At 56.0% G+C, this 471,452-nt stretch overlaps 23 protein-coding genes and 1 long non-coding RNA gene across 49 annotated transcripts; 10 read left to right on the top strand and 14 right to left on the bottom strand.

The window, feature by feature from the left end:
* Window positions 1–9,543: 9,543 nt before the first annotated feature.
* GRAP (GRB2 related adaptor protein) lies at window positions 9,544–14,253 on the top strand. Its single transcript, XM_068423563.1, has 5 exons — window positions 9,544–9,621; window positions 10,786–10,883; window positions 12,088–12,210; window positions 13,045–13,213; window positions 14,068–14,253. Exons 1-5 carry the CDS (start codon window positions 9,544–9,546, stop codon window positions 14,251–14,253), a joined length of 654 nt encoding a protein of 217 aa, XP_068279664.1.
* Window positions 14,254–15,213: 960 nt separating this feature from the next.
* On the bottom strand, window positions 15,214–54,215 carry SLC5A10 (solute carrier family 5 member 10). 3 transcript variants are annotated; one of them, XM_068422168.1, is made up of 15 exons: window positions 54,102–54,215; window positions 53,464–53,535; window positions 52,570–52,674; window positions 51,929–51,988; window positions 51,626–51,730; window positions 46,510–46,615; window positions 44,836–44,916; window positions 40,833–41,038; window positions 38,383–38,518; window positions 19,191–19,298; window positions 18,666–18,816; window positions 16,405–16,573; window positions 15,778–15,993; window positions 15,546–15,631; window positions 15,214–15,310 (listed from the first exon to the last, which is right to left on the bottom strand). In XM_068422168.1, exons 1-15 carry the CDS (start codon window positions 54,213–54,215, stop codon window positions 15,214–15,216), a joined length of 1,812 nt encoding a protein of 603 aa, XP_068278269.1. The 3 variants fall into 3 exon arrangements, with proteins under 3 accessions (XP_068278269.1, XP_068278270.1, XP_068278271.1); XM_068422169.1 differs by lacking the exon at window positions 19,191–19,298 and having other exon boundaries at window positions 54,102–54,212; XM_068422170.1 differs by lacking the exon at window positions 44,836–44,916 and having other exon boundaries at window positions 54,102–54,158.
* FAM83G (family with sequence similarity 83 member G) lies at window positions 23,277–40,735 on the top strand. Its single transcript, XM_068422167.1, has 5 exons — window positions 23,277–23,771; window positions 30,851–31,018; window positions 34,423–34,547; window positions 35,361–36,807; window positions 40,319–40,735. Exons 1-5 carry the CDS (start codon window positions 23,277–23,279, stop codon window positions 40,733–40,735), a joined length of 2,652 nt encoding a protein of 883 aa, XP_068278268.1.
* Window positions 54,216–56,608: 2,393 nt separating the features above from the next.
* Window positions 56,609–72,617, bottom strand: PRPSAP2 (phosphoribosyl pyrophosphate synthetase associated protein 2). 2 transcript variants are annotated; one of them, XM_068422220.1, is made up of 12 exons: window positions 72,503–72,617; window positions 69,491–69,607; window positions 68,756–68,906; window positions 67,911–67,963; window positions 67,723–67,789; window positions 66,529–66,701; window positions 65,459–65,574; window positions 61,836–61,891; window positions 59,324–59,472; window positions 58,549–58,619; window positions 57,702–57,848; window positions 56,609–57,289 (listed from the first exon to the last, which is right to left on the bottom strand). In XM_068422220.1, exons 3-12 carry the CDS (start codon window positions 68,872–68,874, stop codon window positions 57,131–57,133), a joined length of 1,110 nt encoding a protein of 369 aa, XP_068278321.1. In that variant the 5' UTR covers window positions 68,875–68,906; window positions 69,491–69,607; window positions 72,503–72,617; the 3' UTR covers window positions 56,609–57,130. The 2 variants fall into 2 exon arrangements, with proteins under 2 accessions (XP_068278321.1, XP_068278322.1); XM_068422221.1 differs by lacking the exons at window positions 67,723–67,789; window positions 69,491–69,607; window positions 72,503–72,617 and having other exon boundaries at window positions 68,756–68,778.
* Window positions 72,618–80,198: 7,581 nt separating this feature from the next.
* On the bottom strand, window positions 80,199–83,397 carry LOC137676919 (chemerin-like receptor 1). Of its 2 annotated transcripts, none has more exons than XM_068424049.1 (2): window positions 82,983–83,397; window positions 80,199–82,123 (listed from the first exon to the last, which is right to left on the bottom strand). In XM_068424049.1, exons 1-2 carry the CDS (start codon window positions 83,085–83,087, stop codon window positions 81,020–81,022), a joined length of 1,209 nt encoding a protein of 402 aa, XP_068280150.1. In that variant the 5' UTR covers window positions 83,088–83,397; the 3' UTR covers window positions 80,199–81,019. The 2 variants fall into 2 exon arrangements, with proteins under 2 accessions (XP_068280150.1, XP_068280152.1); XM_068424051.1 differs by having other exon boundaries at window positions 82,673–83,073.
* Window positions 83,398–83,580: 183 nt separating this feature from the next.
* SHMT1 (serine hydroxymethyltransferase 1) lies at window positions 83,581–90,537 on the top strand. Its single transcript, XM_068424048.1, has 12 exons — window positions 83,581–83,663; window positions 85,036–85,160; window positions 85,714–85,859; window positions 86,160–86,275; window positions 86,365–86,525; window positions 86,695–86,776; window positions 87,006–87,218; window positions 87,490–87,606; window positions 87,936–88,058; window positions 88,836–88,952; window positions 89,102–89,212; window positions 89,673–90,537. Exons 2-12 carry the CDS (start codon window positions 85,059–85,061, stop codon window positions 89,840–89,842), a joined length of 1,458 nt encoding a protein of 485 aa, XP_068280149.1. The 5' UTR covers window positions 83,581–83,663; window positions 85,036–85,058; the 3' UTR covers window positions 89,843–90,537.
* On the bottom strand, window positions 90,415–100,184 carry SMCR8 (SMCR8-C9orf72 complex subunit). Its single transcript, XM_068424047.1, has 2 exons — window positions 97,482–100,184; window positions 90,415–95,328 (listed from the first exon to the last, which is right to left on the bottom strand). The coding sequence occupies exons 1-2, from the start codon at window positions 99,824–99,826 to the stop codon at window positions 94,875–94,877; spliced, it is 2,799 nt and encodes a 932-aa protein (XP_068280148.1). The 5' UTR covers window positions 99,827–100,184; the 3' UTR covers window positions 90,415–94,874.
* Window positions 100,185–100,344: 160 nt separating this feature from the next.
* On the top strand, window positions 100,345–112,132 carry TOP3A (DNA topoisomerase III alpha). Of its 3 annotated transcripts, none has more exons than XM_068423550.1 (20): window positions 100,345–100,383; window positions 100,730–100,983; window positions 102,173–102,232; window positions 102,652–102,725; window positions 103,525–103,600; window positions 104,141–104,249; window positions 104,544–104,687; window positions 105,222–105,392; window positions 105,637–105,719; window positions 105,856–105,930; window positions 106,044–106,126; window positions 106,246–106,453; window positions 106,628–106,813; window positions 107,238–107,367; window positions 107,780–107,893; window positions 107,973–108,138; window positions 108,571–108,714; window positions 109,005–109,127; window positions 109,410–110,125; window positions 111,174–112,132. In XM_068423550.1, the coding sequence occupies exons 2-20, from the start codon at window positions 100,798–100,800 to the stop codon at window positions 111,350–111,352; spliced, it is 3,027 nt and encodes a 1,008-aa protein (XP_068279651.1). In that variant the 5' UTR covers window positions 100,345–100,383; window positions 100,730–100,797; the 3' UTR covers window positions 111,353–112,132. The 3 variants fall into 3 exon arrangements, with proteins under 3 accessions (XP_068279651.1, XP_068279650.1, XP_068279653.1); XM_068423549.1 differs by having other exon boundaries at window positions 105,619–105,719; XM_068423552.1 differs by lacking the exons at window positions 107,238–107,367; window positions 108,571–108,714; window positions 109,005–109,127; window positions 109,410–110,125; window positions 111,174–112,132 and having other exon boundaries at window positions 105,619–105,719; window positions 107,973–108,118.
* A 1,159-nt stretch (window positions 112,133–113,291) lies between these two features.
* Window positions 113,292–117,815, bottom strand: MIEF2 (mitochondrial elongation factor 2). Of its 2 annotated transcripts, none has more exons than XM_068422689.1 (4): window positions 117,737–117,815; window positions 117,176–117,329; window positions 116,515–116,692; window positions 113,292–115,663 (listed from the first exon to the last, which is right to left on the bottom strand). In XM_068422689.1, the coding sequence occupies exons 2-4, from the start codon at window positions 117,320–117,322 to the stop codon at window positions 114,609–114,611; spliced, it is 1,380 nt and encodes a 459-aa protein (XP_068278790.1). In that variant the 5' UTR covers window positions 117,323–117,329; window positions 117,737–117,815; the 3' UTR covers window positions 113,292–114,608. The 2 variants fall into 2 exon arrangements, with proteins under 2 accessions (XP_068278790.1, XP_068278791.1); XM_068422690.1 differs by lacking the exon at window positions 117,737–117,815 and adding an exon at window positions 117,445–117,694.
* Window positions 117,816–117,893: 78 nt separating this feature from the next.
* FLII (FLII actin remodeling protein) lies at window positions 117,894–128,309 on the top strand. Its single transcript, XM_068422683.1, has 30 exons — window positions 117,894–118,030; window positions 118,863–118,973; window positions 120,127–120,198; window positions 120,366–120,446; window positions 120,939–121,024; window positions 121,180–121,341; window positions 121,441–121,544; window positions 121,639–121,814; window positions 121,900–122,057; window positions 122,173–122,257; window positions 122,526–122,673; window positions 122,813–122,946; window positions 123,056–123,268; window positions 123,350–123,529; window positions 123,605–123,687; window positions 123,767–123,841; window positions 124,043–124,126; window positions 124,196–124,367; window positions 124,442–124,546; window positions 124,756–124,947; window positions 125,106–125,294; window positions 125,384–125,523; window positions 125,642–125,867; window positions 126,060–126,214; window positions 126,324–126,384; window positions 126,469–126,597; window positions 126,702–126,808; window positions 127,083–127,188; window positions 127,293–127,358; window positions 127,538–128,309. The coding sequence occupies exons 1-30, from the start codon at window positions 117,968–117,970 to the stop codon at window positions 127,670–127,672; spliced, it is 3,798 nt and encodes a 1,265-aa protein (XP_068278784.1). The 5' UTR covers window positions 117,894–117,967; the 3' UTR covers window positions 127,673–128,309.
* LLGL1 (LLGL scribble cell polarity complex component 1) lies at window positions 128,271–141,007 on the bottom strand. 4 transcript variants are annotated; one of them, XM_068422684.1, is made up of 23 exons: window positions 140,779–140,977; window positions 138,103–138,200; window positions 136,042–136,123; window positions 135,832–135,962; window positions 135,258–135,416; window positions 135,017–135,179; window positions 134,790–134,922; window positions 134,648–134,702; window positions 134,337–134,494; window positions 134,036–134,253; window positions 133,843–133,910; window positions 133,345–133,498; window positions 132,838–132,942; window positions 132,310–132,602; window positions 132,087–132,240; window positions 131,852–132,005; window positions 131,471–131,754; window positions 130,429–130,693; window positions 130,215–130,329; window positions 130,036–130,124; window positions 129,819–129,942; window positions 129,644–129,723; window positions 128,271–129,379 (listed from the first exon to the last, which is right to left on the bottom strand). In XM_068422684.1, exons 1-22 carry the CDS (start codon window positions 140,857–140,859, stop codon window positions 129,645–129,647), a joined length of 3,162 nt encoding a protein of 1,053 aa, XP_068278785.1. In that variant the 5' UTR covers window positions 140,860–140,977; the 3' UTR covers window positions 128,271–129,379; window position 129,644. The 4 variants fall into 4 exon arrangements, with proteins under 4 accessions (XP_068278785.1, XP_068278789.1, XP_068278787.1 ...); XM_068422688.1 differs by having other exon boundaries at window positions 135,847–135,962; XM_068422686.1 differs by having other exon boundaries at window positions 128,272–129,379; window positions 130,036–130,130; window positions 140,779–141,007.
* Window positions 141,008–142,293: 1,286 nt separating this feature from the next.
* On the bottom strand, window positions 142,294–160,690 carry ALKBH5 (alkB homolog 5, RNA demethylase). The gene is made up of 5 exons (XM_068422402.1): window positions 160,382–160,690; window positions 159,351–160,173; window positions 153,090–153,170; window positions 148,673–148,828; window positions 142,294–146,954 (listed from the first exon to the last, which is right to left on the bottom strand). Exons 2-5 carry the CDS (start codon window positions 160,073–160,075, stop codon window positions 146,771–146,773), a joined length of 1,146 nt encoding a protein of 381 aa, XP_068278503.1. The 5' UTR covers window positions 160,076–160,173; window positions 160,382–160,690; the 3' UTR covers window positions 142,294–146,770.
* Window positions 160,691–161,435: 745 nt separating this feature from the next.
* Window positions 161,436–184,881, bottom strand: MYO15A (myosin XVA). The gene is made up of 64 exons (XM_068424108.1): window positions 183,712–184,881; window positions 181,108–183,597; window positions 180,161–180,243; window positions 179,890–179,953; window positions 179,691–179,800; window positions 179,505–179,579; window positions 179,245–179,335; window positions 178,876–178,979; window positions 178,311–178,374; window positions 178,119–178,232; window positions 177,759–177,920; window positions 177,523–177,636; window positions 177,363–177,421; window positions 176,955–177,078; window positions 176,768–176,863; window positions 176,547–176,678; window positions 175,999–176,124; window positions 175,696–175,773; window positions 175,160–175,314; window positions 174,959–175,004; window positions 174,718–174,842; window positions 173,941–174,058; window positions 173,685–173,860; window positions 173,531–173,615; window positions 173,213–173,266; window positions 172,946–173,027; window positions 172,740–172,870; window positions 171,938–172,033; window positions 171,612–171,847; window positions 171,292–171,470; window positions 171,104–171,176; window positions 170,749–170,940; window positions 170,493–170,587; window positions 170,307–170,398; window positions 170,087–170,213; window positions 169,867–169,928; window positions 169,701–169,764; window positions 169,475–169,613; window positions 168,947–169,037; window positions 168,766–168,862; window positions 168,468–168,589; window positions 168,300–168,359; window positions 168,075–168,150; window positions 167,495–167,610; window positions 167,288–167,406; window positions 167,015–167,156; window positions 166,655–166,766; window positions 166,443–166,517; window positions 165,989–166,194; window positions 165,793–165,917; window positions 165,614–165,680; window positions 165,391–165,463; window positions 165,084–165,157; window positions 164,896–164,978; window positions 164,548–164,678; window positions 164,378–164,472; window positions 163,875–163,952; window positions 163,531–163,627; window positions 163,286–163,446; window positions 163,063–163,196; window positions 162,836–162,969; window positions 162,104–162,237; window positions 161,738–161,878; window positions 161,436–161,648 (listed from the first exon to the last, which is right to left on the bottom strand). Exons 1-64 carry the CDS (start codon window positions 184,879–184,881, stop codon window positions 161,547–161,549), a joined length of 10,428 nt encoding a protein of 3,475 aa, XP_068280209.1. The 3' UTR covers window positions 161,436–161,546.
* Window positions 184,882–189,328: 4,447 nt separating this feature from the next.
* On the bottom strand, window positions 189,329–199,259 carry DRG2 (developmentally regulated GTP binding protein 2). The gene is made up of 13 exons (XM_068424109.1): window positions 199,121–199,259; window positions 197,632–197,792; window positions 197,197–197,286; window positions 195,575–195,635; window positions 194,532–194,622; window positions 194,026–194,098; window positions 193,781–193,871; window positions 193,488–193,585; window positions 192,806–192,882; window positions 192,267–192,355; window positions 191,296–191,354; window positions 190,818–190,871; window positions 189,329–190,730 (listed from the first exon to the last, which is right to left on the bottom strand). Exons 1-13 carry the CDS (start codon window positions 199,182–199,184, stop codon window positions 190,644–190,646), a joined length of 1,095 nt encoding a protein of 364 aa, XP_068280210.1. The 5' UTR covers window positions 199,185–199,259; the 3' UTR covers window positions 189,329–190,643.
* Window positions 199,260–199,638: 379 nt separating this feature from the next.
* On the bottom strand, window positions 199,639–209,854 carry GID4 (GID complex subunit 4 homolog). The gene is given in 8 exon segments (XM_068422994.1): window positions 199,639–202,358; window positions 203,920–204,050; window positions 205,114–205,215; window positions 205,964–206,071; window positions 206,928–206,987; window positions 209,493–209,748; window positions 209,750–209,814; window positions 209,816–209,854. Coding segments are annotated over 8 exon segments (825 nt in total). The 3' UTR covers window positions 199,639–202,294.
* A 138-nt stretch (window positions 209,855–209,992) lies between these two features.
* Window positions 209,993–216,210, top strand: ATPAF2 (ATP synthase mitochondrial F1 complex assembly factor 2). Its single transcript, XM_068423128.1, has 8 exons — window positions 209,993–210,240; window positions 211,498–211,542; window positions 211,892–212,037; window positions 212,719–212,816; window positions 213,776–213,856; window positions 213,975–214,087; window positions 214,838–214,953; window positions 215,581–216,210. Exons 1-8 carry the CDS (start codon window positions 210,153–210,155, stop codon window positions 215,716–215,718), a joined length of 825 nt encoding a protein of 274 aa, XP_068279229.1. The 5' UTR covers window positions 209,993–210,152; the 3' UTR covers window positions 215,719–216,210.
* A 967-nt stretch (window positions 216,211–217,177) lies between these two features.
* Window positions 217,178–231,903, bottom strand: DRC3 (dynein regulatory complex subunit 3). The gene is made up of 12 exons (XM_068423448.1): window positions 231,747–231,903; window positions 230,213–230,329; window positions 228,550–228,716; window positions 227,816–227,962; window positions 226,487–226,606; window positions 225,444–225,569; window positions 223,986–224,147; window positions 221,154–221,285; window positions 219,795–219,865; window positions 218,876–218,999; window positions 217,622–217,753; window positions 217,178–217,443 (listed from the first exon to the last, which is right to left on the bottom strand). Exons 1-12 carry the CDS (start codon window positions 231,901–231,903, stop codon window positions 217,330–217,332), a joined length of 1,569 nt encoding a protein of 522 aa, XP_068279549.1. The 3' UTR covers window positions 217,178–217,329.
* Window positions 231,904–233,705: 1,802 nt separating this feature from the next.
* TOM1L2 (target of myb1 like 2 membrane trafficking protein) lies at window positions 233,706–291,775 on the top strand. 3 transcript variants are annotated; one of them, XM_068422789.1, is made up of 16 exons: window positions 233,706–233,798; window positions 253,227–253,311; window positions 254,003–254,081; window positions 255,742–255,891; window positions 260,128–260,262; window positions 261,228–261,386; window positions 262,166–262,282; window positions 264,956–265,089; window positions 267,561–267,609; window positions 268,730–268,853; window positions 269,935–270,052; window positions 272,425–272,500; window positions 275,625–275,690; window positions 282,913–282,972; window positions 285,570–285,606; window positions 286,132–291,775. In XM_068422789.1, exons 1-16 carry the CDS (start codon window positions 233,747–233,749, stop codon window positions 286,278–286,280), a joined length of 1,590 nt encoding a protein of 529 aa, XP_068278890.1. In that variant the 5' UTR covers window positions 233,706–233,746; the 3' UTR covers window positions 286,281–291,775. The 3 variants fall into 3 exon arrangements, with proteins under 3 accessions (XP_068278890.1, XP_068278891.1, XP_068278892.1); XM_068422790.1 differs by lacking the exon at window positions 275,625–275,690; XM_068422791.1 differs by lacking the exons at window positions 275,625–275,690; window positions 282,913–282,972.
* Window positions 291,776–295,733: 3,958 nt separating this feature from the next.
* On the top strand, window positions 295,734–305,565 carry SREBF1 (sterol regulatory element binding transcription factor 1). 6 transcript variants are annotated; one of them, XM_068423888.1, is made up of 19 exons: window positions 295,734–295,982; window positions 298,056–298,439; window positions 298,606–298,757; window positions 298,830–298,970; window positions 299,052–299,270; window positions 299,360–299,474; window positions 299,571–299,782; window positions 300,204–300,408; window positions 300,921–301,105; window positions 301,387–301,648; window positions 301,738–301,904; window positions 301,988–302,156; window positions 302,237–302,345; window positions 302,422–302,531; window positions 302,628–302,760; window positions 302,948–303,110; window positions 303,362–303,547; window positions 303,641–303,752; window positions 303,993–305,565. In XM_068423888.1, exons 1-19 carry the CDS (start codon window positions 295,877–295,879, stop codon window positions 304,214–304,216), a joined length of 3,354 nt encoding a protein of 1,117 aa, XP_068279989.1. In that variant the 5' UTR covers window positions 295,734–295,876; the 3' UTR covers window positions 304,217–305,565. The 6 variants fall into 6 exon arrangements, with proteins under 6 accessions (XP_068279989.1, XP_068279988.1, XP_068279986.1 ...); XM_068423887.1 differs by having other exon boundaries at window positions 303,990–305,565; XM_068423885.1 differs by having other exon boundaries at window positions 302,422–302,760.
* Window positions 305,502–378,578, bottom strand: RAI1 (retinoic acid induced 1). Of its 3 annotated transcripts, XM_068423881.1 has the most exons (6): window positions 378,489–378,578; window positions 343,458–343,536; window positions 309,466–315,061; window positions 308,253–308,346; window positions 307,873–307,922; window positions 305,502–307,437 (listed from the first exon to the last, which is right to left on the bottom strand). In XM_068423881.1, the coding sequence occupies exons 3-6, from the start codon at window positions 315,043–315,045 to the stop codon at window positions 307,423–307,425; spliced, it is 5,739 nt and encodes a 1,912-aa protein (XP_068279982.1). In that variant the 5' UTR covers window positions 315,046–315,061; window positions 343,458–343,536; window positions 378,489–378,578; the 3' UTR covers window positions 305,502–307,422. The 3 variants fall into 3 exon arrangements, with proteins under 3 accessions (XP_068279982.1, XP_068279983.1, XP_068279984.1); XM_068423882.1 differs by lacking the exon at window positions 343,458–343,536 and having other exon boundaries at window positions 378,489–378,577; XM_068423883.1 differs by lacking the exons at window positions 343,458–343,536; window positions 378,489–378,578 and adding an exon at window positions 332,969–333,046.
* Window positions 378,579–398,992: 20,414 nt separating this feature from the next.
* On the bottom strand, window positions 398,993–399,760 carry LOC137676133 (uncharacterized). The gene is made up of 2 exons (XR_011050053.1): window positions 399,592–399,760; window positions 398,993–399,153 (listed from the first exon to the last, which is right to left on the bottom strand). It is a non-coding gene; the product is annotated as an uncharacterized lncRNA (long non-coding RNA).
* PEMT (phosphatidylethanolamine N-methyltransferase) lies at window positions 399,627–443,854 on the top strand. 6 transcript variants are annotated; one of them, XM_068422719.1, is made up of 9 exons: window positions 399,627–399,766; window positions 402,425–402,532; window positions 403,980–404,117; window positions 423,258–423,373; window positions 431,344–431,489; window positions 436,030–436,141; window positions 440,633–440,707; window positions 441,504–441,564; window positions 442,448–443,854. In XM_068422719.1, the coding sequence occupies exons 2-8, from the start codon at window positions 402,440–402,442 to the stop codon at window positions 441,556–441,558; spliced, it is 735 nt and encodes a 244-aa protein (XP_068278820.1). In that variant the 5' UTR covers window positions 399,627–399,766; window positions 402,425–402,439; the 3' UTR covers window positions 441,559–441,564; window positions 442,448–443,854. The 6 variants fall into 6 exon arrangements, with proteins under 6 accessions (XP_068278820.1, XP_068278818.1, XP_068278822.1 ...); XM_068422717.1 differs by having other exon boundaries at window positions 399,628–399,766; window positions 402,320–402,532; XM_068422720.1 differs by lacking the exon at window positions 399,627–399,766 and adding an exon at window positions 400,043–400,118 and having other exon boundaries at window positions 402,320–402,532; window positions 442,451–443,854.
* Window positions 443,855–451,584: 7,730 nt separating this feature from the next.
* On the top strand, window positions 451,585–453,393 carry RASD1 (ras related dexamethasone induced 1). 2 transcript variants are annotated; one of them, XM_068423449.1, is made up of 2 exons: window positions 451,585–451,948; window positions 452,202–453,393. In XM_068423449.1, exons 1-2 carry the CDS (start codon window positions 451,663–451,665, stop codon window positions 452,750–452,752), a joined length of 837 nt encoding a protein of 278 aa, XP_068279550.1. In that variant the 5' UTR covers window positions 451,585–451,662; the 3' UTR covers window positions 452,753–453,393. The 2 variants fall into 2 exon arrangements, with proteins under 2 accessions (XP_068279550.1, XP_068279551.1); XM_068423450.1 differs by having other exon boundaries at window positions 452,273–452,458.
* Window positions 453,394–455,463: 2,070 nt separating this feature from the next.
* Window positions 455,464–459,755, bottom strand: MED9 (mediator complex subunit 9). The gene is made up of 2 exons (XM_068423341.1): window positions 459,604–459,755; window positions 455,464–456,263 (listed from the first exon to the last, which is right to left on the bottom strand). The coding sequence occupies exons 1-2, from the start codon at window positions 459,753–459,755 to the stop codon at window positions 456,047–456,049; spliced, it is 369 nt and encodes a 122-aa protein (XP_068279442.1). The 3' UTR covers window positions 455,464–456,046.
* Window positions 459,756–471,452: the final 11,697 nt, after the last annotated feature.

The raw sequence follows: 471,452 nt of genomic DNA, 5'->3' as shown, positions 1-471,452 counted from the left end.
TCAAAACCAGAAGGCTTCCTTGGTTGAAGAAAAACATCTCTTTTCAGTGACAGCAGGTTTCAGTAGCCACTTGAGCATCTTGGCTAGTCAAGCAGGTTATAATTGGCTGTAATTGATACTCCTACAAGCTTCCACATTCTTATGGACTGAATGAGATGGAGAAATGCAGGATTGCTCCCCGACCTTGTGAACATTAGAGGAAGTCAAAGGAACTCATTTCCCTTCTGATTTTTAGAAATCAAACATCTCTGTGATCAGAGAAGGTAAAGGGCAAACACCAGCGCTGCTGGGAACTGGCTGTGCACAGCCTGGTTTCTTCTGGGGCACAAACCACAGTGGCCTCAACCTCAATCAAAAATAACTGCAAAGCACGTTGCTACAGACAGTAAGTTTCCTCTATCCCTCAAGAAGCCTCTTTTTATGCTTGCATGACACTCGGAGCATGTTGGGGGGTGGAAGGTGCAAACCGTGGCACAGCCACAATAGATTTTAGCAATATTGAAAGCAGCCTTTGCTGAGATGCATGAATGGAATAACCCAATGAGTAAGGGTGAGAGCCAAACCAGCCTGAACAGCCTGATGTGTTGAAAACCCCACACCTGTCACCAGTGAGCTGGAAGAACAGCTTGTGACACCTGCACAGGACAGTACTCGTCCTCCAGCATTCACTATGGACCACTACTGGTGTAGGGATTCTGGACTGGACACCTTTGGCTTTAAGCAGGATAGATGCTCTTGTCATGCCCACGTGCTGGCTCCCAGCTCTGCACTTCAAACCTGCCTGGATGTCATTTTTGAAAGCAGAGGCCAAGTGCAGCATTCACGTGCTGTTTCTCAGCTCTTCTGAACAGGCTGTCATGGTTTCTCCCAAAACCTCCATCCCTGTATGCCTTTCCCCAGACTCTCCATTAACCAACATGTTTTACACCCTGGAGGCTAAAGCCTCTACCAAGCCCTGTAGGCAGGTGGTATGCTTTTTAAGCCCTCAGCATCCAGGGGGGCCCCACTCTCCTGCACACCGCTCTCCACTCTGCCTGATGCGCTTGGAGCTGGAGTTTGCCCAAGATCAAACTCTTGCCCGAATTTAATTGCTCATCTCAGCCCTTGCAAGGAATCAGGTGCCCTGTGGTCCCTCCAACCCCCTGCTCCCAGGCCAAGTCCAGAGAGGCAGAAATCCCAGTCCCTGCAGCTGGGAGGACCAACAGGGCCATTCAGCATGATATACTCAAGAGCCCCCTCCCAAACCCTTCTCCAGCACAGCAGGAGACCATCGTGTAACATCAATATGTGGACATAACACACCATTACATCCCACTGCCACCTAATCGTCAGCTCCACAAGCTGGCAAGGCAGTTGGACATGCAAAGCCTGTAATGACCAAGACAGTCAGCCAGCCACAGCTCCCCAGCAAAGGCCAAAACCCAGCAAAACCCAAACCCAGTTCCTCTTTCAGCCTGAGAGAGGAAGAGAGGGAAGGAAGACAACAAATCTGCATTTCAGATGCTTGCTGAAAGGAACATTTAACATAAACACAGACCTATAACAGAGTATTTTGCTATATACTTTGCTAGATATTGCAAGTGCACCTCTATGTATGCACATGCTGTGCGTACACCTGCGTGGGAAAGGTTTTTATTGCCTGTGCTAACGTTAGTGCCTTACATCACTCAACCCACGCTGCAGGGTGAGCCCAGCCATGCTGTTCCTTTGCCATCAGCTTCACAGGGAGGTGGCCCAGGCCCCTGGTGATCTCATGAACTCTTTCATCAAAAGAAACGCTGTCACTTCCAGCCCTGCAGGAACGTTTCTAAAGAAAGCAGTGTCTTGATTTTCCATTTTAAATGAAGAATTGCCTTGTAGGAGTGCTCCATGTAGCATTTGCTGTGAGAGGCAGAAATCAAGAGCATGCATCTTGGAGCTCTCCCCTGGGCAGTTTGTCTTTAAAACAGTCAGGCCAGATCCTGGTCTCATTTACACAGGCAGATATCTGGAGAGGCTTTAGTGAAATTATCCTGGATTTCCACAGCTGATGTGTCAGAAATCACAGTCCAACACAGCCCCGGGGAAGAATCCATCAGTTTTATTGTGGCATCCCAAAAATCTTCGCCCACTCTTTCCTCTTGCCTCGCACAGGCAAAAATCACCACTCAGGAAGATGGCATGAGAGTACTGTGCCACCAAAGCAACGGCAGCAGCTTTATTTAGCTCTGTTTTCTGAAGGGAAGCAGATGCAGTAGAGCTGTGTGGGTAGGGACAGGCAAGGCCACGCATGTGGATTCCCCCTCGTAACCTTTGAGGCTGCTTGCTCATTTCAGCCCAAGCTGACGACAGTCTGGGCAGAGTTTTCACAGCTACTTAATTTCTAAACATTTCCTGAAGATGGGCAGCTGGGGAGGGGAGAGGGGTCATAGTAACGAGGAACAGCTCAACCCTAGATCAGACTTCGGAGAATCCTCACAGACCTGCCACCTCAAGGCCCAGCTCTATAGGGAAAAAAGGCCGCATCGGACACTGCAGCAGCGGGAATAAATCAGAGTGAAAGTGGAGCTGATGGGGACTCCTGAGTGCGTCTCCTCCTTCCCCGCAGGAAAGGGCGGTGTGGAGCAGCTGGAGCGTCCGGGGAATCCGCAGCTGCACCTGCATCCGTCACCGGCCAGACACAGAAGGCTTCAGTGCTCCATCTTCCCTCCGCTTCCTCCCTCTTGTCTTCCCCATCTCTCCCCTGAATAGGCGGTTTCAGGAGGAGCACAGTGCCCGGATTCTCTCGGGTTTTTGCAGCGCATCCGGCGCTCCGTGAATTATCCCGGTGGGCCCAGCTCCAGCAGCCCGCCTGCCTCCTCCCCGCTGCCCGGCGCGTCGCCAGCCCGGCCGGGGATGCGGCAACACGCACATCCTCAGCCCGAGGAAGCAGCAGGCGAGCGAGCCTCCTCCCTCCGGCCTCTGGCCCTCTGCCCCGGGCTGTCCCCACACCATCTTTCAGCAAGACACTGGAAGGGGCTGCCCAGGGAGGTGGTGGAGTCACCATCTCTGGAGGTGTTTAAGAAAAGCCTGGACATGGCACTTAGTGCCCTGCTCTAGTTGACATGGTGGTGTCAGGGCAATGGTTGGACTCAATGATCCCAGAGGGCTCTTCCAACCTCATTGATTCTGTGAGCTGCCCTGGCACTGACCAAAAACCTGCCACACAGGGCTCCTCATCTGCACACCCACTCCCCTCGACACCACGAGCTCAGCCAAAGCGAGCCAAATGCACTGCGGCCGAGTCCCAGGTCACCTCTGCACCGGTGGTCCCCCACGTCCCTGCCTGGGAAGCATCCCCCAGAGCAACCCCGCGGTGACAAGGCCCCTGCCCAGATCTGCCCCCCACGCTCCTCCAGCCGAAGCAGCGGGGTAGGTACGGTACCGAAGGAGGAACTGCGGACGCTCTTGCCACACTTCCAGAGGAAGGTGTGACGTGAGCTCTGGCTTAATTGGTTATTAATAACTTCTTTGTTAACAAGCCAGCCCTAAGGAGGAACCGAAATCCAACTACTTCTCCAGTGGAGAGTTCAGCCACCCCTCCGCAAGCAATCATTCAGAATTTCTCCCTACATCGTTTCTGTTCTCGGAAATCACAGCCCTCCCCAGTGAATCACGGCGGTGACAGCATGGTCCCCTCACCTACGCAAGCGGCGCAAGGCTTCTTGGTTTGGCTTTTTTCTTTTTAAATCCTAGAAAAATAACAGATGCTGTTGTTGAGGGGGAGCTTCTCAGAATCTGTTCAAGCACCAGGCTGTGTCGGGATATGACCAAACCTACACTTCCTCTAAAACAAGTCCTTTGGGAGCCACAGAGCTCCCCTACCCATGGGTGGTTACTTCTGTCTCCTGCTCAGGGCGAGGAGCCTTCCTCCATGGCAAACACTGACAGCAAATAGCCTCCACACCCAAAGCCCACACCTCCCTGCCTGACTTCTTTGGAGCTTCCAGTTAAAGGAACCCTTCTGATTTCTCTCTTGGGCAAAACAAAGCAGTGATGTGACCCTCTCCATCTTCTTGCTGTGCTCAGCGTGCAGCATGGTGGGTCTCCAGCCCTGGCTGTCTGCAGATGGCTCCTAAGGATCCACAAGAGATGGCAGAGCAATCCCCACTCCCATACATGCTGTGGCACCAGTCTACCCAGATAACCTTGTTACGGGGACCTTGCCTTCCCCATAACCCATGTAGACAGCCCAGCACCAAGGAGGAAGATTGGGGGCCGGATACCACAGCAGTTTCTCACCCCAGAAGACTCCGTCAGACATTCCCAGAGCAGCATTCAGCAGAAAACATTGCTCACAGAGCCTCAAGCAGAACCTGGCTTGACTTGGATGATAGCACCCAGCACATCTCAGAGTTACCCCCAGATATGTCAGTGACCATGGTAAGGTCCCAGGGCAGAGCCCAAGGACCAGAATACCACAGCCATGAAGCACACAGCAAGAACTGCTTCCTGCTGGCCACTGAGTACCTGATCCAGGTAGACCTACATGGCTGAGTCCTCTCCAGGTCCCATGCAGGGAAGCCACAGCCAGCTAGAGGGAGGACACCTTACAGAAAAAACAGAGAGAAACTGCTCACCTTCTGCTTTTGGGGTGTCCCAGGCTGCCAAGAGGAACCATCCCAGGGAACAGCAGGCTCTCAGGAGCATCTCCAAGCCACAACAAATAGCAGCCCCTCCTCATCGGCCCAAACCCAAGCACTGCCATCCATTTCCTTTTATAGGGCCCAGGGAGACAAACAGCCTTCAGCTGTTGCTGCCCTGATAATTAACTCATTATGCAAATGATTATCACCTGAGTCTCCATCGCAGCCGTGTCCCTGAACCAAAACAGACAGTGCCTGCCCCCACAGTGAGGCACCAGCCCTGCTCACATCCATCAGCCCAGAACTGAGTCCCAGGGGCCCTGCGGGAAGCGTTCGCTGTTGATGCCCCTACGGCTGCTGCTCGTTGTGTCTGGGCTCTCCCTCCTCACCAAAATGGTGTTTGGCCCTTTCCCAGGAGACTGGTCCCACCCGCCATCCAGGGCTGCACATCCCCTAGAAGGGGCTGGTTGGGATGACCTCCTCCTCAGTGACCCTTTCCTGCAGTTTTGGGGTTGAATTCCACACCTGAGACTTCAAAATTTCCAGTCCTTTTGCAGATCCATCATCAGGGACAGGCCCAAGTGCCAAAAGTGAGATCCCACGCCAGCCTCCTGCCCTCACGCTTCCCCTGTTGGACCTGGGGAGCACAGTCCCACTTCCCATCCTGCCTATACCACGGGCAAGTAGGACCCACTCTGATTTACTAGCCCAGAAACCCTAATACCAGCCCCAACCACCCATGTTGACCCTGAGGAGATGTGGCTCCATGGCTGGAGGCCACCAGTGCCTGAAGGGGCCTCCCGTGGCTGTGTTGGACCGAGCGTGGCCACCTGGCTCTGGGTCTGTTGGCTGCCCCTCCTGTAAATCGTCCATGTCCTGCGGGACGATGAGAGGTTCAGAGGGGTCTGATCCTCCCAGCGCTGGCCATACTCTGTGCTCAGTTACACCAGGGTGTGAACAGTGACACAAGCTCCTCGGTGTGGGCTGGGCTTTGTAGAGAAGTAGTGTTACGCACAAGGACAAGTCTGATGCTCAGGAGTTACCGACGTGGCCTCTGCTCGGGGTGGGGGGGAAATGCTGACTCTGAAATCCTGTTTACGGGCACTGACGTGGCGTTTTCTAGCCCCGGATGTTGCTTCCTCTGCGTGCGGGGCCTTAGTGGGGCACCCATTTCCTCGAGAGATGGAGGATCCCCATCGCATCCCGTGCCCTGGCAAGGGTCGGTACCGGTCCCCAGGCACACAGGCAGCTGGGGGTGACACGACACCTCTGCGTGGTGCAGGCATCAGCGGTGCCGCCTGCTGACCCGTGTGCCTGGATTTATCCGCATGCAGCATCCCTGGCACGAGCTTAAAGCCGGGCTGAACCCCCGCAGCCACCCCCAGCATCACCCCTTCTCCTCCCTTCTTCACCTGACCTTCCCTCCCTCTTCCTCCCCATCACCTCATCTTTCCGGCTCCATCCCCAGCCCAACGCAGACTTGTCAGCGCTGAGTCGGCAGCACCGGGGCTGCCTTCCCGATGAGACAAGAGGAGTCGCCCCAGCCCGGTGCTCAGGCTGTGGGTGTGGGTGTGGGGAGAGCGTGGTGGCCACCACGGCCAGCCCACGGTACACTGCACAGCCGCCCGCCTCGGCTCTGTGCTGCCGGGGAAGGCAGAGCTGGAGGCGAGCGGGCTGTGGGGTTTCTTCACAGGAGAACTGCCCGTAGTGTCCCACCAGCCCCCTTTCTCTGTGGCTCTCTCGGGGCAGGGTCATGCCATGGGTTTCCTCTTGCAGCGGTGCAAGCCCCACCGCCATCCAGGCCTGGCTTAGAGCCCTGCCACAGGAGACAAAGCCAGGCTTGAGACACCCCCTCCTCTCCTGCCCTCCCCCAAATGGCACCGTGGGCCATGGCACAGCGAGGACCCGCAGAGGGCACCGGCCGGCGAGGAGCTGGGGAGCCCGGGGTCGCCTCCTTCACAAAGCTCCCCGGGCTCGCAGCAGAAGGGGAAGAGGCTCCCCTCCCTCCTCTTCCTCCCTCCTGCGTGGGGATTTTGCAGCCAGGTAAACACAGGATGTTGATGAAACGCGCTCAGCAGATTGGGCAACCCGGGACGGAGGCAGCAGGAGCTCCAGGCAGCTCCCAGCATCCGACACACGGCCCACGGGTGGCCCTGCAGAGGGGCAGGGTGATGCCAGAGCCGGCTGCACCCTCCTCTGCCTGTCCCCAGGGTCACAAAACTCCCCTGTGTGGAGGGAGAGGCAGCGTGGGCTGGTGGCCAAACCCGGGGCAGGGTGGGCCCTCTGGGTGGGCTCCCTCCCGCCCACTGCTGTGGACCCTCGGGTGACCCACTGCACCTCCTCGGCCCTTGGGGTCTCCTTGCAAGCCGGGCTGATGCTTGCAGCGTGCAGCACCTTGCTCAGGGCTGCAGGCTCTGACACCCAACTGTTGGCAACCACGTGGCACCTCCTGGGTCCCTCTGGGGACACAAAGGGTGCAGGGATGGGGCTACAGACCCCCCCAGGATCCCACCCTGCCGGGCATCGGCTCAGCGCCCACCGCTCACGGCTGGCACTGCGGGGACAGGCTCTACCCTGCCCCGGTACAGCGTGTGCTATACAAAACATGGCTGTTTGACAAGGCACAAGAGGGAAGATGGGGGGAAGAAATAAACTTGTTTTGATGTTTCTTGGATGCCTCAGGCCGGTGGTTAGTCAGCCGTTGGCTGCCGGGCTGAGCCTTGCAGGGCTCGGCAGCACAGCCTCATGGCCAGCAGCTGGGCACACGGGGGTCCCCAGCTCCTTCTGGGGGCTCTGGGGAGCACGGGAAGGGGCAGCTTTGGGGCTGCTCGTGAGCAGGCAGAAGGGTTTTCCCAGGGAATGGAGCAGCTGGAGGCCAGGAGGTGACGGGCATCTCCAGTTTTGCAGTGCCAGGATGCTCTGGGCCCTTCGAGGGGTTCATGGGAGGCAGCATCATGCCACCCACATACCAACCACCACGCTGGGCCCTGCTCCCCCCCTGGCATCGGGGCACCCCACACCGCTCCGTGGCAGTGAGTCAGGATGGGGCACCCAGAAACTGGCTGAACACAGGAGCGTTTGGCTCCCAACCCAGAACTGGGGCTGCAGACTGCTCCCGTGTCCAGCTCAGCTCGCTCCTCGGGTGCGGGTGCTGCTGTCACCCCTTCAGTGACCACGTGTGCTCAGCCAGCAGCCAGGGACAGTGAGCCACGAGCGGGCCACAAGTGAGCAGAAGGGACCTGGACCTGGGGCAGGGACCACGGCCGGGGCAGCAGGAAGGAGCCAAGCAAGGGAAGAGGGGACAAGGAGAGGGACATGGTGCTGGAGGTGGCCAGACAGGGATGCCAAAGGGGCTGCTGGCTTCCTTAGAGCAGGAGAGGAGAGGCATGTGGCACTGTCCCCAGTGTCCCCAGTGTCCCCCTGGGCACTGCTGCCATCTGCTGGCAGGACCCAATCCTGCTCCGGTCCTGAGTCTGGCCACCACGCCAAGGCCTGGGGACGCCCGTGTGACCCCACAGCAGGTCACGCAGGGCAGCATGGCACCATGCATGGCTCTGGGCTGGACACCCCAAGGTGCCCCTCACGCCTCCCTGCTGCGAGCCCAAGGAAGCCAGGCCCCGAAACTGCTCACGGTGCCCACCTGAGGCACGGCGGGTCGTCACCCCACGCTAACCTGCTCCCTGGGCTGCGCATTTCTCCCACACCGACCCCCCTCCCAGTGCTCAGACAGCTCCATGCCTGGCTCACCCCCCACCACCGCCTTGTCGGATGCCCTTTGCAAGCAGGTCCCCTGCACGTGGGCTGAGCATCATCCCATCTGTGCTGGTGGACGCGGGCACAGGACGAGGCCCTTGGCTGGCAGCGGGGTTAGAGCAGTGGCTCTGCTGGGGCTGGTTTCTCCAGGGAAAGGCTGTGAGCAGCAGAGGAAGCTCACCCCAACAGCCGTCCTCCTGCTGCAGCCCCGTCCCCTGGGTCTCGCCAGACCACGGAGATTCGCTGAGTCCCGTCCTCCTCGTGACAGGCGTGCGCATACCGAGCCTCTTCCCATGCCCCCCCCTGCCCTCCCCGGCATTCCCAGCATCTCTGCTTCCCCTGGGACCAGCAGGTCCCATGGCCGTGCTGGGGATAACCACTGGGGAGCGGGGCCTCGCTGGGTGTGGGGACACCCAGGGCCACCCTACACATCCCTCTCCACTTGCCATGGCCACTGAGACCCTGAAAATGGCCTCAGCGGGGTGTTACACAGCGTTTGCTTTTCAGAGGCACTTGGAAAGCGGGGTTAAGGTTTGGAGGAGGCAAATCACTGAGCTGGTGTCCCCGCAGAGGCCTCACAAGCACCACGGCTTGTCCCTCCCCGGGCAGATGGCAGCAGCGTCCTGCTCCTTGCTGGAAAATGTCCACGTCCATGGGCAGGGATCGAGCTGCGGCTGCCCCCAGTTTAATTCCTCGCAGCAAAGCAAAACCAGCGTCCAGCCGAAACAACCCTTCCCACCGAGCCACCTTTCAAAGGCCGTGCCACAGCTCGGCCCGTACAAGACATCAGAGACTCCCCCATCAGCACTCCCGACCCACCACACACACTTCACCCACATCCTCACCCTGTGTCCAGCCCATCGCCATCCTGTTTCCCTCCAGAACCCCATGGCTGCTGCCCGTGACCCACTGCAGAGGCGATACCGAATCATGCTGCCAGCCAACGCACCCAGGGTCCTTTTGCAGATGGAGCCCCCAGGCCAGCACGGCTCCCCCTCCCTCCCTCCCTCCCTCCCAGCACATCTGGGCACAGCTGTACCCGCCGTCTCGCCCCGGCAGCGCGCTGACATCAGCGCGGCTTCCTGCCGCCGTGCCGCACGCTCGCCCCATACCCCCGCAGCCCCACGGCGTGGGGCCGCCAGCCCCAGGCAGCCCCGAGCCCCCGGGACCCCTCGCCACCACCGCCATGGAGTCGGTAGCTCTGTACAGCTTCCAGGCGACGGAGAAGGACGAGCTGCCCTTCCAGAAAGGGGACACGCTGAAGGTACGGGGAACGGGGCGGGGGCACCAGCCATGGGGGGTTGGATGCTGCTGCTTTGGGGGACAGAGTGGGCACATGGCATGGGGCAACACCGGCGCTTTCATTGTGCCTGGTTTTGTTGCCTCTTTGGGTGTAAGGAGCCATCCTTGAGGTTTTTGGGGTGCGGAGCAGCATCCCCAGCAGCGGTGGGTACCCGCTTGTCTGTGCCACCAGCCACATCTCCAGAGAGGTCCCAGCTGGGATGAGGCACGTGGCCGCCCTGGCCATCGGTGCCACCAGCTGTGCTCTGTGACAGCACCCGGGGCAGGAACGCATTTTCCCTGCCCCACAGAGGCACTGGGGGCCGCAGGGACCCCAGGGCAGGGAGCATGTGCCCAAATCCCCACCCAGGCGCTGGCATCGGGACGGGCTCTCAGATGCCACCCCGGCAGCCCAAAAAGCTTCGGGGGGGGTCTCAAAACATCGCCCGGGGACTGCGGCCCTGCAATGGGGTCAAGGGCACCTGCACCCTGCCCCTCTCCCTGGCTGCTCACCCTTCTCTGCAGGGCTGATGCCGAGATGCCGACAGCTCCTCCCGGCCCCCCGGCACCCTGCAGCCCCCCACCCACGGGTGCAGCCAGCCCCGGGGAGGGTGAGGGCATGGCCCAGCTGTAACCCAGGGCCCCAAGCCCACTGTGCCCGTCCCTGCCTTCCCGGCGTGTTTTCCCCCGGGGTTTCGGATCCTGTTTACACAGCTGTGCCGGCCCCTGCGTGGGAGGCTGGAAAATGGTGTCACGGAAGCCGGTGTCAGCACTCCTGCTCGCACCAGGGTGCTTCCTGCCACGGAGCACCCAGCTGCCACCGCCCCGGGGGCACACGGGGGCCCGGCTGCCACCCCAGCTCCTCCGGGGACAGATTTTACCTCTTTCCCTGGCTGGGGGTTTGGGGCAACGCCAGGCACCCCTTGGCTGCCACGGTGAGCCGAGGAGGGCTGGGGGGAGCAGCCAGCTCTGTGCAGGTGCCCCCAAACACCCCCAAACCATGTCACCTTTGTCAGAGCCCCCTTTTCCCCAGGTTTCAGTGGGGTTTGGGGCAGCAGTGGGGTCTCACTCAGCCCCTCTCCCAGGGGGACAGCAGCCCCCTGGACTGATGACAAGCTGATGCCTCCCTGTTCCTCTCCCACTTCAGATCCTCAACATGGAAGATGACCAGAACTGGTACAAGGCCGAGCTGTACGGCTGCGAGGGCTTCGTCCCCAAAAACTACATCAAGGTCAAGCCGCACCCGTAAGTACCATCCCACTGCCCGGGGAAGGAGGGCTCGAAGCCCCGCTCCAGTAGCAGCCACCAGCACCAGGATGTCCTGTCCCACCACCCAAGCAGTGATCCCAACGGTGCATCCCGATGCCCAAAGGGCTGCCACGAGCCAGGGTAGCCCCAGACATGGGGAAACTGAGTCACAGAGCGATGGGGTCTGTCTGCTGGGTCACTCTGCCATTGCCACCATAGCCAGAGGGGCCAGGACGTGGCAGCGTCCCCACATACCCCTGACACGCAGTAATTCAACCCTCACACTGGGCTGCCCGCTAAATAAATGATAATTGGGGAACAACAAAGCATTATGGGATTACGACTGCATTAGACACAATCCTATTACCGCGTTATTAAAGCCCGGCATAATCCACCCCTGTTTTAACCTGTGTTTTATGTATCATTATCCCCCGGTAAATCACATTTAAATGCCACAGCAAAACCTGCTCGGGGCTGCGGCCGGGGAGCAGGAACGCGTGGGCTCGGGGCAGCCCGGGGCAGGGCCCGTTGTCTCTCCAGCTTCAGTTAACAAACGGGGACAGGCGAGACACAGCCTCTTCTGTGCAGCACCTGGAGGGCTGGCACTGGGAGATGCCCTGTGCTCACATCCGTGGCTGATCGTTCACGGGGCAATTTTAAGAGGGAGCAGAGGGTCTCCGTGGCCTGGGGCTTCCAGACAGACTGACACAGCCTTGGCAGGGATGGGAGACGGGGACTCTGCTGCTGCCAGCAGTGCAGGCAGGGAGGGTTTCATCCTGGCACAGAGGGTTTCTGCCCTGCAGACCGCCACCCCGTAACACCTGGCAGGGCTGTTCCCAGGGGGGGCCATGGGACACGGTGGGGAGGAGCGGGGGGACAGGCAGCAAAGCAGGGGACGAGGCGTGTGACGTGGCGAGCCGGGTGACAGGATGCGGTCGCGGCTGTCGGTGCTGCACGAAGCCTGCGTGGAGGAGGCAGCGCACGGGGACACGTCTGCGCCCGCAGCGCCCTGCGGTCCCCCCCCTCTGTGAAAGCGCTGTGATAAATCAAAGAGAGGGCAAGGGAAGGGAGAAACCTCTGTGGGGGGTTCCCAGCCCCACGGGGACCCTGCTCCCGCCGGCACCAGGGCTCTCAGGGTGGGGGAGTGCAGCGCCAGGGTGCCAAGGGGTGCCCGCGCGGCTGAGCCCAGTGCCCCTTGCAGGTGGTACGCGGGCAGGATCTCCCGGCACCTGGCAGAGGAGCAGCTCCTCCAGCGCAAGCACCTGGGAGCCTTCCTGATCCGTGACAGCGAGAGCACCCCGGGGGAGTTCTCCATCTCTGTCAAGTAAGTGGCTGGGGGATGCAGGCGGACACGTGGCGGGATGGGCAGAGGTCTCCCCGCAGCCCCCGCTTTGGGGACCGAGGGCATCAAGTGCTTCCCGCTGCGGTGCTGGGGCAGCAGCAAGCACCCTGCCCTGCCCTGGCCCCTCACATCCAGGCACAGCCTCGCACAGGGCCTTCCTCTCCTTCCTCTCCTTCCTCCCCTCTGCAGCCTCGCACTCCGCCTCCATCTCTGCCGCTTCCTGCACCCTGCCTGCATCGCTGCCTCACCCGGGGTCCCTCGCTGGGGTGCCCCTAAGTACACCCATGTGGGAACACGGCCTAGAGGAACCAGTTGCCCAGAGCATGCCCAGGGACGAGGGGATGCAGCATCCCAGTGCCATGGGGACGATGGCTTTGGCACCAGCAGCCAGCCAAGGGACAGAGCGTGCCCTCGGGGCCTCTCACCCCATCGCTGCCCCTTCCCTGCCCGGGGCTGGGGTAGCAGGAGCCAGCCCCAGGCCAGCCAGGCACTTTCTCACACTGCTGATCTCTAATTAAGCGTTTAAGGAGGTTCTTGCCCATAATGAAAGGGAACCATGTTCTGCTGTGCGTCACCAGCACAGCCAGGTCCCTGCCCCTGCCCGGGGGCCTGGCAGTGGCAGGTCCCCGCAGTGGCCCCATGCCAGCCCCGCAGTGTGGGCACCCCAAAGTGCCACCCCCAGGTACACATCAAGGGAAAGCCCCTCCAGAGACCCAGCCCAGCCAGCAGCCCCTGGGCTTTGCTCACGATGCCAAAATGGGGTCTGGGTGCTGCCAGCATCCCGGGGCCGGGGTAACGTCCATCCTCCCTCCACAGCTACGGGCAGCACGTCCAGCACTTCAAGGTGCTCAGGGAGAAGAATGGCAAATATTTCCTCTGGGAGGAAAAGTTCAACTCCCTCAACGAGCTGGTGGATTTCTACAGGACGACCACCATCGCCAAAAAGCAGCAGATCTTCCTCCGGGACGAGGACCAGAGCGAGGAGGTACCGTCAGGGGGACGCACAGGGCTGGGACGCAGGGTGATGGCACGGCTGGCAGCGGGGCTGGGCTGGGAGCCCACGTCTGATCCCCTTTGGGATACCCCATTGCTCCCCCAGTACCAGGGCTGCCACCGCCCCACTATGGTCCATGGGGAAACTGAGGCACAGGACAGCAGCCCCTAACCCTGAGTGGGTCAGCAGCACCCTCCTGGTCTTGCTTCACCCTGGACTGTGCTTCGGGCGAGTTCCAGCAAAGCCGAGCCCTGGGGCAGTGGTTGTGGAGGCAGCGAAACTGGGTCCTGGGAGCTGGGCTGGGGGCGGCTCCAGCACCCGGAGGGGCCCAGGAAGGACCTGGGATGGAGAGCGGTGCCAGCTGCCTCCAAGGGACAGGGGTCCCCTGGGCACCCATCTCGGCTCTCCCAGGAAGCAGGAACAGGGAGCCCTGTGCCCTGGGGTGCTCCCCTGCACCCTGGGCTCTGCCCTGCACCCAGGGTGCTCCTGTGCACCCCAGGCTCTGCCCTACACCCAGGGTGCTCCTGTGCACCCCAGGCTCTGCCCTGCACCCCAGGGTGCTCCTGTGCACCCCAGGCTCTGCCCTGCACCCCAGGGTGCTCCTATGCAGCCCGGGCTCTGCCCTGCACTTGGGGCTGTCCCCAGCACTCCAGCTCTTCCCACGGCAGGATTTCCCTACCTCACGTCTCTTGGGCTTGCAGCGGGCACCCCAGGCACCCCTGCGCCCTCAATGCTCTGGCCTCCCAAGGCTGGTCCTTGCCATGCGGTGGCACGGCATCCCAGCCATGCTGGGGACTAAGGGCACCTCCCCACCCCCCCAACCCCTGCCCTCGACTTCCCTCCAGGTGAGGAGACCCAAATTCGTGCAAGCTCAGTTCGACTTCTCGGCCCACGACGGCTCCCAGCTGCCCTTCCTCCGCGGGGACATCATCGAGGTCCTGGGCTGCCCCGACCCCAACTGGTGGCAGGGGAAGATCTATGGGCGCGTCGGGCTCTTTCCCCGCAACTACGTCCACCCCCTCCGTAAGTGAGCTGCCGCCGGCGCTGCGGGTGCCCCCCACTCACCGGAGCTGCTTCGTGCCTGCACGTCCCTTCGTCCCCACGGATGGTGCAGTCCCCACGCTGGGCTGCCGACGCACGAGGTCCCAGTGCCATGTGGGCTGTGCTGGAGGTAGGGACCAGGCTGGCGATGGTCCCCATCCAGGGGGCTGCCAGGCTCCAGCACCCCAAAAACATCAGCCACAGCTCTGCCTGCTCCCCCGACCCTGGAGACCTCCACGGCCCCATCCCAGGCATCGCCTCTTGCTGCGGGCTGGCTCCCTGGGGAGGGAGCACAGAGCATCGAACCAGGGCCAGAAAAACTTGCCCAGAGGCACAGCCTGGTGGAGTGGCAGCAACAGAGGGGACGAGCACGGTGCCCCGAACCTTCGCTCCTCTCCAGACCCTGGAAGCGAAGCCCCAGCTCCAAGGAGGGCTGCAGGCGGCCGGGATGCGGCTGGGTGACGCCGGGGAGGGATGCCGGGGCGCGGGGAGGCTGGTCCGAGGGACTCAGTCCTGCTGGTGCTGTTCATAGCTGCAAATTGTGGCTTTTTTTAATATTATTTTTTATTTAGAGTGAGTACAACATGTTTGGGTGACACCCTCGAGTGTGGCTGCTGCCTTTCCACCACCACCACAGTGGTCCCACACCTGTGTGAGTGCCTGCTGCTTCGCTGTGGTTTGGCTTCCCCTGCAGCCCCCATTCTCCCCCCTCCAATACCTCACCCCAGACCCCTCCCAGGGACTCACTGCCCCCACAAATGCCCCCCCACACCCCTCACAGCCCCCCGTGATGCACTCAGGATCCACGGTGCTGAGAACGCCCAGCTCATTGCACCAGTGGGTTTAAACATCCCACATCCCAAACGTGACAAATAAAAACTATCATCACCCCAATCCCCATTTCTGCCCCCCCAGCTCCATCCACCCCCTCCCCAGGAGCTGGCAGGCCGCTACGCAAAATAGGCGTAGCAGAAAATATTGACACACATCAGCACAAGGGCGTTGATGCCACAGACACGGGCCCAGAAGGGGGGCTCCGTGGTGTCCCTGAGGGCCGTGGCCGGGGGTCCCTCGGCCTTTGATGGCTGCTGGCTGCCCGGGGTGACTGAGCAGGAACCTGGCACAGAAAGATGGCAAGTGTTGGGGACAGGGGGCCACAGGGACCTGCACCTCCACGTGGGTGGCACAGCCCCAGGGAAACTGAGGCACGGGGCATCCATGCTGTCCTGCTGCCTGTTACTCATGGGGATGCCTCCCCTGCCAGACACCCCTGAGGACACACTCACCGTCGAGGGGTCCCTGGGATGTGCCGTCCACAGAGAGCTGGGGGGGCTCCCGCGAGAGGGTCCACCAGGTGAGATCCTTTAGCTGGAAACCGAGGCGAGATTTGGTGAGAAAACACCCCCTGGCCAGACCTCCCCCATGGGGACCCCCCGGCCGAGCTCAGAGTGCACCTGGGTGACACCGACAGCTCCGGTGGGACCAGGGTGAGGGCTCCCGGGTGCCCTGCTCACCCGGGCCGGGGCGGGCGGGGGGCCCAGCAGGCTGCCCCCCACCACGATGGCGCCCGTGGCGGCGCACAGCAGCACGGCGAAGTGCAGGTAGTGGATGTCGGCGAGCAGCCAGGGCCGCCGGTCGGGGACCCCGCAGCGAGGCGTGGGGTGTGTCAGCTCCAGCCCCATCCTGGCCAGCCCCAGCGCCAGCCCCGCCATCAGGCCCCAGAAAGCTCCCTGCAAAGCAAAGGTCCTCGAGGGGTGGCCAGAAGGGGACAGTCACCCCACGGGGGGCACAAACCCCCCTGGGAGCTGCTCCCTCCAGCCAGCCCTGTGTGTTGGGACAGCACCCCACACCCTGGCCGGCCGAGCCCTGGCCCAAACCTGCCCCCCCTCCGCAAAGTATTTCCCCTGCCAGCCCCATCGGCTATGCCACACTTGGTGGCCATGCATGGCAGCACCTGCCTCCTCCTCCTCACACCAGCCACCCACCAGCTCCCCCAGGGAAACACCAGCCAGGCTCGGTTCCTCTCCCCAGCCTCCCCCTTTCCTCCTCCAGACCCCCGAGCCCCACAGGGTCCCTGGGAGTGGGAGCGTTGGCACCACCCATGTCCCCAAGCCATCCCCAGGGCCACCCCGGACGTGTACCTGCTCATTAGCTCGGGGCCAGAAGACAGCCAGGATGAAGACGGCGGTGACGGGAGGAGCCAGGTAGCTGGTGACAGCCTGGATGTAGACGTAGAGCTGGCCCCCGCTGGAGCTCTGCAGGATGGGGATCCAGACCACGCTGAGGGCCACCAGCACCACCGTGACCACCCTGCGAGTGGCAGCGATGCGGTGCGGGGTGACGTTCCTGTGCCACCCGCACCTCCTCGCACCCGTGGCATCACAGGGTCCCCGGGGTCAGGGGTTGGGTCTCAGTGCCAGTGCAGAAGAGCTGGCCGGGGGACGCCAGAGGGTCGGTGGGATGATGCTCGTCGCTGGGTGACACCCCCGGGGTCTCAGATGATGCTTAATTATGTCAGTGCTGGCTCCATCCCGGGTGGGCGAGCGCTCCCCATGCCCCTGCCCAGCCCCGGAGGCTGCTAAGTTGGACCCCACCATGGGGGAACACCAGGCAACGGGCACTTTTGCTATGGAAAGCTCCCAGCCACCGAGGCTGGGTGCTCTGGCCAGATTGGGGTGATGATCTTGGCACCCTCGTGTCCGTCCAAAGCATCCAGCTGAGAGCCAGGGACATGGGCTGAGCTGCCCCCGGCCAGGCTGCGACGGAGGGGTGCATCTGTCCCCCCCACACCACCCCGTCCCCATCGGCACCCAAAGCCCAGCTGCACCCTGTGGCATCACCCTCCTCCGAAGCAAGAGGCGTTGGCCAGATCCCAGGTTTTTGGGCCCAGTCTGAGCAGGCAGGCTGGGCAGGACACGGCCCGAAAGCCGCTGTATTTATAGCTCAGCCCAGCTTATTTACAGCTCCGCAGAATTACCTACATCTCCATCTGCTCCTCTCGAAAAGCAGAAGTAGGAAAAAAATAAAATAAAATAAAATAAAAGCCATGAAAGCGTGGCTAGATGGAGTCCCCCCTGCCTGGTGCTGGAAAGAGGAAGAGCTTGGGCACAGAACACACGCCCTGACCCAAGGGGTAGGAGGAAAACCCCATGTTTGGAACAGCTTTAAGTCACAGACGATGCTAAAAGGTCACGGGAAAGGTGGAGGAGTGTCTGAGCGCGGCGGTGAGCTGGGGGTGCCTCCACGGGTGAGGATCCAGGCAGGGCTGGAGCTCGGGGGGATCGGGGGGGGTCTCACCACCGCGCCATCGCCTCGGCACAGAGCAGGCACCAGTGGGGTTTCCAGCCAGGCGGGAGCTCAAACCCCCAGGTCCAGGAACCAGGAGCTCCCTCTGCTCCCACAAGCAAATCCCTTCCCTCCCGGTGCTGAGCCAGATGGGGCATCCTGGGGGTGGCTGAGACCCCCCAAGGGCTGCTCAGAAGCAACCCTGAGCCACGTTTCCCTGTGCTGGCAGGAAGAAAAACCTCGAACTTTCGGCTTAAACAGGTTTTTTGTCATCTCCAGAACGTTTATCATTTTATATTCCCGTGGGGCCGTATGGCGGCGGCTCGCAGCACCCCGCTCCCACACACCGCCCGGGATCGACTGCAGCAGCGGCTCCCACCCCGGGCGGGCAAAGCCCTTCGCAAACACTCATTAACCATCCCCGGGAAAGCTCTCTGGTGTTATTACACCCCTCGCCACCGGCACCGAAGCCCGTGCCAGGGAGGGGCGAGGCAGGCCCCCAGACACGCACCCCAGTTCCCACGGGGCAGCCGTGCGGGACCGCGGCTCCCCGGGATCGCTGCCCATCCCCTTCCCACCCTCTGGGCATGGAGGATGGCCAAGAGATGGCAGTTCCCGGAGCCGCCGGACCAGCCAGCCCTCCCCAAGGCCCAGCACAGCCCAGCCAAAGCCCTGACCCAGATTCCCTCCTTGTCATTGTCTGCCCCGCGCACCCCAGCACCGCCCGGGGCACGGCCCAGCGCTGACTCGGCCGCCCCGAGCGTGGCACCGCAGCAGGTTCCCCGCCGTCCCCGGGAGCAGCCGGGGCATGTGCGGGCGGCACTGCCGTTGGCCACCCAGCGAAGGTCCCCCGTGCTCTTCACCCGTGACCTCAGTGGGAACAGCCACCCACCGCCCCGGGGAACGGGCTGGAGGCGACGAGGGAGAGGCTTTGCCCCTCCAAACGCCCCCAACGCCCCGTCTGCCTTTCCAGCGCTTTCATACATGAAGTAATCCAAGGGATGTTTCCCTTTCCTCAGGGGAAGGGACTTTGTGGGCTCCCAGGCACCGATGGCAGATCACAGAGGGCCAGCCCGCCCCGCCGGTCTCCTCAGACCCCGAAACCCCTCGTCCCTACCTGCCCACCAAGAGCAGCTCTCGCTCGCCAGCCCCCGCCCTCAGCTTCCTCCAGATGTCCATGGTGAAGAGGGTGCTGCTGCTGTTGAAGATGGAGGTCAGGGATGACATGAGAGCGGCCATCATCACTGCGATCATCAGACCCCGCAGCCCTGGGGAAGAGAGGGACCGTCAGGGAGCGGCCGGGCTGGGGGTGGTGGGATGGGATGGGATGAGACGGGACAGGGCAGCCCAAGGGTAATGCCTCTGCCTCCTCAGAAACACACTGGGGTCTCCCCCTGGGTCAGGGACAGGGTTTGGGGACACACTGGGGCGCTGGGACTCCCAGGGTCACCTGTATCCCCTGGCCTTGCCAGAGTCACCCGGGGAGGGTCTGCAAGGGCCATCCCACGCAGGAGCCCACCCAGACCGGCCATGGGGTGTGTCCCCCCCCCCCCCGACACCCAAGCAGCACTGGGGTGAACGGGCAGCCCCAGGGTGCAGCAAAGCCTGGAAGAGATGGAGGTGCCTTCTCCCACCCACCTACCGCTGGGCATCAGCTCAACCACCAGCTTGGGGTAGGCGATGTTGGAGCAGCCCACGGCGGCCCCACACACGCGGGCGCACTCCTCGGGGTCCACGCAGGCCACGGCGTCTGGGGGACAGAGGCAGATGACACGCTGGGATGCCTCAAAGGGCAGGGACCAGCCCAACACCTCCCCTCTCCCCCAGCACCCCCTCCCATCAGGCTGGATATTGGCCCCTCGCTGCGGCCACGGTGCCCAGACCTTGGCAGGGGACCGGGGAGAGAAGCAGGGAGCACATCCCACATGGGATGCGCTGAACCCTTTTTTTTAGTGGTTGCGCTCATTAAATATTGAAATGGATGGAAATTAACGTCAGGCATAACTATGGATGGGCTGCCTGGCTCTGGGCTGTATCCTTGCACCGAGGAGCACAGGGAGCAGCATGGGTGAGCCCCACGCACGGCTGGGAGCATCATCCTGGTCCTCATGTGCAATGACCCCCACCGAAATGGGGTGCAGCCCTTGGCCTTTCCCCAGCAGCAGCAGCTGGGGAAGGCAAACACCAGCTGGGAACCCCTTGGGGCTTTCAGTAAAGGAGTGTGATGGGGTGTGATGGGGCCGCGATGGGAGTGCGACGCAGCAGACCACGTGCAACGCTCAGCACATCCCAGGGATGCTAAAACATCCCAGCCTGGGCCACCTTTCCCCGGGGTTAGAGTCAGCGCCGAGGCTCCGGTGACTCTGTCCTCCAGCAGCTGTGAGTAAAGCTGCCGTCACCGCTCTGTGCCTCAGTTTCCCCCTCTCTAAAACACCACGTTATGCACGGCTCCATGCAAATGGCCAGCGGGTGGAAGATGCTCCAGAGGGCAAAGCAGTGTCTGGGTGTTACAGCCCAGCCGAAACACCCACCCCAGGGCTCAGCTCTGCCATCGAACCCCTCGGTGGGACCTGGGAGCGTGCAGGCGGTGGGAGCCGAGCCTGGCGGGGCGGCCGGCACCCCCGAGCCGGGAGCAGAGTCCAGCGTCGTACCCCGCTGCCTTGCTTTGTCATTAGGCCCTCTGCTAGAGATGGGAAATTAATTAGCAGCTTGTAATTAATGCTTCCCTCTGCAGCTGGGAGGAGCCAGCCCCGGTGCCTGTGCTGGGTGCTGCCTGTCCGGCTGGGTCAGCCAGGGGTGGCCTGTCCCTGCGAGCAGGCAGGGGGTTACAAAGGAGCTGCCGGCTCCTTCCCTGCGCTGGGGCTGCACAAAATTCAGCGCTGAATTCACTGTGTGGGGCGAAGACAAAAGGGGGGACGGGGTACCCAGTCGTCTTTGCCCCACACAGAGCTCAGGCGATGCTCCATGGGGCTCTGGGACATTTGGTGTCCCAGGTGCCACTCCACCAGTGAAGGGGTCACCACCGCTCGCTCACCAGGGCTGGGATTTCACCCAAAACACCCAGGTTTTTGCCTCCAGCATCCTCGGTCTCCGCTGCACCCCTCACAGCCCAGATCACAGCGCAGAGGTGACGTCCCACCACCACGACATCCCCACGGGGTCGGTGCAGCCTTTCCATCAAACCATCAGCTCCATCTGAAACACCTCCTGAGCCAACGTTTGGTGGGAGCCGAACGCTCCCCTCCTCCTTGTGTCCTCATCCTGACACACAGCTGTCACATCCCCACGTCCCCTGTCCCCATTGCCCCCTCCTGCACACCACAGACCAGGGCTGGGCACAACCCAGCGCACGATTTCGCACCGGGGACGGGCAGGGGGGGTTGATTTTGCCAGCCTTTCCCAAGCACTCGCCTAAACCCTTTTACTCCAACCCCCATTTCCCCTCAGCAGCCCCTTACTGTAACTCAAAGCCGAGCAGGGATCAGCTCAGCCTGCCACAGCCCAGCTCCGAGAAAGCCCCGCTGGAGTTTCTCCCCTTTCTGCACGTTTCTGACTCATTTTTCCTCCCAAACCGTCCCTGGGCTCGGTGCTTCACCACACCGCGAGCCCCAAGCGGGGACAGGGCAGCCGGGATGCCGCGTGGCCACCGTGGCTGCAGTGAGGAGCGCTTTGATGGCCGAGGGCCTGGGCAGACGGGTGGCTTCGCCTTGGGAGCCTGACTCAAGCAGGGCTCTCATTTACACGGCTGCGAATCCAGACGAGCTGCTCCAGCGCGAGGGAGCGAGACGCAGCCCCTGGCACTTCCCTTTTTTTTGCATCGGTGCAAGAATCTGACCCCGATTCTTGAAATTCATCTTTACCTGAGTTCCCAAGTAGAAAGCTCCGTGTTTCTGGCTTGTGAGCACCAACAGATGGATCCAGGGTGGTGGTTTTTTGCCCATGTCCCAGTTATTAATGCAGTCTGCCATAGCAAGGTCAAGCGCCGTGACCGTGTCCCTGCTGCAAAGCTCGTGACAAAGCAAGGGAGGGTTTAGAATAGAATGGAATGGGAATGGAAATGGGATAGGAATGGAAATGGGATAGAATAGGAGAGAACAGAAATAGGAGAGAAGAAAGGAAAGGAGAGGAGAAAAGAAAGGAGAGGAGAAAAAGGAGAGGAGAAAAAGGAGAGGAGAAAAAGGAGAGGAGAAAAAGGAGAGGAGAAAAAGGAGAGGAGAAAAAGGAGAGGAGAAAAAGGAGAGGAGAAAAAGGAGAGGAGAAAAAGGAGAGGAGAAAAAGGAGAGGAGAAAAAGGAGAGGAGAAAAAGGAGAGGAGAAAAAGGAGAGGAGAAAAAAAGAGAGGAGAAAAAAAGAGAGGAGAAAAAAAGAGAGGAGAAAAAAAGAGAGGAGAAAAAAAGAGAGGAGAAAAAAGAGAGGAGAAAAAAGAGAGGAGAAAAAAAGAGAGGAGAAAAAAAGAGAATATTTTCAGCTGGAAGGGACCTACAACGACCATCTAGTCCCACTGCCTGACCACTTCAGGGCTGACAAAAAGTTAAAGCATGTTATTAAGGGCATTGTCCAAATGCCTCTTAAACACTGTCAGGGTTGGGGCGTCGACCACCGCTCTAGGAAGCCTCTTCCAGTGTTTGACCACCCTCTTGGTAAAGAAATGCTCCCTAATGTCCAGGCTAAACCTCCTCCAGTGCAGCTGTGAACCATTATGGCAGCTCTGACCCGGTGCTGCCCTCCGGGACCCACCTGGGCTCCGAGCTCCTGCACTAGCCCTGGGGTCCTTGCGCTCGGCGCAGGAGGGGTTAACCATGAGGCAGAGCCGCTTTCCTGGAAAACATTGCCTTATGAGTCAGAAAAAGGGGGAGATCTCAGGGGAGAGACACTTTTTTTTTTTAAGACCACCACCCAAACCCCTCCCCAGCCGCCCACCGACCTCCCGCACCGACCCCAGGGCCAGGGCAGAGGCGTGAGGACGGCACCAGCGGAAAGAGTTAAGGTGCAGGCAGGGCTGGGAATGCGTGAAGGGGCATGTGACTGCAGGTGGGGCAGGGAGGAGCCATGAATCACCCTTTTGCTTTTCCTCTTTTCACTTCTTGCTGTTACCTGTCCGGCCCCGGCACTGCGCGCTGGCAGGAGCACGAATAACCGACCTGCCAGGGCGATGCGCCAGAGGCTGCCGGGGACCTTCGCTGCCGTGGATCCCGCCGGCTGACCCGCTGCTCCAGGAGCCACAACCAGGGACACCACTGGGCCGTGAAATCCTGCTCTTCTCTGACCTTCATCAAGCCGTTTGTTTGTTCGTTTGTTTTCCACTTTTCATTTTATCTGGTATTATCATTGTCTTGAAAGAGCGGAGGATGAGAAGAGCGTGGACCTGGCTGTAGAGGACCTTCCCGGCGGTGCACGTGCACCCAGGGCTGTCTCTGCCCCGTCACACAGCCCCGGCCGTGGGAAGCTCCAGGATTTCCTTGCCCGGAGCCCTCTCGCCGCGCAGAGCCGGGCGCAAGCGAGGAACTGAATCCTCCTCCGCGGCGGAGAAGAGCTCCAGCGTGGCAGGAGCTGGTGGAGAAGGGAGCGGCGCGTTTCCCCACCTGTGCGTTGAGCTGGGGAGGGCGAAGCGAAGCAAATCGCGTATTTAAAGACTGGGGAATAATTAATTCCTTATTTATTGTTGGCATCCGGCGCTCGCTGGGCGCACAGAGCTCCCTTCGGAGAGGGTACCGGCGCACGTGGTCACCATGGCTTTCTCCCAGGTGCAGTGCTTGGATGACAGCCACGTCAACTGGAGGTCCAGCGAGTCCAAGCCTGAGTTCTTCTACAGCGAGGAGCAACGCCTGGCCCTGGAGGCACTGGCCTCCCGTGGCCCCGACGCCTTCTATGAGGTCCTGAAGAAGGAGAACATCAGGGACTTCCTCTCTGAGCTGGAGCTGAAGAAGATCCTGGACACGTTGGAGACGTACGACCCTGGCTCCGAGTACATCCCACGTCACGGCAGCAGCGCGGGGGAGAGCGATGGCGATCACAACAGCCAAGGGGACGAGCAGGACGTGGCCCCCTCCCTGGAGTACTGGCCCCAGAGGTCCGACCGCTCCATCCCCCAGCTGGACCTGGGCTGGCCCGAGACCATTGCCTACCGCGGGGTCACCCGCGCCACCGTTTACATGCAGCCGCCCATCGAGGGGCAAGCGCACATCAAGGAGGTGGTGCGGAAGATGATCTGCCAGGCTCAGAAGGTGAGGTGCGCCACGGGGACGGGGCAGGGTTTGCCCATGGCTCTTCTGCCGAGGGTAGATCCTAAAGTCCTGCTCAGCCAGGCGACCCCCGTCCTGCGGGGAGCTCTGCCCAAGCAAAGGCATCGGGGTCAAGCATTCGGGTTTTTCCATGTTCATTCAGTGTAACCGATATTTGGGGGATCAGATTTTGCTGAAGATGCTGTTAGCCTGGTCCAACGCTCCCTGGGAGCAACATGACCCTTCCCCTGATCTGTACAGCAGCATCGTTAACCCCAGGGTCCCTATGGGGCTGTGGGGAAAACCACCAGGGAGAAAAAAGGGTTGAGGTGCTTCCCAGCTGCGAGCCCACAGTCCCAGGCACCCCGCGATCGTTACTGCCAGAGCCCTGTGTGACTGCATGTGGCAACACGCAGGAACCCGAGGAGCCAAACTCAGCCCTGGGGCAAAGCAGCCAAAGCCGCTGGTCTGGCGCTGACGTATACGAGGGTCAAGTTTGGCCTGAGATTGCTGTGGTGCTCCAAGCTGGCCTCATCCTGCCTGGAAGATGAAAACGATAAGCTGGTGCACAAGATGAGGCTGGGAAGATGCGGGGGTGATTTGGGTTGAGACTTGTCCTCCCTGTGGCATCAAACCAAGGAGCAGGGAGTTGGGGTGCATGAACAGTGAGGTCAGGCCGCTGTCATGGGCAGGAGGACCAGGGAAGGAGGGAGATGATGGCATGCGTTGAAGGCCAGCGGTGGTGGGCAGAGGTTGCTGGTATTTCCCAGTGACCCAGGCCCAGCTGGGAAGCGCAGGAGGGGTCAGTACCTGTTAGTCTCATGGTGCTTTGAAGCCCTTTGAGCTCTGGGCATCTGCTCCCTCGAGAAATCCAAGGGAGGAGCATCCCAGTGCCAGGGACACTCCAGCAGGAAGACGGGGAGACCCTGCCAGGGTGGCTGTGGAGCAGGGGGAGATAGGCTAGGCTGCGTCAGGTCCACTTGGCTCCAGAGACCCCCGTGCTGGGGCCAGGGATGATGCTGGGGTTCACAGCTCCTGGCAGGAGAGAGAGAAGCCTGGTGGCACGCAGCCACCGGAGCCTCTCCAGGACAAGAGGGTCGGGGCTCTGAGCATGAGGCAGGGAAACTGATCTCCCAACGCGTCCGAGGCAGCCAGCTCACGGGTATGGCTGATGCGGGGGGTCGGGGCTGCCCCACTGCAGGTGGGAGCCAACTCTGGCCACTGTCACCTTGCAGATGTCGAGGTGACCTGTCCTTACCTGCGACGTTTTCCCCGCCGAAGGACTTTGCAGTGAGGGCAAAGGGAAGGGAGGGCTGAAGTCCCATGGGATGGAGGATGGGAGAACTCCTCCACTGCAATGTCTCATCTTCGGGTCTTTCCGGCTGCCTCTGACCCGGGCGTGCAGCTCCTGCCTGCCTTTGCCTACTCACCGCTTCCCGCCTGCCCCCACACAAACGGCATCTCCTGAGTCATCCTACCACCCTCCTCCTGCGCAGCAGAGCCAGGAGGTTGAGTCAGGCAGCTGCCAGGCCCTGCTGCCTACACCATCCCCACCTCTCCTTGGAGCCTCTCCAAGCCACAGGGACGTGGCTGTGGTTGATGCCGCCGCACTTGTCACCCGGTACCTTGATGCCCCATGAGCAGAGGTGGGCTCTGCCTCCTGGTCCAGGTGGTCCCTGATGGTGGGATGAGACATGGTGGCACCACTGGTAACATGCAGGAGCCTGCTTGGAGCTTATGGCACCCCAGGAAATGTAGAGATGGGTGTGTGCTTCAAACCTGCAGTCTGCAGGGGCGGGGGGAGGCAGGAGTTATGGGGTCTGACAAGTGGGGTTCCTCCAGAGGTCTCCCACCCCGTATACAAGGACCGCAGTTACTGCAGCTGAACCTGCTATCACGCAGCTGAGCCCAGGTGACGGCTGGTGTGGGCGCTCCTAAGCATGGGAACGCTGGGCTAGACCACCCTCTACACCCAGAGACCTCAGCCAAGGCTTAAGGTCTTCATGGCAGCTCAGAGGTGAAAGGGCTTGGCTGAGGAAGCGAGAGTGACAGAGGGATGGTCCGGCTGCCACCTCATCAGATGTCACATAGGCTGACCATGTGCCCTGTCCTTCCTGCGGCGTCCCTGGGGCCACCCTGCAGAGATCCCTGCCGAATTGTCCCATCCCACCGGGCAATGGCAGTGCTCTTCATCCGCCTGCGAAGGAGCACAGTCTTGGGAGAGCTTCAGTATTGCATCCCAGAGGATGACCCTTGCTCCAGCCGCTGTCAGGCACTTGGTCTGAAGCGCTCTCAGATGCCGAACACCAAACGCGGCCACGCGGGTTGCTGTCTCGTGGCCAGAAGAGCAAAGTTCACCTGACAGCCTGGCCGAGGAAAGTTCAGAGCCCACATGAGCAATGCTGACGCCAGGTAGGCTCACGGCAGCTCAGGGCTGGGGCGGGGAAGCCAAGAGCTGAGACGTGAGGCCCCTTTGATGGTGCAGGTGAACGCACTTGCTTGCAGGAGCAAGGCCAAACACTGCTGAGTTCAGAGCTTCTGCTTTGCTTCGTAGAGACGCAAACCCAGGCGAGCCAGAGCAGGGGATGCAAATGATCCCCTCCTCTTTCTGGGAATAAATGGGAGAGAAGAGAGGCAGGATCCCACGGCCACGTCCCTGCTCTCACAGGAAATCCTCGTCTTTGTGGCCAACGAACGGAGGTGGTCAGGGATGTGGTGCACCACCAGGCTTCACCCTGGAGACCTTCACCAGGTCCAGCCGTGGCATGGCCGTCTCTCCCTTGACATGGATTCCCTCGGGCTGCAAAGCTCACAGGATGGATAGGGAGGAAGATCTCCCTCCTCTCTTCTTCTCTAGATTTTGGCTCTATCTGACCAGAAACCAGAGCAGGCTGAAAACACCGACCTTGGCCAAAAGCCACAGGAGACAGCAGTGAGCCTGACCTCCTCTCTGCACTTGAGGTTCCAGGTTGGGATTGTGGTGATACAATTACCCAGAGCAACTTCCAAGCAAAGGTTGGGATGCCCTATTAATTACTGTTTACAAAACCTTCTGCCATTCCTGGATGAAAGGGTCGACAGGGGAGAGCAATTATTAATGTTACTTGTCCCACCTCTCCCTCATCCCAACATGCTTCCTCTAATTGTGCCTTGGTGCCTGCCTAATTTATTAAATGCCCACGTGGTGTGCCCCAAAAGTCATTATCTGATGATTCAGAGTGAGCGAAGAGAGAGCTGTAATTTCCTCTATAAAACGTGATCCTGCAGTTTATGTGCTCACCAAAGCCGTTCAGAAGGACCCCAACATCGTTTGCCCGGTGTCCAAGGGGATGCGATGCTCGACGCTCCTCGGGGCGTTGGGTCCCAGCACCTGCACGTCTGCTGCGCCCGATGGATCTTGGCAGCTCCAGGAAAGCATCACCTTGGACACTGGGAGCAGCTGGAGGTTTGGTGCTGGTCTTCTCCTCACCCTCCAGGTGGATGGCAAAGGGGTGGCAAAGCTTCCTGGGATGACGCAGCGGCAAAGGGGCTTTGGGGAGAGGTGCAGCTCTCCTGCTGCCAGGACCTCCTTGACACCGAGCACTGCCCTGGTAGAGGTGACGGGGACAAGGGTGCCAAGCTCGTTCCCAGGAGCAGGATGGGACAGTTTGCTCCAGACACTCCCATCCCCCGGGATGTGAAGTAAATAGCCCACGAGATTTCACTTCTCCAGAGCAGACAGACCTCCAGTCTTTGCAGATTAAACCCTGGACCTGGGTTTGGCACAGACCCAAGTGGTCCCAGCCGAGGTTCAAGCCTGGGCAGCCCAGCAGCAGATTCACCCCTGTGGTCCCCGGCCAGCCACGGCACTGGGAGCGCTGCCAGCACCATCCTCGCTCTCCCAGCCCGATTTGTGCCAGGGCAGCACGTTGGCACACGGGCGTGAGATCTCGGTGACAAACCGAGGCCAAGCCTGTCCTGCAGGCAAGACGCGGCGGGGAGGGAAGCAGAAGCGCTGAGCGGCGACAGGATGCACCAGCCAAGCAGGAGGAATCGGGTTGAAAATGTGGGCAAGCGGGTGAGAGCCGGGCTGGCCCGAGCCAGCCGCCCTGGGCCACTGCCTGCGGCACGCTCCTGCTCGCCATCCCTGCGTGAGCAGCGCTTGGGACCGCGGATGTCACCGTGCGCTGCCCACGTCCCTGCAAAGCACTTTACCATCCTCAGAGCCACAGCAGCCAGCCAAGACCTCGGGAGTGCTGGGACAGCAATGGGAAAATGCCCTTTTCCTCCCCAAACGAAGGCCAGTACTACTCTCATCCCCATTTTATAAACCCTCAACATCCTCCAGAGAAAATGTGGTGCACAGGCAAAGTGACATGACCACAGCCGTGGGGAGCATCGGTGTCAGAGAAGGGAGCAAAGCATCTGCCACCAAACCCACCTCCTCGAGCCAGGGAGATGCTGTCTTGGCTCATGTGCCCCTCACCCGGGACTCGCGGCAGACCGCACAGCGCCTCCCCGATTACTTGCTGTGAATGGAAAAGCCAAGCCCTGAGCTTTAGGAGCAGCTTTGAACCTGTCCTACTTTACATCGTTGGCAAGGCAAGCACAGCCATCACTGGGCAGCCCCTGCAATGCGGGCACGCGGTTTTCTGCCTCAGTTTCCCCACCAGGACAATGAGGACGTGCAAAACACACGAGCGGGTGCACGAGGGAGTGAGGATTTACCCTTTCACGGCAAAGCCTGTTGAGAGGCTCTCGGGTGAAGATAAATGGGAATTCAGTTAAAATCGAGCGTGCGTGGCCAGGTTTGGGGAGGTTGGGGCAGCATCGGGCTGGGGCTCCCCACGCAGCCTCGCTCCTCACCCCATCGCCTGCAGAAAAGGAAGAGCCAGCAGTGTCATAACGTACAATCCTCTTCTTAATTAGAGCTCTCCAGCTCCTGTGGCACAAAACTAATTAAAAGGCAGCTTGGTGCTTTGAGAGTCCCGGACTGGACGTGCCTGAGTGTGCAAGCGCCCTGCACCATCCCGCTCCCTTCCCCCCCGAGGGAGGGGCACCCTGAGCTCTCCCTGCGTCACCCCACGGCGTGCACGCTCCCACGCCGCTGCCCTCCCCGGCTCGGCCACGTGCTGCAGCCAGCGGAGCCCTCCTGGAAGGGTGAAGGGCCAAGAGGCGTGAGGGCTCGGAGCCATCCCCCGGGTCCCCCCAGCCCAGGGCACCTTCTAAAACAGCTGCAGAGACGGGAGCACCAACAAGTCTCCGAGCATGGGACGATGACACGCAAGTGCCCCGATGACAAGTCGCTTTCCTGCGTGGCTGTTGTCACCCATGTGGGATGAGGGGAGGCAGACGAGGCTGTGGGGCTGCGCTGCCCCATTCCTATAGCACAGGGATGCTCAGCTGAGCCGTGGGCAGCTGCCTCCAGCCCCTCTGCCCGCACGTCTCGCGCTGCCCCGCTGTCGCTCGCTGTTGTGTCGTGGGTGACGCCATCCCCAGCAAGGCAAAATCCCTGGGCGTGGAGCGACCTTTGGTGCTTCGGCAGCCGTCCCAGTGAAATCCCAGCATGGCTGGACGTGGCGTGGGTGCATCTTCCTATTGTCATACACGGGACTCGGCCCGGCAGCAAACACCCAGGGTACAACGGCAGGTCCGGCTCGCGAAGAACGGTGACGCTGCCATGTGCCAAACCCTACTGTCACTGCACGGGGCGCTGGCACCATCGTCCTGGCTCTGCCCCACATTCATAGAGCCTCGGAGGAATCACAGAATCAATGAGGCTGGAAGAGACCTCTGGGATCATCGAGTCCAACCATTGCCCTGACACCACCATGGCAACTAGACCAGGGCACTAAGTGCCATGGCCAGTCTTTTCTTAAACACCTCCAGAGATGGTGACTCCACCACCTCCCTGGGCACCCCCTTCCAATGGCTAATGACCCTTGCTGAGAAGAAATGCTTCCTAATGGCCAACCTGAACCTCCCCTGGCAAAGCTTGAGGCTGTGTCCTCTTGTCCTATCGCTGGTTGCCTGGGAGAAGAGGCCGACTCCCACTTCACTACAACCTCCCTTCAGGTAGTTGTAGACTGCACTAAGGTCACCTCGGAGCCTCCTCTTCTCCAGGCTAAACACCCCCAGCTCCCTCAGCCGTTCCTCGTAGGTCAGACCCTCCAGACCCTTCACCAGCTTGGTCGCCCTCCTCTGGACTCACTCCAACACCTCAACATCTTTCTTGAAGTGCGGGGCCCACAACTGGACACAGGATTCAAGGTGCGGCCTCACCAGTGCCGAGTACAGAGAAGAAGAAACGCTGGGCAGCAAGACCGAGAGAGACACAAACACTGCCTGCGCCGGGGCTCTGCTCCAGCCTCACGGTGGAGAGCTGACCTTGAACCCAGCCACATCGCTGCCAGCAGCAGCCCGGACTTGGGACAGCAGCCGGTCACAGGCGCCGTGAGCTGCAGATTTGTGGCTGCTTCCAAGCAACCTCATCAGCTCACACCCAGGCCTGGTTTTTAAGATAGTGAAAGTCATTGCAGCTCCTGAACGCGCCTCAGGGGAGACCAGATAATTTCTACCAAGCTTAGAGTCACTTTTAGCTGTTTTTTATAGTTTCTCTCACCACAAGCGTGCACGAGATCCCCAGGGGCAGTGGGGGGCCCACGCAACATGCACTCGGACAGACGGACACATCACTACGTCGCAGGTTTCCCCTCCTGGTGCTCCCCGCGATGGCGCCGCGGGCAGTGCTGACAGCAAAGGGACACCCAACTTCCCAGCCAGAAACTGGACTTTGAAATTTATGATGTTTGTTAAAGGCAAGGAAGTTAGAGTCACCCTCAGAAATCTATTTTTCACAAGTATATTATGCTACAGGCCACCACCACAGACCAAACCTCCCATAGTGACAACAGAGGTATGGGACTGGGGGCTCCTGCTTTCTGCCCTGGGGGTGGCCGGAGCCTGGGGTCCCCCACACCAAACCCCAACTTCCTAGAGAGAGGGAGACCACGTTGCTTCAGCTCTCGCCCCAGCACCAGCTACACCTCGGGGTTGTTACCTGGCCATGCTACCCAGACTCATCTCTCTTCTCCCCTCTCCAGGTCATCGCGGTGGTCATGGACATGTTCACCGACGTAGATATCTTCAAGGACCTCCTGGACGCGGGCTTCAAGAGGAAAGTGGGAGTCTACATCATTTTGGATGAGACCAACGTGAAGCACTTCCTACAGATGTGTGAGCGAGCCCATATGCACGCCGGACACCTGAAGGTAAGGATGGCCCAAAGGGTCCGGGGCCGGGTGACCTCCTCCAGCGCAGGGAGAGGATTGGAGCTGTCAGCCCTGCTCCCTCCTTCTTCGGGGGGATCACAACCACCAAACTGTGGGCAGTGCTGGATGAGTTTAGTCCATTTTTCCTGTAGCCAAAGCTGAAGGTGACGCCCAAATCCAGGAGCAGCAGGATGGAGGGGAATAGTTGAGAGACGGGGCCGTGGATTTCCACCCAGAAAAGCTGGAAGCAGGAAGCCCGGGGGGCTGCTGGTACCCAGCCAGAGATGGCTCTGGGGCAGAGAGGAAGGATGCTCTGCCAGGGCTGGGTTCCTGCTGTCGCCAGCCCCATGCCCCAGGGGCAGGACCAGCAGGAGCAACCGCCGGCCGGTTCTCTTGCTTTTGGGCTTTCCTGCAAGTCAGAGGCTGGAATTAAAAAACTCGATTTTCCCCTTTTCCGGAGCATCCGCCCCAGCACAGGGCTGGGAGCGGAGCGGGGAGGCACCCACGCTGCCCGTGGCCCCGGCAGTGCCAGGGGTGCCCTCACCACTCTCGCCCGCGCCGGGTGACACACTGGCAGGACAGATCTGCCCGCACATGCCACGTTCACCCTGTCCCAGCAGTGCTGGTGGCTGTGTATGATGTTGCTCCAGTGCACGAATCCTGTTTGAAATGGGGGAAGGTAAAGCAGCACAGAGGATGCCCCGCAGCACAGGGGCTCATCCCCAGCCCAAAGTGCCCCAAACCCCTTCTACATCCCTGCGCGTTCAGGCAGCGCAGAGAAAATCACCTTGCGCGGTGCTCGTGCAAAGGTGGAGGAAGATGAAGGGGCAGAGTAGAGGGCAGGGGGTTACATCATCCTCAAGAGCATACAGAATCACAGAATCAATCAGGTTGGAAGAGCCCTCTGGGATCATCGAGTCCAACCACTGCCCTGACACCACCATGGCAACTAGACCAGGGCACTAAGTGCCATGTCCAGGCTTTTCTTAAACCCCTCCAGAGATGGTGACTCCACCACCTCCCTGGGCAGCCCCTTCCAATGGCTAATGACCCTTGCTGAGAAGAAATGCTTCCTAATGGCCAACCTGACCCTCCCCTGGCGAAGCTTGAGGCTGTGTCCTCTTGTCCTATCACTAGTTGCCTGGGAGAAGAGGCCAGCAGGAGCAGGGACCCTTGCTCCAGCCACAGGAGAGAGTCCCAGGCTCTTTGCTGGGTGCAACACTCCCATCACCAGCAGCAGATGCAAACACGCCGGAGCAGCCCGGCGGCTCCACCTCGGGGCTCGCAGACACCCCTCTCCTGGCTGTACCTCACCCAACAGCCCCAGGTCGCTCAGCCTCGCCTGTTGCTTGGCAGAAAAGCGATGTTTCTGCGTCTGACGTCACCCAAAGGGCTGCAGGGGAGGCCCATGCCCGGGCAAGCTCGCCAGGTTTGCTTACGGTGAGGGCGAACCCCCAGCTGAGCAGTAACACGTAGGAGCCACGACACCCTCAGTAGGAGCCACGACACCCTCATGCTGGGCTGGGACGCAGTGCGGGCTCAGGGACCCCCACCCTGGGGAGCCGAAAGCACCGGCCGGCCGAGCCTCGCGCCTTCCCCAGCCACCGAGCCCGCCGGCCCTGCTTAATTGCTGCTCACGACAATTAAAGCAGACTCAGCTGAGCTTTTACCCGCGTCCAAACTCCCCGGAGAGTCTGGCATCCTGCAGACTGCTTCTCCTCCGAGACCAGAAAAGCCAGGGCTGACGCACGCTGGTGTTTTAATGCCTTAGTAACCCGGCGGCAGGACTGGAAAAGCAGGAGAACATCTGCAGAGCTCGGCAAACGCCTCAAAGTTGAGATTTGCCACGTATTGCAGCCGATTTTCTGGCACGGGACACAGCAGGGCAGGAGGCTGTGAGGAAACTAGGGCAGCGTCTGGGAGCTGCTTCGTTAAGCCAGGAGCTGCTAACGAAACGTACGTTTATCTCAGTGCCTTCTGCGCTTCGCAATTAGCCAGCCGGCTTGGGCAAGGCGGGCGCTTCGTTGAGCAACGAGGAGTGTTTGGGGAGTGATTCACCCCGCGGCGGGCTCGGCAGGCGGCCACCGCGCCGGGCGCTCGCTCACTGCGCGCTCGGCCTGGGAGAGATTAAATAAACAGATCTTACCTAACAGCAGCGATACGCCGGGAGCGGGGAGGAAGGGGAAGGTAACCGGCACCTTGCATCTGGGGAGTGTTATTCCCCTGGGTGTTACCTGAGAAAAACCCGCGGCTGTTTTTATGCCTTTGTGCAAAGGTTCAGCTCCGAGCGGGAGGGATCGACGCCCTGGGAGAGCCGCAAGCCGGGGTGGTGATGGGCAAAGGGCTCAGCCTCGGGTGCAAGTGACACCCAGCAGCCAGCCAACACGTACCCAGGGCACCACACGTCCCCCCTCAATGGGTAGGGACAACACGGGATGGGAATTGCCACCCTAACCTGCTCGCCAGCCAGCCCCCAGCACCCCCAGTGCTGCCCGCTGCCGGACACTGGGGTGCTCAGCCCCGCTCCCCCCCAGCCACACCAGGCAAGAAGGCGAACGCTACAAAAACAGAACTCAAATGCACCAAAAAAAACCCCAAACTTCTCCACTCAGTGTGTAAAACTTCCCTGGAAACCCAGTCAGGAAAGGCTTTTCTCTCGCATCATGCTAAAACCAGCGTTGAACCACTGTCCCTCCTGCCAGGAGCGGGGACCGGGGGTGCCCGAGCTCAGCTTGCACCCAGGCTTAGGGCTGTGCCATGACATGGTCTACAGGGAGAGAGGAGACCCGAGGGGAGCAGAGGACAAAGGTGGGAGGTGGGGAGGACAAATACCTTTGGTGGGGAGGACAAATACCCTTTTTTGGACAAAAAAACCTAACCATGGAGGGCACGACCTGGTGCATTACCAACATCCCAGCAGGACCGGGAGGAATGCAGGTGCTTTCATCAGAAAATATTTTCTCCCCACCCAAGGGAGACCATTTGCAGTGCAAGATGCTATCTGCTCAGCTGCAAAAATGCACCGGTGCCCTCCAGAGAAAAGCACGGAGGCTGGAGCCTGACTGAAGATAAAATGACTTTTTGCAGAGCCCAGGCTGCCCCTCCGTGCCCAGGCTCCCTGCGGGGAGGACACCCTCATCCCCACTGTGGGACGAGCCCTTTTGGCCCGTGTCCCCGGGTTTTGCTTCCCAAGAGTGAAAAGCTGTTGCCCCACTGTTCATTTTTCCGCACCCACCGTTAAAAACAGGGCTCCATGCTCAGATTTAGGAGCACAGCAAAGGGAAAAGACATTTCCCAGTCCTCAGAGGGGCTGTGGAGCATCCACAGAGGTGCCGATGGAGGGTGAACGATTCTCTGAAGACCAGCCCTTTGCTCCTGCTCACGCCTCTGCCTTTGCTTTGCAGAACCTGCGGGTCCGGAGCACGGGGGGGACAGAGTTTTTCACACGCTCGGCCACCAAGTTCAAAGGGGCTTTGGCCCAGAAGTTCATGTTTGTGGACGGGGACCGGGCCATGTGTGGATCCTACAGGTAATCAGCGGCGTCTCCTCTTGCCCACCCCATGGAGGCGTTGGTCAAAGGACCAATGTGGACCCACGTGGTCCAAGTCCTGGTCCCTGCCCAGCCTGGCCTCAGGATGCCACCCCAGACTTGCTCCCTCCCTCCTAAACTGGGAGATGATTTTGCAAGGCCAGCCTGAGATTAGGAGTGGGATCCAAGGGGTCCCCCACCACCCTACAGCCGGGTCTAGGACACCTTCTCAGAGGCGGTGGGACACACCATGTGCTTCTGCCAACGGATGTGATGAGCACAAGGAGGGACAAAAGCACCAAACTGCAGCCAGTCCTAGCTCTCATGTTGACCTCAACTTTTCCAGTCTGACATTTCCTACCCAAAGTATTTTCCAATTTGTCCAAATGAAAACTTACTTGGGTAGAAATAGACCAGTCCCAGTCAGCTTTTCAGCTCTAAAAGACAAGTTTCATAAACATGGAACTGAAGCATTTCCTACTTTGTGGCCCCAACAACTAACACATCCCCTTACGAGTCGCTTTTCTTAACTAACCCAAACTGAGAAAGGAAAAGTGGTCAACACTAAAATGCAAAACTAACTGGCCCACAGCAAATACCTTTTATTTTTACTTCAAGTTCCAGTGTGCTCAAGACTTCAACCCTTGATTCTAATCTGGGATGAGAGCCATTACTTCGATATCATTATTATTATTGTTTACAGTGAGATCATGTCCCTGCCAGCACCAGTCCCCCGGGGAAAGCCAGGGCTGGGGAGAGGCGTGTTATTTACCAGCGAGCACTCAGAGAGTTGCCAATGTGTTTCTGTTCCAGCTTCACCTGGTCCGCGGCGAGGACGGATCGAAACGTCATCACGGTCCTCTCGGGCCAAGTGGTGGAGGCGTTTGACAAGCAGTTCCAGGAGCTCTACCTCATGTCCAAGGGGGTAAGCCTCAAGTCCATCTCCATGGGTGAAGAGCCTGAACCCGAGCCTGTAACACTGCCCTCCGTCGTGCCGGTGACCCCTGCCAACGCCGTGGTGAAGAAGCTGATAAACCCTAAATACGCCCTAGTGAAGGCCAAAAGCGCCGACCAGATCAGCAAGACTTCATCCGAGAACCAGGACAAAAACCAGAAGACAGACAACAAAGGCAAAGCCCTGCTTGAGGGCCAGGCAGGCGACAGGCACGGCGACGTGGCAGACCTCTCCCTGCTCATCCACCCCGGCCTCCTGAACCTGGAGAAAGCCAACATGTTCGACTACCTGCCCACCTGGGTGGAGCCTGACCCTGAGCCTGGGAGCGAAGTCTTGGGCTACATCAACATTATTGACCCCAAGATAAAGAACGTGAAGCTCTCGCAGATGAACCGCATCAAAGTCTGCGACGTCTCCCAGGCCAGTGCCCAGCACCGGCAGATGCTGAAGAACAGGGAGATGGAGATCAAGAAAAACTCAGACCAAGAGCCACCTCTGGTGTCCCCCTGCCAAAGACAGACTCTGCAGACCCCCGTGGAAGCTTCTGTAGCCCCCACTACCAGCCCCATTGAAGGTGCCAGCTGGACAACAAAGCAAGCAGGAATGTTTGCCACTTCACCATTGGGCCATCGCTTGAAGCCACCAGAGGAGACACTGGAGGACATCAAGCACCCGGTTCCAAAGCCAAGGACCGTCCCCGTTGGTGTCCTCGTGACCAAAGTCATTACACCCTGTGACAGCAGCACTGCCCCGGAGGGTGACACACAATCACCACCGGCAGACCACGGGGGTGCGAAGCAGGAACCAGAAGAGAACCCCAACGGAGCTTCAATGGAGACCTGCCATCTCCAGCCAGACCTGCCGGCAGTGGAGCCACAGGAGGACAGAGGGCCTCCCTGTGCCCACAATGGGCTGGGAGAAGAGGAGGAGGAGGAGGAAGAGGAGTACATTACTCTCAGTGACCAGGAGAGCTACTCCAGCAGCTCTGCTGACCACAGCTACCGCCGCTCCAACGCCTCCTCCATCTCAGACGAGTACTTTGAGGTGAGGGATCGCTACGGGCCGCTCCGGCGAACCAACTCGGACGTCACCCACAACGGGGAGATCCTGCCCATTCAGAGGAAGCTCAGCGACCCTCACGTCAGCCGGGGCACCTTCCTCAGCCCCTTGGGGAGCCTCCCATCCCTGAAGCACGTCCGCATGGAGGACATCATGAAGAGGAGGAGCAACGCCGTGGAGATTAGGTGCATGCTGCCCCGCACCATCCTGGATGGCAACAGCTCCTACCCCAGCAGTGCCACGCAGGTAGGACTTTTTGCTGTAACTTTCCCTATGTTTCTCCACCCTACAAATGTTGCACACCTGGAGGTGATCCAGCCAGCTCAGCCAAGGCGTGGTGTCATCCCTAGCTTTGGTGTCGCGTCCTAGATGCTGACATCAGACTCCTCATACGGAAGAATAACGCCCTACATGTGGCGATGGTAGGAGTCACCCAAGAGGTGCTCCTGCTTGGGAAGGTGGTGGCCGTGGCACAGCTCTTGGTGTCTGGGGGTGCAATGGGAACAGCTGGGAAAGGGGAGGTTTTGGGGAATTAAAGATTATCCCATGGCATTGGGCTGTGGGACGGAGTCCAGTAAGGCTGTGCCTGGAGCCGCTGGGCTCCATCCCACAGCCCATCAACAGTGGCATCATGCCCAGCCTGAGACAGACTGCGCGTGCAGGCGTGTCCTTCTCAGGCTTGTTTTCTAGCTCCTTGCAAAGGTGATTAGCATCAAAGTACAAGCGCTCGGACACATAATTAGGCAGAGCAAGACAGCGGAGAAACAGGGACGGCAACCTCTGTGGGCGAGCGCTGCAGTCAGCAGCTTTGTGGCTGATCCACGAGTGACACCAGACCTCGTCACCCCATGGGGTGCACGCCAGAACCCTGCCGCGATGCCACGAGATGCACACCAGCATCCCCACTGTGGCCAGAGCATCACCCATCCAGGCAGGGGGTTCGCAGGGTCAATCCCGTATTTCCACCCAAGCGCTGCAGCCTCTTGCACCACAGAATCAATCAGGTTGGAAGAGCCCTCTGGGATCATCGAGTCCAACCATTGCCCTGACACCACTATGGCAACTAGACCAGGGCACTAAGCGCCATGTCCAGTCTTTTCTTAAACCCCTCCAGGGATGGTGACTCCATCACCTCCCTGGGCAGCCCCTTCCAATGCCTAATAACTCCTTCTGTGAAGAAATGCTTCCTAATGTCCAACCTGAACCTCCCCTGGTGCACCACCAAGCATTTTGGTTTCTCAAAGCTCCCCAACCGCTGTTTTCAGGACATTCAAACCCCCAGGGCTAAATAATCAGCTGAAATCACCAAGGCCACCTGAGGTTACCCTAGCTGAGCATCTAATCTGTATTTACAGGGAATTAAATTTACTAGCCCAGCGTCCACTTGCTTCTTGCTTCCCAGCCAGCGACACGGAGCTCAGAGCAGGGTTTTAATCCTCGCACATCAAATATCCCCTCGCTCCCTGCGGAGCCGTGCAGGGTGAGGAGCACCGAGCCCTTTGATGCTCTGTAACCCAGGTCCCAGGTGCCACCTTGCTCGGAGTGGCCAGGTACGTTGGTGTTCCTGCAATAACTTGTTCTGGCCCTTTGATGAAAGGTGGATAATTAACAAACCATCAAGGTTAGGAAAGCCAGCGCTCAGCTGATGGAAATGTGCAGAGAAGAGTTTCTCCCACAACGTAAAAATAACAAACCAAAGCAATCCTTGATGATTAACTCTCTAGAAACCTCGAATTCGATGGGGATCACCATCGACCCCCACCAAACATTTTTATTCTGGGTCCACATTTCTTATCCACGTCCGCACAGCGGGGCCCTTACCTGGGTACAGGATCCTGCTGATCATCCCCGGCATGATGATCACGAACAAGGGCAGCATCTTCAGGTAGCTGGCCAAGATGGAGCCGGCCTTGGCGTGACTCAGGCTCTTGGCAGAGAGCGACCGCTGGACAATGACCTGTGGGAGAGCCGGGCTGGGTGGCTGTGCAGCCACCAACACCTCCTGTTCCACATCAATCTCCTCCTTGCCAAACTGCACCCCAAGCATCCCCAAACACTGGAGCCATTGGGCATCAGACCCAAACGCAGCGTAGAGGTGTACCCAGCCCACAGGATGGGTTTCTCTTGTTGGTGTTATGCCATAGCACCACAAAAGCCCAGTGCAACCACAGCAGCATGTCCTCCTGCCAGTATCAACCATTCCCCACCACTATCCTCTCCCCTCTTGCCCCTTCTATTCAATCTCCTCCCCAAAGAGTGCCCACAATGAAATGGACACCAAGTCCAGCCTCTTCCTCCTACCACAACTCCACCACCTGCACTGCTCAGACCATCACACCTCAAAGCTCTGGCCAAGCCATGTCCACCCAGGATACAGCCAGCCCTTTGGCTTTGAGGCAATCTCTCTTAAATAGGCAACATCCATAGGAAATGCTGACTTTAAAAGAGCCCAGACTCTCCCCAAGGGCTTACAGAGAAGTGCTCAGCACCCAGCAGGATTCGGCTGCTCCAGAGCAAGCACTGGCTCATGCCATGGTGGGCAAGCGGGACCAAGGTGCCAGTTCCTGGGGTGGGGTGCTTGGGGAAGCTGTGGTTTAACTTCTGCCCAAGAGCCAGACCATGTCAGGAGCCACAGGAGCCACCACGCTGCTCAGTCACTATGTGCACTTGATGACCTCGAAGGGAGAGTAGCTAAATCACCCTTAGTCCTCCCCACCTGAGGACATCTCAGACCTTAGCACTGGTTTTAAGCAATATAGTTAAATCAATCTAGCATTACCTAAGTTAAACTGCTTTAATGCAGCCCTCTTGGTCTAAGCAGGAGGTGTCTGCCTGAGGACCAGAGAGGCCATTGGGATATTCGGACTAAATGACTGAACACTGCAATGATGCCACCAGCACGGTGGAGATGCAGTGCTGGCGGCACGGCGGGGTCGCGGCAGAGGCAGGGCAGGTCGGCGCAGCCGGCTCCACAGCCTCCCAGCCCTGGCTCATCCTGCCATCAGCACCTGCACTTGCTAGATCCAATCGCGCCCGGGTACGTCTGCACGGGGTGCAATCACACCTCCAGATTGCGGCGCAGACACGCCCAAAGAGGAAGATAAATATCTGGTGACCACAGCCATGTGTTAAGGCCTTACCCAGTCCAGAATGAAGATTAATGGTGCTTAGACCCGACCCAAACGTGTCTCTCAACGCAGCTAATCAGAGCCACCCCCACAGTGGTGTTGCATCTCACTGTTGCCTCCTGATCCCACCTCCTCTCCCAACCCTCCATCCTTTCATCTAATCTCGGTAGCCACCTAATCCCACAGGTTGGGTCTGGATGACTGAATGCTCTTTGGGCCTGCAATGAGCACTTAGATGATTAAGATGGGTGTTCAGGCTGCAGCTGGAGAGAAGGCATTGAGATGCCACTAGCATCCTTGGTCCTCAATCTCCAGGCAGTCACGACTTGGCTCCAGACAGCATGTGGGCTGCTGGGGCTGTTTGGGAAGCAGCTGCAGAGATGCTGCGATGTGCAGGACAGTGCGTTGCCAGAGCAAGAAATCAGAGAAGCAGCAATGGGTAAGATTTGAAGCAATTTTGAGCCGCCACTGGTCTCAGAAGTTTGGGCAAGGGAGTACACCAAGTGGCAGAGGGACTTGTCTGTGAGGACCAACACCATGGCATGGACACATGAGGGGATGTCCATGCAGGGGAACAGCATCCTCACAGCAGCAGTAGCTCATCTCTTTTTCTGCTCTTTAACAAACAGGGGACACACATCTACCGTTACCAGCCCAGGAACCCCGCAGGCAGAGAACAAGGCAAGGAGGTCTCCTGCTCCCCGACGCATGAGAACGCCCCTGGGCCCACCAAATACAGAGGGGACGGAGCTGAGCCCAAAAAGACCGTTGCAGGCAGCCGGTCCTACTGGCAGAGCAAAGCCTTCAGCCCCAGCAAGCCCACGCAGCCCGGCCACCTCTCACCGAGCAACCCCAGAGCATCAGGCAAATGCTTAACCTCCCTGCCAGAAAGCCAGAAGACAACTGAGGAGATGAGGACACCCCTCGGCATCCCGCTCTCCAAACTGTCCCAGTCCAAGCACCTCAAGAACAGGGTTGCGGGAGCCCCGGGTGCTTCTATTGACTCCAAAAAGAAGCCCCCTGAGACCACCAGCCAGAAGGACTGATGGAGGTGGACTTCCAGGGTGAGAGCAGTGGTAGAGCGTGCCTGGACCCCAGGCAACGCCGTGTTACATGGGGCAGGGGATTCTTGTTTACATTTACCTGGTCGGTGCACCAGTACCACGTGGCCATGATAGACAGCCCGAAAGTCATCCCAGTCCAGGGCAGATCTCCAGAGACTGGGTCTCGGAAGAGGTGCATGGCATCTGCTCTGGGCAGGTGGCAGGTAGTGTTGGGAACAATCTTGGACGGCACGGCTTTCAAATAGGCCTCTTCCAGGTTGGGGTAACCTCCGATCTCATTAAAAGCTGGAAAGCATCATTGGGGGAGGCTGGTTAGAGTCGAGCAAAACCCAGTGGCCTCTGAGATCAGCTGGCAAAACACTTGCCAACTCGTTAACTCAGAAGCACTGCCCAGAGAGGGAGGGCTTGGTCGCGGTCGTGTTTTCTTCTAGTTATTTAAGAGACTCTTCTATTAACATTTTGCACAGCAGGTCCCATTACAGTGCACTCTCCCTTTGGAGGGTGACCCGTGTTCTGGGACAAAGGCCCCTCAAGGGACCCACCTTGTTTGACCTCGTACTGTAAAAACAACCTGTTTGTTAAAACTCCACGGTCCCAGAGCAGGGGAAACTCACTTAGGACTATTAAAATGCAAGATTAGGTAGCCTTTGACTTGATCTACTACAGCTCAAGGTGCCTTGGCACAAGTCTCCACCCAAAAGTTTTCTACCCCTCTGAGCGTTTCCCCCCCCATGGCTCCATCCCCAAACCTCCAGCAACCAGTGGGAAAGGAAAAAAAAAAAAAGAAAAAAAAGAAAAAAGTCCCTCTTCACTGTATTTTTCCTAGGAAATGGGATCCAAGGTCTGGGCCTCAGCCTGAGCCCCACTGAGGAGTACGTGCCATGAGCCCCCGAGCCCTTGGCAGCTGCCTTGGTGCTCCTCCCGCCCGCACCACGGCTGCCAGCCAGCCCCCAGCTCTGCCCTGGCCCCCCACCGCCTCCCCGCTCCTGGGCTGAACGCTCCTTGCAGCTCCCCCAATACCCCTGGCAGGACAATTTTAGAGCCAGAGGTATTGCTTTTCAGAGGAGGGAGGGATGGGAGGCACCGGCCCCGCTCCCCCTGCGTGCTGCAGCCACCCACGCAGCGGCCGCGGTGGAGATAAGCAGGGAGGTGCGTTGGCACCCCCATACCCACAGCAGCTGCTGATGCTCGGGAGAAGAGAGGAGGCTCTGGGGCCTCCATGGGTCTCATGAAGGGGAGACTCTAAGCAAAACAGGGTGGGAACGTGCTCCTGAGAAGTTGCCCTCGTGCAGTATCGTGCCCACAGGTGCTGCTGGCTTTACACAGAGAGCAAACCCCTCAGGCATCAGGTGCTGGACAACAGAATCACCACCGAGTGCCAGCTTGAGCAAATCCCAATTTCCAAGACACCCGTCCTGCTCCGTTGTCCCCTCCGGCCCAAGGACAACCCTCTCCCTGCAGCGCTGCCATCGCCATTACCGACCTGCAGCCCTGTCCCCATCCCAGGGCATCCCCCTGACCTGGGGCTTTTGGGGAGTCTGCAAAGGGGCATCACCCGCCGTGCCCCCCCCCTTTGCAAACCAACCCCCCGTATTTCACGGGGAGTCAGCATTTGTGAACTGCTCCTGCTCTTGTGCAAGCAGCAGCCCTGGCCCCCCTCCAGCGCTTGGTTTATCCAGGCGCCGGCTACTCCCAGCTCTGCATGGGCGTTGGGCACCAACAAAGGCTCTCCAGAGGCACAGGGCGAACGCTGAAAGCAGAGATCATGCCCGGGGGTGCGGGCCTGCTCCCTTCCCAAAGGGGTTTGCCAGCAAGTCACAACACCTACGTCTGCTGAGATGGAAGAGAGGGGTAAAAACACCTCAGGGCAGCAGGAGCTCAGCCTGTAGACGCTGGGCTGCAGCCCATGGGCTCCACCAGGATGAACGTCCCCATGGTGAGCACCAAGTGGGGTGCAGGATGGCACGGTCTCTCTTATCTGGGATGCCGGAGCTGAGCAGAGCCACTGCCAGCACCGCCACCGAGCTCTCTGTTAAGTGAGGTGATTTGTCTACAGCCCCTCGTCTGCACCCGCTTGTTGTCCCACTCGAGACTGCTCTGCCCAGCATCGTACCCGAGAGGATTTGCGTAACTCTCCTGCTCTCCCTTGGGAGACACAACCTCGGAGCCAAGCAACATGCTTCTGCAACCCTTCAGCAGCAGCACGGGGGGGCAATGGTCCGGGCAGAGCAGACCTGGAGCGGTCACAGAATCACAGAACCAATCAGGCTGGAAGAGCCCTCTGGGATCATCGAGTCCAACCATTGCCCTGACACCACCATGGCAACTAGACCAGGGCACTAAGGGCCATGTCCAGGCTTTTCTTAAACACCTCCAGAGATGGTGACTCCACCACCTCCCTGGGCAGCCCCTTCCAATGGCTAATGACCCTTGCTGAGAAGAAATGCTTCCTCATGTCCAACCTGAACCTCCCCTGGGGAAGCTTGAGGCTGTGTCCTCTTGTCCTATCGCTGGTTGCCTGGGAGAAGAGGCCGACTCCCACTTCACTACAGCCTCCCTTCGCATCATAGCAGGTGAGCGTTGGCATCACTGCTGCGGCTGGCACGGTCTGAAGATACGAACAAGGTAAAACATGGAGAGTCTCCTTTATTAGAGGAGCTTGACAAGAACTGGAGAAAACCGAGCACCCCCGAGGCACACCAGCCTCCAGGTCCTCAGGTCTCCTGAGACCCAAGGAAAAAAATCTGTGTGACCAGCAGCTCATCTTTCGGCTCCCCAGGATCAGCCCCTCTCCAAGAACCCTCACCTCCCTGCACACACTGAGCCACGCTCTGCAGGTTGGCAAAGACAAAACACGCTGGGCTCTGCGCTCACCGGAGGGGATTTTCCAGGCTTTGCCTGCCTGCCCTCCTGCTCCAGCTCTGCATTGCTCCACCCAGCCAAGCTCACCAGGCACAAGCCTTGGAGAGCCCCGTGGCCACCCGCAGCCTCAGACAACAATCAGCAATGTCCGAGCATCTCGTCTAACGCAAAGGCTGTGGCCACCGCTCAGATCTGCTTGGAGGGGCAACGTGCTCCTCTGCCCGGCACAGCTCCTCGCTTCTGCTGGGGTATTTGGTGTTATTGCTGCTTCTCCGGGAAGTATCTGTCCTTTCATTTGTTTTTTGTAAATATATCTTGCTGCATCCAGGGCTCACCCAGGAGCAAGCTCTGCTTCTGCCCAGGGGAGCAGCTGCGGGACAGAGCTCTGCTCCCAGCCCCACAGCAGAGCATTGGGTCAAAGCCTTTCCTACCCACCAGCCTAAGCAGACTTCTCCAGGAGATGGTGGAAATCATCTCAGGAGCGCCTCTGGAAATTGTCCTCTGTAGTTAAACACCTGCCTTTGAAGCTGGGACCTGACTTTTTGCCTCCTACTCCTCGGGGCCAAGAGCCCCGATGGCAGAACAAGGCTGATGAAAGCTCCCAGCCTCGCAAGGGTGCTCTGCGGCTAAATGTGAGGAGACACAACAGTGCTGAGCGCTCAGAAGGGGCTGGTGATGAACCATGCTCGCTCCAGCCAGGAGGAAGGCACGGCACCATGCTCTGCATCCCCAGGCAATCCCCTGCAGTGGTGCCTCGTCCTAGAACCACCTTCTGCCATGCACATCCCCATGTGGTAGGATCCTTTCTGAAGACCCCACCACAACGCTGCTGCAAGTTTTCCCGAGCAAAACATGAAAAGGAATTGCTGCTTCGCTGTCAAACCCTTGGTCAATCTCTTGGAGCGTGTGGGCTAGAGGCAAACATGCAGAGCAGTGATGACCACGGGAAGGTCACCAGTGCTGGGGATGGCCCTGTGCATAGGACCAGGGGGATGCTTCATGGCATCTCCAGCTGGAGGAATGGCACGCAGTGGAAGCACAGTAGCAGAGAGGACACAGGACCACAGACTTTCTTTAGGCGATTGCTATGGACCGAAGTCCTGCTGGGCATCTTGGCCACCAAACTGCTCAGACTGAGTCTTTTTATTTATTTCTGAGACCACGTGAGTTGGGAGAGAAGATCCCCATGGGAGGGGGATCTGTGCTGTCCCAGCTCTTACCTTTCACCGCCAGCATGATGGCTCCGAGGACCATGATGAGCGTCTGGAGCGTGTCCGTGTAGATGACGGCCGCCAGCCCCCCTGCACGAGAGCAAGGCACAGCGTTGGGAGCGCCGCCGGCTTCGGGCTCGGTCGCAAAGTCCCAATAAAGCTGCTCACGGGGACGTGGCTGTCACCAATCTGGTCCTGCTGACACTGTGGTGATGGGGGGCTGCAGCAGAAGCGTGAAGGGGGAACAGCTCCTCGGCGGGTGCCCTGCAGATGGGGTGGGGGGAGCAGCCGACAGCTGCGGGGGCTGCGATCCCACCTGGGGCAGGGCAGGGGAGCCGAGGGATGGTGGGACGGGAGGGATGCTGCCCTACATCCTCACACAGTCGGAAGGACACCGGCCAGCCCCAGCCCCAGCTCTTTAGGTGCTCCAGCAAGCAGACCACATCAGGACGTTGGTCTCATCATTCATCCCACCTCTCCCTAACATCACACCAGGTCTCCCCTTCGAACACCCCTCAGCTCTCCTCCCAGCCCTATGGTTTTATTTTTCCAGCACCTGACACATAGCCAGGTCCCCCTTGGCCATCCAGCCAGCAGCATCTCTCCCTCTCCATCCCAAGCTCTCCCTCCGGACCTGTTGCACACCCAGGACCTACTTACCTAGACCAAAAGCAATTACTCAGCACACGATCAAAAGCATTAAAAAGTAGCGGGGCTGGAGAAAATGGGTCAAAAATTGAACCAGTTTCAACCCCAAGCACCAACCCACAGCCCGGGAATTCAGGGCTGCACCCTCCCTGGCCATGCCTGGGGCACGGAGGGACGTTCTCAGGATGAGGGTGACGCAGCGATCACACCCTCTGCCTGAGCTCACGCCGAAGTGCCTTACTTCACAACAAGCCTTGTGGGCAGGAAAAAACCTGAGATGGGATTTACTTAAAACCAAAGTCTTGCAAAATCCACCATGTTTCAGATATACTTAAACTGGTTCCTGTTTTGATGGCTGGGACAAGATAGCGAGGGAGAATTTACTGCCCGGCATCTCCACCGGCACTACCCAAAACAATAACCTCAATGGCTGGTGGGGATACGTGGTCCCACAGTCCAAGAGTGGGACTGCAAGTCAGGAACCCCCAATTTCCAACTCCAGCTCCAAACCCTCATCACCTCTGGATCACAAAAGAACTGTATGGATTGACCCTGCACAAAAATAACTGGTCCCGTGACGAGTAAGAAATATTCCCGAAAGCTTTGCAGAGGGAGGGCAGCAAGTTGCATTGCAGGCAGGGCAAGTGGGAGGGAAATGAGGTGGGTTAAGGGCTCTCAGGTTGGAGATCCCACAAGTAATGATCCCGTAATAGGAGAAGCCGTGATTACTGCTGTTACAAATAGGTACACACACAAGAAAGCATTTAACTACGGGATGGAGGAGGAGTTATTACAAATGGAAAGTAACGACAAAGGAGAGCTCATGCATTGGATCATTGCCTGAGCTGACGCTCAAGAAAGATGCTCAGATACTGGCTGGATAGGGCAGGGAATATGAACCCCATTAGTACAAATCCCCAAAGACCTTCTGGGAGCAAAAAAAAAAAACCCATAAATACAATAAAAGCAGGAGTGTGAGTGGTGTAGTTCTACCAAAGTAGAAAGATGGAAGCCAGCAGACGCTGAGCAACGTACCTGCAATGGTGTAGAGCCCTGTGACCAGCAGCATCAGGACGGTGGAGAGGTAAAGGTCCCAACCCAGGCAGACTTGCACGAAGAGGGCCCCCGAGTACAGGTCTGTCTGTGCGTGGAAGAAGAAACGCAGGGGCTGGGAAAGGTGGTGTCCACTTGGCTAGAGAGCACCCAAGGGCTCTTGCAAGAGTGGTATGGTAGGGAAATGGTCAACACTGTGTGTACAGCAGCCTCTGAGAGCACAGCAGGGAGCTAGAGGTACTCAGCCCTGTAACAGGATCAGACCCTGACCTGAGCTACCTCCTTGCTGCCCCAAGTACCTCCAGTTCCCTCCGCCGATGGCAGTGCCCTGCTCTGCAGGCGACATCTCACCACGCTTTCTGCGGAGCCCTGGAGATGGGCCAGCTCGTACCAACCAAGGGGCCATGCTCCACCAAAACACCAGCACCCTTGCGTGCTCCTTGGAGGCAGCCCAAGCCCCCCCCTCCCGAGCCCAGCACATCCATGCTGTTTCTGCACCCCGCTGGCCCCCGCGGGGCCGATGCACGGGGGCGGCCGTAGCTGGTATTTCACGTTCTGCTTGGCAGGATTCACCCTCCTGGCACCTGTGCTGCCAGCAAGAAGGCTGCCAAGGACCAGCTCCCCCCTTCCCCAACTGCAGCTCAACGGTCTGGGCTGTCAGACCGGTCAGGAGGGTAGCAGCGAGCCTAAAAGTGCTGCTGGGGGCAAGAGGGGACCCTCTCCCAGGGGCAAGGACTTTTCAAGGTGCTTGCTGATGGAGCAGGACAAGGTGCTGCTCTGCTCCCTGGGGGCCACAGCAGTGTTTCAACCTCGACAGTCACTCCACAGTGAGAAGCACGAGTGGGCAGCCCCAGCACCGAGCGCAAGACCCCAGGACTGCTGTTCCTGAGCCTTGCCCCAGTGCCAAGCAACGTCTTTGTTGAGCATCTCTGGGAAAATATCTCCTCCTGGTTTTGCACAGGTGGGGAAACCAAGGCGTGGGCAAGTGGCAGTGGTTGCTTCTGGCCTCAAGCGAGAAGCAGCAGCCTAGGGGTCCTGCATCCCAGTGTGGACCAGCACAAATGCATCCTTCAACATGTCCCCTGGCCTTTGCAGCTCCTCCTGCAAAGCCCCTGGAAGAGGCTCGGGGTTTCTACTTGGCCAAGGAAGGACAGACAGACTCCACGTCCAACACGCTGCCTCCACCCAGCATCTCCTGCACCCATGTCATGTCCCACAGGGAAGGCAGGAGCGTGCCTCTGCCCGGAGCATTGTGTGCAGGCCTGCAGCTCACTCCACTGCCAAACTCCCTCGAGATGATTGACACCCCAAAAGTGACCACCGATTCTCACCCGTGCGAGGGCTGGACCCACGCAGGGAGGTCTGGTCATGGTCTCGTGGGACTAAGTAAAGCAGAGACTCAGAAGGAGCTGGGACACCTCCTCCAACAAAAGCAGTGATGCCACAGGAGGAAAGGACCAGCTGCAGCAGGCAGTACCCATGCCACCACCACATTCCCACCCATAGCTGACATCCAGACACCCCCAGCGCTCGGCTGGGGTATCTTCACAAAATCCTTGTTTGGAGAAGGAAGCGGGGCCAGAAGAGGCAGGAAGAGGCAAGACGAGCTGACTCCACACCCTCGCCCGGAGCCACGACAGCTTCCCACAGCCAACGCATCAGCTCCGATTTGACACCTTTCTTCACACACCTCCCAGAACCCATCCCCCAAACAGCAGGGCTGTCTTGCCCGGTCATGCGGGAGCAGTTGTTTGGGATTAGTAACATGGAGAACTGGCGTTACTTCCCATATCACACCTCCTTCCCCCAGCTCTGCCCTTCCTCCTCCCAGCACTGCTCCAGCCAGCTCACCACGCAGGAGCTGAGGACTGTCACTGTGTGGTGGAGAGGGGCCACGTAGACTCGTGCGATGGAAGAACCAAGGCACATACACCCGGCAGGGCTCCATCAGCCATGAAACCCAGGAGGTGAGCACACATCCAGCTTCAGCACAACACAAAAGCCTGTTCCCTAGCAGATGAGCCCACATCATTAGGAATAACGTTGATTAAATCACAAATCAAACCAAGCAGAAGAGCGCTTACACCATGATCTTGAGGATCCTAATTCAGGGACTGTTCCACAACATCTGGACCAGGCTTTACACTACAGTCATGCCTAGCATTCCCAAGGAAGGTGCTACACGTCCTCAGCTGCACTTGGGCTTGGCCATGTCTCCAGGGCAGCCCTCGCCAGCAGCAAGAGGCAATTCAGCCCTGGAATGTCCTGCTGAAGAGGAACCAACTCACAGGCAACCATGCCAAAACCTCTACCGGTGGCTCCTCTTCAACAGATGCCTTTTCCCCACAAATGCAATCCAACCACAGCTTGATACCAGAGAGGTCACCAAGCAGCCCTACAAGAGGACAGTTAAGCCATTCATGCAGCGCAAGCTTCAACTGCAAGGCAGAAGAGCCCCAACAAAAGGCCCTCAGCCATTTCCTCCCAACACAACCTGAAGTGGGAACCCAAAATATTTTGAGCCTTCCCAGCACAGAGCCAGCCAAGCATCCCTGGTGTCTTCTGGAGCTCCCAGTGTCCTTTGGAGGGATCCATCACTTGGCATCTCAGCACCTGCCAAAAAGTCACGTCCCTCTGTGACTGCCTGCTTCTCCAGCAGCCCTTCCCCAGCGCCCAGCTGTGAAGACTCAGCCCCAGACAAGATATTTCATAACCGCTTCTCCTGTCTTTCTCAATCCTTAATCATTTTTGCAGTCGTCTGCAAATGAGTCTAAGCCTTTGCTATGAGGAAGCAGAGGTATCTCCACCTCCCTTCCTGGTAATTCTGCTAGGGTGGGAAAAAATAAAAGCGCATGTGACTGAGTTGTTAACAAGACATCTCAAATACAAAAACAAGCTAATTAAAACCAGGCATGACCTATTCATAAAACAAGTCCTTTCAACTGTAAAAGGAGAGCAGAAGCCTTTGAAGTCAGGCCTGGTAATCCAGTGAGATCCCTGCCTCCACCGGTGACTTCAGTTGGAAACGCATTCTTACCCAACGTCGTTAATGCCTTCCCAACGAAGCCTGGCTTTAGAGACAGCTTGGATTTAACACCTCATGAAGCCAAAGCCTCAGTAGAACAAGTTACCCAGGTACAGAGGAGTCTCCAGGGGCTCCTCGCCAAGGCTAGGACACCTGTGCAACTCCTCATGTGTTCCCAGCCAGGGGTGATGCCACCTCTCAGCAGGACTTCGGGCTGCCCTGCTGCACACCCTGCCATGAAACGTGGAGGTTGGGGTCCACCAAAGGGTAACTTCCAGGAGAGGGGGGACTGTCATCCCCCCTGCCCCAAAAGAAGAGCCCTGGGAGCAGCAGTAAGGCCATGTCCCAGCTCAGGAGAACGTGGAGCAGAGATCGCTGCATAAACCTGGTGTCTGCAGGGAGAGGAGGCAGGAGAAGCCCAGCTAGTCCCAGGCTTTGAGGCAGCCCCCAGTGCGGACAAAAGGAAACCCCCACTGGGCAACAGCACTGACTAATTGCCCCAGGTTTCACACTCTCCTCCCATGCTCCCTGCTGCGGTCACCACCGGGGACAGGACATTGGGCCAGTTTGGCAACGCCCCACGTGTCCACAGACATTCATCCCAACCCACTGCTGGAAACAGCCATTGTTTGTGAGATTTACCGTGAATGGAGTCAGATGCCAAGATAATCCCCTTATTAGGCTGATTCCTCTTCTGCTGCATCCTGCATGACTCAGACATCAGAGAAAACTCAGCAGACCAAAGAAACTCTGGCACTGGCTGAGAAAAGGCACAGGACGAGGCATTTGGGAGTGTCCACCAGGCTCCAAACACAAGATTGTGCTGAGAAGGGCCGGGAGAACCGCAGAGGTTCCCATGGGTGCAGGCGGTATGCAGAGGTCATCTGCAGGTTCATCTCGTGTTAGGCAAGGGGTGACACCGCAATGGTCTCCCAAGCTAAGAAAGAACTTGTAGGATGTCCGTCCCTTCTGGGCAAAGCCACGGAGAGACTGGAAACCAAAGGGACCAAGCATGTCCCCGTGGCGTGGTAGAGCACCATTTTGTAAGAGAAGGGGGGATGTCCGTGACAGTCTAGAAAGAGACTCGAAGACAACCAGCCCTCAGACTACTTTCTTTCTTAAAATTAAACCAGCAAGAACAAACTACCCCACCAGAAATCCTACCCCAGCTTCCACCCTTGCCTTTTAAACACCATCAGGGACTCACACAGATCCCACGGACCAGCACCACAACACGGATGCAAGAGCACATTTCTTTTAGCCAGGGAAACGCAGAAGCCCCAGCAGAGCCCGGGTCAGATCCACCCTCTCCATCGGAGGCAGCGGGGCAGGATTTCTCCCTCCGGCGCGTTTTCTCCTCCAGATCCTTTCTGAGCCGTTTGCTCCTGGTCTCTGTCTCGCTGTCTCCAGCCCCCCAGGGCTGCCTGTGCCTGGCTCTCTCCTGCTTGCCCTGGGCCTGGTGTCACAGGCTCTTTGGCTGTTTTACCTCGAATAAACTCTTCCCGCAGTTACCCAGTGGGGCTGCACGCAGGGAGCTGTGATTGAGGCCAAAACGGGGGGAAAAAACATCCCTGTGGAAAAGTCCCTGAAGATCAGGTACTTTCTGAACAGGCTTGGGCATCTTACAGGCACAGCAAGACTTCTTTTCCTCAGAAAACCCCTGTGCCCTAAAGCAACGATTGCATTCCCCGTTCGGTTCCCAGCTCTGCCGGGGCCCTCGGGGAGTGCTGGAAAGCATCGCTGCCGGAGCCCAGACGACACAGCCCAGCCTCTGAGCACATTTCATCTGCAACCTCTGCTCCAAGGCGAGCGCACCATGAGTTTGGGAATCCTGACACCCAGGCACGCACCCATCGGGGCCACCCGGATGCGAGCATCGCTGCTGGACCTACCTACAAACACACGGGGTGGCACAGATGGCATCTGCCCACCAATTCCCACCGCCTTTCCTGCTCCCTCCTGGAGCATCCTGCAGCAGCTGCTCTCCCCCAGCTTAGCTACATGTTGTTTGAGCCCTAAAATATCCTTTTACTTGCTGGAAATCAGTCGTGGAGTCGAGCAGGAGCTACTCACAGAGATTTTGGTGAAGATGGAGAGCAGGAGCGACAGACCAGAGAGGTACATGCGGATCCTCTCCCCTCCAAACCTTCGCTGGAGATACTCGGGCATCGTGACAATCTGCCAGGAGGAAAGAGAGCAATTCTGCCCTGCCCACGCCCCCTCCTCTGGGGCTGGTCCCAGGGAAGGCGAGGGGACAGCTGCATGCCCAGAGCAGGGCTTAGGGCTCTCACAGGACAGCGGTGACAGCCCCCCGGGGAGCAGGGGACCTGGCCAGGGTCACTCTCCTCGCAGCAGGCTCAGGGCAGCTCTACGTACCCCAGATGAGATGTAGACCGGCACGAACACCCAGGCCAGTGCCAGCAGAGCGTAGGTCGCCTGTTGGGAAGGAGGAACATGCCACAGCCAGAAAAAACGCTGATCCTGCTGCAGCTCAACACTGACTGCAGCGCTTGACCCCATCCGCCACCCCTGACCCAGCCCCAGCTCACCCTCAAATGCACATTTATATCCCCAAATGGCTTCAGACAGCAGGTGGGGGAGCATGGTGGAGACCCCCCGGCACCCCCACTCCCCTCAGCCCTCCAGTTCCTGACCAGACATTTCCCACTAACTCCTTGAGCACCGAGCAAGCCAAATGCTGGACTTTTGCTGCAGAACCCAAGGACTTTGGAAGCAACAGGTGGGGCAGCAGGGAACGGGTGACCTATCCAGCGGGACTAGGAAGCTCTGCACTGAAATGTCCTTTTCCCTGAGCACAGGGGCTTGAGCTGACTCCAGGCTCCCTGTACGTGCACTAGATACGAGCCAGAGAAGCTGACTTAGGGTTGCGTTAATTACCCCCTGCACGACTCCTCCCAAGCCTTTCGAGACATTGTGTGAAGCTGCAGGGACATGGGCCATCTGCTGTGACACAGCTCGAGAAACTCATTTTCTTAATAACACAACACATCTCTTACATTCCACTCGAAGCCGGTGACAGCGATTCCCCCGGCAGCACCGGTCCCGGCCAGCCCGATGAAGAGCCCCGAGCCTTCGCTGCTGGCAAAGAGAGAGGCGCCGATCTGCGGAGGAGTAGAGGAGGTGCTGGGGGTGGACCAGCTTTGGTGCTTCCCCAGCAGCGCAGCCCCGAGGGGAGAGCTCGGGGAGAGGAGATGGCAAAAATAACGCCTAGATGGGAGCAGCAGAGCGCAGACCTCCTCGCCGCTTCTAAAAGCAAGGTGTGGGCAAGATACACCACGTGTGATGAGGGACGTGGATGTGTTTTGCAAGAAAAACTCTGAGCAGAGTCGAATCCAGGTAGCTGTGAGCCCCAGCAACCAGTGCTCCTGCACATCCAGCTCATCTGGGCATCCCCAGTGGGCTTTGGATGGACTTCCTTGTCTTCAGGAGGATGAGGAGGAGCCGCGCGTTGCTGCATTTGCCACGGTGGCCACACACCCTGCCCAGAGGTGGCCCTGTGTGAGCAGCCAGTGCCAGACACGGGAAGGACCTACAACCAGTTTGTCAAGATCACACTGAAGTAAGAGGAGGGAAAAAAGAAACTTGGGATGCCCACATCTTGTTGGAGCCCACGGGGACGGTGGAGATAGATGTTTGACTCTAATGACCCCTCTCCAAGTTCAGAGGAGACCCAACAAGCCGGGTGGGCTCCAGCACCCTTCATCAGTGAGAAGGGAAAGGCAGCTCAGAGGACACAAATCCTGGCAGAAGGAGGTGCACAGGGTGGGAGAAAGTGTGGGCAGGTGGTGGCGAAAGCAGGGGTGCAGAAGAGGGAATTCGGTGGGAGGGGGAATGGTGCTGGATGTCCCTGCTGCCCAGGTGACACACGAGGTACAGAGGTCTCTACTTACTGGCCACCACGCCATGTCTCTGCCAGCAAGGAAATAGCCGCTGACGGTGTTCCTGTTCACCCTGCACGAAGACTGGGAGGAGAAAAGATCAGCACGGAGCACCCTTCCGTACAAACCCAGACAAGACACCACGAAACCAAGAACCAAGTCTCCCAGACAAGAAGTCAAGAGACAGGAGACTCTGGATAATTAATGGGAGCTCTGCAACTCCAGCTTAATTACATGAAACAGTGGCTGCACCACCCCGAGTACCTGGAGCCATGAATAGCAAAGGAGACACCCCGAGAGGGGGAAGCACGGAGGATGCGCCCGTCCCACCACCATCCCGCACAGACAGGTTGGCTAATAGGGCGCAGCTTTGGCTACGATTTTTCTGCAAGGCAGAATACGTGGCTTTGGAGAGGCTTTGTCTGAAGCAGTGGGTAGCCAAGGGCTTTTTCTGTTAAGCTGGGCATTTGCCTCAACACCCTTTAATAGACAAGCAGGAGATCTGCTTACGCCCAGCAGACCGGAGGCCAGGGGAGAGGTTGGTGCCGTGGTTAATTCCACCTCGTTTTCAGGCTGTAGGAGTCTTGCCATAGAAAAAAAAGAGTATTCAAAAAAGAAAGCAGAAAGTGAACAAGAGAAAATGCTCTTACCCATATTCCAACCGCAACGTTTAGGGAAAAATAAACCACTATGACAACAAGGTCAGCAACGCTGAACTGCTGCGAGGGGGCGAAGGACCCGGCGGTGGAATTGCCCTCCATCATTCCTCTGCCTCCTTCCTCATCCTCGGCAAAAGCCTCACCCAGTCACTCAATCAGTAACTCATTAGTGGCACGAGGGCATTTATCATTAAACAGGTGCTCGGGTGGGCAGCCCTGCTGCCCGCTGCCTCCCTGCCCTCCCAGCGTCCCCACCTCCCTTCCCGAGGGACGCCCGGGCCAGGCGAGCACCTCTTGATTTTGGTGTCTCACAAACGAGCAGCTACTTAATCCCCATTTCCTCGGGGTTTTCTGCTTCTGCTGCCTTGATCTTGAAGCAGCAGCAGGCTCCGGTCCAAGCTGCTCCTGGAATTAATGCATCTCTGCAACCAGACTCTCCGGGCGCTTGCAGGTGCCTTAAATCTAGATATTGCTGGACAAGAAACTGCCACGGCTCTTGTCTTCTGTAAGCCGTAAACCAAACCCCAATATTTTTCTTGCAAATATTAAGTCTGGAAAGAATTTGCATTATCTCCTGCCTAGTTAATTACTGTAGAAATTGCCAAATAAAGCAGGGGTTTTTAAAGCGTTCTTTACATTTGAAGGCTCAGAGGTGACCTTAGTGCAGTCTACAACTACCTGAAGGGAGGTTGTAGTGCAGTGGGAGTCGGGCTCTTCTCCCAGGCAACCAGCGATAGGACAAGAGGACACAGCCTCAAGCTTCGCCAGGGGAGGGTCAGGTTGGACATTAGGAAGCATTTCTTCTCAGCAAGGGTCATTAGCCATTGGAAGGGGCTGCCCAGGGAGGTGGTGGAGTCACCATCTCTGGAGGGGTTTAAGAAAAGCCTGGACATGGCACTTAGTGCCCTGGTCTAGTTGCCATGGTGGTGTCAGGGCAATGGTTGGACTCGATGATCCCAGAGGGCTCTTCCAACCTGACTGATTCTGTGACTCTGTATTTAGCAATCACACTGCTTGCTGCACTGGCTGCTTGGCTGGCTCACTTTCAAGTGGCATCACGCTTTCCAACCGCATATCACAAGATCTCACTCATAAAATAAATCCACTGCAACTAATACGCCCATCACCCGGGCAGGTCAGCGTATTCCTCCTCTCTTTGAAACAGCCGCTGACGCACCCAGGAGCGGGGCTGCACGCTTGCGAGAGGAGCGGCAGTTCTCCCTCACTGCTCAGCTGGAATTTAACCTGCATTAACACATTCAAAGTACGTACAAGTGTTAATACAGCTTGGTGTATCTATTAACATCGCTGAAATGTTTAATAACCTACTGCCATTAAAGTACAACCAGGTACAGCCTTGCATTGCATGGAGACAGAACGTACCTCTGGACAGGACTGCAAAATCAAACTGAATAATCGTATGCAAAATAAACTCACAGCATGAAAACCAGCGTTATCTGAAGAGAAATGTGCAGCTGCTTCAATAAAACCTCACTTGCTGAAGGTACCAACAAGGTCAAGTGCTGCAGATCTGTTAGCAATATGAAGGTCTCCTAGTCACAGGCCTCCATCGCTCCCAGCGCTGCGCCAAGACGAGGGAAGGAAAATTTATCCTTAAAAGCAAATGAACCTTCCAGAGCCCTTGGGAGTTTGTCTCAAGCAGAGAGAATTGGTGTCAATAAAGGTTTATTTTCACCTCTGGTTTTCGACACGCCAAAAGTTTTATACTCATTTGCAGGACGTTCTGATGCAGAGATTAGACCAAACAACCCCTAAACGCTCACGAATTCCACCACTGTTTTCTCTGCAACAGGTCAGGAACTTCAAGTCTCTGCGACTGGAAGCTCACAGCGTGGCCACTCCACGCATGCGTACATAGGGATGGTTGGGAAAACAAACCCAAGTTAAGCTCTGCACTAGGGCTGTATTTTTTAGCACATCCATCCATTCAGGCCAGGAGCCAAACCTCTGAAAACACATTTACCTGTGATGAGCTGGTTTGGATTTTACCAGCTGGCTCCTCTGCCTCCCACAATATTCCCAAATTCTCCCAGGTCCCTGTTGCTCCTTGACATCCAGCCGTAGCTTTAGCTCCCTCCCACGTTCCCTGAAGCAAAGCAGCACACTGGAGGTGTGCCCTAACTGCCAAACTACAGCCAATGTGAACACCTTTGTGATCACACCTGCAACCAGACGGTGGAAGGTTGTATTCTGTGTTTTACAAGAGTGCTCAGCAGAAGACTGGCTGAAAAGTGACTGAGTATGAGGAGTAGGGAAAAGCAGCCTCTCTTCCTCCTCTGCAGGTGTTGCAGTGTAACAGCAAGCAAAACGCACGTTATTCTCCTTCCTGCCAAGAAGCCTGAACCCTGTTCATGTTCCCAAGTAACACGTTAGCATAAAAGAACCAATCCACCTCTCCATTTCTTTCAGTAACGTAATTCCTGCAAATCATTTTTAAGGGGATGCACTTTAGAAGACAAGTCATTAGTACACAAACGTTTTTAGAAAGCTCACACAAAACAAGTCTTTAGTCTTTGTTGCAGAAAATAAATACAGGTGCATATTTCATATGCTTTTCTATAAAAGCACTCCTACAAAATCACTTAACTGCATACAACAGTACAACCTTTTTGGCTTTTCAAATGCAAATATTATACAGTCACTTCGTTTTATTATCTTTTAAAGCACTTGTAACAAGCAGCTTTGGAAAAGGAACGCTTAATTTAGAAGTCAATTTCTTGCCTCAAGTGTTTTGGGGGTTTTTTCCACCATGTATATAGTGCAACTAACCTAAAAGCAACTAGAACAGGGGTTTTTTGTAAAACATTTCCCACCCACCCCTCCCCCCAAAAAAAAAACCTGCAAAGAAAAAAATAGCTCTTAAGAACTGTTCTACCTTGATACTTAAACCAAGAGAAAACAAGAAGTGGCTCAACAGAAATATTAAGGTAAGCACGATGCTTCACAGCTCATTATCTGTTCGCTTCCAGTTTGGCCCGGGGTGTTTCGAATAAGCAGCATTAATCATCCAGTCCGATATTTCTGAAAAGGTACGACATGGACTCCCCGTTATGGATCCTGCGAATGGCTTCCGAGAGGATCATGCTGATGTCCACAGTCTTGATTTTAGGGCACTGGAGTTTTTGTATTTCATGGGGAATTGTGTTTGTGACAACCACCTACAGAAAGAAAAAATGATCAGACAGACGTTAACTCCGTTGTTTTCCACCTCTCATAGCAGAACTGCGAAAGGGAATGTCCACGTGTCCATGGATACCAACAGCACTGTCCTTCCTCCCTTTCATTCTGCCACACAGCTCCAAAGGAAGGTACAAAAATATCCCCCACAGAGGGGAAATGTCTGCTAATACTGACAGTCCATCACCTCACTGCTTCCCTCGCTTCCCATTGCTGTAGTTTAAGGATGTGTAGATGCCAATATTCTAGTATACAACCCCACAACATGAAAGCCTGAACCCAGAAGCCTCCCAGCTAAATTCTTAATGCCAGTATATTTTAATAATTCAGTCAGGAGAAAATTGCTTTAAAAACCCAAAATCGTTTGAACAGAAATTCAGAATCCACACTTACTTCATCGATTGCAGACTCCTCTATCAGCCTGGGAGCATCTGAAGAGAGCAGGCCATGGGTGGCCATTACAAAGATCTTGTAAGCCCCCCTTTCCTTGAGGGTCTCGGCTGCAGCAAGAAAGCTGTCAACGTCATCTATAATGTCATCCTGTCAAAGTAAGATGGAGTCAGTGAAGATTCCCCATGTCCTCACACAGATCCACACAGCACACCCAGACTGACATTACATCTTTTTCAAGTCTAACAGTTTACAGCCAGTGCAAAATGGACATTGTTATTGATGCTGCTCTTCAGACACCGGAGCTAGATGGTTGTGTGAAGGGGTGGAAAAGCAGAGCATCCAAAACTACTGCACCACCAAGGGGCAGTGGGATTGCTCCATCAGGGGAAGAGGGAAAAGCCAAGACAACTGACATTCATTCAAAAACCAAACTAACAGAAAATTGCCCTTTTCCGTGACAAGCCCAGAGATTACACTCTGCTTCAGACAAACCGTAAGACTGCCTCATCTCTACTTCACTGGAATCTCTAAACTCACAGAAGAGAAACGTGGTGATTTTTCCCTCATCTGATGTATAAGCACCACCTGAAACTCCTCACCTTCAGAGGCGAGCACTTAAACAGAATTTTATCCAGCCTATTCATGGAAACAACTTCCAAACGCTGCTTCTCAGTTCTCACAGTCAGCTTCAGTAAGTGCAGAACGCTGCCTCATGGTATAAGAAGTGCAGTATCAAAAGCCCACCATCAACCAAAGTTTAGTTGCTGATACAGCAGAAAATCTACTTGATTTCTGCAACTTCAACATACTTCATATAATTTATCAAAATCTGTGGCATCCTACTTACCACGATGATAGCTATTCTTCCTCCTACATCTCCAACAACGGTGATGGGTGGTTTTTCCTTCGGAATCAGCACTGATTAACGGTAATTTTTTTTTTATAGGAGTAGAAAGGAGAAAGAAAGAGAAAGTGCATACAATTTACTTCAAGTGAGGAAATGTCTGCTTTGCATGGGTCGCTACTGTTACAGAGAAGTGAGGCAACAACTATTCCAACTGTCACAGCATTACTGGGAGAAAACATCAGGATTTTAATACATAAATGATTTAAGTTTAGCCAAAGTATTAACAACATTCATTTACACCCAAATTCTTAACCAATTCAATTAATTCTGAATTTTAATACAGAGAACAGGGTGGCTTGCAGACACCACCAGTTCAATCACCCCACTGAGATCCAAGCTGGGTTGATGCAATGGGGTTTTGCTGGTGCAGCTGTAGCTCACATCCACGTTCAGCAGGGTTACTCTGTCAAGGCCCTTGACATTATATGGCTACACACAAATCCAGTGTCAGCTCAGCTTATGAGCTCTGTGTCCCAGAAAAATTCCAATAGGAAAAGTAAACAGCAAAAAAGTGTGGCCTCTGTCAGGGGCTCTTCTGACTCGCTGTAATGACACAGCCCCTCCTACACAGGGCACACACCTCACAGATGGCCTAACACTAAAACCACGGACAAAGAGCATCAAAAACGAATCTCTCCCCCTAAAGAACCCCTCCCTCATCTCCCAAACCCACAAAAAACGACAGGTGAACACTTTGACACACAAATTTACTTACTGGGTATCTCCAAACTGGGATGAATAGCAGCTACATTTTTGGCTGTAGGTGGTGAGTGGCGACCATCCACCATGTCAGACTCAGCATCTTGAGCTTCCCCGTGAATCACAGCGATTCCCAACCGTAAGCGCTCAGCAAATGACTGTGCCCTGTAGGGAAAGGGGTAAAAAAAGAACAGAAATACATTAAATTTAAAATAATTCACATACATACGATCCTAATCTATTTCCATTTTACTTCTAGCATTTCAGAGGAAAAACGGAATGATCTTAAAATTTTAGGAAAAGAGATAGAAGAAACCACTTGTCCCTTAGAACCTTGTTTTCACCAGGCTTGTGAGAGTTAGAGTAACCTTGAACGTACCCACGCTGGCCTTGAAACAGCAGGATAAGTGCTCCAAGTCACATAATTCTGATAACTCCCTGCTGTTTTGCCCAACAGTCAAAACCACACTTCCTAGCCTTCGGCATTCCTGAGATCCCATGCTTTAGCAGGTCTCATGCAATACTAACCGAGAATATCCTCGATGTCTGGATTCTCTACATTTAATAGGAAAAAAATATTCACATGAAAACAGAAAACAAGTGTTCACCTGTTTATTTTTCAGCAAGAAGTGCACTAAATAGAGACAATATCCCTGACCTTCTGACACATACCCTTAGATAGCCTACAGAAAAGAGAATCCAGATGATCATTTTGCCTGGCAAACCACACTTCAAAGTTAAACAGCCTGGATTTTTACAAGCTTACAAAAAGTTCCTTCACCATGCAGTACTCCTTCGACTAAAAGGAGAAATTTATGTAAAGAAGTGTAAGGTTAGCTGGGGGAGTGGAGAAAGTAGATAGTTAGACAAACAGGAATTTCACAGACAGTGCTTGTACCCCAGATGCTGGAAGCAGCAAGTAAAAATCAGCAGATTCATCCTACCTCACCTTGCTCACCCAAGGGTTCAGTATCTAGCCTAACCCAGTGATCTAGTCTCCTTCTGGTCAAAGGGAGACTGGCACGTTCATAGTGGGTCACTTTGTTCTAACATTAGCAGCTAAGACCTGTGGCCTGAATCACCTCCCTTATGCTTAAGCCTTGTCTCACTACCCAAACAACTCAAAGTCCAGAGAATAATTTGCCCATCGTGATGGGAACGAAGAATCTCCTGCCCTGTGGTTATCATACAGTTAGGATATTTTTTCCAGTAGTTAACTACAGATAAATTATGACTCCAAACATTAAGAGTTATGACTTAGAAGGCATAATTCTATCAACGAAACCATAATAATTACTTTAAAATGCAATATTAAACTAAATAAAGTTCAAAGTAACAGTAAAATGAGGTATTCATTTTCCAGTGAGCTCAGAAACCACAGAAACATTCTGAACGTCATCAAGCAAAGGGTCTCTTCTGCAAGCAGACATCCATCTGAAAGGTGTTTTCCTTGATTAAGCTGAAACATTCAATTATCCTTTTCCAAAAACAATGTACCTCCTCAAATACCGCTCTTAAATGCTCACATGTACACGTGAAGAAGCTAAACAATACAGCTCTGGGATCCTCCCCTAGACAAACTGTTACGTGTGCAACTTATCTGTCTGATCAGTTAAAGGTATGTGCAGACTATTTGCTGGCATGATAATTACTTGACGAGCATGAAAATGCTTCAACAAATGTCTGCCTACTCCCAAGAGGCAATACTGACACCAAGTTAAAAAAAAACGGTCAAAGAGAAGCAAATGTAACATAACTGGCCAAAAGAATCACATAAAAAGTACTGCTGGAAAACAAAGATTACAAAAGTTGTTCCCCTCACTATACTTCACATTAAAGCATTTCTGATTTGCTCTGTAAAATAACAAACACCTTTCTTACAAAGATTATCATGATGCCTTGGCATCAAAGTCTAGATAACTTTTCAACCAACTATCAGTTTGTCACCACAGCAAACACAGTATCTCTTAAACCATCATCCAATCTTACACCACCTGCTGAAAGCAGTGTAATTCCAAAGAGGTTTGGAACAGTCAACCAAAAAGCTTCATGGATTAAGAAGAGGTTCAGCCAACAAGGACTTCTCAATCAAAATAATCTCAAACATCAAACCTGGTTTCACCATGCTAGACAGAGACCATCTGTATTTAGGATCTGATCAGCCATGTTCTCAGTTGTGACCATGTTCAGTAATTACTCTGGATTAATGGTGTTATACTTCCAGCCATTTTTCTTCATTTACAGCAGGAAATTTATAATGTAAATGTACACAAATATAATGTGATTAAATACCTTCTTTATCCTAAGCACTGTATTAATTTACCTCAGCCTTTTGTTTGTTTTTTACTCTCCTTAGGTTTATGATGATTATAGCAATGATGTAAGAACTACACATCTGACAAAGTAGAATTGGGAGGGATTTAAAGGCTGCATCTTCTAGTATTGAATCTCTTTCCTTCACTTGATCCTAAGAACAAAATCACGATAGAGATTTCCTGCTCTAACACAAGAGAGCAGATCTTACCCACCTCTTTGCAGACGCAGGTGATTTGGCCACAATTACAGCATTCCTGTAGTCTGGTATCTGTAGTAAATAACAGATAGCAATGTCTACTTCATATCTTTAGACAAATTTAAACTCAGAAAGAATCAGAGAACTTTATTTTGCCAGAAGAATTTTTAAGCATCGAACATTTTACCTAACATAAGAAAGCAACCTCAGGAATCCATGGTACATGATCAGAGTTCACAGCTCAGTAAAAACAACTATTTAGTAAATTCAGATTTTAACTTAAAACTGTATCTTTCACAAACACCATGTTGTATTACAGATTACACGAAAGTAACTGCTTTAGAGGAACATTAGGGCTACATGGACACGTGTTAAAAGAAACAGGAAACCATCAAAATTAAAGTTTCCTGTTAAACTTGTCTTGTGCTTGCACACGGCAGTCTTTAATCACTTGAAAACATACCATTTCATCTATTTCCTATTGTTTTGCAGAGCACACAAAAAAATTAACACCTTTCCATCACTCCAGCACATCATACTGACTCTGTGTATGGACCACCAAAAGGGAGAAAAATTCCCCATCCACTGCACTGATCTCGGAGTCGCAGTCTGATATTGCTGCAGACTGTCTCCCACGCAGATCAGCACTAGAGGATGCTGCTGCAAATACTGACAGCAACAAAGGGCTAAGGCCAGAAGTGTGGGTTTCATTTCAAGGCCTGATGGGTACATCAGTCAGTCTTCCCAGGCACAATCTACCCCAAAGTTTGCTGCCCCTGCCCTGCCCCATTCTCATACTGGCTTTTCACTCCAGGCTCCTTCTCTGCCTTTAGGCAGCATTTTAGTCCCCATCTCTCCAAAGTTTCTTATCCTATTCTCCATTCTCCCTGCAAAGTGGCTCCACCTCAGACTTGTCTTTCCTCATCCATAACTTCTCAGGCATTCCACTATTCCCACTTCCAGTCCTTCTTTCCAACAGCCATCTATGCTCCCTCTAATATCACATCTTACCCCCTTCCTTGCAAACTCAGCATCTTCCTTCCCTGTGCTGCCCTCAGACGATCCATCTGCCACGGAGAGCAGCTTACAGAGAGCCTGTCTGTGCTTCTATCATTTGCCATAACAACAGTCCACAGCCACTCTCAGCTGCAATAGCAAGCGAAGTCCTACAGAGCAGATCCAGTCCTCAGAATCCCAGCATTAAGGGACCAAAGACTCTTCACTAAACACCTGCAAATTGATCTATTACAGTTGTAAGGTCACAAATCTGGGGGGACGGTACCCTGGCATGCACTTCATCGCCTTGCTGTCAGATGTCAAATAGCAGTTCCAAAGCATAGAAATACTTGTGTGTTTTCAAACAAGCAAGGTAAGTTCTTCCACAATCTTATCCTCCAACATACAAACCACACTGGCTGAGTATTTCCAAAAGCACTCTACCTGAAACAGGCATGGGAAAGGAAAAATGAAGTTCTGAATTTGGGCATTGGCCTAACCAACAGAAAACAAGAGCTTTTCTGCAGACGTGTCAGGCAGCATTAATAATCCACAATTCTATTAACTCCACCTAGAATACTGGGAATTCAGCATGTTCTGTCCTTTACAAACACTTAGTTATACAACAGGCTACAAAGATTAACATGACGGAAGGTATGGACAAGGCAGGGCCTGTCACTTGACATAATAAAGGCTTTGATCTTGCTCAGACATCATTGCCTCATTTTTCCCCTACCAAATTAACAAATTTGTTCTCAGCTTCTAGAAGTGAAGTCAGAGAGCCAGAAATATCATCCAAAAGATAGTAAGACATCAACAGCTCCCTGTAACAAAGAGCTACGTCACCCTAAGATTAACATGTATGCACAGGAAAGAGAAAAGCCACTCAGTATTGAACATTTGCTAAGCACACAAAGGAAAATCACCGAGTTATTTTTATACGACGTTAAATTTCACTGATTGGACTGTCTTCATCCCAGAACACCAAGTAATTCCCTTCACACCTACGTATAAATTCCTGACATGGAAAAACTACAACCCCTCATCCTCTTAACTTTCAATTAAATGCTTTTTAAGTGACCTCCATTCTTATCAAGCTGGACTCCATTTCATGCTATTCAACACACCCCATCACAACTCCCATTTGAAACATTTTTCATGCTCTGGCATTCATAATGCAGGATACACAGCAAGCTGCTGCCACCGTGAACCTGAGATGAATACTAAAATTCTTCCTAAGCGGCACTGGATGAAACTTTTAAGAAAAAATACAATAAATGACTTGGCTGGTGAAGGTACTTGACAATATAGATCCCATGTGCCCAGATACATTCAGTCAACTCTAGTTTTAGCAAGTCATCTCATGGACAAGCAGAGGAATGAAGACATGAAAAACTGAAGCATCTTTTCAGACCTCTCTACAAATATTTCAGCGGATCTCTACAAATGTTCATTTGTCAGACTCAAAGCTGCAACAATTCTTTGTAAACCGCTAAGAGCTCACGTATCAAAATGTGCTCCAAGACTAAACCAGGAACACGATCTTGTCATCGACCATAACCCATAGAGTCAAGCAACACATAAAGGCACAACTTGTCTTGTGTCTGCATATTTGCCTTTCCACTTTTTTCTCTTTTTTAACTCATGAAGTGCTTACAATGTGCAATACTTCTCTCCTGGTATACAAGATGAACGACTGTGGCAAAGCCAGAGCCTGGAGTTTTGTTCTATCATCCTCTTTGACTCTAGTACAAAATTAAATGATAACAATAGATTCAAATGGTATTTGATTCCTCAAACAGATTTTAACACTGTCATAACAAAATCACATTGGTTTGGTTTTGGTTGGTTGGTTTTGTGTTTTTTTTCTTTAAATTGAGGCATTAATATCTCTATAAAAAAGAAATAGCTTGGATTCAAAAGTAAGAGTGAGCTACACCTTTTCTCTCACCAGGAAGAAAGCATTTGCTTTATTCCAAATTATCATTAGTCAGAGGTATAATATGCATCTTACACCTACAATTATCATTTGCACAATTTGTATATACAAACCTACCAGTAGCACTTCTCAAAGCACTTATAAAAATAAGACTGAGACATGGACACACAGAACAGCAGAAGTTAAGCTCCTCAAGTCAAGACATGCTGAACAAACAGCAGGTGAAGATTTCCACACAAGAAGTCACCTGTTCTTACTTTCAGAGTATGATCGACAGGCCCTCTCATAGTTTACAACTTCATTTCCAAAGTGTTTTCATAATGTGATATAAATTACACCTACACAAGCAGTCCATCCTATAAATGTCAAGGAAACTGGAAATAGGAAAGGAAGATGATAAAGGGCAATAAATAATACTTTTTCCTAGTAGTTTTAACACTAGTTAGGGGAATATATCTAAGAAGACAGAACAGCATCACTGTATGGATAAGAAAACACCAGTTCTTCATGAAAGGAAACTTAAGCCTGTGGGGAAGAAAATAACCAACTGCCCCAACACCAGTCCTTGCCCCAACGTGACCTTTCCCCCTTTAAAACGGTTTGAAGAGTTAGTCTTTTCACAGGAATTTGTTTCAGAAGCCTTGAGACATGACAAAAAATAATTAAAAAAAAAAAAAACAACTGTAATAGCAGGCCTTCCTCACCTCTTCTTGGATGTACTGTAGTAAAAACGGAGATGCTCTCAAGTTATCAACTGGAATATTGAAGAAGCCCTGTATTTCCTTCTGATGTAAATCCATGGTAATGAGATGAGTTAGTCCTTTAAAAAAAACAAAAAAAAAAAAAACGACATACAGAGAAGCACATAAAGAAAAGTAAGTGAGAACAACAGATACACTCTTTATTTCTCCAGTAAGTTTAACTGAAGTTTGTCCAGAACAAAATCTCTAAGCTTCATTAAACAAGCACACTACACTTTGTGAATGTATGCAGCATATTAACTATGTCCCTCTGAAGTACACCGGCATTATCACCTTTCAAGATTTATAGTGTCCTTTTTAAAAGGATCTCAGAACGCTCTACTTAACTGACTCAGTAGTGCCACACTGAGGCAAGGTAAGATCTTTCTCCATTCGACATGACAAAATGGAAGCACTAAGAGATAAATAAATAGTCCCATGCCACCTATCAAGACCCCAGCACAGCTAGTACTAGGCTCCTGAACTCCTGAAAAGCGGACCCAAATTCTAATCATCGAAACACTTCTCAAAATAAGAAACCAGATCACACTGTGGTCATTGTAACTGTCTATTTTTCCCAGGGAAAGGAGCAGAAAAGAAAATGTGTTGAAGGCTGTGAAAATGGATAATCTCATTCTCCCACATCATCTCAAATGTAACAGTGCATTCATCCAACAGGTAAAAACCAGGCTAGAAATGACAAAGCACGGCTGTTTGAGAGCATTAGAAAGGCAAAGAACAGTGTTATGAGAGATGGATACCATGGCCCAAAGCAGCAGAGTCCAGCAGACTCCTTTTGCCAGCTCAGTAGAACACAACTTAAAATGGCTGTTGGAAGTCTGGGTTTTTTTATGAACTCATCATTTGGAAACATTTCTAATTACATTCTCCTTTCTACGTGGGTTTTAAACTCACGGAAAACTTGGCAGGTATTTTTAAAGAGAGCCCCAGCTTGTGCACAGACCTCTCTAAACCTGAAAGCTGACAGCAGGAGCCCCCACTGCCCTGATTATTTCAATAACCTGCATTCTTACCAGCTTTGCACATCATTGAAGCCAGTAATTTAGAGACAATGGAGCCCCTTTTCCTCATCTTGCACTGTTTGCTGTACGGGAAGTAAGGAATCACTCCAATAATGCTTTTGGCACAGGAGGTTTTACAGGCGTACACCATGATCAGGAGTTCCATGATCGTAGTATTCACATCCCTGGAACGAGAAGCATCTAGTTCTGTACCTCATGCATAAGAGTCCTGTATTCAACATAATATCTATACCCACCCCAGTGATTTCACTCCAGGGTAGCAGACAGTATATGGTGACTGAGCAACCTTCACTAAGAATCCAGCTGTGCACCTCAGGACAGCAAGTGCCCTGGACCCAGCATTTTAATCCTTCACTAGAATTACACCTCATTCTTTCTTTCACTTGGCTTTTTTAGGTAGTTCAGCAGGTTTTGTTATACCATTTTCAGGCTTTTAGTAATACAGCATGTTGCTGTAACAAAGCAGTCCATAATTTATCTCCAACATCTATTTCTATTATGCACAAAACAAGAGATAACATTTTTCAATATAGATAAGCTTTTTTTAAAAAAAAGTTTCAGACTTTATAACATATTCCTCTACTGATCAAGCCAACAGCAGGCTAAATATTTAACAATTACCATCTATTTTCTGCCATAAATTAAAAGATTGAGAAGTTATTTTTTGAGATGAGAACTGGTCATGAACTAAGAGACCTTCTATTTCTGTTGCCATCAGAAAAAAAATGCCTTAACATTTGTAAAGTTGTTTCCACATCAAAAAAAAAATTGTTTTCTGAAACACAGAACACATTGCCTAGGAAATGCTCCTCCAACAGTTAGAACTTTGTAATGGTGCTGGAGATGGGGTAGCTGAAAAGGGAAGAATTTAAAGAGAGAATGACATAAGCAAAAGAATGCGCTTAGCAAAAGAATGCAGAGACCCAGGGGAAAGTTTCATAGACACATTCACTGAAAATGAAGGTAACAGAGGTTAGCTTATACTGAAGTCATCTTTGTGCACGTATCAAAAACACTCCAAAAACAGTAACAACAAAAAAAAACACAGAGAAGCCTCTATCTAGTCAACCTAAGCTTATTATACTGTATCATATACATAAAATGCAAAGAAAAACTAAACCAGCAGCATTCCTATGGACAGTCCATGTCAAAATGCTAGCACAGTGTCTTTAAACAGTTACTCACTTTGAAACCGTTTGGATGATAAATACATCCTTTCCTCTCACAGACTCCTGAACCTGCACTCTTGTTTCTGCCAAGAAGAGAAATATGTAATATTTGCAATAGCAAAACTCAATAGTCTAAGAAAAGGGTAGCTGATACATGCACATCATGGTTAGGTACATCTCCAGTTCTGCCAATTAAATGCTCACCTCTGTTTGCCTCTTGGTAAACCTGAACCTTCCCCATCTCAACTCCCAAACGCCTGCAGGAGCAGAAAAAAAAAAAAAAAAACACAAAAAAACCCCACAGAAGTCAACATGGGAAAATGGAGGACAAACCAAATGCCAAGCCCATACAATGCAACAGTTACTGAAAAAAGCTGTATTTCACAGGCGAAAACCAAGAAAAGAAAATCCCAAACCATAAGTCCAGTAATTATAGTGGAAATGTCTTAAGAAAGCATCCACAATTTCCTGAAGCTGCACTGGAGGTTAAGCTGAACTCAGGAAATTTCAAGTCAAGCTCAGAAGAATGAGCAACAGAAAAGAATAATGCTTGATTACTAAATTATATAAGAATTTCTTTTTTAATACATATTTACTTAAGTTATAAAAGTTCTGCTGAAGCTGTTCATGCATTTAAAGCCAAACAAATGTCCCCCTCTAAAATATACAGTGGCCAGGATGGATGCAGCTTTCCCATCTAAGAAAACTCTGGTACAAGCAGAAGAAGAAAATGATAAAAACTTCTGCCACGATTATTTAACACTATCCAAACATTAATTTTCCCACGTGTTCTCTATGACGTAACTGCAACTGTTCTCTGTAACTGCAGCCAATCACAACCTGCCACCAAATAATTTCAACACAAGTTATTTTCTTTGTTATTGATCTTTTGAAATACGCTGCGCAATCCACTACACTAGATGTTCTTGCAAACTGTGGCAGTTTTCCCAGGTAACTTTCCTAGAACAGGGGAATCCGACTTTAGTAAAATAAGTCCCATCATAGTAACACCAAGATCCCAAGCTGCCCTGGCAGGAGGTTTTACTTACTCAGCAATCCTCTTCGATAGTTCCATGCATGACGAATTGGAATTAGCTGAGAACAGCACCAGTCCACCCTTGGTTATATTCATGATGGCCCCACTTTCAGTTGATGGCACACAAAACATCAAACCTAAGTTTTTTTTCCACTTCTAAAAGACTGCAAGAGATCAAAGGTCTGTTAAAGCCACATTAAAAACAAAGAAAGAAAAAAATTTTCTCTGTTTAGAAAGTGAAGTTTCCCATAAATCTGTATTTTCCAGCATCTTTACTCTGTTATCACTGCTTTAACAGCACCAGGAACATATCCTTGCAGCACATTGTGACCCACAAGCCACACCGTTTACCGACCCACAAAGAACAGGGCTTCAGCCTGCCTTGCCTTCCTTCTCCTGCCCCCAAGCTTTACGTACCCTCCAGCAGAAGGCTTCCCTGGGGGCCTCCAAAGATGCCCCTAGACAACCTCCTAACTTCAACAGGTTTTCCCTTGGTTGTTTTTCTTATCTTTTTTTTTTTTTAAAATGTTTTCCTCAGGCTATCATCTAGTAACACAGATTCTCTTTTCCATCTGCTCGTCCAGTTAATTTTCCAGAACTGAGCAACGTTTATTGACTTTTTCAAGATCACAAAGCCAGTGAGAGGTAGAACTAAGCTCCTGGGTCCTGGCTCTGCTAAACTAGCTAGAAGAGTCTATTTCCATAGCTGTGTATCTTTCTATCACTTTGCAATAAATTATATACTTACAAATAAGGATGAAATGTAAGGAAGAGTTCAAAGGTGGCAGCTGTAAATAATGACCTCTTGCACAATGTATCCACTTGGTGAAGCAGCTGTTGTCATTCTTTGATGCTAATATTTCTCCTGTGAAAACAGAAGAGAAATATCAAGAGGAAATCTATGCAATTTTTTTTTTTCCAAATAAAGGCACAAACCACTAATCCCGACGAGGGCTTGCTGGGATTCCATCCTCACACTTTTTATTCTTCTTTGTAATATCACATTTTCACAACTTCTAAAATGACATTTCATTCAAATAAAAGAAAAAAAAAAAATCACATTGACCAGCAGCCACTGAAAGACCAAAGTAGCATTCAACTCAGAAAGTCCTAGGCTACTGCACTTCACTTCTGCTGTATAAACAGTCCAACCCTTCACAGAATCACAGAATCAATGAGGTTGGAAGAGCCCTCTGGGATCATCAAGTCCAACCATTCCCCTGACACCACCATGGCAACTAGACCAGGGCACTAAGTGCCATGTCCAGGCTTTTCTTAAACCCCTCCAGAGATGGTGACTCCACCACCTCTCTGGGCAGCCCCTTCCAATGGCTAATGACCCTTGCTGAGAAGAAATGCTTCCTAATGGCCAACCTGAACCTCCCCTGGCCAAGCTTGAGGCTGTGTCCTCTTGTCCTATCGCTGGTTGCCTGGGAGAAGAGCCCGACTCCCACCCCGCTACAACCTCCCTTCAGGTAGTTGTAGGCTGCACTAAGGTCACCTCTGAGCCTCCTCTTCTCCAGGCTAAACACCCCCAGCTCCCTCAGCCGTTCCTCGTAGGTCAGACCCTCCAGACCCTTCACCAGCTTGGTCGCCCTCCTCTGAACTCATCATCCATTTCAGCATTATGTAGGGGACTGAGAATATCAAATACAAGTGGCCTAATCCAGAAACAAGTAAAGAGAAATTATGATAAATCCGTAACTCCTTTCCTGGCAAACATCTCCCTACTGAGAAACATAATTATCTAAGAGTTGCATGTAATCTGTTCAAAAAACCCGATGGTGTATCAACCACTAAGTACTCCAGAACAGCATCTGTAAGAAAAACAACAGTTTTCATACTTACAGGAACAGCTGGCTAGCTCTATAAAGAAACTCATTCAGCCCACCTCTGCAATCAGACATACTCTTGCTCAGTTTGACTTGTTCACAGAACCACACTTGATTCATTATCAATTAAGAGCCAAAGTAAAGTCAGGAGCTTCCTAACAGCAAATCTCTTTATGCAGAGGCTGTGCTACGCTCAACTGCTGTGAATGAAAACCTGCCTGTCATCAAAACCTCCAAACCGTGCAGAAAGAGAGCACAAACAGGGACAAGTTCAGCAACAGAATTTGAACACCTAGATGTTTCGACTCTACTAGAACCTGGTGGGCCCTCCTATATCACCTACCCCTTTCAGCCTTTGCTTTCAGATGAGAAGATTAAAAAAAAAATAATCCTAGAAGGCAGTGTGGTTACAGACACCCAGTCTACAGCTCAACTATATCCCTCCCAAACTAAGTACCCAAATTTAAGGAGAATTAAAAACCTATTTCTTAGCTAGTGTTTCTTCCTTTGTTCTGCTGCACACTTACCCTCTGTAACTCCCAACTGTTAAACTAACGGCCATCCTCTGTCAAATATTCATAATGGTGTTAAAAATACATCTTAAATCCAACAAAACAAGCATGTACTAGAGATGCTTTTAGGTCTCAGAACAACATCTGAAAGCACCCTGCTTGTGTGATTAGGTGGGAACAATGCAGAGACAACTTCCAATGTTACTGAAAGTATTCACACGGTGTTTTGAAGAGACGGGTGTTTTTCCAATTGTGTTACCTTCTTTGCTCCATGGATTAGGGAAATGAGGAGTTAAGAGATCTGCTGAAAGACAAGAGTTTTTGGCTCCTGATTATTGTTCAAGGTGCATTTTATACCACAATAAGATACTGACATATTCACAAGCAACACTGAACACAGTTCTTCACATAACCACAAGTCAAGGACTTTCTCGTGGATGTACTTCAGCAGCAACAAGTGGGCTACAGTGGGGGACAGGGGAGCGAGGGGAGTTGCATTTGTAGAGTAATATTGACTTATCAACCTTGAAACAAGTGTTGGGATGACAGCAAGCTCACAAAACTTTATTACATGTGTAAAGACGTGACTCCACAGGGGTACATGGAACCATAAACCTCTGGCTTGAAGGGGACAAATCTTCCAAGCCTCCATCAGATTTGGGAGAGCACACACACCACAGAGTAGGTTGCAGCCCACAAACTCCTACCCTTTCTTTTGGGCTGCACACAACGCCACAGACACATCATGATGAACACAACAATTACTGGACTGGGTACACACAACGCCCTATTCCCACTGGCTTTACACCACAAATTGAGCATGTCCACACAGAAAGCAAGAGGCAGGAATAACTGACTGTGATAACCACGGTACTGAAGAATTGATCCCCAGGGGCTGGAGGGAAACTGACCCTCTCGCCCGTCTCCCCACGGGGAACTCCCTCGGCCCAACGGCCCTCCACACTAACCCATCCCCTTGGGATAAACAGCAGAGGGTCGCCCCTTCCACCCCACACTTCCCTACGAGTCCTCCAGCTGCTCCAGGTGGGTTACAGACGCCCTGGGAGGGGAAGCCCGCCCAGGCGCCCCGGGGTACCTGGGGATCCCTTTCCCCCCTCAGGGGAGAGGCCTGGGCACGCCGCAGCCCCAGGCGTGGCGGCGAGCACGCCGCTCCCCTTCACCTGTAGGGCTGGCGGACGGCGAGGAGTCCCCGGCAGCCCTGGAAAGGCGCCGCCCAGGAGATACCCCCCCTTCCCACAGGGCTCCTGAGGGGAGGGCGACCAAGCCCCTTCCTCAGGCGGCGGAACCCTGTGTGGGGCAGGGGAGAGAGCGCTGGGGATGGGGGATGTCCTGCCCTCACACAGCCGGCTGTAAGTGGGCTGAGCGGGCGGGCGCGCCCCTTTCTGAAGGCCTTACCTGCCGGCTCCGGCCCCCCGGCCCCGGGAGAAGGCAGCCCGGCCGGAGGGAGGGGGCGAGGCAGAGGCGGCGGCGGAGCTCAGCCCCTCCGGTTGTCCGCTTGCAAGATGGCGGCGCCGCGCGAGGGAGGGAGGGAGGGGGAGAGGGCGCGCGAGGGGCGGGCGCTAGGCAACGCCCTCTCCCCCCCCCGCCCTTCCCACCACGGCCTCGCGGCGCGGCTGAGGGGAGCCGCCGCCGGCGCCATGTTCCCCCCTCGCCCCCGCGATGCTGAGGGCACCCGGGGCGGGGATAACGCGAGGACCCCAGTGCCAACGCCGCATTTCAGCTTTCCCCCCCCAAGAAAGAAAGAGCAGGATGATGGGTGCCGGCCCCCACCAGGGCTGGGAGAGCCCCGGTGCACAGCCCACACGGCACAAGCCAGCGGGTGGCGGCCAGGGTGATGGGTTTTGGAGCTCCCACACCTGCATCCCTGTCAGAGGGATGGCTGACCACCGCTCTGGGCACTGCCACCGCAGCAGCGGGCCTTCGCCATCCCCGCTGGGCACCAGGGTACCAGCTGGCCTTTGCCATCAGCCCCAGTGGTGTTCGTAGAGAAGAAAGCTTTTCTGGAAAGTAAATTAAAAAAAAAAAAAAATATATATATATACACACTGATCAGTGGTCTTTCAGTTCCCTCATTCTGTCAAGAGCACACGCGATTTGTCCAGCGTTCGCTATCAGGGCCCTCCTTGCAACATACATAGGTTAAACTGAGTGAAGATGCATTTGACATTTGCAGCAAGACGCTGATTTTAGTCACCCTCTTTAAAGCCCAGCTTTGTCACAGGACAGCACCCAAGACAAAAGTTGTGCCCTTTCACTGTTTCGACAAAGTTACAGGTCATCCTGCACAGGCTGAGGAGGATACAGCTCTTGCCAGGGGTCCCACCCTCTAAGTAAATAAACAAGGACTATGTTTTCCCACTAACTGGGTAGCTAGAAGCTGTTTTAAAGGCAGTTTTCAATATGGTCAAGATCAGCAGCACTATATGGATCAGAATTTTAGCATAGAAAGTACAACTCAGGTACTTTCTGCTGCAGCTTTTCTCAAAAAAAGCAATTAAACTCAAATTAATTCTGGACTGCAAGGTGCATTGGAGCAAAGTCTCAAGCACCCGAGCAGATACTTCTGTCTGTGCTGGCCTTACCATGAAGGAGGAAGAACAGCCACCACTGCCAGGACTGCTCACCAAACACGCCTGCAAAACAGGACCACATTTAGATTCATATTTTGAAACTGCATTTTCTGTCATTACAAGCTGTATTTTCCATTTTAAATATTCGCAGGCCAGTGTTTCCCCATATTTCACGTTTGCTCATTGCTTCTTGCATTCCAACATTTCATCGTCTCCTTTTTTTCCCCCCTCTTTTGATAGAATCAGAGCTGGGGAAGGAGAGCAATTTAACCTGGAGCCGCTGCGCAGCTGCCGGATATAGAGCACTCCACTTGTAGCACAAGCACAAAGCAAAGACATCTGTTTGAAATATGTGAGCAGAGAGGCCATAAGCCTGTGTGCACCCCCACGGAGAGGCAGCAATGATCCTCTGCCTCTCCTAGAATCTCTCTTGAATTACACTTAAGTAATTAAGACCTCTCCCAATGCCTTGCTACTCCCACTGTTGGTAGTCTGTATTTTTCTGCTTACAGGCTGGTGCTTCCACAGTCGATTCAGGGTCATTGACCCTAGTAGGTTCTTTTTTTGTCTTGTTTTGGGGCTTTTAGGACAAAGGGGAAGGGGGGTTTGAGCTTTCTGTTAGCCTCATCGCAGAGCGGCAGAGATTTCTCTCTTAGCATCAATCTTCCTCAAAGGATTTCACTACAGGCTGGTATGGCAGAGCAGTTTAAGGCAGAACAGCTAGAAACAGCACATGGTGAAGCACTGACCCATAATGCAATTAGCAGCCTTCCCCAGAAGCATTTTTTAATACCCTAGGGCACCCAGAATTTGCTGACTATTTGATTCGTGCTGCCCCAAATTCCTGACATTGCTTAAGCAAACCACAGGACCAGGAACTAAAAGATTCTGTCTTCTGATCCTTTTTTTTTTTTTAAGGCTACTGCCTTTGTTTTCTTAGAGCAAATCAATTTCTTTCCTGCCTCTGTTTTCCTGGGCAGAGGAATGTAAGTTTAAATCTCAGCTCCCAAAGGAGAGGGATTTGTTAATTTTACAATATGCTATCCAAATGCTAAGAGTTTAACAAATAGTTGCTCCAAAACAGCACCTGGATTTTATTTCCTTTACAGTGATTCAATTAGCAGTCATCTATGGAATTCTGAAGAACTGCTGGGTGTGAATACACCAGCTCACAGAGATTTGTTGTTCTTAATCCAGATGCAACCCTGGCAAGCAGAGATGTGCAAAAAAACCACACACTTAGTCCAGCCAAGGTGAAGGGCACTGCTCATCCAGTGCTTGGCTGGACGACAGCCTGCATCCATCACCTGAGAGAAGACAAATGCTACTGTCATCCAATCTCCTGAGCTCCATCCATCACTGCTCAGCCAGGTTGGCTTTTTTTTTTTGTCTAAGTTGTTTTTTTAAAAAAGGTGGATGTTAAAACTCACCTACCAAACCACCCGACAGCGAGAATTATCAGACATGGTACACTAAAGAAACATTTTGATTTGATCCTAATGGAGCCCTGTAAATAGGTTTGGTGTCTCCCAATGGTTGGTCCTATGGGGCACCCCAAAAGCATCCTCTACCCTACACAGCCCCTCTGAGCCTGCTGGGAGGTTCTGCAGCACACAGGCACCTCCACACTGAGCACAGCCTCAAAGCCACCGCCTGCCTCCTCCCCTGCCTTCAGCTTCACTGCCTTGGGAGAGGCTGTGTCTGATTTCCAGAAGATGCTGGCTTGGGTAGTAGCCACCTCGGGAGGCAGAACTCAAAGCAGCTATAAATGTATTCCTGAATCAGGGGAGGGAGGAGTAATTTTATCATTGCTTGGGAGTGATCTGGAAAATAGCATTCCCCACATCTGGGAAGCAAAGTGCCTTAAAAAAGGCCCTGGAGCAGAGAACACGTCCTATCTACGTGAAGGGCTGTGTGAGTAGACAGCCCCTCTTATTGTTTTATCAAATATTACTGCCCAGCCGTGGCTCAGCCGTCTGCAGGAATAGGCACTGACTCATTTTGTTACAGTCCCGCTCCTCCTGAGTCACAAAGCTTTGACTGAAAGACTCGCCGGGCTCAGTTTGTTTTCCTGTTTGTAACCACGCTCTCAGCTCGGGGTCAGTCTGCAATGACTAACAGATCTGCCGCATCAGCTTCAGCACGGGCTTATCTCCAACGAGCCTTCAAACAAAGAGAGGAGAGGCTTGTTGGAATACCCAGCGTTTCACAGGTCACTGCACAGACAGACGTCTCAAGCTGGATGAGAGGGCGAAGGTTTGAACAAACACTGCCCTAAAACAAGAACCGGCAGCAGCGCCTTTTGCTTTGTTCACAGATTCTCTTTGCTTCGCTGTGTTTCTGTGCGGTGTCCTGCAAAGTGTAACAGCCAGTTAACATCCATCACCTTTTCTTTACAGACACGCTTTGCCCTTCGATTCGCCTTTAGAAAAAAAGCAGTTGAACCGGACAGTGAAGTCACGTCATTTTAGGGAATTTGAACAGCAACACTGTGCCAAACACCCTGTCCCTCTCTGTCCTACCTACAGGGTCCTGCCGTGACTTGCCATTTAGTGCACTAAGCTACAGCTCCTCCACAGAGAGCAAGCACGCATCGTGTTCACTCATCTTGTATGTTCACTAAATGTCCGTACAGATATTTAGTGAACATACAAGAATGGCTTGAGTTAGTCACAGGTCGCTACAGAGCGGGCTTACAAATTGAAGCAGAACAGGAGAAAAGATCCTGTGCTTCACATGCACAGAGATAGCCTAAGGGGTGTAAAGAAAGGTTTGGTACGAACTCTGCTCTGTACAGCTAAGCTGAACCTGGGAGAGGTGCAGGGAAGGAGCGAAGTGCAACCAGCAAGGAGCACCCTGTTCCCTTCACGGTTTGATGCCGATCAGGACCAACCCTGGATCGGCAATAGCAGGTTAACTCCTGTGCTAACATCTCCCTATGACAAAGAAACATTTCACCAATACCAGTCCTCTAACTTGCTGCATTGTCTCCCGCTGATTTCAGCAAGCTCTGGGAGATGTTCTGCTGTCAGACCTCCACGTGCTGTCTTTTGCTTGACCTTCTCTAACAAGTCCATTCCCCAAGCTCAAGAGCAGGACACAAAAATTTTACTCACCAGGCAAGTTTCACCAGAAGAAAGGCATAGGAACTACTAACTTTCACAGGGGCTTTTATTGACTCATTAAGTTCTCCTTAATGAGAACGTCCTCACCTGCTGCTGTCTCCCTCCCATTCATTTGCACCCACCATCATGCTGCTGGTACTTTCAAGGCTGTCTTAGCTCCCGCTCTTTCCTCTGTCTTTCCTCTTAACTATTCTGAGCCCAGTTTCTATTTCCATGGTTTCATCCAGGTCCCAAGGAAAAAATACCTTCTCCTCTTGAGCTACTGCTTGCCACATCCTCCTTGGCTGGTTTCCTCCCTGATATCTCTGCAGCTTCTCCCAGCTCCAGAGTCACCTGCTGTACTCTCTCCTCCAAAGCAAGGCGGTGACAGCTCTTCTTCAGAGCCCTGACTTACGTGCTTGCTAAAGCAATAATCCATTGCTGTCGAGGACCTGCTGCGTGCTGCAATTCACCCTAGGCTTTACCTCCTTGAGACTCTTGATACATCTTCCCCTAAGATCCTGTCTTCGTTACAGAAGCAGCTGTGGCTCAAGACCCAGTTACACCATGGTTGTCCCTCAGCATGATTAAACCACCACAGTTATTTTCTCTTGCAATAAAGATACAAGAATGTCTTACCATCCTGCTAGACCCTAGTCTGACCGAAACTGTAAAGCTGATCGGGAGCCACTTAGGGCTGTGATTGAATCAGGACAGGACACAACCAGGATGTAACTGGATTCTGCCAATTCTCTTTTCAGCATACCGACATCTGTCATCCCTCACCCAAACTGGCCCCATGACATAATTCTTCCCACCTACACTGGCTAGTGAAGTATCACCATCCCTCACTACCTTCCTTGGAGGGCAGCTCTGGACCACAGCTCCAGCCAGAGCAGTTTCTGCCCTCAGAAGACACAGCCTGTGACAAAACCTCTAGCCAAAAATCACCTGCCAAGCTTTCGGAGCAATTCACCAAGATGGTTTGGTGATTCCGTATTTACCTTGCCCAACACCAGAGTATTAATGACCTCATCAAACTGCTCACCCTGCTCTGCTAATTCATACCAAATGCTCTGACTGTCAAAACTTGCTTATTCTCTCAGCTAAGTCTCCCCCGTGCACGGCCTGAACCCTGCACACCCCTATGGCTCTGTCTGAACCCCACACACCCCTATGGCTCTGTCTGAGCCCCACATGCCCCAATGGCTCTGTCCGAGCCCCGCGGGCCCCAAAGGCTCTGCCTGTCCCAGCCCGCTGTTTGTACGAGCGGGGCTGTCGGATCGGCCCCTCGGCAGGACCAATGAGGGCCTGATGCCAGCGAGGCAGCGGGTTCAGCACCTTTCTCAACGACTGCAAATACTGGGGGGTTCAGGCTGTTCCACCCACCCGATCGCATCCGAAAGAGCCTTGAGAGCAAAGCTGCGTCAGAGGGGGGCACAGCTGCCAAAAGTCGTTCAACCTCTTTGGATTGTTTGCATGCCTTTGGAAAAAAAATTCCCTTTTTTTACGGTTTTCATTCAAGCTTTTCTAGATAAGCACATGACAAACACAACTATCAAAGAGAATGAACAGCCTGCCTGCTGGGAATGAGGGACTATCACAATTATCACCGTGATAATGAGATAGTCTGAACATGAGGGAACTAGATACAATGGGAGCTTTATCTTGGAGCCAGTCCCTTGGCACCCTGACCCCATATTGATGTCAGCACGGTTTCTCATTGCACAAAGGCTACGGATCAGACCCGGGCTGACAGACCCATCTCTAACTCAAGAGCAATTTGTAACACCGCAATGGCCGTTACCATCGATAAAACATTCGCTTCCCCCTTTTTGGCAAGTGTTCTCAGGGATGGCTCTCTGAAAGCTTGCTCAGTCCCTTCCCCATCACACAGGGAGATTTTCAGCTTTGTAAAGACACACGATTTTGCTTACACATAATAACGCGCCGCTTAGAGCACAAGCAACTTCTGGGAGGGATATTGCACGAGAGAGAGAGAGAAGCTTGGTCTCAGGTCTGGAGTCGGATGGGGTTGGCTGATGAAACAGAGCTGCTGCGTGAAAGGTGTGCTGGGCTTGGCTGGGATGCCAGGGGGAAGGTGGTGCTCTGTAGGTTAGTTACCTGCTGGTGTACCAGTGCTAATTCCTTAGATTGCCCAGACACTCTGCTTCATTTAAATCGTGTTGTCCCAGGGGAACCCCGTACCCACCTTGGATGTCCAAATGACCCAGAAAATTGCTTTCTTTCCTCCCACAAACCAGGTCAATACTTCAAGTCCTGACCTTCAAGGGTGCTGGGGTGAGGAGAGAAGCACGACAGCAGTCCAAGGCCTCGGTCCAACGCTCTGAGGCTCTTGTCACAAGGAATTACGTGGGCTCTGCAAACAGATAAGGAAAACCAGAAAGAGCAAACGCTGGTCTGCACAACCTTGACACTGCAATCGATGCTGTAGTTTACCACCAGGAGCAAGTAAATAGCCCCAGAGTTGCACACTGCATAGCAAACATTGCAGTTTTATCTGGATGGCAGGCAGCAATTTGTGGCAAAGGGTAAATCTCTCTGTTCGTTCATGCTTGACATATGGATGGTCTCGTTACATTCCCTGTTCTCAGCAGGTTTACACATGAAGTTAAGGTTAAGTACATGCATGCCTGTAGGATCACGACCTTCATTTAATACTACATGGCCCAGCAGACCCATAATTAATACCTGACGTGTTCAAGTGACAGCTCTCGCTCAGTAATGTCATCCATGCAGAACAGTGAGGTACGTGCAAATTCGTACGTTCAGGCTGGGAGTCAGAGGTTTTCTAGCAGTGAGGCTCCCAGGCAGGTTTCTGGCAGGATGAACGGACAAATGGTACCTTGGGGCCATTTTCCAGGCAGGTTGGGCAGGCCAGAGGAGGGAGGTGTGATACAGATGCCTGCTCGTTCAGCTGCCTAGCATGGGCTGGGAGTGACAGCACCTCAACGCTGCCGTTTTCATGTGAGTAACATTTTCTACTTATGAAAATTAAAGTGGTTCAGAGGCTGATCAAGCCTGGGAAGAAAACCCACACCATCTTCATCCTGAGCAGTTTGCAAATGTGAAACTTGACCAGACCCAGTTCAGCCACACTTGCTCTTCTTTCTTCTCTGAACTGCTGATTTTCAAAGGTACCAAGAGGTCTGAAACCCACCGATAAGCCACAACTGTGGGCTGGCCATCAGACCCATATGGACAGAGTGCCCCAGGCAAGTCCTCACACCCAGGTCGAGCCCTGTCTGCTTCGGTCATGAGACTTGCTCATGCCAGTGGTTTCCAAATTCTGCGTATTTAATCTTTTCATCCAGTTGTTCTGTTACCGAAGAAGAGCATGCTCAGTCAGGTTGGATCAACAAGTGTTCTATCACACAGGCAACACAACAGGCTGGGTACATTTTACATAACTTTAATGGGGTTTAGTAGTCATTCACCAACAGTACAAAACGTCAGATCTCTGCTATTTAAGGGCCAGAAACATCTCAAACACACACAGAGACAAGCGTTGCTCAGAAATAGTTCCGCTGGGCATCAAACCTGAGTCACTGGAGCACAACCAGTAATTCCTCCTGCTGCACAGCTGGGGAGAGAAAAGATGAGTGTCTTCCTAGCTATTCCAGACCCTACAAAAATACATACAGCCATTTCATTTAACCCTCTTTCTTTAAAAGACACATTTGTGAGAGTGCCTCCGGACAGATCCCACTGCATGTTCCAGCTGCTTTTTTAAAATTATTTTCTCCTTAAGCTTTAGCAGCCCATGCACCAGACTGGAATGATACATGGGAAAGGATCTTTATATTTTCTTTACTGATTTAATTACAAGGGACTTATGGAATAGCTCTCCCCTCCCTCCTCTTCTCCTCTGGACAGCCAAAATGCCAGTGTAGCCATACACCTCCAGCACAGCTGTAGACCTCTGGCACAGCTGTACACCTCCAGCGCAGCCGTATGGATGGAAAAGGTGCAGGGAAAAAAGGCAGCCAAGGAAGTGGCACAAGGAGCACAATGTCCTTTGACTTTCCCACCCTGCTGCAGCTCCAGAGAGGTGTTTAATTTAAGTATACTAAGTCATAGTAGGTCTGAGATACCTCCAAAATATCAGCTCACACTTTGTTAGCGTGCACAGCCCTTTGCAGCCCCCAGTCCTGCGATTAGAGCTCTGAAATGAAGGGAAATTGCAGAGAAAAGAACTGCCCCATCACCACCACCGCTCAGACCCTGGGGACCTCCGCTTCCGAAGCAGACCTGGACTTTCGCCTGCTGGTCAGGCTGCCCAGGACCGACTCCTCACTGAAGGCCCCTTCAAAGGCTGACAGGATGGACTGGCGAAACTTCTCCTTGAAATCCGGCCCCACAAATACGTACAGGATGGGGTTGATGCAGCTGTTGAAGAAAGCAAGGCTGGAAACCAAGGGGATCCCTATGTAAAGGGCCATTTTCATCTCATGGCTGGAAGAGTTTTTGGATATTTCCAGCAAGGAGAAGACGTGATAGGGGAAATAACAGAGGAAAAACGAGACTGTGACAGCAATGATAATTCTGTATGGCTTCGCCGAGTTGGCTAACTGCCTTCTTCTCAGCTTGACAGCAACGATGCTGTAGCAGATAAGAATCACCGTGAAAGGGATGAGGAACCCGCATAAGAATCGCGTTATGATCATCGCTTTATGCCGCATCCTCCACAGCCTCCGCGTTGCCTCGGACGTGTAGTCATCGGACAGAGCAAAATTATTATAGCAGCTGGTGATGTTCCTGGGACTGACCACAGTGTCCCGAAAGACGAGGTATGGGGAGCTGAGGAGGAGAGCCAGGACCCACGTCCCCAGCGCGATCCTGGCTGCCAGCTCCGGACTCCTGCGGTTGTGAGACCAGACGGGGAAGGCCACAGACACGCAGCGGTCCATGCTGATGAGTGTCAGGAGGAAGACGCTGGCGAACATGTTGAGGAATGCGATGGTGCTGTTCAGCTTGCACAGGAGCTTCCCAAACGGCCAGTGGAAGCCCAGGGCAGTGTAGGTGATGCTGAGGGGGAGGAAAAAGGTGAAGATGAAGTCGGCGATGGCCAGGTTGAGGAACCAGACAGAGTTCACTGTCTTCTTCATCTTGAAGCCGGCAATCCAGATGACGAGGCCGTTCCCTGTCACCCCCAGCAAACAGGCAATGCTGTACACCACCATGGAGAGGACGTGCATGCTCTTCTGGAGGCCGGAGTAGTCGTCATGGGCAGTGGCGTTCTCAGACTGCATGGTGGGGGAACTGGCAGAGAAGGGTGAAGGGGAAGAAGAGACGCTCTCCATCACCAGCCAGATGGAGTCCTGAAATCACAACCACACACACCGCTGTTATCTGCAGTTCCTATGGCTCAAGAGAGGTGAAAATCTTTGCTAGCAACTGTACACAAAATGTATATTCAAAGCCAGATTATATAACTTAATATATAATTAATATAAAACCCTTCTCTATAGCATCTGCACCTGCACGTCACAGAAACCACCACGACCAGAGAAACCGACCCAGGTTTTGCTGTTGGTGTCGGCGCTGTCATAACACCACCTCCATAAATGGCCTACAGCCGCAATCCGGCACGGGCCAGCAGCAGAACCACGGAAACCCAGATCCCTCAGCTGTGACGAGTCCTCTTCGGATGACCAACAACAAATCAAGCAGCAAAAAACACCCGGACTGATAAAGATTAAGTTAAAAGACTGTTCCTTCAACCAGGACCTTCCAGGGAGGTACGCTCCGGCAGGCAGGATGGTACCCAAGGGGTATCCTGGTGTAACCGCCAGCCCTTCACCCACAAACCACCCTCCCGGAGAGCCCACGTCTCCCCTCGCCCCTCCTGCTCGCCCGGCAGCACTCACCGCCGCGCTCCGTCGCCACTCTGCCCGCAGCGGGTGGTCTCGCCTCCCGCCTGACTCCCCTCTGAGTCGCTCCTCCTCGCCGGACAGTGACTCAACGCTGCCTCATCCCATTTTCCCATGGCTGGGGATCACGAGGAATTCAGTAGGATCCCTTAGTCCCTAATCTCGTTCCTCAATTTGCGGTGCATCCATTTAACCGCTGAATCCCCAGCGGCCGCGGGCTGCCTGGGGCCAGGTGGCCAAGCCCACCCGCTAAGTGGGATTCGAAACACAAGGAGAACATGGCCCCTCTCCTGCCTGCACCACTCACCCCCCCGAGGCAGCATCCTTCTTCCTGAGCACCCCGATACCCTGCCAGGCCCTGGGGCTGCCCTGGGGACCGGGCAGGCTCTGCTCCCCACGGCAGCGGCGCCATGCCGGTGCTGCCAACCCGTGCCGCGGCCTGCCACGCCTGCTCGCCTGGAGACACGAGGCCGGGGAGCCTGGGGGCTGGCTGGGAGCAGGGTGGCAGGGGGCTCCCGTCCTCCGGCTCATGGGGGAGGCGAGGGGCACCCCCCGGACCGCGGGGTGCTGGGAACACCCCAGGGCTGGGGGAGAGGCCCCCCGGGGAGCCCGGCAGGTGGGGCCGGGGCTGCGGGGTGACAGCAGAGGGGTGGCGGCAGAGGAGGGGTGATGGCACAGGAAGGGTGATGGCAGCGGAGCACCCGCCACCGCCCGCCCCGGCCAAGGTCACCCGCGCCCCGGCCGCCACGTGCTGGCAGCGCCCCTGGCCCCGCCTCAGCGCGGGCCAATAGGACGCGGGGAGGTGGAAGGACGCGGCGCTGATTGGCCCAGATACTTCCGGGACGTGCTCTCCGCTACCGCCCTACCGAGTCGGAGCGAGGCGCTGATTGGGTGAGGCGCGGAGGGGCGTGTCCGAGCGGGCTACGCTAGGCGCGCGGGCTCCCGCGCGGCGGCCGAGCGGGACCGGGACCGGGCTGCGGAGCGGCGGGTACGGGCCGTGCGGGACCGGGGCGGGGCCGTGCAGGGGCAGGGCACCCCGCTGCCGGGGGAGAGCCGGGCAGGCAGCGCTGTGCCCCGCCACCGGTGTCAGGGCAGGGGTAGGGCGGCAGCGGGAGCCGCTCGGGGATGCGGGCGGGGATGGAGGCGGGATGCGGGAGGTGCAGACCCAGGCGGGGATGGAGCCTCGGGGCCGGGGTTCATCCCTGCAGCAGGTGAACGGCCAGGGCCAGAGCGGTGTCCTGCCACGAGGGTGGAAGTGGGGGTCTCATCTGGGTGGGGATCGGCGAGCTCCGTCCCCCCCCCCGAAGGCTTCCGCAGGTCTGCCGAGAGCGCTGGGTGCGAGCACCGCTGCACCCCTGCCCTTTCCCTCACAGCCCTGTCCCCAGCCCAGCTTTTCGGACAGCGGGGATTCCCTCCCTGCCAGCCAGGCCCCGGGCTCGGCGGGGACAGCACCCCAGCATCCCCGCAGAGCGAGGGCAGCACGCAGCAGGCCCCGCTGAACGGACTTCAGCAGCTTGGCACAAGCCAACTAAGTGCTGCTGCTTAATAACCTGCTCACGGCCCTTCGCTGGCCTCGCAGGGTTAATAGGTAAAGAGCGGCATTGTTTTCAGCTAAGGCAGGAGCTGGGCTGTCACCCTGCCCGGGAGCTTGTGCTCTGCGTTATAATGGTAGCAGAGGTTGGGCCAGCCAGGCCTGGGCATCACATGTGCCGTGGGCTCAAGCTGAGGCAGAGCTGCTGCCTCTCAGGGCCGAGCTCCACCAGCCGTGCTTGCTTCAGCTGGGGTCTGGGGCCGCACTCGGACCTGCGGGGGGTTTGTCCTCATGACTATACACAAGGGAAAGTAGCCGAGAGGCAACGTAACGCACTTTAAAAACTCAGATCTGTGTGTATGAGCGCTTCACTGCCCTTGAAGTTAAACAGCAGTTTTAATAAGACACTCTTGTGTCCAGGAGAGCATTTGCTGGTGTTTCCTAGAAGCCCCAAGACTCACAGATATTTGGGAGCAAGAGGGAAAGGCATCGCTGGTGTTGCTGATTCGGTTTAGTCCATGCGTGGGTTCTCCACGTCCCCGAGTGTCTGGCCGGGCGCCGCAGAGCTGGGTGGGGGCAGCCCAGCGGGGCAGCGATGGGAGAGCATCAGAAATGATTGAAGCACTATAATTAATGAACTGGTCTTAAATCAGCAGGGGAAGCCTGGCAGTTGTCTGTGTTTTCCTCGCCCAATGGGTGCCATGGCTGGTCCCCCTGTTTCCCGGGAAGACGTGGGATGGGAGCAGGCAGCACGCAGGGACACAGCGCGGAGGCACCCAGCCCCGCTGCCATCCCAGCCCATCCCACCAACTCCCCTCTCCGCTGGCAGGTGCCACTGGACGCAGCAGGAAGATGGCAAACTCAACGCCAGCCAACGGGGCCCTCCCCAGCACGGAGCTCTGGGCCTCCCATAACAGGATGGTAATGGAGCCGCTCGACAGCAACGACCCAGAGGTGAGAGCCCTGGCCTGGCCCCCGCCCAGCAGCCGCTTCGGTCAGCCCCTGACCCCAGGCAGCCGTGGGGACACTGACCTCCTCGAGCCAGGGAGACGGTCCAAGGTGGAGCTGGTGGGACCCATCCATCCTCTGTGCCCTCTCTGCCTGCAGCAAGAGGTGGAGAGGGAGGGCGTCCTCCAGCCGTGTACCCCTAACATGGTCATAACTTTGCATCTATCGCTCATACCCCTCTGCTTGAAGCTCTGATGCCCACGCCAGAGCAGCTGGCCACCAGGCTACACGGCAGTTGCCCTTGATGCTCTAGCCCAAATGACAGCTGAATTATCTGGCAGCTTCCTGACAGGTAGAAACCCAAAACATGGCCTGTGACTGGACACATGAACTGTTTGGGATCAGCTGGACCGAGAAGGGACCTCCTCTCCCTTCTCCAGCACCTTCCCAGGCCCCTCTCCATGCCCTGTCCCCTCCGAGGGTGCATCCCCTGTGGTGGAGCATCCATGTCTCCATGCAGAGCCAGCACGGGTGAAGCTGTTTCTCTCCCCTCCCCAAGGTGCACAGCATCATCAAGAAGGAGAAGGAGCGGCAGAGGCTGGGGCTGGAGTTAATCGCGTCAGAGAACTTTGCGAGCCGAGCGGTCCTGGAGGCCCTGGGATCCTGCCTGAACAACAAATACTCCGAGGGCTACCCAGGGCAAAGGTATGGGGCTGGGGCAGAGTCCCACCCCACCCAAACCCTTGTGGGGAGGGAGAGAACCACCCGCGCTGCCAGACCTCACCTCTGGGAAGGAAGCGACGTCCTGGTGCTGGCAGCCAAGCTCCTCCGGGGCAGGATCTGCCCCTCTCGCCCTCTGTCCTTGGGCATGCCTGGGACAATCTCAGCAGGGTCATGTCTGCTGCAGCTGCTGCCCTGGTGGTTGCCGCAACCATGGCATCACCGGGTTCTCCACAGCTTGGTCACAGGGTTTGGTTTAACCCCTGCCCCATCCTTTGCCGGCAGGTACTACGGTGGGACGGAGTTCGTAGATGAGCTGGAAAGGCTGTGCCAGAAGCGAGCCCTGCAGGCGTACCGGCTCGACCCCCAGAAGTGGGGCGTCAACGTCCAGCCCTACTCAGGTAACGGGGTGCTCAGGAGAGCCAGGCCGGCTGCACCGGTCTCCGCACACCCCAGCACCCGTAACCGGCTCGGTGTGCTCTCGCTGCAGGGTCACCAGCGAACTTCGCGGTGTACACGGCGCTGGTGGAGCCCCACGGCAGGATCATGGGGCTGGACCTGCCCGACGGGGGCCACCTCACCCATGGGTTCATGACGGACAAGAAGAAGATCTCTGCCACCTCTGTCTTCTTCGAGTCCATGCCCTACAAGGTACGGAGAGCTGCTCCGTACGGAGCCAGGATGGGGTCGTCATAAGTGTTGGTGCCTCTTAAAGTTAAAAGTACCAGTGTCAGGCTCCCGGCACCCTCTCCTGCAGGACAGCGTTGAGGCTGATCTTCACCCATACCAAGGTGGGTGAACCCTCCTCTTCCTTTCCCAGGTCAACCCCAAGACCGGTTACATTGACTACGACCGGCTGGAGGAGAACGCCCGCCTCTTCCACCCCAAGCTGATCATAGCAGGTAAGGATTGAACCCTTACCTGCCTCCGGTGACATACCCTGGGTGGGGGTGGCTCCCTGAAGCCAGTAGCACCCTGGTAAGCCTGCGGGTGCTGCAGTGCCAGGAGACCTCTAACACATCCATGCTGGCAGGAGCTTGTGTGCTGTCCCCATCACAGGGCTGGACCCGGGGCTGTCCCAGGGTCCCTGCGTGTCTGCTCCTGTCCCCTCCATGTGCCATCTCCCTGCAGGTGTCAGCTGCTACTCGCGCAACCTGGACTACGCCCGCATGCGGAAGATCGCCGACGCCAACGGCGCCTACCTCATGGCCGACATGGCCCACATCAGCGGGCTGGTGGCTGCCGGCGTGGTGCCTTCCCCCTTCGACCACTGCGACGTCGTCTCCACCACCACCCACAAGACCTTGCGGGGCTGCAGGGCCGGCATGATCTTCTACCGTAAAGGTGCCTTTCCTGGCCGGGGAGCCAGGAGAAACACCTCCCCCCAGGCTGGGGAGGCTGCAAGTTAAAGCTCCTTCCAGCTCAAGCTGGGAAGGAGGGAGGGCAGGAAGGGCTGGGGCCTCCTGGGAGCATCTGGGGAGCTTCCCAGGACCAACTGTGGCCCAGATTTGAGGAGGAGCAACCACAATTCTTGAGTGGCCAGGGGGTGAAAGCAGTTTGTAGTAGAAGGGCGGCAGTGCTGCCTCGTGAACAACCCTGCTCTCCCCTCCCGCAGGCACTCGCAGCGTGGATCCCAAGATGGGCAAGGAAACACTCTACAACCTGGAGAGCCTCATCAACCAGGCGGTCTTCCCTGGGCTGCAGGGAGGCCCGCACAACCACGCCATCGCAGGTACGCACCCGGGCTGGGAGCTGGCAAAGATGTCCTGGCCAGTGTGTGACCCCCGGGAGCAGTGCTGGGGGCTCCAGCTGCCCCGAGGGGCTCGCAGCCTGGAGAGAACGCGGCAAGGAGCCGCCAGCTTCATCCAGCACTGCCCGAGGAGCGACCAGGCTTGTCCCGTCCTGCCTTTTGGCTCACGGTGATGGCAGCAGCCTGGTTAGAGGAAAGGCCTGTCCATCAGTTTGCTCAGCTCCCAGGATTTCTGCTGGCAGTGCTACACATCCCCACCAGCTCTTGCGGTGGGAGCCCCCAGCCTCACCCCGCTCTGCCTTCCCCCGCAGGGATCGCCGTGGCGCTGCGGCAGGCCATGACACCCGAGTTCAGGGCCTACCAGCAGCAGGTGGTCGCGAACTGCAAGGCCCTCTCAGCGGCGCTCATGGAGCTGGGCTACGACATCGTCACAGGTGAGGACAGGTCTCAGCGGCGGGACGGGGCTGGCCCCTGTGCGTGGCCCGGGCTCCAAGCCAGGCCACGAAGGCAGCACGTGGTTGGCCACGATGGGCAGGGCTCTGCCGTCACAATTCCTCAGGACATCCACAAAACTGTTTTGAAGCAGGCCCCCTTCCTGAGGGCAGGTCCCCTTCTGCCCCCAAAACCAGGGGCAGGCCCCGGGGCAATCCCAAGCCTTTTTTGCTGAAGTCTCGCATGGGAGCAGCGTTCATCCCACAGAATCAATCAGGTTTGAAGAGCCCTCTGGGATCGAGTCCAACCATTGCCCTGACACCACCATGGCAACTAGACCAGGGCACTAAGTGCCATGTCCAGGCTTTTCTTAAACACCTCCAGAGATGGTGACTCCACCACCTCCCTGGGCAGCCCCTTCCAATGGCTAATGACCCTTGCTGAGAAGAAATGCTTCCTAATGTCCAACCTGAACCTCCCCATGCCAAGCTTGAGGCTGTGTCCTCTTGTCCTATGGCTAGTTGCCCGGGAGAGGAGACCGACTCCCACTGCGCTACAACCTCCCTTCAGGTAGTTGTAGACTGCACTAAGGTCACCTCTGAGCCTCCTGTTCTCCAGGCTAAACACCCCCAGCTCCCTCAGCCGTTCCTCGTAGGTCAGACCCTCCAGACCCTTCCCCAGCTTGGTCGCCCTCCTCTGGACTCGTTCCAACACCTCAACATCTTTCTTGACGTGCGGGGCCCAGTCCCACGGCCCCCGCCAAACCCATCTCTTTTCAGGGGGCTCCGACAACCACCTGATTCTCCTGGACCTGCGCAGCAGAGGCACGGACGGCGGCCGGGCCGAGCGGGTGCTGGAGATCTGCTCCATCGCCTGCAACAAGAACACGTGCCCCGGTGAGGGATCCCCCGAGCTCTGCCGTGTCCTGCCCCACACGCTGGGGATCTCCCGTGGCCTGTGCAGGGCTCCTGGGGAACCACGCCGAGTTGCCACGCACGGCAGTTTCAGTACCTCATTTGGTGACGCGTGACTTGTTCTGGTGCAGGCGACGTCAGCGCCCTGCGGCCCAGCGGCCTGCGGTTCGGGACGCCGGCTCTCACCTCCCGCGGGTTCCGGCAGGACGATTTCCACATGGTGGCTCAGTACATCCACCGAGGTGAGGCCGGGGGCTGTGTGTGGGGCCGAGGATCAGCTCCGGCGCCTGGGCAGCTCCTCTGGGTGAGGAGGCACAAGCTGGGCGGCTTCCCCAGCCGCTGGTGAGGGAACGCACACACAAGTGACCCACCTGCACATCTGGATGTGGGAGAGGACATCTGGCCACACCTGGGACCGGCCAAACCCTCCCCACTGCACAGGCAGCGGGCTGAAAGCCTGCACCCTTCGCGGTCTTGTTCCAGTTATCCTCAGGGGTCCCATGCTGGTTTCCCAGAGCAGCCAGTCCCTCACCACCCGGCTGCTTCCCTCCCACCCCGGCGCTGCTGTGGGGCGTGCCGGGCTGAGCTCACAGCCCAGCCGGGGGTGGCAGGGCTGGGAGAGGGCTGGGATGCGGCCGCTGCAGGTGCGGACACAAGTGTTGCAGCCACGAGGGCTGAGGGACGCGTCTCCCTTCCTGGCAGGGATCGAGCTGACGCTGCGCGTGCAGAAGGACATGAGCCCCAAGGCCACGCTGAAGGAATTCAAGGAGAAACTGGAAGAGGAGAAATACCAGGGGGAGCTGAAGGCACTGAAGAAAGAGGTGGAAGCCTTTGCAGCGACCTTCCCGCTGCCGGGGCTGCCTGTGCTGTAACGGGGGCACCCATGCCCACTCCCAGAGCCGTGAAGGACCCAGGACCACAGCGCACCCCCAGCCTGAGACCTCAGTGCCACCTCCCTGCTGGCACTGGCTGCGGTGCAGCAGTGGCTCCTTGTTTGGCTCTTACTCACCTCTCCCCCAGCCCATTTGGGGGCACAGGACCCCCCTGAGCACAGCCCCTCTGCAGGAAACCAGCCCTTTCACCCTTAGGTGTTACAGTGGGACCGAGCACCCGGTGACCCTCAGCCTCACGGCCAGGTCCGATCCCACTCTCGCTGGCTGCCGCCTTCACCCAGACACCCCTGCCCACAGCGACCAGGGGGGACGCAGGGGCCCACCCCCTGCAGCCAGGCGTGCTGGGCTCAGCTGCACCAGAGACGTTGCAGCCGCTAAAACCCTCCCTGGTCTCTGCCTCAAGGATTCCCTTCCCTGCACACAAGCCCACTCTCCTTTTGTGCCTTCCAGACAAGGCCAAGCCTTGTCCCAAACCCACGGAGACCTCCTGGGACCACCATCCCATCCCAGCCTGCTTCTCCAGTATTTTCTCAGGCCTCTGAGGACAAAGCTTAGGTAGAACCATTTTTTAATAAGCACGGTAAAATTAAGAATTTAACCACAATGTATGACAAGAATTATAAGCTTTAAAAAATACAACCAATTTTTTTTTTTTTGTATTTCAAAAATATCTGAACCCAAATAAATAATTTTTTTTTTTTTTTTTTAAAAGTACATTTCTCAGACTAGTCATTTGGTGTTAACATCTGTTAAACTCTTGTGCAGTAACACTTACAGCACGACACTAAGACATGCTTCGTGGGTTTCTCCCGGTCACACTCGCTCTAACTACCGCCGCAAGCATTCGGCACGCACAGGCACACACACGGAACTCCACATGCAGTGAGAGGATACAGTGCTTTAAAATGAGATGAGAATTCCTCCTCGCAGCCCTCGGAGGCAGCTCGCAGCCCAGCCCCATCCCCGTGCCGGCAGCGAGGCGGCCAGCGGGACCGGGTACCCTGTTTCTGCCTTCCAGTTAAAACGCGTCTCGGGGACCGGTGTGTGGTGGGTTTGTGACCCCCCTGATACTGGGGTGCAGTCTGGTGCTCTGATGTTGTGCTACCAGGGCACCGCGCAGCGCCAGCACCCTCCTCCAGCTCGGGCAGCTCGCTGATTGCCCATCACACCTTATGACAGGAGCCTTGTCCGAACGCTGCTACGAGCCCTGGGTCCTGCCCAGCTCCCCGAGACACTGAATCCGCAGCATGGGCTGTCGCCCACCACCAGCCCGGGGGGCTCAGGGCCCCCTACACTCAATGAACACCAAAGAACAGGCCTAGGGGCATGGAGCCCTCAGCTCCCGCCCCTCAAGCGCCTCTCCCACCCCTTACCGAAGGGTGAATATTGCTAGAGTAGAGGCAGTACTTCCCCAGGCAAGGCAAGACAGCTTCGGAGCTGCTTAGAAGTGATTGCTACTGGATGAAAGTAAATCCGAGCATTATTCTCTGAGAAATGAAACCTGTGTAGGGTTAATATCGCCTACTCCTATGGCTGACCCTCCTCGGGGTGGGATCTGAAAGCAGCGGGCTGGTGTAGCACAGAGCAGGGGCTGGTCTCCCAACGAAACAGGGGAGTGAGAAAAGAGAGCCCTGCCCTCCCGGCTGGGGGCCACAAGAGACCTTCGCTCTGATGAATTCTCAGTCAGGCTTAAAGCCACCTCGCCCCGACAGCCAGAGCAGGGGGAGCAGGAGCCAGCGGTGCGGGAGGCGGGGGCATGCTGGCAGCACTCACGGAAGCAGGCGACGGCCATGCACAGCACCGCTGGCTCCCGCGGCGGGATGGCTGGTGAGCATCGCGCTGCGGCGGCGAGGAACCGGCCCTGCTCGCGGCGGGAGGACGGCTGGACGGTGCGGGGCAAGCCGGCGAACACACGTGCCAAGGTTCGTCACAGGAGCTGTTGGTGCGAAGATCATAACTTGTTATAAGTCTGCCAATACCAGGAACTAGTGAGGTAACACGGTGGAGATGGGGGAAAAGCCTTAAAGTGCCCATACAGGGATCTTCGCTGTACAGGAGCAGAAGGTCAGACAGAGAAATTACTGAGCAAAGGGGAATCCAGCTCCCGAACCACCGGCTGCACTCGGGCTCCCCCTGATTTCTGCCCTCGTTCAGGCACCACAAGCAGCGAGGGCAGGCTGGGCTCCAGGTGCACCCAGGTACCACAGCCCGGTGTAACCCCCCCTTTCCTGGAGTCCGAGGTTCCCCTGCTGTGAGCCAGCTTTAGGAGGACAAGTGAGCCAGCTTTAGGAGGACAAGTACTCCAAGGCGTGTTTCCCCACAGCTCCTGCTTAACGGCTGAGTTCCTGTTTCCAAATGGGCTGGACAGTCCCAGCAAAGCCCCAGGGCATCCTCCCGAATCAGAGCTGCTCTGTGGCGGCGAGATGAAGCGGGTCAGACAGGTGGTAGTGCAAGTATTGCTCAACACAGCCTTGAGTATCAGATAGTACAGGTTTGATAGAGGGAGCAACAAGAAGCGAGTTATTTATCGATTTATGAACGCAACTGAACACCACAGGTAGAGACCACTGGGACTAAGAGAGCAGACAACACTAATCATCCATCCCGCTCCGCTGCTCGGTGCCGTCAGCCTGGAGGAAGACGTAAGTGGATCAGCAGGAAAACAATTCGTCCCTCCCTCCTCAAACCCAAACAGCATCAGGTCGCTTTCCAGCAGGAAACAAGCTCCCGTGTGGAGCACTTCTCCAGAGCTGTGGGCCAGGCAGGACGCAGGAGCTTCGGTCTGCTCCATGTCACCTGCATCGCTCAGCCACCGAGATGCCTCTTCCCCCCGGGAATCTCGCCTCAGCTTCAGGGTGGAAGCCGTTCGGGTACAGATGAACAGACAAGGGGGCACCTCGAGTCACTTGAGAAAGCAGGCGTTGTCGATGGACACGAAGTCTTTCCCCAGCAGATCCAGTTCACACGACAGGAGGGCAGGGTTAGGAGAGGAGAAGGCCTTTAGCCATGCTTTAAGGGCGCGCAGCCCCACGCACAGGCACACCGCTCGCCTTCAGCGAGGGCTTCCCAACTGCCACCTGAACACACCACCACAAGCAACCCCGTAAGCTGCCAGACACAACACGAACGTTTCAAACAGCCTCCCTGCCCCGCTGGTTTACACCTCCTGCACCACCCCAGAGAGCCCTTTCCAGGGGAGGGAAAGAGGCAGCAGCAGCAGTACCGAAGCGCAGATGCTGGTGCCAGATGACAGCCTCCCCACGGAGCCTCCTTGCCTTTGGGACACAGGTTTCGGAGCAGTGTGGTTCTCACAGCAAGTTTCAGTGGGGTATGAGCACGCTGACAAACCCTGGTCTGTGCACAGAAACTTCCCTGGGCAGGGAATGAAGATCCGCTCATCTCCAGCCCTGCCTCACATCATCACAATAAACAGAGATTTAAAAAAAACCCAAATGAAACAACACATCAGCTCATCTTGTACCATCTCAGCTGTTCTCACCCCATCATCAAGAGCGACAACAAGAAATAAAACCAAGGATAACTTTCCTAGCAAGGCTTTTCTTGCTTAGAAGTACCACGGAGGCTGCGACCGCCACATGGCACCGGGCAGAGCAGACCACAGCCTGGGACAGGCAGCCAGGGAGCAGCATCTCCTATGAGACTCCAGAGGGAAGCCCTGTGCCCGGGCACAAAGCTTTTGGCACCGACAGGAACCATCTGGGAGCATCACCACACCGGTGGCACAACCTTTATGGCACAGGCAGTGGCGCAGAAGCTTTAAAAGGAAAGTCCTCAGCATCCAGGCTCAGAAAGCGGCAGTTTTGCCCCATCCAGAGTGCCCTGGAAGAGGTAGTCGAGACACAACAAAGGCTCGGCCAGGAGCAGCACGCAGCGACGCTGACCCTGCTGTACCACAAAGCACAAAAGCCAACTCCCCAACAAAAAAAAACAACAAGAAACTGTTTGGGATACACGGAGGAATCCCGTACATTCATCCCCATCTCCCCTGAGCGCTCATCTCTCGCCAGCCAGGCCGCCTGCTCTAACAGCCTGCTGTCTCACAGTGTAGCTCCAGCTGAATTGCACTGTTCGTTTCCCCATCACAAAAAGCACCTAAAAATGAGGGTCCCCCCGGCTCTGTTCAGTTCCACTCTCTCCTTAAAAGGCCACCTTCGACCTCACATGCTTTGAAGATTCCCGGTCTCCATCCCACCCTTCTCGCAGGTCGCCCAGCAAACGGGACGTGACAAACAAGGCACAGTGCTCTACATTCACAGCGGCAGCTGTCTCGGTGCTCGCCAGCACTCAGGAGTCCTTCCACGTTCTGGATTTTAACAAAGCTGAGAGAAACCAGCAAACGCTTTCTGGAGAGAAGCACGTGTGCCTCCACTGCTCTGCCACCCGCCTGGGGACAACCCGTCCTGGGAAGCACCAGGGAACTCCGAAAAATGCGGGGAGCGACACACAATCCGCTCCCACTGCGCACGGACGGGTAACTGCGAGCTGCCACCCTGCCAGGGAGCTGCCGAGCTACAGTCACGCGAGACACTGGTGGATTAAAAACACTTCACGTGGCCTTTACAGCTCCCCTCTGGCTGCCGCCCCGGCTCCACGGAAGGGACCGACAGCACAGAAGCGTGCGGAGCACTGCGTTATTTGGGGGGCTGCACACTAGTACGTACTGATCCCCAAGACAGCCCACCTCTCTCTCCACGCCGTAATCCCCCTGGGGTGCTGCCACGATGCGCTTTAAAATTAAAATGCCCCTTCTAACATTTAAAAAGAGACTGCCCGGTGGTTTGTGATGGAACATCTACGTTCTTGGCTACAGGGAACCACAGAGAAATCTGGTCCCTCGGACACTGATTTCTGTGGAGCAGAGACGCTCGCAAACACATCGGCTTCTTCGCCCCTTCCCGACGTATGAGAGCTACTGCAGACGGCGTCAATGTCAAGCACGGATGATCTTTGTCAGGCTCGGAGGACGCAAGCAGACGGCCCACAGGCGAGGCTAGATTTTGTACAAAAAGCTGGGCACATAGTCAAATCTGAGCAGAGGGTTCACCCCCCGGCCGGGTTCCTGAATGTACTGCAGCTTCAGCAGCTCAGCTAAATACTGTACGATTTTGATATCTTCGTTGGCAAGGCCCAGTTGAAGCCTCAGAAAGTTCATCCTGCGATTCACAACGGCTTCCTCCGGTTCCCTTTCACTGATGGGGAGGTGCAAATGATGGCAGAAGGTGAAGAGGAAGGCTTTTGAACACAGCTGGGTGAGGATGCTTTGGACGTGCATATAGTAGGTGCTTCCTCGTTTGATCTGCGTGCGGTGGTCTGCCAGCCGGGACACCAAGGTGCCTTTGTAAAGCGGGCAGCGGAGAGTCTTACTGTCGGCGTCCAGAACGCTGACGTACCGGCTGTGTCGGCTCAGGGCGTGCAGCACGTTCACGCCGGCAGGCGACGCCGTCCTGAAACAGCAAGGAGAGAGGTCACGGCTGGAGGGGACCAGAGTTAAACAGCAGGCTGTGTCCGTGCCCCTGTATCGCAAGGACTTGCCCTCTAGCTCATGAGCTGGTGCGAGAGCCTCTGCGGGCAAATAAAGTCTAGCACAGAAGAGAACAGCCAAATAATCTCAGATCCCAAAGAAACCTCGATCCCCTGGCTCCCCGCATGCACTGATCCGCACCACTTCCTAAACCACCGCACTTCAGGGCAGCGTCCTCCCTCAGCAACATGGAGAGGGAGTGATAGGACATCTCTGGTGAAGAGAAGCAAATCCTGCAGCAGCTGGTAGCTTCTGGATGTGACAAGGACTCAGAAACCCAAACCAGACCCTCCTGGCCAAGAGCTCCACTCTCCCCCCATATCACTGTGTTGGGAGGAAGCTGCCCTGAGGTGGTCGAAGCCCTGAGTGAAGCGAAACCTTCTGCCCTTCCTTTAAAAAGGGAAAACCATCCTTAAACCAGAATATTCCCTGGCTGAGCCTGGGCATTTTTCACTCAGGTGCAAACCCACAGCACATTCACAACATACCATTATCCGACAAGCCTAAATTAACGTTATTTAAATGCAAATTACAAGCCTACGCCAACTCTACCTTCTGCTCCTCAGCTCTGCGTGGGTGCAGTCGCTCGGTGGAGATACAGCTCCCAGCCTCAAACCAGGAGCCCCAGCTGCTGGTGGCAGGGCTGTCCCTGTGCCCGGGCAGCGTCCGGCCTTAGGAGACGTAGCACCCTTACTGGAATAATTAATTTAGCCTCTAAGTTCCTTCCCAAAGCCCTTGTACAAATGGTTTGCTGAGAGCACCCACGTTAAACTCTACACTTAATTAACATTCCATGGAGGAGAGTTTAAATGACTGACACACGTTACAAGCAGTTCTTAAAAAAAAAAAATTACTTTTGTTTATAAAAATTGCATCTAACCACAAACATTGAGCAACGAGTAAACACTCGGGGCTTTTAAAAACCTCATCGACAGACAGAGGAGTTTGGGAGCAGCTCTTGGCAGAGCTGTCATCCTGCCTCACAGCACCAAAATAGGGGTAAACTCGCAGCTCAGGATAATTTCGTCACCACAAACCCCCAGCAATGCAACACTGAGCAGCCCACAAAGCAGGTTTCTGTATTTTGATTTTCATGCTGCTCAGAAACACTCTTTCAGGAGCTGCTCCAGCCCAGCTCTGAGCAATGGGCTGCCACTCATGACTCATGTTTTCCACGCTGGTGACAGCAACGGCCATTCCCTGTCATACCTGCACCCACAGCGCCAAACACATCCTGGTAACACACAAAGAAAACCCTTTTCATAACAGCAACAAAGGTAGGGCCAAAGTGTTGAGAGCTGAGCAATGGCTGTTTGCTCATATAAACCACAAAGCTGCATTTCAGGCCTGGGTGTCGGGGAAGGGGTGCTCGCTCTCGCGATGGTCCTCACCCTGAGCAGCCGTTTCCTTTGCATCTGAACTGCAATTCCAGCTCCACGGACCTTTTTTCCTGCACTAAAGCTTGTTATAAATAAATCTCTGTCCACCTGCACCCACTCAGAGAGCCCAGCAGCTCCACAGGCTCCACGCCTCCACCCTTCCCCACAACACTCCAATTTCTGACCTACTGATCTCATCGACACTGCGTCATCTCTTCGTTAGTGTCCACAAGGGAAAACCCTCCCTGTATCAAAGCATCCATTGAAAAAAAAAACCAAAATTCTAGCTTGAAATGTCATAAGTGTTTCGGCAGGAGACGAGGGAAAGCAGAGCAGCTGAGGGGTCGCCACAAGCACCCTTATCAGATCATCCAGGAAACCAGCAGGACTCTTTGTTTGTTCTCTGCCAGGCTAAGACCTAAACCACAAGGAAATCTCCTGGCCAAATAATTAGTATGAGTCAGGCAGCAAGCGCCCAGCAGATGTTTTAAATATTAACTCTCAAGTGAGGCTGGATATAAAGTGACAGACAAATCTACCCCCCCTTCAAAATATATCCCATAAGCAGAAATTCACGGCAGGTAGTTGGACAGAGAACTCCCCTGCGCACCCATTCCCCCACAAAATTTCCGCTTAGGAGGTGAAGTTTTTAATCACACACCTCAACACTGCTAAAGCAAACAGATCCTCCATTTACCTCTGCAGCCCGATCAGCTTCCACTTCTGGAAATCCACGACGTGCAGAGGCGAAGTGACCCAGTGCTTCACGGGCTTGGCGTAAACGCCGCAGTTCGGCACGAAGATGGAGAGCGCCGTCACGAGCTTCTTGACTATCGCTTCCTCCTCCCCCAGCACGACGAGGGTCCTGCCACTGAGCAGGGAGTAGATGGCGGGGTGAGCGAAGGGGTACTGCCTGATGAACCGCAGCGCGTTCTGGCCAGCCTTTTTCTTGTGCCTTTCGCTCGCCTGGCAGGCGGGGTGAGCAGGAGAAGGGGTCCTGTCGGAGCCCGTGGAGGCGGCGCTGCTGATGTAGCTCGTGGAGTCCGAGCACTCATCCAGGCTGCTCTTACTGACCTCCCTGTTGCCCGTCAGGTAGCGGGAGTCGAGCTCGTAGGGGAGGAGCCCCCCCGAGATGCCGTCGTGGCAGGGGAAGCTCCCGCGCAGCCCCGGCTCAGCCTGCCGGTACGGCTGCGGGGGGATCCTGACCACCCCGTCCTCGTCGCAGGGTTTCTGTCCCAGGTCAGGCAGAGGCTCGAGGAAGTTGGGACTCTCCTTCCCGATACAACAGGCAGAATCAACCTGCACTAAGTTTTCCTGTTTGGAAACATCTTCCTGCTCGTCGGCGTTGTCCGGGTTTAGTTTGGGGGTGAAACGAAGGCCTCCCTCTTCGTCATCCACGTAAGGTTCCTCGTTAATGGCACTTGGGTAGCTCGCTTTGAAATCTTCCGGGATGAGCGACTCGGAGGGACACGTGCTGAGCACCTCAATGCTGTCCTCGCTGACAGTCCGCCGGCTGCCCACCTTGCTCCTGCCCACCTGGGGGCTGGGGCTGACGGGCAGGCTGGCCTGGCTGTCTGATTTCGTCAAGCCAGATGCAGATTTCTCCGTTCCAAGAACCTCGATGCTCTCACCGCTGCTGATGCTGCCTTTAATATCTGCATCGAGATAGTCCAGGTTCTCCTGGTGTTCGAACGTCACGGACTCGGGCATTTTGGGTTCTTGGGAGTCCTCAATTTCCTGCTCCATCTTGATGGGCACGCACTCCACGCTGGACCTGTAGGATCCCAGGCTGATGACCACTTTAGGAGGGGAGGACTCTTCCGAACACTTTCTATCGACAGCATCTTGACTGAGCCCCTGGCAGCCTCTGTACTGTTTTTCAGGTGATTTTTCATCCAGAAAAGATACATCCTCAAAGAGGAAGTTCGTTAGGCTTTGTTGCTTTAAGAGCGCCCTGCTGATCTGGTCTGTCAGGAGGTAACACACGTCACCTCTGAAAGTCCTCTCGATCTGATGCAACTGGTCAAGGGTTTGGGTGAAAAAATAAATATCGCAGAGTTCCTCCAGTGTCTTCAGCTTCTTGTCAAAGCATTTGGCAGACTTGGCTTTGATGAGCTTGGGGGTATAGGACGGCGCTTGGGCATAAAGGTGCGTGTCACCAGGCTCGGCAAGGTCGGAGGTAGTCAGGTCCTGATCGCAGCCCGCGTTGGCCTGATCCAGCGCACACTCTGGCTCGTAGGGGTGGAAGTCGGACTCCTTCAGCTTCCTGTAGGGGTACGACCTGATTTGTTTCAGCAAATCTTGGTGCTCGATGATAGACTTCTCCACACTGGCCAGCTCGTTGGCCTTCTCGATGGCTTGGGTTGTGTAATACCCTTTGTCATTGGCTTTCTTCTGTATCTCGGTTTCCGTGTGCAGGACAGTCCTGGTGTAGTCGAGATCTTTCAGTTTCTTTTCCAGTTCGTTAGCGAAAGCTTTCCTGTTCCCCGTCTTGAGGCATTCGGAGGCTTTGGAGAACTCCGCAGAGAGTTCCTGAAACTGCTGCATGATTTTGTGCTCGTCAGCAGAAATGTAGGCCATGCAGAAGGGCCTCACGAAACCCCTGGCTTCGAGGTCGTACAGAGTCAAGTGGTGGACGTACGCGAAGGCCCCTTCCTTCGAGTCCCCCAGCACCACTTTGGAATCCTCCACGAAGTTCAGCTTCGGGTAGGCAGAGCCGGGAGGGTGCCCCACGAAGGAAGCCTGGTAATCCACAGACATGATCCGAAGGGAAAAATAATTGAGATCGAAAGTGCCCGACACTTTGGCGTCATCAGGGATGGTCAGGAGGGGCTGGGGCCCCACTTGCTCCGAGAACTCGGAGATGAGGATGAAGTCCCGGGTGAACTTGGAGCTGGCGACCTTGGCCCAGGGGTTGGCTCCGTGGCTGGCGAAGGGGAAGAGCGGCACCGAGTACTCCTCTGGCAGGGGCGGCTCGCTCCACAGCTCATCCTCCAGCTCCTCCTCTCTGGTGAAGGCCACCACGTCAGGGGCGCTGATCATATTTCCCGCAGGAGGGGACCGACATGGAGCAGCGAGGCCCCCTCGGTCCCCTCCGCCACCGCCGGGCCCTACGGGAGGCCCCGCCGCAGCCCCAGCCCCGGCCCGCCCGCAGCCAGGCCCCCGCCGCAGCCCCTTCTCACGCCTCGGCCATGGCCAGGAGCCGCCGGCCCCGCTGCCCCACCGGGCCCCGCTGAGCCGCCTCCCCTCACGGACGCCGCAGCCCCGCAGCCATCTTGGGGTCACATGACGCCTCGACCTCTCACCCGCCACCCGGAAGCGAGGCCGCCTCCGCCTCCTTCCACGTTGCCGTTGTTTTTTTTTAACGTCCGCCGTTCCTTGGCGTTACCGAGCCCGGGACGGACCCGGCGGCGGCGGGGAAACAGCAAACCGGGGCGGGACGGCGGGGGGAAACTACGGCGGGGCGCCGCGGGGCATCTTGGGAGCCGTAGTTCTCTCCGCTGCGGTAGCGCTTTACGGCAGGTCGTAACGGTGAGGGAAAGCGCGCCACGTCCCACCGCTCTTTGCGACAGAGCGAGCGCGGGAGGGCGGGCGGCGGGGTGAGGAGAGCGCGGCCGGGGGGAACCGGGGGGAACCGGGGAGGGGCGGGGCTGCCCCGGGTAGGGAGAGCCCGGTGGGGTCGGGGGGTGGTGGGGGGCGGCCCTGCCCCGGCGGCGGTGGGCGGGGGCAGCCCCGGGCTGCGGGAAGGCCGTGGCAGGACAGGGGAGGCCCGGGCAGGACCCGCCGGGTGGCTGCTTCTGGTGGAAGGGAGAAGCCTCCTCCAGCTCCGTGCAGCCCTGAGGGGGCTGCGCCGCGAAAGGCCCCTGGGCCCTCCCGGGGTCGCTGGTTAAAGGCTGTCCAGGGCCGTGGGGGGGACATGCAGCGATCGCTCTCCATCCTCGGCAGGATCCGGCCCCAGGACAAGGACCCAGCAGCATGCCCTGGCCCCCCGGGAGCTGTCGCCGTCTCTGGTAATGAACTTTCACGCGAGGCTCTTTGCTAGCTGCGGGGTCAGGATGCTGCCTCAGCCCTGGCGTCTCTTCTCCCGGGCTGCGGAGGATACGGCATTGCAGAGGATCCGGAAGGTCCTGTGCGTGGCGGAGAAGAACGATGCTGCCCGAGGGATTGCGGATCTGCTCTCCAACAGCAGAATGCGACGGGTAGGAATACACAGCATCCCCTCACCGCTTCCTGGAACGCGTACAGGTCTGGCTTAGCTGGCTGGAGAGGATCTGCTTACCGGGGCCACCACGCAGCACAGTCCTGGTCTCGGGTGTAGTCTGTGTCTTGTGTGGTAGCCCCAGCCCGCTCTGCAGAGCTTGGCACAGGCAGTTTGCATCAGCACGTGCAACATCTTGCGCTGTTTTTGTCTCTGGCCACTTCTGGCTGCATGAGGGTACAAGAACAGCTTTCTTTAGTGGACAAACACCACTTGCCCAAAGGTATTTGGGAGTCTCAGACCCCTTTTCCTTGTGACTTAAGTCCTGTTGGAATTCAGCCCCCCAGCTGCACTCCCTCTGCCCAGTCTGCCTTCTCCCAGCACTGAGCTCTGTGGTGAGGGCTCCCTGGGTCATTCCTAGCTTTGCAGCGTATGCGAAAGGCTTCAGGAACTGAAACCATCTGCTGGCCTGTGTTTCCCAGTCAAAAAGCACCGCTTCTGCAGTGTCAGCAAGTGTCAGGGGCTTACTGAAGTTCACATGATAAAGCAAAGATGGTCTGTGGTTTGGAGACGAGGAGTTCAAAGATCTCTCCTCTGCTTTGTTTTGTGACATTTAAAGGTTTGCATAATTACTTCATGTTTCCAAGCTAAGGAACTAGAAGGTGCTTCTAGACCAGAATTCCATTTGAATGAAAGGTGTTATCGAGAACCTGAGCGCTGATAGTCCCAGTGAAGGAAGATCTCATCCTGCTTCTGTAGACCAAGCAGCAAATACCCAATCTAGAAACTTCCATGAGTCTTAGCTAGGTGGGAGATACTCTTGGTGACCCAAGCTGGCACTTGTTCAGAGCAGGATGGTTGTTTGCCAGGATATAATTGGCCACAGCCCCATTAAACAAATCTATTCCCCACTGTCTGTCGTCACTATCCATGGGGAGACAACCCTGACATCCCCTTCAGGTGTGGTTTAAAATACTCTGACGTTGGAAAGCGCCATCTCAGCGTCTCCATAGATGAAAGAGGCCATTCCTATTCACCCCACCTCACCTTTGTGTTTTGGCTACAGTACCTGGTTTTCACTTGCCCCGTGCTTCTCCGTGCTGTGCCATAATGGCGTGTATAAAGCGAGGCAGAACGCGTTTGGTCTCTGTTCGGAGCCAGGAACTCAGCAACTTTCCTTTTCTTTCCAGCGAGAAGGCTTTTCCAAGTTCAACAAGATCTACGAATACGACTACCAGATGTTTGGCCAGGTAGAGTTTTCTGTCATTCTACTGCTGGATTAGAGAAGTGCAAAACACTAATTATTAAAAGCCATTTGTCAGAAGTTACGAAACACGTATCCAGCGACGGGGACATCTTGTCCAAAGATGAGGAAAAGTCAGATGTTCTTTTCTTGGCTCAACCACTGACCTGGTTTGTTACTTTTAAGTCTTTCAACTTTCTGGTTAAAATCGGTCAAAAATATGTTGCTATTTAGAATTGGGAACTTCCTGCAAAAATTGAGGCTGTAGATTTAGCTGTCAGTAGAGAGAAGAGCTTGTTATGGTGTATTAGCAGGAGGGAGAGTTGTCACTGATTGTGTAAATTGAGAACTGCATTACGATCTGGGGGCTCTGGGTAGTTTTTAAGCAAACAACAGGCACTAATTACCTTGCTCTGTCTCTTGCAGAACGTCACCATAGTGATGACATCAGTGTCGGGACACTTGCTGGCTCACGATTTTAAGATGCCATTTCGAAAATGGTTAGTAGGTGGTGTCCCCAGCAGGAAGGGGGGCTGTCACCTGCTGGTTGGACATTAGGAAGCATTTCTTCTCAGCAAGGGTCATTAGCCATTGGAAGGGGCTGCCCAGGGAGGTGGTGGAGTCACCATCTCTGGAGGTGTTTAAGAAAAGACTGGACATGGCACTTAGTGCCCTGGTCTAGTTGCCATGGTGGTGTCAGGGCAATGGTTGGACTCGATGATCCCAGAGGTCTCTTCCAACCTGATTGATTCTGGGATTCTGTGCTGCTGTCACCCCCAAGCTGAGTGGGGCACTGCGAGTTCAAAGGGTGGGGAGCAGGGAGGGACTCTGACACCAGGGGCAGAGCAGGATGAGTACCAAATTTTATATAGAATAGCTAAAATATCGTTTCCAATGACTGTCTTCAGAGCGCAGTCGTAATACTGGTTAAAATACACGAAGGCAGATCCAAGGAATTAAACTGATTCCAAAACTTGATGTTTTTGTGTTCTTTGTTCAACTAGGAGTTGTCCTGGGAAGGGAGGTGCTTTCTCTAGCTTCCCTCCTGTTTGTTCTCTGTGCTTGAAATAAAAGAATTTGCTTGTTTAGGGCTGTTTTGTCCGGTTGCTTTTTGGTTCTGTTGCTTTTAAGCGTAACTCAGCATTTCATGTGAACTCTAAATTGTCTAAGACAAGGCCTGTAATAAATATATTAATTGCAGTACTTGAACAGCACTTCCTCACAAGGCAGCACCAGTCAGTGTCTCACAACATATGTTTTAGGTTTTGTTACACACACTGTTTCTCCTCTGTTTACCAGGCATAGCTGCAACCCTCTAGCTCTTTTCGATGCCGAAATCGAGAAGTATTGCCCTGAAAATTACATGGATATCAAGGTACGTTGTTTTTAAGAGTTTCCATGAAACTCTAAGTCCAGAGGTTAGTTCTACAAATATTATCTCAGAAGGAGGATTGTACCTTTGTCCTGAATGTCTAAGTTTCTAGAGCTTAGCACATTCCTCCTGCTTTTCGTAGGACTATATATGCCATTCGTTTGTGACACTGGAAGTTTCCTGCTCGTGTACAATTAGTACAGCAAAGGAACAACTACTTTGCTAAATGCAGAAATGATTTTTCCAAGAAGCTGGAATTGGTAATTGCGTCTCAATTTTACAAAAAATGCCATTTTCAGCAAACAGACTGTGGTATAATCCACTCCAAGCCATGCTTTTTAACAGAGTTAGATGTAAATAAATGACTCAATTCTTTTGAAAGCCGCCTAATCTCATGGGAGACACAATTACAAAATGTTATTGCAACAATCTATCTCTATGGATACATGTTGCATTTCATGTTCAGTTAATGAGTCACTCTAAAATTAAATGACAAAGCAAGTGGCCTGGTCTGTCTCACTCTGCATTGTTTTCCCATCTCAGAGAACCCTTGAACGAGAAGTCCAGCAGTGCCAAGCTCTGGTGATCTGGACTGACTGCGATCGAGAAGGAGAGAACATTGGCTTTGAGATCATTCACGTCTGCAAAGCCGGTGCGTAGAGCATCTTCTTCATCAGTCTGAGGTCCATTAAAGTGCTGATTTAACAGGCATCGCTGCTCGGAGATCTCGTAACGGAGGCGTGTTCTCAGTCCTACTGTGTCCAAGTTAAATATTGACTGTAATACTGATAAATATGTGGCTCCAATAGACCATAAATATATTCAGCTATTGGAAAGCTATAGACTAGGTTGACAGCATACCTCTTCGAAGACAGCTGCTTATTAGTTGCTCCTTTCCATCGGTGTTTGAGTCGCTCTTTGATTCCTTTTTTTCTGTTCCTGACAGTAAAGCCAAACCTCCGGGTTTTCCGAGCCCGTTTTTCAGAGATTACGCTTCATGCTGTCAGAACAGCCTGCGAGAACCTCACCCAACCAGATCAAAAGACGAGTGATGCCGTTGACGTCAGGCAGGAGCTGGACCTCAGGATAGGTACGTAAACATGCGCTGGAGGTGAGAGCAGGCTGCTAGGCCTGAGCTGCTGCATGCACCTCTTCGAAAGAGGAGGGAGCAAGAGCGTGGTACGTAGGCAGGGGACAGCTTTGTTAGCAGTGTGTAGCTTGTTGTCTATAAATACTTGAACTCCCTTAGCCTGCTGTACAAACGAGAGTCAGACATCAGGCTCTTCCTGGCTTCTCATCTAACCACATTGAATGCACATTGTTAAAGCTCAGCGAGGGGTGTTTAGAAATCATCTGTTCTTGTATCCTCAACGAAAGACAGAAATGCCCTCTGTAGTGTCATAAATCTGATTTTTAGGTCAGATACAACTCAATCACGTCTCGTGTTTTACTGGAAACATGCTCTTTGAAGCAAGCGTTAGGTTTACAGCTCATGCAGCAGTGACAGTCTTCTGCAACTTTCAGTGTTAAAATTACTCACAGTATTAAAAAGAACCATCCGACGTGTTGTGATTATCCTCCAATGTTGTATTATTCAGTGCTGCTGTCCGTTTTGTTTTCTCAGGTGCTGCCTTCACCAGATTCCAGACACTGAGGCTCCGGAAGATCTTCCCTGATATTTTAGCAGACCAGCTGATCAGCTATGGTAGCTGCCAGTTCCCAACGTTGGGCTTTGTAGTTGAACGCTTTAAAGCCATCCAGGCCTTTGTTCCTGAAGCCTTCTATAAAATAAAAGGTACGCTGGGGGAAAGCAAGCCCTGGGCTCCATCTCAAAGGGCTTGACGTGCTTAGAAAGGAAAAAACATTAGGGCAAAACCAAACAATGCTGCAGAGGTGTTTCCTCTTCCTTTGCCATGACCACTGAGCAGAACTGAAAGGTTTCCCACTAGTGTGGCCCCACTGCCTCTGCTGTATTTCCATTGTATTACTGCCATATCACTCAGATCTGTTGTTCAACACAGTGACACATGATCATGAAGACGGCAGCGTGGTCTTCAACTGGAAGAGGAACCGGCTCTTTAATCACACGGCGTGCCTGGTCCTTTACCAGATGTGTATGGAGGTAGGAAAGCTTGTAAATAGTTGTATAATCCAGTATCAGCCAAACATTTCCTGCATCCGTCTTGCTCAAGGCATTTAAAGAACAGTTTGTGTAAACTCTTAAAGGAGATTTTGCATTTTGCTTACTCTGTGTTTAGGATCCGGTAGCGACTGTTGTTGAGGTTGGGAGCAAGCCAAAGAGCAAATGGAGGCCCCTGCCCCTGGACACTGTGGTACGTTTGAACTCTGCTGAAAGGCCTATCTGAAAGAAGCTTTGAACAGATAATTTCACTCACCACGCTGAATTATGCACAAATACATTTTTTTCTGGCTCCTCCCAACGCAGGAACTTGAGAAGTTGGCTTCCCGCAAACTGAAAATAAACGCAAAGGAAACCATGAGAATAGCAGAAAAACTCTATACTCAAGGGTAAGAAAGCAAGACTTGGCTTGGTGAACTTAATTCTTTCAAAAATATGTGGCCTTTAGTCCAAAATGGGAAGCATCTTGGAGCACCCCTTAAAGTGCTCTTCTGTCTTTCTTCTTCAGGTTCATTAGCTACCCCAGAACCGAGACCAACATTTTCCCCAAGGAGCTGAACCTCTCCGCCTTAGTACAACAGCAAACACACGACCCAAACTGGGGAGCGTTTGCACAGAGGATTTTGGATCAGGGTGGGCCAACCCCTCGGAACGGAACCAAATCAGATCAGGCTCACCCTCCCATTCACCCCACCAAATACGCTGCCAACCTGCAGGTGAGTGTAACAAAGGCAGAGAGAACTGGGTGGTTTGTATTGCTTGATAAATAGAGAGAAGTCTTAATAATATGGTCACTGGCACAGTATCCTCACCTGAGATCTCACTAGTATTTCTTAATATCTCATTAACACAGGAGGAGACTCTGACCCTCTTTTCCTCTTTGACACTAGGGCAGCGAGCAGAGACTGTATGAATTCATTGTGCGCCACTTTTTGGCTTGCTGCTCTCAAGATGCCAAGGGACAGGAAACAACTGTGGAGATCGACATTGCTAATGAGCGATTCATTGCTCAAGGACTAATGATCCTGGCCCGAAATTATCTGGAAGTCTATCCTTACGAGAAGTGGAGTGATAAGGTAATACCCTTGAATCCCATAGATGGGAGAGGCTAAAGTACCTGGAGTTTAAAATAGCGCTTCACTGCCAGCTTCAGACCCCTCTATAAAATGTCCTTTGACAATTTCTGGCCCACTGGCTGTTTCACTCAGAGCCATCCCTGCTGAAAAGCTGTGCAGCTTTCTTGTGCCGGCTTTGGATAGATTCTTCCCCTTCTGACACCACAGCAGAGACCATCCAGGGCTGTGGGGTTGACTTTACTCACCAAGAGGAGCTGCGGTTGCTGTTCCGTGGTCTCTCTGGATAATCCTGAAGACCCTGAGACTGGATCTCCTCCAGAACAGGGTGCTGCTCTATGACTGCACTGGCCTGCTGTTAGTGTGACATTTTGTCTTCAGTGAATGGACCAGAAGGCAGTTTCAAAGAGATTCTCCTTCCCTTCAGGTTATCCCACTGTATCAGAAAGGGTCTCGCTTTCAGCCCACTACAGTGGAGATGGTGGATGGGGAAACCAGCCCTCCATTGCTCCTCACAGAAGCGGATCTCATTGCTCTCATGGAGAAACATGGCATTGGTCAGTATTGGCAGCGTGGCCTTTCGCTCTTGGGAGAGCTTTGTTCATAAGCTTCTCAACTTCTCTAACACCAGTTCTGTCCCACCCTCAGAATAGGGAATTCTCTAAATGTCCCTTCAGACAAGAAATCACTTAAATATACAGAACAAAGGGATAGTAGAGACCTGTGGGCAAAGTCCAGACATCCTAAGGAGTCTGCAGAGTGCCTCCGGTACCTAGGGAGGTGTGCAGTTTAGGATCCAGGTTGTGCCCGCCAGCACTTTGTTGGCCTCAGTGCCAGTGGGACATAAGGGCAGTGCTGCTCCTGACCATAAGTTGTCTCCTTGTCCCTTTAGCACCTTGCACTCTGCACTAGGCACAGGGTAGATCACTTCTTGGCACCTAATTTGACTAACAACCTGTCTGCTTTCAGGGACTGATGCCACTCACGCCGAGCACATCGAGACAATTAAGACACGGATGTACGTGGGCCTTACGGCGGATCAGCGGTTCCTCCCGGGCCACCTGGGCATGGGGCTGGTTGAAGGTAAGGGCAGTGCCCGCAGGAAGATGGTAGGTTCCTTACTTGCTCCTTCCTTTCACTTACCATGCAGTATGTTCCTCAGGCTATGATTCCATGGGCTACGAGATGTCCAAGCCTGACCTTCGAGCTGAGCTGGAGGCTGATCTGAAACTGATCTGTGAGGGGAAGAAAGATAAATCTGTAGTGTTGCAGCAGCAGGTCCAAAAGTACAAGGAAGTCTTCATCGAAGCTGTGGCCAGAGCCAACAAGTGAGTCCTGTCTTTGCCCTCTTGTTTGCTTTGCTGTTCTGGGAGGTGCTGGCTTCTCGTCTGTGGCTCAGCCTGGAGTGGGATCCTGTCACGCTGCTTCCCTGGAGCTCTGCCCAGCGTGTGTGGGCATTTGCATGGGAAGGGATGACTCGCAGCCTGGCACGCTGTCATGAGTTGGTGCCAACTAACTGCTCATCGGGGTTTAAACCCTTAAGATTAAATTCAGAGCTGTCTGAAGGAGATGGCAACGTGCACTGACCTCTTTTGTGTTGTACCCACACCTAGCCTCTTCCAGAGGCACAGTGCTGCATCAACATCCTTGTGGAGAAGCTCAGAGGGGCTGTGTGGCGGGCAGCAGGCACCAATTCACTGCAGCACCTGATTGCTCTTTGCAGAGGAGACACACAGGATGCTCTGCTTGTTTCTTCACAGGTTGGACCAGGCCCTGGCTCAGTACTTTGGAGAAGCCACAGAAATTGCAGAGCAAGAGGAGGTCTACCCAGCAATGCCCGTTTCCATTCGGAAGTGTCCGCAGTGCAACAACGACATGGTGCTGAAGACCAAGAAGAATGGCGGGTTGGTGATCTTCCCTGTTGTAGCAAGTAGCCTTCTGTGTTGGTTTGTGTTTTTCTAGGCCTTGTTCATTTACCTCCCCTCTGCAGCAAGCATGAACACTTGGGCTGCAGCTAGCTAGCTCCACCAGCTACGTCAGCTGTGTGGACTCAGCTGAACCTCTCTCTCAAGTATGTATTTGCCCTTAAAATTTGTTGTTTTGACAATTTCTGATGGCTGAGGAGACAGGAGAACAGATCACTGACTGTCTTGACTTCGCCTCTTCCTCATCCGGTGCCTTTGTCCCACGGCAGGTTCTATCTCAGCTGCACGGGCTATCCGGCTTGTAAAGCTGCAGTCTGGTTTCCTGATTTCGTGCTGGACGTGGCCAGGGATGAGAGCGTCTGTGCTGTGTGTAAACCGCATCCAGTTCACAGGTAGGTCACACCAGTTATCCCTTGGGGGAGCGTGGCCCCTCAGACGTTATGTGTCAGCCATCAGGGCCAGAGACTTCTGTGGGCTAGGCTGAGCACCCATTTTCCATTCCAGTGTTGGGAAGCTGGAGCAGCACTCTCATGGCTTGGGGGTAGATAGAAGAGGGGTTGGGGAAACTGGTGTGAGTATAGCAGGATTTAAAAAACAAAAATCAAGTCCAAATTGAGGTCTGTCAATGAGAAATTATACGAATTGGGAGACTTTTTTTCTTCCTTTCCTTTTAGGCTGAAGTTTAAATTCAAGAGAGGCAGCGTTCCACCCGTTATGCCCCTGGAGTTTGTTGGCTGCATCGGAGGCTGTGATGAGATGCTAAAAGAGCTCTTGGACCTGAAGTATTTACACAGGTCGTCCCAGCCCTCCTCGTCGGCCAGCCAGCCAGCTAATCACTTGCAAGTCAACAACTTTAACAGAGCTAGCGGTGAAAACAGGCACGTGAGGGGGACAGCAAACATGACACCAGGACACCTGCTCCCTTTGAACTCAACGAGAACATCCAGGCCTGCTCCTGATGATGGGAACAACGCAGTGGTGTGCAACTGCGGGAGTGAAGCCCTGCTGCTAACCGTGCGCAAGGAAGGGCCCAACCAAGGCAGGCAGTTCTACAAGTGCAGCAGCAGCACCTGCAACTTTTTTCTCTGGGCTGACGAGCAGTCAGAGGACAGAAGCAACGCGGCTCCGCGGGGCTCTGCGCTGCCCCAGCCCTTTGCAGGAAGGGGCCCAGCAGGATTTCGGCGCCCAGGAGGAGGGAAAGGCCCAGAGCACTTTGGAAACAACAGCTCCAGTTCAGGAGACGGCGCAGTCTGCATGTGCGACCAGCCGGCCGTCACGCGCACCGTCCAGAAGGACGGGCCCAACAAGGGGCGGCAGTTCCACACCTGCCCCAAACCCCGAGAGCAGCAGTGCGGCTTCTTCCAGTGGGCAGATGAAAACGTGGCACCAGGTAAGGCTGGGCTTGGGGTGAGACACAAGGGTTGGAGGCTGTTCTTGAAGCCAGACCGAACACCTTTCTCACACGTGCATGATGCTACCGCAGCGTGACAGCTCTTGCAGCAACTCATACGTTTGACAGGCTTCAGGTTTGTCTTTAGACCATGTCAGCAGTGTTACAGCACTTCAAATATTGCTTGTAACAATCAAGTCTGGCTTACCTTTCCAAGCACTAGCCGGATATGTCCTCATAGCGCACATCTGCTGAGCTCCAAGCAGGATGCTTTGCTTCTACGTGCAGTAAGCTTGAGCGTCTGTCTGTCCATGACTCGTTGGATAAAGCCCAGCACTCCTTCCAGCAGTGGGAATTTGTCCTCCTAAATGGCACTGCTCAGCTTTGTGAGAGCTGTTACTGACTTGGTGCAGAGTTGAAGCAGTGGCACCACTTTTGGAGCTCTTAAACCCCATTCTGTCATGCCAGGGAAACTGGGCTACTCCCTCTGCCCTGGTTCAGGAATGCAGTGAAAGGCCAGGTCTTTCTGAAGCTTTGATCAGAGCTGAGAAACTGAGTGTGGCTGCTGTGGAAAGATGCTGAAAACAAGTACCCATAAAAAAAATAATCACAAAATAACGATGGGAAAGAAAGAGCACTGACACAACGGGAGAGTTAGCAAAGTACAGAGGTGGAGATGTGATCTGAGACAGATCTTCAACGCTAGCCATCTCCTCCTTAGACATTCAGGCCTGAAGAGGTAGAGTCAAGTTTTCAGATCTACTTAAAAACCCAGTTCTCCTCTGGCATGTTTTGTTGTTTCTGCTGCAGCTGTAGACCAGAGTGTGCAACCAGACAGCTCAGTTTCCCCTGTTCTATTCCCACATTTCTCTAATGCTGCAAGACAAGCAGGTGACATCTAACTGTTCAGACAAATCTGAAGCAATTGTAGTTTCAGGATTACTCTGAGGGGCTGGGATAGTAAAATCCTTGATCTGCCATTTTGAACTTCTGTTTCTCACCTACTTATATTTTCAAAGGTACTTAAATGCAAGTTGTTTCTCTCTAGGGCCTTCTGGAGACGTCTCTTTGAACCACTTTGGGAGCAGTGGATACTCAAGAGGGTTGGGAAGTAAAGCCAAGCGACCAAGCAGTCTCTCCTCAGGAGCCACTGCCAAGAAACCACGGACCTGTAGCATTTGCCACCAGCCTGGCCACACGAGGAAAACCTGCCCTCAAAACCACTGAGCCTGGATGGCATCTTGAGAGCCTGAAAAGGCCAGGGTTGCGAGCTGCTGCAGGAGCAACAACTGCTGAAAGGAACTGGAGTCTAGAACCAAGTCTATGGAGTGCTTTCTGGAGGGGCTGGTTGCAGGCTGCTCCTGCCAAGGGGTACTCACGCAGGCATGACATGCCTGGGCAGCAAGGATTCAACCTGCTTTGAAAGGTGGCTCTGCTGCTGCTGTCAGCCTTTGTTTTCAGCTGCTCTTCTGCTGAGCAGATTGGGAGAGTCTAAAACATTTCAAGGAAGCATTTAGAAACTGAATCTGCAGAGAAAACAGCACTGGCTCTAGTCCACCTTTCCACTGCGGGGGTGGTTGGACGCAGCCTTTCCACATGAGGAAGAGCTGAACCGTAGCCATGAGGACGGACACCAGGGCTGTTTACCTCTTTTCAGTCCCTGGCTTTCCACAGCGTGGAACTTTATTTTAAGTAAGTTCCCTTCTAAGTTGATGTTACCTGAGCAACATTCCCCTTTTTTGTCACCATGTCATACCTCTTACCTTGGTTGTCCCTGCCAGTGAAGGAGGGCCAGGTGCCGAGAAGCTGGATCTGGTGCTTGCCCTGGAAGGGAAGCTCAGCTGCAGGGCTCGGGGAAAGCCTTCAGCTTAGGCAGTTCCTGAATTTGAACCTGAATTCTTCCTCAAACCTTGAGACATGCCTCGGTGATGCTGCTAGCTAATGGAAGTTATTTTTGTCAAACTATTAAGTTTCTTATTAAAAGATTATTTAATTTTTAAATTTGATACCGTGACATCTTAACTCTGCCTTATTGCCTCCTACTTAAAATAGTTAAGCTATTACTGTAAAAGCATCCACCCAAATCCTGCTCTTTCCACTCACTCACTCATGGGAACAATACAGAAGCTTTCTGGGCAGAAACGCCTCGCGGTGTTATTTAGAAGTGAGCTGCAAGAGGGGTATGGAAAGTGGGTTTAACTCCCCAGCTGCGTGTGCTGGGGTGTTGCTGCCCCGGGACAGCCAGCTGGCTGAACCAAAGGCAGGTTCTCTTTTCCTGTGCTTAGTTTAGACTGAACTCCCTGGGAAGCCAGGCTGCCTCCTCCCTCTCTGTTGGGGCTTCCTCTGGACATCAAAGCGGGTAGATCCACACAACTCCCATGTCCTCTTCTGCCAGAGGACAGCACTGGTTTTCCAGCAGGGTCTCTGATGCCACTCAGGACCCTGCTCCTTTGGGACACAGAGCAGCTCCCCAGGGTCAGTACGGAGGTGACGTGCAGCATCCAGAGCAGCCAGCGTGGGCAGGAGGCTGAAGCACTTTCCACAGAGATCACAGCAGCACAAATTCACTTTAAGGTCTGCACAAGAGCCCAGAGAGCCTTTAACTCTGCAGCAGCCCATCGCTGTCAGACCTCAATCCATGGAGTAAGGTCAGGAGCACTCAGGCTGCATTTCCCTCTACCCCTCACTCCCACGATTAACAGCTGTGGCCTAAAAATACAGACCTGCCAGCTAAAATAACAGGATTACGAGGTGGTGTAATGCAATCACCGAGCTGGCGAAAGCACGGCCGAAGCCCCGGCAGCAGCCTCTGAATGGCAACAGCAGCAGAAAGCAGTTGTGCAGCACACAGGCAGCAGGTTAAACGCTGCTGATAGCATCAGCCGTTACCAGCGTTACTGGTCTAACCCTGGTCAGCATGCAGGCAGCTGAGCAGAGCCGCTGGGTAAATGGCACAAGCTCAGTGTCCCGACAGCAGCCAGGCACTCTGCAGGCGTAGGGGTTTGGAAGAGGTGGAGAAGGGCCTTGCAGGGTGGGGTCTGACCACCACCAAGCTCTCCACGCAGGGAGGGGACACCCTGGGCAGCTCTCGGGCACGCCAGCGCAGCTGGAGGATTGCTTCAGCCCTCCTCACGGGCAAGGAGACAAAACAGAGCTGACACGAGAGAACCAGTGTACACAGGGAAGGTTTATTCTCATCGCTGACACCTGGGAAGTGGTTTGGAGGAAACTAAGTAATCTTCAGACTGGGAGGAAAAGCACAGGGTTTGTTTTCCTCCCATAAACAAGATGATAGCTGTAAAGAAAACTAAACCACAGCAGCTGCTCACACTGAAATCCACAGGATTTCTCCATCTCCACCAGTGTGCAAAACCAGCTCTTCCCATTAAATACAAGAATATATGCCTTCGCCCTGGGACTACAGCCAGAACCAAAGCCTGCTAGCAGCCACTCAAAGGAAAAAAAACAAAACAAAATGCCCAAACAAAACATAATAAAAAGCATAAACCGCTTCAGTTCTTGCTCTGCTCAGAGCATCATTCCTGTCCTACCTTCTTGCCCCGTACCACGGGGCTCCGGGGCAACAGGACCTCAAGACAGCAGCAACACGTGTGTGAAAAGGTCACTGGACAGACTGGAAGGGGACGCCATGGTTTCTTGCAGAGCAGCGAGTACCCGCAGACGGATGCTGGCAGTGACCCACCCACCAGGGAGGGGACACAGCCCTGCTGCAGCCTCCACCAAGGGACCCATACCAGGAACCTCCCGGGAGCCAGCAGCTCCTTTTTGGGGACATCTTCCAGCAAAACACCACGTGGGACAAGGGCCACGACACCCCAGCGCTGTGCTGGAAGCACGGCCCTTCATCAGGGCAAAGCCAATACTGGCAGAACGATGAGGTAGGGCTGAGCTCGCCCCTTTTGGCAGCTGAAAGGGTTTCCAAAGAATAAACCTCCAGCCCTGTTTGCTATGGCTGTACCTTCAAGTGCCCAGACAACCACCCAGGTCATCGCTCGGGCAATATCCTGCAGAGGGATGAAGCTCCCACCTTGTCCCAAAAGCTGGCTGAGGGGTCTGCAGGACACAGGAACTGCTCCCCTCCCGCTCCAGCTGTCTGGGAGCACAAGGGAAGCCCAGGAGCTGTGACAGCAGGCTGGGACAGGCAGAGGACACTGGGAACCAGAGACCAAACATGCTCCACACCAGCTCCCAATGCCCAGCGGACGGGACTCACCTGCAGGTACTCGAGGTGTGGGCTGCGCTCGCCCCAGGTTCGGCAGAGCCTCCCAGCCCCAGGCTCCTTACACCAACACCCACCTCTGCACAGGCACGTTTTATTCAGAAAGAAAATACTTTTTTTTCATAAAAGTGCAAGAACTTTGCCTCTTACTGACTAGTCAACTAGAAGCATTGCGACCCTCACAGCGGGAAGCAGCAGGTGGGCGAGGAACCCCATAACGTTCAGGAGCTCCCAACACACTGGTCATTTGTCCTGCAGCAGGAGCTCTGGCTCACAGATGGCCCTGTAGAGCATGAAGCCCATCTCATCGATTTCCTCTTCCAACAGCTCACAGAAGAGGTTGATTTTGTGGTTGAAATAGGAAGGCAGGACCCCTTTCTCCAGGTAGCCTACCAGCTCCTCGAGCACCTGCTGGAACCTGTCAGCAAGGCTTTCTTCTGCCCAGTCCGGACTGGTGGCACTGAGGTGAAGGATGACGTGGGTCAAGGGGCTGCCGCTCAGTTTGTGCAGGGCGGGGTGGCTCCTGCAGACGCCGTTCAGGATGCAGAGGCAGTGCTGCCGAGCCCCGGAGTCGCTGGCATCCAGCTCCTTCACCTTCGAGACCTCTGCCCTGTAAAAGCTCTCAAGCCAGAGGTTTTCCACCAGTCCTTCAGGAGGAGCAGCCAGAAGAACCTTGTCCTCCATTTCCACCACCGGGAAGAGGCTGATGCTCAGCTCAACCTGATCGTGTTTGACTTCCAGCTTCAGCTCCTGGGAGGCCACGACCGGGTGGATGACGCTCCCCAACAAGCTGCCTATGGCAGGCCAGTTGATGGAGGCCACCAGCATCTTGTGCAGGGTCTCGTTGAGCGCATTGGAGGAGAGGTACTGGCCCACGATGAACCTGTCCCAGGGGCTGCGCCCACGAGGGAAATACTCCAGGTCAGTCCTCTTGATCATCCAGTACTGGGGGTTCCTCACCACGGTGTCCTCTCCCGGGATGAGGCTCCAGAGCGCGGCGTCGAGGACCACCGGCAGCATGAGGTGGATGTGGTCGGCTGCGAGAGCCCCGAGGCCGTCGAGCAGGGGACCGCTGAGGAAGAAGCTGCCGAAGGGCAGCTCCGGGCACTTGCTCTGCAGGAAGCTCTGCAGTTGGGCGCAGACGCTCCTGGCCAGCTGCGAGGCGAGGGACACTTGCACCTCGGGCACAGCCAGCCGGCTGCTGTAGTGGGAGAGGAGCTTCTCCTGCAGCGTGAAGCAGCGCGGAGGGCTGGATTTGAGCCAAGGAGTCTCCGGAGGGGCAAAGCAGACCCTGGGCTCTGTGAGAAGGGGATGGGGCAGAGGGAAGGGAGAAGGCACAGCTCTCAGCAGATCATCTGCAACCTACAGCAGCAGCTTCTCCTGCCGCAGCCGAGGGGGAGGCGTGAGCTGGGTGCCCAGCTCTCAGCCCACCTCTCTGGATGTGAGCCTGACCTTGCTCAGAGGGCCACCACCGAGTCCTCCGCCATTCACAGCGCTTCTCAGCCAAGGCAGAGCCCAAACTAACCTCAAAACCCAGCAGCGCCCGGCCTCACCGCCCAGCTAGAGATGGGTAAACCGGGCTGAGCACCCGCAGCTGGGCAAGGGACTCGCTGCCAGGTCCCTACATGTCTCAGCCCCACTGGGACTGCTCAGGCAGATCCAGCCTGCCCCACTCAACTCCTACAAACGCTCCTGCTCTGGGTCCGGTATCTCGGGACCTGCCCTGTGCCGAGCGGGGCTGCTTTGCTGCTTGGAAAAACGCCGTCTCTGTAGGCAGCCGAACAAGGCAGCCTTTGTCTGCGGCAGCTCCCGAGTGCACCTTCCTCTAGGCAGAGCTGACCCAGAAAATGAGCACAGCAGACACCGCTCCAGAGGAAACAAAGCCCCAACAGCCTCCACCACGCCGCGGTGGCCGAGACACCCAGGACGTTATCGGAGGTGCCGTTACTGCAGGCATTGCCTAAAAAAGGGGCCGCAGCTTGAGAGCCTGCCAGGAGGGAGGGCACGATCGGGTCAGCTTCCCGGACACCGAGCTAAAAATAACATGGAGCTCCCAGCCCAGGGGGAGCGGTGGCACAGCCGGCCTGGAGGACATCAAGGTGATCTTCCCAGCCGCGGTGGGAGCCGGCACGCACACCATGAGCCTCACCTAGCACCGGTGGCTGAGCCAGAGAGAGCAGAGGCTCGCTGAGGTCTTCCCTTCTCTGCTTCTTGGGGGGTTTTGGCGTCGCCTTGATCAAGGCCAAGTCCTGCCAGCTCTCCTCCAGGGTCTTCTGCTCAGCTTTGGGATCACCTTCGTCACGAGGGCTGGTGGCTCGGTCTATCAGCTGGAGGGAAGGAAAACCCACGTGGACAAGTTACTCTCTCAGCGCTGTTTCCCTACAGTCACACCCTGAGCTAAGGGGGACAACAGCCCCTCTGGTACATGCACGGGGAGACACAGCCCCACACAGGCAAAAACACCCAGTTTAGGGGGCCACAAAGGTGGCAGATTTTAAGTGGAAAATAGTCACGTGTCCAAACATTAATTAAGCCCAAGGTGCCTTTCTGGATGGCAAACCGTATCCCAAATGTGTGTTCCAGGCAAACGGTGCAGGGCTGAGCGTGTCCCCGCAGGGTGGGAGCACACAGCTCCATGCCCACGGCGCTGCCACCATTTCTGCCAGACTCGAGGGACCAGCTCGGGAGCAGCCAGTGAGCTTTGCGGTGCATCTTCCCCCACCGCAGCCAGGGAGCAAAGCGGCTCTCCTCCCTGGGCCAGCCGGCCGCTGGCAACCTCCGGGCCCCGACGGTGGCCACCCCAGCCTTACCCGCTTGACAGCCAGCGTGGCGATGGCCAGCACGGCCGCGCCGCTGACGCCCAGCACCAGCCTGGCGTTGGCCAACAGGAGGTCGAGGACGCTGCCCAGCCCGCTGTCCTCCTGCCGCTTGCCCCGCTGGCGCGTGAACTCGGCCATGGTCGCCCTGCGGAGGGGGAGAGGAGCGTCACCCTGCGTGGGGGGAGCCCCCTCCCCGGGGGGACGCACAGCCCGCGGGGTGGAAGGGTTTTGGGGAACGGGGGGGGTTCTGTAGTGCCCACCCCGCCGCTCCCCGCCACCGCCGGGGCAAAGGCTCCCACCGCCGCCGCCGGGACGCCTGGGTGCGGCGGGGAGGCAAGGGTCACCCCGGCGGAGCGAGGGTCACCCGCTGCTCGCCCGGCCCTGCCGCCACCGCCTCGGGAGGAACAGGCGGCGCGGGGGGTACCGCGGCCCGCGCTCCCGGGGAGAACCGGCACAGAGACCCCCCGGGTGCCATGGGGAGGCGGCCGGGCAGCGGCCGGGGCCGGGGCCGGGGCCGGGGCGCAGTGGGGCTCCCCCCCCTCCCGCACTCACCCGCGCGTGCCGGCGCGCCCCGCAGCCCCCGCCGCTGCCCCAGCCAACGGGAGCCCGACAGCGCCGCGCGGATCCGCCCACGCGCGGAAGCAGAACGCGGCTCCACCCTCTTATGGCGTCACCGCCGGGGCGTGGCCAGGAGCTAAGGGGGCGGGGCCAGGCGGTGGGGGGCGGGGCGGGGCGGGGCGCTGCGCCGCCGGGTCCCCCCGCCCTTCCGCCGCCAGCGCAGCCATGGCGGCAACCGGGGTCCTGCCCTTCGTCCGCGGCGTCGATCTCAGCGGCAACGACTTCAAGGTGCGGGGAGGGGCGGGGGGGGACAGCGGGAGCGGCGGGGACAGCCCGGCGCCAGGCCCCGAGCGAGCCCAGGTCCGGATCTCGCACGGCCCTGTCAGGCCCGGCCCGGCGCCGCGGGCTCAGCTTGGCCGCGCCGGTCCCGGTCCCGATCCCCCGGTGTTGGCGACCTCACCTCCCTCCCTCCCGGTCCCTCGGGGCTGGGCGATCTCGGCTCCCCCGGCCCCGGTCCCAGTCCCCCGGGGCTGGGCGATCTCGCCCGTCCCGGTCCCGGTCCCCCGGGGCTGGGTGATCTCGGCCCCCCCGGCCTTGCTGCTGGCCCCAGACCGGGGCTGCCTCTCTAGGAGCAGCCCTGACCCCACAGGCACTATAGGGCCCGGTGATCCCTGACCCCCCCCCAGCCTCCACAGCTGGGCAGCATCCGCCCCCCCAGCCCATGGGGCCCCAGAGAGTCAGGGGATCCCCGCGCCCCAGCTCCCAGTCCCATAGGACTGGGTGATCCCAGCTCCCCATCCCATAGGACTGGGTGATCCCAGCTCCCAGTCCCGTAGGACTGAGCAATCCCAGTTCCCAATCCCATGGGACTGGGCGATCCCAGCTCCCCATCCCATAGGACTGGGCGATCCTGGCCCCCCAGTTCCCAATCCCATAGGACTGGGCGATCCCAGCTCCCCATCCCATAGAACTGGGCGATCCCAGCCCCCCAGTTCCCAGTCCCACAGGACTGGGTGATCCCAGGCCTCCCCCTGACCACAAAGAGCTGGTCAGACCGAGGTCCCCAGATCCTCATCCCATGGGGCAGGTGGTTTTCTCACCCTCCTCCTCCTCCTCACAGGGCGGCTACTTCCCGGAGCACGTGAAGGCGATGACCAGCCTGCGCTGGCTGAAGCTGAACCGCACGGGGCTCTGCTACCTGCCCGAGGAGCTCGCTGCCCTCCAGAAGCTGGTGAGCGGCACGTTTCGGGCAGGGGATGGGGCTCGATGGCCCCCGCTGGGGCTGCGGGGTCAGACAGGGCCCTGCACGGCGGTGACGAGAGCCCGGTGCCTGCCAGCCTCGTGGCTCATCGGCGGATGCTCTGGTGTCTAATAATAGGGCTGAGCTACGGCGTGTGGTTGAAATTGGATGCAGGAGCTGTTAGGAGTGGGGTTGAGACAGGCTTGTACTTGGTTTCACCTTGTTTTCCTAGAAAACCAGACTAAAACCCATGCTTAGATCCTCTGTCCTTTAATAGAAGGGAAGGGTGAAGGTTTAGTATGGGGAGGATTAATGTTTTAGGGCTTTTTTTTTCCTTCTCCTTTGGTAAAAGATACAAAGAGCAGCAGCTGGCAGCTGCCTGGCTTTGTTTTCTGGGCGGCCCAAGTTTTGTGCACGACCAGGCCCTTGGTGGAGTCTGTCTCTAAGCTTTGCTTTGGCGGTGTCCTGCAGCACGTTAAACGGGTGTCAGCCAAACACAATGCTTTAAACGCTGCCAAAAGCCCTCGTCACCGTGCCCGGTGCACCCTGCTCAGGCGGGGGAAGCCCTCGGTGCTGCTTGGAGCCGCGCTCCTGCCCGTCCTGCCACAGCTCAGGGGCCACGGCTGGACTTAAACCCCAGCGTCTTACCCTCAGCCTGCCAGTTCCTCGTTTTTCTGAGCAGAAAACAGCCCGGCTGGTGATGCCCAGAGGAAAAAAATTTCCCCTGGCCCCTCCTTGCGCCGTGCCGGTCCCCACATGGCCGCCAGTTTCCAGATCACCCAGTGAGAAGCGTTCCCAAGAACTGGGGTCTGTTTGCTCGGGGGCTATATGGGACTGCCGCCAGCCAGCTCGGTGGCAGCCCAGAGCACCCCAAACCCTGCAGCAGGGCTGGGGTGTCTCAGCCAGCTCTGCCCCCAGGAACGAGGGGTGAGGAGGCAGCACGGGCAAGCTGGCGCCAATCAACCAGTTTGAGAGACTGGGAGCATCCCAGCAGCCTCGTGTGGGTCGGGGCTGAGCTCACCCCATGCCTCTGCGAGCCCCCGACTCTCCTGGGATCGAGGAGCCCCCACGTTGGTGCGGGGGCCCGACCGCTGCCCCGGCTCCTCTCTCTGCTCACCGGGGCCTGTCTGGGTCTCCGCTGCAGGAACACCTCTCCGTGAGCCACAACAGCCTCACCACGCTCCACGGCGAGCTCTCCGGCCTGCCCTGTCTCCGAGTAAGTGTCCCCCTCGTGCATCCCACCTCCGTCAGGGCCGGTGTCCCCAGGCTCAGCCAGCCCTTGGCTCTGGGGACACATGAGGATCGTCCCTGGCCACCCCGGGGGGCTCAGCAGGGGTAGAGCCGGCGGGTGGCTGCAGCCCTGCCTCTCTCTCCCCTTCCCAGGCGATCGTGGCTCGTGCAAACAGCCTGAAGAACTCGGGCGTCCCCGATGATATCTTCCAGCTGGATGACCTCTCGGTGCTGGTAGGTGCAGGGCCTCCTCGGCTAACGCCAGAGCCAGCTCAGGCTGCTGGGTCCCGCTCCTGCGCCTTGGTGGCCCCTCGTGCCCCGTGGGGAGCACGGTGGGGCTGGGGAGCGTCCAGGGGAAAGGTGCAGGGAGTGAATCAGGGCTCAGCGCTGCCCAGCTCCCTTGGACTTCCAGGTGCCCAGGCTGTAACTAGCTTCCCTGGAACAAGAATCCCCGTGCCCTTTCGGTGACCATCCCTCTGAGCCCTGAGGAAGCTGCGGGCAGGATAACCCTGTGGCAATGCCCCCCTTAAAGGCTGGCACTGTGCCTGGGTTCCCCACGTGCTCGTCCAGCTCCTGCTGCTGGGCACCGACCCGCAGGGCAAGGCCCTGTGTGGCTGTGGGGACAGGCCGTGCCCCCAGAGGTGCCCCTCGGTCCTTGGGTTTGGGTGGTGGTTGCTGGATGTGGAGCAGGGGCTGATGCCTGCTTTGCTCTCCCGTCTGCCCCAGGACCTGAGCTACAACCAGCTCACGGAGTGTCCCCGGGAACTGGAGAACGCCAAGAATATGCTGGTCCTCAACCTCGGCCACAACAGGTGGGTCTGGGCCAGGGCAGCCATCTCCCTCTGACCGTGGCCACCTCCATCCGTCACCCCCCTTCGCTCCGGCTCCTGCTCTCTGCCCCTCTTCGAGGGAGCCCTGGGGCTGGTGCAGGTCCCAGGCAGCCCTGAAGATCCCCATATCCCCGCAGCATCGAGACCATCCCCAACCAGCTCTTCATCAACCTGACGGACCTGCTCTACCTCGACCTGAGCAACAACAAGCTGGAGAGCCTCCCGCCTCAGATGAGACGCCTGGTCCACCTCCAGACTCTCATCCTCAACAACAACCCCCTCCTGCACGCGCAGCTCCGGTAAGGCCCCGGTTTCCAGGCTGTTCCCCACGACACTGGGTCGGGTGTCTGCTCCAGCCCTGACGCCCTCTCTGCCCCGTGGTTCTCCATGGTTCACAGGCAGCTCCCAGCGATGACAGCCCTGCAGACCCTCCACCTCAGGAACACCCAGCGCACCCAGAGCAACCTGCCCACCAGCCTCGAGGGCCTGGTGAACCTGGCAGGTAGGGCCAGGGGCCGGGACACCCAGCCCCACAGCGCGTGGGCCCCTCCAGGGGCTCTCTCAGCTGGCGATGTCACCCTGTTGTCTTCCCCCAGACGTGGACCTGTCCTGTAACGACCTCAGTCGCGTCCCCGAGTGCCTCTACACCCTGGGCAGCCTGCGGCGCCTCAACCTCAGCAGCAACCAGATCACGGAGCTGTCCCTCTGCATCGATCAGTGGACCCAGCTGGAGACCCTCAACCTGTCCCGCAACCAGCTCACCTCCTTGCCCGTATGTCCCTGCCCACACGTGGCCTCCCCGCCCCTGCCTCCGTGCCGCTGGGTTCTCCCTCACCCCGCCGTCTGCTCCTTCCCAGTCGGCCATCTGCAAGCTGACCAAGCTGAAGAAGATGTACCTGAACTCCAACAAGCTCGACTTCGATGGGATCCCTTCAGGCATCGGCAAGCTCGCGAACCTTGAGGAGTTCATGGCGGCCAACAACAACCTGGAGCTCATCCCTGAGAGCCTCTGCAGGTAGGGGAAAGCCTCTGAGTGCATCTGCTCTGTCCCCAAGAGGGGACACGGAGGCTGTGTGGTGACAGGGTGTCACCCTGGTCTGGGCCTTCACCAGCATCTCTGTGGCCCACAGGTGCTCCAAGCTGAGGAAGCTGGTGCTGAACAAGAACCGCCTGGTGACGCTGCCCGAGGCCATCCACTTCCTGACAGACGTGGAGGTGAGAGCCCAGCGCCCCCTCTACCTCGGGCTGGGTCCCGGGGATCCCAGGGCTGCAGGGTGGGGTGAGGACAGGGGGTCTTGGGGCCAACCCATGCAGTCTGGCACAGGGTTCAGCCCAGGCAGGTGGTGGATTTGGGGCTCCCTCCACATCCCCTCATCTCACTGAAGCCCTGGGTGCTCCGGAGGTCTCCCGTCCCACCCCACACCCTCAGTGTCCCCCTGAGCCCACACTTCAGAGCAGTGAGGTCTCCCATCCTCCTCGGCAGATCCTGGACGTGCGCGAGAACCCCAGCCTGGTGATGCCCCCGAAGCCGGTGGATCGGACGTCGGAGTGGTACAACATCGACTTCTCCCTGCAGAACCAGCTCCGCCTGGCCGGAGCCTCCCCTGCCACCGTCGCAGCTGCCGCAGCAGGCAAGCGTGCAGGGACGTGGGGGACAGCCCCTGCCTTGGGGGACAGCCCCTGCCTTGGGCAGCGTGCTGGGAAACGAGCCATGCCCCACGCAGGGCAGGGGTGTCCCGGCTGCCTCTCACCTCGTCCCCGTGTCCCCAGGGACCAGCACCAAGGACCCGCTGGCCCGCAAGATGCGGCTCCGCCGGCGCAAGGACTCTGCCCAGGACGACCAGGCCAAGCAGGTGCTGAAGGGGATGTCGGATGTGGCCCAGGAGAAGAACAAGAAGATTGAGGTAGGGTCTGGGGTGGGAGAGCGGGTGCCTGAGCGGCGCTGTGGTACCCCTGGCCCACCCCGGGTGACCCAGCTGCCCCCAGCTTAGTGACCTGTCCCCGTCCCTGCAGGAGAGCGGGGAGGCGAAGGCGCCGGACCTGAAGACGCGCCGCTGGGACCAGGGCCTGGAGAAGCCGCAGCTGGACTACTCAGAGTTCTTCAGCGAGGACGTGGGGCAGCTGCCCGGCCTCTGCGTCTGGCAGATCGAGAACTTTGTGCCCACGCTGGTGGATGAGGCTTTCCACGGCAAGTTCTACGAGGCCGACTGCTACATCGTGCTCAAGGTACCCGGGGAGGAGCGAGGGCCCCCTGTGAGCCCAGCCCAGGGCCACAGCCCTCCCACCTCACACCCTGTCTCTCCCCAGACCTTCCTGGATGACAATGGTTCCCTCAACTGGGAGATCTACTACTGGATTGGGCAGGAGGCCACGCTGGACAAGAAGGCGTGCTCCGCCATCCACGCCGTCAATCTCCGCAACTACCTGGGGGCCGAGTGCCGCAGCGTCCGCGAGGAGATGGGGGACGAGAGCGACGAGTTCCTCCAGGTGAGGCCGACCCCCGGCCCCCCCCGTAGCCCCCAGCCCCGTCTCTCCCACCCTCACCCCCTCCCTGCCCCCCAGGTCTTCGACAACGACATCTCCTACATCGAGGGTGGCACGGCCAGTGGCTTCTTCACCGTCGAGGACACGCAATACATCACCAGGTAGCGCTGGGGCCAGGGGCCAGGGTGATGCGTGGGGCAGGTGGTGCCCCATGTCCCACCGTGGCCGTCTCTCCCCCAGGCTGTACCGTGTCTATGGGAAGAAGAACGTCAAGCTGGAGCCGGTGGCACTGAAAGGGACATCACTGGACCCCCGGTGAGCAGGGGGAGCGGCCAGGGGACACAGGGTGCTGGCAGGGTCCACCCAAGTCACCGTAGCTGCAGCTCTGGGGTGAAAAGTGGCCAGGCCAGCACTGTTCTACAAGGATGTGGGTCCAAAACCCCCGTGGCAGCCCCAGCAGCTGTGGGGGGGGAGGATGCTCAGCGCACCCCGCTCTCTCACCTCCGTCTCCACCAGGTTTGTCTTTCTCCTGGACCACGGCCTCAACCTCTTGGTGTGGCGCGGGAGCCAGGCCACGCTGAGCAGCACCACCAAGGCCAGGTAGGGCTGGTCGGGCAGGCTGGGAGTGCAGGGAGCCCCCACCTGCCAGCTCACCCCCTCCCACCGCAGGCTCTTCGCCGAGAAGATCAACAAGAACGAGCGGAAGGGCAAGGCGGAGATCACGCTGCTGGCCCAGGGCCAGGAGACCCCCGACTTCTGGGAGGCGCTGGGGGGGCAGCCCGAGGAGATCCGGCCCTGCGTCCCTGATGACTTCCAGCCCCACAAGCCCAAGCTGTACAAGGTAGGGAGCTGCCGTCGTCGGCGCTGCCGGGGCCCTGCAGCCTCTCCTCACCCATGTCCCCGTCCCCTCCGTAGGTCGGCCTGGGCCTGGGCTACCTGGAGCTGCCCCAGATCAACTACAAGCTCTCGGTGGAGCACAAGAAGAGGCTGAAGGCTGATCTGATGCCGGAGATGCGCCTGGTAGGATGGGGCGGGGAGGTTCTCCCAGTCTGACCAGTGAGACTGGTTTCATGCCCCCCCTCTGCCTCCAGCTGTGCCCTGGGAGAGGCAGGTTCGGCCAGCAGAGCCCGGGTGGGGGATGCTCCGCTCTTCCCGGGAGCAGGCAGGGCGTTTTCCAGCCAGGAGAGCCGGCGAGTGCCTGACCCCCCCTTCTCCCGGCGTGCCTCCAGCTGCAGAGCCTGCTGGACACCAAGAGCGTGTACATCCTGGACTGCTGGTCCGACGTCTTCATCTGGATCGGGAGGAAGTCACCACGGCTGGTGCGGGCGGCGGCGCTGAAGCTGAGCCAGGAGCTGTGCAGCATGCTGCACCGGCCCAAGCACGCCATGGTCACCAGGAACCTGGAGGGCACCGAGTGCCAGGTAGGGCAGCCCACGTGCCTGCCAACGGGCACGGACCCCCCCCCACCCCGGGCAGCAGTGCTGGGGAGGGAGACAGGGGGCACAGAGCCATCAGATGGGGTGCTAGGTGCCAGCGAGGGTGCTGTGGCTTGGGGTGCCGTACCTGCTCCCCAATTTAGGTGTTCAAGTCCAAGTTCAAGAACTGGGATGACGTCCTGCGCGTGGATTACACCCGCAACGCCGAGACGGTGCTACAGGAGGGCGGCCTCGCCGGCAAGGTCCGCAAGGACGCCGAGAAGAAGGACCAGATGAAGGCCGACCTCACGGCGCTCTTCCTGCCCCGCCAGCCCCCCATGCCCCTGAGCGAGGTAGGGCTGGGGACCGGCCCGTGCGTCCCCCCGCGGCGCTGGGCCGGGGGCTGGGTGGCCGCTGGCTGACAGAGCCCGTGGGGTGACAGGCAGAGCAGCTGATGGAGGAGTGGAACGAGGACCTGGACGGCATGGAGGGCTTCGTGCTGGAGGGCAAGAAATTCGCTCGCCTGCCCGAGGAGGAGTTTGGCCACTTCCACACCCACGACTGCTACGTCTTCCTCTGCAGGTGACACCCGGCTCGTCCCCTCCCTGGGGCTGCTGGACCACCTCGTCCCCCCCCATCTCCCTGCCCAGACCCCGACCCTGCCCCATCCCTCACATCACCCCCCCATCCTTGCCCTCAGGTACTGGGTGCCAGTGGAGTACGAGGAGGAGGAGGAGGAGAAGAAGAAGAAGGGTGAAGGCAAAGGGGAGGAAGGTGAGGAAGAGGAGGAGGAGAAGCAGCCTGAGGAAGACTTCCAGTGCATCGTCTACTTCTGGCAGGGCCGGGAGGCCTCCAACATGGGCTGGCTCACCTTCACCTTCAGCCTCCAGAAGAAGTTCGAGAGTCTCTTCCCTGGCAAGCTGGAGGTGACCCCGCTGCGCGCTCCTGGGGGGTGGCACGGGCCCCCCCCCCCCCAGCTTTGCCTCGCTTCTCCCCCATCCCCTTTCTGCCCCCCAGGCAGAGAGCAGCAGAGATGGGGGCTGGCGGGGGGTGCAGCTGGGGCTTGGGGTTGCATTTGGGGGGTCCCCGTGGCCTTGCTGACACCCACCCTTGGCCAGGTCGTGCGCATGACCCAGCAGCAGGAGAACCCCAAGTTCCTTTCGCACTTCAAGAGGAGGTTCGTCATCCACCGAGGCAAGCGGAAGGACCGGGCCAGCCCCCCCCAGCCCAGCCTCTACCACCTCCGCACCAACGGCGGGGCCCTCTGCACCAGGTCAGCCCTCCTGGGGCTGCTCCGGGCCAGGCAGTGCCCACGGGGGCCGGGCACGTGCCGGTGGGCACAACTGCCTGATCTGACTGCGCCTCGGGGGCTTCTTTTCTAGGTGCATCCAGATCAACACGGACGCGGGGCTGCTCAACTCCGAGTTCTGCTTCATCCTCAAGGTACTGCCGGGGCTGAGCTTGTGGCTGAGCACCCTCGGGGATGCTCGCCCGCTTGGGCAGCTCTGACTCCCTGCACTCCCCCAGGTGCCCTTTGAGAGCACGGACAACCAGGGCATCGTCTACACCTGGGTGGGCCGGGCGGCCGACCCCGACGAGGCCAAGCTGGCCGAGGACATCATGAACCACATGTTTGATGACTCCTACAGCAAGCAGGTGAGCGGGTGGGGGCACAGCGGGGCTCGGCGCTGGCTTACCTGGGCGGCAGCAATGACCAGGGCAGGGGACGGCCAGGCTCAGCCCTGTCCCTGCCCTTGCAGGTGATCAACGAAGGAGAAGAGCCCGAGAACTTCTTCTGGGTGGGCATCGGGAGCCAGAAGCCCTATGATGAAGACGCCGACTACATGAAGCACTCCCGGCTCTTCAGGTGGGTCCTGGCCAGGAGGGGCAGCTCCAGTCTGTGCTGTCCTCTTCCTCCCACCATGCCCTGGGCCGTGCTGGCCTTCGCCGGGGTCTCCCTCCTCCCAAGGTAGCCAGAGCAGGGCTCCCTGTGACAGGCAAAGCCCCTCTCCCAGCTCGGTCCATCCAGGGGGGCATCAACCAGCTGAAACAGCTGCTCCACCACCTCCCTTCCTTCTGTGTGAGCTGAGTCCTAACGTACTCACGTCGTTGATGTCGTCCCCTCCCATCTCTCCCCGCAGGTGCTCCAACGAGAAGGGCTATTTCTCCGTGTCGGAGAAGTGCTCTGATTTCTGCCAGGATGACCTGGCTGACGACGACATCATGCTGCTGGACAACGGGCGGGAGGTGAGCCGGGGGCGGGGGGCTGGCGGGGGTCTGGGGGCAGCGTGGCAGGGGCCAGCTCTGCCAGAGGCTCCACAGGCTGAGCCCTGCTGCTTGTCCTTCTGCAGGTCTACATGTGGGTGGGCACCCAGACCAGCCAGGTGGAGATCAAGCTGAGCCTCAAGGCGTGCCAGGTAGGGCCTCCCTCCGGCTTGCTGCTCCAGGGGGATTTGGGCACCTCCATCTCCCCTTGGGGCCCCGATCCTGCCCCTTGCATTGTGGTGCAGAGCTCCCAGCAGCCCCCCAGGCTGGGAAGCGCCAGCCCCGGAGGTGGGCAGGGGCCGGGGACCCCCACGGCTGTGCTCTGCCCCAGGTCTACATCCAGCACATGCGCTCCAAGGACCCCACGCGGCCCCGCAAGCTCCGGCTGGTGCGGAAAGGCAACGAGCCCTGGCCCTTCACCCGCTGCTTCCACGCCTGGAGCGCCTTCCGCAAGCCCCCCGCCTGAGTGCTGGGGACCCCACAGCCGCCCACGGTCCCCACAGCCAGCCAGACCCCCCCCAGCACACGCCTGCTCCCAGCCAAGCTCAACCTGGAGCTGCCTCTCCCCGAGCTGGGGCCAGCGCGGGGCACTGGGGCTGACCCTCTGCCCCCCCTTCTCCCAGCACAGGGCCCCCCTCAGCCCCTTCCCTCCCTGGGGGGGGCATACGGGGCAGCGTGGGCCCCCGTTACACCCTGCTTGGGGATGCTGACCCCCCCCCAAACCAGTGCTGAGCTCCCCCTGCAACTGGGGGCCGGAGTGTTTCCCAGTTTGGGTGGGAGCACTGGGAGGGGGCAACGAGAGGCTTTCAGCCCTCGGCCTTCCAGCTGGCCCCACTGTCCTGGGGGGGACACAGACCCCCATTGGGGCCAGCCCCCCACTATCATATCAGTAAAGGCTGCACTTCCCACCCCGAGGCCGTGCCAGGCTCTGACTGCGCCCGACTCGCTCCCAAGCAGGGTCCCCCCCACCTAATCCTGCTCCTCCAGCCCCCACCCAGCTCCAAGCCCCCTGCCAAGGCTCCCCGAACACCCACAACCCGGGCAGGTGATATTAAATGCTTTATTTTCAATATTAAAAACCAGTATTTTTAATAACTAAACAATGCTAAATTCATCTTACCAAAAAAAAGGATGAGGTGGAGGAGGAGGGGGGGGTTCTACCAGGGACGCTACAGCCCCGGCCTTGGCGGGCAGCGACGGCGCCCAGGGTCCCCCCCCAGCCACACACGTACCGCAAGAGAGAGCCCGGGGGGTCCGAACCGGCCCCGGAGCCCCAAAAGAGAGGGGGCAGGTACCGGGCCGAGCCCTGGGGCCGCACAGGGACAGTCACCGTGGGCCAGGACGAGGCCGGGCTGGGGAGCCCAGGGGGGGTTTGGCACAGTGAGACCCCCCCCCAGCCTGGGGCAGCCCCGTGGCCCGTCCGCCCCCTCCCCAGCACCAGTCAGGAGCCGGTGTGTGTCCCCCCCCACAGCATGATCCCATCCCAAACCCACCCGTGGCAGGAATTAGTGTCAGGAGCAGCAGGCACGGAGCCCAACCTGGGGAATAGCCCTTGGAGAAGCCACCGAGAGAAAAAGGCCACCTGTGACCCCCCCTCCGTGCCCCTCCCCAAGCCCCCCCCAGTGCCCACCCAGGGGTCCACGCTGGGCTCCCCGGGGAAGGGGACAGTCCCTGTGGGGCAGGCAGGGGCCGGGCTGTAAACTGCAGGGAGCCAGGCATGTAAACACAGACCAGGGGAGAGGGGACCGTGCCGGGGGCTCCCGGCCCCCCACCTCCCCGAGGGACCAAAACCAGGGGATGAGGGGGGTCCCCAAGCCCCGGCCCTCGCCGTGGAGCCAGGGAGCAGCAGCATCCCCCGGGCAGGGGGCTCTGGAGCAGGGGACAGTGGCACTTGACAGTGACACTTGACCGTGTATAAAAAAGACAATTATCTTCCCCGGGAAGAGTTTGTGCACCAGGACCCCCCTGGGGGGGGGGCCAGGGCCGGCGGCCGGGCAGGGGGGCGCGGGGGGGAGTGTGCCGGAGCCGGGGCGCGCCGGCGGCCAGCGCGGGTGTTAGAGGAGAGGCGAGTCTACGTTATGTGGGGAGGGGGCGCGGGGGGTCCAGTCGAGTCGCGCGTCCCGGGAATCCGAGCACTGAGATGGGCTGGGGGGGCAGCGGGCGCCAGCGATGCCTGTGGGTGACACAGCCCCTGAGAAGGGGATCTGGGGGAGGGGGCCAGGACATGCTGCCCCCCTGTCCCCCCCGCCTCTACAAGCCCCAGGGAGCGCAGCCTCGTCCTCCCCACGATGGATGAGGACGCTGGGGCCCCGCGCTGAGTCCTGGCTCCGAACCCCACGGCACCCCGGGGGCTGCAGCCAGAACCGTGTCCCCACCCCAGTGCAGGACCACCCACCCCCCCCGTGCCCACCCTGGGGACCACCAGCCCCTCGCCCACCTCACTTGATGAGGATCCCCGCGGGCCGGGCCTCCTCCTCGCTGGCGTTCCTCAGGTTCCTCTCCGCTTCCTCCGAGGACCTGGGGCAGAGCAGGGTGAGGGGCAGCTGGGGCACCGCCACTGGCACCGCCACGGCCCCCCAGCACCGGTTACACCGTCCCCCACCCCGACTCACGCCAGGAAATCCTTCACTTCCTCCACGGTGATGTCCCCGGTGGTGTCCAGCGGGTTCTCCGTGCTGCTGTTGGGGGAGTCGATGGGGCCGGGCGAGAAGGCAGCCGAGTGCTCCTCGGGGGACCCTGGGGAGAGCCACGGGGACGGGAGGGCTGGGGGCAGCCGCGGCGCGGGGCCAGCCCCGGAGCGGGGCCCGCGGGGACGGGGCGGTCACTCACGGTCGCTGTCGGTGGGGGAGCGTCGGCCCTCGGGGCTGCGCGGGACGTGGGTGCCGTTGGCCTGCGGCAGCTTCGGCGTCGCTGTCAGGCTGTTGCTGGAAGGAAACGGGGTGAGGGGGGGAGTTATGGGGTGGGGGCACAGGGGTGCTGCCACAGCAAAGCCTCGGGGCACATCCCACCTGAGGCAGGAGGTGTCCTGGAGCCGGGCGACCTCCAGCCGGCACAGCGGCTCCGTCACGTTCCTGGCGCTCAGCGAGAAGCGCTCGAACTCCGACGGTGAAATCAGGTAGAAACCTGGAACGGGGGGACAACAAAGAGCCTCAGGGACGCCCCCGTGGGACGATGTCCCATCTACAAGGGCCATGGCCCCCAGGCCAGGTGCGGTGCCCTCACCCTGGCCGTGCTTGGTGAAGACGCAGGAGGCGATGCCGCTGATGTCCTCCTTGCGGATGCAGCCGTAGTGGACCTGGGGCCGCAGGCCGGGCACGGTGAAGATGTGGATGTCGCCCAGGTTGGTGAGACAGGCCAGGCAGTTCTCCAGCCGCTCCTCGGAGCTGGCGCTGGCCAGGCTCACCAGGGCCACCTTCCGCACCCGGCAGCCCTCGTGCGCTGTCAGCTTGAACTTGGTCTTGGCGCTCACTTTAGGCAGCGTGAAGACCTGGGGGGGTGAGAGGAGCCAGGTGCCGGGGGGACGGGAACCTGTGGGGTGTTGGGGGACACCCGAGCAGCCTCCCACTGCGGGAGCCCTTGGCAAAGGGCAGCACCATCCCCTTGGACCCACCACCCCAGGGACAGGCAGAGAGAATCACAGAATCAATGAGGTTGGAAGAGCCCTCTGGGATCATCGAGTCCAACCGTTGCCCTGACACCACCATGTCAACTAGACCAGGGCACTAAGTGCCATGTCCACTCTTTTCTTAAACCCCTCCAGAGATGGTGACTCCACCACCTCCCTGGGCAGCCCCTTCCAACGTCTAATGACCCTTGCTGAGAAGAAATGCTTCCTAATGTCCAACCTGAACCTCCCCTGGCGAAGCTTGAGGCTGTGTCCTCTTGTCCTATCGCTGGTTGCCTGGGAGAAGAGCCCGACTCCCACTGCGCTACAACCTCCCTTCAGGTAGTTCTAGACTGCACTAAGGTCACCTCTGAGCCTCCTCTTCTCCAGGCTAAACACCCCCAGCTCCCTCAGCCGTTCCTCGTAGGTCAGACCCTCCAGACCCTTCACCACCTTGGTGGCCCTCCTCTGGACTCCCTCCAACACCTCAACATCTCTCTTGAAGTGTGGGGCCCAGAACTGGATTCAAGGTGGGGCCTCACCTCCAGCCCCCTCCCTGTGCCCAGGGTGATGGGGACACCAAGAGAGGACATGGGACACATTGTGGGAGGTGGGTCCCATCCCCGTCACAGCAGGACACTGAGCCCCTGCCACGCTCACCTTGAACTGCTCCTCGGAGGAGATGAGCATGGAGTGGCTGCCCTGCATGTCGGGGGCCTTGGCCAGGTCCCGCGACACCTCGTAGGGCTCGGGCAGGGGGTTCCCCCGCCCGTCCAGCACCGCGATGGCCACCACGGGCGCCCGGTGCATCAGCTGGATCTCCTTCCCCAGCACCGCCTCCACCGCCCGCTCCGAAAACTTCTCCTGCGACGGCACCTCCAGGGCGTAGGCGAACACCGAGCCCGAGTTGGTCCCTGCCCACATCGTGGGGCCGTGGTGGGCGGCTGCGGGGACGGGAGCAGCGTCAGAGCCCCCTCCCCACAGCACGGGACCAGCCAGACCCAGCTCAAGGCCTTCTCCCAGGGCAGGGTGGGGTCTCACCGTCTCGGAGGAAGGTGTCAGCGAAGTAGAGGCACCGCACCACCCCCGAGAGCGAGTCGTCGGCCGAGCGGGGCTCGATCCGCCGCTGCACGGGCGTCATCTCCACCTCGGGGGGCCCCGTCTGCTCGGCCAGCTGCGCATTGGCCTCCTGCACCTGGGGAGGGGGACGCGGGGGTCAGCCCCTGCCCCGCGGGGACGGGGAGCAGCCGTGGCAGCCCCCCGCTCCCTGCCCCACCTTGCTGGAGGGGCTGCTGGCGTTGAGCCTCTTCTTGCCGGACACGCGGCTCTTGCGGATGCGGCGGAAGGACTGGCGCAGGGACTTCTTGAGGGACTTCACGCGGGACAGGGGCCCCTCCATGGCCAGCGAGTCGTTGGGGTGCAGCGTGCACCTGCGGGCACCAACATCAGCACCCAGACCCCCACCCGGACCCCCCAGCACCGAGATCCCCCCCCCATACCTGGCCAGCACGGGGTTGCGCCGGTAATAGTCGAAGAGCCCGAAGCCGTGGCTGGTGCCGAAGGCCACGAGGTTCCACTCGGAGTGGAGGGTGACGGCGGTGACGGCGGCGGGGGGCACGCACTGCACCAGCACGCTGGGCTGGAAGCCAGGGGCGAAGGGCAGGGGCCCGTTCCTGGGGGCCAGCCGGTCGTGGCCCTTCCAGGTGAAGCCCTCGCGGTCCTGCAGCAGGTCCACCGTGGCCACGCTCACCGCGTGCTCCGACTTCTCGTCGCTCAGCTCCATCACCAGCACCTGTGGGGGACACGCACGTGGGGTGGGGGACAAGCACGTGGGGTGGGGGACACATGCTGGACCCCCCGGCACAGCGGCCCCGCTGCAAGCCGGGGGCTAAACCCTATGGGTAGGAGCCCTTCACGGAGCGAGCACGGGGGTCTGCAGGGTCTGACGCCCCCCCCTGTGCCATCTGTCCCCAAGGGGGGAGCCGAGAGGTGCCCGGCAGCCCCCGCTCTGCCCCTCGCCCCCCTACCTGCCCCGCCGTGCCGGCCACCACCATCTTGGCCGTGTACTTGCAGAGAGCAATCTTCTGCACGCCCAGGCGCGGGTCGTCGCTGTAGGGATCAAAGCAGCCCACCTGCGGGGAGGGAGGGAGGGGCGGGGGGGCCGGGCGCCTTCACACAGCTGCGGGGCAGCCCCTGCTGCACCCCCACGTCCCCCCGCCAGCTGGCGGGTACCAGCTGTGGCACACGGGCATCACGCCCAGGAAAGGTCTGTCCCCACGTGTCCCCCAGCTCTCCCCCCTCCCCGTGCTGGGGCAGACCCATGAGATGGGGCACAATCGTCCCTTGTGTCCCCACAGGGCATCACGCAGCAGCTGTGCCCCGAGCCGGGGGACACGTCCCCGGGGTGCAGCCGGGACGGCTCCGGCGGGTGCATCCTCCATGCCCGCCTCTGGGCTCACCCCCCACCCGGTGCCAGCAGAGGCAGGGGGGTGCTGGGGTCTGCGGCAGTGTCCCCCCTGCCCTGGGGACGTCACCTTGCGGAACGGCGGCCACTCCTCCTCGCCCGCCTGGTTGAGGCTGTCGTTGTGCTCACAGTCCGTCTGGAAGATGCTGGCGGTGCCCAGCTTGTAGAGGGGCTTCAGGGAGACCCCCGAGGCGTCCCAGAACCGCACCGTGCCGTCCTCGTGCCTGCGGCGGGGGGGGGGGGGGGGGGGGGGGGGGTCGGTCGGGGGGGCCCTGTCAGCACGGGGCCCTGACATCTGCCCGGCTAACAAGAGCCGCCTGTGTGCTGGCAGCCACCGTGCCAGAAGGAGGGGGACAAGGGGGGACAAGCAGCGGGTGACACACTCCTGCCCGGCCATCAAGCTGAATGAGATGGGGGCAGCCCACCCAACACGCGTGGCTGGAGCCCCCCCACCACCCCATCCTGGTCCCCCGCCGCAGGAAGGGGATGAGGACGTGTGTCCCCCCACCCACCCCAGTGCATTTTGGGTTGCCCAGGCCCCCCCCGTCCCCGCTGCCAGGCCACTCACCCGGTGAGGAGTAGCCCCCTCTGCGTGGGCTCCTGGGCCAGGTTCTTGCCCCCGTCAATGGGCCAAGCCTGGAGGGAGGGATGGAGGGAGGGATTGAGCCCACCCGCAGGGAGCAGGAGCGTCACCCCTCCGCCAGCCCATCCTGGGGGGCTCAGGGACCCCCCATCCCGTCCCCGCCATCCCCATCACTCACCGCGGAGGATTGCCGGGGGCTCTGCTGCTCGCCAACGCTGACGATCCTCTCCCAGAGCTTGAGGGGTACGTTGGAGACGTGGCAGGAGCAGGTGATGGCGGAGGAGTGGAGCGGCGCCAGGTAGGGGGCAGGGATGGTGGGCCAGCCCGGCGTCTGCAGGTCGATGGCCACCAGCTCTTCCTCCACCAGCACCACGAGGGCACGGGGGTTCTCAAAGCCTGGGGAGCGGGGAGATGGCTGAGGCTAGCGGAGACCCTCCCTGCCACCACCCGCTCCCCGGGGCCGCCCCGGCGGGACGTACCTCCCTCGGCCGCCCCGGCGCTCTGCACGGTGAAGAAGTCGATGACGCGGGAGGTGAAGTCGAGCGTGGCCAGGGTCTGGCCCTGCAGCACGCTGACGCAGTGCCGGTCACCGTAGCTGGCCCGCGGCATCCCCCCACTGAAGATGATGAAGGGGTTCCTGGGGGGATGAAGCAGCTTCCGTGAGACCCCAGACACCACAGAGCATCTTCCCCATAGCCCAGGTCCCTCCCGTGCCCATCACCAGCCCATCCTGGCTGCTGGGAGCAGGGGCTGCACACCGGAGCATCCCCCCCGTGCCGTGGGGACGTACCCCGACTCGCAGGTCCGCCAGAGGATTTTGCTGATGGCTTTGCAAGGGAACGGACCTGCAACGAGAACAACCAACCCCGCAGCTGCAGCACCGGCCCCCGGGACGGGGCAACGAGCCCCCAGCCCCGCAAGCCGCCCCGTACCGTAGGGGATGGTGGCCATGACAGGCTGCTGGGTCCTCTGGCCGCCGCTCGCCGCCCACACCATGTACCCGCCGTCGCTGTGGGAGCTGATGATGCTCTTGCCGCTCTGCTCCCAGGCCAGGCTCTCCAGCTGCTGCGGGGGCACACGGGGGGCTCGACACCCAGGATTGGGACGGGGGGGACAACACGAGGCTGCATCCCCGCCAGCCCCCCACCAGCCCCGGTACCTGGTTCCCCAGGAAGAGGTGCTGGACGGCGCGCGTGCTCTGCTCCCACAGGACCACCAGCCCCCGGCTGTACCCGATGAGGAGCCGACCACTGTCGTGTGGGTGCTCCTGGATGGACTCCACCGGCCCCAGCGCCTTCCCGCAGCGGTACTCATCGGGGACGCTGCGGGGAGGGGGGACATGGGGGGGTCAGGGGGGCTGGGAGCAGTGGGGAGGGGGCGCGGGGCCAGCAGGGGCTCACCTCTGCAGGATCTCATCCGGGAAGAGGGTCTTGTCCTCCAGCAGCGTCAGGGCGGGCAGGGCGAGGAAGTACACGGCGCCGCCCTCGGTGCCCAGGCAGGCCACGGCGCAGGGGGACGTCGGCAGGACCACGGTCACCCGCGTGATGCCAGGGGAGCAGCTGGAGAGGAGGGGGGGGGGCGGGGGGGTTGTGTCAGCCCCATGGCTGGGTCTGGGGGAGCGACAGAGAGACCCCAAACCTCCCCTGCCCCAACGCTGCATCCCCATCCCCGCTGGCCCCTGGGGACAGGGACAGCCTCTGCGCTAAGCCCAGTCAGAGCCATTTATCACCCCGGGCCCTGCCAGCACCTATAAAAAGCCCAGGGCTGCATTTCCCCCCCTGGCCCGCAGCATCCCAGTCGGGACTGGGGGAGCATCCCGGTGGGAAAACCACCGCCACTGAGGGGACCTTGGCCACCACCCGCCCGAGCCGAGCCGGCCGCTCCCACGCGCCGTTCCCAGCCGGCAGCGGTATCGCTCCCGGCCGCAGCCCCATGGCCAGGGGGGGCTGGGGACCCCCCCCTCCAGGCAAGTACTCAGCGCTGTCGGACCCTGGGCGTCCCGGGAGGGCGAAGCTGCGGGTCTCCTCCAGGTGGGAGCAGCCCTCCTTCTGGCAGACCTCCCAGAGGTGCAGCGTGTTGTCGTCCAGCAAGGAGAGGAGCCAGCCCTGGTGGGGGGGGGACACACAGCAGGGTGGGTGGGGGGCCGGGGGGCTGCCACCAAGCCCCCCAGGGCCACCCACCTACCTGGCCAGGGAGGAAGTGCAGCTGGGTGACGGTGGCCATCTCCTTGTGCAAGCCCGTCAGCTCCACGCCTGGCGCGCCATATCTGGGGGGGCCGTCAAAGAAGCAACGAGGGTAGAGCCCCCCCCTCGCCCTGCCGAACACCCGGACCCCCCAAACTCCCCCCAGGTCACAGTTCCACAAGCAGGAGCCACTTCAGCCCCACGGAGAGCCAGGGCTGAGCATCCCACGGCAGAGCCGGCCTCGGTACCGCGGTCCCCAGGGATCCCTGAGCCCCTCCAACCGGGATGCCCCGGGTCAGGATGCAGCCGGCACGTGGCCGGGGTGGGTGTGAGGGGGCCAGGCCGGCTCCTGCCCTCTGCCACCCCCTTCTCCCTCCACTGCAGGGCCGTGGCCGCGCAGAGGCACCGGCAGCAGGGTGGGGTTCGGCATGCGCCGGCACAGCCTCACTCACCCGACTGGTCCCGGCTCCTCCACCGGCGTCGCAGCTCAGCAGGAACCGGGGCAGGACCCGCACGGCGGCTCCGGCACCGCACGGTGCACCCCGACACGGGGCCTCCCCGACACCCCCGGACCCAGTGAGCTGCTCCCCCCTGCCTGGCATCACTGGTGCACAGCTACAGCTCGGCATGGCGTGTGCCAGGGGCTTCCATCCACCGGCCCCTGTGTCCTCGCCACCGGCCGCCCCGTCGGTGCCGAGAACTGGCCCAGTGGCTCTGCCCGGACCAACAGGCAGGAGCTGTCTGGCAGCGCCGGGCACAGCCGAGCCGGCAGAGCCAGGCCAGAGCCGCAGAGGCTTAACGGGGCGTGCGAGGGGGCCCTGGGCACTGCGGGGACAGGGGGTGCCACCCATCCTCGCTCGTCCTGGGGGCTTTCCCCACCCAACGGTGCTGTTGGCCGAAGGACAGGCAGCCCCTGGGGCAAGCGGCCGGGGAACACCGGTGGCACCGGCTCACCGCGATGGGGGTCTGGGCCCAGGGACCCCCAGCTGCCCCCGGGGATCCCCCAGGCTGTGGCAGCCCCTCCATGCCGGGCTGTCTGCAGCCAGATCCACCCAGCCCGGCCGGGGAGCACCCATGGGTGCCCCCACTAACCAGTAGCACCAGTCAGGCCAGCTCCGGCTGTCACCTCGCCCAGCACCATGAACCTCCAGAGGCATCTTCTCGGTGGCAGCGCAGGACCGTGCGCCCCACTGCCAGCCCCGAGCCGGGTACCACCCCCAAAACGTCCCCGTAGAGGATGCGCCGGGCACCGCAGCCCCCCGCAACGGCGGCCCCATGGCCCCCGGGGGGGCTCGATCCGGGGGTGGCCGGAGCCAGCACCCCACGGCGACACCACAGCCCGGCTGGCACCGGGGCGGCCCCAGCAGCACAAACCCACGCCATCTTTGTGCTCGGGAGGCAGCGAGCCACTGGCCGGGGGGAGGGGGAGCACGGCAGCCCCCCCCCCCACCCTGACCCCAGCCCCGATGCGGGCGCAGCCGCCCCCACGCCCGCCCCGCACGCCCACCCCGCATTCCTGCGGCGCGGGGCCCCCCGAGCACGGGCCACATCCAGCCCTGGCCGCCCGCCAGCAGCCCTCTGAAGTCTCCCTGCACGCCGCCGGCAACAAAGCCCAGCCGGGCCCGGCATCGGCGTCGTTCCCCCCAAATCCCCCACCCAGGACCGGGCTCAGCGCCCGCCGCAGCCCCTCACCCCGGCGTCGGGCTGGACGGAGGCCCTGCTGTGTTGATCTGGCAGCCGCCACTGCGTTGCCCCCACAAAGGCAGAGTGGCTACAGCCAGGGCGAGCGGGAGCCCCCCAGGATAAGGGGGTGACACCGGGAGCACCCCCCGCCCCGGAGAGCCGAGCCCCGCTGCTCCCCCGGTGTTTGGAGCAAGGGGGGGTTTCCTCCGGCCCCCCCGCCCCGGCCCAGCTGCAGCCCAGCTGGACGGACGGACGCCGGCAGAGCTGCCGGGGGGGTCGGCAGCGGCACAGCCACGTCTGCCGGCGTCCCCCGGGATGGGGACGGCCAGGTGGGGTGCGGGGGGGCCTTACCTCCTACCCTGGGTGGGGAAAAGGATACAGCTTGACGGCTCCCGCCTTGGTGCCGATGGCCATCACGCGCAGGACGGGGTCGTAGGCCAGGGCGCTGGGCTGGCTGGGGAAGCCGTGCTCCACCGTCTGCCACGGGGACAGCCAGGTCAGAGCCGGGCCCCCCGCTCCTGGACCCCCCCAAACCCCCCACAGACCCCTCTCGCCGCTGTGGCTCCATCCCACAGCTCCCATCCTGCACCAGCCTGAGCTTCATCCCCGCCACAGAGGAGCACGAGGATGCCGCCTTGTACCCCGCTGCCACCAAGGGGGTCCTTGGGGAGGGGACACACCGCTCCTCACCCAGTTTCCACCAGTACCACAAGACGCATCAAACCCAGCAGCCACCCCAAGGCCTGGGGTAGGTCTGAGCTTGCATGAGACCCCCCAGCTAGCACCTTGGGGAAGGGACCCCCACCCTAAACCCCTGCCCGAGGCACAGATGCCCCAGGAGGGGTGAGTGGGGCCCAGCTCAGCCCCGCAGGCAGGCGGGACCCCCACCACGACATCCCCGGGGGTCTGCGGGGCCGGGCGGCAGAACCAGGCGAGCGGGACCCGCCAGCACCGGGGACGTCCCCGTCGGAGCCGCGTGCTGCCCGCGGGCACCTTCCCAAGGAAGTCCCGGCCGGTGATGGCGTGCCCGGGCTCGCCGGCCGGGGAGGGGCTGCCCGCCTGGCAGCGGGGGGACGCGGGGGGCACCCACCGCCCCGGCCCGCGGCGAGGGGACCGCAGGGCTCCCGGGGGAGCGGCCCCGGGGGCAGCTCGGCTGAGTGGCGACGGCGCGATGAGACGATAGGGAGGCCGCGGGAGCCAGACTGGCCGGATCCTGGCCCGCTCCCTCTGTCTGGGGCGGCCGAGCGGCGCACCGGGGCGGCTTTCCACACCCGCCGGCACAGCCACCGTCACCCCGTGGCTACCACTCCCCTCCGAAGGGCCACCGTCAGGAGCGTGCCAACGTCCCCAGCCCACCCAGGGGCTCCCAGCTGGATGCTTGAGGGTCCTGGTCCCTGTGGCAGCCCCACACAGGGTCACCCCAAATCCCCCCGGGACGCACGCTGCGCCGGAGGACGGTAGCAGGAGCTGGGACAGCAGCAGCGTGGGGACGTCCCGGTGATGCTTTAGGCCAGGGATCGATACGACGACCCCAGCAAAGACCCCTAAAAGCGCCCTCCCAGCTCCCCTGCACCCCGAGCCCCCTGGGTGGGGGACCTGGCAGCGGGGCCGCATCCGGCAGGCTGTGCCGGCCCGGCCAAGGCGCGCTCCCGGCCAAATTACAGCAAATCCCAGGCAGATCTGGAGCTCGGGAGGAAAAACAACCGTTAATGGGAGGCAGGTGGGCAGCCGGCGGCTCCAGCGCCGGCCCGGCCGGAGCGGGGCTGCTCCCCGGCCCCCCCGGGACACCCCGTGGGGCGCAGACCCCCCAGGGCGCCTGCTCGGGGGACGACGCTCCCCCAAAGCGGGGGGGTCCGGCGGGGCTGAGCCCCTCACCCCAGCCAGCCCCTCACCCACTGCGGTGAGGCTGGGGGGCACGGGGCTGTGCCAGGGTGGTGGGTTCTGGCTGTGAGCCCCCCACCATGGCACACCCCAACATCCCACCCCCCAACATCTGTGGGTCCCCACCGTGGGTTTGGGTGAGCACCTGGCACACAACCAGCACTGGTGCCGGGATGCTGCCAAGGATGGACGGATGCGATCCAGGCTCAGCCCGGGTCCAGGGCAGGACGGTCCCAACACTGTGGGGCTCCCGGGACGGGGCGCACCGAGCCCCGGGGGGGCACCCGCCAGCACGGCCCGTCCTGCCGAGGGAAGGGGCAGCACCGGGGTTGCCGGGGTCCCTCCGCGGCTGTTTGACGAGCCCGGGGGGTCCCCACGCCACACGAGGGGGCTGAGCAGGGAACCTCCCCGGTGCCGGTGCCGGTGCCCAAGCTCTGGGCCTCTGACGCCCCCGGCCCCCCAGGGACACAGCTTTGGGGTGCCAGGGGACCGCCAGCCCCGGGGGTCGCAGCCACAGCCCTTCCCGGTAACACAGGGGCTGCGGCCCCCCCATATCCCAGCCCCGGGGGCGTTTGGGGTGAGGGGCTGAGACCCCCCCTCGGGACACAAAGCCGGGGATGCTCCAGGGCCAGACGGGGTGGGGGGCTGTGGGGCACCCCGAAACGCCGGGGGGGAAGCACGGGGCAGGGGCAGCGCGGGAACGGGGGCGCTCGGGGGAGCCCCTGCCCCGGTGGGGCCGGGGAAGGGGGATGTCGCCCCGGTGGGGGGGTCGCATCCCGGGGGTGCCGGAGGGGCTGTCCCCTGAGGCGGGGGTGTCCGCAGCCCCCCAGCCTGCCCCCGGGGCACAGCCTGCACCTGGGGGTCCCGGTACCCCCCCAGCCCGCACCCGGGGGTGCCGCTCCGCCAGGGGTGCCCCCTCCCCGGGCAGCCGGGGGTCCCGGTGCGCAGCTCCCCCCCGCCCCGGGGGTGCACCCCGGTCCCCGGGGGGGCGGTTCCCCCGTGCGCTGCTCCCCTCCCCGGGGGCGGCATCCCGCCCGGGGGGTGCCGGAGCCTGCACCACCGGGGGGCTGCCCGCACCCCGCTCCCGGGGCCCTGCCCGACACCGCCGGTGGCTCCCGGTGACCGTCCCCCCCTCCCCGGGGTCCTGCCGCCGCGCCCCCCGCCCCGGACGCACCTTGCTGAAGGCGAAGAGGTCGTGGCGGAGGCGGTCGCGGTGCGGGTCGGCGCCTTGCCGCCGGAACCGAAACTTCATCATGGTGGGGCCGGTGGCGGCGCGGCACCGGGCGGGGAGGGCGCGGCCGCGGATCCCGGGGGGCCGGTACCGGGGCGGGCGGTGCCGGGGCTGTTCCCGGGGCGGGCGGTGCCGCCGGTGGCGGTAGGGGGCGGTGCGGGTCCCGGTCCCGGTGCCGGTCCCGGTGCGCGCGCCGAGCGCCGAGCGCCGCGCGCCGAGCCCCGGGGCAGGCACCGCCGCGGCGGGGCGGGGGCACAGCCCTGACAGACAGCCCTCGCAGCCAATCACCGCGCGAGCGCACGCACCGCGCGGCGTAGCCCCTCCCACCCGCGCTGCGCATGCGTCGCCGCGGGGGACGACGGGACTTGTAGTTCCGCAGCCCAGGCGCCCTCTGTGGGCCCTTTAGTTATTTAGCTTATTTTTTCCCCACTTTCTTTCGGGTTTTTTTTCCTTCTGGGTGAGGGAAGACAGAGAGGGCACCCTCAGGCCGCTCATCCTGGTCACAGGGCCCCCACGGCTACAGGGTGTCCTCGATTCGAGGCCTCATCCTGGTCCATAGTCCCCATGGCCATGGGGAGCCTCAATGACATGGTGGCCACCGGGCCCTATGCTGGCAGGGGGCTGAGCATGGCCCCACTCGGTGTGTCCGTGCGGAGCAGGGCCATGCTCAGCACCCTGCCAGCTCCCACTATTAGTATTTGGGTGGGGGGGCACCCTGCCCTGCACCCAGATTTGGGGTGAGTCACCCCAGGCAGGGCAGAGCATCCCCTCCCTGCTGACTAACCTCAGCCCCAGGGAGATGCCACGTTGGGGTGATGCAGGCTTTGGGGTGGAAAACACCCTGGGGGGTGAGCGGGGGGTCATGGCCCTGATGCCCCAGTGATGGGCTTCCCAGGTGGACAGAGGGGTCTGACCCCATGGGTAGCCCTGGGGCACAATGGTGGGTGATGGAGAGGATGTCGCCAGACCGGGCAGGAGCTCATGGTGGAGGAAGAGGAGGAGAAAGGCCACCAGACCCCATCCAGCCGTGCCATCCCCTCTCCCGCACCACACAGCTGCCCACCACCATCTCCCTCTTGCAGGAGGAAGGCACAGGGCTGGGAGGGCGAGGAGCTCCACGCGAAGCCGAAGCATGGGGTGCAGCCCCCCTGGGGTGCTGGGGCCCTTCAGTGACCAGCTGGGGCAAATCTGGGCAGCGGGGCAGGGTGGGAGCTGGAGGGGGACAGTGTCCACATTTTCTCCTCAGGGATGGAGAGCAGGAGGAATGCAGTAAGTCCCATCCCTGCTTTCTAGGGCAGCGCAGGAAGGACAGACTCTGCATTTGGCCGTCCCGTCCCCAGGGAGCCGGAGACTCCCTTTATTTAGAAGCGGTTCCCCGTTCCCCGCAACCTCGTTTCTACTGGCAGGAAAGCAAGGCACACATCCCAGGCACCAGCACCACCACACAGGCAGGCAGAGTGATGCTTTCTGCTTTTATTCAATTAATGCAGCGATCTATACAAGGAGAAAAAAAAATAATAATAATGAAACCATGAAATTCCAAACCCTGACAGTGAAGAACCAAATTCTTCCTAAGAATCAACCAGAATTAAAAGATTCCCCCCGCGTCAGACTGTACATAAAATAATCTCTGCCCCATTTACAGCGTTTCACACAGTACTTCTCGTATCTCAAACTTCAGAACTGTACAACTTTGTTACAAACCATGCTTTTTCCTAGGAAAAGCTTACGGAAAAAAATATTGCCACTTTCTTTTTCATTTTTTTTTTAATTTTTATTCGTAACAAAACAAACAACAAAAAAATTTAGAATCTTTAAAAAACAAAATTAAAGTCAGCCAGAACTTGTAAGTGTGGGCAGGGGCACGGGAAGGAGCAGAGACGCGCTTCTCGGCCAAACATTTCTCCTCCCGACCGGGAAAGGGAACACTTTTGGCAGATAAAAGACACTTTGCCGCTGGTGGGGGTCTGCACCCCGGCCCCTTCACACCATCCTCAAAACATCGCAGCCATTTCAACCCGTAGGGTTCAGACACGTAGCGGCGAGCGCTTCGGTACCAACAGCACCGAACGCCCGAGCTCTCACCCCGGCAGAAGGTGGCTCGTGCCGGTGCCAGCTCACCCCGGAGAGCGGGTGGGCAGCCCGGTGTCCCAGCAACCCCCGAGACCTCCGGGATGAGCCAAGCATTGGGATCGCAGCTCCCCTGCATCCCAGCTCTCACTTAACAGCTGGATGAGAGTTCAGGGGGTACAAAGCCAGATGTGGCAGCTCGGGCTCCCCTGCTGCAGGCAGCCTGCCTGCTGAGCCCAGCCAGGCAGGGATCCGCCAGCCGACTGACAGCCCCTCCCCGGGCCAGCTCACCTCACTGCTGGCAAACAGCCCTTTGCTCTCTTCCTACGGACGTATCGAGCCCACACAAGCGATGCAAGAGCTTTAGTTTGATGGCTGAGTCTTCTTGAGATACTGGTAAGAGTAACAAACCCCAACTCCTCACGCTGCTTGCAGAAAAGTGGGGACGAAGCCCATCTTCCTTAGGAAAGGCAGTTCTGATGGTCTGGGCTGTGGGATCAGCACATTGGACATGGTCTTATTCCTGGGTTTGGGCTCAGCAGGTTACACGAACGACACTGTGTGGGTGGATGGAGAGGAGGTTGGACTGCACGACCGGACCAGATGAACACAACAAAGGCGACCGGATCAGGTCTGTGCATGAGCCTGTCCCACAGAGCAGATGGGGAGAAGTTTTGCCCCCGAATTGGAGCTCACCACCCTCCATCCTCTGCAGCAGACCCATGCCACCGACCTGACCCGAAGCCTGCAGGCAGCCTGACGCAGCTGGTACGGGCATCACCAGCATTCTTGAGCCACAGTTTTACCAGACAGGTTACAGTCAGGGATCTAGACACCTGGATCCACGTGAAAATGTGTCTTCTGGTTTCAAATCAAGGTTTCACTCCAATGTTGTTCAGTGCAAAAGAGTTAAAAAACCACGTTATCTACACATATACATCCGTGTGTATAGAAAATGTCTGTACAAGCGGGGAAGGTGGCCTGCCTACACGCTGGGGACTCCTCGCCCAAGAGATGCTACGGGTCAGACCGGTTGTGTCCCACTTCCTCTCTCTCCAAGGTGTCAAGCCCCAACCAGTGAGGTGGAAAACTAAGTGCACACGAGAACAGATGGCAGCCAGAGAGCGGCTCCAGCAAGGACCATCTCCTGTCCCTCCAGCCACAGCTGCCAGCTCAGACCCACCGCACAGATGCGGGGCAGGGAGGAAGCAAGGAGGGGAGAGCTCCCAACCATGGCATGTGGGAATACTGAAACCGGGAGAGGAAGGATACCTGCGTGCGTACAGACTGCACAACGACCAGTATGAGCTGATGGTTGGTACCGAGCTAGAGGTAAGACCTCAGGATGCCTTGTTCAGTCTCCAGCGGAGATAGAGCCAACGCCTTGAAGCGGCCCCGGAAAGGCAGATTGCCTCCAGCTTCGTTTTGAGTTGAGACATCAGGGTACAGTGTCCATATGGCAAAGGTAGAAGTAAAACTGGGAGCTGGTGGGGAGGGAGAGGGGGAGAGTAGGCTGTGCAGAGCCAAGACCTCTAGCAGTGACCACTGCCACCCGCAGCAGAGCCTGACAGCGAGGAGGGCACAGAGCACATCCAGGATGAATCCAGAAAGACAACTAGGAACAGCCACTGCTAGGCATCCTGCTAGCAGGTCTCTAGCTTGCTGGAGATGTTTGCACCAGCCCGAAGGAAGAGAAGGGACGCTGCTCCCAGCATGTGGTTGTGCTATCAGGGGAATGCCAAGCTTTCCAAAACAGGGGGTTTGTAGCCAAGAGCTGGGCCAGATTCTCTGCAGAAAGCTGGGAGGGCGAGGAACACCGCTTGAAATGCTAAGCATGGTCTGAAAATGGCTTCTTAAAGGTTTCAGAAACAGCAGAAGCACGAACTTTTAGATCTCTGCAGAGGCAAGACAGGTTCCTTCAAAGGCTGGCTGCGAGGCTGTGCCCGTACCTCCGCACCAAGCCAACGGGGGCTCCCACCAGGAAAGCAATCAGGTGAAGAAAATCAGAGACAGGCACTGGAGACCTCACCCATGAACCCCTCACAGATCAGCGGTGCTCAAGGTGATGGTGATTTCCTTTTCACTGATGTGACAGCTAGATCCAGCCTGAGCAGTAACCCCAACAACGGGCGAGTGCCAGGAGCTGCAGAAGTCAGCGGGGAAGGAGAAGGATACCAAGACCCAGATGTCAGCAACTGTGCTCCATCGCCAAGGAATGGCGCTCCAGGGAACAACGCCTGGGTTTTGTTTTGTTTTTGACTGGGAGCCCCTCAAAACAGCAGCAAACGGGTTTCAAAATATATTACATCTTTTTATTGCCAAGCGTGCAGACCATGAAGTGTGTGGGGGACACAACACTAAGAAAAACTACAATTTGAGAGAGGGCAAAGCAGTAAAAATTTAAAAATAAGACTATTCCTTACATCTGCCAACACTTGGGTTCAAAGAATCAATTGGAGGAAGTTTCTTAAAAGTACAGTTCTAAATATGGTGTTGGGCCCCAAACATTGAAAACGTCGAGGCTTCGGTCTAGGCTTAACGCAAACCGGGTGGGAGGAGGAAAGCAGCAGACTCTAACACCAGCTCCGCGGGGCCAAATGCCCAATTCTTCTTAGCATTTTCTGTAGCAACCAGAAAACTCCCTACCCCAGGAATACAGGCAGGAATCAGCCAGGAGGAAGTGGGCAACTGCTGCAGCACGAGCTGCTGAACAGGCTCAACTGGGGCCAAAGTAGACCCTCGCAGCGTCCTTGCTCCCAGAGCCAGCTTCGGATGGGACGGACTGCAGCTGAGCTGCCCGGCTCCCCTGAGACCACGGCAGCGCCGGTGCCCGCTCCGACAGAGCACAGCCGGTCCCTCGGGAGGGGATGCTGTGCTGTCTCAACTCTCTCCACCCAAAAGGGGCAAGGGGCCGAAAGCCAGCCCCCCAGGCACTGGAGAACAGCTCTTCTCAGGGGGTCCCAAGGCAAGCGTCCTCACAAGCACAGCATCTCTCCTACTCTTCTTTGCTATCTCCAGCTCTGGGAAGCAGCATGTACTCAATGCGATCGCTCACACAGCAGCCCCAGGGCTCCAAGATGGACTTTGGGTCCAGCCTCCGTGGAGCCAGCCACGTTTCCTTCCTCCTCAACCACCACACACCCCTGGTCAGACCAGCACTGAGAAACCAGAGCTCAAGTACATTCTTCTCGGAGAGGGACACAAGGCTGCAAGCCCACGCTGGCTTGGGAAAAGGGACTGGAAAGGAAACCTACGGCATTTAAAACTGGTACTAAAGTGCACAAAAACGTCCTAAACCTTTGAAATCAATCGCAGTAAGAGGGGTCTGCAAAGCTTCAAACTTCCAGTTACTGCAGGGCACCCTTAAAACAAACCCAACAACAACTAGGTAAGAGCAGACCAAGGAGCCCTTTGGTGAAGCAAGGAATACGAGGCCACCACAGAGAGTTTCAGCTCCTCGGGTCAAACATCATATTTAGAACATTCGGAAAGGAAGAAAGTTAAAGCAAAGAAAACAAAAATACAATTCTTGAATCTTGCACAATGAAACAGTTAAACTTTTTGGTGTTTTTGAAAGAAATCCCAACAGACAGCCTGGCATAACTTTATCTGCTTCCTAAGGGAGAGATGCCTGCTTGACCCATGACTCAGGACACACCATGTGCACTGGACATGTTCCATCCTTACGTATGTCTCAGCATTCCTCCATTCATAAAAACAAATTGCTAGATCCTTCCTGTTTACTCTTCAGCCTGAAAGGAAAAACCAAAACTGAAGCTAGATGGAAGATAGCCAGAGGGAAGAGAAAGTTTTCACAGACTGGAGGCCAATCTCATCAGCTCCGCGAGCCTGGAGAGTGCAATCCTCAGTGTCGCCTCATTTTAACTTTCCTGGCTGGGCTGCCGTCCTCCTCTTCCTCGTCACAGTCCTCTGTGTACTCGTAAGACCTTCGCCAATAGTTCTCGGAGCTGAAGTTGCTCCGTCTCCTATGTTTTGGTAAGAGGACCGAGCGCCTGTTCTCCTCTTTATCCATTTCTAGAATCCGTGGCCTACGAAGAGAGAGAAAGAGGAGTGAGAGCACACCCACGACAGGATTCAGGCATTCCTCGTGCAGATGCTGTCTGCAGTTTTGCATGCTCTGAGGGATATGACTGACTGTTTCCACGTTGCTTTCCCAGCACTGGGCACTCAGCATAGCAGGAACAGATCACCAAGCTGCACCTCCCCTGAGGAGGCTGAGAACTTTGCTTTCAATGGTGCAAGTCCTTCTCCTTCCCAGGGCAAGTTTTGGTCTTTACCTTCACCAGGAACACTTCCAGACAGCCCAGTCACCTCTTTTCAAGTGCAGCTCGTGGCCCCAAGAAACACCCCTTGTGCAGAGGGCTCTGTCTCTCCTACAGCAGAACTCACAGCACAGAGCTGAGCTCCTTTTTAAGCTGCTGTGGTGCTTGTGGTGCAGGATCAAACCACAGCTGCGAACTCCTTTGTCCTCTCAAACATTAGCACGGTGCAATGGTTATTTCTGCAAACCTGCCTCTGCTCTCACCTGCCATCACTTCGTAGTGATGTAGTAGTGCAGGAGGCTGCACAGACCACTTATTTTATCCTAGCTAGCAACAGTCGAGTTCCTCTAAGAGATAGCACTCTGGTATCCATGCTATTTACCGACGTTATACTGGAGTCTTTGAGGCCAAAGGAAGAGAAAAACATGGTTTTGATACCCATCTGCTGCAGGAATCTATGCAAGCCCCTCCACCCCAGTAAGGTCACATCAGGCTGACAAACAGCTCTCACGGATCTGCAGATTTGTCCTGCATGATCGCTTCTCTAGTCATGCACCGGCCCGCTGCGTGCTCAGAGGTGAGCTTTCATCTGCAGGCTGGCTTCTCTTCTTGATCTATCTTCCCAGTCAGTCTGAGTCCAGGTGAATGAACATGGCTCATAAACAAGCCATCCCCACCCTCCTCCCTCCAGGACAGGTTGAAACATGGGCTGGGACCACACAGCCACAGCAGCCAAGCCCCGGGACCAAGCCAGCTCTCGGTTTTTACACGATGGGCAGAGAATGCCATCCCAATCCTCAGGAAGCTTTGGAATTGGAGAATACCAGAAATATTGCATGGCAGACTGGCTGTCACTCATGGCTCTCGGTACATTCACACAGAGCAAGGTGGTGTTTAAGGGAAGCTGCAGAGCTCAAGCCGTTTGAAACCTCAGCAAGGAGCTCCCCTGAAGGTCAGGCTTACACATTCCCACAGTCTGGTTACACACACAAAAACATACACATGCAGCTCTGGAACCAAAACAGGTCTGAGAAGCTTCCCGAGAAGCCCTTCACCTTCCCCAGATAGCAAAACCTCTCGTTCTCTCCCAAGACTGCTTTCATAATATAGTTTAACGCAGCTGCACAGGTTGCTTGGCAATAGAGGTCAAAAATAATTAGCTGCAGGGAAACTATTGTTCTGAATGACTGCATTATCAAGAGCCAGCCAAATCTATTGCTTCTTCATTATGCCACTCGCAGGATAAACAACTCAAGCTGCTTACAGCCAGAGCTTAGCCTCTGCTAGCCTAGGAGGGACGTATAAAGAACCTCATCGTGATAAAACAGATCCGTGCACCGCAGAAAGCACCCGGGAGGTGTAAACCACACTTAAACCAGGATGTTTTTAAGTGTGCTGTGCAGTCTCTCTTGTCAGAGAACCTCAGACACGAACTGACCCAGAGATACCATTCAAAACATTGCTCTTAGCAGAGATCATCCTACCTGTGGGCAGCATCAGGATCTGCTTTGCGATGGGACCGCTTTGGTTTCAGGATCTGGTCCCGGTTGCTTCCCGACAGACGGTCAGAGTTATAACCTGGTGGCAACACAGAGCTACTCAGGGATTTTGTTTCCAATCGAGGTGCATCTAGTCTTGTTCTGCAAATATTTAAAGAGAAGAGAATTTGCAAGGAGTTTCCACAGAACCACTAGCATGCTGCAGCCGACGTTTGTCCTAGATGTGCTGAAGCAGAACCCTCAATCCCAGCCACACAGCTCAGGAAGAGGGTCAGGACTATCACACTCAAAGAACAGAACAAGCTGCAGCTTTCTGGTACTTGAAGCTCTAGCTTTAACCTTTGCTGCTTTGGTTAGAGGAAGAGGACAGCTTAGGGACATCTGTAGTCATGAGGTGAATGTGCTGGGCTCACTGCAGTCCCAGTGACGGGATACAGAGCAGAGGTGTTGGAGCCCCTGTGAACTCCTGTGAAATCACAATGACTCGTCAATAACTCGCAGCTCCAGTTAGGCCACCTGGGAGATGCCCTGCGAAATTCATCATCACCTCCAACAGTAATAACTGCTTCTATCTGGAAACTCCCTGCTGTCTCAAGATCTCGTGGGGTCAGGCGTTTCTCAGCTTGCCTAAGAGGTGTAAAGAGTTGAAGTACGAGTCAGGAGAAGGGCTAGCAAACAGAAGCTGCACCGCCTTGCTCGTGCTGGGATAGAAACGCGCTCAAGCTACACCAGAGAGCAAGCACAGCTCGTCCCAGAGCAGAACTGTCGCTGGCCCAGCCACAACTGCAGCCGTGTGCACGTGGAGGGAGGCAGCAGGCCGAGCAGCGGGGATGAAAACTTGATGGCACAGCGTCTTATCACAGCACTCTCGTCACCTCCAAGCACAGTTATCAGTGTCAACTTACAAGCACCGCTAAAGTCTATTTCAAAACACAGACTGAAGTCTGAGAATGGGCAAAACACACACTAAAAGGTGGTACTGGTGCTCCAGAGCTGCCAATTTCAGGAGGATCCAAGCTGCTTTCCAGAAGGAAAGGCACCCTGATCTTGTTGCTGCAGCCTGTCTCCCTCCTTGGGATTAGGGGTGAATACAGAAGGGGTCTGGGAAAAAGAAAGGGGAAAATCACTCCTCGCTCTCTAGCACTGAGCTTTAGCTCTCGAGGGAGGCTTCCCCAGGAGAATCCCAACCTGAACTCCCCTTAGGAAGCATGTCCAGTTGCCAAGCTTCCTCTCCACCATCGCGGAGAGCCTCTTCAGTCAAACCAGGGCGATGCCAGGCTGGCACACGCGAAGCTTGGCACGGCAGCCCAAGTCCGCCCAGCAAGCCAGAAACGAGGAACACTTCCACAGGCAGCTTCCAGGCTGGAGCCTGCGCTAGCCCACATCACCCTGAGCTGTTCTCAGCTCCAGGACTGGACCCAGCCCAGCTAGAACACCAAAGGCATTGCGGATCCCGCCCCGGACAAGTTAGGTGGTTTAAATACCTCTCAAATACAACAGCAACTACAGGTCTGCAATTAAAACAAACAAACCACTAAATATACTGCAAGGGAACACCAGCCACGCTCGCTCTGTCCAGAGAACAATGCAGGTATGAGCTGCAGGAGCAGGTACGAGGAGAGGCTATACTAAAATGGAGCAAATTACCTACCAAAATTCAAGTTAAATAGAATAACTCCCCAATGTAACTGCTTACAAATGGCAGCATAAGCCCTCTAAAACGACTTTCAAGACCCGCTTCAATAGGTCTCATTTCTATCCTACCTCTTTCAGCAGCTCATGAAATTAAGAGCACTGTTCCTCCCCCCCCAGCCTCTTGCTCAAAGCGCTTCCAAACCTCGCTGGCTCCCCGCAGTCCCGCACTCCCATACGCAGGAAACACTGTAAATATCATCCCGCTACGGCACCGAGGTGTTTATGACCTACTTGGTAACCACGCCGCTCCCAAGCATCCTGCAAAACCCAGCGGCTCCTCCAGCTCGCGCAGCTTCGTCCTCCCGCCGCTGCCAGTGAAAACCGTCTCTAGAACCACGCGCTCGGCGCAGAGGCACGAGCAGATCCAGGCTCAAACGTCTGGGGCCCAGCAGGCTCTGGCAGCCTGTTCAGAGCAGAATATCCCCGCTCCTAGCTGCAGCGCCGCTGTGTGACCTGGCTGATCTGATCCCGCTGGAAAGCTGGAGGGTGATTCTTACCACGAAGAGGAGGAAGAGGAGTTTTACGAGGCCGCTGGCTGCTCCCCAGCCTCTAGCAGGCTACCCGCGGAAGTAGCCGTCCTCCTCGTTGCGTAACACACTACTTCAGACTGCGCAAAGTCGCGTGATCCGGGACCGGGGACCGCCGTTCCCCACAGCGGTACGTGCGTGGGGATGCGGGCGCACACAAAGGTCACCGCAGCCCCGGTGTCCACGCATGCATGCTCGGGGGACTCGGCGAGGAGACGGCCGCCGTCACAAGGGATAAGCAGCTATTAATAAGCTCTGTTTGGCAGCAAGCGGACTGCAGCCTTTGGCAAACCAGGGTTGCTAAGCTCTACGGAGATTACACAGAAATAATTACCGAGGGGTTTCCACTTTGCTCAAGAGAAAAAGCCCGTTGTGGTTTCATTCAGCCTGCAGGTCATTGCTGTCTGCGTATGACCCGGCAGACACACTTCTGCTCCAACGCTAAGCGAATCAGGCCCCTAAAATCAGGGCAAGGCAGAAGGACACACTGCTGCAGAGGATGGCTAAGCAAACGTAGCCAACGCGGCTCTACGAGGAGCTAACGGGCTTTGTCCCTTCGGCAGCGATGCTCCACCTCAGCCGAGTTCCTCTCAGCCAGCCAGTCAGGCTGGACTGAAATAACTCACCCCGCTTTAGCTTACAGAGCCAGTTATCTAACGTGTGTCAGAAACCCACACCAGTTTGGGCAGCTTTAGCTTATTTAGCAGAGTCTGTCTTTTCTAGGGAACTGCTCCCCAGCCTAGGACAGGCAGCTTCTGTGTCCCAAAGCCCAACTAAAGCCACTACAGGCTTTGGAGATGCCTTCCACTGGTGCTCATCAGCACTCACACTGCTTTTTGTTGGCTGCAGTAACCAGTAACACGAACACAACAGCCTTTTAGTTCTCATCGCAGCCCTCTCGCCCTAAACCTCACGTGGCAATAACCAACTCTCGAGTGGTTTGGTTCTAATCTTTCTTTCTTTGATCCCACTCTATCACCTGACACATCTCATCCTGCCTCCTTGGGTCTGCTGATTTTGCCTGGCTAACGCCTCAGGGCTGCTGGTTTTCCTGCCTTCATTTCATGGGTCTCTCTAACCAGATGTCCAACTCCACTCCACTGGCTTTGTGCTGTATCTTCACAACGCAGCCAGACTTGTTGTGAAACCAACTAAGCTGTCCGAAAGCTCAGCAAGTCTGAATCCAGACCTCTTGCCTGCTAGCCTGGGCCACAACTGCAGCCCTGCCACCAATCCACGTGCTTTTGTCCGGGTTTACAGTACTCAAATCATGTGCTTTCACTTGCAAAGAGATTTCTTGACAGCAGAATTACCGCTAACACCTTCTAAGGCACAATCAACGTGAGTCAATGTGCAGCAGTCACATTTTTTGGTCTCCTAGTAGAAGGGACTGATGAGAGAGGACATTTCTGGGCACAAAAAAGAAGGTTATGCTGAGAAGTTTGGGGCAGGGTTGGTTTGAGGGTTTTTGTTGGTGTGTTTTCAGGTTTTTCTTCCCCATTTTCTTTTCTGAAGAGCTTAGAACAGACACTGGCTGATGAAATGCCGTCAGCTGACCACGACAGCGTATCTTCTAAAACGGGACGCGTGTGACACATCTTACAGAGCTTGGCTTCCCAACACTGACTCGAAGGACAAGCTCTGTAAAGTGATCACTAAATTTACTACATCCATTTCCCTTCAAAGCCAGCATCTTCCTCCCACTCCCCAGGAAGGGAAAGCCACACTACCAAGAAAACTTTATCTTCTCTATAGGAGATTCTTCATCGTAAGCATCAGCTTCAAAGGACCGTCCAGGTAACTCACGCCTGTGGGTATCATACGATCAGACACCTGAATACACAGCCCAAAACAAGAGAGTTTGAAACCCTGGCTGTTCGCAGTCAGGCAGCCAACGAAATCCAGGTGTTTGGACAGGAACAGCACTCACAAACCCAGACATTACAATGAAATACTGCTGCACAGAGCCAAGAAATGACTAACTCTGCAGTAAGAAGTTCCATCTACTGCGATGGGTACGGCAAGACACGAGCATCAGAGTGACGGCTAATCAAGACGTGAGATCAAGCCAGCAAATTAACAAGCAAGGCAGTTTTAAAGCATCTCCTTAAAAGCACCTTAGGAAACATCACACCACCACACTCACGTTTATCTCACAATAGGAGGGCTTCAACACTTACTTTCGAAGGATGATGACAGCTCTTCTCTCCTTGATGTCCTGTGGTCGAATACAGTGTGTAATTTCATCGGCTGCGTAGCCACTGACAACAAAAACAAAAAGCCGCTGTGAGAAAGACGACAGACGCAGAAAGTGGTTCCCAACCTCAACAACTCTGTTTGGCCAGTCACTTCCTAACTTCCACCAGGAATTTCTCCTCCAAACACTATTGTACAGGGGAGGTAGGCTTACAGGAAGGAAGAAACTCCAGGAAAGAACAAGGACAGTCAGGGCTTTTTTTTTTTTTTCTGGACTCAATTTTTTTATCCTACACCAGAGGAAATTGCCACCTGCCACAACATTGTGAAATAAGAAATGTAGAAAATGAGTTTATGGAGTGTAAATTCAGCCAACTCATTTATCAAGAGATTAGAGCAATCAGCACGTTGCTCCAAAGCATCTTCTCACACGTGTCCCCAAGAAAAGCCACCTCTCCTGGCTGGGACGCACAGCACAGCCGTGTCATGTATGTGTCCTGGAGTCGATGAGATTCATCAGTCAAGGAGGGGGTGCAGTGGTATTAAGAGTCAAGTGTGTCACCCCCCTCGCCTGGGCACAGCCACTGCCATCTCAGCACCCTCGCCCTCCCCACTACCCCCCATGTGGCACATCCTCAGCCACCATACGAATGTCACCCCCAACACAACGCACACGGGGTAACCTTCAGATTCAGGCCCGCAAATCAAGCTGCACTCCTAAAGCCTCCCCGCCACGGGGCTCCCGAGGCGAGGCAGCTACCTGGGCCGATGAACATCACACCAGGCTCAAGCAGCTGCACGGCCACGAAGCAGCCGCTCTCGGCAGGAGCATTCCACTGTACAAGATGACTTCACCTCCTCCACGTTTCTAGCAGGCAGGAGGAAAGCCATGGCCAATGAGGGCCCCAGGTACCTGCGACACGCAGGAGGGGTTTTTTTGTGGCTACCTCAGTTGTTCAGCACAACTCCTGGGGTCCAGCACAGCACTTGAAATCGCAGCAGGTCTGTGGAGAGCAACCATCACATCTGCTCGGACAAACAAGCCACCCTGCCAGGAGCACATCTCGCCATGGGTGCTACCGAGCAGGTCCAAGGGGTGGGCCTGCCCACTACCTGCTGGTTGGAGAGTGTTCACAAAAGAGTCTTCTAGAGTCTAATATGGGAAAAGGGAAGTTAAACGCCTTCTGAAACGGCTGACGAGGACGGAAGGCCTTTGAAGGGACTTGGGCGAGGGCTGCTCAGGCCGCACAAAGCTAGCACACCCTCATGCTAGTTTAACCTGAAGCAGGAGTCTCTGAGCCCACTCTCTCCCCAAGGCTTTACCGTGAAGCTGCTGCCACGTCGGCTGTCAGCCAGCCCTCCCTGAGCACAGTCTGGGTCATGGGCTTGCAGGTTATTCGGGACACTCAGAGCAGAGAACAGATCACGCACACGCAGGTCCTCTCTGGGGATGGGACCGGGTTTCCTTTATCTGGTTAGATAACCCACCCACTCACCGAGAAACACACACCTCTCCAAGACAGATTTACTACTTTGAGAAGAGAGTTAAGAGTCTAAGACCAATCAGTTAGAAGAGGGGGTGATGTCCATCCCCCCCATCCTCTGGAGCACTGCAGAACAAGACAGCGTGATGCGAAAGGGCTTATAATGATGCTCTATTATGTTCCAGGAATCTCTGCGTCAAGCTCCAGCAAATTCATTAATATCACCCACGTTAGCATTCAACTCGGCGCATCCTCAGCGACACCGTGAACACCAGGAGAAGGTTTGCTTCCAGACATGCGCTCTCCATCACGAGATGTCAGCCTGACCTCTCTCGTTCTCACCCCCCAGGCAGGAACCCGCTTTCCAGTGCGCTTTCAGAGAGGCGCCAGGCAAAGCTCGTGGTCCCAGATGCACGTGGGCAGCACCAAAGCAACAGCCCCAGCACCCCTGTCCAAGACCCTAACGGGGACCCACCAGTCTGTCCCAGTGCCTCGCTGGTGTGGGAAGATCCAGCTTGCACCATATCAAATAGAGTGATGGCGTCTCTGCACGGCCCTCCAGCAAAGGGGTTCGCGCAGGCACCAGGCAGAAAAATGGAAGAACAAGATTATTTGGTTGTGTCACACTCGTTCTGCTTCGTTCCAGCATGAATTCTCACCCACTGCCCAGCCTTACCACATCCTGATGACGGGTGAAGGGGCAGATGCTAGAACAAAACACCCATAACACTATCAAGGCTCTACCCAGAGATTTCTTGCCTAGAGAATAAACCCAAAGCACGAGGTAAGAGACAACTCTGTAAGGAAAACCCTAAATTGCTGCCCACAAGAACACCCGAGCGTGGTATCTCCAACCTAGAGTGTCTTCCAGATGAACACGGGGAGATGCAGATACCATCCACACGCTCCCCCAACTAACACCCCAACCCCTACACAACCTGTCAGATCTTATACCCCCAACTCCTCCCTAAGTCTCTTTTTCACTCCAGAAGAGCTACTGTTGAGCCACAACACAACTGATTCACATGCAGATAAAAGCAGATATTTTTGTGCAAACATCACCAGAAAGGAGGCCTCAAAGTTCTGCAGAGTTTCCAATGAGAAATATTCCCGGGGGTTGAGGACAGCCAGGCCAGCTCGCAGGCAGAGGGACCTCACACACTAGCCCGTCGCAGGGTTTGAGCAGCTTGAGGCTTTACTGGCGGTTCAAGAAAGCTGCTGCCACAAACCACGGATGTGACAGCGACCAGCGCGAGCAGAGCTTGAACACGTCTATTTGTCTCATCACCCCTGGCACACGCAGAACTTCCTCTGCACCAACGGCCTGTTCTGTGGGATCAGACTTTTCTGGAAAAACATCTCATCCAGGCAGTTGCGGAGAGATTCCTCCAACTGGGAAGAAAGCAGGTTCATCCTCCAGAGATGGCGGGGAGACGACCTGGAGCACTCAGCAGCTGCAGAAGGGAAGCCCGTACAGCATACACGCTCTCAGGGCTTGGGGAACGTTACCTGTGGTCATTCCTTCCTCTGGCTAACTACAACTACACTACTTCCAACCACGATGCTGAGATACAACACCAGCAGTTAAGCTGAGATTTGCTACCTATGACAGCGGCTGTGGGGCAGGGGTCCAGCTGGCTCTGCACCCCCCCCAGCTCCCACCCTTTTTTTCCAGGCTAAGCATTTGTCAAAGCACGTGTTCCCCAGATGAACAGGCAAATTCCTCCATCTCCTCCCTATCGATTGATGCTTATCACATTATTGTTAAAAAAAAAAAATGCTGTCCAGCCAGCAGCCCCCAACAGGCAGCTGATGGTCCACAGGACTGAAATCCAACTGAACCCTGACCACCCGAGCAGAGCAGCACAGACCAAGGCGCTGCTGCCGCTTCCTCTCGGAAGGAGAGGTGCAGGAGCACCCGCTTCCTGGGGCTGCGGGACAAGAGGGGGCTGGAGGAGGTTTTCTTCTAGATGTCAAAACCTCCAAGGGCAAATCTTCACCGCAGACGTGAAAGGAGAGCAGAAGGTGCCTTGCCGGAAGAGCAAAGGGCTCGTTAGCAGGTCGCAGGGTGGCTCAGCCTTCTTCCTGCTGGCAGAGGTGCACAGCCCAGCCAGGAGAACCTCCAGCCCACCTTCTCAACACTAACCTGAGCTCTGAATAATTTCCAGCGAGTTTGAGACATGTTCAGTGTTTGCAAACACCGCAGCCTGCTTTGTGGTAGGGAAATAAAGTCAAGGAAGGGATATGGGGAAAGCCCCTCCGCAAACTCCCTGTCGGGTAGGCAGCTACAAAATCAGGAGGACAATTTGGAACAGGCAAAGAGAGCAGGAACAGGACAGGGGTGATCTGGGGAGAGCCTGAGAACAATGTCGGGGCAAAGAGAGAGATCCAACAGCTTTCTTTAGATCCTCACATTTCCACATGGTAACCAAACGCAGGCGGCTACCCCGGCTTCCCCAGAAAGGCGGCACGCCAGCGGCAGCCACTGCCCCAGCAATGTTTGAATCACAGACATTACAAGCATGCCGTTTCTATCTGCACCGTTTCCCTATCTCCAGGGCAACTGCCTTCAGCAACTGTTTACTGAGAGGAGAAAAAGCCAAGTTTGAGGAGTTGACTTAAACACGACCGAGGGCTGGATTTCGGAGATACACCCCCGAGAGCCGGTTTGCACCTCTCCCTGCTCCTCCCAGACTGTGGGGTTAGAGAGGAGACAGGAGATGTGCTGGAGTCCAGGCATTGCATCCAGCCAGGATCGTATCATCACAGAACAATCGCTTTGGCAGAATCTCTCTTAAGTAAGTGCTAAGTATCTGCTAACTGCTGTACCAAAATTGAAATAATCCCCCTTTATGAAGTCTATTATTTGCTGGAAAGCAAAACGCCTAACGCCAGCGGTGGGTCAGTCAGAAACCAACCCTTCTAGGCAGAGTTAAAAGATATCTGTGTTTCATTTGTACGGTTGCTTCAGCCACCTTCATAAACCCATTACGGCACCCAGGTGACGCTGGCCACCAACCCAAACACGCAGGCCTGCGAGACACCCTGCTCCAATTCCAGGAGCCCTGAGCCAGCTGCCGGCAGTTTTGGGAGAAGAGTGAGAGTCTGGGACAAGAAAACATCATTTTCTTGTGCTGAAGCAGAGAAAAGCCCCTCTCCCTTCTCCCGCCATCCTCCACTGCAAGGTCCCCGTCCTCCCTTAGGTATAAGGCCATGAGAGTTTTTCTAGTGGCCTCAACTGCAAGACTACAGACTGACCCTGCATAAACTGCCCTGCCAGCGTGCTTCCAAGTGAGGAAATACTCTCACTGTCCTTAAAAAAAAAAAAACAAACACCTCTGGCTACAAAAGGAAGGACAACTATTTACTCCAGGTCCCTCAGGGAAAGGCAGCACAGGGGTTTGCATCACCAGCAGGAAAATTAGGGTAGAAAGTTTCCCCCCTCCTAAGAGGAGCAGACAGGGAGTGGAGTGGCTGCCTTGCATCCCGGGGACAGAGCTTGCCCTCCGTAAAAGGACAGACAGCAGGACAGGTCCCCCCCAGTCCTGTTTCATGAAATCACTGACCTCTGCCTGCCCCTGCACCCCCCATGCCCCAGCCAACCCACCAGAGGACAAGGACATTTCCTGGGCACCATTCCTCCTTCCCTCCGCAGCCTCCCTCATCCCTGGCTAATCCACAGAAGTTACCTAATGCCGGGGGTACGGCGAGGATTAGTTAATGTTTGTGGAGCTTTTCCGAGATAAAAGCTACGCGAGATCCCAGCGTTTATTATTGATGCACCAGTCAACGGTGCGAGGCTGTGTGTATGCTGGGGGAGGGGGGGGGGGGGGGGGGAGAAAAAATTCCTTCCCGAACCCTGCGGCGATCACTTTACAAGCCAAAGCAGGGGATTGTGTTACGGCCTAGGACCTGAAAACCGGCCTGGACCTTCACCAGTCCAAAAAACCAAAAAATAATAAAAGCCCAAAGGAGGATACGGTTGGTAGCTGTCCTGTCCTGTCCCCTCACCGGCCCCAGCGCGTACTGGGAGGCAGCGGGGATTAGGAAGCAGGCGTTTCCCCGTGCCAATCCCAGCTTTGCTACCGACCAGCTGCGTGACCTTGGGCAGGTCATTTCACCTCCACAGCTCTTCGCCCGCTTGCAAGAACACACGTAAGGTCCCTTCGTGTGCCCGTGACCCGCCGCGCTTCCAAGCGACAGTCCCATGGGGCCCTGCGCTCCGGCCTCCCCGTCGGCGTCGGGCAGGGGAGGGTTTGGTGTTCCCAGTTCCCAGACTGGGAAGACGAGGCCATTGACACCTTCTCTCACCCTTAAGGTCAGGTTGGGGAGGCACCGGCCGAGCTAAGAATAGACCCAGGAGCCCCGTCCCAACCAGCTGCCCTGCTCTGCTCTGCCCACTCCTGGGCAGAGGATCCATTTTGTGTTTCGATGTGTTATTTTAACCGTTTACAGGAGCTACGGCAAAGCTCGGCTCCGCACGCGGCTGAGATCCTGCCAGCACCCACCTCAAGCTCTGTGGAGAGGGCACCCCCCTCAAAATCAATCACCCCCCCAAATCCCCCTCCACCACAGCTGCAGGACCCCGCCCCCCCGATCCCTCCTTCACCCCATCTGCCGCAGCGAGACCCTGCACGCCTTCAGGCGGGCGAGATGAATCCCGAGCCGCCGTCGGGGTACACGTCCGCGTGCCTCGTGATTAGCGTTACACAACCCAGCCCCGGCGCGTTAGCGGAGGCCTCGGCAACGCCGGCGAGTTACCTGAGCACCGTGACGCTTCCCCTCTTCACGGGCAGGAAGAGAACGGGCTCCGAGACCCTGATGGGTTTGAACTGGAATTTACACCCGAAGCAGAGCGCCGAGTCGCTGAAGAAGGAGACGGAGACGATGGGCCTCTCAAAGATATGGATGGGGTCCACGTGGGAGACAATGCAGCCCCCCGGTTGGTAGTCGTTGATGACGGCACTGTTCACAAAGCCCTCGGGAATCACCCGGTGCTCCACCAGCTTCCTGATCACCAGGTCGTGCACCCACTCGGGGATGGCGTCCACCTCCCCCCGCGGGTACAGGCGTTCCTGGCCGGGGCCTCGTCTCTGCAGCTGGGACCCGTAGGTGTAACCCTCCCCGAAAAAATACTTGTTCCGCAGCGGCGCCCGATCCACCGTGTGCTCCTTGTAGAGCCCCTTCTCGGCCCGGGACACCACGTCCTCGATGCGAGCTTCGATCTTGGCGCACTCCTCGGCGCTGAAGAGGCGAAGCTGGCGGATGCCGCTTTTCACTTTCCGAGCTTCTTCCTCCTCCTTCTGCTCCTCGTAGTCGCTGGGCTCGGAACCGGAATCCTCCTGGTGCCGTCGTTTGCGATCGTAAGGGGGTTCGGGGGGGTCCCGCGGGAGGCTGCCGCCGCCGCCACCGCCTTTGTGGCCGTCCCGGTAGGGCATCATGGACTTGAGCTTCTCCCGCAGGTCCGTGTAGCCGCTGCCGGCCATAGTGCGTCCGCAGCCCCCGCCTCTATCGATCCCGGCGCTGCAGGCGGCGGGCGGCGGCGGCGGGGGACGCGCAGCTGCTATTCATGGCACCCGCCGCCCTGCGGGAAGAGACCCGGAGGAACGGGGAGGTGAGGACGGGACCCCCCCCACCACACACCGCGGCACCGCCACCGGCCGGACCTCCCCCCCCGCCCGCGGGCAGCACGGCTCCCGCCCCCCCCGCCCTTCCCTCCCTCCCTCCCTCCCTCCCGCCGCTGACGCCCGTCCCCGGGGGGAAGGGGGCGGCCCGGCGGACGCCACACTCACGGCTTCGCTCGGGGGGTGGGGGGGGCGCGGACAATGCTGCCGGTGCCGGCGGCGCTCACGCGGCGGCCGGGCCTGGCACATGCCCAGCGGCGGCCCCGGCGCGGCTGCCCGCTCCCGCCGCCGCGGCGCTGCCCATGGCGGGGGGCGGTGAGGAGGATGAGGGGGAGGACACCGGGCCGGAGCGGGGAGGTGGAGGGGGGGGGGCGGCGGCCGGGGGTCTCGCGCGGCCCTTCCCGCGGCGCGCTACGTCACCAGGAGCCAGCCCGACATCCCGGATCGCCGCGGGGCCGCCCACCGCGCCCGCCGCGCACGCGCCCCGCCGCCAGCCCCGCCTCTCCTACGCACGTACGGCGACGCGGCGGCCCCGCCCCGCCCGGCCCGGCCAGGCCCAGCCGCCGCTACCTCCGCCCTCGCCTCGCGCCCTAACGGGTACCGGCAGCGCCGCGACGCCCCGCCCCGCCTCCCGGCTCGGCGCTGATTGGCCCGGGGGGGGCGGGCGCGAGCGGCCCGAGCCGGAGGCTGATTGGGCGGCCGGCGGGCGGCGCGAGGGGCCTCGCGGGCGCGAGGGCGGCGGGTGGGAGCGGTTGGGGTGGCCACCGAGGTGCCTGCGGGCGAGTGGCGGCGGGGCGCGGCCGCCCCCTAGCGGGCGGGCGGAGCGGGACAGCCGGACGGGGGTCAGCCGGGGGGGCTGCGCTCGTGGCCGGGCTCCCGCACCCCCCCGGGCTGCCGGCGGGGACGGGGGGGGGGCACGGGGGCGGGGGGAGACTGATGCATGGGGGGACACGGGGAAACTGAGGCACGGGAATGGGGGAAACTGAGGCACGGGGATGGGCGAAACCGAGGCACGGGGGTGGGGGAAACTGAGGCACGGGGATGGGGGAAACTGAGGCACGGGGGTGGGGGAAACTGAGGCACGGGGATGGGCGAAACCGAAGCACGGGGATGGGCGAAACCGAGGCACGGGGGGCCAGAACCCCCCCCCCCGCAGCAACGAGCGCAGCACAAAACCATGGAGGCCGAGTGGGGCCGGGCTCACGGGCATGTATAAACCCCAACAACACAGCAAGGTGTGAGCGGTGCAGAGGGGACGGCGGCCACCGGCCAGGCTGGGGCCCCCCGGCGTGGGTGCACCCCCTGTCCCCCGCGGCGGGGGTCCGTGGCGGGCTCAGAGCAGGGTGATCTCGCTGGGCGGCAGCGTCAGCCTCTTCTCCCGGGCTCCCAGCAGCCTCTCCATGTGCGCGGCCACCACGCGGCACAGCTCCAGGCCCTGCTGAGGGGGCACAGCCCGTGGGTGGCCGGGCCACCACCGCGGCAGCCCCGGCAGGGCCCCCTCGGGACCCCCCGAGTGTCCCCCACCTGCTCCAGCTGCAGCTGGGTGATGCCCTGCGCCAGGAGGTCGCCCAGCGTGATCTCCACGTAGGGGTAGCTGGAGCCGGCCGTCGGCCGCTGCGTCCGCGTCGACTGGATCTCCTTCAGCGAGAACTTGGCCACGGGCTCCTGGCGGGGGGGGACAGGAGGGGTGGCCTGCGCACCCCGGGGACCCCACCAAGGGGACCGAGGACCGAAATGGGTGCCAGCAGGACGGAGGGTGCCAGCGGTGCAGCGCAGGTCACCCCCCACCCGCCTTCACATCTCACGGTGCCGCCTGGTTCTGTCCCTGCAGCAGGAGCAGGAACCAGACGGTCCCCCCGCCCCGCAGCCCCCCGTGAGCCCCCCACTTACGTGGGTCTCCTTGCTGAGGAAGCTGAGGCCGTTCTGGTTGACGGCCAGGATGCAGGGCGAGACAATGGCGTTGTTGCTGCAGCTCTGGATGTAGAAGAAGGATGAGCCGAACATGGGGTAAGCGCTCAGCAGCCCTGTGGGGAGGAGGAAGGGGTCTCAGTGCCCACTGCCACCCGCTCCTGCCCGGACCCCGGGGTGGCTCACACCCCGTGGGGGCTGCGCCGAGGGTCCCAGCCAGCCCCACGCCTGGCAGGAGCTGGGTTGGCTCCCAGAGCCTTGCACTGCTTCTGGCTCTGGACCAGGAGCAGGATTGGACGCAGGAGCAGCCAAGGGGCCTTGTTGCAGCCTGCTGGGAAGGTGGGTGGCCTGAAAGCACCCTGCCCTGTGGTCCTGTCCCCCATGTGCTGCATCCCACCGGCCATGCAGCACCCCAGTCTCTACACGGGGCCAAGGTCTGCCTGTGGCAGACTCCCTGCAGAGGAGCCACCCAGCAGCATCGCATCCCGGGCAGCATCTCATCTTCGTTAGCATCACATACCCAGCAGCATCACATCCTCGTTAGCATCGCATCCTCGTTAGCATCATGTCTTTGTTGGGAGGACGCAGCATTGCATCTCCAGCAGCCTTGCATCCTCATTAGCATTGTGTCCTCATTAGCATTGCTTCCCCCCCCCCGGCAGCATGGCACCCCCGTTAGCATCACCTCCCCGTCGCCATCCCCTGCCTGCTCACCCAGGAACTGTGCCCGGGCCTGGTGGGCGCTGAGCGCCTGGGCTTGCTGCATGTGCTGGGTCACCATGTGGAGCCAGGATTGGGCCTTCAGCAGGTGGAAGAGCTGGGGGGGGACGTAGTCCTGCACCTCCCGCCTGCGGGGAGCCGGAGGTCAGGGCCAGCGCTGGCCCCTGGGTCCCGCACCCCATGGGATGTGCCCCCCCCGGACCCCCTGCCCCGGGCCATACGCGGTGGGGAGGTGGTGGCGGTCCTTGGCTCGGTGCTGGAGGGCGGCCAGCTTGGCCATGTGTGGGAAGTGCTGCTCTCCCGGCCTGGCGGGCGGCAGGACAGCGAACAGCCCCTTGAGGTAGTCAGGGAGCACCTGGGGGGGACACAGAGCGCAGGGACACAGCTCGGGGACAGGGGATGCTCGGGGGGTGGCCCTGGGAGAGCCCGGTGGGGTGGCCCAACCTGGTTGTAGTGGACGGTGACGTAGAGCTCGTTGTCGAACTTGAGGGGCTGGCTCCAGACCACGCGGCGGCACCAGAAGGTGTACCCGGCGTCCCGGCGCTCCGTCTCGGCGGCCACGTCCAGGACGTACTCGCGGCGGGTCAGCGGCCGCACGCTCTGCCCTGCGCCACCCGGGAGCCTGAGCACGGCCACCGCGCGTGGCACCCACCGGTGGCACGGCCGTCCTGTCCCCGCCAGCCCCTCACCTCCGTCGGTCACCACGAAGAGGATGTACTCGTCAAACGCCTCCGGGTGCTGCAGCCCCATCTCGCAGCACAGCTCCTCAATCACGTCCAGAGCCACCTGGACACGGGGACAGGCGGATGGGACACTGCCACGTCCCCCCCACCGTGCTCGGGGCCACCAACGGGTCCTGCTTATCCCATGCAGCTCCCAGGGAAGGGATCTCCCTCTCCCAGAGACCAAGGTCCCCCAGCTCAGGGACAGCTGAGGGGTGCAGCCCCCCTGCATCTGCACCCTCAGGGTGCCCACAACCAGGGTGTCACCACGAGCCCGGCGTGCACCGAGCCTCTTGTCCCCTCCGACTCACCGAGCACGTCTTGATCTTGAGGTGCCTCTCAATGCCGCCGGGCAGGAGGAAGAGCTGGCGCTTGGCACTGCGTCCAGCCTGCGTGGGGGGGACGCGTTGGGGCACAGGGGGGCCCTTTGCACAGCAAGACCCCAAAGGACACCCCAAACCCCCCAGCTATCCCATGGGGACCATCCCCTGGGGACTATCCTGTATCTTGCCCATCCTGCCAGGGTGAGCCATCGTGCCCCCCGCCCTACGTGCACAGAGTCCCCTGGGGACCCCCAAAAGCTCAGGGCACCCCCTAAGTAGTGCCCTTGGAAAGCAGACCCCAAAAAGAACCCATGTTGGGTTGGCCAAGTTGATGGCTCCCCATGCCAGCAAGGGGCCATCAACTCAACTCCAGGGCAGGATCTGGGGGGGATCCTGAGTCCACGGGGGGATCCTGAACCTCCAGGGGTGATCTCAAGCTGCCATCAGCCCTGCCCTGCACCCCACGGGCACGCACGAGCCCCCAGCCTCACCACCATGGCCTTGAGCTCCATGCTGCTGGGGAAGAGGCTGCGGCCGCCGCACTGCAGGGTTTTCCGCAGGTTTTGCTCGCAGGCTTTGGCGATGCCTGGCAGGGATGGGGACCGGCGTGAAGGATGGGGACCCCTGGGTGTCCTCCGTCCCCGTGCGCCCAGCACCCTACCCTGGAAAGGCAGCTCCGGGTGGCTGCTGGCGTCCTGCAGGAAGGCCAGGAGGAAGGGTCTGAGCACCTCGGAGCACTTGTAGTAGGCGGCGAGGATGTAGAGCAACCTCCAGCCCTTCTGGCAGCTGTCCCTGCCGGGAAGAGCACGGGCTGAGCCTCCCGGGGACAGCCAGGGTGCCCGCAGCGGCTGCAGCAGCACCCACTGCCCCGGGGAGCAGCGCAGCGAGGGTGGAGTCCCCGCGTCTCCCCCCGTGTTGGGGCGGCTCAGCCCAGCCAGGGACACCAGTGTCCCCAGTGCCAGCCTCTGCTGTCCCAGCCGGGGTGGACAGCACGGGAGCAGGGACTCACGGCTTGGAGCTGGTGTTGTTGGTGACCTGCTTGATGATCTGGCAGTACACCTCGTCCCGCAGGACCTCGTGCTCCGCGCACAGCTTGGGGGGGGACAGGCACGGCTCACTCTGCAGCTGGGGACGTCCCCAGCTACCACCCCCTGCCCAGGCCACCCCTGGGACTCACCGCCCCAGCCGGGGATTTACCTTGAGGATGGTGCAGATGGCGTCCGGCTCCGTCTGCCCCCTCAGAGGGTGGTCGCCCATGAACTTCATCACAGCTGGGGACGACAAAGCCACACGGTGACACAGCTCACCCGGTCCCTTCCCTGAGGGCATGCTCCCCCGGGTGTGGGAACATCCCAGGCATGCGGGGCAGTGGGACCAGAGGAGCTAAACCCCACCCTGGGCCACCCCATCTACCCACCCTGGTCCTGTCCCCATCCTCCTCCAAGGATGGGGCTGGGGATGGCCATGGGGCAGGGGGACAGGGCGCTTGTGCCCCCCTGCCTACCTTGGAAAGCCTCGGTGGCCAGTTTGCTGATGCCACCATCCACAAATTCGATGAGCGACTCCAGTATGGGGGTCTGGAGGGGGAGAGGGTCAGCTCCTGGGAGCAGCCAGAGGGATGGCACGGGGATTGGGGTGGCTTTCGGGGAGCTCCCGAGCACGCCAGGACCTCAGGGGGACGCGTGGGTGGCGGCAGGGCAGGGGCACCCTGAGGCACCCACTTGTACCTTGGTGAACATCAGCATCTCCAGCACATCGGGCACGTCCCTCTTGGCCTTCGTCCCATGGGAGTCCCTGGGAGAGGGACAAGAGAGCGGGTGGGCACGGATGTCCCCACCATGGGGTGTCACACATGGGTTGGGTGTCCCCACCATGGGGTGTCCCCATCCCGTCACCGGGCACTCACGTGGTCCTGTGCCGCGCCGCGCGGAAGTACCGCCGGGCGAAGGCCACCATGGGGCAGGTCCCCGCGCTGGCCCCGAGCCGCTCGCTGCCATCTCCCTCCGGACCCTCCCCACGGGCAGGGGACGCCTGCGGAGCGGGGCGGTGGGCGCCGGGCACAGCCGGCACCGTGCCGGTGACGGCCACGGGCCAGCACCCACCTCGGTTTTCCGGTCCAGCTCCTGGGCCACGGCGGTGGAGGCCACGGCCACGGCCACGGCTGCCGAAGCTGCCACCTTGCCCCGCTTGTCCCTGGGCTCCTCTTTCCTCTCGGCCGGCAAATGGACGAAGTCGGGGGCCGCGACGGGCTGGACGTACTCGGCGGGGAAGAGCCCCGACCTGCCGTGGATGGCCCCGAACTTCCACCCTGCGCCAGGCAGACGGTGGGGATGGCCCTGGGCTGCCAGCGCTGGGGGTCACCCCCCAAAAAGCCTCTGCCCGCTCCCCCCTGCCCCCTGAGCCCTTTCCAGTGGGTCAGTGCCGAAAAGAGCCCAAACCACCCCGCTGCGGGGTGACAGAGGCAGGATCCTGCCCCAGCCCCAGCCCCAGGAGGGGACACGGCTCGGGGCAGTGTATGTGCACGAGGGACACGCACGGGGACAGCATGGCACCCACCGAAATCCTGGGTGCCCGTCTTCAGCTCCTCCAGGTACATCACTTTCTTGCGAACCACGCAGCCGTAGTAGTGGTCTGCAGGGACATTGTGGGGACACGGGGTGTGAGCCCAGGGCACGGCCACCTCCGGAGCCGGTGCAGCCATCAGCCCTGCCGCCCCCATGCCCCCCATCAAGGTGTTTCAGCATGGGGGGCTGTGGGGGGCCGCTCACCTCCCTCGGGGCGCTCCAGGGGCTGCAGGTGGATGATGTCCCCTTTGTGGAAGCTGAGCTGGCGCCCGTCCTCCGGGCTGTAGTTCCTCACCGCCACCACGTACTGGGAGTCCTGGGCACGGGGGGGCTGGCACAGCCTGGGCACGCAGGCACACACACACCCCACCCAGCACAGGGGCTTCGAGCACCCACAGCCGCAGGACCACCCCAGGGTGCCCCCGCAACCCCCCCTCACCCCAGGCACGGTCCCATTTGCAGGGTGCCCTTCATTGCCCACCCCGGCTCCCCAAACGCAGGCACACAGGCAGGGTCCAGCCCCCAGCACATGCCCCCACCCTGGTCCCGGGGCACCCCCCCCACCTTCCTGAGCTCTGTGATGAAGTGATCGACCATGGCCTTGACCTGGGGTGCTTTGGGGGAGAAGAGGATGAGCTTCTCGCTGCACAGGTTGAATTCCAGCATGTTCCTGGACGGGGTGGTCACGAACAGCACGTCGGCATAGCTGGGGCAGGGCGAGGGGAGGCTGAGACACCCGGCACCCGCAGCACCCATTTCACCCCAGCACCCACAGCACCCAGCCCATCCTGGCACCCGCAGCACCCATCCCCAACGGCCCGGGCTCCTCGCCCCTACCTGTATGCCCGCAGCACCCGCAGCTGCTCCCCAGGGACGTTAGTGCCCTTCACCAGCCGCAGCAGCTTGACGCCGGCGTGGGACACAGCCAGGATCTGCACACCCGTCCCCACGCTGCCCTGCGGGCCGGGACGCTGCCTCAGCCGGGGGCATGGGGCTGCGGTGTCTCCCCCCACACCCCAACCTGCCCCGCAGCCGGACCCTCACCGTGGCGGGGAAGAGGCGTGAGAAATACACCTCGCAGCCGTCCCGGGCCGTGGCGATGATCTCCCTCTTGACGCTCTCGGTGGCCACGGGGCTGAAGGAGTCCAGCTTGTTTTGTGCTGTGGGGAGAAATAACCCACCCCCAGTGAGCGTCCCCTGTCCCCGGGGGGATCCCGACGCAGGGCTCACAGCCAGAGCGGGGATGCTCATCCCAGAGATGCTCATCCCGGGGATGCTCATCCCCTTCCCAAGCCTGGCAGGACCCTGATAGAGAGACCCGTGTCCCCCCCGCCCTGGGCACCCCCTAACACAGCGAGTCCTGGCTGAGACCTGACACAACTCATGACTCTGGGGAGCACTAAATCACAGGGGCCTCGTGGCATTTGGAGGCAAAACCACCTCCAGCTTTCAGCAGAGCAGGTTGTGGCTTGGAGATGCCCAGGAGATGAGGATGGGCACCGGCGTGGCTGGGTGTGAGCCCCCCCAGGTGTGGACCCCCCAGTTATGAGCCCCCCGGGTGTGAGCTCCCCCAGTTATGAGACCCCCGGGTGTAGCCCCCCGCAGGGGTGAGGACCAGGGTTACCGAAGAGGGATTTCAAGCGGAGCCGCTCCTCCTGGCTGAGTCGGATGCAGGTGTCGGAGAGTGTGTCGTTGAAGATCTGTCGAAGAAGAGCCGTGCGGGGGGAGCGGGGTGACCCCCCCAACCCCTCTGCCCTGCACGGCCCCCCTGGCTCAGGGCAGCCGAGGGGATACCCCAGCTCCCCGCAGACCCCCCCCGGGGGGCTTTGGGGCCAGCGGGGTGCCTCACCTGCCGGAAGATAAGGTCGAGCAGCAGCGGGTTGTTGATGCTGTCCTTGGGGTAGAAAACCTGCCCAAAGGGACACCAGCGTGGCATCGCCCACCCCGCAGGGCTCAGGCTCGGTGAAAAGCGTCCCTGTAGCACTGTGACACCAGCCCGTCCCTGTCCCCCCCGTACCTCCTTGCGGATGTATATCTTCCAGGGCACGTTGTGGTACGTGTAGAAGTCCTCGCTGCAGCTCCGGTGCAGCTGGGTCTGGACCTGCTGCCCCTCGGACGGGAGCTCCCGGGAGATGGAGACTGCGAAGGGATGGAAAGCCCTGCACGTCCCTGGGGGGGGCAATGACAGCCCCGGGGAAACTGAGGCACGGGGGGCAGCTGTGGGGCAGGGAGGGTTGGGCCGAGCACAGCGGTTATCCCATGAGGGTGCTGCTCCATCCTGGCCCCCCTAGTGCCACGGCTCTGCCCCGCGATACCTGGGGGCTGGGTGGCCACCGGACGCCCCGTCAGCGCTCGCAGCTGGTACCCGCCGCTGGTGACCGGCTTCACCGTGGCCACCATCTCCTTGGGCCCCTGCGAGGCAGAGAGCGGGCTGTGGTCGGGGCCGGTGGCTCCCCCAGCCCAGGGTGGGGGACACGGGGGCGGCCGCGTCCCTACTGCAGCCGCTGGCACCTGGGCTGCTGAGAGCTGCTCCTTCAGGATCTGCACGGCTTCCTCGTGGGGGTCCAGCTTCTTCCCAAAGAGCTTGCTGCTGAGACAGCACCCACATCGCCTGCACCCCACATCGCCTGCATCCCACATTGCCTGCACCCCACATCACCTGAATCCCACCATCGCCTGCACCCCGGCATCACCTGCACCCCATATCACCTGCACCCCACCATCACCTGCATCCCAGCATCACCTGCACCCCAGTATCACCTGCACCCCACATCGCCTGCATCCCAGCATCACCTGCACCCCACATCGCCTGCACCCCACCATCGCCTGCACCCCACATCGCCTGCACCCCCACCATCATCTGCACCCCCACCATCACCTGCACCCTGGCATCGCCTGCACCCTGGCATCACCTGCATCCCAGCATCACCTATACCCCGGCATCACCTGCACCCCAGCACCAGGGCTGGCACACCACCGCCAGGCAGGAGAAGCCCACGGCTCGGCAGGGGCCGGGGTGGGTACCTGGGGGGCCGGGAGCCGCGCGGGGCCGGCTGGCACTGCCGGATGATGTTGCGGATGTCGTGCGTGGGCCGCGGGACGTGCTCCGAGTTGAGCCGGGAATGCCGCACCAGCTCGCCCGGCCACCGCCGGCCCACGGGTGCTGCGGGGTCAAGCCCATGGCTCAGTGGGGGCCTGGCTCGGTGTCATGAGCCCCCCATTGCCACCCCATTGCACTGGGACCCCTTACAGGCTTTCTGCAAGTAGGGCCGAGGCTGGGGGGCGCGGGCTGGCGTCCCCTCCGCTGCTCTGCCCTGCAAGGGACACCACACATGAGCATCCAGCTGCCCCCATCCCCCGGGAGCTGCCCGGGAGAGCTCGACCCCTCCGGGCCCCCCCGGCCCTGCCCCACTGACCGGGGGCCCAGGCGGCTGGTTGGCATCTGCCCGGCACTGCGGGGACGGGGCTGGCTCCGGACCTGCGATATCACAGGGGGAGAGCTCAGCCGCGGCGTCCTGCAGCCCCGTACCAGGGCTGTGGGGTGCTGGGTGCAGGGATGTCCCCCCCAGCAGGGACCAGGTGGGGAAACTGAGGCAGGGAGCTGGGCCGGGAGGCAGGAGCGCTCGGGGCGCTCACCCCTCGGCTGACGCGTCTCTGCAGGCACAGGGGGTCGGCTCCCATCAGCATCGCCACCATCGTCCCCCCCTCCCACGCCGCCTCCTCCCTTCATCCTCTGCGAGATGGCGGCCGGCTTCTCCAGCTCCTGGGGGCAGGCGTCAGGGGACGGAAGCCAAGCCACCCGCACCCCCAAAGCGCCGGGCTGCCTCTGCCCCGGGCGGGGGGACACCGCTCTCACCCCATTGCCGTAGGAGAGCACGGGGTCGAAGAGGCTGTCCAGGTACCGGTCCAGACCCTTCTGGCTGCGCGGCTCCCCAAATTCCCCGTCTGCTGGGGGACGAGGGGGACGAGCCACTGGCATGGCAAGGCGTCACTGGCATGGCCCCAGCAGGAGCTTGGGGGTGTGGGGGGGACGATGCCCTACCGTGGGGGTGGTACCCCTCTGTGGATGGCAGTGTGGGGGCTCTCACGGCCGGGGGAGGAGGCACTTCATCCAAATCCAAGCCACGTCCCAGCACCCTGCAGAGAGAGTGGATGTGCTCATCGTGCACCCACTGGGTGCCAGATCCCCCCCCACCCAGGACCCCAACCCATGCCTCTGCCAGCATCCATCCAGCCTGGTGCCGGTGTTTCCCCCACCAGCCCCACAGCGGGGGACCCCTCCCTGCCCGGGTACCTACGCCCGGCTGTCCCCGCCGCGGCTCTCGGCCCCCTCCCACGTAACGAGGAAGCAGGACTTCTGTTTGGGGAAGCCCCGGAGCAGCTCGAGGTTGGAGACGAGATCCAGGACATAGTCATGGCCGGCCAGCTCGGCCCACTGGGCACCCGCCTTCATGGCCACAGACCAGCCACGCCAGCCCTCTGCCAGCCCCCTGCCAACAGCGGGACGCTGGGGACAGGCACGGCCTGCCAGTGGTGCCCTGGCTCTGCAGGGACACCCTGCCCACGAGCTGGGCATCCCCGCTCCCACATCCTGGGGTCACCCGAAATGGCCCCAGGGTGGTACTCTGCCCTGTGTGCCAGTCCGGCGGGTACCTGTGCTTCAGGACATCCCCTGCCACGTCCTCGCCTGTGCTCCAGGAGTGGACTGGGCAGGAGAACTGGTCACCTGGGGAGGGACGGGCGGTGAGCGGGTCCCACCGGTCCCCTCCTGCCCGTGACGGTGGCAGGGTGGGCAAGCTGGGACCGACCCTCGCTGTGCCGCCGTGCCCCCAGCCCCGCACCGTTGAAGCAGTGGAGGTCAAGGGCCATGCTGGCTTGCTGCCGGTTCGCCGTCCACTCCAGCAGCGAGGGCGGGTAGGTGCGGGCGGCTGCGGCGCCCAGCTGTCCCCGCGCCATGGCGTGCATCAGCTTGCGCTGGCACACCGGCTTGTAGCCGGCGAAGGCGTAGTCGGAGACGAACCTGCGGGGAAGGGAGAGATGCTGCAGGAGGGACCTGGGCACGTGTGCCAGGCTGGACCCTGGAGGGACCCAGCAGTGTCCCCAGGCATGCGTGTCAGGCTGTCCCCGAGGGTCCCTGTGCCCATCCCCAGCCCCGGCTCACTTGAGCAGGTACTTGTCGAAGGCGGCGGAGGGGGGGAAGGCGCTGAGGCAGGCGGCCAGCAGCAGCCAGCCCCGCTCCTCGTTGTTGACGTTGGTGTTACGCCAAACCTGGTTGGCGGCTTGTGCCAGGAGCTCGTCCCGCAGCCCCGGCGCCGACAGCCCCTTCTGCACGATGTAGTTGCCGAAGAGGGTCTCCTGCGGGCCGCCCAGCCCCGGGTCCCCCATGAACCGCAGGATCTGCCACGGGGACAGCGAGGTCCTTCCTCCAGCCCCGGGCAGGGAGCGGGCAGGGGAGCGCAGGGCCGGATCCTGCACCGTCCCACCTACCAGTTGGAAGAGGCTGAGCGCCTCGTGGCACAGCTCCTCGTCCAGCCGGGTGAGGGGGGCTGCCAGCGGGGCTGTCAGCATCCCAAACGCTGGCTCCTGTGGTGACACTCGTGGCTACCGGGGCCCTGGGGACAGCCCCAGGCCATGGGGGGGGGGCTGGCCCCACGGCGCTGAGCGTGGCGTTGATGCTGGATGGGGACTATGGGGCTGCGCAGGGGCTGGGGTGCAGGATGGGGCCAGCAGCCTCCTGGCAGCGGGGCAGGGACCGGGCTGTGCTGGCAGCACCAGAGATGCCAGCACCTCGGTGAGGCTGAGAGCAGGATCCGGCCCCAGCACTGTCGTTGGGGATGGTGGGGACTGGGAAATACACGGCAAAAGTAGAGGACGAGGGGGAGGAAGGGGGCAAAGCGACTGGGCTGGGGTGGGGTCCCAGGAGCAGAGTGACCTGGTCTCCCAGGTTTCCAGATCCGCGTCCAGGAGGGCTCGGCAGGTCTCTCTCCGATAACCTCAGCGGGGTCCCCCCGGCCTCTGGAGACGACAGGAACCCACGGGGAGGGAGGGAGGTGGCGGCCGGCTCCCCGCAGCCCCCCCCGGATCTGGCCCCTCTCGCCCCCCGCGGCGTCCCCAGGGCCGAAGCCGGGGCAGAGCGTGGTGGGACGGTGCGGGGAGCTGATGGGCAGAGCCACCGCGGGGACCCTGAACCTGACCGTTCAGCCACGACCGGGGCGCCGAGGGCTCCCCCAGAGCCGAGGGCTCCCCCAAAGCCGGCTGCCCACCGGGGCAGGCTCCCCGCCCGCCGTACCTGGAAGTGGCCCCGCACGTACTTGGCCATGGGGTAGTCGTTGATGTCGAGCGGGAGGGTGAGCTGGGAGTCGGGCTGCAGCGCTGGCGGTGGCACCAGGACCACGCAGCCGGCGTTCACCTCCCGGGCGGCTACGGCACAGTGGGCAGCTCTGGCAGGGCCGCGGGGATGGGGACGAGGGGCTGGGGTGCAGGGGACCCACTCACCTGCGGCAGCCTCCAGCAGCCCCATCAGCTCGGCCGGGATCTCCAGGTGGGTGACGTCCACCACCTCCCTCCTCGTCAGCTCCTGCCGGCGCAGCGCAGGGATGCACACCCCCCCCCTCCCCACGCTGCTCCCTGCCCCAGCACCCATGGGTGCCCCATCCGGCAGCACAGGGATGGGCGAGCACATGGCAGGGACAAGGGCGCAGTGACATGGGTTGCATGTGCGTCACACACGTGTGCCACCCCCAGTACCACACAGCCTGTTACCTGCTTCATCCTCTCCTTCTCCTCCTCCGCCTGCCGGCGGGCATCCTCCTTCTTCTGCAAGCAGAGCAGTGGCACTGAGCCCCCTGTGGCACGGAGCAAGACCCGGGGGCAGCGGGACCCCCCTGGGGTGCCATCGCCCCCCCGCATCACCAGCCTTTCACCCCAAAGAGGCACTGCCCACACCCACAGGGCACAGAGGAGGTGGTGGGGATGGGATCTGCGGGGGCTCAGGATCTGGGGGTGCCACTGTGCCCTCTCCAGATGCCCCCACCGAGCATGCAGCAGGGTGGGAACGGGTGTCCCAGCCCCCCCCCTCACCTTGAGGTACCGCCGGCGGTTCACGTAGATGTGCACCAGCGACCTGAACCTGATGAGCGTGTGCCGCATGCGCCGGTACCGCTGCCTGCGGGAGGGCACCCGTCACCCTCCGCCACCCACCGGCGCCCACCCGCCTCCCCCCCAGGACCCCCACCTGGCCAGGTAGCCCCGCGCCCGGCTTTGCAGGAGGACGATCTTCCTGCGGAGGGAGCGGAAGCGCCTCTTGATGAAGAAGGCTCGAGCGTAGCGCTGGAGCGTGAGGGCGGCCAGGTGATGGGCACGGGCTCGCTTGCTCTCCAGCGCCTGGTACAGCTGCTCCTTCAGGAAGAGCTGGGAGTGGGGGGGTGATGCTGTGAGCCCCCTGCCCCCCAGGGCATTGCCAGAGCCAAGCCCCCTGCCCCAGACAGTACCTTGCTGACACCGACGTAGTACATGGTGGGGCTGACGGGGCAGAGGCTCTTCAGCATCTCCACGCAGTTGGCTCCGTTGGGAATGACGTTGGACCACATGTCGACAAGGCAGCGGTACCTGGGCGAGCCCATGATACCATCACTGTCACCGTGTGGGACCCCACCAGGACACTGGCGTGGACCCTCCCCGTGGTGATGAGCACCGTGCCTGGGAAAGCAGCTTGTCCCGGTGCTGTGCATCGTGGTGGACCCCCAGGCCAAACGCTGCCCCCCGAAACACCCACAGACTCTGTGGTCTCCCCTCGCCGGGAGCGAGTCCAGAGGAGGGTTACCAAGCTGGGGAAGGGTCTGGAGGGTCTGACCTACGAGGAACGGCTGAGGGAGCTGGGGGTGTTTAGCCTGGAGAAGAGGAGGCTCGGAGGTGACCTTAGTGCAGGCTACAACTGCCTGAAGGGAGGTTGTAGCACAGTGGGAGTCGGGCTCTTCTCCCAGGCAACCAGCGATAGGGCAAGAGGACACAGCCTCAAGCTTGGACAGGGGAGGGTCAGGTTGGACATTAGGAAGCATTTCTTCTCAGCAAGGGTCATTAGCCATTGGAAGGGGCTGCCCAGGGAGGTGGTGGAGTCACCATCTCTGGAGGGGTTTAAGAAAAGACTGGACATGGCACTTAGTGTCCTGGTCTAGTTGTCATGGTGGTGTCAGGGCAATGGTTGGACTCGATGATCCCAGAGGGCTCTTCCAACCTGATGGATTCTGTGACCCGCAGCCCCCAGGCACCTGTCGATGAAGACGAGGAAGGGGATGCGGATGGGGAAGCCCTCCTTGCGGATGCGGATCGTCTCCAGGATCCCTGAGTACCGCAGCTGGCTGCTGACCACGTCAGCCTCAAAGAGCCCCGGCTCCTGGGGAGGAAGATGGGGACAAGCCTCGGCGCCCGTGTGGGCAGACCCCTGCCCACCTCGCGCCCGCCGCGCTCTCTGTGCCGGCGAGGGCAGGAGAGCTCCGGGCAGGCTCTCACCTTCTTGTTGTTGGGTTTGAGGCAGCGCACAAAGAAGGGGTTGCACCTGCGTTGGACAGAATCCATCAGCCATGGGGGACAGGGGACAAAGCCAGCCTGGCCACCCCAGGGCTCGGGTCCGGCTGTCACCCTGCTCCCGCCAGCCCAGAGCGTGGTCTGGCTGCCCACCCTGCCCGCCCTGCCCACCCTGCCCGCTCTGACCTCTCCATCTTCTCCACCAGGTCCAGGAGCGATTGCTGGAACCGGGCGGCCACGGTGGGGGCCTTGTACCGCCGCGTCCTGGTGCTGCTCCTCCTGACCAGGCTCCTCTGCCGGGCCACCACCTGGGCATGGCCGAAGAAGAGGTTGGCCACCACCTTGGGGAGATGGGAAGGGTTAGGGAGGAGGAAGGTGGCCAGGATGGTGCAGCTCTCCTCGCTCCTCTTCCCAGCCCGGCCACTGCCTGTTTGCCCAGCCCTGAGTGAGCTCCATCCCCTGTTTGCAGCTGGATTCCCCAGATGGGGAAGTGCAGCCCATGTGCCCATTTGTGCCAATGCTTGAGGGGTCATAGCCCAGAGGACCCCGTGGGAAGAGGGCACAGGGTGAAGCTGGAGGCATCCTCTGCTCCTGGTCCCCCTGGGCTTCACCAGCCACGGGGGCACAAGCGTGGGGACATGAGAAGTGGTGTGTATGGAAGGGGGCTGTCCATGCCTGGTGTCCCCCCAGCAGCGCAGAGCCGGGGCTGGGCAGGGCCCTACCTTGGTCTTGCTGCTGATGAACAGGTCCAGCACGTCCTGACGGACCTGGTCGTAATTTTTATCCAAAAACTTGTGAACCTGGCAAAGAGCAAAACCTCACAGTGAGGAGCCCGGTGGCACAGCATGGAGGAAAAGGAGCTCCAGGCCAGGACATCGTGGGGAGGGGGCTTCTCCCGGCCCCCAGCCAGACCCCCTGGGCTGCTCCTCACCCCTTGGTGCAGGATCAACCCCATAAACCAACCCCATAAACCTCCTCTTTAACCCTCCTTAAACCCCCAGGCTGGGCGTCCCACCACTGCACACCTGGTAGGTCACCTTCCCTGCATAGTGCTTGATGGTGAACTCGGGCAGCGGCATCTTCGGCTTCGTGTACAGAGGGTTCGTCCCGTGGTGGTAGTGACACTTCTGGAGGAACGTGTGGTCGGTGGCCTGGGGATGGACATCGGGGTGAGGCACGGCTCGGGTGGTCTGGCAGCCCCAGGGATGCAGGCAGCGGGATGGGGATGCCTGGACAACCGGCCAGACCCTGCTGTCAGCTCTGCCGCACAGTCATGGGCACCTGCTGCTCTGTGCCTCAGTTTCCCCATGGGCAGAGAGGGTGCAACCACCCTTCTCCCTTTTATAGGGCAGCTGGGAGGGGGGTTTTCAGTAATTCCTACAAAAGCAAGTTCTCCGGGGGAAGGTGCTCCTGTGGCACCGACCTGGGACCTCCCAGGGCTTGTCAAGCCTGGAGAAACCTGGTGGGTTCTCCCAGGGCATCCAGGAGCAGCCCTGGGCCACGGTGATGCTCCAGCCTTGGTGACCGCCTGATGCTGCCATCCTCACTGCCTCGGCACCGGGCAGCCCCTCACCTGGGGGAAGCAGCTCTGGTCGTCGAGGATGCGGAGGATACCGTAGGGCTTCTGGGAGATGAGGTCGATGCAGGGCTGGTTGTCACTGAAGGGGATCTCCTTCCACTCGATCTGCTCCCGCAGGTACTCCTCCTGTGGGGCGGCACCCATTCAGCCCCACGCCCCAGCCCTGCGGCGGCGCTGGGCATGGGGCAGAGCCCAGCACTGCTCGCCGTGCCCACCTGCTCCTCCTGGAAGACGATCTTGTTGAAGAAGAACTGCAGGTACTCGTTGGCGTAGTTGATGCAGAGTTGCTCGAAGCTGTTGAAGTTGAGGTCCTGCGAGAAGGAGGGGCTGCAGAGCCTGAGACGCCCCAGCCCCGGGGCTGGCAGCCAGTGCGGGGACGGAGCCAGGACAGATCCTGCTCACCTCGAAGCCGTAGATGTCCAGGATGGCGACGGAGAGGGCCTCCTGCCGCGGGTACACCAGCTTGTTGATGTGGTCCGTGAGCCAGCCGAAGAGCAGGGAGTAGAGGGTCTTGGCAATGGCGTCCCTGTGGAGGGGGCAGACGAGCAGAGCGCTGGAGCTCCGGCACGGCATGGCATAGCATGGCATGGCGTGGCATCACGTTGTGCACACCCCCACCACCGTGACCAGCCACCACCACAGCCCCACGCCACGCATGGGGCCGCCCTTGGGGCTGCAGGTTCAATCACGCGTCCCTGATCCGCACAGGGGGACCCGGCCATGCCCTTTCCCAGCCTGGCATTGCACCCCCCGCCCCATCCCCGGGGTCCAGACCCCCTCCACGCAGCACAGCCCCCCCCTTCCCTCTACCTGGCATCCACGGCACTTTCGACGGTCAGGGGGGTAAAAATCTTCTCCCGCAGCGTTTCCTGGTCGGGACACACCAAACCAACGGTGCGATGGAGTTTTAGCAACGCCAGCCGCTGTCCCCGGCGGGGGTGGACCAGGGACCCCCCCTCCCTGTACTCACCGTCACCTTGAAAGTGATGGCTTTCTGCAGGCCCTCGGGGGACACCTGCAGCAGCTCAGCCACCGTCCGGATCTCCGTGGCACTCACCACCGTGGCCACCTCCTGGCAGTCGCTCTGTGGGACGCGGTGGGATGCGGTGGGATGGGTTAAGATGCAGTGGGACATGGTGACCCCCCTTTGCCACATCCCAGATCGGGCCCTCAGAGCACGGTTTGGCTCCGCTCTGCTCCGGGTACCTCGTATTTTTCGAAGTAGACGTTGCCCAGGTGGAGGACGGAGGAGAGGATGCGGAAGATGCTGCTCTGCTCCTCCGCGCTGAAGCTCAGCACCTCCATGGTGTTGAGCAGCCGACGGAAATCCTCTGCGTCGGCCTTGCCGGGGATCTCGCAGTTCCCACCCTGGCACAGCCCCCTCGGTGCCATCAGTGGGTGCCTCAGGGGGTCCCTGGGGAGCCCACCCAGCGGGCAGCACCCAGGGGTGGGGGGGGACACCCTGCCCATCCAAGCACCGAATCCAGGAGGATTCTGGAACATGCTGGGCTAGGCCAGCCCCCCCGAAAAGCGGCGGCGTGGGGGGGCCGGGCAGGGGGCACGTACCTGGTTCAGGTAGTAGTAGGTCTCGGCGCCCTGCAGGCAGTACCGCTGGCGCTGCTGGGCTGGCAGCCCCGCCAGCATCTCGTAGAAGATGTGGTAGTTGCGCTCGCTCTTGGCCTGGGGAGCAGAGGATGGAGCTGGGGTGGGGGCGGCAGTGGGGGGGTGGGCAGAGCCCGGGACCCCCTCGCCACCCACCTGGAAGACCACGCGGGACTTCTCCAGCAGGTACTGAGAGGTTATGGCACCGCAGATCAAGCCGCTGCAGGGGTGAGAGGGCACCCAGCTGGCAACCTTGGCACGGGCAGGGGCTGTGCCCCCACCCACAGCACCCACCCCTGCCCCGATGCTCCCCCCCCAGTGCTGGTCCCCAGGTGCTGGTCCCCAGGTGCCCCCCACCAGGAATGGGTGGGCAGGGAGAGGTGCCCGCACCCGGAGCTGCTGCACCCTGGGGTGATGTTGGGCACCTCACGTTGGGATCCGTGGGGCTGAGCAAGGGTGGGATGAGCCGTGGGGACAGGGATGGGGGCCAGGAGCGGTCAGGGTGCCAGCCCAGGGGACAGTGTCCCTGCCCCTCCCCAGGGACAGCAAACACTGCCTGTCTTCAGGCGACATCGTCACCAAGGTTTGTCCCCAAAAGTGTCCCTGTGTGTGTCCCACCCCAGAGCTGAGGGGCAGCCCCACAGCGGGGCCGGGCTGGGCATCCCTGGGGCAGGGAAGGGACACAAAGGGTGGGCACCGGCCGCGCGCGGGTGTTACTTACTCCTCCAGAAAGATCTCCACGAATTTCCCGAACCTGCTGGAGTTGTCGTTCCGCACGGTTTTGGCGTTGCCGAAGGACTCCAGCAAGGGGGTCGCCTCCAGGATCTGCTGCGGCGATGGGGAGAGCCGGGGAGTCAGCCCAGGGCACCCCGACATGCCACGGGCTGTCCCCACAGCAGGGGACCCCCCCCTTGTCACCCTCCCTGCTCAGTCCCCTTGAACCATCCCAGCCCACGTGTCCCCCCCAGTACCTCTATCTGCCGTGGTCCAGGTGGAAGCGTGGGGACAAGGAGAGAGGGGCAGAGCCGTGAGGTGGAGGAGGACACGGGGAAGTGGGACACGGGGACGGGGACGGGGACATGCCCCCTACCTGCGGGGCAGCGCTGCGTTTCTGGCTGACGGCTGCCAGGTAGCGCAGGATCAACTTGGTGGCTTCGGTCTTCCCCGAGCCGCTCTCCCCACTGAAACGCAGACAGGGGGCACGGCCGGGGCTGTCACCAGCTACGCAGGGGGCCGAGGGGTGCACCCGTCCCAATGCACTCAGCACCCCATCCCCAGAGGCACCCATCGGCCCCTGGCTGATTCAGGGACATCCCAGGGGGGCTGTGCCAGGGGCCAGCCGCGTCCCACCTGATGACGATACACTGGTTGTGTTTGGCATCCATCACTTTGGAGTAGGCGACGTTCGCGATGGCAAAGAGGTGCCTGGGGTGGGGGGGGGGGGGGGGGAGGAGAGGTGGGGGACGTGGTGCCACATCACCCTGGCACAGGGACACCCCGCTGCACCCCCAGCATCGGGGACAGCCCGGTACTCACGGCGGGTTCTCGCCCAGCGCTCTGCCCTCGTACTGCAGCACCTGCTCCGTCCCGTAGATGTCGTAGAGCCGGTACGGGTTCACCGACACCAGGATGCTGCCGATGTAGGTCTGCGGGAGAGCGAGGTTTGGGGCTCGCAGAGTGATGACACCCCGCAAAGACCCCACGCTCAGGGGGTGCTGTGAGCCCCTGAGCTTACGTAGATGAGCTGGCGCTCGAACCGCGTCCGGACGTTGCTCAGCACCGCGGCTTCCTGGAGGTCCCTGGCACGGAGCAGAGGCTGCATCAGGGGGTGACACGGGGACAGGAGGTGTCTGCTGTCCCCAAGCGTGTCCCCAGCCCTTGGAGGATGGAGCAGCCCCCGTGTTGGGATGGGGTGGGGAGCAGCGGGGCCGTGGGGTGCATGGCGGGGGGTTGCAGCCATGTTGCTCTGGGTCACGGCGGGTGGCGAAGGGGACGGGGACACTCACTCCAGCTGGGTCATGTCCTCCAGCCCATCCTCCTCCTGCGGCTCCTGGTACCGCACGATGGGCAGGCTGCACAGCGACTGCATCTGCGTGGGGCAACCAGCCGGCTCTGTCACTGCAGGGCTACGCCGGCCCCCTCCGGCGTCCACCACCACCCCAAAACCACCATCTGTGACCCCAAAGTGGGGACCCCGCAGCCAGCGATGGCAGGGACCCCCAGCAAGCATCCCACAGCCCCAAAAGAGGTCCCCTGGCAAGAGCGTTGCATGTCGGGAGGCAGCAGCAGTGCTGGAGTGGGGACATGGGGCCACCAAGGTGCCCTTAGGGACCGTCATACAAAAGGCTGGTCCCGGAGAGCCCCGGTCCTGCTCCCCATGGGCAGGTGGGAACAGTCGGAGGTGGCTGTGCCACCCCCACCGCAACACCCCATGGCTCACCCAAACCCCCACGGGCCTGCGAGGGGTGGGCGAGGGGGACCCCTGGACACGGTGGCACCTCCAGGGGAGATGATGGATGGGGGCTGAGCCGGGGGGGGCTGGGGGCTGCTCCCCATGGCCACGCACGGAGGTGACATGGGGCAGGTGGCACGCAGGAGCCCGCGCTGGCGGCCAGCCAGGAAAGCAGACACCCGCCGGGTCCCCGCGCCCGCCCCGGCCCCAGATCGGGTCTCAGCATTTACATACGCGAGAGTCAAGTGTCCCCGAGGGGCCGTGCACGGGGGGGGGGACACCCAACGGGCCATAACCATCCCCCTCCAGCCTGCTCCCCACAGCAGGACCCCCCGCCAGCACCCAGTGCCCCCATAGCCACCCGCCCCCCACCCTGGCCGCTGCAGACCCCCCGCCTCTGGTGGCTTCATGCCGGCAGCCAACTCAACGTGCCGCCCTGTCCCACGTCCCTCCGGCTGCCGGGGTCCCCCCGCCGGCCCCCCGCGGCCCCCTCCCCGTTACCTTGCTGCGCCAGGGCTGCTTGGTGCCCAGGTACCCCTCGGCCCAGGGGTGCCTGTCCCGCCAGCCGCCCGCCGGCGAGCGCTGGCTCAGGTACCGGGCGATGTCGGCTCCCCGCTGGCTCGCCCACTGCCGGCCGCGCTGGGTGGGCTGCCGGGAGACCCCCTGCTCCGTCGTCCAGGCGTCGGGCATCTCCCGCACCCGTACGACGTGCTGCGCCGACCAGTGCTGCTTGTACATGCGGGACGCGCGCCGGAAGGAGCCCAACCTCTGCACCTGCGGCGTCACCACAGCGTAGCGCCCCGCGCCCTCCTCCCCGGCCGCCACGTTGCCCTCGACGGCCTCCGCCGGCCCCGGGGGGCGAGTGCCACGGTGTGGGGTGGCTGGCGAGCCGGGGGCTCGGCCACGGGGCACGGGGAGAGCGGCGTGGCGCTGCGGTGAGGGGCTGCGGGTGCTGCTGCGTGGGGAGGAGGGGAGGACGGGGCGCCCGGTGTTGGCCCAGCCCCGGCGCCCCACCGGTGGGCTGGGTGATCTGTGGGTGCTCCCATCCCGCCGGGATGAGCGCCGGGGAGAGGAGGGCAAGCGGGAGGAGGGACGGCGGGCGGGAGGTGGGGACGGGGGGGCTTCGGCGGGGGCCACACTCCCCACAAGCAGTGACGCCAAGGACTGCCCCACGGAGCGCCCCGGGGAGGGGCTACGGCCCCCCGCTTCGGTGGGAGACGGCCTTGCCGGGGGGGAGCGGGGGGCCATGCCGGCCAGGGGCTGCCCGATGCGCTGGAGGAAGGTTTTGGGGGTGCCAGGAGCAGGGCTGGGTGGGGGGGGCACCCCAGCGAGACCCTGCGTGGGACCCTGCCAGGGGGGCAGCTCCTCGTCCCAGGAGGGGCCGGGGCGGCCGAGGCGGCGGCTGCCGGGGCGGGGGGACGGTGCCAGGAAGGGGGTCCTCTGCAGCGGCTTCACAGCCTTGGTGGGGGGCTCAGGAAGCCGGGGCCAGGCCTGGGGGAGCGGCAGCCCCGGGGGTCTGCTCCGCCGTGACGGCCGTGGGGACAGGGGTCTCCCCGAGCCCACCGTGGGCACCCCCAAACGCCTCCCCCCCAGCCCCGGCGAGCGGGGGGCAGCCGGCGGCGGGGCAGGGGGCTCGGGGCTGAACCGGCGGACGCTGGCCCCGAGGGAGGGGGTTCGCCGCGGCCCCTCGCCCCGCACGCTGCCGGGGCGCTGCCGGGACGGCGGCGGCGATGGGGAGCGCCCAGGGTTGGCAAAGGGGTTACGGAGCGGCAGCCGCCGCACGGCCCCCTGCTCTTGGGGAGGGGGCTGTTCCCAGCGCCCCACGGGTGGGGAAGGGTCCCTGGCTGGAGATGCTCGTGATGGGGGGTCCCGGCCCCCCAGGCTGGTGCTCTCCATCCCCGCCAGCCCATGGGTGGAGCGTCTGTGGGAGGGCTGGGGGGTGCGGGGGTCCCGATGTCCCCCCGCCCCCCGTGGCGGGTGACTGGGGGCCTGTGAGAGGGAGCTCTGGAGGAACTGTCCCAACGGGCTCCCGCAGGCCCGCGCTGCCGAAACCCGGCGCCCCGGGGCTGCCGTGGGGCCGGGGGCTGGCGGCGGCGGCTCGTACTCGGCATAGTCGTCCTCATCGCGGGTGGCGGGCAGGTGGGGGGATGGCAGGAGGGGGACGTCCAGGCGGTCCCTGCCAAAAAGCTTGACCTGGGGCCGGGGGAAGAGCCTGAATTTCCTATTGATGGAGAGTTTGGAGGAGAGGGTCTCCCGCATGCCCCGCAGCGAGGAGGCGCTGAGGATGGAGAAGGGGTACTCCCTGTCCTCCTCCTCCTCCTCCTCTTCCTCCCACTCCTCGGGCTCCTCGGCCTCAGCAATCTCCTCCAGGGCCACGGCGTAGGGGTTGCAGGAGGACTGGGCGTGCGGCGCCCACCCCGCCTCGCTGTACTGGATGCGATGCTCGGGGTATTCACGCCCTGGGTACCCCTCAGCGAGGGGGTCCCCAAAGTCCTCGTAGGGGTCCCTCCCGTAGCCGAAGGGCCCTGCTGCCTCCTCGCCGTACTCTGGGTCGCTGCTGTAAGGGTCATAGAGCGCGAGGGGGGACCTGCCGCTGAACGGCCCCTCATCCTCCAGCTCTGCGTAGCCGTAGGGCTGCCCCGGCGCGTCATCCTCCTCCCAAACACCCCCGTAGAAGCCGTACTCTTCCTCTGCCTCATAGCCGGGGTAGTCGGTGTAGGGTGTCGGGACCGCATCCTTGAAGCCGTACCTGGCTGGGTAGGCTTGGGGTTGGATGTAGCCTTCCTCCTCCTCAGTGTAGCCGTGCTGGGGGCCGTAGGCTCCATCCTCCTCCTCGGCGTAGCCACACCAGGGGCCGTAAGCTCCATCCTCCTCAGCATAGCCACGCTGGGGGCTGTAGGCTCCATCCTCCTCCTTGGCGTATCCACGGCGGGAGCCATAGGCTCCATCCTCCTTCTTGGCATAACCACGGCGGGAGCTGTAGGCTCCATCCTCCTCAGCGTAGCCACGGCGCAAGCCGTAGGCTCCATCTTCCTTCTTGGCGTAGCCACGGCGGGAGCTGTAGGCTCCATCCCCCTTGGCATAGCCACGCTGGCGTCTGTAGGCTCCATCCTCCTCCTCGGCCCACCCGTAGCGCGGTACCAGCGGCTCCGCAGGCGCGTGCTGGGACAGCCGCCGGGACAGGCGCCGCATCACGCTGCCGTGCCTCTCCTGGCCGTGCCGCGCGGCGCCAGGGGCCGACAGCCCGCTGCCGCCGGGGATCCGCTTCATGTTGGCCCGGTGCCTGAGGATCTCGTCTTCCGCGGGGAACGGCAGCTTCTTGGCGCCGATACGCGAGAGCCAGGCCACGTCGGCCGCCCGGCCGCCCCGCGCCAGCCGCCCGCGCCGGGAGAGCACCTTCCTGGCCAGCCAGCCCGTGGCGGAGGCCGCCTTGCTCAGCACCTGCGCCCGCGGCTTGAATTTCCTTTCCGGGCGCCGGCGGAAGAGGGACGTGCCATCCTCGGCCGCCCGCCCGCCCCGCCGCAGCAGCAGGAAGGATGGCTTCGCCGGCGGGGAGCTGCTGGCCGCCTCCTTCCTCTTCTTGCCCACGTGCTTGAAGCGAACCATGAGGTTGGAGGTGGACTTGAGCACCGCCTTGTTCTTCTTCTTCTTCTTCTTCTTGGTGCTGTGCTTCTGCAGCCCCCAGAAGAAGCGGGACGTGTTCTTGAACTGCCCCTTCTTGGGCCGATGCAGCCCCAGCTTCTTGAAGCCCAGGAAGAGCTTGGAGGTGCTGCGGAGGCTCCGCTTCGCCCGGGCCTTCGGCGCCACCGCCTCCTCCTCCTCGGCCAGGCCGGGCCCCGCGGATGCTTTGGGCTGGCCCTTGGCCGCTGCGCCCTTGGCCCCTTTCTTCTTCTTGGCGTTGTCGGCCGCCAGCCCCATCACCAGCTTGGAGGTGCCCTTCAGGTTCTTCTTGGTGGGCGCAGCATCGCTCTCGCCCTCCTCCTCCTCCGGCTCCAGCTGCACCTTCTTCCCCCGGGCCACCTTCTTTGCCACCGCCCCCTTGGTCACCCCCTTCTTCTCCTTCCCCTTCCCCTTCTTGGGCTGCTCCACAGCCACCTCCTCCTCGTCCTTCTCCTCCTCTTCGCTCTCCTCCGCCTTCAGCAGCTCTGTGTCCGAGGTCTCCTCCGACTCGCTGGGTGCCTCCTTCTTGCCCTTCTTGCCATCCTTCCCTTTCCGTTTGCCCCCCTTCCCTTTGGCCTCCGCATCCTTTCTGGGGTCCCCCTTCTTGCCCGCCATCCCGGCGGTGGCAGGCGCTCATGCTCCGGCCCCGGCAGGGCCCTGGGAGATGATGCCCTGCACAGGCACAAGGCAGCTCCCGGCACACCGGCCGGCTCCCGACCCCGCAGCCTGCCCCAGGGGGGTATTTACCTGCGCCCGGTTTCGGCGAGGCACGTGCCCGTGCGTGGCTCCCTCGGCCGCCAGCGGCCCCCCGCTTGGCATGGCGCTGGGGCGGGGGGACGGCAGCCCCGGCGCAGCCCGGCGGGAGCTGCCTCCTGCCTCCCGCGGCACCCCGAGCTGGGCGGTGGCGCGGTGCTGGCGGCTGGGCGCCGGCTGTAACCCAACCGCCGGGGCTCGTGGCACCATGAATAATGTAAGGAATGTGCTGCTGCGGCCCCGAGACTTTTCCGAAGGAGCAGGAAAGGGCCCCCATGGCGGGGAGCATCCCCCTGGGAGGACGCCGCAGGGGACGGCACAGAGCACCACCACCACCCCCCCAAAACCAGACCCTGCCACCTCCCCACGCCTCGGGGCTCCCCGTGCTCTCCCCTGGGGAATCAGCCTCTTCCCCCGGCCAGCACGGAGGAGGGTGGAGCCCAGGGACCCGTTTGATGCCACAAAGTCAAACCATGGCATCGATTTTGCAGAGCCCAAGGCACACGCCACACCGGCACTGGGAGTGCAGCCCAGAGGAGCACCACGGCGGAGGAACCCAACGCCAGACCAAACCCCACAGCCCCACTGGGAAGCAGAGAGGAACCAGGAGCCCCACGAGGTACCCCCGTGCCGTGCCACGCATACGGTGTGTGCATGCAGGGCGCCATGCGTGCCCAGACGCAGCTGGCGAGGGGGTTTGCGTGTGCCACACGTGTGCCCCGTGGCAGTGCCGGTGGCGTGTTTGCACACGCACGTGCCCAGGTGCAGGGTGACCACATCAAATGTTAATGCCAGGGCTGGATTGCTACGGCTGCAGTTCATGAAAGTTTAAGCAGAGGCAGTGGGAACTCGCTGCCCCGCGCGGATCACCTGCGGGCAGCGGCAGCACCCGCTCCAGCCCCTCGCAGCAGGTATGTGGGGAGACCCAAGGGAGCAGCAGCAATAGCATCCAGCTGTGCAGCAGCTGGGGGAACCCAAGAACCAGCAGCAGTCTCCACACCATTGTCCTCCTGCAGGACCAGGAGAGCACCATGGCTGGCACCCCACGGTGCTGTCTTCTCCCCAGCGCGGTCCCCCCGTGCCACGTTTGCAGCTGAGGGGGTATCAGCCACGATCTCACGGCTTTGGCCTCCTCCCTGCATTAATTTCTGGGCTGGAGACACCCTGGTGGGGTCTGCACAGAGGGAGGCCACCTCGGAGCTGCAGGGAGAGCAGAGGGACAGAGCGGGAGGGGAGGCACTGGGCAGGGATCAGGAGAGAGCCTGTGGGGTGACGCCAATATGGGGTCAGTGGGAAAGAGCATCAGCAGAGCCCGAGCCACGCGAGGAGCATCACTTTGCAGGAGTCCCCCGTGGCACTGGCATGGTCTGTGCACAGATCTGCCATCACCACTGCACCGGCACCGGCGGGGCAGGGCTCCCGGGGCAGCAGCTCTGCCGGCTCCAGGCAGTTCTGCGGTCACCGACCCCGGCTCCCCTTACAGCCTGTTTCCAGTTACAGCCGGAGCCGAGCCCCACGCCGCCGCGTTCGCGTAAGGACCAACATGGACACACAAAGGTCCCTCCCTGGTCCTGCCCATTGTGGCCTCCACAAGCCCGAGGGACGTGCCACCCAGCTGGGGGACTCGCAGCCACTCACCTGGGGTAGCCTAGCTCACCCGCATGGCGCCGGCCAGCTCGGTGCTGCCCAAAGCCCCTGGCTCTGCCGGTGTCGTGCCCTCGGCCTCGCTCTCCGCCGGGGACCGTCACTCCCCCGGCAGCCGCAGGGCCATATTTGCTGCCCGGCAGCAGCAGGCTGCCGCTGCCCGATGCATATTTGATGACTCCTATTATTCTCATCTCCGCTCACGAGCAGAGGGACGGGAGCTGATCTTCCCTCTGCAGAGCTGGGGAGCAGCAGCCAGCTCTGGTCCCCGTCCCTTCCTCCCCAGTGACATGGCTGGACGGTCCCGCAGCCCCTTCCCTCCCGGGTCGCAGATCTGTGCCACCTCTCAGTGTCACCAATCCCAGATGTGAACAGCTGGCGAATTGCCCCCACGCCGAGGCAAATTTAGGAGGAGAAATCACAGGGATGTGGGGATGGACACACACCCCTGCCCTCACACCTCTCCCCAAAGTAGGGCTGGGACCAACTGGCTCCACAGGCCCCCCAGGCCACCACAGAGTAAGGATCTGGACCACCATCCTGGCCCCCCTGGACCACCCTCTCCTCCTCAGGCTGAGCAGAGCATCTCTCCCTGCCTTCACAAAGCGCCTGAGCTCCGCAGGCCAAAGAGCCTCAGAAAAGCTTTGTCCTTCCCCCCTCCAGCGCTGGCTTCCTGCATCACCCCAAACTGGGGACCGTGGTCCTGCCAGGAGTGGCGAGAGCATCCTGCCGCAGGCACCGTGCCACCAGAGCTGGGAAAGCCTCCACCGCCTCCTCCTCCCCTCAGACACGTCCCTGCCGTACTGCGGTGGGTATTTATTATGCTGATTCCTCAGCAAGCGAGGGCTTAACTGCAAATTACAATCAATAGCCCCAATCCCCGAGGGGCAGGTTCATCATTTAGCAGGCGCAACCAGAGGAATTCAAAACTATCTGCCAGCCATAAATCCTCCTCTCCGCAGCCTCCCGAGCCAGCCCCACACCACGCGTGACGGCTGGTTGGGGTGACCCTTGTCAGCATCTGAAACAATTAAGCTGTCACTGCAGATCGTGGCTCTTATCTACAGCCCTGAGCAGCGCTTTAAGCTGTCAGCGTGATGGGGTGAGGGAAGCTGGCTGAGGCGAGCCCGCCGCAGTAACTGTCTCTCATTGAATTAAATGAATGTATTTGGAGTCAGAACCGCTTTTTATTACCTTGCAAACGATTCCTGACTAAATTAAATTATAAAAGGAGTGTTCAGCCAATCAAAGCTGCTTGATTGCCTGGAACAGGCATTTTAAACAGAGCACGCCTCAGGCCGGGGCTGTTTCCAGGACTAGATGGAGGGTGGCTGATGGACCGTATCGAAGCCGATCCACCCCGCTTCGCACCTGGAGCGATGCGCGGCCACACTGCACAGGCCCAGGGATGGGGCAGGATGAGTGCAGCCCTCTGGGATGTGGGTACGGAGCAGAGGGAGGGCAGGACACAGAGCAGACCACCAGCCAGGCTTGCTCTGAGCATCGTCCAGCCAAGCCTTCCCTCAGACTGCAGAGAAACACAGCTCTGAGCACGTCTCCCTCCGCTAACCACCCCCGTCCGGAGCTAACGAGGGGTCTGGCCAATTCCACAAACCCCAGGAGGCTCCAGTACAATCCTACTGCTCCAGTCCATTTCCCCCCTGCCCGTAGCACCTTGTTTTCTCAGGATTCGGAGAGATCTCCTGCACTGAACTGCAGTGTTTGCAGCTTTTACCATCAGCGCAGGACAATTGGGGAAGCCGTCTGGAAGAATGAACACTGCAATTAACCGCGTGCGTTTTCAGAGACAGCTATAAACTCGCTTGCAAAAAAAAAAGCTACTCACACTAAAAAAAGAAGTTAGCTTCTTCAGGCTTAACTATTTTTACTTCATCCCCATTCCAAATTGAACCATGTATCAGTTCATTTTGAACAGGATAAAATGGCCAATTTTCTAAACAAAGAGTGAGGCTAATTAGAGGTTTTTTTAACAATGGCACGCTGGTCAATTTGAAACCCGAACACACTGAGGTAGGCACTAACCAAGGACACATTTCAGCAGCTAATACCATGTATTTCAGCCTCACGCAAGCATCAACCATCTCCCCAGCTCCACGAGCTACCTGGCCTAAGGACGAAGCTCGCTCAGCAGTTCTGGCTGCCCGCTCGTATGCCAGGGCTTGGCAGGCTCCTGGGTTTGGAGTGAAAAGTCAGAAACTCAGGGACAAAATGTAACCAAAAGACCTCTTTGTGCAGGCAGCTCTGCCCCTGCAGCCTTCACAGGAGATTTGAAGGGCAAGTTAATGTGCTGGAACAGCTTCCTACAGCCAGCTCAGGCATCGTGCAGCTGATCTGGAGCTTGTTCTCCACTAGCTGCCGCGGCGTCAGGGTTTGCTCTGCACTCCAGCTGTGAACAAAGCCAGGAGCAGGGAAGGGAACTTACAGAGTTCAAAGTCACCTTCTTAGCTTGGGCATTGTGTATAATATCTCTTTATCTCCCACCACGCCTCAGCAAGTCCCCTCCAGCCTCAGTGCCCTCCTGCAGCCGCTTCACAATCTACTCCCCACCACAACCTCCTGCAACAGCATCCTCAGGTGGCTGAAGGCAAAAAAAGAGTCAAAAAACACACCAAACCGTCTCCCCACTGCAGGCAGACACCTCCAGTTCACATGAAATAGCAACTTTTATTTTCTCAAATAAAATAATCCTTCCATTTCTGCATGATCAGTTTGTGAGGGGTGGGGAGGAGCACAAAGGAGAGGGAAGGAGCCCTGCGCAGACAAGTTTGCCATCAGACCTGTCCTCACAGTTAAGAATCTACATCAGACCGAACCCTTTTTCAACAAAAGAAAATAAAAGCTATTGGCAACTCTTGATCCCAGAAGGGAAGAGCTGCTCTCTATCAGGCACTCTGAACTGTTTAGCATCAGTCTTCAATGAAAAAGCATGATTAGAAAAATCCCAGATTTCTGATGAAAAATACCCAGACAAGCAAATGTTTAACAGGGCTGGGGTAAAACCCACAACATGGGATGGTACTTGGAGCTCAAAGAGCTGTGACTAGAATTTAGGGGCACGACTGAGAAAGCAGCAGATCCCCAGCAACACTCTTAGGAACTAACGGGCAGGACAAGAGTGAAGGAGCAAACTCCCAGGACAGCTCCTCAGACGAGCGATATGCCAGAAGCGAATCCCCACTGCAGACTATGGCTCTTTGATCGTACCCCGCTGCACTGTGGTCAGGTCAATAATTCGTTAACAAGGTTTAATTTCTCATCTCTCTCAGTACCAGTTGGACCAAGATGTCCTACAAACCCTACTGCAGAGCTAAGGAGAGGCACAGGGTGCCACATTTTGATGTTAATTGAGGTGGGACCTTTATAAACTGTCTCAGGTGCAGAGACTGAAGTCTCCAACGGTGAAAGCTGCAGAGACAACGTGTCCAACGAGCAGGGGAGGGAGAACTTTGTTTCTGTTTCACATCAATGCTTAAATTAAGTCAATGGATAAGCAGCAAAGCATCAGCAATGTTCTCTCCACCCTGGCTTCCCTGGCCCAAAGCACAGGGCCAGGTTTGTTCACACAAACCCATCCACTTCCCACTGGTTAAGCAAGCCACTAGCAGGTTAACCCATGGATCCATGTGCAAACCCTACCAGGGGCAGGACGTGGCCAGCTGTGGGAACTGTCCCCTAGACGAATTGGCTCCTTTTTTATTTTTAAGAAACATTATTTCGCCTGAAATGCTGCAAGATGGAAACCATCTTCCCCATCCCCACCTGCAAGTACAGTAGCCTCATTTTCTGCCTTTCTTCAAGAGAAGGAGCTTCACAGAAGCTTTCTTGGCTGTGGAACACGTTTCCCTTTTTTTTTCTTTTTTTTTCTTTTTTTCTCTCTTTCTCTTTTTGTTTGTTTTGCTTTTATGTGGTCAGTTCCAATCCTAGTGATTAAAGACAAGGCCAGGCACCAGCAAAGAGGGTTACTTCTTTACGATCTGAATTACATCTTCATGCTCCATCATATGGGTTAAGCCCACTCTTTGAGGGCTGTATTTTGTGCTTGTCCCCTTTAAAGCAAAAAGGGGAGAAGAGTTAGGAGAAGATCAGTCAGAGACACCCCAGAACAGGGATTTCATTTGCTGTTAAACACTTACCCACACCAAGGCATACTTGAACTGGCTGGCTAATGATCTGTGAATTCGATGGCACTGCAAGACAGACAGACAGACAGCACGTGAGGCAGTTCAGTGACACTCTTTGCAAACAACTTGCTCAATACCCAGGAACTAGAAGCAACTCGGGTCTAAATCAGAAACTACACCAGTGACTTTAGGAGCCAGTTAACAGTGCTTGAAAGGATACAGAACAGACACACACAAATCACCAGTCCACTAAAGCCCCGTTTCACTCCTTCCATGTGCTTTTTCATTGGAGTGCATTAAGTATTTTTCTTAACCTTTCATAGCAGCTAGGAAAGAAACCCGAGGCAGGTGGAATCAGTAAAGGCAACAAAAGGAGAAGCCCAGCTAAACACGGACACAATCCCAGCTTCATGAAGCACAAATCATATCAAGCTCCAAGAAGAACCTGCCTTCTAGAGACAAGAAAACATAAAAGAGATAGAGAAATTACCACATGCTCCACAGAGGCCCCTTTCCGTAGAATAATGGCATCTGTAAAGTCTGGTCTCTCTGTGGAGAAGCAGGAGAAGAGGAAAAAAGCATTGGATTTCCATCAAGTATGTTCTAACATGCTGACACCATCTCACATTGCCTTGTGCTTACTACTCCCAAATTCCTCCTCCCGTTACACTCACCAGCTCCCAGACAGAACTGGTATCCAGGTAGGTGAAAGCATCACATCGGTTCTGTAGACACTCCAGACCCCACAAATACGGTTACCCACGTCTCACAGTCAACACCTTCCTCACAATTCTCCAACACCATTCCAAATACTTGACTTTGGACAAACAAAACTACTCAAGTCAAAACACACCGGCTCAAGGAAACCAAACCACTCTGCAGTCCTCTGTAAAATCCCCAAGATTTCACAGCTTAACAAGCTCACAGAAAGCTCCTTGATCTCCTCAGATCCACCCAAGTTCAGTCACAGCTGTTCACAACCAAACAGGAACAAGTTACAGATGTGCCTTCATCACTGGGAGAAGCTGCAAGTGAATTGCAAAGCAGAAGGAGGATCAAAGGCACTCCTGACCCTCAGGAGCCTGGCATGGGAACCACCAAACCTCTCACAGCAAGAACAGGAGACCTCTTCTGCGTAGCGATGGGCTGAACAGCTCATCACAGAGTGTGCATAATGAGGAAGAAAGCTATGAACTCATAAACTTTATATCCTTATATCATCACACAAAGTCTTATGAAAATTCAGCTCTCCTAGCACAGAGAGAATAGGAGGGTTGTGGTGGGATACACGTGTGGCTGGATCAGATGGAACAGAAAGTATTTCCCAAGGGCTGAAAGCTGGTTAGGGAGAGCGTAATTGCAGCATTTCCAGGACACAAGAGATCACTGACAGCCTGTCTGCGTTTGATGAACAGCAGCTCTTTGTGCCCTGCAAACCTTCTGTTCAGCTAAGTCACTTACGTCCTCGTTTCTTGGTGTAGATGCAGGTAAGTGCCAGGTACTCCCAGAGCTTCTCCAGCAAGTAGTCCAGGTTCAGTTTCATGCCACAGCTGCAAAACACAAAGAACACTTCTGTGTTTATTGCTGTTGTGATTTGGAGATCCAGAAGAACAAGGTGAAACTTCTTATTAAAGTGCTAGGGAACAAGGGGAAAAGTTTTTAATGAGGACAGTAAAGGAAAAACACAAAGTGAAATAAATAGGGCTTTCAGAAGGGCAAGCAGCTTTGAAGCAGCAAAGCCCCAGTCAGATACACCAGCACTTCCAAGGAAACAAGCTGGACTGGCTTACTCTGGCCAGCAGAGCGTGGAGAAGCCAAGCAGCCTGCCCCTCCAGGGGAGGGAAGCCTGAAGAAAGCTGCACAGAGGCTCTGCTTCTCACCCCAGCAGCTGCAGGCAGCCCTCGGAGAAGCCCCTTCTTGGGAGAAGCTGGAGAAGGGTGTATGAACTGAACCACGGCACCACCCGGGCCAGCACATCAGGCAGCGTGACAGGCTCCTACCTAATGACAACACTGTGTGGTCTCCGAGCAAGGCGATCCACTTCCTCCATAGAGATCTGGTCAATCTTGTTATAAACCTAAGTCAAAGGAAAAACAAGACACCCTTTAGGAAGTCAATTCAGCAACGCAGCAAGGAAGTAGGACACATACATGTAGGTACAACAAGGTAGTTCCAGCATCTGACACAAACACAGATCCTGTCAGCAAGAGGGCAGGCTCCTCGTAAAATAAACTGTCAAAATTCAGAAGCCTTTTTGAAGTTCTCCCTTTGGGATGACTTGCAACACGTTCTCCAGGATCTTGGATTTCACTATAGACCCAGTCGCTATCAAACAGAGCCATTAAGTGACCTCTGGCACAAGGGACCAGTAGTGAGGACTCAAAAGTGCAGAGCTTGCTGCACAGGAGCCAAAGGCTCCACACCGTGGGGGCAAGCCCCACGCCACCAGGACAGGCAGCTCGTGCGGCTCCACGGCAGCCAGCCACAAGAGGGCACAGGGAACACACACAGAGTACAGCCACACGCGTAAAGCTTATAAAAAGCTCCCTGTTGAGCTGTGCTTTTCACCTCCTAAACCCCAAATCATTACTGCTTTAGGAACCAGGAAGACCCAGTGTCTCCTTCAGCGCAGAAAGGAGATGCTGAGCGCGGCGGAAGGCAGGCTGTTTCTGCAATACTCACGTAGAGGCACGGCATGTAGACCCTGTTGCCTACAATCACGTCAATGAACTCATCAGGAGAACAATCCTCTCTGAAGAGGACCTCAGCGTTGAAGATTTCTGAGGTGAACATTGTCAAGGCCCAAATCCCAACACATCTACACACCACTGTGAGCTGACGGGCTGAGCTTGCTTGTGAAAGCCTGTCCCCAGCCCAGCAAGCACCAAAGACTCAGCAAGGCTGTCCCACAGCAGGTCCCACTTGACTCATGAGCTGCTGATGGCTTAAGGGTCTCCCATCTTAGGAAAGGATACTATATTCATGGAGGATGAGCTGCACCAACTTCTCAGAGCACTGAGTCAACGTGACAGTTGAGTTGAAGGAGATACCTCCACCCTTCTTCGGCTGCAGGGAGGCAATAAAGCAACTTGAAGAACAGTCTGCAAAAATCCACATCCCCCCTTCAGTCTGTCCAACGCGAGGGGCAGCACACAGTGACCTCGGCTTTCAGCAGACAGCCAGACCCAAGCTGTGCCTGCAGCAGACGAGGAAACCTCACCTTGAAGTAGATATTTGGTTTGCTTTTGTTCAGCCGGATTCCTACAGATTCCAGTTCTTTCTCCAGCAAGGCCCTGCAGGGACACTGCACGTCAGCACCCGTGAGACTGGGCGCAGCCAGGTGACACCCACACCTTTCCAACTATCATACTGATACAGTTTTGCCATAAGCTTTCACTGCAATCTAAAACCCACAGCTAATGCAGGACAGAGTCTATGGTAGAAATCTAGGCTGACATCCCTATTTCTGAACGGCCATCCTGTGGGAATGGTCCTTCAGCTGAGAAGCCCAAGCTGAGATCTGTGGAGAGCTCTGTAAATGGTGCTCCCAGTTAGCTAGCACGTTTCTAACAGAGCACAACCTCCATCTTGCACTCAATAGCTTAAGTCCTGGTTCCCCAACATGCACAGGACACACAGGGAGCTGACAGGTTTTCTGGGCATGCAGGAACCCCTGAACCTGGCCCACCACCCTGCAGCTCCACATGCCCAGAAGCACACGCTCACCTCTGTACTTCACCCTTCGTGGCATCCAGCATCATAATAACAACGTCCGCTGTCCTGGCCACAGCGATCACCTGCCGACCCCTGCCCTTCCCTGAGAGAGAGGAGATGGCCATACATCAGGGAGAGAAACCAGCTACCAGCTCTGTGACAGCCTGGGCCTCCTGCCCTGCACCGCTGCTTGGAGGCAAGGAAAAAGCTCCTGCAGTGCTGCACTGGCTGTAGGCAGCTGCTGGGGGGGCCCTGGGCGAGTGGATCTGCTCCATCTGTACCATGCCCAGCTCAAGCCCCAACAAATACTCTGCTGCTGCACTTCCACCATGGGTTACACGAACTAGAGTGTGTAAAGCCAAGGACAGGTGGAAAGGACATCTCTGACGGCAGGACAGACATCCCCAGCCACGTGCAGCTCCAGGTGGCAGAGATGAGATGGCTCACCCAGAACAGGGATATGGGCCCAGGCCCCCTGTGCAGAGGGGTGACATACACTTTCTGGTCAAAAAGGAGACAGAGACCTTATTAATCAGGCCATAATTCTCAAAAACTAAAAAGACCATTAGGAGTTTTTCCAAAGTTTCCTCAGGCATCTTGTGACACAACCAGCCAACTGGGACAATGACGAAGCAGAGGGACAACGCCAACATCTCCTCCCAGAATCAGGAGTCATGAGAGGACTGGCAGGAACTCAGGAAATTAGTCAAAAAAGGGTACTGCTTAGCTGTGATTTCCCCCTCCGCCTCCCTAGCTTCTTTCTTTAGATTTCCTCTGTACCAGAAAACAGATGAGCAAGATAACACTCACGCAAGAAGGTGAGAAGTGACTGGCTTGCTTTGGCTCCCACCTCCAGAAAAGCATCCTTCTGCTACATATAGAACCTTACGTGGGCTCAGGGATAAGAATCGTGCCTCACATAAGATCAAGGACTCTAAAATTTGGAAAGCCAACGTGGGAACGATTGGCCCAGAAAAATCTGCTAACGTTTGAGACACCCAGGTAGGCTGTCGAGGGCAAATCCCCACTTCACATGAACATAGAGATCAGCCAACCTTGTGCTGCTCCTTCGATGATTCCAGGCAGATCCAGCAGCTGAATATTGGCTCCTTTGTACTGAAAAGAAAACAGGACAGAAAGCTGAAAGCTTTGTGCAGGGCACCCGAGCTGCCTCGAAAGCCTCAAGGCCGTGCTGGAGTCCAAAGCCTGCAGAGAGTAGAACTGAATGAACCTGACAGGGCAGGACAAGTCTGCACAAAGCTGATGGCTGTTTTGTCGAGGCAACTTCCAGAGCTGCGTTCAACACCACACGCTGTGGTACGTTAGGTCCTGACCTCCTAAAGCATCACACGAGGGCAATTTGACCGGGAAAACAGCACGGTACAAGAGCAGCGTTATCCTGAGGTGGTGAAATGGACAGGAAACAACGCTTACTTGCTTGGTGTAATGAGAAAGCACTGCAATAAGCAAGCGCCACCAGCTCGTACTGAGACAGATCACAGAATCACAGAATCAAACAGGTTGGAAGAGCCCTCTGGGATCATCGAGTCCAACCATTGCCCTGACACCACCATGGCAACTAGACCAGGGCACTAAGTGCCATGTCCAGGCTTTTCTTAAACACCTCCAGAGATGGTGACTCCACCACCTCCCTGGGCAGCCCCTTCCAATGGCTAATGACCCTTGCTGAGAAGAAATGCTTCCTAATGTCCAACCTGAACCTCCCCTGGCGAAGCTTGAGGCTGTGTCCTCTTGTCCTATCGCTGGTTGCCTGGGAGAAGAGGCCGACTCCCACTCTGCTACAACCTCCCTTCAGGTAGTTGTAGACTGCACTAAGGTCACCTCTGAGCCTCCTCTTCTCCAGGCTAAACACCCCCAGCTCCCTCAGCCGTTCCTCGTAGGTCAGACCCTCCAGAATCAGAACTGCTCAGATGTGATGCAGATCTTCCAGTATCAGGAAATAACGGGAGACTTTCATTCACCAGATCTGCAGGGCAGCAGCTTTCAAGCCATTGCTGCAGCAAAGTCCTCAGTAACGGCTTTAGCGACTGACGGCAGCTCACGGCTGCGTCTGGATCTGTTACAATATTGGTGTTCGTTTTAAATAATGAAAGGAACCGGATTGGTGTTAACTCCACTTTCAATTCTGACTCAGATTTTCTCACTACTCTTGGACATTTTTCAGTTTGATGCCCTTTATCATTTGGCTTTACTGATGGATGCTTAGGCCACCACTAATAAAACTCCTCAAGGACAGGAGGAGTTGTATTTCCTTTCCAAATTGATCACAGCACAGATTGCCTCTTTTAAAGCTTCATTAAAAACCAATCTGTCAAGGTTTCCAGCCATCTGGTCAATGGTGCCAATAGCAGTTATAAAAAATTCAGTTGAGAATTGCCGTATTGCTCTGGTCAGTCAAACAGCAGCACAGGAAACCCCGCCTGGGCAGTCAATCCTGAGGAGTTATGTAGCCCAGGGAAGCGCTAAATCAGCACTGCAGGCTGCAGCCGACCTGATACCACAAGCACTCGAGACCTCCGAAAGGTTAAAGCAGAAGTCAGCAGAGACCTTTGGATATCACTGCTGCTTAGAAGTAGCACAAGCCTAACTGGTGTGAACAGACACAAGTCTGGGTTTCTTACTACTACGATACCAAAGGGAAGAGAATCCTACTCACTTCTATGACTCCTGGAATACACGTCAGGGTGGTGAACTCGTAAGACGCAGCTTCGCTGGCGGTCGAGGTCATTAAACTCAAAAACGTGGACTGAAATGGAAGAGATCAGCATCACTATAGATAATGTGAATGAAAGAGCCAGTGAATGCTCAGCAAAACACGCGTCACCAAAGTGTTCCTCGGCTTTTAGGAGTCGTGTCGTGGCCATTCTGGGCACAGGAACTGAAGCCAAGCGCAAGACCCCAGGGCACCACACACAAGACGAAGGAGTGTTTTCCCCAGCTCTAACTTCCAGCTCTCAGTGTACAATAACCTTCTGTCAACTCATGGCAAGGAGGTGAAAGCCGAAGAGAACACGGATATCTGCTTTACAGCTGCTGCTAACCACAAACTGGGGACACACGAGCCACGTGGTTAACACAGACACTCACTGACCTTACCCACAGAAGGAAAACCGATCAGAGCCACCCGGGCATCTCCAGATTTCATCACATCGAAGCCTTCTCCTTTAGCAGCCGAGGATTTGGAGGGTTCTAGCAACTGAGCTCTGTATTTTGCAAGCTTTGCCTTCAGCAGGCCGAGGTGGTACTCGGTGGCTGGAATAACACAAAGGCAACAACTGGTTGACAGAAAGTTGCTGATAATTCACTTCTAGAAAGAACCTTCCTAAAAAGAAACTCTATGGATCTCAGTCAACATCTTAACCACTGCCACGCACAAGAGCTACCCCACAGCTTTGAAATTTCTTTTGAAATATTGGCCTTTGAGAGCAAACCTTCTAGTAACCTGCACAGACAGTCAGAAATAAACAGCCAAAAAATTTCTGGGTAAAAGGTGCAAAGCCAGAGGGAGAGCAGGTGTGGGAATGAACGGGTGAAGTGAGTCAGTCAAGGAGGGAGAGGCCACAGGGGGAACAGCCACTCCTGGACAAAGGCCCCTCCTTACACCTGGTCACGTTCAGGACCCTAAAATGCAGGGTTTTTTTTCTCTCCTGCTCTTGTCAGTTTCTAAAGACACATTTAACCTGGGGCTCACATGTGTGAAGGTACTTTATTGACTTATTCTTAGCAAAACACTTGAATTTACACCTGATACAGAAAAAAAGAAGGTAGTTGCTTCTGCAAAAGCTTCCTTCGTAACAGGGAAGGGCAAGAAACCCGGGAGATTACAGGTTTTATTATTTTTCCTTTCCTTTATTTACCACAGCCCAAGCCTCCAGAAGCAGCGAGGTTCTGGGGACCTGCTCTCCAGAACCCGAGGGGAGCTCTGCTCCCCAGGCCCCCCGTTAAGGCATTCAAATGCCAGATCGGGGACCCCACAGAAGACAGCCCCGGGCCCCCTGTGCCAGCAGCACTTGGGGTCCTCAGCCCAGCTCCGAGCAGAGCCAGGGTGCTGCCAGGGCTCTGGACGGCACCTCCTCCAGGCGTGCCACCCGAGGCTTCCCCCTGGCATGGGTCAGGGCATCGACAGCGGGGAAACAGGGTGGCTGCCAGGAGGGGCTGCCCCCACACCCTCACCCAGCCTCCGGGCTCACCCTGCTCCCTCACCTGCCCCAGCCCCCAACACCTCAAGCCCCTCAACCACCCCCTTACGGGTCCTTGTACCCCAACACCCCATCCTGCATCCCACCTCTCCCATGGCCCAGACCATCACCTCTTTCCCCGTACCCCCTCCCAGCAGCCCCTTTGCTCCCTCCAGGCCCTCACACCCCCCGCCCCCTCTTCCTTCGTACCCCCCACCAGAACCCAGCAGCCCCTCTGCCTCCCCCCCAGGCCTTCACAACCCCAGTCACCCCGTACCCACTCCCAGTCCCCCCAGAACCCGGCAGCCCCCCTGAGCCCCCCAGCCCCCTCTTCCCCCATACCCCCCCGGGGGCCTGCCCCGCCCGGTAGCCCCAGGTCACTCAGCCCCCGCCGGCCCGGACCTTTGTTTTTCTGCGTGCGGGCGATCTCCTTCTCGATCTCGGAGATCTTCTCCAGGATGCCCATGGCGGGGCCCGGCCGGCCCGGCCCGCTCCGCTCCCCCGGCCCCGCACGCCGCACGCCGGAAGCGCCGCCGGCCCCTCCGTCCGTCCCCCTCAGGCGTCCGGGCCGGCCCTGGGCGGGCGGTGCTGTGCACCCGCCGCGCCTCTCCGGCCGCCTCCCGCGCCCCGCGGCTCGCGTTCCGCCCGCCGCCCGTTCCGCTGCCCTGCCCGGGGAGGCGGAGGATGGGGTGAACAGGGGCTGCTGCTGGGCAAAGTGCGCAGGAACCAGGGGGGCTTCCCAGGGAGCCCCCCACGCCAGGCCGTTCCCCCTCCTGCCCCTCTAATTAACCCCCTTTCAGGCCATCAGCAGCTTGTTGGATCCCTGGAGAAACCCTGGAGCAGGGAGATGCAGCCCAGCCCTGCCCCGGCACCGAGAAGCGCTTTGGTCAACAAACAGACACGGACACAGACCCCTTAAATACATTTCATGTTTAATTTGGATGTTGTTTGCTCCCCCTCAGCCCCTGCTCCATCCGCCCACAAGAACAGCCCTCAGCAGCCAGCGCGGTTAAAAAGAGACGGCACAACCTCTTCCAAACCCAAATACCCCATTTCTTACCTCCGCACCCCAGATCCTCCCCCGGTCAGCTCTCACTCCCACCACGACATACGTAACACCTCTCCTTAGCTCATCTAACAAGTCAAAGAAAAAGAAAACCAAAACGAAGGCTTTAAGAGGGAAGCCCTGAACACCGACAGCCCCTGCAAACCTCTCAGCTCCACGACCTGCTCTGTACCCGCCACGCGCGTCCCACGGGGCGGCATCACGACGGTGGTTTTGGATTTCAGCTGAAATTGGCTTCAGGACGGCGGGATGGAGACAGGCAGAGAGCAGGATGCTCCTTCCTCACCCTTCCTGCAACATACCGAGTCTCAGAGAAAAACTTCAAGAGCCATTTTGGGGTAGTTATGCATATTAAACAACCCCAGGACCCTTCCTAACCCAGCTTCTGCCAACAACCAGCTTTAATTAACTAAACCACATCACAAACCCGAGTCTCACGCTGGCACGGACAGCCCTGGGGAGTGCAGGGACACCGGTGCCGCCACCAGTATTGCACACAGACAGCTCTGGAGGGCTGCAAGCAGCCAGCAGCGTGGGGCTCCCCACGTCCATGCAGTGCCTGTGAGGAGGCTTCGACCCCGTGCTTGGTCACGGCGAGACGGTGCCACCAGCTTTCGCCTCTAAAACCAGCACTGCCTGTGAGGAAACCCCTCTGCCCCCACCAAAGGGGCCAAGTTTCTCCAAGAGAAGCAGAATAAAATGGGAACCTGCTTCCCAACTGCTCTGCTCACAGCCACTCTCCCTTCATGCCTCGGATCACTCTCCCGCTTGCCTTTACACCACTGTACAAATCTACCCGCAACGGCCAAGACAACGGCACACGCTTCCTCCATCCCGGGGGGATCCCGCCAGGTCTCCCCCCTTCTCCCCTAAGCAGCCCTCTCTCCATTTATGCTGGGGAAAAGGATTCATCCGCGGCCAAGAGCACGCACGAGGCAGGTGCTTTCCGCATCATCTCCCGAGACCAGCCCGCCCCGCTTCCCCGATCGCACAGGATGAGCAAATGGGCTCACCGAGACCCGAACACTTTCTCGTTAAGGCTTCAACTACCAATTCCACTGCTGCAATAAACCAGACAGACACGCTGCCGAAAGGAAGGTTAGTTAAAAAGAAGAAAACCCAAACCACCTTGGCACGAGGGACGCGGGGGCTTCGCTTTCCTCTCCCAGCAAACCCGTTCCCCACACCGACCCCGTCGCGCGTGACACGAGCCTGCTTGAAGGGGGTTGTTTTTAAAAACAGCCAGAAAAACGCAAAACTAAACTCTCACAAAAGCCCCACAGCGGGGACTGTCACATTAAATATACAACTGAGGCCAACTTTTAAAATGTCTTTTAAAAAAAAATAAACCACACGCATTTGGCACACGAGCCTTAAGTTATATCACTTGAAACGTTTCAAAGTCAGAGGAGAGCTACTGGGGTTTTTTTGTTGTTTTTTTTTTTCCTTTTTTTGTTTTGCCTTGTAAAAAGGTACCACGCAGTCGTGTTGGTGAAGCATGAAGAGCGAGTACAAATGCTGACCAGCCCCAGAGCTGTTCCTGCGACGCTGCTCAACACTTGCACCCCCGTTACTCTCCCAAAGCGGATAGCTGAGTACATACACGGATATAAAAACCAACGCAGACATTCCCGGTTTTCAATGTGAAAACAGTAAAATGTAATCGAGTACTTGTGCATTTGCCATCGGGTCCTTGGGAAAAGGAACCATAAAAATACTTTTTTTTTTAATAAAAGTCTTTTTTTTTTTTTCTTTTTTTACCCTTAACTTAAGTAAAGAGCAAATATACACCTATAAGCAGAGTTCAGATCCACTTTACTGAGAGCCTGGAAGTCCGTACATCAAATCAATTCCCAGTGGCGTATCCCGACACCGGAACAGCTCCCAGCTCCAACGGGCTGGCGTTCCTGAAAGATCTGCAGCTCCAGCTAACCTCGTTAGCCAGCGCGAAGCAAAGACTCGTTCCAGCCTTATCCATCTCCGCCAACACTCCCTCACCAGACTCTGCAGCTGAGCAGCTCTCTGCCAAGCAGAGCCTCACACACGGGACCCGGCTCTGGGAGCATCAGAGCTGGCAATGTGGGCAACAAACCTGAGTCCTGGCGATTCCAACTCATATCAGGCTGTAACAAGGAAAATATAAGCCCTGAGCTTATATTTTCTTATTACTCAAAGGACAGACCACTGATTCCAGCTACTGAGAAACAGCTTCCAGAGGAGAGCCGGGAGGAATTTCAGTGATAGAGAAACTAGCTGTGCAATAAGAAAGTGCATTTAAAGGTAGCTTAAAACCAGATTAAAGATCAAATCGCCACTCGACAGGAGGGAGAATCAAGCTCCAGCAGCCACACTCCTTGGGCTGGGTGGGTTAACATTCAGGCTCTCTCGCGCGAGTCCGAGGGGCAGGAGAGAAGCGTGCATTCCCGTGCTCCGACAGGGACACAGTTCTCCTGGCAGACCATGCTCTCCTGCCCGGTTTGCTTCTGTGCGGTATCAGTCCTGGACTGCTGTCATCGGAATTCGTAGATAGGAGCGCTGTGCTCAGGAACGTGAGTTAAATTCAATGACTGATACCTGGGAGAGAGGGAAAAGACAGACGAGAGGATTACAGAGAGCAACAGAACTCCCCTAGCACTAAAGGCTGGTCTGATGTCTGGAGGAGACTTAGTCTGGAGAAGAGGAGGCTCAGAGGTGACCTTAGTGCAGTCTACAACTACCTGAAGGGAGGTTGTAGCGCAGTGGGAGTCGGCCTCTTCTCCCAGGCAACCAGCGACAGGACAAGAGGACACAGCCTCAAGCTTGGACAGGGGAGGGTCAGGTTGGACATTAGGAAGCATTTCTTCTCAGCAAGGGTCATTAGCCGTTGGAAGGGGCTGCCCAGGGAGGTGGTGGAGTCACCATCTCTGGAGGGGTTTAAGAAAAGACTGGACATGGCACTTAGTGCCCTGGTCTAGTTGACGTGGTGGTGTCAGGGCAATGGTTGGACTCGATGATCCCAGAGGGCTCTTCCAACCTGGTTGATTCTGGGATTCTGATGGCTGGCTCTTCTCTTCCCCTTTAGGGTCTCAGAGGTGTTCAGACACCCAACACCCACTTACTCGTGGTGCCAAAACCCTGTGAGGACTCGGCATCGTTCCTCATTTCCACTCCTGTGCCTCTGAGCTACCTGCAGCCAGGCTGCGCTCGGGTGGGCTGACTGGGGTTTTTAGACACCTTTTGAAGTTCAACAACTTTCATGTTCAAACCGTGTTTGCTACAACTGCAAATTACACTCAGGTCTTTCAAAGCTCAGCTTGAGGAGATTTGTGTGAAAGCCTCCCAGGTACCTTCCCTCCCCGTGAGAGCTTCCAGCCACCCTCAGATTCACTTGCTGCACGTGACCAACATCCAAGGCTGTCAGAGGGAAGAGCTCTCCACAGCTACTTGTCACATGGCTTTAATAAGAAACCAAACAATTAACTTTGGCTGCTCCCTGTGTCTTACAGCAGCATCCCACGGACCGTGGACTACAAAGCACCGGCATAACAAGATTTCTGCCTGAAGGAAGCAACAGCCAAGCTGTTATATGTGAGAAAGCACCAAGCTCCTTCTCAAAGGCCCCTCTGACATCCTCTAGAAGCTCAAAGCTTGAATCACTGAGCAAAGCACAAGCTGAGGGAGCACAACCCCACACACGAGGCCAGGCTGCTTTACACGTGCCTGTCCCCATGGGAGGGGGTGAGCAGGCAAGCGTTTGGACTGGAGACCGCGCTTCTGGAGGGATGTCTTCAGTGACCTGCAGCTGTGTCTGCCTCCCAACACCCCTCACTGGCACACCACACCATTGCTTCACTTGGCCACAGCACATCTCCAGCCCTTCTATCTCCCCTGCACCACGCTGCCAGCCTGATTATCCCCAGCCTTGCAAAAAGGGCAGCGCTTTATACCACATGAATGGGCTGCACTAGCCTGCTCTGGCCAAGCACAGCACACACACCCTCCCTTCTGCCTCGAGGTCCAGCCCAGACTGAACCTCCTTCCCAGCCCAGAGAAGCACCACCTGGACACTCTCAAGGCTGCGTACAAGCAGAAGAGGAGTCACTGCTTGGTTTGAGGAGCCACCCTTCAGCCTGCAGGAGGAAGGACACTTCCTTACCATTCTGAACTCCTATGGTAGTAATAGCCCTCTATAGACGCTGCTGACTTCTGGAAGCAGATGTAATAGAAACCAGCAAAGGAAGCACCGCTGATGTCTTTGATAGTGTGATCTGGGACTAGGAACTGCTCCTGCACACAAAACACAGACCTTATTGTAAAATGCTGGTCAAATACTACCCCCTCCCCACCCAGTCTGCCCTCCCAAACTGAAAACTGGCACCCATTAACACAAAGGCATTCCTGGCTGAGCATTCGCTGCGCTCGCAGCAGCCCAGACCGCAGAGACCAGCGTGTCCTCTCACCACCTGCCGCTGCAGGCAGCTAACAGGGACGCAGACGACTGAGAACAGAATTTAAACTGTGCACAAGACAGGTGGCAGCTCAACACCTGCCCCCTGCAAACCAGAGGCCAATTGCAAAATCAGGAATCAGAGCTGCATGGTTGATGAAGAGGAGACTCCAGGGAGAGCTTATTGCAGCCTTTCAATAGTTACAGGGGGCTTAGGAGAAAGATGGAGAGAGACTTTTTATCAGGGCCTGTAGTGACAGGATGAGGGGTAATGGTTTTAAACTAAAAGAGGGTAGATTTAGATATTAGGAAGAAATTCTTTCCTGTGAGGGTGGTGAGACCCTGGCCCAGGTTGCCCAGAGAAGCTGTGGCTGCCCCCTCCCTGGCAGTGTTCAAGGCCAGGTTGGATGGGGCTTGGAGCAACCTGGTCTAATGGAAAGGTGTCCCTGCCCGTGGCAGGGAGGTTCGACTTGATGATCTTTATAGGTCCTTTCCAACCCAAACCATTCTGTGATCCCATGATTTCGCCCCCTCGCAGATGCACAAGGCTCATGTAAAGAGGGAGGAACTGATCCAGCTGAAGAACAGAGAGGTGCAGACTGGCCAGTCTGAATCAAACACACAGGCCCCACACAGGGACCAGAGACACCAATTCTCTCATCCTCTGGAGCATCACCAAGCAAGATTTTCCTGTTGTGGTTTTAGCCATGACTGCAGCCCTTTAGGACGCAATTAGCTGGCTAGACAGGAGTCACACTGGAATTTGCAAGTATGGTGGGTTACGAGGTTGGGAGGGTGAGATCTTTCATTAAACCAGCGTAGCTGACAAAGCTTTCAGGCACCACAAGCCTCTGTCAGCTGCTTGCAAGCAGCTCATCAGAGAAGCAGACATGGGGAGTTTACCTTCCATCTCATGAAGACATAGTCCCCGTTTTTCAGATCCTCATAATCAAAGTCATCAGAGTTAAATGTTTTTGCATACTGGTAAAAAGCCTGGAACTTCCCCTGAAATAAGAAAAAAAACAGGATGCTTATTCCAGCAGGAATTCCTGCTATTTAGGAGGGAAGAACTGCTACAGAACAGGACCTCCTCACCAAAGGGGCTGCTCTTCCCTTGGAGCAGTGCTAAACACACCCCCCAGGCCTGGCACAGGGGAACCCAGAGGATTGCCAGACACCCACAGCCATATCCAGCCCGGCTGGAGAAGCTCCTGCACTTCCAGAGGAAGATATTTTGATGGAAGGATGATAAACATCAAAGTCTGGCAAAGAACAGCAAAGGTCAAGGCAAGAAGGCAATCAGCTGGCTGCTGCGGCCCCGATCCAGGGCACAGGGGCAGACACACCCTACCCCAAGTAGGGATGACTGAGACACGGGTATCGACAGCCCTGCCTGTGCCAGAGCAGCACCTCTCCCCTTCCCCACTCCATTTTGCAATAAGCTTTCAAAACAAGGAGGGTGTTCTCCTCGGGAGGGCAAGAGCTGGGGGTTGCTCCTGCTCCCTTCCAACCCCAGGCCCAGCACGCGGAAAGCAAGACACCCCCTCCCTTCTCCCGGATCACAGCCAGCAGCCTGCTGAAGGGACCTCTAGTTGCAAAGATCCCAGTGGGGAAAGGAGGGAGACACCCAAAAAGGAGAGCTTTCCAGGCCCTTCCGACAGCTCTTGCATAGGCACATGCTGCACCTCACCTCTAAACCAGCTGCTCAGCCAGGACCGCGTCAGACCCACATCTGCCCCCCAGATTTATTTACCCAGTGTTTACGATCCACGTCTTCGTCAGCATCCCACTTGCGCGTTAAGAAAGGGTGCTTTTTACTGATTATTTCCCCTTCAAAGAAAGTGGTGAGGGTTGGGTACTCCTAGGAGAGAGGAACGAGAGGTCAGAAGATTTGTCACCTAGAGACAGAAACTCAAGCACAGACGGAGGTGCACACGCTCAGCAAAAAGGAGCATCTCGCAGCAAGAGCTCCAGTCTGGTACTCTTGTCCCTCCAAGCAGCACACTGGCTCGTCCTGCCCCACAGCTCTCCTCCACCCTCGCATTCCAGCCTCTCTCTGCCTCCCCGTTGACTCCATGAAACCAGCAGGAGCCGTGTCAGAGCCGGACTGCAGGGCTGGACGATCACGAGTGACCATTTACAGCCAGCACCGCTCCCCAGCAGATACCCAGCGGCTGTTGTGTGAGTGCTACAAAGCCCAAGGGCTGGATTAGGCCACCCCACCAGGGCAGAAGGTGCTTCTCCAGCTTTGTAGTAGGCTCAGGTGGGGCAAGAGAGCTTCTCCAAGCGCTCCCGTGTAGAGCATCGCCCCTGGGAGACAGCTCTCACCAACTGTCCGACACCACGAGCAATCTCAGAGGACGGACAGGGAAGGAAGTATGTAAAGATCTGACTGTTTGGGTCCTGGTTTATTTTCTCTCAGCAACACACCACCACTGGCAGGGTGCCCAAAGCTGCCTGCAGGGCCAGATTCGGTTCTGCTCAGACCTCAAGGGATGCCAGACAAGCTTCCCTCATTCAGGACTCCCATCAAGGCCCGTCACATTTCCTTGACGTGCCAAGAACAACAGACTGAAGCTTTTAAACTACTCCGTGGTCAAATTTACTGTATGCTTAGTCCCTCCACTTCCTCTTTCTGGTGGCAGCTTCTCCCACCCCACCAGGAAAGAGAAAAGCCTTTACACAGCATCTTTTCTTGTTCTGCAGTTAACACTCACCTCTGTAAGGCCTTTAATCTTCAAGTATCCGCAGAGATAGGAGTTTTCCATATCCACATGCTAGAAAAGAATACAAAGTCCAACCATAAGCATACGTGTGAAGGCACCCAATTGATCCAAAGCAGTTTCCGACCCCTCCAAGGCTAATTTCAGCTTCAACTGGTACAGACTGTCCAGCTTACTGCCCAACGCTCACACTGGCAGCCCTTCCCCAGGGCTGAAAACCACTCGGAAAGATCCTTTACAGGTGCCCAGCTCACCTCTGACAGCCCCTACACCCCAGACGTGACAACACCCCGCTTGCTTCCAGCTCCAGCACGCTGAGGCAGCACCCTCTGCCCAGAGGTCTCCAGCAGAATCAGAGCACCGCTGACAGAATCACCCACACTCCCAGCCCCCTTATTTCCCAGTTAACTGTTACAAGTGAACTGGTGGCCAGGTAAGAGTAAAAAGCGTCTCTTTAACAGAGATAATTCAGGCTAGAGGAAGAAAGCACAGCCCTAAGCGTTGCTGTCTGCTTATTTATCAGGCCTGACCCACGCCTCTCTAACGGGCTACCTGTACTCCCTGCCCAGTACCCGGCCTGGCAGCACAGCACAAGCCAAATCCTGCCCAGAAGCCAGACAGTGTCTCATGCACTTTGAAAGAGGCTTTTCTCCCCGATCTAATGCTTTTATGCCACCCTTCTTTTGAGTTACAGGCCTGCATCTTGCTGCTTCTGCTGTGCAGGAACTAGGCAGGGGGCTGTGTCTGTTCCAAGCACCTTTAACAGCAGGGGCTTTTCCAAGCTTTTCCCCAACATCTCCAGATCCGTTTTCCAAGCAAGAAGAGAGTTATTTGTGGAAGTGCAAACATCAGCTGTGAGAAGATGGATCTCCCCCACCTGTGATCAAAGCAAAGCGCCGTTTCTCTGCGCTCAGTGCAGGGAGAGCAGGCAGCCACCTCTTCTCGGCTGACACGCGCACAACAGCAGCATTTTTAGCACAAAGCCCCAGCCAGCCCCTGCGAGGAGGCAGCGTGCAGTGAAGCCCATCAGCCATAGGATGTCCCCACCACGGCAAACCGTAGCAGGTACGCTCCTGCTGTCGACAAGGGGAGGACCCTATCTGAAAACAGACGGTCAGGTTCAAGCACTACCCCATCTGCTGACCCTGGGGCTCTGACACCACGCCACAACGCCGACATGCACGTTAAGCCTCGTCACTTCGCTTGCTACACGCTCAATCACGGCCCCCCAGGTCCCGTGCCACCAAACTGGGAACAAAGCCGTGACTCGCAGGGTGCTCTATAGGAAAGCATGTATCAGATGTCTGCCTTGCCCGCGTACTAATGACTCCACACCTCGCCAGCTCTGCCCAAAGCCATCGTGCCAACGCCTAGGACTAAAAATAAAGCATGCAGGGTGACAATGACTGCAGGGAGGAATGGGAAAGCCACAGGAACCAGCGTCCCAATTCCCCAGCACAGCTGGGCACTACAGCTGTCTGGCTGCATTCCTGCCACAGACAAACCCCTGCACGTCGCCCCAGGCTCCCTGCCCAGCCTGAGGGAGTCTCCGACACCCCAGGGATGGGGAACCCCGAGTCCCAGGTCCAGCTGGGCCATGCTGTGCCAGCCAGGGACTAGGACCTGGATGCCTGCTGATTTGCAGCCAGGCCTGAAATACAGGCTGTCCTGCTGGTAGGGACTTCCCAGGACAACACCCACTCTAAGCCAAGTTCTTACCCTCCTGCCGCGTGGCCTGGAGGTGCACGGCCACCCCGGAGCCCGAGGGAAATGGGGGGGGGTACCGGGTTATAAACTTGCCAGGCCTGAGGGGAATTGGGCAAAGAGGTGGGGGGAAAGGCTTGAGGGCAGTTGGCCCCCCTCAGGGTTTGAGGGGAAGGGAGCAAGGAGGTGGCCTTGTGCCCCACTGGACCTGAGGGGAACAGGACAGGGTCTTTTCCCTGCATCCTGAAAGGAAGGGAGAGCGCACGGCGAGGACAGAGGCCTCTCCAGAGCCTGAGGAGTCACAGCCATTGCTGCACTTGACAGAACCAGGGGAATCACAGCCAGGCCAGGGGGGAGCAGGGGCAGGAAGGACAACGGGCATTTCCAGCCCTGAGGGGAATGGTCTTCCTGAGGCCTCTGCCATCCTGGTCCCACCTCACTGGGGCTGAGGGGAGGGGGGACGGTAGGACTACAGAAAGGGTCTCCCCCACTTCAGCCACAGGCCTCGCTGGGGCTCAGGGGACAGGGACTGGGGGGGAAGCACACCACCATCTGGGTTGTGAGGGAACTGAGGGAGGGCAGACACCGACCCGAGCCGGGGGGGCCGGCAACCGGGGCCTGGGGGTAACGAGGGCGGGCGGGACGGCAGCGGCCGAGGGACTGCGAGGAAGAAAAGACGACTGGGCCCGAGGGGCCGGGAGACTAGACGACCGCGGCCTTAGGGGACCGGGAGAGGACAAGGGGGAGCCGGGAGGTGACCGGTCGGGTAGGAACAGCCACCGTGGCCTGAGGAGAGCGGGGCTCCGCCGCGGCGGGCTCGGGGAGGGGGGAGGCGGGCGCCGGCGAGCCCCTCACCTGCATGACGACCTCCACCTCGTAGGCGTTGCCCTTGCTGCGCTGCTGCCCGCGGAACTTGGCGCCGCTGTAGAGCAGCGAGGTGGCCACGCCGGGCTGCGCCGTGTTGATGGGGGGCGGCGGCACCAGGCTGCTGGCGGCCGCCCCGGAGGGCGCCGAAGAGGCCGAGCCCGCCGCCCCGCCCGCGCGGCACCGCTCGCTCCGCACCGGCATCTCGGGAGGGTCCCCGGGCGCCAGCGTGGCCGGGGCCGAGCGCGGCCGGGGGCGCCGCCCGCTCCGCTCCGCTCCGCACGCCCAGGCCGCCGCCGCCGCCGCCGCCGCCTGGCTCGGGGCCTCCCGGCAGCGCCTCCGCGCGCTCCCATTGGCCCTCGCGGGCGCTGCGGGAGGGGCGGTGCCGGGCGCTGATTGGCCGCGGGCGCGGGGCACGCGCTTCCTCCCGGCAGGCGCTGCCGCGGGGGCTGCTGGGAAGGGTAGTTTTCTCCCGCCCTCCGCCGGCGGGACGGGGCGGGCGAAGGGACAAAGCGCGTTTGTGACGCGGATTGGCTGCGGCCGCGGCGGCATGGCGGCGCCCGGGGGGCCGCGCTGAGCCGGGGCCGCGGCGGCGGCTCCTCGCCCTCCTCATCCTCCTCGTCCTCCTCGTCCTCCTCGTCCCTCGCTGCGATGTGGCGCGGCTGCCGCCGGCTGCTCTGGCTCCCCCCACCGCCTCCGGTGGGGCCGGGCGGGGGCCGGGCCTACGCCCCGCCGGCAGGTGAGGGAGCGCCGGGCCGCCCGGGGCCTCCCCAGCCCCCTTCGGGAGGGGAGGGCCTTTCTTCTGCCCGACGGGGCTGGTCCCGCTGGGACCCCCCCCCCCCCCCCCCGCGGTGGGACCCCTCAAGGTCACCCTGGGCCAGGGGCGGGCTGGGCTCGGCGACCTCGGGGCGGGTGGAAACATGGGGGGTCAGATCCCCCCCACGGCGGGGCAGGGAGCGGAGCCAGTGGGGTCTGGGCTCCCCGAGGGTCGGGGCCTCCCCACACGCCCTTCCCCTGGCCTTAGTGGGGGTTCGGAGGCAGGGTTCGCTGGCAGCACAGCCCAAGCCCTCAGCGCACTGGTTTGCTTTTGTGTTTTGGTGTTTTTTAGGGATTTTGAGGGGATGGGACCCAGCCGGGGTGGTTCAGGCACCTTCTGGGCCACGTATTCCCCTCCACAGATTTTGCTGGAAATGTGGGTTTCAGGACAGTAAAATTAGCCTCATTCTGTCCGAGGTGAGGCTGGAGAGTCGCAGTGATGCATCACGGGGCGTCAGGAGCCCACTGACGTGACTCGGGACTCCTGGTTACACACATGTTAACGTGCTCAGAACTGTGCCCTGGTGACACAGTGTGTGCAAAGTGTCCCCAGCACCGAGCAAGATGCCCTGAGGGAGATCATTCAGGCTGGCACTGTGGCACTCACTGGGCAGGTTTGTCATCAGCGGGGGTGGAAAGAGAGGTTGCTGTGCCCTGTCCTGCCTCTAACCCAGCTCTGCCGGGTTTCTTGTTGCTCTGAGACAGAACTTGCAGGGAGAGAGAGTTAGGCAAGGTGGTTCAGGGATTAATTTGTCAAACGTGACTGAAGTGGGAGAGTCTTGAAAGATTGAGCCTGGAGCGAAACTCCAGAAGGAGAGCTGGGACAGGTCTGCTTTGGAAACCGCCCCTGCCAGACTCTGTAGAAACTTTGGTGCAGGCCAGTTCGAAGGGAGCTGAGAGCCCAGCCTGGCAGAAGTGACGCTGGTCCTGTTCACTTGCTGGTTGTGCACAGCCACCCTGTGGGTTTCACCAGTTTCATGGCACTTCCCCAGTTGAGTGGAGCTCACTGGAATGGTGTAGTGCTTGGAAGCTGTGGATGGATGGGCAGGAGCTTTGTCTCCAGGCCACCTGGGTCTTGACAGCGCTGAGGGCTCCGTCTGTTCCAGGCTGTGATGGGGAGCGGGGTTAGGGACCGAACCTCCTCTCACTGCCCTCTCAATGGCTCTGGTTTTGCCCGCAGAGAGGAAGCGATTTTACCAGAACGTGAGCATCTCGCAAGGAGAAGGTGAGTACGGCCACTGGGACAGGATGGAGGGGCTGGTTCCCAGGAGGGGCGTTATCACCCTGTGCTTCTTCAGCGAGAGCGTGGCACACCCGCAACCCAGGCTGTGCCAGTGGGGTGTTTGTCACCAGCCTGCCGTGCCCGTTCCTCATCTGTAGCGAAGCTGTGAGGGGGGAAACAGCTTCCCAGACCCAGCATGTCCAAATGGTGGTGATGGGGGGAAACTGGAGTGTCCCTGGTCCCATGCGCCCATCAGCTCTGGCTCTGAACCTGCTCCCGCCGTGGGGTTGTCTGTTGTTCCTTAGTGCCTGCTCCTCTTTGATTCCCCAGGATTTCTACTCTGATTCTGCAGGAGGCTTTGAAATAAACTTGGACCACCGAAAGCTGAAAACGCCCCAGGCCAAGCTCTTCACTGTCCCCAGTGAGGCCTTGGCCATCGCAGTGGCAACAGAGTGGGACTCCCAGAAAGACACCATCAAGTTCTACACTATGCACCTGGTGAGCACGGCAGGTCGGGGCACCCAGACCTCGGCAGGGCAGAACGCGGTGTGTTGGGAGCAGTCAGGTTAAGCAAGTCGGGATTAAAGACAGGAAGGGAGGTTGTAGTGGAGTGGGAGTCGGCCTCTTCTCCCAGGCAACCAGCAATAGGACAAGAGGACACAGCCTCAAGCTTCGCCAGGGGAGGTTCAGGTTGGACATTAGGAAGCATTTCTTCTCAGCAAGGGTCATTAGCCATTGGAAGGGGCTGCCCAGGGAGGTGGTGGAGTCACCATCTCTGGAGGGGTTTAAGAAAAGGCTGGACATGGCACTTAGTGCCCTGGTCTAGTTGCCATGGTGGTGTCAGGGCAATGGTTGGATTCGATGAGCCCAGAGGGCTCTTCCAACCTCATTGATTCTGTGATTCTGTGATAGCAAGGGGCAGGAGGAAATAGGATGAGCTCTGGAACCATCCATGAGCCCTCTTCCCTGGTGCTTGATGGGCCTGCTCCCGAGGCTTCTGAAGCCAGTGAGAAGATTCCTGTTATGTGAGCTATGTTCTGGCCCCGCACCCCTTTTAGCTGCACTCCTCGGTTCTGTGTCTGCCGTGAATTCCTCTGCTTCTTCTAGGCCTTGTACAATGGAAGCTGCTGCTTCCCCAAGCCTTGAGTAACAGTGATTTAAACTGCCTTTATCCTGCAGACCACACTGTGCAACACGGCGCTGGACAACCCCACGCAGCGAAACAAAACGCAGCTGATCTGTGGGGCTGTGAAGTTCCTGGAGACTGACACCGTCTGGTACGGGACAGGGACCCCGCTGGCGCGGAGGCGAGGTGGTCTGGTCGCAGTGTGGTTTTTGGGAGGGTGGTTGGGGGAAGTGAGGGAAAATGTCTACTGTAACCCAGTCATGGCAGGGCTCTGATCTGTCCTGGTTTTGGCCCAAGGGTTTGAATTAGTTTAGGCCAGTCCTACGTCTGCAAACCTAGTTGAAGTCCGTGTACCCAAAGGGCATAGGTATGAAGGAGAGTGGGGATCTGGTCCTCTGTTGAACTCTGTTTTGGAGACCTCTGTGCTGGGCAAGTGGGAGCAGCAGGGAATTATAATCTTCTTGGGGAAAAGAAAACATCTTTGAAAGGCCTGGGGGAATGTGTCAGCCCCGTCCCTGGCATTCCTGTGCCAGCTCAGATTACTTGTACCTGTAGCAAAATGCCCTTTGTTCCTTAAAGACCCTGCGGGCTGCAGGACCAAGCCTGTTCATGCCCAAGCTCCTGTCTCCCAGTCCCAGCCTCTGAGGTGTCCACTGGCAGCTGCACAGCTCCTGTGGAGAGAGGGGAACAGGACCCCTCCATCTACCTCTGTGGCTTTGGTCAGGCTGGCAGCGGGGAGTGCCAAGCTGAGCCACTGGGCAAGGTGAGGCAGGAGGAGCAGCCCCATATAAAGAGTTCCTGTGGGATATGTCCTCTGCTCTAACCACTAAACCTTGCTGCGTCCCGTGGCTGGCTTGAGGCTACCTGCAATTTTCTGTTGGCCGGTTTGCTGCTCTGTTTTGTAGTAAGATAGAACTGGCTTTCCTGGAACAACAAAAAGCTCTGAATTTGGGGAAGAGTTCCCAGTCAGTGGACAGCAGACCCTTGCTCCCCTTGCTATGGTCTGGGGAGGGGGCAGCTTCCTTCCCAGCGGTGTGCCCCAGGCTGGCAGGGAGCAGTCTGGCAGGCTGGGAGTGAACGTCCAGTGTGGTTGTGTTCTGCGATGTCCAGCTATCGCGTGGAGGAGCCGGCCGCCTTGGCAGAGCTGCAGAAGAATGAATGGGATCCCGTTATTGCCTGGGCTGAGAGAAGGTAAGAGGCCAAAGATGTTTCTGTCTGCTTATGCCCTGCCCTTCTGAGGCCAGGAGCTCTAGTGCTTGTGACAGTCGGAGCTGCAGGGTTCACGAGCTCTGTGCTGTGATTTTTCCAGGTACAACGTGGCAATTGGCTCCTCAACCAGCATCCTGGGGTCAAACATCCCAGCCAGCACCAAGGAGACCTTCGTCAGCCATCTGGCGTCCTACAACATGTGGGCCCTGCAAGGTGAGAGAGGTGGGCCAGGGAGCTGGCTGCTCAGGCTGGGCCAGTGGAGGAGGACCCTCTCCACAGGGCAGAAGAGGGACTGTAGTGTTTTTCCCCTCCTGCTGATATGCTGAGATAATCAGAGCGTTGAGGTTTATGTTTTAAATCTGCAGGCCAGTCCCTTGGCTGTATTTGTTAAGGGTAGGGACTCTCCCTTTAGTGCCACTAGTGTTCGGGGTCTGATTGGGCTGGCCTGCGAGCTGTCTGCTCTACCTTAGCACAAATAACTTCTCTAATGCCAAACTTTCTAGTGACTTAGTCCCCAGCTTTGTTACTGGCACAAGAAATGGGGTTTTTGTGCACCAAGTGCCCATGGTTCTGTGCACTGTCCTCACTCTTTCACCCTTATACCCACTTGATCTTACCTGATACTGCTGAATGACACCTGAAGGTAAAGAAATGAAGTCATGTTTGCTTTGCTCAAGTCCTCAAATGCAAGACTTGAATGAGAAAGAAGGTTTGTGGCAGAATAAAAGGAGGCAGTTTCCAAGGCATAGCCTTTGTCCCTGTGGTGACAGTGGCCAGAACAGCGTTTTGGGTCTGCTCTTAACTGCAGATCTGACACTTAAGTGTCCAGATGCAAGTGGGAGGTGTCACTCTCCCTGAGGAGGTACCACATTGTGACAGCGTTTTCGGAACATGTGAAGATACTGCTGTAATGCTGCAGAAAACAACCACGAATCTTGTTTGTTTTGGGTTATTCCCTTCCAGGTATAGAATTTGTAATCACCCAGCTGAAATCTCTGATTCTGTCCATGGGTCTGATTGACAGGCACATTACAGTAGAGAAAGCCGTGCTTCTGTCTCGCCTGGAGGAAGAATACCAGGTAAATGATGTTACAGAACAGCCCCATAATTCAAATAGCAATAATCTCAGCATGACAAATGCATCCCTCACCGCAAATAACTGGCAAGGGAAGTGCCTGCTGTCGCAGGAGAGGTTCCACGCTGCCAGTCTCCCCATTTGAGAGTGCTTGGAGTGTGCTGCTGTAGAGCAACGTCATGGGCACAACAGCCCAGAGTGCTCTCGGGGCTGCCAGTTTCTTTTTGTAGAACCCAGATGGCTGCTTTTCTCCCTCTCTAATCTGAAGTGCAAAGTCGTGGCTGGCTCTTGCTGTGGGTTATCCAGCCTGGAGGCCTTGGTACACACCAAGCTGATAACTTGCTTGCTGGAAACTGGCCTGGTGTGAAGCTCTCCCTAACCCAAAAGTGGCTGAAGTTGGTGGGAATCTTTTCATCCTCCCTTTAAGGGGCTTCGCCTCAGACCCCAGTATAGATGAAGCACGTCCTTCCACCAAACTCATCTGGAGATCTCCCTACCCCCTGTAGTCAGGGATCAGCACAGCTCCTGGGGGGTTACCTGTGTTTCACAAACACAAAGGGGGAGGCTGAGTGTTGCTGAGCAGCTCTGCATATAATCCGGTTCTGAACTGACCTGTGGTCCTCCTCTCCAGATTCAGCGGTGGGGCAGCGTGGAGTGGGCCCACGACTACGACCTGTGCGAGCTGCGTGCTCGCGTGGCAGCTGGGACTCTCTTTGCTCACCTCTGTTCGGAGAGCTCGACTGTAAAACACAAGCTGTTGCAGGACTGAGGCTGCTGGGCTGGGCACAGGAGGAGAATGCCCAGCTGTGAATTGCCAGTGTGACCCAGTGGATGGTAACCACCCTCCTGCCACCACGTCTTTTTTCCTGGGATCATCCTCGTGCTGAGGAACTGTGACTTTGTGGGCAGCTCCTCGCTTGGACTGCTTGCCGCAGTGCAGCACCAGCAGTTTTGAGCACACAAGGAGGAAAGGTCAAGGTGAGCTTCCTGTGCATCCCCAAGGCAGCAGCTCTGTCCATTGCTGGTGTCTGTAACTCATCAGAGGAGCTCCCACGACAGAAACGGCTTCCTGGGCAGGGCGCGGCACAGACATACCCAGCATATGCCACATGTCTTCAGAGCTGCCAGCTCCTGACACACACTTGTTATGGAAATCTGAAAACAGACTCCATTGCATCTGTTCTTCGTCCCTCAGTGTGCCTGTACGTAACACGAGGGTCTCTCTGTTTGATTAAAGGCACATCCCTGCTAAATACTGAAAGCCAATGCTGCTGAGTATTTCTTTGTTTTAATCACCAAGCTGCGGTGTAGGTCCAGAGCTGCCAAGCTCCAGACAGGTGCTGGGATGGCTGCAGGCAGAAAAAAACACAGAGCAGAGCTGAGCAGACACTAACTGCCAAACAGATCTGCTCCCTCCACGTCTCTGTGTGAGCCTGGCTGTGCTAGGTGCCCTGTCCTTGCAGCCAAGGAGCAGCAGGGAGACAGCTGTGCAGTCCTGGAGCAAGAGGGGGAGAACATGGGCTCCTGCCATGTTCAAAAGCACAGGGCCCTTTGAGCTAAATCTGTGCACGACAGGCAGCACCAGCCACGGGGCTTTCGGAGAGACTCAGTCTCTCCCAAGGGCGTACGCAGCCACCCTCTCATTTAACCTTCCCACCTTTCTCCTTGCTGCTTGCCTCGAGCAGCACCGCCCTGGCCAGCATCATTCCTCAGAAGCTGCCCACAAGTGAGCGTAGCAGCTGCTGTCACCGAGCAAGGAGGGGAATTAATGACTCCTCGCTTGGCTGTTGCGAGCGGCGGTGTGTGAGCTCCTGTGGAACCATTGATTTCCCTTCCTGCTAGCTGGGGGCTGCTCTGTTCACGCTGCAGAAAGCTGCTTTTGCGAGAGGCGGTGAGAAGACAAGGCTCCCAGGCATGCAGAGCCCCTGCCGGCCTTGTGCTTGCTGAGCTGGAAACCTGCTGTTATCTTGGGGGTGGTTTTATGGAGAGCGCTCCTCTCCCGGGCTGCTGCCGCGTGCCCGTGGCTCACAGGCTCCTGCCGCTGTGCTTGCAGGTACTAAAGCTTTCAGGCGTGATATGCTACGATGATCTGGTTCAATCAGCTCACAGCTGAACCATAACCCCCTGTGACCAGGTCTGAGCTCTGTCTGCACAGGCTTCATGCCAACATGATGGAAGAGACAGAGCTTCATATGCTTTTCCCAAGTCAATAAGTATCTTTTATTTGCAGTTTATGGTGGGATGGAAGAATTATGCCTTTGGTCTGAAATGTCCCAGGCAGCTCAGGCACAACGAGGCAGCCGTCCCTGCTTGGGTGTGCTGCCGCGGGGGGCTGTCCTGTGTGCCTCCAGGTGAGGCAGCTGCCCAGCCTGTGGCAGACCTACTCCAACGGCTCCAGGATCTCTATGTTATCCAGCTCCTCCTGGAGAGTGTCGATGTACTGAACGATCTCTTTGACGCGGTCACGGTTTCTGTCGATCTCGTTTTGGAAAGCCTGAACAAATTGAAATGAAGCAGTGAATCCACAGGCTTGTCAGGGTCCCTTGTCAGGGTCCCTTGCCGTAGCACAGAGGGCTCCAGCAAAGCTTAGGGACCATCTTTCCTAGCAGCGTCCCTGCCGCTTGGGCCAAACCTGTCTGTGCCCCATCCCCCTGAGCACGAGGGGCTCTTACCTTCTCTGTCACGGACGCCTGCCAGCGGTAGGTGCTGCAGAAGATGTCGCTCTCCCGCTTATCAATCTTGAGCAGGCGGATGCCATGGGACGCGTTGACTGCGTTGACAATGGTGTTTTTGTCCGCAAGAAGCTAGGAGGTAACGTGACCGGATGAGAGGAGGGGGGCGGGCAGCAAAAGCAGTGTTGCTTGGAACTAGAGCACAGCAACTGCAGTGCTTGGGGGAAGAAAATCAGCCCTTGGAAGGGTCTCTTGCACTAGTGGCACTGGTTGTAAATCTTCATTTTTGGAGAGTCCCAGCTTCTAATCGAAGCAGTGACTTCCCCCCTGGCTCTAAATAGAGGGTGGCTTCGCTAAACCGTAATGACTCTCCTCCTGCAGCCAAGTGCAGCTGTTGGACAAATGAAGATTGCTTCTCCCTGGAAATGGATGGCAGCGAGGCAAAACGGGTGCGCAGCACCGGTGCGGAACTGCAGCCATCTGCACAGGCCATAAAGCAGGGAGCTCCCCCGCGGGCTGAGGGGTCTGGCTTGTGTCTGTCAGCTCTTGATTACCTGGAGTAATGGGGGAGCTGGGATAATCTGGACAGAGCAAAACCACAGCGAATGCAAAACTCGAGTCATTTAGCCACTAAATGAAGGAATAACGGATGCACAAAGGTCAGCAGTTGCTGACTGGAGCACTGCAGCGATCTTTGTGCTTTCTGAAAGGCTCCTGGGATCTTTGCTATCACAGCAAGAATGAGGGCGCAGTGGAAGTCCCCATTTGAAATGTCATGTCCTGCCTCCAGATCAGCTCACGGGCTGGGGAGCTCTAGGAAGGGCTTTTGAAATCCCTGAGGCAGAGCCCTGGTGCAAGAAAGCCAGAGCTTTCCTGGGGGAGCAGGAAAGATCTGAACAAAACCAGCTGCAAGTGCAGCAGAGATGCTGCCTAAGTGCCTGCTGGGTTGAGGCTGTCTGGAAATCAGCCAGAGAAGTGAGTTGTGCTGGAGGCAGAAGAGAGATTTCCTCAGCACCTCTCCTGGGCTGCTGCCACCAGCTCTGGGAAACCTGCAGTGCAGTTATCCTCTGTCCTAGTCAGCAGAGATGTCTGGTGGCACTGTAGCTGTGGCCTCTTGGGAGAAGGTTATGCTCTGGTTTAGGCACGGCTCTAGCAGTACTGAGCCTCCTGGAAACCCTGTCCCTTCAAAGAAGAGGCTGTGGCCTCCTCTTCTTGCTGACTCCCTAGCAGACATGAATTTTTTGGTGCCCTCACCATTCGAACATCATCTGGCAAATCCTCGTCAAGCTCATTCTTGACTGATTTCTCCAGTGTGGTGATGGCGATCTCTAGCACCTTTTCATGGTGATGGTTTTCCAGGTCCCGGCACTGGGTCATTGTAGAGAAGATGGTTAAGGAAAAAGCTGACCACACCACTCGCAGAGATTAAATGACCTCCTGTAACTAGAGACTGTGTGTCTGCACAGTGGGCCACCACAGGAAAGAGCCTGGCTGCTGCCAGAAGCTGCTGTGATGTCAGGATATACACTTTCTGCTTTTAATCACAGCTCACACACACATCAGGTCTCATCCTCACTGCCATATATTATGCAGAACTGGGAGCAGGCCTGGGCTTGCAAAGGAAATCGAGGGGAGCCTCCCAGGATATAAGCTAAGCTCGGAATATGCCAATTATTTGCACCAGGCCAACAGATGAATACATTTAAAGTAGTGTACCCTGTCACTGAAGCACTTTGGTATTCTCATCTCACTGTGTTCCAGAAGACATCAACAACACAAAAATGAAGGTTGTTTAAAGAAACTTCAACAAGAGTTGTAGGTATTTCATTGGCTGCTGTGGCAAGAATGTACATAGAAAACAGTCTAACCAGATCTTCCCAGGGCTGTGTCATGGTGCGTGGAGAAGAAAGGAAGTTTCCCAAGGGGGAGAAAGCTGCCTAAGTCCTACAGACTTTCAGCACAGGAGAACTTACATCCTTTTGTGCTCTCCAGAATCTCCACAGAAAGAAGCCGGGCACTTTAAATGACCATTCCTGCAAAGCTGGGAAAAGACCTTTTCTGTTGATAAAAACCAAAAAATCCAATTCTATAGTGATGGCTCATTTCTGGATTTAGAAGCGAGATATACGTACATCCCTGGGAGGTCCAGGCCAACATACTGTCAAAAGGATATATCCCTTTAACGTTCCCAATGAATGTTGATGCTATGTCAGCAACGTTGCTTTTAAAATCCTTTATTAGTTCCTTAACAGAGGGAAAAAGAGGAAATATTACAACGAAAACATGCATAAACATAAAAGGGAGTCAGGGAGTCTAGGAAGAATCTACAATTGGTTATAATTTGGACTCACTGCTGTTATTAGCACAGTCAGAAACTGAACTGCCTCAAGCATTTACAGTGTTCTGAAAGTGCTGCGAGATTTTCTTTCCTCATTCAGGGACAGAAAATCTGAATTACATTATTGGAGGGAAGCTGACTGAATGATACCTTTCCCTGGTGTCTGGAGCAAGCCAGCTGATCCTTTTTTACCCTCACCTCAGTACTGCACGGAGAGTGCTGTGCTCCCATACACTGCCATGCTGCAGGCTCCTTGTGTGTATGAAGAGCCTCTTGTCGGAAGCACAACCAGTGCCTGGCTCGCTGCAGCTTTTGGTTTAGTCCTCAGAAACTAAACCTGCTGCTGCCTATTACCTCTCAAAAATGGCTGATTGAGAATCTGTGAAGTGTTGCATTGAAGTGTCTTGATACCCCAGTTCAAACACAGCCACCGGAATCCTGCAGACCCTGAAGGGCGTGCAGGGAGGAACGCTTCTGCTCATTCCATCAGTGACTGCAGATACGTGAGGACCGATTCAGAAACCACAAAAAGGCACAATCCTGATGCAGTGAGGAATCCATTTTGAGCTGCTGCTTTCTGTCATGCACATTCACAAACGTAAACTGCTGCATTTGCTTGCACACAGGCCCCAGCTCCTGCCTGCTAATTTTTAAACAGATTACTTTTTTTTTTTTAATGAAGATGCACATTAGCAGCCCTGCCCTAGTTTTTGAGGAAAAGTCTGGGGAGAAAAAAGGCAGCTATTATGCAAGCAAATGCAGTAAGCTGAGCAGGAATGTGTATAATCTTATTCATAGCAAAGATCAGCTTCAAAGAATTACACCTCTAGAATCCCAAATGCATACCCCATGCTATGCAGCAACTTCTGTACGCAGACCTATAAAATGACTGAATGACCCCAAGTCCCTCTCTCTAAAGTCTAGGAAATCAGCTTGGGTAGATGCGAAGGACATACTGCGCTCTGCTCTGAGAAACAGGAATCTATTGCAATGCATCAATGTCCACAGCCTGATCTCACCCAGGTCAACTCTGAGCAGAGAATGAATAAGATGGAGACGAAACATTAGCCTGACTGGAAGACCTATGCCCCCCTCTTTGTGCGATGGGCTACTAAACAGAGGGGTGCAGCAACAGAAAAATGACCCCCCCGCATTCTGGATGTGAGGGCTCGTGGGTATGTGCTTGACCCTTACCTCCAGCTGGTCAGCTATCAGCATTTCCAAGGTCATGAGCGCTTCTGAGAGCTGAAGTATGTCCTCCCTGTACTCGGCTCGTTTAGACTCAGCAATGTCACAACTACTGGCATTCTGAATCTCATCCAGCCTCTAGACACAGAGATACATAAATTACTTATAGTTTGTGTTCAGCACTCCATTGCAATTTAATTAACTTGTTACATATGTGAGAAAAGTTCCTGCTGCTGATGAGCTGAAACGAAATGTGATGATTCAGGAAGTCTCCAGATTTACATACTGGGTAGTCACCCGTGCTGAGGTATGCTACCGCGCTAACGACCCAGGGACGATGCTGTAAAATCCGTGAAAATGCTTCCTCATCCTCCAGTCAGCAGCAGACTTTGCCCCCCTTCTACTTTGGTTCCCCTTCTGACACGTTTCAAGTAAAAAAAAAATAATATTAGATTCTTGACATTGCTGGCCATGAAGAGGAGATTAACAATTACCTCGTAGAAAGAAATGCAGGCCTAAATCCTGCTCCCCCCACGTCGAGGAGAATCTTGATTGACTTCCGTAGGGTCAGGATTTAGTATTCTGAATATGGAGCACCTATGATGGCCTGCCTTCCTCTTACAACAAGGATTTATTGCCCTTCGGAATTAAATATTGACGTCAGTTTTGTATCAGACAAGATTTATGATTGCTTGGATCAAAAAAAAAATCCTCTTGTGCTGAGCAATGTATTATGTTCAAGTCTGTTCAAAATAAGTTAACAATCAACTGTTAATAGGAGGGGGAAAAAAATTACATGTTTTAAGATGTCTAATCTGCTTCTCCTGGGTGGGGATGGAACAGGCTAAAATAGAGAATGCTGACAAAAATCATCGCCAAGACTTGTGTTGGAAAATGGACTAGATTACCCAAACTCTGCCGTGTTAAAGGGGGGAAGAGGAGAGCAAAGTATCTTCTTTTCTAGTGCAAACAAGGTAGGAGGCTCAAAAAGCTCCCGAGCCACTCAAGCCGCACCTCTGGGAGCAACAACTTCAAAGTTCAAGGCCTTTGATGCTTCTTTGCCCCTTAACCAACTTCAGAGAGCAGAGTTATTTTACAGTTTACAGCGAGACAAACAGCCCCTAAGATTTCACACTGCTGGGACCTCTGCACCTTCTGAACTCCTCCGGCAATTTTAAATGAACGGGGAAATGCTGTTAAAATACAGCGTTCAGTTTTGGCACCGACCCTTCCAGTATTTATATGAAAATTGTCACGCTGGCCACTGCGTCCTGTGCAGCTCAATCTGCAGCTGAGCCTGCAGGGCATCAAAGATGGAGAGCCAAAATCTGGCCTCAAACGTGTTTCTTTGGGTTTGATTTTGGGGTTTTGTGTTATTGTTTTGTTTGGTTTTGTGTTTTTTTGTGGCTTTTTTTTTAATTAAATTGAAAATATATTGGAAATTCAAGTGCAAGTTAACTGAATATACATATCCATCTTCATATGTTGCCTTCTGGTAAGGCTGCAAACTCTTGTCCCAGCTAGAGCTGATGGAGTCAGGTTGCCAACGTGAGTCAGCAAGGTTCAAGGACCCGGGTGCACAGTGACTCAGCACGCTGCCAGCGTGTGACAAGGCACCTAAATACAAGTGACCTGGTTTTCAAAGGGAGCCAGCGCTCGTGACTCTGCCTGGTGTCAGTTGTCAGGGACTCGCTCCGCTCAGCTGATAGTGTTACCAGGCTTTAGCCCCCCCTTATTTTTTCTGTGGAAACAAAATAATGATCCAGCTATTATACATGGGCAGAAAGGGATCCAGCTAGAAGCTACGCCCTTTGCAGCCACAATGGGTGGCTGTAGTTGAGCAGAATGAAAAGAACAGAGTTTCTGCTTTAAAAAGACTAGAAACACATTACAATAACTTTATCTATTTTCTTTTGTTAAAGTTCTTTGAGCTGTTGTTGCCAAAACAAACTGAAACAGAAAATTACTTGAAAACAAACTGAATACCCTGCAATCTCCTTCCTTTTCCTCCCCATTTTTCAGTGAAGGAAGAGCTATTGGAGGCCTCAAAGAGAAGAGGAGTGGCATTAAATCTGATAAATCCATACACGTATTTTAAATCAACTTCATCAAAAATATTTAAACTAAAAGAAAGTTGAGCATTTCCATCTTCTTAAGACCAGTAACTTTTCTGGATGGCAAAAAAAAAGTAAAAAACCCCCTCCATGTTTAGTCACTTTTTTTCTGTAAAGCCTTGAAGGGTCTTTACCTTTGTGGAGAACAGGGTAACACTATGACATGTTAATTTTGTCCTACACTGAATTTCCAGTATAGGTAAAGGCTGTCAGATTTAGCTGGTTGTGGTTTGCCCAAAGGGTTGAAACTTCAATCCCCAAATCCTTTTCCTACATAAAGCACTCAAAAACTTTTAACATCATGTTAGTTTATGACATTATATTAATAAACACAACAGTTTTTCTTAGTATAGATTTATACTGTAAGAAACATGTAAAGAAAGATCAGTGACTGAGCACTGGAAGAGGTTGGTTGCCCAGAGAGGCTGTGGAGTCTCCATCCTTGGAGATGTTCAAAGGCTGTCTGGACTTGGTCCGGGGCAGCCTGCTGTGGGTGGCCCTGCCTGAGCAGGCGGGTTGGACCAGATGCCTTCCAGAGGTCCTGCCAACCTCAACCGCTCTGTGATTCTGCCATTAGGGATCAAGTACTGATTCCTATTACAGCAGTGTAAATCCAGAACAATTTTCCTAATTTTAATGGAGTTACCCTTGTTCTCAGTGAGATTAAAAGCTGGCATATGATGTAGAGAAATCATGTATCAACCAAACAAAAGTATAACGTTACCTTTTCGTTACGATTTTCAAAATCTAGGATTATTTTCTTGCCGTCTTGCTGGTTGGCTGCTAATGCTTCGTGAAGGCTTTTGTAGAAATTGGAGACTTCAGCTTCTCGTTTTTCATGCTCTTTCAGACCATAGTTAAATAGGGTCTCACAAACCGAGACAAACTCCTTCCTGTACGTGACACCAGAGTTAAGGTATTTTCCTTGTTCAGTGGAGCAATGTGCTATGTTCCTTCTACCTCTGCAAATTCAAACAAGAGTTACAAGCCACTGTGATGTGAACTCCGTGGCTCTTGCTGTGAGCAGGCTGCCAAATATTCTGTCTGTGGCAGGACTGGGTCACCCATTTATATTTTTATCCATAGGATTTCACTACCTTAAGGGTATGGAGAAAGCTGTGGCAACTGGAGGGGGGAAAAGGCCTTGAGCTAAAAAGGAAATGCATATACTTCTCTAACTCTTCTCTGACACAGCAGTGGAATGAGGCATACAACCCTATCTGTCTTCACAAGTGTGAATACAGTGCCTGCGTAGTTAATAAATACAGCTCTGAAGCCTACAGCCAGAGCACAGGATAAACTACTGACTTGGTAGCATCACAAAAATAACGTCAATTTTTCTTCTGCTATTATCTTGGCAATGGAATTGTTTCTCGAGTCTATTGTAGTTAAGCCGTGATGCATTTTTCCCCAACAGTGTAATGCAATTTTAAGGAAGGTCAAGTTACTGGCCTTGACAATGCTCTATTAATCTGAATGAGAAAAGAAAAAAGACAAAAAAAGTGTCTGCTTTCTGATCCCCCCGTGTAAGAGCAATGATCAGAACAAAAGTGCTGGCCTGAAAACTTCACGTTGCCAGCTCTGGCAGGTTGTGAGATATGCGGCTCATATCATTCTGATTAGTCTGTTCCTATCTCCTACCACTTCAATTTCAACATGATTTTAGCAACTGCGCTCCTACAATCTAACTGACGGAGATTTATCTTATAGCTCATTTTAAACTTTAAGTGGATTCCAGACTTAAAGAAAGTACAAAGCCTTGATTCTTGAAGGGTCAGAAAAGAAGGGTACTGAAATTGTGTTTGATTCAAGTGAAGGAAAAGGAATATGGTAATGACAATGGTGACGATTTAAAACGCTGGAATCTCATGACCTGTTGGTGATAGAAAGGAGTGGTTTTACAAATGGGATGTTTCAGGCTGGGTTGGCCAGCTTGCCAGTAATAGAAACCATTTGTTTGTAGCCCTCGTATTTCACGGGGTATCAAGCCTTAAAGCTGTCCGTGGTCTCACGGTCCCGCAGTGTTTTTTTTTGGTACCGTTCCAAAATTGAACACAGACCGTCTCAGATCTTAGATCAATGTAGCTTTTAGCCCTGGACAAAAGCAACGGATTAAGAGTCCCTGTGGATGCACCTCCTCCTTAACTCAAGGCGTTACGTTTGAGCTGTAGGTATTCTAAACCCAGGAAGGATATGCCTGCAGCAGGGCGCCCACTCCAGGGAGGTTAGCCAGTTGGGCAGCTTCTGTGTCATCTGCATACAGACTGTCAAACAGGAATGATCCATTCAGGTACTCAACAAAGGCTGTCTTTGAAGAGAATCAGAGCAATATAAGTAAAATAAAGAGCACCAACCTGCTGCCAGTCCTCAGGACACGTCTCTGCTATAAACACTTTACCAGCGGAGGAACAGTGGTGTAGACATGGTTATACCAACACCATAGATACACCAACCAAGGCATGAAAGCACCCTGCAACCAGAGTGAAAACCATCCTAGTTCACATGTGGCTTTGCTGCTAGAACTCTCTAGCCTAAGGACAGAAAACACTGTTTAATCTAATATAAAGCATTATCACATACAAGCACATACTGCAAGGCTATTAAGCCTTTCAGATAAGGAGTCAGCAGCCTATGGGGAGGGATGAAGGGAAGAGCTGCAGGTGTCCTCCTTGTCACTTAACACCCTCCTGCTCTTGAGCCAGTCTGATGTTTCAGAGAGCTGGAACACAGAGGCAGACCACAATTGAAAGCACCATTCTGCCTCGTCTTGTTTTCAGTCTGTTCACAGGACCACAGTGATCTCTGAAAGCCCTGAAGAGTTTAACCATAAAACTAATGAAAAGCATTAACTTAGTGTGAAGGAGAAAAAGAAGTCACTACACCATGAAAATGCTAAAGTTCCCTCAGACCTGTAATTTTCTTAATCTCACGTCAGGCTGATAAGATCCTTGGGTATGATTTATGATTTAGCTTCACAGGGTCTATATCTGTAGTTTCATTGTTCAGCCAAAAGAATTATGTTCCCCCACGTCATGTGTATTCCACAGCAGTTCCTGTTTTCATTCAAAATATGATATTTGGAGATCACAGAGATTAATCCTAGCCTTAGTTTTAGCCCAGTCAATGTTAACCTCTCATTAAATCTTCAAGCAGGTAAAAGAGAAGTCAATATCTGTTGTGTTTCTTTCTCCTGAGACAATAGACAACCAGCCAAAGAAAACATACCTTGTGGTACTCCAGCTCTTTCTGCTTTGCCTGTTTTTCCTCCAGCTGAGCCAGGGCCTGGGCCTCCTCATGTTCCAACGGCTCAGTAAGATCTTGATACTTTAAAACTGCAACTTCTCGCTGAGAAATACAGAGAAATAAAATATTTGTATTAGATTATCCAGCATTGCTCAACAAGTCTGGGCATAAGCATTCAGTCTTTCTAGAACGTGCACCTGAGTGACATCTGCGTCTCCATTTGTCCGTAGGCTTTTTATTAAACTACCTATGAAGTTTCTAATCCATTCCTCATCCCATTTTTTGTCAACATTTACTCTGACTCTGCATTCAATGCATCTGAGCTGATTCAGTCCCAGGAAACTTTTCTCTCCCCATTTCCTCATCTGTAGGGTTGTTTTTTCTTTTGTAGCAGGAGGCCCTGTTTCAGCTTCTAGAATTTGAGCTCTGATTTGATCAGCTAGCAAGTTTAATACATTTACTAGGGAGGAGAAGGCTCTTCTGAGGAGTGGATGGCAAGATAGTAGCAGGGACAAGAACCTAATTAGCTTGAAAATGAGGCTTGACAAATTTAAGTATGCGATTCTATAACATGCTGTCTGTACAAGCAGGGACTGGACTCACTGACCTGGAAAGCCTTTCCAGTTCTATGGTAAGAGTAAGGTATATTCCAAGTACAGCTCCTGCTCTGTGCCAAGCAAGTTTACAATTAGTCATGTCCTTTGGTTTCTAAAAAAAAAAAAAAAAAAAAAAAAGAACAAAACAAAAAACCCTTCTTTGTTCCTTTGAGCCCTGGGATCAAAAAGCAGTTCCAAGGGTTACCGGCGTGGATGCACTGTCCTGTTCTCAGGAATCAAGAGCAGGAAGCACATTCGATGGCACCCACTTTCCTGGATAGTCTGTCAGTCCTCTACTGAAACAAACTGCTTGGCAAGCAGCAGGGCCACCAAGCCTCCTTTCCCCTGGATCCACGTTTCAAGAGTGATCTCCCCTGAGATTCTCTGATCTCTACAAAGGCTTGCACTCACACTGCAGCCTCCCTGTGGCGACATTAAGCAGGCCCCTCTCCCACACACAGCTGCTGATTTTCACAAAATCCGTGAAGACTTCACGCCACTGACACCTCTACCTCTCTGTCAGATTTGATAGGATTTGGCCTACAGGTTCACAGCTGTTCGGCGGAGGCAGAATAAACACTGCGTGGTTCTGTAAGCCTAATTTCTGCAGGGAACCAGCCCTGAATGCTAGAATATTGCTGGCATACCAACGAAGTGAATAATCTGTAAGAGGCTGCTGCTCCATTTCACAAGCAGGGAATGCAGAAATGCTTACCGTGGTGTCACTCACGAGCTTGAAGTCCAAGTATAGCAGGTCTGGAAGATATGCAACAACAAACAGCATATAACGCTCGTCGTCGCAGAGAGGGTTCCCTGTGAGATTCAGTGTGCGTAAGTTTTTAAACCTCCTGAGATAGATCACCTATGCCGAGGGGAAAGAGACGCTGAACTTCCCAGTGCTGGGGAACACAGAGCCTTGAAATTCAGTGCTCTTATTATAAATACGTATCTTGCTCTGCTGCCAAACACAGGCAACGTTAAATTATGAGTTTCTAATGCTTTCAGGAAAGGAAATACTTAAATCCACATTGTGAATATATAAACGATGGGTGTAGACAGAAGGCAGATGGGGTGGACAAATCATGGGTCTCAGGTTGGTAAACTGCCCTCAAAAGAACCCAAATAAATCCTAGTCTCCACTCCCTCCTTTTCTCATATATAGCTACTTATTCCTTTTCTAGCTTTCATGGGAACTAATAGGAATTTTGCCATAGCTCATAGCAGTAACAGAACGGGGCCCCCATGAGTCAATAATCTAAAAGAGAAATAGCTGTAGTAAGCACTTAACACTGGGACAGCTTACCAAAACCATAACTCAGACTACAGAGGCAGTGAAATCCTAAGGAGAATTTTCTCCTCTAAGGAGCGCCTCGGACACAGTGGTAAATGTCAGTTTTATAATATTTGATCCTCTGACAGGGAACATTTTCAAAGACAGGGAGCACTCACGTCTTCCAGTGCGGTCAGGTTATTCCCTCCTATGGAGAAAATCTGCAGCTCTTGCAATGTGTCCATGTGCTCAATTTTAGATATTCTGTTATTGTAGAGACTGAGGTCTTGCAGTTTGACAAGGGTATCCAGGCCCTCAATTACTTCAATTTTGTTGAAAGACAAGTCTGGGGGAGAGTTTAGAAATCAAAAGTTTTACAAGGAGAAGTTAAATTATTGCTAGCAGAATGCCCTTATTCAGACCCTGCATTTAGCCTGGTTCTTGCTTTAGGAGTTTATATACAGTATTTTCCTCAGGGGTGTTCAGTGTCCCACAGGAAAGGCTCAGCATTAAATCCTCATTCTCTGCATCAGGAAGCAACGTACACATCTCCTCCTTGCAACTGCCCAGGCAACTTAAATGAGAGGAGTAGCTGAAGACATTCCATGCAGAGACCACGCACGCAACCTGAAAATTATTTCTTCCTTATGGGAAAACCCAAAATACAAGAAAAGAGGTGAGGAAATGCTCTAAAAGGGGGGTATTTCTGTGGCAAATCTAACACTCCCTGCCTTGTTTCTTGCACCACACCAATGCCCACCACTATGGTCATTCCCATAGGTCCCATCCCACACTCACAACTGCCCTCTTGTCAACAGAGGTACACAAAGGCATATACTCACTTTAGCTATTTCACTCGTTGATATTTCCTCTTATCCTGCCAGAACATCTATCCTAACACCTAAACTCATCATGACTAAGGGCAGTATTTGAGTACTGAGCGATTCAGGAGTCCAAAGATGGTTGATGAGGCTACCAGCTGTCTGCAGCACCCCAGCTCCTGGACGGCTAAGACATTTATGCAGCAGCTGCTGAACCACTGTGGTCTTTGGGCAAACAAAACCCATTAGTGTGCTTCAAAACACTCTGCTGACATTGCAGTGATCAGTTGTTGATCCACAAGTGCATTAGTCATCTGTGCAGCAGAACAGTGCGGACAACTGGATGGAAGAACCCATTAGACATTTCAAGATGTGCTTATGAACCGAAGCCCTGCATGCTATTTTCAGAGACGGCTGACGATATGTTTACTCTGCCAACCAGCAACGTAGCTGCAGCTCCCAGAGAATGCTCTGAGCTATGAATCAAGCTCACCCATCTGCCCAGCATCAAAACCTGCACCACTGTGTGATGCTGCTATCGGCACCCTGTTTTTTGTTGAAAGCAGTCACGTAAGACTACAAGGATGGGCACTTCTTGGGACAACAAGTCCTTAAGCATATAGGGGTAAAGATTGTGGGTTCTAGGCTCTGAAATGCCTGCATTAGCTTTGAAAACAGAATACGGGCTTCTAAATCACAGAGGTGTTTCCATAAAAATTTCTGAAAGCCACCTCCAAGTACAAGTATGAACCCTGGAAACAACCTTGAAATCTCAGCTTCCCATTCCTGCCACACCAGATGTATTAAAACCAGTTTTTAAACATTTGAAGGAGCGTTTTGCAGCTCTGATATTCAGGCATTTTAACATTTCATGGTCAAATGGGGAAACACACAGACAGCTGACAGCCTTCCCTGGGAAAGCTCCTATCGGCCGTGTTTGAGAAGGAATGTGACATCCTGGCTTTATCACAGATTGCTTTGCGCCTGTGAAGGTATCCAACCTCATATGCCTGTATCTTACCGAGCCATACAAGGTGAACCAGACTCTCCAGAGCTTCTATCTTCTCAATGATGTTGTTGTCCAGCTGCAGTTTAGTCAGATTCTCAAACTGCCACAGATTATCAATATGCAGGATATCTAAAGCCACAGGAAAAAAAAAAACCACCACAACAAAATTGCTTTTCATGTGAGACAGCTTTCAGTTTAGCGGACACGCTATCTTGCACAAGGAAAACATGTCCAGTCTTACCTCCAAAATGATTTTCAGCAGATTACAACAGCGTGTGATGACTGCCCTAGAGAGCTGAGAGTCCACTGGCTGGACGAGATTTCAATGAAACAGCCCAGTTAACCTCAGTGTCCTGCACCAGTGCACACTGCTCATCAGCGATGCCAACGAGTCGCTGAGGGGATGCTGACTACGGCCCTGCAGTCAACAGTGGCTTTGTCAATCCACTACTAGGAGGCCTTGACCTTCATTTTCCCTTCCAGCTCCAAGAGGGAGGTTTGGGATGAGACTCTGCTTTCTCCACGTTTGCAGGCTAGTGGTGGCCAGCTACTGCTTTTGTAAATTACTCTCCTGCTCCTGGGATTCTCATCACAGGAGAGCAAGTTGGGGTCTACCCTTTCTGTGAAGGCTGCAGTTTAGAACTAATCAATATCCCTGCATTTAGCTTTCTCCAAAAACACAACCACAAGGGCAGGCTGTTAGGCACTACGGCAAAACATCAGGACCAAGGTGACAGAAAATACAGGACATTCTCACTCTCAGTTCTCTTTCCCCCCGCAATGGCTTCCCAGAAGATTTCGTTAGCTGCTCTGCTGCTATTGTTGTGTAGTGACTGCGGAGTAAAGCAAGGAATTGCACGCACAAAATATTCACACAGCTCTATATTTTGTATTTGCAAACAAACACGTGCAGGATCAGGTAACAGCGAGTCTGTTCTAAGGAACTCAACTAATACATGCATTATTTTACTGGAGCACGGAATGAATAATCAAAAGCAGATTTAAACCCATGAAATTACGGATTCCCAAAATACTCAAATATTGAGTCAAATGTTCTTCCTTTTCATTTTTTGAATGCAAGTTTATGACTGGTTTGACAGCAAGAGGCAAGCTGCGATAATGCTATGGATGACTGGAGGAAGCCACCGAATTGGACTGTAATCACCGTAATCTACCAAATAGCTCTCACATAATCGCCAGCGATGGCAGAGCCTGCCCAGGGTTTGATTTGTCCATGTACCGAAGGGCTCAACAGGCCTGTGGCCTGTAGGTGTCACCACAATATAAATGTTAAATAAGAATAGCAGTGACAATAATAGCATCAAGTGAAGCAGCTTTAAAGTTAGCCATCAGCAAAAGCACCCAGCTCTCTCTGATGAAACTACTTCATACAGGTATGACTAAAAACGTAAGTCCCAATGTTACTTTTCACATAACAAATCCAAGCTAATCATGGTTGTTTAATTGCCAGTTAGCCAATTTGTGCTTAATTCTATTACCCCCTAACAAGAGAAGAAGAAAAAAAAGTATATATTCTGATACTTACTTCTAAAACTAAGCTGTAGCTCCATCACATCCTTAAAGTCAATACCTTCCCTTTTGGCAAGCTCTCTTGTGTCCTCTGGACACTGCTCTTCAATGGCTTTCTGAACCATTTCATCATCAATAATGTTTGGCTCAATGCTGTTGTAAAACTGACTCATTTTTAGGTGGTATCAGCCTTAAAGGACGGAAAAGAAAAATTAATAAAATCACTGCCTGGCTACTATTTCCAACATTCATTGAACGGGCATGACAATTCCAAGGAATTAAGAGCACAACTGGGCATTAAAAAGATCTAATACCTCACAGCTGATTATTAAAGACAGACTTGACTTTTATTACAAAGTCCCTGATTTGACTCTAAGCGAAGCCTTACAGCCCCAGCACTGTGAACTGGCCAGGCACGATCCCTTTATACCTTGAGAGTTTTCCATGAAGAATGCCAGAATTTGGCCAGATAAATAGACCAGGAAAGGAGGCCCCGTGCAGCACCCATGAACACCAACAGTCCATCGCATGGCAATCACCTGTTGCTGAAACCCATCTTCACGAAGAGGGTGTATTCAAGGCTCTGTGCAGCATTTAATATTGTTGTAAAAGGTAAGTAAGTTTCTCATTATACGCAAGTTTGATTTATAGAGTAAGAGGCATGTATTTATAGCGTAGGAAAATTAACAACAGCAGTTCACTGAATTTTAAACACCAATATCGTTATAAAAGTGAAAACAAATTTGAGGAAGGAGGAAAATTTATAAAGAATAACAGCAGTTTTCTGAAGAAGGCACTTAATGCAGCTCCATAGTAAAAGCTGTCTAGCTCCCTCACTACGTGCACAAACACTGGTGCTTTGGGAAACAGACAGTTCTGTCAGTCAAAACTTTCTGTCCTGGCTTTGTCATTGAAATATCCCTAATGTCACCCAGGAGTCAATGAGACTATTTATCTTTCTAGAACTGCGCACAGTTAATGAATCAGTACGAAGGACCTGAATCATCAAACTTCTGCTTGCTTAAGATGTCTATAATTACAGAAGCAGCTCTGCTGATGTTTTGCATAGGAAGACAGGAAGGATAAAGGTCTGGGTGTAGAGTTGTCTCTTCATCACAGCTTTTAATTAACAACCAAACCTCTCTTGGCTGTGCTCAGTACAGGGTCTGGGTTTATTCATCCTTGACCCGCCAGACCTTCCCCTTTCCTGGTGCTTGTCCATCGTCCCTGTAGCCAATGTCGGTTCCACAGAGCTCATCACACCCCGAGGTCGGCACCCCACTGCTCCCAGTGGGATCAGCGCGGGATCCCCAGGCCTGGGAAGCAGCGCCGCGACCCCGACACCCCCCGGGCCTGCAGGGCCCGGGGCGGGGACCCTGACTCTGCCTGTCAGGATGGCTCTGACCCCGCTGGGCTGCCGCCTTCCCCCCGAGACCCATCCAGGCCCGCACCCCGGCCCCTCCGGCCTCTCACCCCGCAGGGCCCCGAGGCTCCAGGCCCGCTCCGCGCCCCCGCTGCCCGGCCCGGCTGCCAGGGAAGCCCCGGCGCGTTGCTACGGGCGGCCACGTGACAGGCTCAGCCGCCAATGGTCAGGGAGTGGGTGGGAAGGCTGGCTGCCAATCAGAGTGCGAGAAATCCGTGTCAGCCAATCACCGCCGGCACCGTGCCCTCGGGGCGGGAGGAGGCTCACATGATTGACGTGCTCTTGCGCAATAATATTAGAGAATGGTTTGGTCGTTGCCCAATGGAGAACGGCGGTAGCGGTGTCTCTGCTGTCCATCAAGCGGAGGGCGCGGAAAGGGCGGGACCACAGCGGGGGCCGGCCCCTCGCTTGACAGTGATGGGCACGCTCTTTAACCTATGGCTCCACGGGGCGTCCAGTCACCGCCCAATCGAACGCAAGGAGGCGGGACGCGCTTGTCAAAACAAGCTGCGGTTGGTGCGTGCGGCTGCCAGTCAGGGCGGGGTGGGGGAAGGGAGGGCCGCCGCCGGTCCGCTGTTTGTTGTCATCCCAAGATGGAGTTTCTGCTGGGGAACCCGTTCAGCACCCCGGTGGGGCAGAGCCTCGGTAAGGCGGCCCGGGGGGTGCAGGGGGCTCCGGGGAGGCCGGGGGGGCCTCTGGAGGGGTGGGGGGCTTCAGGCAGTGGGGGGCTCTGGGGGTCGGTGAGGTGCTGTGGAGGTGGTGAGGGGTCTGTGAGGGCCCGCGGGGGGCTGTGGGGTTTAGTGGAGGTCTTTGGGGTTTGTGGGGGTATCTGAGGGTTAATGGGGGGCTCTGGAGGTGGTGAGGTGTCTGAGGGGATTAGTGGGGGGCTCTGGAGGTCTGTGAGGGCCTTTGGGGGTAGCAGAGGTTTCAGGGTTGGTGGGGGCTCTGGGGGTGGGGGGGCTTTCAGGGTCCTTGGGTGCTGCAGGCCTTAGTGGGGGTCTCTAGGGGTTAGAGTGGGTCGTGCAGGGCTCTGTGGGCAGCAGAGGGCAGTGGGGGTAGTGGTGGCTTCGGGCAGGCTGTCTGCCATGGGGAAGGAGCGACTCCGCTTCAAGATGGTTGATGGATGAAGGAAAGCTGTTGCATCCCCCAGCTCCTTTTCTTGCATGTGAGCGCCTTGTTACAGAGCAGCCCTGTTGTTCAGCCACCTTTTTCCCAAAGCGTTGAAACCTCCCTGTACCTGTGCACATGCAGGGAGGGTGATGTGGTTTAGAAATACAAGTACGTGCTCCGTTTTCAGCCCAGAGCTTGAATTGTGGTTTTGCTAATGCTTTGGTGACATTAGGCGGGTTATTTTGAGTGTGCTTTCGCTGCACGGCTAGCCAAGGCCTTCCTGGGTTGCTGTGTCTGCTCCCTCCCTCCCACAGATGTGTTCATTCTCAACTGTGGCAAGTCTGGTTTCAGTCTGGATTGCCAGGGCCGTGGGGGAAAGCTTGGGCACTGCTTCTGCAGAGTTTGATAACTTGCCTATGGTTGGGTCGGCTGTCATTGCCTTCCACTTTCTCCTCTTAGGCCCTGAAGAAATGTAAGATCTCTCACATTGCAGTGGGAAAGAACAACAAGACTGGCTCAGGGTCCCCAGGGGACCATGGCATACGGTCCCGGAAGCCAAGGCCGTGTTCAGTTGAATGCACTTGCGCTAGCATCCTCCTCCAGTGAAACCATGCTCATAGCTTCCTTGATTTGTTTCATAACCAGCAGTCATTCTAATGCCTTATTTAGGGGTTATATGTAATATAATGTATATCTATGTATAGTCGAGTCTATAACTATTCTACATTGATTTCTGGAATGATGGTAGACCTGTCTCTTTGGAAATTAAAGTAGAAAAATTTTGCAGAGTACCTGGTTGTGGCATCAAACCCCAGAAGTTCTTTTATAGTGGTCACCTCACCCACATGTGCTGCCTCGTAGAGCTAAAAGGCCCTTAAATGGCTAAGTCTCGCACGGTGCTTTGAAGATGACTGGACACTTGCTTTTCAGAGTGTACGGAGCATATGTATAGCTTGCTGTTCTTCTCTAGCCATCTGGGGTGTTTATTTCTTCTGCTTAGGGTGAGAAGTGCCGAGAGTTGGAGGATAATAATGAGAACAGTGAAAGTTAAACATGATTTTAAAGTGAATTTGCTTTGTTGTGTTTGGCCATCTGACCGCATCTGCCAGGACAGCTGGCTGCTTCGCTGCTTGGACAAGCCTTCTACAATGGGCGTTGTTAAGGGAAGGCAGTAATTTCTCCTCTATTTATTGTCAGATTCTTTTAGCATCAGTAAGTGGTTTAAAGGGGTTTCCTTAAGGGTTATGAATTGTTGAGGGGTTTAGTGGTAAAATCTGCTTTTCTAGCCTTCTGCCTTTCTAACTCTGGAGTTCTTCCATCCCCTTGTTCTCTTTGAATGAGCAGTCGCTGCCTCCTTGGAGGCTTCGAACACAAAGCTCTGAGGGAGCTGCTTTCATCAGATAAGGTTAGGTGTGTGTGAGGGGCTTATAACACAGCTTCCCTTAATGCAAAATTCAGCTGCACTTCAAGAATGTTTTTTCATCCCTAGGGGGAAGAGCTAGCTGCAGATTTTATTTTGGAAGAAACATTTTTCTGCTTCTCGTATCACTGCCAGTTATCCCTTTCTGAGACAACAGTAAAACAAAAGCATGCCTTGTTCTCAGATGGTGCTATTTGCCCAGTGTTTCTATGGGTTGTTTTTTTTCAATGAGCTTGTGGAATATAATTTTCACTTATGTGTCTCTTCATTCTTTAAAAGAAACGGAATAATTTTGTATTTCTGTTTAAACATATTGTGTTGAACACAGTTGTGATGTTTTCAAGCAAGGCCTAACACTCACCATAAGGGAGAAGTGCAGAAAATTATGTAGGTCCATCAGCACACCAAGAATGTGTGTTCTCTGCCAGGAAGTAGCAGTGGTTCACATGAAGATTTAATTAGGGCTAGACAACGTCTTCAGATAAATGCCAGGTCTGAAAGAACAAAGATGTAAGAGAAGGTTTGGGGAGAGCTGAGAGAGGTAATACAAGGGATTTTCTTTCCTCCTTCTCTTTATCTGGATAATGTCTGAAGCTAGACAGGCTTTTTATGTTAACTCTTTTGCTTAATGTGGGAAAGTAATGCTAGGATGAGCTCAGAGGATTTGTAATGGAGATGAATAGAGTCTCCTGCATCTAAAGTGCCAGTTTCAAAGGCAGCCAGGTTCCTCATCGCTGAAAGCTACCTGATTTTTGGGCTGGCTTATATGGTAGCCTCTACTTAGTTTCCAGCGGTCACATAACAGAAACTGTATAAAACACCACCATGGCTACTAATTACAAACCTCACTTAATTTTTCTTTAATACTTTGGTTGACCTGTGGACACCGAACTGTCCTTATGGCTCTAGCGAGGTCCCCTCCTGAGTGGAGGAGGTGGTTCTCGACAGGGCTGTTGTGTGGAAGGCAGCAGCTGCTGTGGTGTGCCGAGGAGATTCCTGAAATTAAAAATAAAACACATTTTGCTCATTCCATGTTGCTTTTCACCTGGAGGTTGCAGGGAAGGCAGGTAGGTAACTGCACCATTTTACATACTAGCTAAAAATCCCATCCAGGATTATGTGGCAGAATCCATTACTTCTCAAAGGCTTTGTGAGCAAACGGTGCTTTTCAGCATCCCACAGGACTTAACAAGAAGCCTTCATGGTTCCTTCACCCCATCACAACGTCACTTTTGTCAGTGGTCAGTGTTTCCTAGCAGGGCTCCTCACAAAGATGCCTGGGCAGGGGTTGTGTGTGGAGGCTGATGTGCTGCTGGTGCTTTTAACCGATGCTGTGTGCTCGGTGAACCCAGCAGCCGTCGGCGATGCTGGACGAGGAGCCCCGAGGGGCACTGGAGCTCTCACTGACAGCTTGTGCTGCGTGGCACTGGCCAGCTGAGGGGTGGTCGTGCAACCAGCCCTCAAAAAGGTTTTGTGAAAGCTGTCAAGAGTCTAGAGGTGGAACTGGGTGCCGTGAGTTTCATAGGCTGCTATGTTGGGGCTGACAAGATCCTTTGTGGTATTGGGTGTTGGTTCTTATGACTGAACTGTTTATTTTTTCCAGTTAATACTGTAAATACGATAGACTAGACCCTTAGAAGAGGACTATTTTGAAGAATATTCCTGACTGGTGGGGAGAAGTACAGGAAGATGTGTAGTAAACCAGCAAAGACAGCCTGCTTGCTGTTGGGAGAGGGGCTGGCCTGGGGAGAAAGCTGCAATTTACAGTAGCGGGAATTTGCCTTGAGATTCAACATCCTGCCATAAATAGTGTTTTTATCTTTCTTTGTTCAAGGGAGCCATCTTTAAAGTGTCACTGCTCTGTTCAAGGTTATTAGAACAAATACTCTTACCGCAGGTTAGCAAAAACATCTTGGGTGATTAAAGCTGATTGAATTACAAGAATGTGGAGTACTGGTGACTTTTGTGTTCGTTCTGCTTATTTGATATAGGCCATATGGCTTCCACATGAGGATCCAGGAAAACCAGTTACATTTTGTAGTGTTTATTTTTTACCCTGGAGACTTTGCAAAGGCTTCAGGAGAGTGTTTATTTGTTTGAATCCAAACCAAGTCTTGCTGCTGGCGCCCCTCGCCCCAGCTCCCTCAGGTGTGAAGGGCTGAGTTGGGGCAGTGATGTGTGAAATGGGCTCCTCGTGGGGTGATGGATGGGAGTGTCGAGGTCCGTCTTGGTCAGGGCTGTGGTGTGAGCTGCTGAAGTCAGCCGTTCTTGACTCGGAGCCAAAGACCTCCAGGGAGAGAGGTCCAGCACCTCAGTTAAATAAACAGAGACCTGAAAGTTAATTTTTAACAGAGTAGAAATTAAAGTGTCCTGCATAACTGGGGGTGGGGGGTGTTGATAAGATGCTGCTGGTTTATATCCCTGGTCGCTGTTGATGAAGGGAGGTTGGAATGAGGGGTGACGGTCTGGGCACTTGCCTTGGAGTCTGTTTTCAGAGGAGGAGGCATGGTGCGGTGATTTAATACGGAGTATTGTTTAAGGAGGCTACAAAAACAGGGTTTCAGCAAAAGATACAGGGGCACTTTATTGAAGCAATAGTGAGGCAGACAGCTTTTCAATTGATTTTTATCAAAGCACTTGCAGTTTCCATTCAAGGCTGTTAAACTGATAATAAATATGGTGGACAGAGTCTGTTTCCAGAGCTGCTGTTTTGTTCCCCTCTCTTTTTGAGAAAATGCCTCAGCTTGGGGGGGGTGTATAAACACCTCTTTATTTTCCTTTCCATAAAAAGCACTTAAGACCTTTCTTCAGGTTTCTTCTATCTTAAGGTTTTTGAGTCTTGGGGAAAAAATGGTTCCTAAATAAATGAGTTGATGGCTACATGCAGGAATAGAGAGATGTATTACAGGGAGCAGCCCGTGGTAATCCTGCAGGAGGAATTAACCCAGGCTTTCCTGTTGACATACACAATTTGCCTAAGTTCCCTTCAGAGTAAACTTACTACTTTGCTGTGCTGTAAGGAAAACATTTTTTTTTAAAGACAAATCTCTTCCCAACGCCAGAAGTCAGTGTTTAAAGTGCACACCATAACCTTAGGATCTGGTACCAATAAAATTACGTGTTTGCAGCATGCTGTTGGGGTCTGAATCATCTCTCTTTTCATTCATTGCACTATAATAAAATAAAGAGTCCTTTGCATTCACCCGTAACCACTGAAGTACTGTGCCCTATTCTAAGGGAAGCTTTTCTCAGTACAAGGTAGCAGTAACTTTTCTTGCCCACAGCATATGCTGTATCAAAAAGATGATTTTTTATCTCTGCCTGCAGTGAACAGGGCACAAGAAGTGCTCTTCTCAGAGTTTAAGTACTTTTATAGGTATTCTTGTAGCTGGTCAGTTGTTAAAAATCCAGCCCCCCACTGTTCATATAGAATTGTGCTACTCATGCAAAAGAGTCTGATAAAGTGCTTTTAGTTTTGTAAGGTTATATGGGTCTGCTTTCACTTCATGACAATGGATTTTGTTGTAAGGAAAATCTCCATAAAATATGAAAATGGATACCTTTGCTTTTAAAGGAGCAAATAAATACTGAGTCATGAATGTGGCAACTTGGAGAAACTACATGCACGTGTGAAGCTGGATAATTAGTGTAATGCCATTTAATACCAGGTTTCTAAGACTGGAATTATTTTATAGGCACAAAAGTAGATTGTAGTTCATGAAGGTATTATAGCATGTATTTGTGAATAATGCAGTTTTATGTCTTCCAGCACAGTGTGGTTAAATGTATATTCCATATGCTTCTAATATAAATCTATACGTGAGAGGTTGCAGTGTGAGGACAGCTTGTTCCCAGTTTGATGCTGCTCTGTTCATGTACCCTGCAGATTTTTTTTAACTGTGTACTAAAAACACAGTTAGAAAATCCCCATAGATCCTTCCAACTGATTTCATATTTCATCCAAAACAATTTTCACCAAAAAAGTAGTATTGTGCGTTTTCCTTCGTTGAATTAAAAACTGTTTTAAATTAGTGAGACTTCCCTTTGATTTTGTGAACTATGTTGAGTTTTTAATTAAGCATTCTTTGAAGGTGGTCAAGGCAGTTGGTAGCATCCTCGGTGACAATGGTCAGTGGAGGAACAGCAGCAGTTTTAGAAATGTCAGTGAGATGATCCCTCGTGGGAAATGACCCTGCGGGGCGGGTGCTCTTCAGGGCTGGCCTGGCAATCTCCTTCCTCAGCTGGTATTTCATAGTTGACTCTGGATAAATCATTTCACAGTTTCTGTTTTGTTTTCAAAATCTGTGCAATGTATAGGTGATAAAAAGCATAAATGTTTGGAGAACACAGGGGAGAAAGAAGCGTTGCAGGAGCCCTGAGAAGTTCAGAAGTGACCCAGAAGGCCAGCCTGCACAACGCCATTTCCCCGCATCTGATGAGTCTGCACAGATCATCCAGAACTAGTTTTCCATTTTCTCATTTGCATCTGCCTGGGCAATTATTAGTTTTTGACGTAAAAGGAACTTGTTGCTGAGTATCAAAATCCTGTCTAGGATAGATAGGGCTTATCTTCTGTATTTGCTTACTCACTCTGCTGACGGTTCTCCCTGGTTGTTTTGCTCATTTGTTTCAGTTATTGTCAATGGGAAAGGGCTCTTTTAAAATTGATGATTCTCCAGCACAAAAGATGCTGGTCTAAAGGCTTTGCTAGAGCCTGGTCTCTCTTCCCTTAGGAGAAGGTCCTTTGCCACACGTAAACATGCCTTTACATAACTCATGGAGCCCGATCTTCCAATCTGTAGGAGCTCTTCCCGTTGCTCAAGAAGAGGAGATGCAAATAAATTCAGCCAGTCTATTATTGGCAGCACAGTCTTTAAAGTTAAATGTACGCTCTATGATTGTTCTGTACCTGCCAGAATTATAAGGTAGGCCCCATGATGTAGTAATTGATTTCAAAATCAAGGATTAGGGAAGGAAGAAAGTCCATGGATGTATATACCCTGTCTGTGTGTGGGTAATTCCTGGCACAACCATGTATAGACTATTTACCCATGCTTCTGTATCTCTCAGCTGACAGAAACCCTTTGGCAGCTCAGTGTTTGCAACGCAGTCTCAGAGAGCATCAGGAGACTCAAAAAAATGAGTAGATATTCAGAAGAAACCTGTTGAATAATGTGGTTAGCTTGTAAGACTGCTTATTCTTTGAGACTAAAACAGCCTGTTCCCCAGCTGGTCCTCGGAAGCCTTCTGGGTTGGATTACTTTGGGAAGAAATTCTTTGTTCAAATTCAGATCAAAGAAAATGTGCACAAAGCGAAGGCACAGATTGGTGATATAAACTGTGTTTGAACCCCAAGAACTTTGCAGAGCATCAGTTTCTTATTCTTAAGGCAAGAAAGACTTTGTTACATCCCAAATGTGGTCAGGAATGTTGAGCATATTGTTAACTTGGACGTGTTGCATCTGTATTTTTGTGGGATTCATCTACTGCAAGAAGTGTAACTAGCTTTGTATTTGACCCAAATAACAAAAAAATCACACTTCTTGCAGAGCTGAGTAAAGGCAGAAAAAGTCCCTTTTTAAAATCTGCCATTTCCTGACTCTTTTTTTTAACTTTAGTTTTGTCTCAATTATAACTTTCTGCATTTGTTTTCCTTTTGGAAGGAAAAAGGCATCCTTCCTTGCCTGTGCACACAAAAAGCTACCTTGAATAGATTAAATACATTTCAAGCTTCAGCAGCTTTGCCAGCAAATTTTGGAAGGTCTTTGATAGCTCCCAATCACTTTGTCTTCTCAGACTAATAAATACATCCGTATGTTTTAATAGAGGCATTTTACTTAAACTGGGATGACCAAATACTTACTGAAATACAGATTAATTTTTTTCAGACATCTGTAAGGCTTTAATTAGGAATTCTGTCCAAAAAGTCGAGCCTGAGGTACCTTTTTGACTGAGGTGATCCAGAGATGAGGTGCTGTATTGTAACTCTTCCTTCCAAAGCATCTTTCGTTGCAGTTGGTACAATGAACATCTCTTGGGCTCAGTACAAATGCTTTTCTCTCTTTTATACGAAGCTGTCGAGAATCTGAACTCCTCAGTGTTCACTGAAAAGCTCACAGTTAACAGAGTCTTAAGGAATTTAATCAGTTAATTGGTTCCTGATTTAAGATTAGGAGAGAAAATACACAAACTTTATTGGAATATTTCATCTGGAGTGAGTCATGAAATCAGTCTCTGCATTGCGGCCAGTTATTACCTGAATGCTGTCTAGTATTTTTCTGAGCAGTTATTATGGGATATAGGTGTGATAATAAGATGATAGTGAAAGGTACAGGTTAAGCAGGATCTGGCATATATTTGGTTTTGGGGTACCCTTATCTCATGTTTAAGCTGTTGTAGTAAATAGCGTGTTTTTTCATTATCTTGGAGCTGCCCTTTCTCTAGTGATTTTGGGTTCTTCTAATTAGAAGGGTATTTTAGTGAAAAGAGCGATCTCAGACCTTTGTGAAATTTTCTGCTAGTACAAATAATGGTAAATCTGAAATCACTTATTAGACAAGAAGTTGTTATGGCAACTATAAGATGGTTGGCTAATCGGAGAGTGAGATCAGTTTTTATTTACAAGCGTAATGAGCAATTAAATTTGAGCAGCTGTCAGACTTGGAAAGTGATTGAAGTTCAGCAAACAACCCAAATGGGTCAGTGTTCAGTTCTGGTGCTTTTCTGACACTTCATCTCGATCCTGTGTGGGTTTTACCTGCTATAATTAAAACTGCCTTTAAAAATGCATCTATGCCATTGACTTGGCGTAGCCAGTGAGTAATGAAAAATCTCTCTTCCAACCAGGTTCCTGAAAGGGTATTGGCCTTGAGTCTTGCTGCAGCTAAGGAGGTATTTCACGTGTAGCAGCCCTTAAAGCAAACCCTAGTTGTGTGTTGGCTTGCAGAATCATCTCCAGGCCGTTGATGATCACCAGGAGAGAGGTGAAATGGTGCAGCCTTGCCCAGGCAAGCTTTACACCTCAAAAGGGCACCCTTTTGTAAAAGGCATCATTATACTGTTGGTGGTTGCTTAGGAAGCTGCTGCTGGGCTCAGAGGAAGGATGTGCACAGTGTACATGAACATAAAACCCAAAAGAAGTTGAGAAAGTCTTGATTCACCCAGAAACATAAGGGGATGCCCAGGAGAGGCTAACCTCAGCTGGAGCTGGTGTTTTCAGGACGCACTAGATGAGCCCTTTTCATCTGCAAGGATTTGCTTCCCTGCTGCATATGGTAAATAAGCCAAACTGTTTGTAAGACATGCTCAAAATCTGTGTTCTAGTTAGAGTTATAACTGTCCAAGGACCAATATAATTATTTGCCAAAAGTATGCTGCAGTCCCCTGATAAATTTACATTGCTTTTAATTTTACCACGCTAATAGTATCATATAATATAGGCGATTGCAGTGGAACGTGAAATGTATTGGGGCAATTCCTGACCTGAAGAATTTACAAAGTCGTATGATTAGATAACACAAGTTGGTGAATGGGGACTTATGAGAAAATTAAAATGACAGCCTCAGAAGTAGGTATTTGCATTCTTGATCTAAACTTCTGGTATTTACACTTTCTATTTATCAGTCTTTTTCAGGCTTATCTACGGCAGTGGCACATGAGAAACAGTGCTGTAGAAATGGTGCAGAATTTTTAGTAGGGTTATTGGAGACCAAGAAACCCGCATTTCTCAGCCTGTACAAGATGGAATTGCAGACATGTATCTTGTTATTGTTGCCTGATTTTCACTCAGGCTTCCTGAGAAGATCGTTTGGAAGTGTTTAGCCTCTAAGCTTTTGCAGGCATAGCAAGCTTGGCTTGTTGGAAGGGGCAGCTGGCAATAGAGCCCTTCAATGACAGCAGCGTTGGCAAAAGTGATTCCTGGTACCTAGCGGAACAGGAGCCAGCTCTCCCCGCTCCCCATGGTGAAAACGTTTAGTGTATTCCAGACACTGCTCTTCAAGCCATGGAGACACTGGAGGATTTGAATGGGATTGGAGGTAGCTGCCTCTTGCACAGGCCTGCTGTCATCTTGTAGAGCAGTGTGAGGGAAGGCTGCAAAATTGCAAAGCAAACTGAAGCGTTTCACACTAGAAAATGTGAGCTGTCAGCCCTCAAAAGCTGCAGACCCCTCACTGTCTACTTCACTTCTGTATGTGGGATAATCATGGCTTTCCAGAGGACACAGCTCTCACCTTCGTAGTTGTGGATCCATAGGAGAGCTGGGTGTGGGAACATGCACGTGAAATACTCCGCTGCAAGATTTGTTTCATTCATAACACATTTTAATTATCGTGTATGAATGTTTACTTCAAAATCTACTGTAGCATGCTGCAGCTAAGGAGTAAACTTGTTCTTGTAACTGCTTTCTTTGTAGGAATGAAAGATTTTGCCTTTTTTTCCTCACTAAATGTTAATTCATGTTTTCATTTTATTTTAAGCATGTGAGAATGTAGGCAATTGACTTTAGGAGTAAGCCGTAAAAAATAATATAAATAATACTAATGTAGGAGCCTGATGGATTATCTTTGCCTTATAGCTTGTTTGCAGCAAACAACATGTTACAAGTGAGTGGGTGGGAGGGGGAGTTTTAAATATATGGGGATGGATTTTTAGAGTTTGCAGCTGACGTGGATTAAAAATTCTTACAACATTTCATCCATGAAAGGCAATTAGTTTTGTTTTATGAATATGAAAAGCACGTAGCTTGTAAGTACTGGAGTGAAGTCCCAAGTGAGTTATTAGAACTTGCTTTACTCATGTAGTACAAAATTAGCCATCAAGAGCTGATAGATTTCAAATGTAGCTCACTGACACACTGATCATCCATAACTTTCCATAAAGACATTTTTCCAGTCTCACCTGTAATTACTGGGTGTTGTTGGAGTCCTGAACGGGGCAGCTAGTCACAGATCAGGACACCCTCTTGCTCTTGATGGTGCTTGCAACGTTTTGTGCAGCTGGGCTATCAAATTGTAATTCCGCTCTGCCTGCAGTTCTGGGTGGTAAAACTGCATCTGGATGCGTAGAGTATTCCTCTCTCTCTTACCTCCTGGTAGTATCTTTCTGATCAAATACATTCTTCTGCTTTGTATTGTGGTATTATTTTTTTACATTTTTGGGGAGTGTTTTAAAAAGTGGTTTGCAACAGTTTATTTGAGGAAAGGTCATACTGGTGTTCTGCGTGACTCTTATAAATAACAAACCCACTGTAACAGAGCCTTTAGGCATCCTTGTTAACAAAGAAGTTGAGAAAGAAATTACTACTTTCAGTTGCCCTTTCTCCCAGATTTGTAAGTTAAGGTTGATAAAATAACTGGAGTCTGCTTTTTTTTAGCCATTGTTTTTTGGCATTAGGTCAAATTCATGTATATGTATTTAAGAGCTTTTTTGGAATATTAGGGTTGTCTGTTGTGAGTTGTCTTTCTGGTGGGAAAAACTTCTCAGCTACTAAGGGGTGTTTGGAAAAAGACTGTTTTTTCAGCTTCTTTGGCTAGTTTCTTCATCTGGGTCTTTTTTTTTGGGTAGGGGAGAGCCCTATTAAGGGCCTTATTAAGAAATTTTATATATCTAATGTTGGTGAACAGGCGTTACTCATCCAGTGTGTCAGTGTTTTAATACTTGAGATTCTCAGTTAAGGAACTGGTAGCCTCAATTAAGCAATAAGGTCGTCATCCCCCCCGCCACTCACTCAAATTCCTTGGAGAAATTAAAACAATGTAAAAACTCTTTGGCAAGTAGTGGGCTACAATCCAGGTTCTGCCTATGGAAATGACTGAGTGTTGGTGGGATTTGGCATACAGCACCAGCTGCCTTGCTGTGGTCAGAGGAGGAGGAGATTCAGGTAACAGTCCCAGCACAGTTTAAACAACACTGTGCTGATAAATTCTCCTGTAGAGTCATATGGACAAGTCACAGCAGTCACAGTCTAATTCAGAAAAGGCAGATCTGAGGGAGAACGTTTTGTAAACTTGGAAGGTTTTAATTTATGCTTTCGTGCCTCTCACCTAGAGAAGAAAGATGGACACTCAGAGTTTGATAATATGAGACTACTGGAAGTGTGGCCTCATAGATCGCAGATGTTTGCGAAGTGGCGAGCCATCATCTCCGCCGATACAATGGTACGAGGGGACAGTCTGTCATGAGATGTGACATGTCATAAAGGAACATTGATTTGTTGCTCCCATACAGTAAATCACACGGTAAACATCTCCATTCGAATCCATTAAAATCCATTAATACAGGACGTATATTTTAAAACTCCTTTGGCATTTCTGACTGAAGGCTTTAGCGTATTGATTTCTGACGTGAGCAGGTCCTTGTTTGTCAGCCATGAAGTAGCACCATACTTTGAATATGGTGGGTTTGCAGCGAGGTGGGAATCTGGCCAAGGTCACTGCTGAGAGAGGTGAAGAAATGTGCGGTGCAGGCTGAGTTTTAGGGAAAAGTGCCTCTGAATCATGCAAATGGCTTGATGAGGTGGGAGCTGCTGCCGTATGACCTAGCTCTGAAGGACAGCTATTTACAGTACATGGGTCAACACATTAGCTTTAATGAGTGTACAGTACATAGGAGGAGGGTGGTTTTTGTGTGGTTTGTTTTTTAAAGCTGTGTAGAATGAAGTCAGAGGGATTTCACTTTGTTTTAAAGAAGCAGTAGTCTCTGCCATCTGTTTTGAAAGAGAGCAACTTCTACACACATGTCATTCAGCGGAGCATGCTGTCAGCAACAATTTCTGCTGATGGGGGAACTTCAGTGAGAAAATTCATAACAAAAGTCTTTATTGTATAGAAACACACCGTTCTGCTTGGGATCCAGATTCCAAATGCTTTTAAGGACTGTGACTAAACCATCATTTGTGCCTGAGATGAACAACACATGAGTACAGAAACTGCCTGGCCTGGGTTACCCTGCCAGGCCATTTCTGTACAACACAATAGCGTAGCACTGGAAGGTCCGTCTGGTTTTACAACCTGCAAATGCATCGAGACCTATGAGATGTGATAAACTACGCTTAGGGTCAGGCTGATACGCGCCCTTGCCTACTCTGATATTATTATAAGGATTTCTGTTTTGTTTTTCTTTTTATTCAGTTGAAGCTCTGATCTGAGTGTGAAAGAAAAACATCATCTTTGTTGTACAGCTGTTAATATTTGTTTAATATGTATTAATCCATTCACCATGCTCTGCTTCTGGAACTGCTGCGCAGCTACGCTCAGTTTATCAGCTGTAGCTCCCTGCTCCTGAGAGGCTGCGTTCGTGGGAGATGTTGGGCGATGTCTCTTCTGTGGCGTATCTAAATCACAGGAATGTTGTAGCAGAACTGTGACTACCACGTGGCCTTTGAAAAGGCACAATAATTGCATATTACATATTCATGATTGCCGGTAAGTGTGATCTGGAAGGCAGGTTTGAAGGAGTTTGGCATTTGGGCGGCAGCTTCAAAAAGAAGAAAACCTGGAAGTTAATTAGAGAAAATGACAGTTCCCAGCCCACCGCTGTGCCTTCAAACAGCGTTTGAGCTAAATACGCACTATGATTGCACATGTGCATGTCCACAGCTTCTCTTGTTATTTTATTTTAATGTTGGCTCCGCAGTCGTTACAAACTATGATTATTCATTTATTCAGCACTAGAAACTTTGGCAAAACAATGAGCAGAGGATAAATTACTTCATCCCAAAGAGTTCTGATGTAAGCGTAGCTAAAATCAATTGAAAAATCGCAACAGCAAAGTGCATGACCAGTGCTGCAGCAGTACAACCCAAATCACGTCTTCCTGTAATGCCTCGCGGTTCAGATGGAGCCCGTTTGTTCTAGCTGACTGGCTTTTTCTTTGGAAGTGTGAAGCTCAGCATTTTCAGAGCAGTGTGAAATAAGGAATGGAGAAAAAGGACTTGGAGCGGTGAGGTGGCTAATTGAAAACCGCTATTGGAGCTGTGCTCTCTAACAAAGAAACTGGCAGGTTTTTAGGAGTAAGTCACTTCAGAGTTGAGTTTTCATCTTGAATTTTGAATGAGTCACATTTATTTTTTTTTAATAGCAGCGTTTTGATAAAAAGCAAAAACCCTCATGCTGGTTGCCATAACGCCCAAGTGTCCGTGACTGCCTTTCTAAAAGCAAATAGAGAGAAAGCAAGAATAGACTGTTAGGTCCAGGAGTATCCCAGTGTGTTATTCTGGTGTATCTCTGTGTTCCAAGTGAGATGTCTTGAGCTCAGCAGCTACGTGAATGCTGAGGATCTTTAGTCTTCATTTTGCTTGGACAGCTGAAATCTGTTTCTGTGGCCTCTGTATGGTCCTTCCTTGCATACGGTGGTGCCGTGCAGGTCATCGATGATTTGTTGAATCCAAGAGAGACAACTGGAGTCACAAAACGTAATGATGCTTTAAAGCAAAACAATTCTATAAGCTGCAGCTCAGAGGAGAGATGTTACCGTCTCATTCAATAGCTTATCTTCCCTCGTGAGCCATCTCGTGTGTTTTGCATTGCCTTGCAAAACTCTTTCTTTTTTTTCCTGAAAGACCTTTGTCCGTTCCATAAAAGCATTTTGCATTTGACCTCAGCTGATAGCCCTTGCTTCTGAGAGGGCTCCGCTGTGCCGGAGAGAGGGGGAGCAGTAGGATGGAAGTAAAAGCCTGCTCATACTGTGGCTTCTTCTGTTCCCTGTCACATATTATGGAAGGTGAAATATAACACATCTGAGTTGCTAATTTCAGTCTTGGAGCACAGCTGGTAGGCAGGTGGGCTGTTAAGAGGCAAGACAAAGATCTAAGATCTGCAATCTTCTGAACTTCCAAGCAAAAAGAAAAAAACAACCCCCAAAACCAAAAGATGTTTTATGTTGTTTGAACACCAAACGCTGTGGAGGGGAGGAATTTGGAACTGGAACTTCCTTGCCTTTGGATCTCTCTAATACAGTGCTTGGTGTGCATGCTTCCTGCATAAACAGAAGGTGATTTTTTGTGCGTAATTCTTCCCAAACATGAATCAATTTTTCCCAAACATGAATCAAGAGTCTCTGAAGCAACATCTGGAGAAGTCCCAAGAGAGAAAACCGTGATTTCTGTGAACACAAAGATCTGTTCATTCACAAGATTCTGGTATTCAGACAAAACAGCGCAGTTCTCACATTCTCATTTAATGTGATTTCTAGCTAGTGCAACATTTAGCTTTCACGTTTGCCTTTTCTTCCAAGAACATTATGCAGCACCACGATCACTTATTGGTGCTTATAGATAGACCTTTCGGGGAGATTTTTTACCCTGGTCGTGCCTGCTGCCATCATTCAGCTACAGTAACTGTTCTCAGTGCTTCCAGCAGTCAGTTTTTCAGTCTCGGCTGCATAAACATGCGTATGGCATGCGAGTTAAATAGCATACAGACTTCAACTTGTGCAGTCACAATCCTAATGAAAATCTTCAGGCTGTCTCCATTGGCAGGTTCAGTATAATGGTCAGAGATGAGCGTTGGAAGGGAGAAGCAGGGAAGAGTGAGGAGTTCTGCTTTATCTCATCTCTATGTGAATAAAGACAAATTTTAAGAGCGTCATCAACATCGAACCGTAACTTTGAAGCAAAAGTGGCATGGGCTGAAAAGGGCTGCGAGAGTAGCTGCTCAAGGACAACCAGTGGTAGCATTGCTTTGTGAGGTGACTTTTGAGCTGTGTTCAAGATGGGTGGTAAAAGCTCTTCTCTTTTTTTTTTGTCCCTGCATTTAAAAGAGCATTCCTGCCCTGCCCTGCACAGCCCGTTTATTACGGGGCATTTCTGGCTTGATTTCCTTATGGTGCCATCTCTCAGGTTGGAGCAGGTTGCTTGGGAAGAGGCTTGGCTGGGGGGGTGCACCAAGCCTGTTTACACTGAAGACTTTACGCTACTGAGCAGTGTCTTCTGAATGCCATAAAATGTATATTATTTCAATGTGAGCAGGGAAATACTGATATTGCCATTTGGCAGAGCGTGGAAATGCGGCCACAAGGGTTAGATCTCAGAGGGAAGGTGTGAATGAACAAACAGCACAATTTTTTCTCCTTTTCTTTGCAGACTAGAGATAAGCTAATGCTTGCGTGTGCATATGCAGTGTCCAAGGTCTGCAGCGTGTCAGGCGTGGAGTGCCAGATTGTCTTTCTTTGTACCGGAACATTTGTGCTTTAATTTGGGAAACGCGGTGGGAACTGATAGCATCGTGTTTCTGAGAGAGACTTTCTGATAATCTCATTGGTGGCATCATGTCTCCGTGCGAGACACTTAACTCCTGGCCCCTGCTGCGGTGACGAAGTCGACAATAACACAGCGCTCGGAGTTGCTCTCGGGTCAGAAGCTGTGCAAGGCACCCTTGGCACCCAGGCTGGGAGTTGCCAGCCCTTTTGTTACGCAGTTAAACTACACCATAAACTCTTCAGTTCAGTGAGGGGAGGGGCAGGAAGGACTCTTACTCGTTGCCTTTTTCTTTGTCTAATTTAACATTTCTTATGTCACCCTGGAATCCTTCGGTCGTGTTCCAGAGTCCTTGCGTGAACTAGTGCCATTTAGATACCTTTTGATGAGGTTGAAAGATTGAGGAACTGGTGACTTTTTTTAAAGGGTATTTGCATGGTTTGCATGCCATGCCTTCGCAGTTCTGTGATAGTTTCCAAATCTGTTTAATCTTGTCAGTGGTATCTATTTGCTGTTTGAGGAGGAGCCTCAGAGAGGTGCGTGGCTTCCAAAACGTCCAGTAAATACTGGACGGGTTATTGAGTATTTTTGATTTGCTGCATTTTGGATATGTGGGGCAGGAATTCTCTTACAGATGAGTGCAGGCAGAGCTGTTTCACCAGGAATCCAGAACTACAACCTGCTGTGTTCTGGTTCTGGAAGAGCTCTACAGGCTTTCAATTCATTGCAGCGTAATGCTGTTCTTCAAACAGATCGCACACAAACCCGTGTGCCTTCTCTGCAGTCAGTTAACTCCTTTGTAACAGTTGAGAGAGCACTGCAGCAGCAAATCTGGGTCACACGCCCTACAAAGGACGAACGACTACAGATGACAAGAGCTTGTGTGCACTCTGCTGAAGAAGAGACTAGAATTAGCTTCCGACTCTTACTCGAATTAAAAATTACCCAAGGGGAAAAGAACTAATTCTCAAAAAGACAACTGTTAAGTCTCAAACCCACGCAGTCTCAACCACGTGTTACTCCAACTAAAGAACAGAAACGCAATAATAAAAAGGTGGTAACCAAACTTCTGGGAGAAAGGGGATTTCGTTTTCCCTAGTGTATCTCGGATAGGAAATACGAATGAGGTTACTGGGGACCCCAGACACGTGTTCCTATGCCACCCTCCATACAGTGCTGCAGCAGCATCTCTTCACTCTACCATCCCCAAAACATCACAGTTTTTAGCTGTGGAGTAGTGCCATATACACATTCTGTCAAAATAAACCTTAACTAAATGGGTCTTACAAGACCAGGGAATGAATTGGCTGCTAGCACAACTTTGTGCAGGCTCAGCATTTTCCACTAGCATTTATAAAAAGCGATAGCAGAACGAGAGAGTACGAACATGGCTGAGTCGCTGCCTGATGCCAAATGCTGTCAAGAACACACAAATTCGTTAATATAGTTTTAGATTAAGAAAACAAATCTTACGCCCAGGTTAAGGAATGCCCTCTATTTAAGGCATAATCTCTCATTTTGCAGCACTGTGCTTTTAAGCCCTTTGCAGCTTGGAGATCACCTTCTCCAGCAGAGCAGATGTAGTGATTTTTTTTCTCTCTCTGAATATTAAGGGTTTTTCTCTAACCTTAAATAAAACATTTTCCTAAGCAACAAGGACTACACGGAGGTGAAGGCAGATCACATTCTATCGCAGTAAAGCCTTATTGTCCTTGGTGGAGCCGCTTTAGCCACGATTCTGGTGTAGACAAGTCACTGAAACTTGAATTACCCAGACACATGGTCTTTCTCCAAATAATGTCCCATAATTATGGCCTGTGGGCATCTGTGTCCTCAGTCACAGCGATAGAAATGTTAATGGGAAAAACATCGTTGGTAAACAGAAGAAGAGATGTGTGAAGTCCTTGGAGCCTGGTGTTCTCAAACAAAATCTGCCTTGTTCTGGGGAACAGATTGGGGTCTGAGGTAAAGACAGAAGGACAGTTGGGGAAGATGGTACCTGTGTTTTTGTTTCTGCTTTAAAATATTTAAAAGGTTTTTTTTTTTTGGTTTATTTTACATTTTAAAAATCCTTTTGTTTTACCCTGTTTGTCTTCCACCATTGATTGCCAGGGATCTGTAGAAAAACCTAGACTAATTTAGAGGAGAAGGTCGTGTTTGGCTCGAAGGTCCCCTTTTTAGGTCTTTCTGGCAACGGGCTTTATGTTCAACTCGACAGCATTTCTGAATGTGGGTAGTGTAACACAGATAGGGTTTGAATGCTGCAAGTGAGAAGTGTGAAAAATTCAGGGGCTGTTCTAGGCACCACTAGACAGAACTATATTGATTTAGGAGGAAATCCCAAGGAGGACATAGTTCTTGTCAACTGATAACTTGACGTTATGGTTATGCTACTCTTGCAGGCACCTATAAATTAAACTGCCAAGAGGTGGCATCTGCCACTGTCACAGTGCTATAGGTCATCCGTCCCGTAGAATTTAGTCTGATGCCAGAGTGACTTACCTGCTACACAGCTAGTGAGGGAAGATTTGGGAGTCAGGAGGAAGGCAGATTGTGCTTGGGAGATGTGTACGTAGCCCCAGCACGGAGAGGAGATTGGGGACGTAGCGTGGGACAGAGGGAAAGCAGTGCCCAACCCCCTGGCAAGCAGATATCGAGGGACCACGGTACACGAGTAAAAGAGTCTTGGGCAAAAAGGGGTGCCCATGAATGACATCGTGGCCTGAACTGTCATATGCTAAATGTTCTCACATGCTGGTGGTTCTTTACACATTGAAATTCTGGGCTTCCTTGAATTCTGTCTCTGAGTTGCTATCTTTCTTCCCTCAATTCCTGTGGAGGTATTATATCATAGAATGGTTTGGGTTGGAAGGGACCTTAAAGATCATCTAGTTCCAACCCCCCTGCCACAGACAGGGACACCTTTCCTCTAGACCAGGTTGCTCCAAGCCTCATCCAACCTGGCCTTAAACACTGCCAGGCAGGAGGTCTTGTTGATTTTGGGGAGATTTTCCTACCTCATAACTTGCCAACAATGTGGCATCTGAGAAGTTTAAATTGGAATTAGCTGACATTTTCCTACTCTCTCAGGAATTCAGGAGTCTTTGAAGAACAGCCCATCTATGTGGGCTGAAGGTAGTGAGCTTGAGGGATAACTGATTCTGTCTGGAAACTTCTATGTCTGTCCCTAAAACCAGGAGGGAAGCTTTGACATTGCTTACAGTCAGTCAGGACTTTTTTCCCCCCCTATCTTTCTTTGATAGTTTCAGCTCAGAGCAACTGAAGATGGATTGAAGTATAATACCTAATCAGGAATATGTGAAAAGATTTATTTTTCTTTTCTTTACAGAAAAGGCCACAGATGGCTCTCTGCAGAGTGAAGACTGGACACTTAACATGGAGATCTGTGACATTATCAACGAGACAGAAGAAGGGTACGTGCTATTTCAGCAAACTTTGCAAGGTTCATGAACACAATCTTCATCCCGTCATACTCAGCGTGTGAGGAGGTGCAGTGACTCTGGGGGCAGATGCTCATAGTTTGAATGCAGTTTGCATATGAGTGGCTTCATTTTCCTGCTCCTTAGACATTTCAGAAAACCACTGTATGATGCAGCACTTTCTGTGGTCGGTCACTGCTTGGGAGGGCTGGCATGAAAAACGTATTGTTGGAGAGGGTGCCGAGTTTGTACTTCTGGGGTTCTTGTTTTCATAGCATTGCAGCACTGCAAAGAGATACACCTGATGAATTTAATCCATTTGATTAGAGAGCTTCTCTGACACATCTCCTTCAGCATCAGAAAAGCTGTGCTGCTTGCAGTTTGCAGGAGAACTGATCACTGGTCTTACGCCCTGGGCTTTTTTCTGAATCCTGTCAATCTTTCCTGCTTGATCAACATCCTGCCTTTTTGGAGGCCTCGGGCATTGCTCTGGTCTTGACGTTGTGATATCTTGTCTCCTCGCATAATTCTGCGTGACCCTAGTTTGGTTGTAGTCAAGTAATCTGAAGTTAACACACATGCTTATGTCCAGCTGGAAATGGTGAAGTATTCCTTTTCCCACAGTATATGGTGTGTGAAAAGCGTGTCTGAGCTGTCTTTTAAAAATGCTGTGTTTCTCCTCCAGTCCAAAGGATGCCATTCGAGCACTGAAGAAGAGGCTGAATGGAAACAAAAATTACAGAGAGGTCATGCTGGCGCTGACGGTGAGTGGGGACAGGCTGGAGTGTCTCAAAGGGGCAGAACCCTTTGCTTTTGTCATTTTCCTTTTCCTGGCACTCTTGAAGGTACACACTGTTTGCTTTAACAGCCACTGCTCTGCCCTTTTCTTCTCTCCAATTGCCTCCTCACTTCCTTGGGGAGAGTTGCTGGAAGCTTTGCATAGCGTTTTTTTGACTCGGTTGATTTCTGCTTTTTTCGGGGCTCGTATACATCCCAAGCACTGACTGAGGAAAGTTAAAGTAGCCCAAATGGCTCTGTGTACCCTTTGGGGCTTTCCCTTCTATGCTCATCTCCCTGCGTCCAGCCGTTTTTCCACTCCAAGACAATAGCTGGGGGCATATCTGCAAATGGGGATGATGAACTTGCCATATTTTCAGCTTCATAAGTAGCTGATGCACAATTTCCCTTGTGAATGGATCTCTGCAGGAGACTCTCATTAATTTATGCTGATCGAATTTCACTCAATAAAGTGTGAATTATATTCTGTGCATTTAGGCAGCACTGCTAAAGTGTGAGGTAATTTGCCAGTGACCTTTCTTACTGATGACTTTAGCTGGGGGTTTCCTGGGTAATGCAGCACTCCTAACGCGTGGTGCTGGGCAGGCTCTGCGCCGCGGCGCTCTGAGGAATGAGCAGCAGTAACTAGATGGAGTTATAGTGCTGGGGGTAGGTGATCTGTATGATTCTTTCACACAGCTCTTGTTGCATCTCCCTGACAAAGCGTGACTGTACTTTCTGTCTTCTTGCCGTTTCCTATCCTGGATTGTCATTTTGACAGATTACCCAGGACCAAGCCATGAGATTATCCATTGTGCAGGGAAGAGCGAAATTCATCAGGAATGTGTCCATGTCATCAGGGCTGATGAAAGTAGCTGAAGTAGGAGAGTAATTACAGACTCCTCAGATACAGAGTCACAGTGGTTATTAGGCATGGCTGTGAGGAGAAGTGACGCATTGGGTTTATCTCCATGCTAATCATGTTCTTCAGAGAAAAATCAACAGCTGTTCCTCCATGGCAGTTGAATGGCAAGTGGAAAGTGCCTCTAGCTAGGTTGCAGGGGGAAAATGTCAAAGTATAATCTGTCAGAGCATTCACAAGGGAGTGTTTTGAATGAGTGAAGATCATTCACCTGAATTCCCAGCTCTAAAACATGGCTTATAGCTCAGAGCAAGTGGGTCCAGCTGTGTGCCAGGTACATAGAAAATGGTGGAGTGCCACAGCACAGTAATATCTCACTGTGACAGGATGTCCTCTGTCTTGCCTGCTCTTGGTGTGATGCTGTGTACTTAGCTGTTCGGCTGTGCAGGTTGGCAAGCTCTGCTTTGAAGAGGAAGAAACTTTATATTTCTTTACCTTGAAAACAGGCAAAGGTAGATCAGAAAAGTGCCCAATCTGTTAATGGTGGGTGAGGTACATCTAAATGTGTAGAGAAGGAAGCTTTTTTGGTAAAATTGGAGAAGAAAAGAAGAATTAAGAGTATAAGTGTAATTTCTCCTCTGTCTTCTCTCCCTCCCATCAAAAGTTTTAAAATAAAAAAAAAAAAAAATATAAAAAAGGCAAAATCAGGAACCAGCCATGTAAGTGCTGTGTGTGTGATCAAGCTTTGCTCCAACAATGAATGGGGTTTTTTTGTGTGTGTGTAGGTGTTGGAGACCTGTGTGAAGAACTGTGGCCATCGCTTCCACGTCTTAGTGGCAAACCGTGACTTCATAGATGGTGTTCTGGTGAAAATCATCTCGCCCAAGAATAATCCCCCCACTATTGTTCAGGATAAAGTACTAGCTCTGATTCAGGTACACAGCTTGTCTCTGCTTCCATATGTCGCTGCCTGAAATACAAGGACTGTCTGCTTCAGTGCTACACATCACTAAACGTGCTGTCATCATTAAAAATGTGGCAAGTTTTTATATGTATAAACAAACAATATATCCAGATTGGCAGGGAAGAGCACACATGCACATGCATAGATATTTTATCCAGGGAGAAATGTCTGGATTCTAGTTAGAGAGGTACTACTCTAAAAGAAGAGGACTTAATAAAAGATAAATGGATGGCTTTGCAATTTAACAGTCAAATCTAGAAGCTGGAGACCTGCTTCTGTGATGGACTTGTCATTGAGGCTAGGAAACTATTTAGAGGCTCACGCTTTTGCTGTCAGTTGCAGAACACTTAACTTTCTGTGGCTGTTTCCCTGACTGTAAAATGAAGCTGTTTCCCTCCATTAGAAAGCATTCCGAATTCCTTTTAAAGGTGGTTATAGAAAAGGAAATGACCATATAGGAGTTAAGAAGTTTTTTGGTGTCTTTTCTGTGATTATTGCGCGGTAAAAGTGCGCTGTCAGATCCTTGCCTGCAGTGGGGAAGGTCAGACATAGGCCTGTCTGCCACTTCTCCTTCTGTGCCGCATAACAATAAACAGCCACGTTAATTCCACAAACCATTAGCCACACATGAGGAAACATTGGTGCCTGCCTGGAGGAAATCTGACAATTATAGGAAGCTTTATCACTAAGCTCCTACAGGCTGTTGCGTCCACCAGAGACTAAAAGACACTGCGTATTTAAAATGATATAAACCTGCTGCAGTGTTTCTTGTGGGAAGGTATTTACAAATGTGCAGCGTAGTTTTCCAGATATACTCCTGATTGTTGTGGCAAAGCACGCAGTTGAATTTCTGCTGGTTGATTTATTTGGATACACAGGTAGGACATCGTTAGAGCATGACAATGTGAAGAAGTGATTTCTGAACAGGAAATAGGCTGAGTGGGGTGATTAGGTGGGCATTGCATTGGGGTCTGTGGAGTCCCTTTATTTCTGATCTCAAGGCTCTTTTAAAAAAATAGCACAAAATGAATGAAATTATTACAAGCAATTTGTGTGCATCTGACTGAGGCCTCAGGTGTCTGCCTGCTTTGGTGGTAGAGCTGATGCATGCGGTGACCAGAAGATGAGGTTAAACACTGTCCCATAAAGAGAAACTGTGTGTGTTTCCGTACAGTTTGCTCTGCTACAGTGTTCTAGAGAATGTTGGTTATGCTGGGTCCTGGATTTAAGTGGATTCCCAGTCATCAATGCAACTAAGATGGAAGTGTTTGTAACATAACCAAAAAGCTGCAGCCATTGCCTCAGTGTGTTAAACAGAGCTTTATCTGAGTAGCCTTAGTGCAGTAGAGCTAAAAGCCTTACTCTGGGTACTAAATGCCTTTTGGTATAAAAAGCCTGAGAATTCTGAAAGTCGCCTGTGGGTGGGTTCTGTTAGTGTCTCTTTAGCTGGAGGTGGTAGGGGACTTTGTTTTCCAGATTGCCTGACAAGTTTGGAAAAGTGATTGCAGCCACTCGTCTCAGCTGCCCTATGGACACGCGCACCCAAAATATCCCATACGTCGTGACCACTTTGCTCAGCTTAGACTTTGTTCTTTAGAGCTCCCTGCAGTTGGAGTTAACTCCATTCCAGGGGGCTGATCTCTTCTCAGCTCTGCTCCACTGACAGTACATTTGTCCCCTTCTGTAGACTTTTTACAGTTTGATATCAGGGTATTAATAAGAACAGAAATGAGAGGATTAATATCAACTGGAAGCACAGAAAAAAGCTGTACAAACAGCATATGTCTTCAGCCATACAGCTCTGGTACTCCTGGGCCTTTCCGTAGCAAGGGTAGATAAAGCTGCCATCCAATTTCTTATCTAGAGACTTGACTGTTTTGAGATGTTGGGCATCTTGTGTCTCACTTTCTCAACCTATTTCCCAGTGTACAAGAATTAGCATGTATTATATATTGCTTATCCTTCCTTTTTCACCATGCTAAAAGGCCTTGGAAATGTTCCTGACTGCTGTGCCTCTGGTAAGAGCTTGCATATCACCTCCGAGTTCATACCTTGCTGCCCAGTAGCTGAGTACTATCATCAAAGATGAAGCATGGGGAAACTTTTAGTGGCACGGCAAATTCTTTTGAGGGTACATGTGTTAAAAAGTGTCTGACACTGGAAAAATTGTCTTGTGATGGTCACTGATTTAGGGGCCAGATTTGCAATGGTATTTAACCTGCTTGGGCACACTGAGGTGCCAAGTGGGACTTACAGCAGCATCCTTAAGTATCTACCTTTGATAGTCTGGCCCAAAGTCTTAAAGATCTGAGTTCAATCTCACTTCTGTCATACACTTGTTTGGACAATGGGCAAGTCTCCTGAGCTCTGTGTGTAGCTCCTTATCTGTAAAGTAGAGCTAATATTACTGTTGCCTGGTTGAATTGTAAGCTGTCTAGGACAGGGATTGTCTTACAATGCGTGTAGACAGCACTTAGGACAATAGCACCCAGTCCTTGTGACCTCTGAGAGACACACTAATGTAGATAATGCTCCCAGCTCAGGCAAAGAAGAATACAAATGAAAGTGTCTCCTTTCTCCAGGGAAGAGAGTTGCAGAAGAGAGAATAGATTAAAAAGGTAGAGTGCAAATGAAGCGAGTTCACTACAACAAAATCTATAGGAAGCCAGTGAAAGAGGATGCATTAGTACATCCTCCTGGGCAAACAAGCCTCATTAAAAGTTGGGGGCAGCAACGCAGCAGACTTTTGCCTCTAAGTTTCTTCTGAGTGATTATTAAATAGAGCATCCTTTGCCTAGCATTTTTCACTCTTACTTGCAAATAGAGTTGAAGTGGGGAACACCATTATGTAGAAGCATCACTCAGATGACTTCTTATGTAAATTGAAAATGCAGCGAAAGTGCAAGGGTAGAGTGACTTGGACAGTCAATATTTCCGTCAGAATTAGGGATGGGTTTGGAAGGTCACTTCCAAGGAAGCGGAATGGCTCTTTGCAGTTGGAGCTGTTTTCTCTGGCTCAGAGAGGGCTGTTTGGACTTGAACTGCATCTGAACAGTTGATGCAGTTAATTTACTCTTAACAAAGCTGAGAAGCAAACCCAGAATTATTAGCTTGCAACTGATATGAATTGTCTCCTGGACACGTAGGGTAGGAAATGCTCTTTCTTAGAATTAAACAGAATAGGAATGTAAGTTAAATATTAGCATTATTTCTTATCTTGTTTTGCTGCCTTTGATTTCTCTTCTCTCAAATATAAAGAGTGGTTAAAAACAGCTTTTACAGTAAAAATAGTCAAAGAACTAGTGTAAAAGTGATGACTAAATTAATTAAGTTCAGAGCCCACACACACGTCTCGCAGTAGTTCTGGATCCAGCACACTGATACTCTGCCTCACATATGTGGGGGTTTGGGGAGTGCTTTATTTTTGAGTCATAATATTTCAATTTTTCATTCCCCTAAGTTTTTAATACTTGGCTAATTTCCAGTAAAAGTGAAAGGGGGTAGAGGTTTTAAAGATATTATGTCCTTAGCAGCTTCATGAGTACAGGAGGCTGGCTAGCGAAGAGAAGCACTTAGTGCTCCTCTGAAGGAAAAGCTCAAATGTGAATTGAAGTCTTTAGACATCAGAGAATTCATGCAGGAGAGACACTATGTGTGTTCTGGCTGTGGGAAATTCTCCCTTTAAACTTGTTCTTTCTGACACACCGGGGTGTCTAAGTGTTGGATATGCTCTGTAAGAACACAGGCTTCATTAGTTCTGCTACTCATGGGACTGCACGTTTCACAATATAAGAACCTCAAACTACCTTTTTTATTTTAAGTTTGGTCCAAATAAAATACTGAAGAAAACTTGACAGCAGTGTTTTTTCATTGGCAACAAATTAGGGTGTTTCACAGAGTAAATTGAGATTACCTAGAATTATTGTATGACTATGAGTTTTGCTTAGATCAATTTAATTGTCTATACAGACTTTTTTTGGGTGGGTCATTGGCCATAGAATGAATGGCATCATGCCATCAGTGCTGAGTAGAGGAGGCTGGAAGAGGCTGTCTTTTAATATTTGCAGGATCTTTTTGACCAGGTCTAATGATTACAGCTTCCCTTTGAAGCTGAAATACGTGGAAGGTTTTGTAGTCAGTATCTGATGTCAGGGTGGAGCTGGAACCTCATTTGGAAGGTTTATGGATAATCCCTCATGTTTTCCAGGCTTGGGCTGATGCCTTTCGAAGTAGTCCCGATTTAACTGGAGTAGTGCATATTTATGAAGAACTCAAGAGGAAAGGCATAGAGTTTCCCATGGCAGATCTTGATGCTCTGTCTCCAATACACACGCCGCAGAGGGTAAGCTGCAGCATTGCAATTCCAGGGGTATTGCACCCAATATATCTAAATAGTTGAGTAACTACTCTTCATTCCCCTCCTGTTTGTCTGAATTTGCCTCATTTTCTTACTCCTGGAAGGCCTTTTTAAAGGGCCTGTAGGAGAAGCATAAAGCAGCTGCATTTGACAGGCTGATAAGCTATGATACCTCCTTCCTTGAGTCAAACATCAATCTGAAAAAAGAGTTTGGAGGAAGTTTGTATGCTTGTCTTGTACCACAAAACCACCAGACAAATGAAACTGCTTTGTTCAGAGAGAGTCCAGCAGAATATATGATTGAGATTTACTTCTTTTCCTCAAAAGTATGGTTGTTTCTGTTGGTGATAACCCTGAACCAAGGCCTGCCTGTCTTTTAAAGGTGTACAGAGTCTGAATCTCTCACTGATCCCATGGTAACGTGAGACCCTTACACCTTTGAAAAGTTAGGTCTGGAAAGCTGACAGAACTGCTGCTAGGAAGTAACTTAATGATCACAGGTGTTCAGATTATTCACTCTGAAAACTGAAGTTAATGAATCTTTGAAGTGGTAAATGCAACTGATCAAGGACTGAAAGATTACAATTCTTGTGTCAAGATTAATTAAATCCAGTATCTATGTATCGCATCATTTTTTGTAAACCTGCAACTTAATTCCTAGTTTAAAATAATTTGTAAGTATTTATCTTTGGCTCTTGTTTTTTATTTTGCTTCTCACTTTTTTTGTAAAGGAAAATTGACTTAAATGCATGTGGGTTGGGTCAAAAGATATGGGCATGCATTTTTGTTGCAGCTGTCTGTTTATGGGCTGCCAGTCTCTGCTTGTAACTACACTGACCTTTTCCACAAGGTGCAATTATGTTCTATATTTGAACGTATTTGGCCTGAGGTTGCTGACAAAGCAAGTGCTGTCACAATTCAGCTTCTGAACTGTCTTTCTGATGTGGCAGAGTGTCCCTGAAGTTGATCCTGCAGCAAATATGCACAATTCACAGTCTCAGCAAAGGATGAGCACCAGTTCTTATTCTTCATCTTCTCCAACGGCGTATGCTGCTCCTCAGGCCCCAGCTCTGAATGTGACTGGTCCCATCACTGCTAATTCTGAACAGGTATTGGGATGATGATTCTTTTGAGTGAGACTTTCAGCAGATCAAATTAGAAACCGATTTGCAGAGGAACTTTCATTTTAACTCTTGTGACTTTGATTGCCTCCTAGGTCTGGTTCTACTTGGTAATCTTTCCTCCTGTTATACTGTAATACTGTACTAGGCTTTCGATTTGCATGTATGGCCTCCTCATGGCAGCAGTTACAAAACCTCACAGTCTGATATACCAGTCCACTCAGCAGTTGTTAGGTAGGTTAGCAGTTACTCTCATTAGCCCCCCTCCTTTAAAGGCATAGAATATCTTGCAGATGCAGGAAGTCTTTCTAACAGGGAGGTAAGTCTGCACCTGTAAGACCCTTGCAAATGCCCTAATATAGGATCTTCTTTTCTTTCTGCAAAAATAATAACTTCAGAGCCAAAGATCCTGCTCAAAAGCTGTACATCTTTCCCCACATTTGAGTGAGGCACGCAAGGTGTACAGCAGCCAAGGTCTGTCTTTAGCTGCTGTTTTCAGTTGCTTCCCTTCCATACAAGTATAGCACATATGGGTTTGTGATGTTAGTGAGTGGTTCTACAAAGTTCTTTTCTTTTTTCTGTTGCTTTTCTAAAATTTTCTCCTGGGTAAACTTTTTATCTTTACATTTTTTTCCCCTGCTAGAATGTCTGGAGCCTCAGATATCAAGTCAGACAGAACCAGAGGTATTGAAAAGTCAGTTCTTGAAAATGATCTGCTTAAACCAAAAGATTATGCAGTGTTTTGCTGTCTTTTTACCCCAATTTAGATTGCCCGGCTGCGCAGTGAACTGGATGTTGTTCGTGGGAATACAAAAGTGATGTCTGAAATGCTGACAGAAATGGTACCTGGACAAGAGGATTCCTCAGACCTTGAGTTACTCCAGGTAACACCTTCCTAGCAAATGTGATTCTGATCCTTTCTGTGCTTGAGTTTCTCTGGGAGGGGGGTGGTTTTTGTTGTAGTTCACTTCACTGCCTTGGTTTCCTTGGTTTACATAATGAATGTGGGCTCTGCTTGACCCTGGTTAGTCTCATCACTTGGTGTTCTTCATTTGTTAAAGCTTCCCATGACAAGGATTCCTCAGCTTCCCTTGAAACTTGTTCCAGTGCTTTTTTCTCCGGGTAGCTAGAAATTTTTCCCAGTGTTGAATATAAGGTCTGCTTTACCACAGAGCAGCTTAGAATTGCCATAGGCTCTGTAAGCCCTGAGCATTTCTGCTTCTTTGACATCCTCCATCATCACTTGTACAGTGGCAAAACATTTCCAGTCACTATGCAGGAAAAAAACACTCTGTGTTTCCAGCTGGGCTAAATATTGCCAAGGGTCTGTGGATTCTCTGTGGCTTGAAATCTTCTAGATGAACTAACTGGCTTTCCAGAAGATGTGCTGTAGCTTCTCCTGAAGGTAGTGTCTTAAGGCAGGCACTCAGGTGAAGTTTCATGCTGTCCAGAGGATTAGATTGGGTAATCAGAAGGGATTTCATTGCTGGAAAGTCTCAATCCAGTGCAGCATTTAATATCTCAGGAGGGAAGATGGTGTAAGTTGAACTCATGTCTCAGGCTTCATACCTGTTTCACCAAGCTGGTGGTAGCAGGGTGGCCTTTTGGCTGAGGAAAGTAATACAGTACCACATGCAACACAGATGAGGAATACTGTGATCTAGCATTCCAGCTGCTGCCCTTAGCGTGGTATTTGCCTTTCCATAGTTCACAAACAGGCTTCTGTTTTGATCTTGCAGCAGGGAGGATGGTCTCCCACAGCAGTATGTTCGGAGGAAGGCAGGGAATTGGTCTCTGTGATACATCAGAGTTTGAAATCCATCCAAAAACTGGTCTCCCAAGCAGTGGTATTGTGTGTTTGTCTCAGAGCCATCATGGCAGTTGATGAGAGGCTTTGCAATAAATAGCCTTTCAGTTACTGCCCATTTGGGTCAGACTGCTCAAAACAAAAGAAGCTTCCAGGAAACCAAGACAGACCAAAACAGCACAGAACAGTTTTGCTTACATTCAGAAACAACTACTAACATCTTGATAGCGTAACCTTACAGCACAGCTTTAAGGTGAAAGAACTTGATCATAAAATGGAGTGACAGCAATGATCCTTTATTCCAGCTGGTCCCCTTTGACTGATGCATCCTAAATCTGAATCACAGAGCTGGGGAGAACCTGGGTTTGATCACAAAGGATGGGTTAGTCCTTTGCAAGCTGTGAGCCGGGTGCTGCATGCAAGGACTCCTTGCTTTGAGGTTTATATAGCCCTCCTCCTTAAATAATTCCTGACATTTTCTCCAACAATCAAATGTAAACAGCTTGCTGGAGAGCCAGCCCTGAGCAGAATAGATAGGTACTGTCAGCCCTCTCGGAAAGGCAGCAAACAAACCTCTGAAATGTCACAATCTGCTTCTAAAGTGATGGGATCAAAACTGACATTGGAGAACACATTCCTCAAGCTGTTAAGGCAGCTGGATTGCACTAGGTGAAATTTATCCAGAGCTTAGGATGTCAGACCAAGCAAGGAAAACAAACACATTTTTGCTTTCATCTGGAAGGTTGTGTACCAACAAGTCATCCTTGTTTAGTGCTGAATTTTTGCTGTGAAGTGGAGCTGGGAGGGGGTAGAAGATGACAGAGGGACATGCTTTAGTTGAAATGTCAGTGCTTATTGAAGTAAAACCGTGGGCCTAATCAGTGGCGCCATGCCGTGTGTCACGTTTCTTCTTGTCATTCCTCCTCAACAGACTGTTTTTGACCTTTGGTTCTTGAGGCCTTTCAGGAGTAAAGAATTCTCCTAAGTAATTGGTGATGGCAGAGGTATCCTGGAAGCATGAGAGCTCCTGGTTTAGGCAAACTCAAATCTAGATTTCTTGGGATGAGAGAATCCTAAAGTAAATGCCTTCACTCTATATTCTTTAAAATTTTCTTCTGAAACTCCCCACTGCCTTTTTGCAGTCTCTTGTCTGTGGACTTGCTCAGTTGAAGGGAATGTTTCTGTTTATAGTCCAGTACTTTTCATGCGCCTGCTCCTTGTTTTGTGTTCACCCTCATGTTCTCAGTAGTTGGTAAGTTCTGTGTCCCTACTACTTCTGTTCCTAGCACATACTTACCCACTTGTGGTAACTGGTGAACCTGATGAAAGCCCTGATGAACTTTTCTCCCCACTTGTTCCACCAGGTGCATTCTTTAGTTTTTAAGGATGATATTGCCAAAAAGAGCAGATTGAATTTTCCTTGAAAGCTCTCTTCTGTAAAGCTGTTGTATTAACATGTTTTATTCTTAAAACAGATCACTAAAATACAGATATTTATTTCCTGAAGTGCTCGGAGTTAAAGAAGAATCAGGATGTTGAATTGTAAATAGGCTCTCGAGGTTTTATGCCACCGTCTCTTGAAGGGCATGTTTGATTAGATGTGCTTTTGGGTGACATTTAATCATGCAAAGATAGACTTGTCTTAGTGTTTCTCAGCTGCGGGATATGGTTGGCTGTGAACAGAGCTCAACTAAATCTACTTGTTGCTAGCTGCTTATCAGAATGTGCGTGCACAATGCATTCCTCCTAGGAACTGAACCGAACCTGCAGAGCTATGCAGCAGAGAATTGTGGAGCTTATCTCACGAGTGTCCAATGAAGAAGTCACAGAGGAGCTGCTGCATGTGAACGATGATTTAAATAACGTCTTCCTCCGATACGAAAGGTGGGGCACTTTTTCCATCAACTATTTACATTTGTTCTGGGTTTTCACTTAAGTATAAAATAGGTCAGTTGGCAAGAGTTGGCCATCTGGGCCGATGGTCCCACATAACAAAATGCAGAGAACCAAACCACAGAAAGCATTTACAAAGTCTTTTTATGGTCTTTTATGGTAACATTCCTGTTTCAGTTGTTTCCTTTAATACTACGATTTTTTTTTTTATCCTAGCCATTGAATTTTTGTGGGGCATATTTGTAAAATGCAGGGGGCAACCTTGTACAAAACTCTCTGAACTAGCAGCAGCTTGAGTCTGCAAGTCCCTGTTGTGCCGTGCTGTACACATGTAGGGACTTGGGACCCAAAATAGCACAGCCCCAGTTGCTGGTTCTGCTTGCCAGCTTGGGCTCTGCACAAATGCTTGTGCTGCTTCCCAGCTTAGGGAGGCTCCCGAGAGCTCTCTCTGTCTTCTGATCTCTGAGCTTTCTAGTTCCAGTACTGGTGCAAAGGGAGCTGCCTGAGGTGGGCGTGACCTTCGTGCATGTAAGGGTTTTGTTTTTAAGTAACACTTAAATCTTGGGGGGAAAAAAAAAAGCCTGTCTTGTGCAGAGCTGAGGTTTTGAAGAGTTGGTCTGCAAGAATCATCCCCAGGGGCTGGACTTGGGTCATAGGACTTTCGACATGGTAGACAAAGGCACTGTCAGCCACATCTGCTGCAGTAGGTGACACGTGATACGGCAGTCTTGGGAAAGTTTAATCTTCCCCTTAATGACAGGCCTGGGGAGTGAGGCACTAAAGAGCACCCTTTGTTCCTTGCTTTTAGCACAGGGCTTTGTTTCTCAAGCCTTTAAAAATAAATCAGACTGTAGATCTGTGAATCTAAGCTGTCACGGCAAAGGCTGGAAAGAAGACTCGGTGGCCTCGATTTTGTCTTTGATTTAGTTGTTCAGAGGAGATTGAGGCAAACTTTGAAACAAATGCTGGCTTTTTATGTGAAACGGTGTGTGTTTCATGCACGAGCATGATTCGACAAGTGGCAGAGTGTAACTGTTACTGAGGCTTAGCCTGCTCACCCTTAATATTTCTTCTATTTTCCTCCATCTGCAACTGGGGCTAATGTATTTGTAGTCATTATACCCTGAAAGGTGAGCTGAGTGATGCTAGCAAGCTATTTGTGGTAGAATAGCTGCGGTGCTCTGAGCATTTCAATAAATTCCAGTTCCTCCTCTGCTCTTCCAAAGGCTCCGCGGTCATCACGCTGATTTCTAGGATGGGTACCGAGCTCTGGCAGTGACTCAAGCAGGAGCTCTGGCCCTCGCTGTGAAGCTTTGGATGGAAACGAAATGTGTGGTTCATAAGCCTTTTGGTGAGAAATAGGAGGTGGGAGGTGTCTCAGCTTTCCAGCTAAGGGAGCTGGATTTCCAGGAATAGCAGACACCCACAGTTTCCTAAAATTGAAATTTGAGGCTGAATTTGGTTTTGCTGCCTTGCAAGTCTGCATTTTCCTCTGTTACATTAAGAAAACATTTTAGTTTGCTTGAGATTCCCTGTTGTATTTTGTCCATCTGGACAGGATGGACACAGGATTTTATGAGTATTATGGGGTTTTTTTACTGAAAAGAGAGGTTATATGTGAAACTACTTTTAAATGAGGAAAAACTCTAACCTCAGAGAAATCATGGTGCTTTTCCTGGTGACAAAGGAGATTGAACTGACCTCAGACAGGCCTTGGGAGGAGGTAGTTCCCCCTGCTTTTTTGAGTTCCTGAAAGCTGGGTTTGGGTTTGTGGCCCCAGATGCACAGCTGGTTGGGGAAGGAGTAGAGAAGAGACCAGATCTTGACTAGCTAGACTCTTCCCCTAAGAAGCAGGAGGATTTTTATGCAACATCATTACTTTTCAGTCTTGGAAAGTGCCAGCCCATTCGAACATAGGCTCTGGTGATCTTTGAGCTGACCCAGAGTATTTCAAGACATGAATCTGCTAATCATTGTTTCTCTCCCCGCGTGCTGCCTGGGTAGGGCTGTGCTAGCATGCATATGGCTTCTCATTTACATGTGTTGCAGCAAGAGGGAGCTGTTAAGTGGGAGGAAGACTTGCTGCAGTGCTCAGCTTATTTAGCTGGGAGCATCAATCTTGCTGCAGTTCCTCCTGTCCCTTGGCTAACAGAATAGTCTATCACGAAGCACTTAATGGAAAAAAAAAACCAAAGAGAAATAGTATAGTGGTTTTTGGGCATATGTGTGCTTCAAGATCAGATTAATCAACTTAATATCCACATTTGCCAAGAATGCAACTTCTGTAACTATCCTCCGTTTGTCCTAGCTTGGAGTTAATGCTTTCAGGCTTCCCTCTTGAACCAACAGAAACTAAGTTCAGTGGCAAGCATGTCATGTCTTTGTGATAAACTTGTTTTTCATTGTTTATTGGTGGCTTTGATAGTCCCTGTTGGGTTTTTGTTTTTCTTTTTTCTAAACAGATTTGAACGATACAGATTGGGACGTTCAACACAAAATGCCAGCAACGGAGTAAGTACCTAACTCCATTTATTACATCAGCAGCTACACCATACTAGCTGTGCTGATATCAGTAGTATCAGACTTCTTATCTGTCCAGCCCTGTGTCCTGCCTGTAGTGGCTAATAGTGGATACCAAGAAAAGAGCATAAGAATGTGGCAAACCTCAAGTGACAACTTTTAGCTCAGGAAGACACTACGCTACGAAAACATCCTTGTGGTCACAATCCCTGATGGAGTTTCTTTCCTCTGTTAACTTTTTTGATTGCTTTTGAGTCCATGTGGACTTCAGGCATTCACAATGTCCTTAAGCAGTGAGTTTCACACTTTTACTACACATTTTTACGTTTTGATGTGGGTATATATATAAAATAAATCTTTTGTTTACATTTGATCAAGTTGGTTAATGATTTTTATTTGCTCCACCTAATTCTTCTTCACTGTGTCTTACAATACAGCTGTTCAGGTTAGTTTTCTTCATGCCACTCATAATTTTGGGAACCTCTCTCATCTCCTTTTTCAGCAGCCCCTTTCCAAGCTGAAGAGTTACAGTTCTAATGATTCTTTTAGTGAAAACTATTTTATAGTTGTTTTATAGTGCTCAAGATCCGAGTTAGTGATGAATTCATATGTGGCACTATTACATTTTCTATTCTACATTCTTCTAACAATTTCCTCTGTTTATTTTGCCTGTTTGACTGCCACTTCTGCTGCAGTGTGATGCAAACGTCAGCACAGGCTCTGCATTGTAACTTCAGTCACAACGAAATTTTGCTTCTGAAAACAGTTTATACCTAATGTGGAAAATGGTAGCAAGTCTGGTTTGAATTAGATCTGATGTTGGTCTGGTGCTAAAAGAAGTGGAGAACACAGACACATGAGCTAAATATGAAGAGATCTAGATGACCTCCAGGAGAGGTTCCTGCAGTGCTGAGCAGTCAAACTGAGTTTTTTTGGTGGCTGACCCTTTTTAGTCTGCACTCATCACCACAGTATCCAAGAGACAGTCCATTTGGCAGTACACAAGAGAGATCTTTTTAGGAAGTGCCTATTGTTTTTGTGTGTTTAATGTTGCGCTGCAAGAAGAAATCTCTGGCATGTGTAACTTGCTGTGTTTCTTGTGTCCCAACAGGTACTGAATGAGGTGACAGAAGATAACTTAATAGACTTGGGTCCTGGCTCTCCAGCTGTCGTGAGCCCAATGGTTGGAAGCTCAGCACCCCCGTCTTCGCTTTCTTCCCAGCTTGCAGGGCTTGGTGAGTACCTGATCTCAATAGTGCTGAGGAACATGAGGCTCCAATGCACGGACTTTTTCAAGCCTAACCAGTCTGTGGGTGTTGAACAGCATGCAGGGGCTGCTAGGCAATCCAGGTGTGTGATTGTGGGAGCAAGTCTGAGCGGTTGCTGAGCTCCCTGTGACCGACCTGAACACCCAGTACAAGCCCTTATTGCAGTGGGCTGTTGGGATTTACAAGGAGCCATTTTTTGCTTGTAGGTCAGGGAGTTTCTGCTCCCTCTGGCTCTCCAATATCTGGTTAATGTTGCTGTGTAGCCTTTGGAAGGTTTGGGTATGTGGCTTATGGGATTAGGATGGCTTTCCCACTCCTGTGCACTGTAGTGATCTGCAATTGGGAACCGGCCTGGCACAAAGGGAGAGATTTATGAACCAGAGGGGAGACTGAAAGGGTGCAGGTTTTTGTTCATGGTAAAACTTATACTACTGCTTTTATTTCTGCTTAGGTGTAAGCTCCATTAAATCAGTCTGGTGAATGTTCTTGATTCCCCTTCTACAAATAATATTTGAAATCTTTGGATGGAAGGTTTTATGAAACTATTAGGTGTTTTACATTAAATCAAGCCAAAGATTACTTGATAGGATCACTTGATTTGACTGAAGGTTCTCCACCTCATTCAGCGCTGCGCCAATACCCTGTCACTTGATTTGACAGTCAATAGCTGAGAGACAACGTTGTGGAGAAAGCTAGTATCCATGCCCAAAATTTTGGACCATGTTAGTGAGTAGTAAATATCTCAGGATGAGATTGGCAGCAGGTGCACACCAATCCCCAAATGCTGGCATCTTGCTGAGGAGTACTTACAGTGTGGTGCCAGGAGGAATAAGACAGTCTCTACATTTGTATTTTAAGAAATGCCTGATGAGCAGCCTCCAGCCTCTTCTGGACAGAACTGTGCTCAGTGCTGCAACTGTTGACATCTACAGAGATCATCTAGTTCTGTATCGTTCATGACTTCCTCTGTAACCTACGTAGTCATGGCAGTGGTGCTAGCATATGGTTTGCTATTTCATTGGTTTGCTTTTTTTGCCTCTGGTTGCAGACTTGGGTACAAACAGCGTCAGTGGCACACTCAGCTCTCTACAACACTGTAATCCTCGTGATGACTTCGACATGTTTGCACAGACAAGAGGCAGCTCCTTGGCTGAGCAGCGAAAGAAGTATGTTGGAGTTTGTCTTTAGCACTCTAAGTCACGGCATTGCTGTTTTCTAAGGGCATAAGTCTGAAACTTCTTGCCTTCATTCCAGACTAAAAAAGTAGTTTTGGTGTATGCTTTTGTGCTTTTAATCCAATTGTTGGTCATTATTAGTATGAGCAAGTGGAGAAGTTCCTGCTGCTGGGCAGAGCAGACTGGCTGAGTAATGTTATTTGACTGTATTAGTTAATGAGCTCACTGAAAACTTGGAAATGAACTTGCCTTTACTTCTGCAGATGCTTCCTCTCATGAAGGTTTGTCATCTCATCCAGCTGGCCAGTGCTTGAGATATAGGAACATAAGGGTCCTTCACCTGAAGGTCATGGCTATATTTTGGTGACTGAATTACTGTCATCAAGGGCTTGGAAACAGAATTACCATCCAGTTAGACTCTCCCTTTGGCCCAGCAGCCAGACTTGTGCAGGCTGTCAAGGCAGTGTAGCTTGCCCGGCTGCTGTGCTGTCCCTAATTTGTTTATATGCACAGGGCTCGCACCTCTAGAGCTGCAAATCTGGCACTTTCAAGGGCATTTAACAGGTCAAATTATTTTAATGTAAAATAAATCTATGCACTTATTAAGAAATCCTTTGATCTCTGTCAAGTGAGATTCAGTACAAGATACACTCAGGTATTTTTCTTTCATGTATTTCTTGCCTCTTTCTAGTTTCAGATTCTAGAGGATGTAGTGGCTACCAGCAGTCAGAGCATCATCAGTATCTTGTCTCAAAGTAAGAAATGTTGTTAAATAGTTCAGCTCAGACCTTAGCTGATTATAAAAAACTTACCAGCTCTGGAAAACTAGAGCCAGCAGATTTATTAGGATCTTTTATTTGCAGTTATCAATATAGCTATTGGTATTGCCTCAGCTGTAGTATCAGTGTTGCAAAGACGTGCTCTACTGTAGGGGTCCACATTACCACTGGAGATTTCAGGCTGAGCACCCTAGTGTGTAGTCAGAAAGGAGATGCATTGCAGAGAGATCTAATGGAGGTCCCTCTGTCTCTTGTGCTAAATGAAGCACGAAACTAGTCCTCCCACACTGCACCTCTATCTCTCTGCGAGCTAATGGAACAAGGAGCACATATCGGTCCGTGATTTCACAAGGGAGGATTGCTATGTCTTCCCTGGATCATACGCTGTATAAATGGAGCAGCAGCGAGGCAGTAAAGATGTGAGTGTGACTTGTGCTCAGAGCTTGGGAGAAGCCAGCACGCTGGAGGAGAAAGTGCTCCTCCCGCTCAGACATGTGGCTCCTCCCAGGGGCTGGTTTATGGGCAGGTGTTGGCATCTGCTTCAGCTTGTGGTTCACCACTGTGCTCTGAGAAATGATGCTATTGCCTCTGTCACCTGACTGCTACACGGCCCTTTTGCATAGCAATTTAAGAAGCGTTTTAAAAAGCCAGGCTCTGTAAATAGTGCATTTCTTTGTATGCTTCACTGCAAGTTGCTTAGTTGTGTTTCATCTGTCTTCGAGTCTCCCTCTGCCCTCTCCCCGTGCATGCGTCAAGGTCAAGCTTCCAAATGTCATCTTCAAAGCTTTGCAAAACGCAGTCTGTCATCAGGCCTCTTTCCATAGTCCCCTGCTAGCTCTTGGACACGCTTTGGTGCCTTGTAACCTATTTGCCTACCTTTCATAATGCCAGTCTTACTCTTTTTGCTTCAACTGAAACCGAGGGATGGGCTTTACACAGAGCACACTCCTCTTCTTCACTTCAAGAAAGATGTTGAGGTGTTGGAGCGAGTCCAGAGGAGGGTGACCAAGCTGGGGAAGGGTCTGGACGGTCTGACCTACGAGGAACGGCTGAGGGAGCTGGGGTTGTTTAACCTGGAGAAGAGGAGGCTCAGAGGTGACCTTAGTGCAGTCTACAACTACCTGAAGGGAGGTTGTAGCGCAGTGGGAGTCGGCCTCTTCTCCCAGGCAACCAGCGATAGGACAAGAGGACACAGCCTCAAGCTTCGCCAGGGGAGGTTCAGGTTGGCCATCAGGAAGCATTTCTTCTCAGCAAGGGTCATTAGCCATTGGAAGGGGCTGCCCAGGGAGGTGGTGGAGTCACCATCTCTGGAGGGGTTTAAGAAAAGCCTGGACATGGCACTTAGTGCCCTGGTCTAGTTGCCATGGTGGTGTCAGGGCAATGGTTGGACTCGATGATCCCTGAGGTCTCTTCCAACCTGGTTGATTCTGTGATTCTTGGAATACACTTAGTACGCTTGAAATCTTGTTAGCAAAAAGAATGTGCTTTCTGATTGCCAGGGGAGTAAATCAGAGTAGCAAGTGCATTCTGCATGGGTGACTGCTGGACTTCCTTCTAGTTCTGTGGTTTGTTCCTTTCTTTCAGCGTGACGTATGAGGATCCACAGGCTGTCAAAGGACTGGCGTCTGCCCTGGACGTTCGAAAACAGAACACAGGAGGGGTAGGTCGTTGCTCTGCGTTTTGTTATCCGAAGCCGTGCGTGGAATCCAAGCTGTAGGCAGCTGCTTTGACCCAGACTTCTTGTTCTGTATTCCATCAACATGCTAGCACTGGCTGTTTTGAAATTGATACGTAGGAGTGAGTACTTGCTCAGTAATGATCTCTAAAGAGCTGCTACTTAGCACACCAGCCTGAAAGACTTCAAAATCATAGTGGGGAAATTCTCCTGTGTTCTTGCAGCTTGCCTGGGGGGTCCAGCTCTTTGACTGGAATTGCTGCAAAGAATTAAGTGGGAAACGCCTTGTGAACACTGGTGTGCATTTGTTTGGTTTGGGTTTGCTTATGGAAGTTGATGCAGTCTTGGACTACTAGTCTTTGCTCTAAGTGCATGGATACACGAGCAAGTTACAGGGAGAGAAATTACGTAGATGTTTAATGCTTCACTGCCCTTGCACGCAGTGTGTTCTCTCTGTCCCAGGGCAGGCTCCTGCTATCTTGTGTGGGTGGCAGAGGCCCATGTGCTGTCACCTCACAGCAGCTGATGCTAGAAACGTGTTTGAGAGAGCGAGCTTGGCCAGCTGTGTCTGCATACCGTGGTGAAGGCAGAGGTGGAAAGAGCTTTCTCATCGTCCCTCAACCCCTTTCTACCAGCCTGCTGTTTAAAACTGTCCTGCTCTTTTGTACTCAGCTGCAAGTTTTTAGATGATGGAGCAAGTTCAGAGCCTTTTCCTAGCCTGATTTTAGTCTGTGCTGGCCACTAGGGAGCATGGCAGAGCCAGGGCAGCACATACACGCCTCCCCCCCTGGAGAACTGCCTCCCCATGCCTTGGCTGATCCCGCCCTGGTTCTTTCATAAGTTGAAACGCGAGTGCTCAGGGCAGCTGGCATGCCTGGCAGCGTGTGCTCTGAGCCAGGGAGAATTTGCGTTTGGAGCCAGCTGGGATCAGATCACAGCTGCCTGCCTGGGCCACAGCTCAGTGGTAAGGGCTTCAGGAATGGTTTCTTATGGAGCATCCCCCCACCTCACAAATCTATCTGCTTGTTCCTGTCCCTGTTTTCCTGCAAAAAGGGTGATTTATAACCCAGGTCATCCCTGTGACCAGTTTCAAGCTCAGCCCCACAAAAAGTCATGCCAGCGGTACTGAGGGGAAAGGAGGAAGGATGAGGAGGTAGGGACAGAAGTACATCAGGGTGGTGAGAGAGGAATTCCTGAAGTCAGTGTGACAGCCCAAGCCCCCCGTATCACTGAGCTGTGTTATTGGCAGGACCTGGGAAAGGATTTGAGATTCTTCTTTGTTCCTGGCTAAGAAAGCACAAGGGGCTTGCATTTAGCTACTGGTCAAGGGGGCTGTATTCCCCTGGTGGCCACAGGGTCATGTCCTTATTTATTAACACTTTTGTTCTCAGCCAATTCTGCGTGAGGCACCAATGTGACGTGTCATTCACACCAGCGTAGCTGCTGCTCTGCCTGAAGTGTTGTCAGTTCAAAGGGCTGTGTCTAAGCTAATCTGATGGTTAAAGTTTTTTCAGGCAGATGCTTTATGGGTTGTGGAACTTTGGGCTCTGAGATGTTGCAGAGACTTTCAGCCTCTTTTCAAAGGTCCTGATGATTGTATCATGTAATCAGAATAGCTTGTTTTGAAATGCAGTCTGTTGGTAATTAGTAAACACTACGTTTTGTCAAGTGTTGTGAGGCTTGTGGGTGTCTCTCCTTAAAGGAAATAAAAATTAAGCTGTCCTAAAGTTACCAGCCCCAGCATGTGTAGGGAAAAACTGGCAGTGCTCAGTAAATGAAAGACACGCGTTAATGTGGGTAGCGAGCTAATTTAAGAACAGCTCTAGGGAGGAGCCAAAAGCTTCACAACACATTCTTCACACACGTCTCGTTCCAGCACAGTTGTCCAGTGGTAAAACTCAGCACATCCGACATTTCTAATGTAGTCGTTCTCAGAGTGGTCTGTAGAGAGATGGCTGGTCACGTGGCATTAGCTGTCTTTTAATGTGATTTAGCAGCTGGAAACAAGACGAGCTAAAAATACCCTGTTTTCTTAATATTGCTTTTCCATGTTGGGAATTGCTTTTGTTGCCACAGAGTTGTTGTGTGATCGCAACTGGGAGGAGAGGTGTCCAAGAAACAATTCTCTAGTGTTATACAGATAGTAGATGAAGTTGGAGTGATTTCCTCTTTTTTTCTTCAGCACAAGTACTGAAATGAGACATAAAAGCTTACAGCTGATTCTCCATTATCTGTGGTATTGGGGACAGCAGAGGTATTCCACAGATAGGGATGTCTGGATGGAGGTACATAAGCACACCAGTGCCTCTCTGCTGAGCTAGCCCAGTTCTGGCAGGGCCGGTGGGCTGGAATCGCTGCGCTCTGCCAGTCCCAAGCGAGCCTCTCCAGAGCTGGAGATGACTCTGCATCCAGGCCCTGGCTCAGGGATGAGATGCTGAAGGACAAGAAGCCATCTTGAGAGTCTTCGTGGTGCTGTGCCGTGCAGTCTGCAACCTGCTCAGAGGAACTGGATGCATCAGCAGTCCTTTTAACCTCTGCCGCTCTTCGAGAGGGGCAGTTTGAAAAACTGCCAGAGCACTGCAGCAAACTGCCATTGCTCACCCTCCTGCTCCATGCCAGCATTAGAGCTGTACTGTTAGGGTCTGGGGCAGAGGCTGTGTGCTGAGATCAAGGAGGTAAGTAGGGTGTGCTGCAACTCACAGCTTCGTAAACAAGGGAAACTCCCCAGTGTGTAATACCAGTGTTTCCAGTAAAGTCTGACTGATCTTTAGTAGGTTGCATAGCCTACACTTTCTCGTCTTCTAAGAAGATGACAAACATCAGCCTCACTACTAGTCAGTGATTATTATTTCTTTTTTTTAATATCAGCATGGAGGAAGTGCTAAAATTCTGTGAATTGTCTGTGGGAAGTGCAGAGGTTGGGGTGAGGTCTGTCCCTCCATGGACAGAGCTGACAGGCGGCAGAGGGGGATGCAGCTGATGCCAGAAGCTACCATAGGCAACTGTGTGTGTGTGTATGTGAAGTTTTTAACTTGCTGCTGTTATATTGCTTTATCACGGGTTGTTGCTGTGGTTTCTCTCTTTATGGACCTTTCTGTTCTCAACACAGAGGAGAGGTAAAGGTGGGAACTCAGACATGGAGCCCATAGACAAGTGGCTAATTACACAAGGAATGGTGAGGACTTCACCAGTGAAGCAATTCCTACTGCCCACCCCAGTCCCTTTACCTAGAATAACCATCCTCCATTCACCTCTTGTCCTGCCCTACTGAACCACTTGAAATCAGACAGTACAAGGAGTTTATTTCCCACCTACATCATTACCTGGGGCCAAGGGAGAGATTTGCACCAATTTCTGCTTTATACAGCACAAAGGCCTGCAACCAAGTGAAGCATTTGTAGGATCCCACATCACCTTCAGAAGAGGCCTGGGGATCCAATTGGTTCCTTATACTGTCTTGATTTATTTATGCAGTATCCACTTTTCGAGGGATAAACACAAGTCTCATGGATGACGTTCATAAAGAGGACACTTTCTACATGTCTTTCAAAGCAGCATTTTCTGGTAGTGCTTAATTTTGTGGTCTGGAATAAACATATGGAAGTTAGGATCATACCTGATTGAACTGAGTAATATAGGGATAGTTCTTTATGAAGGGAAGGGAATGGGAGGACTGCTACCCAGATTGACATCTTCCATCCCACTGGCATTAGGATTCAGGCTCCAAAAAGGTACAATAGCGTTTCTGGCCTTAAGGATTTAATTCCCATGTCTAGTGATGCCAGTGCTCTGATAAAATCAAGCTTTTGAAGATCACTGAATCTGTGTACATTTTGACCTTGTTTGAAGTTGTCCTTCGTCTACGTGCTTGCAGAGAGAGGTTCAAAAGCCTGCTTTAAGTGCAGAAGTCAGAGGCAGGTAAAAAATAGCCTCAGCTGTGCCTTAAAGCCAAGTTCTCAAACCAATTTTGTATTTTTGGACGACGTAATCCATCACTTTAAGTGTTTGAGATTAGTACCAATAATGGGATCTAACTACAAAGTCCTCCTGAGACAGTCCTGGCTGCAGCTGAGTTCGGAAAGGTGCAGTGCAGAATTCCCTCTGGGCTGGGGTGCGCTTGTGGGACGGGGTGTCAGGAGGCCCATGGAGCAGGACTGCCTCGCTCCAGGGAGAGCCTTGAATGTCCCAGACCAAGCTGCCCAGTGCTTAAAAAAGAGAAACATCTCAGAGTTTGAGGTTGAGAAAATCCAGAGTGTGCAGTAGCAAAGTGCACCAACTCTGTGAATCACTTTGCATTTATTCTTCTAGACTTGGGGCTAATCCAGGTTATTTCCGAGGGCCAGTTTGTGGATTTGTCAGCAGTTTGCATGGCTGGTGCGTGCTGATGGGACACGTCACATATAGGGTCGTATCTGCCTGCCTGTGCAAGCACCCAGGAGCAGTTCTGTGCCTGCTAGCACACAGGGGTAAGCCCAGCTGTAGGCACCTATCCTTGGGAGCCAGAGTTTCATTTCAGTGCTTGTCAGAGACCCACAGCTCATCATGTGAGAGTGGAAGAGCCATAAAGTGAGCAGTGTTTGCTCTGCCTCTGATCCTGTTGACAGCGGTTTGCAGAGGCTCTTGCTGTTCGGTGGCTCTGTTGCAGCCCGAGATGTGCTGTGCCACTGTTAGATGTTCATCCATAATGAATAATCCAGTGATTGAGTTAGTTCCTCTTCTTTGCCTTTCCACTGTTTACAAGAGCAGGGAAGCATGAAATCGGCATCCCTGCTGTTGACACCACTCACACCACTGCTTTATTAAAAAAACAAACACGATATTTGTTCCTTGGCTTGTGGTTATTCAGTGTGGAAAAAGGATACTGCAGCACTGATGGAGGCATATGGATTTGGGGAGGGAAGGGGATCTGGCTGGCCAGCCAGTCGCTGCTCTTACAAGCCTGACACCTTGTCTGTACGCTAAATATGAGAGAGAAATACCTAAAATTAAACTAATAATTAACTCCGTTTCTTTCTTAACTGGCTGTAGTTCTTAACTGTATTTATTAATACGATTTTGTAGCATTTGCAATACCAGTGGAATAACTGGCATCCCTTGGATGCGCACGTTCTTTGGTAACTTTTTGTGCTTAAGAGATGAGGGGGGAAAGAGGGGTGAGCTGACGTTGCCGTTACCTGTGCCTGTACAACACTGAGACCACTGAAAGGGTATTTGCCACCTGCCAGAGTGGTATCCACATCCCTCATGACCTGACGTTCTCTCCAAACTGCAGTACATCTAAGCTTAGGGTTGAGTTCTTCCCACTCCGTTTCTGTGCATCCCGGTTCACACACACACCGTTGCAGAGGGAGGCTCAGTCAGGGCTCTGTGGGTACTCTCCCAGTGAATTTGGCAGCTTTGTTTCTGTTTCAGCTTAATCTACAGCTCAGTTCTGCTGGCGAGGTGATGCCAGGACCGTGGAGACACAAACCACACCTTCATCCATTCCAGCTATGCCTGCTAAAGTAACGTAGACAAAATGATATCTGCAGAAAACGTTCCTGGTCCAACCGTGACTTAGGGACGTTAGCTGAGTTGTTCCATACCGGATCTGTTTGCAGTGTAAGATCTGGGTTTTTGCAAGTTAGGCCATGCAGGTGTCAGACAGGGCTCTGTAGCAGCAGCTCTTAGGCACAGACTTTAGCATGTGGCCACCACACTTTAGTGCAGGTAATACCAGTTCCCTTCTCATGAGTTTGGGTGGCTATTGAGATTTGCATGACTAGATTCCTATATTCATTTGTTAGGATCTGTCACTCCACTCATATGCCAAACAGATATTTGTTATGAAAGTGAGGAGCAGGTGCTGCTTAAGCCCCCGTGTCAGGGCAGACATCATTTGGGACAGCGGCAGGGGAAGAATGAAACTGAACCAGAATTCACAAAAAGTGATGTGAACAGCTTTCAGCTTTGCATCCTGACCACCAGCAGCACGCCTGGCTAGAGAGGAGATTCCTCTCTGTAGTAAAGATATTAAAGGTTAAATGAAACCTTCGTTGACATGTCGTTAATTACTAACGAAGTGGGATGCCACTGTGCACGCCTTCAATGGAGAGATAGGATCTAAGATGTGGAAACTACTTAGGTGACATGAGACTGTTGAAATATGTCATCTTCTTGGAGACCAAAGCGCTTGAATTGTGGACAAACTGAGAAAGAGATGTGTGAAGATATTATTTCTTCTGTGTGGTAGGACCCCTCTCCCTTTTGAAGGCAAGCAGGTGTTTTCCCTTGCTCTGAAGACCATGTGGGTTTCATTACCTGTCCAGCCATGGCGTTTTACGGAACACGCTACAAGGGCAATGTGATACCACACATGAACGAAGGCTTTTGCTGTCTGGACATGCCTGTCAGGTCCTGATGGGCTGGTTGTTGTACGGGCACAACAGGCTGTGTTGGGGAACACGCTGCACCTGAGCTCTTGCCTTCCCCATCTATGCAATGTGTAAACAGTTACACGTAATCAAGTAGCTAATTAAATCCTTACATGTAAAGTCAAATGTATTCTGATATTGAGGCCAGGCAGCTATTACAAGATCACAACAGCTTTAAAGAGGTGGTAAGACTGTAGTAGTAAGCTGGAGTAGCCTGCTAGCGTGCATCTTAGCGCTCTAGTTCTGCTGCCGTAGGAATGACAGACCCTTCCTTACTATTGCTAACTAACGGGGGGGGAATGAGTAGCAGCTAACCAAGTATTGGTGTCAGCTTTGTTAAACATCTAGAAAGAAGTGGAATTAACTAAGCTACTACAAGACACTAGTCTAGCAACAATTAGCATGAACCTTGTTAAACATTTTAAGAACATTAATGAGCTCACCTAGAGACCTGAATTGTCATTTCATACCTGCTTCTTTTCCAGTGGGATCATTTTTTAATAGAAATAAAATGTGATAATAATAACCACGAACTGTCTTTTTAAGGGTAGAATATTGGATTTTATGACTTCTCAGGAAACGTATTGGCAGTACTCTTTGGCTTTTGATTGCTAGTGAGAACACCAACACAATCTAACTTAGATATAGGAACTTGAATTCCAGGTTCCTGTGGGCTCTGCGGGACTGAACGCTCGCTTTTGTTCTCCCAGCCCCCCTTTTCCATTTCCCTTTCAGGACTGTTGAGATGATCCCATTTGTAGGATTTTCCAAAGACTAAATAAAAAAGGAATTCGAACAATGAGCCCAACTTTTAATTAAAGCCAGTTACTTGAAGTACCTAAAAATAGTTTGTGACTTAATTTCCATTTACTTTGAGTATAGATTTTTAAGAAAGAAATCACAGTATCATTATAAAAACAGCTCTTGCAGCCAACACTGGCTATCTAGGGAGCTGTCTTGCCAAGACAGAGCTTCACTAGACCGTGGTTGTTTGCATAACCAAAGTATTAACAAGACAGTATCCCATTCTGGAGCCATTTCCATGCAGTCTGCGGCTGCCACTGCTGTTTGTTCCCAGAAACTGTTGTCTTTTTTAATGTGTAAACTAGCTAATTTATTTTTACATTGCTTCTGTTGTGTTTTAGGGGATTAGTTTTAACAAAACTCCCCTCCACATTCTGCAATTGAGGGCTTCTGGAAGGGGGAGCCTTGCCAAATCCACAACTGACTGGCGAAAAGGGAACTTCTGTGTGTGGTCAGTTTCAAATGCAATATAAATGCTACAACGTTACAGTTAAAATATTTTAAAACTTCCAGTTACTTTTGAGAGTTTCCTCCCCCCCCCTTTATTCTTGAACAAATTAAACCTGATACATTTAACCCATGTTTTATGGGGAAAAAGGGGCTCAGAGTCTGAGGAAAGTAAATTGAGAGCTTGAGCGTGGAAGGAGCAACAGACAGAAACCCTTGGCTCTTCTCTAAGCGTGGTGGAAGGTGGGGGAAGCTTCTTAAAAGGTCAGTGCTGAATAGCAAACGGCTGACACGCTCAAATGTTTATCTTGCAGCTCTCTCTGCTTCTTATATATGACCTGCGAGAAGTGTTCCTGCGCTTCTGAGGGTGGTGGTTGTTGTAGAGAGTGGATCTGTCTGAAAGTAGATTTTTTTTTTCCCCCCCTTTTTTTTTTAATCTGATAAAACACAACAGCGCAGACTCCTGTACTGCTGAGCTGTTCTTCGAGGACTCCTGCAAACTCAGAGTCCTGCAACTCTCAGGAATCCATTACTTAGTCATCTGTTGTATTTTCAGGATAATCCAGATTTGAACTGCTGTTCCTCCTAATACAGGGGCCGTGGTACCGCCAGGCTTTTTAGAACAGCTGCTCTTACTTTGTTCACAGAAAAGCAAAAACACCCTGCTGTTTTCTTCCTCCTCTCCACACAGATTTTCTTATCCTTCTGAGCTGCAGACTAGCCAACAGCTCTGAAGGCTACACCTTTCAAAGCATTATTGTGTGCAGTGTTAAGCAATACAGGTGAGAGGCAGCAGTGAAACCTCTGCAGTAGGTTTTAGGTTGCTGTAGGCTGAATAAATTCATCACTTTGTATCTCTGAAGCCAGTATTTTTCAAAGGTGTTAAACTAACAAGCCAGTTCTACAAGATGCAACTTGTCCTTGGGAAGGAATGTGTTGGAAGGTGTCTACAGAGCCCTCCTCTCGTTAATGGCCGTCTGGGCCAGCTCGCAGCAGCCTCAGCGTGCTGCGTTGGCGTTGGACGTGCACGGTTCAGCTCTCCATTGCAAATTAAAAGGGGCAATTATCCTAAATCTGGTTCATTCCAAAGGAAACTGCAGGAACTGATTTTCTGTTTGGGCTCATCATGTATTAGCTGAAAGCAAAATGACAGCTTGCACCTCTGACCCTTCCTGGATCTCTCACGTGCACTTTGTCCAGCAACCTGCAGAGTTGGAGCCAAGCCATCTTCCCGGTGCCTCTCTTGGTGGGAGATGCTTTGGATTGAGCTCTGGATTTCCAGTCCTTTGACACAACTAACCCACCTTAGCGACCTCACCTCAAGCAAGGGCTTCATTGACCTCCTCAGCACAAAGGGCTGCTTGATTAGGAGAAAAAAATTCTTGAGGAGCTCTGCTAAACAGCGTCAGTCTGTGCTGCTGCCTCTGTCATTCACCATCTGCCTGTCTTCCTCCATGAGAAAGCTACATCTCCCAGGGAATTCATCTGCAGAGCCTCTGTCAGCTCTTCATCCCGTGAGATGTTTCAGGCAAAGCTGGGGACAACCCCTGACCCCTCTTCTTCCTCAGAGCCGCTTGGCTGCCATGCTCTGGCCTGCAACCTGCCTGCCTGACGTTGCTTTCCAAGTGTTTTTCAGGTCGTCCTTACGAGATCTATTGTGGTGTTTTCCTGTTTACTTTTGCAGCCCTCTGTTATATGTAAGCAGCGTAGTTAACTCAGGAAATTCTACACCTAATAAGCAGTAATTTCCCTTCGCTGACCCAGTTGCCCGTAGCGCTCTGTGGAATAGCTGCACTTCAGCACTTGGCACGCTGCGGCTGTGCTGCCTGTCGCAATCGCACGGCGTAACATGAGCGGTTTTATTGCAGGAGGAGAGGCAAACCTCCCCTGCCTTTTCCTTAAACCACCCGTGGAGGCCTGACAGGCAGGCTGGGGGGAGCCTGGCTGCAGCACTGCGAGGCATCGCTGGAGCTGGAGCCGGAGAGCTCTCCTCTGCCTGTGCCAGGAGCTGCTGCCCCATCCTCCTCCTCCCCTTCACCTTTGAGACTCCGCACTTTGCCCTGGCACATGTTGGGTTCTGCTGCCTCTGCTGCAAGAGGGTCACCTTTGGCAGAGGAGCAGGACCAGGACGGTTTTGCTTTAAATTGGTGTGCCGAGGCTCAGCGGTGCGGTGGGAGGAGGATCTGGAAGGAAACATGACTGTGTACCCTGGGCTCTGAGTGCCTCCACCCGTGGAGAAAATCCAATTGTTGTCGTAGGAGAGTTGCCTGAAGACTTTGAGCCCCTTTTTTTTTGCTAACCCTTCACTTTGGCTAATACCCATTTTTAAAAATAAAAGGTGTAAATTTAACAGTTCAAAACCTAACTGATATCCAGTATTCTACCCTTAAAAGCTTTTCACGATCAAGATTAGAATCATCAGTCCATCCTGATGGTTTTAATACGTGGTCGAGAAGTTACCCGTCTTACACTGGCCTCAAGTCACGTCATTCCCCATAATCTTTCTCTTGTTTTTTTTTTAGCCTTGTTGTTCATAATTTCCTTTCCAAGTGTTTCTTTATTTGAAATGCCATTTATATTTTGTTGCCTTTTTTTTTTTCCAGCACACCTTACATCTTTGTTTTTGTTTTGTTTTTTAATCTTATTTCTGGCGTTTTCCATCGCTCTGTGGCCATGATTGTGGATGTGTTTTGGTTTTTGCCTGCCTTGCTGTTCTCTCGCTGCACTCCCTAGATCCCTGTTGCACAGTCCTCTGTCATGGATGACATTGAGGAGTGGCTCAGTACCGACTTGGTGAGACTCTTTATATTTTCATTTTTCACACGGGCGATAGCACTTGTACGGATAACTTTGAATGCATTGCTGAGTTACTGGAACTTCTTGTAACGGGAGGCAGAGAAGCTTCCAAATTTTATAGCTTATTTCCCTTTGAAGGGAATATCTAAGCAGGAGGAGGTAGAGTCCTGTTCAGCAATTCAATCAAAACGTGTTTTTTTCTGAGTTGTTTTATTTTCACTTCTCCACGTTAACATCACAGAACAGCGTGTGTTCCAGAAATTGTGTGTTTCTGGTCGCCGTATAGGAAAGCATTTAAACATGTGCTGGAGTTTACCTGTGTTCTCAGCCAGACTTAAAGCACATGTTTAAGGCTGCAGTAGCTTTGACAGGATCTAAGTACATGCTTATGTTGAGACATGCTTTTAAGAGATGCTGGATCAGGGCTTAGATTCCTTTCAAATGGAGGTGTCTGTTAAATTGGCAAGCAGTCTTGACATGTTTCATAATAGTAATAATAAACATTTATAACAGTCTCTCTTGAATGTTTATAGCTTTCAGTTTCTCCTGAATTATTATTGTCTAGTAATTATTAAACAAACAAACAAAAGAACTAAAAGTAGCTTTTCCTTCATTCTGGAGTTTGTTTTGCTGTACCAGTACACATGTGGTTTAAGCAGTGGTACAGCTAGAACGCATTTATTCCGGTCTTTTTTTTTTTAATGTAAGCATCTGACTCAAATTAACCAAGTACATTTTGGGGACAGGCAGTGGGTTGCGTTTCAGACTGTTCTTTTAAACATGGTTTTAGTGAACTGGACTGTTTCCTTGTGGTCACCATATCCCTACAGATCATCTCCTTCCATTCTTCCCACTTCAGATATTGTCCCTAAATAACTCCCTACTCCTGAAGGTCTCCCCCAGCCCCTTGCTGTTGCCTGCTCAGCTCCTAGCTGGGAGCTGCGGGGTTCAGGCTCTGGCATGCTCTGGCACGTCAGCCTCTGCTCTGGCACCAGAGGAGCTGACTGTACTGAGAGGCAGAAAATGCTCCTGCTCTCCAAAGCTGCCTGAAGTGCTTCAACAGATTCTGGGTTTCAGTGTTTGAGTCGGGCAGACTGACTGGCTGTCTTTGAAATGTCACTGGGTTTCAGCTGCAGGTAGTTTTTTCAGGCCTCGGAGCAGGCAGTCATTTTCAAATTTAATTACAAACTGGCCAGGTTTGTTAAAGAAATACAGTAAATGTAGCACGTCCACTCTGCTAAACAATAAACTTTTGTCTTTGCCATTTAAATTAATTTAGCAGGAAAGGAGATCTTACGGAGAGATATCGAGGTAGCTCTGTGCATCTGTCATCCCGTAGATAGTCTTGCTCAAAAAGAGCCTGTAAATGCCTGAACAAGCCTGGGGATCTCACACGCTGTGGCCGTGACTGTACCGGCTTCCCTTCTCCGTGGTACCTGGGTCCCCATCCTCACTGCATGTGGGTGCAGCATGGAGATGCCCTCTGAGAAAGCTTGGGCTGGATTTTTGTTTCTCACTCTGGGTTCCCCCCCTCCTTTTTTTGTTAGTGGTTCATTTCAGTTCTCTGCTTCCCAGCTGAGGAAGGTACAGATCACGTCAGCTAATTGTTATTTAATTCCTTACCCTTTTTGGGGTACGCTGGAACAAACAGTACCTCTGCAGGTGAAGCAGTGGCTGCTGTGTGTACCTTTGGAAGCCTCTGTGCAGTAGAAAGCTAGTAGGTACAAGGTGGCATTAATTCTCAGGCATTAAAAACTTTTGTGAGGCCAGTCAGTATGTTCCACCCTCCTGGTAGAGAAGCCAAGGTATGGACAAATACTTTTCTTTCTCAAAGCAGGTTCAACATGAGGTTTTCAACTAGTATTTTTGCCCATTTTTAACATCCTGATAGATTGACAAGGATGCCACATCCTTGGACTTTTAATTTCCTTATTAAAGCACTGTTGGAAATTTGCAAGTTGAAATACGCTGACCTGCTGGCGTCCCAGCCTTCGTGTCTCATGGACAGACACCAACTGCCCATCAGTATCCTTCATCCAGTCCGCCCTAGTCCTGTCTTTGTACACCAAGGACGCCAGGAAAGCTGCTATATCTTTTGTATGAAATCTAAAATGAGCTCCCACAGGAGGGATGTTGGCCCCAAGCTATTTTGCGGCATGTGTCCTTTGTCAGCTAAAAGTGCGTTTTATTTGAAGACACAATGCAAACCGCAGGCCTGGCTTTTTAAAGGGCTGTGTGACAGAAGATGGCATCTTGTACAGTGTTTGTGTGACTCACACAGCTCAGTTTTTAACCATGCCTACTGTCTGAAGTGGAAACAGCACTGGGCTGCCGTTCAGGTCCAATGGGGAGAGCTTAGCTATCCACCAGCATCTCTAGTGCTCATCCTCTCGCTCTGAAGCGCAGTGAAATGTCAGTCACCGTTGGCCTGCCGAGGTGGGAGCCGTGTGATTTCCCCAGGTCGCCCTGCTCAAACAGTTAGCATGTGGAAACGAGGGGTGGAAACTGTCCAGTTGCATTAAATGTGTGTAGAGGATGATAGTGAAGGTGAAGCACTGCCTGTGTGTTCACACGCCTTTTTGTTCCAATTGCAGAAAGGAGATGAACTGGAAGAAGGAGTGACCAGTGAAGGTAAGCAGAGGTGCCTGTGGCTATGAGCCGTTCCCAGGTTAGTGCACAGAATGAATTATCTGCTTTGATCCCTGCTGAGGTGCTGACTTCTCCCAGCCTGATGTTCCCCAGCAAACGCTTCTGCACTCAGAAAGGTGGGAGGAGAGCATCTGAGAGCAAACAGTATTTATGGTGTGAGGAGCCCTCCCGACTGTAAGTGCTTTCCTGCCATCTTCTTGGCTGTGCACTGTGTGCCAGCAGGAATGTGTCCCCGAGCTGCTCAGCCCTTTGGAATGACATTTCCCTGCTTGTGTTGCGGCCGACGGCGTAGCGTAGGTTTGATTCCCTCTGCTGCCTGAGCGAGGGTGTCTCAAAGGACGGCTGTACCCTTCCCTGAGGAAGTGAGGCTGTACAAGCATGTGTGCCCACGAACACGGCCCAACGGGACACCAGGCGCTGGAATTTCAGACCCTGCTAAGCTCTGTCCCCGGGGCTGAACGTACAGCTCCAGTTCTTACCCGTCTTCCTTCTTTTTTTGCCTTGCAGAGTTTGATAAATTCTTAGAAGAGCGAGCCAAAGCGGCGGAGATGGTTCCCAACCTGCCATCCCCTCCCCTGGAAGCCCCTACCCCTCCGACAAATCCTTCCAGCAGGAAAAAGCAAGAGCGCTCGGAGGATGCCCTCTTTGCACTGTGAAGATTGCTCTTAGCTGCCCTCCCACCCCCGTGCTCTGCAGGCGAATGTCGCTGTGCGGCCACCTCGTCCTCTCACAGTACTTGGCTAACAACGACCCCTTTCCCCCCCAATTTCATAAATTGCTTCTCCTTCCTCTCCTCCCCAAACGATCCACCCCCACAAGCTGACTCTTTCTATTTAAGTCCAACACTATTCCTGCCAGACCACGATTCTCCAACACTCGCTTAATCCCCTCCTTCCTATCCCAGCTGCACAAAACCAGCTCTTGATGCTGAAAACCCCTTTAGAATGCATGACTACGTCACAGTGTGTTGAAACAAAAGACCGGAGGGGAGAGAGCAGCCTTGCCCTTCAGTTTGTGTAGGGATCATCCTCTTCTGTAGGCAGGTCCTGCCAAGTAGACTGCTCTGTCGATCAGCATGTAATTGACTGAGCTGGAATGTTCAGGAGGAGCGTGTCTTTATTTTTAGATAAAATGTTAATGTATTGGCTTTCGTGTCGGATTCGACAGCAAGGAACAACTGTTCCCCTTTCAACATGTGCTTCACAAGTTAAAATCCTTTACTCTCCCACTCACACATCTCCCAGTACCATATGGTGGCCGCTTTTCCCCACTTTGTGCGGCGCTTCAGATTCTAAATTTCACAGGGTGTTTTTTTCCTTGTGTTTTCTCTGGGCTCGCTCTGATTTGAAAGCAGTCTGTTGGCCATGTCCAGTAGCTGTGGCAGTTGACAAGAATGAAAAACGCTGAGCTAGATGGATGCTGTAAGGTTGGCACATGAAGCATTTTGCTCTTTGGGAGAGCATTCTCACATGAGGATTTTTTCTAGTGTGTTTGCCTTTTAAAACAGCTAGGTTCTTTTTTCCTTACCTTAGATTCCTTCTTCAGTGACTGTAGAGCTCTGCGTTTGTCTCAGCTGTTGGAAATAACATCCATGCAGATGGATGGGACTTGCTCATGGACTTGGGTGTGAACTAAGGTTCCTGGATTCCCTGCCATGCCTGGTAGGATAGACATGCTGCTGCTTGGTGGCAGGTATGAGAAAAAGAGGCAAACCTCACAGAGTCTTGTACGAAAATGCTGAGGGAGACGGTTACCCGCAGAGGGATTAGCCATGCCTGCCTGTGCTGGAGGTGAAACTCCTCATTTCCTTCTCGGTCTGGGCCTGTTGGATGATTGTGGCTGTGCTATTTGTAATTTTTGGAGTGTCCTTTGATACCTCTGCCCCTTTAGTAACTCCCAGCTCCTCCAGGGCTGCAGTCTCCCTCCTGTCTGTGCACAGACGCATATTCTCTTGCTTGCCAGAGGCATGGCGGAGAGTGCTGCTCCTCCTGGAGCTGCCAGAAGGGACTCCAGCGTGTGTGCCTGCCTTGCTGGGCTGCCAGAGCTGGAGCAGGCAGCTCCAGCCATCGCTGCATCCCCCAGCATGTTCCTTGGTAGGAAGCCAGTGGCTCAAGACGGCAGGATCCAAGGGAGGGCTGAGCGGTGCGTGGCAGGGAGCATCTCCTGTCCTGACAGAGAGGAGCTTCATCAGCTGAACGCCTGTGCAGGCAGCAGCGCTCCAGCCCCTCTTCCTCCGGGCGCTCCATGTCTTAGGCAAACAGCTGCTTTGTTATGGCTTGGCATGTCTGAGCTTCCCGGGACGCTGATGTGTGTCGAGCTCTCTTAGAAGTTGTTCTAGACCCAGAAGCTGTGCTGTAAACAGCTGATGTGAAAGAGATAGAAGCTTTTAGCTGAGCGAGCGTAGTTGTTTCAGCTCATAACATACTCTCTAGGGTATGCCACGCTTTGGTGGGTTGTGACACATAAAAACCTTTTACCAAATGGCCCAGTTGCAGCACTGATGGGCTTTGAGAGTGGTCACATTGATCTGTGGAGGGAAGCCTTGTTTGGTGAAGGATTTCCAGGCTGTCCCAGCTCAGATGTCACTCTGTGCTGTCCCTCCTCATCCTCTCCTCTGTCCTGCCCTGCCTGAACCCTCTTCCAGCATCGCTCCATATGTAGCTGGGCCCAGGCAAGGCTGCCCTGCCACCCCCAGCACTGACTTGGCACCTGGGCGCTGCTCCGTAGCTCACTGCTCCCCGTCAGCTCTGCGCTGTGCAGACAGTAGCACGGCTTGCAAGCAGACAGGGAAAATCAGCGTAAGGATGGAGATAGCTTGGGGATCGAGCTGCCTCTTCCCACCACTTGCTGGCCCTCTCCCCAGTTGGAGCCCTTCTGTGTGGGTCTGCAGACTGTTTCTCTCCATTTCATCTTTGTGGCTAATGGAAAGTGCCAGGAGGATCTGCCTTGGTTGCACGCGTGCGCTGCTGCTCTCGCCCGCTGCCCTCGCTGTTCGACACTAGGTGAGCCCAATGCTCAGACACTGGCTGCCAGACACCCCGCTGCCAGCTCCTGCCAGACCCTGCCTTGCTGCAACCCGTCAGATGTGGCCACCAGCTCCCAGAAACCCGAGGAAACTTCTGTTGCGACGCTGATTTGATTTCAGACAGTGTCTGGAGATTGCCCGAGCAGTCTTGCCAGCACAGAACGAATCGTTGGTATTCCTGTCAATGCAAAAAGCTCCGTGGGTGTTTTAAGCGTGTATTTTCTCTTCTAAATCCTTGAAACACATTGACCCTGTAAATGGCCACATCAGGTGATTCTAAGCATGTTAATCCAGCTTCCCTGCCAAGGCGGAGGAGATAATCGCATTGCTCAAGCATGGGGACGTTGCCAAATGATGCTGAGTGGCAAGGATGTCACCACCCCGTCACCGAGCCCCCCTGCAGAGTCCCGCTGCTGCGGATTTGCTGGCCCTTCTTCCCCCACCCCTAAGCAGAAAGCGGGGGGGTGTATGCTGTTAATGCTGCTGCTTTCTGTCGTGCTAAACCTGGCCTGGGACTTCCGAGTTGTTGCTTTAGAGAGAATCTGGTCCCTGTCTGGAAGATCTTGCAGAGCTGTCAGTGACCTCTCCCGATGGGGAGGAAAAGAGATGAAACAAGAAGGCTGGGGCTGAAGGGAGATAAGGAGCGTGTGTTGGCACAACTCAAGGGACTCTCTTCTGTGGTTGCAACATCAGGCACTCCGTGGTCCCTGCTGGAAAGCCAGGGCACTGTTTGCAGGGGCTGGCAGGTGCCGTGGGCACAGGCGGTGGCTTTGCTGGAAGTAGGGCAGCACTCGGGAGATGCCTTTTGTGGGAGGCGCGTGCTCAGGCTGGGGCAACGCCTGAACGTCCTTTTGGAGGACCCTCGATGGGTCTGGTAGAAGCGCAGCCCCTGCTGTGAGTTCAATTCGGAGCCCGAATCCACCACGCCTGGCTCGTGGGGGCTGGAAGCGCCGAAGGGGACAGAGCCTGCGGCAGGATGGGTGGTTTAGCCCAAACTTTAACAAATGTAAGAGCTACTCTAGAGCTTCCCTAATGTCCTGTATCAGGATCTCTCATCTTCCCAATCCTCTTGTGGTCTGCAGAAAACCTGAGCGGTGGAAACTGAGGGCAAGGGAAGGAGGTTTTCGCTTCAGAAGACCAAACCCTCGTTTTGTTCTTCCTTCGCTTTCACCCGTAAGTGTTTCCTCTGTGCAAGTGGGCAAAGGGCTCGTGTGGCTCTGACACTTGTGAGAAGAGGGACGGAGCGGCAGCCTGATCCGCTTTCCGTAAGAAATAACACCCCAGCGCTTTCTAGGCACATTAGGAATCACAGCTTGACACTCAATGACACTAAATTATTATTGGGGTTCTTTGTCAGTTCTAATCATGCTCTATTCTAGGTTAAACTATTTATTTTGTCAATATATTTTCTTCCCGGCGTGTTTTTTAACCTGTTAACCCTTCGTGTGCTGAGGTGTAAGAAATGAATGGTTTTATTTAAATACATCCTTTCGGGTTTTTTAATTGTTATGTGTAGATTTCAGCTGCAACTTTGGCAGGTGTAATAGATAACGATGTGCTGTACAGACATTTAGGGTGCTTAGGTGTAGGTAAGGCTCATAGGAGGATTGCTCATAAAGACATAGCATGGTGTCTCTTAAAGGTAACAGCATAAATGCAGAGACTGGTCCTTACTGGGACCCTCACGTAGCCTCCAACATACCTTTCCCCTCCCAGGTATCACAGCCTCCGTCTCTGAAATGTGCTGATCAAATCAGCTCTGCCATTTCCAGGGCTGGTTTTACACCTCCAAGCTGAAGAAGGATTTTACTGGGGGTTTCCCTTCGTTTGACTTCGTTTAGCTTTTTTTTTAATGGGATACTTTGGCTGTTTCCACTTTTAAATGGAGGACTCGTCAGAGCTGGCTGTGGTGGCGAGATGTTTCCCTCCAGTGGTGGAAGAACAGATCCAGGCCGTGGTTTCAGACCCAGGGCAGGGGTGACGGGCCCCATCCTGTGAGCTGCCGCAGGAGTGGGGCCCATGCTCCGCCGGCCAACGCAGCCCGTTCCTGTTCCTCTCTGTTCAATGCTCTCCTGCTTTCAGCCACGAGGACAGGCCACGCAGAGCAGGAGAGCAAACACAGCAGCGTTCTCAGCAGCCTTTTTCATCCCATGAGTTGTCAAGTCTCTTGTGGCTGCTGGGAGTCCTGTGGAGTGGGAACTGCTTGTGCCGTCTCCATCCCCAGGCTGCCCTCGTCCAGCTCAGTCATTGTTTACCTCCCAAAGGCTGACCGCAAGGCTTGTGGAGCCTCTCCTGGAAAAAAACAGCTCAGGACAGTTATTTTTATGGAAATAATGAAGCAGGCAATCAGTGAGTGGATTTATAGCCTTCTTGGAGGTAACCCTTCAGCTGCTGGGGGCACCCACCCGCTCTCACCCACCAAGCAGTGGAGAGGAGGCAGGAAGCCCCTCGCCAGGCGCCCAGAGGCGCTGCTGGTGCCCACGCAGCACCTTCCATTCGTCCCTCCCCAACGGCAGCCCCAGGAGCGGGCTGTGCCTGCCTGCTCCGTCCCCAGGCTGCCAGCCCCAGCCTCCCCGCGCTGTGCCCCGGGCTGCTCCTCCAGCCAGGGGAGAGGCGAGGTTGTGTTTCACCGAGAGCTGGCACGGCTTCAAGCTCCGGTGCTGGTTCTCTTTAGCCCACGGCAAACCTACACCAAACTTCCCACCCTGCTCTGTCTTTTATGAGTACAAGCTCCTCATTCTGTACATGTTACTATGAGCTATCGTTAACCCTACAAATGTAACTTGTGTAATAGCTTCTCTGTATATTACAGCTGTAGGCTGTCCAGATAAAAAGTGGATAATATTTATTTACTGAAGATGTTGGATATTTTTTTGTTTGGGAATGGGGTCGGGGGAGAAGGGGGACGTAACTGTTTAAAGAGATTGACGATGTAAAGAGAGACAAAATACACAACACGCAAAGAAACCCAACACTAAACGTTGCTGTATCCATATAGAAAGTGTTTACGTTAAGGACGATACAACTGTATTAATCTGCCATTGTTTAACTTGCTCCAGAAATCATCTCGACTTTGGTTCCTGCATGTGAGATACTCCAATAAATACACTACTAGTGTGACCTGGAGGAAGGGGTCCGTCTGTCTCGTGGGTGCTGTCTCGCTTTGCTTCACTGCCCAGCCTGGACACGGTACGAGCTCGGGGTGCGGGTGCCGGTGGGTGCCCGTCGGATGTCAAATCACGACACAGACTTTTGGGAATCCTCGATTTCCCGGGTGTTGTCACCAGGAGAAGGGTTGTCCTCAGCGGAAGATGCTCTTTGTGTCTTTACGCGGGTCTTGTGCACCGTGGTGTGTTGCCACTGCTGGTAAATTTGTTCCGTGCTAAATCTTTTGAGGCTGACATCAGAGAGGCACACGGGTGACACCCTTGGTGCTCGGTGGGACACCTGCCTGCCTTGCAGGGCTTGCCAGAGCGGGTGACTTTGGGTCACCTGCCTTGGTGACCTAGAAAGGGGCAGGTAAGGAGCTGTTGGGCGCTGCGGTGTGGGTGATGATCCCAGCCCGTGCAATGGGCAATTTTTTGCTGACTCATCAGCCAGGAATTTACTCCAACATCCTCATTTATGAAGGTGGTTTTGATGAGCAGAGAAGGAAGAGCGGCCATCTAGGAACCTTGGAGAAGTGACACGGCGTTACTTTGGCCAAAGACAAACCGATTTATCAAAACGGTGCCCTCCCGTCTCACGCACGAAGATCAAAACTAACAGTCTGTGGTTTAAAAGCCGCTTTGGGGAAGGGCTGTGTGTGGAACAGCTTGAAAGATGGGTTTCCGCTCCTTGGAGCTGCAGATTAGCATGCATTAAATCCAGCTCTGCCCCGACTTGTTTACCCTCCTGCTGATCATGTGCCTGACTCTGTCGGGTATATTCGGGTAGGTTCACGGCCCAGCTCTGTTGGGAAAGGTGCAGAGCTGCCCTGACAGAGCAGAAATGGCACAAAAAGCACCGGGTCATAGATTTCCAGCGCTGTGCAGGGGGATGGCTGCCAGAGCCGGGGGCTGCTGCCTGCAGGGGGGCTGCAGCACGCTGTCTGCGTGGGGCAAATCTCCCTCTAACCCCAAATTCTTACTGTCTCCACCGGGGCCAAAGTGGGTGCAAAGGGAAGAGCCCAAGGGCAGGACAAGCATGTGGGGACATTTCACACATGTCCCTCCCCCCGCCAGCCTCCAGGCGCTGGTGACAGCTGACTCCCAAAACTGGGTGTGGGTTTGTGAACCCTGATGGGCTTCTCATCTCCAAACCTGCCCGGGCTGTCACAGAGACCGTGCAAGCTCCCGGCACGGGCTGGGGGCTTCCGCAGATCACCGCAGGCTGCCCAGCGCCGGCACAGAGCACCCTGCAGAGCCCGGGGCAGGCTGAGCCCCAGCCAGGGTGCATGTCACTGCTTTTTGGCGTTGGGCACCGATTTTGGATCCCGGTGCAGATGGGAAGTGACCACACGTGCATTTGCCTTTTCCCATTTTGCCTCGGGGTAAATAAACCCCGAGTGGGGACGGCACGGCACACTGGAGCACCGCCGGGCCTGGCTGCGTGTTTACCCAGGAAGGGATAGTTGACAAAGCAGAGTCACAGGTAGTGAAGGAGAGAAGAGGCTTTGAAACTGTTTGCAACACGTATTAATGATTAACGCTGCGCTCTGCCATAGCAAAACGAACCCTGGAGCACGAGGGATGCTGTGGGGTGGTCAGCCAAGCCCTGGGTCAGGTGTGCTGGCACCCAGGGGCTCAGCGTTCCGGGGAGGGCGAGGGGCAGCAGGACGGGGGATGCTCCTTGCAGGGTGCCGCATTTGGGCTCCGCGGCTGAAGCACGGCACGTCCTGGAGCCCGTCGCTGCCGCCGGTGCGACTCGGGGCGATGCTCCATGTGAGCCTGCCCGGCCGGCTCGGCGGCCAGAGCCCAACTGTCTCGGGGCCGGGTTTGTTTTCTGTCTCATCCCTGCGGTTTCCTTCCCAGCTTGCGCTCAGGAAAAACGTCTCAGCGACTCCGGAGCGACCACGTGGCCCCGCTGCCATCCCCGCAGGACCGACATGATGTAATCGCGGGCCCTGAGCCGTGATGCAGAATCACTCCACTCCGAGCCGCCGCGCTTATTGGCTGCGTGGCCCTGGTCCTACGGGCGGGGTTTTCCCTACCCCGCAACCAAGCTTACGCCGGGGAGCCCCACCCCGCGTGGCATCCATCGGCCCCCAAACCCACCCCGACCCACCGAGCGGCCGGGTGCTTCCTTCTCCCCCGTTGCTCAGAGGATGCTGCTTGTTTGCTTTGGTCCCCTGGAGCAGGGGGAAAACATCGGGTGGGGGCCCTGGGGGTGCACCTCAGGGGGAGGTTTGGGGTCGGGGAAGGGGCTCTGCAAACTGCAGCTTTGCCTGCGCCTCGTGTGACAATAAAGCCGTGTTTATGCGTGTGATTTCCCCCCTCCACGTCTCACGGGGAAGGCTGTGCCCCGGGTCTCACGTGGGGTATTAAAGGCGGGTGACCCTCACGTTCATGCTGCCCTAAAGCCTCGCGGGGCCACGGCACATCCATCTCCCCAGCCCTGGGGACCTGCCCCCTCCTCCTGCAGCACACAGGCTGCTGCGAAGGGAAACCTCCGGCCGCCACCGAGCCCGGCTTCTCCCCGGTGACCCGGCTGAAGAAGTGTGGGGCAGCACATGGCCCCTCTGAGCCGCCTCATGGCACGTTGTGGATCTCTCAAGGGTTTTTCTTCAGCAGCGTTTGCCGTGGGCGAGGGATGTCGGAGCAGCTGCCTGTGGCCTGTGTGCGGGTGACGCTGCCCCGGCCGCCAGCGTGGAGCGGAGCCAGGGCTCCCTGGGCTTGGCCCCAGCTTGGGCACAGGTTAATGTCCCCAGTTCGAGGAGGCTCGAGTCGGGGTGAGGGTGCAGAGAGACGGGCAGGGCTGTGCACCCATGGCTCTGCCACCCACCACGTGCACACGCGGGGTGCTCTGCGTGGTCCCCAGTGAGCCCCACGTTGTGCCGGGGTGCCCCGTGCCGTGGATCCCCGTATCGCAGAGGGGTGCCCGCGGTGCCGCCATGTGGGAGCTGGTGAGGCTGAGGGGGAGGTTTTTATGGTGCAGCCAGGTTTAATTAACTCCCGGGTAGCCTCAGATCGTGCTCGGAGGCGCAGAGGAGGAGAGGGCAAACTTTCAGGGGGCCATTGTTGCAGCTCGTTTTCTTTTCCCGATTTATTCCCAGCAGTACGACAAACCACGCAGCGCTGCAGGGCACAGCGGCGTGGCCTTGCCCTGGCGTGGGACCCCCACGCTGAGCCCCACCACCCGTGGGCAGCCCCGGGGCTGACCCCAACAGCACCAGCGGTTTCCCTGGTTCCCACAGCTCATGGCCCGCGGGAGGGTGCGTGGGCTCAGCTGGGGCTCACGGGGCAGCACCGGCCCTTCGGCATCCCCTAACCGGGGCCACGGGAGCTTCTCCCAGCCTGGACCGTGCCATGGTCCAGCAGCTGTGCTGGGACATGCTCCAGACCCCAGAGCTGGGAGGGGGGAAGCAGATGTTCTTCTGCGCTGGGAACCGCAGGAGCCTCGAGAGGTGACGTGGTGGCCCTGGCATGTGGGGCTGGGGGCTCCCACAGCCATGGCCACCAGCTTGGCCCCACGCTGGCCCTCCTGCCAGCCTCCCGATCCGGGGCTGAGTGGTGTTGAATGCCCAGCTGAGGGATTTAGAGCTCAGCCGAGGTATTTGGTCCCTGTCCCCAGGGGTTGGTGGCTGTCCCCAGGGCTCGGTGACTGTCCCCAGAACTCGGTGACTGTCCCCAGGGCTCGGTGACTTCCCCCGGGGTCAGTGACTTCCCCAGGGCACCGCTGCCCTGCTCAGGGGCTGCAGCCTGCCTTGCTCCCTGCCCCGCTCCGGTGCCCCCGCTCCCTGCCCGCAGCCGCCGGGGGTCCCGGCGCGGTGCCGCGGTGCGGCGGGTCCCGGCGGTGCGGGGCGGGGAGGCGGCGGCGGGGCGGGACGCGGCGGCGGATCCGCCTCCCTCCCTCCCTCCCGTCCCTCCCTCCCGGCCCTGCCCGGTAGCAGGTCTGGGCACGGTTCGCGGGAGCAACTTGGCGGCTCGTCCCCGTCCTGCCTCTCCCCGGGCCGGCGCGGCCATGGCGGGCGGGCGGCCCCGCCGCTCCTAGAGCCGCCGCAGCCCCGGAGCCGCCGCCGCCGCCGGGATGAGCTCGCTGGGCTTCGACGACGCGGCCCTGGAGGGGCTGGTGCCCTCCCTCGGCCTCTCCGGGGCCAGCGATATCGATACGGCCCTGCTCAGCGACATCGACGGTGCGTCCCGACCCGGGCACCGGGCAGCGGCGAGCGGGGCCGGGCTGGGGGCACGGCCGGGGCCGGGCTGGGGCTATAACCGGGGCTCGGGGCACGGCTGGGGCTATAACCGCGGCTCGGGGCACGGCCGGGGCTGGGCTCGGTGCGATAGCGGGGCTCGGTGCATGGCCGGGGCTGGGGAGAGCAGGCTCGGTGCACGGTGAGGGAACCGGTGCTCGGTACATGGTAGGCAGGAGCGGGCTCGCTGCATAACCGGGCACGGTGCATGGCCAGGGGGAGCGGGGTCGGTGCACGGCGGGCGCACCGGGGCACAACCGGAGGGACAGGGCTCCGTGCCGGGCCCGGCGTGGGCGGGGGGGAACCCGAGCTGCGGGAGCGCGGGGTCGGTGCCGGGCCGGGCGGTTCGGGCTGGCTCCGTTACCGGGGGGCCGGTTCATGGCGGGGGGGGCTCGGGGGGCGGTGGGCAGGACCCCGGGACCCCCGGAGCTGGAGGTGCCGGTGCCGGGACAGCCCCGACGGGGCCCCCGTTGGCAGCAGCATCGTGTGGCCTTTAGCCCCGCCCCCCCGTGACGTCACCGGCGGGGTTACTCCCGGTCGTTCCCTCCAGGACTCCGCGGTGCCCCGAGTCACCCAAACGCGACGGGGTGCGGGGAGGAGGCGGCTCCACACCGGCCCCGGGGCTGAGCGGAGCGTCCTTGGGGCTGGGACCCATCAGCACCCACCTCCCCACGCAGCTGGGGGCCCGTGTGGGGGGGGTGCTGCCGAGGGGACCCCACTTCCCATGGGGACCTGCTCCCCACCGCCGTGGCACCGGGGTCTTACCGATGGTGGGTGCAGCGTGACCATGGCGTTAGCCAAAAATTGGGTTTCCAAGCCTTTGGCCAGCTCTGGAGCTGGCTGAGCCCCCCCACCTCGGCACCCCTCTGGGCCACGGGGGAGCCTTGGGGGGGTCTCTTGAGCAGGGGGGGTTGAGGCCGGGAGCCCCCCTGGAAGGAAATGCGCCCGCACAGAGAGGGGTGCCAAGGGCTGGGTGTCTTTGGGGGGGGAAATGGGGCTGCACAAAGACCCCGGTCCTTGTGGGGTGTCTCCTCTGGGCGCTGGGACAAGTGAGGGATGTCCCGTTGGGCTGGCAGGACATGGGGGGCGCAGGGCGAAGGGGTTAACGGAGACTGACCCCAAGTAACCGCCGGCGGGTTACGGGAGGGTGCCCGGCAGTAACCCCCGTAACCCGCTGCCGGGCTCACCTTGGCGGGGCTGTCTGGGGGCAGCGGGCGGCGATTGGCGGAGTCGCATCACCCCATTGCCGGCCTCGCTCCAGGCCTGGCGCGGGCAGCGGCGGGGAGGGCGGCGGGGAGCAGGCCAGAACGTGGCTCTAAACTACCCCGCTGCGGGGGCCACGGCCTGCTCCTGGGGATCCCCCGTACCCACCGGCATGGAGTGCACCCCCAAAGGTACCCCCTCCTCACCATCCTCCTCCTCCCTGCCCCGCGGGGTCACCGCTGCGGCCCCTCCTGGGGTGCTGCACCCCATGAAGGGGTATCCAGGGGCTGTACACCGTGGTGGGGGCACCCTGGGGGTTCCGTGGTGGGGGCACCCTGGGTCTCTGTGCGTGGGGGTACCACGGTGGGGGCACCCCGGGGTTTGTGTGCGTGGGGGTACCGTGGTGGGGGCACCCCGGGGTTTGTGTGCGTGGGGGTATTGCGGTGGGGGCACTGGGTCTCTGCCCACCTCGACCTCAAAACCAAGCTGAGATCCACCCTGCCACCCCCAAACCGGGCTGGAAACCTCTGAATACCGATGGCCAGACCCCGGCACCCCCCTTGCGAGTACTGTGCCTCAGTTTCCCCACTGTCAGGGTGGCCGGGAGGCTGTGAGGAGCAGGGCACAGCAGTTCTCCTGGGCTTTCGGGGGATTTTGCGCCTGGCTTATAGGGTTCTGTCCCCAAAGTGCTGAGCTGTGAGGTGGGCAGCATGGGGCCAGCCTGGGGACCCCCAGGGCTTTGGGGGGGACCCCCTTAGGAGGTGTGGGGCCGGGGCAGTCGCTGACAGCGTGGCGGGGGGTGGTGTTTTGCAGACATGCTCCAGCTGATCAACACGCCGGACAATGACTTCTCGGGGCTGTTTGACCCCTCGTTCGGTGTCCCCGACACCGCCGTGCCCCCGGCGCTCCCCCCCGCCCCAGGCACCCTCGGCACCTACCTGGGGCCCAGCAAGGCTCCCCCCGCCGCCCCCACCGGCAGCGCCTACCCGGGGCCCCCCGGCATGGCGGCCTTCGCCCCGCAGCCCCCGGCCCCGCTCCTGCCAGCGCCGGCCCCGGGTGTCAAGGAGGAGGCAGTGGCCGTGCCCAGCAGCCAGCCCCAGCCCGGCGTGATGCTGGCCCCCAACTTCGTCCCCGCGTCCCCCAGCCAGTTCAGCCCCCAGCCCTTGGTGGGCTACCAGAACCAGCACGGCTTCTCCGGTGAGGATTTGGAGGTTCAGGGGGGAGTCGGGGCTCCCCGGGTGGGGAGGGGGCTTGGTGCAGGGGGCTCTTGCTGGAGGGGGGGGTGCGTCCCTGCGGGATGGAGCTGCCCGGGGTGGGCCGGTGCTGGGGGGTCCGGTAACGCTGTCCTCTGCTCTGTGCCCAGCCGTGCAGCCCGGGGGTGCGGGGCAGCCCCTGCCCAGCCCCCTGCCCGCCCCGCAGCCGGCCCAGCCCGTGGCACTGCCCGGCCCCGTGGCCCCCCAGCCGCTCCTGGCCCCCGCCGCCCAGCCCGTCTCACCCCAGATACAGCCGGTGCCGGTAAGCCCAGGGCTGGGGATGGGGGGGGTCCTGGTGGTCCCCCCAGCCCCGCTGACCCCCCCTGGCCCCCAGGTCCTGCTGCAGCCCCATTTCATCAAGGCTGACTCCCTGCTGCTCACGGCCGTCAAGACGGACACCGGCACCGCCAAGGCCTCGGGCATCGCCTCCCTGGCCACCAGCGCCGGCGGCTCTGCCACCCCGCTGCAGGTGCCGGTAGGTCCCAGCGCCGGGGAGCTCCAGGGTGTGGGGGGATGCTCTGGGACCCCCCACCACCACCACCCTGCACCCCTGCAGGCGCTGGTGAGCGGAGGGACCATCCTGGCCACGGTGCCGGTGGTGGTGGATGCCGAGAAGCTGCCCATCAACCGGCTGGCGCCCAGCGGGAAGCCGGCGCTGGTGCAGAGCCGGGGCGAGAAGCGCACGGCGCACAACGCCATCGAGAAGCGCTACCGCTCCTCCATCAACGACAAGATCGTGGAGCTCAAGGACCTGGTGGTGGGCACCGAGGCCAAGGTGGGAGCCCGGGGAGGCAGGGGTGGGCAAGGAGCCAGGGGGGGCGCTTCACCCGGCATTTGGGCTGAGCCGTCCCTGCCCGCCGGCAGCTCAACAAGTCGGCGATCCTGAGGAAGGCCATCGAGTACATCCGCTTCCTGCAGCAGAGCAACCAGAAGCTGAAGCAGGAGAACCTCACCCTGAAGATGGCTGTGCAGAAGAACCGTGAGTGCGAGGGCAGGTCTCGGGGTGGGGGGGGGCTCAGTCCTGGGGCTGCCGTACCCCCCCCCAGCACCCCTCAGCCCGCTCTGCTCCCCACAGAGTCCCTGAAGGACCTGGTGGCCTCCTGCAGCGGGGGGACCAAGGCGGAGGCCCCCATGGAGGTGGTGAAGGCGGAGGCGATGGAGATGCCGACGCCACCGCCCTCGGACGTGGGCTCGCCGGCCCGCGGCAGCCCGCTCTCGCTCAGCGGGGGCAGCAGCACCAGCAGCAGCGACTCGGAGCCCGACAGCCCCCTCTGCGACCACGGCAAGGTGTGTGGGGGGGGGCTGTGGTGGGATCCCCCTGCCCCGAGTGAGGTGGGGGGGGGTCTGCTGCATCGCCCTGGGGGTGCCAAGAGCAAAGGGGGAAGGAGCTGGGAGCTCTGGCGTTGCCCTTGAGGTGGCTCCTCACCCAGTTTGGGGCTGGAGGGAGGGGTATGGGGGCATTCTGGGGTGCAGTGGGCTGCTGCACCCCATGCCCCATGCTCTGGACTCCAAAATGGGCTCTGTGCCCCATGCCTATACCTTGCCCTGTATGCCATACCTGTGCCCCATCACTGTGCCACATGCCCTGTACCCCCAACCCTATGTCCCATGCCCTATATCCCATGCCTGTGCTCCATCACCACACCCCACGTCCATGCCCACACCCCAAGCCCGTGCCCCGGGGCTTACGGCAGCTCTGCCCATGCAGGTGAAGCAGGAGCACCCGCCGCCCTCGCCCAGCAGCCAGGGCATGCTGGACCGCTCCCGCATGGCCCTCTGCGCCTTCGTCTTCCTCTGCCTCTCTTTCAACCCCCTGGCCTCCCTCCTCCGGGGCTCCAGTGCCCCAGCCCCCATGGGGAGCCCAGGCACTGCTGGCCCCAGCAGGAGCATCATGGCTGAGTCTGGCACTGTGGGTAAGCTCTGGCATGGGGTGAGGGCTCACGGGGTGGAGGCCGTTGGGATGGAGGCTGTCAGAGTGGTGGCTGCTGGGGTGGGCCGTTGGGATGGACACCACTGGGATGGAGGCTGTTGGGAAAGGCATGGGGGGAGGCTGTCAGGGTGGGCATGGGGCAAAGGCCGTTGGGATGGAGGCTGGTGAGGTGGAGACCATCGGGGTGCAGATGTTGGGGTGGGTGTGCAGTAGGGGCTACCTGGGTTGAGACTGTTGAGGTGGAGGCCATTGGGGTGGAGGTGGTCAGGGTGGGTTTGGGGTGAAGGTCTCGTGGTGGGTCTGAGCTGGGAGATGATCAGGGTGGAGGATGCTGGGGTGGGCACGAGGCAGAGGCCGTTGGGTGGAGGCTGTTGGGGTGGACACCATTGGAGTGGAGGCTCTTGGGGTGGGCACGGGGTGAAGGGCACAGGGACAGAGGCCCTGGGGCGGGCACGGGGGGGGTGGCGGGGCGGCGCTGACCCCCTCCCCGCGCAGAGGAGCCGTGGGGGTGGGCGCAGTGGCTGTGGCCCACCCTGGCCTTCTGGGCGCTGAATGCGGCGCTGGTGCTGGGGGCGGTGGTGCGGCTCTTCGTCTGCGGGGAGCCCGTCACGCGCCCCCACTCCGCGCCCTCCGTCCTCTTCTGGCGGCACCGCCGGCAGGCAGACCTGGACCTCGACCGGGTACGCCCCGCCCCTCACCCCGCCCCCTCCGTGACGTCACCTGCCCCACCCACCCTGGCCACGCCCCCTCACCTGCTGGCTGGGATAGCCCCTCCCACCTCCCCTGGACCCGCCCCTTCCCCGGGCTGGCCCCGCCCACCCACCCTAAGCTCAGCCCATCTATTGCACCAGCCCCTACACCTGCAGGTGTAGCCCCGCCCCCTTCCCCCTTGGCCCCGCCCCCTTCCCCTTGGCCCCGCCCCCTGGCCCCGCCGCGCACTGACGCCCCCTCCCGGGCGCAGGGGGACTTTGCGCAGGGCGCCCAGCACCTGCGCACGGCGCTGGGGGCGCTGGGCCGGCCGCTGCCCGCCTCCCACGGGGACCTGGCCTGCAGCCTGCTCTGGAGCCTCCTGCGCCACCTGCTCCAGCGCCTCTGGGTGGGCCGCTGGCTGGCCGCCCGCGCCGGGGGGCTGCGCCCCGACCCCCCGCCCCGCGCCCACGTCCGCCAGAGCGCCCGCGACGCCGCCATGACCTACCACCGCCTGCACCAGCTGCACCTCGCCGGTACGGCCCCGCCCCGCAGGGGGACTGGGGGACGGGACCCCCGTGTCCCCGCTGAGCCCCCCGCTGAGCCCCCCCATGTGTCCCCGCAGGGAAGCAGGCCGGGGGGCACCTGCTGGCCATCAACCTGGCGCTGAGCGCCGTCAACCTGGCCGAGTGCGCCGGTGACACCGTCTCCGTGGCCGCCCTGGCCGAGATCTACGTGGCGGCCGCCCTGCGGGTCAAGGCCAGCCTGCACCGCTGCTTCCACTTCTTAGCCGTGAGTGCAGGGGCAGGGGGGTCCTGTGTGTCCCCTGGGGCCCGGCGTTGGGTGCCCCCCCTGACCCCCCGCTCTCCTCGCAGCGCCCCTTCCTCTGCAGCGCCCGGCGCGTGGCCCTGTCCCACGGCGGGACCGTGCCCCCCGCCATGCAGTGGCTCTGCCACCCCTTGGGCCACCGCTTCTTCGTTGATGGCGACTGGGCCGTCAAGGGCGCCCCAAGGGAGACCATCTACAGCTCCGCTGGCAACCCAGGTAACCCCACTGGCCCTGGCCCCCCCAGCCCCGCGTCCCGGGGCGAAGCCTTGCCCACTGAGCACTCCTCTGTGCCGCAGTGGACCCGCTGGCACAGGTGACCCAGCTCTTCCGCGAGCATCTCTTGGAGAAGGCGCTGTGCTGCGTGGCCATGCCTGAGCCCGGCCGCCCCGCTGCCCAGGGAGAGGGGTGAGTACCGGGGTCAACACCCCACTACCCGCGCCCACTGTGGGGCCAGCCCCACTCACGGCCCTGCTCCCTGCAGGCGCTTCTCCGACGCTCTCGAGTACCTCCAGCTGCTCAACGGCTGCTCTGACGCCAGCGGCGCGCCCGGCCCCGCGCCCTCCATCAGCTCCGGCTTGGCGGCCATCGCAGGTGAGGCCAACGTGTCCCTGCCGAGGGGACAGTTTGTGTTGGGGGGGCCACAGGGCTGGTGGACACCCCGCTCCCATATCCGTCTCGCCCCCACAGGCACCGACCCCGTGTCCAAGTGGTGGGCGTCCATCATTGGCACAGTTATTCACTGGCTGCAGGGAGACGAGGAGGGGGCCGAGCGCCTCTACCCGCTCGTGGAGACCATGCCCCGGGCGCTGCAGAGCTCTGAGTGAGTGCTGGGGACATCGGGGACAGCGGGGTGACAGCTCATCACACGCCTCCCCTCCTCTTTGGGTTGGCACAGCCTTTGCTAACGCGCTCTGAGCACCGTGGCTGTGCTGCCCGGTGTCTGCTGGAGGGGGGCACAGCCGTGCCCAGTGAGGGGCCTGCAGTGACTGTGTTGTCCCCACTCGCAGGAAGCCCCTGCCCCGTGCCGCCCTGCACTCCTTCCGAGCCGTCCGCGCCGTGCTGAGCAAGCAGGACGGGAGCCAGGCCAGCCTGGGCCACTGCGAGAAGGCCAGCGGCTGCCTGCGGGAGAGCCTGGAGCTGGGCAACCCCCCCAAGGGCACCATCGACAAGGTGAGCCGGGGCAAGGGGGGGACAAGGTGGCCACCCGCCCTGGGGGGGAGCCCCCCAGCCCTCGCAGGAGGTGCCCCCCGGCCCTCGCTGGGGTGCATTGTAGTTGCATTGCATGTGTCAGACTGGGAGTGCAATGCCCCTGCCATGCAGCCCGGCGGGGGCCCCGCGCAGCAGCGCCTGCCCGCAGGGACCCCCACAGCCCCCCGCCCCGGCCAGCCATCCCCCCCGCTCACCCTGCTCCCCCTCCCCAGGCTGTCCAGCTCCTGCTCTGCGACCTGCTCCTCGTCACCCGCACCAACCTGTGGCAGCAGCAGATGGGCGCCAGCCAGCAGCGCAGCTGCCTCTACCAGGCCTCCGCCCTCGAGCTCCGCGGCTTCCAGCAGGACCTCAGCAGCCTGCGGCGCCTGGCCCAGACCCTGCGCCCCGCCATGCGCCGGGTGAGCCCCCTGACCCTCGTCCCGCCACCTCCCCTCCTCCTCTGCGCCCAACCACGCTCACTGTCTGCCCCCCCCACCCCCTCCATTTTCCAGGTGTTCCTGCACGAAGCCACCGCCCGGCTCATGGCCCGGGCCAGCCCCACGCGCACCCACCAGCTGCTGGACCGCAGCCTGCGGAGGAGAGGGGTGCAGGGCAGCAAAACAGGTGGGACACGGGGTGGGACACGGGGTGGGAACCCCCCCTTGGGGCGCTGCACCCACCGGGCACACCCCCCTCCCCACCCGCAGCACCCCAGCAGCGATGGGGCATGTGCTTTGATGGTGGCATTGGCTCTGGGGTGGGTGAATGGCACCGTGACCGTGCCAGAGCACCCAAGGGAGGGTCAGTGGCTTCTCAGGGCACCCTTAGTGCTGACACCCGCTCTCCCTCACCCTCCCGCAGCAGCCGGCGAGCCAGAGAGCCACCCCACGCTGCGGGAGCACGCCGAGGCCCTGCTGCTGGCTTGCTGCTACCTGCCGCCCAGCTTCCTCTCGGGGCCGGGCCAGCGCGTGGGCATGCTGGCCGAGGCCGCCCGCACCCTGGAGAAGCTGGGCGACCGACGGACGCTGCACGACTGCCAGCAGATGATCATCAAGCTGGGCAGCGGCACCACCGTCACGTCGGGCTAGCTGGGGGGAGCGGGGGGGCACGCTGCCAGCCCCCCTGCCAGCCTCCCCCCCCCAGGCTCTGGGGAACAGGGGTGGTGGGGAGGCGCGTGCCTCAGTTTCCCCCCGGGCTGTGAGCCCCTTCTGCGAGGAGGTTTAGGGAGCAGTTTTTAAGGTGAGGGGGTGGGAGGTTGGGGAGGGGCAGGGTGATGCCCGGTGCCACCGGTGGTGGGTGCAGAGGGTCCCGGTGTGGGACAGCCACGCGTGGGGCACCCCGGGTGGGCTCAGCCACGCCGTGGCTCTGTCCCTGTCCCCAACCCGCTTGGGTGATGGGACGTGGGGACCTCTAGTGACACCGTCACAGTATTGCATGGCACGGGGGTGCTTGGCCAGCCTGCCCTCAGTGCCACCCAGTGCCACCCAGAGCCCTGGCACAGCGTGGGGGCCCCTCCTTGCCCCCCTCTCCTGGTGTCCCTGCCTGGCCCCCCCTTGGGTCCCGCTGCCACAGGGGGTCTTCAGGTGCCCCGGCATTGCCCCCCTTGCTGGGGGGGAGACCCCACGGTGGTGGCTAAGGGTCCTCTCCCCCACTGTGCCCCCCTGCCCAGCACTGACCAGTCCCCCCAGTTAGGAGCTGCCCCTGGCCCCAGGCATGGCCAGGCCTGAGAGCTTTCGGAGAAGGGACAGCAGGGTGGCACAGGGCTCCCAGGGGCTGGTGGGTGCCCCTTTCCCCTTGCTGTGCCCCCCCTTGTGCATAGCCCCCCGCCCTGCCCCTGACCCCCCCCCCTTGCCTTTTTAAATGGTATTTTCATAGTTGGAGAGTTTTGTACAGACAATTAAAGCTGATTATTTATACTGGTGTGTGCTGGACTGGGGGGGTGGGGGACAGACACCGACCTTGGGGGACACACAGAGCCTGGCTGGGGCAAGGGGACCCCCCTCAGCTGGGCATCCCCCCTGGCTGGGCATCCCCCGTGGCTCTGTGGGTCCTGCCTTCCCCCCACAGGGGAGGGCTGCACGGGATGGGGGGACACAAGGGTGACAGGGATGGGGACACTGGGTGCCAAGGAACCCCAAACACACCCTCCTGACCCCAAGATGTGCTGGGGGTGCTGCCTGCCCCCCTCCCACCACATCCCACCCCCACTGCAGCGTCCCCTCCAGGGAGACCCTCGGTGCAGGTGGCACCTGGGGACAAAGAGCCAGTGGGGGGGTGCTGGCACGGCCCCAGGGGACCCCCAGCAGCCCCCCAGGAGAAAGAGAGGCCACGAGCAGGGCGCCACGTACTTCCAAAACAATCGTTGTATCTTTATTGACGCTCTGAATGCAATGACCTGTTTTTTACTCTTAAGGAAAATAAACATCTTTTAGAAACAGCTTGTTACACACAATCTTCAGTGTGAAGCAATATACTAATAAGAACACTAGTCTTAACATTTACAGTCTTCATATATATTATATATATGTATATGTATACATATATATACACTATATAATGAGGCAATATATAATACACACGGTTTACCATTTTACAGTCATATGTACAAGATGTCACTAAAAATAGCCAGATTTCAGGCAACACTGCCAGGGACACCAGGATTTTTATTTTTTTCTCTTTAAATTAATTATTTTTATTATTCCCCCCCCCTTTTTTTTTTTTTTTTTTTTAACGTGTTTTTCGCTCCCATGTCCGAGGCAAAGCTGCTGAACCGACAGACATTTTGTGGTTAGCAAACCTGGAGGGTGAGGGCTGGGTGGGATGGAGGGGACGTGACAGCCGGCGGGGACACGGGGCTCTACGGGGTCGGGGGGGGGATGGATGGGGCCAGCTGTGCCCCCCACCTTTGCAGGATGCTTCACAGGTGGAGGCAGCTGATGGGTGGGTTTTTAGGGTGGGATTTGGCGTGGGTTCACCCCGGGTTGGTTATTTGGTACCTGCGCCAGGGTGCAGATGGTGGAAGGTTGGGGTGTGCAGGGTGCGGAGGGTGGGGGACTCATGCAGGGCACCTCATGGGGACATGGGTGGGGGGGTGATCCCAGTGCTGGGCAGCCCCCCCCCCAGCTCCACCAAGGCGGATGGGAAGGGAAGCGAAAGCCGAGGGATCAGAGTGAACCCAGGGCAGCAGGGGCGAGCCAAGGCCGTGCAGATGGAGGAAGCAAGTGCCTCCTCCTCCTCCTCTAAGGACTCTGCTACCAGCTGGAACCCATTTCTGGGCTGCTTGTACCCTCTTGCACCAGGATAAAAGCCATGAGGTTTGCACCCAGAGCCATGGGGTTCAGCACCCAGAGCCATGGGGTTTGCACCCAGAGCCATGGGGTTCAGCACCCAGAGCCATGGGGTTTGCCCAAGGGCAGGGAGCAAACCCTGCCCCAGCAAGCAGAGCCACAGCGGAGGAGCTGGCGAGGCCGAGCAGAGGGAGGACGGTGGGTTTTTGGGGTCCCGGAGAGCAGGACCAGGTGTCCCCAGCCCAGCAGCACCAGCACCCCATGGAGCAGGAGGGTGGGGGGTGCAATGGGCCGGGGTTTGGGGGGGGAGCAGGGCTGGGGCAGCCCGGTAGGCACCCACGAGCCCAGCCAAGCACCCTTCGCCCCGGTGGGGACCCAGCGCAGGGGCTGGCACCCCGGGATGAGGCAGGGTGGGAGCAGACAGGAGATGGAAGAACGAAACGGAAAAAGCAGCGTGGTGTTTCAGACAGCAGGCCGTTGTTTTGTCTTTTTCTTTTTTTTTCTCCCTTTTTTTTCTCCTTTTTTTTGTCTTTTTTGTCTCTTTCCCTCCTCTCCCCGCACTATGTACAGACAGACACCGTGAGGTTTGCTGAAGGCAACGTCTCAGATCAGATCAGTGTGAGATATGGGGAGCCGGCACCCGCGGGGGACACCGGCAGCCCCACAGTAAGACAACATCGCCGGGACCCCCCTGTACACGGTCCCCCCGTCCCGACCCCCCCCTCCCTCCCGCCTGTGCAGCCCATCCCGGGCCGGGGGATCCCGTTCCGCCTCCCGTGGGGCCAGGCCGTGTTTTGCCGGGGCCCGACGGGGAAGGGAGGGGGGGGGGCGGAAGACCCGGCGCTGGCTCTGCCCGGCCGGACCGGGCTCGGGGCTGGGGGCCGGGGCGGCAGCGCTGCGGGGCTCCGGTAGGGCCCGGCCCCGGCCCCGGTAGGGCCCGGCCTCGCTCCCGGGCGCTGCCTCCTCCGCCGGTCCCTCGCTGGCGGCGCGGCGGGTGCCGCGGGGCGCTACACCGGCTGCCTCTGCGGGGAGAACGGGGGGGTCAGCGGGGAGCAGCGCGGTGCCGGGGGGTGTCCCCGGGGGTCCAGTCACCCGGGGTGGCGGGGATGTCCCCATCAGCACGCTGCCCACCCGCGAACAACCGGGCGCCCACGCGAGACGCAGCGGCTTTAGCACGGGTTGGTTATCGCCCACCACCCGCTCCGCGCCCAGGGCAGGGGGATAAACCCCCCCAGTAGCCCGGCTGGGGGTCCCAGACCTGGCACCTGCTGGCCGGCCCCCGCAGCGGAGGGCTCCTGGGGAGCCTGGGATCCCCCCTGGGGACGCGATGCCCCACCACAGCAGCCCAGCCCACATGGGGCTGAGCCCCTGGAGTGGGTGAGCCGTGGAGCGGGGTGTCCCCCGGGGGACACGGTCCGACGGCAGGTCCCCCTACCCCCAGGGGACTCTGGGCTTACCTTATGTTTGGGACATTTCAGAGAGAAGCTCTCTTCGGTTAATAAGCAACCTGCAAGGAGAGGAGAAGGCTGTGTCAGGGGAGTCCCCGCGGCGTGGGCGGCTGTCCCCAAGTGGCAGGGACACAGCGTCCTCCCCAGCCACCTGCCACCATCCAGACCAGCCGCGGCGTTTGCATGAAGAGTTCAGCTGAGGCCGGCCAAACTCGGGACACCAGCGGGCACTGTTAGTGCAAGGGGCATCGCCATCCCGGCTGGCAGGGAGCCACGAGCCCACCTTGGCCTTGGGTGGGCTCAAGCGCTGCGGAGCGTCCGGCCCCACAGCCAGCCAGGTCAGAGGGTGCCGGGGGTCCCCGCACCCCTGTGCCCACAGCCAGGCTCACCTGTGTCGATGGCACACGCGTAGTGGTAGGTGTGGGGACACCCCTTCTGGCAGCAGCCCACCGTGGCTCCCGCTTGCTGGCAGCTCGAGCACTTCTTGAAACGCGCCCGGGAATTGGTAGCAGGGAAGGAGAGATGCAGAGAGACAGAGAGAGCCCATCAGAACCCAGCGCGAGAGCAAAGCCCCCCGACGGCCCCGGCCCCGAGGGAACGCGACAGCGTCCCCGCGCCCGCGGGCAGTGCCATGCCTCTCACTCGGCCGTCTGCAGCCACACACGAGGTTCCTACCCGCCGTTCCGCTCCCCTGGACGGCACCAAGCCCGCAGCCATCCTTCACGGGGCAGGAGGTGAAGGGACACAGCCTGGGCTGTGCCATGGCTTGGTGGCAGCAGTGGCGGAGGACTGCAGTGTTCCCGATCTCCTGCCCCATCCCCAGTGGGTGCTGCAGGGATGGGAGCTCTCGGGCCCGTGGCATGGGCAGGGAGAGGGCAGCAGCCTCCGCACAACCACGCTGCGAGCACTCACGCCTGGGGATGAGAGACTGGACGTGGCAAACCCCAAACCTGGTACTGGGGGGCTTGCTGGAGACCCCCTGCCCGACCTCTGCCGGGTGGCTGTCCCCTCCCTGTTCCCAGCACAAAAGCCCCGTGTCCCCATGGCCGTCTCCCACCAGCATCCTCCCTATTTTGCTCACTCAATGTGCCCACCCTCCTCTCACTCTGGGCAAGGAGCAGGGCAGGGCTGCCCTCTCCCTCCAGCTCCCCTTCCCCTGTTGCCCATCACTGTGGCATCAGGCCACATTGCGCCCATTTTCACCTTCCACCCTGCCTTCGCCAGGCTGCATCTGTCCCTCTCTGAGCCAGCCCCTGCGACACACGCTAGGCCAGGGGATGTGACCCACTGGGCTCAGCACCCTCATGGTCCCGGGGGGGCCCTGCCGCCCTCCCGAAACATAACGACACAAATACACCTCTGTGCCTAAAACGGGGGCGTTTGGGTGCTATCAGAGACGCGGCAGCACAAATCCCGCAGGAAGCCAGCAGGGTTCATGGTTCCTGAACACCCGCCCTGCTCTCCCAGGGCGACTCGTTCGGGCCAACCCTATTAATTTTCATCCCGGCCGGAGGCGCAGCCGCGGGAACGGCTTTGGCTGAAGGAGGCCAGCGGGAGATGCCACCCCGGGGTGCCATGCCGGGCGGGCAGCCGAGCTCTTACCAGGTCGGCAGCCACCTTGACGGCCTCCTGCAGCCCGTAGAGCTTCCCCGCCACCAGGAAAACCCCAGCGGTCCATACGGCACAGGCCTCGTGCAGCCAGTGCTCCTGCGTGTCACCCGCCGGCTCCTGCGGCGGGGACTCGGCCTTGTGACATTCATGCCGCCGGGGCTTTTCGGCCACCTCCTCGCCCTCTGTCCTCTCGTCACAGCAGTAGCAGCTCTGCAGCCTACGGAACATGCCCCGCGGGCTGGAGCGCAGGGCGCTCTGCCTGGCCGCCTCGGCGGCACCCTCCGCCCGCGCCGCCTTGCCACCGGCACCGCAGCCGCCCTCCGTCCCTCGGGGCGCCCGCTCGGCCGCGGCGGGTGGGATGGTGTCCTCGCCCGGCCCCTCCGCCCTCGCCTTCTCCTTCAGCCGCGACTTCTTTTTGGGCAGGCAGTCCTCGGGGTAGTAGGGCCCGCAGAGGTCCCCCAGGTCCTTGTAGTTGGCGGGGTTGCGGCACAGGCAGCAGACCAGGCAGGCGGCACTCAGCGCCTTCGACACCACCGGCCCCATGTGCATGGTGGAGGAGGCGGGCAGGGTTGCCCGCGGCCGCGGTGCCGGCCTGGTCGGTCCCCGCTGCAGCCGGGCTTCCTCGCCGGGCGAGTTGATGACGGTGCAGGCGGTGGTGAACTCGCCGTGCCGCTCCACGCGGACGTAGGGGGAGAAGGGGGGGGCCCTGCTGTCGGCCCGCAGCCGCTTGCAGGACACGTACTTGAGCCGGATCTCGGGCTCGGCGGGCTGCAGCAGCGGGGCCTGCTGGGCCTGCCGCCGCCGCTTGCCGCGGCTCTTGCACCGCGCCGGCACCGCCTTGGCCTTGCCGTGGGCCAGCCGCTTCCGCTGCCGCTTGGAGTAGCCGTTGTAGTTGGAGTGGTTGGCCCGCGGCTTCGGCCCCCGCGACGGCCCGGCCCCAGGGCGGCCCTCGGGGGGGCCCTCGCCGCCCCTCGCCTCCTTCTCCTCGCTCTTTGGTTTCTTCCCCTCCTCCCCACTGCCTGGGCCAGCCGCACGCTCCCGGGGCAGCGCCGGCGGCGGCGCGGGGCCCAAGGGCGCCTTGGCCATGCCCAACGCCACTGCTTTGCCCTTGCGGTTCCTCTTCTTGGGCAGCAGCCCCAGGCCCTTGGCCGCCATGGCGGAGCTGGGCTGCACCCCCGGGGCCGGGGCACAGCCCTCGCCCTGGCAGCCCTCGGCGGAGAGCTTCTTCCCACCGCCCAGCTTCCCCTTCAGCGCTCGGCCGTTGGGGTTTCGGCAGAGCTGCTCGGCTGTCGGCGTGGTGGGCACCTTCTGTGCTGCCATCGGCTTGGGCAGCCGCACGTCGCCCGCTGCCGGGGCCACCCCGCCGTGCTTCACTGCCCGCTCCCGCTCCATCCCCGCCGGGCTCAGGGACGTGCTGTAGGTGGCTGCCGTGCCCACCACCGCTGCCGTGGCCGACGGTTTGCAGGAGAACTTCTTCAGGTTGGGCGAGGTGATCTTCTGGACGATGGCCTCCAGCTTGAGGCCGCGGCCCTTGCGGGGAGGCAGCACTTTGGTCTTGGTGGCCTCCTGGAAGGCCGCCCGGGAGGTGATCTTGATGCAGACATCAGGGGCCTCCTTCGGCAGGGGGGGTTTTGGGACAGCTTCGCCGGAGCTCTTGGGGGGCAGCTTGGCTTTCACCTTCTTGGCCACGGGCATCTTCTTGAAGAGGCTGGGGGGGCCCTCCGGCTTCTCCTCCTTCACGCCACCGCTGTTGCTCCGCAGGACCAGGTTCCTCTTCTTCGTGGGGATGGGGGAGATGAAGGTGGACTTCCTCTTCAGCGAGTGCAGGGGCCGCTCAGACATCTTGCCCCCCACGCCCGGCCCTGCTTTGGGCAGCTTCATCCGGGCGCCCACCTTGCCCTCCTTGTGGGGGCTGCCCGGGGCCGCCAGCTTGAAGGCGGGTGGGAGGTGGTTGTTGGAGATGAGCTTCTTGGGCACCTTGCAGTTCTTCAGCCGGACGTCGGCCGCCCGCTTGCCCCGCCGCCTCTTGGTATAGAAAACCTCCTGCGTCTTCGTCCGGGAGCGCAGGATCATCGACCGCTGGTCCCTCTCCCCCATCTCCACCGCATCCCCCTCCGGCGGTGTCGGCCCCGCTGCCTCCTCCACCGTCACCAGGCTGGGCACCAGGAGAGTGGCATCGCCAGCGGTTTGGACCACCTTGGGAGCCGGCCGGCCGCTGCGCTTCCTGGCTTTAAAAGCCACCCGCTGCTTCACGCCGCAGGCGGGCTTCTTCCCCAGCTTCTCCTGGTGCGCAGGGGCCTTCAGCCCCTCCAGCGGTGCCGGGGCGCGGGGCTCGGCGAGGGCGGTGAAGGAGCGGGTGCACATGCGTGCCGGCAGACCCTCCGCTGGGAACCGCGGCGTTTGGCTGTGGGCGCTCTTGCTCGGCATCTCCGCCTGGCCGTCTGGCCCCAGGCAGGCACCGGCCATGCCGCCGGCTGCCGGTAAGTCACTGAAGGGGCTGGGCACAGCGCTGCCAGGGCCGTCCCGCTCCGGCAGCCGGCAGTGGACCCTCTTGTTGCGGAGGCTCTTCCCCCGTGAGACCGGCTCCATCTTCCCCAGCATGTTTTCGGGGGCGAGCTGATGCTTCACAGCGACCGACGGGGCGGATTCAGCATCGGCCGCCTCCGGGTGGGATGTCTCCCCTCCGCCGCTCTCCTCCTCAGGCTGGATGTGGGGCAGGGAGGACTTGAACCAGCTCTTCACCTTGGTCTCTGTGCCCACGGCTGGGCCCAGGAGGATGACGGACTGGCCGGAGAGGCGTGCGGTGGGAGCCGAGCTCTCCTTTTCCATCGTGCTGACGGTCTCCTCGGCGGACACGGGCACCTCGCTGGAGGACAGCACGGCGGGCATCTCCGGGGGCTTGGGTGGTGAGGCGTCGTATGTCACTGACTTCTGCTCCGAGCCGGCCAGCTCGCAGAGCGAGGAGTACTCCTCCGCCTCCAGGTCCGACTCCTTCAGGTCCGGCGAGGAGATGATGGGGATCTCACTGAAGTCCCCAGTGGAGCAGCAGTGCCGAGTGTCTTGCAGCCACCTCTCGCTGTCCACCTTCGTGGCCTCGTCGTAGGTCAGCGTCTCCTCCTCTTCCTCCTCCATCGCCTGCTGGCCGAACTCCCGGGCTGGCTCGCTCTTGGCCGGCTGCTCGCCATCGCACAGATCCAAGCCACAGGTATTTTTTTTCTCCTTGCAGGAGCCCACCAATTTGCTGGGGAACAAGCCCTTGGGGAGGTCCGTGGCTTGCAGCTCCTTCCACCGCAGGCACGCCTCGCCCAGGCTCTCCTCCGGCCACTCGAAGTTCCCCATGGCGTTCTCGGACCCCACCGAGTTGGCAGTGGTGGTCGAGTAGCAGCTGTAGCCGGTGGCTCCCGCACTTGACGTCGCCACCGGGATGCTGGGCTTGGAGTTGAAGGCCAGTGGGGCTGCGTCCTTCAGTGTGTCCTTGGTCTCGGCAGCCGTGAACTCCACCTGGGGACCCTCGTACACCTCCTCACCAAAGTCCTTCCCCGCGCTGGCCCCCGAAGCCTTGTCCAGCTTGAGGGGCTCAGTGAGCGTGCTGGAGTCACCCTGGCTGGGCCAGGAGCCCTTCACCATGGAGTCCAGGCAGGGACGGTGGTTCTCCAGCTGGAAGGGGGACTTGGTGGCTTCCTTGCTCAGCATGGGCGAGTTGGCCCAGGCTTTGTCCGCCTTCTCGCTGATGGCGTCCTGCAGGACGATGATCTCAGAAGCCAGCTCCTCCTGGGACAGGGCGCTGAGGAGCAGCCGGGGACAGTCCCGTTCGTTGGTCACGTACTTGGTGAAGGTCTCCAGGGGCAGGCTGGCGTGGATGCTCTGGAAGGAGTCATCTGATTTGGTGGACATATCATCCGGGGAGGTCACGGAGCAGGTGGACACTGACTCGGGCTTCGCCTTGGAGTTGCTGTTGACGCGGGCAGGGCTACGGTTCTGGTTGCAGTACAGGAAACTCCTCTCCAGCTGGTCCTCCGACCCGCTGAGATAGTCGGTGTCCTGCGTCTCGGCGTGGACGGACTGGGGGGTGCTCAGTGGGTCGGACAGGGGAGTCCCCACCTGCTCTGCCGAGTAGGTGCTGCTCTCGGGGCTGCAGTGCTGACCCTTGAGCTGCTCCGGGGTCCTCGCCGGGGTCTTGATGCCCTTTTTCTGGGGCACGGCCGCTTTGGAGAGCAGCAGCTGCTGGACGGTGTTGGAGATGTTCTCCACCTGGGAGGTGAGAGCCGTCAGGCTCTGCAGGCTCAGGTCCGACAGCAGGTTTTCGGGCAGTTTCTCCTTCTGCAAGTTTTTGCAGTTCCCGGATTGAGTGTCAGGGCTTGTGCCGTCGGTGGGAGAAGGGTTCAGCAGCGGCATGAAATGGCTGTGGTCGGCGATGCCAGCTGGGAAAGCGCCCGTGCTCAGTGGCTGCTGGCTGTACTGGAAGTTCTCCAGGTTGGGCATCAGCGGGGATGGAGTGGAGCTGTAGGACGGGGACCTGCCGACGGAGCGAGCCGGTGAGTGGCTGGCGCTGGGGCTGAAGGTCTGGTAGTACTGCTCCGGTGTCCGGACGGGTGCCGCCTCGCCCTGGCAGTAGGTCTGTCCTGGCTGGTTGTAATGTTGATACTTGGCCAGGTTTTGGTAGTGGAGGGTCTCTGGGGCGTGATGCCGCCCCTGCAAGGGCTGCGGCGGCTGCGGGGGCTGCGGCGGCTGTGGGGGCTGCGGTGGCGGCGGCGGGGGCTGTGGCGGTGGCTGTGGGGGCTGCTCGTAGCCAATGCGGTTGGGCTGGTAGCCGTGCAGGTTGGGCATGCGGGGGCCGGGGGCCAGGCTGGCGGCGTTGGCCAGGGGCCGCTCCAGCGGCGGTTGCCCCGAGGGTGCCGTGCAGCTCTTGTAGGAGTGCGCTGGCTGGCTGCCCCCCGGCACCGAGGAGTAGGTGGAGGAGGCGGGGAAGGACTGCGAGTGCTGCCCGAAGTGGGGGCTCTGCGAGAAGGGCATGGGCGAGGAGACGTCATTGGGCAGCTTCTGCCGCTGCAGCTTGGGGTAGGGGAGCGTGGGCGGCTGCTGCGGCGGCGGTTGCTGCTGGAAGTGAGTCCGGAAGGGCAGCGGGGCGGCCGCCGGCTCATGGTACGGCCGCCCTCCCGCCAGCGCGGCCGCCGTCTTCTTCATCAGGCTGTCCTCATACTTGGCCACGCCGCCGGGCAGCGCCTGCGCCTGGCCGCCCCACGCCTGCAGGCTCTCATCCCCGGAATAACGGGCCGGGTAAGGGCTGTTCTCCTGCACGGCATAATTGGAAAAGGCCGGCCTGCCTTGCAGCTGCTGCCCCGCTAATTGCTTGTTTCCCCGGTGGTATTTCTCCACGGCGCTGTTCTCGTAGCCCGAGTACGGCAGTTGCTGCTGACTGTAGTACTCCTTCGCCACCAGCCTCTGCCGCTCGCAGTTCGGCCCTGCCTGACTTTGATGCCTGTAATTCTCCAGGCGTGATGTGTCTTGTGAAGTCGGCTGGTAGCTCTGCTGGTTGCCATGGAAACCACACCTTTCTCGAAAGGACTGCATGGCGCGGGCTCGTTATCTGCGAAGAGAGAGAGAGGCGAGAATTCAAATGAAGCGCCGCCACCGCGCGCGGGCCGGGGCATCGCCCCGCTGCCGCTGCAGCCCCGCGTCACCCTGCATCGCCCTGTGTCACCCCACATTGCCCTGCATCGCCCTGCATCACCCCGCGTCCTCCTGCATCACCCTGCATCGCCTCACGTCATCCTGCATCACCCTGGATCGCCCCGCATCACGCTGCATCACCCCGCACCACCCTGCATCGCCCCGCACCTCCCCACGTCACCCTGCATCACCTTGCATCGCACTGCATCACCCCGCGTCACCCCGCATCACCCTGCATCACCTCGCGTCGCCCCGCATCGCCTCGCATCACCCTTCATCGCCCCACGTCACCCTGCATCGCCCCGCATCACCTTGCGTCGCCCTGCAGCACATCATACCACATCACCCTGCAGCACCTCACATCGCCCTGCGTCACATCGCCTTGCATCGCATCATGCTGCATTGCATCGCCCTGCGTCGCCCTGCATCACATCATCGCGCATCACCATGCATCGCCCTGCAGCGCATCGCCTGGCCTTGCCCTGCATCACATCACCTTGCACTGCACCACCCTGGATTGCCCCAGATCGCAGCAGCTGGTTTTGCATCACCTCACATCGCCCGGCATTGCATCACCCTGCATTGCATCGCCCTGCATTGCATCGCCCTGCATTGCATTGCCTTGCCTTGCCCTGCATCACAGTGCCCTGTATCACATCACCTTGCATTGTATCACCTTGCATCGCACCGCTCTGTGGTGCCCCAGATCGCAGCAGCTGGCTTTGCATCGCCCTGCATCGCATCTTGTCACCCCACATCACATCATTTGGCGTTGCACCACCTCACCTTCCATCGCCCTGCAGCCATCCTCTATCATATCACCTCACCTTGCATCGCCCTGCAGCCATCCTCTATCCTATCTCCTTGCCTCGCCCCACGCTGCATCGCCCCGCTCCGCAGCACAGTGCCCAGGACCAGGGGGACGGCTGGGGTCCAGCCTGCGCCGTGCCCAACCAGCCCCCCTCACCCTGCCGCTGGGAGCCTTCCCCACCTCTGCTGCCTGCCCCAGCTTTGCAGGGCGACCAAACCCTCTCCCTGCCTGCCCCGCGTGCCCCAGTGACCCCCTGCACCACGCTGGGGTCCCCCAGCCCCCGTGCTCTGCATTTCACGCGCCCACTACCCCTTGCCTCTGCAAATCACCCCCCTCCTTGCACACCCTCCCTGGGGACGCCGGGATCCGGCGAGCCCCTCCAAACACCCCGCTTATCACCATACTTTTTAATTATTGGGCTAATTACTGGAAGCAGCAGCGTGGAGGGCCAGAACCACAGGCTCTGCTGCTAAAAAAAAAGTCATTTCAACTTGCTGGCTCTGCCCGTCTCTGCCTGCTGCTGCCTCCCGCAGCCCCCCGGCCCCAGCCGATCCCCCCTGCCCGGCGCGGTACCATCTGGAAGCTGTCTGCTCCCACCAGCAGCCGTCCATTAGCCCAGCGCCTCGCCACCGTCCTCATTAAACCTCCCCACTTCCCAGCCCCGCTCGCGCTAGGTGCAGGGAAGCACCTGGGTCAGTGGTTTGATCTCAGAGGCAGCTGAGTGGCTCACGGGGGCTAAGGAAGGGATCAGTGGCGAGGGGGGACGCATCCTGCCTGTCCCCAGCACCAGTGGGTCAGAGGCACTGGGGTGAACACGAGGGGGCTACACGTGTGTCCCCCCCCACCCTCATGTCACCGCCACAACGTGCCAAACAGCGCGTGGCTCCGGACGGTCCCTTTGGTGGCGGCTCCAAACCAAGTCGCACCGCTGGTTTGATCGGTCCCAGCTTGGCCCCGTCTCCTCGCAGCACCCTGGGGACACTGGTGATGTCTCAGCACCTTTTCAGGGTCTATGTCCACACACGAGGCTTTATTTAGTTCTATTTCCATCACCGCCAGCGGCTCGGGGATGCACCAATCGCACGGTGCCAGGCTCGGTGCCACCCACACCAGCCCAGCACCCTGTCCCCCCACACCCTCCATCCCCTTTTTGGATGCTTTCTGTGTCGCTCCCCCGTATCGCAGCTGCATCCCGCAGGCTGCGCGGGCAACTGGACGCGGTTAGAGCCCAGATCCTGGGGAAAAGGTGGGTCAGTAGAGCCACGTAGAAGCCGTTAGAGCCGGCGTGAATGCCCTGACCGCGGCGTGGGCACGGTGCTGCCCTGTCCTGTGCCGGGGCTGCGTGAACAAAGGAGCAAAATCAAAGCCAGGCCCCTGGGGCAGCGGCGAGAAAATTAAAGGGAGAAAAGGGCCTCTCACGCTGCACGTGGGAGTAGGTTTGGAAAATGGAATTGGCTTGAGAAGACCCTGGGCTGGTGCTTTAAGGGGAGCTCTTTTCCCCCCTTTCCTCTTTTATTATTAATTATTGTTATTAATTAATTATTGTTCATTTTCCAAACAGCTGGGACAAGGCCAGGCTGAGCAAAAGCACCTGGTGCAAAGGGGACGGGGTCACTCACTGGTGTGCAGGGAGGGGATGCGCAGAGGGAGCGTATGTGCAGGGTGTGCACGTGTGGGGTGTGCACGGGTGTGGGGTGTGCACGGGTGCGGGGTGTGCACACGTGTGGGGTGTGCATGCAGACAGGGTGTGCACACCTGCAGAGGGGACCCCCTCATCACCAGCAGCACACCCGGGGTCCCTGCACACCCACTCTCCCCACCGCGTCCCCGCCGGACAGACTCTCCCGGCCCCAAAGAAGTTTCCAGCCCGGCTCTCACTGCCCCCGCGGTGGGTATCGATCCGGGGCCATTGGCACAGGCTGCAGCCACACGCCTGCCCTCCACGGCCTGGCTGCAGCCAGGGCTCACAGCGCGGGTCCCCAGGAAGGGTCCCCAGGAAGGGTCCCCAGGGCACCCACTGGAGGAGGCAGGGACTTGGGGCCATCATGGTGCCCAGAGCCACCACAACCCTGTCCCTGAACCGCAAGGAGCCGCGCTTGCCTCTGGCCACCCTGGAGCATCCCCCTGCAGGGACACGTGGACAGCCCAGCTGGACCCACAGTTCCCAGCGCAGTCCCAGTGTCACCCTTCGGGGACATGCAAGGACCCACCGCACCTCCCAGTGCCGGTGCGTGACCCAGGGCCGTGCTGTGGTGCACGAGGCCGTGCTGCAGTGCACGGGGCTACACGGTGCCGGGAGCCAAGCCAGGGCACCACGCAGCAGGGCCGGATCCGGAGCCCTCTGAAGGCAGCCCAGGACTTGCCGTGGCAGGGGACCCTCGGTAAGCACCCAAGACCCCCAAAAGGCATCCCCGCACCCCAGCCTCGCTCATCCCGTGGGCCCAATCCTGCGCCGTCGCCATCGCTGCTGCGCCATCAAACAGGGACCCAACGGCTAAAAATAGCTCTCGCAGGGGGATGCTTTGCCGTGGCATCCCATGGTGGATGCATCACCGTGGTCCCATCCCTTCGCTCCCTCCTGATGCTGCCTTGCCATGTGGGGGGCGAAGGGATGGGACCCCCCCCCACCCTGGCCCCCCTCGGTGGCTCTCAGCGAGCGGAATAAGCACCTACAAAGGAGCGTCAGCCCTGGATTTGTTTAATTGCTTCGTTTAAAGAAACCCTTTCTGGCCGGGTGCCACAGCGCAAACTGCTCCGGAGAGCGGGGTGATGAGGGGGGGAGAGAAAAGGGGAGGCGGTGGTGGGGCTGCACCCTCCGTCTGTCCCTGCACCCCATGGACACCCCAGCAGTGCCTGGCACGGGGACACGGCACCGAGCTCGGCGGGGCCGGGTACCCCGCTCCAGGGAACCCCCCTGTCAATGCACCCTTTAATGCCCCCGTTAATGCCCCTCTCATTAGTGCGCCCTCACCCCAATGCACCCCTCTAATGCAACCTCTCTCCAGTGCACCCCATTAAGGTACCCCCCAATGAACCCCTTTAATACACCCTCTCTTCAATACACCCTATTAATACACCCTCTCCCCAGTTTACCCCTTTAATAGACCCTCTCTCAAACGAACCCCTTTAATGCGTTCTCCCCCAATTCACCCCCTTAATGCACCCTCTCCCCAATGTACCCCTTTAATACACACTCCAATACCCCCGTTAATACACCCTCTCCCCAATGCCCCCTCCCTCCAATGAACCCCTTTAATCCACCCTCTCTCCAACGCACCCCACTAATGTACCCTCTCCCCAATCCACCCCCCATCACCACCACCATCTCCCACACCACCAACGCTCCATCCCAGTGCAGCAACTGGGGTGAGAGGGGTACCCCCAGGGCGGACCCCAGCCCCCTGCTCCCCGCCATCACCGTGTCCTCCCCCTTTTTCGGCGCTCAGCCGACCGGAGCAGCTGTTCCCTGCACACTTCACTTGCCCGCAGATGATGATAAATGGAGCTGGGGCTGCACCGCCCCATTGCGTGGGGGTGGGTGGATGCGGGGAGCGAGGAGGAGGAGGAGGGATGGGGTCCCCATCTCCTGCAGCCCCCCCATATCACGCTGCTCCTCCCAAACAGCTGCTGGGGAGTTCCCTAGGCAGGTCCCCCCCCACCCCAGAGGGAATCCCCATGGCAATGGGGTGCGTCAGCTCAATGCCCCATTTGGGGGGGGCACGGCCCTTCATCCCTGGCCCCCCTCCCAGCTCTGCTCCTCCCCAGCGAGGAATTTCACTCAGGGGGAGGAATAAAACCCCCACCATCGCCTGCGAACCGCACTCATGACTCAACGTTTCTGCTGGCCCCGGTTTCTCCGTCGCTTGCCAGGGGAAGCCCGTGGCCTCCTCAACCTCGTCCCCTCGCATGGAAATCCGGCTTGGTCGCCAGCTCCAGCCTCTCTCCTTGGGGATTTTCCTCCTTTATTTTGGGAGGGGGGGTTTGGGGGCTTGATGTCAGGGCTGGAGGTTGGCAGAGGGTTGGGCTGGGGAGGATGGGGAAGGCTCTGAGAGGCAGAGGAAGTTGTTGTGGTTTGTTTTTTTTTCTCACTGCTGGAAAATGGCAGTAGGCAGGGAAAGGATTTGAAAAGCAAGGGGGGGAAAGGGGAAAAAAAGGAAATAAAAGAAAAAGAAAAAAGGAAAACAAGAAAGAAAGAAAAAAGGAAAAAAGAAAAAACAAGGAAAAAGGAAAAAAGGAAAAAAGGAAAAGGAAAGGAAAGGAAAGGAAAGGAAAGGAAAGGAAAGGAAAGGAAAGGAAAGGAAAGGAAAGGAAAGGAAAGGAAAGGAAAGGAAAGGAAAGGAAAGGGAAAAAAAAGAAAAGGAAAAGGAAAAGGAAAAGGAAAAGGAAAAGGAAAAGGAAAAGGAGAAAAAGGAAAAGGAAAAAGAAAAAGGAAAAGTAACAAGGAAAAAGGAAAAGAAAAAAGGAAAAGGAAAAATAAAAAGGAAAAAGAAAGGAAAAGGAAAAGGAAAAGGAAAAGGAAAAGGAAAAGGAAAAGGAAAAGGAAAAGGAAAAGGAAAAGGAAAAGGAAAAGGAGCTCGTGAATGCTGCAAGGGGATGCAGGTGGATGCGTGAGGCTGCGTGACGGGGATGGCTCGTGGTCCCCAGGCTGCGCTGGCCCACAGGGACCCGTTGACCCTCCAGCCTGGCAAAACCATGCCAGACCCAGCAGCAGGACCTGGCACCTGCCCAGCCCCGCAGCTCGGAGCTGGCCCGCACCCCATGTGGGGAACCCTGGACCACTCTCCAGCTGTGCCTCAGTTTCCCCACCTCTGGGGTGGTCCGGGATTGTGCAGGGTGTTGGTGCTCCCGACCAGCACTGCTGGGCTGGGAAATGCTGGCCCCGGAGCATGAGGACAGAGCAGGCTCGTGCCCCAGCGCCACGCTGGGATCCCAACCTCCTCCCCAGTGGGTGTCCCCATCCCCAGCAGCCCTGGAGACCCCAGAGGGTGACAGGTCCATCACCCTCAGGACATTTCCAGCTCTCCTGGCTGTGCCACTGAGTCCATCTCCTCCAGCTTCGGCGGGTCAGGCTCTGCCCTGGCCACAGACAGTTTTTCTACTGGGAAAACTTTCAGCAAATTCATGCTGCGGCGGCCAAAACCAGGAGGCCCTCGGCTGCTGATGGGCAAGGGACGGACCTGGCACCCACCTGCGCCCCGTCCCTCTCCTGCGCTCCTGCTCCATCTCTGGGAGGCGACGGGGCTTTGCCACTGGTGCCCCCGTGTCCCCACCATGTCCCCTCCCTGCTGGCAGGCACATGGGGACACTTATGCCCATGTTCTAGATGAGCGTTATTAGATATTACCGCTGGTCCCAGTCCCACAGAGACGCCCTCGCCGGGACCCACGGTTACGGGGGGCATCACAAAAATCACAGAATCAATGAGGTTGGAAGAGCCCTCTGGGATCATCGAGTCCAACCATTGCCCTGACACCACCATGCCAACTAGACCAGGGCACTAAGTACCATGTCCAGGCTTTTCTTAAACCCCTCCAGAGATGGTGACTCCACCACCTCCCTGGGCAGCCCCTTCCAATGGCTAATGACCCTTGCTGAGAAGAAATGCTTCCTAATGTCCAACCTGAACCTCCCCTGGCCAAGCTTGAGGCTGTGCCCTCTTGTCCTATCGCTGGTTGCCTGGGAGAAGAGGCCGACTCCCACTGTGCTACAACCTCCCTTCAGGTAGTTGTAGACTGCGATACAGGTCGTATTGTGACTGCAGACAGGTCTGTCTGCTGGAGACGAATTGGGCTGCGCCGCTGCCAGGCTCTGCCCTCCGAGTCATCTCCTGCCAGCAGCAGACAGCTCGGTAATGAAGCGTAATGCTCTGACACTCCCCTGAGTGACAGTGGCCAGCACCGGCTGCGTCCCGGCGGCTCAGCACGGCCTCCTCTGCCTGCTGGGGGAGGGAAAAGAGAGGGGGAAAAATGAGCATCCCCTTGCCACGAGCAGGGCTGGGGGACTGCGAAGTGGCTCATCTCCCCAGTGGTGGGAGCTGGTACCCCTGGCTGGACCTCTGCGAGGGGATGCTGAGGAGGAATCCACTGGGAAAAAGGGGGGGGAAAAAAAGATTAAAAAGGGGTTGAAAATAATAAATCAAGGGATAAAAAATATAGAATAAAAGGGGGTTGAAAATAATAAATTGAGGTTCAGCGTCGTATGATAAATCATTTCAGTGTTATACATTCCTCGTCTCCAAATCCCAAAGACAAACCCTGGGGCAGGTGAACTGGGGAAGCGGATTCCCAAAGGCCTTCTCCCCATTCCCCGTTATTGACTGTCCATCAGACGGCCCAACCTTTCACACCCCACAAAAATCTGCTCCTTTTGTTCCTGCTGAAAAACCCGGGGGGGTGGAAAGGGGAGGGGAGAGGAATTTGGGGCAGGGAACTTCCAAAAGGGCTGATTAAGGAGTTAATCTGCCTGAAATAGATAAGGAGCTTAGAGCTGCTGGTATTTGACTGTCCAAGTTGGGATTCGGCGTGTCTTAAACACCAGCTGGAATGTGCTTCGATATGACCAGAGCACACGGCCCCCCGAGGAATTACCAGGTTGCCAATTAGATTTGCTTCCCAGATTCACTCAAACCTTCACAAGCTTCTTCAGAGCAGGAAAATTGCTGCCTGTCCCCGGGGAGGCGGCGGAGCAGCCGCTGTGGCCCAGCCCCGCAGACGGCATGGCAGAGATCTCACTGGCACGGCAGAGATCCCACTGGCACGGCAGAGATCCCATTGGCACGGCAGAGATCCCGCTGGCACGGAAGAGATCCCGCCAGCACGGCAGAGATCCCCCTGGCACGGCAGAGATCCCGCCGGCACGGCAGAGATCCCGCCGGCACGGCAGAGATCCCACCAACATGCCAGCACCCACTGGGATTTGCGGGCAGGTGGCATAGCCGGGGTGATGGCAAGGCGAGGATGCCCGTGCCAGGGCGTGGGGGCACTGGGCATGGCTTGGCGGGCGATGCTGGGGGGGCTCGGGTGGGTTTGGGTGCTCAGGGATGCGGGTGTGAGCCTCGCCGCGGCCATGGCTCAGCACGAGGGACGCTGCTGTGCCAGCTGGGCTCCCACCAGACCAGGCTCCTGGTGCTGCCACACAGCCAAATCCCACCCAAACTACCCCAACCCCACACCAGCCTCCGGGCAGGGGCACGAGGCAGAGCGGAGCCACGATGCCACGCAGGGAAGGCCAACGAGCACCAGCGGCGAATGCCCGGCTCCCAGTGCCCGCGGCACCCGGCACACCATGAGCCCACCGTGAGCTTGACGCTCGGAGCAACGAGTCCCACTGCCCGCGCCGGGGTGGGGGTCACAGCTGCAACCAGCACCGGGCAAAGCAGCAGGAGAAAAGCAAACACCATCCCCTGCAAAACCACAGAATCACACAGAATCACAGAATCAATCAGGTTGGAAGAGCCCTCTGGGATCATCGAGTCCAACCATTGCCCTGACACCACCATGTCAACTAGACCATGGCACTAAGGGCCATGACCAGTCTTTTCTTAAAGACCTCCAGAGATGGTGACTCCACCACCTCCCTGGGCAGACTCTTCCAATGCCTAATAACCCTTTCTGTGAAGAAATTTTTCCTAATGTCTAACCTGAACCTCCCCTGGGGCCACCTCTCTATCCATTTATTTTAACCACCCCGTTCCCATCCTCGTTATTTACGGTGCTCCAAAACATCACGGTGAAATTAATAAAGTCTGGGGGTTCCACGACCACCATGGAGGTAGTACCATAACAGGGACCCCCCACCACCAGCTCCCGCACCCCGACACGCAGGAGCCAAGCTCCTTAGCTCCTTTCCTACCCCAGCAGCGTGGCTGGGGGTTCCCAACCCCACGGAAAGGCTCTGGGTTCCCAACCCCACGGGAAGGCGTTGGGAGCAGCAGCGCGTCTCACCGGGCCCGTGTCGGCATCGCCGACGTGACGGAAAGTTGCTGGAACATCAGCTTCGGATGCCGAGTCCTGGTAACAGTTGCTATGTGAAACATTCAGAGGTGGAATTTACTGTCACAGTTAATAATAGATGAAGGGTTTAGAATTTTTGATGCTTTACATTTTAAGCCGTTTGATTTATAATGTTTCAGAAAAGGAGGGAAGAAAGAGGAGGGGGGGGAAAGGCAGGAGCCAAATGGCAGCGCGTGGTAAACACAGCGAGCGGGGAGGTGAGCAGGGGGCTCCATCCATCCCCCTGCCCACGCCGGGGACGCGGGCGAGACCCCCCACTGCGGCCATGGGGACAGGCCCTCCCCACCAAGCACAGGGACCAGGGAGCACCCCCAGGGCGCGACTGGCACCCAGCCCCGCGATCACCACATCGCACTTCATTTTTCTTTTATTTTTTTCCCTTAAATCGCTGCGTCTCTCCTCATTCCACCCGCACGCTCCCCCCGGCGTGTTGATTCCGGCGGGGTGCTGGGTTATTTACGTGCCGGCGCTCCTCTCCCCTCTCGCAGGTGTATTTCAAGTAGGCTCCCTAAATAGCAGCGAGCCGCGCGCCCGCGCCGCTGCGCACCGGGTTGTGCTGATTAGCAACACGCTGCCAAAAAAAAAACCAACCAAGGGTCTTACATCCCCGCCGAGCTGCTGCTGTGTTCACACAAGAGGCACGGACGCCCCGGCACAGGGGATGCTGTGGGTCTGGCGGGGCTGGTGCTGCCATGTCTGCTCCCGGCACGAACCCTCCTTCCCAGAAAGCAGCAGCGAGTGCCTCGGGGGTCCCTCGGGGTCCCTTGATGGGCTCCAAAGCCGCCCAGTGCTTGGGGTGGCTGCAGCTCCAGCATCGTGTTTTCCAGCTTCTCCCAAACTCTGGAGCATCCCAACATCCCAAACACATACGTGGAGCATCCCGACATCCCAAACACGTGCATGGAGCATCCCAACATCCCAAACGTGTGCGACCAGGAGGATTTAATCCCAGCTCAGCAGGGCTTCAGGTCAGGCACGAGGCGGGGGGCAGAGGAGGACCCCACGCCTCCGCTACCAGCGCTGGGCAGGTAGCTCGCCTTAATGAGGAGGGTTATTCCACAAAGATCCAGTACTAACGGGCCCGGCCACGGGGTCCATGCCAGATTTGCACCCACGGCTGAGCCGGTGCTGGCGACCTCTGGCTTGGTGGGCTCCCACCCAGGTCCCGGCAAGATCCCGATGTCCCCATGTCTCTGCCGTCTGCCCCTCTGCGATAAAAACCACTTGCAGGTCCAAAAACACAACCTCACGGCACGTCTTGGCGTGGAAACCATTCAACCCTTCCCAAAAAGCAGCTCCAGGAAGGGAGATTGAGGCCATTGCGGCTCCGGCATCCTCTGGTACCCACGAGGTCCCTGCTGGAAACGCCTAACCCCTGGATGTCCCCAGCACCCGCTCTCCACCACGGCCCCCACCGCAGACACCGATGCCGGCGATCAGCCCCTCATTACCAGAACCACCTGATTTATTAAAAAACACACAAAGACTTTAAAACCCAGGACTCCCCCAAGAGCAAGTCCCTCCCCGCAGAGCCCGGACAAATTCGGTGCACCAGTTCACCCCTGCCACCGCCCCCTGGCCCCCCTCCGGGGACCCCTGTTAGCGGCGGGTGCCTCGTTAGCCACTGAAGCTCGTTTGCAGCGTCAAGCAGCTCTGCCCCAGACACCTTCTCACCCGACCGGAGGCGCAGGATGTCCCCGGGCACTGTCACGACGCATTAAGACGCGGTGCTAAAAATAAGCAACGGCAAAAAAAAAAACCCACCAAGCGAGGAAATGGCAGTGCCTGCCTGCTCCTGCCGGCCCCGCGTGGGGAAAAAGCGAGGGTTTGCCTGGGCTTTATTAAAATGACACGTTTTCCCCTTCCCTCCGCCCCCATCTCCAGCCTCACCGAGGAGCGAGCCCCGCGGGGACACGCAGGACTTGGTGACAAACCATCCCGGGGGGGTTTGTTGCTCTGCACGCCGGTGGTTCGGGGCATGGCCACGGCTGGTGGACCCCTCGCCCACCCCACGCAGGACGGGGCTCTGCTCCCTGACGGGGCCAACCCCAGCACCATGTGCCCGGCCACGCTTTGCCGTCGAATGACGGGTGGGTTTTGGCCAGCCCTGTGTTAGACGCAACGCCCAGGCTGGTGCCCTGCGGCCGTCCCCATCCCGGCAGCTGCCCGGCAGGGCACCCATCTGCAAACACCCTGTTCTCCCTGCTCGCTGCTACCCGGGCACGTGGGTGCCGGCGCAGCACAGCTGGCGGGATGGGAGCTGGGTGCATCTCTCCCCCGGGGACGCATTTTGCACCGGAGAACTCGGAGAGGGGGCAGAGGTGGGCAAGAGGCTGCCTGCACCCATCCTGCTGCCCGCACCCATCCTGCTGCCTGCACCCATCCTGCTGCCTGTACTCATCCCACTGCCTGCACCCATCCTGCTGCCCGCACCCATCCTGCTGCCTGCACCCCACAGGGTGCCATCCTCCGTGCCATGTCCCACGGGGACGTCGGAGGGACAAGCGGGGACACAGCCTCTGCTGTCTCTGGGAGATGAAAGGGCAGCTCCAGGCTCGGGGACGTGCCTCCAGCCCAAGGCGTGCGGCCACCCCGCTGCCTCGGCCGCGGCTGGAACGAATGCATGCACATACCTCTGCCCCGGCACGGGTGTTTGCTCTTCTCTTCCGCGGCTGTGATTGATTAAAGGATCAGGGACATCTGAGAATGGAGGCAGCGGCGGCAGCAGCAGAAGCAGCTCCCTTTGGACTTGGAGAGCTTCCTTGCCTGCTGCTTGCTGCTGCCGTTGCCTGTCAGGCAGCTTTTAATCAAGGTTTGCTTATATCTGCAAAGGCCTTTCCCAGAGGGATGAAGGGAGGAAAAGAGGGGGGGAGAGTATATTAACATGCCAGCCACCCTCCCTCTCCCTCTCCTTTGTTTATGGAGAGGGTCAGTGCTTGGAAATGGCTGGTGGGGACAGGGGAAGGCGCTTTGGGGGTGCTGGGGGTGCAGTGCGGCTCGCGGCAGGTCTGGGTGCCGCAGCGTGGCCGTGGGGAGGAAGGGCATTGCCACCCAGCTGGGATGCGCTCGGCAACAGCAACGGTGCGTGGGGAGCAGGACCTGGCGCCCAGGGCTTGGTGGCTTCCTCTGGGTGGCCCTGGACGTGTGGCATGTCCCCATGGGTGCTGCGGTGGGCTCAGAGGGGACCAACCTGGACACCCTCAAATCGGAGTCTCAACCCGGAGAGACCTACAGACCATCTGTACACCTGAGACCGGCACCGTCCGTACGCTGGGACCAGCCAGGCGGGGGGAACCCAGGCCCCTCCATCCCTCCCCCAGCCCCACAGCGAGTCGGGGTCTCCCGTCCTACAGCAGCACCGGGGCCACAGCCAGGAGCCCTGCGGTGGCCACGTCACAACATCCCATCTCCCTTCTGTGGCACGGGCTTGGGCAGCGATACTGGGGCTGCAGAGGGACGGATGCCAGCCCCACACCTGCCCCGCAGCCCCCCAGGGATGGGTTTGCCCCACGACGCTGGGAATTTGGCACAGCACCCGCCTCACCACCGTCACCGGCTCCAGCCACCACCACAGCCTGCGCACACCCGCGCAAGCGGCGCGGGAGGACGGGTGACCCCCAGCCCCGTGTCCCCCCATCGTCCCCCTCTGCTGCCATCCGCGCGCATCACTCAGGCTCTCCGCGTCCTCTTATTGCTCAGCTAATGACCTGCTAAAAGTATTGTGTGAAGAACCGCGCTCCTCGCCAGCCATTAAAGCAGTGAGGACCAGCGGGTCATGCTTTATTGCTTTAATAACCGAGTTTACGAAAGGTCGTCTCATAACTGATAACATGCATAATTTTTGTAACTTAATTAATGCTGCTAATATACTGGAGTCTCCATCAGCTGCTGTTGCAACTGATTGCAGTTTGCATCCAGAGCGGGGCCGGGCTCTGCCCCGCTGTCCTGGCCAGCACCCGTGGTGGGAGCAGGGTGCAGATCCGAGCAGGATGCAGCGGAGCATCCCCGGCAGAATTGCTGCAGCTGGGAAGGAGATGCTGCTGGAGGGGGAGCGGGGCCAGACCCCCGGCAAGGCTGGAGAGAAGGGATTTCTGCGCTTCCTCCATGCCCGGCCCGCGCAGCAGTCAAGGGCGGACACATGACCCACAATCAGGGAGCGTTTTGCCCAGGGAAGGACCAAAAGCCTCTGTGGGATGGCAGTCGCTCACACAGAATCCCAGAATCAATGAGGTTGGAAGAGCCCTCTGGGATCATCGAGTCCAACCATTGCCCTGACACCACCATGCCAACTAGACCAGGGCACTAAGTGCCATGGCCAGTCTTTTCTTAAACCCCTCCAGAGATGGTGACTCCACCACCTCCCTGGACAGCCCCTTCCAATGGCTAATGACCCTTGCTGAGAAGAAATGCTTCCTAATGTCCAACCTGAACCTCCCCTGGCGAAGCCAGGACTCCCCGCCTGGAGTCAAAACCAAGCCAAGGAGCTTTGCCCTGCGGGGGGATTTAGGGCCGAGTCCCAGCGCTGACCCCACTCCCCCCGGCCGTGCTGCGGGCAGTGGGGCTGGCACAGGGCACGCTCCCGGGGGCTGCACATCCATCGCTGCCCCGCAGAGGTAAATGTCACCGAGACGGCCGCCTTTTTTTTTTCCCAGCGCTGTATTTTTTAAGGACAACCTCCTTGACAAGAACACATTTTTCTCATTAAAGGGGGGAAGAAAAAAAAAATAAAGAAGCAAACAACATCTCCCAGCGCACACCTGGGGGGGCCGAGCGTCTGCAGGGGAGGGGGGGGGAGCTGGCAATTTCCCAGGTAGCAAAACTGGGCTCTTCCCTTGCAAAAATAAATAAAAATTATGTAAGCAGGAGCCCAGGTGCCCGCGGTGTGCGCGTCCCTGATATGCTGCCACCAGCAAATCCGGGGAGCTGTGAATCCCCGGCCCGGCGCAGCCAGCGCCGCAAAGCCGAGCTGCTCCAGCCGCCTGCTTAGTTTTGCAAATTCTTTCCCGCTGGCTGAGAAAAGCCAATATGTCTGCTGCCGCTCCCGCTCCAGCGCAATAATTGTTCAGCGCTGGTTATCATCCTGCCAGAAAGGCACGAGCTACCGCTGGGGTGCTCGGCTTGCTGTTAAATGCAGCTCGATGATTTCCTTAGCAAATGCAAGTTTTCCAAGGAAGTGGGTGGAATCTGCTTGGCTTTGATTAGACAGCTTGGGTTTTTGTTTTCCTGGTGCTTGAGAGAGGGGAAAAAAAAAAAAAAAAAAGCAGCATAAAATATGTGGCTTTTGCATCCCCTCTGCCCTGCAACGCAGGCTCGCGCGCATCCCGGCGATGGTCCCCCTGGGACGCGCAGCTTTGCCCACACTCGCAGCGATGATCCCGTGGAATGAGGCTATGATCTCTCATCAATCATCGCCGAGCGCGCGCTCCCTCCCGCGCCCGCTCCCCCGCGCCGTGCCCGTTGCCAGCGCGCGGCTCCGCTTTGCCTCCTCGCCTCCAAGAGTCAAAGGGTGCAGGGTTGGTACCCCCCCATCCCAGTGCCCGTGAAGCCAGGACTCTGCTCGGGGCTGGGGGGCACGGGGCAGCCCCTCTGCCCCCCTCCCAGCTCGGCACAACCGAGGGATGCTCAGGAGGGGATGCGGGATGCCGGCGAGCCCTTCCTGTGGGACCGCTGCTCGGAGGCAGGGTGAACCCCAAACCCCAGGGCAGCACCCAGGCTAAGGCGGGTGCTGCGAGGGAGGTGGGATCAGGGCAAGCCCTGAGGCTGCGGAGAAGGCAGGTCTGCCTCCCCGCCTTTGCCAGGGGAGGAAAAACGACTTGAAATTAAGATTTCCTGATGTTTGGGGGTTTGGAGACCTCGACACCCCCCTGCGACCATCTGGCTCTTCCCCTCTCGCGGCAGCTCGCTCCCGCGTCCCCCGTCTATCCGTGAATACCAATTACGGTTTAGGAGAACGTATATCTGAGATGTGCAAATACAAAAGGCAGGAAATAAAAGTCATCTCTTACTGAAGAGGAGAGGTAACCATGACTACCTGGGACCTCATTTAAAACTGTGCCGGCCGCAGGCTAAAAGGCAACGCTTCCTATTGTTACACGCCTTTACAGAAACCTTTGAAAACCCGTTTCCCCCCCAAAACCAGCTGGGAAGTAAGAATGAAAATGAGAATTGGAGGGAGGGGAGGACGTAGAAGGTATTTATTGGTGTTTGCGGGCTGGTTTTGCGTCCCCCCTGCGCGAAAACAGCCGGCGAGCTGAAACTTCAAATGAACAACTCGGAGGGAGCCGGAGCGCCGGCGGCGGCGGCATCGTGGCTCCGGCGCCACGTGGCAGCCGGCCGGGATCCCGCGCGGCGCAGGCAGAGCCGCGGCTCGAGAGCTGGGAGAGAAACGCACCCCAGGAGGGATGCGGGGGGTGAGAGCCAGCGAAGGGCTCCCAGTGCCGCCGGGATGTGCTGGGGAGCTGGGAGGAGCTGGTGGCTCTCGGTGCAGGCCCCAGGCACGCTCTGCCCGCCGGCACAGCCCACGGTCGGTGGGATCTCGGGGGCAGCTGGGGCTCACCGAGCTCGCACGTGAAGCGTGCTGGATCCTGCACCCTGCAGGAGGGATGTCCAGGAGGTCGGGGGTGACCGGGAAGCACCAGCTTCCCACCCAACCCTCCTCACCAGCCGGGTCGGCAGTGCCGGCGCAGGCCCGAGGGACGCTGGCTCACTGTCCTCGGCCGCCTGCAGAGACACCCGATTGCTCCGGTACGTGTCACCACGACCTGCCCCATCCACAGGGAGAGCCATCCTTCAGCCACCAGCCCAGCTCTTGAGCTCACGGTCACAAAGCCAATGACCAGGCAATTAAACTCCCTGTTGTTTTGGTTCAAGAGCCATCCTGCCACGCCAGCAGCGTGCCCCTTGCCAGGGTGAAGCCATTGAGAAGCAAGCCTGTGCCAGTGCTCGCCCTTCCCTGCCCTACTGTGAGCGGTCACCCAGTCCCCGGGATTTTGGGGATGGCTTTCCCCATGGAGGACAGGACCGGGATGGCCCCCCCTGTATCAACCACAGCCAGCTGCTGCCAGAGAGGGACGTCCTGGCAGGGCCATCGGCAGGAGACAGCGCCTCCGGAGAGGAGCAGCCGCTCCGGCACAGCCGGACCCTTGGGAGGTGCCAGCAGTTCCCACCTGGGTGATATGAGGTTCCTGCTCCAGCCTTACCCCGTCTGATGCCAACAGGGCGTGAGGAAGATTTGCCTATCTGCTACCTACACCCAAAGGAGGGATCAGTGCCGGACGGCGCCGTGCCGATTCCCCACCGGGATAAAGTCAGTTCCCCATCGGAATAAAACCTTGCGATGGTCGAGGCGATGGGTGGGATGGTGGGAGGACTGGCAGCCCCCCGCGCCCCCCTGCCAGCGCCCTGGACCCACACCCGGGACCACACAACAGGGCTGCGGGCAGGAGCCCGAGCCAGGAATTATGGTCTGTACAAAAGACAATGACAGTGAATCTTGTTACTGGCTTTTCAGCAAACGTAATGCCTTTTTATTAGAAAATTAAAGGGTATGAAAAGCTTTCCAAGGCTGAAGAGCTGAAATGTGCTTTCATAAAATATGCGGCGTCTGATAAAACGGATTTGCTTGTCTGCCTGCCCCAGCCCCCTCCACCTCCTGGTTATTATTCCTGCCGGCAAGGTGATGCCTTCTGCCAAAACACCCATCCCAGCACGGCCGGCTCCTGCCTGCGGAGACCGTGGGGACCGGCACCGCTCCCCGGCACCCCACGCTGCTCCCTGGCACCCCAGCCACTCAGTCGTGAGGCACCACACAAGGGTTGCTTTTGGGGTTTTTTTTAGCTAAATAAAACTCAGAAGGGCAGTTTTTCCCCTCCCAGGTGGCAGGTAAAGGCTGATGACGATCCAGCCCATCACCCCGAACCCAGCCGTGAGGACGCAGCGGTCACAGGCAGGAGGAGAGAAGAAGCGAGGCAATGGTGGACAGAATGAGACGGATTCCCCCCAGCCACGGCACAAACAGTGACCATTAAAAACCTCCCGGGGAGCCCCCTCCCCAGGGAAAGCTGTGCCACCCTCCCCTGCACCGGCCCTTGCCACGGCCACCGCGCTGGCAGGCACGGGGCTGGCACCCTCCAATGGTTTGTCACCCTTGTTCTGGCGGAGACTGGGGAGATGAAACAACATCCCCTGGGTGCCATTGGGGAGCCGACACCTCGGCTGGGAGAGGACCCAGAAGGCCTGGAGCTGTCCCCAAATGACTCCATCCCTGGCAATGTGACACAGGGAGCGAGGGGACAGCAGCACCGCCGGCACGCACCCGCTGCAGTGTGCGGGACAAAGCCACCAGTCATGGGGGTCATGGGGCTGGCAGGGACAGGGACAGGTGGCAAGGGGACAGCAGCACCGGTGTCACGCACCCGCTGAGCGTACGGGACAAAGCCACCGGACACGGGGACACAGGGCTGGCCAGGACAGGGACAGGCAGCATCCAGCCACCACCCCGCCACCATGCCAGGCACCAGCAGGGAGAAGCAACCCCGGCAGCAACACCGCTTGCACCACGGCAGCGTGTGTCCCCACATGCCCCCTCCCTCCCCTCTACGTGAGCGAGCCCACCACGACCCAGCTACGGCGGCTTCTCCTTTCCCACCCCACCGGCCCCGGTAGCCTCCCGGTGCCGCGCGTGACGCCTCGCTGGCTATTACCACAGGAAAAGCTGTAACGCTACAGCAAACCTCCCCGCTCAGCCCTGCTACAAATCAGGGTCAGGCAGCAGCGCTGTTAGACAGAGCCTGCCACTACGTGCTCCTGCTCCTAATGTCCTCCCCAGCACGCTTCACGCAGTGAGACAGCGCCTCGGCCCCGTTGCCCACCCAGGGCTCGCTGCCCTGTCTCCCCCGTAGCCACGTGGGTTCCACGCCGGGGCCGGCAGCACCGAGGGTTAACGCTGGGGAGGCACGGCCAGGGATGTTTTTCTCCCCCCAAGGGCTGCTCTGGTTTTTACCTTTAACATCTGCAAATGTGGTTAAAAGTTTGCCGAGCCTATTTTTAGAGCCTCTCGCCACATGCGATTTCTCCATCGTGAGACAGGAAACGCTGATGAGGTTGTTCGCTGCCGAGCTGCTTTCTCCTCCCCGGATGGCCTCCCAGCTACCACGTCACCGGCCCCCCGGCCCCCACCTCCCGGCGAGGGCACCGCGTCCTGCGGCGGCAGCTATGGCAAGCCGGAGAGCCAGGAGAGCTGCCCGCACGCCACCAGCTTGCCCTGTGCCTCAGTTTCCCAGTTTCCTCTGCTATGGAGACAGGCTGAGAGAGTTGGGGCTGTTCAGCCTGGAGAAGAGAAGGCTCCGGGGAGACCTTCTAGCACCTTCCAGCACCTGAAGGGGCTACAGGAAAGCGGGAGAGGGGCTTTTTACAAGGGCATGAAGTGATAGGACGAGGGGGAATGGTTTTAAACTGAAAGAGGGGAGATTTAGATGAGATATTAGGAAGAAATTCTTTGCTGTGAGGGTGGTGAGACCCTGGCCCAGGTTGCCCAGAGAAGCTGTGACTGCCCCCTCCCTGGCAGTGTTCAAGGCCAGGTTGGATGGGGCTGGGAGCAACCTGGTCTGGTGGAAGGTGTCCCTGCCCGTGGCAGGGGGTTGGAACTAGATGGGCTTTAAGGTCCCTTCCAACCCAAACCATTCCACGATTCTATGATTCTATGACAGCATTTTGCTTCCCTGCCCACCCCAGCGCAGTGCTAAGGGCTCAGCGGCTGCCACATCCCCTTGACCACAAGATTCATTGGCACCGGGCACAGGGCTACCAGCAAAGAGACCCCAGCAGGGATGCCCACCACCCGCCCCCGTGCCGCGGGCTGCTCAGTGTGTCCCCGCCATCACGCTTAATACTTTAGAGCCGAAGCAGACCCCGGTCCCCGTCGGGCACCGACCCTGCTGCCGCCTGCCAGAGCCCCGCGCCTGAGTAGGCGGCACGGGCTCGACAGCCCCGGCGCGGCTGCGGCTGGGCGGCGCGGGTACCTGCTGTTTGAATGTCAACACCTCATTTATACATCTTGATTGGCTCTCATCAGCCATGCTGTGCTACACCTGATTGCTCCGAGCCGGCGCGGGGTGCCAGACTGCAGCGCGTAATTTCATTTAATTGGCCCTCCATCCGAAGGAAAACAGAAATAGAGGAATAAAGAAACAATAAAGCATCCTCTCCTCTAAAAAAAGATGAAAATCTCTGCGTTTTTTGGGGGCTTGGTTTTATTTTGTGACCACGAGCTGTGGGCTGTGGGAATCCCTTCCTGGCGGTGCCGTGAGATGCTTTGTCACCCCCTCGGCCCACGACGAGCCCCCCGCTCCTGTCACGCTCGCCTGTGCTCCTTCTCCCGCCCGCTCTTGCAAACCACTGAGGCTGAAATTTCAATTAAGGAAGAGAAATAATTACCCGCCGCTCCACATTGCCTCTAAGATGGTAGCCAACGCCGGCAAGCCGAGTCACCGCCTCCCGCCGCGTCCTGGCGGGCCACCATCCGGCTGCCATTTCCAGGGTAATGCCAGCCCAGCCGCCGCTCGCCGGTGGCTACTACCGCAGCCGTGCCAGGAGGCCAACGCCGTGCCGATGCTTGGAAGAGATGTTGGCTTCCGCGGCGAGAGCGGGGCATGATTTTATTTTAGCACAGCCAGAAGTAAACAAGAAACAAACCCCATCGGAGTGGAAAGGGCGCAAACCCCCCTCAGAGGATGCTGCAGCTTCTCCTTGCCAGCCAGCCTGTCCCAGCTCCAGCTCAGCCCTGATGGGGTGGCACGACCCTGTCACAGATCCCTGGGGTCTGTCCCCAGCCAGCGCAGCCAGAGGTGTGAGATGCAAACCCCAAGAGAAGGCAGACACTGATGCTGGCGCGGGCACAGGAGGCTCCGCCATTGTGAGGATGAGGAGGAGGAGGATCACGATGCACAGGGCTGGCCTGGGGTTTTACGCACCTTGCAGGGCTGTGGTTCCCAAGCTTGAGCCCCTCCTGCTCCAGCCAAAACCCCACCGGGCACAACAACAGCAAGAAACACCGGCCGGCTCGCACCGAGCTGGGCTGGGGGAGATGCCACGTTGGGGTGGTGAGGACCGAGATGGAGCTCCAGGAGCAAGAAGGCAGAGGCTTGCTGTGGAAGCGGGTGCTCCCCGCACTCCGACAGATACAAACACGCTGCTGCCCAGCGACCCCACAATAATCAGCTTGTGCCACCACGTGCTATGGCAGCTGTAACCCCGCTCCCATAGCCCCGCTGCCCAGGGAGCTCCGCGGGCGCTGCGAGGATCCCCGCTGCTGCAGAATGAGCTGGTGAGGGTGATGTGGTGTGTCACCCAAACCAGACCCTCTGCAATCAACGGGGAAGGAGTCTCATTTTCTCTGGATGTTTTCCCATTCCTCTTCCCCGGGGGAGGCCGCACCGAAGGCTGTGAGTCCTGTGACTCCAGCAGCAGGAGATGCGGGAGCGCCGGGCAGCGATCACAAGAACAGGGAAAGCAGCAGCCTCAGGTTGCAGATTAGCTTCATTTTACAGCCAGGGAGGCAGAAACCTCCAGTTGTTCCCCATCTCACCGGAGACCACACACGGAGCCTGGGGAAAGCCAGGGAGAGGTCGCGGGTCTCTGCGGGGCGAGAGCATCCTCTCCCTGAGGAGGGAGGGAGCTCGCAGTTAGCTCCCCCAACCCATTGCCGCACCCCAAACTTCGAGCAGGGCCACACGTTGCAGCCCTTCCCCCCGTGACGCCAAACATCCCCCCTGCAATACCGTCGGAGGCCACCGAAACCAGTTTGGTGGCGAGAGGCTCTTTAACCGAGTTTAAATGCGCTTCCCTTGACTCGGTTCCCAGCTCAGCGTAAAGGAGACCCAACTTGGCCGGCAGCCACGGCGCTCAGCTATGCACGTCCCTACAAGAGACACATTCCTCAGCGCTGCAGCTAAGTGCAGCACAGCCTTTGAGGCCTTCACCCCTCCTTCAACGATAATTTACGCCCTCTGACCCAACTCCCCCTTTTAAATCAGGCTGATCAATAGAGAAACCAGACAATCCTTTTAAGAAACTATCTCATCTGATCCTTCCAGCTAATGATCTCTGCTCTTCTTAACAGCTGTTTGCAGATATGTAGCCCAGGCTGCTGGGGGAAGCGGGAGGAAGAAAAGCCACTCGAGCCAAATTTCTCCAAGCAGGAGCAGCAGCGTCGCTCACGATTTGCACGGGAGCAAAACGGGAGACGCTCCCATCCTGGGAGCCCTTCGAGAGTATTCTCCTTCATCCCTGCTCTTCCTGCAGGCTCCAGCCTCCCCTGTAAAGAAAACCCAGCAACGCAAAGCACCGACCCCGAACGCGGTTCCTGGCTGAGCCGTGGTCGCCCGCACCCCGTGCCATGCACAACCGCGGCACCACGGCTCCCAGCTCCTCTGCGCACGGAGGGGAAGCGGTGAGCACTGGGGATCTCCATCACCTGGCCGGCAAACCCTGGCCCCTCGTGGGACCCTCGCTTTATCACGGCACCAAAAGCTCACGGGCACAGCCGCCTTCTGCCCACGGAGGAGATAAACCGCATCGGTGGAAGAGGGAGAGATGTCCGGCGTGGCATGAGGAGAATGGCACGGGCAACGTCCACGGCAGAGCCTCCAGAAGGGCTTTATTGATGGCGGCCGCGTTTCTATTTAACTGGTAAAGGAACAGGGTTAACCAGCGACGAGGGGAGCATCGAAGAACCCTTTAAGTTTTTGAAGTAAAACAGCCCCTGGAACAACCGCTCTCGGTAGCCAAACGTCCCCTTCTCCTCTGTGTGCGCTGGGCTTTTGACATTTACGACGCTGCCCGAGAACCTCCCAGAGGCAGGATGCTTTCCGTGCGTCTGAGGGCCATTTCTCACCTGGCACACTCAGACGGGGATTTCTGCCCTGCCTGGGCAGTGTCTGTCCCCAGCACCCCCTCCCCATGGGGACCTCACCCAGGAGGCAGGATGGGACCATGCCGCAAGGATGCTCAGCACCCTCAGCAGGCTCCGAGCCCGGGGCACCTCCAAGGTCCCCCCCCGACGTGTCCCCTTCCATCCAGCCCTTGCTCTGAAGCCAGGCAGCAGACGAAGAAGCAGAAGGGTCTGAAGGGCTGCGGCAGCGCAGCGCGGTGCGGGCCCTGCCACAGCAGTCACAGTGAATTACAAGGCGTTAGAGCCCCGCGCCGCCGTGCCTCTCGCGCGGCAGCAGTCACGGTGAAGGACGTGCTCTGATAGGACTAGTCTTCTCCGGAGAATCCGGTCGCCGGGTTGGTGAAAGGCAGTGGTAGGAACGGGCCAGCCCTGCTCTATAGATCACACGGCGACAGGCGCGGTGAAGGACACGCTGTCACGGGACGAGGCGGTGCGGGGGTTTGCCTGGTGACAGCCAAGCTGAAGGACGCGGTGTTTGGGGGGACGGCTGTGCCGCGCTGGATCAGTGTCCACGCCTTTGTGAGCCAGCAGCCATGAACGTTTTTAATTATTCTTTCTGACTTTATTGAGCATCTCATTTTCATTTACGCACCAGTCATCTCCACCTGAGAACGGGGCCGGTGCTGCTCCTTCCCAGCACTGCTCCCGTATCCCCTCCGGGCACGAGCCGGATGGGACCCAGCAGAGCCGGAGGTCCATCCCCGGCACAGGGGACCCACCCGGTGACCGACCTGCCCTGCAGCTCCTCTGCACACCCCACATGACATCAAGGACCGTAACGCAGCTGGGCAGGGCCTCCCTGATGCTCAATGTCCCTCCTCACCGAAGCACAAGCACTGAGCACCAATTTTAGCGGCTGCCATAAATGCAGCAGGAGCGGTGTCCCCTGGTGAGGCATCGAGCGGTGACTAAGAGCAGAGATGACAATAAAGCAGAGGAAGCAAGGACTGACTGCAAAGCAGCAAACCAACCCCTCGAATCCAGCTCAGAGGCACCGGCTGACGATGCTCCCCCAAACCAGAACGGAGCCCGAGCCCTGCATGGACACGAGCCGAGCTGGCGACGGGGAGCTGGGCTCGCTTGGGCTCGGGCTGAGCTCAGTCCTGGTGCAGGCTCAGTTTGGGTGGAAATCCCGTAAACAGGAGGGGAGAAAGGCTTCCCCCCATCAGGACGCTGGGATGGAGTTCAAGCTTCCTTAGCAAAGCGCACAGAGAGGCTGCTGCACAGCCCCTGCGTATAAATCTACCCCCTTAACACGTTCCTGGTGGTAAATGTAATAGAGGTTGTGCACGACTTGACAGATCAACGCGTATTTATGGTGCTTTGGCACAAGGGATACAACCAGTCGGGCTTTTTGCTCGTCTCTACCACTTGGGTATAGACAAACCCATTTGAATAACTCTTGTTTCAGCCACGGCAGAGATCCAGCCCGTTCCCCACGGAGCAAGCGCCAGACCTTGGGCCAAATTAATCTCCGATGGATCTCCATCAACTTCACGGAGTTACAACCACAATTTGGCCCATGCGTGACACGTAAATCTGTTCATTTCTCTTCCGAATTGTCCAAATACCCCAGCATTTGTTAGCGCAGGAGAAGGACTCATCCTCCGGGAGAGATTTCTTTGGATACCGCGCCAGCCCTTCCTTTTTTTTCATTTCCTTTGCTGCCTGGGATAAAAGGCGAGCGAGACGGTCCGTAGTACGTGTCTGAGCTGTTTGGGAAAGAAATAGGAATTTTCTCCTGCCATTCCCAGTCTTTTGATAGGCAGGTGGGATGCGAGCAGGAATAACTCAATCAAGACAGTGCAATTTTTAATTAATTTGTGGATCCCTTTGCCAGCTGATCGCCTTGGAGACAAAAGGAAAGCCTCTGCTTTAACACTTGTGTGTGCCTGGTACTCTGAGCCTCCTCTTTTCACCGACGCATCTTTGGTCTTGAAAGCTGCACAAAAGGAAGAATTCCTTGATCTTTTGCCTTGGCTTTTGCTAAGACGGAGACACACGCGAGGGGGAGCTGGGTTGGGGTTTCTTTTATATTTTTTGGAGAATGTTAGAGCCCAAAATGCACACAGAGTGGGGTGGGGAAGGAAAAAAAATAAAAGGAAAGGGGAAAAAAAGCCCTTCAGCCCTAAGCAAGCAGAGTGTTCTCCCCTTGCTCTGTTGCCACCTCCTGCCCAGCCCGCTCCATCCCCAAGGGGAGGGAGTTGAAAGGTTCAAGCTACATCAAGCAGTGAGTAATGCAGCGGGAGGCTCCTGCTCGGGGCCGGGCTCTCGCCCTCCGCCATCGCTCCCTGCCCCGGGCCCGATGCTGCGCGGGGCAGAGCCCAGCTCTCGCCCTCCCCTTCTCCCCGCCACCCGCCGCCAGCGACAGCGGGGATGCGGGAACTTCCCAGGCGGTGACTGACACTACAATTATCGATTGCCGGCTGCAAAGGCTTGCTCTTGCCTCCCTCCCTCTTCTCACTTGTTTTCTTCTGTGCAGCAGAGCACCGGCCTTCAGAGCCTGCTGCTGGAAAAGGCTCAGACTGACGGGGTGTCGAGATACCTGCTGCCCCCGGCTTTCAACGTTCCCTCGCAGGGGAAGAGACCCTGCGCCGGCGAGGGGAGCTCGGCTAGCTCCGAAAGAAAGGGAGGAAAGAAAAGCCTTCCTCTCTCCTCCGTCGAGGAGATGCTCTTGAACCACAAGCAGCTTTTTCAAGGCTCAGCTTGGCTGCGTGTGGCTCAGCAATCTCGAGATGCTGGGAAGGAGGAGAGGCGGCGTGCCAGCCGGCCCCTGCCAGCGGCTCCATCCTGCCCAAAACCAAGGCACCCAAGAAAAACACCACCCTCCCCAGCAGGTCTCCGTGGGGTGGTACACGCATGTGATCGCGTGTCCATCGGATTTGGCTGTGGCCATTTTGGAGGCGGGGAGGGCAAGGGGCCCCCTGGCCAGAGGAGGTCACCCGGCAAAGGCTGCAGAATCACAGAATCAACCAGGTTGGAAAAGTCCTCTGGGATCATCGAGTCCAACCATTGCCCTGACACCACCATGCCAACTAGACCAGGGCACTAAGTGCCATGTCCAGGCTTTTCTTAAACCCCTCCAGAGATGGTGACTCCACCACCTCCCTGGGCAGCCCCTTCCAATGGCTGATGACCCTTGCTGAGAATAAATGCTTCCTGATGTCCAACCTGAACCTCCCCTGGTGAAGCTTGAGGCTATGAAGGACCGGGACTCCCCAGCCCCAGTGCATCCTCTGCTGCTCGGCACTGATGGCACAGGGAGACCAGGCCAGAGGGTTTTCCTAGCAAAGACCAGCAAAGTAGGAGCTCCAGGTGCCCCCCTGGGTCCTCCACCAAAGGCTGCTATGTCACCGTGGGAGGCCACCCTGCCCAATGGCCCTGGCACAGGGCTCCTGGGTCCTCTGCAAGCCCCATCCCTGGCTCAGCTGGCCTGGGAGGTGTTTGCAAAGCCTGGTGGCACCTCGGCACCATGGCTAAGCGTTACGCGCTGGAGCCAGAGGCCTGAAATTAAAGCCGGTTCCATGGCTGTCGGTGTCGACACCTGGTGACGGGAAGAGAGGGATCGATGATGGAGAGTCTGTCGCTCCTGATACATCGCTGTCAGGGTCAATACACAGCTCTCGGGAGATCAGATGTCCAGGTTAACTGCTTTGCCTCTGTGCTAAGCCGATGGGCTGGCAGAGCCCCGTCCTCCTCACGCATCCTCTTCCCTGGCCAGACTCAGCCCTGCAGACAGCAAATGCCACCGAGAGCATCCCCAGGGCTCGTGACTCTTGTTTTCTTCCATGTAGAGCTCAAGTGTAGCTGCAAAATGTGTCCAGGGCTGGGAGAGGGACACGGGGGCAATAGGGAGCTGCCCCCCAGGAGCTTTCAGCTGCACCAAACCAGCCCGCTGCCACACGTAGCATCACCATGGGACCACGTGGGGACACGGGGCTTGGGGACAGCCACCACCCCCCTGTGGTCACAGAGACTTTGGCCATCCAAGGGGGCTTGGGAGGGGGAGTGAGGGTGACAAGAACCCTGTGCGGGGAGCCACGTCTGCCAGTTCCCCTGCCCATCCCAAATTGCTGGGCAACAGAAAGGTCCTGCTGGCTCAGTGGCCATGTCCCACTCCACACCCTGGGCGGACAGAGGATCCCCGTGGCTTTGGCACGACGCCTGTCCCCTCCAGGTGACACTCCAGCTGCAGAGAACCACCCTGGACCCCTGTGGGGGGGTGACAGCGGGGCTGCATTGTGCCTTCTGCACCAAGCAGGCTTGTGGCATCTCACGGCACCCCACGGCACCCCACAGCCGCATGGGGTTCCCGGCTATCGCAGCAAGCCCAGGCAGGAGGCACAAGCCCTGCTTTGCACCCTCACCACGTGCCACGCCAGGCAGGATCCGTCCCGCAGCCCAGGGGGTCCCGCACGGACGAGGACCCTGCAGCCTCTCCCACCTCCTCCTCCAGCACGGCACAGCCAGCACCAGCCACCAGCCTCCCCGGGGGACCCCGGCATGGCCCCCCGAGGGGAGACCAGGGGGTCTTACCTGCTGGCAGCACACAGAGCCAGCCTGGGGGGGGAACACAGCGTTGCACCCCAACCCCGGCGTAGCCAGACTTGCGCCAGCTCCCCCCCAAAAAAACCCCAAGAAAACAGAGCGCAGCATGAATAACAAAAGCAGCGATCAGTAAAGACGCTCCCAAGAGGCTGCAAGTTCTTCAATTAGAGCTCTCATTATAGGAACGAGAAACTCCACGCCGTCTTCTGTACGGGTAACACTTTTTTTTTCCCCTCTCTTTTAAAGAAAAAAGGGAGGGAGGGAGAGGAGGGCTGCATCTCTAATGCAACAGACAGGTCTGCTGAGATTCACTTTGGCTCTTATTTTGACTTTCATCTAAAAGAGCTGCCCTGGGAATCCATTAAGTCCAATTTAAATCGGCTCTCCGCCCTCACGGCTTCTCCCCGCCTTCGCAGCCCCCCCCAGCTCCCTTCTCCCCCCCACCATCCCCTGGAAGCAAACAAACACAAAAGCAAGGCCAGGCAGGGCAGGCAGCGAAGGGCAGGCAGCGAAGGGCAGCCCCGGCGCGCTCTCGGAGCCGTTCCCCGGGGGATTACAGCCCTCCCAGGGGCAGTTGCTCCATCTTTATTTCCACCCAAATAAACGCAATCCGGCCACGTCTGGGTATCGCCTCAACATCACCCACCTCGGCGGTGCTGCCGGGGGGGCCAAAGGGCTTCGGGACCCGCTTCTGCCCCCCACGCATCTCCCCCCTCCACGCACAGGCGTATTTTCCTCTGATTTTATTATTTTCGAGTACAATTAGCTCCATTAACGCTGCAGCTGGCAAAGTTGGATGGGATATAACCACACGCTTCACTCCAGGTTGGGTATTTTTTGCCCCCCCGGCGACTTTCCCCACCACCCCAAGCTCATTCCTCTGCCTTTGGGAACGGCCCCCCCCCCCGCAGCCCCGCAGAGGGACGGACCCCCCTCGCCTTTCATCTCATTCAAGCTCCGCTTCTGTCGTATAAGCAGTTTTCCAGCTCCCCCCCCCCCCCGTAACACACCCGCTCTGCATTGCATCCTATTCATATGTTTTCAATCATCGCCGTTTCGTTATTTAAAACAAAAGCACAGGGCCCCCCCCACCCCAGCCCCGGCAGCAGGCTCCGAGCCCCCTCGCCGCGCTCCTCCGTTATTCCCCAGTTTGTTTATTTATTAATGTCAACGGAGGATTTTGGGGAGGGGGGGGCCAAAATTTGCCGTGGGAGAAAGGGAGCGGGAGGTGAAAGTCCCAGCGAGGGGCTTCGCCGAGGCGCAGCCAGATGTGCAGACCCCGCGATTCCGCGGGTTATCTGCTACATCCATCTTTTTTTCCCCCCCTGCCCCGCCAGCCACCGAATAAAAGAAAGAAAATCCATCAAGTCAGCGTTCTCACGTGCAGACAACGGCGAGGAGAGGCAGGCGCCTGACCGCGGCACCGCCGCAACTTTTGTAAGTATAAAACCACGCACGTCGATAACTCCTCCGTGAAATAAGCCTCCCCCCCGGAAGATTTCTCTCTGCAGAGGCTTTTGCAGTCCCCCCCGTGCCCCGTTATTATTATTTTAACTTTGGAAAAGTAGGAGTCAGGACAAGCAAACCAAATCCATCCCTTCCACACCGCAATATTCCAAGTCTCAGCTGTATCTTTGTTCAGACAACCCGTCAATCGGCAAGTCAGGAGGATTTTTGGACCGGTTGCAAATTTCTTTATTACTTCCAGAAAAAGCCAAACAACCTTCCCCCCCCCCCCACCTCTTCACTGCTGCAAACAGCACCCACGGACACACACACAGACGTACGTACCCCCCCTCCCCAAACTCCGCGATGCCGGCGCCGTGCATCCATCCGATCGCGGCGGCACACGAGTTGCACAAGAGAAAAATAAATCCGGAAAAAGCTCCGTCTGCTCCCCCCCACCCCCCCCATTCCAATTCTGCTGTGGCTTCAATAAAAAAAAAAAAAGCAAAAAAAAAAAAAAGCACAAAGATGTAGCTTGCAACAATACCTGCGCTGGTCCTCGCTCTCGCCTCTCTCCTGCTGCCTCGCTCTCCTCCTCTTCCAGAGCACAGTAGCCAGATTAGATCCTTAGAAAAAAAAATGTGAGAAATAGCACAATTCTCTTTTTTTTTTTCCTTTTTTTTTTTTTTTTTGCTTCCCTTCTCAGCAGCCCTTCTGAGCTCCTTCACTAACCATTATTCATAGACCACTAGGGGATATAAGGTAATTAGAAACGGCCCTATAGCATCCAGCCTGAAAATGTAATGCCAGCGGTAGGAGTGGTGGAGGGCTCTGGCTGCCGGCGGCTTCTCCGGCAGAAAAGTGCTCGGTGGAGCTGGTGCGAGGTGAGAAGTGGGGTGGAGGAGAGGGCGAGAGGCAGCGGGTGCTGGCAGCTCTCCCCGCAGAGACCAGGGTGGCCAGGGATGCCGAGGGACAGCGGCACGGGTTTGGGTTGGGTTTGGGGTATTTTGGGGGTGTTTTTTTTTGTGTGCTGGTGTGAGCCGTGCTGGGGCTGCGTGTGTGTGCGTGTGTGTGTGTTTGTGCCAGGAATAGCAATCAGCAGAGGCAGCACACAGAGCGCAAAAATGCCATCATGCAGGGTCAACAGAAAGCTGCAGACATTTTTTTTTTCTTTTTTTTTTTTTTTTTTTGGTAGGCTTAATCCTCTGGAGCGGGGGAGAGGGAAAAGGAGGAGGCTGCTGCCTTCTTTATAGTTTTGATTTTTTTTTTACCTCTTCCAGCCTCGTAGCATCAGATTAATCCCCCCTCCCCTCCACGCACACACACACGCCAGCCCCAGCGATCCCAGCCCTCTGCCAGCGCTGCACCGGGGAGATGCCAGAGGGGGCGCAGGGTGGGATGTGGGTCTCGGCGCAGGGTGGGATGAGGGTCTCGGCACAGGGTGGGATGCGGGTCTTGGCACCACGATGAGCTGGGTGGGATGAGCTGGGTGGGCTCGCGTGGCGGCGGGGAAGGCAAGCAAGAGGCAGGCAGCGTGGGAGGGTGGAGGCAAATGAACAAATCACACCTGCAGCTCTCTGCGCGCCGTAGCCAGCTGCAGCCCAGGCAGGGACCGACAGGAAAAATATAGACGCGCGGGCTCCCAGTGCCGTGCATCTGCGGGGATTTAGGTGCACGGTGAGCTGATGGCAGCTCATCGCTGGGAGCGATGGCTTTTGGGGAGTTATTTTAGGAGGGAGGGAAAAGGAGATGGTAACAAAGAGCAATCCTTCCTCGCACCCTGCTTTTTCCAAGGGGTAAACAAAATCTGGCGCAGAGGCGAGAAGGGGAAGCTGGGAAGCACAGTGCTGCTGGCCAGGGAGGGCTTTGGTGGCCCTGGCACACCGGGATGCCCACGCGGGCTGGCCGGGGTCAGTGCCGCGCAGCTCCGTGCACGCTGGCTCCTGCCCGACGGGTGCAGACGCCCAGCCCTGCCTCCTCCCACGACTCCGCTCGGAGCCTCTCTTTAATTGAACTAAAGCTGTTCACCTTGATAACACGGCACGGCAGCAAGTTCCCGAGCCGTACGCAGGGGGCTGGAGAGCTATTTGATCCACTTCCAAGGTGCTGCCTTTCAATTCAACCCCTTGCTCTTGAAGGATGGATAACCAGGCCCTCTCTTTTCCCTGTTAATTACTCGAGATAGCAGGCATCAAGCTGCAAAACAGACCAAACCTCGTCAGGGGACTCAGCATCTGCCAAAGCAGACTGCTTGCTCTCATCTCCCCTGTCTCCTTTCTCCTCATCCTCATCCCCATTCCTGTCCCCAGCCCCATCCCAACCCCAGCTTGGCTGTTTATAGCTAATACACCACAGCACGCTCCTGGCCACCTCCGACTTCACACGTGCCTCTCTGCAGGAGGGTAAACTGAGCCGGGACCTCACGGCTCTCCAGGGACTCAGTATTTATCCCCCATAACCACCAATTCCCCCCGTCCTTCATGGGGAAGAGCTCTTCCACCATTTGGTACCACGGGCTGCGACTGTCGCACTAGTAAAGCTGAGGTGGGACATACCCAATGGACATCACTCCCAGCTCCTCCTCTGGGATTGAGAGAAGACTAAAGGATTTGTTATTTTTAGACTACAATCCCATAAATTCAGCAATCTGGTCCATTAGGATGTTTCCCGGCTCTGGTACATTCGAAATCCCCACCTCCAGGAGTCCTGTGATTTCAGGAGAACCTCAGCCCTGCTCTCCTTAAACCTTGACCTCGCTGTGGCGAGGAAAAAGGTTGAAACCACAAGCCCCGAGAGCCCCACATGCAAATTAAATCACCACCAAACACTTTGTTTTTTCAAACACTGTGATATTTCCGGCAGCTTCATAGTTCTGTGACTCTGATTTACGGGTTCACAAAGGCTGATTTCATGACTTCCTCACGAAAAATGGGCTTTTCCCCACCAGCCTGCCCTTCCATCCAGCCCTGCCATGCTCTGCTGGCCCGGGGTCCCCGGGACCTCCCCGGTGCCTACGTGGGATGCTCTGAGCTGCCTCTTCCTCACTCCTCTTTCTCTCATCCTTCCTCCTGGCTGAGTTTCCTCCAGCCCCGCTCCAGACGATCCCAATGGATCGCTCTCGTCCCCTGGCCCGGTGACATCTCACTCCCGGTGCCGCACGCCCTGCGCTCGCGGCTCCTTGCAGGCAGGGAGCAGGCAACCCTGCCCCAGCTCTCACCGAGCTCCGTGCACCGGCTCCGAGCGGATCCCATGGATTTTCATTTCCTAACTTTGCCCTTCGGGCTATTTCTAACGAGCTTCCTCGTGCTTTAAAAAAAAAAAAAATCCTTCATCTCGCAGCACGGTGTCGGAGCGGCGACGCTTGGGACGATCGTGCCTGCGAGGAGGCTCGAAATTAATTATATCGCAGTCACTTTAGGTAGGGAGGCCATCGCACTGACCTCCTCGGACCGGCTCCTGCCTGGGACCCAGGAACAGCCAGAATCCCCCTCCCAGAGCACACAGGCTTTTTTTGGCCTCGAAAAATGTATTTGCCTGGTGTGATGTTGGGCCGGTGCAGCACGGCCCTGGGTGAGGAGCCACCGATGTCCTCCCACGACCCCATCCCCTCACCGCACCCCACGTCCCCAGCCCCAAGCCCCCTGTGCAGCCTCTGCCCGCGGCACCGGGTCCATCCACCCTCCCGGACTCATCCCTCCCATCAAGAGAGACAAATCGGTCCCGGGCGCCTTCGTTTCCACTAATCAGATGTTTTAACGAGTTTCTCAGCGCCCGGCACATCACCGCTTCACACCAGCACCCCCTGCGAGGCCGGCCCCGCTCCCCCGAGGCCCCCGTCATCTCGAAGCCTTTCCTTGGTGGGAGAGCAGCGATTATTTCTCTCAAAAGGTCTCTTATAATGGAAACCATCTCTCCATCCCTCCTTGGTCTCCTCCTGCCGTGACCCAGGCTCTGTGGAGAGGAGCTCTGCTCCGAGGCAGCGCCGTGTTTCCATGGAAAGAGTGAATAGCAGAGTCTTCCCAGCGGTTTATTAGAATTCCTTTTACTTCGATGGAGAGTTTGAGAGCAAAGTAAAAAGGCTTTAATGTGGGGCTAATGGAGCCCCTGGGAAGTCCAGGAAGGAAATCTCCCCTGGAGAAGAGGAGGCGTGAGGAGAGGGAGGGCAACTTTCAAGACAAATTCCTGGACAGGTTGAAATTTTTTTTGCAGAAGCCATCTCAGGCAGCGCGAAATGGAAATGAATGTTTGTTTTATTTTTAACAGATGTTACAAAAGACCTGCCAGTAATTCAGCGAACGACGCAAAACCTAGATCCCACTCACTTTTCCCGGCATGTCTTCCATCCCCTCCCTCTCCTGCTTGGTAACAACGCTTATTTGCATTTAGCATATCATATTTAAAAAAAAAAATATTAAGCAATAAAATAACAATCGTAAGCCACTTCATTTCCTCCCTCCCTAAGGCTTTAGGTTCAGTTTAAATCCTTGGTTGTAGCAGCTATTAATTGCTTTTAATAAATTTTTCTGTCTCTTCACATTTCCCCAGCCCGCTTTGGGGGTTCCCCCTTTCCCAGTCCCCCGTCCTGCTCTCTCCCTGCCGTTCCCCCAAGGGACAGGACAGCTCTTGACTCTGCAAAGTGTTTGGAGCACATCGACCGCTGCTCTCTGCCTGGGGACACCCCAGTGTGAAACACCGCCTGCAGCCTCCTCTTTGGGGGAAAACACAGGGATTTCGCTGCGGTTAATGGGCAGATGGAGAGGGGAGGAGGTACAATGGGGGGGTCCGAAAACCATCCAGCCCGTGGCTGAAACAGGAGAGTCCGGCCCCTTTGCACCTCCAAAAAACGAGGTGCAGATGTCCACGGACACACACGCACCGCAGTGCTTGGCCGGCCAGAGGGCAATTTCGAAGTCGATCTAAAACCGACCCGGACACCAGAGCGGTATTTGGGGTGAGATACAGCACTTGTGAGCGTCACACACAGAAACCGGACCTGGGAGGCTGGTGACAGTCCTGGGCAGAGGAGCCCCGAGTCCTGCAGATGCCAGATCTCCTGAAAATGAGTGGGTTTGGCAGCTCCTGGTTTAACCTGTGATGGCAAAACACAAGCTGGAATGGCTCCCCCTTTTCACACCTAACCATGGAAAACCACTAACCCATGTCCCTCAGCACCACACCTACTCGTCTTTTAAATCCCTCCAGGGATGGTGACTCCACCCCTTCCCTGGGCAGCCTGTTCCAGTGCTTGACAACCCTAAAATCCTAAACCCTGCCTGATTACCAGGCAGAAAATGGCATCCATGTGCATTTCCAGGTGACGGAGGAAAACTGGCTGTTTTCAGCGAGCTCTCTCCTCCTCCCGTTACAATCCTGCACCTGGTTAGCAACTGTCGGAAAGAGGTTAATGACAGTCCTTAAATCAGGAACCTTGTTGCGGTATGCTTGGGATGCACATCTGCGCTCTCCACGGCTCATCCCCAGAGGCATTTGGGAGAAGGCAAGATGCCAAAAAAAACCCAGACCCAAATAAACCCAATCCCCCCCCCAAAATGAGCGACAAGCACCCCAGGGTGCAGGACCCCGCTGATTCCTCAAGCCAGTGTGAAACGCTCGCTGTGCCCCCGGCCTCGCCGCGGCTGCGGGTTAAAGGCATCTTGGTTAACATGGCGCTGGCACAGCCGCTATGTCGCAGAAAAGGCTTTTTAGGGGTTGGGTTTTTGCTCGCTGGCCCAGCCTTGCGATGGAGGGGAGGAGGTGGCACCTCGAAACGCCTGGGGAGCAGGGAGCTTGAGGACACAGCCTCAAGCTTCGCCAGGGGAGGGTCAGGTTGGACATTAGGAAGCATTTCTTCTCAGAAAGGGTCATTAGCCATTGGAAGGGGCTGCCCAGGGAGCTGGTGGAGTCACCATCTCTGGAGGGGTTTAAGAAAAGCCTGGACATGGCACTTAGTGCCCTGGTCTAGTTGCCATGGTGGTGTCAGGGCAATGGCTGGACTCGATGATCCCAGAGGGCTCTTCCAACCTGACTGACTCTGTGATTCTGCGATTCTGAGCAATCTGTGGGGACCACGAGCGCTGTCGTCCCCAGACCCAGAGTTCAGCCCTTGGCAGAGGAAAGGCTGGAGCTCCGGCCACCGCCAACCGCCCAGCTTTGCTCTTGGTTTTCAAGCACTGCAAAGCCTGGCCTTGCTATTTCTAGGCCTGTCCCAGGGGATCATCCTGCTCTCCCCGTTTTGGGAAAAAGAAACATTTCAGAGCATCGGAGCCCTTTGGAGAAGGGCCTGGCTGGTGCTGGGCCGTGCTCGTGCTGCAGAGACGGAGGCTGTTCCGCCCGTGCACGCACACGCACGTGCACAGCCCGGAAAATGGAGAGGAATTGATCCCGGAGGCAAATCTCTTTTGTTCTAACCCCGTCGCTGTAACTGGATCTCCCCAGGTCCTCAGCTCGGGCGCCGCAGTGGATCACGTCGCTTTCATGCCTTCTCCCGCTGCCAGCTTGTCACGTTCTGGCGGGGAGGGGATGAGCGAGGAGGGGAGGCATCGCTCGCAGCGCTTGTTTACCTCGCTGCCGCGCACGAGGGGTGCGCGCCGAGCGAAAACCAAGAGGCAGCAGATTGCAGAGCCACCGCACGAGACCACCCCCAACTCACAGGCTGCCCCTTTTTAACGAGGTCCTCCCCCGCCCCATCCTCCTCCCCGCCGGGCTCCCCGCGCCCCGACAGCCTCCTCTCTTTCCCCGCTGTCTCGTTTCGACTGCAGAAATGCTGATTCACAGAGCCCCGGCGCGGGAGGCGTTTGGGAGGCAGAGAGAGGAGCGACCCGGCTGCTGCTGCCTCTGCGCAACGCCGCCCAAAGCACCCGACCTCCCCGGGTGCTTTCATACCGGCGATTAGCGACAACGAAGGCACTGCAGATTAATCCGCTCCGTGCTTATTCCAGCACCCAGCGACTCCCTCGCCTCTCAGCAAGGTGAATTTATCCCTCCCCTCCTCCCCCCGGGAGAGCTCGCACGCTGGTTTTTCTCCCCTTTCTGCACGGGGGAAAAGCAAGGTGAAAGATTTCACGCCACGTAGCGAGATGCCGGGACTCCCGGGATGGGGACGGTGGGGATGGAGTGGTGCAGGAGGTGGGGTAGATGGCAGATGGTCCCCAGGGAAGCACAGAATCACAGAGTCAATCAGGTTGGAAGAGCCCTCTGGGATCATTGAGTCCAACCATTGCCCTGACACCACCATGGCAACTAGACCATGGCACTAAGTGCCATGTCCAGGCTTTTCTTAAACCCCTCCAGAGATGGTGACTCCACCACCTCCCTGGGCAGCACTTTCCAGTGTCTAATGACCCTTTCTGAGAAGGGTCCAAGCATCCCGCTTCCCCAAAGTCCAGGTCCCTTCCCTCTGGGACAACCACACCACCTTGCAGAAGAGCTCAGGTAAATAGACCCGACCTGCTTTACTCCATCCTGCGCGTTCAGTCGCATTCAGCGACCCCCTTCGCTTCTCCTCCGCGGGGCCACGCTTCACCCCAAAGTCACCTGCAGTGCCACGATGGATGCAAACGCTCTGGGACCTCATGCACTGAACAGCGTGACACAATGCAGATGTTCCTGTCACCTTTACGCTCGTTCCTGTGCTGCGTCCCTCTGGGCCAGCTCAGCACCGCTCGGATCAGGCAGGATCCAGCCCAGAGCAGGTGATGCGGGAGGTAAACCCGGTGAGCCAGGCAGGGAAGCCAATATTGCATCCACCTCCGCGAGCTCACGGGCACACGCTGGTTGGGTCTGGGGACACCAGGGCATCAGCAGGACACCCTTTGCCACCGCCGTGCTGCTCCATCTGCACCCCCGAGGCTCAAAAACCAAACCCACCTTTTACTTTATCACTCTCATTTTTCTTGCAGGGCTGTGACTAAGCCGTGCCGGTCCCCTGATCCCCTCCACGTGGGCGACCGCCTGCCCGCAGCCCAGTGGGGCGAGCTGGCATGCTCATCTCGGCTCAAGGAAAAGCCACGGTGAATCTGAATAGATTTCCACCATGCAAATATGAAGGCCCCAGTGGGTTTGAATAGGAGCCCTTGAGGTATTACCTCAGCAGTGCCTCGAGGCAACCACCTGAATCCTTCCGTGACTGCTGCACAAACCTGAAATGTCTCCAGCGGCTGGGGATTATGGACAGACCTCGCAGAGGAGTGCCCAGGCCACCACTGCCCGCACCACCACCTCTCAGATGCCCCCACGTGCGCCCAGCACTCAAAAAACAAGGCACGGTGACACTAAGAAGACCAAGGCCCAGATGCCAAGGCAAGAAACCAAGCTGAAGTTTTCACATTAATCATATCAAGCTCTTTTCTTTTTCATCTGTTTCAAGGCAAGTCAAAAAGAGGTTCACACTCTCCCCTGGCAAACCACAGAGGATGACGTGAGTCTGTCTCTTGCATTGCAAGTAGAGTGTGTCAAGCAATTAGCAAGTAATCAGGAATTCAGATAGGGTGGGCAGGATACGATCCCACAAAGCTCTGGCAGGAGCAAAACCCACTCCGGAGTTTCCCATCAGGCATGGAAGGCAGCAGAGGGAGCAGGGGCTGTTGGTGAGCTCTCGGCGAGCAGAGCAGACACCATGCCAGCGGATCCTGCTGCCATAAACCATCTCGTGTTTAGCGTGTGCTGTAGCTAAGAGGCCCCAGGCATTCAAGCATGGATTTTCCTTCACTCACTCCCAACCTCAGCAAGGTGGTTAGGGCAATGCCAAGTGCTGGTCTTCAGGCACCCTGCAGACCTGCTGGGTCACTCGAGCACCCCCACGCATGTCCCGTCCCTGGGCGTTTCACCATAGCATTAACTCTTGCTGCTGTCGCCAGTTTTACACCCTGCAGCTCTGACCGTGCCGGTTTCTGCTCAGCATCCTCCCAGCAGCCCAAATCCTGCTCTCCTGGAAGTCAGCGGCAAAACCGCTGCGAGAGCAGGAGCCAACCTTCTGGGCTGGCTTTGGGAAGCCATTTCCACTTCGGTTCCCCAGTTCTGCTCAAACCACGTCACACAAAGCCCTGGCACAGCACACAAGCGGTACGGTACCATCTCACCGTGCCGGGCTCTGAAAAGCACCGAAAGCACCTTGGAGGGGGGACGCACTGCTCGTAGCCTCCCCAGACACCTCGCCGGTCCCCACGAGCACCCAACCATCCCCGCAAGAAGAGATGGCAGATTATCCCGGGGCGTGAGGTGCTGACCTGGGCACGCAGCTCCCTCCGGGCGCAGGGCCCAGGGCGCAGAAGGAGCCGGCGCGACGGGTGGGTTGCAAAGGGGACGGACGCCTAATCTGCCACCCGCCCTTTCTCCTCTCCATTGCCAAGGTAGCAGCAGACAATGCTATCTGCTGGGTTGTCAGCCGTCCCTCCTCCCGCCATCTCTTTAGCCAGCAAACTCTCCATCTGTCTCCAGATGGGGTGTTTCTACCACTCCAGTCAAACCGATTCAGAGTGGAACAATGATGCTTTGTTAACAAAACAATTTTGGTGTGTCAAGCCCTCCTTCTTGCGGTTTTTTTCTCCCCCCCCCCCAGTCCCCAGTGGGTCAGCTTTGTGTGGCGTCCTACATTTTGTTGTTTCTTTCACATTTTAAAGGCTCCGTATTTTAGCACAAAAGGTGCCTGCGGAGCAGCTTTTATCTGCGAGGCAAGATTTGACACATACGCAGATCACAATTGCGACAGGAGGTTCGTGATGTGGTGGTTAAGGGTGGTGTCAGGACCTTCAGAGTGGCGAAGCATTATTTCCAGTGATTTTTGCCTCCAGGATAAAAATTAGAGCTGGTCCTACGCTGCTTGTAAGGCTTCTGTGAGCTGGAATCCCCCAAGGGCTCATGGAGGGAGCAGTGAGAGAAAGTTTGAGCTTGCTTTGGTGCAGGGCAGGCGTCAGCCGTGTCCATCTGTCCTTCTCACATCCTCCTGGTCCTTCTCGCGTCCTCCTGGGCAGGATAAAGCACCTTTCTTGGCTTGCGAGGGGAAGGGACGGGTACGCAGAGCAAATCTGCATGTCTGTGAGTAACCCACAACCCTCCCATGGCCAGAGCCTCTGAGCGAAGATCCTGGGGTGCACTCACCTCCTCCACGGGGCTAGATTATCCCCCTTGACCCGCTCCCTCGCCCAGCACCAGGAAGGAGATCTCTCTTTTCTCTTCCAAAGACATCTCTACCACACTGGCCTCCAAGAAAATCAGCTCTTCCTATTTTTTTTTCTTCGCTTTTTTTTTTTTTGCCCTGAAGCAACAAGCACACAAACCACCTTCTGCTCTGCACATAACCAGCAACTCACAGAAAATAACCAGCCCGCTGGCTCCAAAGCAAACAGCTTTGTGTTCCTAAGCGGGCTGGCAATTTCGACACAAGTGGGACTTTTTTCTTCCAGCTCCCCCCACGTTTGCAGGGAAGCTCCCTCCTCCTCCCTGTCCTCAGGTAACTGCGTCTTCATGGAAACACCAATATTTTTATGAGTCACCCTCCTTCTTCCCCCTCCTCCTGCTCCGTGGCCAACACCCCTCTGCCTTCGAGATCAAAGCCGAAGGGGACCAGCTGTGCCGCGTCCTCTCCTCTCCAGCCCTTTCCATCTCCATTTGCAGCCATCGCCAGCGCGAGCCCCTGCTGTTCTGACAGCGCTTTGTGCTGCCCATTCAGCGCCGCATCTCCGTGCCCGCCGTCTGCTCCCCCTCCATCCCCGCTCCTGCTCCAGCCACACTGGGAACGCAGGGAACCCCCCAGAGCTCTGGGCTTGGTCCCCTCCGGCACGCACGGGACCTGGCCCGCCGGCCACTGCGGCTGCTGGCCTGCCTGTCGTGTGCTGCTTCGGAGGAAGAAACGTGCTCAGAGAAGGGAGAAACGGGATAATCTGCTTCCACTGAAATCCCATCCTAATTCCCCGTGTTTGGAAGCTCCTCCACAGACGGGCGCACGAGACTGCATCTCCCTTCCAAAACAGCAACTCCACGGGGACCTTCGCTCCGGGCTCGTTTCGGCGCGGGTGCAACTTCAGCTGGGAAAGTCCACGTACTTCTGAGAAAGCGCTGAGGGAACAGAAATCTCCCTCCGTGTTCGAATGCTGCTGAATGTCTCACGCAGCCCATCCATGCTGCAGCAGGGATTTGCAATGCAACGGGGGATAATTAGTGCCAGGGATGCGCTTCTTGCTGCATCCGGGAGTACACGTCCATTTTTGGCTCCCCAGGGAGTGCCTGTCGGGTCCGTTTTCAGGGAGTATCCCCCATCCTTCGTGGCATCTCGTCTTGACCACGCCACAAGCACCTCCCGAGTGCTGCGATCGTACGCTGAGCAGCGTTACAGTCCCCGCTTCCCAACACCTCAGAATCACAGAATCAATGAGGTTGGAAGAGCCCTCTGGGATCATCGAGTCCAACCATTGCCCTGACACCACCATGTCAACTAGACCAGGGCACTAAGTGCCATGTCCAGGCTTTTCTTAAACCCCTCCAGAGATGGTGACTCCACCACCTCCCTGGGCAGCCCCTTCCAATGGCTAATGACCCTTGCTGAGAAGAAATGCTTCCTAATGTCCAAGCTGAACCTCCCCTGGCAAACTCGCTGTAACTCTTAGCCAAAATCCAGCTTGGAGTTGTGTCTTCTACAAGGACTTTGAAGAAAGCACCGCACAGAATTAAGTCTCAGTGCTTTTTTATATGTAAAACACTGAATTTAGCTGCTCACGGCAATTCCCAGCAGAAAAGGATGGTTAGTAGTGGCGGGTATATTTATGAATACTTTTTAAGCAAATGCTGTGAGACGGGAAATCTATCGGTCCTCGTGGATGGTTTGCTGCTGCAGGCATCGAAATGCAAAGTTTCAACACGGTTTTTGCCTTGTGTGCTCTGCTACACACATCCCTCTCGAATCTCTCCTCTCAGAAACATTTTCTCGGCCTCTCTCCCATGGTCACGCATGTGTCATCGTGACCTGCCCGGCTCAGGGAGGGAGGCAGCATCTCCGTCCTTCACCAGCCACACCACTGACTTGTCGGTAAATAAAAGTCAGGGGATCTACTTGACCGGTCTCCTCAGCTGCTCTCTCCAAAGTGGTAAAGGGCTGACACAGAAAATACCCATGGATTTCTGGGAGGTTTTCACTGAGAGCGCATTGTTTTTCCCCAGCAGAGCCAGGAAAGAATTTACAGTCGGTCAGCACCGTGAGATTGCTCTGCTTTCTCTTTCCTGGGACAGAAACTCAGTTTGAAACAGATTGCTAGCAGCTAAACGCGAGTTCCTTAGCAGCTTCCAGCGTGAAAATATTCCCTCTCCAGATCTCCTTTTATGTCCACAACACATTATTCCGGTGGAGGGCTCTCTTGCTAAGAAAAGCTGTGAGAACTCCCAGCCCTGTCTCCAAAGTGGTTCAGGTATGGGAGCCAGCTCCCCGTCACGCATCCCTTGGCCCTACTGCCCAGCTGAGATGTCCTTAATTCCTCCATCTGTCCCCTCCAGGCTCTGGCTGGCTCGGCTCTCACACGGTGAATACATACAGCAGGCTGCAAGGCTGCTTCTCCTACGTGTACGCTTCTCCTGCAGCTCCAGAAGAAACGATGTCTGCTAAGTCCCCCAGCCCGCTCCCGGGTGCTTCTGAGGCTTTCCACGCGAAGCCGCCTTTGTCCCGCGCACCGCATGCAGACAGACAGGAGGTTCACACCAAAATCCACCTCTCCTCTCTGCTTTTAACTGAACCAAAACAAAAAACAGATGGAAAAATCAAATGCTGGCAGCGTGAAGCATGTGGGCCGCACTCGTGTCAGCCCTCCTGGAGCTGCAGAGTGAATTCCCTCCTGCTCTGAGGTCCCAGGGCAGAGCCAGGCTTCCCCAAAAGGGTCATGGCTGGGGAGGGGTCCTGCTAATCCCCCCTGCCTACCACCGAGCAGCATGGAGGTGGAAGGGACAGAGGGGAAGAAGGGAAAGCAAGAGGCGAGAGCAGACTTGGCGTTTCACACTGTAGGACAGTCCAGGAGGAACAGACGATTTCATCTTCCAAGCAGGATTTGCACGATGGTTGCACACCGAATAGCAGTGGGACGGCCATACACTGGACACCGAGCTGCTTTTAACTGAGCTCCGTCCATCCCACACGCTCCCTGGGGCAGAGCCCCTGCGGAAGAAATAGCTTGTGACCGTAGAATTAAGACTGCGCCCTAATGAAAGCTTACTCTGCCAGATGTAAGCCGCTCGGGTGTCATTAATAGTGGGGTTTCTTATGCACTCAGCACCCGACTTCGTAACCTCAATCATGTATTTTTTAGTGTTGTTTTTGTGCGTGTGTGAGCTTATCTTCTTTCACCGCAGCCTCTTCTTTTCACCGTCCTGCTAGGGTAAACAATACCTGGACTTCTCCACGTCCCTCCTTGGGAGCACATCAGTGTCCCTACACTTCCCTGAACGCCCCTCAATTCTCCCCTCGCCCCGGGGCGAGCCATGCCACGCAGCCACGGGGCTGTTGCAGACTCGACTCCAGTCCCCGCCAGAGCCTTCCTCGCCCGCCGACGCTCGGAGCTCGCTCCTGCGTGCGGGCGCGTGCCCGATAACCCCCACGCCACGCCAACGCTCGCCGCGCGGCATGGCAGCAGGAAGAGAAGGAGCAGAGAGAGCCTGCAGTGCGGGCAGGGGCCGGCAGCGGGTTTGTGGAGTAACGCTCAAACTGCCGTTAATGGATTGTCTTGTTTACACTGGGCCCAGGGAAAATCACTCTGGGGATGGAGACGGAGAAGCGTCCAGAAGCCTCTGAGAGCAGCAGCTCTGCATCCTCCTGCCTCTTACTTTTGCTTTCAAAACCATCCTCCCCCCATCACTGTCGAGAAGCGGAAGCTTTAAAATCACTGTAGTAAGCACGGGAGGATGGGGAAAGGAAAGGAAAAGAGTCATCCGATGGGAATGTGGCTCCTCCGTGAGAGCGCGGGCTCCCCCTCGCCAAGAGGAGCATCCGGTACCCAAGGATGCACCAAGAAATGTCGCTGGGCCAGGGGCTGCCGTGAGGAGTTGCCACGACATGCTGGGAGAGGGAGAAGAAATAGGAACCACCTTAAGGGAGAGGAGCCACCAGCAGAACAGTTAAAAATGACTAAATACTTTCCCAATATCACTCCTCCACATAAGCGCAGCTGTAATTGCCCTTGGGATGTTGCACAACGGCGCGAGGGAGGGGCAGGTGCTGGCAGGGCGGGCAGGGAGGGAGGCGTCCCCGGCACACCAAAAGGCGTGCAAACCTCCGTCCCAGGTGCTGCTGTCATTGGAGGGACGCTCGGTGTTGCTGCCCGGACCTCTGTGACCCCTCGGGGCCCCGCTGCTGCATTTAGCACCCGAGGGGCCATTCCTCGCAGGAGCTGGAGGGCTCCCGGGAGGACTCGCTCCTCACGCCTCTGAGACACAGCGGGCTGCCCCAGGGAGCAAGAGCAAAAGGCGAGGAGGAACAGAGCCCGCGTTGCACTGTGTGGCAAGGAAAAAAAAAGGCAAAAGCAAAAGAGAGATATATAAGGGCTTCATTCAAGCGCTCTCGCTCTCTGGAAGTCTCACGCAGAGCAGCTGGTCTTTAAGACAGCGCAAGCACGACATGCGAGCACAGAGCGGTTCCATTTCTGGGTGCTTTTATTAGCGACGCTCAGACAGGGGCACCCAGACGACCCTCGTGCGAAGGGAAACGGCTGAGTCATCCTTCCAGCGCCGCTCGAGAGCAGGACACGGCGCTCTGTAGAGCAGCACAGGTCCTCTCCTGCTTCGTAAGCCAGATCACCGGATCCAGGCTCGGACGCCGCGCACGTACGCACGCACCAGCTAATCCGCAGATGCGCCGGGTCCCTGGATAGAGCATCCGCAGCCTTTGCTTCCAAAAGCAGCCCGAGTCAAAAGGGAAACCTCTGAGAGACGCAGTCTCGAGGTTTAAAACATCTGTGGGCCGCCAGCCATTAAATAGGCTGCTATGGCGGTTTGCTGCTGTCGGGTCTTATGCCAGGTTCATCGCTGTGCCGGCTGGGTACCGTCCAGCAACGCATTAAGTGATGTGACTATTTCTGTTCTCATCACATGTTTGCTCTCAGCCTCTCCAGGGTGTGTATAGGGGGGAAAAAAACGCACATTCATTATGGAGTGTCTTATTTTGGTAAGGCTTTTCCTTTCTCTGCATAACGTGTGCTGTTGGGCTGTCGGCAGAGGAGAAGGGGGATTTTATTTTCCTAATACCCCTGTACCCAGGTATTTCTGTTCGAGGAGGCAAAGTCAAAGAAATGCTAATCAAATATCTAGGAGTGCACAGTGCTGACATCTGCACCTCGTTACTATATGGCCTTTCATTAGCATTACCTAAATGTACGACCGTACAAAGAGCAGATTTCCTTAGCAACAGGGCTGCCTTCATATTTCCTCCCCACTACCCCCTGCCCTTAGAAGAAAAATGACTTCAGCTCTTTAACAGAGCAGCGCTCGCAGCCACTCCGCGATGCAGCAGTGCCGTACAACGCTGCCAGGCTTACTATATGCTGCATCTGGGACGCCTTCCTCTCTCCGCCGGCATCCGCGAGCCATAAAGCAACCTCTTGACTTAGCTCTTCTGCACAGCCACAATAAAACTCCTCTCTTTTCCTAACGGAGCATATGCAAAACAGCCCTGGAACAGCAGAGGAGGGGATCCTCTCCTCCAGATGACTTACAGCTCCCCTCGCCGAGGGAGGATGTCCAGCCTGCACGGCGGTGCCGGCATCGCCGCTGCCGATACCTCTGCTCCCTGCCACCCGGTCGCGGGTTGCCGGCTGCCCTCCTCCCCAGACCGTGCTTTAAGCCACCTTCGCCTTGGGCAGGGAGCTGCCAACCCTCCCCTCTCCCCAGATCTGGGCCAGAAAGACCGAACGCTCCATCCTCCGCACTCTCCCCCGGTGCCACAGCCTGGCGCGCTGGGCTATTTTAAGAGCTCGCCTGGGAGACTGGCACACGCACCGCGCTGCCGGGAACTCCCGGCTTCTGTTTCAAAAGAGCTGGAGGCTGGGAGCCTGCTGGGACTCACCCCTGTGATTCCCAAGGTCTGACCCTCCTCTCGCTGGGACTGGCGCAAACGCTGCCGAGTCAAATGGAATTAGTCCCAATTAGCACCGGTGAAACGGGAGGAGAATCGTGCCCTCCCTGGCATTTCAACCCCTCCGGCCGGAGGCTGTGACCACTAAGCCTCCACCTCCAGCTCCCTGCTCCCAAACCCGCTCAGTCTGTGTCGCCATTCCCTGCCTTTTCCACACGGATACTCTCTCCCTCTCCCATTACGATAGGGTCTTTGATTGCATGATGGCATAACTATAATGAGACAAATATTTATTTTGTAGATATGGGTTAATCAGACCGAAGGTATAGAAATATTTCATGCGCTAATCAGAGTACCTTCAGCAATCAGTATAGTAAATAACTCAGGTAAATTAACATAGGAGAGTTCCCTTATCAGGTTTTAGTCTGAGATATATGTGCATTAAGGACTAATTTGCCCTCCCCCCTCAGATTTGGGCTGGAGCCCAAGATGAGGTTCAGACCAAGGTTCCCTCCCATCAGCTTTCGCGGGAGCTGTGCGGGCTTTGCTCCTGGCAGGATCAGACGCCGGGATGAATATTCAGCAGCGCGATCCCCTCGCCTTTGTTTTCTGTGCTCTGCACCTTTAAATTTCCAGGGGCTCCGCTGTTCACAGCTCAGACAGCCTTTTTGCATTCAGTTCCTTGCAAGCTGACACAGAAGACACGACGGAGCAGGCTGTGTCTCCTGCTCTGAGCCCTTCACGCCACTCTGGCAGTGTTCAGGGGCCATATTAAGAGCCGCGAGTAATTAGTGAATCCCTCGTGCCCCAGCGCAGTGTGGAGCAGCCGCAGGCAGCACCCCGCGGCAGGCTGGCGGTGTCTGGCCAGCCGTACTTGGGGCCGAGAGCCGAGGTGCAGCAGTGGCTGCGGGGACACCGGGCTCCCGTGTGGGTCTGGAGGGGCCGAGAGCAGGAGAAGCCAAGTGAGAGCCCAAGAAGGGCTCTTTGCTGCAACGGGCCTTGTCGGGGCACTCGACCAAGCTCCTGCAAATTAGGGGTCCCAGGAGACACCCTGTGTATGAGTGCAAGAGCTGCCCAGATCCCCCCGGCCTCAGTGTCCCTTGCTCCAGTGTCCCCAAAGCTCCAGTGTCCCCAAAGCTCCAGTGCCCCCAAAGCTCCAGTGTCCACCTTGCTCCTGCCCCAAAGCAGCTCCTACAACTGTATCTTCCTGGTTTTGCTCAGAAAAAAGCTCCCGCAGAGGAAACACGGAGGAGCTGGAGATTCTGCCCTTGCCTCTGTTGTGTTTTGGGATCCCTGAGAACAAAAAGCACCGGAGGAATGGCAGGCATTATAGTAACGATGGTGACAAATTTAATTAGAGCAGGAAGCTCTGGAGTGGATTTCAAATAGCAACACGGCATTTTGTGTGAAAGCATTGCCTTGCTCCCCCCGCTTCCCTCCCCGCCTCCACCATGCGGCTCCATCCAAACCCACCCCAACCCGCGGGATGCGTCCCTCTAATTTTCCCACATGTCGTCCCCTTCATCTCCCGCCCAAGGACCAACACATTCCCGCGGTCTGGAAAATGCAACCGTCGAGCAATTCACTAATACAGCGGCCAGATGTGCGACAGTATATCCAACGTGTCACTCAAAGGACCCCTTCAGCGGAGCCGAGACATGCTATCCCGCAATCTTTAACTAATACATCCTGGGGCCCTGGAGGAGTTGATGGATGTATACAATTCCCTTTCCTACAGCTGTGGTCCCTTTTAGAGGGGGCATCCAGACTCAACAATAGCCCCGCTGTTGCTTTCAGGACAGAACCTCTTCAGACAAACCAGGGCTTAATCCTGACCCCGCTTACACCCGCCCAGACTCTGCCGAGGTCGGTGGGGTTTCGGAGCCAAGGGCCGGGGTCAGGATCCGGCCTCGCGGAGACGATGTCTGTCGTTTCACCTTGTGCTACAGCCTCTGAGAAACCTTGGTAACTGGTTGGAATATAACCACCTTGGGGAAAAGGCAAGCGGAGAGGAGCAGGTAATAAGATTTCTAACTGGTGCTGGTAGAAAGAAGGAAGTAATATAACAGTTTAATTAATCTATGCCTATTAGCGTTATTAAAGAAAACAGGGAGCTATTGGAGATTTACCTCGGAGAATATCATCAAACGGGGACCTTCTGTGGGGAATTTTATGTCTCTGTGCCCAATTTATAACCAGCACGGAGGTGTGGTGTTAGTGACAGCCAGTGCTGAAATGTCACAGTGCTTAGAAGTCATTAGCTGGGGACACAGGGAGAGAGAAAGAGAGGGTGGAGGAGGGGACAAGGGAGAAATGGGGAAGGAAGGAAAAGGAATTAATTTAATTAAAAATATCTTTAGAGCCTGTCTCTTGATTTGTGTGGTTTTGGTGCTTGGCAGAGCTGCTGAGAACGGTGTGGAAGGAAAATCAAGGTTGCTGGGGCTTTTTGAAGCTGATAAAAAAAATAAGCACACTTTTCATGTTCAGGAAGATAAATCCCCATTTTCTCAGTCTCAAGACAATCCAGTTATTTACTGACAGTTTTACTGTGAAATAAAAAGGGCTTTAAGCTTCCTTCTACTTGATGTCTCCATAGCCTGAATATTATTAGATCCCAGCCTGGTGCAGCTGGAGTTTTGGTTAATAAATTTAACGTCATTAGACAGAAAAGCCTTCTACTGAATGTTGCAATTCTTTTTTTTTTCCTTTTTTTTTTCTTTTTTTTTTTGCCGTTGCAGTCAGACTATATGTAGGTGGTAAGAATCAAAAGAAAGGAAGTACGCTTGGCAAACAGGGGAGTGCTAAAAAAAGGTTTCGCTTGGGCTGGGGTTCGGCACGAGGGTGTTTCGCCCGCAGACGGGGCAGGGCTGAGCCTGCCCGGGGCGGACACACCCCACCGCCGCGGGTTTCGCAGCATCTCTCTGCAAAACACTCGTGCTGTCGCAGCGATGGGGTGTCCCGGGGTGCTCGGCCCACCCAAGGGGACGGCACCGTGGGCGGCCATGCCTGCCAGGACAGCGAGGTCTCCTGTGGTGGCCTGGCGCCGGGGCAGGGCTCTTGGGAGCGGCAATGCCATGATGCTCGGGGCTGCCTTGGCACCGCCACCACGGGGCTGCGCTTAGGGCAGCTCTTCTGAGAGGAAAAGTCTTCTTTTCCACCCAAAGTCTGCCTTGGGGCCATCACAAGGCCAAGGGTTGGCGCAGCAAAGCATGCCTCGGTGGGACAAGGGAGGGAACAGCCATGACGGGGTGGGCGAGGAGAAGGCAGATGGCGGCGGGGCCTCCATCTTCCCCCGCGGGGAGCCAGGCAGCTGCGGCCCCTCGGAGTGGGGCTCAGTCCCATGGAGGGAGAGCTCCCACCCCAAAGCAGGCAGGGCCCCGTTCTCCCCTCAGGATAGCTGCCATCTTGTGTCTCCCCCTGCCACCCCCTCTCCGCAGCTGCTGCCCTCCCGCTGACGCCCCTGCCATGGCTGCAGGCCTTCTCCTGCCAGGAAACATGCTGGATGGGAGGAAGACACTGAGGAAGATGCCGAGGAAGACGCCGCAGCACTCTCATCCCCCCACCACACACCTAGCCTGCTTTTTCCCCAGCTCCTGTCCTGCTGCCATCCCACCACAGGCAGGCGGCTGCCATGGCCGGGCCCTCCCTCCCTGCCAACAAGCCTGAAGCGTGGCAGGGTTGGGGGGATGCTTAATTTTGGGGAGCTCGTCCCTGCGGGTTGGCTAAAACACATCCCACGTGGCGGTTTCTAACCCCAAAACCCCACGGGTGTTGTGGACACCAGAAGAGGGCTTTGATGGCAGGAGCAGGGCCGTGAGTCACCTCCCTCCCGGCAGCCCTGCAGCCACGGGTTTCACCCCATGCAGAAAGAGCCTCTGCGTCCGAGATAAGCCCTGTTACAAAATAAAGAGCGGTGGCTGGAAGTGGAGAAGCAGAAGAGGGGGTCTTGGGGAGATAGAGAGGGGCCAGGACTGGTGGGGCCGGGCAGGGACGGTTGTGGAGCCGGGGGCTGCTGGGACGGGAAGGAAGTGGTTGTTGTGGGAGTAACGTCAGGAAGAGCCTCTGCTGGGGCCAGGGCGGGCAGGGAGAGGGGAAGATCAGAGAGTTCACGGGACGGGGATGAGGACGGGGAGGAAGCGCTGGAGGAAGAGGAGGCCGAGGGGAAGGGTCTGTTGTGGGGACGGGGATGGGGGCGAGCCCCCGGGCAGTGGCAGGCTGGGAGACGCCTATCCTGGGAGCACAACCCACCCCAAAGTGCTGCTGGATTCAGTTTATACCCCTGCTCAAAACAATTTCTAAAAAAAGGTTGCCTTTTTTTTTTTTAAATCCCCCCTCTGGTGAATAAAAGCAAAACAAATAATTGCAAGAAGTGAGGCCGGGTAATTAGCAGCAGATGGTTCGTGATGACAGGTACCTTCATACCTGTGCGCCCCTACTTAACAGCCTTCACACTCGGAGGTGCTCCCGGACCCACTGCTCTCACCAGCCCAACAATCGCAGCCCGGCTAGAGGCACCGACATGGGAGCGCAGACAGCAGCACCGTGAGCTGCGTTAGGGAAATCCAGTTTAGAGCCAAGGCAATGCACGCAGAGTCATTAATCTAGGTCTAGTGCCAATAGGGATGGCTTTGCATTAGCGCCGGGGCCCCTTTGTAGTTCAGACAATCAGTCGTATTCAAACAGCACGAGATAACACTGCAGAAAGCTGAGACCATGGCAGCTCATGCCTCCTGTAAGGGGTGGGGGGAGAGGATTTACAGGCAAAATAGCATTGCATTAATGGGACTGCTCAGTATTCTGCACAGACGCTCGCGGATAATGTCTTTGCAAACTAACTGCAATAAATTAATTAAATTAATCTACTATGCCGTGCTTGTCCCCACCCAACATCAAATTCAAGGATGATCAGGGCTTGCCTTATCCTCCATAGCCTTCCAAAGAATCTGATCTCCCTTGCTCTAGAGTTTCTGAGGCACTGAATTGCAAAGTACCACCTGCCTCACTAAACTAATCACCAGCCTGGTGGTTTAGATCACATCAGTTTTACATGTAATTAAGACTGTCCAGGAGGGCATGCAGCTGCTTACATGGTCGTTCCCTCTTATACAGCAACGTGCCTCCTGCTCAGATAGGTGCAATTAAACAAGCCTGTTCACAGTCATTAAGCATTAATGCACCTCATTAGCATAAGAACTGGAAGAAGCTTTGATGCAGGGAACCCCGCAGGAGAAGGAGATAGAGAGAGATGTACATGCAGCCAGGAAGGCGAAGGGCTGGGCCACCACCTCCTCCTGGCCCCGACCAACCATTCCAGCTCCATTTCTCCAACGCAATGAGCCATGCTGTGCCCTCCTCCCCAGAAATGGGACTGGGTTATCCTTCTCTCTCCCTCCCTCCCTCCTTCCCCTTTCTAAATTATGCTGGTGGGGGGAAAAAAAAAAAAACCCAAACCAAACTGTTGGGATATTAACCTAGCGAATCCATTAATAAGCTGAACTCTCTGTTGGCTTTGACACAGCACACTAAAGCTTTAAAGAGACAGGGCCCCAGACACTGGAGATAGGGGCAGAGACAACAGCGCTAACAAAGAGCCACTGTTGCCACGGCCGTGGCCATCTCGGGTAGGTCCAGCTGTCTTTGGTGTTCTGTTTTCCAGACACAAAGAGCAGACTGAACCGTTTTGGTCTGAATGGCTTTCATTTGATGGTAGAGAAAATGAGAGGGAAGAAAGAACCTAAGTGAAGTGTCCAGGAGAGGGGAAAAAAAAACCCCACACCAGCATGGTGTGCTGCAGGTCTTCAGTGAGAAAGGCTGCAGCTCCCCAGAGCACAAAATGGGGCTGTCTCAGGGCACAGAGGGAAGGCAACGTCGTGATTTTGGAGCAGTGCATGCCACCACGAGCGGGGAACTGCGGGTGAGCAAGGACGTACACTCCAGGGGAGCCGGGCCAGACGCTGCCCCTCTCTTATGCGCTTGCCCAACGCTTTGCACAGCGATGCACGGGTCCCTCAGCACTGTCAGACAATAAACAGCTTGTCTAACTTGGTTTTAATCTCAAGGGAACAACCTGTGTTTGTTCAGCTCCTGGCAGCACCAGGCTCACAGCCCAGTAGGAGACTCTAGCCTGGACCACCCCATGTTCATACACAGAGCCTCAGCCAGCTTTACTGTCACCACAGCGAGAAATGGGCTTGCACCAGGAACACGAATCAGCTGGAAAAAGTGACTCTCCCAGTGAAATGGCCTCAAGGAACTGCCACGCTCACGTGGTATCAAATCCACACCCCAGCCCAAACCGTATCGCAAGGGTCCATCCCAGGACGGCACAGGGATAAGCCTACCCTGAACAACCCTTCTGCTGCAGCTGCAGCCTCGGGATGCCCAAGTCACGCCCTTGTGTCTCTACCAGAGGCCAAACCCGCATCCCATAAGATTGAAAAATAGGTCTGAAATGTCCAGTCCAGATTTCTCTGTTATAAAGGGCAGCTCTAAAAGCTAGAAATGGAAGCTGAGACCCGTTAAATCCATGGACCCACGCACTGGAGAGCCATGCAGGCTCGTCCCTACCACATGCTCTCTGGCCCTCCATCTAGTCCGGTTCATAAGTGATAAAAGCGTCCACGACTGCAGCTCTCATCTGGGAGGAAGAACAAACAACCCAAGCAGATCTTACCACTGGGAAATGGTTTCTAAGGGTCTCCAGAGATATCCTCTTTCCTACGCTCATTCCATTAGTGCTGTGTATGCTCCATTGTCCCAGTCTCTGCCTCCTTAGTGGTTACATCCTACAAATACAAACAGATTTCGAATCCCCTGTAGCTATTTGGCCCACGTTGATAACAATTTTCCCTCCTTGAGCACCTTTTATCTAGAGATCTGGAAGCATCTCCCTGGCATTAATAGTTACTAGCTTCTCCACCATCATGCAACACAGGGTTAGCACCGTCACACTTCACAGCTGAGGGGAACTTGGGCATGGTGCAGTCAGAGATTCAGCCCTGCCAAGTGGTGCATCCTCTCGTGCCCTATGGAACGGCACAGGGATGGCAGCGCTCAGCCCCTTGCTGAACCGGGCCCTAAATGATTTGCCAACAGCATCAGAGAGAAGAAGAGATCCCAGGTTTGTGCCTGAGTCACCAAACCCTCTGTTTTCCCTTCTGCACCTAGAGAAGTCAATGGAAAGATTCCCATGGATGGCAATGGGAAGTTCATGCTTTTTTGAGTCAGTTCAAACAGCTTTTTTTTCCTTTTTTTTTTTTTTTTGGCCGAAGAGGCCTTCACTGCGCAGTCGTTTTGATAAACCACAGAGCCGGGCTTTTACCCAGCAACAGGCTGGGAGAATGACTGATGGAGACCATGACCCCAGTGAACCACAGCCCTGCTCCCCCAGTCCCTTCCCATTTGCCTTTTGTGATTACAATTAGTAGCGGGGGCCAGGGCAGGTGGGGGAAAAAAATAAAAAATAAAATAAAATAAAAGCCCCCCCCGTCCCCACCCCTTCATTGTCTGCGCGAGGCTGGCTGAGCCTCTGCACGCCGCAGTCCTCTGCCCATTGTACTGCTGAGAACACGCGAACAGACGCTCTCGGGCAATGGGTTTTATTGAACGCAACTTCAATGGCAAATGGAAGGCGGGGGGGAGAGGGAAGGAAAAAAAAAAAAAAAGCCTTGAAAATCCACGCCAAAAAAAAAAGAGGTGGGGAGGGTGTTTTTTAATGCAATCAATGGCTCCTTCCTATAACTCTGCCTGTTGTGAGGAAATTTCTTTCCAGTAGCAGCCAGCAGCAGTCCCAAGGCTGTGACATTGCTGTAACGCTTGGAGCTCAGCTCTCTATCTCTGGCAGCAGCCCCGTCTTTTTGTCATTATTGGCTGTGATTGCAGGGGGTGCACGCCAGCTCGCCGAGCGCTGAGATATTGCTGTCTTCTCCTCCCTCCGGACAACCTGCCCTCGGAGAGGAGTTTGGGAGGGCAGCGGGGAGGAGATGGGGGTGAAAGAGGGAGCTGAGCTCTCTCTGCCTCCCCTGAGTAAGCTCCTATCCAAACCCACATGGATAGGTAGAGGTCCCCAAGGCCCTTTCGGAAAGCTCATTAGGAAAGTAGTGACAGATGCATTAGCTATTAAAAAAAAAAAGAGGGGGGAGAAGCTATCATAGAACTTTAAAAAAAAAGCAGCAGCAGCCGCCCGACAGTTTTATTGCTGTCAGATCTCTTTTTTTCAGTGGGCACGTTGCAAAGCAAGAGAGGTTTGGGGAAACATCTGACGCACGCACGCTCCTTCTGTGCCCTGGGCTTGTCAATAACCCAGCCAGGGTATTTCTCACACTCCCAGGAGGGAGCTGCCAGCTCTGCCCATTGCCACTGCACCCACTCACCCTCCCTATCCCACCCCAGCATCTCCTGGAGAGGAGTTTTAGGGACAGGCACGTCTGGCTGCCCACAAGGCTGCAGGCAGAACCCGCTGGGATGCCACAGGGGGGGCCAAAAAACCTGGGCGTCAGCTGCTGCCATCGCTGACTCCAAGCTGCGGCCTGGGAAGGACAGGTCTTGGCATGACATGTTCCCTCCTGATCTAAGCAGAGGCTGCTGAGATGGTGATAGAGTCCTGCGTGCTGGGACCTGCTGTCCCTGCAAGCTCCGGCAACGCGCTCGGTGGAAGGACGGGTACAGGTCACATTGTGCAACTGCATCGGACGCGCAGCCAGGCTCCCAGCCCCATCTCAGCCCAAGCCCCCCATCTCTCCAGCACAAGGTTGCAACCTGCAACCCTCAGAGCTTGGGGAACAGGCGTACACTAATGCCAGCAGGGTCCACACCGGCAAGAGGAATCATCTCCTTACACCGAGAGTGAGCCACACATCTGGCAGCAGCTGGCAGCCACAGAGCCCTGCGTAGGGACTGGGAACCAGGCATGGGGCAGGGTGGGAAGTGGTGGGTACTAGACGAGGACTGGATGCTCTGGATGGTGGTCTGGGCCGGTGAGCTGCGGTGGGCAGCGGGGTAGACGATGGGAAGGATGGGGAGGCAGGATCAAGGTGATGGTGTGGGCTTGGTCCCATCCCATCCTATGAACCACAAAGGCCACCACTGCTCTTACACCTGCGTGAAGAGCAGAGCCCAGGTAATAACAGGAGAACAACAGATGTTGCACCTGCACGACAGCTCCCGAACGGCGCCAGACGAGCTGGAATTCACATCTGAGCCGCAACGGCAAAGATCTTCCCACAGACAGCGTCGGGAAGTGGGGATCAAAACGCCGCTCCCAGCACCAGGTCCTGCCTCCACGCCGCCGCGTTTTCCACGGACCATCCTCATCACTACATGATGCTCATGTCAAGGGTGAGCAAACCCCCTCTGAGACTTCTGCATCCCTCAAAATGGGGTACAGCTATTTCAAAAGCAAGCAGGGGGGTATTGGAGGCAGCCGTCAGCCCGCGCCCCCCAACATCTCCTCCTGCTGCATCCCAGCCGCAGTCAGGAGGCAGAAACCTCACCGGAGGAAAACAGCAGCAGCAGCAGAAACCGTCCCCCTCGGTCGAGTTTTAAATGGATCCCTTCAAACAAATCTAAATGCACCGATCCTATTGTGTGCATAAATCTTTGCACCGGGCCTGCACGCCTCCACACTATTGATAAAGAGAAACGAGTCTTAAATATTTAATGAGCGAATAAACCCGTTAAGAGGATATGATTAACTGCACGCCACAGCTCTGCATTTAAGGTGTCCCTGCTGTACCTTTAGAGGGGTTTTATTTTTAAGGGAAATCGGCAGCAGCAGCTGGTGGAAGCAAGCAGCTGGGGTGGGGGTGCCGCTCGAACAGGAACACCGGCGCAACGCTCCACTTTGGGGGCGTAAATATGCCACGGGAGCCCGTGCTATAAAGGGGGGGACGGGTGGGACCCCATTTACTCAGCCTGATGGTGGGGAGCAGAAAATAGAGCCACGGAGGTTTTACGAGAGGTGGCAGGAGCCAGGCTGTCGGTTAGAGAAAACATCTGAACTCTGCACCTTTCCGTCTCGCTCCGTGGCAGGAGGGGGCTGCTGGGCGGGGGGATCAGGAGACCTGGGAGCTATTTCCAGCTGAACCAGGGAGCTGGAGCGTGACCTTGGCCAAGTCACTTACGGTCACCCTCCGCCCGGAGTCGAGCTCCGCGCGAGACAACCGGAGTCTTGTCTGCTGCGGGTGCGGATCAAAGCAGGACGCGGTGCCAGGCTGGTCGCACGTTCCTTCCCTCCGCCTCCACGGAGCCAGCAGCAGCCTCAGCCCGGGGCCAGAGCACCGAGCAGGGCCAGGGTACCAACCCACCCGCACGCCGGCCAGCCCACAGGATGTTTCTCAGGCACGCAGAGAGCCATCGATGGAAGATTTTATGAAACCAAGTGCTATAAATGGCCCCTTGCTATGTGACTTTTTATGTTGCTAAATTATTTTGATCATTATTTTTACCAGAGCGAGGCAAATAATACAAAACAAACCACCGTGAATCATCACTCCAGTTTTTAGATAGGTTAAATTTAGCTGTTTTGGTGCCACCTTTTTGTTTATATTCTCCAAGTGTTTCTTGCCAACAAGTTACCGGCAGGGATTTTTGGCCAGGAAGGGGGGAAAAAAAAAAAAAAAAAGACAAGACAGACTGTTAATTTTAAGCCTCAACTGAAGATACTGGAAGAAAGTGAATTTCAAATTCTTAATTGCAACAGTTCCCTCCCCAAACGTCAAGTCTCAAAATTAAGCTTGCCCAATCGGGAAGCCAAAATCCATCACGTGATGTAAGATCCCAATTAAAACGACTCTCATTCTTGAGACCCGAGTATTCACAAAAGAGCGAAGACGGCGAATTATTTGCAGAAATTATCTGGAGAACAATTTTGAATAATGAATACGATGGGGGAAATCGCAGTCACTTGGAATACTTAATGCAACTACAAAAAATCACGAACGATTTGTCAACAGAAAAGAGGTGAAGTGCATGGAATAGATCATTTATCACAGTCCCGCCACCATCAGCGATTATTACATTTGAACGATGCCCCTGTATGGATGTAAACGCTGCAGGAATTAGCTATAGCGACTGACGGACAGATGGAAGTCATGCTTGGAAATACATCTAATCGAAGAGGCTGTGCTGCCACGGCCAAGTAAGGGACCACATGCCCGTGACCTGGTATAAATCAGGGTGAAATAACTCGGGAAACGGGATGTACGAAGCAACCCCAGGCAGGAGGAAAGGACGCTGTGGGCGACGCAGCCGAGCGGAGAGCAGCTGGAGAGGAAGAGGCACGTAGCCCTGACACACGCTGGCCAGATCCCAAGAGACGCCAGCGCAGAGTAACAGCGAGGACGAGCTTCTGGGCTGCGTGACTGCGACTGGTCGAAGGGGTGGGAGATGCCTGCTCCCCTCCTGCGCACGCCACTGCTGGGACGGACGGCGAGCAGGGCAGCGGCAGGGAAAGGAGAGGCTCCAGGTGGGTCTGGATCAAACATGGGTGGATGCCGCTTCACCAGAACGCTGGCTCTGCGATGGGAAATACTGTCCCGCCGGCCAAAGACTGCGAGCATCCAGACATCTGCACGGTCTGAAGCTGAGAGCCGGGGCTCCACCAGATCCCACTCTGTCTCGGCCACCTCTCCTCAAGCCCTGGGCTGAGCCAAACTCTGGCTTCACCCCAAGACCTGCTCCCTTGGCCACCTCTGATGCTCAGAGTGTGCAGGACCAGAGGAGCAGGCATCTGCTAAAACCTGAACCTTTTTTCTTGCCTGGGAGCCAAACTCCACGTCTTTGTTAGATTGACTTTGTCACAGCATCAGCTTTGCATTGCATCTACCGGCACGGAGCACAGAGGCCAAAGGCTTCCCAGGCCTGCTTCTCTCCCAGTGGGGTTCAGCTGGGAGGGAGGAGCTGAAGGGAGAAGGCAGGGAGAGTTTGGGGGAGTAAGTAAAGAAGGAGAGAGGGTGCTGGAGGACCTTGGGGGGCCACAGCAGGGCATGGAGGAGCTGGGAGAAGGCACCAGAGCGGCAGGTGGCTGCAGAGGACACAGCACCATTGTGACACTGGGAAAGGAACAAGTACCCTGGGCAGCACCGATGGTAGGCCCAGCCATGCCACTTCAATAGCACTGTTTCTTTCCTCTCTGGTGAACAGACTCTCTGCAGCCCACCCATCCTAGCAAAGACCCCCTCGACCAAGCTGGATCACTGCGTGCTGGGAACCGCGGTCCCTGCAGGGTGCTGCCCCCCACTTCAACGCGGATCAAACCTGCGCTTGCAGTCACAGAATCACAGAATCAATGAGGCTGGAAGAGCCCTCTGGGATCATCGAGTCCAACCATTGCCCTGACACCACCATGGCAACTAGACCAGGGCACTAAGTGCCATGGCCAGGCTTTTCTTAAACCCCTCCAGAGATGGTGACTCCACCACCTCCCTGGGCAGCCCCTTCCAATGGCTAATGACCCTTGCTGAGAAGAAATGCTTCTAATGTCCAACCTGACCCTCCCCTGGCGAAGCTTGAGGCTAAGGCTTGAGGCCTGAGGCTCCCTGCCGAGCATGCAACTGCCCCCACACTGGGCAAAGTCTGCAAACACTGCTCCGGTGCGGAGACGCTGGGCCTCCTCCTGCCCGAACACCGTGTGCAAGGCAACGCAGCAACGGTCTGGTAGAGATGGAGCTTTTTTACATCCCAGCCCGGTCAGCTGAGGTTTATCAGGGTAACAAAAGGTTAGAGCCCGATCACAAGACAGGCTGACAATGCATCTTCCCCTTCTGGGGAGGAAAGTCAAGCGCCAAAGTTGTAAAAGGAGTCCAGTCATCTTTCAGATCTTCTTTTGCCTGCAGTTTGATGTGTGGAGAGATGGTTCCTCTCATCTTCCTTTGAAATGAAAGAGGAAAGGAAAATGCAGAAAAGTCTGCATTTTAGGTGTAGGAACTAAAAAAAAAAAAAAAAAAAGCAAATTCTTCTACTGTTTCAGGTCAAATATTCCCCAAAGCTTCTGCTGTGGTCCTCTAAGAAAGCAGAGGCTGGATCTCTTGAATTCACTTGAATTCAGGATGTTTCTATCAACTCGTACCAGCATTTCAACAAGCCTGGCTGAGTATGCACAGGAAAGCCTGGCTGTTCCACGCCTGGACCGAGGCATCGAGAGAACCACTCATGAACTGAGAGTCATTATTTGTTATTAACTCACTTGCAATCTGTGATTTCTTACATGTTATTTTGCTACTCGGCTGTGGAGTGAAACAGCTGCTTAAAAAAAAATAAAGGGAAAAGTGAAACATCCACCAGTGCAGGATCATCTTTCCAGAGGACTCTAGCAGGGCACCAGCAACCTGGAGCAAAACAGATTAAGACTGTCCTGGTGGCTTCAAGGTTTTCTTCTTGTGCCCCTTTATTTACCGTAGATTCCCTCCGTGGCAGCACTAACCAGCCCCCGCAGAGATCGCCCTGCTCCAGCCTCCTGCTTTTCCAGGTTCAGGCAGGTGCTGGGTGTTGCATCTGGATGTTTTTGGAGCACGGGTGTTCGCTTCACGTGTCCCCATAGAGCAGAGTCCCCTCAGAAAGCTGTTCCAGGCAGAAAACTGCTGCTGCTCCTGGTCAGGGAACCGCATGGGGGAAATCAGTTGCTCTTTCTTTTAAAACAGCCTCCGAGTGAGGAGTTTGTTCTGGAGAGATGGAGAACTGCCAAGATCCCACGGGCTCTGCTCCTGCCTGTCCGACGGACTCCCCCCAGCACCAATTTGGCTAGTACGGTGGTTGCCATAATGACTTTTTAGGGATAACAATTTGTTGGGATCACAGCTTGCTGGGACAACGACTTAAGGTGCACAGGGCACTTCTATGCCCCAGCTCTCTTACAGCATTTGTGTGTCGTCTTGCTGACTCTGCAGACAGGGAAACCGAGGCACAGACTCTGGAGATGGCTGAGGCTCCAGCAGCATCTCCAGTTGCAGCACTCGGGTGCTCCAATGATGCTGCCCACATGCTGTGATATCAGCGTATCGCCCACAACCTGGCTGAACTTCCCCAAGGTCCCTCGACGAGGGATCTCCTGCGTCCCCTCCGTCCCCAACTCAGCCGCCATGACCCACTGGCCTTGTCCCCTCTCTCTCGAGCACCTCTGGGTGCCTCTCCCGGCAGCCGGACTCTGCCCCACTGATGCTCAGGGTACCACCTTTCCCCCCACCATCCCTGTGGGCGTCATGGCGATGCTTGTGCATCTCCACCGCGGCTGGTGACAGCAGGGAGGACAATGACATTTGCTGCAGGAGCCTGACATTGAACCCAGCCAGTCAGAACAGCGGGTGTTTTGCTGGCAAGGGTAGCAGCTCTGCTCCGACACCATCAGCGAGGGGACAGGAGAGGGAGGGGAAAGGAAAAAAGCCGAAGCAGCAGCCAGACAGCTGCCTCTTCCTCCTCCTCCTTTTGTGCAGAAATGTGTTTTTGTTTGTCAGTCAAACAGATTGTTTTCTCCTTCTTTGCAGGCCAATTGTTTCTGCTCCTGCAAGATAAGGGATTGAAAAGGGCTATATTTTTATGGCACTGAATCTAGGCCCTCTGAATTGGAGGGGAGACATCAAGTGGGAGGAGATTCCTGTTCAAACCAACACTCCTCTCCCCAGTTCCACTCTCCAATCCTATTTCCACCCCCATTTTCCTTTTTTTCTCCTTCCTTCTCCCGCCTGGAGCTGCCTCTCAGCCCTCTCACTATTTAATCTCCGTCTCGCTGGTGGACTCGGGAGGTTTATGCAGCTTCGTCCTCTTTGCACCATCTGCGGAAAAGAATCCAGCTGTCCCCTCACTGCTCTGTCCGGCGGCTTCTCCTGCCAACCTTCCCCCCAAAAAGGGGAGAGCGGAGCTGGTGCCACCGCACGGGTAGGTCCAGATGAACAAAACCCAGGAGAGGGGTTTCCTTTTCTGTGAAGGTTTTGCCCAGAAAGCACCTTGGAGAGCCAGACCCCAGCATGGGGTAGAGGCAGGAAGCAAAGACGAGGGAGGAAAATGGTTAATAAGAGCACGCCCAAGCCAGGATAAGACAGCAGGTTCCTCTCATGGCTTCCAGAGCAGGTTCAAGGAGCCTGTGTCCAGCCTTCTTCCTTTCTCCCGTTGGACTCCCCCAAATCCACAATCCAGGTGGGATGCCATGACTGATGGTGATGGTGGAGAGCAGAAACGCCGGAGCGGTGACCACTGAATGATCGTCAGCATCGTACTCACGCCATCAGAGCAGGTCCCCAAGCCAACGCACCTGGAGAAGGTCCCTGCTCTGAGGACCACCAGGGCTGGAGGCCACCCCAGCCCTGCAAGCGGTGGGGATACCTGCATCCCAAGCGCGAGTCCTTGGCTCCTGTGCGTCGATCACATCATGCTTCGTTGTTCGGTGCTGAGGACCGGCGGGAGGTTTTGCCTCCCCTCCTCGGGGGATGAGAGCCTGGAAGGGGTAGCATGGTTCACATCCAACTCATAAGCCTCACACAGCTCAGGCTTGAGGAGTGAGATTCACTCAATTAATTTTGCTTTGGCAAAAAGTCCATTTTTATTGCTATTTCATGCCTTCAATATAGATTTTCCCTGCTCATCTCAAAGGGATAATAAAACCCGACTCGTTCTTTTTATAAAAGTCTCACACTCCCTCTCTCACCAGGCTCTGTGTTCCCCAGCTAGAGATGTAAATTTAAAGGGGAAATGCTGTCATTTAAAACAAAACACAACCAAAAAAAGCAACTCAGAAAGCCCATCTTTGAGCACATTCCAGCTTGCAAAACTAGGCCGTGCAACCGAAGCAAAAACCAAGCGGCCGCCTTCCCGTAGTGATGCCCACGCTGCCGCGGGCACCGGGGGGTGACAGCCAGCCCTAGGAAGCCGCTCTCCATCTTGCAGGGCTGGCGGTGGCCCTCGCCTTGCTGGGACGTGTAGTTCTTGCGCAGGTGGCGACCGCTGCTCAGAGCTGGCTCGTTGCGCACGGTGCCTGCACCTGCCTCCCTCCTCCCTCCTCCTCCTCCTCCACGCCGGGCCGGGGGTGAAAGCCTCGCTGCTGCTGGCCCCGAGCAGCTGTACGAGCCCTCCTGGGGGGAAATCCCAAACCCACGCGACGCTGAGCAGGTGGATTTTGAGCAGGTGGATTTTGAGCAGGTGGGACAGGACGTCGGCAGGACGACGCACGGGTCTGCTCCCTCCGCCCCAGCTGGGACGCATCCTGCCTGGTCTTCGGAAGGGCTGTAGCTGCGGAGCATCCCTCCGAGGCGAAGAAGGGAAAGGGAAATTGCCTTTCCTCTGCCTCGTGCCCTGCTGCAGGGGATAGGATGCGAGCGGAAGCCATTGCTGGAAGTCTGTCATTAGTGAGTGGCAGCAACTGCCTGGGGACAGGGTGGGGTCCCCAGCACCCGCAGTTTTTAAGAGCAGGTTAGACCCAGGTATCCGCAGGGCACAGCCTGAGGACGGACTCAAGACAGTTTCCTCCTGCCCTGGCCACATGTCCGATTCGGTGACGTGCATAAATCCGTCACCAGGACTCTCCCTGCCTCGACGGAAACCAGGAGCGAATCCAGAGCAGATCGAAGCTGCGCGAGGCAAGAGGAGACACGCGTGTGCCTGCGCGGTGCCAGCCGGCGCGATGCCACCGCACCAGCCCTGCGCCGCAGCATGGGACCCGACCGGCCAGGAACAGCCCGACGGGGTGACAGCCGAGCCCTTCACAAATGTTTCTCCTTCCCCCCATCCTTTTCCCTTTGCCCGTGCCCCACTGCGAAGCTGCCTGCGCACCCCGGCTGCCAGGGGCTCGAAGCCCTGCCTGTGCCTGGCAGGGCAGGCAGCACCCACGGCGAGAGGAAACCCGCAGCTCGCTCTGTGCCTGCACGTGTGCCTCCAACCGACACAAATTTTAGAGCAATGGGATGGGCACGAGAGGAAAGACGAGGGTGAGGAAACCCCTGGCGATATCACGCTCCCTAACTGATGGCCCGTCACCTCGGGGCTCAGCTTGTGCCCCCGGCGAGGCTGCGGCTCCATCAGTTAAACCGAAGTTGTGCCGTTTCCTCCGATGGCAGAACAAACCGTCCTTCCCCACCGCGAGCTGCCAGGCCTGAGGGACGCCACAGAAAAGAATTCTGCAGCTCCCCCATTTCAGGGGAAATCAGTCGGGGTCCCTAGATTTTTTCCGCAGAGCCCTCACAAGACTCAACCCTCCGGGCTGGAAATTCCTTAGCGAGCTGTGACAACCTCTGCAGCTCAGGCAGAGGCGAGAGATGATTAAGACTGGCTGAAATCTCCCAGGACTCTGACATCTGAGAGGCCCCACGCAAGACAGACAAACACCCCGCGCCGCTCCTTGCAACCCGTGACTCCCCTCACCTTAGCACGGGGCCGAAGGGAGACCAGGGACCGAGCGAGGCCAGGAACCAGGTCACTGCTGCTGGTTTCCAGGCAGCAAAGGTTTGGAAGCGCAGAGGATCATTTAGCAGAGCGACAGTGAAGGTTCAGAGCAGAGCCTTCAAATTACACGCTACAGAGCACTTTTCCTGCCTAAAAGGTCTCTGAAATGACTGTGGCGGCTCTGAAACGAAGCACTCTGTATGCAATTGTTCCCTGGGGCTTGCAGAGGAGACAGAGCCGGGAGAGGAGAGGTGGGTCTGCGGTCCTCGGCACGGGCAGCTCCTCGTCAGACGAGGATGCGTGCTGCTTCTGGGCTCCACGGCACAGCCGTGCCGCTTCCCTAAATCTCCCCGGCAGTTTCTACCGGTCGTGGTATTTTTTTTTCTTATTTTTTTTCTTTATTTCTCACTTCCTGCCTTGAACTTCACACAGCTCCCGGCTCCGGGCTGCAGAGCTGCTGCTCAGGGTGCGGGTGCACCCAGCCTGGGTTCTCAGCAGAGACCCACACTGAACCCCGCCACCATCATCGCTCTCGCCATGCCTCGAGGCACACCTCGATCCCGCAGGGAATGGGGAGGGAAGAGCACTGGGGGGGAACGTGTCCTTCTCTCCATCTCACTTGGCTCCTTCCCATCCTTCTCCACTCCATCCTCCAGCAGCTCAAGGTCCATTTTCATCAGCCAGTGACAGGCACCAGGAGACGCGGTCGCCGCACCGGCTCTGCACCTGACCACGCAGCGCCGGGGCACCGTGCCCAGCCCACCTCCGCCTCGCCCGCCGCGGGTCCCCCCCACCCTCTCCCACCGACGCACGGGTGACAGCACCCACATCCGCAGAGCCACCACGGTGCTGCTCACCCACCTGGGGGGCACGAGCTGCCACCCCAGGGAAGGCGGCTGCGCTGTCTCGGCAGCTGTGGGGTAAGAGTGCTCTGCAAAGCCCTGGCACCCAGCAGAAAACCATTTTTGGACCCTCAAGGAGGCTCCGGCGATGCCCAAGAGCTGGGGCAGCCGGAGCTGAGCTGGCAGAGCCCTCTGAAGGTGCTGGCACCACCAGAGATGCCTTCCCTCCGCCTCGCACAGGGCCCTAGGAACCCTCTCCCATGCAAACCCCCCCCTTGTTGTTTTTGTTCCTCCAAAACATCACTTTGGGAGGTCACCTGAGGGCAGCCAACCCGGGCACCGCTCGGGGAGAGCAAGCAGGAACCAGTGGCCACAAGAGCTTTTGCAAAGCCAGATTTGCTCACATCTAAGGGACGGCATCACATACCACCAAAGGTGGCGGGGAACAAACACGCACCCCAGCAGCTCCCCGCTCTGACGTCAACGAAAACCCCCGGCAGGGCTGCGACGTCAGCCGCGACCCTGCGCCACCGGCCGAGGACCCTCGGGGTGCCGACCCCTGGGCTGGGGGAGCGTCTCCGTTGGGATCCCCGGGGGTGCAACCGCGCAGCGCCGGGGCACCCTGCACAGCCCACCTCAGGCTGCTGCTCCAGCTGCGCATTTCCCGGGGGTGGTGGGAGCGGGGGGGACACACACACGGGAATTTAGGTGGCATTTAGCAGCTTAAAAACAACTGCAGCAGAAGGGCTCGGGGCCGGGGGCCCAGGGCTCCCAGCTCGCCTTCCTCCAGGGGGGCTTCACAGTCCCCCCTCGGCACCCCCGCCGGGAGCACCGCGACCACCCGCGGGCTGCGCGCACCGGGGGGGCCGGCGAGCCCCTGGCTCGGGGGGGGAGCCGGGGCCAGGGCCGCGCTTGGGGGGGTCGCAGCGGTGGGGGACCGGAGCGGGTGCGATGGGAACGCGGGCGGAACGGAGCGGTGGGCAGCGGGAAGGGAAGGGAAGGGAAGGGAAGGGAAGATGCCGGCTGCGCGGCGGGGACGCGGTGCCGCCGCCACTCCAGCGGCAGCGGGAACACAACGGGCCCGGCGGGAGCCGCGGCTGCAGCCGCCGCTGCGACGCGCAGCGAGCGGGGCGGTGAGGCGGGGCGGCGGGCAGGGCCCCCCGCACGCACGCAGGGCACCGGGGCTGCGGCCCCCGCCCCTCTCCCGCCGCCACACAACGGCTGTCACCCCTCCCCCCCGCCCTCCCGGGGCCCTCCTCGGCGGCGGGGCAGAACCGCGGCCCGCCCGGACCGCCTCCCCCCCCACCGGAGCCGTAACCGGAGCCTTTCTTACCTGGCGGGTCGTGCCCCGCTGCGTCTCAGCGGCGGCGCTGGGCGGGGGCGGCCCCGGCGGCCATCCCCGGGCGGCCGCGCCGCTCTCCGCCGCGCCGTGCCGCGCCGTGCCGCGCCGAGCGAGCCGCCTCGGCGGTGTCAGCGGGCGGGAGCCCCGCGCGGCGCCGGGAGGGAGGGGAGGAAAGTCGGGGGCATGACCGAGCGCCGTCGGAAGTGCACGCGCGCCCGCCGCCCTGCCCGCGACGGCGGCGACACCTGCCGGCCGCGCCGCGCGCCGCCGGCGGCACCGGGGACGGCAGCGGGGGGCTGGTGCGATGGGCGCTGCGCATCGCGGACCGGGCACCCGGGACCGGGGAGCCCACGCCAGCCGCTGGGCACGGCACACGGGGCACCGGGACCCGGCAGCGGTTGGTGGGCGCTGGGCACCAGCGGCAGGCATCGTACGGCAGCTACCGGGCAGCACATGCCGGGCACCGGGGATCGGGTACTGCATGGTGGGCACCGGTACCGGGTGCAGGGCACCCCGCTGGGCACCGGGTGCTGCAGGGCAGGGTGAGGACCCGGGCACCGGGTGCTGGGCACCGTGCACCAGGGACCACACACCGGGTCCTGGGTCAGGGCTTTGATCTGGGTTTGGATCGGGATCTGTGTGTGGGTTTGGAGCTGGTCCTGCCTCTGGATCCACATTTGGATCAGGGTCAGACCACATGTGGGGCTGCGCTTGGATCTGGGTCTGGATTTGGATCTGGATTTGAATCCACATCTGGATTTGCGTTTGGAGCTGGATTCAGATCCTCATCTGGATCCACATCTGCACTGAACTGGAACACGCATCCTTTGCAGAGGATAGAGGTGACACGTCCGACCCTCCGCTCTCCAAGCACCCTACGGCAGCCCCAACGGGTGCCCAGAGCACCGTCATCCCGCGGGGTGCTCACTCCACAAGGGTGCTGCCCGCTCAGCCTGCCCCAGGCAGCTGGGGGAGCCCCGGGGGAAAGCTGGGGTCTGCAGCAGCCGTGGCAGGAGCCCTGGCCTCCGAGCCGAGGGGAGGGACAAAATGGCAGCAGTCCCGCTGGCCTTGGCTGTTGCTCAGCGGTGCGTCTGGGGCTGAACGTGCTCCAAGGAGGAGCTGAGGTCAGGGAGGGGGACGAGCGCAGGAAACATATTAAGCGAGGAAAATTGGCTGCAGCCAGCGCTGCTGCCTGATGCTTGCTTGGGATTTTCCTCTCCATCAGGTATTTGGTATAAGCCCTCTCTGTTCAGCAGTCGCAGCTGGTTAACCGCTTGCATCTCAAATGTGCCGCTGGCACCCACCCTGCACCAAGAGGGGTGGCACCCAGGACCCCTCCTTGCTCGTGTCCCCGGTGCCGACACCCAGCTTTGGCCACGGCAACGTGTGCAGGTATTTTTAACGGGCAGATTCTGGGCTCTCGCAGCCCAGCTGCTAATTTATAATCCTGTTTCCCTATTAAAATAAAAGCCTCTCTCTTCTTGCCGAACGCGAGAGCCAAAGCGAAACTATGAGGAAGTGCCCTGTTTGCAGAACACGCTGTGAAACGCACAAAGGAAACGAAGCGAAAACAGCGTTTTTGCACGTTTTTTAGCCTCGTTTTAGCTGGGACTTGGAACCGCAGCAGGGAAATCTTTTCCAGCAGGATGTGCGCAGGGAGGGGCTGCCTCGAGCTGCTGGTGTCCCTTTGGAGCAGGGCCACCTGCCCGCCGAGGGACAGCAACCTCTGCGGGGCCCTGCTTTGTCCCCGAGGGGTGTCAGGTCCCTTGGGGGTCCCAGGGACGCGGGCTGGAGCGGCGTGTCCCTTGCAGGGGTGGCCGATGGCAGGAAATACCTGCTGCTCCGCCGCTTCCCCGGCCAAAGCGAACAAGAGGGAGAGTGTTGGGAGGGCGGCTGCGGCCACGTGCCCCCAGAGGAGCCTCCCAGGGACACACAGGCCATTGTTCCTTGAGTGTGCAGGGCAGAAATTCGGATGGACCCGGTGTGTGCTGCCTTCCCAGCGCTGCGGCGGCTGGTGCTGGGCTGTGAGCGGGACCCAGGAGCTGCCGGAGTGGATCAAGCTGGGAATCTGTCAAACCCCACATCTGGTGGCTGAGTCGCTGGTGGCAGCAGTGGGAGAGCCCCAGTGGGACAGCCCGCTCGAGGGGGTTCTGCTGCTCCTCATGGCTGGAGCATGGCACGTGCCCGAGGACTTTTAGCCTTCCCAGAGCTCTTACTGATATTTGTCACGGCCCTGCGGTAGCTGTCTGTCCGTCCGCACCCCCGCCAGCAGCCTTGCAGGAACCTGGAAAGACATTTGATATGGTTTTGATCCGCGCTTTGCCATTTCTCTAAGCGCTCCCCGGTGTTTTCCTTTCGCTTGTACAGCGCCTTTCACCACCAACGCTCCCCCCGTTCCTTTAAAAAGGAAGAAAAAGCCTTGCAGAATCTGCCTGGCCTTGCAAATCCCTAATTACCCTCCGCCCGTCCTAGCAAACGGGGCAGCGGGGAAGGGCTGGGGGCTCTCCCCGATAACGCTGGTCCTCCCCGCTGCCCTCCCACGGAGAGCAGAGCGGGGTTTGTCTCGCTGCTCCCACCCAAACTCCCACCCAGCTCCACTCTCCTCCCCCCGGTGCCCATCCCCGTGCCTGCTTCCAGATCTGAAGAGGTTTTTTTGAGGAGGGAGGCTGCAAAATGGGGGAGAGAAGAGAATGTGCTTCTCTCCTTGCCGGCCTCCGCGCTTCGCCCTTTCTCAGGAACCGGCCAGATTGTTTCCATCAGGAGAAGCTGAGGATCCAAGTATTTGTCAATGGCCAGGAGAAGATTTGCTGATCGTAACTGCCGTTCCCTAGAATAATGTCGAGCGAGGTGCTCGGCGAGTAACCATCCTTTTATGGTAAAATTAGGGATAAACGCTTGGGGGATTTGCATTTGAAGTTGATTGATACGTGGCATTAATGCACGCGGAGATCGTTTTGTATTTGGAGATTGCTGAGCAAGGAATAATTTTTATTTTGGGTCAGAGATAAGGGCATTGCGCTGAGATGAAATATGCAGGGGTTTTGCTCTGTGTCACAGGCGGTGCGTTTCTCTTTGCTGGGCGAGGGGACGGCAGGCCCACGTTAGCCAGTCCTGCCCTTGCTTTTAAGTGCTTTGGGTCTGTGCCCGATGCGAGGAGTAATCCCCTGTTGTCACTTAACGTCAGGACACGGTTCCAACTTTCTGAGCTTTGGAGTTCCCCATCATAAAAAAAAAAAAAAGAATAAACCTCTGTTTTATTCTATTTATTTATTTTTGTGCAGGCAGAAGGCTGTGCCACTGAGAAACATTAACTAGAGCGGTGCGGCTTGATGGTTACGGGAAAGGTGCAGGCAGAGTATTGCCAAGCTGGTGATACCTTTCAAACCCACCTCTGGCAACCCGGACTGAAGCCATCGGCAGCACCTCGGCCCTCCCAGCTGCTCAGCACCAGTCCCTGCCCTTGTGCCAGCCCTCGTGGCACATCCCAGTCGGGTGGCACGGCCGGTGTCGCACCGGGAGGTGCACAGGGCTGTTGGGCTCTCGCATTGCTCGACCTCTCCAGGTTGCTGAGTGCTGAATGCGGCCAGGGGTTCAGGGAGCTGGAGCCTGGGGTATGTCCGCCTCAGCCAGGCACCTCTGCCCTCTGCAGTAAGGACATGGGCTCAGCCCCCCTGGGGATGCGGTGGTGGGGGAGAGGGGCTCCCCTTTGGGTCCTCGAGCCACGAGGGCCAAGGAGGTGGGGACTGCTTTGCTAAATGCATCAGCACAGGGTATCACCTCCAGACATGGGAGGTCACCTGTCCATCCATCCGTCCATCCATCCATCCATCCATCCATCCATCCATCCATCCATGTGACTCCCAGAGGAGGCTCCAGGAGGGTGGCTTCCAGCCGGAGCACGTGGGCTGTTTTGGCAGGGGCAGGCAGCAGGAGGTGATGCCATTCAGGGGATAAAGGGAGGTCTAACGAGAAGGAACCACGCAGACATTAATTAGGCAGGCAGCGAGATCCTCAGGTGCAGATAACTCAGCAAAAGCACCGGGCCATTTGCATGCAGGAGATGGTGAGCAGTCGTGTCCCAGAGAGATGAAGTGAACCCCCTGGCATCCCTCCTTGCCCCTTTGATCGAGTCCCAGGGCCGCCGCAGCCGCAGGGCAGGGGCTGGCGGCGGGGGGCTGCGCGGCAAACCCCCTCCTCCTCCTCCAAAGTGGGTGGTGGGAGGAAAAAAGGAAAGGGAAGGAGGAGGGAGCAGAGCTGAGGAGCAAAATAAGCTGTGCTATAAAGCGCCCTGAGCAGTCACTTGTGCTTGAGGCCATCCCTGCTGTGTGGCCAAGTGGCTTTTTCTAGGCCTGGCAGGAGAAGGCTGGAGGGGTGGGAAAGGGGACGGGGGCGAGGGAAGGAGGGAGACAGCCCCGGCCGAGCCAACGTGTGTTTGAGCCTCAATAGGTTTCAGAGGCTGCGGCGTGTTTCGGGGATGAAAGCTGCCCTGGGGCCCCTCCCAGCGAGCAGCAGTGCTGCGAGCATCGCATTTGGCTGGCTGGCGACTTCCTTGTTACACTGCAAACAGGATTAAAAAAAAAAAATAATAAAAACCCCCAAAAAACGTACAACAACAAAAAATACAGCACCAGCCTCCCTTCACCCCCCGTCTCCACCACCCAACAACAACCAAGAAAGGCAAGATCTTTCCTAAGCCCGGAAGATGTCACCATAGAAACAGAAATCAGACCCACTCCAAGGATCCTGCCGCCTGGGAAGGCGATAAAATGCTTTCTATCGATTGCTGTCGGGAAAGTCACTGCTGATAAGCCATCCGAGGAGAAATGGAGCAGGGATGCGGGGACGCGGGGAGCTCTTCAAATGAGGCTCCAGATGGTCCCTCGGCTGCCCCTGCGCAGCGGTCGGGGGCCGAGGGACCCCTGGCTCGCCGCGGGCGGCTGCTCTGCCCCGGGCTGGTGCGCAGCGGAGGAGGTGGGAGCGTTTCGTGCCTTCGGTGTGGCAATGTGTGCGTGCCCCGGCTGCTACAAGCATGAAGTGGAAAGCCCGCTGCCTGCCTTCCCCTTTGCAGCTGCTCCCGGTGAAAACGCGCCGTGTCAGGGCGAAGGCGGCTGAGCTTTCCCTTGGCTCCCGCCATGGCATCGCCAGGGTTTGGCATCCTCTTGCCTCCCCTCAGTAGCGGCAGTGCTAAACCCCGTGGCTGGCCAGCACGGTGCCCACCAGCCTCGTGCCCTCGCAGGACTGGGGTCCCCGGTCCCCATTTGCACGCAGGCAGCTGCTCCGCACCTGGGAGCATCCCCGTGTCTGCGGCGCCGGCTGGGAGGTGCGGGATCTTCCCGGCGGCTCTTCCCAGGGCACCGCGCAGCGCCGGGGCCTGGCTCGTGCGCCCTTTGAAGAGATGGAAAATCCTATTATCTGCTCATTCTTCGCGCAGCGTGAAGCCTCGGAGCGTTCAGCGGCAGCCGAGTGTGGTCTGCTGCCTGCAGCCCCTCACTGCCTCCGCTCCCACCCGCACGGGAAGGGCTCCAGGTCACCACGGACGGGCATCACCTTCACATCCCTGTCCCCCAACCCCGTGCCAGAGCTCGGGGACACTCCCAGCGATGCCATTTGCAGCATCCAGCGGTGGGGTGCGAAGGAGGGGTGTGCAGGGAAGCAGGGTGAGGGGCTGGGGGCTGATCCCCCGCTCCGTGGGGAGCTGAGGCTGTGAAGCCTCACGTCATTAGGGCCGGGAAGGTGCTAACCCATCTCGCCCGCTCCATCCCGGCGGCATCTTTGCTGCCGGTAATTGGCAGCAATAAAAGAGGCAATTAATGCAGGCCAGCGTGGGACGCAGGCACGCCGATGTCTGCGTGAAAGGCACCCTGGCAAGGAGGAGCTGGGGAAGAATCTGCTCCTGGGGGCAATTTGCAGCCCGGGAGAGCTGGTTGGATGCCACAGGGAGCATTTGCTGGGGATTTTGTTAATGATGCGGGCGCAGCCTTCCCGGCTTGGCCTGCGCTAAAGCCCTGGCTCGCGCAGGCTGAGGCTGTTTGGCTTGAACTTAGACCAGCTGCTTTCCACTGGCTGGTGGATTTTTGTCTTGTTTCTGGGTGTCTCCATGCGGGAGATGAACAAAGGATAAGTTAGTGGGTGGTTTCACCTTGGAGGGGTTTTTTTTTTTGGAGGAGGAAGGAAGGGTTAAACTGGGTCTTGTTACTCAGTTATTTTAGGATGGTAGCGCTGAAAGGACCACAGAAAGGATTTCTCTGCACATGGGAAGATGGGATTTAATCAATATTGACAAGAGCCATTCACCAAAACAGGCTCATTCGCTAATGAAAGCCAGACCTGGGGACTCCCCGGGGAAGGACGGCTTTGGGAAGGAGGGGGCGGAGGCACTGGGAAAGCCAGGGCTCCCCCTCCCATGCCGCTGGTTCTTATGAAACCAGGCTGCATTTGGGGTCGATTTTCCCAGCATGGAAAAGCTTTGGCTTGTTTGCATCGCAGGTGCAGGATGCCTGGAACCGGCCTGGTGGCAGCGAAGTCATCTGTTGGGTTTTCTGGCACCTATTTAACTCAAGCACCCACCGATGTTGTGGGAGAAGAATGCTTTTGTCAGAGCTTTGTGCTTTCACCTCCATCCTTGCAATTAAAAGCAGAAAATAGCCAAGACGCCTCTGAGACCAGCCCCTTCTGACAACGTAGCACATGGAGATGAAACCTAATTTCTGTGGCTGGCAGCTGGTATTTCCCCATCACTGCGGGCTCCGTGCCCTGGAGCCAAGCTGAGCTCGCTATCGCACAGCGTTGAGGGCTGCTCAAAACCCCACGGGCACAGCCGGGGGCTCGGGCATCGCCCGGGGGCACCTGGGGCTGTCGGACCAGCACCTGCCTGGGGATCCCTGGGCACGCAGGGGACTGCACCGGGCTGAGCCACGGCCAGCTGGCAAGTGTGACTCTGCAGGCGCTCCAGTACCTGCAGCTGCCTCCCGGCCTCCAAAATCACTAGTCGGGGCTTATTGGGCTGTAAGCTCAACTCTGAGATTTAGGGTTTGGCAAAAAGTCCAGCTCTTTACCCACTGTGTGTCCCCAGCTTCCTGGAAAGCCATGGAGGACGGTGAGCCCGGACACCCTCCTGCTCCATCGCAGCGTCGGTGCAGTGGGGAGGGGTCCGCTGAATTCGTTGGGTGCTTTTTTTTCCTTCTAAAAGGCAGCATCGTGTCCCCCAGCCTTCTGGTGTGGCCGCAGGGCTGCTCCCGGAGCGAGGGGGCTGAGCAGGATGCAATTGGAAAGACGGAAGATTTTTGATCCCCCGCCAAGCCCGCACAATCCCATCCAAGTTCACACTGGCAGATAATGAGCTTTAATGAGCAGGCCACACTAATTGGTAAGTGATCCCAGAACCGTCTGTGGCAGAGGCGAGGGAAGAGCAGTGGGGTGAGGAGGGGGCCGGGGCTGTACAGCCCGCGGTGCTCTGGAGGGCTGGGGCTGCCCTGCACGGGGACCTGCCCGCTGGGCTGCCCGTGGGGATTGCAGGAGGGACCGTGAGCAGGGTTTGCAAGCAAGAGCATCAGCGGGGTTTGCAATCAAGTGCATCAGCGGGGCTTGCAAGCGAGACCACGAGTGGGGTGTGCAAGCCCCGGTGCCCAGCCGGCTTTGCAAACATCACCGGGGTGAGATGAGTGGGCAAAAAGAGCCGTGGGAATAGCCGTGCCTCCTGCTCCCGAGCTCTTCTGCAGGTGAAAAACGGGGTGCAGGGAGCTGGAGGGTTTTGTGCTGCGGGGTGATGAGCTGCCAGAGGCCGGTTTGCACCCGCAGCCCTTGAACCCGGCGCAGGGCAGGGTGGGCTGGGTGGCCAGCCCGAGCGGGCAGACGTAAGCCGCTGCCACGGCAGTCCTAATCGGAGATCATTGTTAATTCCCCTCTCAAATGGAGTGGAAAAATGCTATTAAGCTAATAGAACGTCACGGGGGAAGGACGTTCTGCTGCCGCGGTCTCCAGGGAATCAGGCCGTAATGAGGGGAAGGAGCAGGAGATGACAGCAGCCAGCGTGCTTGGAGCACAGACCAGCTCAGGACCTCCCAGCCCTGCTTTGCTGTGCCCTGCCTCAGTTTCCCCCTGTGGCCAAGGGACAGTGAGCTCTGCTTCAGCAGCCAGAAGACCCCGGGAGGTGGGTGAAGGACTTATTTGCCATCAACCCACTGTACAGTCTGGGGAAACTGAGGCATGGGTGAGCTCGACAGAGTCACCCAGGAGATCAAGGACAGCAGCAGGATCCTGTATCCCCTGGGTGCCTTGGTGCCACATTCCCTCAGAAATTAGTATTTGAGGCACCTTGTTTAAACAGAAACATGTCCAGGAGGGCAGCTGGAGCTGGGGGTCACCCAGGCTGTGGGATTTAGGGTGCCTGTGCTAGCTGGTGAGCAGGAGCTGGGGAGCAGCACAGGCAGGGGGCTGGTGGTGGTGCTGCTGGAGGCCACCCCGATTCATGCTGGAAATGCAATTACAGCTGACACAGACAGTGCCCGGGGAGGGGTGAGGGCATCCGCCAGCTGCCTCGGGGGTACAGGGCTGGCAGGGGATTGCACAGCAGCGACGGCAGCGGGGTGAGGTCTGCCAGCCCCGCCAGGGACAGGGCAGAGGGGTGGAGGAGCATGATCCCATCGGCCCCATGATCAGTAATTAGCGGGGTCATCATTAGATGGGACAACCTGCACCTAGGGCAGGCTGGGGTAAGCCCGGGGGGAGTTCAGGCACCCCAGGGCATGAGCAAGAGCCTGGGGACCCCCCCAAGGAGCAGGGGGGTGGCCTGTCCCCAACCGCAGGCGCTCTGCCAGGTCCCTGCAGCAGCTGGGCTCCCTTCCCAGCACAGAGCAGCAGCGTCTGCCCAGCCTCGGGGCAGCCCCTGGGCAGCAGCATCCTCGGGGTCCCAGGACTGATACATGCCTGTGGGTGCAGACCCCACTGTGGCAGATCCTGCCAGGGGATGTCCTCACCCACCCAGCCATGGGCGTCAGGCTGAGCCCCGCTCGGGGTTAGATGGGGTCACCGCTGCCTGCTAGGAGGGAGATAAGCAGCAGAGTTGGCAGCTGTTGGCACCATCTGCTGAATTAGAATCACAATGCACTAAACAAACAGTGTCTTGGGATAAAAACATGCTGCTTAAGGTAGGGAGATGTTTCTGCTGCAGGTATGGCGGTGGCCTGGTAACCAGCGTGGGGATTTGCGGTGCTGTACAGAAGCGCGGGGATATAAACGAGTCCTGGGAGCTGTATCCTGCCTGTGTGTCCGTCCCTGTGGAAGCACGTTGGGTGTTGTGCTGTAGAAAGGGCTGACGCTTTGGGGAAACGCTGCTTGGGATTTTCTGCAGCACAGAATGGGGGGGAAAACCCCCAAAATAAATGACCATCGTGGGTGTTTTGGCAGAAGCCACCAGTTCAGCCCAGCGTGAGAGATCAGAGACACTGGGGCAGCCCCTGCTCCCTCCCAGGCGTTGCCCTTGGCACGACACCAAATTTTATCCTTGGAAATCCCACTCAGCTTGGCAGGATATCCCCGTGCAGAGCAGAAACCCTCGCTCCCACGCTGAGCTGCTGCTGGTCCCGCAGCCATCGGGGCACAAGATGCTGCGTGGGAGGTCAGGATCTCCCCAGCCCTGGTCTACCCCAGCACGTGCAGGTAACACAATCCTGCACAGACCTTATAAAATAGATATAGCAGGCTGTATTATATATGGACCTCAACTCTGTAGTCATCTAGAGGGGTAAATGCAACCCGCAGGGCTGCAGACAGCTTTTCCCCTGGGCTGGGGACAGGTCACCCAAGGACACGGTGGCTGTGGGCAGCACGCAAGTCCCAGCCAGCCCACACTCGGGAAGGCTGCACCTCCTGCAAGCTGAACGAGGTACGTGCTAAAACCCCACAAAATCCTGGAGAAACCCAGGCTCCAGCGGGCCTGGGGGTCTCCAGGGAGATCTCTTCTCCCTGGTATCCAGTGGTAGCACTCGTGGGAATGGTTCTCAGCTGCACTGGGGGGCTCAGACTGGACATGAGGGAGCATTTCTTTGCCAAGAGGGTGGTCAAACACTGGAAGAGGCTTCCTGGAGCTGTGGTCGATGCCCCAACCCTGACAGTGTTTAAGGCATTTGGACAATGCCCTTAATACCATGCTTTAAGTTTTGGTCAGCCCTGAAGTGGTCAGGCAGTGGGACTAGATGGTCGTTGTAGGGCCCTTCCAGCTGAAAATATTCTATTCTATTCTATTCTATTCTATTCTATTCTATTCTATTCTATATTTTGAAACTCAGTCCCACAACCACCTCGAAACCCCTCTGGCTTTACATATCTCCCTCATCCCCATGCCTGAGCTCCGGCTGCTGAGTTATTTCCATCGCTGCCAGATGATTTGTGGCCGCCTGCCCCCGTTCCGAGGACAGGGATGCTCAGACGAACCATCCAGCATCTGCCCCCGCTCCCTGGTGTAAATCAGCGCAACGCTGCTGGTTTCAGCAGGGCAGATTTACACCAGCAGAAGGACACTCCGAAGCAGGGCCATGATTTAACAATCCCATTAGGACCTTGCCACTTCTGCAGAAGAGGCGCAGCAGGTCGGTTTGTCTTCTCCTCCCGGAGAGAAGGATGCAGCGAGGAGCAGTGACGGCGCTGGCAGCCGGCTCTGCCACCGCTCCCGGCCGACGCCAGCAGGATCGGTGCTCCGAGAGCACAGCTTCATCTGTAACCCCCTCTGTGATTTAGAGCAGGCAGGAGAAGCCAGTCCCATCTGCTACCCCCAGCACCTATTCTCTTTTTTTTTTTTTAAAGCTAGCTGTGAGAAACAACAGAGCTGTAGGAAAAGTGTCTTTCATGGGCATGGTTCCTAAGAGAATCACAGAATCAACCAGGTTGGAAGAGCCCTCTGGGATCATCGAGTCCAACCATTGCCCTGACACCACCATGGCAACTAGACCAGGGCACTAAGTGCCATGGCCAGGCTTTTCTTAAACCCCTCCAGAGATGGTGACTCCACCACCTCCCTGGGCAGCCCCTTCCAATGGCTAATGACCCTTGCTGAGAAGAAATGCTTCCTAATGTCCAACATGAACCTCCCCTGGTGAAGCTTGAGGCTGTGTCCTTGGGGAGGCGAAAGCTGCAAGGTGGCTGGAGCTGAATTTGCCTCCATGGGAGCCCTGGAAAAGATGAGCATCATCTTGCAAACGGACAAGCCAAAAAAGTCACGCAGAAAAAAAGCAAATCTCCCCTCAGTGCTCTCTCATCCTCCTTTCCTGATCCTTCCTCTGGTCCCTGTACACACTAAGGGCATTTTACCCTACACGATGCTCTGCAGCCGGTGCTCGTGCACACAAGCAGAGCGTGGCCACACAAATCACCCCTTGCCCAGGCTAACAAATGACTAAACAACTGCAAAGGCGCTTTGCAGCATCATTTTTTCAACAGCTTTAGTAGCAGACTGGTGCAGCTCTCCCTTCAGTTGCTTTATGAAGCCTCCATAATGTACCACCCCCTCAAGAAAAAAAAGAGGAAAGCAGTTAAAAACCGGGCCATTTCAGGGAAACAGCACCCACATACGAAATGGCTCCTCGAGGGCTGCTGCAGCCCTCCACGCTCTGACTTAAAGGCCAAGCAATTAGCGCAGCAAGCTGGGAAAGCGCCAGCAGCAGCGCTGGGGTAGGGGGTTTGCTGCTATTTTGGGGTGCTGAGGCTGGGAGCAGGACGAGCAGCCAGCGCTGAGATCGGTGTGGGGGTCAGGGGGAGGTCTGCAGGTCCCATGGGTGGGAAGGGGTGGCTGAAGATGAGGAAGAACCTCTCTGGAGGATGCAGCTGGGGGGAGATGAGCATCGGCTGCAGCTCCTGGGCTGGATGCTGGTTGAAGGAACACCTGGAAAACATCTGGATGTGGGGTGGCTTGGGCTGACACAGGTAACTCCAGCCCAGTCTCTCGCCTGGCTCAGTCGCCTTTCCACCTGTGCCTTGTTCATCTCAGCGTTGGCCTCAACATCGTGGGCTTCTCCGTGCATTTCTGGAGGAAGGTTCCTGCTCCAGCCAACAGCCAGGTCCCAACAAACACAGCCTCTCCCGTCTCGCCCGGCCACCCCCAAAGGCTGGTGTACTTTCTCAGGGCACCATCACTGCCGGGAGCGGCACATCTTGCACATCTTCCCTTGCTTCTGGGCAGCAACCCCAGCAATGATGATGCTGTTGGAGACCGTGGGTGAAGATATGAGCGTGATGGAGGGATGGAGCGTGAGGCTGCCGGCCACACGCCGTGCTCCTGGCAAGGCTGGGAGCTGCAGACATGTAACGCCACTTCTCCCTCGTGGTCTCTAGGATTAGCTTAATAGCACGGGGAAATAACAGGATGAAAAATTCGCTCCCCTCCAAGCACTAAAAGCCAAGTTTCAAGGTTAATTGTCTGCCCTGTAGGAATAGCTTTTGCACGCTGCGAGGGGCTTAATTAGTGTCATTTTAGCCAAGCAGAGCGAGGTGCCCTGAACCCATACCACATGCCCCCAAGCCTATTTTCCTCTCCACGCGCCGGCTGGCCGGAGAGGTGATAGATTGCAGGCAGCTTCCCTCTGCCAGTACCCAGCAAGGACGGATTTGGGGCCGGTCACGAAACCTCGAGCCGCTCCTCGGCAGCTGCAGTGCTGCCATGGCCTCGTGCCCCAACCCTGCGCCCACTGCACCCCTGGGGCCTGCGCCCGGTGTTTTGCGAGCCTGCACAGGCACCCATGCCCCCCCCAGCCAGGGGGGCACCCATCCCCACCAAGCACCCTCCTGCGAGAAAAAGCACACGCTGCCAGGCTTGGCTTTAATGAGGCGCAAGGAGATGGAGGTAATTTCTCTTCCCAATTAGCGTTGTCCTGCACACCCTTACAAGCTGCAGGACACAACCGCTCCCCACGCAGCTGAGACTTGTTTGCAGCCCAACGCCGATCCCTGGCAGCCGGTGTGGGGGCAGACATCGTCTGGCACTGAGGGAGGAGGAGAGGCAACTGCTTTGAGCCCTGCCTTGGAAAGCAGGGCTGGTGCCAGCAGCAGGGTCTCTGGTGGCACAGGGGCAGCCCATCTGCAGGGGTGACCCAGGGCTTTCCCAGCCCGGGGCTGCTGCTTCCCATCGCAGCATCCTCGGCAGCAGGGGGAGCAGGGCGCTGGGTGCCCCCATGGAGGGTCCCCGTGCCCTGGCACGGAGCCACCAGCCTCCCCTGAGTGCGGTTTCCCATCACCCAGCATCCATCCTCCGCAGAGCCCGCAGGGACGGCCGTGACCTCCTGCGCAATCCTGGCCAGGAGGCCGCCCTGGGCGCCTGCCCGTCTGGGCTGGAGCAGACCTTGGAGACGAGCAGCCTCTTGGGATTTCAAGTTTTCCCCATAGTGAAGAACTCACGGCAGCCCCCGCTAAGCCCATCTGCTGGCAAAGCCTCCTCATTCCTGCGCCAGCCTTGCTGCCAGACGGGTGGTCCTCCTCCCACCCCTGCTGTGCCCGTGTCCCCTGCCCTGCCGTGGGGCTGCGGCCAGCGGGTGCCAGGTCCACCCCGTGCTGCCAGCCCTGCTCCAGCCTCTCCTCCTTCCCCCTCTGCCCTTTGGGCTCAATTTCTCTCCCAGCAGCCGATGTCCAAACAGGGTCCCTGGAGCTTCCCACCAGCAACAACAAACCGCGGCAGAAAATATCTGTCCCGACGGCCAGGACTGGCGCTGGAGCCTGCCCGGGCAGCGACCTGCAGCCCAGCCGGGTGCCCTTTTTATGGGGATCTGCAAAAAAACCCCCAGTCTTGGCAAGCGGGTGATGCTGCAGGCAGGCACTCCAGCAAAGGGGACATCTGGGTTTCGGTGCTTCCAGGTGGTTTCTGGCTTCTCCCAGTGTGGGAAGAAGGAGGGATGTGCAGAGGAGAGAGCAGGGACAGGATCTTGTCTTTAGCAGTAAGATTAAATGCCTTAAACCTTAAACGAGGTAAACAGTCTGCTTGGGTTTAGGTGGGGAAACCCCAGACCTTTTGTTTCAGGCCCTTTTTTCTACAATGCAAAGATGAGTTTGTGCTCGGTGCTCTTCGTCTTGCTGAAAAGGTGAAGGCAGAGAATGAAAAACTTGGCTCCAGCAGCTTCTTTTTGCTGAAACGACTTGAATTGGCACCCAGCGATGGCACCAGGCAATGGCACCCAGCGATGGCACCCAGAGATGGCACCCAGCAATGCCCCCAGCTTCCAGTCTGCCTGCAGCGAGGGTTGTGGCAGCAAAACCTGGTTGCTTGATTTGGGTGGTCCAAGGGCCAAGGCAGGACCCCCCCTGCCCCGTGGCCAGGTGGGGAGGGGGTCAGTGGGGCGGCTGGTGCTCATGGCTTGCCCTCCCCTCCTGCCACTGCGGTTCAGGGCTTTGGGGCTCGTGGTGGTGAGGAGCAATGTATTTTTAATTCATTTAAGGGAATTAAGCTCGTCTGTGTCTGACGACTCACATTGCTTCCGCTTTCATTAGCCTCTGAGCCGCTTCCCTGGTTTCCTTTGGCTCTGGCAGGGGGTTGGCATCGCAGGGAGACCAATTTCCTGCAAATTCAACAAACGCTGGTGGCTGGAGAGCAGCAGGAGACCCCATTAGCCCCGTCCCTGTGGTGGGGGGTACTTTTGGTTGCCCACCACATCGGTCCTACAGGGACCTTCCACCTCATGACCAGTCACTGATTCAGGGGTGGCACAGGGAGCTGGCAGCACTCGGTACCAGGCTGCAACCGAGCGGGACCAGTTCACCCCGGCAGAGGGAAGTGCCCGGCCAAAGGTTGGATGGAAGTGGAGCGGAAAGCCCCAGGGATGCACCAGGGAGAAGGTGGGAAAGGCTCTGCTGGGCTTCTACAACCCTTCTGCTTTTAATATCAGTCCAGCCAGGGGCACGTGTGATGCCCGGAGCGGAGAGTGCCCTGCTCGAGGGGCTGCCGTGCCCCTCGCCAGTGGGATGCAATGGCAGAGCTCTTGCCCATCGCGTGTTGCTGGGAGGGCACCGCGCTGGGAACTGGGGAGCTTGCTGGCCAGGGGGTTTCTGCCCTCCCGGGGTCCCCAACCTTCTTCCTGGGGTCCCCAACTTTCTTCCTGGGGTCCTCAACCTTCTTCCTGGGGTCCCCGACCTTCTTCCCAGGGTCCCCAACCTTCTTCCTGGGGTCCCCAACCTCTTTCCCGGGGTCCCCAACCTTCTTCCTGAGGTCCCCGACCTTCTTCCAGGGGTCCCCAACCTTTTTTCCATCTTTCCTTTTGAGATGCTTCTGTGATGCAGCTCGTAAACAGCCGCAAAAGCAGAGGAGAGAAAAGAGAAGATAAAAATAACAGCAGCAGGAGTGGGTTTGAAGTAAATAACAGCAAAACATCAAAGAGAAGGGGGAGTGATGCTCTGGAGGTATTTATAGCTGGCTCTGTGGTTCCCCGGGATAAACCCTAACCCAGCCGAGGCCTCCATGAGGGGTTTTTTTTTCTCTCCGCAGCCCTCCTGGATGTCACACCTGAGAGCAAGGCTGGTTGCCTGGGAAAAGTTGGGATGAGAGATGGCCATGGAGGTGGCACCGTACGGGGAAAGGTGCTGGGCGTGCGCGGGGTGGTTTGTAGGTGCAGAAATGACCAGGGGGGTGCAGGCAGCGTTAGGGAGAGCTGCCCAGCCTCCTCGGATGGACCTGGGGGGCAACGGGGGCTGTTTTCCCCCCTCCAGCGTGGGACATGCTTGTGGCTGGGGGACGTGGTAGCAGTGACCTTTTCAGCTGCCTCCTGCTTTGGGGAAGTCTCAGCTTCTCTTAGAGCATCTGTCCGCATGAAAGGCACTTTGGAGGGATTTAAAGGGTTTGGGGGATTTAGGGCTTTGAGGGAGAGCAGACCAGCAATAAACCCTCCAGCCAGCTGTGCAGAGTCAGGACCTTTTGGAGAAGAGAAAGTTGGGGGGATTTCCACCCTCCTGGAGCCCCGAAATGTCCTCCCTCCTCGCAGCCTTCTCCCAGGCTGGGCGAGCAGCCGCCACTCCGCCAGGCTGTGGTAGCAAGGGCTCCTGCCCACCCTCGCTGCCGCTCTCCGATCAGACACTGAGGTTGCAATTAAGCGACACGGAGTACCCTGGGGACAGAGCCTGCTGACTGAGCCGAGCTCAACCACGTTCGGGGAGGGAGAGGCCTGATTTCCCACTTAGCAGACAGGTCACGATCGGCGGATTCATTGATCCCAGAAAGTGAAGCCTCTGCTTCATTAGAGACATGCTGGTGATGAACGTGGCCTGGGGGAGCGGGGAGGCTGTTGTGAATCCTTCCCTAAATGTTGTCTCCACCGGGCTCAGAGCGCAGGTGCCGGGAAGCTCCTCCAACAGCATGGGTTCCTTCGGAGGGAGCCTGCTCCTTCCCGCAGCGCCCATCACACGCATGGCTCATGGGGCACCAGAGCTCCCTGGAAATTGGGTGAGGAAGGAAAGATGCACCTTAGTGCCTCTGTGTCCGTCCCCTCCCTCTGCAGCTCTCCATGACGAGGGCACGATGCCCTGGGTTAAAGCACAACAAGCCGTGGCTCTTGCCAGGGCAGAGCACCGAGGCGAGACCCGCAGGGGTGCTCCCCAGCTTGAGCTGTTGATATAAGGTGTACCTGGGGGCAGCTGGAGGGTCCCCCAAGCCTGGGGTGCTCATGAGGGGTGGGTGCTTGCACCCAGCAGCATGGACATGGCCCTGGAGAGCTGGTTTGGGTGCAGGCAGGGCAGAGAAGAGGCAACCCCAGGCAATTGGAGCACGCTGATGCTTGGCAAGACCCTCGTGCAAGGTCCTGCCCGCCCCGCTCCCGAACCAGGACCTTGTGTACGCAAAATGTTTTGCCCGTAAAGGCAAAGGGGCCGTTGTCATTCCCCTTCGCCTGCAGGAAGGACAGATCCTGCTCTGTCCTCTGCTGCGTTTCTGATTTGCCCTCCCCAGATCAGCTCTCCCCGGAGGACGGTTTCCTCGCTGGCTCCTGCCAAGAGTTACTGGCAATAACTTCTCGGTGCCCTTCAATGCAGCTGCTCAAGGCAGCAGATGGGGATGTGGGTTGTAGCTGTGCCAGACCGGTTGCTCTGCAAGCCTGGTTCAGGATAAGCCGTGCTTATGCAAGTAACTCCATCTACACCCAAAGTTCCCATTCCCTCCTGAAAATACCTACTGAGATACTCATGTAGTTACTGGGAGCACAGAGGGAACAGCTTCACCAGGGGTGAGCATTGCCCACGAGCTGGAGCAGGGCTCCGTGCCGTCCCCTTCCACATCACGACACTGCATCCTGGAGGTTTTCCTGGCTCTCTGCGTGAGGAGACACGGCTTTTAAGGAGGTTTCTGCTCCAGGGAATCACGCTATGCTGCTGATTCGGGGCAGGGATGTGTCATCCCGCTCCTGCGGCTGTTAGGACTTCTTGTTGCTAATTCTTTTGTTCAAGAAAGCATCTCCCGTGGGCAAACCTGCCTGGCAGGATGCCCCGATGCCAACACAGGCATCCTCAGCTTTCAACAAGCCTCCCACACCCTGACACGTCCCCTTCGCAGGGGCTGTTGTTCAACAACGGCTCTGGGGACAGATCTCGAGCTCCCAAGCATTTGGCTCCTGTTTCTGGCTCACGCCAACACACGGAGGAGCTGGAAGCAAAGCACCCTCTTCCCAGCTTGGCTCTCAGCTGGGGAGCAGCGCAGGCTTTTGGAGAATTTAGGAATGTGGAGTTGATCTTGGTTGCTTTCTGCATCCTTGGGCATTTCAGGGAACGCAAGGAGCAGTCGGGGCATGGGAAGAAGCAAAGGAGCAGCTGCCTCTCCGGATTTACAGGGATCAGCAGCCGAGCGAGTCCCCAGCATTAACCGGGGTGTAACGGGGAGCAGAGTCTGACTCACACACCATATGTTCCCAATCCGCCGCGTTCAATCAAGCCTAATAAAATTGATAGGGGAGCATTGAAAATCTCATGATTAATTCTTTATGATCTGTAATAGGGGAGCTGCGTGCCAATTACTCAAGTAAATCATTCATCAGAATATAAATAGAGCTAACCTCCAGCACAAACACTAGAGGATTTCCACTCGGATTGCCGGTCGGGATTGCAGCATCACGCGGCTGGTGGCAACGTGTTCTCTGATGGAGGACAGAAGAGCATCTGCAATTTTGCAGCTTCTGCCCAAGGTTTGTGCTCTGTCCTCCAGCGTTATTTGCTTCTCTCTAGGCTGGCAATGCCAGCCTTTACCATGTGTTTTGATGCTACGTCCTTGATCTCCATGACCCGTCAGTCCAAGCAGGTTTGCAAGGGTTAAACCCACAGGGGTCAGCTTTATTTCAGGGCAGGTTTGAACATGTGGACCATGACACAGCCCTCAGGGAAGGGGACACAAAGGGCTGGGGAAAAGGCCCCAGCCCCTTGCTGCGCCCATGGGACCTCTGTGGGGTGGGACCAGGCGGATTGCAAGCTCAGGTACGAGAAACCAAGGTCAGCGGCAGAAAGCAGCCCTTCCTGGGGACCACCAAGGCTCGCTGAGGGCAACCGTAAAGTCTGGTTCGCCTGGCTGGAGCGATGGGCGAGAAGGGGGTTATAGGAGCTGTGGGCAAGCAGGGGAGTTCCTGAGCTTGTCCCGCTTCGCAGAGGATGGCAGCAAGTTACCCACGGAGAGTCGAAGCTCTGGGTGCTTTATAGCCCCTTTTTTCCTTTTTCTCAGCAAGAAAACCAATCCTTTGGCCTAGTACCTTTCTCCTGGGCTTGTAAGGAGAGACATCCCTCTGTGCTGAATTGACCTGGCTGCAGTTTCCCAACCAACGTCCCGTTTCTAAGGGAAACCCACCCAACAGCACTCCACTTTCCACATGTTGGGAGTCCCCCGGGTCTCCTTGTGTTTGAGATGCTCCTGAGTAAACTGCAGCTCGCTGAGCCTTGGCATCCTGCTAACAGCGAGCATCCTTCCCTGGACTGATGCGCACAGGCATGGCTGAGCTGCAGGCCATGAGCGTGTAAAACGCATGGAAACCCTTCGGTGCTGCTGCAGCAGATGCAGTTGGAAGCAACAGCAGCTGCACCATCCCCACGTGCTGTTAAGAACTGTCAACTGTCAACCCGGCTCCCGGTCCTCCCTCCAACCGGGCAGCCCATCACCGCCGTTACGAATGACTTCGTTTAAGTGCCTTCTGCCCACGCCGGCATTTGCAACTCCATATTCATCGGTGACCTCTCGGGGCCGTGGTGGGTTTTCAAAGGACGCTGGGTGGGGAGTTCAAGCTGAGAAGGGACTTGGGAAAGCCGAGGGCAGTGCCCTCTTCCTTCGCTCGGTGCTCGGAAACGGAGAGCTGGATAAAAGGCATGCCACGGGGAGAAGGGGAGGGATGGGGACACAAAGAAAAATCCAGCCCTGCAGAAAGCCCTCTTTGTCTCCTTCACAGCTGCCGGGATGTTTCTGAGGCAGGATGGAGGCCGGCGTGGAGGGCCCCCACCGCTGCAAACACCCTCTGTCCCTCTTATGTGGAAAATGTTCCCTGGACAGGGGACTTGGCAGCGGGGACAGCACAGGGGCTCTGGTGTGATTCCCTGCCCCAAACACCGCTGGGCTGGTGGTAGGGCACTGGGTCCTGCACCACATGCCTTCCCTGGGTGTCCCCCAATGTGGGGTGGCATGGCAGACATCTCCATGATAGCCCAGCTCTGCTGGCCTCCAGCGAGGAGCCAGCGAGACAGCTCACCCCTCTGTGCCTCCTCACCTCCATCCCTCCCTCCTTCCCTCGGCCAGACCCATTCCCCCTCCCAGCCCGCCATGGCATCCTTGTCCTCTCCCAGCTGGCAGCACCAGGATGTCCTCCCCTTGCAGCAGGGAGGATGGTTTGGAGAAACCTTCCCTCCACTAACTCCCTCCCCGGGGGGACGTTTCCTCCTCGCTGAACGCAGCCATCATTGCTTTCCCCACCGCGTCCCCTTCGCCCTCCCCGCTGCCCCAAGCACCCAGCTGGTGGGACTCGCAAAATAAACATCCTCCCATCTGCTCCCACGCCGCAGCCTGGGAGATGGCAGAGGCGATAATTACACACTCGGCACAGCAAAATTATCCAGCGCGAGGGAGGAGAGGCCGGAAGCAGCTGGAGATAATCCACGGGGAATGCTGCTCCCACCCACGGCCCCTTCCTGCGCGCCTCACCCCAAACCAGTCCGTGCTGCGATTTATACCGTGAATGTGCTCATCAGGCCCGGGCGGGATGGGGTCCAGCCCTGTGCGAGCCCCCCGAGCGTGGGAGCTGACCCTGCAGGCGGGGAGGTGGGGATGCACTGTTGCAGTGAGGGGTTTGGAACTGCAGAAGTAAGGAAAGGCGGTTTGCCGTGGGGCCGAGAGCCGTAGCTGGGATCCCCGGGTGCCTCCAAGGATGCCATTTTGCCAGGGCAGGTTTCACGTGAGCCATCACTCACTCACATTTTTGGTGCCTGCCAGGGCACGACCACTCAGACACCCCGTCCCTTCCCCACTCCCGCAAGACCTCTTGCAGCTCATTCACAAGGCCTCCTTCATATCAAACTCCTTTTTGAAGAAAACTTTATTTCCCCTCAAAGGAGGGTCTGTAAAAGCAGATGGTCCATGCAGAGACCCTCAGAGGTCTGCGGGGATGATACTACCTGATTGCCCACACACAGGCAGGTCCGGGACTGCAGCCCATGAGGTGCATTAACCAGAAACATCCTAGAGAGGAGTGAAGAAAACCAGTATTAGTAGGAATAATAACAGCGATAAAAAAAAAAATACTGCACCTGCTGAAGGGAATAGGCTGCAATAAATCATCCTGAAAATACATCCAGGCTTGCTGGCTTTACGTTTTGCCCTGCAATGAGCAATATCGGGCACGCAACATTTAATTTCCACAACCTTTCCGGTAGCAGAAAACCAGTGGAGCCGTTTCCCTCCCTCTGGCCCTGCTGTGAGTGCTGAACGTGGGCAGGGGGACGGGCAGGGGTCGTCGGGGACGGGCAGGGGTCGGCAGGGCCGGGTCTCTGTCCCCGCTGCCCCCCCCAGCACCTCCGTTTCTTGCCCACGCTCCCTTCCGGGTGTTCTCCCCCTACTCCCACGCACGGCCCCGTGCTCAGCCCCACGCCGCCTGCCCCGTGGGGTGAAACCCCGTACCCGGGGGGGCCCCGACCCGCCCCGGCGGGGGAGCGGCCCGACCCGCGCCGCGGCCCGGTTGCTTCACGGGGAAGGGTCGAAGTCCAGGCGCCGCAGCACGGGCCGCCCTCCCCGCCGCCGCGGCCGGACACACACGCTCGCAGCCCGCGACGGAGGCGGCGGGGCCCGCGGCGAGGTCAGTGCGTCCCCGGCGCCGCAGGCCCGGCCCGGCCTGGCTCCCCCCCGCGCCGTGCTGGGCCCTGCCCGGCCTTAGGCCCGGCTCCTCCCGTACCGCGCCGCGCCGGGCCGGGCCGTGCCGCCGGCGGAGGCGGGCCTGCGCTTCCCGTCAGCGCCACCGCGGGGCTCCGCGCTCGGCCCGGACCCGGCGGTGGTGGCGGTGGCGGCGGGGGGAGCGACCCCGGCCCCGCGCCATGGCGGGGCGGCCCGGGCCGGGCGCGGGGAGGCGGGCGGCGGCGGCGGCGGCGGGCGGGGGCCGGCCCTTCCCGCGGGAGTGCTGCGAAGGGCTGGGCGGCCTGGAGTACGGCCAGGTACCGGCGGGGCCTCGGGGCGGGGGGGGAGCGCCGGGCTGGCTGCGGCCCCGGGAAAGGGCCAGGCCTGGGGCGCTGCCGCTCGGCTGCGAGGGAGGGGGGACGACCCGGGGCCGGCCCCCCCCACCCCGGCCTCTCCCGGTGCCATCGCGGGGCTCTGCAGAGCCGGTGGCCATAACCCCCCGGGCGGTGCCTGCAGGCGCAGCGGACCCCGGGGACACTCGGTACCCCCTGCCCGAGCTGCCACTGTCCCCGGCCCGTTTCAACCCAAGCCATAACGGCACGCTCCGGCCACGTGGCAAGGGCTGCACCGGCACTGCACCGGGTCACCCAGATGCCTGTGCAGCTCTTGCCCAGATGCCCATGCAGCTCTTGCCCCAGTGCCCCTCTTGCCCCAGTGCCCCTCTTGCCCCAGATGCCCGTGCAGCTCTCGCCCTGCTTGACTTTGGGGCTGCAGACAAGCAGGCAGCGTTTGTCACCGTTATTTACCACCTGTTGGGAAGGAGGGAGCAAATTTGAATGTTCTGTGCCTGTTACGTGGCTGTCCCGGCAGCTTGCAGAGACAGCTCATCCTAATGGGCTCCCCTTTTATCCCTAAAAGCACGTACCAGGCACAGGCCAATCTGCCTCCCGCTGGCAGCAGCGAAGTTGGTTGTTGAGGAGGAGAAAAGATGGTGAGTGCAATGTTAACGATGTTGCCAGCCAGGAGTTAGTAGGTCAAGGAGCTTTTGTTCAGCCCGTGTTGGCGGTGTGCTCAGCGCCGTACGAAGTGAGAGGAAAGAAGCTGTCCTGGTCCCACGGGTTTGCAATTGAGGCAAGACCAGACAGTTCGGCCCCGGTGCCAGCGGCTGTCTGGGTGCCTGGGTTACGGCTTGACAGCACTTGGTTTGAAGGGATGTGGTCTGATGGCGAAGGGCTGCTGGGGGGTGAAGGGAGGGGAGGAGAGGCCAGGCAGGGTGGGAATAGGAGGAGATGGGTCAGGATCAGGCCCTGGGGGCTGGTCCTTTTGTTCCTCACCAGCACCCATGTCCCGAGGGCTCAGATGGAGGAGCCCAGGGGAACTGGGGCGGTTTGAAAGCAGTTGCGGACCCCCATGAGGATCCCCCTGTTTCCCTGGGGCGGTACGGCCTTTGCTCATGCCCTTTGCACCGCAGGCGGTTGTGGCTGTGCCGGAGGCACCTGGAGCGGCTGGACGTGCCGTGGGACAGCGTGGGAGCCATTCCCAGGGCCTTTGCTCTTGGCTATGAGATGGCAGGTTTAGCAGCCCCTCTCCATGAATCCCCCTGCGGCTCCGGTTCCTTCGAGGAACCTGTGAGGAGCCAGTGGGAATTTCTCTCCTGGATGGGCGAGGTGGGGCCGATGCCTTTTCAAGCCTTTCCTGTCCCCTGGCATCTGAAGGCCTTGCAAACACAGCTGTGTTTGGGAAGCAAAAACCTTTCACGTCTCGGTGTTGTCCTGATTTTGATTCAAGCAAGGGAAGGGCTTGGGCTGGGCTATTTTGTCTTTTGTTTTCAAAGTTTTTGGCCAAAAAAAAAAAAGGCGCTGTCTGTTTTTCGTCCAAATACCAGTGCAGGGAGAGGGGGCGGGGAGGGGGAAGCAGCATGGCTTATTGCATGTAAAAATGCTGACAATGTCAGGGAGCCATCCTGGGAAAAATATCTTTCTTAAAAGGAGAAAGGAGGAAAAACAGTGAGTTTTAAGGGTTTGTTGTTGTTGTTGTCATTAAGTAAGACAGGAAGGTCTTTTGCAGCTTCTTACAATGCAAGTGCATCTCCCCTCGCTGTGGAGGGGGTTTGCGTCGCTCTTGCTTTATGGAAGGCAAGTTTGAGGCTGACACAGTTCATGGTTTGGAGTTTCCACGCAGACCAGCATCGCTGGGCCAGCCCTCTGTCCCCGGGGCCGCCGAGGCGCTGTGAAACAGTGCTCCCGCTCCTGCGTCTTGGAACCACGCTTGGGTTGGCAGCTGCCCCGTGACGCTGGTGCTTGTCCCCACAGCAGCAGTGTCCTCGCAGTGCCCGTGTCCTTCTGGGCGCTGCTGCAAACACGGGGCTTCCTGAGAGCCTGGTGCTGCCAAGGTGCGGGGGGGAGGTGGCTTGGAGGAGCCCCCACCCCTCTTCTTGCCTTTGCACCCTGACATAGCGCTTTGCAAGCTGTAACAGCGCGTTGCTTGGGGCCGTTAAAAGATTTGTCCTCTCTTGCAGGGCAGCTGATGCGTTTGGTTTGAGACGAAGTGCCCTGTATTCGGGTGCAACGCCCGGTGCCCGTGCAGGAATCCGCACCCCTGGTAACTGGCTGTCCCTCCCCAGGTGGATGTGACAGCCATGGCGCGGCTCTTCGGCTACGTGGATGTGACCGACTCTGACTTCATTGTGGCTGTCCTCTCCATCGCCTTCAACCCGCTCTTCTGGAACGTGGTAAGAGCCGCCTGCACACTGGCCACCCTGCTGATTTTAGCCTTCCTTTGCCAGCTACGGGGGGATCTCCTTCAGGCTGCACTGGAGGAAAAGCCTCTTTTGGGGAAGTCTGCTGGGCTGGGTGGAGCAAGTGGTGCTCAGTTATCAGGTGTTAGAAGTGGGTGAGCGGGGAGCTGTGCTGCAGAGAGGACTCCTGGGGCTGGGGGTGGCTGTGACGAGTGTCGCAGAGGAGGTGATGGCAGGGGCCAGCGCAGGATGCAGAAGGAATTAGGTGCTGAGCTTGGGAGAGGGGGCAGAGCAGTGAAACCTGTCCTTCAGCCACCTCCTGCTGCACCTCCCACCGCAGCAGCTGGGCACTGGTCACCACTGGGACTGAGCATAAATGGCGTTAACCCCGGCGAGGGGGCTGCACTGGATACGTTGCCCGCTGCTTCCCCTTGAAATATGTTGGCAGTTAGTTGTGGGGATGGCAGGAAGCAAAAACACTCACCCAAAAGTGAACCTGAAGAAATTCCCCCTCCATCATGCTGCAAAGACTGGCAAAGAGCTGCAGAGCTGGCAGCAGGCCAGCCCTAAGCAGGAGCAGGGGTACCTGCGCACGGGTGATGCTCGCTGTCTCTGTGGGTACCACAGCGCTTCGGGAGCTGAGACTGCAAGAGTCTCCGCTGCCTTTTGCTGCTGTGGTTTGATACCTCCCTTCAAGAGCAGCGAGAATCGTTGCCGGCCCCATTTTGGAGCAAGGCAGAGCCCGTGTGCCAAGCGGGGAGCCCAGGCTGGCTGCAACACGGGGTGACTCCCACCCTGCAGCACCCTCGGCAGCACAACTCAGGTGTGGGGTGAAACCTTCTCCCCACAAGCACACATGGGAACAGGATGTCATCTCAGCCGAGCTTCCCAAAACCTTCCCGCAGGGATTCTCACCCTGGGGAAGCTCCTTAAAAAGGCCTTATTTTTCCAGCGGGGGAGGACTCGGCTCTCTCTGAGCGTGGGGGCTCTTGAGTTTATCTCACGCTGGGCTTTGGAAAAGCGAGGCTCTCCTGGCTGTGAGTCACTTTGGAAACCTCCGTTGGAGCTCTTTGTTGCAGCCTCCTTAATTTTTCATGCAACTCATTATTAAAAAGTCTCACAGTGTCTGAAATGGGAACTAGAATATGCCATGTTATTTTGACTGCAGAGTCATCGTTTAGCATAAAGAATCAATGAACGAGAAGATTCGGGATGTGGTCTCGGGGGGGGAGAGACCGGCTCCAGCGCGAAGCTGCATAAAAGGGAAAGCAAAAAAGTACTTTATTAGTGTCTGCTGCTACGCCTGCGACTCGTGGGATGCCTGCAGCTTGGGAAATAGCGTTGCTTTTTGGATGGAGAGTTTGGCTGCTGCTAAAGGGCAGGGAAAGCTGATGTAACAGCAGGAAGTTCATTGCTCTGCGTTGCTGTTGTCCCCTTCCAGTGTGTGATGAGCGTTGCCGTTGGCAGCAGGTGGCACTGCAAGCAAGACGTGCAGGGCCTGCGCCTGGGAGCAGAAGGCACCTCTGCATGGGTTTGCAGCGAGCAGCCTGAGCTGGTGGTGGTGGAAAGCTCTGGGGAGGTGAGCGTGGCACTAGATGCTTCCCCGGCTGTACGAGCTGGGTGGCTCTCACAGTCCGTGTGCCTCCGTCCGTACGCTTGCTCTGCCCAGGCCCCCCACCATTGCCCTGGCGTTGTCAGGCTCTGCCAGGCCCGGTGTATGGCTCACACCAGGCACTGCTGGAAGGCTCTTGCAGGGGGCTGGGGGACCTGACCCCTGAGCAAACCCCGCTATTGGGTGCATTTTAGCAGGAGTGGCCCAGCCACCCCTGGATTTTCCCTGACCTTCTTCCTTTACCTCCTTGCCATCCTTTTTTTCCATGGGACCAATGTCCCCTGCCTGCATGTAGCCAGCATCCCATCTTTCTCTGCATCCCTGCACAGGCTCCCTTTGTCTTTTGCTATTTGAGTTCCTTCCCGGCAGCTGAGATCGCTTCTGCATCTGAATTACTTTGGGCTCGCAGGAGCTTTGGTGCAAAGGCTGGATTTCTGTGCAGTGCCAAGCACTCGCTGCTCTCTGTGCTTAATAAGTAATGTGGGATCCTGGTCAAAACCCCCCCTGTGCCTGAAATTCCTGATTTGGGTAGAAATTGGGTGGGGATGCATTGATTTAGTTCAGTGTCTTAATTCCCCGTTTCTGCTGAACTCCGGCCAGGTCCGCCTCTTAAAAAGTTTGGCGCCGGGTTGTCCTCGCTGGGCAGCGCCTCTGGATAAATACGTGGTGGGGAAACCCCGGCTCCGTGCGGTGCCCATGGAGAGGCGCAGCTCGAGGCCTCGAGCATAGCGAGGCATGTGCCCTGGTAAGCACCAGGGTATGGGGATGAAGCACAAACTCTAGAGGCTGTGGGGGAGTGCGGCTCCGGAGAAAACTGATGCTCGTCGGGTCGATTTATGTCCTTTGGTTAATAGAGCAATTTAGAGGACCAGAGCCTAAGTGAGGCAATTTGTAGGACTCCAGCTGGGCTGTGCTGATGCTCCCTCCTGTTCTCCACAGGGGAGAAAAGCTCTCAAAAAAAAAAAAAGCCTCAGGACTCTCAATTTCCACCCTCCTCCCTGCAGGCGTGTGCTGGGGGGTACCATGAATGCCCCGCTGGGGTCACCCGCTGCATTTCCCCCCCAAACCGAGGGCTCACACCCCCTCTTCTGCTTCCCCCCTTCTGTGCCAATTAAAATCCCGCTCATCCCCGGGGTGGCCCCCAGGTTATGGCGTCCGTGGCACAGCTTGGATGTGTTCCTGCACTATTCTCTGTTTTTTTTCCTTTTTTTTTCCTTTCCTCTCTCCTCCTTGTGCTGTCTCTGCTTTCCCACCCCGTCGTGGCTGTTACGACAGGAGCTGCTGGGAGCCGTGGTCCCGCATGAGGCAGGGTGCAGGTGAGGTCCCGAAAGGCAGCGGCAGAGCCGTTTGGGGGATGATGTCTTTTAAAACTCCCCAAGGATGTTGAACACAGCCAGGAGAGCTGAGCCACCATGGGGCTGGTGAGGGGCACCCAGCGAGGAGTAGGCACGTCGCTGGGGCCCTGCCATAAAACGTTAATGAGGCCAGAGCGGCAGAAACTTCAATAAATCCCATCTGGGTATGGAAAGCCACAGAACGATGGGAGAAACCTCTCATCCCTTGGTAACTAAGGAAGATATTAAACAACAACTCCTCGGGGACAAACATTTTCAGGCCAAGAGAGGCAGATAACCTGCGTGCGAGAGGTTTTAAAGGGCTCGCTGAGCCTCGGCACACAGGGAGTTTCTAGAAAGCTGGAAGGTTTCTGACACTCTCAATAGCAACCAGGCAAGTGGCATAGCCATGAGCCAGGTAGTCTGACGTCTGTCACCACGCAAGTGAGTTTCAAGTGGGGAACGCATCCATCAGCAGTCCTTTTCTTGATTTGAGCCTCTTAAAAATTTACGGCTGGCGTCACAGACCGATTTAGAAATGGCACATCTTCAGCTGCCGCCCGAGAGCTCGCTCCTCCCGTCGCCTCCGCTGACCCCCTCGAGACACCCGTGCGTCCTGCAGGAATCTGCAGGGCGAAACCTCAAACGTCACCGTTAGGAAAGGGCTTAGCATAATTTAGCATGATTTTGAAGCAAAGAGACCCCATCAGACAAACGTTTTATTCTTCAAGCTTGCAGCTTTTCCTGTTCAGGGTAACAAGAGCTCTGCTCTAGACTTCTGTCAAGTGCTTAAACTGCATGAGGTTTTGATTAAAGAAGTGGTTGCACAGGGACCTGGGCTGACGACGCCTGGCTCCTGATGGATGTTATATCTCTTGGTTCATTTAGTTTTAATTTCCCATCCTTTTCTCCTTCTTTGGAGACTAGAGGAATCTGCCAAGTGGATGAGAAGTGGTTGTGCTGGTGGGGAGAGGGGAGTTTGCAGGCACTGGCAGCCCGATTTCAGCTACCTCTGACCACTTCTTGCTAAACTCAGAGGAGGGTGCCTGGCCCAAAACCTCCCCACGCTGGGAAGCGGCCGGGAGCTCGGGAGCTGTCGGGATTCAGGCAGTGAGCCAAACTCTGAGAAACCTTCTGGGGGCAGGAAAAAAATGCCTGTTTCTGGGGGATTTCAGTGGCTCTCGCTGTCTGTCTTACAGAAGGGAAGGGTTGGGCGGTGTGTCAGCACCTCGCTGGGGAAGGGAGATTGCGGGGTACGAAATGGCTGTGCGAGGGCTGGGGCTGGAGCAGCAGGCAGAGCCTTGCAGGGAGCACACCTCGGTTAGCAGAAGGTGACAGGGTTGGGAGGTGAATGAATCGGAGTGATTTAATGGTCTTTTCTGGCCTTCAGATTCTGTAAACCTGCAAGAGTTCTGTGGGCTCCCCTGCAAACCTCTGCCTGCCTGCAGCTGTAGGGGAGAGCAGGGAAACAGCCCTCAACCATCTTCTGGAAAGTGCTTTTAGATCCTGTCGTAGAAGCCACGGCACAGCGACGATGATTATCTGCTTATAACAGATGCTAGATCAATAGCGGGGCTTCAAGCTACGCTGCGAGGCAATTGACTGCAGAAAGTGGTTCTTTATTGGGGTAAAGCTGGGCTTGCAATGAGGCTCCGATTCGCTCTTACATCTCCAGTTTTAAAATGTCACCACCAGCTCTGATGCCTTTAATCCTTTGTGCAGGGAGAGAACGCACATTATTCATAATTGGGCTCTCTAACAGGCAGCAATAGCTGTTTTCATTTCCTACAATGCCTGAGAATGAGCGAGGGTTTGCTTTTTTTCTTCCCTTTCTCCCCCAAACAGCATTTAGTGGCAATTTTATTCCGAGTGACTTGGTAACGCTTCCCACTCGGGCGGCGCGGGCTGTGCGGCGATGCTGTAACGCGCGCGGTGAGCGGATGGCATTGATTCTCCAGCCGTCTCGTAACGGAGTGAGTCCTTGACGGGTGTGTAACACTGTGCCTGTTTGGCTCCTAAATTTAGCTTTTCCAGCATGTCGGCACCGCTGTGAGCCACATAACAGACACCAAAACTGGGTCGCGTCCTCCAGCCTGCCGGCTGGAGTGACACAATTAGGAGCGCTGTCACCTTGAGGGAGAGCCACATCCTTCATGCCGGCACCGCTTCCCGGCAGTCTCACAGCTAGGGCTGGTGCTGTTTTCACCTAAACGCTCTTTAAGAAGCCGTGCAATATCTTTTTACAATGTCCTTGCAGGCTGAGCTGCCTGTGTCGGAGGCGGGGAGATCACAGAGCCCAGCCTGGCCAGGCAGCTGGGAGCTGAGGAGCTTCATCTGTGTGTCGAGCCTGGCAGGGTCTCAGCCCTCGGGGCTCCAGGCGAGGTGGTGGCAATCACTCGAGCAGCTGCCCAGCCACCATGCACGGGTACCTGCCAAGGCAGGGTGTGCTTGGGCAGCTGAGCCATTTCCGTGCCCGTTCCTAGCGTGAGTTTGGGATCCAGCTGGTGTGCGACGTGCCTGCTCAGCGTTCCTCTAAACCGAGATCAGAATCTGGCTCTCACCCCACAATCCCTTGTGGATCACGGCCAAGCTGACCCAAAAAAGCAACCTCCTTTTTTTAGCTTCTGCAGAATGCTTCTCTAGAAACCTAGGGTGTTTGTTGTATATACTGGACTTTTCTTGTTTAGTGTTTTAAAAATAAACCACAGGCTGCTGGCAGCCCTGCTGGAATAAAAAACATCACAAAAGATGAAAAAATAGATTTAAGCCGAGAATCGTGTTTCCATACGCACCAGAGGATTATCTGTAGACCCGAGAAGTTGGGAGAGGCCCTTTCCTCTCTGTTCCCACTCCATCCCTATCCTGCCATGCTGCTGCTAAACACTTTCTCTTGCTGATGAGGTGCTGTTCAAAGATGTTAGTCTATGAAATGGCGTGTCTGTGACCACCTCCATGCCACGGGACAAGGCAAAAAATGCAGCTGGATGCAAAAAAGAAAGTAGTATGATCTACCCAGAGCAGGAGGCATGGAAGACGGCGGGTCCTCCCATGTGGCCTTGGGCTTGGGCAGTGTTTGTGCGTAGCCCTGGGGCTGGGAGCTGCTGGAACCCCGAGCAGGGAAACCCATTGCCTCCCCTGGGACATCGGCTGTCCGGGGGCCAGACAGGGACTTCCCGGGTTGCGTCCCTGCCGCAATCACGGACGTGAGCTGGGTGTTCTCCGGCTGTGCCATGGCGCAGAGCAGTTAGCAGAAGCCTACCCAGTTCCCAGAAGGATGAGATCTCCCAAAACAGGCTGCTTTGACGAAGAAATGCAGACACACGCAGTCTGCTGGCTGCTCCTGGGAGGTTATTTCTGTAAGACCCGCTGCCCGGCTTCCATCACGATGCGGTTGCATCTCCTGCGTGCCTGGAGACTCGTGGTGGGGAGGGAGGCGCTGGGGTTTCATGGTGGGGGTGCTGAATCTGGTTTGTGGCAGGCTGGTGACACACAGGGTTGTCACCCCAAAGAAAATGCTGCCTCGTTTTCCCTATTTTCTCCCCCCTTGATGGACTCCAAGGGGACACTTATCTCCAGTTGCTCACATGACAGTAGCAAATGGGTAGTAAAGTGGATTAGTAAATCAGTAAAGCAAACCCCTCCTCCTCTTTTCCACCTATATTGTGTCCCCAGTGACACGAGTAGCTGGAAATGGCACTTGGCAGGAGCATCCCACGTCCCCGCTCTCTTGAGTGTGAAACCAGGTAGTTGAGCAGCCCCATCACAGCAGCACTTGGTGGGCACCAGTTCCTGGCAAATATTAGGAGCCTCGTCTCAGTTAAAGCAAACAAGTATCTGCGCTCCCCCCAGGGCTGCCTGCCTGCCTTGGCTCCCTTGCATTCGCCTTTCTGAGGTGTCCTGACAAAGCTTTAAAACCCCTGGACCCCAACCCGGGGAGAAATAGTTGATTTTTGGAAGCTGGTGCTGGTGTATTATGTTGATGGAGGACGTGAGCTATGGACATAGAGCGTGCCTGCTGCCTGATTTTCCTTTTCCCTGCCAAGCCGTCTGAACCTCCGTGCTTGCTCACGTGCAGGGCAATTAGAAAGTTACGAATTTGGTTGCCAGAAGAGCTGGAAGCCCCAGGCTTGCACACCTGTGCGTGGCTTTGTCAAACTCCCCCCATCTCCTGGCGAATGTTGGGGTCAGGAGGAGGAAGGCTGGTGGGAGCTCTTGGTTTTCCCATGTGTCGTTGAAATCACGAACCTCCGCAGTGCGTTACCTGGTCGTCTGGATTTGGCAATATCTTGCTTGGTTTTTTTTTCCTTACAAAACCTTTTTTGTTCCCTCTTTTTACTCCTCCAGACCAGGATGATGCAGCCGTGGGCTTATTGTGCAGGTCGGGACGTGTGAGCTGCTGCTTTGTCTGGCTGAAGGGTTTTCTCTCGCTCTCGGTGTAGGCACAATCATTTTTGGTGTGATCCTTTTTGCACTTTTGGGAAGAAAAAGCAGGCTGCGAGCAGCTCACACCCCTGAAGTGGGTGAAATGGAGATGGGTTTTAGCAATTTTCTTTGCCTTTGGCTGTTGCGGGGAAGCCTGACCGTCGGGGCTCACAGAACACCTTCATCGCCTCCTTTGTGCAGTGGGAGGTTTGCTCGTTATCTGGTTTGTGCTTTGCTTCTACAAGAAGCTGTAATTGTAGCAGCTCCTTGCCAGAGAAGCACAAAGACATTTTCAGGGAAGGAAAATGTACGTGCAGCTTTTATGATCCTTTACAGTACTCCTTCTGCCTACTTGCCTCGCCTCCTGCCCTTTCTCCAGCATCAGCTCTGTGCCTGCCTGGTGCTCAGCGTGACCGCCCCTGCCTCGAGCCTCGCCTTTGCTATAGAAATGCCCCTTTTAGAAAGAAAAACTTGAGCATCCTCCTCATCAGTCTTGGTGGGCGAAGAGATGAGGGACCCCAAATCCCCCCGTGTAGTCAGATGTTCCTGTTCCTGCCTCTTCCCTCGTAGCTGTGTTTTCTGTGGTGGGTCTGACAGCAGATGCTCAATCTGTAAAATCCCAGGGTGGATTTTGAACTGAGAAAAAAAAAAACCCGTCCATCCATCTGTGACTACAGTGTGTACCCATAACAGGGCTGGAGTAGGACCAAAGCAGATCACCTTGGGGCACGCATGGCTGTTCCTACTAAAAACTGAATGACTTCAGATGGAATACAATATTTTTAACTACAAATCATTCCCATTAAGTTCCCTTTCCTGTTTATTTTTACCAGAACATTGTTTTAATGACTGCAGAGTTACTCATTTGGTTCCCAAGGCTGGGGAGCAGCAATGAATGAGTTTCATTTTGAGACTTTGTCGTGCATTTTCCAGAGATTGATGTACTCGGAAGCCAAAGCGAGTGCATTGCCCAGCTGAGGAACGTTACTTTGCTACCTGTACCCATCAGGTGCAGGTCTCTGGTGCGGATGGGTGGGGATCCGTAGCTGGAAGGACTTGCTCAGCCTCCTCCATCCACCCCTGTGCTGGGCTCCAGTGCAAATGCACGGAGCAAGAGGCTGTAAGAGGGTGTGAGCACTGCGTGCAGGGCTCGTACGTGCATCTCGGCGTTGGGCTTTGAGGCTGCAAAAGGGGGAAGGAGCTCCCCTGGCGTGCAGATCGCCGGGTCCGGGGATGGTTGGTTGGTCTCTCAGCTTTTGGGTTACATTTCTTGCATTGAACAAATACCGTGGGGCACGTGGTTACACCCATCAACACCCCCAGTGGTAACAGCAGCAAGCCCGAGGGGTTTACTGGTTGTATTTAACCCTTCAGCCCGTTATCACTCGTTGTGCCGCGCGGTTTGAACATCTCATCCCCGAGGAGAGGGGAACAGAGCGCGCGGCTGCCCGCGTTACATAAAGATCAAACTGTCCCTCTCTATTGTTGGCCGCCGGGACGACAGCAGCAGCGCAAACATGCGTGTCCTCGGCGCCGTGGGGAATGTTCCCGGCGGAGGCTTAGCACGGAGCCTGGAACACGATACGTGGAGCAGCGAGGGGATGGGAGGCCCTGCAGCCGACGCCGGTGCTCCGCCGAGCGTGGCCAGTGCGACCAGTACCTCTCTTCTAGCGAACTCTCACCACTCTGCGAAGGGGTGTTAGATTTCTCTTGCATTTTGTGCTCTGCGAGGCGTACTTATTTTTTTCTCCCCCTTTCCCCGTCCCCCCCTCCCATCACAGCCCCCGGGGGGAGCGATGAGCGAGTACACGCTGTCCAGAGGACGGGTGTGTTGGGAGTCCTTGTTAGCAGACTTATTCCAGAGAATTAAACCCTAATTTCACAAAAGGGCAGTAAGAGAGTGGCTGCAGCTCTGGGAGAAGCCGAGCCGGCTTTGTGTGTTGTTTGCAAATGGCACAAGAAGTCCTGGGCTGAGGCTGCCGGTCCTGGTCGTTGGGGTATTAGGACCAAAAGAATAATTGCGTTTCTTTACTATTTAAAACAAAAATTACAAATTATACAAGGAAGCCAGTCGTGTCTCTTCTACCATGCTGTCACTTCTGCCTCCACTTGTTTTGTTTTTGATTTTAGGCAGGGCTTTAAAATGTTCCTAATCATCTTCCACTTCACCTTTTGACAACCCCGCTGCAAAATGTGCCTCTGCGGCACTCGTCATTGTTTCTCCCTGAATTAATTGTTGTGTGTAATTGCGACCTGCCGCAGGACGCTGTCTTGCTCTATTAAAAAGATGCTAATGAAGAACATTGGGTACCGTATTAGGGGAGAGCAAGGCTCGACTCGCTGGGATGTGTACTTGGCGTACTGTTATTGCCAGCCCGGGCAGAAATGGTATTTCTGTCTCTCATCAGTCACTGGCTAATAATTGTAATTTTTACTTGCTGAGAAACTCTGGATGGACTTCATTAACGGACACACGAGATGCTACCAGACCTGCATTGGGGGGAGAGAGGAAGAAAACAACCCCTGCGTGGAGGCAATTTTATTATTTATAGGAGTGATCCAGAATTAGTGTGTGTGGCTAATGAGCTGGGCTGAGCTGGAATCCAAGCAAACCTATTAACGAGAGCAAACTGCAAAGATAATGCCCGGGTCTGAAAACCCTCCCATCAAACACAAGGTCCCAGGCAGCGCTGGGGTGGCTCGGCTGCTGCTTCTTCCTCCGCGTGGGGCTGTGTGGTGTGTGGTGTGTGCTGATGTGTTTGCGTCTCGAGAGGCTTCTGCTTGCTGATCACCCTCCAGCCTCTCTCCATCCCCTTCTCTCCTGCCAGCTCCTTCTTACTCATACGTTGGGTGAACTGGAGCTTCTGATTTAATCTTTAGGACAACAGAGCCAAAGTATTTCCACTCCCATGGGCCACATCTGTTTGAAGAATTGCCTGACTTGAAATACTGCAGCATCCAGCCCCAGTTTTGGGCACATCTGCAGGTCCAGCTGGCTGGGGACGCGGTGACAGAGCTGGGTGCTCACACTGGTACCCAAACACGTACCTGCAACTAAATACAGGTCATACAGGAGAGCAAAACACTTGAATTAGCCGACGTCTCCAGTGTAGCTTTATACAATCTCTTTGCAATGAATCAGAGGCTGCAAGAAATGTCAGAGTCATTAGGTGACCTCAATCTCCTTTTACCTAGAGCCAGCGAAGACTTGTCTCGGTTCCGTAAGAGGATAGTTCTTACATAGGAGGCTCTTACTGAACACTGAACACTGTCCATTTTTATTCCAGCTAGAATAACTGGTTTTTAATCAGGCTGACCTTATTTGCAACGGTGATAGCGATTTGAGCTAGACGTTTGCAGCAATGGTTGGAAAGGGTCTGGAGGGTCTGACCTACAAGGAACGGCTGAGGGAGCTGGGGTTGTTTAGCCTGGAGAAGAGGAGGCTCAGAGGTGACCTTAGTGCAGTCTACAACTACCTGAAGGGAGGTTGTAGTGAAGTGGGAGTCGGGCTCTTCTCCCAGGCAACTAGCGATAGGACAAGAGGACACAGCCTCAGGCTTCGCCAGGGGAGGTTCAGGTTGGACATCAGGAAGCATTTCTTCTCAGCAAGGGTCATTAGCCATTGGAAGGGGCTGCCCAGGGAGGTGGTGGAGTCACCATCTCTGGAGGGGTTTAAGAAAAGACTGGACATGGCACTTAGTGCCCTGGTCTAGTTGCCATGGTGGTGTCAGGGCAACAGTTGGACTTGATCCCAGAGGGCTCTTCCAACCTGGTTGATTCTGTGATTCTGTAATGGTTGGAAAGCTTTGAAGAGCAGGATAGATGCTCTGTGTCAGACAGAAAGCTTCGTCCTCACATTTAAAACCAAACCCAAGGCGTTGAAGTCTGCAGCGAATTCAGAGGGACTTGACCTCAGAACCGTGGATCTGCTGGGATCCAGAACCTGATTTGGGAATAACGCAAGGGAGCGGAGGCGCGAAAATAGAAGGGAAGTCTTAAAAAAAAAAGAAGAGAGGTGTTTGTCTTGTAACGTGGCATTTGTGCTGAGCGCTTGCTGACAGCGTGGTGCAGCAGAGAGCTTGTCTTTCTGAATCGATGCCAGTTCAAACATCGTCAGTGCTATTGTTGGATCGCTTTGTTTGAAAAAGGGTCTTTTGGGTAGACGGCCGGTGTTGGTGAGGCGGCTGTGTGTGTAACGCTTCGGGCTCTTTCCCCCACTTTGTGGTTTTTAGTGGTGCATGAGTAACAGGGGGAGAAAAAAAGCAAATACAGGATGTGAGATGGGCAGAATAGTCTCACCCACCCAAGAGACCGACGCACAGCTTTGCTCCTGGTTGGTTTGGGAAGGTGCCTGCTATGGACTGCCAGAGCAAAATCCGACCTGTTTCGCTCAGAGAAAATGCTCTGAGCTTCAGAAAAATGCATGAAAAGAAGAGATTTGTGGTTTTCTGGATGGGAACTGTGTGCAGTGGGAAGCTGAGTGTGGGCCAAGTCATCTGGGCATGGAAGACGAGGGAAAAATTCTGGCAAAACACTGGGCAAAATGCTTCCCCGTCCTGTGCATGAGATGCTCATCTGGCAGCACTTGCCTTCCCTCGGGCTCCAGCAGAGCCCGAATACTTGTGCAGGGGCAGCCTCTGCCTTTTCCTATTTTATTAGGTTGTGTTACTGGATTAGAGGAGCGGGGTGGGTCCTGGCCGCTCCCCGTTCCCCCACGCAGCCCATGTCCCTCCCAGTGCACGTCCCAGACTGGGACTGGAGAGGTCCTTCCCCGTCCCGTGCTGCGCTCTGGAGAAATCATTATTTCGCAAATATGTTTTCCATGGGTTTTGTTGGCCGGGAGAGTCAGTTCGGGCCGTGCAGGCTGATTCCCCGCAGCCAGAGCACATCGCCCTTCCCCTGCTCAGGCTTTGGGAGCTGCTCGTAAGGGCTCCCAGTGCCCACTCTCAAAATTAATTAACACAGCTCGTTCTGCGTTACTCCAAATCACCTGCCTTCAGCTTCCAGCTCTTTGGACATAAATCATGAGCTCCTTGCCTTGAGGAGAAACTGTTCAGGTTTTGTGGTGGAAATTGCTAGCAAGTACAGCCCATATTCCGTGTCGTTTTTGTTTTTATTGAAGAGGAGAGGATGTGGCTCAGGGAACAGCGAGAGACCCGGCCTGCCTTGGCCGATGTTAAGCAGGGGCTTGTTTTTATTGCAACCAGCTAATGAGATGGGACTTTGACAAATCGCATAAACACTATTAGAGAAATGAAATTTGTTATCTAGCTGCTTATCATGAGTGGATTCAAGGTAAAGACTCGTGTGGAGGTAATCTCAAGGGATGGCTTTAAGGTAAAGCGTACCTAGTCCTTATGAAACCCTTATCTCTTTTCCTGCCGGCTTGTTTTGTTTCCCCAACTCAAGGCTGTTAGCTGAGGTGACCTGTGCCGTTTCAGTCCAATTACTTTGACTGGGGATGGATGCAGGGGGGTTTATTTTGTAGGCTAAACTCATACACGGTGGAGGCAGGCTGGGTTTCTTTAACAGTCCTCTTTCCACTTCTAAAGAGTACTCTCCTCCCTGTGTCGAAGTGCTCAGACTGGATCCCGTTGACCCCCTCGGCAGTGGCATTTGTCGGTGACAAGTGACTACAAGAGGCACTCCAGCATGTGTTTCATCCTCTTAACTGGCTCGTTTGGGCGATGGGTGTTGTGGGCAGCGAGGGTTTGTCACGCCGGCTACCAGCCCCTTGCTTTTGGAGAGGAGCCCGCCCTGCTTTCCACTCATAGATAGTTCTCTTCTTCAGCCCCTTGGATGTTCTCATCTTTTCTGCAGCCTTTTGAGCTTTCCAAGCCTGTGGTTCCACAGCGAGAGCCTGCAAACGTGTGGTTTTTCCCTCCGTGACACTGTCACCTGGGTGTACAGCCCCGTCGTTCCAGCTGGCTGTTCCCCGCCGCAGCCGGTCTACACCCCGCCGCGTCTCTCCAAAACCCCGCTGCTGTTTCTTTTGGCTGGAATAAACAACCCCCCCATCCAGAGCCTGTGAAAGGCAATGGAAAAGTCTTCCTTGAGTCAAGTCGATGCCTTCCTTTCCAAACTGAAAGCCCTCGGCAGACACGGATGAGCTAAGCTGTCCCCCTCGACTGCGGCTTGCTGACTGCTGTTATTGGGGAAATGGGAAAGGGGAAAAACTAACTGGTGTAGCCTCCTGGGGAGACCTTTCATGGCTGAGCCAGCCTGTCCCCATCTCCCAGGACACATGTCAGGTCTCTGCCCATCAGGTTGGGGTGCCCAGAGCGTCCAGGCTCCGACGGGAGTCCCTGCCCTGCTCCAGCTCCACGTGTGTGGACATGGGCTGTCACCCGTTGTCCCCAGTGCCCGTTGCTCATCAGCAGTCCCTCTCTAGGGTCATCTTTTCTTGGTGCTTTAACATAAAAAAGACCTTTACAAGCCTCGTGGGCAAAGTCTCTGGGCTGTGTTGCCTTACAGCTCACATGAAACCATTAAGACAGCATCTGTCTCTTCTAATATCACTTCAGTGTTTTAATTGCATGAACTGGAAGCTGCTGCTCCAGTACTTAGTGGGGGAACTTCGCAGGGCTTTAATAACTTGCGAAAAAGCTTTCAGGCTCCATTACCATCTCATGGCTCTCTGTAATTGACTGCCTGCGAGTTGAGAAGCCTTCAGAGAAATAACTCGGTCTCTAGATCAGGTAGTCCAGAGCCGCCGTGGCTTTCGCCTGTCGGGGTGCTGGCAGGAGCTGGCAGCCTGCGACCAGCTCCCCTGGGGCGCGGTGCTGGCAGGAGGGACAGAAGGTGGTCTCATGGTCACCCCGAGTGCTGACTTCTCCTTCTGCCTCTGGAAGGTGTCCGGCCAGGGACAGCTCAGCCTGCTTCCCCCAGGCAGCTCTGTGACACCGGCTCTTTCCATGGTTTGGCACTTGCCCCGTGGCACCTACTCCCAGCCAGCCCTGAAGCCTGTGCCCGCCTCGGCTGCATCCTGGGGGGGGAGGGCTGTGCCGGGAAGGAGAGGGCTGAGCAGCAAGGGTCCCTGAGCAGTGCTGTGGAGGGACAGAGGGGCTGCAGCAGGCAGGGCTGGGTGGGATGAGGGCTTGGGAAAGGCTGGGTGACAGCTCAGGTGGGCAGAGGTGGGGGTGATGCTCCTGCCCTGCCAAAGGGACAGCACGAGCGATGGCACGTGGGATTCAGGCTGCTGGGTGATCAGCCGGCCCCGGTGGTGGAGCACAGCTGAGAACTGGTGGCTCGTAGCATGTAAGAGATGGGGGATGCACGAGGGACTGGCCCGCTAAAGGCTGGAAGAGGGAGGACATCCGTTGTCTGGTCGTGTTGGGAGTCACAGCGGACGCACGCGTACCGACCAGCAATGGGCACCATGGCGAGTGCCAGGGAGGCACCGCCGCCCAGCGCGCTGCTGCCCATCTGCTGAGCCCTGGCCACGGGCTAAACCTCCTGGGTTTAGGGCACCTTCCCGGGGCCACGCGCCCGCCCGGGGCTCACTGGCAGTGCGGGGAAGGCAGCTCTGCTGACGGGCGCTTGGTACGGCCACCGCTGCTGCACGGGGAATGTGACTGCGGGGCGGTGACGGCTAATTGCTGCAGCGAGTCAAGGACTGTTTAAGCAGCTAATTAATTCCTCCTAATCAGCGCTTGATCTGTGGAAAACTGCATGGCATTATCTCCTCTGCTGCAGCACCTTGATAATTCCTGTCTGAATGGCCTTCACGGAGAACATATTTAAATAAACTCAATAGAGATTTCAGACAGATAGCAACTATAATTACCAGCTTGTACAAATTAAACCATGGTTTGTTCTGTTCTTTTCCTCCTGCCTTCGCTGCCCAGAGCTCCTGCTAATCATGTTCTTGCTGCCAGTGGCACACCGGTCCCCGGGGCGTTTTCTGCACATGCCTTTGGGAAGCCTGTGCGGGTGCCCGGCGCTGGGTGGGCCAGCGTTTCGAAGGATGCTGCACGTGGGCACGTGCCAGCCTCGGCTGGTGCCGTTGCTGCTCCGGGGTCTCAGTGCTGCCGAGCCTCCGCACACCCCTCGGGGCTGCCGTGCACGACCCTCCTAAGGACCAGCCCTGCAGTTTCCCCTCCCGTCTCTCCTGACGTTTGCAATCTCTTCAAAAAGCAGAATTTTTCTCACCTAGGAGCGGCACAAGCACACGGACACTTGCCTTGAGTGGCCGCAGGAGCCCAGGCTGGAGCTTTCAGCCTGGCCACGGTGTTCGACCGGCACACACGAAGTGCCACCAACTGCAGAGGGGCTCCAGCGCGGTTCGTTAGGAGGGATAAGGTCAGGCCGCACTCATTTCCTCCGCAGTCACCCGGGGCAGCCAGCAAGGCTGGCTCCGCTGGCGTTCTGCAAAGGTCAGCCAGCCCCAGCGCTCGCGGGCGGGTGGTGGATGAGCGTTTACATTGCAGCCCGCACCGTTGTGCTCTGCGTTGGCTCCGCTTCCCTGCTTGCCCCTGGGAGCACCACAGGCAGAGTTTCGGTGCTCAGGTGTATCTTTTTCCTCCCTGTCTTTTCGATAAACATAGCAGCTGCAAGCAGGGTTGTTTTCCAGCATCCAAGCAGTGACAGAGAGCGGAGAAAATTGTTACAGTTTAACGAGGGATTCCAGGGAATCAGAAAGGAAAAATGTATTTTTCATAACAGGGGAACAGGTCAGTGCTTCTGGTTTCCGTAGGTGAAATAAGGGTAACATCAGGTTTCCTGCCCTTTCATGGAGTTACGAGCGAGCCAGGGCACGTCTCCTGCGATGGGAGGTGCTCACATGGAGCCATGTCAGGATTTCTCCTCCCCAGCACCCGCAGGAGAACGCAGCCCCACATCTGGCCTAGGAGAGGTTGGACTGAAGGAGGAAGTCTAAAAATTTGCTCAGGTTGGTTTTGTCTTAAGGGTTTTTTTGAGTTTGGGCTGACTTGTCCGTGTATCCAGGGCTCACCCTACACACATGCATCCTCTTGGGACTGGGGCACAGAGGTGCCCTGGGGAGCTGGTTGTTCTTCCTCTGGGCTTTTCATGGAATTTCTGACTTTGGGTCCCTCGGCGGGCGGCTTCCTAGAGCCCACGTGTTGGGGCAAAATCCTTCGTGCTGGCAAATACTTCAAGACAGGTACAGTGAAGGCAGCATGTCCTATTCACTGTCATCTTTTCTCCAGCCCAGACTTGAGCACTGAACATTTTTATGCCAACAGTTTGGCCAGAGCAAGAGCATCCCCAGAAGCAGACAGAGCATCTCCCCAGGTGGGCGATGGGTCCAGGATTTCCCAGGACGCGGGCACAGCCCCTCTGCCCTGCTCCCCAGAGAGCTGGGAAGCAGCCACTCACCTCAACCCTCCGGTGCCTCAGTTTCCCTTGGGTTGAAGGGACCCGCTGATCCATCTCAGCCTCCCAGGCATGCCGCAAGGCTAAATTCACTAACGCCCACACGGTCTTCTTCGGATACTGTGGTGATGGGGCAATGCGAGGACATGGACTGGCTGATTAGCATCGGGATGCAAAACGTCCCTTAGACCCGAGCCTTTGGGCTATCTGGTTTCGTTCCCCATCTCTGGGGTGAGCCAGATATAGAAATGGAGTCATGCGAAACAGCACAAAGGCTCTATTTCAGAGCTGGGGTTGAGCAAATTAAAATGTAGCGTGTTCAAAAGCCAGCTTCCCTGGATGGCAGACAAAAATAATCCATTTCCTTGAAACAAATACTAAATATTAATGAGAGGCGATGGTCTGCCATGCACACGGAGCTGGAAAGAGCCTTTCCCGTTGATCAGCTGCGGAGACGGGTTCGTGAGAGGAAATTGCTTTTCGAGTGGTTGTTTGCGGCCCGTCTCGAGGTGGCTCGGGAAGGTTTGCCTGCCCGAGAAAAGGAAAGAAAACTCAGAGCGTTTCCATTTTGCATGAGGGCAGGCACTGGGGGTGCATGCCGGTGCTTTCGTTGTTGTTTACGCGCTCGCCCGGGCGGCTGGGGAGATGGCTCCGTTCGGTTACGGAGAAATCGGCCCTGAATTTACGTCGAGAAAGAAGCGATTCCCTGGGAATATCACTCGGCTGCGCCTGACCCCAGCGAGCGCCGGGACGGCCTGCCAAAGGCACACCATGGGACCCAAGAGCGCTCCCCGCCTTAGCAGCCACATCCGCTCGTTGATTTATTTCAATAACGAGCATTGGGGGAAACATTAAAAAAATTACTTACAGCCCTCACCAAGTATCCTAAAGCGAAAGCAGAGGTCTGGGAGCTTTGGAAAAGGAATCCTGAATTTTTCTATTGCTTTGACCCCTGGGTAAGTCAGGAAACTTTGCATTAACTCCGTTTCCAAACTCGGAGGTTGGAAGAGAAATAAAAATGCTCCCTTCCCTCCCTCACCAGGACACGCAGCCGTGGCGTGGGGCTTTTCCCCCCCCATGCTGTGCTCGCCCGTGGGCAGCACGGTGCTGGCCTCAGCTGGGAGAGCCACCGGCACACTGGGAATAGCCACAGCCCTCCCCGGGAGGCTGCTGGTCCCAGCCCTGCCGTGTCCCGCACGCAGCCATGGAGGATGCTGAAAGCATTTTGCATCCGTCATGCAGTAAATAATAACACGTCGGCTCATGACTTTATAAAACCATTAAGCCAGCTGCGTAGCCATGGCTCGAACGAGAGCTAATATTAGCTAGAAATGACTAAAATTAGAAAATGAGAACAGAGCCAGAACTAATTAGTTGTTCAAGGAATAGAACCAGAACCGGAACAAATTAATTGGTACTGAAATATCGCCGCGGGGCCCAGCGGGCGCCGCCGCTTCCAGCCCCACGCAGGCTCCTGCTCCGCGTTGCTCGGGATGGCTCCGGCTCAGGCTCGGGAGGGAGCCGGGGGTCCCGTCTGGAGGCTGTGACAGCTAAATAAAAGTTGGCGTCTGGGTCCCAGGCGGGGAGTTAGGAGCGGTGCGGCGCAGCGTGAGCTGGGAGCGATCCCAACGCGGCTGAGCCAGCTGCTGCCCCGAAGGGCTCCCAAACGTGTCCCCTCGCCCGCCACTGGCTGTCACTGCCCAGATGGGCCTTCCTGAAGGCGAGGGTAATTACAAGGACGGCTCCCAGCCTCTCCCCTCTGATCCTGGTGGCACTGCCTTCTCTTTCAGCCAGCGGCAGAGCTGCTTTGCACAGCTCCCTAAGCCAGACAGGAGCTGCCATCCATGCAAACGCCGCCAGAATAATTTCCAGGGAATTAGGCACTTGGTACGGACAGCTGGCATGTGGCTGCATTTTTCCCATCTGTGACTCAGTCACCTGTATGGTCACTTCTTTTTACTTTCCCAAGGTGGTAACTCACCCTATATTTCTTTCTCTCGCAGTGCTCAAACAGCAGCTCCCATTTTAGCAGCAGCGTGACGCACGGTGTTTTAAATTCAATTTAGAATACAAACTATTTATACCAGCCAGAAAAAAGGCAGTGAAGCAGCTCTTTCTGTCATGAGTGGATTTGTAATTTCAGAGCAATCATTGCATAACTAATTGAATCAGCTCTCAGCATGTGAAATCAGTGCCCTGCTTATCGGAGGGTTTCATCGTTCTCCCCTCCTGAAGCCAGCCGGTCCCCCTCCACCGGCAGCACTTTGTGCTTCTGCATCAGCCTGGGAAGAAAGCGGGACCTGCAAAGCCGCTTTGCTCAAATAGAGCCAATAAATGACCAAATGCATTCAGAGCAGATGAAGAGCTGGGTTGCAGGTGCCTCCCAAAAGCTGCCCAGGCTCCCTGCGAGGGAGTGAAGTACATTTGAAGCTAATGAAGTGCCAGCCGTGTCTGGGAAGGGAATTGGTGCCGAGATGTTCTGCTGACTCCCACCTCCCACTTCATTGCCCAGGTGTGCTCTGCTTGGCTTGAACGTAGGGTCTGATCCAAACCACGGGCTTGGCGCCTGAAAGAGGCGATAAACACAGCGAGAGCTTTCTGAGGGATACGGGAAAGGTGGAAAACAGAGTAGCTGTGAGGACTTCCATCAGCTTGGGAGTGAGGGTTCTGGATGTGGTGACTTGGGTGGATCCAGTCCTGCAGCTTTTGGGAGCAGCTCCAGCCACCTCGCAGGGTGAGGGGGCAGCTCCTCGGCTGCGAGGTGTTTTGGGCACAGGCCTGGCGGCTTCTGCTGCTCTGCAGAACATGGAGCTTAAAATTGCAGCCAGAGAAAAGTGTGCTGTAAAGGATGCTAATGCCTCCCCGGAGATGCTGCCTGCGTGCGTGTGAGCCCTGGGCTGTCACCGACATGCTGTGTGGATTGAGTTGAGACCGCCGTGCAGATGAGCCCTTAATGGCTACGACTGCTGAGTGCTTACGAAGGCCAGCAGGTTCAGCCTGCACAAGTGGAAGCAGTTCTCTGGGCCAAGCTGGGGGGGGGGCTTGGGGGAGCACTCACAAACTTTTCTGGAAGCGAGCAGGGAGGGATTGTTCCTGCCAGGTATGATCCCTACAGCTGGCTGTAGGAGATGGTAGGGCCCAGAAGATGAGAGCTGGGTGTCCCTGTGGTCCATCCCCTACTCGGGGATCTGTTTTCCTTCCAGGAGAGCAATACCAGGCTCCATGGCAGAGGCCTGTTGGCTTTGGTGGCCTGGGGACAGCCTTAGCGATGCTCTCAGCCTTGCTGGACATATGTTGTTGTCCTGGTTTCACTGGGATTTTGTTTCAGTTTGTGGCCAGCTGTGGGATGGTGATTAAGGCCCTTGGCAGTTAAATCCAGGGCAGCTGCCCCAGGCTGGCCCACAGGTGTATTCTATATCATTAACAACCAAATTCACTACAAAAGGGAGGGCATGGGGGGAGGTAGGCCTCTTTTTGCTCTCCACTATTCTAGCCTCCCTTGTTCTTATTCCCAGTGATTGCTGTTTCTGGAGCAACATGCTGCAACTTTATAGCTAAGTATGATTTTGTGTGTTTTGTATTATCATTTATACTGGTTTCTTTATTTTATTAAATCTGTTTAATTTTAACCATGAGTCTCCTTCCTTTTCCCAGGTCCTTTCCTTGGGTGGGGAAGGGCCATTGAGAGAAAAACTGTTATTGTTTAGCCCTGGGTGTGGGCTAAATGTAGACAGTTGTCCAAGCCATGTAGTCCCCAAAACTGATGTGTATGTTTGTTTTTCCCATGAATCAGGGCTGCTGGCTGGCCTGGTGAACAGGGCAATGCAAGCACTAGGAGGGGCCGGCACGGGTAGGAGAAGGAGCTTTCACCCCCAGGCTTGGTTTAAGCCGTGTCCCATCAGTGGCCTCTGCTTGCTTCTCGCCCAAAGCCACGCGGAGGCTGGGGGCTGGCTCCTGGGGCAGCACTTGTCCTGGCACCCCCAACTACCTGCTTTGTTTTCTGTTGTCTCTTCAGGTAGCCAGATGGGAGCACAACACGCGAGCGCTCAGCCGAGTCTTCGGCTCTCCACGTGCTGCCTGCTACTGCCTGGGTGCCGTTATCCTGATGCTTAACGGTGTGCGGAGCCATTGGTAAGGAGCTAACACTGCTGCTACGGATCGAGGCAAAGAAATGCCCCTATGGGGTGGGGGGATGAGGGCTATTTACTCTGCAGTGCTGGATTTGGCCCCAGTGTATTGCTTCTGCATGGTTGGATACCTTCAGCCAGCAGCAGATTTATTGCAGGGTTTGTAATAAGGACAAGGGATGTGGCAGCGTGGCCAAAGTCATCAGTGTCAACAGCCATCGAGTGTCACAGATATCCTTGCTCTGCTCTCTGGGGGTGGTTTCCCCTTCCCTGTGAGCAGCCCAGGTGGCAGGAGGGCTGTTTGCACAGCAGGGATCATACGTAACAGCAGAATTTTTTTTTATTTTCTCATAAAAATCATAAACAAAATTAAACCTGTTTTTAAGAAGCTTCAGTTTCCTGTGTAGAAGAGCAGGATTATCTGTGCACTTAGCAAGCAGTCTCTTCAAACTCTTATCTGCAATCTCTTTAAATCCCACCTGTGCTAGCTAATAGTATTGCATGACTGGTACACCGTACACCATGGGAATACAGCCTTTGACGTTGTGAGTGCAGAGCAGAGAGGTTTACTGCAGAAGATTTCCTCAATGCCAGCAATTTATCTGTGATCTGGGAGGCTTTATCTTCAATGCTGTTAGGAGAAACAGACTGTCTTACTAAATTCCCAGATTCAATTATGCCAGGGTCAGAGCTAATGGGTTGTTTAGTGCTTTGGGTAATTTCCCAGGCGCAGAGATCTCAGGTTGGAATTTGCACATGTATTTAAGAGCTTCGCCTTCCTGGAAGTGACACCAAGACCTGCCCTTGCCCTTCTGCGTTTGTCCCAGCTCCTGCTTATTGCAGAAACTGTAAGAAAGCTTGCAATGAATGGGGCTGTAATTGAATGCAGGCGATGCAGAGGGCATGTGTGTGTTCTGCTGATGTCTCGGTGACACAGCAGGCTTGGATTTCGCTGGGGAATGTCTCGGCAGTCTCTTGCACAAATGATATAGTCACTTGTTGTCTGGGAAGCAATGCAAAGCCTTGTGCCTGTCTTTAATTAAAAACATAGCTGATGGAGGGACAGTCTCCGTTCCCAGTGGTCCCGCTGGCTTCTGGGTCAGCGAGGCACTGATGGGGAAGTGCTGGGAGAGCCAAAGAGGCCTCGTCTGTCCCAGCACTACATCACACTTTCCCCCTGCAGACCCCTCAGTGCCCTGCCAGGGCTGGCATTGCTGGCTGTGCTGGCTCTGCTCTATGTCATGAGTTTGTGAGTGCTGGGGCTCATTGTGGGTGGCTCTGCCTGCGCAGCCCATGAGTGGGGCCCTGAAGGAAACAGCAAGGTCAGCCCAGGGGGCTGGAAAAGTCTCATTTGGATGTTGGTTTTGGAGGAGAGGCTCTAGAAGATGGGGCAGCTCACCCCCAGCAGAACACAGATGAGATGCCAGCCCACCCCGATGGGCCAAGGCCATTTCAGATGATTGCAATGGGAAGTTTATTTTACCCAGGTGTTTCAACACGGTTGGGTTATTCCCTCGCATAAAGCTGGCATGAGTGACAGCTATCAGGCTTTGGAGGCTGTTCAAGCAAGGCAAGCCCTTAACTGTGGGAGTGTTGGGCTGGTTTCAGGGTGGTCATCAGAGCAGCAAGTGCTGGACTTGCCCTGAAACACACCTGGGAGACTTGCTGTCTCCATTCCCAGCTCAGCGAGCTCCCAGGGCTGCCTGGGGCTTATTGCTCAAGCCTGGAGAGGTGCTGATCTCTGGCAATGATTCATCCTGTCCCCTGCCCTTGTATGGAGATACCAGCCAGGTCCAAAGCGGGGTTCAGCTGGCCAGAGAGGGGTTCACGGGTCATACGACACGGGCGCTGTCATCTCGGTGGTCAGTGATGCTGGGAGGGATGCGTCTCACCCGCTCTCGCTATTTCGCTTTTCCCTTTATTTTATTTTCTGAGTCACTCGCACTCGAGCGCGCTGATGAAAGCAGGTTTTCCGCTCCTCAGCCCCGCGGAGGCAATCCAGCCGGCACAGCGCAAGCTGTGCTTTGCGTGGTGGTCAGGGATGCTTGCGCAGAGCCTGCTGGCTGCTGAGAGCGAGCAAAAAGGCAGCCTCGGGGGTCCCTCCGCCCCCGGTGCTGTCATCCAGCCTTTACAGCTCCTCTCTGTGTGCTTTCGGGACTTTTTCTGTGGGTGGGGGCTGCCAGGGAGCCATTGAGGAGCCCACGGGATGTCTCTTTTGTTTTTAAAAACCTGCTTCCTTCTTGTAACTGGATTTTTGAAAGGCTCCGAGCTGGGGGCGGAGGAGGGGAGGGCCGAGCAGGCAGAAACTTTGCGAGCGGGTTGGCGTTGAGGCTGAAAGCCCCCGGAGCTGGGCTGTGCGGCTGCGTCACCTCCCACCCCACGCGGGGGTCTCTGCTGTGGTCCTGGCCCCAGTTCAGCGCCGTGATGCTCTCGTACAAGCTTTGCTCTGAAGGGATACCTTGGGTGTAAGATGAGGAATGGTCTTGTGCTCAATTAAGCAATTAGGTGCTTCCCAGCTCTGAGCTTCACTGTCAGCCTTGGCTTACTTCTGAGAAGCCATCCAGAATGACCTGTGACCAGGGGGACCTGCTTAGTCAACTGCACCAGACAAGCATCCGTAATTGCTTTGCTGCAATGATTATTTTCATTACAGCCATGTTCTTTCTGCAAGAAGCAGGGAACTTCCATCACTGAGGCTCTTATCTGTGAAAACAATTCCTGAACTTTTGAACTATCCGCACTGTGTGCGCTGCCCGAGCGGTTTATGACCGTTATCTGTGTGACACGGGACGTGACAACCTTCGCTTGCCCTCCAGACTTACAGCCAGTGTCGTGCTCTCCTGCCTTACCATGTTGTTGATATCTTTCCCTGCATCAGCTCTATGCTCAGCTGCCGGCGCTGCCTCCGAGCCCTCCTGTGCTCCCTTTTGCACACCCCAGCAAACTCCCCGTCGTAGGGTAGGTTTTGTACACAGGGAGCTCATGAACTTCCCACCTGAAGGGGCTCGGGGTGTTTGCCTGAGCTGTAAAGGCAATGCTCACGTGCATACCCCATGGGGGGGTTTGCAGATGTGAAGGTCTTGGGGTGCCCGGGGCTGTGATGCCTCCTGTGGGAGGGAGCCCTGCAGAGGCTGAGTGAGCAATGGGTTCGGTGGGTACCGCATGGCTGGCTGACATGAAGTCCTTCGTTGATGCCACCCGCTGGGTATTGCCTCCTGCATGGACGGGCTTCTTGCTTGGAGCTGACACTTCCAAGAAAATGAAACCCTGGGATGGGATTTTGCACAGGGCATGGGTTGTTTGTCATTGCCCGATGAGTGGCTCTTGCCTTTATGCTCAACGCTATTTAATTTTATGAGCTAGTACCCTGAACGAGCACGGTGTGAACGGCATCGATCCGAGCGCCACGTGGCCTTTTGTGCAGAAGGGACCAAGTTCGATGATGGGAATTGAGCGTGGGCTGAAGGAGCCGATGTCCCCTCCGAGCCACGCTGCCAGCAATCTCTGATGGCTGTCAGGAAAAGCCCCAGGCAGCCAACAGCACCTCGTGTCCCCGCTGGCACAGCTGCTGGGCATCCGGATGAGGAAACTGGGCAACCGAGATGTGAGGCAGGGGGAGAAGCTGCCACAGCCCCCAAGTGACCTAAATAACACGCACACCGGTGCTGGCAGAAAAGCAAAGTCATTATTGGCAAAAGAAGCTGTGAAGATGATGACCGGGCTAACGATTGCTGGTGGTATCGGCAGAATGATTTTAGCGTTGTTGGGGGTTGCTTTTTTCAAATGAACAAGATCTTTTGTTGCAGGGTGTGCTGCTGGGCACCGCTGGCTGATTTTACCACCGTCGCATCCTTTTTTGCTGAGAGGAACAAAACCTCCGGCGTGGGGGACGGCCCGACGTCCCGCATGGTGAGCCTGGCACCTCCCAAAGCCTGGCCACCCGCACCACCGCGGCTTCCTCGCTGCCTGCCGGGCCCATGGCCCAATTCCGCCCCAATCGCGTTTGCCAGCCCCAGTTTCCAGGCTGATATTTGGGAACAGGCGAAGGGAGCACCGCTGGGCTGCTCCCAGCAGTGACCCAGTTTGCTGGTCGAGGTCTTTGCCCTCCTTCATGGGAAAGGGATTACAAAATATGTTTGCTGTGGGCCACCGAGAGAGGCCCAGAGACCTAAACCGCTCAGCTTCTCTCTTAGTACAGTATTTCCAGGTTTGCTTCATGCTTCACGTGGCCTCTGGGGATGTATTTTGTGTTTGATAAGTTCTCTGGTGTTGCCATCACCGTTCTCCAGTTGAATAAATCTGCGCCTGTTTGTGCAAACTTGGCCCCGTGTCCCCTCTGCCTCCCAGCGAAAGGACCTGCAGCCCGTTTTCCTCGCTCCTGCTTTATTCCTGCGAGCCCACCTGCATGCCATCCCCATCCTTCAGTACCATTTTGAGTGTTTTTCCAGTTCATGTGGTTTTCTATGTGGTAAAATTAGATTCAGGCTAGTATAAGGAAATTTTTTACGCTGAGGGTGGTGAAACACTGGTACAGGTTGCCCAGAGAGGTGGTAGATGCCCCATCCCTGGAGATGTTCCAGGTCAGGTTGGACAGGGCTCTGAGCAGCCTGATGGAGTTGAAGATGTCCCTGCTCATGGCAGGGGGTTTGGACTAGATGGTCTTTAAAGGTCCCTTCCAACCCAAACTGTTGTATGGTTCCCACAAAGCAGCAGCACGTGCGCAGCAGCAGCTGGGTCCCTGATTTGGGAAGGGTGGGCAGAGCAACGCCCGCTGCCTTGGCTTCCCCGTGCAAAACCCCGTGGGACACTGTGGCTGTTGTGCAGCCTGGCTGCTTGCAGCCTTCCAGGAATTATCCAAATCTGCTAATTTGGCCAGAGTGGAGCTGATGGGTTTGGGTTTTTCCCTGCTGGGGTGGAGAACGGCTGCCTCTGGTATCATGCTTCACACTGGCAAGTGTGGGGAGGTGTCAGGGGAAGCTCCATTTTCCCAATTTCCATTTCCCAAAGCTGGGGGCACCTTCCAGCCCCCCCCCAATGGCAGATGTCCTTGTGATAGCCGCCGGGTATGTGATTAAAGTAGGTTGCAGCTCATACACCCCTCCCCTGTGCTGGTAAGAGGGATGCTCCTCACCATGGTGATTGCTCCGCTCAGCACATAAAGCATTCCCAGGTACTGGGACAAAGCGTGGCTTTAATTGGTGTCCTCTTGGGTGCCGAGCTGGGCTGCTGCCTTGTTGTGCAGCCAGAAATAAGTGCTGTAACGAACGTGACTCAGAGGCACATGGTGAAAAGGACGGGTTTCGTGACAGATCGGCTGCATGACGAGCTCCCCTAGCAAGGGAGGCGGCCAACACCTTGTCCTCCCCTTCCAGGGAGGGTGAAACGCGGGGCGATGGGGCTCCCCCGCCACCCAGGAGCAGTCACAGATGCCACAATAATTGACGACTCCGTGCTGCTTGTCATGGCCCAGCATCATAAATGCTTAAAAGGTTTATTTACCAGTTCTGAAAGCTCCTGTGCGCATCATGTTTAATGCAAATAGAGAGTGTGTTTAGGAAGATATAAAACATTACTAGAGGGAAAGGCAGCCCATTATCTCCGTGCAAACACCTCCCTCTCTAGCTGTAAGCCAAACAGCAGGGGACCGAGCAAGACATGCTGATGAGGATAACTAATGCAGGACTATCCGACCATGAAAAGGAGGGATGGGATCATCTGGAGCAGGGGAGACAGCTTTGCCAAAACAAACCACATCACGTGCTGGTTGCAAAACCTCAGAGGCTGCTTCACAGTCAACCACTTCACACTCGTGAAGCCACCTTTGTTCTTCTGCTCCGAGGCCACAGCAGGTCACTAGCGTAGGATAGAGGAGCCTCAAGGATGTAAGACAGCAGGAATCCAGTTTGTCTGGAGCGAGGAGCAGCCTGCGAGCGCTGCGCTCGAGCTGTACCTCTCTCTGCTCTCCCATCTCTTTGCTGGGGCTGGGATCCAGGCAGGTGCCAGCTCGGTGCTGCTCTCCCAGCCCTGCCTCCCCAGGGATCGGCAGCAGCGTTTTTTGATTGCTGTGAGATCCCTCCCCAATGCTGGTGGCCTGTGGAGAGGTTCTGGCCAGATGCGGAGTCAAACCCCCAGTGCTGTGAAGAGGCTTTAGCATCTTCCTCTGTGGAAGCAAAGAGCTCCAGAGCATCCCTGGGGATGTCACGTTGTGCTTTGAGCAGGATTGCTCAGGCAGACGGGCACATCCCCGCAGAGGGATTGCTTTCCTCCCAAACCTGGGCAGCGCTGGTAGCTGGGATGCGGATTTGGGCTTCCTCAGAGGGGAGACTTGTGTCACTTCAAAGATAAATACCAGGGAAATGATGCAGAGGGTTGTGCAGCTGCTGCTGCTTCACGTTGCAGCCAGATTTGTGGGTTCCCATCAGGAATGGTTTTAAGCTAAGCTGGCATGAGCGTGGTGAGCGCAGGGAGGTGTGCTGGGCTCTGGAGGAGGGCCAGCCCCGGGGCCACGCTGTCCTTCCTCTGCCTGTGCTCAGCTCCCTGGAAAAGGGAATTGTCCTGTAATTCCCAGCGTGGGGGGCAGAATATAAATCACCAAGATGCTGTTTTCTTGCTTACTCCCAAGCACGTTACATTTATTCTGTGTTTTGTTTCCTTGCTTCAGTCCAAAGTGAAGGTTAAATGGCTTGCTTCGGGGTCCTAAAAAATCCCTGACAGTAGAAAACCTAGGAACGAGCTCCAAGGAAAACAAAAAATATCATCCAGGTCCCTAAACCATGGGGTTTAAATATCATCCTGGCCTTTGCTTGGTGCGTGTACCTTGCCATCTGGTCTCTGAGCCAGCGGAAGGTGCGTTTCCAACCGCTTGTCCATCAGCTGGGAGTGCAGGATTGTCTCTCTCAGCTCCCATTTGGGCAACAGAGAAAATCCAGGGATTTGCAGGGCTTGGGGAAGCTGGACATCAGGGAAAAAAACCTATCCCGAGCCCTGCAGGTAAGGTCATGGGAGCACTTTCCAGCTGAGGAGCCCGGGGGCGCGGGCAGGAGCAGCTCTCCTGGCCCAGCTCTGGCAGGCAGCGGTGGCCGGAGGTGTGGGAGAGCTGTTATTCCACTTGAATTTCAGCCTCCAAGGGTGCTCATTAAAAAAAGGCTCAAAGTTTCCTACCTCATGTGTCAGCAACATGTGGAGAAACACTGCCTAGGGCTCTGCGGGTCTGTTATCTCCCCTCACTGTTATTAATGAGCATTTTTTTAATCACAGTGCTGTCTCCTTTGTAGTCATACGGTTGTATCGAAGCTGTGTGAGATGCTGAGCTTGCCAAGCCCTGCTCCGGGCAGAGGTCGGGGGGCTGAAGGGAGGGGTCACAATTGTTCCACTCACAAACAAGTATTTGGAAGGTCAGACCTGAAATGCCTGAACGAGTCTGGAGCCGAGAAGCTGCGTTCGCTCTTGAAAACGCTCGTCTCTAGTATTTTCCTTTCGCCGTTCCAGTCCTCCCCCTGACTGTCAGGCTTCAGCCGTGAATCACTCCCGGGCACGTGGCTAACACCTGAACGCTGCAAAATATTTTGATGGAGAGGAACGGGGGTGGGAGCATGAGATAACCCAGCCCATTGTTCCCAAGTCCTGTGCCAAGGCATCACAGCCTCCAGCGTGTGCAAGGGCGTCTTTCCCAGAGCTCCCAGTCACCGTGGAACCTGGGGTTTGGTGAGCAAGGCAAAGCTTTTGATATTGCAGCTCAGTGGGGTTGGTATTTCCAGGGGTGAGCAAGAGTTGCAAGTAGAAATGGCTGCTCCAGGTCAAGCCCTGGTTGCTCACAAGGCTCCGGTTCCTTCCTTCTCCCATTGAGTAGCTCCAGGTAGAAACAGGGTCCTCCTCAGCAGGATCCTCTCCCAAAGCACCGCATCTCCCAGGGAGAGGTGGGTGATGTTAGTAGTGAGTCGCCCCTTTTAACAACCCTTCTTGTCTCTCCAACAGCTTCACAGAAGCCATGAAGAGCCAGCCGAAGCTGGAGGGCTTGGACTGCCACTGGGCCTATTACTCGGGCTTGGCCATCTTGGCTGTAGGGACCTTGTTTGTCATCTCCAGCTTCTTAGCACTGGGCTTCACCGGGACCTTTCTAGGTAAGCACTAAAAATTCAACAGCTTAACCAGAAAATGCATTTAATCCTTGGAGGGATCTTTTGCTTGGGCAGAGTCCTCTAAGGCTTTCCTGATCCTTGCCTTCAGGGCTGTTAGATTTGGTCTTGGCTTTATGATACCAAAGCATGATCTGACCATGCCTTTACCTCACACAGAGGAGATGCTGCAGTGGTTTTATACGGTGAGTCCCATCACCTTCAATGTCAAGCCTGTAATTTTGGAAAGCAGCTGATATCTGACAGTCCAAATACCCTCTGAAAAGAGACCCCATGCACAGACCCCGCGAGCAGGTTGGCACCGGCACAGCGGGTGCGAGCTGTCCGGCAGCCTTGCTCCGAGCCCCCAGCAGCTCGACACACGCGCCGAGGCGAGGTCTCGTTTGCTTTTCCCTCTGCAATAAACCTGGCGTTCGTTGACAGATTCTTTTATCTGCCGCTTTATGGCAGAAAGCATTTTCCACTGCGCCTGCTTTCACATTTGGAGAGTAATTCTATTAACGTTGTTGACTTTAAAAACATGTCAGTATGTGTGGAATTCATAAAAATAAAATGGAGACAGGAACAATAAATATCTAAGGAAAGGGGCAGCTCCCGCTGGCTGCAATAATCACAGCCCCAGCTTTGACACTGCATTTAGGCTGTGCTTTTGCAAGTGCTTTACAAACCAAATACAGTTAGTCCCTGCAGCGTCGCCAGGAGGATGAGAGGGAGGTAATAAGCGTTCCTGGTTTCAAGTGGAGTTGAAAAGAAACGTGTTGAGTTGGCCAAGATCCTGCTGCCAGAAATAGAGCTCAGCACTCCTGAACGTCTGCCCTCACCCTTCAGCTGTGCAGCCCCGCTCCCAGCCCTGTGTGACACCCCTGTCCCCCAGCTACCGGGCACCAGCATCCTCCAAAAGTACCTGCAGCCCCCCGGAGCGATGCTGTGCCTGCAGAGACGTGTCCAGAGAGGCCGGGTGAAGGAGCACCCGCCAGCAAGAAATGCTTGAGTGCTCCTGAAGTTCAGCCAGGTCTGGGGTTGTTTACGTAAAGCCTGATTCATCCGACAGGAGGATCCGCTGGGCTTGAACCGCTGGGGAAAAGCAAACAAGTGAGTCAGGCTCAGCGTAAGCAGCGAGAGTGGCCCTGTCCCCCTCTGCTCTGCACGGCTGGTGGCTCCCGTACCCCCGGGGCAGGGAAGAGGCAGGCGGTAGTGGCCCATATCGGGCATTTCTGCTCCATCCTCTCTGCCCGCGGAGGCTCTATGGGCCACTGGTGCACCGGGCTGAGGCCGCATGGCTCCAAGCCTCGCATGACGCAGCAGGGAGCTGCCAGCTCTCTCTGCTAGCCGGGGCATGACAGGCGCCGGGGCAGAGCTCAGTTGGGGTGGGGAGATGCTGAGACCATGTGCTGGTGCAGCCAGGCTGGCTCGGGGCCTCTGTGCCCCAGAGGCATGGCCCAGCTGGAGCCCTGCAGAGCATCCATCCTTGGACTGTAGCGGCTTCTCAGCTCTGTGCAAGCCTCTGTGAGTCCGAGTTGGCAAACTCTTAATGGAGAATGCTGTTGTGTGGTTTCTTACCCAGCCGTGGACAAGATGAGGGGTCTGCAGATCTCCAAGGATCTCACATGGGATGTTATCTTGCTCAGGACTCACATGGGACTGGTACTTCCAACGTCCTCCTGCATGCAGGGTTTTAGTGATGTGCTGGTGCTGCGGGAGGAGCAGGGTCCCCGGCACTGACAGCACCTCTGGCTGCAGGCAGCAAAGGGCTGCGCTGCTTTGGCAAGAAGGGGGCATCCAGCTGCTTCTCGCGGTCTGTATCTGAGCCCAAGAGAAGTTTGGAGAGTGCCTCTGACACCCAAGCGCTTCAGAAACTCACTGGAGCAGCATTTGACCCTTCCCTTCTGGGTTTTCCTACAGCAGTGAGGGCTGAACCAGGCAGGGCACAGAGACCGCGTCGGGGCTGCCCAGTAGATTCCTCCAACAGCCTCTTTAAGCTTTGGAGCGGCTGCAGAGCACTTTATCTCTTGTGTGGGCTGAACGGTGCAGCGGGAGCCGCGCGAGTCACCCTCTGCAGCAAACCTCCCTGTGCCACCCCATCACAGCACCGACCCAGCCTCTGGGGTTGGGCTGGATGCAGCCCCTTGCCCTGGCAGCCTTCTCCCCCGCAGAGCAGCCCTCCCGCTGCCCTGCCTCTGCACCGGCCCCTCGCAGGGATTCGGGCACCGGCTCAGCGCCGTCCGCCTTGCTGACTGCCCTAATTCCTGACGAACAGAGTAACGAGGGCTTGGCTTCCCGGAGGCTGAGGGCACCGAGAGGCGGCTCTGCCTGTCTGAGCCCATCTGTCTCGCACCCGAGCGCGGTTCCTTCCAGCGCTGACCAAGATTTCAAGTAAATCTGACTTGACCGAAGTCTGTTACTGGGCTACGGTGAAGCTGGCGGCTCTCCAGAGAGAAGCGGAGGTGATGCTTCAGCCCAGGCTGGGCTCTGGGGACTGTGGGGGACCTTGTGGAGTGCATCAAATGGCTTTTTGCTGCTGTGATCCAAAGCGTCTACCCTGTGCAGGGAGATGGTTCCACTGACCTCCAGCAAAAAATAACCCCAATTAGATGCCGAAGTCCCCCAGCCTGAGAAGGAGCTGGTTGCTGATTTGGAGGTTTAATGGAGGCACAGGAGATGCCCAGGCTGATGCTGCGCAAACCGATGCACCCTCCTTCCCCTTAGCACCTGCCTGAAGATAAAAACATTGCAGGTCCTCTCTGGTGGTCATGTTCATTTAAGTGTGTGGGTTTAGAGGCAGGGTTTGCATCGGGAAAGCTTGTGTCCTGGAGGAGCTGCCTGCTCCCCCACAGAATCCCAGAATCAATCAGGTTGGAAGAGTCCTCTGGGGTCATCGAGTCCAACCATTGCCCTGACACCACCATGTCAACTAGACCATGGCACTAAGTGCCATGTCCAGTCTTTTCTTAAACCCCTCCAGAGATGGTGACTCTACCACCTCCCCCAGCTGCTGCGTGCTCTTGCTTGCAGGGAGCCTGCCCGGAGGGTCCTGCAGCCCCACCAGTGCTGGGCACAGATAAGCCCCTGCCAGCCCCACGGGGACCCAGGGCTTTGTGTGAACCTCCCTGGTGCCAGCGCCATTTGGGGAGCGAGATGTTCAGCCCAAAGGCGAGGGCGGGCAGGGTATAATGAAGCATTTTGACACATAAGAAAGCACAGAAATCAGCTGTGGCGGGGGGTGATGTGTTCTTTCTACCAGAACGATCTCAGAGATGCATTGCCAAGTGACTGTGAGAACATATAGTATGAATACCAGGCAATTATCTCACTTAGTGGCCTGTAGTTAAAGCCCAAAAGCATTGTCTAATTGGGCAGGCGCTGTTTATCCTTAGAAATAAATGTTTTTGCACCATGTGAGGTCAAAGAAATTACTCCACGATCTAGGTAATAATAATAACCTTGAATAGTTTGCACTCCTGTAATGCCTTTTATCTGGATTTCTGAGCGCTTTCCCACCATACATTAATCCTCACCCCCCTCTGCGCTATATAAAGCACTATATTATGATCAGTGCACAATAGCACCGGGAGGGACGGAGGAGACTTGCCCAAGGTCAGGGAACAGGGCTGGCAGCAAAGCTGGGAACGCAACCCGGGGCGGTGGCAGCTCCCTGGGCTGATGGCCCGGCACTGCTCCTCGCTGGTGAATGCTGCGTCTCGTGCAGGGGAGACAGAGCAAAATCCTTGCTGGGCTTTGTGGTCTCGCTTGTAAGACCAACAGAAGTCAGAGATCTGCATCCTGGCCCTTTCTCCCCCCGCTAAATGCCGCTCACAAGCTGCACAACATCTTGCTTGTCATTTCTTCTCCAGGCTCCTTGCAGGAGGGTGGAAGGCTTGCTCCGAGGTAGATAGGAAGCTGGTTGGATGCTGACAGTTCTGAAAGCTTTCCTCATTACAGATGACAATCACCTATTATCATCATCACCATCATGCCAATAATTGAGTGTTTTGTAGGCAGAGGTGCTATTTTCTGAAATTCTGAGAAATTCTCTGAAATAGGAGATAAGGGTGACAGTGAATAAGGGCATTTGCTGGTGGCGGTCGTGATTATAACAGCTCGAAACACCATTACAGGGCTCCGGGCTTATTTCCCCATTAAATGGATTTGATCCTATGCACTTGCTTCCTCGTCAAGTGGCATCAGACGGGCAGTTTTCAAATGAGAAAGCCCAAATCAGCCAGCTGGGACCTCGAGAGCTGCCTCCCGATGAGGGACGGGGCTGCTGTAGCCTCGCCGCAATGCACAAACCTTTCCCGAGGGCAAAGAGCCATTCCCAGAAAAGCCAATAGACACAGAGCAACCAGCCAACCTCTTTGTTGATGTTTTCTCAGCCTGGAAGTCAGCAGCAAAACCCCTCCTTCGCCTTCGTTCTGCATCCCTGGCAGGGATGCTCTGTGGCATCAGCGTGCCAAAGGACTGCCAAAGGAGTCAGCGCCTCCCAGCTTCATGGCCCCTAACCAGAAACCCTCTGTTTGCTCCGTAGGTGATTACTTTGGCATCTTGATGGAGGCAAAAGTGACCAGCTTCCCCTTCAGCGTCCTGGATAATCCCATGTACTGGGGCAGCACAGCCGTCTACCTGGGCTGGTCCCTCATGTGAGTACGTGCCCCTGCCACCAGCACCAGGCGTAGGGCGAGCGTGGGGTCTGTGCCGGGCTGGGGCCAGAGAAACTCTTGGGGATGGCAGTCGGCAACGAAAAAAAATGGCAGGGAAGGTGCAACGTGCCCTGGTTTCTCGCTTCCTGACTATTTTTGTGCGTGCAAAATCTGCTGCTGCCATAAAAGACTTGCAGCATTGTAGAGAAAGAAATAACGGCCAAGTGCTGGGGAAAGGAGCATCAGCAAATGCTTTGCAGCTGAATGAGGTCCTTGGCAGGCTGTGCATGTGGAAAAATCAACAGTCAGGGCCAAATTCATGCGGGGTGTCGCTCGGCAGGGGCAGGGCATTGGTACCGGGGCTCAGTGTGACCCTGTAATTATCTCTGAAAAAAGCAAAACAAGACAACACACCCTTTCCCCCACCGCACGGTGATAACACTTCCGAAACACTCCTCATGTGATACGACACGGCTGAACAGCCTGCTTAGGAGGAAGTGAATAGGCTGTAATTTAGCAGTAAATGAGCAATATACTCTGTGTAACAAGTTTTATGTGGTTTTCATTTAATATCACATTGTATTTATTTGCTCAGGAGAAATAAACCCTGGCTGTGTTACGTCGGGAGCCCGTAGAGCATTGCGGGCCTTTATCACTGGATGTTTTGCACTGGTGCTCCTGAGTGTAACCACCTTCTCTTCTACTTTGGCAGAAAAAATTAAGTGCTTTGCCACTTTCTGGTCACTTTTTCAGCCGTATGTGCAGTGCTTTCTGGGCCCTGGTAATAAGTAAAGCTGATGGTTTCTCTCCTGTCTCCACTGAGCCTTGCTGCTGTTCGTTCTGCACTTGAAATCCACCCCCCGGTGCCGTCAGGGCTGCCTGCACAGAATCACAGAATCACAGAATCAGTCAGGTTGGAAGAGCCCTCTGGGATCATCGAGTCCAACCGTTGCCCTGACACCACCATGTCAACTAGACCATGGCACTAAGTGCCATGTCCTGTCTTTTCTTAAACACCTCCAGAGATGGTGACGAGGTGGTTCGTCTTCCTTGGGAGACCCACGGCACTCGATGGGGTCCAAACCCTGGGAAACGGTGCATGAGAGCTGGGGTGAGCTCGCTGCTGGGGCAGTGCCAGGCAGGAGAGCCGGCCACGGGGTCGGCAGCAGTGCGATGGCAGGGTGGGTATTGCTGGGGGGAGTGGGGCAGGATGAGCCCCCCATACCGCACCGGAGCTGGAGATGACGGGCACCACCACCCCCACACCAGCGCAGGAGGAGGAATTGGACCAGGAGGAATTATAAGGAGATTTTTATTTGTTTAAGATCAGCATCAAACTATTTCCTAGAACCTTTGCAGACGTGGAAATCCCTTCTTTGCCCCTATGAGAGAGCGACCTCGCACCGGGTGCATGTCGCTTGGTCTTCCCCTACAATCCTGGGCGAAAGCGGCTTGAAGCAGCTCGAGACAACAGTGTGGTTGCCTCCTTTTTCTCATTAAAAGGCTGCCACCATAAAGGGCAGCGAGGCATGACAAATAATTGCTGTTAACAAATTGCTGGAGCTGTGCAAAGTGGCACCAGGACACCGCCTGCCTGCCCTAGGGAAGCTCTGCCCAACCCTTCACGCGGTGGTTTTGACTGTTTCTCTTCCCTGGGATCTCAGCTAGGGTTGCTGAGGGTTCCTGAGGAGTCCCAGGTCACTTCTGAGGTCCCAGGGCTTTCAGAAGATGTTAGGTGTCTGCCCTCGGAGGCCAGAGCTGACGTCCCAGCTCCGTGGCGGTGGGAGGGATGCCGGAGGAATGCGTCTGCTGTCTGGTTCTGGTCAGACCTAAAACGTAGAGCATATTTTTCCTCCCTTGGTGATGTATCACACTCCATATCGTGGCATCAGAGCCCAAAGGACTGATTCATTTTCATCTGTAAGGGCATGTACCACACAACGTAAGTGAGCTTGGCAGCACACCAGCCAGCCTGCCCTTCTGACTCCAGTCCAACCTTAAAAGCATCACGTGTGTGGATATTGCAGCTATCCCCGGCTCAACTAATGGCCAGATACACTGGAGAAGGCATCTCCACGAAAACAGGAGCTCCAGGGAGACAGGGCAAAGCGGGTGTCCCATGTCCAACACCCAGGACCTCCCTTCTGAGGAGAGGCTGAGGGAGCTGGATCTCTTTAGCTTGGAGAAGAGGAGACTGAGGGGTGACCTCATGAATGTTTATAAATATGTAAAGGGCAAGTGTCATGAGGATGGAGCCAGGCTCTTCTCAGTGACATCCATTGACAGGACAAGGGGCAACGGGTGCAAGCTGGAACACAGGAGGTTCCACATAAATATGAGGAAAAAACTTCTTTACGGTGAGGGTGACCGAACACTGGCACAGGCTGCCCAGAGAGGTTGTGGAGTCTCCTTCTCTGGAGACATTCAAAACCCGCCTGGACGCGTTCCTGTGTGATATGATCCAGGTAATCCTGCTCCAGGGGGATTGGACTAGATGATCTTTCGAGGTCCCTTCCAATCCCTGACATTCTGTGATTCTGAGGCCGGCGGGGAAGGATGCAAGCCCCCACCATCGCTCTTGCGGACAACCCACAGCTACGGGGAGCTGCAGCAAGGGATGGGGATGGACAGACTTCCTACCCTAAAAAAAAAACTACCAGGGCCATGAAACCTTCCTGGCTGACTCATTGTCGACCCTGCTGTTGCCCAATAAGTAGGTCGAGCTCGTAAGAGGAGAGAAACAACTCACCCAAATGCTTCTCATCGCCCGCGTCGAGCAGCCTTGTTTCTCCCGAAAGACAAATGGAGCATTCGCTGTTTGGGGACAGCTTTGTGTATCTCTCCCAGGGAAGTGTTTTAACTCATGGCAACAGGCCGTGTAAATCAGAGCTGGAGCTGCAGCCAAATGATGCAATTAGAGGTCTTGCTGTCAACAAACAATCATGCAAATTTGTTCTCTCCGATAGGAATCAAGGAGGAGACATGACTAAGCATGTAATAGCAGCGGGTTGGGAGGGGAAGAACTTGCCCTGTGCTTCCTAATGAGGGAAAAACTTATTGCAAAATGGGAACAGTGAAAAGGTGATGGTTTGTGTGCGTCTCTCCAGGAACTGATCAGGCCAGGCGGTACCTGAAAGCAGGTCCAGTACAAGATTTAGGTGATTTAGTCTCCTCTCAAGGCACGTTTCCCCAACAGCACTAGCCGCCTTGCCCAAGGCCTGTGGGATGTTGATTCTCACCAAGGACCAGCTAAGTACTTTTTTTTTATGGACAGCCAGCTCTTGTCCCCCTCAGAGCTGAGCTGCGACCAGCAATTAAAGGCAATCAGCAGTGTCCTAATTAAAGGCAACACTTGCAGCCATTACTGGAGGTGTAGGATGGAGAGGGGGTGTTTTGGGGGGGCTGGTGCCTGCGGTGAGCCAGACGCACCCACGCTCCTCGCTGGGGAGACATGCGGCTGGGACCTCATGGGTGCTGGGTTGGTGAGCAGGGAATGGTTGCTGGTGTGGCCGCTCTCACGTGGGGGCATTTACACACCATGGGTTGGTATCAGCACCCGGTTTGGGGACTGTAACCCACCGGCTGAAATCCTGGTGCCTTTGCAAAGCCCCTGCTGCCTTCACCAGTATCTGCCTCCCACACTTTCAGGCCAAGCCTTGAAGAAGTCTCCTCACGTGGGCGGTGCAGGTTTGCAGCCTACGTTGACATCTCTCTTTAGAGCAGGAGGTGATGGGGATTTTTTGGTCCCAGTTCTTTGGCCTCGGTGCTAAAAGGAACAGCCGTCCCCGTTGCACCCACAGCCCTCCAGCACCTCTGCCCATAACCAGACGGTGCGGTGCGGTGGGTGGCATCGGTCCCCCGTACTGTGCCTGATGACCCCTTGCTGAAGGACACCATTCACCTGGGCCTTGGGGACATGTTCCTAAAACATCTTGAAACGGGTTTAAACGTGAACCGAGCCCCCAGGCACCCAGCCCTGGTGCAGCACTCGCCCAGCACCCTTTGCTGTGCAGACATGGACCTTCCCGTCCCTTTCCATCCCTGCCCTGCCATGGCTCAGCCGCTGTGCCCATGTACACCGTACCATACGCTGCTCCGTGTGCCGGGTGGCTCCTGCAGCCTGGGTGGCCCGTTCCTCTGTGCACATCAGGCTGGCTGGGAGCCACCACCGCACGTAAGCAGCTGCTCGGCTTTTAAACAGCCTTTTAATCTCAGGACTTAGCATCAAAGCAGAAGCTCTCTTAGAAGAGACGTGCAGGGATCAGACTTAAAAGAAGTCACCAAAGTAGGCTGGGGAAGAGGCTTTGCCAAGCAACAACTGTCTAAGACAGTTAACATTAAGTGCAAAAAAACACCCCCACCCTTTTGTTCTCTTGTGTTTAATGAGTGAGAGAGCGCTCTCAGGGAGCCCAGCATCTCATTTCGCTTTCTAAACCAGGTCTTTCATAAGCCCGTGTACTTACCTGATCCTTTCCTTCTCTTTCAAAACAGGCATGCGAGCCCAGCTGGCCTTTTGCTGACAGCTGTAGTGGCAATTTCCTACACAATCGCAGTGCTGTACGAGGGGTGAGTAGCTTTGCAAAACTGGAGAGCTTCTAATTATTTCTACCAGCTTTAACTCCCGAGGTTTTCAGGGAACTGCAGAAGTAGAGATGCCTTTTTCCAATTAATTCAGGGGGGAAGAAGGAAAACAGAGGATTGTTTTTCAATTGCTTTGATAATGGGCAGATTCCTCTCTGAAGATATTTGCTGACATTTATGGATTTGTTTATTTTTATCAAAATGAGATAATTTTTTTTTCTTTTGGGTGCCTGATTCTGTCTGTACAAGAACAATAAGGAAGGCAGTGAGAGGACTTATGGTGTCATCTGAAGAGACCCTGCAAGAAGAGCTTGCATTTTGTAGTTCCTTGAATGGGCTGCTCTGATATTTTGCCCCACAATAGCCCAGCAGCCCAGAATTATTCCCAGAAGCAGGGGTTGTACTTCTAGCAGTGAAAGGTCTTTTGTGTTTGCGAGGGAGGAGGAGATGCAAAGAGAGCTGAGGCAGGTCTGCATGTCTGGGGAGTCCGTGCGTGTGCTGAGCCTCGTCCCGCTCGGCGCAGGGATGGTCCCAGGTGGGAGCAGCTCAGGGATGGTCCCAGGTGGGAGCAGCTCGGAGCTGCTCCATGGTCCAGAGAGACCAAGCCGAGGGTCGCCGTGGCAAAGGAACAGTCAGGCTGTGCCAGCCTGTGCAGGGCAGAGTTTCTGGCCCCAAAGGAGAGCACACAGTACTCTGGATTTTAATTCTTCCCCCTCTTCTTTTTCCCCTCTCTCATGTCTCTGCCCCCTCTCTCCCCACATTCCCATCCTCCCAACCACAGGCCTTTCACAGAGGAAATATATCGGCAGAAACAGAAGAGAGTGAAGAAAAAGTAGCCACAGGTACGTTTGCCTATCGGCGTTTAGGCGAGAGAAGCTGCTTTGCCGGGCTCCCCCACCTACAAGCACATTAGATGGGGACGGGAGCACCAGCCGCCGTCCCAGCGTGCCCCTGCCCAGCCCTGCCCTCCCCGGCCCCTCCAGAGCCCCTCCTGCACTTCTCAAGGGATCTGAGCTTCAAACCTCCACAAAAACCCAGGTAGGAAGGCTTTCCACAGCAGCGGCCGCATCCGCCTCTTGGCACCCGACCAGCAACCCCCAAATTGTTTTGATTATATACTTGAGAGTCGGTGCGAGGGAAAATTGCTGGGGAGCTTCGAGGCTCCAAGCTTAGTCTAAATCAGGCAGAAAAAAAGCAACTATTGGCCATGGCAGGTGCTCCAGCGAGCAGCAGGGATGGTGTGAGAGGGCACGCGTGCCCAACCACCCCGCAGGGAAATCATAGCATCATAGAATGTGTTAGGTTGGAAGGGACCTTAAAGACCATCTAGTTCCAACCCCCCTGCCACAGGCAGGGACACCTTTCCTCTAGACCAGGTTGCTCAAACCCTCATCCAACCTGGCATGTTGGATGGGGCATCCTTGCTCCAGGCTGCTCCATGCCCCAGCCAGGAGCGTTCTGCACATGGGCTTGCACCAGCTCGCCCCAGAAACTCAGCCTGGGCTTGCTTTTTGGGGCCAAAGGTTTCCACAAAAGCCTCAGTTCCTGTCCAGGCTCCTTTCCCTGGGGTTACGTGCCCCCCTGGAAAGCCCCGGTCTGTCTGCTCGCTGGCCAAGCACGCGGCACTGCTGAGGTTTTGGCAGCCCCAGAGCCTCCACCCTGGCAAGGACGTTGTGGCACCAGTGAGGTCCCTGACAGACTCTTGTCTCTTTGCCTTTTGCACAGCAGTGTCTCGGATCCCTCGGCACAGCGCGCCTCTCCGGTCCCCACGCTGTCCGATTTGCCCGTTTTCCTACTGAGATGTATCCTACTAATTAGCCCAGCAACCCTTAATGAGCCGACTGAGCACCCTGCAGTACTGGAAGCGATCAGAGGAACAGCCCGAGCGTGGTGGCACCTCCTCGCTGCAGCCCGCGGGAGCTGGACGTCCCTGTCCCCAGGTCTCTGTCCCCATTGCCGGGTCACTGCAGCTCCTGCCACAGAGGCGATGCTCTCCTGGGAGGCCACATAGCATGGGACCGCCCGACCTCTTCTCCCACATCGATTATTGGAGATCTGCAGGGGAAAAAGCAATTCAGCGCCAGCCGTGGACTGGAAGACAAGCAATGGAGATGCTGGGGACCTTTCCTAAGCGAGCTCTGAGCGCGGGGAAGCGCTGGCTCGGGCTGATCCTGAACATCATCTGAAGATCCTGCTGAAGAGCCAGGGGAAGCAAACAAAAGCTCAGAGCTCAGGAGCCCCTGAGGTGTTCAAACACGGCTGGGGAAGGAAGAGGGGAAACTGCTGCAAACCCAACACCAACAAAACCTGCTGCAAACCCAACACCAAACCTCCTCTTTTCTGGGAGAGGGAAACCTCCCCGTCCCGAGCTGCCATCGCCCACCTGTGCAGAGCCCTGTAGCATCTCCGTGCTATTCACAAAGGCTCTGAGAAAGGTGACTGAAAAGCACATAGGTGTGAACGTATGACCTAAACCACTGCCCAAGGGAGATGAAGGGATGGCAGCCGTCCTGTGGGGAAACCCCAGCGTGAAGACCGAGGGGAAGAGACAGTCCCCCTCCGCACCCTGCAGATATCCCATCCCTGGCCGTGTTGGTGCCCTGGCCCCCTCCGCACCCACCCAGCCCCTCCTTTTCCCTGGGTCCTGCCTGTCTTCCCCACCACCCAGTGCCTTCCAGCTATTTTCACTGCCTTGCAGGGGCGGCGGGGGGGAAGGGAAAGGGCTGCTTCTGCTGTCTGCGCTGTACAGCAGCCGGGTACGGATCTGCCCCTCCGCCCCTGCCACCAGCCTCGACGAGTCCCAAAGAGCCCGGTGCTGGATCCTGCCCTGAACGGGAAGATCCCGAGGGTGATGCTCCAGACCCAGGCTCAGTGTTTACAAATTTCCTGAACAGTTTGAGAAATAAGCTGTAGATGACCAAAAAAAAAAGCAGTGTAAAGCCCCCGGCAGCGGCGCTGGAGAAGGGGGGATGCAGGGCCACGGCTCAGCATCGCGTCGTCCCCTCCGCAGAGGGTCCTCCCTTTTCTCAGTGTCAGTGCCACAAAACGGTCCGATTTCCTTTTGCTTTTGCATGTTGTAATTCACCCTTCGGGCATTGCTCAGCGGGAATTAAAAGCGTTGGTTTCTTTTCAGTCCAGCCTCTGTTTCCTTCGGCCGGGCTCCCGGACACCGTGTTTGTGTTTCACCACTTCAGAACCATTACACGAGGATTTTCTTTTATCGCCGTCTCGACAACCTTCCTCTTAAAGACTTGGCCATAGGATTTTATTTTTAGATAAGTTTCCACATCCCCTTCACAGTTAATGTTTATAGACAGAGGCTAAACCAGCCCAGTCCCCATAGCAACCAGCAAGGCGAGGATACTGTGCATTATTCAGCCAATTTATGTCAGAGTCGCCAGTCCTGGCTCAAAGTCTCTGTTGTAAATAAATTCCAGTTTGTTGGTAGGTGAAATCAGTATTTACTGAAGAGACACGTGCTTGTTGGGGAAGGATTACTCTTCCCGAGAACTCAGCGAGGGCTGTAGTCGTGCCATCTCGTTCCCAGGCTGGGAACCACGTACGCCTTTCCCTGTCCCCGCTGCGAGGTGGGGGGGACCCCAGTTGTGCCATTCCCATCCCCAGTGAGGGTCAGCCCCACAAAATGGGTGTCTGCCACCATAAACCCCAGTGATGGAGCTGCTTCCCCTCCAGTGCGCACAGCACCCCAGAAGCACAGGGGTTTGGTGGTGCACTGGGACTGGCTTCAGGGACTCCTTCCCCCTTGATCTGCTGTTTCAAACCCAACCCTTCTCGCTTCCCAGCGCTCCGTGTTGGCTTTACATCTCACAAGGGTTTTTCTGGGGTGATGCCAGCTACATCCCCCTTTTTAGTAGCTCTTCCCACAGCAGCCAGCACGGATTACCGTGTTGGTGCGTTCGCAGAACTGCCGTAAAGCTGGAGTTTGACGTTTCAGAGGCATCTGCTCCATTCCCTAAAGCAGAACCGAGGAGCTGAAGGTGATGTTCAAGCCCATCTCACGGGGTCCAAGCCTACCTTTCTCCCTCGGGTGGGGATTTTGGCCCTGGCTGGGGCTGTTCCTGGTGGTGTCATGCTGCTCACCGGTGCTGTGGGGAGGAAAACACAGAGAGACCGTTATTTATATTGTTTTATAGTATTTAACAGGGATTAAGGGACTTGCCCTCCTGGTTTTAACAAAAAAAATTGATTTTTCTCTAATTACCTAATATTTCCAAGAATTTGAGATTACAGAGGGTGGGGATGAAACCTTCAGGCTGAGCATGAAGCATTGGTGGTGTCAGAGCTATTTCCCAGGGCCAGCGCCTGGCTGCGGCTGGGCCGTATCCTGCATTGATGCAGGGATGGACCTCGTGGCCTCCCGGTCAGGACGAGGGACTCCTGCCGCTTCCAAAGGAGAGACCTGCACCGTCGGACCCCCAGGACCAGCGGGTTGTAGCCCCAGTGCCATGCCGGGGGCTCTCGGGGAGGTGTTGAGCACCAAGGGGGGTCCCTGCATCCCTCTGGCCCCTGGGGAGGCATTGAGCACCAAGGAGGGTCCCTGGAAATGTGGTCATGGGCCTGTTTTCAGAACTTCATGGCTTCAAAATCCAGTGTGGGGCTTGCTGGGCCCATCTGAGCTTGGCAGGGGGTTTGTTTGCAGCCTTGGGATGTGCCGCACGTGAGGCTGTGTGCAATGCCGCAGATAACGCTTCGCTTGATGTTTGGGACATTTCTCTGGAGTAAACACCGGGAAAGGAGAAACTGGTTAAATCTCAACTCCTGTCTGGCAGGGACGGCCAGGTCACCAAGTCCACGCTGCCTCGGGTCACCCCGTCCCGCCCCACAGCCCCCGGCAGCGGCTGTGCCCACCCTCGCGCTCCACCTGGGTTTTCTCCGCGTGGCCGTTTGCGTGGCTCCCTCACACGTGTCTCCCCTCCCTGAAACTGCATGTGGTGTTTTTTTGGGGTGGGGGGAGATCACCCATACAAACCCAAACAGCCCCAGCGGTGGGCATGCGATGTGGGGCCAGCTCCGTGCTCGCGGGATGCTTCATCCAGCGACGCTTTGGGAGATGGAGGCCACATCCTGAGGTCCTTTTCCTGAAGGCAACCGGATGGCAGGGATATCCAGACCCGGGGACACATCCCCGGAGGCCCTGCCCTCCGTTGTGCCCACCCGTAACCCCACGCCCATGTTTGCTGTTGCCCAGGAAAGCTGCGCTGCCTTCACCCGGGAGGGACGGCCCTGCCTCGGCAGAGCTGGGGTTGAGCTGTGTGGATACCGCTGGCAGGCTCCTGCTCTGGGCTCTGCGGGTGCAGCCCCCATCTTGGGGGTGCCAGGGGATGCTTCAAAGTGACCCCCAACACCGGGGGAGCAGCAGCACCCTGTGCCCCCATTCCCCTTGCCCCCACATCACCCGTGCCAGGGGCAGCATGGGGACTCCATCCAACCCACCCGTCCCACCTCCGCCCTGGGGGCCCTTACGCACGGAGCTCCCGCCATGGGCCAGAGGACACGTTATGAGGCTGTTTTCTTTAATCTGCGCACTAAAACGCTGCCTTGGGACACCCTGTTGAGGTGGCCACGCTGTGCCGCATCCTCCTCGGGTCTGATTTCAGAAAACTCGTAAGAATGTGCTGCTTTTTCCATGTCACATTTTCTTCGGAGTGGAACTGTTTATGGAGCACGGCTCGTTTCTGGATGGGCGGCGGGCTCGGCTGCTGGCCCACCCCTGCCTGAAGCTGCCCCCCGGGCAGGAGATGGCGGGGCTGGGCTCTGCCCACAGCTCTGCTTTGCTGCTGCACCAGGGCCGAGCATTTCTGGGGCCTTGGGGGTCCTCGATTTGGGTACCAGCACGGAGCAAGACTCAGCCCTCGCCCAGCTCAACCCCCTCAACATCCAGCCCCCTCATCCTCAAACCCCACGCTGGCCTCAGCCCCCTCCGGACCCCACGACCGAAGCAGCGGGGGTGGATACAGGACCCAGACATGAAACACCTCCAGGCTCTTGAGCCCTCAGCACCGGCTGCACATCCCTCTGCCAGCTCCAGCCCGTTGAGGACCAGCCGGCTCCCTGCCTCCTCTTGGGCTTTTATTTTCATCCTCTAACCTTGGCAGCCGCCGCTATTTCCATGGGAGCCCTCCTGAAATCTGTAGCAACGTTTCCACCAGGGACACCAAGCCACCCTCTCCCCCGTGCCCTATATTCCCAGCCCAGTCGCTGCCCATCTCTGGTTACAGGTGACATTTCTCTCTCATCCCGGGGAAGCTGCCGCTCCTTGGAAGGGAGCAGAAGGTGCCAGAGTCTGGGGACGCGTCCAGGACACACTTTGTCCAAGCTGGTTGCTGGTGGGATGCCGCTGCCTCTGAGCAAACTGCGGGTGAGAGGATGGTGTGAGATGGGATGGAAACCAGGAGCAGAGGATTCCCAGGGTGCCTCTGGCTTGGGGAACCCCAGTTCTGCTCTGGACAGAGCTCTTGACCCAGCTGTACCGCATGGTTATTGCTGATGAGTTAATGCCACCTCCGTGCACACAGAGCAGAGATGCTCCCACAGCCTCTGCCGGGGAGCAGGGCAACGTCCCTGGGGTGGAGAGGCAGCGAAACCAAGCCCCTGCGGCGTGGTGTCACCAAAAGGTCTGGGGACCACAGCACGGCATGAGCCCGCTCCAGGAGCTGCATCACGCCGGGCACGGGGATGGAGTCTCCAAAGGAGCTCTCATCGCCCTTTGCCTGGATGACTCAAGGAATTGGGGGTTTGAGACATGTCTCAGGCTTTCAAAATCTCCGTTAATGAAATCCCAAATGCTAAAAGGAATCAAGAGACATGAAAAGTGTTGCTAAAGAAGTAGGGGGTGGGGGAAGGAAACAAATAAACCCACCCCCTGCCCCGTCCCCAGCGACAGAGCAGCCCACTTCTGCATCATATCTCATCTGGGAAAAATTATATGTTGTGAATTACGTGCTTCTTTTGAAAAGCCTTAAAGGAGATTTAATAAAATGAGACAAGCTAATAATATAGGGAATGAATAGCAACCCTGGATGCTGCATCTTGATTTAATCAGATGCTTTTCCCCAGGGGGACGAGCAAGAGCTATAGCTAAAGCCTCCCTTCCCTTCCCTACCCAGCTGCCCCCCTCTTTCCCCAGCCCCTCGCTCTTTCTCCCATCCCGGGGGAGCAGCCAGGGCAGGATTTGGGGTCCCACAAGACCACACAGCCCACGCTGGTTATTTGTGAGCGGGCTAAGGAGCAGCACGCCGGGCTGCGGTCCATCAAACGGGGAAAGGGTCCCTGTCCTGGGGGAGAAAAGCAGGAACTGGGGAGCCAGGAAAGCTGGGCTGGGGAGCGGGCTTGGCTCCGTGTGAGTACTCCCAAAGCCCCAGTCCAGAGCCAGCGCACGCCGCGTGCTGCTGCGCGGGGACAGGCCCTTTGTAGGACGTGGAGCATCTTAACGGCAAAGATAAGGAGCTCGTGTTGGATGTGCTCCTCTCCATGGCCCAGGAAACCACGGGGTCTGTGTGTGCCGGGGCAGGAACGGCACAAACGGCTGTTCCAGCGTTGGCTTTTTCACCGCTCGGACCTGTAGGACCCAGACGTGAGCCCAGGCCGGCCCGACGCCGGGGTGACGATACTTCCCTGCTCAGAAATCAGAGTCACGTTCTGATGTAATTGTTCTTTTCCGAGTGTCCCCCTGCTCGCCTGTCCCCGGGCCGGGCGGCACGACGCACGCTCCTGCCTCCGGGTACATTTTGCTTCCCGCATCTTTGCAGAGAGAGGCTGGTGCTGCTGCGAGCTCTATTTTGCTTCTTGCACAGTTCGTTCAAGCCAGACCCTGGGGAGCCGCATGTTCTGTTGCCGGGATGTTTGTGTGACTTTCGTGGAATTTCCTTTCCTCAGCCGCTCGCTCGCGGCTGCCGAGCGGGTTTTGTTCGTCGGCAGGTGGCTGGTAAACCCGGGAGGGTGCAAATACGGAGAGAAATAGCAAGAAACCGGGGATTGGTCTGTGCTGAAGATGTTCGATTCCATTAAAGGTGTCTGCGGTTGCTGGGTGTCGTGCACAGCAGCCTGCCTGCGGCTCTCGCTGTACCGAGCAGCTGCGTGAGCGAGCAAAGAGCCTGTATCCTCCAAAACGGGGCGAGGAGCAAAGCACCCCGCAAATGGCAGGGTCAAACTCCCCAGCTGTGGGGGAAAATGCTATTTTACCCACCTCTGCTTAAGACTTGGGCTATTTGCAGTCAGGTCAGAAATAGGTGGTGATTTTTAACAGAGTCATAACCGTGGGAAGGCTTTGCCTCGCAGCGAGGTAGATCCTTTATCATCCATCACTGGCAGCCAGCTCCCGGCTCTGCTTCCACCAGGAGATGAGTTTCTAAATGATCTCGGGGGGGACTCAGCCTAATGCCTCGTAATGCTCCTCTCCTTGGGCTGACTCTACGAGGAGCCGGGCTCTGGGGCAGCGCAGGCAGCACCCACGTCCTCTCCCCGGGAGCTCCTGCAGCCACCAGCTCTCCTGCACCCACCCAGCATCCCTGTCCTTGCTCCCGGGGGGTCCTGGCAGGGTGGGTCCGGCCGAGCCCTCGGGATCCTGGCGGCACATCTGCCTCGTGGTCTGCTCTGCCTTTGCTGTCGCCAAAGAGCCTTTTGGAGGGAGCAAGTGGAGTTTCTATTGCTGAAGCCTGTTAACCCAGAAGCAGGCTCCGAGCGGGCTATTTTTACCCATTCCTGGCACTATTAATAGTTTTACAGTTAACAATAAACGCCAATCGAGACATTCGATTTGTCTGTCCCCCAGAGATCGGCACTTCCTATTCTCCCTGTTGTTTTCCATCAACTGCTTCAATTAAATGATCTTTTTGTTATTTTGGGGTGATACGTTTGTGCTCTGTAACGGGCTATTAAACCTCTTCGCTGTCTCGCATACAGATTGATAACCACGGGAAACTGTCCCACTTTCTCTCCCCAAAGTGTCCTTGTGCCTCTGCTGCCGGGCAGCAAGCAGGGATGGGGCTGCAAGGGGCTGTTTAACCCGCTGCTCCCTCCCACCCCGCAGACAACCTCAATTCCTCTGTAACAGCGTTTGGACAGCGTTTAAATTAATATCCAAGTGTGAGACCACGCTGGGGGGAGACAAAAAGCTCAGCACCATCAATTTCCCCAGTGGTGCTGATGAAATGCACCGTGCTGCACAAATACCTGTGTCCCAGCTGTCCCCGAGGTCCCTCTCAGTGGTGCAGGTGAGGCTTCTGCTACCCTGAACCTCATTTAACCATCACCTTCACTAAGTTTTTTTTTCTAATAGATCCTCAGAGGGTTTTTTTTTTGATTCAAACTTTCTCCTCAGCCCGATGTGCTCTAAGGGCTTTCCCTGGGCCCCGTCTCTCACTGATGGCACAGAGATCCCCCAGCACAGCAACACTCCCATGTCCTCCAGCACTGGCACCGCTGTCTTGGGAAGATGCTGGTTCAGCCAAGCCCGCTGCGGTGTCCGGGCACTGTGGGGCTGCCCCTGGCACTCAGCTCCAGCGAGAGCCACCCGCTCAGCACCCGCCAAGATCAGGCCCTCGGTGTGAAGCAGCACCATGTCCCCTGCCCGCCCTGGCAGCGACCCCGCTGCCTGCACTGCGCCTGTATCCCTGCGAGCATCCTTCCTCCTCCTCCGGGCAGCCCCCCACGGCCCCACAGGGGCTGCAGGGCCCTGTGCTGTGGGCTCATGGCCCCAGCCCTGCCCGGGGCGGTATAGCCGGTGCCCTGCCCGGGGATTATAGCCGGTGCCCTGCCCGGGGCGCTATAGCCGGTGCCCTGCCCGCGCTGCCCGCTCCGCCGGCCGGGCCCTCGCCTGCCCCCTAGCGGGGGGGAGTCGGCGCTGCAGCGGCACCGCGCTGGGGCTGGGGTCGGGGCTGGGGTCGGGGCTGGGGGCTCAGGGACCGGCAGCGGTACGAAGCCCTCCTTCAAGGGGGCACCGCGCAGCCTCCAGCCCGGGCCGCAGCGCCCGGTGGGACGGAGGCTTCTCCCTGCTCCCGTCCCCTGCCCCGCGTCCGGGAGCACCCACCGCACAGGGGCTTTTCGCTGGTCTCTCTGCGGGGCAGGTGCCTGCACACCCGCTTCGGTGTAAAACAGTGAAAAAGCGCCGGGGAGAGGGCTGGGACCCCCCGGCACCCGCCGCCCCGGGTCCCTGCACCCGGCAAAGGGGTCCCGCAGCTCGGGGCGACCCCACTGCCCGGACCGGGCTGCGAACGGGACGGATACAAAGCACCGCGTCCGCGGGCTGAGCTGCAAAGGGGTCGGCTTGCAAACGGGACCCAGACGGGGCTGCGAACGGGACGGGCTGTGCAGCACCGGGAGCCCGAACCGGGCTGCGAACGGGACGGGCTGTGCAGCACCGGGAGCCCGAACCGGGCTGCGAACGGGACGGTGCTGCGCAGCACCGGGAGCCCGAACCGGGCTGCGAACGGGACGGGACTGCGCAGCACCGGGAGCCCGGACCGGGCTGCGAACGGGACGGGGCTGTGCAGCACCGGGAGCCCGGACCGGGCTGCGAACGGGACGGGGCTGTGCAGCACCGGGAGCCCGAACCGGGCTGCGAACGGGACCGGGCTATGCGGCACCGGGAGCCCGAACCGGGCTGCGAACGGGACGGGGCTGCGCAGCACCGGGAGCCCGAACCGGGCTGCAAATGGGACGGGGCTGTGCGGCACCGGGAGCCCGGCCGGGGCTGCGGCGGGCGCGGAGCCGTGCCCTGACTCAGCCGCCGCCGCCCCGGGCCGTGACGCGCCGAGGGGCGGTCGCTGCCGCCTCCATATAACGCGGCGGCGGCCGTGCCGAGCTCACACCGGCCTTTCCTGCGAAGGGAGCGAGGCTGAGCAGCCGGGCAGACATCGCCTTCCTCCTACTCCTCCTCCTCGTCCTTCCTCTCCGTGCAAGCTGCCCCTTCGCCGGCTTCAATGAAACTGGCAGCGATGATCAAGAAGATGTGTCCCAGCGAGGCCGAGCTGAGCATCCCCGCCAAGAACTGCTACCGCATGGTCATCCTGGGCTCCTCCAAGGTGGGCAAGACGGCCATCGTCTCGCGCTTCCTCACCGGCCGCTTCGAGGAGCAATACACGCCCACCATCGAGGACTTCCACCGCAAGTTCTACAGCATCCGCGGCGAGGTCTACCAGCTCGACATCCTGGACACGTCGGGCAACCACCCCTTCCCGGCCATGCGCCGCCTCTCCATCCTCACAGGTACTTGCCTGGGGAGCACCACGAGAGAGGGGGGTTCCTTGCCAGATTTCAGGCTTTCTTGCCCAGTTTGGGGATGTTTCTCCAGTCCCAGGAGGAGGGAGGTGGGATTTTGTGTGTACACGGGGTGGACGGGAGGGTGCAGGACCCAGGTGCTGCCCAGTCCTTCCCTCCCCAAGTCTCTGTCTGGCTTAGGCAGTGGGTCTCTGGGTGTCCCCGTCCCTGCAGCCATCTCACGTTCCCTCTTTGTCCCCAGGAGATGTGTTCATCCTTGTGTTCAGCCTGGACAACCGGGACTCCTTTGAGGAGGTGCAGCGCCTGAAGCAGCAAATCCTGGAGACCAAGTCATGCCTGAAGAACAAAACCAAGGAGAACATAGAGGTGCCCCTGGTCATCTGCGGCAACAAGGGTGACCGGGACTTTTACCGAGAGGTGCAACCCCGAGAGATCGAGCAGCTGGTGGGAGGGGACCCCAAAAAATGCGCCTACTTCGAGATCTCAGCCAAGAAGAACAGCAGCCTGGACCAGATGTTCCAGGCGCTCTTCGCCATGGCCAAGCTGCCCAGCGAGATGAGCCCTGACCTGCACCGCAAGGTCTCGGTCCAGTACTGCGACATCCTGCATAAGAAGGCGCTGAAAGGCAAAAAGCTGCTGAAAGAGGGGGGCCGGGGCAGCACGGAGGAGGCATACGGCATCGTGGCCCCCTTCGCTCGGCGACCCAGCATCCACAGCGACCTCATGTACATCCGGGAGAAAGCCATCGGCGGCGGGCACGGCAAGGAGAAGGACCGCTGCGTGATCAGCTAGGAGCCCCCGCTCGCCCCGCGACGGGAAGGAAGGGAGGAAAGGAGGAAGGGAGGGGGGAAAGATGCCCGTTTCCAAACTGACTTTGGGCAGGCAGGAAGGTGGGCAGGTGCCCAACCGGACAGAGAGGGGGTCGCCTCTTCCCCAGCCTCCCTCCTCCCGAGGGATCGCTTTCATCGGCTCCCTCCCCCGGGGGTGTATTTTGGGAGCGAGGGATGCGAAGGAGGGGAGGCTTTGGAGGGCAGGAGGGGGGTGTCGCTGGGACTGGCCTTCTCCGGGCAAAGAGACAGGGAAAGGGTGAGCTGTTGGGCGGCCAGGTGGGAGGATGAGCGTGGAGGGCACAGACCTTGGCGTTTCTTTCCCTCCCAAACCACCCAGCCTCGGGCACTGCCTTCAGGAGGGAGGGCAGAGGCATGCCAGCGTCTGCTTGGGGCTTTGGGGTTGGTTTTTTGTTCATTTCTTTTTTTTTTTTTTAAACTTGAGAAGCTGTGCACGGACTCTGGCTCTGTGTTGTGTGCTCGTGTGTGTCTGCAAAACACGTGGAGAAGACACTCCTAAGCTGTTACAAAGACATTGCAGAGTTACAGCCCCGATGGACCAAAAAACTGACTCTTGTTTACATTCGTCTTGTCTGATTTGCAAGATTTGGGGAGGGTGGGGGGAGTGGGAAGGGTTTTTTTAAATAAGAAAATAATAGGCACTTTATGTAGGTAGTGGTTGTCATTGACATGAACAAAAATATCTTCAAGTGTTTCTACCGTGGGTGAAACTTGATGTTTTATTTTTTCTACAGATTAATAAAATCTTTTTAAAACGACACCTGTGGGTTTGCCTTTGCTTCCTCGCCCTGCCCCGTAGCAAAACCAAATCCTGTTAAACCGAGACCTGAGCCCAGCTCCAAGGTGCTAAAAACGGCCTCTGGACTCAATCCCTTTATTACCCCATTTTCTCCGACTCCCAGTGCAAAGGTTTCCGTCTCTGCAAGCAGCCCCGTTTCTTGCCCCACAGGGTAATGAGGGGGCCACGCACACAGTTACTCAAACGGGTCACCGAGCCAGGACTCTTTCCTCACTTCACTAACGAGTGACGATCCTGCCAGCCCCACGACACGCCGGGCATTGGCATGTCATTCACGGCAGCAACCCAGCGAAGTGACATCACGCCGTTATAAAGAGCTGATTGTGTTTCATGCCTTTTCCCGATTAACTAAGCACACTTTAATGATGCCAACAGAGAGTGACTCACTTGCGCCCGTCCGGGATATTGTTTTTATTTTGCAATATGAGTAAAGGAAGTACTTTGCTCAAAAGGTCACCTTCGCATCTGGTGGTTTTTAATCTGTTCCTAATAACGAGTCGCAGTAACCGTTGCTAGAAGCGAAAGGGAAAGGCAAAAGCTCTTCCAAGAACAGCTCTCCCTGGCTCCAGCTGCTGTTTCAGTTCCTTTTCAGTCCCCGTTCCCCCACCCCAAGCAGCAGAACAAATCTGCGTTTAATACATATTAATGGCAAAAAAAACCAATCTATCAATCAAAGCTACAAAACTAAGGTGGGTGAGTGAGACTGTAAACCAAACTGCTTCAGTTTCGTTCGAAACTTGGATTCAAGTTGACAGAGTTAACTTGTTCCTGTGCTAAGTGCCAGGAATTTCTTTGGAAACACGTTGTTTCTTCCAGCTCCGCATATGCCCTGATTTCACAGGAACAGCAACTGGCAAAAAACAGGGAAACTGCTGTCCAGGCATGAGACACAAGTATTTATTGAGCTGGGACAGGCAATGGCTGGCAGAAAGGTAATTTCGGTAATAAAAAAAGAGTGTACATTGTGCTTTGTTTATCTTGGTGTTCTGCTTTACTCAGAGTTTACACACTGGCACCTTCCCAAAGAAAGTACTAGGAATACTTTACTAGCAGGGACAGAGCAAGCTCGACGCTACTGGTGAGTTGCAACCATCCCAGCTCCCAACAAGCAGAATTACTTGCCTCTTGGTTTAGGAAAGGCAAACCCCACCCAAACTGACTTCACGTCTCTTCCTTTGAAGGCAGGAGTGCTACCCACCCTCAGATGCTGCTTCTCAACAGATATTGTATTTCACTAGCTGGTTTTCCACCTCTTCCACTACTGACCTGCACCTTTCAGCATAATTCAGAGAACGGTGAGATTCAAGGTCCCGTCACATCTTTAGTCGGTGAGATGTGGTCCTGCTGATCAGGCTGTCATCTCCCACCGTAACAGCTCAGAGCAGGACAGGGAGCCCTGGGATCCCTCTGAATGCAACACAACATTCAAAAGCTTTCCATCGGCCGCTGGCAAATGTTCAAGCCACTCGAATGCTTGTGTTTGTGTTTGTGCCCCTGGAGCACTTTGGATGTGGAACTGACCCGTCCTGTTGAGCCTGACTTCTGTCACGTATGGAACTAAAAGCTCTTGTCGTTATGCCCTTTGTTTTGATTCTGCTTGTCCTTCCTCTGTTTCAAGAGCAAGATGCCCAAGGTACTGCCTATAAGCTTCCCTCGTCCAAGGAGACTTACACACCCAAAGCCTACTGAGATCCACTCCCCTGGCAGTCCCTGCTGTGCTCCCCCCAGTCACTCTGCTTCCAAAAAAGTGATGTAAAGACCCAGGAGCTGGGCCCAGGCTACACACGGCCTCTGCGCTGCCAAAGTCCTGCCCTTGCTCAGCCCGCATCCACTCAGTGAATACACCAGGGGGGCAGTTTGGAATTTCTAATCTTTATTTGACTCATCTCAGACACAACCATCACTTGTTTAAAAAGAGAGAGAAATACAAAAGTAATTGAAAACAATCATTCCTCTTTCGACACAGGCTGGAAAGTGCCCCAGAGACCCTTTCTGGGAGCAGGGCCAAACAGCTCACGCTTCCCTCTTACGCTCCCTTTTGATGTTGGGACACTTTTAAGTGAAAAAAATGGCAAAAATGCCCTCTTTTTCTTGTTGAAGTTAACCAGCAGGTACTTTGACCCTTAGCGAGGAGAAAACATAATGTCTCCTGCTTGCTTAAATGTAAAAAAAAACCCCACCCCAAGAGAAAACAGAAGAATTGCATTTATAAGTGCACAGTCCTACAGCAGACCAAAGTGAACGTACCGCTGTAATCATCTGTGAAGCACACAGTGTTCTGGTGCAGTGTCACATGCCTGCGATCCACACGGACGCAACTTCAAAGCAACGCCACCAAAAAACCATAAAAGAAAGAAAATAAACTTCTGCCACCTTTTTCTCTCCTGTTCAGCCAGGAGAGGAGGTATGTCAGACCCAGAGAGCAGAGCTGCTCCCTTCCTACTCCTTGGGGATTTCAAACATGCAAAGGCTCTTGTACTTCTGCAGCAGTTCATTTTTGGTCCGGACCTGCTCCCGCAGGTTCTGCAGCTGCTGCTGCTGCTGCTCTGGGCTCACACCGATGCCAGGCATGGAGCTGATCAGCTTCCTCATCTCCTGGAATTTGTTCTTGAGCTCATTCAGCACCTGGTGAACATCCTGGCTGTCCTTGTCCATGCTGCAGAGGAGAGAAAATGGAGAACTGTTCAATTCTCCTATTGGAAAGTGAACAACCTGCTGGGGTGACTGTCATTTCCAGTGCAACCAGAGCTTGAACTGGAATTCAGTGGGAAACTTTTGCTCTTGGTATCTAGCTACACATACCTAATTCACCTATCCCAATAAAATGGACACAGATAGACATACAGACTGGGTAGCCTCTGGGGCAAACTGGTTTCCTGCTGATTTCCAGCACACAATCCAGTTACCTCAGGACCCATCAATCAGGTTAGGAGCCGGGCTGCAGCTTTAAAACATTCACATGGAGCAGGCTAAATTCTCCCTCTGTTTGAACCCCCGCATCTCATTTTGGGGAAGGTAACATTACATACATGTGTTGTGTGTAGGCACCTGGAAAAAATGATTTTGGTCTCACCCGTGACCTGTTGCTGCTGGAATACAAAAAAAACAATGCAGCTGAACAGCTTGACAGTGGAGAATAGGAACTGTTCCCCAAAGTATCAGAGAGTATCCAATGGCAGAGAAAATGGTACTTCGGAGCTTTAAACCGACTCTCTGGGGATACACACCTAACAAAAGAGAAGCAACAGCTTTTTTTTAAGAGCAGCACAATTGGTTCTGCAGCCAGCTCGGTGCTTTTCAAGGATCAGTGTTGTCTGAGGCAGCGTCTGCCCTCAAACCCTCATTAGTATCTGCCTCAGCTTTGTTAGCGCCAGCGAGTTTTACTGATTCCAGGCAAAAGCAAGTCCCCGCTTCCAGGGCGCCTGTTAATAACGAGAGCGGGATCCTAACGGTCTTTGAAAAGTGGGAGCCCGTTCAACAGCCAGACCTAAAAATAAATCTGCTTGGCATGACCAGGGCAGAGAGGTGCTCGATCATAACTTTGGGGAATCGTGACATGGCTGAGAGCAAAACTTTTAACCAGATGGTCGCAGTTCATTTCAAAAGCCTCTTGGAACAAAATATTCATTACTCCCTTCTAAATAAAACTGCAGCTGGTACTATAATGTATCCCCATTATGCAGGCATTCACGGTCAGGTCGGCAGTGGAAAAATACAGGCACACACACAAGCCCACGGCACATCTGGGGAAGGATGGGTTGACACTGCCTTTAATCCACCAGAGCTGCAGGCTGGCTTTGAGAGGGACGTCGTCCCCGCTCCAGGTATCCCCGAGTCTTGTTCCCTTCCCCACCACCAGAGAACTGAGGGCTGCCTGTCCAACTGGTTGATCCAAAGGAATAAATATTTCAGGTTTGTTTTTTTTTTTTCTGATGGGTGGTTTTCCTGTTGGATCAAGGCACTGAAGCGGCTCCTTCTTTGAGGGCATGGCCAGGCAGGGGTGAGGAGGTGTGGGAAGAGACTGCAGCTGCCTGAAGTAACACTGGATTCAACACAACGTCCAACCACAGCCTGTGCTGACGGACCGCACTAAGACCTCCCTTCAGGCACAGTGCTCTTGATCACACCAGCACAACCCACCGTTGATGGAGCCATGTGCTGGGACCTCAGCGGCAATGCCGTTCAGCTGTACAAGGGTGAAAATATCAGCAAGCCCTGCCTGGGAAAACTTTCTCCGGACTCAAACAACAGGAAAGAGCATGTGTCCTCAAATGTAAGCAAATTTATGTGATACATCCTCGCTCCCAAGCACAGAGTCACCTTGGAGATGTGTCTTCAGGGCTGAGTCAGTGTCAGAACAGCAGGGCTGGGCTCTGTGACTAGTGGCTGTGTTAAAGGATAATACATTTGCCATCTGTCAGTGACATGAGGCAACACATCCCACCTCTTGCCTCTGTGGTACTACGTGTCTGCAGCACTGTTTGGCATATCTACGTCTGCTCAAGCTGCCCAGGAAATGCCGTGTGTGAAGCTGAGGGAGGTAGCTGAGCAGCAGGAGTGGGTGGCTCACTGCGACAGGGCACAAGATATCCTAGGGACGGTCATCTCTGGGTCACCATGACCTGCTCAGTGACACAAAGGAATCTAGGAGGTCTCAGCCCATGGCTAGTGCCCACTTTGCTTATGTCCATGTATGCACCTGCCAACGGGCTTAGCCTCACTTCTGTGGTGTGGACAGATCGGGCAGAATCAAGGTCGGGCGCAACTGCCCACCTCCAGCATGACAGTGAGACTGAGGGAGAGCAGAGGGCTTGTGTTCTCACGCCCGTTCTGTATCCGGACCAGTGTGTCGGGGTATTCAGTCCTTCCTTGCCATGGCGCTCAGGCTGCAGAGTCGTTAAGGGTGAACCTCTCCCACCGTTCAGACGTGCTTGATAAAAGTGAAACATCAGCAGGACACAAACCAGCCTCAGCTCCTAAATAAGTGCACAGGGAAAGGGCAGCCAGGCCCACAACGAGTAACAAGGGAATTCATGCTTCCCATGCCCTCTGCCTCACCCCGCAGTGTGCCCAGGTGAGAGCATGGAGTTGGCCTGGATGGATGTTCGTGGCAGTGCCATGCCCCTACCAGGACCTCAGACAAGGTACTTTTTACCCTTACAGTACTGATCTTGAACTGGGAAGAAAACAGTTTAACCTGTACCACTGCAGAAGCCATCCTCCTTTTTACAACTCCACAGAAATGGGCTGCACTCCTGTCCCAGCACTGCCTCTATTTTCTGAGGCCGTTATCAGCCAAACAGTACAGTCATCTGGAGCAATAACCCAGTGCAAGCACAACGCTCCTGCTCCTGGGTGGGAATGGTGGGGCAATGTACCTGGGCCATCGGAGCACCTGCACTGCCCGGGTGGCCCAAACATCACCCAGGTATTGGTGTGACTCAGAGCAGAGATGCGCTTGGGGCTGTACCAGCTCCAACACTCTTCCCAGGAACCACTGCCGGGAGAAAAAGGGCAAAGGAGATGCTGGGAAGTTGGAGAGCATCACTAGAGGGGTGACCCCATAGCCCTGCTCCCCACCCAGGGCACCCCGAGGATGTTGGTGGCTGGAGAGCATAATGAGGAGGAGGATCCCATTGTCCTGCGCCCCATCCAGGGCACTCTGGGGATGTTGGGGGCTGGAGAACATCATTAGAGGAGGATCCCATTGCCCCACTCCGTCAGGGGCACCCGGAGGACGCTGGTCTGGGAGAGCATCATGAGAGGGGGGACCCCACAGCTCTGCTCCCCACCCAGGGCACCCGAGGACGCTGGGGGTCAGACAGCATCATTAGAGGTGGGTGGCTGGAGCAGGGATGAGGTGCCCGGGCCGGGCCCGGTGCAGGGCAGCTCCTGCCATGCGGTGTCCGGCGCGGGGGGGGCCCGGTGCCGGCGGGGCGGGGGGAGGCCCGGTGCCGGCGGCCCGCGGTGCGGCCGGTGGCCGTGGCCGCCGTTACCATTTGATGATGTCGTGGACGAGCGGCAGGAAGGAGAATTCCTCCTGCGCGGGCGGCGGCGGCAGCGGCGGCGGCTTCTGCTCGGCGGGCGGCTCGGCCGGCGGCGGCGGCTCCTCGGCGGCGCGGGCGGCAGCGGGGCCCCCCGAAGCCATGGCGGAGCCCGGCCGGCGGCCGCGGCGCCGCGCAGTGACGGCGCGGGGCGGAGCTCGGCCCTGCCGCCCCGCCCCGCCGGTCGCCTGCGCCGGGGCCTGGGCTGGGCCTTCGCCCGAGCTTGAGCTTGCGCCAGGGTCTGGGCTAGGCCTTCCCGCGAGCTTGGGCCTGCGCCGGGGCCTGGCCTAGGCCTTCCCCTGAGCTTGAGACTGGGCCTGCACCGAGGCTTGGGTTGGGCCTTCGCCTGAGCTTGAGCCTGGGTCTAGGCCTGCGCTGGGGTCTGGCCTAGGCCTTTCCCTGAGCTTGGGCCTGGGCCTGCACCTGCGCTGGGATCTGGCCTAGGCCTTCCCCTGAACTTGGGCCTGAGCTTGAGCTTGAGCTTGGGCCTGGTCCTGTGCCAGGGCCTGAGCCTGGGCCAGGTCTGGGCCTGGGTCTGAGCTGGGGCTTGGCCTGGGCCTGAGCTGGGACTAGGACCAGGACTGGGGCTGGGCCTGAGCTTGGGCTGAGCCTGAGCCTGGGCCTGAGCTTGGGCCATGCCCCTGCGACCCCCCACCAATCCCCCCCTCCCACCCAAGCCCCACGCGCCCCACTGGCGCATTGCCCCGTGCAGGACCGAGCTCCGCGCAGGAGGTGGGAGGTCGGAGGAAGGACAGAGCGTGGGGTCCCGCACCCCGAGGGCAGGGCGAGGAGAAGGGCTCCCAGGAACCATCCCGCACTGGCCTGGCGGCTGCTCCCAGCCCCTCGGAGCTCTCAGGTGGGTGTCCCAAGCCTGCGCGCATCCTTCCCTTTCGAGCCAAAGCTTAGGGGAAAAATTGCGTTATTCTGTGTTAAATCAGTAACCCCAGCAGGGTTTCGCTGTCTTTTAGATCCCAGCTTTCCGCCGTGGTTTTTCGTTAGTTGGTGTCCTTAGTTTGACTTTAATGCAACTGGGGGCAATATGTCGAGGGAGCTGAGTGATGGGAAAACGGTCTTTGTAATGCTTTAAAGACGGATGCTTACGCGGGACCAGGCTTTCTGCCCAAGGGAGGAAGCACGGCTGACATCAGTCGGAGGGAAAGTGAGCTGGAACGTTGGCTGAGAGCCTGAGCTGGAAACTGGAGGCATCTGGAAGAAGAGAGACAGAAATCTGGTGTCAGGGCTGGGACCGCTGCGAAGCTGGGAGAGGGGGAAGAAATGGGGCTCTGGTGTGACTGACCTGTGCGTGAAAGGTGGCTTGAGATGGCGCGTGGTCGAGGCTGGGAGATGGAGGATGATGCCCCTCTGCACCAAACGGCCTCAGGGTTTGCTTCAGCAAACTGCTGCTGCTGTGTTTAAACCCCTCCATCAACACAAAGGATCGCAGCGCTGATAATACCAGCCACAGTCATGAGTTTTTCCTCCTGGCTTGGCTCAGAGAAAATGCATCGTTTAATTTTTCATTTGAAATGGGCCCCCCTGCTCAACAGTTATGGGCTGAGGATGACTGGGAAGGCAATTTTCTTTTTTAAACCAATTTATTTCTAAAAGCAAACAGAGGCTATTTATATATCAAATGAGAATGCTGGTAACCATTTAGACACGTAGAGTATTGACTGTTTGCTCTAAATATAGCAGATGCAATCGCTCACTTTGTTCCTACTGTCAGGAAGAGATCCCAGCTCGGGCGCTGATGCTGGAATGTGCGAAGGAGCGCAGGGGAGCCCAGGTCCCGCGGAGCAGATCCCTGCGGGGAGGCTGCTGGTATTTATGGTCCTTGAGTGAGCCAAGCAGGAGGTACAGGATGCTGCGTCCTTCGCGTGGGGCTGAGCCGAGAGGGTCATTTCTGTCACTTTTTATGGGCTGTTTCTAAAGCGAGACTTGATTCTGGCTCCGTGGGGGACACTTTCCGCTGTACTGGGCTGGTTTTAACTCTCCCCTTGACTTTACGGAGGAAGGCGGCTAATTGCTAGGCTGCTGGACGCCTGCCTCTGATGGGTGAGTCAGGCAGTCGTTAGAGCAGGTGAGAACACGCAGATACCGTTCAGCCATACCTAAAGTACTGTCAATCAGCATTTCTTTGCGCCAATTCAGTTCCCACTTTGGGTCATGTGTTCCCACAGCAGCTGGAACACACAGCTTTATCTCGCTGGCTTTCCTCCCTCTCCCGGCCTCTCACCTTCCCCTTCTCATGGGAACAGCTCCTCCAGCTCCCTCAGGTGACCCCTCTCTGTCCTTTGGGGCTTGTCATGTCTCGTGGCAAGTCCAGGGGAGAGTGAAGATGTTTTGCAGTAGGGCTGTGGTTTGACAGGCTCCTCCATCACTGAAGATGCTGGTGAATTGGTCAGATGAGACTGTGTGTTCACCATTTGAGTGTCAGCCTGTGTGAGTGGCAGAGCAGAGCCGTTGTCTGTACCGTGGCAGTGTGTCCGTATCTCTGGTGAGGACTGCGGGGAGAGGTGAGACCCAGCTGACAGGTCAGGGAGAGAAGAGGAGACATACTTTTGGGCACGCAGACAAGTGTTGACCTCAGCTGAAGAGCAGTGCTGGTGTGCCCTAACCTTCACCTGCCCTTATGGAGCTCCAAGCTGTGAGACCCTTGTCCCCATGGGGTGGCTATTTGATGACCTGGGTTACGTCCTTGTTATGCAGTTCCTAATAGATGTCACCACCAATGTGGTCTTCCCCATCCACATCACTTTGCAGTCCTGTCGGGGTCTCCATCTCGGATGGAAGGGCTGTGTCTGACCGTCCACTGTTCTCATGTGGAGCCGGTGTTGATCTGCAGTTCCTCCTAATTTTCAGTCTGGATTTTTTTACCCACTGTCAGATCCTCAGCAGAAGGTTTGAATGAGCACCCTATGAAAACTCTTAGTGAGGCAGCTAAAGCATGAAGAAAGATGTTTAGTGTTGAACGAAGAGAATAATTTCTCCCCTGGATTTGGTAATAAACCTGAAGTGTAAAGGATCGACCTGTTTTTCCTCAGTACACATTTGATTGTGGCTCTTTGTATAATTCACTCGCTGGACAGCCAGCTTCTGAAATGGGCAAATGTCTCCAAACCACCTGATCTCCCACATCTTAAAGCCATCACCGACACTGATTGCTCACCCAAACGTTTGGTGAACCCATTATCCAGAAACCAGCTGATCAAATAATCCCTTTTCAGAGCCTCTTGTGCCTGTTTCCTTTACGATACCAATGTTACTCTTTTTTTCCTGTCATTTCTATACAAATTGCACCTCTTGTCTGCTTCCAAAGGTAGCTTGTGAGGGATTTACCACCAGTTATTTAATTCAGCACCAGGTGACTCTATGCCTTTCACCATTTCCTTACAATGGCTTGACGTTTTTATATTGATGGTCTGGCATTTCACTGGGCTCTGCTTCGCACTGCTGGACCATCTGGAGCTTGTGCTGTTGCCACCAGCTCTGTTACTGTTTTTTACTTTATCTCTTCCTCCTGCTCCTGCACTGTGTCATCAGCCTGGATTTTCTATTTAAGTCTTGCTAAGCTGCCGTGGTGGGTTAGTCTGCATTGCTAAGTTGGGAAGGTGTTGTCAGGGTTGTGGCCGCCTGGGATGGGGTGATAGGAATGAGAAGTTACAGCTCCAGCCCTTAGTTGTGGTCAGCAGCACAGAAACGTTGGCCCTTTTCGTTAGGTCATGACTGTGATCCTGCAACTGCTCAGGTTCCTTCCCAAGATCCCCTTAATTTTGACCAGATGGGAATTTGGTCTCAGGCTCTTCCCCATCTTGAGTCCTGGCATCATTCAGGAACCATTTCAGGGTCCTGGTGTCCTTGGCTCCTTGGAGGTGCTGATGGGAATGGCAAGCTTCATCATTTGAAGCCATGAAACCACCAGCTGCCGGGGGAACCCTGCAATGTTCTGTCCCGGGGCTGCGGTGGGGAGAAGGGCTGTCAACCCATGGCCCAGGAGATGCCGTTCTCGAGGAGAGAGGCTGCCTCTCCCAGGGAGCCTGGCATACGGGGCGGAGCCTGGCATACGGGGCAGAGCCTGGGACAAGACACAGCACAGGAGGTTTGGCCAAGCTCGTTGTAGCTCCGGGCTGGGTGTTGGAGCCACAGGGCAGTGGCCTGGCCATGAAGGCCAGCGCTTTGGTACACTGAGCCTCGGGGGGAGAATGGGGATGATTCAAGGGCACAGGGAGTGTCCAGCGATCTCATGATGTTCACTGGTGCCACCCCACCACTGAGCAAACACGGGGGCCAGCCCAGGCTGCGTGCCACCCCGAGCATGGAGGGCTTCTTGCACAAGGTCAGCTACGCAGAAACATGGATCCAGGAACACACGCAGTCAGATCAGCTGCAGCCCCCAGCCTGGCCCATCTCCGGGCACAGGTGGCTCTGAAGCTCCCTGCCTCTGTCAGGCAGTGCTGTGCCCATGGGGCATCTTGGGGTGGTGGGTCCTGGGAGCCACCCATCCCTGCAGGGTCCCACCAGGCCATCCCAGAGCTGGGCTCGAGCACTCCCAGCCTGTTTCCACCCAGTGCAAAGGGGCAAAACTCACCTCGCAAGAGCAAGGCAGGAGCTTGGAGTGCGAATTTGGGGTGTCCCTGAGGAAACCTACCCCTGCAGAGGGATGTGCCCTTGTTACCCATGGGCAAAACCAGCCCTGGGTCCCTGCTGGCTCTCACCTGCAGCGGGGTGACTCAGCAATGTCCCCGCCGTTATTTACAAATAATGAGTTAGCCATAAAGCACGTGCCACGAAACGCATGAGGCAGTGACGTTTGCGCTCTCGATACGCAACCACAGCCTTGAAGCAATGCTGCAAGAATCTGTACCAGTGCCCAGCACCCAGCCTGGGCAAGGATGGCTTCCTTGGCCCCCCTGGATGCACGTCCTGCGCGTTGGGAAGGTGACGGAGCAGGACAGCACATATGTGATTCTGTGATTAGCCATTGGAAGGGGCTGCCCACGGAGGTGGTGGAGTCACCATCTCTGGAGGGGTTTAAGAAAAGACTGGACATGGCACTTAGTGCCCTGGTCTAGTTGACATGGTGGTGTCAGGGCAATGGTTGGACTCGACGATCCCAGAGGGCTCTTCCAACCTGATTGATTCTGTGATTCTGTGATATGTGTGCATCCCTGGGCACACGCATCCCTGTGTGCATCCCTGTGCTCATGCATCCCTGTGCTCGTTTATCCCTGTGCATGTGGATCCCTGTGTGCATCCCTGTGCTCGTGCATCCCTGTGCTCCTGCATCCCTGTGCTCGTGCATCCCTGTGCATGTGGATCCCTGTGTGCATCCCTGTGCTCGTGCATCCCTGTGCTCCTGCATCCCTGTGCTCGTGCATCCCTGTGCGTGTGGATCCCTGTGTGCATCCCTGTGCTCGTGCATCCCTGTGCTCGTGCATCCCTGTGCATGTGGATCCCTGTGTGCATCCCTGTTCACGTGCACCCCTGTGCTCGTGCATCTGTGCGTCCCAAAGCAGCTCTGCCCCGCGCACGGGCGCAGTGTGGGTTTCACGGCTCGCTCTGTTCAGAGGACAGACTTGTCGAGATAAATTTATCAGGGTGCATGTAGCAGGGACTTGCTAATGGGGCCTCATTAAAGACTTCATTGAAATCCCTGCTCCCTTTCTTGGCGTAGTTCTTATTCTGCTAAAGTGGGTCAGGCTTTGTTTGTGTGTTTGTCAGGTTCCCTTCAAGTGTGGCAGGAAAAGCCATTACCTGATGTTTGAGCACTTCAAAATGTTGTTCTTTGGTTGCTTAATGCGAGGGGAGAGGAAAGGGCCTTTGTTTGGACTTTGTTTTAGCACCACTGAGAAGGCATCAGGTTAAGATTTTAGCCTGTCCTTTGCTCAAATTGCAAATACCATTTCGCTATAATTGGCCTAATTACTGAAAACAGACAAATTTTACAGGGGCTTTGCAAGAGGAATCAGGTGTCCCTGAAGAATACAGTTTTATGTGCCAGAGCAGTGGGTTTCTGGGGCAGCACTGGCATCGTGGGAGACACATCTCTTGCAAATCAAGGTGCTGGGAGATGGAGAAGTCTCCATCCACCTCCAGCGAGAAATCATTTAATCCTTCTCCTGGCCTGGGGAAAGGTGCATTTCTGCAGGGCCGCGGCCACAGCGAGAGCAGCATTTTGGTGAGCCTTCCTCCTCCCGGCCCTGGGCTCCCTTTGGCAGCCGCAGCCAAGCCCGGACCCCCGAGGTGCTGCCGTCCCCCCCCTGGAGCAGCGTGTCCCCCTCCTCGGCCGTGCCGGCAGCTCTTGCCCGTTGTCGGGGCTGGCAGCCCGCGGGGTGGCTTGTCACGGTCACGCGTCCCTGGCCTCGCAGAGCCCTGTTTGCCAAGGGTTTAATGTTTAGCCGCTAATAAACAAAGCCTATCAGGGAGGTTTCGCTGACGAGGTAGCTGAACTTTCCTGGGAATTCTGCTGGCTTTCGCAGCACAAACAAGGCCAGGATGTGGTGGCATGTTTGCCTCAGATAAAGTTTTCAATGGAAAATGGCCTGGGTTTTCCTAGAGCAGGCTCCCGACATCCCTCCGGCTCCCACTCCCTTGCTCCTGGCCACCCCTCAGGCATCGGCTGGTGATCTGGTGCTCAGCCATATACCATCCAAAAGCTTCTCGCCATCCTGGCCACACTCTGATTTATCCGAGGGGTTGTTTGTCAGGCTGGGGTTGGTTTGGGGCTTTGGCTCTGAGCAGCTGTCGGGGAGCAGGGCTTGCTTCGTTCGAGCAGCACCACAATAAGGTTTTCAAACCATGTCAAGGGGGAAAAGAAAAACCCTCCTCGTTGTTCTGACTTGAGAAATGTGTGGATTTGGCCTTTATGCATTTCCCCCGTTGGCATTTCTCAGCCAGAAGCCTGACTTTTTCCCCCAAAGGAATGTGCCCTAAAGCCCAGCTCAGCAGCTGCTGCCTGGCTCAGTGGCCATCGAGTGCCCATGGCTTGGTCCAGCCTGGAGCTGGCTTGGGCCCATTTCTACCTCGTGGATAAAGCTGAGCCCAGCCTGGTTCATCATTAATCTGAATGCAAACAAATGTCATTAGAGGCATTCGGCTCTCGGATAAACACTTGCCCATCCTTGCTCTCGCTCCCGTGCAAAACCAGCCCTCCTGGCACTGCGGGAGGCTCTTCGGATGCTCCCGCTGCGTTTTGCTCTTCCTCCGTGGCAATGGAGCTCCCAGCAAGGCTGGGCGCCACGTCTCCCCTGCCCAGGGATTACGTGGGGAGCTGGCTGCTGGCTGGCCTGTTCCAGCATCTCTCAGCAACTGCAAAGATAATTGCCATGAGTCTAATTGTTCCTGCTGGATAACGAGCATTTTGCATCATCATCCCCAGCTGCCGAGAGCATCATCTGAGTTGCTATTTCAGTGACGGAAAGCAGCTCCTCTGGGCTGGGAAAGGCTGAACCAGGCTGGATCCAGCCACCCAAAGCAAAGCCCCCACACCGAGCCCCCACTGACAGCATTTCCCTGCCAACGCAGCCTTCCCCTGGTTTGGGCTGTGGTTTGAACCTCTCCTTCGCACAGGCACTGGTGTCCATGAGCTCTGGAGGATGGGGGATCTCTGAGGTCCCTCTTTTCCTCCTGTTGCTAAATTTTATGATGTTTTAAACTAGCTAACAGGCTCACAAACCTGCAGGCAGACCTGCTCCATGCTGGCGAGACACGTGGCCCGGGCTGGGACCACAACAAACACCACCCTTTCCCCCACGGGCAACGGGGCGGATGAACCAGCCACGAGACACAGACCCCTGACTGGGCATTGATTTTTCCTCCAGCAACAAGCGCTCTGCAAGACCCAGGAACTCGCCACCTCCCGGGCAGGGCCGACCACGGCCAAGGCTGCTCTGATGCACGAGGCTCGCTTGGCAGCAGGAGCGAGCATTTGAGCAAGCCGAGAGCGCGGCGCTTCACTCCCTGCACCCCATCCAGCGCCTGGCAGGGCTGCTGGAAATTGCTCGGTGCCGCAGGATGTGTTGAGTAGCTGCGGGATCCCCGCTCTGCTCCTGCTCACAAGCACGCAGTTTTGGGGCAGCATCAGCAGAGGCTGTCCATCCCACCCCATCCCATCCCATCCCACCCCGTCTGTCCCCCCCCCATGCCATCCCATCCCCTCTGTCCCATCCCATCTCATCCCATCCCATCTGTCCCATCCCATCCCATCTTATCTCATCCCATCCCGTCTGTCCCATCCCATCCCGTCCCATCCCATCTGTCCCATCCCATCCCACCCCATCCCATCCCATCCCACCCCATCCCATCCCATCCCATCCCATCCCATCCCACAGCTCCCAGCCCAGCCTTGGTCCCTGCACCTTGCTTGCTTTTTATTTATTCTCCACAAACCAGGAGGCTGCAGCCAACTGCCAAGTGCAAACGTTCTTCTCAGAGCAGCACACCTCGAGTTAACCCTCCGGGCTCCTCAGCATCACAGAAGCTTTCAAACACCGTTTTTCCCTCCCCTGCTCTGGAGGTTGCACGGCCACAGCCCAGCAGTGAGGAGGCGATGCTGGGCAGTGAGGTCCATGCTCTGCTGCCTCTGCCCTGTGAGTGTGGCCAAGCTGCCTTCGCCATACCCTGCCTTGGCTGCTGGAAGGGATTTGGGGACATCAATGTGGCATAAAGACTAAAGGCAAAAGGGTTTTCCTGCCTGGTTGTCACTCGTGCCCCTAATGCCGTGCACAAGCCCCTGGAAATGGGTTTGCAAAGGATGCTGCTGAGCATGCAAGGGTGATTCGGGGCTTGAGATGAGTCCTACAGGCTGGCTGGGAAAGGAGAGGAAAAAATGTCTCAGGGCAAGAGAGGGGAGAGATAAACGGTGCATCTGTGCTGGGAGCATGAAGCCATCAGCTTCCCTGGTGCCACAGAGCTGCGGGGTGACTGGATCCGGGCTGTGCCAGCCTTGGATGGAGCCAGGCTTGGGGAGAGCCACCTGGAGCCCCCTGACAGAACCCTCTGGCTGCAGAGGAGCCCTGCCCGGGGACCTGCTCCAGCTCCCAGGGGCTGTGAGGGGCAGGGGTGATGGGGGTGGCTCCCCCCTACCCCGTGCAACCCGCACCCCACTCTTGGCCCCGCTCGCTGCCGGGGTTGCCATCCTGGGGCACAAGATTTGATACGTGCCAGGGCACAGGCTGTGCTCGAGAGGGGAAGAGGTTAATTTAGTGCAATGATCTTGTTCTGTCATTGACTGTATGTGACACCTTTGGGAGCTGCAACGCGCTGCCATTCGTTCAGCTCGAGCTTTTGGGGCTGGGGTAGGTGTTGTACTGAAACAGCCTCTGCTGCTGCCCAGAGCGGGTTTTTGGGGGGCCGGGAGGGAAGGCGCCATCCCTGTGATCCAGCTGGGCCCTCGTGGTGGATTCGTGCCTCCTAATTACAGTTCTCCATGTTCCCTGAAAACAAAAGGCGTAATTAGCCGGAGGTCGGGAAACGCGGGGAGCCGGGAGCAGCCTCCGGAGCTGGCGGCTGCTCGAGGGCTGGGCTGCAGCTCCTGCTTTTGCAGGATCCCATCTCCCCCTCCCCAAACCAGCCGCTGGCATTTCTCCTGCCACCGTCCCCATCCTTCTCCCTTGGTGTGCCGCATCCGCTCGGGCATCCTGGGAGGAAAAGCGGGCGCTGGCAAGAGCTCCTCGCTCTCACCCCACCACCGCCGCACCCCTGTGAGCACACAAACACTCTTCTCTTTCGCCAGCTCCGTATTAGCCGGTGCTGTATATACAGTATAATCCACCCACGGGGTATCCAGGCTGTTCTTGGCTGGGAAGGACAGAACATCCTTGTGATTCGAAAGGTCAAAGTGAATGTCAATACACTGTCGGCTCGAGTCAGCAAGAATGCCAGCGCTGCCTTGGGGACACAGGGTGCTCGGGGGGAGAGTCGTGGCTGTTGGGTACGCTGCTCCCTGCACAACGGGCACGGGCTCCCCGAAAGCGCTCCGCTTGCCGCTGTTCCTGCCACAGGGACCCTTTGCATTTCTCCCCCAGCCATCCCAGCAGGAGGGCTGCCCACAAAGCCCTCGATGCCGGCAGCACCGGCTCCTCTAACGATGGTCCCATCTAACGAGAATGAAGCCTTCTTGGGGCTCGGGGGATTTTGGAAGTGGATTAGGAAATCCCTTCGTGTGGCGGGGAAGACCCTGGGAGCTGATGGTGTTTTGCAGAAGGGCTTTGGGGCCGTGCTGGGCGCAGGGGGTCTGTGATGTGGTCGCCCCGGACGCAACATTCCCACACGTCTCCCTTCCCTGCACGTCTGGGCAGTTCAGGGAGTGGGAACGTGAGCATGAACTTGGGCACGAGGTTCTCCAAACCCATGTTTTGGGGAGCCCCCGGCTCTCGCCAGCCCAGCGCCGGCGGCAGGAGCTGTGCAGCCAGGCAGGAGCCGCGGCACACATCGGTCTCCGCGTGTGCCGAGGTCGGGGCGGGCGGCGGGAGCTGGCAGTGCTGCCCAGCCTGGCAGGGCTCTTGCAACCCCGACCTTTCTGGTTTTGAAAACAGGACGGGAACAAGACGCGCTTTTGTTTTCAGTTCAGGAGCTGGAACGGGACCTTCGGGCTGTTCTTGGGATGTTACAGCATCCCGGGTGCCGCGGGGGGGATGGGCCACGCTCCGACACCCCGGGCGGCCTCGCTGCACCCTTGCACCGTTCTTATTTCGTCCTTGGGCTGCAGAGCCCAAAGCTCTCCCCATCCTCCCCTGCAGCCAGGATGGCTGGGGGTGCTTCCCCAGGGCCACCGGCAGGGATGAGCGGCTCTCGTGAAGGGACAGCCTTCAGCTGGAAACCCCACCGACCCTCGCCACGGCTCACGTGCCTGGTGAGCCCAGCGAGGTCAGGGAGTTTGTGCCACTGCTTGATGCAAAACGTGACTGTTGCCCTTGGTGGCACAGGGCGCTGAACCAGAAAACCAGCGTACAAGGAATGCCCCCACCTTGTCTCACCCCCGAAACCCGGCTTGTGGCTACCAAGCAGCCCCTGGCCAGTGACCCCAGACCATGCTGTGGGGACGCAGCTGGGAACAGGAGGGCAGGGAGCGGCTGTGGCTTGCAGAAAGGCCATGCTTATGCCTATTGCACGGGGCAAAATGGGGTAGAGCCCCACATCCAGCCACCAGCAGAGTTGGCTGGTCCTTACCCAGGGACCTGGGGACCTCTGAGTCGCAGAAATTAGGGACAATATGACCCTGCACCACCAAAATTAGGACAATGCCCCTGGGGAGCCTCTCCCTGCATGGGGCTGGTTTGCTGCTCGATGTATCAGCCACGAGGTGAGCAGGCAGGAGATAACGAGGGTATTTTGTTCCTGTGGTGTGGAAAGGGCTGTTTCTAGAAGAAAAGACAAATCACCGCATCCCCCCGATAGCTGGTGGGGACCTGGCACCTCGCTGTCACCCACTGCCTGCCCCGGAGCAGCCCCAAGGACAAAAAGCTCAGCAGCTCTCTGCTTCCCGGCCCTGTTCCTTATCTATCTTCTACACCCACAAATGGAGAAATAATCTGCCAGGTTCCCGTAGAAGAGATTGTGGAGCCGGCCAGTGATGGGAAATGACCCGGGCCCTGCCGCGTCGGTGTGCGTGGCAATCGCCGCCGGCTCCTCCAGCACTTCCCGGGAAATCCCTGGGACGTGCCCGGTAGCTCCCTGGGAGCCACTCGCCATTGCCTGCCAGGGTCACTTGCCCCTCTTTTGTGCCCAGAGCCCGTTTAATCTCGTTGAGTGACAAATTCACGCTACCCTGCACAGGCTCAGGCTTTCTGCGGCAGCCGTCA

Source organism: Nyctibius grandis, chromosome Z, assembly GCF_013368605.1.
Source record: "Nyctibius grandis isolate bNycGra1 chromosome Z, bNycGra1.pri, whole genome shotgun sequence".
In the NCBI taxonomy this organism is placed as follows: domain Eukaryota; kingdom Metazoa; phylum Chordata; class Aves; order Nyctibiiformes; family Nyctibiidae; genus Nyctibius; species Nyctibius grandis.
This window is presented reverse-complemented; position numbering and strand designations above follow the sequence as displayed.

Coding starts and splice junctions, on each gene's coding strand:
- SMCR8 (XM_068424047.1), bottom strand. CDS start 99,826: ATGATCAGCGCCCCTGACGTGGTGGCCTTCACCAGAGAGGAGGAGCTG. Junction 95,329..97,481: donor AAGCTGATCGGGCTGCAGAG/GTAAATGGAGGA, acceptor TTGCTGTTTCAG/GACGGCGTCGCCTGCCGGCG.
- FLII (XM_068422683.1), top strand. CDS start 117,968: ATGGCGGCAACCGGGGTCCTGCCCTTCGTCCGCGGCGTCGATCTCAGC. Junction 121,025..121,179: donor CTCAACCTCGGCCACAACAG/GTGGGTCTGGGC, acceptor ATATCCCCGCAG/CATCGAGACCATCCCCAACC. Junction 121,342..121,440: donor CTCCTGCACGCGCAGCTCCG/GTAAGGCCCCGG, acceptor CATGGTTCACAG/GCAGCTCCCAGCGATGACAG.
- TOP3A (XM_068423549.1), top strand. CDS start 100,798: ATGAACTTTCACGCGAGGCTCTTTGCTAGCTGCGGGGTCAGGATGCTG. Junction 105,393..105,618: donor AGCCTTCTATAAAATAAAAG/GTACGCTGGGGG, acceptor TGTTCAACACAG/TGACACATGATCATGAAGAC. Junction 105,931..106,043: donor CCCTGCCCCTGGACACTGTG/GTACGTTTGAAC, acceptor CTCCCAACGCAG/GAACTTGAGAAGTTGGCTTC.
- SREBF1 (XM_068423884.1), top strand. CDS start 295,877: ATGAGCTCGCTGGGCTTCGACGACGCGGCCCTGGAGGGGCTGGTGCCC. Junction 298,971..299,051: donor CCACCCCGCTGCAGGTGCCG/GTAGGTCCCAGC, acceptor GCACCCCTGCAG/GCGCTGGTGAGCGGAGGGAC. Junction 303,753..303,989: donor GGTGCAGGGCAGCAAAACAG/GTGGGACACGGG, acceptor ACCCTCCCGCAG/CAGCCGGCGAGCCAGAGAGC.
- MIEF2 (XM_068422689.1), bottom strand. CDS start 117,322: ATGGCCGAGTTCACGCGCCAGCGGGGCAAGCGGCAGGAGGACAGCGGG. Junction 116,693..117,175: donor CCACGCTGGCTGTCAAGCGG/GTAAGGCTGGGG, acceptor CCTTCCCTCCAG/CTGATAGACCGAGCCACCAG. Junction 115,664..116,514: donor GGCTCAGCCACCGGTGCTAG/GTGAGGCTCATG, acceptor CCCTTCTCACAG/AGCCCAGGGTCTGCTTTGCC.
- FAM83G (XM_068422167.1), top strand. CDS start 23,277: ATGGCTTTCTCCCAGGTGCAGTGCTTGGATGACAGCCACGTCAACTGG. Junction 23,772..30,850: donor TGATCTGCCAGGCTCAGAAG/GTGAGGTGCGCC, acceptor TCCCCTCTCCAG/GTCATCGCGGTGGTCATGGA. Junction 34,548..35,360: donor GCCATGTGTGGATCCTACAG/GTAATCAGCGGC, acceptor TTTCTGTTCCAG/CTTCACCTGGTCCGCGGCGA.
- RAI1 (XM_068423881.1), bottom strand. CDS start 315,045: ATGCAGTCCTTTCGAGAAAGGTGTGGTTTCCATGGCAACCAGCAGAGC. Junction 308,347..309,465: donor TCAAGGTGGCTGCCGACCTG/GTAAGAGCTCGG, acceptor GCGCGTTTCAAG/AAGTGCTCGAGCTGCCAGCA. Junction 307,923..308,252: donor CGCGTGTGCCATCGACACAG/GTGAGCCTGGCT, acceptor CTCTCCTTGCAG/GTTGCTTATTAACCGAAGAG.
- TOM1L2 (XM_068422789.1), top strand. CDS start 233,747: ATGGAGTTTCTGCTGGGGAACCCGTTCAGCACCCCGGTGGGGCAGAGC. Junction 254,082..255,741: donor AGGTCATGCTGGCGCTGACG/GTGAGTGGGGAC, acceptor GTGTGTGTGTAG/GTGTTGGAGACCTGTGTGAA. Junction 261,387..262,165: donor TCACTGCTAATTCTGAACAG/GTATTGGGATGA, acceptor ACCCCAATTTAG/ATTGCCCGGCTGCGCAGTGA.
- MYO15A (XM_068424108.1), bottom strand. CDS start 184,881: ATGGCGGGCAAGAAGGGGGACCCCAGAAAGGATGCGGAGGCCAAAGGG. Junction 183,598..183,711: donor GGGCCGAGGAGGAGGATGGA/GCCTACAGACGC, acceptor TACGCTGAGGAG/GATGGAGCCTACAGCTCCCG. Junction 175,774..175,998: donor CAGGGAAGGTGACCTACCAG/GTGTGCAGTGGT, acceptor GCTCTTTGCCAG/GTTCACAAGTTTTTGGATAA.
- DRC3 (XM_068423448.1), bottom strand. CDS start 231,903: ATGAGTCAGTTTTACAACAGCATTGAGCCAAACATTATTGATGATGAA. Junction 225,570..226,486: donor AAGAGCTGGAGTACCACAAG/GTATGTTTTCTT, acceptor TTCTCTTCAAAG/ACAGCCTTTGTTGAGTACCT. Junction 219,000..219,794: donor ATTGGGAACGTTAAAGGGAT/ATATCCTTTTGA, acceptor CATCTTCTCTAC/AATGACCCAGTGCCGGGACC.
- PEMT (XM_068422719.1), top strand. CDS start 402,440: ATGGCGCGGCTCTTCGGCTACGTGGATGTGACCGACTCTGACTTCATT. Junction 431,490..436,029: donor CTTCACCGGGACCTTTCTAG/GTAAGCACTAAA, acceptor TTTGCTCCGTAG/GTGATTACTTTGGCATCTTG. Junction 440,708..441,503: donor ATCGCAGTGCTGTACGAGGG/GTGAGTAGCTTT, acceptor TCCCAACCACAG/GCCTTTCACAGAGGAAATAT.
- ALKBH5 (XM_068422402.1), bottom strand. CDS start 160,075: ATGGCCGGCAGCGGCTACACGGACCTGCGGGAGAAGCTCAAGTCCATG. Junction 148,829..153,089: donor GCTGTCATCATCCTTCGAAA/GTAAGTGTTGAA, acceptor AAATATTTGCAG/AACAAGACTAGATGCACCTC. Junction 146,955..148,672: donor GATCCTGATGCTGCCCACAG/GTAGGATGATCT, acceptor CTCTCTTCGTAG/GCCACGGATTCTAGAAATGG.
- RASD1 (XM_068423449.1), top strand. CDS start 451,663: ATGAAACTGGCAGCGATGATCAAGAAGATGTGTCCCAGCGAGGCCGAG. Junction 451,949..452,201: donor CCGCCTCTCCATCCTCACAG/GTACTTGCCTGG, acceptor CTTTGTCCCCAG/GAGATGTGTTCATCCTTGTG.
- ATPAF2 (XM_068423128.1), top strand. CDS start 210,153: ATGTGGCGCGGCTGCCGCCGGCTGCTCTGGCTCCCCCCACCGCCTCCG. Junction 212,817..213,775: donor CTGGAGACTGACACCGTCTG/GTACGGGACAGG, acceptor TGCGATGTCCAG/CTATCGCGTGGAGGAGCCGG. Junction 213,857..213,974: donor ATTGCCTGGGCTGAGAGAAG/GTAAGAGGCCAA, acceptor TGATTTTTCCAG/GTACAACGTGGCAATTGGCT.
- PRPSAP2 (XM_068422220.1), bottom strand. CDS start 68,874: ATGTTTTGTGTGCCATCAACTGAAAGTGGGGCCATCATGAATATAACC. Junction 65,575..66,528: donor TTCAATGATGTGCAAAGCTG/GTAAGAATGCAG, acceptor TTTTTTTTAAAG/GACTAACTCATCTCATTACC. Junction 61,892..65,458: donor TACAGTACATCCAAGAAGAG/GTGAGGAAGGCC, acceptor TATTTACTACAG/ATACCAGACTACAGGAATGC.
- LOC137676919 (XM_068424049.1), bottom strand. CDS start 83,087: ATGGCGCCGCTGCCGTGGGGAGCAGAGCCTGCCCGGTCCCCAGGGCAG. Junction 82,124..82,982: donor AAGGATGCTGCCTCGGGGGG/GTGAGTGGTGCA, acceptor TTGTGATTTCAG/GACTCCATCTGGCTGGTGAT.
- SHMT1 (XM_068424048.1), top strand. CDS start 85,059: ATGGCAAACTCAACGCCAGCCAACGGGGCCCTCCCCAGCACGGAGCTC. Junction 85,860..86,159: donor GAGGGCTACCCAGGGCAAAG/GTATGGGGCTGG, acceptor CTTTGCCGGCAG/GTACTACGGTGGGACGGAGT. Junction 86,526..86,694: donor TCGAGTCCATGCCCTACAAG/GTACGGAGAGCT, acceptor TTCCTTTCCCAG/GTCAACCCCAAGACCGGTTA.
- GRAP (XM_068423563.1), top strand. CDS start 9,544: ATGGAGTCGGTAGCTCTGTACAGCTTCCAGGCGACGGAGAAGGACGAG. Junction 9,622..10,785: donor AGAAAGGGGACACGCTGAAG/GTACGGGGAACG, acceptor CTCCCACTTCAG/ATCCTCAACATGGAAGATGA. Junction 10,884..12,087: donor ATCAAGGTCAAGCCGCACCC/GTAAGTACCATC, acceptor TGCCCCTTGCAG/GTGGTACGCGGGCAGGATCT.
- DRG2 (XM_068424109.1), bottom strand. CDS start 199,184: ATGGGCATCCTGGAGAAGATCTCCGAGATCGAGAAGGAGATCGCCCGC. Junction 194,099..194,531: donor ACGAAGGGTGAAGTACAGAG/GTGAGCGTGTGC, acceptor GTGTCCCTGCAG/GGCCTTGCTGGAGAAAGAAC. Junction 192,356..192,805: donor CCACACAGTGTTGTCATTAG/GTAGGAGCCTGT, acceptor TGTGTTTTGCAG/CTGTGGCATGAAACTGAACC.
- SLC5A10 (XM_068422168.1), bottom strand. CDS start 54,215: ATGATGGAGGGCAATTCCACCGCCGGGTCCTTCGCCCCCTCGCAGCAG. Junction 18,817..19,190: donor GGTTGAGCTGATGCCCAGCG/GTAGGTGGGTGG, acceptor TCTCTTCCCCAG/GGCTGCGGGGTCTGATGATC. Junction 15,311..15,545: donor CAGGGACCCCTCGACGGTGA/GTGTGTCCTCAG, acceptor CACGGCCCTCAG/GGACACCACGGAGCCCCCCT.
- LLGL1 (XM_068422686.1), bottom strand. CDS start 140,859: ATGATGAAGTTTCGGTTCCGGCGGCAAGGCGCCGACCCGCACCGCGAC. Junction 135,417..135,831: donor CCAGGGTCCGACAGCGCTGA/GTACTTGCCTGG, acceptor CCTCCTCTCCAG/CTGCTCCCCTGGCATCACGC. Junction 131,755..131,851: donor TGACACCTTCCTCCGAGACG/GTGAGACCCCAC, acceptor CCGTCCCCGCAG/CCGCCCACCACGGCCCCACG.
- MED9 (XM_068423341.1), bottom strand. CDS start 459,755: ATGGCTTCGGGGGGCCCCGCTGCCGCCCGCGCCGCCGAGGAGCCGCCG. Junction 456,264..459,603: donor GTCCACGACATCATCAAATG/GTAACGGCGGCC, acceptor TCTCCTCTGCAG/CATGGACAAGGACAGCCAGG.